The sequence below is a fragment of the Natator depressus genome, chromosome 5 (genome assembly GCF_965152275.1).
Source record: "Natator depressus isolate rNatDep1 chromosome 5, rNatDep2.hap1, whole genome shotgun sequence".
NCBI classification, from domain to species: domain Eukaryota; kingdom Metazoa; phylum Chordata; order Testudines; family Cheloniidae; genus Natator; species Natator depressus.
The window spans coordinates 109396077-109871927 of NC_134238.1; the positions used below are offsets into that span (position 1 = coordinate 109396077).

The 475851-nt window shown below is 42.3% G+C and overlaps 4 protein-coding genes and 1 non-coding gene across 7 annotated transcripts; 1 reads left to right on the forward strand and 4 right to left on the reverse strand.

The window, feature by feature from the left end:
• The first annotated feature begins 41558 nt into the window (after positions 1 to 41558).
• ADAMTSL1 (ADAMTS like 1) lies at positions 41559 to 314093 on the forward strand. Of its 2 annotated transcripts, XM_074953445.1 has the most exons (29): positions 41559 to 41734; positions 65769 to 65896; positions 94989 to 95034; positions 111703 to 111939; positions 130920 to 131046; positions 139304 to 139378; positions 141359 to 141516; positions 152591 to 152702; positions 158478 to 158616; positions 174611 to 174661; positions 179444 to 179648; positions 180967 to 181114; positions 185387 to 185471; positions 195367 to 195668; positions 204864 to 204993; positions 227110 to 227320; positions 232617 to 232796; positions 236022 to 236175; positions 237624 to 238764; positions 247644 to 247771; positions 252475 to 252603; positions 268549 to 268728; positions 271480 to 271614; positions 295222 to 295422; positions 299181 to 299361; positions 303309 to 303516; positions 307603 to 307712; positions 308560 to 308780; positions 310847 to 314093. In XM_074953445.1, the coding sequence occupies exons 1-29, from the start codon at positions 41678 to 41680 to the stop codon at positions 310951 to 310953; spliced, it is 5286 nt and encodes a 1761-aa protein (XP_074809546.1). In that variant the 5' UTR covers positions 41559 to 41677; the 3' UTR covers positions 310954 to 314093. The 2 variants fall into 2 exon arrangements, with proteins under 2 accessions (XP_074809546.1, XP_074809547.1); XM_074953446.1 differs by lacking the exon at positions 174611 to 174661.
• Positions 314094 to 328230: 14137 nt separating this feature from the next.
• On the reverse strand, positions 328231 to 337511 carry SAXO1 (stabilizer of axonemal microtubules 1). The gene is made up of 3 exons (XM_074954108.1): positions 337345 to 337511; positions 334708 to 334910; positions 328231 to 329258 (listed from the first exon to the last, which is right to left on the reverse strand). The coding sequence occupies exons 1-3, from the start codon at positions 337356 to 337358 to the stop codon at positions 328231 to 328233; spliced, it is 1245 nt and encodes a 414-aa protein (XP_074810209.1). The 5' UTR covers positions 337359 to 337511.
• Positions 337512 to 389391: 51880 nt separating this feature from the next.
• Positions 389392 to 412008, reverse strand: HAUS6 (HAUS augmin like complex subunit 6). Its single transcript, XM_074953447.1, has 17 exons — positions 411776 to 412008; positions 410328 to 410423; positions 409464 to 409542; positions 408229 to 408361; positions 405344 to 405491; positions 404108 to 404173; positions 403943 to 403994; positions 403564 to 403737; positions 402275 to 402468; positions 400936 to 401065; positions 400248 to 400350; positions 398980 to 399067; positions 397763 to 397835; positions 396910 to 397095; positions 395260 to 395395; positions 393715 to 394746; positions 389392 to 392237 (listed from the first exon to the last, which is right to left on the reverse strand). The coding sequence occupies exons 1-17, from the start codon at positions 411889 to 411891 to the stop codon at positions 392140 to 392142; spliced, it is 2904 nt and encodes a 967-aa protein (XP_074809548.1). The 5' UTR covers positions 411892 to 412008; the 3' UTR covers positions 389392 to 392139.
• On the reverse strand, positions 397911 to 398042 carry LOC141988320 (small Cajal body-specific RNA 8). The gene has a single exon (XR_012639741.1).
• A 3023-nt stretch (positions 412009 to 415031) lies between the features above and the next one.
• Positions 415032 to 433903, reverse strand: PLIN2 (perilipin 2). 2 transcript variants are annotated; one of them, XM_074953450.1, is made up of 9 exons: positions 433745 to 433901; positions 428675 to 428731; positions 428396 to 428591; positions 427543 to 427625; positions 425769 to 426054; positions 425258 to 425442; positions 424540 to 424677; positions 422748 to 423038; positions 415032 to 415812 (listed from the first exon to the last, which is right to left on the reverse strand). In XM_074953450.1, exons 2-9 carry the CDS (start codon positions 428702 to 428704, stop codon positions 415678 to 415680), a joined length of 1344 nt encoding a protein of 447 aa, XP_074809551.1. In that variant the 5' UTR covers positions 428705 to 428731; positions 433745 to 433901; the 3' UTR covers positions 415032 to 415677. The 2 variants fall into 2 exon arrangements, with proteins under 2 accessions (XP_074809551.1, XP_074809549.1); XM_074953448.1 differs by lacking the exon at positions 415032 to 415812 and having other exon boundaries at positions 421859 to 423038; positions 433745 to 433903.
• Positions 433904 to 475851: the final 41948 nt, after the last annotated feature.

Sequence of the window (475851 nt, forward strand, 5' to 3'; positions counted from 1 at the left end):
GCACTTCGGTCTAACTGGTTAAATAAATGTTTATTAATGTTTATAAATGGTGCTATGTTACATCGCAAGTATTCCATAAGCAAAATGCACGAGTATCTGGCACTCAGGGAAAACTGTACAGCAATCGTCAACATATGTAAAGTACAACCTCCCCCACCCTTACCCCCAGGAATTAAAGAAACCAAGGTTACTTCTTACACATATGAGCTATGAGCAAATTTATGGGGAACCTATGGGCATACCTTCACCACAGTAAAAGCAATCAGATTACACTCCCTTATGGGACGTGGAGCTTTTCTGTCATTTCAGAGACTGTGTCAGAAACCAGTTAGCTTGCATAAAGTCTGATGCTGCAAGATGCTGATTATGGAAGTCTATGAGATTTGAGCATGCTCAGCATCTTGCAATATTGGGTCTAAGTTTCGACTATTTAAACAGAACAAATAAAGTAGGGAAAGTAAAATGTCTTAAGGTTTAAACAGCATTTTTACAATATAGGGCTCTTGGGATACACATTTTTATGTAGAAGAATGACATTTGCCAGAAGCGTGAAGTTGGTAATATTTTAATATCAATTGATCAACAAAACTCACTATGAAGTACACAGGTTTGCAGGGTGGGTAGTATGAGTGCAGCTACTTACACGTGCACACCTGGAATACCTTTTAAAACAACATTTTCTTATACCTTGCGGAATCACTAATGAATCTGAGGCAGAATGGGACATCGTTCATGCATTTTATATAAAAGCAAGCACACTTCTAACCAAACATTAGTGGGCATGTAAAGCTCTGTCGCTGCATTGCTCTTTAGCCATGTTGGTTCTCAAAGATTAAAAGCAATAAAATAAAATAATTACTCATTCTCTTTAGTATCCTTCATACTAATAACGATAATACATACATTTTAAACAAAAAAGCAACGAAAAATGCCCAAACCTGCAAGCAAAAAAGCTATTCATCTGCTACTGATGTTAAACAGTGCCCAGCTGAGCAACAATAATCCAGCCAGTTCCTATACTGTGTGAACTGCTGTTTCAGGGTTTCTTTAAGGGGTGTAGCATGGATGCTAGATGTTTTGTTTTCTCTGATCTGGAACATTAAAAAAGCTACAATTAGCAATTATTCTTAATATATATATTAAAAATATTTTTAACTCCATCTGCTTCCTAAAAAAGGCAGAAAACCACAATATAATAGTATTTTAAATCTAATACACACAAAGTTGACATTAGTTTTGTAACACTTTGATTTCAATTAATGATATTTAATTCTTGTATATGTTTTTCATTTGCAAATCTCAAGATGCTTTACAAAGAAGGACAGGTACTGTTATCCCCATTTTACAGATGGAGAAACTGAGGTACACTAAAAAAACTCCAATATGTCAGCTGCAGAGTCAGGAATAGCACTCTGGACTCCTAATTCAAAGCTAATGTTCCGTCCACTGGACCACACTGCCTATATTAGTGTATAAATCTGGACTGGAAGCTATCTAATACAATCCCTGATTAATGTTTCTAATAACTTCTGCACACAGTAGTATGTATGTGTGTGTGTGTCTGTGTGTGTGTGTGTGTGTGTGTGTATATATATATATATATATATATATATATATATATATATATATATATATACACTATGTGCAGAAGTTATATGTGTGTGTGTGTGTGTGTGTATATATATATATATATATGTGTGTGTGTGTATATATATACACACACATATATACACACTAAGTGCAGAAGTTATATATGTGTGTATATACATTTAAAAAAGGCAATATAATTCTTTGGAAAAGTCCAAGATTGACATCCCTGGGTTTTTACCCACAGAACTTGTACCAAGTAGGCAACAGCAATAAAATCTTCCCAACCTTTATCTCCCCCTACAGGATGAGAGGGTAATTCAGTTTCCAAGCTTGTTCAGTCCTTAGTCTCTCGGAGACGCAGCTAAATGCTTGAGGCTGAATTATAGCTAGAATATTAGACACCAGATAGTGTCAGATTTCAGCCAACCTAGGACATCCCTTTGTCCTTCCAAAGGCAGTGTTATCTATAACTTACATCCCATGCTTTTCTATTAGTTTCCATAAACTCATATAAGCACAGATCCCGCCTCTCTTGTTATAAGCATCTTGGCACGTCCCTCTTCCTCCTACACCCTGTGTGTGTTGTAGAGGGAAATAGTATCACCTCCCTGATAACAGAGGGTGCTTTGTGCCTTCTCAGCCTGGCACTGCTTCTGTACTGAAGAAAGCTTTTGTTCCTAATTCAAATGAAGATGGACTTTTCCTCACACTCTTCTAATGGTGGGTTTAATTGAAGACTGTTTTAGGCATGTCACTATTTAGAAGGTCCTGGTGTTCTTGTTTTTGTTTTTTCCTCCAAGCTTCCTTCATTTCCCAAAGATTCATATAAGGGTCCCAATTTTTCAAGTCAGATCCAAATCAAACCATGGAACCTTTGAAGGTTGGCTGCATACTATATAGGATTCCATTTGAATTCCTTCCAAAGCTAGTACATTTTTTAAAAGAGTAAATTATAAAGCAAAACCATTGTGCAGTGTATCCTGGATCTATACACAACACCAGACCTACAAAATTTAAACCTAATCTATACTATGAATAACAGTGGGAATTTTCATGTATGATAATACTACATTTCAGATAGTCCAGTGTGGACTGAGGAGTTGGGCTCCTTCTTTTTCACCTTCAGTTTAGGCTCAGAATCTAGGCAGGAACAGGCCTGGTTAGGCTTTGTATGGGAGACCTCCAGAAAAAAATCAAGATGTGTTTGTAGTTCAGTAGGTGAACCTCTGAGTTGGTACTGAACCATTTCCCCAATCTGGTGATAAATGTCACTCCTATCCTAAGAAGTTCTATCTTTTGGCCAAGACATACCAAAGGAGAAGACAGATGGCTCATTCCCAACTTTTTGGGGCTTTCAGCGGGGGACTGGCTGGCTTGCCCCACTGTTCATCTTGCCTCTAACCCTCCACCCCCTTTTTTTTGAGGAGGGTTGATAAAGAGAGCTCTGCTCCTCCCAACAATAAGTGTGTCTTCTGGGGACTGGAAAGATGTCCGGTCACCAGTTTTGCAGCACTTTTGTGTACTATGCAGTGTATTTTGGAGCATCTTGGTGACCAGAATGGAGTTAAGCATGAGGTTTGCTGGCAGGAAAACATAGTGGAGACATATACTGGATCCACAGATGATGAACTGGGAGTAGGCATGGCAACCACGCTCTAGCAATCCTTCAGGATAAAAGATGTTTTAGCAATATACATTATTACTATTGCTGGCATAAGTATTTTATTAATTCTCTATTGTTTTAAGCTCTGTGGTCATCAGAATTTCTTCAGAAAATCCTTTAATACCATAGGCTGACCAGACATCCATCTACTGTGTTGCCTTCATTCTGTATAGTAACAGTTAACTACTTCTGCTGATGCAGCTTCGTTTTTAAGCATCTGATGGAATGAAATCAGAACTCCTTTAGTAAAAAAAAAGTTTGCTAAATTTTAAAGGCCATATATCATTCCCTTTTTTAAAAAAATGAAACAGGCATCATTACACCCAAGATACTTCAAAGCTTGTATACTCTTGCAAAATCTGTTGTGAAATTATAGCAATTAACAGTCTTCAGGAATTTTTGGATGACTCAAGTCAGGAAAAACCCCACCACCTCCAGAAAGGGGGTGTTACCATTTATATATTTGTGTAATTTCTTTGAATTTGTGTACTGCTTTGCTGTTGTTTGTCTAGTTCTTTAGCAGAGTGAAGAAATAGAGTGCATAATAAATTCTCCTAGCTACTACACCTTCCCCTTGTATCTACTAATGGTGCCCGCTGCTCTCCACAAAGAACACTAAGGATGGCAAAAGGCTTATCTTTGGTTATTTTCATCTTTAGGACACAGGTTCAAATCAAGCCTAGGAGTTTGAGCCCACAAATGTTTAAGCATGTGTATAACTTTATGTACACAAGTAGTCCTAGTTACTTCAATGGGATGACTCCTCACATCAGCAAAGGGTTAGTCACGCAGGTAAGTGTTTGCAGGACTGAGGCTCAGATTGGCAGTCATGGAATGTTACCACCATTTTATGGTGGTTCATTGGTCTATGTGAATGAAATTGGTGGTCTCAATCCTTCGTTATGGGAACATCCTATAGAATGTAACCGGGATTAAACCAGGTGGGTTCTATAGAAATTACTCTAAATACTACAGAATTCAGTAGGCAATGAAATCCATTCTATAGGATTTTTGAGCTTTCTCGTAGGATTTTTCAGCAGGGATATAAACATAAGGTCTTTAATAAAAACCAATAAAAAGTTATCATTTTTCTATTAAATGCTATAGAACTTTTTCACATGGGCAGGGAGTTCCTAGTGAACAGATATTAAGATCAGATTTTATTTCAGTGGACACACTTGATGGCCATCTAAGTAAAGAGACCAAGGATTGACTGGACCTTGGGAGGAAAAGTACCCAGTCACCCCAGTCTGGGAGAGAAATTCTAGCTCCATTTTAAATCCATCAGAGTTTTGCCATTGACTTCAGTGGTGCCAGGATTTCCCCTCTGATCTCTCCAGGGCAAAGCTGAGTCACATTAAGGCAACGTGGGAAGCTTGTATGTCTGTGCTGCATCAGTTTTGTAAATGGAGAACTTGAGTGTCCTGAGTTATGAATATGGCAAATATCATCAATATTCAATTCACTTCAATTACTGGGACAAATACTCAGTGATGTACAGGCTTTGAAGAACAAAAGCAACACTTCTCCAAGCCATGTCAAGGGCTCTGACTGCTGGAAAGCATATGTTTATAAATTACTAACAAACTCTCATTTAATTGAAATCCTAGTCAAAATGTTGCTACCTGCAATCTGGCTTTTGAAGTCAGTGGCCACTCATTTGATACCTTACTTCATACCTGAAGTGTGCAGCTGGCATCTGGAAGTGCATGAGTCTCTGCAGCTCATCTTGCCACTGTCCACTTTGGAGGCCACTGCATGCTAATTAACATTGGCTATGACATCTCTGTCAACTATGATCATGTGCTTGGAGACAAGTAATATTGATCACCAGGCTTTGTATTTGATTGTGGCACGCTAGATTGGAGATACTGTGTAAAATAAAAAGAAAAGTAGTACTTGTGGCACCTTAGAGACTAACAAATTTATTAGAGCATAAGCTTTCGTGAGCTACAGCTCACTTCATCGGATGCATACAATGGAAAATATAGTGGGGAGATTTTATATACTATGCTGACAGCTTGTGCCACACGCTCTCAAAGAAACTGCGGAACCACCTGATCAACATCCTCTACAGCAAACAGGGAAAGATTAAGAATGAGCTCTCAAAACTGGATACTCTCATAAAAAAACAACCATCCACACAAGCTTCCTCGTGGCTGGACTTTACAAAAACTAGACAAGCCATTTACAACACACACTTTGCTTCTCCACAAAAGAAAAAGGACACTAAACTATCTAAACTACTCATGCCACAAGGGGCCACTACAGTGGTTCCCTTAACCCACCCAGCAATATTGTTAACCTATCCAACTATGCTCTTAGCCCAGCAGAAGAATCTGTCCGATCTTGGGGCCTCTCCTTCTGCCCCTCCTCCCTTACGAACATGATACAGTTCTGTGGTGACCTAGAATCCTATTTTCGACGTCTCCGACTCAAGGAATATTTCCAACACAGCTCTGAACAACATACTAACCCACAGAGACCTTCCTACCAACACTACAAAAAGAAGGATTCTGGGTGGACTCCTCCTGAAGGTCGAAACAACAGACTGGACTTCTACATAGAGTGCTTCTGCCGACGTGCACGGGCTGAAATTGTGGAAAAGCAGCATCACTTGCCCCATAACCTCAGCCGTGCAGAGCACAATGCCATCCACAGCCTCGGAAACAACTCTGACATCATAATCAAAAAGGCTGACAAAGGAGGTGCTGTCGTCTTCATGAATAGGTCGGAATATGAACAAGAGGCTGCTAGGCAGCTCTCCAACACCACTTTCTACAAGCCATTACCCTCTGATCCCACTGAGGGTTATCAAACGAAACTATACCATTTGCTCAAGAAACTCCCTGAAAAAGCACAAGAACAAATCTGCACACACACACCCCTATAAACCCGACCAGGGGTATTCTATCTGCTACCCAAGATCCATAAACCTGGAAATCCTGGACACCCCATCATCTCAGGCATTGGCACCCTGACAGCAGGATTGTCTGGCTATGTAGACTCCCTCCTCAGGCCCTATGCTACCAGCACTCCCAGCTATCTTCGAGACATCACCGACTTCCTGAGGAAACTACAATCCATCGGTGATCTTCCTGAAAACACCATCTGAGCCACTATGGATGTGGAAGCCCTCTACACCAACATTCCACACAAAGATGGACTACAAGCCGTCAGGAACAGTATCCCCGATAATGTCATGGCAAACCTGGTGGCTGAACTTTGTGACTTTGTCCTCACCCATAACTATTTCACATTTGGGGACAATGTACACCTTCAAATCAGTGGCACTGCTATGGGTACCTGCATGGCCCCACAGTATGCCAACATTTTTATGGCTGACTTAGGGGACGAGACCTGAGGAAGCATTGTTCTAACACCCCTACTCTACTTGCACTACATTGATGACATCTTCATCATCTGGACCTATGGAAAAGAAGCCCTTGAGGAATTCCACCATGATTTCAACAATTTCCATCCCACCATCAACCTCAGCCTGGACCAGTCCACACAAGAGATCCACTTCCTGAACACTACGGTGCTAGTAAGAGATGGTCACATAAACACCACCCTATACTGGAAACCTACTGACCGCTATACTTACCTATATGCCTCCAGCTTTCATCCAGACCACACCACACGATCCATTGTCTACAGCCAAGCTCTACGATACAACCGCATTTGCTCCAATCCCTCAGACAGAGACAAACACCTACAAGATCTCTATCAAGCGTTCTTACAACTACAATGCCCACCTGCTGAAGTGAAGAAACAGATTGACAGAGCCAGAAGAGTACCCAGAAGTTACCTACTACAGGACAGGTCCAACAAAGAAAATAACAGAACACCACTAGCCATCACCTTCAGCCCCCAACTAAAACCTCTCCAACGCATCATCAAGGATCTACAACCTATCCTGAAGGATGACCCATCACTCTCACAGATCTTGGGAGACAGGCCAGTCCTTGCTTACAGACAACCCCTCAACCTGAAGCAAATACTCACCAGCAACCACACACCACACAACAAAAACACTAACCCAGGAACCTATCCTTGCAACAAAGCCCGTTGCCAACTGTGTCCACATATCTATTCAGGGGACACCATCATAGGGCCTAATCACATCAGCCACACTATCAGAGGCTCGTTCACCTGCACATCTACCAATGTGATATATGTCATCATGTGCCAGCAATGCCCCTCTGCCATGTACATTGGTCAATCTGGACAGTCTCTACATAAAAGAATAAATGGACACAAATCAGACGTCAGGAATTGTAACATTCAAAAACCGGTAGAAGAACACTTCAATCTCTTTGGTCACTCGATTACAGACCTAAAAGTGGCAATTCTTCAATAAAAAAAACTTCAAAAACAGACTCCAACAAGAGACTGCTGAATTGGAATTAATTTTCAAACTGGATACAATTAACTTAGGCTTGAATAAAGACTGGGAGTGGATGTGTCGTTACACAAAGTAAAACTATTTCCCCTTGTTTATTTCCTCTCCTACTGTTCTTGTCAAGTGCTGGAAATGGCCCATCTTGATTATCACTACAAAAGCCCCCCCTCCCCCCTCCCCCCCCGGCTCTCCTGCTGGTAATAGCTCACCTTTCCTGGTCACTGTTGTTACAGTCTGTATGGTAACACCCATTGTTTCATGTTCTTTGTGTGTATAAAATCTCCCCATTATATTTTCCACTGTATGCATCCGATGAAGTGAGCTGTAGCTCACGAAAGCTTATGCTCTAATAAATTTGTTAGTCTCTAAGGTGCCGCAAGTACTCCTTTTCTTTTTATGGATACAGACTAACATGGCTGCTACTCTGAAACCTGCGTAAAATAAGAACTGGTGAGAAAGCCCATATAGGAAAAGTTAGATGACTTTAGGCATAGGTTGTTAGCATGGGAAATTAAGCAGTATTGATCAGAGACAAAGGATGACATTTTCAAAAATGCCTTGGGTGCTCAGGAGCCTGTGTTTCATTCCAAGTTAATGGGAATTAGGCTTTCAAGTTCCTAAATCACTTCTGAAAATAGGATTTGAGCTCCTAATGCCTAGCGATCCTAAGAGTCTCTCTTTGGACAGATGCCATTTAAAAATGCAAAGAGACAATAACTGCTTTAAGATTGGGGGCGGGGGGGTTGTAATAGGAAATAATGATAAATTAACTCCTCCAATAACCAATGACTTGCTCCAGCTGTAATCCATTCTGTAGGAAAAGTATCACATCTGAAAAAAGGTAGATACAGTTAAAAAAGTGGCAGTAAAAGATCACTTTCCTGATCCATATTTATTCTCCCTCATTTGCCTTCTTCCCAAAAGTCCTCAGTCTACAAGTTAAAACATGTTTCTAAGTGCCAGCACAGCAAACTCGCCCTCACTCAGAAACCAATAAATGATATCTGAAAATTAAGCTGTTTTTTTCCCCCTTTAATGAAGCATGGTTGTGAAACAGGTATCAAATTACTGCTATCAGGGTGACTGCAAACAAGATGATATAACACTAAAATGGATGTGACTGTGCTAATATATGTATTGAGCTTCTAGCATGCTCAGTATGCTGGTTTACACTGGCTGAGGATCTGGCCCTACAAACCTTTTTTTGCAGTTGTGTTATCTGGGTGTGAGGCAAATTAAAATACACTTTATTCATCTGTAGCTAGAGTCCTGTCTTATTCAGCAGCAAATATGCACCTTTGCAGGAACAATGAAATCCTGATTGCCATCTTGGATTTGCTCCACTTCAGGAGGAAGACTTTGAGGTAGTTTGCAGAGGTTTTCACCTCTTCATCTTGTGCTGGGAAAGCAAATTTGAGCATTCAAATGCAACATGCATTAAGGACGACATTAAAATAGGCTCAACCAGACATCTAATCTAGAATGTACAAATTCTCTTTGCATGGGTATATTCCAGCATTGGTATTAGCAAATGATTTTTTGCAAATGTGTAGGCCACATTTTGAAAATGTGTCCAGATAGGCCTTAAAATTAGCTGCAGAGATTTCTTCCTCAAAAGGTACAAATCAAGAATAGGGATGGGTTCTGAGCTGAACACCAGACAGGGCTGGCTCCAGGCATGAGCGAAGGTAGCAGGTGCCTGGGGTGGCCAATAGAAAGGGGCGGCACTCTGTCCGTGACTGGGGTGGCACGTCCACGTCTTCGGCGGCAATTCGGCGGCGGGTGCTTCACTCCCTCTCTCCCTCTTTGGTGGCAATTTGGCGGCAGGCCCTGCTTTTTTTTTTCTTTGCCACTTGGGGCGGCAAAAAAGCTGGAGCCGGCCCTGACACCAGATACCAATCCATTAAGAGTTTGGAGAAGTTTTGATACAGATACAAATTTCATGAGTTAGGTCCACCTCTACTAGAGGCATTTAATCTGGAATATTGGATCACAGTTGGAGCTGGTCAAAAATGTCATCTGAATGATTTTCTGATGAAAAATGCCCTTTTTGCAAAACCAGAATTTTCGAAGAGAAAATTTTGTTTTTTCCAAAACATTTTGATTTATCATGAAAACACCTGGACTTGCCCACCTGGCAGGCTTCTTGTCAACTTCACTTTCTGCCCATGAAACTGAACAAAGCTTTCAGGAAGTGCTGTCCAAGCTGAGTGCCCTGATTCTCTGCTTCCCTCCTCTAGCTCCAGGGACTAGAAGCCTGGGCCTGCTGCCTCTCTACCTCCCTCCCCTGCTGCAGGACTGAGATAACCAGAAATTATTGGTAAATTAAGCAATTATGAGCAGGAAGAAATCTGAGGAGGAAATACTATGTCTGCAACAAGAAGCCTTTTTTGTAGCTACATTTCTGAATCTTGAGAGATATACATGAATTACTTTATTGCAAATGGGTGGCCGAGTTGTTCTGTCAAAAAAAATCTCTATATAAATAGTATTCTATTGTTTAACGGTGCGATTAATTGCGATTAATTTTTTTAATCGCTTGACAGCCCTAAATATATGTTAACTTGGATACAGATTTCTCAGGGGTCCTGTAAGATCACCCTGTTCTTTTTGTTTATTCAAGGCAAAAACCTATTACAACTATTGAATTATACAATGTCTTAAATTGGTTGCCATTGAAAAAAAATCATTTAGGCAGAGTTATCCAAGGTATTTGGAATACCACAATAGTTTCCCTGCACTTAATTAGGAAATAATTGTATTATCCCAGGTATCAGTCTGTGGGGACTAAGGATGAATGCTGACTTTGGTATATGTTCCTTGTTTCTATTATGATGTGTTTGCTATGTACTGTATTTTAAGTGGAGAGAAGTTCCATCAGCCCATACAATAGCAATTTGTATTTTGTGGGCCCCTTGTTCCAAAGTGACTCAAATCCTGTGTGTTGTCTCATGAAAATCTGCTGTTTTCTTGTTTTGGTTGTTCTCTTTATTTTCTATTAAGGACATTCTGGATGAAAGTATATGGTTGCTCTTTATGTATGGATAAACAAAACACACCGCTTTGCTTCAGTTGAGGATTAATTAATATTATGAAATACCTCATAAATGTCTATGCTCTTGCTATCCAATTATTGTTTGCTCTTTCATTACTGAGACATTATCAAGTCTCACCTCCTCTTTCCCCCGCTCCCACAATAAAATTACATTCAAAATTTATTCTAATATTCTTTGTATAAAATAGTTTGTTTGAATCGGGTGCCCTGTGCATTGGGCAGATATTTTGGTTCTCAAATCATTTGAAACCTAGTTCATATATAAAGGGGTTAGTTGATTCCACTTCTGCTGATTAGTTCAAATAATAATTTCACTCTGAGAAAATACAGTCATTTTTAAAAATGAGTAGCATCAGCGTTATTTGTGTGTCTAATAATAATAATGTTTTCTTTGAGGAAAGGCAGGAAATAATTTTACCCCCCAAAATTGTATTTAAGAATAGCTAGAAATGGTGTGTGTTGTCATCTGGTTACCATATTACTTGTATTGTAGCAAGGTCATTGAAATATTTAACTTTCATTCCGGACTTGGGCATGTCATGCTTATAAGACACACTCTCTTATTTAGTGGTAGCTAACTAACGATATCAGCCCCATAGTTCTTCCTGTAACCCACTTTAATTAAATTTTCCAGGGCGTTTCACTGGTGACCTAAAGGCCCATAGGGATTTCATGTTCAGGAGCAAATCTGGCCTCATGCCCAAATCCTCATGGTGGTTTATTGCTTCATGGAGAGAAATTACTTTCTGCTCAATTTAAACAGGAATTCACTCTGTGTGTGTGTGTGTGTGTAAAATATATATATATAAGGTTTTGTCCTGAATCGAGTAATCTAAAAGAAAAGCTTTCAAATTGCTATACAATGTATCTAGTCACTCGCTTCTCTCTCTGGGCTCATCCTCCCCCAGCTCCCCTGAAGCAACTCTCGTGCCTGCAGCATTCTCCTGAACGTGGCAGACATCCTTTTGGGGGAGGGAGATCATGCTGACAATGTGAGATTTCTCTTCCATCAAGCAGGGACAGAAAGGAAGTTTCTCCAGTTGGACTTCATTCCTAATTTGGTTTCAGTTAAAAAAAAAAATTGTTTGTACACATTATCTGCCATCCTGAGAGTTTCACCACAGATGTCACTGTCCGTTACTGGACAAACTGTACCTCTGACCTCTTTTAGTGTCTCTAAGTGCTCCCTTGCAGGTCTCTGGCTTCTGGCAGTCACTTGTCTCTCAGGGTGGAATCATGTGATTCTCCCACTCTCAGTCCAGGTGTTCGGTTGCAGTCCCCATGGTTACTTCAGCAGGTCTGACTTTGCTTGTCTACACTACAATCTTAAATTGGCCCGATGTCCACACTACCTTCCTTCTGTCGGAGGTGCACATCCTCACCAGGAGCGCTTCCACGCAGTGAAGAGGGGCAGTGGGGGGGGGCTGCTGGGAGTCCAGCTGCCCCCCTCCCCAGGACTTCTTGCCGCGCCCAGAGTCTAGTCAGTTGCCGTTCTCCCAGCAGGGAGCTTGGACCCCAGGGGGCAGCAGGCAAAGCCAGGAGCCTGGGTGGTAGCCTAACTTGGAGTGGAGACCTGGCAGCAGACCAGTTGGGGAGTCAGGAGCCAGCATTTTTCCCAATTTCATGGCTCCAGCAGAGCTGTGACATTGACAAGACAGCCAACAGTTGATGTAAGGAAAGTAGTCTCTCCACAGACACAGTATCGCCCTAATTACACTGGCATAAGCTCTACGCCTCTTATGGAGGTGGGGTTATGTCAGAGTAGTAGGACACTTACGCTGGCGGGAACAAGGCAGGTAGTGTGTACACTGACATCATTAGGTCGACATAAGCTGCCTTATGTCAACCTAACTCTGTAGTGTAGACCAGGCCTTAGGCTCAGACTTTGCAGTTCCACTCCCTATGCAGCAGTGACAGTTGTAATCATTGACCAAACAGCCTTCTTAAAGCAAAGTATCATTTTATTTAGAACAAAAGCATATGAGGAAAAACAGATCTTAAAAACAATAAAACAGCCTATATGCATGCCTGTTTTCCAGATGTTTGACCATCTGCCACGTGTGGACTTTGGAATGTTTAAGTGCCTATAGGCTTTTCTGCAGAGCTTTGCACTGTGTTACCTTGTCTTTCTGTCAGAGCTCGCTGGCACTCTCTGGGCAGCTCCTGGAAAACAAGGCTTAGAGCATGTTGGTGACAGGACACAGAATCTATAAAGCCAGTAACTTTCCCCATTGTCTTTCAAGTGATGACCTAGATGTCCTTATCTGGGAAGCCATGCTTGGTGGTTCTTCAGGTCTTAGTAAATCAATGCATTCACATAGGAAAGATTTATAACCCCAGTTTACAACAACTTACCCTCACTGTCCAGATCACAGACAGGGTTCATACAATTGTTACAGCTCAGTATTCATAACATTATTACATAGCAGCTCCACTTTGGTCAGTCATGTTTTGTAGCTTTTTGTACACTAGTTAGTATGAATAGAACTCGTGGATCCAAGCCCTTCTTGCCCTGCTTCATGAAGTCCTCTGTCCTCCATATTCTGCTCATGGTAGTTGATGCTCATGTGAGTACAGCATTCTTTATTATGATCTTCTATCTACAGGAGACAGGAAATGTAGGAGAAGATTAAGAAATCTATATCGCCTAAGCTTTTTTAGAAATATTAGAGCGCAACTAGAAGTACACAAGGTACTTCTTTGAAATTTGGCTTTCCCTATTCAAGATAGTCAGAAATATATGTCTAATGTGTGCAAAATCTATTATTTAAAATATGCTCATTGGGCTCATTTGTACAAATATGACCTGTGTATGATCCTATGGAACTTAGTCTCATGTCACTTCATGTGTGTCTTTGAAAGCCAGGCCCGAAACATCTCTCACCCACATTTTGGAGAAAGGCAGTATAGCTCTGACAGGATCAGGTGGCCCTGAGTGACATTAGGTGAATCACCGATATCACAAGAGGCACTGATGTTTGAATGCAGAAAACTCAAATGCTGTGGGTTTGAGTTGTGACCTTGAAATGGAGTGGTTAACTTAGATTTCTTTTTCAACTATATTGTCTCCTGTCTATAGGGAGATGACTGAGTATGAGCTCATGCAGTAACATGGTATCCCAATGTTTTCTGTTTTCATGTTCGTTGAGCCCCAGAATGTGTGGAATTACTGTAAGAAAAAGCACATCAAGCCAAGCAACATTATCTGGAGGAAAAGAATTAAGCTCAGGTTGATGCCAGCTTTAGCAGAAATAAGCTGAGCTCATCAGCATATGTATACATTTACTTTAGAGACCTTTATGTGCTTTCCACATCTGTCAGCTCAATCACAGAACCAAACACAAAATACAGCATGCAGAAGCATTAACTGGATTTGTAACACTCCTTAGAAGACCTTAGTTCCATAAAGCAACGAATGGATTATGTGGAGACATAAATATAGTATTTTCCTCCATGACAGTTATATCTTGCTCCCGTTATGTCAAAGGAAACCTGACTCGTTTTCCTCAGAAGACCAGCACTTTGAAATTTCAAAAGATAAAAAGCTGTTCAAAGGAGACATAAACTAAGATATATTTATGAACTTAATTTGTCATCTTTTATAGCTTCCAGAAGGAGCACGAGGGGTGCAGTTTTCTTTTTGAGTTCCCAGGACCAAGTGTGGGCAAACCTACAGGGACAAGATTTATTTATCTAAAATAGAAGATGAAGCTGCAAAATGTTGTGGCATTTGTCGTGCATGTCATCTGTGTACTGTATATGGCATGTCGGGGGGAGTAAATGACACCCACAAAAATGGTAATCAAGTGAGAACACTTTGAAATTGTCAGCCAATAGTTCGTTGCTCTCAAAATCACTTATTTGGCAGTGAAAGTGTGTTCTGACGACGTAATGTTTCCATCTTACAGTTCACTGGCTGAGTATGTTGTTACTCAATAACCTTTTTTGGGGAGTTTTGGTGAGGGGAGCACCGACTGAATTGGTCCCTCCCATTTTAGAGATGTCCCGGCTCTCCAGACTACATGTCAAGGTTTGTGTGTCTCCACCCAACCACCAGGCAGTTTTGTTTGTGGAATGACACCTGCACCATGCCATGTTGTCACAAGTACAACCTAAGTGACTAGCTACAGCTTAAAGGGCTACGTATGGCTTGTCATGTTGTCATGCTAGAGTGCATTATATTTAGGTATTCAAAAAATCGAGCCAGGTTTTTTCATATTTTTATCAGTCTGTATTGTTGAAATGTGGCGTCTAAATACATGAAAAGCTCACTGTGCCCATTGTAAATCTTCCAAATATAATTGAAAACAGTTAGAGTAGTTCAAAGACTGCATAGTTCAGCTATTGCTCTTCTGTTACCTATATGTGAATGTTTCTCTGGAACTATATGTGCTGGGACTATGTAAAAATGAATCAAAAGTAAACTACAGGTTACAATGTCTTCCTAATTTTTTAAGTGAGATCTGTAATGTACATAATATACCAAATTATGTTCCCATGAAAGGGAATAGTAGTTTCCTCAAGGAGATTCTTTTATACATATGCATACAATAAATAAATTCTGTGATCACTCTTAGAATACCAGAACTATTTTGGGCAATATTACACAACTCCACTTGGAAATCCACAAGCTTAGACTTTCTAAATTTGACTTAATAGCTTTCGCAGCTTTGATCACATATTGTATTACTTTTGCAAAAACTTTATTTTTATTGCATAATAAATGATTGATTTTTGTGGCACAATGGAAATGTGTGCACACCTCCTCTTTTTTCCCCTGCCCACCCCCCAAAAATAGTTTACATTTTTGCTTGGGAGGAATTTGTGTCTCTGTGTGTGATAGGGGAAGATTGAGGGTAGGAAGGAGATGTTGTCTTTAAGTTGAAATGAAATTTCATCTTTCAGTTCTACAGCCACTAATTTGATTTAAGTTAAATCACACTTAGAGTACCCTGAAGGCCTCTCTGTGTTCTGTGAAGTAAGTTAATTGCCTCAGATTTCATGTGCAAAAGTCACCTACTGGTTCCACATACATTTTTGGGGCTTGATTCTGCAGGCCCACTGCATGTTGAACTCCAGCTGAAGTTGACAGAAGTCCCACATAGGGTCTGATCATGCAGACCTTCCATTTCTCTTCACTTACTTCTCTTCATGTTTCAAAGAGAGAGAAACATGTATTGTACTGCTGGGTTTGGTTTTTTTTCTTCAATTTTGTGGATGCTTTGTTAGCATGTATTGCTCCATTGCTTTTCAAAACCAGTTGGTATCAATTTTTCATAATTTCAAAATCAAAAACAAGCTTGTGTCAAAAAAGGCAGGGAGGGGGGAGGAAATAGTTGGGGTTACAGTTCTTTTCAAATGGAATTCAGCTAATGATACCTATTTTCAGAAGACAAATAGAACTTATATGAAGGATTAAGAATTGTATCGTGTAGTGGCCAAGTGATTATCCTGTCACTAAAAATGAGTTCAGGGGAGAGGAAGTGAAAAATAATTAAAGCACTTTCAGTAAGAAAACTAAGAGATAATAGGTAAGCTCAGCTGGTTACAAGTAAACCCATGAGTGGGACGGAGAGTAAAGAAAGGCAAATAATTAAAAAACTAACAGAAAATAACTCTACAATGTGAACATGTTTCCAGGAAAGTGAAATAATTTTTAATCTTTTTGTTTTTAGGTTTCTTTTTGACATTGAACATCAATGTGTACAAAAAGTAAACTATATATTAATACAAATAATGATTATATAGAGTTAGAGTGAGCTATATGATGTGTATGTGTCATAGGGTGGCTGGCCCCTGTAAATAACGTAGATCCAGTGCCCCTGAGCCAGAGCCAGTGTTCCTAATTAGTCAATTAGAGTAGTACCTGGGAGCTATAAAGGATCTGGGGAGTCCTGGTGAGAGGCAGGAAAGGTCAGGAGACTGGAGGAGCTCTCTGGAGAAAGCTGCAGAAAGCTCTCTGCTGGCTCTCCCTGGGCAGAGAGAGGAATTGCCTAGGAGACTGTATGTTTGGTTCCTGGAAGAGGGTTGAAGGCAGGACATTAGCAAGAGGTACTTGCTGGCTGGCATCCCCAAGCCAGGATCAGAGGGCTGGACGGGGCTGAATGGAGGAGGAGCAGTGGAAAAAGAAGTTACCTGCTGTTTCTAAGCTGAAGAGCTGGAGCGAAGGCCTGGATAGGGTTGAAGGCAGGGGAGTAGTGGAGGAGCTTACCCACTGACATCTCCACAGATGGAGAGCTGGATCCAGAAGCGCCATGAGAGGGCCAGAGGAAGTGAAGGATGCACCCCTGGCAAGGATGATCTCCCAGCAGAGAGGCTGGGGGATTCCCATTGGGAAGAGCAGATTTTCACTCTATTTGGAAGGCCTGGGTGGCTGTCCTAGTACAAGGACAGAGGAGGACCAACAGAATCTAGGCATGGTCGAAGGCACTGGTTTATGATACGTCGGGCATCATGGATGAGATGTGAGGGGATCTTAATGACCATTTGCACTGGAATGGGAAACTAACTACATGTTTGGGACTCTTATTGTGGACTGTTCTGAACTATGTTCTAGTAATAACCATATTGCTGAATGAGAGGATAAGCCTGCATGGAATTACTGGTGGCTCTGAGAGGGAAAACTGTGCCTGTCATACCATGGCCTGCATCAGGGAGGCACTCCAAGAAAGGTTGCCCTTTGACCTGCATGTAAATATATATCTCTATTTGGTAGAGGGGTGATGGCATGTTTTGGGTAAGGTAGCACAGTAACAGTCCCAAATTCCCTTACCACCCAGCCCTTCTCAAAATAACAGATGGGAAATTTCAGAAACTGATTATTTCATTCCAATTTGCAAATAATTTCAGATTTGTGTTTTGAAAACCCTGTTCCCATATTTGTGAAAAGGGAGAATGGACTAATCTAATTTTAAGGATCTCTTGTTGGAGATGCTTGAAGGGTGCTAACCTTAAGCCACTATGCAAATCAAGATGCTCGAGACTGTTGACTTTCAAGGTGCCTGTGTCTGCTAGCAAGACGGGGATGCTATGGGCTTTATGCAAAGCCCACTGAAGTCAATAGACTTCCATTGACTTCACTGAACCTTTGATCAAATCCTGTATCTGCATCCTGGATGACGCCAAAAGTTTGTCGCATTGGTCATCGCAAATTTATTTTAAATTAGTCGTGTGCAAATCTATTATGAGTTGTTGTCCATATTCCCTTGTGTATATACATCTTTTAAGATCTGAATATTCTGGTGCCATATTCATGCTCTTCTTTTTCTATTTTGTTCTTCAGTGTCCACAATATTTAAACTGCTCATTCCCTCAGTTTTCTGATAGCTTTTCTGTCAGGCAGAACTTTCCCTTTAAAGAGCGTAGGTTTCTAAACTGGGTAGGTTATATTACGAATATGCCTCATGATCCAGACCATGCTGGCTCAGCCAGTGTTTTTTCAACTAAAATAAATGTTAAGATGCAGGATCTGAACATTCATGGGATGGGAAGGTTATAATTTATTTAAAGGAAGCTATGTCCTGCATAAACTAATTCCCATTGGGTTTCCAGTACAAGAACACAGGCTGGCTTCTGAGTGACATAGCTGACTTAGTTTAGCTGTGGTAAAGGCTGCAGTATATCACCAGCAAATGTCTTTGAGACAACCGGAAAGTAGTAGGAGTGCAAAGAATTATACTGATGATGAGGAATGATTGAAAAAAATCTGTCGATCTGTCCCTCCACTCCAAATGTTAATTTAATTCCTACTTTTTAAAGCTTTTCCTCTTGTGGTTACTTTTCTCTTCTTTTTTCTTTAGGGCACTGGAGGAGGAGATAATGGTTTGGAGTTACTTGATGAACAATTAACCAAAGCAGTAAGACTCTCCATAATATCTGTAATAATACTCTGTGAGGTGCTTTCAGTTAACTTGGTATCAATGAAAATGAAAATCGTGGCTTCTAGAAATATTGTGTTCACATTAGTATAATGAGGGCATAAGCGAATTGCATTGTCTCCGTAGCACCAGACAATCCAGTCAAATTAATATACTACAATTAGGAAGCATCAGTTAGAATCTTGCACATCCTGAGCAGTTGCACAAAGAGTAACACTCCCAAATTATTTTACCTGGTGAATGGCATTCAGAGCATCATTAACAATAAATATAATACATGCATATTTGTGGGTGTCGTTGATACTGGGCCATTGCCATGCCCTGGTATTTTGGTTTGCCACAGGATGCTCTAATGTACACCTTAAAATGGGAAATATCGCTAACACTGCTGTAAATGTACCTCCTCTGATTAGTAAACATCTCATTTTTTAGTAGCACCACCAACTGTATGCTGTAAACAGGGTTTTGTGTCCTAAATATTAATTCTTGGTGCTTGATTCCACTCACTGATAAGCACTGATAAAGAATGAGTTAAGCATGAATGTAGCCTGCCTCCATCAAATTTCAGGGCATATTGAAGTCAATGGAGTTACATGGATAAAAGCCAAGAGGAGAATGAGGCTCTTTCTTCTAGGATCATGAGCTCACTAAAAATGCAGAAAACCAGAGCATATTTGCAATCTATGTTTTGTGTTTTTCTTTTCAAATAAATCAGTAACTCATATTTAGAAATCACTGCTTTGATCTAAGTAGCAGCAGCAGAAGGCAAACCAGCTGTACCTGGCTGTCCAGTCTTGCAAATGGAGGGGCCTTGTGTTAGATTCAGATATTTTTGTGGTACTTTTTTAGTCATTAATGCATCAGGGTCTAGTGTCACTTTCTTCAGGACTATTTATTTACAGCCTCTAAGAGCAGCTTGATCCTCACCAACATTAGAAACACCGACCAGATATGAGACCCCTGAACTCTGTTGCGTGTGGAGGCTTGGCTAACCTTTGACATGAGGCTGGAATTTGAGGCCTTCTACCCAGTTCTCTGATTTCCCTGTCTGCTGCTAATATCTCTGGCTTTACATAACTATAAACTGAATTTCCTTTAAAAAGAGAGGTTGGCCTTCTACCTCATTACAAGCTGCTCTCTCCCATGTTGGAAGGACTGTAGGAGTGAACTTCAGGGGGTCGTGTGGAGGGGAAAGAGATGAGAACCTCAAAAACAAAAAGAGAGAAAGAGATGCCTCTCTGCCTTCCAGGGGACTAGATGGGGAGTGGCCTTGAAAGCTGCTACCTTAGGATAATAGACCTGCCACCTGAAGACATGGGGACCATAAGTAAGCAATGTTCATTTCAGACTCTTCAGTGTTCCAGTGTACAGAGGGCTGAGAGTCCTACATTTTATAACAGAAGCACTGGAACAGGATGAACAGGGAAATGCCTAGAGGGAGAAACAGAAAAGTAAGGATCTCTCAAATGGCTATAATGTGTTCCATCCCAAAGTGCCTTGCTTTGTAGATGTAGGGATCAATTTGCCATCCTCTGTTGAAGTGCATCCACTCTGAGATGGAATGCAGCAGTCGTTCTCCACTAGCAACAAACAGCCACTTTAGAAGGGAAAGTGAACAAGAAGTGGGTTTAAAAGGGAAGGTGAACAAGAACTTATGCAGTTGAAGCAAAGGAGAGAATTATCAGAGGGGTACCTATGTCGGTCTGTATCCACAAAAACGATGAGGAGTCCACTGGCACCTTAAAGACTAACAGATTTATTAATCTGTTAGTCTTAAAGGAGAGAATGTAGTTTGGTACAACATAATTACAGGGGATAACATTTGGGCCAGGGTAGTGAAGCAACCTATGCTTCTGAACAGTGCCATGGCATCACTAATATTTAAAATATTCTCTGACCAAGAGAAAATCCTGGAGTATGTGTGATTGGAATATTGTGTAATGTATCTTTGGCTGCTAAAATCTCTGATGTCTGGAAGTAATTGTGACCTCTGGAGTCCTGAATCCAAGATATCCAGCTGTAATGAGAGCATTTTTGGCCATTCAGAACTACTACCTAAAATAAGTCAAATTTTAAATTTACTTTTCATGAGTTTCTGTTTTTCACCATATATCTGCTTGTTAATTGACCACTGCTGTTCATGGTCTCCTGCGTACACTATAAAGGTTACGCTTTGTGTCAATCACATTATCATTGTAATCTTTGGAAGGAAAGTCATGAAATGCTGCAGGCTGATTTAGTGGGTAAAAAATAATCTGTCCCGACTGGGCTCTTGGTTTGAGCCCAGATTATATTCTTTAAAAAAAATAAGGTTAAAGGCAAGGGATGTATTTCTTCTTTTAGGAGGGGGATATATACACAGCACTATTTTTCTTACTTATTCCTGACATTTCGTCTATTATTCCTAATGTCTCCTCAGAGGATTAAAAAAAAGCAATTGCTCGTCAGTTTCATAAGAAAAATTATTAGCTTTTGGCACAGTGCCAAAAATAATTAAGGAACGCTGGGTAAACCCTGACAGAAAAGCAACAGCATTGTTCTCCTTGTAAAGAAGATCGCAAAAATATAGACCTTTCCCTTTTTTGAAAAAAATTATTTAATCAATATTAACATATGTGAACTTTTCATACAAATATTATCAAAATGAACCCATATTTGTTATCTTTAAAACCCCCATTTGTGTTTGGTCAAGCTCATCATTAACTTTGTATTTATTTTGTTGAAATTCCCAAAATAGTAGCCCCACATTATAGAACTTATTTGATTAAGATAGGAGGAGTCTCTCCACTTAATAACACTCTATATCATAAAACAAGTAATACATTATTCAACGCAGTCTTGGAGAGCTGGTGCTCTTGGACTGAAACCGGCTTAGCTCTGAGGTGCTATGGAGGATAATCACTTATTTATTTGTTAAAAAAAACAGCAATATGCTGGGTGCTGAACATGACAAGGATCAAGACCGTGTCAGCCCTGGAAATGTACAAACGAAAAGATAATTTCTCTGCCAGGCAATCTGTGTTGCTGGCCATCTGACCCCTGCTTCTGTAAGTGGGAGGGGAAGAGTGTTTCTACTGAGCCGAATTGTCATGCTCATTGTAGTACCATGGGCCAAGTTCTGCATTCAGAGCTGCTCTCATTATAATCCATTGAAGCAGTTTGTGCATATCCAAAGATGAAGCTTGGCCTTGTGTTTGGATAAGCTAGTTTCTTACTGGTTATAGTGCATATGTGCATGCACACAGATCCACACGTACAATGTGTTCCCCAAACCAATTCAAAATCAATCATAGTAAAAGGAACCAGCTTTCACCCCATAGTATCAACATCAACGTTATGAGACAAAAATGTCTCTTTCTGCATTCATCATTTGATACAAGAGAAACAGTGTCATTTTAATTGATCACTGTTGTAGGATTCCTGTCTTCTGTTGGGCAAATAAACATCCCTGCTTTACCATAGCATTAATCCAGCAGCAGGAAACCATTATCCTGTGACAATATTCTGATGCATCAACATTATCTCTTCATTACTTGTGAAGAAAGTTACCTCTTTGAGCTGACAGGATTGCATCGATTTTGTTCTGTCAGTTCACAAAGTTCTTTTTAATTTTTCCTCCTGAACAAGAGAGAAGAAATGACAGAAATTAGAGATGGAGAAGACCTATTAGGTGACTTTTCCTATCTTCCTGCTGCGTACAGTATTTATTATTGTGTGGTAGCACCTAGGAGCTTCAGCCACAAACCAGGACCCCATTGTGGTAGTTGCTGTACCCAAACAGAATAAAAAGATGGTCCTGCCCCTAAGAGCTGCATAAGTGCTTTGTCTCTTATCTCAAGTGAAATGTTTTTTGTGCTTACCAGGTTTTTTGTGCTTACCAGTCCAATAGATTTCTCTGTCAGGTAGCATTTCCTCATATTTAGCCTATATTTTCCTGCTCTTAGTTTCTTTAGGAAGAAGGGGCTAGCAAGAAAATTCTATTGTACAGTGAGCCAAATTCTGCCTGTTGGATTCCTGTGCCCACGTCCTATTGACTTTACCTGGAGTTGTGCACTCATTCGAGGAGAGAATTTGGCCAACTGCAAATAACAGTGTAATGTATTGTGGGATGCCCTCTGAATCAATTCAGTCTAAATTTTAATTTGACATAGAATCAGTATAACCTGCTATGAGTTCTTTTACTCATCTGCTATTGAAAACACTTTGGGCCTGATATTCCTCTGGTTTAAATTGGTGCAACACCATTGAAGTCGGTTGAGCTACCCCGCTTTACAGCTGCTGGGGATCTGGCTGAGTGGATTTGTGTCCAGGATGCTCACTCGCTTTCTGCTTATGGTCAAGGGTGAATGGATAAGCTATGCTGAAAGGTTAGACAAGTAGCACATGTTGCCATGTCTCCTGGTTTATTTGTAGAAGTGATCTTCTAATTAGAAACACAGCCACTGACCTAACAATGTGATGAGAGGCATTTTAATAAATACTGGTACTGATCCCAGGGAACCATGTGACATTTCCACTGTCCAGCGCTGCTTAGAAAGCAACAGCTGTCTGATATACAGCCTAATCTGAACACTTGAGTTTTACCACTAAATCCTTTTTTGAAAATGACTTATGTACCCAGCTGTTATCTCTGCTATCATCTCAGAGCCAGCACCAGATGGCATTTCCAGGGCACTTCACCATCTCCACTGGATTCCCAAGTCATTCTGGGGAAGGAGGGAGGAGAAGGAGAGCAGTATTGCTCATTAGTGAGCCTGCTACATGAGTCCCTCCCACCTTTCCATTCCAGGCCAGATCAAGTAAACATGGCTGTGCTCATCTAAAGGGACAAGACAGGTTGTACTGATGCACCAAATTGCCAAACTTTTCTTTTACCCAGACAAGCCACTTCTAAGTAATGACATATTTAAAGGCCAAATTGGAAAAAAAAAATCCCCCTCCAACCCAGTGGAGACAAAATAATTTAATGGGAATTCATATTAAAAATATTCCTGTCTGGAACTTGTTTTTATTGCATGATGGGTTTTTTCCCTAACCTGGAGAAGTCTTGCTTGATCTCTTTAACAGTTGTTGTTCCCATTGACTCCAGTGGCACATACTGGGGAAGCCCAAACTCCCACTGTGCTGTTGACCTTTATCACTGAGATACCCGTGATACTGCAGTGGAGGATTTATTCCTTATATGTCCAGCCAGACTTCGCAGACTTCCTCCCTAGAAGTATTTTTATTCTCTCTTCTCCTGTCTTCTTGCACGCTCTTTCCTTCTCCTTTTTCCCTTTCCAAGTCTCCCACCACCACTATCACTTCCTCACCACCAAATCCTGCTACTGCTTTCTTCTTCAGCTCCTCAGTGGTACCATGAAGGGGGCTGTAGCACGGTGTTAGTGTGAGGTTGGGTGTTAGTGTGAGGTTCATGCCAGCACATCAGTGCTGAAGTTTTGCTCTCCCCTTAATCATGCACTTACACACTTTCTGTGCTTGCATACACACATAAGGCCATATTCGTTCCTGGCGTACCTACCCTGAGCGGCTTCAGTGGAGTTACCCCAGCGATGAATTTAGGCCACTCTGTCTACATTAATGGAACTGCTCTCTGCAAATCAAGCTCCTGCATGGCTTTCTCATTCTACAGAGTTGTGGCTTGTCTTTATCACGTAGCATTCCCTTCCCTAGCTGTGGTCTGCAGTCAGAGCACAGCTGGCTGGCCCTGCTGTTGAAAAGCACAGTGACCGTATCTTTTGAAATTTCCACAAACATGTAGCAGTTTTTAAACGTATGTTTATGTTTGAGTGTGTGCATGCCACAGGAGAAAAGGTGTGTTAACCTTAAATGATAGTCCAGGGATATTTCCTGCCTAACAGATGGAATAAGTATGGTAATAAGTATAAAAATAATCACCAAGATGACTCTTTGCCTGCTGCATCTCTCTGCACAGCACTTCCGGACTTTTTTTGGTAGCTGGTTCCATTATTTCTTACAGTGCAGGCAGGACTAGGGTGTCTGTATATGTAACGTGAATCCATGTGTCTATTTGGTGCCGCTTCAGAAGTCTTGCTCTGTAGGTTTTATGGCATCAGAAGGAAAGTACTATTTCAATTTGCAAATCGCTTCTTAATCCAAAACTTGTTGTGGGAGGCAGATCAATTGTACGGGTATTTCATGTGCTTTATTAATGCTACCATTATAGAATTAATCTTCAGTGCTATATTTTGAAAAGGATGTATTTGTAGCCTTTATAATATTGGTATGTTTGGGTTGGCATTACTAATACCAATTATTAGTAATGGGTATCTTAAACCAGAGACCTTTGTGAAGGGTTTCGTCTCCTGAATGAATGCAATGTTGGAATTAGCAGGATGAGAATCACCCTTAGGAATAGCATTAGATTTAGAGACTCTAGATATACACAAGGAACTGTGACCATACATCATACACTCACAAGTTCTCAAATGTCCTTTTATTAACAATGCTGTTAAGCAGATGAACAATGCCCCAACTACTGAAACATACACAGAGATGGAAATAAACCATAGGATGTCCAGCATCCGTGCTTTCATACTCTCATCCCTTGGGAAACCATATAGATGAGTAAGATGATCATCGGGTGGCCATGGCCGTCCTGTTGGGTGTCTGCTCATGTGCTTCCTCCCCCCCTCCCCCCCCCCCCACACAGGCTGGACAGCACATTTTATCCTGTGTTAATCTTCTGTATTTGCATAAAATATCAGCCCCTTTTCTTTCTTTGTACTTGTATACCACGCTGATCGAGGGGCGCCCCATTTCTCATTGTTGATCCTCTTAGTTTCCCGTATTTTCATTAACATATGCATTGAGTTACTATGGTAACATGAAGAAAAGGAGTACTTGTGGCACCTTAGAGACTAACCAATTTATTTGAGCATAAGCTTTCGAGAGGTACAGCTCACTTCATCGGATGCATCCGATGAAGTGAGCTGTAGCTCACAAAATCTTATGCTCAAATAAATTGGTTAGTCTCTAAGGTGCCACAAGTACTCCTTTTCTTTTTGCGAATACAGATTAACACGGCTGCTACTCTGAAATCTATGGTAACATGAGGTCCTTACAGAATTCCCAGAAAAGTTGCTATCCGCCATCGTGCCATATTAACAGATACATTCGGGCATATTTTCCAGAACATGAACAATTAACAGATCTTTTACTGTAATCTTTCATCTTTACTGGCACAGGGTTATCCCTTGGTCATCTAGTCGTGTCAACCTGTTTCAGGCTTGAGACCTTCTGTGGCCAAACGATCTTACTTACAGGCCGAAAGCCTGTAGGCCTTAATTTGTAGCCTTACCTTACTTATCCTTATCTTGCAGCTTAAACCTATTAACCACGTATTGATTTATATGTAAACTAACGGCAAGAATAGGTGAATACACAAATCAATCACATAACTATATAATCACATCATATGATTAACTAGACACTCCTGCTGTGGAAACTCCTAGTTGGGAATACTCAAATGAGGTTATTAAGGAGGATGCAGGCCTTGATCCTGTTGTTCTGAGAGTTGAGGGCACTCAGCACATGGCAGGAAGTGCTCAGCACTTCACAGGATCGGAATCATATTCAGCAGTGGCATGACAGTCAGCAGTGTGTGGACTTTGCAAAGTTAGGTTCACATTTTCAAAAATCGGCCTGCACGTGAGAATTGCATACGTGCCTAGGCATATGCCTGTGCAAACCTCCCAAATCAGGCACAAGCACCAGTCATTGGGTGTGCACAAAGCTGCATGCCCACTCTTGCACAAGTATATTTGAAAAATTGGCCCATTGTGCTCAATACTGTTCAACTGATTTCAGTTGCTCCATACAAAGCCTACATCTAGATGTGAAATGTGCAGGTAGGAACCATGGCAAGTCGCAGCAAAAGCTAAAATACACAATTAGGAAGCGAGAGATGTACTAGTGCATGTTCAGAAATGTGTGGACTGTTTTCAGTCACACAAGGTACTTCCGTTGTATGTGTGACAATAAATCTAAATTTTTGTGTGCTGAATTCAGTAGCCGTGTATGTATTCTGTAAACTCTGAAAATACATACTATAGAATTCTTTTTACTCTGAAAATACATACTATAGAATTCTGAAGATAAATCCTTTTATTGTTGTCAAGTAAACGCATATGGGTCAAATTCTGCATATTGTGTCATGTCTTTGAGGCTAGTATGGTTGGGAGAGGGTGTCAGTTGGTTTGAATTTGGCTCTCTATTTTTAATTCCCTATTATTCTTGATAGGAGTTTCATGCCTCATTCTTGACCCAAAGTGCTGGGAACGTGGTCCCAGAATGCTGCTTAATGTAATGCAGTCAACTGTACAAGTTTCTGAATTGCAAATTCAGTGAGAGTGATCCTGAATTTTGAAACGTTTCATGCATGGCAAACAGAAGAACTGAAGTACAGAGAGAGAGAGAGAGAAACTTTTCCCAAAGCAAGGTATTATTTGGACTTTCAAAAGTATGTTGTTTAATTAAACCCTTGCTAATTTGTTGCTAAACAAATGTTGTTTTAATTACTTTCTCTTTAAGCTACCTATAGTCATGAACAACATGCATAAGATTTCTTATGTGCAATGCAAAATATGTGTTGGAAAACTGGGGTGATGTCATGGTTCCTCACCACACAGGTTCAATGAACTTTGCTGACCAGACTCATAGCAGAGTCCACATGTTGCATGGGGATATAGAGGTAAAAGCACGCAGATGCAATTTTCCCCAAAAGAATAAGCGTGAACAAGAACTGTGAGTTGAACAAAAATATAGGCGGGAAAGGATTTTATTTTCAAATCGTTGAATTTGAAATTACACAGTAGGAGTCTGCCCTGGCTGATATCAAGTGCATCCCTGTTGGACTCAGAGGGGATAGATGTCAGGCCAGAATTGGGTCCACTAGTTTTTGCTACCCAATAAAATCCTTTTTTTTTTTTTTTTAAAGTGTTGCTAAAAATGCAGGAAAATGTGAGCAACTAAGGATCTTGATTCAGTTCTCTCTAGGGTGACCAGTTGTCCTGATTTTACAGGGACAGTCCCAATTTTTGGGTCTTTTTCTTATATAGGCTCCTATTACCCCCACCGCCTGTCCCAATTTTTCACATTTGCTATCTGGTCACCCTACCTCTCTCCCACACCAGTTAGATGCCAGTGGAGCTGCTCCTAATTTATTCACAAACGTGTGTGAGAGGAGAATCAGGCCAAGAACTGAGAGAGCTCCGGCCAACATATTAACACTTTGCCAAGGACCAAAAATCTGCCTGCAGAGGGAGCCAGAGGTACCCCCATCTCAGGGCTAAATTTGGTGTTTTAAAATACTGTTTCATGTAACTGATTTACTCATAACTAATTATTTTTGTTGTTAAATTTCCCCACTGGTGAGTGTGGATTTGTGGGTTTGGATTTCCTAGGTATCTGGGATAGCCAATCGAGATAGCTGCAGTTTAATTAAGGTAGCTATGAGGAGCTTTACTTTTCCAGTGTTGTACATAAAGCATGCTACACCTAAGTCTGTTCTTAAAACAGTGGTCTCTAGCTACATTCCAGACAGCCAAGGAGGAAGAGACTACATGTGTGATTTGGGTACATTAATACAAATTGTAATAAGGCACAGGCTTGGGAGTCAGGAGATCTGGGTTCTACTCACAACTCTGCTAGATAATTCTGGTATGATCTTGGGCAAGTCCGTCATTTTATTTTTCTGTGCATCACTTTCAGCATCTGGGAAATCCAGATAATACAGTACTTCCCTACCTCACAGTGGTAAATAAGGTAATGTTTTATTATTGGCCACATTAATTCATGGCATCCAAGCCCTTTTCAGTTCTCTCTTAGAAGGCCCTAGATGTGCAAAGTATTACTGCTATCTAGAAGGCATTGTGATAGGTACATTAAGATTACCTAAAATCGGTAGTTATGTCCAGTGTTCTAGTCCGTGCTAATACTCAGTAATTTTACAATCCTGTAGAGCATTGCACTTCCTAAACTTCACCTGTTACATTGCACTGCTGGCTGCATTTTCAAACGAGGTCTTTTGTGCTGGATACGTCTTTCCAAATGGCAAGCTATACTCAAGCCTTTGAAAGTCGAGCCTTTGATGTATTTTATAGGGATAGGGAAGCATATTAAACTGTACTCTGTTCGCCTTATTGAGCTCTATTGCTGGGTCAATACTAAAGCTGTAATTTCATCTCCAGCTTCTTATAACTTAACTGCTTTAGCATCACAGTTGATGATGACATCATAGGAAGCCATTGATGAGCTGACAGCCTTTTATGACCCAGCAGTGTATGATTTACACTCTCTCTCTTTTTTTTAATGAGTAATGTAGGTCTGTGCTCATAAATGTTAAAGTATTACCAACAAAGGAAATCACAATCCTTTGGTTATCCACAGACCAATTACAGTGGAGGCCAGCAGTACAAACATGTCTGCATTGCTTTTCCTTGTACTCTGAACTCGGGCAGAGGCACAAGGCTGTATAGGTGGAATGGTCAAAGTGGGAAGCAAAAAGTGACAGCTCTTGTAGTTCAGCAATGTAAATTCGTGCACGGTGATTATATTATAAAATACAGTGAGTGCTGCAGAAAAATTGTGTATCCCCATAATACTAAATACAATAAACAATTAAGATTAATCTAGAACTCCCTATAGCGGACTCTGCTCCTTTCATCTCCTTGGTTCAGCAGCTTTTCTTTCTTTCTTTCTAATTATTGCAGCAAGACTTTTGCAGAAAAGTGAATCCTGCCCCACGCTCTCATTGCACTTTTAGAATATAGGCATACCTGAGCAGTAGATTAGGGATTACCAGCTCAAATGCTGATTTGCAGGTGCATAACATTATGGACTGCAGTGCTCAGAGCAATTCTTAAAGTCAAAGATACATAAAAGCCAATTATAAATCAGGACTCAAATAAAAGGAAGCGGGCAAAGCCAAAAACTTCATTAAGATGGCTCTGCATAAAATGCTTCCAAGCTAAAAATACAGCAGGCTATTCTGTGTTCTGGGCAGAAGTAGCACCTGGAAACAAATACACACTGACATACACAAAATACCCTGATGCAATAGATGGCATCAGATTCAAACAGCAAAAGTTGTAAAACTCTAAGACAGGGGGCTTTAAAAGGATGGGGGGTTATAATATGTAATGGGGAATATAGAAGAGTGTAGGATGAAGACCCTACAATAACTATGACTGCATCCAAGCTGCTAGATGATGCAAAACTAAGGACAACTAGCAAAGTCAAATGTACTAGCAAATTAGGGACTATCTAGTGAGAGCAAACTGTGAATCGGTGACAAACGGAGACTATGTGGGAATGGTGCTATTGGTTTCTTTTGTGAGGACAAGGGAAGGCATGATAGCCTTTCCCTTCTGTCTCTACACGCCTGTGCAGGGGAGGTAGAATCCCACATCTTGTGCGTTCTGTAGTGCAGGAGTCATTGGTGGTTGGCACAGCTCAGACTGTCACAAAGATTTATTTGAAGGATGGTCTTGTGCCTAAAGGCCTGTACTGGTCAAAGCACTGGACTGTGACTCAGAAAGTATGAGGTCAACTCTTGGATCTGCCAGAGACTCTGGTGTATCATTTAATCTCTCTGTCTCTCAGTTCCCTATCTGTAAAAATGGGGGTAACACTTTCCTAGTTCACAGGGCTGTTGTGAGACTAGATTTAGTAATGATTGTGGGGTGTTTCAGTTCTGCACTGATGAGAGCAATATATGTAAATAGACCAAGTAGAAGCTGACCTAATGGTTCCAGGCCACAGTGGGACTTGCAGAGCTCAGAGGTGGGGGAGGCACATGAGACCTGAATGCCCGGAATAAAGGTGAATTGGAAGCCCCAAGAAGAAAGGCTTGGGCCTGAAGAGCCAGAAAGAACTGTAGCCTGTAAGAACTTAATAAATTAGATTAATAAATTTGGGACATGTTACTTCACATACTTTGGGCTTGCAAATGAATTACTGGGAGAATCAAGAGAACTGACTGCAGGGTGCCTGTCACAGAATACTTGAAATGAAACTGATTCAAAACAGGCTTGCATGAACCCTGCCCACTTTCACTCAGCTCTAGGTCAAATCCTGTAACAGTTATGCTGTTGGTTTTAGTGGAGTTATTGTGGATTTACACCAGTGTAACTGAGTGCAGATTTTCTTTGTCGTCTCAAAAATGGAATCGTTGTGAGATAGTGGATTCAAAGTGCTTTCCCATTTCCACACAGTGAAAAGTGTTGGTAAGATTGGCTTCATGCCTGTGATGCTCATTGACATCAGTGGGAGAAGAAATGAGTGCTAAGCCTTGACTCTGCAAAGGTTTCAGTCCTGGAATTTGGATTTAGGGACAATCTTGGGACTATTTGTTCTCAGGTTAGTGGAAATCAGGAATGCCACAGAGATGTGGAGTTTGGCTTCTGGCTGTAAGAGAGCTGTGAATATTTACTACATAAGTACCTCCTTCCAGTCAGTTCCTGTGGGGTGTCTGTGAAGTGCTGTCTTCCACCTCTCTCCTAGCTAGGTGAAAGAAGAATGCTGCTATTGCAGTTTTAAGGAAGGGGAGGTTTAAAAATTGTGGTGTTGTTTCCTTGTGCTCCCTTATGGGTCTGTCTGTATCCACCTGTTGTTTCTTGTCTAATACTTAAATTGTTAGCTCTTTGGAGCTGCCCTTTTGTCCTGTTTTCGTACAGCGCCTGGCACAGTGGGGTCCTGGCCCATGGCCGGGGTTCCTAGGTGCTACTGAAATGCAAATAATAATAATTAGAGCTGTTTGAAAAGCATAAAAGCATATATTTTATGAAGAAACAAATTTTTGTGATTTTTTTTCCCTCTAAAATGTTCATTTCATTTTGATGTGGGAGAAATTTAAATCGGGAACAAAAAATAAAAATTATTTCCAGTGCAAAAAAGGTGGGGGGAGTCAAAAGTGGTAGGATTTCAGCCAAAATGAGTTTTAAATTTTAGTAGAAAATCAAAAGTTTTTTTTATCAAAATGAAAAATTTCCACCCAAAAAAAAACATTGATGGAAAAATCGCGACTAGCTCAAAGTGGTTTTCCCCCAGAATCTGGGGACACAGCTGGATCCAGACACACATGTTGCAGGAGAGTAAAAGCATTTTTGTAAAACAAATCTGGGAAGAATTTTCTCATTGATGGTCCTTCATTATCAGTTGTTTTCATCTCCCACCAGTTGCAGGGCACAGGATCCTGATCCTGTCCATTATGCAGATGTATTTCTCTGGAATGTCACATTAGCCTCATGCAAGGTTGAAAGGCATTGACACTGTTGGTCACGTCCATTTCTTTCACTAGCCTTATTACTTGGGGGCGGGGGTGGTCTTTGTCATGTTTGTTGCCACTTATTTCAGTTAATATGAGGGAGGGTCTTTGACTTTCAGCTCAGTTATTTAATATAACATAGGCTTTTATCCAATAAAATGTACCTGCACATATAGAGTTCCATGATTAATTGATCCTTTTATGCCTAAAATATAAATGGAGGGCATGATTCTCCTCCCATTTACATCAATTTTTGACTGTTAAAGCTCCATTTACTGCAGTGCAATTGTTCCTGAATTCTTCTTTGTAAGTGAGAAGAGTTGGATCCAGCAGGTGTAGGATGAGGGTGATCAGCTTGCAAACTGCATGGCTCAAGCTAAGCTAGTCTTTCACAGATGCATCAGCAGCAATAGGTTTTCAATAACCTGAGTGATGGCCCTAAGTGATGAAGTTCTGATCCATGTTTGGGTTTGGACTTAGAGCCCCTAAACTTTTGGGTTCAAACTGGGGTTCCAGTTATAGAGAGAAACTTAGAATACGGAAAAGATTTGCTTTTTCACCTGTTTAGCTGAGGCTGAAAATTTTTTATGCTCAGCTTAAGGGGAGAAATTTATCTGTTTTATTTAATCATTTCCTGTATTTCTACCATATTGAAACTGTTTAATCCATCAAGTAAAAATTGCTACTCTTTGCATGGCAGTCTTTAGCACTGAGAAATTCGATATGGAACTTGATAACCTCTTAGTTATTAACATTATGATTTCTTCCAGTATTTTACTGGTTGCTTACAAATACATTTTTGTTACAACATAATAGTGCATTCATGGTCACGATTGTATACAGGTAGGAATTGTTCACTGTTCTCAAACATTTGCGAGAAACACAAACAAAACCATATGTTTCAAATATTTTCACCAAATACCTTTTCCATTTATGTGCATGTGTTGCAGGCAGTTTGAGCCTGGTGCTGCTCCAAAATCCTATCACTTATCTTTTTATGTTTTATGGCAGTTTTTTTTTAATATAAATGTGCTTTGACTTAAATTGGGGGTGGTGGGCTTCTCTGCCAGTACTAAACCCTAATCATTATCATCAAATCACAGGAGCTACAATGTTTCCAGCTTTAAATTGACCATGCTGTAATCTGTAATCCTATTTATTTCAAATGCTAATATGCATTAATTCTACTGACTTGATGTCCAATCTTGCCAGTCCTCTACAGGCGGAGCTCCCATTAGCTTTGGTGGGAGTTCCATTTGCAGAAGCACTTCACTGATATCGTGGCATATGAAAGCTGTTAGTTGACAAAAGGGGTTCCTTTAGAATGTTCTCTATTCAAAAATCCTTCTGCATCATTTCAAAATCTGCTTCATGCTGTCCAGGCATTCTTCATAATTGTTAACACTAGAGATGGGCCCAAACCATAAACCCCTCCCCTGGATTCTGGAAGCATTGGAAATCTGAATCTAGCTGCAGATGTGAATATTGCAAATGGCCGTCTTTAAGCTGGGCCAAACACCAGTCCTGCCTCCCCTTTCCTAAGGGTTTTTCAAATCCAGATCCAAAATGCACAGTTTGAGCCTTTCTCTAGTTTAAAACCTCTTTTCTCTTCCTCTTTATTTATTGCAAGCTTAAAACTGATATTTTTTGGCAGTTTCCGCTGATTTATTTGAGGGTTACTCGTGAGTCTTTAGCTTTGTTTTTTTGTTTTTGTGTTAATAAAAAGAAGAGTATCATTTTGGAAAAGCAAAAAAGCACACGAAGAATTACGTAGGCGTCACAAACTCCTGCAAGGGGGGAAAATGCACAGCCTTGCAGGTTAAAGAGCTGAAGAGGCTTAAGTGTGTGTGTGTGTGTGTGTGTGGTTTTTTTGTTTTTTGTTTTTTTTAAATAAAGTCAGGTATAACTTTCAAAACCCAAACTGGGTCCAAATTAACTTGAAAGCTTACCAAATGTTGGGGGAGGGGGAAGGGTGCGTGCCATTTTCTTTCAGTGAGCTCCACATAGACACAAACAATAATGTCAAAATCACAAGAGTTGGCAGCACTGCACAGGGATCTGTGTGAACAGTGCTCACTGCAGGATTGGGGCCTTAAGTCCTTTCAGTATTATTATTTATATAATGCCATAAGTATGCCTGGCACCTTACAGAATAGAGTGAGAAATTCCCTGCCCTAAAGAGCTACAATAAAGGGCGAGATCTTACAAACGCTTGTCCCTGGTGCAGTGCTTAATATCACGAGTAGTCCTATTCACTTAATTGGGAGTACACATGAAAGTAAGTACTATGTGGTTAGAGTGCTTGGTAGACATGGGAGACCAGCGTTCAGTTCCCTGCCCCACCATGCTTGGGCAAATCACTTAGTCTCTTTCTGTACCTCAGTTCCTCATTTGTAAAATGGGGGAAATAAGTATTTCCCTACTTCACAGGGCTGTTCTGAGAATAAATACATTCAAAAGATGCTCAGATACTGTGGTATTGAGGGGCCATAAAAGTACCTAAGATAGGAAGCAAGTGTTTCCAGAATTGTAAAATATGCAGCACTATATTAAGAATGGCAGGGGAAGGAGGCTGAAGACATTTAAGATGATCTGGTAACTTCAAAGACTAATGCACTTGTTGTTAGGGTTACAAAACTAATTACTTTTAGTAACTCCACATATTTCAGTTGTCTAGAACCAGCACCATAAATGTGGGCAATGCATAGCTTCTGACAAGCTGATGGCTGGAATTCCCACTATGTGATTAATTAGGTATGGGGGTAGGAGGAAGGGAGTGATGGGGGAAAGTAGTCAGGTGATCAGGAGACAGAGCTAAATGTGGAGCATTAAAGAAATGTCATAATCATTCTGAAGGAGACCTTGATAGAGAGCTGATGTCGGGGCATTACATTGTGTTAGCTCACAGATTGGCCCTGAAATTGAGTTAAAAGCCTGTGTTCACCTTTTCGGTCTGACCAGAAGAAAGATGGTGGGCTATCAACAAGGGAGGAGAGGTGTTAAGGGTATGCAAGAGAGAATGGTGCCAGTGCAGTAGAAGACCAAGTGGGGATAAACCAGTCATGCCTAAGTGTAGTGATGGAAATCTGCTTGTCTATTGTACCTGAGATTCCCCTACTAAATAGAATGGAAAAGCAGTTTTGTATTTTCTATTGCAGAATTTCCCTGTTTTGATGTTGTGACTCGGATCTGAAGCACGCTTGATCAAGGTGTTTGGCTAAGCCACTAAGATACCACACCTTACCAGTGCAAAAACTGTGAATACAGCATAACATTATTGTGAAGAGTGCAATGCAAGTTTTATGAACTATTTTAACATTCATTTATCTTTCTCGCTCCTTGTGTGTGTGTGAGAGGAGGTGTCTTTTTGCTATCAAAGGTTCAAGAACTGTTACCACTGAACAAGGTTGTACAATAGGCAGTACAAACAGCCACTTCACACAGTCCACCTCCCTGATCTGCCACTAACTCCCTCCCTTAACTGTAATCCAGAGGAATTGTCCTATTTCTTGATATCAGGCTCATTGTTGGATATGCTAAGAACCTTTCAAAATGGCCAGAGCCAGCTGTGAAATAGCATTGCTGGTGGCTTTATGATATATGCAGGGGATTGCTCCAACCTCGCCAATTAGATCAATGTAGTCACGTCTCAAGAAAGAAGAGAGACCATTCCTTTTCTCAAATGTTCCCAACATTTTTGAGGATGAAGCAGACTGTAGTTCTTCAAGGTTGGGGTACAATATGTCATATGATTTAAAGGTATACCATTAGCTTGATATCTAGTCAGTTAAATATAGATGCATGTATTGCTGTGTTCTTTAGTCTGTACCTCATGGGAGTGGGGAAGATAAATATATTAATGATTATAAGGTGCTCAGTGGCTATTCTGATGGGGGCCATAAAAGTACCTAAACTAGACAGTCTCAATCCAATCCCCAGGCTTCCTCATTGCAGGTTACTGGTACTAGATAAGTTCATGGAGGACAGGTCCATCCCTGGCTATTAGCCAGGATGGACAGGAATGGTGTCCCTAACCTCTGTTAGCCAAAAGCTGGAAATGGGCAATAGGGGATGGATCACTTGATGATTGATTTTGTTCATTTCCTCTGGGGCACCTGGCATTGGCCACTGTCGGAAGACAGGATACTGCGCTAGATGAACCTTTGGTCTGACCCAGTATGGCCGCTCTTATGTTCTTATGTACTATTTGGCAGTCTTTTTGGGAGTTATTCTCAGCATAAAGGCCAAGGACCAAGTGGATCTTGAGATTGAACTATCCTTTCACCCCTGGAGGTGATCCTTACAGGTAAAAGCAAGGAAACCTGCACACTGCAGTGAAAAGACATTTCTTTCTGTATGGAGTGCTTGCACAAAGACTATGCATCACATAAGCCTCAAGAAAGGGTTTATGTCGGATTTAAGAGCCGTATCAGCCTTGCGCACAGGGGTGAACTTGCAGGAGATTGTGGTCCCCACAGCTGTCAATCTGACATCTTTCACAGCCATTAAATTCTCTCTCTCTCACACACACACACACACACACACACACACACACACACATCCTGTCTGAAGCAGAGTCAGGATGAGCTCTACCCTGACATCTGGTGGCCAGTTGTGGTGGGTTATGGAAAAGAACTTCAGGGACTGATCTCATTTGCATAGGCACACCCACCCCGCCTAGATGGTCACTTTGGCTTCCTGTAGGAACCCCAGTTTCTCTGTTATTGGGGCAGGAAGAATAAACTGTTATTATCCTGATTATGTGAATCAAGGACAGTGGAATAGTACTTGGTCTTTTGTTATGATAGCAGGACTCACCATCAACTAAGCAGCACTCGCTAGGCTAGGGTTCCAAAACCCAGCGTATTGAGAGTGATGCTAGGGACAGGTATTAATAGCTGGTGGTATGGGCCCTGGTGAGGGCCCTACATGCCAATTACATTGTCTCCTCTCTCCATGGTGGAATATCAGTGCTAGTTTTGATTCCACTAGGAGTCTAGTTACAGGCTGCTGAGCTGAATTCACTTTGGGCCAATGGTGTACCAGCCCTGAGGCTCCCCTACTACAAGCTGAAATCACTGAGTGTTGTGTTAAGTAGTGGGGGGTCCTGAAGATATATTGCGGAGCAGTTCATGGGATGGCTGGCGGAGCGGAGCAGTTTGCGGGATGGCTGGAATGGCTCACGGGATGGCTGGCGGAGCAGAGCAATTCGTGGGGCGGCTGGTGGAGCAGAGCAGAGTGGAGCCCCATGGAGAGGTTGGGCAGTTGGCTTCGGACCACATAAGGTGCCCCTTAAACCCCCCCCCCCCCATTTCCACCCATGTTAGGAGGTAAAACTCTGCAAATAGACTTTCGAACTCTGGGGCTGCACTGACCAGGAACAGAGACTTTTGGATTGTTGGACTTTTGGGACTTTGTGTGACTTTTGGGTTGCTGTGAACCAAAGGGAGAGGACATGGCCCAATTTGCTTGGGGTGGCTTTTGGCTTATGGGTTGTGTTATGAATCCTGTTGGTGGTGTTTCCCCAGCATAATGCCACATTGTTTCTCTCTGTTGCTAAAAGGCTTTTGCTACACTCAGACTCTGCTTGCGAGAGGGGAAGTATTGCCTCTTAGAGGCGCCCAGCGGGGATGGTGTATATTTGTCCCAGGTCACTGGGTGGGGGCTCGAGCCGGTTTTGCATTGTGTTATTGGAATGGAACCCCTAGATACTGAACCCGGCCCTTGTTGCTGCCAACTCTGATGGGCAGAAGGGTTATGTAAGTATTGGCTCCCTCCCACTTTTCATGGTTATGTGAGCATCCAACATCCCAGAAACCAATCCAGACTAATAGGAGGCAATCTAAGAATAACTGCTAACTGAAAAATAAAATGAAATAAAAAATATTGGTTGCTGCAGATCTGATGGGGGGGAAAAAAGGAGGCTCAGCTCCGGGAAGAGACAGGCGGCTTCTGAGTGAAAACTGTAACATACTCTCCCCAGGGAGAGCAACTCCACAGTTTAGTTCACTCTTTCCTGATATAAAGCATATTTGATGTTACTAACTTTCTCCTTCCTGGGCTAAAGTTTTTTAAATTAAGGATTGTTGAAATCTGTACAGCTTGGAATGATGCTTCAGACAGTCCTGACACCCTCCTTCATTACTGCTCTCCTTTCACATAATCTGCCATAGCTGTGTAGTGCTGCTAACCAGCACCACTGCTTACAGACATATGCAGACTGCTTTAATTTAAACACCTGAAAGGGGGGGGGGAAAGGAGTGTAGTTAATGGTCAACATGGATACCAGAAGTGGTCATTTTCAGGGCTTGTGAGTGAATGCCCTTCACCTGTGACTTGGAGCCCAATCCTGCTTCCACTAGTGTTAATGGGAGTTTTGTTTTTGAGTGATATGGATTCAGGATTGGACTGAAATGTCTATGAAACTTAATGTTTTTGCAATGCAAGATTTGCATGGACCTTTACTTTGGAGTTGATTCATGTGAGTTTCCACTCCCTGAGGTTCACTTTGAGTTCTTGGTTCAAATGCATTCAAACTCAAAGCCAAACTCTCAGAACTGTGACATTTCACCTGGCTTCATGTCAAAACCTTGGGTTTTACATGACTTTCTCTTGGAACCAAAAATGGACCTAAGTTCCTGAACCTGGTCTGAGTTTTAAATGTGCAACAAAATCCAAAGTCATGTGAGTTTTTTGCACCATTTTCTGTTTCATTATGAAAGTCTTGGACAGATCTGCTATTGTTTTAAATATCAATCTTGAACAAAAAAGAGCTCTTTTCAGACAAATCACATTTTTTAGGCATCTGAGGATAGCAGGCAACACCATCTGGCCGCTACCAATGTATTTCTTCTGCCATGATTTTGCGTGCAAAATTCCCATTGACTTCAATGGGAGTTCCATGCACAGAGTAATGGTGGGACAATAAATTGTGCATGTGTAGGCTCCAGTTTTACTAGTGTTAGAGGATGTTATTTGCCTTTTGAGAGTCTTCTTTAAAAAAATGCAACAATTTACCTTTTCCAAAGCTGAACAAGGCATTTCAATGGGTCAGTAAATCTGGGATGGGCATGTGTAGCATCAGTATCTGCTTTTCCACATTAACTGTTTGCTACCAAACAAGTGAATATATTATTGTGTTTTGGCTTCAGTCAGAAATATGAACTGGAATTTTAAAGGGCATGCCCATCTCTAATTGGTACATCCCCTACCATTCAGGTAGTCAGGAATTGAGCAGTTTGATTTTGAAAAATAAAAGCAGAATTTTGTGCATGTCTGGAAGCATCCTACTGAGATCACTTCATATACTCTACTGCAAGCCAGTGTATTAATGATGACAATGTTTCCTGGTAGTTGAGTGCCCCAAAATTAACTCACTAAAAAGAAGCTGCTTTTGAGAATACTATAATTATACACCAAAAATGTGTTAAAACATTATTAAGGTTCCAAAGTCAAGCACTCAAAAAATTAGGAAATTCCAAAATTGAGGGTTGCACAAACAACCTTAATTCAGACCCCTGCTGTGTATGCATTGTGATACTATCTTTAATTACATGATTGCCATTGTAATGTGGCACAAGATCGCCGAATTAAGGTTGTGCTAGCCATCTAGATTCTGGCATTTCCTTACTTTTGAGTACTTGATTTTGCAACCTTAATGTACTTTTGTCATGGTGTTTTTAAACTTGTGTATTTTCTTACTTCTTCCTAAAAAAAACAAACTGAAAAAAACCAGAAAGTCCATATATTGATACCTACATGGCTCATCAGCAGGACTAGAACCTTTCAATTTGGTTCATTCTCCCTCAAGGTTTACTGCATTTGCGCTTTCCCCATCCATGTCCCACCCCTGGGTCCTCATCCCAGTCCCGTTCTCTTACCCTAAGCAGCCCCACTCCCTCATTCCTTGCCCAAATCCTAGTTTCACCCCTCTGGACTCCTCATTCCAGTACCAGTCTCCTGCTCCAGCTAATCTTCTCCACAAACCCTTCAGCTCCCAGTATCAGTTTCTTCACCCAGCCAGTTTCCCCCTGCATCCTGGCTCTGCATCAGATCTATCTCTCCTTCCCACCCCCTCACACACATGCACACATCCCTCTAGTTCTCAGTCCCAGTCTTCTTACCATTGACTTATTCTCCCTCCACAGCTCCTCCTCCTATCTTAGCTTCCCCATCTTTCTTCACATTTCCCTTCCTGACTTCCAGTCCCTGTCAATTTGCCAAGTCGCTTCCAGTCTCTTCCCCATCTCCTGCCAGCTTCCAGTCCCAGTATCCTCCCCTGGGGGCTCCTTATGCCAGTCCCGCTCCCCGCTGGTCCAGCTCTTGTCCTACTCACAGGAGTGTCATTGAGAGCACTGGAGAGGCCCTCCTGCAGCATGGAGGAGAAAATTGCCTCACTTGAATGCAAAGAGGACAAGAGCTGGACCAGCTGTGGGGAGGCTGGGAGCCAATAGGTAGGTGGGAAGTCATGTGTGACCTGTGATTTAAAAAAAAAAAAAAAAAAAAAAAAAGCCTATAAGATGACAGCAAGAGGCCCATCACAGACACAAAGGCCACCCATGTGGCAAACTTCAGGCCCTTGCTCCAAACCAGAAGGTGCTAGAGCTACTGAAAGAAAAGTTTCCCAGAAGTTTTTAACATGGGCAAAACAATTTATTTTCCCTTAGTCTTGTTCTTAGCAATGGCTGACTCATTCTGGCTGAAATTCTCCAGGAAGCTACAGCATGAGGCAGACACCCAGCAGGGAAAATTTGTGCCTAAACAGTTAAAGTTTGGCAAGGTTTCATAAGCCACTGAAAACAAGGTATTATGACGGGAAGTGGCAACTTTACTAATAGGTGGTGATACTATGCTCTAACAGGCACCTATAATAGGCATCACAGACGTCAGTGAGAAACTGGTCAATATAGCTCTAAACTGGTAGTTACCTAACTCCTCTGTTGAAGGAGCTAAGCAAGCACATCCCTCAGTCAGTATCTGGGGCCCTTTTGCATGTGGATAATTGAAATTGCTTTTCTTTAGGTGATGAGGAGAATGTTTGTTTTCCTTAATTCTTTGTTTTACAGACCAGCATCTTTACCAGCTGACTTGGTTACCACAACATTGCAGCCACCATCCATGTAAAGCAGGAAATCCTGAAACCAGTTAAAAATAAATAGATATGTGAATGACAAGAGGTGAGGGGGGAGATATGCTCCTTTGCCACAAAGTGGCATAAAAAGATTTGCACAGTCCATGTTCCCTTAAGGAATACAGGAGGACCTTATTTAAGTAGAATTTATTTTTCTCTGGAAAATTTCTGTCTCTTATGATTTGTGCCCTTTCTGGCATGTGTTACATATTGACACAGATTATGTTTCTCTCCTGAATGGAACAATGCACAGTTAGAAGGAACGCTTTTGTACTCGCAACAGCCACAAACAGCTTGTGGCAAGTAAAGGACTAGATCTCTTTGAGTAGGGTTAACTAAAGGCAGAGCACTCCCTTCAGCTTTGCCATTCTCTCTCTCTCTCTCTCTCTCTCTCTCTCTCTCTCTCTTATACTTTCCCTGGACCCCTTGGCTTTGTTATTCTGCATGTCTGATTAGCAAGAGCCTGATTGGCTGGCTGCCTGCTCAGAGAGAGATTCCATTCAGCTCACCCCCCACCCACCCACCCCTTAGTCAGGAAATGTGAGCAGAGCTGATGGAAGCTGATAGGCAGGGCTGAAGTGTTAGCACCAGTACTGGATGTGACAGCAGGCAGAGGAGCACTTAGCAGCTTATTCAGTGTCCGATTCAGATTGCGGCAAGGATCCAAGCATGGAATGCTGCCGTTGGGCAACTGCTGGCACCTTGCTTCTGGCGTCTCTGCTCCTGGTAAATTTCATTTCTTTTATATAAATACTTAGCCATTGCAGTCGAGAGATCCATTTTTCTAAATCTTTAAGACCCAGGTAAAAAGAAATGATTCTGCAGGTATCAACCCCTCTAACCCAACTAGGGGTTCTAGGGGTATGTCTACACTGCAATTAAACACCCGGGGCTGGACCGTGTCAGCTGACTTGGACTCATAGGGCTTGGGCTGCGGGGCTATAAAACTGTAGATGTCCAGGCTCCGGGACACTATGAGGGGTCTTGTAGTATAGGTTGCTCCAGGTAGAACCAAAAGGTTAAAGTTGGCATAGATTCTATAAACGTGGGGAGAGATGGACTGTGAATGATGGATTGAGTGCTTGGAATTTGGACAACAGCCTTTTTTCCCTGTTGAAATCAAACTGTAATATGTTGTAGTGTTCCTGGAATTTTATGTACTCGGGGGTTGGGTTTTTCTTCTCTTTTTAAAAACTATTTTTTCCTCTGCAAATGCAGAGAAACCAGGTACAGCATGTACTGGGACTTCTGCAGCCAGCTCGGATTATCTCTGATAATTACTGTAAGTTATTAGAGAGACAAGTTAACTCTTAAGTTTTGGAAGCAAAATATTGTTCTGTGATCTCAGGTGTACATTAGAGAAGCAAAATTGGTGGTTATTGTTTTGTGGATGTTTGTTTATTTTATTGTGTCTCCCAAGGAGACTGATAAGATGCTCTGCAGCTAAACACCATTGCTGCGTTGTTTGATTGAAAGTAAATGTTCCATTGTGACTCATACTTAATTTTATGGGTATGAGCTGCGCATTTACTCTCCAGAAAGTCTGCAGTGAAAACATTAATAGTAATGCACACATTTTTAACAGGAGTGTGTCCTGGGCATGCACATTAGCTAAACCTCATCTGAAGATTAGATTAAATTTGTAAATAGTGATCGAAAGCAAAAACTCTTGTTTTTTTACAAAACATTAATTTACAACTTTGACTCTAATGCAAAGTGCATATTTTATATACTAATAACTGAAGAATCATTATTTTATTCCAAATTCATTATCTATTTCCATTAAGATCAAACTGAGTTTGTCTTCATATACATGTGAATGAAACAAAATGTGCTAATTATTGTATGCTAATGTTTATGTTGATAGCCACGAGAGTATTAAAATCAATATATCCCTATTCAGAATGCATGTTATGGATCTTTGTCAGGTCTCAATAACAGCTAGTCGCAGATCATTAAATATGAGTTTCCAACATAATTGTAAATGTGAATATCTTCCACACACAAAAAAATGGTTAAAAAGGCTCTTTCAAATATAAAATGAAATGTAAGCCACACAAATTACTGTAGAGAGGCATGAGAGGATTGAACATGCTCTCCCTAACAAATGAAAAGTTTATTAGCCTAGCGACTGTTATGCATTATGAACCAGATCCTGCAGTCCTAACTCAGGGAAAATCAGGAGGAGTTTTTCCTAAGTTAGGACTGAGTAAGGGCTGGAGGATTTGACTCCAGGTTAATACCCTAGCCTCACCACTTGTACTTACTTCACTCCACTGCTTGTGAATTGTACACTCAATCCCTAATTCATGAAAATAAATAGTGCATTCTGCTGCCAACCATTATGCATTATATTTAATACTATACCAGTTTGTGTGATTTTTTGCCCCTCCCCCATCAGAGATTTTTAAAATAAAACTCTTTTTGTGCCTTAAGAATAGTGACATGAAACAAGCAAAACTTTCTTTTTCAGAGTCCAGGCATTTTTTTTCTCAGTCCTCACTTAGGCAAATCCCTTATATGGTTTCAGTGAAAGTTTTGACTGAGTAACGACTACAGGATTTTGACTTGGATGTTAATATGGTGAAGTGTTGGGATATATTTATATATGTGTCACTGCCAGAGTATACCAGACAGTATATTCATAAAGGGACTGATGCAAAGCCCATTGAAATTAATGGAAAGACTCCCCTTGACTTCAGCTGTAAGTAAAGTCAGAGTTTGGACCTGTACTTAAAGAGTAAGTTCAGTCTTGCAAAAAGTTAGCACTCTGAGAGGTCCTTACTACAGCAAGTAGCCCCGTTTACTATAATGAGACTGCTCCTGGGAGTAAGCAGTTTACGCCCAGTAGAAAGCCTTCATAGGATCTGTCTCTTAAGTCACTTAGCCCACGTGTTGCTGTGTGAGATGTGTGTGCAGTAAACCCTCCTGAAAGAAAAGCATGCTCAAGGCTAGCGAGTGGCTTGGTCTGCCTGGGTGCACCAGCAGGGAAGGTTGGCACAGTCCAGATACAACCCCACCCCTTGCATTGCTGGTGCTAAAAGACTGGAGGACTCTAGAGCCAGCTGCTGTGCTAGTCTCCCAGCCTCCTCACACCAATGAGCAGAGCTGAGCCAGTACAGGGCAGACCATTAGACCAGTTTGCACCCTCTAAAAAGATCATAGAAGGGACCTCAGGAGGTCATCTAGTCCAACCCCCTGCTCAAAGCAGGACCAATCCCCCATTTTTGCCCTAAATCCCTAAATGGCACCCCCCCCAAGGATTGAACTCACAACCCTGGGTTTAGCAGGCCAATGCTCAAACCACTGAGCCATCCCTCCCCCCAAGATGTAACAATTGGTGTTGATGTGTGCAGTCCTTTAGGGCTCCTTAGGATTAAGTCAGGGCAAACTCCTTTTGACTTCAATGGGGTGTTTTCCCTGAGGAAGGACCACAGGGTCAGGTTTTTAACTTGTTAATTGCCCTGGAACATAGTGCTCAGAGGCTGAGTCTGTAAGAGTTAAATCAGACTTGATACTTACTTCAAATATATATTTTCCTCTCTCCAGACTAAGATGAGATATTTGGGGAATTTTGCTCATTGTCCTACAGACTTTTGCATGCTGAGGAAGTTGTAACACACCTCTTTTGAGGGAAACAAAAATGAGCAGGCATCCTATTCCAAAGATTTCCCTTTCTATTCATTTAAAAATAAAAACCCATCACAAGCAAACCACAATGTCTAAGACCAGCCATTGACATGTGTGTTCATCCAAACCTGAAGTCAAGCCACTTCTTGTCAAAAAGGCATTTAATCACATTTGCATTTGCTCTTTGCTTCTTTTTAGTGGTTTTTAGCTCTCTGGCCTGCTATTGTGGCAGTTGTGCAGGAATAACACTAGGAATTATAATAAAGTACATGTGTCTGTAGAATTTCTTTTTTTTTTTCCTCTGCACTAATTTATACATGGAAACTAGTCAAGCAAAATAGTCCATTCCTTTCAGGTTCTCTGGCACTCTACTCTCTATTATCTAACTTGATCTGTCTTGGATGACCATAAGCACAATTAGTCTGTGGAATGAATGTTAAATTCCTTGTTTACAGCTGAATATAGAAAGGCTGACTCTCTCATTTCTCTTCACGTGCAGATACGTCTCTCTATCACTTGTATGTATGCCCATCTGTTTCTACATTTATAGCTGTATAAGGATGGATTTTGCAGCCTCCAAACCTGCACGTGTACACTTTCTATGCATGCTCATTTGTGTGTACAAACTGGCATTTGAACGTTCCAACTGGGTAGTCGCACGCTCAACTACACAGTTTGTACGTACAAGTGCAGTCTTTATTCATGCAAATGGGGTGCATTCAAAACTTTGCACAGTTTGGGCATTTGAAAACCTGGCCAATAAACCCTCAATCTGAATGTTTCACATCTATACACACAACATACAATTTTCTTGATATGAATGGCCAAGTCAACTAAAGTGTGTGTAATATGTCAGTTTCTTGATATGAATGGCCAAGTCAACTAGTAAGTGTGTGTAATATGTCAGTTTCTTGATATCTTGTTCTAGAGTTTCATGTCTAGACTTGCTTTGCTGAACTTTTCCAGATTGCTTTTCCAAGTGTATCATTTACTGTCCCTCCATTAACTGAGGGCAAGGATTTGTGAGAACTGCTGTAATCAGATGAACTGAGTTCGTGGTGGGATTTTGTTCTTTGGGTCCAAATCCCTACACAGGCAAAATGCCCATTGAAATTAATGGGATTTGGACCTGAATAAAGACTATTAGGCTAGCTCAGTGGTGTCACTAGTCTCCTGAGGATTAGGGGCTGGGTTTTTCGGGTGGTTTTATGTCTTTAGCATAATTCTTAGGCCTGGCAAGAGAAAATAAAAAAGGCCAGGCAATAAAACACCCTAGAGAATCTGGAGCCTAGAACATATTCAGCCATAATAATGTTGGTCCAGATGCTGTTTGTTAACTGAATGAACTAGTCAATCAATAATTAACTTAATGGACTAATCAGTTAGTGCAGTGCTTGAACAGTCCACTCACCAGGAGGAAATAAGAAACTTTTTGAGGAGACTTCTACATAATATATGCTTTCATTTAAAAAGTCTCCAGCCTTTAGGGTTGTGAAGATAACCATCCAAATGTGAACCAAGAATATCTCGTGCAGTGCTGTCTGTCTGAGACTGCAGACAGCTGCATTGCCTCTGCTGCTGCTCATAGCTGCTTTCTCAAACTGCTGTACAGTCTGTTGGCAGCAGTGAAGCTGATTTTTAAAAAAAAAGAAAAATCAGATCAATTTCACTCTGCTATGGCATTGAGCATTAGCAGAGGCCCGCACAGAAACAGAGGTTGAGAGAGGGATGGAGTATCAAGGCCATCCCCATAGCAACAACCAGCAAGCTGATCTGGGGTAGAGTAGTGAAGACAGTTCCCACCAATTGCTGCAACCTGGATGCTCTGGGGCCAGATGGGAAACAGAGCAGCAGAAAGAGAATGTTCCATCTTTCTTTCGGTAGCTAGTCAGAGTTGTGGAGGCAGCCTTCAAATGTATCCAAACGCTAGTAGACAAGTTGGAGTCATCAAAATAGGACTGAGGGACAGCACCCAGCTAGGAATCACAACACCTTCCCCTTTTCTAGCAGTTGGCTTCTCACATGGCCATCCCCTTGGTCAGTGGGAATCCTCTTTCATATCAGTTGCTGGCTACTAGGTTTAGTCCTTTAGGTTTTAGGTGTCTGGTAACATTTCCAAACTCTGTGTGTGTGGGTGCAAGGATGGGCATGGGGGTGCGTAGGAGGAGAGCATGATATGGGTTAAGGTAGAAATAAAGGAGTACAATATAGAGAAGATACAGAAAATATGGGGGAGAAGATATAATTTAGGGAAAGTGAGAGTGAGCGGAAAAAAGAATACCGTCCAAGGAGAGAGAAGGAAAAGAAGAAATAGGCAGAGAAGATAAATCATTAAAAGATGCACTCTAATCTATTAGAGGTTCCAGCCCATCTCTGCTTAGTGATGGAGAAAGCTTTGCAAGGGGTAGTTAGTGATGGGCAAGATTTTATTTGGGTGGTTGGTGATGGCCGATTCTTGTCCGAACCTGAATCTTTTGAGATATCATGCCCTCTCATGGTTTGCTGCCTTCTGACAGGAGTGCCGAGATTTCACTGTATATTAGAGCTTGGGAGATTTGCCATTGAGGTGCTGGGGGCCCAGCAGAGAAACTGCTGCACCTGCTGAGACCTGTATCTTTATCCTTGAAGATAGAGATGTCTTTGGTGGACAGCAGAGAGAGAGAGAGAGAGAGAGAGAGAGAGGATTCTGGAACAAATCAAGATCTCAAAACAAAATATTTTAATCTGGGATTGGGCTAAAGTTTGGCTAATCCATCCATCCCTAGGAGATGCAACCACACATGAAGGAGTTGGGGGGAGGGGTAGAAGCCTCCTTGTGGAGCAGTGTTAATCATAGTGGAAACTTCTATTGTGCTGTCTCTCTGCCTGGGTGGGAATTTCACTTTTATGATCAAGACATGATGTTGCAAATATATTTTGATATTTCTGAACATTGGGGTATTACCTGTCCCCATACACACACCCCAGCATCAAGAAGGTTGGCTTTTTTGCTGAGCTGTGTAGGAACTTGGAAGATGTAATGCACATAAGTTCTTACTTCTTGACTTTAACCTTGAGGTTTTGGGTTTGGGAAACCCCAAACGTTCAAACCAAGCCTCAGCTAAAGGCGCCTAGCATTGCCTAGTTTCTGCTGAAACCCATGAAAAATCTACTGAGTGTCACGTAGTTTCCACCCAAACATATACCCTATTCCAGGTTTTCTCCAAACTTACACAGCAGGCCTGAGGTTTTCCATTTGTAACAAAACCTGAGGCTATGTGTTGCTTTGGACCACACTATGGAAATCTAACATAGCTTCTGTATCTAGTTACCTGTGGAGAAGTAGTTCCATATTCATTCTGTAGGAACACATCCAGAAGAGGATTCTTGTGGGGATTATGTTGTGCTGGAAAGATTTAATGCCATTTAATGGTGCTGCAATGCCATTCTCAAATGCTTCACCTTCCCATCAAGAATGACAGAGAAAACTCTGTATATAGGTGTCACTGAAGTGTCTCCCTTGACTGGACTTGGTTAGTTGGTGTTTAAACATCTGCCCATCTCTATTCAAGCTGCAAATATTATACTTAAAGTAGTAATGCCCAAACTAAGTTCAAATGGACATTTGTAAATGTGGTGCTAGCTGAAAACTGATAGTCAGCTGGTGTAAATCAGTTTGCCTCTCTTCATTTCAATGGAGCTATGCTGATAAATACCAATTTAGGATCTGGGCCTAAGTATCTTCCTAAAATACCTATTTCAAGTGAGCATTTATATGTGTAGCATGTGCATGTAACAGAGAGTATCCATTTTTTAAAAGTGATCATTCACAATTACCATGATTTGTATTTATTTGATTGTGAATCGTCTTATTGTGGAGACATTTTATTTCACAGAACAATTTGTATGTAAATTGGGGGTTCATTATAACCTGAACTTCATAGGCCTCCCTGCAATCCATTGAAACAATCTGGAACTTTCCTTCTATTTCACTGTCCAATGGAGTTTCACCATATCAGACTTCACTGTACCCAGATTCTGCTGCATTTCTCAGAAATGGATAAACACTTTTATTTCCTTTTAAACACACTGGTTAGAATTTCCTTTCACATGTGAGCAGCCTCTCTCGCCTGCCAGATATAGACGTTGTCCCAATTTCTTGTAAAAATAACTAAAATAGTTGTGGTGAAATCGGAAGGCATTATGGACGGGTGACCGGGGAAAAGGGAGAGAGAGCCGTGTATGTAGCATGTGAGATTTATTCTTCTTATGAGGCAAGCATCTGCAGAACTCTCTCTAATAGTTTCACCACCTGTGAATTATTTGGATACATCTCATAAGCGGGTTCCTTTTTCTATTTGCGTAGAGAAATAAGTGGTATATACACTGATTCTACAGTACATTAATTTTCACACAGTTTCCATTTTCATCTTCATTGGTTTTACTGAATTTCTTTTAAGGCTTCAACTGTTTCTTAGAATGGTGCTCTGGGCTTTTTGCCTTTCTGAGCTTTCCTTTACAGCAAGTTCAACAGAGGGTGTCAGGGCAGAGGGGTGGGGGTATGTGATAAAGTAAGACATCCTAGAATAAATTCCAAGAACACGAAAGAAATGAGACAGGAAATTATATGCAACATATAATAAATTTAAACTGTCCCATAAAATAAATATAAGTCATTTTGCTTCCACATGAAGGTACCGTAGGGGTGTCAGATTTCCCCTCCCAACTTAGTTGGATATAATTTTCATTTCCATTTGAAGTCTGCCAGAGTATTGTTCAAATCCTGTGCTGCATCAATAGAACCAGAAATGAAAAGGAATAAAGGAAGCAATAAGGACTCCTACAGCTCTGGTACTGAAATGAGAGTAGAGAATTTTATTTATTTATTCATTTATTTATTTAAATCTCTTTCTTTCATCCAACTGTTAAAACCATCTGTCATTGAGGGCTAATATAACTGTCTGATATGCATGCCGCTCCCTGCCTTTCTTTTTCATTTCAGTGTGTGGGTGGGTTATGATTATAATTGTACTTTGGATGTGACATTTTCATAGTTACTGTAACTTTCAAAAAAAAAAAAAAAAGAGCGGAAAATTTCAAGTCAGAATGATATCAACAACGTGTTGCTTAAAGATCTAGCCCAGGCAGCGATTTTCAAAGACTAAATAGTTGAGCTAGTGATTTAAAAGAGGGAAGAGGGGTGGAAACTTCTTACCAAAGATTTATATCAAAAGTGAGTAGAACACATAGGAGAACAGTTCCTTATGAAAAACATTTTGACTCCAATGTGTGGATATGTCACTTTTTTTTGAGAGAGAGTGCGCGAGCCGTGCAAATATGTATTTTTCCACATGTGATATCAGAGGGAACTCGTAAGGGCAGCTATAATTTAAATCCCGGTAATTTATGTGTGTGTTACCTCTCTCTTTCTATGTTGTTCAATTTAAAAAAAAAAAAAACCCTGCTACTCATAGCAAACCTTGCTTTGCTTGGTGTATATATAAACTAATAATGAGATAAGGTGTATTTTCCATCTTTAAAAAAATACACACACCAATATGAGGTCAACATACCTATATTTTACAATGATTTAAGAGGAAAAAAATGTGGTAGACAAACTCCAAGATTTATAGTAGTTCCTTTGTGTTCTGTATGCATCCCCCTCCCTTTTTTTTATATTTTAATTCTGATGCGGGAACTTGAGCTTAGCTCATGCATTTTTTTTTTATTTCTCTTTATTTTTTACATAAACACATGCCTTTCCCTTTTTTGGCTCTGGTAGGGCTAAAGTTCTGAACCCTCTGAATGGCCCATCGTCATTAAAATAAATACAAATATGAGTCCATGAGGTAACTGTGAGTGATGGGAGATGCTCAAAAGATTGGGAGGTTTGATTTATTTTGGATAAGCCCCAAAATTGTGGCTGCTTATCTGAAATTATACAAATCTTTGGAGATCTCTCTCCCCACTCCAAAACATTTTCCACCTACTGTCCAGAGATTGTCTCCCTATTTCCCTTCCATCCTATTGTAACACCCACTTACTCAGTGTAGCACTCTATTTTCAGCTGAGGCAGTACAGACTCATGCTTTTAGGTCCCGAGATCTCAGGTTCTGCACTTGATGACTCATGTGGGGTGGGGGGTGTTACAGATAGTAGCCCATATAGGGCTTTGAGTTGGGTGAACCTATAAAGCTCAGGATGAGTTTCCCCAGCCAGGCAGAAGTGCATAACTCTCACCCTCTCAGTGTGATATTCTGTATCCCTCTAGGGATGGCTGAGCTGCAGATAAAAGTTGATGAGTCTGCTACACTTTTATTCCCTGGTTTTCCACTCTTTCTGCCAACCATCAACCAGCCTCCATGTGATCACCCTTCTTTTACAGCCATACCTGTTTACTCAAGTCTTGAATTCCACCTCATGGACTCGTGACCTGATCTTCTACTTCTTATATTACCTGGAAAGCAGATTCCACAGCCTTCACTCTCCCTTTCAAATTTAATATCAAATCAGAGGCCTTCCCAGGATGTATTGTGCACTTCTGATATGGAAGGCATAGAGTATGCAAGACTAGCACTTGAGGCCTGGTGTGCTTTCCTCTCTCTGTCACCTCTCTTCAGCCTCTCTGCTCCCTGGCACAGTGCAACTCTCCACTGTAGCTTGTTACTAGTTGCACCTTCCCAGTGTGTGGTGTCCATGTTGAAAGTTTTCAAGTCCCTCTTGCAAACATCCTTGAACCTAAGCCTAGGTCAGCCTACTGGTCTCTCAAGTTCCCTATGCATGAGATCCTTTAGAATGCATCCGTCATCTATCCCGCACAGATAACCAAGCCAATGGAGACATCTGTTTGAGAATAGGGATTAGACTTGGCAATTTTGATTTCTCAGGTACTTTGGTATCAAGAACTTTGGTTTTGCACTTGATATTTAGAATACAATGAAGGCAGTGGATCTGGAAGGTGGTGTTTAGCATCCACTCATGCCTGCTGTAGGTGGTCCAGGTCTTGCCACCATACAGTAGCATGCTCAGAACACACATCTGGTAAATCCACATCTCAAGTGTTCAGTGTTAATTTTCTGTTATCCCATACGTGCTCTGTCAGTTGACTGACTGACTGGCCACCTTCCCAATGTGAGAATTGAGCTCATCATCTAGAGATAAGTTATTCAATGCAGTTGATCCCAGATAGCAAAACTTTGTCTTAGTGTGGTCTAGCTATTGAAACTTCTGGTGCAGTCAACACAGCTTGTGCCATAATCATTGCCTTCTTTAGATTGATGGGTAGTCCAAATTCATCACAAGCTAGCACAAAGCTACTGCATATTTGCTTGAGCTCCTCTTCACAGTGTGTGATGAGCACTTCATCGTCTGGGAAAAGAAGTTCTCTTATCTGCAGGTGTCTGACTTTGCTTTTTGTCTTTAGACACGAAGAGTTTTCCATCTGATCTTGTATGGAGATGGACATGTTCGATGCTAGATGGAAAAAGTATGACACAGCAGCACAGAGAAGAATATACCAAAGTGTGTTTCTGCCAAAACACATTCCTATTTGACACCACTTCAGATTTCAAAGCTGTCAGATTGGTCACTGTTTATATTGGGCTAGCTTTCATGCCATTGTGGAAGGATCAAAGCAGACTGAGGAGGATTTGGGGGGCAACCAATTCTCTCTAGCAATTAAAAAAGACCCTTTCTGCTGACCAGGTCAAAAGCCTGTTTAAGATCTGTGAAGGCCATGTAGAGAGGTTTTCCTTGTTCTTGACACTTTTCTTGCAGTTGCCTCAGTGTGAAGACCATGCTGATAGTTGATCTAGTGTGGAGCCTGAGGATCGCATTTAGTGCTGCTTCAGAAACAGTGGTTTCTCGTGAATTGAGTTTGATAACGTTCCACTCAGCATTGCATCTGTTTGCTTGTATCAATAATGTTGTCTCCTTTAAGAGATTTGAGTGGGGCAGTCTTCTTGGTTGAGGCACCTGTTCATTTCTTGATTCCATCATACATCTTACATCTCCATTCTCAAAGGATGTTTGTGTCTTCTCGCACAGGTTGAGCCAGTGTGACTGAATGTATTGCCTTGCTGTTCATGGTAATGTGCTCATAGTCACTCTGAAGTTAGCATGTGTCTCAGGAGTGGGATTCATTGTGCGTTGGTGCTGTGCTGTGCATTTTGCTTCAATAACTGGAAGTATTTCTTCAGGATATGCTGCAAACCAGTCTTTATCTTGTAAAGTCTTTTTACCAAAAAAAAGGTTGCACCTAGATGGATATTCATTCTGAGTGTGTTCCATGCTGCATCAGCGTTCAGAGGAGGTGCAATCAATGGCATAGCTTCCCTGAGATTCATAGTGAATTGGTGATACCTTCTTTAGTCATCTTTTGTGTTGAAGTTAATGTATGGGCAACTTCTTTGTTTGGCATGATGAAATATCCATGATGAAAGTCTTATTTTGCAGCACACAAGCACATGGTCTGTGCAATAGTCTACACTGTGAAAAACAGTGAGTATGGGGAACATCCTGTATATTTTTTTTTATGGGTGACAAATCCATTTGGTGCCAATGTCCAGATCTAGGGTTTCTCCATGAGACCGTCCAGTGGTGAACCCCTTGGAATTAGGTTCTGGTAATGTGGGTGCAGAGCTCCAGTAATCTTTGCCCATTATAAGCCATTTTTCCTGCTTCACAGTGGCAACATCCTGTGATCTGAGCTGACTCTAGCACTGAAATCTCCCAGTAGATAGATTTGATCACCCAGTGGTAGCTTACTGACAGTGCTGCTAGAACAAGTCCTTCTCTTGAGAGATGGAGGAAAGTGGTGAGACACATGTACTGATGATGGCAAAACCACCTGTTGTAGATATTCTTAGTGGTATGATACATTCTGATGTTGCAATGGGACATTCAACCATGGATGCTAATGCGTTTTGGACTGCAAAACCCACCTTGTGTTCGAAGTCTTGTTTGCTTTTTCCACACCAGAAGGTGTAATGCATCTTGCATCAACAGCCTGTGTCAGCTAATCTGGTTTCAGAGAGAGCAGTTACACTGATGTCAAGCTTCTTCAGCTCTCTGTTGGTGATGGTGTCGTTGATCTCCTCTAGAACATTTGACATACTAATGAGAAACCTTTTGGCATTTATGCCTAGTCAGAAAAAAAAATAAGGAGGGTAGAGGCTTGCCTTCAGACCAAAGCCCTCCCCTGAACCCTCAGCAATACGGACTGTGCCCAAAAGGTTGGCGACCACAATGTTTGGAAGCCAGCACAGTTGCAGCAGACATTGTAGGGCGCAACTGACTTGCAGGGCTAACTGCCTGATGTTTTCTCCAGAGCTGACTTAGTTCAGGATTTTCCTCCCCTATCCTTTGTTCAGTCAAGAACTAGTTGTAAGATAGCAATGCCAGATGGAGTTATTCCTCTGTGGATATTGTTTTTCATTCCAGTGGGTGTCTGGGATACTGCACATCATTCAACGAGTGGCGAGGGTCCTAGTTTAGTTGCGGAGCACCCAACCTGTGGCAGGTTATAATCAGTTATGTGGTACCAGTAGCAGGCCTTACATGCCTGATCTGCCCTGTGCATATTTAAGTCTCTGGGAATTACCCACATCTTCTGTGCTACTTACAGTGAATTGAGTTGCCCGTTGTTGTTGTTCTCATTGTTGTTCCTCTTTCCACTTGTCTCTGTCCTTTGGCTGTGAGCTTCTTGGAGCACCTTCCCTTCTTGAGTTTTTGCAAAGCACCTAGCTCTACCATAAACAATAATTAATTTACTCTTTACCCTGCCTTTCTATGCTCCTTCTTTGCCTCTCCCTTCCTCCCCAGTGTCGCCAAAATGGAATATGAACCCAAAAGGCTGGAGTTTAAGGTAAACTTCTGAACCCGGCAATGTTTGGATGGGTTCAGAATTCTGCAAAAATGATTTCACCCATACTGAAACTGAACCAGTCCAAGCCTTAAAAACAGTTCTGATTCATTTAGAAAAAAAGGCTGACATTGAGCCAGCTTGTACTCTTCTCTCTATTGGATCACCCATGTCTGGTGTTTACACTTGTGAAGAATGAGTAAAATACAGGAGAGTATTGTAACTTTCATCTGTGTGAGAGTTTGCTCTCTCTTAGGTCTGGTCTACACTACAGGGTTAGGTCAAATTTAGCCGCATTAGGTCGATTTAAAAATGACTGCGTCCACACAACCAACCCTGTTCCGTCGACCTAAAGGGCTCTTAAAATCAACTTCTGTACTGCTCCCCGGTGAGGAGTAGCACTAAAATCGACCTTGCTGGGTTGAATTTGGGGTAGTGCGGATGCAAATCGATGGTAACGGCCTCCAGGAGCTATCTCAGAGTGCTCCATTGTGACTGCTCTGGACAGCACTTTGAACTCCGATGCACTAGCCACGTACACAGGAAAAGCCCCAGCAACTTTTAAATTTCATTTCCTGTTTGGTCAGTGTGGCGAACTAAGCAGCACAGGTGACCATGCAGTCCCCCCAGAATCGTAGAGCGTAGAATGTTTCTACGCTCCCCCTATCATCTCCGTACCTGAGGTTATCGTAGATTAGAAGGCGAAAAAAATGCACTTGCAATGACATGTTTTCCGAGCTCATGCAGTCCTCCCACACTGATAGGGCACAGCTTAATGCATGGAGGCATTAAGAGGCAGAGGCCAGGAAAGAATTAAGTGAGCATGAAGAGCGTAGGCAGGATGCGATGCTGAGGCTAATGGGAGAGCAAACGGACATGATGAAGCATCTGTTGGAGCTGCAGGAAAGCCAACAAGAGCACAGACCCCCACTGCATCCATTGTATAACTGCCTGCCATCCTCCCAAAGTTCCATATCCTCCTCATCCAGATGCCCAAGAATGCGGGGGGGCGGCTCCGGGCACCCAGCCACTCCACTCCAGAGGATGGCCCAAGGAACAGAAGGCTGTCATTCAAACAGTTTGATTTTTAGAGTGGCTACAATAACTAATGTGGCCTTGTCCTTCCCTCCTCCCCCACCCCACCCAGGCTACCTTGTCCATTTTCTCTCTTTTTTTTTTTTTAATTAATCAAGAAAGAATGCATGGTTTCAAAACAATAGTTACTTTATTTCGAAGGGCGGAGAGTGGTTGGCTTACAGGGAATTACAGTCAACAAAGGGGGCAGGTTTGCATCAAGGAGAAACACACACAACTGTTGCACCGAAGCCTGGCCAGTCATGAAACTGGTTTTCAAAGCCTCTCTGATGCGCAGCGCGCCTAGCTGTGCTCTTCTAATCACCCTGGTATCTGGCTGCTCAAAATCGGACGCAATTTGCCTCAACCTCCCATCCCACCATAAACGTCTTCCCCTTTACTCACAGATATTATGGAGCAAGCAGCAATAACAATGGGAATGTTGGTTGCGCTGAGGTCTGACCTAGTCAGTAAACAGCGCCAGCGAGCTTTTAAACATCCAAAGGCAAATTCTACCACTATTCTGCACTTGCTCAGCCTATAGTTGAACTGCTCCTTACTACTGTCCAGACTTCATGAGCCATGGGAGCAAGGGGTAGGCTGGGGTAGGTGCAACCGCGTGGTGCTGCCAGCTGAGAGAGCAGACTGAGGCAGAAGCCTCCAGCTCGCATGATATTCCAAGCAGGACTGATTCTCCATGAGACGAAACTTAAAGAGAATGACCTGGAATCTCTGGCTCCCATTCAGTGCTCTAAGAGGAGAATGGCCATGTCTGTCCAGGCGCCCCTGATTGACCTCACCGAGGTCTGCCAGGAGACGTACGATGGCTATCAGTCCTACTGTACCACCTGCCACGAAGGCAAGGAACTGCTGCTGTGCAGCAATGCAGTACCGCATCTGCCAGCAGCACCCAGGAGACGTACAGTGACGGTGAGCTGAGCGGGCTCCATGCTTGCCGTGGTATGGCGTCTGCACGGGTAACCCAGGAAAAAAGGTGCAAAATGATTGTCTGCCGTTGCTTTCACAGAGGGAAGGAGGGAGGGGGGCCCGACGACTTGTACCCAAAACCACCCGTGACAATGTTTTTGCCCCATCAGACATTGGGAGCTTAACCCATAATTCCAATGGGCAGCAGAGACTGCGGGAACTGTGGGATAGCTATCCACAGTACACTGCTCTGTAAGTTGATGCTATCCACGGTAGTGGGGACTCACTTCACTGACTTAATACGCTTAGTGTGGACATACGCAATCGACTGTATAAAATCAGTTTCTAAAAATCGACTTCTATAAAATTGACCTAATTTCATAGTGTAGACATACCCTTATTCTCACTTGTGTTGCCCCACTGGTGTTTATTTTTACATGGTTAAGCGGAATGAGTGTGTGACTGATTTTATAAGACATTGTTATAACATATTACGGTGAGCATAGTGTGCCACATATTGAGGTAATACAGTGTCCGCGCCATACTCTGCCAATCTCCCAACCTCCCTCTTTTCCCACCCCCGCCCCCAGCTTGGCTCCTGCTCTTTAAAGGGGAACAAGTGAGAGCACCTTTGGCATGCTTCTCCTGGGATACGAACACCAGTCCAGCTGTGGGAAATGGTTGTCTGGCTCTTAAAGAGAGCTTTTTTTTTCTTTTTAATTATTGCTGTGAACTAGTGCATGCATTATAAACCATGAAGGGATACAATTTGTGAAGTGCTGTGTGGCCGTATTGCCACATGGCACATGTTCAGGCAATGGGAGTCTCATGAGGCTAAGCCAATGGGCATGACATGGACCATGTGCTCCCTTCAGCCACCTCCCATTAAATATTGTTCTGCATATTGAGCTGCTGAATAAGTAGAGGAAGTAAGTGTGTCCATCCATTCTTATGGTTAGTCATCCTGTGTTAAGGACACTGATGCTCAGAGGGTGACTTCGGTCTTAATACAGGCTAAGGACAGGAGTGCAGGGGAGGGGACATTTGCACCCCAGTTGCCCTCACAACGATTCCTTAGGAAAGCTAGTATAACCGGAGGGTGGCATATCTTTTCCATGGAGCTCTTTCCTCCCCCCATGGGAGTTCTGGAGTAGCTGCAGCCAGAGGAAGCCCCTGATATCACAACTCCACTGCCAGGAGCTTGGGGCTGGTGCAGGTCTGCCAAATTTTTCTACTGGGGGAAGGGGGAATCTCTGTCCCACATGAACACAAAGAGAATAGTCAAGAGAGACTTTTTTGCCCAGGGATTCTCATGGAGATTTCCTCCACTGAGTTGCCTCTCCCTGTTTTGCAGGAGGGATGATCCAAACAAATTATAATAAAGAATAAAATAAAAATCTAGAAATAACTAGGCATCTTCTGTTTAGAAATTTTTAACACATTCATAGTATAGAACAAACTCGGCCCTCTTAAAAAATGGGCTTATAGGACAATGCACCAGCACAAAATAGCCAGCTGTCCCTTGCACCTCCAGCACATGCCCTCCATGCCTCTGCCCTGGAGCCTCTCTTGTGGATCAGAGAGAGCTCACTGGGGGTGTCCTGTGCCAAGATATTCCACAGGGCGGACTTGTGATCCCTTTGCCCGAGTTAAGCTGGTGCAAAAGGGGACACAGTTGAGAAGTGGATTTTCCAGGCTGAATGGCTGCTGAGTTGTAGTGCACTGAACTAGTGCTGCATCAGCGGCACATTGGCAGATGGGAGGAAACTACAGCTGACCATGAAGTGGAAGACCCACAAGGCAAGCAGACTATGATGACTTCTATCTTTAAGAAATGACACCCTTCACTGTTACTGTCAACGTTACCCTTTCCTTCCATGGTACTTGCCAGAAAACTAAGAGCTTTCAGGGGTTTGTGTATTTTTCTAAGCAGCAAAATCCTTTTGATTAGGCAATACACAGTAAATCATGCCTCCTCCAACAGAGTTGTTGTCATGAAACAACCCCACGTGTGGGCTGCTAACCACAACAGTGGACAGCTAACTCTTTACTTTTTAAAGTAAAACTTCTGTGCAAGCAAAACTCCCTTTGCATTCAGTAACTTTGTATGTGCAAGGAGCTCAAGATCAAGCTCTTACCGTTTGTGCGGCTCTCTTGAAAGTTGGCGGGCTAGCAGCAGTGAAGACTGGAGTCTTCTATTTCGCCTTAGAAGAGAAACGGTAGGGGTAACAGCAATTCAAGCAACCTCACGCCACCTTCCCAATGTTCTTCCATCCTGAGCTGAAGGAAGCACCTCTGAAGTAAGAGGCTAGTTCAGTCTTCACACCCATTCAGTCCTTGCAACTCCACTGAGATTGCCATCAGAGGGTCACCCGTTGTGGTGGTGGTTTCCATGAAATAGACATGTGTCCACTAGAAGCTGGACTGAGACCACTAATGCATTTCACAGAAGAGCCTGGTGATTCTTGAAAACCATTATGCTCCCTGCTACGATGAGATATGAGAATGGTAACATATTTTGGTACAGCTGATGTACCTCAATACTGTGGTACTGTATCAGACAGTGTACAACTCTTTGTGCCTAAATATATTAAACATATGTTCTGGTCACTAGAAACTCTGTTAGAATATTTGATTCATGAGATTTCCAGAGATAATAGCCAAGGAAGTTCCAACCACTAGTCAGAAATGCCTTAGCAGCTAACATTTTGTTTGACAGTAATTATCAATATTAATTTATCTGGCTGTGAAGTTATCTTCTAGCTTTGCCTTCTGTCAAAAAACAGATTTCCAAGCAATTTCCTAGAAGAGCTTTAATCCAGTTGTCACCTTGGATGGAATGCAAGAAGGATGCACAATATTTTGCAAGTGAAAATTTGTAAAACCTATATTTACACTGGGGGAAATTGTGAATTTTTTATTCCTTAAAAAGGGATGAAGTCACTATTCCTGTCTCCTGACATTATGCACCTAGCTAAGCCGTGCATGCAGTTACTTCTTGACACACTAGAGACAGGATCGTTTTACTGTAGCAAATTCTTGACCTGTCAGACATACCTGAAGAAGAAGAAACACCAACAATTGCAAAAGAGAGAGAATACATAACCTGGCAGAAACCCAGGTAGGGGTATAACTGTGTGTGTCAGGAGGGAGGGAGGGCTTTATATAGAGAAAATATTATTTTCTATTACTGGCTTCATTTCTGCAGTAGCAAAAGATAAGTTTGGGCAATGGCCTTCAGTGCTGTCACTGACATATCACCATATCCCCAAACTGGGGCTGTGATAAGAACCAGATGATCTGAATTTCCTAACCAAAACCAGCAGCAAATATCATCTGGGAAATAGCTGTGACTCCGATTCCACATCAGCATCCTCAACCGTCAGTGGGTTAATGGCATTTTCAATGGGCTGTGTTACTGGTTCATCTCTAGAACTTGCTGGCTGCTTGGAGGATATGACTCCAGCTGCAATTTACTGGAGGAGGAGGAAAATCTGAACCTTTGGAACTGGTGGAGGAACTAAACTTACGTGATCTACGTTTGCATGTGGTAGTCTTTGTTTGACACGAGCAAATAGTTGGTTTCAATAAGGAGGCTCACATTCCAAACAGAATTTTCAATTGAATTCCAGTATGTGAACAATTCAGACTTCTTTTATAGAGCTTAGAATATAAATTGAGGTCTTGCTCCCCATCCCATTCTCCTGTCGCATATATGCTCATGCATGTTCTCTCTCTCTCTCTCTCTCTCTCTCTCTCTCTCTCTCTGAAGAAACATGGTTCTCTCACCGTGGACGCAGCTGCTGTAACTCAAGAGGTGTGACATTTGGGTTGTATCACATACTATTCCCAAATGGTTTAAGTGACTACTACGTGCTGTGTATTAAGGGAGGGAAGACCTGTTGTTCTGCAAATAACATGAAAACCTGAAGACTGTAATAAACAACGCTGATTGTTAAACAATGAAGATGGGGTTTTCTGAGAAGCCTAAGGGAGACCCTGAGGTACCTCATGGCACCCAGCTCCCACTGAGTTTATTGTGATTGGGTGCCTACCTCCTTTAGACTCCTTTGAAAAACCCAGTCTATTTATTTATCTGTTAGGCAAAGGTTTTGTACAGCCCTCTAGTTTAAAACCTGATTCTCCTTTGTAAGGCTCTGGGACCAGAAGCCCTGTGCATTCACCACTCTTTATGTATGTGCCTGATTCTTCCAGCTTTCATAATCAATAGTGATGGGGATTTCTCTGACGACTCAAAGAATTTTTCAGTTTTCACTTTCCTTTCTTCTGGCAGGGGTCTGTTGCTATCTCACATGGTAGTTGCAGGATCAGTCCTAGGTGAAGTGTATGTTAAGGCAATGAGGTCCAAGGAAAGATTTGCTTTCAGTTATTCCTGGCCGTTTTTTAATGCTTGTCGTTCGTAACCATATTGTTGGGAATTTCTTGCATGAGGTGATATTTCTGCAGTTGATATCTCAGCTGTTGGGACAAATAATAGAAATGACTGTAGACAAATCAGTGGATGGCTAAAAGCGAGATCAAACTGAGTCCTGCTTATGACTGCCAGCGTGAGGAAAACCCTTCTGATCTCAATGGAAACATATAATGAGCCATGCCCAGAGTCTGCATTCTGGGCAATTGGCATTTAGTGCTATTTAGAGAAACATCAACCTGAAGGAAAGCAACCAACGTCTTATAAAGACTTTTCCAAGAAGGAAATAAGTGTTAGTTGAAGGGAGCTTCAGATGGTGGTAGAATTTCTCAGCTGCTCTGGCGTGGTATAGTCCTGCTTCTTCTCATCTGCTAAAGAATTCTATGGTAATGGTTGAAATATTACAAAAGTGTATAGTAGCATAACTAGAATGTTCTGGGCTAACAATGTAGAGGCTGTTTTTTTTTAATATGCATTCTTCAGTTTAGTCAAATCTGCTTTCTAGAATCATTGACTATGTGGGACTGAAATGATTTTCCTTGGGGTATAAGTTTTTGTCTTAAATCTGTACTGTACAGTAAATCCTTAAGTGTTAATGCCATAAACCAAAAAAGAAAATAGATTCAACTGGATTAAACATGTTGTATGTTTATATTCCAGGCTCTTCAAATTTGCAATAAACAAATGATTTTAGATTTCAAATGGTTTTTAAGGCAATGCTAGGATTTCAGTCTCAAATGCATAGTTCAGAGGAGGGAAATTCACTTTACTTTAACATTAAACATGGATTGAGTTGAAATGAACTATGTTTATTCCACTTGTTAAAAGAAAACTTGGAGCCTTTTCCAGCTTGAGATCACATGCTTTCTGGGAATATATAGGTCTTATAACAAATCTTGGAATGCAAATAACCGGCACATGGCTCTCTTCTGGGTGGGTGTGCAATTTATTTCAGAGAAATTTGGACCCTTCGCATGTCTAGTTGGGCTGCTTGTAACTTGTGATGAGGTAAGAGTCCTCAGTTATGTGGCTTCACCTTGTAACCCTGTTTATCTGCTCTTCAGACAGGACTTATTACCAATGCTGAATAATTAGCACATGTATCTGTATGCAATTTGAAGACATTTGTTTCTTTGAAAAATAAAAACAAGCAGCACACAATTTTGTTTTATGAAGCCGGTAGCCAGAAAACAGCCAGTTGAAATAACCTCAGTAAACTGGCTTCCAGCTATTCTGATCTCCCATGTAAAAGCTAATAATATTGCATCGAGGGGATGGAATGCATCTGGGAATCTATTGCATGTGTGATCTTTTGCAGCTGGGGGGAAGATTGGCTATAGTCAAGAGTTTAATCCCTTATACTTATGTTAATTGCTGCATTTATGCCAAGCAATTATAGGGTTGATTCAAAATTAAGTTGAGCTGCATTTTCATAAAGGTGAGAAAGAGAGAATAGAATTTAGTGTGACTAATCAATATAATACACACAATGTTTGGATCCAGTGTTCTCTCTCACTAAATTAATTCAGTCTATTTTTTACAGCTGGTGGATCCGAAGCAAAACAATATAGTCCTGCATGGTCACGGTGGTTTAAACATGATTCAATTACCCATATAAATTAGAACCTGCTCTTAAGAAAGCTGCATCTGGGGAAGAAAGTACTGCACCTGTTTAAGAAACATTTCTAGTACCCATGCCGTGCAGCAGAGTTGAAATAGAGGCTGGCCACATCCTCAAAACCACCACACAATTTGGCATGATGGGCAACCTTAGCATGGGAGAGGTCCGGTAATGGAGTAGGAGGGTCACAATTGAGGTGCTTTAGTAGACCTGCATGATAAAAGTTTGCCCACTGTATGCGTCTGGTTCAATCCAATGATCCCTCAGTCACTAGATTCACTTGCATATCTCTTAAAGAAGATCCAAACCAAGTCATTTACTCATCACATTCTCTTTTGCACTCCACCTTACAAATTGTGCTGAGGCCTGCTTGCAGCCTATAATTTTAAAGTCTGATCCATTTAAAGTCCATTAAACATAATAGGGGAGTTTTTGCATTGACTTCAGTGGGCTTTGGATCAGGCCCTTAATACCCTCTTGAAAGGGGTATATCAGGAGGATCTGGTATCATGAGAATTGTGTCAAGTGGATAGAGGTGGCTTCAGAATTGAAAAGGCGAATATATCCAGCTCAGTTTACTTGGGGGGGCAGAGCTCTACACACGTGTATATTTCAAAATGTATACTCTAATTTAAAAAAAACAAACTGTTATGCCTCTAAGAATACGTGAGCAATAGTGCCAGGAATGCAGCACCAGTGCCATTGCAAGGGTCCAGCAGACAATGATGTTATATGGCTTGTCTGTCAGCCCTGCGCCTTAGCCTCACCACTTACTCAGGGCTTTCTTTAAAAATAAACAGCTGTATTCAGTGCTGCTGCCGGAGAGTAACAACTTGCTTTTTCACCCATATATATGTGACTCATTTTCCAAGACTGGGCAAGATAAAAGACAAGTACAGAGACAGAAAAATTGGCTTGATTGCTGCCCTGAAAATCTTAATTTTTCTTAACAGTTGCCAATTTATGGCCTGGCTCTGATCTCACACTGGTTTAACACCATTGACTTCCACAGGGTAACTGCTGATTCACATCAGTATCAGTGAAAGTGGAATCAGGCCTTTGGAGTGAATATAACAATACGATTTGATTATCACTTCACCCTGTGAAGTCTAAGTATTTTGACATGAACTAAATTGTTAGTCAAGTGCATTCCCATATACCTCATTAATGTAACTGAGGGCAAAAGTGAGCCTTCAAAACTTAAGCATTTTTTAAAAAATTTACTTGTTACTTTTTTCTGAAAGGGGCTCTTCAGAAGGCATCAGAGAACTAGAAAACATCTATCCTTTATTAATCAATTTAGCCCTTCAGTGCCTTTGGAGATTGCAGATTAACTGTGTTCCTAGAGAAGCAACACCTGAATTGCCATATGGATGTTTGTGGCAATAAAACTAAAAGGAATGCCTTGAAAAAAGGTGTAATGCTTTCCTATGTGCTCTGCAGCACAGCATGCATAGGGTTAATCAATAATTTCCCAAAGTGTAAGCTACCTCTAAATTTTCTTAACACATGTCAAAGTAATAAGGGGTCTTATTGTAAAACACTTGTAGTAACTTCTTAAAGGAAAACAAATGCAGAAACCACTATGTAACCAATAGAATAAAGTAGGAAGAATAGAGACCCATCAATTAATGTGAACTCATACTGTAATATAGTGGGGAGTTTAATAGTGTACTGATCATTGTGAAAATCAGACATTTCTGTAATGTTCATCTATTTAATATCGTGAATTAACACAGACGTAGGAACATACTCTCTCTCACGCACGAACAGTGTACCAAATTCATCTTCGTATAAATGGGTGCAACTCCATTGAAGGCAGTTTGCTTTTCAGTTTTCATTTCCCCCACATTTTGTTAAGTACATACAATGTACCACTAAGTCATGGCAAATTGTTTATACTCAAGTAACTAATATGAGAGGGGTTACACTAACACCAAAGTTAAGCCTCTGAGCATGCCCATGTAATCTAGATGTGTCCAGATGCTTGAGCAGAGCCAGCTGAGCTCAATGTTGGGGCATTGTGTAAAAGTGTTGTCTTCTCTTCAGCCAGCCTTGGTGCTGGGTGCTTACCCTGTATAATATGTGACTGTGAGAACATATGCTACAGCACACCCTGTCATCTCTGATAGGATTAGAAAATTCCCATTTTAGAACATTCCCTCAGTATTAAAAGTTAGGATAAATAATAAACTCTTGGTTCCTGCATTACAAATACAAACAATGGTACTTTTACACTGAATAACACATTTCTCACACTGTAAGACCCAGGTGGTTAACAGTTTTAAAGACTGAGGGCAGCAGGCATAATGCCCAACTCAGTGGATACTGAGGGTTTGAATTTGGGTCTAGGGCTGTGATATGTTCTAAGTCTGTTCTGAAGAGACATACATGTAACTGTTCACTGCCCCAGATCAGTCCGTACTTTCTCTTCTGCCTGTGAATAACACTGGAGTCTTTGCCAGGTTTCAGATTTCATTACAAATGTTGTACATATCTCTGTTTAGGTGATTGATTGATTTCTATGTTGATCTGTCTCTGCTTCTGAGAAGAATCCCTGCAGATTTACAGGTTCCCAGACTGCTATACCAGTGGTTAGTAATGATGCTTAAAATGGTCCTCCACAAAAGCTTTCCCCCTATTTTTGTTCATTCCTCTAGTCTGTTCTAAATAAAATAAAAATGCAGCATTCTTTAGGGACGGCCCAAAGTGCAATGAGCCAGTTTTTCAATGCATACTTTAGTTGTCCTCCATTTGTACACATATACTTTACAAGCCCAATCACCTGCTCAGATTATGGAATTTCTCCTCGAAAAACCAATTGTCCAAATGAGCTTTGTTTTCTTCTTTTCTAGTGCAGCAAAAATATTCATATGAATAACCCCGAATTTTTTTCTTCTGCCCTACTACAGTCTCCTTCCCCACAAGCACAGAAAATGCCCGGTCTCACTGCTGTATAAAATGCTCTTTCATATTAATCCTCCCCTGTCTTGAGGCTGGGATGGAATCTGAACACTAAAACGATGAAATTAGGTACCTTAAACACCATCTACTGCGAACACCACATTAATCCCAAGCAGTTAGGAATTTCAGCAAAACAGCTTTTTGCAGGGTCTAAGGCCTGCAGCAGATCTGATATGCAGAAAGGCTAAGTGAATTACAGTAAGATTTATTTAAAACAATTTTTTTCTTCACTAATCTCCTGGGTTATGTGGTGTTGTTTTTTCTCTTCTAGAGTTCCAGAACAGCTCGATCTGAAGAAGACCGAGATACACTGTGGGATGCCTGGGGTTCATGGAGCGAATGTTCACGCACTTGTGGAGGAGGGGCTTCCTATTCGCTCAGACGCTGCCTGAGCAGCAAGTAAGTTGATAAATGCTTTTATCTTAGCAGTGGGAGAACGCAACATGCTGACATGTCACAGCATAAAGAGCAGTGGATGTGCTGGATGGTGCTGAAATTTCAGCCTCAGTGGAAGAAGGTTGCATATTTCTTTTTAACTCAGGCGACCAGCCAGCAGGTTTGATAGTCCACTAAACCATTTAAAATATGAAACCCATAGAGGAACCAAACTTTTCTGCACAGTACTGTACCCTGCCAGCTACTGAGAAGTGAAACTCCCATGCACCATCTGTGTTTGAGTGGTAATCCTTTTCACACCCACATCCTGGACTGGAGTTAATTCTCCAGGTTTAGCACCCTGAAACCTTTCACTGCATAGAGATTGTGAATGCATCATATAGACACAAAATAATATATTGGGCTGTATAAGTGAGAATGATAACAGCACTACAGATGGTATTCTTCAAATTTACCAGAGTTCCCTAAAGACAGTTCATGCAATAAAGTTTCCTTCCATCACAGGATATGATAAAATTACCAAATAGTTCTGAGAGGCAGCATGCACCAGTAGTCAGGACACCTGGCTGAGAGATGGAAGACCTGGGTTCTATTCCTGCTATTGATATGCTGTGGGACCTTGGGGAAATCACTTAACCTATCTGTACCTCAGTTTCCCATTCTGTAAAGTGTAGATGAAAGCACTTTGTACTATTGATGAGCATTATTTCTGAAATATTTCCAGTAAGTATTATTTACATCTACTCAAGTCAATATAACCCTCATAAGCCAAGCCTATGTGATAGGTATAAATAGACATCTGCTAGAGAAGGATATGAAGAAAAACTCCAGCTGCAACTTTTGTGGCTTAAAACTTCTCTCTGACACCTTTTATATTGTAGCATCTGAACATAATATAATTTTCCATCCTGCATATGTTTACTTTCACATACCGATGAAATTAAAACGTAATAAAACAAATCAAGAAAAGCATTCTCTGAACATGTTGCATAGGTCTGATATTACAACACGTAACACTGCTTAGCAAAGACATGAGGTGGCATAAGACATTGCATCACAAGACAAAAATAAAACATTGTGTGTTTTAGCATCAGAACTAAACAGCACAGAGACTAGAGCTGACTCTCCTGGTACCTGTAATTATAGAATCACAGAATATCAGGGTTGGAAGGGACCTCAGGAGGTCATCTAGTCCAACCCCCTGCTCAAAGCAGGACCAATCCCCAGCTAAATCATCCCAGCCAGGGCTTTGTCAAGCCTGACCTTAAAAACTTCTAAGGAAGGAGATTCCACCACCTCCCTAGGTAAAGCATTCCAGTGTTTCACCACCCTCCTAGTGAAAAAGTTTTTCCTAATATCCAACCTAAACCTTTCCCACTGCAACTTGAGACCATTACTCCTCGTTCTTTCATCAGCTACCACTGAGAACAGTCTAGATCCATCCTCTTTGGAACCCCCTTTCAGGTAGTTGAAAGCAGCTATCAAATCCCCACTCATTCTTCTCTTCTGCAGACTAAACAATCCCAGTTCCCTCAGCCTCTCCTCATAAGTCATGTGTTCCAGTCCCCTAATCATTTTTGTTCCCTTCCACTGGACTCTTTCCAATTTTTCCACATCCTTCATAGAATCATAGAATCATAGAATATCAGGGTTGGAAGGGACCCCAGAAGGTCATCTAGTCCAACCCCCTGCTCGAAGCAGGACCAATTCCCAGTTAAATCATCCCAGCCAGGGCTTTGTCAAGCCTGACCTTAAAAACCTCTAAGGAAGGAGATTCTACCACCTCCCTAGGTAACGCATTCCAGTGTTTCACCACCCTCTTAGTGAAAAAGTTTTTCCTAATATCCAATCTAAACCTCCCCCATTGCAACTTGAGACCATTACTCCTCGTTCTGTCATCTGCTACCATTGAGAACAGTCTAGAGCCATCCTCTTTGGAACCCCCTTTCAGGTAGTTGAAAGCAGCTATCAAATCCCCCCTCATTCTTCTCTTCTGCAGACTAAACAATCCCAGCTCCCTCAGCCTCTCTTCATAAGTCATGTGCTCTAGACCCCTAATCATTTTTGTTGCCCTTCGCTGGACTCTCTCCAATTTATCCACATCCTTCTTGTAGTGTGGGGCCCAAAACTGGACACAGTACTCCAGATGAGGCCTCACCAGTGTCGAATAGAGGGGAACGATCACGTCCCTCGATCTGCTCGCTATGCCCCTACTTATACATCCCAAAATGCCATTGGCCTTCTTGGCAACAAGGGCACACTGCTGACTCATATCCAGCTTCTCGTCCACTGTCACCCCTAGGTCCTTTTCCGCAGAACTGCTGCCTAGCCATTCGGTCCCTAGTCTGTAGCGGTGCATTGGATTCTTCCATCCTAAGTGCAGGACCCTGCACTTATCCTTATTGAACCTCATCAGATTTCTTTTGGCCCAATCCTCCAATTTGTCTAGGTCCTTCTGTATCCTATCCCTCCCCTCCAGCGTATCTACCACTCCTCCCAGTTTAGTATCATCCGCAAATTTGCTGAGAGTGCAATCCACACCATCCTCCAGATCATTTATGAAGATATTGAACAAAACCGGCCCCAGGACCGACCCCTGGGGCACTCCACTTGACACCGGCTGCCAACTAGACATGGAGCCATTGATCACTACCCGTTGAGCCCGACAATCTAGCCAGCTTTCTACCCACCTTATAGTGCATTCATCCAGCCCATACTTCCTTAACTTGCTGACAAGAATACTGTGGGAGACCATGTCAAAAGCTTTGCTAAAGTCAAGAAACAATACATCCACTGCTTTCCCTTCATCCACAGAACCAGTAATCTCATCATAAAAGGCGATTAGATTAGTCAGGCATGACCTTCCCTTGGTGAATCCATGCTGACTGTTCCTGATCACTTTCCTCTCATGTAAGTGCTTCAGGATTGATTCTTTGAGGACCTGCTCCATGATTTTTCCAGGGACTGAGGTGAGGCTGACTGGCCTGTAGTTCCCAGGATCCTCCTTCTTCCCTTTTTTAAAGATTGGCACTACATTAGCCTTTTTCCAGTCATCCGGGACTTCCCCCGTTCGCCACGAGTTTTCAAAGATAATGGCCAAGGGCTCTGCAATCACAGCCGCCAATTCCTTCAGCACTCTCGGATGCAACTCGTCCGGCCCCATGGACTTGTGCACGTCCAGCTTTTCTAAATAGTCCCTAACCACCTCTATCTCCACAGAGGGCTGGCCATCTCTTCGCCATTCTGTGATGCCCAGCGCAGCAGTCTGGGAGCTGACCTTGTTAGTGAAAACAGAGGCAAAAAAAGCATTGAGTACATTAGCTTTTTCCACATCCTCTGTCACTAGGTTGCCTCCCTCATTCAGTAAGGGGCTCACACTTTCCTTGGCTTTCTTCTTTTTGCCAACATACCTGAAGAAACCCTTCTTGTTACTCTTGACATCTCTTGCTAGCTGCAGCTCCAGGTGCGATTTGGCCCTCCTGATATCTTTCCTACATGCCCGAGCAATATTTTTATACTCTTCCCTGGTCATATGTCCAACCTTCCACTTCTTGTAAGCTTCTTTTTTATGTTTAAGATCCGCTAGGATTTCACCATTAAGCCAAGCTGGTCGCTTGCCATGTTTACTATTCTTTCGACTCATCGGGATGGTTTGTCCCTGTAACCTCAACAGGGATTCCTTGAAATACAGCCAGCTCTCCTGGACTCCCTTCCCCTTCATGTTAGTCCCCCAGGGGATCCTGGCCATCTGTTCCCTGAGGGAGTCGAAGTCTGCTTTCCTGAAGTCCAGGGTCCGTATCCTGCTGCTTACCTTTCTTCCCTGCGTCAGGATCCTGAACTCAACCAACTCATGGTCACTGCCTCCCAGATTCCCATCCACTTTTGCTTCCCCCACTAATTCTACCCGGTTTGTGAGCAGCAGGTCAAGAAAAGCGCCCCCCCTAGTTGGCTCCCCTAGCACTTGCGCCAGGAAATTGTCCCCTACGCTTTCCAAAAACTTCCTGGATTGTCTGTGCACCGCTGTATTGCTCTCCCAGCAGATATCAGGAAAATTAAAGTCACCCATGAGAATCAGGGCATGCGATCTAGTAGCTTCCGTGAGTTGCCGGAAGAAAGCCTCATCCACCTCATCCCCCTGGTCCGGTGGTCTATAGCAGACTCCCACCACTACATCACTCTTGTTGCACACACTTCTAAACTTAATCCAGAGACACTCAGGTTTTACCACAGTTTCGTACCGGAGCTCTGAGCAGTCATACTGCTCCCTTACATACAGTGCTACTCCCCCACCTTTTCTGCCCTGCCTGTCCTTCCTGAACAGTTTATAACCATCCATGACTGTACTCCAGTCATGTGAGTTATCCCACCAAGTCTCTGTTATTCCAATCACGTCATAGTTCCTTGACATCACCAGGACCTCCAGTTCTCCCTGCTTGTTTCCAAGGCTTTGTGCATTTGTATATAAGCACTTGAGATAACCTGTTGATCGCCCCTCATTCCCAGTATGAGGCAGGAGCCCTCCCCTCACAGACATTCCTGCCTGTGCTTCCTCCCGGTATCCCGCTTTCCCACTTACCTCAGGGCTTTGGTCTCCTTCCCCCGGTGAACCTAGTTTAAAGCCCTCCTCACTAGGTTAGCCAGCCTGCTCGCAAAGATGCTCTTCCCTCTCTTCGTAAGATGGAGCCCGTCTCTGCCCAGCACTCCCCCTTCATGGAACACCATCCCATGGTCAAAGAATCCAAAGCCTTCTCTCCGACACCACCTGCGTAGCCATTCGTTGACTTCCATGATTCGACGGTCCCTACCCAGGCCTTTTCCTTCCACGGGGAGGATGGACGAGAACACCACTTGCGCCTCCAACTCCTTTATCCTTCTTCCCAGAGCCACGTAGTCTGCAGTGATCCGCTCAAGGTCATTCTTGGCAGTATCATTGGTGCCCACGTGGAGAAGCAGGAAGGGGTAGCGATCCGAGGGCTTGATGAGTCTCGGCAGTCTCTCCGTCACATCGCGAATCTTAGCCCCTGGCAAGCAGCAGACTTCTTGGTTTTCCCGGTCAGGGCGGCAGATAGATGACTCAGGCCCCCGGAGGAGAGAGTCCCCGACCACCACCACCCGCCTTCTCCTCTTGGGAGTGGTGGTCGTGGAACCCCCAACCTCAGGACATAGCATCTCATGCCTTCCAACCAGCGGAGTCTCCTTCTGCTTTCTCCCCCCAGACATATCATCTGGTCCACTCTCCGCAATGGTACCTGTGGAGAGAACATGAAAGCGGTTGGTTACCTGTGTCTGTGTTACTGGAACCCGGACATTCCGCTTACCTCTTCTGGAGGTCACATGTTGCCAAGCTTCTTCACTGGCCTCTTGGCTCCTCTGTGCAACCTGCTCTATATCTTTAGAGCTTTGTGCCCCTAGAAGCCTATCCTGAGTTTTGTCCAGAAAATCCTCAGTTTCTCGTATACAACGCAGGGTCGTTATCTGTTGCTCCAGACCTTCAATCTTCTCCTCCAATATGGAGACCAGCTTGCACTTTGTACAGACAAAGCCGCTTCTGTCCTGTGGAAGAAAGACAAACATGGCACATCCAGTGCAGGTCCTTCTTATAGTGTGGGGCCCAAAACTGGACACAGTACTCTAGATGAGGCCTCACCAATGTCGAATAGAGGGGGACAATCACGTCCCTCGATCTGCTGGCAATGCCCCTACTTATACATCCCAAAATGCCATTGGCCTTCTTGGCAACAAGGGCACACTGTTGACTCACATCCAGCTTCTCATCCACTGTAACCCCTAAGTCCTTTTCTGCAGAACTGCTGCCTAGCCATTCGGTCCCTAGTCTGTAGCGGTGCATGGGATTCTTCCATCCTAAGTGCAGGACTCTGCATTTGTCCTTGTTGAACCTCATCAGATTTCTTTTGGCCCAATCCTCTAATTTGTCTAGGTCCCTCTGTGTCCTATCCCTACCCTCAAGCGTATCTACCACTCCTCCCAGTTTAGTGTCATCTGCAAATTTGCTGAGGGTGCAGTCCATGCCACCCTCCAGAGCAGTGTTTCCCAAACTTGGCACACTGCTTGTTCAGGGAAAGCCCCTGGCAGGCCAGGCCGGTTTGTTTACCTGCCACATCTGCAGGTTCGGCCAATTGCGGCTCCCACTGGCCACGGTTCAGTGTGCCCGGCTAATGGGGGCTGCGGGAAGCAGTGGGGTTCGAGGGACGTACCGGCCACCGCTTCCCTCAGCCCCCACTGGCGAGGCACAGCGAACCGCAGCCAGTGGGAGCCGCGATCGGCTGAACAAACCAGTAAACAAACCGGCCGGGCCCGCCAGGGGCTTTCCCTGCACAAGCTACATCCCAAGTTTGGGAAACACTGCTCCAGATCATTAATGAAGATATTGAACAAAACCGGCCCCAGGACCGACCCTTGGGGCACTCCGCTTGATACCAGCTGCCAACTAGAAATTGATCACTACCCGTTGACCCCAACGATCTTGACTGTTGATTACTAGGTTGATGCGTAGAGTGCTCTGTTTGATAAGGGAGTGTCCCATGAAGTCAAAGAGAAAACTGTACATTTCCATTCCCTCCCTGGGTAAAAGTGCCAATGGATTGTTTTGCTTCTATACTGGGAGCCAAATTCTTGTCCCTGTGCAAAGCCACAGCTCATAGGCTTTCCTCAGGAGATCCACTCAGGAGATGTCCGGATGGGAACCTTCTCTACCCAACCATACTTTGGAGTCACAGTGACTCTCAAGCATGCAGGACATCAAGAATGCTATTGAGTCCAGCTTAAGGTAGCATCTGTTACATGCCACATGTCCCTTATGTGGGGATTGATGTCTGGCAAGAGGATCTTTGTAATGTCTGGGCCTCCTGGCCACATCTGTGTCCCCCGCCCCACCCAGCTACCTTCAGTGTTGTGATAGAGGGAGGAGCAGCGATCAGTGTTCCATAGTGCACAAGGGTGTGTGGAATCCACCTATGCAGCCTCCTGTCCCAGTGGGTCTGCTGCTCTTCAGGTCCTTGTGTCTACATAAGGAGAAGGAAGAAGGCAGAGTCAGAGAATGTCTATGGAATAAACTCATAAATCAATTCCGTTTGTCTTTAATACAGTAGGTTTTCACTGCCCCGTTCATACAGAATCTATTCTTTCTGCCTTATGAAACCGGATGAGAGCTTGTGTCCAATCAGAGATTGATATCCATATTTTTAATGTGGAATGCAGGGGGTTATTATGTGACCAACTTCTGCTAGCCGGTAACAATAAATTGTAAACAGTAAAATTTGACCCTGAACTAGCACGGTCATAAATGCAGAACTGTTTTTCCTTTTTTTCTGGTTTGTATGCAGTTCCAAATTTAAAAAGTGTTAAATTATTAATTTTTGTGCTGGGCAAGCATTTTACAATAAAAAAAAAAGGCCGGTGGGGCGTAAGGGAGGGAGGAAAGAAACACACCCAAACATTGGGGATTTTGAAATAAACCCCTAAATATATGACAGTTGACAACTTGGCAAGACTATATGAAGAAATACCTGAGTGAATATGTGTGGAACATTGCTTAATACATTTGATCACATTACAGAAATGTACATGATATAGAGAACTGTACAACAAATCAAATTAAAAGGAGGAAGCGAGAAATTTTTTAACAAATCAAAAATTGGCAGGTTAGCTCAGTATTGTGGAACAAAGCAACCCTAAAGATTTCTTCTCCTGTGAGGAATGTTCATGGTATGTGATGGCTCCCAGAACAGCAAGGGAAAACAGAGAGGGAGCCCATCTTGTCAGCTTTGAAGCTATGCAAAAAATATTTGCTCCATTTTTAAACAAAATGCAGCTGACTAACTGAAATCAATTTCTTTCCAACCTGCAGTTGCCAATGTTCTGATTAGTATCACAGTGCTCCTGCTATTTGTTAGGTCCAGTACTGTTTTGCTGTTAAGCCTTTGTGGCAATTGTGCAAGAACGAAGTGTTAGCTTGAAATTCTGTTTTCAGATCCCTGTGGAAGACCCTAATTCTGACATTCTGATGCTCTTACATTCAGCAAACTCCAATTAACGTCAATGTTTGCATAAGTCAATAAAATAACATAATGGGTACGTAGGACATAATTCTCCTCTCTGAGCTGCCTGGTTTATCTCCAAACTAATATTCTGCATGTGCAGAGCTACTTTTGATACCAGTGGGATATAAATACACGTATTATAGGAGGAGCAGAATACTGGAGTTGAGCTCTGGTGTAAGGTTTTTGGTGGTTAAGTAAGATATAATTAATTAGTAATGCAGCCACTTCCTTTTGAAAATATGGTTTTAAATATAATGGCTAAATTCTGGTCTCAGTTATATGGTTACAACCCTTAGTAAAGTCAGTGAGGCTTGCACATGTGTAAATGAGAGAAGAATTTGGCCAAATATATATTATTATATTGCATGAGCAGAAAAGAGAGGGAAAATAATATCCTCAAAAACAAAAGGGCTATGCTGTACTGCTTCTAACACTTCTTACAAAATGAAAAGGAGAAATCATGAGAAGATGTGGATTTTGAGCTCTCTGTCACCTCTCTCCCTCCCCCCCCCACAATTGTATTTTGCATGTGCAGTACATTTAAGAGGTGGGACCCAGTTGTGTGATCCTTATTTGCGTGTGTTGCAGTGGACAGCCCATTGGGCTGCCAGTCAGGGGAGCTGCGTTCTAATCTTGGCTCTGCGACTTTTGGGCACGTCACTTTGCCTCTCTGTGTCTCTGTTTCCTCTCCCACATGTTCAGGCTTGTCTTTTAGACTATAAACTGTTCAGGGCAGGAACTGTCATACAATGCATGTGTGGACAGTGCATAGCACAAGGGGTCCTGATCTCATCTGGGGACTACAGGAACTATTGTAATACCAATAATAATATAACTAAATTAGGAACACAGGCATTGCCAGACTGGTACAGACCCAAGGTCCCTCCAGTCCAATATACTGTCTTTGATAGTGGCCAGTGCCAAATGCTTCAGATGAAGGTGTAGGAACTCCCACATGTGATTTAATCTGCTCCATGAAGACATTGTCCTAATCCATAGTAGTTAGATGGATTTAAATCCTGAAGCATGAGGCTTTTAATCCCTTCAAATATTCTTTGTTAGTATTAATTTTTGTAACTTTGGATATTCATGTTCTCTGTATCAATGTCTAATACCTCTTAGTAAGATTCAAAGTTATTTGCCTCAACGATGCCCTGCAGCAGCGAGTTCCACAGTCTAATTTTATATGAAGTGAAAAAGTAGTTCTTTTTTTTTTTTCAATTTTAAATTGGCTACCTTTTCAGTTTCATTGAATGTCCCCTTATTCTTGTGTTGGGAAACAGGGAGAACAGAAGCTTCCAACCTGCCTTGTCTGTACTGCGACTTGCCATTTGATTAGTAGTTTTATCATCAAAAAATAAGACATCACAATATTAAAATTCATGAGCTATGGAGAAGGGATGACACAGTCTCTGGATCTCATTCTTGAGACTTAAGGTAAAGAGGGTAGGTAAGGCACACTGTATGCCAACAAAATGCCATAAAGTACTTAAATTACAGTTTGGTGGCACAAGGCAGTATCAGCAATTGAGACCTGATGAAGGGAGATTCCACACCCCCTAGCACTGTGGGGACGATCTTCGTGCAGTATCTCTATAGGTTTCCTTGAGAGGGAGAGGAAGATTACGCTGACACATGGCAGCCCGGGGAATGTCCAGTGGGTCCCCACATTACATGCATCCACTGATCCAACATTCACAGGTATGGGAGAGCAGCAAGTCACATCTGCTGCTCCTTCCTATGCCTTGTTGTAGCAGCCCTGGCACTGCTTTCACACAGACCAAATTTCTATTAGCTGCTAAATACTGTGCTTATGGGAGCCCTAGAAAGACATAGATAGACCAGATAGAAAAGCCCTTATACACTGGCTTGGCTCCATTCCCCAGGATCTAGCCCTTATTTATTGCCTACTATAGAAACTGAAGCTATTTCAGCACCCAGCTGGAGTGAAAATAACATTATGTCCTTCAACTTTGTAACCGACAGAATAAGTGTACGTTGCAATCAAGGTTGAGAATATTCCCAGCGCGTGTGTTGATGCAAGTGGATTTACACAGAAAAATAAATAGCTGGGAATTCTTTGTATATATCAAATCTGTTTTGAGTCCAACTTTCATTGGAAATATCTTACAATTGCAAAGAGCTGTCACATCAATTCTGTTAATCTAAATTCACCCCACCCTAATCCTATAAATACACAGGGAGCTCTGGAATTGTACTTCACATATTAGCAAGTGTTGCCATAATATTAAAATTATTCTGCTGCTTCTGGTCTTGGCTGGAAGGTAAATGTGATCTCCTCTTCCTCCCCCGCCCCAGTCTTCCAGATTCTTCATGAATTTATAATAAGTAAGTAAGGAGGAGACAGCAAGAAAGCTGAAACTCATGGGGCTGTAGGAATGATTTTAGGAGATAATAGGTTAATTGAAAATCCAGAGTATTTACTTAGAATTCCGAGCCATTATTGTTGCTGCTGTTTCCGGCAGAAGGATGGAACATGGGCTAGGCTGTGTGAATGTAAAGCAGAATGCTTAGTGGAATGTGAAATCCCATGGATACTGACCTGCTGAATCCGAGTTTAAGGGTCAAAATCCATTATCATCATTCTTTCTTCTAGGAAATCCTGTATAAACTGCTTAACAGGATGGAGGTTTTCTTGACATTAGATGGGTGATATATGTGTGGTAGGGAAAGAAAGTAAACATTAACATCTTCCTGCCAAGCTCTCCTCAGCAATAAAAGTAATGGGGGTGAGAAAGGGAGGGAATCCACACGAGTGAGTCACAATCCTAGTATTGTTTAGCGGCTTCATGCTGGTCCAGTCACTTGTTTGAATTCATTTAAATCCCTCCCTTCCTTCCTGAGGGTGACTTCTCCTTCATAATCTGTCCAAACCACAAATCCAGCTGCACCAGCCCCACTTGTTTTGCTAACTAAAATGGGTCTCTGAATTCAGCTGGCATTGGGGAGCAGTCCCACTCTTTTTTTCACTAGCTGTTACAAGTGGTGCAAGCTATTCATTGAGCCAGATTGGCAGATGCACATCACTCAGAGGGCTTGAAGCTAGTGACGTAGTGGGTTGGATTTTTAGGGAAGCGGATCCAGTGGCTCTGCTAAGTTGGAAAGATCCTTGGTTCTACTCCAGCTTGATTCAGTCACTCAGTATAGTAACTATTGATAGACACCTTTTCTTTGTGGCATGAGAGAGGATAAGTGGCATACTTTTATGATGCCTGTATCCTGTGTAACATTTTTCCAGGACAGTGTCTAGGTGTGGATTTGTTCCACCAGATGCCATCTCTTCTTGATAGTGCAGATTATCAATTAAGGAATTAAAATAACCCAACCTCGTATAGACCTGTGATCCTGAAACTGCTGTGTGTATGGTGCACTTACGTGGTGCGCTGGCTGCTTTAAAAGGCAGTATCAGAACAAGAACCCATTATAACAACACTGATTAACATTATGAAGATGGTACACCAAGTACTTGTGAGTTTGAGATATGTTATGATACATCGTGTTTAAGAACTGCTGCAATATATCCTTGGTTCTAAGGTCCATAGCATAGTCTGCTATCACATTACTAACCTTGGTGCTCCAGCACTTTTTCCAAGCCTCAGTTTGGAATAACTGTTGAGGTCTATACTCCTGATTTGTGGATGCAATCATGGACTTAGCTGTCTCAGTAATGTCAATTGCCAGAGCACCTGCAAAAATGTAGGCCGAACTAATACTGGGCTAGAAATGCAGCCACATAAAGCTGGTGGATATTATTGATGTAAAGAATAATAATCACAAGGTGGGAGGGCGATGATGATGGTCATCTCTGAGGTGCCCTTGTATAGCTTTACAATATGAGACTGTACCTTGGATCATATACAATGAGTGTATTTGCATATTTGCAGCATGAAACAAATAGCATAAAAACCAAATGACAAACTGAAGATAGGTTTATCTGTAATATCTTAACACAGATCACCACAAATTGTAAGAATTCTTTTGTTGTAGTGTAAAGGAAACCTTATGTTTAGGAAGATATAAAGCATGTGTCCTTCCAGTACAATGGAGATGGGTAGGATTTTTTCTCTCTGTCCCAAGAGACTATCTACAGAACTTATTGAGTAGAGAATGAAAAAATTTCTTTAGAAATAAAATTTCTATAGTTTTTTTTTTTGAAGCGACCTTTAGAATTCTAAGAACATAAGAAGTTCCATATTAGATCAGAGAGTGGCCCATGTGGTCCAGTACCCTCTTGCTGACAGAGGCTAGTAACACGCTTCAGAGGAGGGTGCACACTTGCTGTACTGCCGTCAGGAAAGTCTCCTTCTTCCTCCCCCATCTAGTTAGAGGGTGGCTTATTCCCTGAAGCATGAGGATTTATAGCCCTTCCATGACTCCTTATCGTTTTAATATTTACTGTTCTAACTCTGGATATTTCTATTATTCATTAGAAATGTTTAATTTTGTTTTGACTTCTGGTAAGCTCCTGGTGTGAATCATACCTTGTGGCAGTGAATTCCATAGGCCGAATTATGCTTTGCATGGAAAAAGGTTTCCTGGTCTCAGTTTTGAACGTGACACCTTCTTTAACATGGCTGTCATTCTCTGTTAAGCTCTGCTTTATTTTTCCTTTGTGTAGTTTCCAAAAACCCGGTATGGGACTTTTCCAAGAGGGTACGCTGGATGGTAGGGCCTTCTTTGATCAGGGACCTTCTTAATGGAGCTCCTACCCTGAGGATGACATCTGGAGTCCCTGAAGGTATGTCTACACTGCAGTTAAACAGTGGCTGGCTCAAATCAACTGACTTGGGCTCGTAGGGCTGTGGGGCTGTAAAATCGCAGTGTCGTTGTTTGGGCTCGGGCTGGAGCCTGAGCTCTGGGTCCCCATGAGAGGGGAGGGTCCCAGAGCCCAGGCTCTAGCCCGAGCCCAGACATCTACACCGTAGTTTTACAGCCCCACAGCCCAAGCCCCACAACCCCAAGTCAGCTGACAAGGGCCAGCTGTGGATGTTTAATTGCAATGTAGTCATCAATGGTTGTCTCCAGGGCTTTGTGGCTGGCTTTTCTATGTTGGTTGGCACCCTCTGAGACACTTTTTAATTACTTATGTCATCATCTCTTTCCTTTGAATTTTATTTTCTTTCCTACATTTATGTTGGCTGGTTACATCTGGACTGGTCCCAGTTTTATTCTAAGTCATATTTCACGACATCCCAGTTACTGTATTTAGAGGTGGGTCCTTTTCGAAAGTAACACGTGCACACCCTAATTAAAATAAATAACTCTTCTAGTTATTATTCCCTCTGCTTCCTTTGTTACATAAAGTCACTTTTTAAATGTTCAGAGCACAGTAGGAATGATTTTTTTAAAATAACTTTTTAAATGTATTCTTTATAATGTTCCCTCTGTTATCACTGGATTACAAATTCCATACTGTACATAGCAGAAATGTTTACGGGGTAAAAGTGGCATTGTTATTAATAACATATGTATCCAAAAGTTTAGATACAGTGTTCTAATAAAACGCATATGATCATTAAATAGGGTCATCATAACACTTGTGGAATCACTAAGCAGCTTGTACAGGCAAAGTTATTTGATTTGGGAGAATGATTCTCACTGACACCATCATCCTAGAATAGAAACTGAGAGTGTGTACACATAATATTGTCCTGTGGTTACAGATCTAAAATCTGCAAGAAACTCTGATATCATTATTTGGTAGAATTCACTTGGTTAATTTGAACATCCTAGCATCATTTTTGTTTTGTTTGTTTTAATCGCTGTGGGCTAAACAAGGTTTCATAGTGATTGGGAGAACTTACATTGTTTTAATTTGATGGGGGAACATCCCCATTTTTCCATAGATGTTACAGGTTCCAACTAAGATAATGTCAAAAACCCCATTTTTAAATCATAGTTTTGAGTCAAAAGTCTGCGAACCTGTACATTTCTCATAATTTACGTGATCAGTTCCCAAATTATGATCTGTGGCATACTTGCTAATGGTCCTTGGGGAGCTGGCTGGTCAAAGGGTGTTGGCTCTCCTAATTTTCAGCTGCTGCACCACATAAAAAGCATGTAATAGTACATGAAATACTTTCCTAGTGTTACTTTTCCATGTAAGCAGTTGGTGTAGTTGCCACAGAGATGTTACATGATTGTGAATGAGAGGAGAGGAGGTCCATGTGATTGTGAATGGGAATAGAAGATGCTCCTGCAACTGCGAATGATAGGAGTGGTGTCCATAAAACAATCTGTCTACTGAGATGTAGCCCACACTATGAAAATGCTTGGGAATCCCTCATTTAGCTCGTAAATATGCCTGGGTTCACCTGAAGAGTTTCTGCATGTTCATAATCCTTTCAACAAACCTGTTCTGATTTTTGAACAAAAACGTGTGAAACCAGCCAAATTTTTTGTGTGGTTTGGAGTTTCATTGTAAATATTTTGCACAACTGTTTTATCTACAGGCAAGAAGTTATACTGTCATTCTTACACATCTAATCTGTTTCTCTCTGTAGGAGCTTTAAAGAAAGCAAGCATTATAGTACAGTCATGTAGTTCAGATCCAGATTCAAAATTAAGAACATAAGAATGGCCATACTGGGTCAGACCAAAGGTCCATCCAGCCCAGTATCCTGTCGGCCGACAGTGGCCAATGCTAGATGCCCCACAGGGAGTGAACCTAACAGGTAACGATCTAGTGATCTCTCTCCTGCCATCCATCTCCATCCTCTGACAAACAGAGGCTAGGGACACCATTCCTTACCCATCCTGGCTAATAGCCATTAATGGACTTAACCTCCATGAATTTATCCAGTTCTCTTTTAAACCCTTTTATAGTCCTAGCCTTCACAACCTCCTCAGGCAAGGAGTTCCACAGGTTGACTGTGTGCTGAGTGAAGAACAACTTCCTTTTATTTGTTTTAAACCTGCTACCCATTAATTTCATTTGGTGGCCCCTATTTCTTATATTATGGGAACAAGTAAATAACTTTTCTTTATTCACTTTCTCCACACCACTCATGATTTTATATACCTCTATCATATCCCCCCTTAATTTCCTCTTTTCCAAGCTGAAAAGTCCTAGCCTCTTTAATCTCTCCTCAGATGGGATCCGTTCCAAATCACTAATGATTTTAGTTGCCCTTTTCCTAACCTTTTCTAATGCCAGTGTATCTTTTTTGAGATGAGGGGACCACATCTGTACGCAGTATTCAAGATGTGGGCGTACCATGGATTTATATAAGGGCAATAAGATATTCACCGTCTTATTCTGTATCCCTTTTTTAATGATTCCTAACATCCCGTTTGCTTTTCTGACTGCCGCTGCACACTGCTTGGATGTCTTCCGAGAACTATCCATGATGACTCCAAGATCTTTCTCCTGATTAGTTGTAGCTAAATTAACCCCCATCATATTGTATGTATAGGTGGGGTTATTTTTTTCCAATGTGCATTACTTTACATTTATCCACATTAAATTTCATTTGCCATTTTGTTGCCCAATCACTTAGTTTTGTGAGATCTTTTTGAAGTTCTTCACAGTCTGCTTTGGTCTTAACTATCTTGAGCAGTTTAGTATCGTCTGCAAACTTAGCCACCTCGCTGTTTACCCCTTTCTCCAGATCATTTATGAAGAGGTTGAATAGGTTTGGTCCTAGGACTGACCCTTGGGGAACACCACCAGTTACCCCTCTCCATTCTGAAAATTTACCATTTATTCCTACCCTTTGTTCCCTGTCTTTTAACCAGTTCTCAATCCATGAAAGGATCTTCCCTCTAATCCCGTGATAACTTAATTTACATAAGAGCCTTTGGTGGGGGACCTTGTCAAAGGCTTTCTGGAAATCTAAGTACACTAAGTCCACTGGATCCACCTTGTCCACATGTTTGTTGAACCCCTCAAAGAACACTAATAGATTAGTAAGACATGTTATCCCTTTACAGAAACCATGTTGACTTTTGCGCAACAATTTATGTTCTTTTATGTGTCTGACAATTTTATTCTTTACTGTTGTTTCAACTAATTTGCCCCTTACTAACGTTAGACTTACCAGTCTGTAATTGCCAGGATCACCTCTAGAGCCCTTTTTAAATATTGGCGTTACATTAGCTCTCTTCCAGTCATTGGGTACAGTAGCTGATTTAAAGGACAGGTTACAAACTATAGTTAATAGTTCTGCAATTTCACATTTAAGTTTCTTCAGAACTCTTGGGTGAATGCCATCTGGTCCTGGTGGCTTGTTACTGTTAAGTTTCTGAATTAATTCCAAAATCTCCTCTAGTGACACTTCAATCTGTGACAATTCCTCAGATTTGTCACCTACAAAAGATGGCTCAGGTTTGGGAATCTCCCTAACATCCTCAACCGTGAAAACTGAAGCAAAGAATTCACTTGGTTTCTCCACGATGATTTTATCGTCTTTAAGTGCTCCTTTTGTATCTCGATCGTCCAGGGGCCCCACTGGTTGGTTAGCAGGCTTCCTGCTTCTGATGTACTTAAAAAACATTTTGTTATTACCTTTTGAGTTTTTGGCTAGCTGTTCTTCAAACTCGTTTTTTGCTTTTCTTATTACAATTTTACATTTAATTTGGCAGTGTTTATGCTCCTTTTTATTTACCTCACTAGGATTTGACTTCCACTTTTTAAAAGATGCCTTTTTATCTCTCACTGCTTCTTTTACATGGTTGTTAAGCCACAGTGGCTCTTTTTTAGTTCTCTTACTGTGTTTTTTTTAATTTGGGGTATACATTTAAGTTGAACCTCTATTATGGTGTCTTTGAAAAGTGTCCATGCAGCTTGCAGGGATTTCACTCTAGTCACTGTACCTGTTAATTTCTGTTTAACTAACCTCCTCATTTTTGCATAGTTTCCCTTTCTGAAGTTAAATGCCACAGTGTTGGGCTGTTGAGGTGTTCTTCCCACCACAGGAATGTTAAATGTTGTTATATTATGGTCAGTATTTCCAAACGGTCCTGTCATATTTACTTCTTGGACCAGATCCTGCGCTCCACTCAGGACTAGATCAAGGGTTGCCCCTCCCCTTGTGGGTTCCTGTACCAGCTGCTCCAATAAGCAGTCATTTAAAGTACCAAGAAATTTGTCTGCATTTCGTCCTGAGGTGACATATACCCAGTCAGTATGGGGATAATTGAAATCCCCCACTATTATTGAGGTTTTTTATTTTGATAGCCTCTCTAATCTCCCTTAGCATTTCATCGTCACTATCACTGTCCTGGTCAGGTGGTTGATAATAGATGCCTACTGTTTATATTCTTATTAGAGCATGGAATTACTATCCATAGAGATTCTATGGAATGTGTGGATTCATTTGAGATTTTTATTTCATTTGATTCTACATTTTCTTTCACATGTAGTGCCACTCCCCATATCCCCCCGCACGACCTGTTCTGTCCTTCTCATATATTTTGTACCCTGGAATGATTGTGTCCCATTGATTGTCCTCACTCCACCAGGTTTCTGTGATGCCTATTATATCAATATCCTCCTTTAACACGAGGCATTCTAGTTCACCCATCTTATTATTTAGACTTCTAGCGTTTGTGTACAAGCACTTTAAAAACTTGTCGCTGTTTATTTGTCTGCCCTTTTCTGATGTGTCAGATTCTTTATGTGAATGTTTCTCGTCTGATCTGGCCCATACTTTATTCTCTTCCATCCCCTCCTCCTGACTAAAACCTAGAGAATCTCTATCAATAGATTCTCCTCTAAGAGAAGTCTCTGTCCGATCCACATGCGCCTCTGCAGCAATCGGCTTTCCCCATCTCTTAGTTTAAAAACTGCTCTGCAACCTTTTTACTGTGAAGTGCCAGCAGCCTGGATCCACTCTGGTTTAGGTGGAGCCCATCCTTCCTGTATAGGCTCCCCCATCCCAAAAGTTTCCCCAGTTCCTAACAAATCTAAACCCCTCCTCTCTACACCATCGTCTCATCCACACATTGAGACTCTGAAGCTCTGCCTGCCTACCTGGCCCTGCGCGTGGAACTGGAAGCATTTCTGAGAATGCCACCATAGAGGTCCTGGATTTCAGTCTCTTTCCTAGCAGCCTAAATTTGGTCTCTAGGACGTCTCCACTACCCTTCCCTACGTCATTGGTACCTACGTGTACCACGACCACCAGTTCCTCCCCAGCACTACAAATAAGTCTATCTAGATGCCTCGAGAGATCTGCAACCTTCACACCAGGCAGGCAAGTCACCATACAGTTCTCCTGGTCATCACAAATCCAGCTATCTATGTTTCTAATGATTAAATCTCCCATTACTAACACCTGCATTTTCCTAATGGCTGGAGTTCCCTCCCCCAGAGAGGTAACCTCAGTGCGAGAGGATACCCCAACATCATCTGGAAGGAGGATCCCAACTATAGGAAGGTTTCCCTCTGTTACTGTTGACTGCTCTCCTTCTCTGGGCCTTTCATCCTCCTCAACAGCTCAGGGGCTGTCTGACCGGAGGTGGGACAAATCTACAGTGTCCTGGAAAGCTTCATCAACATACCCCTCTGCCTCCCCTTAGCTCCTCCAGTTCCGCCACCCTGGCCTCCAAAGTCCGTACACGGTGGTCTCTGAGGGCCAGGAGCTCCTTGTACCAAATGCACACATACGCCCCCCGCCCACAGGGCAGGTAATCATACATGCTACGCTGAGTGCAATAAACAGGGTAGCTCCCACTCTGCTGCTGGGCTTCTGCCTGCATTTTCTCCTACAGTTACCTAGGTTAATGATAGGGTTTTTGTTTAAATCAAGAAATTTTGATTATAGTTTAAAGGTTTTAAAGAAGTGTACCTCACCCCTTCCCACTCCCCTTCCAGACTCCCTCTCAAAACTCCCTGTTAGTGGCCCCTGGTCACTTGCTCGCTGCTTTATAAAGCCCTGGCCTCCTTGATAGCCCCACCCCCTGACTAAGGCTCAGTCAATGAACAAAGGCTTCTAGATTTCAAACCTTGTTTAGAAGCTCACAGCTTCCAACTGCCGGCCACAGCACATGATCCTTCAAACAAACAAACACAGACAGACAGCCAAACACAAGCTCAGCACACAGCACGTAACCCCCAAACACAAACACACACTACAGACAGTCACTTACCCCAAGGGTCCTGTATTTGCTCCTCCTTCACCTGGAGAACTCCCTCTTGAAACTCCCTGTTAGCGGCCCCTGTGTTTTAGAGTCTAGGATTTAGTTTGGCCCATTGGGACCAGCCACAAAATTTGGATCTAGATCTGAGATTTTACTGAGGTCAGGCATGGTCAGATCTGGGATTTTATTATTCTGAGTCCCAAAGATGTTCTAGATGCTTTTGGCTCAGACCCATCTCTGTGCTACAGTAGGCCAGGTTATATTCATTTAGGTTTCCAAGAGTAACCTCTAATACTGTACTTGCTTTCCATTGGAGTGATGGAGAAAGCTGTAATTGTTTTTTTACTGAAAAACATTTATTTTAGTTCTAACCCTTTCATTCTCTGCCTCTCTTGGCTAGTGAGCAACTGCAAAAATATTTGCAAATGTAATGAGCTTTGTGTATATATACACTATGCACTGTATGTGTATTTTACTGATAAGTCTAAAACCAAAGGCATTGTTTTAAACTGTTCTCAGGGAAAGCAAAGATACTGTAGTGACGAACGAACCAGAGAGAGACTAAATATATGAAAATAAACAGAAGTCTAAAAGCAATCTGGCCAATTGTGGACACTTTTTATTTTTTAGCCATCTGTATTAGTCTCTAACTTTCTCCCAAGTTTTATTGTTGCCAATTTAGTTAGACAGACTAGAGATGTCTTACTGAAGATAATTACTATAGTCTAACATTCACTGTTCAGATAGCTAGTAAGACAGCAAAGGGAGTTGTTGAAAGTAGAAACTGGCACATATGGGGGGGAAAAAAGCAAAACACTATGGTCTAGAGCATTATGGGACCAAACCCCACATCTGGACACGAGTGTGGTGTGTACATTAGAATTTGAACTAGGATCCAAATTTTGCAACTAATCTTTATTTCAGTAATGGGCCAAATGAAACTCTGGGATCTCAACCCTCCTTGCCCGCAAATATCACGGTGTTTGAAATATGGATCCAAATTGTGTCCCCAACCCATCCCTGATTTTGACACTTCAAAGGGATAGCAACATCCACTGTGCTGACTGCCATGTCATTCGTTGTCTCCAGTAGGTTCTTTCTGCAACTGTTGCTGAAATCAGTGGGAGTCCTGGTGCAAATCTTCTCATGATTAGATTTTTAGGGTGGGGTGTTCAAATGTACAGCGTTGGTCTAACTTCGCTCCTGTTGCAGTGCATAGTAAAACCCCCATTGACTTCACTGGGAGTGGAGTTAAACCTATGCTCTCAGTTTTGAAAATTCCACTCTGAGTTATAAAGTAGAGACAGGCAAGACCCAGACATGGCTTTGGTTTTGTGAAGTCCCGTAACTCATGTTAAGATTATAGAAAACCAAAACTAATGTGATTAGGGTCTCAGACCCATTTTTCTCAAAACCAAGGGTGTGATTTGGGTTTTGCCAGACCTCATTGGTCAAGAATTTGGTTAGCCAAATTGTGATTCTGGGTGGTATTGACCAGGGTCTTTGTCTGAATTCTCAAAGCTCAAAGGGAGGTTAGATAAATGATTAGGGTTTTAACACATGTTTAGCATCTTCAGGTAATGCAGTTTATTTAACCATTATCTTCATCGCTTTCTTTTGGTTGAATAGACTAAAGTAATAGCAATTTTGGTTCCCTTTCCTCTGCTCAGCAGCATTGCGTATGTGCTCCCATTTTCATATGCTGTTCCACTGGTGACTAAAATGTGTCTGCTTTTTAAGGGAAGATGCAGCGATCATGCCTATAATGTCGCCCTGAATTTGAGGGGTGTATATACCCCAGAATGTAATCAAGCTAGTTGCAACCATATTTGTGCACTCAGCCACTATAAATTAATGAAATAAAACACTACATAGTTAAGGGTTAATTTTAAAACAGGCCTTCAGAAGCAAGGCCATAACTACTGGCAGTTTTGCTAATCAGAATGGGAGAAGGGGGAAAAAGTAAATAACTAAAAATGAAAAAAAAATGTAAATAAACAGCCTTAAGTCTTAAACGTCTGATATTAAAAGTTAAGTTAAAAAAACTTGATAATTTCATAGGGGTCATTATAACCTATGTGTTTTGTAAAGTTATAAAAAGATTAAATAAAAAAGTATACTTTGAAACCGTCCTCTGGAGCTATCCTGGGAAAGATGTTTTTCCTGACATCTTTACTCCCCAGCAAGGAGGCGTTTGGCCAGCACTGACCTGTTGTTAATTACTCAGTACCATCTCAGAATATAGGTAAATATCTGGGATGCTCTAAATCTATTATTATAGATTTGTGTCTGTGTGCACTTAAATCTAATAAACTGCAGTTTTAAGTAAAGCACGCTTACCTGCATAAATCTTATCAAATGGAATTGCTGTGTTCCTATTAATTTATTCCTGACACCACCTGGAGTAAAATAGTTAAGTTGCCCCGCTGTGGGTTCTGAAAACGCTGCGTAACAATAAGATATTAAACTATTAAAGTTCACTAATTTTTATACCTGACTGTTGATCAGGCTCTCTACTGAGCAGAGTTGTCAAACAAAAAAATCAAATTTTGATAAAAGTTGCCTTCAGAATTCAAAAGGTAAAAACTTTTGCAAACATTTTTTTTTCTTTTTCAATCAGTTCTACTAGTAGTTATATCCAAGTCAGTGGTTCTGTGACTGGTGGTCCTGTGAAGAGATGGTTGGTCAACATGGGGCTGGTTTTCCTCCATGGTGCCACTGAGGAGGATTTAAAAACAGCTAAAAATGAACTAGCGGTATTACTTTTCCATAGAAACAATTGCTGTAGTTGCTGTAGGAATGCTCTGTGTTCGGGAGAGGTCGGGCATGACATAAGCCACAAGATTATTGCTAAAGTGTGGGCCCTACTGAAAAACTTTGAGAACCTCTGATCTAAGTCAGTCAGCTCCTATCTATGAAAGGACATACACCAGGGAAGAGAGATTTTCCTTGCATTAATATCAAATTTTAAAAAGACCCTCAGTGTCTGAAAAGCAGATTTTTACATGCGCAATTGAGATTTTAACTCGCAAGATCTCAAGGTGTTTGCATCCTCATTTTGGTTCAGGCCATTTAGTTAAAGTAATTTATTTCTTTTTACTCTGTATAACAATGTGTCCCTTGTTATAGTACAGAACCTTATTTTGCATTCAGTGATCTTGGGGTCAATCCAGAGTAATTCAGTAAACTTCAGTAGATTTACATCAGTGTAACACAGAGCAGAATTTGGCATGGAGTCGCCCTTTTAAACCCATATTTATTGCCATCACACACAGGGCCAGTGTTTGTTTCATTTTAATTATGATAAATTAGTTACACCAGAAATGCTGATTCCCTAAAATTGAGATCGTCGGAAATGTTATTTATGCCCAGGTATTAATCTCTAATTATTTTAAGTCTCCTGCATTACTACTTCTAGGCTTGCTCTCACTTCTGGTCATTATCCTACTCCGCTTCCCACATGTGGGCCTTTGGCAACCTGAGACATATGACTTGTGTTTTGATTTTCCTAGCCAGTTCGCTGACTGCAGTGAGTGAAGTTGGCATTTTGCCTTCTGGTTGTTTATTTTGTTACTGCTACAGAAAGTTATTCATAAGATGTATTTCTAAATTTGCCAGGGCATTTTGGCTTGTCTATCCCTGCCCACTTTTCTTGTCTTAAAATTAACTATTCCCATTACAAAAAGAAAAGGAGTACTTGTGGCACCTTAGAGACTAACCAATTTCTTTGAACATAAGCTTTCGTGAGCTACAGCTCACTTCATCGGATGTTGCATCCGATGAAGTGAGCTGTAGCTCATGAAAGCTTATGCTCAAAGAAATTGGTTAGTCTCTAAGGCGCCACAAGTCCTCCTTTTCTTTTTGCGAATACAGACTAACACAGCTGTTACTCTGAAACCTATTCCCATTACATTTCTGATGTTTCATGGCACAAGGTGTGGGAGTCTAGCAGAAGCTGTTAGTCTTCTAAACTTACAAGAGCTAAATTTTCTAAAATCTGCAACGCTAAGTTGCATGTGAAAACCACAGGGCAGCTCAGTGGCAACATAACAATGGGAAATTGTAAATTCTTTGGACAATTTCTTATTTTGAGCATGTTAATGGCATGTTTTGCACACACAATATAGGCACACCTCACCAGGTTATTTTAAAAAAAAACAAATTTTTTGCCTTGATTTTCAGCGCTTGGGCCTACCCCCTCACTATGTTTCATGACTAGGAAAAGGAACATAAGAGAAATGAGCCACCCGTTTTGTTTCCTTACTCCTTGCTGAGGAGAAGTGGGACACAGCAAAGGAAATGAGCTTCTGCTGTCTTTTCATACCTCTTCCTAAGAGGAAGGACATGGCTATAACTTGAGTTCTCTTCCCCAGGGGTATCATTCTTACTGATAGACCCTTTTTTGTTAGCACTATCTTTCGGTTTGGGGTCCCGGTTAGATACCGCCTTGTTCTGAAGACTTGGAACAGGACAGAAGTCTCCTTTGCAGTCCTGCCTCGCACCAGCAAGGACCACTGCCACTCTCAAGTGCGTTCTATAGGCTGCACAAGCTGCCTGTTTTTCTAGTCCTCGCTGGCTTCTGCTACCTTCTTGCCACGTGCCCCACTGCTACAGTCCTGTGGGATCCATAGCAGGGGAGAATGCTCTGGTAGCTGTCCTGGGTGGCTCGAGAGGTGAAAAAGGATCAGAGACACAGGAAGCAGCAAAGAATAGGGGATGAACACAAAACGGGGAAAGAGAAGAACTGTACATGGAAGAAGAGCGGGAAATCTGTGGGAGAGGGAAAAAAGGAAAGTGAAGGTGTGGGAAGGGTGAGAGATGGGGAACTTCAGGAATGTGGAGAGGACATGATACCAGGGAACAGTTTAAACAAGAGAAGTCAGGGCCTCGCTGTGGGGAAAGAGAGGGCTGAAGTGTTGCCCATATATGGTGCAAAGGGCATGCCTAACATCTACCCCTCCAGGGGTAAGGAAGGAGGTAGCCTGCTCAAACTTCCCTGAAATCCCAGAGGACATAGGACCTTACCAGACATCTCCCTAGGCAACACGGGCAAGGGGTAAGGAAGGTGGGGGGAGGTGTATGCAAATAAAGGAGAATGAGAACAATCTAAAAACAAAATCCGTTTTCAGACCCCAGTGCTGGATATTCATATAAAAATAAAATTAATATTCCCATCACTGACTGGAGCTTAGTGGCCCAGACCCCCAGCATATGTGGCAATTTGTTTCTGGAAAAAAACATTTCAAATGTTGGCAACTCTGGGCGAAGGGACACTTCCATAGGCTCTGGTGTCATACCGTCTCGGCGAATCTTAGTGTCACCCTTGCTAGATACAAGGAAAAGGGGCCCACTGCAGCATTGGAAGAAGGGCTGTTGTACTACATGACCCATTGAAAGGTTTCTAAATCCAGCTAAGCACAAGGAGCACCATATCCATCTCCATTGTGAACATTAGGGGACTTTGAACCAAGCCCCATGCAGACAGGAATCTGCAGAGAAAAAGAAAAAGTGAGGTTTCTTTTTTTTGTGGGAAAGTGTTGTAAGAAAATATGGTAAGAAAGCTTTGGCATTGTTTACTTTAAATAGGGGTGGATATTTTAACAAACTTGAAGTTGTTAGTATTCCATTAAAAGTCTGCTTGTTCAAATCCAAGCAGCCTGGGTTTTTTCCTCCATATTTGCATATTAATACAACCTGCAAGTTGATTTGCATATCAAGCCACACCCTCCAACATGCCCCATCCTTTGTAAAATCCACTACAACTTGTGCCTGATAGCTAGGGTGACCATATGTCCTGATTTTATAGGGACAGTCCTGATTTTGGGGTCTTTTTCTTATATAGTCTCCTATTACCCACCACCCCCTGTCCTGATTTTTTACATTTGCTGTCTGGTTCCTACTGATAGCAGCCCCAGTTGTACAGATGCACACTTTGTGGATCATCATTGCTCTCATACATGCCTTCTCAGAAAACAAAAGGGTATCATTAGAAATACTAGAATGTTCACCAAGTTTCAGGAGATAGCTGCAGTTACCCATAATAAATCCTATTTTGATGGAAGTAAGGGTCTGATCTTGCACCACAGCGGTTAATAATGCTTTTACCATCCATGGGAGCAGGATTAGACCACAACTCTGCATTTAGCTCTTCCTGGCGATAAGGTGTTTTTGCAGCACATACAGTTCTTTTGGACACTTTTTCTGAAAAAATACAATGATTTGGAGGTCTCAAAGACTTCAGGGGAATGTACAACCTCTTTCAACATCCATCAACAGAGGGCAGCCTTCTGCTGCATGTATTGTCTTAGATAGTCAGGTCTGGCCAAGGAGCGCACAGTGCAGTTCAAGAGGAGAGGTGTAACAGTAGCCTTTGCACTTTCCAGATATGGGGCTAGACTCTCAGTGTAATATTTATGCTAGTAGTCATTGGGGCATAAGGATTTCTCAGCCACACCTCTTTGTCAGCAGGGGCTAAGGGAATGGCAGGAGAGTCAAGACACTGCTACATAGGTTCTGTGCCGCCAGAGGTTTCCTCCTGGTCTAGGAGAATCCCACCATGCTTCCAATCCCACCATGCCAGCTTTCAAGCAGTTTTGGGTTTGGGTGTACTGCAAAGCAGCCACAGTGCAGCACAGCATCTAGACAGGGTGAAAAACAGATGTGGAAATTATATAAATGTCAGTGTTGTGCAAACAGTTTCTATCAAACTAAATTAAATACTCATGGTGCCCTATTTTAAATGCTGAGATATTCCGAGACATAACTTCGTGTTTAAAGTACAGAGGTTACTAGCATTGTCTTTTTCAGGTTTGAGGTTCCCTAAGCCCACACCATTTTGAATAAAATTTTAATGACTACAGAGGTCTCTCTCATTTTTAAGATTATCTGGTACTTTGTCCTGTATAGCTCAGTAACCTTAGCAGCCTTGCAAAGGTGCCAGGAAAAAGCACCAGCCCAGACAAAAATCTACCTGCCTGCTCTTGATCATGATGAATGGTGATAATAAAGAAAGGTGCTGTAGTCATACAGAAGAAAAATTACATACTCTGGGCAAGTGGATAATTAGGATTTTGCAAGACCGACTCCTAGTTTTCATGAATCATAGTGGCTCTAGTTCCATGCAGATCTGCACACTTGTTCAGAACAAGCACAGCTGCCAGCCAAAGGAGTGAAAGTGGGAGGAAAAAATGGCTGGGGGTGGGGCAGTTGGCTAATCAAAGTACAGCACTTTGTTTTTCCACCAAATACAGGGAATGAATATGAGTGTTGTTCTTGATTTTTAGATCAGACAATACGAAAAAACAGAGATCCAACCTTGGGAAGGCTTCTGTCAAAGAAGTTTACATTTCCATGGTTGTTCATCAGTTCTGAGGTTTATAAATTATAGTAATTGAAGCTGCAATAACAGCAGGTCTGTGTGAGGTAGAGATTTTTGATGGTTTGCATGGCATTAATGAATGAGGTATGTATCAGGCCTGCCAAATGAGTTGCTCTGTTATGATTGATGAAAGTTTTTGCTGCAAAGCCTGCGCTGAGTTTGCCTATACGCTGCCTTATATGCTCGTCATTTATGCTTTCAGAAAAGGGTGTGGCTGGAGTAGGAAAAAAAGTGACTTTACACGGAGCAAAAGTTCTAAAATCTGCCTTGTAAACCAAGTAAGGGAGTCTTCTGACTCATTCTTCCCTCACTTTTATTGATAGTGCAGTTTAACTAGTATATGGCCCTAGACTAGAAAAAAAAAATTACCAGTATAGCTATGTCAGTTAGAGTTGTGGTTTTTTTACTAATATATCAGAATGAGCGCTAGTGTGGACACAGATCTGCCAATAGAAAGATATTCCCATATGGCTTATTTTGCTTCCCAAACCAGAATAAGCTAAACCTGTATAAGTACATTTATACTAGTGCACTGTGCTCAGACCTGGCAAGTTGTACTGCTTTAAATATACTGTTATATAAATTAAACGTATATTGAAAGCAGGACAGCTTTTTATGTGTAGACAAGCCCTACGAGGAGAACTAGGTCCTTAATTTTTATATCGAAATGGTCAAACTTTTCTCTGAATTAATTTTCTTGCACCATGAAAGCATTGCACCAGCAGTGCTACAGTTATGGTTCACACAGCATTTTCCTACATATTAATTACTTTAGAACTTATTACCTTTGGGCTGAAATTTCTCACGCTCATTCTCATCCCAGAAGACTGAATGGGTATTTTTTCTCCATTCCTTAGCACCTGGTGCAGTTATTTATACAGTGTAAAGCTCCCATTCTGATCTGGTAGCATTTTGTACTCACTTAAGTGTAAATGGCTACACATAGTGCAAGGCAGCAGAGCATTAAGCCTTGTGAGTTTTCTGGTTTGTTTGAGTAGGTTGAAGAAAACCTATAAGGTGACTTTAGAGTTAACTCAGAATGGAAAAAGTTTTTCAATCATTTAATAATTAAAAAAAAAACCCTCAAAATCAGGCAGATACTGTCCTGGCACTTGGATAATTCAAAAATGGTTTGGGTTTAAAACTTTTGACTTGGCAGGCGTGTAATCCTCATGGAATGCATGCTTTGCTCAATCTGAGAAATTAAAAATGAAGGGAATTCCATTCTGGTGTAGATGAAGAACAGTGTAAGGGCCAAGTTCTCCATTCTGTTTTTCACTGAGAACCTCTGCTGAATATTCTGAATAGAGCTCGGTGAAATTTTTCAACCCAAACCTTTTTTTGGGCAAAAATGCAGATTCAACATTATTGAACTATTTTGCAAATTTGTGTCTGTTTCACTCAATTGTTTTGGTCAGAAAATACCTTTTACAAATTCCCCCAATATCAAAATGCTTTGTTTCAACATTTTCTTAAGCAAAACATAATGACTTTGCTGGTTTCAAATGCTTTTTGTTTCAAAATGTCCTTTCAGTTTATTTTAAAAATTCAAAACATTTGAAAATGAGGGGAAAAAATCAAAGTGAAACATTTTGATTTTGTTGAAATTAAACATTTTGATTTTTCCAGAACCGAAAAATCCCTTATTTTCAGAGCTCCAATTCTGAACTCCTGCAGCCTATGAAACTCCCCTTGAGGTCAGTGAGCTGGGATGTGTGTTCTGGAGCCACACTTCTGAGAAGACATCCGGATCTGGAGCTGTCTTTTGCACACACACACAAGGCCCTGCTCGTGTGGTTCTGCTGTGTGGGAGGAAAAAGAAAGATTTAGCAAAGTCCATATAAGAGGTGCGGAGTCCCTAAGCTCCGTAGGGCCCAGTGGCTCTGCAGCACAGATTTGGGAGTAGAGTGGGGCTGCGGGATCTGTTTTTACACAGATCCTCTTGCCCTCCCAGGTAAGATGTGAGGCAAGCTGAGGAGGTTGTACGGTTCTACTGCTGCCCTGTGGCTTAGTGAAAGGATTCCTTTCCTCCTAGCCCATGAGGAATACCCCCTCATGCAGTCTGGCTGCCAGGTCTATGCGTCAGTGTTAGGATTTGGGCTGAAGTGGAGCTGAAGTATAGTTATGCAGCCAGATACACGCTGCTGCAAGGACATTTATGCATTCTTGGGAGGTGTGAAAAATTACTGATGAAATTCAGGGATAGGCTTCCAGCTCAGTTTCTGATGCTGCATTTCTTTACTTTGTTTACGTAGTTGATGCACTTCTTCAGGAAACCCACTCTACATCAGGAGAGAGTTTTTTAGGGAAGGAATGGGGAAAAGAAACTAATGCTAGGAGTATCAATGCTAGGAGTAACAAATAAGCAATTGCATTCAAGAAACAGTTATGCCTCAGTTTCCCCATCTGTAAAATAGGCATAATGATCCTTACTCTCTTTTGTAAAAAGTGCTTTGAGATCTATGGATGAAAAGTTGCAATATACAGTAAACACTAAGTATTATTGTGGTATTAAGTTATTAATGCGTGGGGGTATTTTTCTTTTTGGACACAGGAGCTGTGAAGGGCGAAATATTAGATACAGAACATGCAGCAATGTGGTAAGTGAACCTTACTTATGACGGTAATGCTAATAAAATGTATTTGTAATTAATATAATTATGTAAAATAAGTAAGTAATAAAAATTGGATGGTAGCACTAATAATGTAATTATTTAAATAATACGGGTGCCTTGGGAATACTGTTATGTACCTCGCCATTTCTAGAGCTAATTTGGAGGGTATGGAGCAGGCGTGGTAGAACCATGATACTAGCGTTGTTCCAGCCATGATTATTTACTTCCTTTATAAACTGGACCAAACCCATAAAGCACGGAGAAGTGGATTCACTGTTCTGTATAGCTAGTTCGGTGGAGGCAAGGGCCTGGTCCTGTTCTGGTCCTTACTTTGGTAAAACTCTTACTGACCTCAGTAGGAGATTTGTCTGGCTGCAGGACTGAGCTCTACAGGACTGACTTCCACAGAGAATGGGAGGAAGGTGGTGGCTGAAGAGAAATATGTGTCTGTGCGTCTCTCTCTCTCATTCTTCTGTTCCTCCCTAGGGTTGAAATCTGTTTTGAACATTTTATTAGGATGTTTTGCGATGGTCCCTTGCATTCACCTATTATATTTTGCCATTGTCTGCCATTCTAAAGGTTTTCAGCTATACCTGGTGGTGAAATGCAGTTTTCAATACAATAAAATAAGCATCTCTAACTTCTCCTCTCAGCAGAACAAAGAGCTGTTTACACTGGTGGACTATAATGTGGAAAGTCTTGTATTATGCTAAAAATTCCCAGATTACATGGGTCAGCAAGAATTTCACTGGTAAAAATCTAAATTAAAGCCAGTCATGCATTCGGTCAAATTTTCACACCTCACAGGGCCAGATGGAGAGGCCTCTCAATGGGAGCTATGTCTCAGAAACAGCAGGGTAAAAAACTGAGTAAATTACTCTGGATTTGGCTCATGTTTTTCACAGAGCACAATTCAAAGAATTGGTCATTTCTGCACAGCTCTAGCATCACCATGCAGAGAGAATTATTGTCCCTTTGACTTTCACTTCTGCTTCAGTCAAAAATTGTGCTACTCCGGGGGGTTTTCTTTGGGTCACTGAAATCTTCCTTCAGTCTAGACATGTGCTGCACTAACTGACAACAACTTGAGTCCTCAGTAAATAAGCCTGCCTGCTGCTTCATGGGCTGTTTTCCAACTGTGAGGCACTTACACTACACCAGAACTGAGGAGAGCAGGAAGGTTAATTTGTGTCAGTCAAGCCACATAGCTGTAGCTCCACGGAATATGACATGGAACAAAGGGAAGAGACACTGTCGAGGCTGATAGGCCTAAAATTAGACCCACCGGCTTTAGTTTGGTTTTGAAGTGCATGCATATCGTGTCAGCCCTCCTCCCTGCCTGGTCGGCTCCTGTAAGCAGAGAGGGAAGTGAAATGTACAAGGATCCTGCTCTGCATGGGTTTGCTGTTGCTGGATCACCCTTCTGAGAAGCTGTTATTTCATGTAGATTATAACCCTGTGTTTTGGAGTTGCTGAGCTGATTTTCCAAGACACAGGGTTTTTGGTTTTTTTGTAAATGTTATTTTTAGGTTAGGTTCAGTTTTGGGCCTGTGGACCTGGATGGTTTCTCTTTAGAATAAAAGCTCCTGTAGTTTTGCCTAGAAGAAATATCTTGACTTACCTAATACTTAACAATATTGGCTCCAAACTTCTGATCACATTAGTAATGTAAAAATCACTTGATTATCCAACACCAATTAGCCAAAACTTAAACTCCTGGTGTGAAATCCAGACCGTACTGAAGTCAATGAAAGTTTTGCTTTTGATTTTGGTAGGGCCTGGATCTCACTCCTACTGTGTGACTCTAACATGAACTTATTCTGAAGAAGGTGCAATGCTGAATGTTGCTCCATTGTTCACTTATTGTCAATAAATAGATAGTGCAAGCACTGCAAAAACCTATTTGAAATAAACCTAATTAGACCTTCTAGATTCAGACCTTAGAGTACTCAGACCTCCACTGTGCATGCTTTTGGTCATCTGGATGGTCCTAGCATCTAACTGGAATGCTTAGCATACTTGATTAACAAGAAATAGTTTCCAGATAGAAAAGGAGTACTTGTGGCACCTTAGAGACTAACCAATTTATTTGAGCATAAGCTTTTGTGAGCTACAGCTCACTTCATCCGATGCATCCGATGAAGTGAGCTGTAGCTCACGAAAGCTTATGCTCAAATAAATTGGTTAGTCTCTAAGGTGCCACAAGTACTCCTTTTCTTTTAACAGGTTGAGATGTATTCCCTATATAGCTCTGGTAGTAGGATATCCCTAATGTCTTTGAAAATAGTAAGAGTCATATGTTTCTTTTGACCTATGCCCTCTGTATTTGCATGCTCAATTATCATGAGTATATGAGCAAATGCAATAACTGGTCCTGCAAATGGCTACTTACTTATGTATCCAGGTACAGGAATGTAGAGACACAGTTGGGTGTGCATTTTTGCTCACAAATCTCAAGTATCCAGCTTTGAAACTTTGTTCCATAAAAACCTGGAAAACAGAGAAGGTACCATCCTGGATGAACATTCTGCCTCTAGCAAGGGTTTTCAAAATCCATAATGAATCTAGCCACTTCTTCATTCTTTTACACATGGAAAAATTCCTTTCTGATTCTTGGAGGGATCAACTTATGCATGAGCTTCAATTACCACTACGTTAGCATGGATAACTTCTGCACTAGTGGTATAACTGGACATAAAATTAGCCAGTCTTTTTATTTGTTCTTATCTCTCAGAGCTCATGTGCCTTTGTTTATATGACTGTCCCCTCTTGGAGAAGGGCAGTTATAAATGCTAAAAGCAAACTCTTTATTTGGGGCGATGAAATTAGAGAACTGGAACTGTACTTCTTGGAGTTTGGCAATGAACACATTTTCACAGACATTATCATTTGTGGGATTTTTGCCACAGCTGTTTTTAATTCATCCTGAAATTAGATTACAGGGGGGAAATGTAGAACGGGAAAAGGGAGAGGAGAGGAAAGAGGATAGAGAAGTGCATCTATTTCTTCAGTGACCTGTATTATTCTTCTGAGAGCCCCAGTCACAGCTGGGGGCTGTGAGAGAGGTTGACACTGTTGTCTAGGAAGCTTTTGAGCAGTCCTGTAAAGGAACACATCTGATTTGGCACGCTTACCAGTTACACTGCCTTATGTCCATCAGAAACTGGAAATATTATGAATATGAAGCCACATGTGTAAATATTGAAAGTAGGAATGAAAGACTCTGAAGATGATTTGGGTTCTTAATTACTTTAGAAACATTTTAATATAAACACTAATATTGATTCCAAATATGATTCCAACCATTGTAGAAATTCGGGAGGGGTGGGGGAAGCCAGTTGGTTTTCTTTAGAAAATTATTCTGAATGCAATAAAAATATGTTTTGATAATTATACATCTTATGGTATGAAAAATAAACATTTTAAAAAGTGACTCTCACTCTAGGTGGAATTTCTGGAGCTGGATTCTTCTGCAATGCTGCATTGTGGGCAGATTATAGATGGATTTTTTTTTCTTTTGAGCTGATGAGTTGTGCCTTTTCTTTCCTTCAGTCTATTTCTCAGCTACCGGATTCTCTCCTATTTATCATGTCAAGGCCATCATTCAATCTCCTGGTCACCCTTTCTGTCCGCCTCTCCGTCACCAAACTTTCACCCTGCTTTCTCTGTCTGACCACTGTCCACTGCTTTCTCTGTCTGACCCAAACATCTGATGTCCCCAACATTCAAACATTTTTGCACAGTTGAAATGTTCGGATTTGTCACAAATACTTTTCATTTTGATACACTGCTTCTTGGTTCTAGACAGAAACAGTGATGAGCACTTGAGCAGGTTTGACATTCCACCCTGTTCCACCTTCCCACGAGCATGCCAGTATGTTATAACACACTGAAGAATCTTTCCCGGCCATTCGAACACCACAAATAAGGCTCTTGTGGTGTTTTCCTCAAATGAAAACAAGCACATGCCAGAAATCTCACAAGAATGCCTATATTTGTAATACCTTTTAGATCAATTATACAGACCCAAGGTTGAACCTATAGATGTTAGTTCAAACCAAACCACCAAACCTTCTGAGCATTGCCCATAACCACTTCCCCCTAAATCTTACCTTCTCTGCTTGGCTACAACACTACACGTACATTTTTTAACAGTGAGAGTAATTAACCATTGGAACATGTTGTGGAGTCACCATAACTGATGATTTTTAAATCAAGATTGGATTTTATTAAAGGAATTATTTTGGGGAAGTTCTGTGGCCAGTGTTAGGCAGCAGATCGGACTAGATAATCACAGTGATCCCTTCTGGCCTTGTAATCTGAGTCTATTTATTTGACTACACCACCTTCTGACTCCCATACAGACTTCCTCCCTTCCTGCTTCTTACCACCATGTGCTCCTTTTGTGTGAACAAGCATCAACACCGCTCTCGTCTTTTTTTTTTTTTAAAGGGGCAATGTTGTTACATAGGTACACTTCAAAATATCAAACCTGTAGGGGATGTGCAATGTTCTCAGACAGGTTGTACTGGCTTGCACTTGTGGGCAGCACTGTCCTTGCCGGAGGGAATGTCAGATCTGTTCAGGTGTTTAGCAGTGTGTAGGTTTTCCACCTTCCTGAGGCTGGCATATCAATAAAATCTTTTGTAACAAAACCACCTAGGTTGGGGCTTTGTTACAAACGTAGGCATTTTCCTTCACATGGATGATTCTGTAAGGCACTTGACTAGGCTGCCAACATGCGCAAATTTGCTCATGTAAAGAAGGCAACCATAAGCCAACTCGAATCTCTTTATTAACACCAAGTTTACTTAAACCCCCAGAGTAGGAACTGAATTATGTTTTAAATGACAGTTCTCCTGCACTCAGACCACTTATTATGACTACATCCCTTATTGTGGAAGGAGTTTGGTTTGTGTTTTTCCTCTGGACATGTCCATTTTCAGAAGTTATTTTCATAGTAACTGCATAAGAATTATTTCTTTGTTAGTGAACAAGTGCCATTAACCATGTTATTGTAATGATAGATGCTTTAAGGTCTGAATTCGTGTTTCCCTGTCATCTAGCAAAATAACTGTGATCCTGCACAACCATTGTTTTTTAAGGAAGGCTTTATCCTAAATAAATACATCAAGAAGATTGGCAGGGCAGACTAGGGGGACCACTGCAGGTGTTCTTCTCTGCCCCCTCTACACAAGTGGCATTTTAGGATTCTGATCAGACTATAATTGATCTGGATAATTTAATAGGATTCATTTTCAGTTTGTCTGGTAAGTCTTTCATTTCAAACCCTTGTATTTCCATTTTCTGTAGTATATTATTCTGTCATACACCCTTCAGACCACAAAGTGTCCAGAGTGGCATATTGAAGATCGCTCTGCGGCTGGAGAGAATATTGTTTCTCAACACAGCTGTGCTACTCAGCAAGAGCCCAAAGCAAATGCAGGTTGGAATCCACTGTTCTTCTTCAGCTAACATGAAATAACAAATGAGAGAGTCTACAATAGGTAATTTGATACAAATCTGTATCAAATCAGTGATTCTTTACTGCACATTTAATTACTCTATTTCAGTGAAGTACGAGAAAAGTGTCCCCAGATTCCCACCATCCCAACCCCTGAAACACACACACGCCCCAGCGCAGTTCAGTTTGACAGCATGCTACCTACATTTATACCATAACTTACAGTTGTGAGTATTGTCATAATAGGTAAAGGCAAACTCTTCTTAGAGAGTTATGCCAAAATAAATGTGTTAGTCTCTACGGTGCCACAAGTTCTCCTCATTCTTTTTGCTGATACAGACTAATGCAGCTACCACTCTGAAACCTGAATTAAAGGTTGTGTCAGAGAATTGGATAGACAATTTTCTCAAGATCTTCATTAATTTTTTTGAATTTTTATTCGACTTTTTGGGTTTGACCTCAAATAGTCAGCCACAAGCTCCTCATTGGGTATTAGAAGTTGAATGTTGTGCTGTACTATGTATCACAGGGGGGAAAAAACTCCCCTTAGACTTTGAAAAGCAGTCTTCATATATGATCTCAATGTTGTGATAATTTGGGAATTCTTAATCAACTTGTTCTTCAGGTGCTTCTGCTAGCAGAAAGACAAAGCCTCCCAATGTATGTGCTGTTGAGTTACTGTTGACTTTTGTGGGGTATCTGTAGTGCGGCTTACAAACCAAGTTACTGTACATCTGTAAAGTACAAACTAGTGTCCTGATCTCACTTGATAACAGAAGTGATTCATGTTTCTTTGGAAAACTGTTGAATTACCACTGTGTACAAATAAGCAGCACTGGAAATGAAATAAATTTAGAAGTCTACAAACAAAGTACTGCCCCCCTGGAAAACATTTTTTTACCCCTATTTAGAAACACTTTGATAATCTGTTCTTGTCCTCTGAAACAGCAGTAGATCAAAGTGCACTATGGAACTTTTAGCACATGGCAGCATGGTCCACATGGATATTTAGGGTATGTCTACATTGAATTTTAAAACCTACTGCAGTGAGTCTCAGAGCCTGGGTCTACAGGCTTGGACTCGCACTATGATGCTAAAAACAGTCGTGTCAGTGTTGTGGCTCGGGCTGAAGCATGGGATCTGAAGCTTTCCGCACTTTAAACTAGGTTCACCGGGGGAAGGAGACCAAAGCCCTGAGGTAAGTGGGAAAGCGGGATACCGGGAGGAAGCACAGGCAGGAATGTCTGTGAGGGGAGGGCTCCTGCCTCATACTGGGAATGAGGGGCGATCAACGGGTTATCTCAAGTGCTTATATACAAATGCACAAAGCCTTGGAAACAAGCAGGGAGAACTGGAGGTCCTGGTGATGTCAAGGAACTATGACGTGATTGGAATAACAGAGACTTGGTGGGATAACTCACATGACTGGAGTACAGTCATGGATGGTTATAAACTGTTCAGGAAGGACAGGCAGGGCAGAAAAGGTGGGGGAGTAGCACTGTATGTAAGGGAGCAGTATGACTGCTCAGAGCTCCGGTACGAAACTGTGGTAAAACCTGAGTGTCTCTGGATTAAGTTTAGAAGTGTGTGCAACAAGAGTGATGTAGTGGTGGGAGTCTGCTATAGACCACCGGACCAGGGGGATGAGGTGGATGAGGCTTTCTTCCGGCAATTCACGGAAGCTACTAGATCGCATGCCCTGATTCTCATGGGTGACTTTAATTTTCCTGATATCTGCTGGGAGAGCAATACAGCGGTGCACAGACAATCCAGGAAGTTTTTGGAAAGCGTAGGGGACAATTTCCTGGCGCAAGTGCTAGGGGAGCCAACTAGGGGGGGCGCTTTTCTTGACCTGCTGCTCACAAACCGGGTAGAATTAGTGGGGGAAGCAAAAGTGGATGGGAATCTGGGAGGCAGTGACCATGAGTTGGTTGAGTTCAGGATCCTGACGCAGGGAAGAAAGGTAAGCAGCAGGATACGGACCCTGGACTTCAGGAAAGCAGACTTCGACTCCCTCAGGGAACAGATGGCCAGGATCCCCTGGGGGACTAACATGAAGGGGAAGGGAGTCCAGGAGAGCTGGCTGTATTTCAAGGAATCCCTGTTGAGGTTACAGGGACAAACCATCCCGATGAGTCGAAAGAATAGTAAACATGGCAAGCGACCAGCTTGGCTTAATGGTGAAATCCTAGCGGATCTTAAACATAAAAAAGAAGCTTACAAGAAGTGGAAGGTTGGACATATGACCAGGGAAGAGTATAAAAATATTGCTCGGGCATGTAGGAAAGATATAAGGAGGGCCAAATCGCACCTGGAGCTGCAGCTAGCAAGAGATGTCAAGAGTAACAAGAAGGGTTTCTTCAGGTATGTTGGCAACAAGAAGAAAGCCAAGGAAAGTGTGGGCCCCTTACTGAATGAGGGAGGCAACCTAGTGACAGAGGATGTGGAAAAAGCTAATGTACTCAATGCTTTTTTTGCCTCTGTTTTCACTAACAAGGTCAGCTCCCGGACTGCTGCGCTGGGCATCACAGAATGGGGAAGAGATGGCCAGCCCTCTGTGGAGATAGAGGTGGTTAGGGACTATTTAGAAAAGCTGGACGTGCACAAGTCCATGGGGCCGGACGAGTTACATCCGAGAGTGCTGAAGGAATTGGCGGCTGTGATTGCAGAGCCCTTGGCCATTATCTTTGAAAACTCGTGGCAAACGGGGGAAGTCCCGGATGACTGGAAAAAGGCTAATGTAGTGCCAATCTTTAAAAAAGGGAAGAAGGAGGATCCTGGGAACTACAGGCCAGTCAGCCTCACCTCAGTCCCTGGAAAAATCATGGAGCAGGTCCTCAAAGAATCAATCCTGAAGCACTTACATGAGAGGAAAGTGATCAGGAACAGTCAGCATGGATTCACCAAGGGAAGGTCATGCCTGACTAATCTAATCGCCTTTTATGATGAGATTACTGGTTCTGTGGATGAAGGGAAAGCAGTGGATGTATTGTTTCTTGACTTTAGCAAAGCTTTTGACACGGTCTCCCACAGTATTCTTGTCAGCAAGTTAAGGAAGTATGGGCTAGATGAATGCACTATAAGGTGGGTAGAAAGCTGGCTAGATTGTCGGGCTCAACGGGTAGTGATAAATGGCTCCATGTCTAGTTGGCAGCTGGTGTCAAGTGGAGTGCCCCAGGGGTCGGTCCTGGGGCCGGTTTTGTTCAATATCTTCATAAATGATCTGGAGGATGGTGTGGATTGCACTCTCAGCAAATTTGCAGATGATACTAAACTGGGAGGAGTGGTAGATACGCTGGAGGGGAGGGATAGGATACAGAAGGACCTAGACAAATTGGAGGATTGGGCCAAAAGAAATCTGATGAGGTTCAATAAGGATAAGTGCAGGGTGCTGCACTTAGGATGGAAGAATCCAATGCACCGCTACAGACTAGGGACCGAATGGCTAGGCAGCAGTTCTGCGGAAAAGGACCTAGGGGTGACAGTGGACGAGAAGCTGGATATGAGTCAACAGTGTGCCCTTGTTGCCAAGAAGGCCAATGGCATTTTGGGATGTATAAGTAGGGGCATAGCGAGCAGATCGAGGGATGTGATCGTTCCCCTCTATTCGACACTGGTGAGGCCTCATCTGGAGTACTGTGTCCAGTTTTGGGCCCCGCACTACAAGAAGGATGTGGATAAATTGGAGAGAGTCCAGCGAAGGGCAACAAAAATGATTAGGGGTCTAGAGCACATGACTTATGAAGAGAGGCTGAGGGAGCTGGGATTGTTTAGTCTGCAGAAGAGAAGAATGAGGGGGGATTTGATAGCTGCTTTCAACTACCTGAAAGGGGGTTCCAAAGAGGATGGCTCTAGACTGTTCTCAATGGTAGCAGATGACAGAACGAGGAGTAATGGTCTCAAGTTGCAATGGGGGAGGTTTAGATTGGATATTAGGAAAAACTTTTTCACTAAGAGGGTGGTGAAACACTGGAATGCGTTACCTAGGGAGGTGGTAGAATCTCCTTCCTTAGAGGTTTTTAAGGTCAGGCTTGACAAAGCCCTGGCTGGGATGATTTAACTGGGAATTGGTCCTGCTTCGAGCAGGGGGTTGGACTAGATGACCTTCTGGGGTCCCTTCCAACCCTGATATTCTATGATTCTATGATTCCGGCTGCACAGCCTGAGCCCAGATGTCTACACTGCTGTTCCTAGTGCTGTAGACCCGGGCTCTGAGACTCATTGCCGTAGGTTTTAAAATGCAGTGTAGACAGTGTAAGAGCATAGATTTTACACCCCAGCTTGCCGTGCACTAGGTCTCTATATAGATAAACTCCAAATGCTTAGTGCACAATATAGTACTATCCCAGCTACAAAACTCATATCACTAGTCAAAACCTTTCTACTGAAAATGTTTGTTTTTTTGAAAAACTGTTTCATCCGGTTCAAACTTTTTCATGAAACCTGTTCAGTTTCGATAACATTTTAAATTATTCAACAAAAAACGTGTGAAACAAAATTTTCATTTTGAACTGAACATTGTGTTTTGGTTTGCATTTTGAAAACAGAAATGAAACAATTTCAATTAGAAAAGAAAAAGCGAAAATGTTCATTGTATTTTGGGTTTTGGAAAATGAACATTACAATTAGAAACAAAACAAACTAGCTCTGATAACAAACCTCCTTGGAAACTGCTTTGATAATATCCAGTTCAATGGGTTCATTGAGGGATGAACTTGGGAAAGGCAGTGGAAGTGTATTTATTCTGAAGATAACTAAAAATATGTGACCATAGCTTTGCCTTCTCACAGCAAAATCCTACCCTAACATAAGACCCATGTAATCCTAGTGGGTTTATGTGAGTAATGGCTGACTTTAGTCATTATTTGGCTGGTTATCTTAGTTGTGCTGTCACTGTGTGGTGACACAGAGCTTGGAGTTTGGTACAGAATAAAAGCTTCTGTTGACAGTTCCTCATTTATTCGTAAATATTTATTTATTCTGCATTGCTGTCGTCTTCTTTAGATGATGCAGTTCTGCTGTGGTTCTCACTGAAAGTTTGCCATATAGGCTCCGGTTCAGCAAAGCATTTAAACGTGTGCATAAGTCCCACAAAAGTCAACAGAAGGGGCAGGACAATGGAGATTCAGGCCCTAGGAATTTGCACTTGAATTAGAGTAGCTACACCAGCGCAAAAAAACCTCCAGTATAGACAAGGCATTAGGGACCAGTGAAGGTTCCACTGCATCACAGGGCATTTTGCTGTTGGTGTCAATGTGAACAGAGTGTGGGGATAAAGCCTCTAGATAGTTTGCTTTTAACAAACAAAAGAGAATATAGGTGCAAACCTGACCTTATTTTTTAAAAAATGCCCCTCACTGTGGTGGGTCTTTCTTTCTTTGGATTACATCATGCAATGAATTTCTCTCTTTTTAAAGACTTTTTATGGAAGGCTCAAACAAACTTAAGGTTGTGTAATCCCAAAGATGCTATGCAAAATAATTAGAATAGTACAGAGGGAAAAATAGTAGTGAGCTAAGCAGTAGTGAGAGCTCTGTAATGTTAGTCCTACATTTATAGAAAATCTCCCCTATTGCAGCTGATTCTTCTCCCATTGCTTGCATCTCCAGGTACTGTATGTCTATAGAACCTGGGGCAGGCCACAAGTCTCCCAGCCCGGGTTGATTGTCTTGGGCTAACAGGGCTCATTCTGGCACTCTAAAAATAGGTGTGGAGAAGCCCACCCCCTTCCTAGGTTTCAGAGCCCATGTTCCAGCCCGAGCTGCAACTTCAAAGCGCTGTCTACGTAGCTGTTTTTAGACTACTAGTGTGAGCCCTGCTAGCTCATGTGTGTCAGCCTGCGCTCGGAGGCTCACTACTGCAGGCTGTGTAGACATACTCTCAGGTGCTTACTCAGTCTTTACTCAGACCAACTCCCACTGCAGGAGGACCTCAGGATTTGACTGTGGAGTCAAACTACAGCATATATGCCATGGAACTGATTCAATAAACTGTTATGTCAGATGCTACACAGAATAGTCCAGTTGTTAGCCATTTTTTGTGGAAAGGAAAAGCTCAATCTACAGTAAATCTCTCTTGGCCTCTGAAAATATACAAGTATCTATACTGTAAACTGTTTTAAAGACTCCACAACTGCTTCCACCTTATAACAGCCTAGATATGATCTTTTACATTTCACCCACTAAGTAAACTTTAAAAAGCCTGACCCTCTTTTGTCCCATGTAATCTGATCTACCTATCGCCATCAAGGGACATCTGGGATTCATCTTATCTTTTCCACTGGCTCGTTGATTAATAGAAAGTGTTTTGAATGGGATTCAACTATGGCAGAACTCCACGGACCTTATGAATTACAATAGGGGCAAATAAGAGGTCAGGTTAAAAAAACAATTTGAAGGGGAGGGAGTGAATAAAGCCTTAATAATGCAGTCAGGATTAGGTGCGTAAGAGATGAGGATGAAACTTCTGTGTTTATTTTAAAATAGTAGGTTTCATAGACCTAAGGGATTTCTGATCATCTTTAAAGTGAAGTCTGTTTTCACAGGGATGGAGACATTCTCGACCTGACTGGATGAACTGAGTTTATAGACATCCTGCACTGACTCCATTGGTCAGAAATGTTCCACAAACCTTTGCATGTTGATGATCATGAAACAGCCTTCAACACCTAGCAGAGTGATTCTAGGCAAAGTTAATTCAGGAGCCGATGCCTTTTTTTTTTTCTTTTTTTAAACTCACTAGACTTTTGCCTGCCCTGAGAAGCCTTAATGAGGAGGGAGGGGAAAGCAGCTGAAAAGACACTTAAGTTGAATGAATCTTTCCATCTTATCCAGCTCTTTCTGATTCTCCAGGAAAGGCCTTTATGCCCTATTTCTACACAAGCCCACAGCCATCTTTACTAAAAAATATTAAAATTTGAATGTAGTGCTTAAGCTAGAGTAACTCCCGTCTCAGGTTCAGTCAGTTTGGCAGGTTACTCTTCCAGGGCTAGATACTTAGCCGGTATAAAACCGTGTGATGCTGCAGGGATGCAATGGAGCTAAGCCAGTTTACACTAGCGGAGGATCTTCCAGCTCTTCCAACCCCATCCAGTTGCAACAGCTGACCTTCACTTTTTTTAGAAAATCATTGGTGCAAAGCATTTTCAGAAGCGGGAAAGCATCATGAAATCAAACCCTATGGTTCCTGCTGACTGAAAACCTGCTGGTCGGACATTTAAATTTTAAACAGTGAGGTGCAGGGAGATTGTGACAGAGAAGAAAAGAAAGCTTATTGTCTTATATGAAGTTGTAATAATTGTTTAGAAGTAAATCACATTTTACAGGGTGGAACAAATATGTGGCCAACTATCACGACTTGGTCTTGCTTGCTCATTCAGCAGCTACAGTACCAATTTTTAGCCTCTAAGGTCTTGGGGACAGGGACTGAATTCTGTCTTTAATTAAATGGTTGCACAATGCCCAACACAATGAGGCTCTGCCCTCTACCATAATACAAACAACAAATAATAATACTTACGAAAAAAAAACCCAATGTATGGACATGAGGGGAAAACAAAATGAGCCAAATTTTGTACTGACTTTCACTCCATGTGTCCTCATTGTACTCCATATAATGGAAGAAAGAATTTGGGCTGTTACTTTTCGTAATGGTCTCCCTTTGGATGTAAAAAGATACTAATTGGTTACATTTCCAAGCAGAATCACAGAAGAAACGTGTGTGTGTGTGTGTGTGTGTGTGTGTGTGTGTGTGTGTGTGTGTACACGTGTACATGGCAGTAAAATTCACCCCAAGCCCAATGAAGAGGGTCAAACAAGGCCTTCAAACATGTTTAGTGCCAGGCTTAGGGCATTAATGGGAAAGAAGTGGCGTATATGGCTTGTACTGGTTCTCTGCACAATAGGGTCAAATTCTCACCCTCTTTTGCATGTGCGTTCCAGTATGTGTATGCTTATGCAGTATATGTATGGGTGCTTACATTTATTCTTTGAATGGCTTAAAGTTTCCCATGAAAACTTCTTTTAAAAACTAGCTCTGCTATTTAAATCCATTGTTATATTTTGATCAGGGAAATCAAAGACTGTAAGTAGTTAACATTTGGTCTTGGTCACCTGCAATGTCCTGAGAGCTTGTTATGTTGACTATGTATTTTTATTTATTTGATTTAAAAATAAAACCCAAATAAACAAATGTAGTGAAACGTGTACAAAGCAGGATTATGAACTCTCCATGTTGTGCACTTTATTGGGCCTTTTGTCTTTATAAAAATAAAGCTGTACAAGCCAGGAAGTTTTGAAGGCAGAGCCAAGCTAGAACCAAACAAGAGTTCTGGCTTGGCTCTGTGAGCTAAAGCATAAGCCAAGCTATTAGACCTGACTCTCCCCACTTATGGACAGGAAAATTCAGAGGGATATGCACTGTAAGTTTTTGTGGCAGGAAGTGAGGCCACAGATTGTCCCTTCCTTAGTTAGTGAACGCATAGTTAAACCAGATCTTGGATCAAACTTTGATTGCCTTGTTCACCTTTGTTTAAAAGCAAAACAAAGGCCCAATTCTGCCTGCAGATACACATCTATGTAGGTAGAGCTGGACCTATAATGTGAATCTGTTCTGTTCGGTCTGTGTAAAGGGTGCCCAAACTTTGCCCCAAGCAGAGCCTCATTGGCAGTTTGCCAGAAGCATGAGGAAGGGCACAACTAACTTGTGTATAAAATTTACAGGGTTTTTTTTAGAATGGAAAATAAATGCATCCAGACATAACAGTATGTGTTCTTGTATTCTTCCATTATGGATTAACAGAAATTGTGTGTTGTCTGAGTTCTGCAGTAGACCCACTTTGTCCTCATCCCCTACACTTACAGGGAGAGGGTGATTGAGGCTCATTTTAGAACTTGGATGTACATTACTCTAGAGTAGGGGGCAGCCAAAGTCCCTTTTCCCACCACTCCTCCGACTGTCATAAAGTTGTGCTATTGTCTGTGGTATGCTGTGGGAACACCATTCATTTCACACTCTAAGCATGGAAGGCTTCCATCCCCTCCCAGTGTGGGAATGGTATATGGGAGACTAAGGCTCAAATCCCTGCTTTGCAGGATTCCTAGGCAAGTGCCCTGACCACTTGGCTATTGTGTCAGTCTTTCTTTCTGGCCCAATGAATAGTTAATTATTTATACAAAGTGGAATAGCTCCAACAGGAGACATTGAACCTACTCTGAATCAGGTGGAGCAGGATCTTGAACCCAGATGTCCTACATCCCAGGTAAGTGCCATAAACACAGGGCCATTGGCTGTTCTTGCTTGTTTTTTAACACTTTTTTTTTTGCAAGGTCTAGTTTTAGTTCTAGTTCCAAAGTGGAACAAAAACAAATGTCGAAACATTGCATTTTTTCACAAAACAGAATATTTGTTTTCTGTGCAGCTTCAGTGCACCAATAAAAAAATGTCTCCCACTTTGCTGACAAGAGCAATCTGAAAGCTTGCCAAGTAAGAAATACTATTTCTTAGAACCTGATCAATACAAGCCATAAAGATTTTAAGTTTTAAAATTTACCTGCAACACTCACAATGACTATTCCTTTCCTACTGAACAATGTAGCAATTGGAACTGTTTAAAAATACCAGCAAGGAGTTAACAAATGGAAGTGCAAGGGAAGTATTGTAAATAGCTAGCACAACAGAAACTGGGAGTGATGGTATAAAACGGAGAGGACACATTTTGCCTAAATAGCAGGAAGGCTTTTCTTTGGACAAAGCTGTCAAGAAATGTTGGAATCTCCATCAGAGAAGAGGTTTAGTTCAAGGCAAGACTAGATATACAGGAAGCTAATAAGGATACTGTAGAATTTTGTGAGTACTAGGGTCATTGTAGTTAGATATGCTAAAGACCTACTGTATCAAGACCAGGGTCCATTTTTATACTCCTTAGTAGATAAAAGATATAGCCTCCAAATAAAGGACGTAACGGATATAACACTGAACAAGCACTTAAACAAACTCCAAGAAGAATAGCCTTGACTGCAGAAACAGGATGAGCTAGGGAGGACTCAAGGGCCACTGAAATCCTAATGCAGCAGCATTGCAAACTCTTGCTATTTTATCACAGTTCTTGTGATATTTAGTGTTTGACCTGTAGACCCATTGCCTGAAATCATGTGATTCTTCAAGACTCTTTGTTTCCATTTAATAAAAAGAGGAGTTTTTAGCCCTCTGGTTGCAGAGAAAAGCTTAAAAATGTGAACCCTAAGGGATCAAAAAGCGGACGATAAATAGAAAGAACCCAAATTTTACAATTTTTAGAAATCTCATGATTTTAAGTCAATCTCATGACTTCACGAGACTCAACTCAATATTTTTGAATGCTAAGGCTTAGCAATACTGATACAATATCTCTGTCTATGGAAAGCATTCAACTGTTATCGCAGAGAGAGCAGTTCAAAAAAGATCTGTATTCACCAATAAGTGAAATCTGTACTGGGTGGTCTGAATAGTCAGCAGCTAGCAGTGCTTATCACATAATTCATTGCAAATTAGGGCATTTATGTCTGCACCCAAAATGTTTCAGAAACCTTCCTAGAGAGCTTAACAAAGGATTTTGTTTTTAACATTTGTACAGCAAAACCTAAAAAAAATTGCTGATTCTGTGGATTGTGAAATCTGTGCCTGTATTAGTCAGGTTGAAGTAATACAAATATACGTAGCATTTTTCTGGCTCTTGTTGCTTCACTGACTGATTTAGGTCACTGGGGGGTGGGGAGGGGGGAGCTAGTTAGGAATGCTTATACAAACAAACATTTGAATTGAGTAATTTGTGATTTTTTTTTCCCCAAAGGAAAAAGAAAAGTTCACTAAAGATTCATGTGTGTATGTAGTTTTAAAGTTAATAAGAATGTTGCATGACTGATAAGTTTTATGGGTAAGACAAGCACATGTCTGTCCTATGCTAAAACATATTTCCAAGTGGCCTTGATGTTTTTCAGTATTGCTACAGTAACCGCCTGAATGCATAGTAGTCTGGTGAACTACTGACAGATAAAATGGCAAGGAATACTTTGACCAGTGTGTGTGCCGAAGTGAAAAACTCCTACATCTAAGTGTGTTACTCCAGTGCTGCCAGCTGTGCATCCTTTGACAAGGATGTAATGAGCCCCTTTTGAGCTGACCTCTTTTTCTCTCCCTTTTCTCCTCTTCAGGACTGCCCTCCAGAAGCCGGTGATTTTCGGGCCCAGCAGTGTTCTGCTCATAACGATGTCAAGTACCAGGGACAGTTTTATGAATGGCTTCCTGTCTCGAATGACCCTGACAACCCATGTTCGCTGAAGTGCCAGGCCAAAGGGACAACCCTTGTTGTGGAACTGGCTCCCAAGGTTCTTGACGGCACGCGATGCTACACTGAGTCACTGGATATGTGCATTAGCGGCATGTGCCAAGTAAGCAGGGAGTTCTTATTCTAGCAAGTGTAGTAATGATTCTTTTCCTGAATATCTGGCTGTCACTCACTCCTTGTTCCTCTCCTCCTCCACCCCCCTCTTTATTTGCACAGCTGTAGGGTTTTCTTTTTATGCATTTCTATTTTCACAATCATTTTAATATGCTTTCTGTAAACTACTATAGGAAGAGATGGGCTGGTTCATGAAACAAAGGGATTTTTCTCTTTTTTCTTTTCTTTTTTTTCAGGGTTGGGGGTGATGACTTTCCCTTCTTTTCACCTGAAAAAAATGTGGTTATGGTTCCTGCATTTTATACATTTAGCTATAGTAGCTGATCCTATTGAAAAAATATCCTAAAAAGGAACAATTTAATATTTTGCTGTATTTTAGAACTTCCCAAGGTTGAGGAAATTAATCTGCCCTGGAATATTGCTATTCAAATTATTCTCTCTATAAGTCACAAACAATATAGAAACAACATAGCACACAGAAAAATGTGTGCACTTTATAAAGCATATAAACATTGCTACTAAGATTAATGAGTCTTAGTAACAATTCTGCATTGGTGTCAGTGACATTAAGATAGCTATGGGCTTTTATAGAAATGGTACACTTTTTCCAGTGGATCCAACAATAAGCTATATGTGTCAAATTTCCAGCCCAGCTAGATAACTTTCTTCATGTATGTGACTGGGGTCAGTCTGTGGCGTATCATGTGTCTACAAGCTGTTCCCAAAGGTAATAATGTCAGGAATAAAGAGTTAGCTTTCATTCTGTGTGACTCACTACCATTCCCTAAGTAGAAGGTGGTGTTCTCTGCCCCCCACTGGCGAGTGTGGATTTGTTAATTTCCTTCTCAAGATGCTCCATACAGAATTTAAGATATATTTTTTTTTGTTTTTATCCCTTATTTTTCATATTGCTCAGAGGTTTAGAGATCCCAGTAGCTAAGTGTCATATTTATGAGGATTTTTGTAATAAGTATTACAAACAAGTTGACATTTTTGCTGTACATATGACCACCCACCAGTTTAGCATAAAATCAACACAGACTTCTGACTATATTCGGAATAAGCAAAGCTAGCATCATGTGTAGTGTTATGGAGTTAGAAGCAGCTGTATCAGGAATCCTAGGCTCATTAGGAGAACATTTAGATGTTGTTGAAGAGATGCGTACGTTATCTTTATTTACAATGTGGCGGGTGTGTGTGTGAGAAATGTACCATTTAGTTGTTGTTGCTGATTCAGTGAATGCTTCCTTTTCACTTTTGACTATTTCTTTCTATGGTAGCAAGCAGAGAGGATGGCTCTGCTGTTTAGGGAGTCCTACAAGATACACAGTATCCCCCTTTTTCTTTTTCAGATCCCTTTGATTACAATATGCAACCATTTGCTAACACATAAGGGCCATATCTTGCCTTTGTTCTGATGTACAATACCCATTAAAGCAAATGGAAGTTGCACATAAACCTCGGTGACAGTGTACATTCTTATCAGTAGTAGTAGTTTAAGAATCCTACCTTGCCTATCCTCCATAACTCTATTTGTTAATTGTGGCTTTATTGTGTTTCATGCAATGTGTCCATCGATAGGAAAGGCAGATTCTAGTGGAAGGATAGGAATCATGTGAATAATGTTGTAAACAGACTTTCCTTAATATTTAGAATACACTTAGGGTGGGGTTTTCAAAAGCGCTCCACGGTGGCCTATTGCTGCTGGGAGTTTTGCTATTGACCCCCGTTGGAGCAATGTTTGGTCAACACTGAGGACTTTTGAAAATCCCACCCTTCGTGTTTGTTGTTATTTCTAACCATTTAAAATCTCCTTTTTTCTTTGGTTTTCAGGAGTATTTCAACCCCTTCTCTTTCCTCCAATCGTCTAGAAGCTCATCTTGCCTTTTAGCAGCTGTTTCTTGTCTCTATCTTCAACTCATTTTCCTGTCATAAAATCCAGATCTGAAATACTGAGCAGTTCTTAGCTTAGACCCCCATTCTGCAAACCGTAAACTTTAACCCACATGAGTACTTGAACTGAAGTCAATGGAACTGTTCACATGAGTAAAGTTAGGTATGTGTTTACAGGATCAGTATTGTAGTTTTTATAATAGAAAGTGTCTGGAGGGCTACAGACTTGCTGAAAGTGGAGCCTTGGCACACGAAAAAGATGGGAGAAATTTAAAACTGTCCCTTTTCTTTTTTAACTTCAGCTCTTCCTATTTCTAGTCTATATATCTGGGCTTTGGGAGGGTGAAGATGATTTTCCTCAAAAGGTTGTTGGAAGCTCTCTCTTTAGTATCTTGAGTTACTAATGGGTCCATCTTGATTTCCTGGCATCACAGGCTACATTCTGATCTCTGTTCCACCAATGATTCTTAATTACACCAACATAATGAACATCAGAAATCCACTGACTCTACTGTGTGCAGATATCGTTGGTGCCTTCCCATCTCTGATTCAGTAGCTACCTTTGACACTTTGCTTGTGAGCTGATGGAGAAATGAAGTTGCTAATTGCTTTCAGAAACAGTCACTCTAGCTAGAGTCATGATAACTGATAACTTTCAATTTTCAGTCTGTCAAAGGATCAAGATGTCCTGGCATTAGAAAGGCATAAGCTACAGCAAAGTAAACTGATATGAAAGCAGTTTAGCTATGTATTTTTTAAAAAAGAGAATATTCTGCATGAAAAAATAAAAAATACATGGGAATTTGAATATAAGTGGAAACTTCTCCTTTGGCTGCTGAATGGTTAAGTTGTATAACAGGGCTCTTTGTTCTTTCATTCTGCTTTTCTTATAAAATATCATATTACACTTATTTGAAATCAAGGTTGCCATTTTTCATCATACTTCAATCATCGTCATCACCAGCAGCAACAAAGAGGGTGAGCCAACTACTCTGAGAATTTGTTAAAGCACTTATATTGTCACTTTGTTTTATGCAACTCACACCTAACGTGAAAGCAGACTTAAAGGTACATACCATCAGCTCACAATCTTTTTTTTTTTTTTAATGAATTTAAAATAGTTTCAGGTCTTATACCTGCCCATGAGTCCTCCCTGCCCAATTTTTGTGGTTGTACAAATATATTTTCCTGCATTTTAAAATGGTTTTCTCTCCCTAGTTGCTGTGTGAAGGGTCCACGCAAAGATTGGGGAAGTGTGACTATCTGTTCGGAAGAAAAGAATGAAAAATGTTCTTATATGCTGAAAGGAACCAAACTGAAAATGCAGTGGAATATTTTTTTTCTATAATCTTTCAGTTCCAGTAAGCTGTAGTAAATCTTCTAGCAAGCAGTAATCGGGTGAACATTTTGCAGGCAGAAGTGTGATTTTTAAATCGACTGTTAATCCCTTTTAATAAGTATTCAATTTCTGCAGCTTCCTTTTCCCACAGATCCCCAGGATTGGAAGAGTTTGCAAGTCTCATGCTCGCCCTCCTCCACCGTTTCCCCACTCCAAATTGATCTCCTGCAAGGGCAGTATTCCAAGGGAAGTTTGTAAGGTTCACATGGGGGTGTTCCTGCGCTATTTGTACTATGGTAGCACCAAGAGGCCCCCACGTAGTGTCTGGGCCCCAGTCAGTGTTCAGTCACATTGCACTGCATGTAGAATTGTTGTTTTCTTCAGTAACAATCTATAAGTTCTTGAACTGTTTCATATATAGTTTTTTATTTACATATTCTCTCTGCATTCATTCAGTAAATTTCTGTAGTTTGTGGACTTAGTTCTTATCTGTTGTCCCCATTGTAACTGATGCAGCATTTTCCTTGGTTATCCAAACAATCAACTGCCTGTTTATGGAGTTCTCCTTTCCCTGGTAATCCCAGCCTACATGTACCATAAGCTAGTGCCAGATGTCTGTAGCACAGAAGCCGAGAGGAGCATGGCCTCTCTGATTGATGCGTACACATAACAATATTCCATGAAAGTTACTAAGACTTTTAAAAAATAAAAACAAAACTTATCTCCTGTCATACAGTGACCAATTTCTTTCTAGCATTTCCCTGTTTTCTCTTACACCAAAAACCTTGGATTTCGTTCTGCTTCTGGTGAGCAGGGAAATGCTGCTTCTTCATTGCTCGCCTTTTCTATTTTCACTGTTTTCCCTTTGCTTGTCCCTCCTGTTTTCATAACCCTCACACATTATTCTCCCTCTGTTTCACTTTGTCTCCTACTTTTGCTAACTCCACAAATAGTCTTCTTGATAACTCAGCCCAAGACTAAGTACGTGAATCAGTGTTATACTCAGTATCTGTGAGGCTCCAAGTTGTGGGGAGGTTTATCTGTCTCCATTTGTGATGACAGTCTCGACATTAAATGAAGTCCCATTCTGAAACTTCCAACTTTTTCAGGTTAAAGGATCAGACTTTGAAACACATGTAGGCAGATAGCTCCCTGTTAGCTAAATATTTGAAGAGGGGCAAGCATGTAAGTTATTCTGTCAAAAATCTGTTAGCTATAAACCGATGCATATGAAACAGATTCTGATCTCACTTACAAAAAATCGACCATATGAAGAATTGCAACCTGTTAGTATTCTGCTTCTTTTTGGAGTGTCACTAATGTACATACAGACATGAAGAGGTGCATGTTTGGATCTGGAAGAATGTAGGTAGATTGGTACATACACAAGCAGGCAGAAAACAACTGCTTAATTTTATAAAATATCACAAGGAATCAAGGAAGAGGCATGAGGCCAAGTTCTGCCTTCAGTTACACTGCTATGAGTCTGGAACAATTCCACTCTAATCTATGATTTTGTCCCCATTGACAAACACCTGCTTGATGCTAACAGTCTTGCCTGTTGTTCAAGTCAATGAAATTACTCCACATTTACCCTGGTGTAACCATGGTCAGCATTTGGCTCATAGTGTAGACCAAAGTGCAGAATTAGACCCAATATTCAAAGAGCTGTCCGGTTCCAACCAGAGGCTCGCAGTAGATGTGTATTTGTTTCTTCCGTTGTTAGTAGCTGCCTCCTTTCTTGCTGTCAGGGTAAGAGTGCTACCCTCCTATACCCTCCTACAGACCCCTTCCTATCAGGGAATCCATCATCAGCACATTCTGTTTTTCCTGAAACACAGGATCAGAAGGAACCTAGAGTAATTTGGGGAACACTGACCATAGAACGCTCTTCAGATGGGCATTCAGCTTCTAGGGTGCCCATTGTGAGAGTAGGGAGAGGAATTGATTAATGGAGCAGCACATAACTTCTGCAGATACAGGGTTGGAGGTGGGTGGTGAAGGGGAGTTGCTGGGCAAGCAAGAGAATCATAGAATATCAGGGTTGGAAGGGACCTCAGGAAGTCATCTAGTCCAACCCCCTGCTCAAAGCAGGACCAATCCCCAACTAAATCATCCCAGCCAGGGCTTTGTCAAGCCTGACCTTAAAAACTTCTAAGGAAGGAGATTCCACCACCTCCCTAGGTAACGCATTCCAGTGTTTCACCACCCTCCTAGTGAAAAAGTTTGTCCTAATATCCAACCTAAACCTCCCCCACTGCAATTTGAGACCATTACTCCTCGTTCTGTCATCTGCTACCACTGAGAACAGTCTAGATCCATCCTCTTTGGAACCCCCTTCCAGGTAGTTGAAAGCAGTTATCAAATCCCCCCTCATTCTTCTCTTCTGAAGACTAAACAATCCCAGTTCCCTCAGCCTCTCCTCATGAGTCATGTGTTCCAGTCCCCTAATCATTTTTGTTCCCCTCCGCTGGATGTTTTCCAATTTTTCCACATCCTTCTTGTAGTGTGGAGCCCAAAACTGGACACGGTACTCCAGATGAGGCCTCACCAATGTTGAATAGAGAGGAACGATCACATCCCTCGATCTGCTGGCAATGCCCCTACTTATACAGCCCAAAATGCCATTGGCCTTCTTGGCAATAATGGCACACTGTTGACTCATATCCAGCTTCTCGTCCACTGTAACCCCTAGGTCCTTTTCTGCAGAACTGCTGCCTAGCCATTCGGTCCCTAGTCTGTAGCGGTGCATGGGATTCTTCCGTCCTAAGTGCAGGACTCTGCACTTGTCCTTGTTGAACCTTATCAGATTTCTTTTGGCCCAATCCTCTAATTTGTCTAGGTCCCTCTGTATCCTATCCCTACCCTCCAGCGTATCTACCTCTCCTCCCAGTTTAGTGTCATCTGCAAACTTGCTGAGGGTGCAATCCACACCATCCTCCAGATCATTAATGAAGATATTGAACAAAACCGGCCCCAGGACCGACCCTTGGGGCACTCCACTTGATACCGGCTGCCAACTAGACATGGAGCCATTGATCACTACCCATTGAACCCAACAATCTAGCCAGCTTTCTGTCCACCTTATCGTCCATTCATCCAGCCCATACTTCTTTAACTTGCTGGCAAGAATACTGTGGGAGACCGTGTCAAAAGCTTTGCTAAAGTCCAGGAACAACATGTCCATTGCTTTCCCCTCATCCACAGAGCCAGTTATCTCATCATAGAAGGCAATTCAGTTATCTCATCATAGAAGGCAATTAGATTAGTCAGGCATGACTTGCCCTTGGTGAACCCATGCTGACTGTTCCTGATCACTTTCCTCTCCTCTAAGTGCTTCAGAACTGATTCCTTGAGGACCTGCTCCATGATTTTTCCAGGGACTGAGGTGAGGCTGACTGGCCTGTAGTTCCCAGGATCCTCCTTCTTCCCTTTTTTAAAGATGGGCACTACATTAGCCTTTTTCCAGTCGTCCGGGACTTCCCCCGATCACCATGAGTTTTCAAAGATAATGGCCAATGGCTCTGCAATCACATCTGCCAACTCCTTTAGCACTCTCGGATGCATCGCATCCGGCCCCATGGACTTGTGCTTGTCCAGCTAACAAAAGAGGCTAATGAGAAATTAGACAAGGCTTGCATGTGAGGCATCAAGTTTCAAATGTAAGACGCTCTGGCTTCAGGCAAAAGTCTGGGCAGGTCTGAGTTTGTGAGCAGGGACTTTACAAGATTCCCATCAAACTCTGCCAATGTTCCTCAGTCCTGACTTGCAACACCATTGATTGCTCCAGTCCTGGACCTCTTAGCTACTGATCTGTCAATCTGCATTTGGCTATATTATGTGGTACGTTTTGTAGTAGCACAAACCAGACGCAGCTTGTATTCATAAAATTGTGACCTAAGCTACGATTGCTTTGTTATGCACAATGTCCCTGTTGTCTGCTTCTTCTGGCATTTGCTCTGTTTTCCGGGGGGAGGGGAAAAACGTACATGACATTCTCAGAACTAATTAATCCACTTTCAATGTAAAATATTCTTCAGTAGCGTTAAACTGGTCTTAATGGAACAACTAATAAACATCTAAAATAAGGGAAGATTTAGCGCAGTTGTCCTCTGAAATGATTTTCTGAAGCAAATAGAGGAATAGTATTGTACTAGCTGTGCTCAAAAGAACACTCAACACTCAGCTAGTCTGTAAAATATGGTTAGTCCAGTCCAGTCCAAAATAAGGCATCAGGTGCATTGAGCTCTAAATATATCGTGGGAGGTTTCAAGTAGACAATCCTATCCTTTGGATTTGATCACAGATACAGCCGGTTTGACATCAGGTATTACAGTTTAATATTCTTGCGTTATTTCATCGCAATTCAGAATGTATCACAGTTGAAGAAGCATATAACACTACCAGTATTATGTTTGGCAAAGTTGTTGTACCACTACCTAGATAATGGAATCCAGATCCGCCAATGGTAAAAGATTAGTTTCAGTAGATGGGAGAAATGGCTTCCCTTCAGATGATATATTGATTGAATGATAACGTGGTAAGATTTGGGGTGGTATAAGAATTTTTAAAAAAACAGAACACATGAAGAATGAATACAATTGTCTATAATTGTATAAGAGTACTGAAAGTTCCAGACTGCTTTATTTTCTACTTCCTCTCTTCATTCTCTTTCTCTTGTTCTATGTGTACCATTCATTTCAAGGATTTCTTTTTTATGTAAGTGCATTTTTCACCAGTGTTTTTTTTTTCACTTTTGTTGTTGTTACCCTTGCACACCCTGCAAAATCTTGGCTATGATTGTAGCAAATATTCTTATATGCTTCAGCAAAGTGCTGTTAAACACTTATCACCATTATTTTCTGACCAGGCATGGCAGATGTCCATATAATTAAATACAGCATGTTAACTATCCATAACAACTAAGTGAGACTGAAGTTTCAGTGTAACTGAGCCCTGAGATTGTCATACTTGGGTTGTTGCTTTTCACTTCCCATAGCGAGAAAGGCTGGAGTGGAACAATTATCACAGGCCTTTTGATGGCGAACTGGAAATAAACACACTCTGGTTAATTATCTAACAAGCAGCATTTGGGCTGCTGTCAATGTCTGTTAATTTTTAGGGACTTGATTTCCCTGTACCAGCTGCTACTGTTGATACATTTTCTTTCTTTTTTCAAGGCAATGACAGAAGTAGTGCAGAAGCCCAGACTGAAATGAAAGAAAGCATTGAAAACAAAGCATAGTTAGTTAAATGTTGCAGAGATTTCAGTCTCCTGTAATTCAGCTGCCTTGGCTCCTTTTTTGGTAATTTAATTTTTCCTCTTAAATGGAAACATTAACATTTGGGTTGCACCCATTACTGTAGTTCCTAGGTACCAGGGTGGCTACCTTCCCAAAAATGTAGAAGGCATTATTGATGGGATCAGTCTTTAATCAGTTTTATCTTGGCATAACATCCTCCTGTGCTGATCATGATAGCTTCATGACTCTTGAAGTATGTGGTAGGCTCCCAGACTTATATCTTCAAAAAGTTACTGATGATTTTGGGGTGCTTTGATTTTTAGTTGCCAACTTGAGACATCTGAATGGGACCTCATTTTCAGAAAGTGCTGAGCACCCACCCTCTGAAAATCAGGTGTTTTTATGTTGTCTTGGCTTGGGCACCTGAAAACTGAGGCACCCAAAATCACTAATTGCCATTTGAATGTTTAGGGTACACTTCAAGTTGGGGGCAGGAGGTGATTCCCAGCTCGAGGAGATGCATTCGTGTTAGCTCTCATCAAGCTTGCGTGCTAAAAACAGAGCGTAGCTGCAGTGGCCTGGGCATCAGAAGGGATGAGCTGCTTCGAGTACATGCCTAGCATCTCTGATGGGCATGCACTTGGGGCGCTTATCTCACCCCTCACACTGCCTCGGCTACATTCTATTTGTAGCACACTAGCTCATTGCTCTCCTCAAGCTGGGAATCATGCCTCTAGCTAGGAGTCTGGACGTATCCTTAGACCAGTACTCTCCATGTTACATTCATCCACATCTAAAGACCTTTTGTGTGTAAGGTAGTTTAATTTTGAGTTTGTTGTTTAAAATCATCATTCTGTCATGGAGAAATAGCCTTTTCTCAGTGCAATTTCAGCACCGTTCCTAAAGGAATGAAGCGGAGAGCACAACAGGTGTTCTAGTCAGCCAGGGCCATGCACATATAACCATCATGGTGCCAGCTACCAATATACATGTGGTATGGGCTAGCAGGAGGATAGGCGCTCTAGAAAGTGAAGAGACATGTTGGCCCTGCCATGTGGAAGAATCTGAATTTGAGTCATTAGCTTGGTCCTTTCTCTCCAGGCCCGGAGCTTAGATCTCCCCATTCTAAACCAGTCGGGATTGGCAGCATTGCAGGAGCAATGCGTTCGTGTGACTCAATAGAACAAGTACTTTGTGTTGCTCAGAAGTGAGCGCTATGTCTGCTGCAAGGTACAGCGCTGAAGAGCACCATAGGGAGAGAGAGAGACCTGTCACACCTTCCTTTTCTGGAGGGAAAGACGTTGCAATATTTGGTGTTGTGAGGATTCCTGGGGAAGTTTCTACTCGGAAAAAAGAATTGGAGATGCTTAAAAAATGATAGCTCTAGGTGAGCCCCGTTCTCTTGGGGTCATGATAGAGTCGGGAATGTTTCTGTCATCCCCTGCTGAGCTGGAAGAAGGTGCTCTGATTATTTTCCTCAGAAGGTATCTTTTCGTAATGAACTTAAAGTCATGTACAGAATGCTGTGATGACCTGCACTGAGATGTCTGTAATGAGCAGCAGTTTTAAAAATCTCCAAAGAAAGGGACCTAGGGTTGATTGTACTCTCATTGAAGTTGATGGCAAAGCTCCCAGGATTAGGCCATAGTCCTCTGAAATAGTTGAGAATCTCATTCCTTTTTCACACACTTATTCCTGTACAACATGGAGGTTAGGCTGTGATACCATATTGCTTAATGATACAGCACAAAGAGTTTTATTAACGGCTCGGTGAACTGGGATCTCTAAGTATGTGAGCTGTGGATGCAATTAGTTCCTCAAGAAGACAGGTTGCTTGTTGGACTGCAGCATCAGAAAGGCCTGCATTGGCATTGTCTCTGTCAATAACGACGTACTCCAGCAGAACCCACATTATCATCAGAAGACTGGCTCCTATCAACAAAAGAGCCCTGTGTTTAAACAGAAAGCATGTATGCCCAAGAGAAAAGGGGATATCAGTGGTGATATCCAAGTATGCTATGAAGTCATCACCATTGACAAAGAATCACATTCAGTGTAATGTGAAACAAGGGCAAATTAAATGCTCTCACTATTATAATACTTCACAGTCTGGGAGACCAGAGTGATACTGGAGGGCAGACTTTTTATATAACTTTCAACTTCTCAGGGCACATTTTTCTGAGGATGTTGGTGCAGAATTGCCCTGACTATCTTGTGACATTGTGTTTTAACTTAAACTGTCCTGTGCTAGATAATTCTTGGATCTTCTGCTGGAATATTTTCCTGTTCTTCTGGAAAACCTGGCAATTTTTTCCCCTCAAAAAGTTAAATGAGCTAAATACCCAAGGGAGGGACCTGCAGGATTCCTACAGAGGGAATCAATAAATATTTCAGTAGGAATCTACTACAGTCGAGTTATTATTTTTTTTTAAAAGTCACTTGCATTCTCACTTGTCAACACTAGCACTAAAATGCAACCCACAGACTTTACTGAATGTCCAGGGGATAAGGCCAGAAACTTATTTTTGCTCTGGCAAAGTAGAGTCCACGGAAACAAACTGAAGCAAAACAAAGAAAAAAACTGTGAACAAAGTGACCAAGTAAAATAAAGGAAAAGAGTTGTTAAACACTACAGAAGCCTTTTTCTTCTACAGCAGTTTTTTCCTCTCATCCTCTGCTTATAAGCCATTGGGGACTGTTTCCTGTTTAAATGGTGCCTATTATAGAATGTGACAGCTTCTGGATTTCTTTGTAACCAGAGAGCTAACCAGCTCTGGCTTTCTGTTCCCAGACTCTTCTGTCCTCGTCTGTGGACTGGCCCCAATGGATAGGTTGGCTATGTTCTGCTAATAATGACTGAGCCTGAAAAGGCAACATTTTTCACATAGGAAGGGTCACCTCTGATGATTTTCCTTTAAAGCAAGGGTGGTTTCACAAGGAGGCTACATCTTTGTATCCTATATTTCTCTTTGATGGGGTTTGCTTAGTAAATGTGCAGCCTCTAAATATGGGGTAACTTGAACCAAAGATGCATGATGGCCACCATGGCTCCCTTCTCTGACCACTGGGAATGTCTACAGCGTTCTTCCTAGTACTGTAACAGTAGCTGTTTTGTCTCCTGGGCTTTGATTCTGCAGCATGGTCTGGGTAGGTGGACGCCGGCATCTGCATGCAGCTCCTTGAGGTCATGGTCTGGGTTTAACAAAGGATTAATAAATAATAGCTAGAAAGGCAGAGCAAACTTAGATTGTAAACTCTTTGGGGCAGGGACTGTCTTTCTGGCGTGTTTGTTCAGAGTCTACCACAATGGGACCCTGGGTCCATGACTGGGACTCTTAGGTGCAACTATAATACAAATAATGAATAATAATCGTGACAGTGGAAGATGGAGAGAAATATGGCAGCAATATTAAAATGCAATTCATTTTTAAAAAGTAATTATAGAAATGACTTTGTGGGGTTCTGTGTTTGTTTTGCAACAAATTCTATAGAATCTGTACTCGATTTACAAATCAAAAGTGTTTTTCTTACTGCTAACTCTGCAAATTCACCTTGGAATCTGTATCGCAAACAGGGTTCTTTCGTCCTTGGACGTCATCGCCAGTAATAAATAATCTGAGGCAAAGGCTCTGCAGGCCAAATTCGGCTCTCATACTTACTATATTAAGGCTGTATTTTTCAAATATTTTAAAAATATTGAGAGAGACTGCAAGAAGTGCAAATGCAGAATGTAAGTGGACTGCATAGCTGCACTGCAGATGCAGCCATGACCAGGAATATAAGGCATACAACTCAGTGGTCCCATAACTCAGTAACAAACATGGTGTGAGTTTGCAGAGTAACTTGGACCTTAGTCCTATTTCATAACCAGACAAAAGTTCAAGGGCACGTAATATGTCAGCTTTATTATAAAACATGGTTAAGATCCAAATTGAACCCATGAGCCAGATCCTCAGCTGTTTGTAAATGGTCACAGCTCCATTGACTTCAATTGAGCTATGACAATTTACACAAATCAAGGCTTTGGCCCCTTATTTGTAACCAGCTTAGGGACAACAGTGTTGCTAATGGGGTCTTAGCAGTTTGTATTTGTAGTGTAGAGAGGGTCTTTGGAAAGCAGATTTATTTATAATTGGCTAGATTTGCAAGCTTACTTTTATCATATTATTTCCTGCACAAGATTTCTCAATGCTGAAAAGAAATGATTATGAAAACTTCTTACTCCAGGGCATTTACAGGCAGGCAGGATTCAACCAGAACATGTCATTGCTGGTGCAGTTTTATTCCTGGAAAAGTCTGCTAAGCAGAGCCAGAGTTCATGTCCACCAGGGCAACACACACTCAGCTCCAAGTCATCTTCTCAGACCTTCCGTTTGGGATCTTTAAACTGCACGTAAGCAGTTTGCTCAATTGTTAGCTCAATGGCCTTCTTTTCTCATGTAGTGTCTTGTAAAAATATTTTTAGGTATGTATCTAAATGTCAGGAGTATCCCAACTCTTCCAGCTTATTTTGCTGTCAGTTCAGTCAAATATGGTGATGGGAAGGAATCCAGCGCAGCACGAAGTATGGGACTTCAGCCTAAAATGCAATATTGAATTTTTACCTCTGAGCAGAGCCGTTGTGCTGCATCCAGAGAACAATACAGTCTGAGCCAACTAAGGCTGAGCTGTTGTTGTTCTGGCTTTTTCTTGTTGGGCTGTTTCTTAACTAACCAGAAAAGGAGAGTTAAAAGTCAGCTCAGCTAAGGGTGTGCACTGTCGGAAGATGACACACTTGGTAACAACTGTTGTGCAGAGAGCAAACACCATTGTTGATCAAACTGGTGATTTCCCCAACGTTGTAGGGTGTGCAAAGTAGCTGTCATCTTCCTTATATTATACAAAGTCTGGGGTGCCTCCAAGGCTTGACATGATGTATTCAAGCGCCTCACTCTATTAAAAGTACTACAGCGATAAGCCCCATAGAAATGCCTATACAAATAAATAAGGGCCTGATCCAAAACTCACTAATGTAATGGCCTTTGCGTTGATTTCAGTGGGTTTGGGATCAGGCCCAAAATGAACGGCATGATTGCTACTTGTGACATTTTATGCTATAGCATATCGCAGTGCACAGGTTGTCCCAGTACTGTGAGAGCACACTGAAGGGATTAGAAACTCCAAGAATTCCAACTTGCAAAGTTTATACTTCATCACTCTATCTGGGTGGGAGAAGGCAGGTTTTCCTTACCTCACCCTTTGTGAAATGGGCAGGGATTTCATCTCCCTATATCCCATGTTCTCTTGAGATCTATGAAGGTCAGGGCTAGAGTTGATTAAAAAAAACAGAATTTCCATCCAAGGGAAATTCCAATTTTTTGACATTTGTTTTTGTCATGGATTAAATGTAGAAATTTCAAAACTTTTTGTGGAATGAAAATCATGCAATATTATCATTCAGAAATGTCAAAAAGTTTTTTGGTTCAAGTCATGGCTACATTAATCTCTGCCCACCTGAGCAGTCGTGGGGCTTCAGGGGAGTTGCAGTTCAAGTGCCTCATAGCCCCATTCTCCCTCATGGGCCAAACTCTGGCCATACTACATCTCCAATGGTACACTTTTCAGTAGTTAGTCCTGATGACAGATGGTTGGGAATAATCTGCCTGGGGGCCCTGTGCCTTGGCAATACTTCATAGCTATTTCAACCCAAATGAACCTGGACTCGAAGGCAGAAGGATTTATCTAGGAGTTGTGCTCCTATTACTGCACTGATGTCCATTACCCCAGAACCTCTTCTCTAGAATTGATTCATATCACAGAGATGGACAAGGAAGAGAGAGAGTGCTGACTGAGTGAGTATTGCATTCCTCATTGATTCTGTGCAGGTTTCTGGGGATACAATGCCATGGACAGTGGTTATATCCATAGCCCTGCTCTCACCCTCTTTCTGCTCTTGATCCTTGCAGAGGACCTCGTGAGGTCCTAGGGAGGTGAAAATAATGTTACAGAGCTGGCACGCCCCTACCCCAACTCCACCAGATCTAGATTCCCTCTGCTAGCGGAGGAAGGAATGATTATACTCATAGATGAGTTGCTTCAGCCTCTTTGGTATTTCAGGAGCTCTGTGTTTTTTTAAGTTGACTTACCATATTCAAGTACAGACCCAACTTGTACAGTTTCTTTCCTGTAAACGCCACAAAAGGATTTTATACATCTTTTTTCATCCTAAAGAATCACCAAGCTCATTACAAACTCTGCAGAAATCATTTCTCCCCATTCCCCCCAAGCCACCTCACTTAAATACAGATACTTCTGGGGAATGGAACGTGGCAGCCATTTAACAGATAACACATCTGTTTTCCCAGGCTTTTCCTCGAGCGGGAGGGGGTGAAGAATGAGATGGAGGGAAAGTTTTTTCGGGGGGGGGGGAACATTTTTAATTTTGGTCCAGTTGTTGTCTTGAAAGGAACAATTGGTCCAGTCCATCTGTTATAAGGATTTTTTTTATTATAACCTTTAAAAGGGGCCTGGAGTTTTGGATGGGGATATTTTAAATACTTTGACATAAATAACTTAGAGTACAACAAAACTGGGCAGCAATTTAGGAGAAGAACTGAAGAAAATACTATGTCCAGTTAAAACTGCAGAGGAATTTACTCAGGCAGAATATAATGATCTAAACTAGAATTTGGCCAGGACAGTGAGGTTAACACCTCTGATCTTGTATATGGTGCCATAGGATTTTTAGTGAATACAAGCGGTTAGAGAACGCCATTTTGTCCCATTTAAAATACAGCACTTCCAGCAGAACAGTGCCTTGCTGGGTCAATGACTCCATATCATCTCAAAAAGAATAATGAATCACAAACACAACTTCCTCCAGCACCTGAGGTTTTCCTTGGCAGTCTTCCATCCAAGTACTGACCTGGTCCAACATTGCTCAATTTATAAATGAGATATCATAAGATCACAGCCAGAGGTGATATGACTGTTGATGAGTCACAAGCAAAGTTATGAAGGCTTATGGGGATAAAAGTTGATGTTGAAATTGGATGGATGGAACAGAATTTGTTTTTATATCCAGGCCCTTTCACACCGAAGGAATTCAGATGTGCTTTACAGTATGAGGTATGCGTGGGCACATTTAGATTTGCATTCCATTGTGGAGCATACCTTTAAATTATTGTGTGGTGCCAGGATCGAGGAAGGGGAAATGCCTGCAGTTCCTCTGGCATCAGGATCTTCAACAGGAGCCTTTTTGCCTAGTATGTGGGTGTGGGCTGTTATCCAGCTCCATGCAAAAGTATTTCAATCATGCAGTTATATCTGTCTGATTTCATATCCTAGTGTCCTAATACAGGGGCAAAAAAAAAAACATATATAGCCTGACTGGTCAGTTGTAATTCACACTTTTTGTTGTTTCAGTGCAAGTGTGTGTGTGGATATTTGTTTCAGAATCAAAGTGTCCACACACAGAATTTGTACTGAAATAACAAAAGGTGCCAATTAAAGCCAGCTTAGTTATTTTGTACAAGTTTGCATGTAGACGAGGCCTTAGACCTATGGTCAAGATTGACAATGTAAAATTAGGTCTATTATGGCTCCACGCACAGGATTCATAAACCTATATGCAGAAGCTTCAAATGGAGTAAGTAGTTTCCACTCAGGTTAGAAGTAACTTTATAAACTTGATTATTTCACCTTTATCTGCCATTGTTACAAAGGTGAACAGTGTCTCTTTCTATCTTGGCAGTTTTTGTACATGTATATCTGATCAAAAATGTTTAACATTTACCCCGTGGCCTTTGTTAGCTTCTATAGAGTCATTATGGCTTCACACATAAATATATATGCCAAATTGAACAGGGTTGAAGTGGGTGAAGTCAAAGAAGTTGTCTGGTTCTGTCTAGTCTGAATTTGACCCCATTGTGTTTTAAAATAAGTCTACATAGTGTGTTGTGACTAACATTAATTGAAGGAGCTTTCATGGTACAGGGAGTAATATCATTATTATTACTGTGACACTTTGGGGGTTCACGCAGACCAGTAAGGGGTTGTGTCACCATGTGACCTGTAACCCTGGGTGCCTCTGTGCTGTGCAGGTTTAGATCAGAGCCCTGACACCAGCAGCCTCTTCGCAGCACAATGGCCTCAGCCCAACTTCCACCAGCTTGGTTACTGCTGGCAGGGTGACACCAACAGCGCTTCTGGTCCTGATCCCCCCCCAAAAAACCATCTCCCCTGCAGCGTCCAGTGCCTCTCACTAGATACTCACAGAAGATATTAAGTTTACTGCCTCCAAACAGGTAGAGCGCGCCAGCCTGTTCGTTTAGCTGAGCACTTCACCCCTCAGTTTAGTATACAGCACTGAGATGGTTTTGTAATAAAACCAAGAATATGTTCATTAACAAAGAACAGATATTTAAGTTACAATAAGTAGAACAGAAAACACAGGTATGGTTATAAGTCAAACAACACATGCTTTCTAGTGACTAAAACTTAATTTCAGCACTTAATAATCTTTATCCAAGCAGTTTCTCACCTATAGTCAATTCCAGCTATTCTTTGTTGTTAGGTTAAGAGGATCCACTTTTCGTGATCTCTTAGGATGCTGCTCATCCTTTGTCCCCTATCATGGAAGCCAAAATGGCTTTCTGCCTTTGCTTATGTTTCCCAAAGTCTATTGTCTCCATTTCAAGAACCAAGAAGGCTTCCTGAGGGTGTAGGCTCCATCCCCTGTGATCTTTCAGAGGTCTTTCCCCCTGCTGGTTTAGCTTTATGGCTCTGTTTCCTTTCTATGTAGATTGCTTTTCATTGTCCTCAGAAATGAATTTCAATTGAATTTCAGTGAATGGGCAGGAAGACAGGCAAAACAGCAGTCCTTTGTCTAGGACAGGCTGTGTGTATGCCCTGCTTGCAAAACCCCTTCTGAGACCATATTTCCATCACACATCTCTAATTCTTTATACACCTCCATACACATTTTTGACCAGCATGTTACTAGTTTGCATATGATACCTAACAGGACACTTTTTTAAAATACAGGTTATGAAAAGAATGTGTTGGGGCAATGAGTATGTCAGGCCTGATGTGGGTTATGGTACGGTGTGCCCTCTGCCAGTTGGGACAGTAATTGAGGGCCAATTACTACACAATTTTTAAGTTTAAAGAAAAAAAGAGAAAAAGAGAGAGAAACTAAACCACTAAAAAGTTAATATTAAGTCATAACATTAAACAGGTTCCACATATTTCCCAGGAGAGCATAAAGGGGGAGCTGACAAAAATAATTGGAACACCCCTTGTTTCAGCAAAGCCCAGCAGAACACACACAACCATATGCACATATAAGTCAGGGACTTGTGTCTAAAAACCCATTTGCATGCACCATTATTGTAGTGCTCAGTAACCCAATTTGCACATGTACATGTGTGTTTTTATGAGCCCAGCTGATGAGCATACATTGTTACAGCCGCACCTGTTATAATCGCCTTCTAAAATTTGGCACTTTGAATTTAAGTGAAGCCCACGGAAGCATGCAGATTTAGCATTAAGGTTAACACTTTATTCATAACTCACTACTGTTTACATCTATTCTAAATTTAGCACAAACACTGTAGAAAAGAAATTTATGTACAAACCTGGTCCATGGCTGGCTTTGGAAGCCAGAGTGCTAGGAGGCCTTTCATGCTTATTTAATATGTGTAATATGGACTTGCTTATTTTCTTGGCTTTAAAGCAATGTTGGGTGAAACTCCATAATTTCATGTCCAGGATCAGTTCAGATAAAAGGCCAAATGCACCCCAGGCTTAAAAAAGTTTAAATCCCATTTACTTCAGTGGGCACTACAGGTTGTTTAGGAGCCTACATCTGGATTTAGGAGCCCAGTTTGTTCACCCAAGTTTAAAAATTTTAACTAAAATGATTTGCTCAAGGAGAGAGAGCCTATTGCAGAGCTGGGAATAAAATCCAGATCTCCTGGCTCTCAGTTCTTTGTTTTAACTATTCTTCCCCTCCTTCATCAAATCCTTAACATTATCCGAATGCAGGCTTTGATTGTGTGGAATGGGATTATTGTCAAATGTAATTAAAACCACATGGTTTTCCCAACTGCATATCAGGTAAGACACCACTGAGATCACAGCAGAGCTTTTTAGTTATCTGTTCTGTAAGTATCTATCAGTCTAACTAGAATCATATATTTTTCTTTACAAACCTTTTAAAAATGTTATCTCTGATAGGACCGTTACCAAGAAGCATTCACAAGACCCTAAAAAAATCAACATGCTTTTTCTTTCTCTGAACTGCAAAAGCCATTTAGTGCAGACCTGCTGAGTATCTAGCTCCTGAGTTCAATTCAAGCTCTCAGCCAGATTCATTCAGATTCTTTCATTGCTAATGTACTTTATGGCCCTCTGGAGATGATGTGAGAGAAATTTGGCGGTAATTAGCTGCAGAGATGGATCCAGCAGTCCGTAGGTGCTCAGTTTGAACTGCACATCTTTCTTTCTTGTCAGATCGTTGGCTGTGATCACCAGCTGGGAAGCACTGTCAAGGAAGATAACTGTGGGGTCTGCAATGGCGATGGGTCCACCTGCCGGCTGGTTCGAGGCCAGTTTAAATCCCAGCTCTCAGCAAATAAACGTAAGCTGTTGACTTTAACCTCAAAGGGTAGAACAAGCCCTCTGAACTGAAAGTGGTGATGAGGTGTCAGAGGGACAAGTAGGTGGGTAAAGTGCCAACTTTCCTCTTCTTAGTGAAGTACACAAGCCTCTTAAGGGCTAGATTGTCCCCAGGCCTTACTAAGCCATGCAGGTGAGTAAGGTGGAGTCAGGTCATGTCCTCCCCATCCTCAATAACCCCTCCTTGGCCAAGTAAGGACTGCTCAGATTGTGGTGCTGTCTGCAGAGGGAAGAGAATGGGAAAGCCTCTCTTTCTTGCCCGCTACTCCCCCTTTCGAGGTAGTGGGTAGGGAATGGGAAGAGTGTTGGCTTCATCCACTTCACTCACTATTCAGGTTAGCTGGTTGGGAACATAGCCTGGAGTTTGTTGCATTCTGACTAGGGGTGAAGAAGTAACTTATGTCACCCCACCAGCACCAGAGGGAGCGGGGGAGGAATTGTCATGTCTTTCTGGGGCACATTTCTACACCAGAGCTCCTCTTGGGATGGTATAGCTATGCTTTACGCTATCAGCTGAGTCTAACTCTAAGGGAGCTCATGCTCTGTCCTACAATTCCTGCACGTTCTTTACTCTTTCAGTGAGTTCCATTGGAGTTACATGAGCCAGATCTATATTTTTATCATTCTTTTTTTTTTTAATGCTACATGGTATGTGATCTAAAAGTTTTAAATAACACTGTAATTTCGTGTGAGGGTGTGTACGTACATTTGTGGATTCCTGTTGGATATCTTGCTCTTTATATTTGCATTTGGTTTCTGTGGGAACAATAAGAGGCATTTGTTTACAGAATCATCTTTGCTCTGTCAGAGAGTAACTTGTTAAGCAGGGAGCACAGCACACACCACTCATTAACATAGTGACCTTCTGGATCTTAATGTGCTAGCTGAGGCAGGAGGGAGAGGGCTGAGACCTTCTGTTGTATGGAGGAGGGAAAAGAATCATCTGTGGAAGGAGTTGGCATTGTTGAGGTAGGACTGCATCTGGCAGAGCCGAGGGAATAATTCATAAAGCAAGGAGTGGAATCTCACCTCTGAAATGTTCATGAGCAGATTGTGCAGTCCTCAGACTTGAAATCACTTCTGAATTTATTTACAAATGTATTTTATGAATAGCTCATATTTATTATCATTTATTTGTACTGTGGTAATACGTAAAGGCCCCCATCAAGGATCATGGTACAAGGATCATGTTGACACTGTACAAACACATAACTAAAATGCAGTCCATGGTCCAAAGAGCTTGCAATTAAGTATAAGACAAGAAACAACAGGCAGATACATGTATGTGGTGGAGAGGTACAAGGTAACCTCTCTCCATTATCATTCAGCATGCATCAAACATCTGACAAGAAAAACCAGGTTAAGAAACTCAGTTAGACCCAATTCCCCTCTCAGATATACCTGTGTAACTTCCAGAGGCACAAACTGGAGTCATGCATAGAACTGAGGGAATAATTGATTTAACCAACATTTGCAAATATTTTCAGTTGCCCCAAAACTGTGTTTTTCAGCAAATTTACTATTTGACCAAAAATTTCACCCAGTGCAAGTCATGCATGCCTGTTTGAAGACAGAATTAGGCCCTTAGGCCCTGATCCTGCAAGCACTTAAGCATATGGATAACTTTGCTCATCTGAATAGCCCCACTGAAGTTAGTAGGACTAATTCCAAGAGTAAAATGTATACATGTACTTAAGTGTTCATAGGATCAGGGCCTCATCTGTTCTCTGGGATGGGTGGTGACTTTTGAGTAGTGGCCAGTTTAATCTCAGGCCTCAGGGCCGGTGTAACCACTAGGCGAACTAGGCGGCCGCCTAGGGCACCAAGATTTGGGGGCATCAAAGAGCGGTGCCCCCCAATTTTTTTTTTTACACTCTTGCTTAGGGGCAAGTACCTGTCAGTCTCCAGCGCTTGGGCCGCGCTAGGGCCAGCAGCCTCTTCACCTCAGAGTCTCCCCCGCTTGCCCGGGGGCCACTCCTCTTCTCAGGCTCCCTGGCCCTGCCGTATGGTGCAGGAGCCTTCGAAACAGCAGCAGCAACAGTGCAGCCTCTCCTGCCCCATGGCGGGCTATGCTGCCCGCCTGCCCCTGCTGCTGCGGAGGCTGCCGCCACCCTGGGCTTGGGCCACCCGGCTCCCCCCCCCCCCGAGCGGCACCCGGTTCCTGCTGCTCTCGGCCGGCAGGTGCGGGGCCCCAGCCGAGCCCAGCCCCTTACGTCTCCTCCATAGTGCTTCCTCCCCCCCCCCCCCCCCCGGCTCGCATCCTCCCGGGTGGCTGCAGCGGCAGCGTCCGGGGAGCCTGAGAGGAGGAGTGGCCCCCGGGCAAGTGGAGAGACTCCTAGGTGAAGAGGCTGCTGACCCTGGTGCAGCCCGAGCGCTGAAGACTGACAGATACCTGCCTCTGCCCCATCCCAGGACCGCCTGCCCTCCAGCCCAGTGCGTGTTACATGCCCCACAAGCCTCAGTGCCCTGCCCCATACTCTCAGCCACCCCAAGCTCACTGTGACACCAGCACCCCTTGGCAAAGGGCCCCCGATCTTCACAAACAGCTGCCACCACAGGCCTGACAAACTCGCTGCACCCCGCGTGTCTTACAGGGCACTTACCCACAAAGAGGAATGTGGAAGGGATCTACACAAGACTGGTGACTTGTCAAGAGTGAGAATCTTTGTGAGATGTGTGCGTGGGTAATATTGAAGGAATAATGTATTTACCTTAAAAGTCTGCTTTATAGACTTGGAGTAGAAATTAGTCACCAGGGGATAATGGCCCTTTGGGGCAAGGGGGATTTGTCACCCTGCCTAACCTGGCTGGTGATGCAGTGCAAGGCTCAGTTGCTTAGCTTTGCACAATAGTAAGACTTTGAATGGGACACAATCAGAGGCAATGGCAAACAGAAACGCCTTAAAGGTAAAAAAGAAACATTACAACAGCCGTTATGCTTTGTGACAGGTTGTTTATGATGCTAAGTTTACTAGTTTTCGGAGATTGTCGGGCGGGGAAGGGGAAAGTGAGGGGGAGGGCGCAAGATGGAAGTTTCACCTAGGGCGCAAAATATCCTTGGACCGGCCCTGTCAGGCCTTCTCTTTAAAAAGAATTGCTTGGCCCAGGAAGGACACATTTCCTTTCTCATGCTTTTTTCCTGTGTCCCCCAGGAACAGATCTGAGGGCAGCAATAAGAGACTTTTGAGCCATGTTGTTATGTGAGATAGGAAAAATCAGTAGGCGCATATGTGAAGCAGGTGGCTAGAAGTCATCGTAGGTCTCCCATGGGCATGTATATGATTTTATTTCCCTTAATGTACGTTGGAACACTTACAAACACGTATTTCTCAGGATGTGCAGGAGGAATTGGGCAGCGGCTTTTTTCTACTATGCCAAGAGTTGCTGGAAATGGTTTATTTTCTCAAAACCATCCCAAACGTGCTGTTGTGCTCGTCACACTGAATTCATTTTCTCTTGGTGCTTGTATCCAACTCTGTTCTCCACACTGTTTATACCATGCAGATGGGTGAGGAAAGGATAATGCCAGAAAGGGAAGAAGTTCACAGAGCTTTAAAACAGTTAGCACTTGCTACGGAAATGGCTTCCTCAGTATTTATAGGGACAGTCTATCTGTGCCAAAGGCATCAGCAATTGAAATGCAGCAGGGTAGGAAAAGATGTGTCCTTGATTTCCCACCTGCATTTTTCTACAGGAGAAACCCCTGTGCCGATGCCCTTTTTCGCCCATTAAAATAATTAAAAGATCTTGGTACAAAAAAGCGCATTCATTCTTCAGGTCCTGAAGAAGAATTCTGTAAAGTTGGAAAGTTTGTACCTTTTACCAGCAGAAGTTGGTCCAATAAAAGATATTACTTTATCTACCTTGTCTTTCTCATAATCTTCAAATGTAGTTACAGCTCCCCCATCCTTATACAATACTACTAGATAATGTGCGGGGGAGGGTGATTATTTTTCTGATCCTGCCCTTAAGCATGAGTATTGTTGATAGAACTGTGCAGACTTTTTGCATCAAAACCCAAAGCCAGGAGAATTGATCTGACTTTGGATTTCTATGCATGGTCTTGAAACATCAAGAGTTGGGTGCATCATGGACTTTTGTATCCCCTTCACAATTCCTCTGTCTCCCTCCACCCAGCAAGCCCGGGGCTCCCCCTTCACAATATCTCTATGTATCTTCTGAGGAAGAAGCCAGAGGCCTCATATTCTTCCCACCCTCTCTCCATTCAGCTTCATAGGGCAGCCAGTTGGCCCTCTTCTCGCCACATTGTTTGTCTGAGAGTTCAGTCACCAGGTGTTCTTCCACTCCCACCATGTCTCTTCTTGGGGACAAGGGAGAAATGTGTCCACTTCCCTTCTCCTCCTCATAAGCCCCAAGAAGTGGTACTACAGTCTTGCTGCTGCTTTACATAAGCTGAGACTTTCCACGATGTGCTATGATAATAAGGAATCCCCTAGAGAGATGCCATTTCACAAAGAATGTGCTATGATTTCACATGGAGAAGAAGCAATAGGAGCAAGTGAATTATATCCCTAGTAATAAAATGGAGAGAGAAAGAATGCAAAGAAGTTATGTGATATAATCTGAGTGGTCTTTAAACAATAAGATTTTCCAATTGTTCCATGGCACATTAGTAGGTCTTTAATTTGGAGACTCTGTTCAAGGCCTCCTGCCACTAATCACAGTTTTCAAAATCTGTTGGGACAATTTTCTCTATTTTCTTCAGCACAAAACTCATAAAAGAAAGGGAACGCTGTCAGTGTGACCTACTGAACAATAACAATAAGCTTTCTAATACAGATGGGGAGGTCTAGTGATTTTTTTAAATATAGCATTTTTAAACAGAATATTAACATTTTTGGAAATGTGACACTATATTCTGTTTTCTGAAACCCACTCCGAAAATTGGATGAGCAGGGAAACTACATGTCATAGTCATGAGCCTCATGCAAGAAAAGATACTTATGCTACTGGGTTCCTTAAACATTATTGCCACGAGGGTAACAGGGAAATCAGTTAATATACAGTGAAACAGGTAAGAATCTATAGCAGGTCAAATAATTGAACAAGAACCTATGTGTAAAAATGAAAGAAATGTGTGTTTGCTGTCATGAATGATACCAGACACACACACATGCAGGATACATTACAGAACACAGTTGACTGTTTTAACTTCAGTTTTCCAAAGGTCTCAGAAGACACCTGAAGCCTTTGGATAATATTGGGTTAGGGTAATAGAGAAAATTGTCCCAGCAGATTTTGAAAACTAATTAGCATCAGGAAACCTTGAACAATACTCTTCAAATCCTCTGGGCTGCTCCCCCAATTACAGACACTAGCTGGCTTCACCAAGTCTAGCTGGCTTTGAAGCTTCTCTTTTGCAAAGTGTAGGAGCTCCATGAGACTGGAGCTTTAGCCCTGCAGCACTTAAGGGTTCTGCACAATTGTGCTGCAGAAGAGATCAGTCCAGTACTGTTGGACCCCAGCTCAGACTTGTGCTGCTTCTAGGATCTGGTAATAGAGTATTTGGGAGATCTTTTGGACAATGGCTTCAGTAAACCCTTAGGGACATATCCAAAGTTTTGATAAGACAGTGTTCTAGTTAACCAGGGTTTGGATAATCAAATTTTGATTGAATGAACTTACTATCATTACTGTATAAAAGAATCCCTGTCTTTTCCTCCTCTGGCTTCCCACTCCTCCTACTCCACCTCTCCTCGCCATGCACGTACACATACTGTCAGCTCTTATTTGGCCACTGTTCCACAAAAACACACTGGCATCAGCTGATAAAAGATCCTTTAGGACATCAGCAGGGAAGCTTGCTGAACTTTTTCCCAGCACTGACAGTCCTAAATTGATTATGACTTAATGGCTCCCAAATATTTTCCCTAGGAAGAAAGCTTTCTTTAGTGATATTCCAACCAATCATAAATGAAAGCTGTATCTTCTATTCAGGGTTTCACTCATGCTATGAAAGCTGCACCAGGCCAAAAAAGGGAACAGTTTTGTGGTGTCTGGACCAGATGAGATTCATGGCCTATTGATCGGGCAGCTAGATAGAAATTATTGTAAATACTGAACTGGTCTTACACCTACAAGTCTAGACGGTGACATGACTCAGTGAACTGAGTTACAAGACTTTAACTTGGCTTATAAACAAACTCCATAACTATGCACTGAATTTGACAGAGGTGCTAATATCTGGTCATCAGAGGGTCATACAGTAGTGTGGACACTGAATCACTTTTTGCAAGAGAGTAAGGGTGGGGAATCATGGGGGGGAGCCCTTTGAAGGCTGAACTGAGCACACTGAGGGCTAAAATGGAGAGTTTGTCTTTGCTTGCACTTTCCATGACCTATGGGTAAACAGAGACTTTCTATTTTCAGCACTCTCAGTCCATTAAATTTTATGAACATACATTTGTACTAAAAATGTTCATAGATGTAATTTTAAAGGCTCCATCAACCTTTTTCCCACTGTCTGCAGCATTTTAAATATATCTACGAAGAACCCAAAGCTTTCCTTTATGGAAAATCATTGTGAGGCAGTGTCATACAGTGGATAACTTTTTGGCTGTTATGATTATGAATAAAACAGAAGAGAGAACAGAGCACATGTCATCTTCTTGAGCCTGCAGACTGAAAGAATAGTTCTAAGAGATGTTCGAACTGCCCTAGTCATCTCAACAGGGCATTGATTCTGAACCACAATAATGACAATTAAAATGTTGACCTTGTTAACTATTTCATGATTAGTTGTTTTGAATAAAAATGCTAGGATCCAGGATTCTAGGATCCATTCTAGGATCCAGGGTTGCGCCTGAGTACTGTAAATTTTTTTATTTTCCTTGCCTATGTCTGACTGCTGTTCAGAAAGTCCCAGTGACAGTACAGATCTTCCTGTTAGTTTCAGAGTAACAGCCGTGTTAGTCTGTATTCGCAAAAAGAAAAGGAGGACTTGTGGCACCTTAGAGACTAACCGATTTATTTGAGCATGAGCTTTCGTGAGCTACAGCTCACTTCATCGGATGCATACTGTGGAAAATACAGAAGATGTTCTTATACATACAAACCATGAAAAAATGGGTGTTTACCACTACAAAAGGTTTTCTCTCCCCCCACCCCACTCTCCTGCTGGTAATAGCTTATCCTCTGCAAATTTCAGTTTTGAGGGGGACAACACTATTGTCATTCCTGCCCCCAATGGTCAGCATCGAGTTCGAGAGGCGCGGGGGAGACAGGAAGCAGAGAGAGGAGGAGGGAGCAGCCTGAGGCGGCTACTGAGTGCAGCTGAGCACTCTCCTGCCTGCCTGGCTTAGCAGCTGATTAGCGGGAAGGTGGGGAACCTGCTCTCTGGAGCCACAACACTCTCCCCTCCTGCACCCCTGCAGAGCACCAAGATACTATTCAGATAGTTGGTTCTTTAGCATCATTGATCTAACAGCAGCATGTAAACTGCAGGAGAGAGCAGATTAGTGACTATTGCCTTGGACTCATTAAGGGCGCAATCTGGCTCCCACTGAAGTCCGTGGCAAAGCTCCCAATGACTTCAATGGTGCAGGATCAGGCCCCAAGAGCCTGTTTATGCTGAAGGTCTAATGGGCCCGTGTACTACCATGGCTTGTTGTGGGTGGTATGGAAAGGAAAACACAATTATACCACCACAGTAGGGGCATGTCTTAGTAGGGTCTGCCGTGAGATAGGGAAGGAGTTGCAGAGTTTAGCTGGGAGATCATGTGGCATGCAAAGGCATATGGAAGGGAAAGGGTTTTGAGGGTTCAGCTGGGAGAGGATCATGTAGTATGTGAAGGAACAGGGAGTTCTAGAGTTCAGTGTTTTGACTTTTCCCTTTGAGCGTTTGAATATTTTTATACTTCCCTAATTCAGCACAAATATATATGCCAAAATAATTTGGAAGAGTAAGAGATGCTTTGTTTTAATTGGAGGTCAGGTGAAATAAAAAGCTGTCAGTCCCTCTTTAGACACTTGGGTAACAGTGGAGTATAAATGAAATCAGTAGGTCGGAATGCGAACATCCCTTTAAGATGACTGCTGACCTTTGCCTTTCGTCGGGACTTGCCGGGGAGAGGACGAGGGGTTATGGTACCAAAAGCTCGGCTTTTAATTTTCCCGCGAACAGCTCTTTCAATGCTTGGTTGGAGACAGGAGGGCGTCCTTTGCTTACTGAGTCCATGCATTTTTGCATTTCTCTGCAGCGGAAGATACTGTTGTCGCTGTTCCCTATGGAAGTAGGCATGTTCGTCTAGTGTTGAAAGGACCTGATCACTTACGTAAGTAGAAAAAGCCAGTGTGGTGTTGCTTTATGAGATCCTTGGTATCCTCTGGTGTTTTATTTACAACAGGAATGTCTGGTTTCTTTCTCTCAAATCACTGATTTCAACACGGGACAGAATTCTGCCTTCGGGTGCTCTGGACAATCCCAGTGAAATCAGTGGACTTGCACATGCGTCAGAGAGTAGAATGTGGCCAGAGGCTCAGACTTTTTCTGTCCCTCCACAATTTTTCAACCGTTTCTGTGTATTCATCTTTTGGCTGACTCATTCGATGCCAAGCACTTCTGTTTAAAAAAAAAAATCCCACTGACTGCAGAGATACTGAGGAGGTTAGAGTACAGGCTTCCCTGCTGCTGAGCTCTGTCATCAAACTGCTCATGAGTTTAGCACATGCTTCTGTTCTTCTTTAAATCTCTTGCTCTCTTTATCCCACATGCACCCTATTCATCCACAGTGAGAAGAATGGAAAGGATACACATGTGTAGAGCCAAATTGTTCAGTTAAGGAGTCACCCTGCCCCAGAGGGGATGAGCCCACTGACTGGACTAACCCCTTCATGGTTGCAACATCTGCAGCTGGTGTGGAGGGAGCAGGAGAGGGGACGATGGCCCTACTTCCTCCCTGCACTTTTTGGAGTGCCATGTACCCCAGACTGTGCAAGCAGAGAACATTCGCTGCATTCAGGAGAACACAAGGTCTGTGTCATACAGTGGATAACTTTTGACTGGTCTGTGAGCAAGGACGCAAGGCAGGGCGGTAAAGCCCTTTGCACTCTTCCCCTCTCTTGCATACCTATGCAGTAGCCAACTACCTGCTGCCTCTTTTTCAGCAGTGGCACTGAAGATAGATCAAAATGCAAGTGAGCCAAGTAATCTTCCCCTGCTTTTATAGAAGAAAATACCGCAGTATTCTCTAACAATAGCCCCAAACACTCAAAGGAGTGTAACTGGTAAGATGTAGCATTTGGGGAAATTACAAAATACTGTAGTGGTTTTTCTCCCCCAAGTGCGGACACAACTTTCTGACAACGTAGACCCAGTAAGAGACAGCAGGCCATATGTCAACGTTAACAGAGCACTAGTAATAGCACAGAGCTGAAATGCATAGGAAATCACGCCAAAGTGCTTGCATCCTGTACAATGGAAAGGGTGTGTTTGGAAATCCCAGTATATGATCTGCCATTTGTGTTGAGATAGCAGTAGTTACTTAATATTTTTGTAGCTGTTTAGATTTAGAGCTGTGAATAATCACCAGCAAATTACAGGTTATAAACTAGAACAAAAAATACATAACATTTTCTTAAAAGTTCAAATCCTCTGAAATGCATAATTTTTAAGTGGACCCTTGGGTATTCCTGGCCTGCTCTAGTGTAGTTGTTATTCCTTTCCCTGTGAATGACTTTCCCTCTTCCCTTGCTCCTGCCTTCTCTCCCAGCAAACATGCTCTTTCCCAAGCTAGCAAACTTTTGCAATGGAATTAAGCTGTATAGCAGCCAAGGGAGGCAATTTTTAGAAGTAAGAGAGAAAAGGTTGATCCAGGACCTGTTTTATTTTGGAATGAGATGTTGCCTCAGCGAAGATTTGGGACAGTGGGGCACAGATGAAATCACTAGGTTGTGATTTGGATTTGGATCACGTGGCACAATGCCACTCACTCAAATTTGTCCTGACCAATCCCACTCCCCCGCACCCTTCCCCGTCATGATGGAGGGGCGTCCAGGCCAAACCTGAGTGGCTCTGTGACCCTTTGTACAAGGTCGCAACGGCAATCAGTGTTGGTCATTTCCAATGCCAGCAACACAAATCTGGTGGTTGCCCCACCTCCCAACCCCCTGCCCCCGAGAGGCACTGAGTGCATGTTGGTTAATTTGGGCCTGGTTTTCCTTTACTATTTATTACACTCCATCCCCATGGTATTATTATTTTGTAACTGTCATGAGCTCGCCTGCTCTGAGTAATCTTTTTTTGTGTTTGTCAGATTTGGAAACCAAGACTCTGCAAGGCGTGAAGGGAGAAAACAGCCTCAGCTCCACAGGCTCTTTCCTGGTGGACAATTCTAGCGTCGACTTCCAGAAGTTTCCGGACAAGGAGATACTGAGAATATCTGGGCCTCTCAGTGCAGACTTCACAGTCAAGGTGAGGTGGCTCAAACATGGCTTTGTAAAAACAAAAACCCAAATTGAAACCAGGTTGGTGCAGCAGAAAGACCACAGGGATCTTTCCTAGAGAGCATCCTTTGCCAGGAAATGTTTATATCTAGGGCTTAGAGAGGGCTATTTCCTGCACCCTCTCTGGATTTCTTGATAAATAGATTATAAAAGTTTCACTGGAAGCTCTTTGGGAAGGAGACTGAGTTTATGGAAAGGAACACACATGCCATGTGTGTCTTACTCAGAAAAGATGGACTAATGGCAAGAGAAGGCAGATTACTTTCAGTAGATGTTGTCTGGGATAGGTATAAACTGAAAGCCAAGCTTGTGACATGAAAAAAAAGACTGAGGTCCCAAGTTTTCACTCCATTATGCTGTTTGTTTTTTATACCAGTGTAGCTCCACTGAAAGTGTAAAATGGGTGTAATAGAGTAGAGAACTAGGCCCCAAGACCCCAAAGTAAGCAAGATGGCTTTGGTCGAGAAGCCGTTGTATTGTTTGGAGGTTCTGTTTTGTGTTGCACTGGCAATAAGAATCAAGTTGTTTCCTCCCATTAGTGCTTTTCTGTTCTTCCAGGTAATACAAAACACATTGCTGGAAGCAATGCACACATTCTGTAGGAAAAATGCACACACAAAACTGAACATTTGGGGGTTTATTTTATTGTAATCCTTTTTTCAGTAGGTCAGAGAGACCTGAAGGATTTCATCCATAAAGCTATAAAACTTGTACCCTGTCCAGGACTCCATAAATTTTTCATCATGGGACCTAGAGCCAGAGGACGTTTGATTTAAGCTAATGCTGATGACCTTGTGGCAGCTGGAAGTATGAATGCTGTATTGGAAAATGTGATAGGTGATTGGATTGGATTGGAGCAGTGCACTAAAGCACTGTCCTCTGTCTCTCTCAGCATGGTAGCGGCCCCTAATCCAGTCCAGACCCCGCAACCAAAAGTGTCTGGTGAACAAAGAGCCAAAGGAAAACAAGCTGAAGTTATATCTTCCTGGTCAAAGGCGGGAATAGTTTAAAGAGAGCAGTTCAATCCTTGAAATGTCACCCCACAGCACTGAATGAATATATCCAAACTCAAAAGACTTTTCTCAGTTAAAAATGTTTTATATATTTAAAAAAATCCTTTCCTGTTTTACAAATTACACCCTCGCTTAGATTGTTAGATTTAATTTACTTTTCATTATTTACTAGTGGTTTGGGAATTTCATTCGGCTTGGACAATTGAAATATAATAGCTGGAAGCAACATGGTCCAGGGCACTGAACTGAGCATCAGGAGAGCTGGATTGTGTTCCAGGCTCTGCCACTGCTCTGTTATGTGACTTTGGGCAAGTCCCTTCACCTCTCCATGCCTCCATTTCCTCATCCTTTTACAAAGCACTTTGAGACCCATGGATGAAAAATGCCATATAAGAGCTAAGTGGTGGTGTTATTTGCAAATGCTTAGCTTCTGCAGTCTGCTCCTGCTTGCCATTGACCTTAATAGAAATTTTGCCATTGATTTCAATGGAAGGTATCATGTGTCTCTAGTCCATAATGCTTTCAGGTTTTCCCTAGCACCAGGCCACTATGTACGGGCTCCAGTTGTACCAGGGGAAAGTTATGGCTGTGCTTTCTATTTATAACATATTCATTTGGAATTAAAAATAAATAAATGCAGGGAAACGTTTCTATTGGTCTTAGGTTATGTAAAGGCTTATCTTCCCAGAATCTGCTGGTAAATTTTTGGCCAAATTTGACTCAACAATGTCCCTGTGTTGCAGTATAAAAAAGGGAATTGTTCAGTGCAGAATAAGAAACGAAGAAAAGGAGATATTTGATAAATGCTGATAAAGTACTTGGTGCTGCATAATACACAAAAAGCAAAGACAGGCTCTGTCCTCTTTTTTTCACACAAGAAAATTATGGAGGCATTTTAGCATATCTCTCATTAAGGTTGCATAGAAATTTGCATATAGGACCTGAACCAAAGCCCTTTGAAGTCCCTGGGAATCTTTCCAAGGATTGCATTGGCTTTAGATCAGGCCCTTAAAGCAGGAATAAAATCCTTCTCACACTTCATTATTTAAATATGTAGACAATTTCAGTTTTTACTCACAGTAAGTGTAAGAGCAAAAGCAGACTAGATGAATGTGTATTTAGCCAACAGCTATCCTCAAATACAACAAACCCTGCCCCATTATTCTTTGCTATTTAATTAGTCCCCTTTTTTTAATCTTTAGTTGCTAGATTTTCCCGCTGTCAGGCTTACCCTGAGACTAACTCTTCAGAAGGCAGAATATACAAATGCAGGCATCCCCACACCAAACCAGGCTTGCCCGCAACAGCGCTGAGTGTTTTGCCTGCAATGTGCAGAGCGAATGTATCTCTGAAAAGCCAATTAAAGGCCCTACAGTGGCGGCAGCCAGCTTTCCTCGTAAAGGGTGCCCTGATTTACTTTCCTGGAAAAGCAATTCTTGTGCAAACAGAGCTAAGTGAAAATGTAATAAAAAGGGATCTAGTTCAGGGGCTTGTTGTCTCTTGAAACACTCCTAGGATCTTTATTAGATTGGCTGAAAATGTTTTCATTTAGAAGAGTCAAGTTAGCAAGCTTGTTATAATCCCAGGTATGCAAGCATTACATTCCCACTGGCTGAAAAGTTGCTAACCAGAAGTGAGAAACCAAAGGAGGGCTGAAATTTGGGCTTATTTACGGTTAGGTACTGATTGTTCTGAATTGCAGGAAGCAACTGCATGCAAATGCTACAGGAGTTGTACTGAAATAATTGTTTTGGTTTCTTTTACTTTGTAATAGTGAGTGGTGTATTTGAGTCCATAGATCACTGGAAGAGAGATGTGCGCTGTCCAGTCGCCCATCATCTGCTTCCACAATTTGGTCATAGATGGTCAGGAGAATTGAATGCAAACTCCAACTCCATTTTTAAAGAATCCTGGTCTCTAGAAATGTAGGAGGGAAAGCCTGGAGTTGTCCTGACAGTTAGTTCCATGTTGTTGTTTTTAGTGTCCATAATGTGTGAAACTCCTCACCCCTGTGCAGTGGCCAGCATGAGGCCAATGCTCCATTTAATTCCCACTTAAGCAGTTGGTGGCCAGGCAGTGTGGGGAGCCAGTGATTACTACCAGCTTTGGTTGCTGGGAGAAATAGAGCTCTTGGAGAGGAGGAAAGAGCTAAGTAGACTGGGGGTATGTCTACACTGCAATTAGACACCCATGGCTGGCCCATGCCAGCTAACTCAGGTTACTGGGACTCAGGCGATGGGGCTGTTTTTAATTGCTGTGTAGATTTCTGGGCCTCACAGGGTCCTAGAGCCTGGGCTCCAGCCTAACCCTAGAAGTCTACACTGCAATTAAACAGCCCCACAGCCCATGAGTCAGCTGGCATGACCAGCCATGGGTTCTTAATTGAAGTGTAGACATACCCCAAGTGTCCAAAGAGGGAGAGTAGCTGAATAATTGACTGGCTCCAATAATAGAGGAACAAAACAGACCAGCCAGCTCCATCAGGTCTGGAAACCTCTTGGGGTAAGTCTACACTGCAGTGAAAGTCCATAGTTTGAACTCGGGCTCCAACCTAATTCCCTTTTCATTTACACACAAATCGCATTGACCCAGGGTCCCTAGACCTCATGGGGTATGGGGTCCAAGCCTGAGTTAAGCCAGGACCTTTGCAGTGTAGACTCAACCCCACTGGACTCATATTCTGAAAGTCTGCCAAAAGTATCACAGGCTGACTTTTTTGTCCTCTGGACAGTCAGGTTTGGTTGACAGTCAAGTTTTCCCACACTGCAACATGAACAAAGCCAGAGATGACCCATGCCTGTTGATAGTGAAGGGGTGGGGGCACAACCCTGGAACACCTCGAGTCATGACCCTTCCCCCTCCCTTCAGCTTCCAGCTGTTTCTCCTGCCTCTCCCTCTCCCTGACCAGCATAGCTCACAGCTCACTGGTTCAGTTCCCCCCCAGGAAGGGGACCCAGCCACATCATATGACCAAGCAATCTGGGAGGAATATGGCCCCATGTATTCCCCCCCCCACCTGTCACCTCTGGCTAGAGTGGCCACATTTTGGGAGGGTGCTAGGAAGACTGGGATACAGGTGATGGGACTCGAGCCCACATTATGCAGTGTAGCTGCTGGAGACCTAGATTGGGACCCAGGATACAAGCATTCCTGACCTGGGGTTACAAATTAGTGTAGATGTTCAAGTCCTAGGTTAACAAACCCAGGCTCTGCTAATTTGAGTTCTGCTAACCCGGGGCTTACATTGCAATGCAGACATCCCTAGATGGCTGGGAAGTGAGCAGAGAGAGTTAATATCTGAGAGAGATATCTGAGCCATTAGCAATTATCTTTGAAAAGTTATTTAAGATGGGAGAGATTTCAGAAGACTGGAAAAGGGCAAATATAGTGCCCATCTATAAAAAGGGAAATAAGGACAACCCAGGCAATTACAGATCAGTCAGTTTAACTTCTGTACCCAGAAAGATAATGGAGCAAATAATTAAGCAATCTATTTGCAAACACCTAGAAGATAATAAGGTGTTAAGTAACAGTCAGCATGGATTTGTCAAGAACAAATCGTGTCAGACCAACCTGATAGCTTTCTTTGACAAGGTAACAAGCCTTGTGGATAGGGAGAAGTGGTAGATGTGGTATATCTTGACTTTAGTAAGGCTTTTGATACTGTCTCGCATGACCTTCTCATAAACAAACTAGAGAAATACAACCTAGATGGAGCTACTATTAGGTGGGTGCATAACTGGTTGGAAAATCATTCCCAGAGTGTAGTTATCAGTGGTTCACAGTCATGCTGGAACGGCATAATGAGTGGGGTCCAGTTCTGTTCAATATCTTCATCAATGATTCAGATAATGGCATAGAGAGTACACTTATAAAGTTTGCAGAGGATACGAAGTTGGGAGGGGTTGCAAATGCTTTGGAAGATAGGATTAAAATTCAAAATGATCTGGACAAACGGTCTGAAGTAAATAGTATGAAATTCAATAAAGACAAATACAAAGTACTCCTCTTAGGAAGGAACAATCAGTTGCACACATACAAAATGGGAAATGACTGCCTAGGAAGGAGTACTGCAGAAAGGGATCTGGGGATCATAGTGGATCACAAGTTTAATATGAGTCAATAGTGTGACACTTACAAAAAAATCAAACATTATTCTGGGATGTATTAGCAGGAGTGTTGTAAGTAAGACACGAGAAGTCATTCTTCTACTCTACTCCACGCTGATTAGGCCTCAGCTGGAGTATTGTGTCCTGTTCTGGGCGCCACATTTCAGGAAAGATGTGGACAAATTGGAGAAAGTCCAGAGAAGAGCAACAAAAATTATTAAAGGTCTAAAAAACCTGACCTATGAAGGAAGATTGAAAAAATTGGGTTTGTTTAGTCTGGAGAAAAGAAGACTGGGGGGGGGGAACATAACAGTTTTCAAATGTGTAAAAGATTGTTACAAGAAAGAGGAAGAAAAATTGTTTTTCTTAAGCTCTGAGGGTAGGACAAGAAGCAATCGGCTTAAATTGCAGCAAGGGAGGTTTAGATTGGACAAGAAAAACTTCTTAACTGTCAGAGTGGTTAAGCACTGGAATAAATTGCCTAGGGAGGTTGTGGAATCTCCATCATTGGGGATTTTTAAGAGCAGGTTGGACAAACACCTGTCAGGGATGGTCTAGATAATACTTAGTCCTGCCATGAGTGCAGGGGACTGGACTAGATGACCTCTCAAGGTCCCTTCCAGTCCTATGATTCTATGAATAAGAGAGAAGTCACTCAGGAGAGGGAGTTGAGCTATTGAGGTGTGGGGAATAGGCCTGGCAGGAGTCCAACAAAATAGGTGGGTGATAAGGGTACATTCCCATGATGGTGATGTTGAAATCCTTCTGTCAGTCACAGCTGTGATAGGGCTACGTGAATCTTCAGGGCTGCTGTCCCTCTGCACAGGGTTGAATTTTACCCATTCTACTGCCTTTCTAAATATGGACTACTTGCCTTGTAAAGAATATTACAACCAATTTAATGAATACCTGCTAATTAACTTTACTAAAACACCCTCACAAATATTTTTTGCTTTTCTTCATGAAGTCCATAGTAACAAAAAAAGGGCCTATTTCAGTAATGTAATTGAAAAAAAAAATGAAACAAAAAACTTGCCTGGCCTGCTTGATGGATGTGTGAGTGTGAGTGATGTAGGTTGTTCATTGCAGTTATCTGTTTCTCCCTCTCCCCCATTTCATTCCATTCCATTCATTTGCATGCTGGTTCTTTCCTTGGGGACTTTACTGAGAGTCAAGCAGTCATCTGAACCTGATAGCTTTTTATTTTAGACTTGTAGAAAGCTTACGTTCAAAGACATTTTAAAGAGTCCGTTTTAATAGTCTCCCCAGTGCTCTTGCTTCATCTCTTCTTCCTGGTGAGCAGAGGCTGACACCACTACAAAGATTTGTGCTTGGTCCCTGGTCAGTAAAAGTGCCTCCTGTCATTTTTTGGTGATTCCTTTGGCTGATTAAGAAGTGACATTGACAGGCACCAGAGGGAGCTCTCCTCTGTCAGAAAGAGAGTTGGCCCCACTCAGGGGACCTTTGAAACTAAGGGAAGTTGAGGCCAAAAATGGACTGGAAGAGTAATCCGGGGGCTCAAAGGTCATGCATTTCTTCCTCCAAGGACAGAAAAAGTATTAAAGGAATCAGCCTCTAGTTCTATTTTATACTATACAATTGAAAGCCTTTGGCATCTCTATTTATTTAGTCTGTTGTGCTTATTGTTTTATTTTAAATTATCATCTTAAAAATTGTTTTTCCTGCCTATATAAATTCATATACAAATTATGAACAGCAACTAATCTCCTACACACCCTAGCTCTCTAATTGTAGCTATAATTAGGAATATTAAAGCACTGTAACTATAGAAAGGAAAGTTTTGTACAAAAGAATCTTGCCATTTTTGTTTTTATTAACATAAAAAGGTCAAAATTACATATGCCAGATGTGGCTCACTCTTCTCTCCCCCCCCTTTATATGTTATTTAATATAAGGCTTTAATGTTCAGTATGCCATTAAGAAATCAAACATGATGGTTTGGGATTTGGCACTTGCAAAAGCATCTGTGATAATGATACAGAAAAATCCTTCAGAACTTTTATGATAGGGATGGTGGTGACTGAGTTAGATCATAACATGCCAGATCAAACTTGACTAGACAAAAGAGAGTGCGAGTGATGCAACCCCTGGTTTGGATTATACATAAAAAGAACACAAACACACACATGCACACGCACAGATTCCATAAAGTCTCTGGGCATTTTATTAGAATGCAGACATCCTTACTTGACCATATATCGTACACTGACAACTACCTGATGGGCAGGAAAGGATGAATTAATAATGCCTGCTGATTAAACAGCACAACTGCGGATGTAAACTTAGTACAGTCCTGGAGGTCAGATTACTGTGATCTATAACAGACATAAATAGATTGCAGAGGCAAAAAACTGAAGAGGTTTTTTTTTAATGATATGGGCTAATTTTGTTCTGATGACTCAAAGGACAGCACAGCACCATGTAAAATAAAGCCTAAATATTTCAATCTGCTGATAGTTGCTACAGAAGGGCCATTTGAAAATGTAATTGTTCCAAAACACAGTTAATTTTGTGCTTCAAATGTTAGGTTATTTGTTGGTTTTCATTTAGGATGTTGCAGTTTTTCCCAGATCAGTATTGTATATTATCAAAGTCAAAGTGCAGTTATTCAACAGGGAACTGAACAGCTGGTGCCTGTGTACACACACACACACACACGCACCGCTTTGATAAATGATTTACAAAAACAGTTTTAAAAAACGGAGAAATATGGGGTAAGAATTAATTACGGGGGCCCTTCCTTCCTTTCTGCCTTGGAGGGGAAAAAAAATCAATAGTGACTGTTTGTCAAAGAGGAAGTAACCAGTTGGTTCCCCTGAGGCAGATACGAGCATATGCATTCTCCCCAAATCTTCACAGAACTGGTGGTCTTCTGTTATGTCTTGTTCCTGAAAGATGCTAAGCACCTATCTGATGTGCTGAGCCTCCTCCCCCCAATTCCCACTGACTTCAATGGGAGTGGAGGGCAACAGGCTGGGGTGCTCAACCTACCTACGCACACAGCTACCAGGATTAAGCACAGTGCTAGCAGCCTAGCATCCTAAATGCTTTTACCATCTTAGCCACTTCTGGTCTTGATAGTGCTATGCACTTGTTCAGCATTCTATGCCGTTATGAAATGGGTACCATTTTCTCCATTTTGAGACTCAATGATATCCCTAGGACCACACAGCAAATCAACGTCAATTAAAGAGTTTCTTCTAATTATTGTTTTAAAAGATACACAAGACTTTGCCTCCTCTTGTCAGGGTGGTGGCTTCCACCATTGGCAGGGCGGAGTCGAGGAGGGGGACAGCTGGACTATTGGAGATGGGACAGCTTCACAAGTTCCCCAGTCTTCCAGTTTGGACTGTCTGTGGGTGGGAGTTCGCCCTATGGAACAATCTGAACGGTCTCCTGAAGCATTTGATGTGCTACAGAGCCAGCATGTGTTACGCTCTGGATCTTGCCTGGATTAGACAACCACTGATATTTTCTGCTGGATCAAACCCTTAGTTTTAACAAATTGTCAAACAACATTCAAAAGACGTTGCTGCATGGAATCAGTGTACACTGGTCTTCCTATGCTTATAGTACTCAACAGAGAAAATAAACAGTGATTTGTCTCATTCTTTCACCTGACGTATTTAGTATCATCCAGTTCGCATCTGTAGCTCATTGCAATTCCTTTGTACCCATGTGGTTGTCATGGTTGTGTGGGTAACTTCCACCTAGCTCTGGAAAAGATCCGCATCTGCCTTTTCTCTCTGTCGGATCAGACAGACAATCACAGACACACACGGCTAATCTTTGGGGAGATGGGTTATTATGTCTTCCTGACTTTTGATGTGAAACCCTTTTTTCCCCCCTTTTACTAAGCTCTGTGTAATCTATCTTCTCATTTATCACGTTCCACTTAAGACCGCACAGCTGAGTGGATCATTTTGGTTTAAGCATCATTGTTGATCTTTATTTTAAAGAGGAAAAGTAAATTCTCCCAGGTGAATTTTGTTTCTGTGTGTTCAAACCAGAGACCTTCTCTAATGGTTTCCAGCATGATACTGTGCTAGTCCCAGGAGCGTGCTGGGCTCTTGTGAACTAAGAAAAGTCTTTCTGAAGAGTGTGATTAATGGACCATCCCAGCACAAGGAATTAGATATCCTGTTTCTGACATACAGAACTAAATGATATGAATCCATACAAGAGGCCTCTCATTTGCTGAGGAACCTGTATTGCCACAGCTGTATTTTTTCTGTTGGGAATTTACCTCAGTGTTTACTCTAATTAGAAGAGACCAGCATACTCTCAGTGGACCAGAACTCTTGTGGCCCCCAACATATCCTGCAGCATTTCCGTTTTCTTCCTTCCCCCTTCATGCAGTTCAAGATTTGCTGTGATTTGTTATCATGTTTCTGTCCATCTACGGAGGGGCAGGGGAGAAACCCACAACACAGACTCTGCTGTTCAATTCAACTTGATTTGTGGTTTTTTTTCATTCTTGTTTTTCTGTCTAGTCCCTTTCCCTTTGTCAGTGCCTCTCAATTTTTGGAGGGAGAAATAAAGACAGCGTTAAAAACAATTCGAGCCCAAAAGATTAAAATCAGGGCAACTACTTGACTATATGGAGAGAGAGACACACACACATTTAAAACTAGTCTGGATAAAGCACTAGATAACTCACTTCAGGAAACAATCTTGCACTGGCAAGGGGAAGGACTAGGTGACCTAATAAGCCGCCTCCATTTCTGACTTGAGTCAGATTCTCCCCTGTGCTGTGTCCCCTTTGCACCATGACACTGGTGCAGAGCAGCCCTAGCAACACTGACACATCCAGCCCTGGCAATGACACCCAGCCTAGGGGGTTCCCTAGTGGCACAGCAGCTCCCATGCTATCTCCCTTCCAACTGTCAGTGTAAGGAGCATCACTGGGGGAAAAGGAGGGGCACCAGGGCTTTCCTGTGCCCTACAGTCCCTCGCTGTGGTCAACCCCGTGGGGCCATTATCAGGCAGGCACTGTGCTTTATGCCAGGGGACCAGTCCTGCACACAGATCACCCAAGATGGGGGGGAAGAGGAGCACAAAGAATGACTAATACACATGCGCGTGCACCCCTCCTGAGTGTCAGCATATGCTCCTTGGCCAAGACCAAGAACCTGAGCCTGTAATTAAAAATGCAATCGGATCCCAAGTAGGATCCTAAACTGTATGTGGGAATCCAAAATTAAATTCAATAAAAGGACTAGTTTATAATATAGAACAGTACCACAGTAGAGAGAGAGAATATGAATGTATTACAGGCAGAATAAGAGATACTCCTGGCACAGTAAAGAATTAGACCTGCCTGAAAGCTTTAGTTTGCTCTAGTTGAAGTATTTTACTTCCTTTTACATGTTAAAGTAACATTGATAGTTGCATCTGTTCCTTTTATGCACATGTGTTTCTCTTTGGTACAATCCGCTGTCTTTCTTTCTATGCTACTACAGTATTTAGCCTTTTCATGGTCTTGAAGCCACTCCTGCTCTTAAGAATGTAACCTTCATTGGAATGAGGCAGGGGAAAGGGGTGCTGGTTTTAAATCAGTAAATGCCGGTGGATGATCTCCTGGTGGTGTGAAGTTCAGTCCAGGTCCTCTGTATGGTAGCTCTCCAATAGCAATAACACTTCTGTTCCTTCCTCATCACAGAACACAGGCTGTAAAACACTATGGACCCAACTCGCTAACAGTTTGTGAGAGTGTAATTTCTGGCAGTGGTTCAGTCTGAATGCCAAGAGGCAACATTCTGTTTGTGCTTCTCATTTTTTAATTACAAAATGCCTCTGGTATTTCATGTAATGCATGGTATTTACAAGATCCTTCCAGCAAAATGACTGTTAGTGTCAAACTGTGGCAGCTTTTCCATTCCCATTATATCTTTTTCAGGTCCGCTATGCTGGTGCTGCTGACAGTGCGGTTCAGTTTATCTTCTATCAGCCCATCATTCACCGATGGAGGGAAACTGATTTCTTTCCTTGTTCCGCATCTTGTGGAGGAGGTAATATTTTGTGTGTGTGTGTGTGCGCGATCCCACCTACAAGATAGCTCAGATCTGCTCAGTTATTTGTGATTGTGCCTTCTCGTGGCTAGTCTACAGAAAACATGAGCACGAATACTACTGCAGGGAAGGGAGATTCTCCTGTCACTTCCATGGTAGTAGCCTGTATTTTTGGATTAGAAGGTCCTAAGTTCTATGGTTGCTGAAACCTTGAAGTCCATGTGGCCATAGTGAATGACACAGCTATCAAATAATGGCCCAGATTCAGTGGTATAAAGCTGGTGTGATGGCTACTGTTGATTAATTGTATAGTCAGTTGCTTGACCTCACTTTGGTTTGTTATAAAATATACTCAAGATGCCAAATGACCAATGTCAGCCAGGTTTATTGCTCTAAGCTAACAACAACAACAACAATATAGTACAGGGAAAAAGGGTCTATATGATACCAGTCTCTGGGAAGCCATCTTGTGCAGCGTTACATTACAGCGTTATGTGCTTCCCAAGTTATAAATAATAACAGCTGAAATGTGTGTGATGATTTTACACATTATAAATCTCTTTACTAGGGCTGTCGATTAGTCACAGTTAACTAATGCGATTAACTCAAAAAATTGTGATAAAAAAATTCTGGTTAATTGCGGTTTTAATCACACTGTTAAACAATAGAATACCAAACTGAAATGTATTAAATATTTTTGGATGTTTTTCTACATTTTCAAGTATATGGATTTCAATTAAAACACAGAATGCAAAGTGTACCAGTGCTCATTTTATATTATTCTTTTTGATAACAAATATTTGCATTGTAAAAATAACAAAAGAAATAGTATTTTTCAATTAACCTTATACAAGTACTGTAGTGCAATCTCTTTATCGTGAAAGTCTAACATACAAATGTAGATTTTTTTGTTACATAACTGTATTCAAAAACAAAATATAAAACTTTAGAGCCTACAACTCCACTCAGTCCTACTTCTTGTTCAGCCAGGCACTGAGGCAAACAAGTTTGTTTACATTTACAGGAGATAATGCTGACCACTTCTTATTTACAATGTCACCTGAAAGTCAGAACAGGCATTCGCATGGCACTTTTGTAGCCGGCATTGCCAGGTATTTACGTGCCAGATATGCTAAATATTCGTATTCCCCTTCATGCTTCAGCTACCATTCCAGGGGACATACTTCCATGCTGATGATGCTCGTTAAAAAAATAATGCTGTAATTAAATTTGTGACTGAACTCCTTGGGGGAGAATTGTATGTCTCCTGTTCTGTTTTACTCGCATTCTGCCATATATTTCATGTTATAGCCGTCTCGGATGATGACCCAGCACATGTTCATTTTAAGAACACTTTCACTACAGATTTGACAGAGATAAAGAAGGTACCAATGTGAGATTTCTAAAGATAGCTCCAGCACTCCACCCAAGATTTAAGAATCTCAAGAGCCTTCCAAAATGTGAGAGGGACGAAGTGTGGAGCATGCTTTCACAAGTCTTAAAAGAGCAACACTCCGATGTGGAAACCACAGAACCAGAACCACCAAAAAAGAAAATCAGCCTTCTGCTAGTGGCATCTGACTCAGATGTTGAAAATGAACATGCATTGGTCCACACTGCTTTGGATCGTTATCGAGCAGAACCCATCATCAGCATGGATGCATATCCTCTGGAATGGTGGTTGAAGCATGAAGGGACATATGAATCTTTAGCGCATCTGGCATGTAAATATCTTGTGATGCAAATATCTTGCTACAACAATGCCATGCAAATGCCTGTTCTCACTTTCTGGTGATGTAAATAAGAAGCGGGCAGCATTATATCCTGTAAATGTAAACAGATTTGTTTGTCTCAGCGATTGGCTGAACAAGAAGTAGGACTGAGTGGTTCTAAAGTTTTACATTGTTTTATTTTTGAATGCAGTTTTTTTCATATAATTCTACATTTGTAAGTTCAACTTTGATGATAAAGAGATTGCACTACAGTACTTTTATTTGGCGAATTGAAAAATACCATTTCTTTTGTTTTTTACAGTCAAATATTTGTAATAAAAAAATATAAAGTGAGCACTGTACACTTGGTATTCTGTGTTGTAGTTGAAATCAATATATCAATAACGTATATATGAAATCAGTATATTTGAAATTGTAGAAAACATCCAAAATATTTAAATAAATGGTATTCTGTTATTGTTTAACAGAATGATTAACATACATACATGATGTGGATAATACATGTTATATATTAGTCAATAGCTCCACTCTTCCCTTGCTGATACCTAGGGATGTGACTAAGGAAAAATGGAACATAGGCAGGCACTTCCTTTTCCTGGTGATCTGTGGCTGCTCTGTTGGGCCCCTTAGAACTGTTACTCCTGGGACCAGGGTGCCATTCTGCAGGCCCAGAACCTTGGGAGTGCAAAGGTCTTCTTTACTTTCCCCTTCCACAGCTGTACTATGCACGCCTCAGCCAGAAGTAACCTTGATGGGTGGTTCTTCCCTTTTTTGTGCTGGGGAACTCCTTTTATCCTGAGTTACGTTCATGCTCATAACCCTGATGCATAAATATTGGGATGCTCCACTTTGCAGAGGCCATTTTCTTAATTGCCCTTATCTTCGTTAAGATTTAAATCAACAAGTCCCCATGGTAATTTGCAGTCAATACAGAATTTCCCATAATGTTACAGTTGGGCATCTTGCAATAGTGATGGGCATATTGTGGCATATTTTCCCATCACCTATTAACACATCTGTTACAATAATCTTGAAACTTTACTGTTACAAGGTTACCCCTGGGTCAGCTAGTCATGTCAACTTCTTTCAGATTTAAGGCCAGATATGGCTAAGTGGAAATTTGGCAGGCCTCAGGCAAGTAAGTCTTGCTTTACTGCCTTATATTACTTATATACCTAACAAACTCTTACCAATAATACATCCTTATCAATCCTATACCTCCATAATACTACCCTATGTATTCTTATACTCTTACCTACAACTTTAATCTATTCATCACACATTGATTACATATGGGTAAATTACAATAATAGATAACACAATTCAATGAATATATAAGATAATTAGATATGTAGGCAAATTGTAGCAATGTGACAGCTCACTGGCATGGCACCTCCTGCTGGTTGTCCTAGGAATTAGCTCTTCCAGCCCGGGGCATCCTCTCTAGGCTGGTGTCTCGCCTGCCACTGGCCCCATGTCTCTTCCGGACCCGGGTGCCTCCTCACCCTGGGGTGCTGCCCCCTGGCAGTGTCCCCACACTCTGGGTCTCCCCTCCCAGGGAACCCCCCCAACCCTCTAAACCTACCTTGCTGCAGTGGCTACTGCCAGTCATCATCTAGCCCCTGCTCACTGGGGCAAACTGCAGTGTAATGGCTACTCATCATTGGCAAGGAGGTTGGACCAGCTGCCTCTGCCTAACCTTGGGCTGCACCTCTGCAACCCCATTACCTGTGTAGGCCTTCACCAAGGCCTGCAGCCTGGGAGTTTACCAGGCTGGAGCTCCCCAGCCCTATTCCCCAGCACTGCTCCAGTTTCAGGTACCTTGCTCCCAGGCAGCTAGCCCTTCCCACTCCAGGGCTAGAGTGAGACTGCTCCAGCTTCTGGCCCACAGGCCTCTTATGAGGGCCATCTGGGCCCTGATTAAGCCAGCCACACCTGATTAAACCAGCTATATAGTCAGCTTCCCCCAGCTGTTCTTAATCCCTTTCCCTGCTGCAACCCTCTCCAGGGCCGCTTTTAACCCCTTCAGGGCCGGAGTGGGGTGAACACCCCACTACATAAATCAAAAGGAACTCAGTGAAAAGAAAATATGCAAATTCCCTGAAGTGCCAGTACAGTGTTACTTATTGGGTTGTTAGGGTCTGAAGTAAAAATTTTCAAAAGTGACTTCGGCACTTAGGAGTCCCATTTTCAAAGTACCTACATCACTTTTGTAAATGGGACTTAGGGTCGCAAGTCACATAGGCATTTCTGAACATTTTACCCCTGATCCAAACCCACTGAAAGACTGCCTTTGACATCAGTGCATTTTGGATCTGTCTGTTACTTAGTCACACCTCTGCTGCAGTGTATTAAATACTGTATTGGTAAACCTTTGGCTCCTGTAAAATTTCTTAAAATGAAACTAAAAATACAGTCTTGACTGCCTTCATATTTTAAATAATAGTTACACATGTGAAGTACTGAGCCTTCAAAGTTCTGTCCTGCACATGCATTGTATCTTTAAATAATGTCATAAAAATTATTGTTTACAGTACATACATTTAGGTGCTGCATGTGTTTCAACACTTGCATGGTAGATTTCTTCTTCTTTTTTCTTATTTTTTGAACTATTTTTTAAAGTTGAAAATAAAACCACAAAATTACATGATCATGAAGTGAGTCTGGCATCATTACAGTTACAAAAGAGAGGAAGGTGAGAGTGCAGACTGAAATGCTAGGAATGACACAGGATAGCTTACTAACTAAAACTGTATATCTACTATTGTTCACGTAAATGTCTCCAACGGCTGCTGATGGGACACTAGATGGGAGGGCTCCGAGTTACTACTTGTCCACATGGTCAAGGTCTAACTGATCACTATATATGGGATTGGAAAGGAGTTTTCCCCTAGGTCAGATTGGCAGAGACCCTGGGGTTTTTCACCTTCCTCTGCAGCATGGGACACCACTGGAAGATTTAAACTAGTGTAAATGATGGCTCCTCTGTAACTTCAAGTCTTTAAATCATGGTTATAGGACTTCAGTAACTCAGCCAGCAGTTAGGGGTCTATTACAGGAGTGGGTGGGTGAGGTTGTGTGTTCTGCAATGTGCCGGAGGTCAGACTAGATGATCATGATGTTCCCTTCTGACCTTAAAGTCGATGCGTTAAATGGCCACTGAGGTGCACAGTTATCCTTTAAATGCCCATTTGCACATGCAGTTTAGGCATAAGCTTTTGAAAACCGGGCTTTCTTGCCTTAATGCAGATCTCACTTATACTGTTTTTACACGAGCATAAATGAAATAAATTTTACACCAGCATAACACCATTAACAGGGAATATTGTCTTGTGGCTAAGGTATTTGACTGTTACTCAAGGGATCTGGGTTCCATTCCTGACTGCCACAGACTCACAGTGGGACCTTGGGCTCCTGGGAGCGGCGTCCCCATGCTTTGGTTTTACCACTGTGGTGCCCGGGAGAGCCCTGCAGTTCTGTGGATACCAATTTATATCCACAGATATCTGCATCCGCAGGTATAAATTTGTATCCACGCAGGGCTCTACAAATAATAGTACATGTCAGAGCCAAATCAGCTCTTGAGTCTTTAATGTATGTGCTTTTTTTAATACAATAATATGAACTGTGAAACATGACTATTATCTTTGCAGTGTTAACTGAATTATATTGCTCCTGTGGCTCTAAAACAAAATTAATAAATAAAAGTTAAGAAGTAATTTCAGTAGCGTAGGCATTTTTGTGAGTTAAAGTATGTGTGTGTCTTTATAGATCTATTTATATACCTTGATCCTATGTATAGTTAATAGATTTAATGGGAAATGTATGGGGGGAAGTCTGTTTTATGAAGGTTTTGGGGGACACCTAATCTTTTTGTAAAATAAGTTTGTTAAATATGGGGTAAGCCTCTTGTTACATTGGGGGCCGGGGGCGTCACTTTGGATAGTATTTCACAAAACCAGAGTTAACTTATATTTAATACATATACAGAGAAAGAAATTTAGCTCAGATGCTCTGTCTTTTGACTGTCTGAATGTCACAGGTTACCAGCTGACATCTGCTGAATGTTATGATCTGAGAAGCAGCCGGGTGGTGGCTGATCAATACTGTCACTACTACCCTGAAAACATCAAGCCAAAGCCAAAACTTCAGGAGTGCAACTTGGACCCTTGTCCTGCCAGGTCAGTCAGCTCTAGCATTAGAAGAGACCAGGCGTTACTTGAGCAAAACCAAATATCTATTTATTCCTCTTCCTGTTTGTTGATTGACCTATAGAATAGCTCCGCCTTTTTCGCTGGGCAGTGTGTACTGGGTAAAGTAAAATTGGCGTGTTTATCCCATGTACAGTGCAAAGAACAGTTTTAGAGATGGTTGTTTCTTCCCTCCAGATTACTTTCTGCCTCATTATGTATTGTAAAGTGTGGGAAAACAAACTACCCAGGATAATATCCTATGATAACCACATGTCATTAAAAGTGTTAGTAAGATCATAACAAATCCTGAAGGGGAAAACATGTGGCTAGCAGGGGGTAGATCTTGTTTTTATGGGCATTACATTTTGCCTTTGAAAAAAGGACTGCTTGCCACAACAGCTGCTTGTGAAAATTTAATGCAAGAACGTAGTCTAATCATCAACATCCTCTGACCTTTCACCAAAAGCAAAAGACCTCTTCCCTGTCCCCTGCCAAGAACCCCTTCCCATAGAACTTGCAGAAACAGGAGAGGGACAAAATCAGGGCATCCACTAGCTTGTTAGAGCTCTCTGATCCCTTTAAAATTCAACAGGTAGCCACTTAGGGGTCAGTCCTGAGAGGTAATGAGCACCCTGAACTCAGTGAGAATTAAGGGTGCTCAGCACCCTGAATGGTGGGGCTGTAACTGTTCACAAATCATGTATTACATGTATCTTCTAAACGTCTGTGTCCCAATTCATGGCTCTGCAAGAAGTGTGCTCAATACAGCTTAGGAACAAAGATGCCTTAAAGACACCTACTCTCTCCCTTTACCCTGGGGTTGCTCTGTGCCAGGCTCAAACCACACTCAAAGCAGCCTCAATGGCTGCCAGTGGCCCCGCTGCATGCACACCCTCTGGTACACCAGGGTGTAAGGACACCCCCAAACCCCCTCCCAGCACCAGCTGCAGGGAGGAGGAGGATGGTCTGGAGCCCTTATGGTTTCTCTTCACCACCCAAGGAGCCCTCCATAGTGGGTGGTGCTCCTCTAACCAGATAAACTGGCTTTTGGCTAGGTTTGCACCAGCAGAGGAGCACAAAGCTGCTCTCACATTAGGTGACTCTGCCCCTTGATCCCTTAAAAAAAATTACATAGAGCCATTGGCGTGGATGGTTCATCACAACTGGGAAAACACTCAAGTTCCTACAGTCATGGAAACAGGTAGTGTTACACACTTGACAAAAACCTGAAGTACATTCACTCTGACTCCAATAAATACACCTTGTAGAATCTTTCAAAAAGACAGAGGGGAACAAAACACACAGATATGATTAATGATGTGACACAGACTGGTGTAAAAGCAGGAAATCCAAAGTGAAAGATGAAGTCAGGAGGTTTGCAGGTGATTTAAGTCAAGGTAGAATTTGGTCTCAACCTTCCTTAAGTTGCACTGCCCTTGTGATGAGAAGGGAGTGTGCAACAGGAGATGATGGACTTGATATTCCTGGCTTTCGTGTGTTTCTGTCACACCCTAACACACAGCGCTGGCTCTCAGTCATGTGCATCTAATCTACAGGCAGAATTTAGCTCAGTGTCTCAACCCTAATAAGGGGTTGTATTTAGTTAGGCATGACAAAGGGAAATGAGCTGGGAAGCAGAAGGAAGTCATAGTATTGCAATCTCTCACTATTCCCTTGGTGATTCTTACAGATCCAGGATTAGAGTACAATGCCCAAAACTTTAGTACAAGAAGCAGCATTATCTTGAAAAAAATGAAAGATTAGAAAATAGCATAATATTGATGAATGCAGCCAAATTGAGAATAGGTTATGGCACAAACTTCCAGAGAAGATTAGGCCTTCCAAAGGCTGGCCATGTTTAGGAAACACTGCAAAACCTTCTCTTTGACAAAGCCTTTCCACCAGAACAAGAGTGACACTCACTGTCAACACACACTTCTACTTGCCGCCTTCGCCCTCGATCAAAATAAACAAAAAACAACCCCTCAAAGTAACAAACAAATTAAAAAAAACAAACAAAAAACCATAACCATGCTCCAAACAGAGGTTTCATACCCCGGAAAGAGAGAAGAACCAGAGATACCATGAAGTCCATTAGGGACTTTGCTATGGCTGTTGATTTTTAAATAGAAGGTGCTCTCAGGTACTACAGCAATGAGCAGCAATCTAAAACCCTCCATAGATTAGATAAAGGCAGACAGACTGAAATTGCTGGATCTGTTTCCCCCCCACTCCCTCCCATGGATTCAGTGTTCTCTTGTCCTTGATGTTAAGGCAACATTTTGTGTGGGTTTTGCTCTCTGTGGTTTTCCACTGAAACAATTACAATCTGTTGTGATTTTCCTCAAAACAAATTTTCCAGTGAGCACAGACCGACCATGGTCAACTATTAAATCTAAAATATTTCAGAAAGTGTGACTATGGAAAAACAGCAGGTGATAATGGAAATCCATTTTACAACCTCAAGTACTGTGAGTATGTCTCTACTTTGAGTTAGCGACGTGATTCCCCGCTCAAGGAAACCTATTCAGGCTAGCTCTCTCACAGCTTGTGGGCCAAAGCAAAAACGCAGCCGAGGCTTCATAAGCTCGCTGCCCCCAATACGTACCTAGTATCTCCCATGGACACGTACTCATGTTGGCTAGCCCCTCCCACCACTTGCACCACCATGGCTACACTTCATTTTTCTAGCAGGTTAGCTTTATTTGAGCTAGTGTTGGTATGTTTACTTGAGCTGGGAATCACACCACTGGCTCAAAGGGAGGCGTGAGCAGCACCTACTGTAATGAGAGGTTTCAGAGTAGCAGCCGTGTTAGTCTGTATTCGCAAAAAGAAAAGGAGTACTTGTGGCACCTTAGAGACTAACCAATTTATTTGAGCATAAGCTTTCGTGAGCTACAGCTCACTTCATCAGATGCATGCAGTGGAAAATACAGTAGGGGGGTTTTATATACACAGAGAACATGAAACAATGTGTGTTACCATACACACTGTAACGAGAGTGATCAGGTAAGGTGAGCTATTACCAGCAGGAGAGAGGGGCGGGGGGACCTTTTGTAGTGATAATCAAGCTGGGCCATTTCCAGCAGTTGACAAGAGTGTGTGAGGAACAGTAGGGGGGGGAATAGTTTTTCTTTGTGTAATGACACATCCACTCCCAGTCTTTATTCAAGCCTAATTTAATGGCACAGATCTCTCACAGATCTTGGGAGACAGGCCAGTCCTTGTTTACAGACAGCCCCCCAACCTGAAGCAAATACTCACGAGCAACCATACAACAAAAACACTAACCGAAGAACCCATCCTTGCAACAAAGCCCGTTGCCAACTGTGTCCACATATCTATTCAGGGGACACCATCATAGGACTTAATCACATCAGCCACACTATCAGAGGCTCGTTCACCTGCACATCTACCAATGTGATATATGCCATCATGTGCCAGCAATGCCCCTCTGCCATGTACATTGGCCAGACCAGACAGTCTCTATGTAAAAGAATAAATGGACACAAATCAGACGTCAGGAATTGTACATTCAAAAACCAGTCGGAGAACACTTCAATCTCTCTGGTCACTCGATTACAGACCTAAAAGTGGCAATATTACAACAAAAAAACTTCAAAAACAGACTCCAACGAGAGACTGATGAATTGGAATTAATTTGCAAACTGGACACCATTAAATTAGGCTTGACTAAAGACTGGGAGTGGATGTGTCATTACACAAAGTAAAACTATTTCCCCATGTTTATTTCCCCTCCCCCCCCCCCCCCCCGCTGTTCCTCACACGCTCTTGTCTCAACTGCTGGAAATAGCCCACCTTGATTATCACTACAAAAGGTTTTGTTTGTTTGTTTGTTTGTTTTCCCCTCTCTCTCTCTCCTTCTAGTAATAGCTCACCTTTCCTGATCACTCTCATTACAGTGTGTATGGTAACACCCATTGTTTCATGTTCTCTGTGTATATAAAATCCCCCTACTGTATTTTCCACTGCATGCATCTGATGAAGTGAGCTGTAGCTCACGAAAGCTTATGCTCAACTAAATTTGTTAGTCTCTAAGGTGCCACAAGTACTCCTTTTCTTTTTACTGTAATGAGATAATTTTACTTTGGCATTGATTTTAATAAACTGTTACCTGACCTGGTTTTTGTTGTTTTTTTTTTTAATCCAGTTCTGGATCACACATGTCTTTTCTCTCTGGCATTTACCCCAAGACTTTTTTTTTTCAATAATTTGAAATTGCACATGCTCAAATGTTAAGGCAGGTGGCTGCAAGGTATGTGGGAGGAAAGAGAGAGGGAAAAAAACTTTTGGGCAGATGTCAGGAAGTAATTTTTGTTTTGTCCAAGGCACATAACTAGGCAGAGCTGTTGACATAAAGACCCTGGGGAGGAGAGTAATTTAGAAACAAAGCTATGCTATCCTAATGTACAGGGAGTACCAGAAATGACTCAACTTAATGGAAGTGTCTCCACAGAATGCCAAGTTACTGACAACCATGGCTTTCTGGAGAACACACAGAATCAGGAACCCAGACTCAGAATCAAGGACAGTCTGATAAGAAGAAAATAAGATTCAGAAAACTATAGACAATAAGGATGGTCTTGTGGTTAAAGCATAGGCTGGGGGGATCAGGATTTCTGGGTTCTGGTCTCTACCAGGGATTCACTATATGAGTAACTAAAACACACAATCTCTGTGCCTCAATTTCCCAAACTGTAAAAATGGGATAATAATTCTTCCCTATATCACATGGTTGCTGCGAGGCTTAATTTACTAATGTTTGCCAGGTGCTCATATACTATGGTGATAAGTGCCATAGAAAAGCTGATAAAAGTAAGTGGTTTTGAAAAAAGAAATTAAGAGGTTTTACTGTAGTGTAGTTTATATCTGAATTTAGACTGAAAGGGAAGGACAGCATTGTTTTCTAATAATTGTGTTCCGTGGTTCTGGGGACTTACAGTGCCTATAACGTACGGTCTTTTACCTCTAGCTTGTTGCTCCCTATTGGCAATAATTAGCACCGTTTTTGGCAGTGTCAGCAGCAGAGAGGCCAAGAATTGAATGGACATGGAAAACGAACCATCCACTCTTCCTTAGGGGTGGTTCCTCCAGCTCAGAGTTGAGGAGCGGCATGGGGAAGCTTACGCTGCCAAATCCTGTGCTGTACCTGATCTGGGCAAAATTCAGGACTTCAGTCTCTGAGGTTTTTCATGAACACTAAATTCATAGCAGCCCTCTTTTAACTTTCCAAAACATTCACATGATGGAGAGCTTTCAGCTGAAAAAAGACTTGATGGGAAGTTCAGGTGTCTCCGATAGCCTCCCGATGGCTGCATAAAATGACTCCCTTTTCTAATGACCGGAGAATGGAATTTTATTCCTGTTTGAGAAAGGAAGTCTGTTTGGACTATGTGTGCTGTGGACTTGCTTATATCTTTGAGGTACTGTAAACTGAACAAACTGTTCCTTTCATAATTCAAAGGCATTCTTTAAAGCAGTGTTGATAACAAGAGTTTGAAAGGTTTTCACTTCACACACCATTCCAGGTCACTGTTTAGAGGCAATGAACCCTACCCCCATTTCCAGCATTGACGTTGCATTTAGATTCCAGCTTCCGAAGCTATCTCAGGTGACATTCACTGATGCATAGAACTCTTTCTGTATACTCCATGATCTTATACCATTGCTATCTCCTTTGTTTCTGAACCTAGGGTCCTTTGAGTCATTTAAGCTCTACTTAAGCCTTTATGTCAGGGGTTCTCAACCTTTTTCTTTCTGAGCTTTCCCTCGCCCCCCCTCCGTGCTATAATAACTCCACAGCCCACCTGTGCCACGACAACTGGTTTTCTGCATATAAAAGCCAGGGCTGGCATTAGGGGGTAGCAAGCAAGACAATTGCCCGGGGCCCCATGCCACAGCACCCCCATGAAGCTACATTGCTCAGGCTTCAGCCTTAGGTGGCGGGGCTCAGGTTCCCGGGCTTCAGCCCCATGCGGTGGGGCTTTGGCTTTCTGCCCTGGGCCCCAGTGAGTCTAATGCTGGCCCTGCTTGGAGGACCACCTGAAACCTGCTCATGCCGCCCCCCCCCCCCCCCGGAAGCCCTGGCCCTCTGGTTGAGAGCCACCGCTTTATTGGGTGGTATAAATGGTATGTACGGCTTTGTGCAGGTCCTCTTCACCAAGTTGAATTTCACCTATAAGCCTTATCTGTACTTAAAAAGTATTCCCTGTGACAAGCCCCTGGCAGCTGGACCACTTCATCAATTAAACCTGCTTAACTGACACTGGTAAAAATGCCAGAGGTCACTTGAAGCCTTGCCTCTATGGTTCCCACCAGAACTGGTGCTAACACTAATGGGAATTTTTTGGAAGATTTTCTGGTTCAGACATGTCCTTCAACACCTGGATACCTGCGGTCATTCCCAAACGTACCTTTGGTGTTTAGCATTCCCAGCAAAATTGCAACAAACCATCTTCCTTTAGCATTCTGACGTATCATTTCTGTATGCACATGTGCGTGTATGTAGTATATGTAATATTAATCTGGTACAGTGTCTGATAGGTACCAAGAAGCAAAATGAAACCTCAATATTAAATAAAAATTGTTGTCCCTATTTTTTTTAGTTGTAATTGTTATTAACTTTTTAGCTATTCTAACAGCAGCAGCATGTTACAAATCACAGCACATGAAAGCATTCCAAGTATGTCATGACCATTCAGATCAAACCAAAGTACTTGGAAACCCATCAGAGCACAGGATCGCATGGACTTTATAGTCCACTTCACTCAGTGATGATTTGATTGTGAAGGTCACTAGTATTTCTTCAACAAACAATAGAAGACATTTGTGTGGTGACCTTTTGTGAATCTCATCAGAGAGGCAGCTAGTGTTTCAGTATCATGAATGAATACATACAATTAAAAAGCGGACTAAGATATTTTCTTAACTAATCATAAAGGTCTCTGGTTCATTACAAATTGGCAGCCAGTGCAGGAAATTGCCAACTGCCTTCCTTTTAGCTTGTCATCACCTCCTTTAAATGTATTTAATTTGATAGCAATTATGAGGCAACAACCGCAGTAAATCAGTATTCCTGTTTTCACTGCACTCTTTGTCAGAAGATAAATGAAATTAGAGTTCTGGCACATTTCTGAAGAGAAGGGGCTTGCTTTCTCTGATGCATGCAGTAGCAGCAATAAATCTGTGATGATGAGGTTCTGAGAGATGATGGTTCACTTATCCCTATTGCCCTCCAGTGGGATGTACAATAAACTTTATTTTGAATAGTCTTCCATATAAAATGGCTCCAAAGGGCCTTACAGTTACTGTACATAATTTAATTGCAGACTTTAACCAGAGAGAGGCAAAAAGATTATTTTGGATTAAATTTAGAAATAGATCAAGTCAATGAGGTGATGAAACAAAGGAAGCCTTTTCCAGATGGTAGGACATGCAAAGAAGGTGGCTCTCACATCAATGCAGATGAAATTGTGTGGATTAAAGAAATGAGGCTGGCAAAGTTAAACTAAGGGGGGGTGTGGTCGCTGGTGAGTATTTGCTTCAGGTTGGGCGGCTGTCTGTAACTGTTACTGTTACTTTTCTTTCTGTGGCACATGCAATAAAGCAATGTTGCTGTCTATAAGCAAGGACTGGCCTGTCTGTGGCACATACAATAAAGCTCCCACCAACATAGCGCTGTCCACATTGGCGCTTCTGTCGGTGTAACCTTGTCTGTAGGCAAAGGAAATATGGGAAGAGAATGAGGTTAGAGTCAAGGATGATACCGGAGTAGTGGCAAGTGGGTCATTAGAGTTGTACAGGAAGATGGATAAAATAAAATTGTGCCTGGGAATGCTCTGCTTGCCTCAAGAAGAAGTTTTCTTTTGCAGACATGTAGGTAAAAACCAGAAACTCTGCATAGAGCTGAAGGAATGTGAAATGAAGCCACAAGATGATTTTGTTAGGACAGGTAGGAAGGGTGGGTTGGGAGGTGTTAATCAAGGTGTTAAAAGCTATGTGCGGTTGAGTAACATCAGTGTGAAAGTGGCTATTAATGTTAAAGGAAGAGATAAGATAAAGGAAACAAGGCGAGTGCCATCAGCAGCAGTTAATAAGCTACATGGCAGAGAACAATTTCCATGCTAGTGTTAGCACCAAACTCAGATTTCTGTCTGTCCTAGCAGAAGATATGTTAAAGTTGATTGTAGGCTCTTCTAATCAAGTTACTTGTTGAGAATGAAACTCCAGCAAATATAGAAGGACAGTTGGCTGCTGGGATTGGCTGTGTCTACAATAGCACTTTTGTCAATATAACTTACGTTGCTCAGGGGTGTGAAAAAACACCCCTCTGAGCGACACAAGTTACACCGACAGAAGCACCAGTGTGGACAGCACTGTGTTGGTGGGAGATGCTTTCCTGCTGACACGGCTACTGCCACTCATTGGTTTAAGTGGTTTAAGTATGTTGACGGGAGAGCTCCCTCCCATCGGCACAGAGCAGCTACACAAGCGCTCTTACAGTGACACAACAGCATCAGTGCAGCTGTGCCGCTGTAAGCTTGCCAGCGTAGACATGGCCGGTTTGCGCTGGATATTCTGCTGTAGCTGTTTAGTGGAAGAAGATATCGCAAATTTTAATCCCTATGTGCGTCAGATTTCATCTAAATCACTATGGAAAAGTTAAACTAGATGAAAATGTTGTTGTTTTTGACACCTTCTGTTTTAATTGGTGGCACAGCATATTTTAAGGGGCTTTATTGTATGTGCCACAGAAAGAAAAGTAACTTTTGTGCTTTTACTGCTTCCCAATTTAAATTGAAGATACCCATTCCAGGGCATCTAAATAAACTGCCAAGCCTAATCAGAACGCACAACATTACCCTCTGAAAAAAATAATTAAAAAAATCAGTTCTTTGCCACTTTTCTAAAAGAAAAAATATCAGTTTGCCACTTTTGATTAACCTCAGTTACAAGGGCTTCAAAAGGTCTGATACAGATTCTGGAACTGGTCTTCAGAAGTCTATAGCGATGGCCTGTAAATACTAGCCACACGTTTCTGCAAGGGAAAATGAAAGAAATGCACCCCAGGGAGGTCGCTTTCATTTGTTATGATAACAAGACATTCTAGCTCTAGATCAATGAGATGAGAATCCACAAATATCTAGATATGAGACACTCTAGAATGCTGAGCCAGAGATATGAAAAAGTTGGCTTTCTCAAAAGGATCATCTGCAGGTTTTTTTATTATAAGACTATTTAAGTAGCCACTGACAATCAGCTCAGTTTCGTAAGCTCCTTGGAGAGCTGAAACTGGCTTTTACCTATCTGTAATGCACCGGACAGATGTAAGGCACTGTCAACTTAATAAATATAATATTACACTTGTGGCTTTTTGACACTGGTGAAGTGCAAGGCACTTGTCTTTTGGCTATATAGTTGGGGATTAAGCGTGATGATCCAGATTCCAGAAATGGGAGTGCTTCTACTTTGGAAGTAGGCTGCTCACATACAGAAGTTTGAATGAAAAAGCCATTATCAACCATTACCACACAGTTAACACAGATATCTCCTAAGACTGCAGGGAAAGAGTGGTGATCTCAGATAGTAATATACGGAAAATGCTTCCTTTTTAAGGGTGAGTACTGTATCTGTTCTTCAGGACAAAACAATCACAATGCAATTGTCTCACATGGTCGTGCTGTCACATCCTCATAATATGAGGATGCAGCATCATCACACTGTGACTTAATGGCAGAATGCCTAACCTAAAATATGAGACTTTCTCATGGGACAGTGCAATGAAATCATGACTCTCCTGTGAATATTGGCCTCGATAGTAACTTTAGTTTTATATGGCAGCATTTTTACAGCCTTTTCAGGTGCAGACCACTAGTGGAAGTGTGACATTCCCAGCTTGTGGCAAACAGAGGTTAGGGACACCATCCTTGCCCATCCTGGCTAATAGCCATTGATGGACCTATCCTCCATGAATTTATCTAGTTCTTTTTTTAACCTGTTATAGTCTTGGCCTTCTCAACATCCTCTGGCAAGGAGTTCCACAGGAGTGACACTCCACTCCCAAGTTGAACTACCATTGGCTCTTTTCTTTTCAATTGCTCGCAATATGCTTGATGACCTACAGAATGTCATTTAAAAGACAAAGTCCCTGAAAAGTTTACAATCTAAACTCCCTCGGTGCAAAACCCTGGGGTAGGAAACATAGCAGTTCCAGCTGCATGACTGCTGGTGCCATGTAGCCTGCAGCACGGGGTAAAAAACAAACAAAAAGAAGCTGTAGTGTCTAAGGGGGCTGCTTCTGTCTCCAATTAGCCCAATGCGATTTGGGGGTGGGGGCAGAAAGGCTTGCAGAGATTGGGGGAGAGAAGTGGGGATGAGGGATCTGCAGGATTCCTGCCCTCTGTGCATACGTGCCCTCCAATGCTCTCTAGCTAGAAGGCTGAAACCAGGGAGAAGAGATGGTCCAGTGGTTCCTTTTTAGCCGCCAAACTGACTTCTCTTCAAGCAGCTGCTCATGCCAGGTTTTCCTTCTTTGCTCCCTTTGGAGCTCACAGATAGTCAAGAGGCACCGAGAGATCCTGCCCTTGCCTTCTTCATAGATCCTTCCAGTAAGCAGTGCTGGGGAAGCTACCAGCATTCTTGCCAGATTAGGTGAGAACAAACCCAATTGGAGCCCATCACAGAGAAGTTTTCCTCACAATCTATCCTGAGATTGTGAGGAAGACAGCTGTTTTGCAGTCCCCTTCTCTATTTCCTGCTGGTTGATGCTCCCAGCTCCAACCCTCTGCAGCTACCTCTAGAACTGTGCTCAGCTCAACAGGTGGCAGTTCTGGGTGCCAGACGCATGTAATGAAGTGGGGGAAGAGGCCACTAACAGCCAGGAGAGGAGCCTGCACTCTCTGTGTCAGAGTCTCCAGGGCAGATGGGCTGAGCTATGGAAGGAAGCCATTTGGGGAGATGAGTTAAGCCACAAGGGATGGAGGGGAGACCAGGGAACTATAGGAGGAGAAAGGGGCTAACACTTTTTTCAGGGAATTACACTAAACATCAGCCAGAAATTTGGGACAGCTGGGGGGTTGATATGCATGCTGGTGAGTTTTCAATGATTTTTCTATCCATGCTTCACTCACTTCCTAAGAAGAAAACACCCTTGTAATTCACCCCCAAGCCAAAAGAACTGTCTATTGGCTGGGGACCTAGCAGACTTCAGAGTTCTTGATTATTAGAAGAATTGTCCCTGGCCACATTTTTCATAGTGGGAGGGATCTAGGAGTAACAGTGAAGGGAAACTGGTGGGGAGAGGAATCTGGGGAGAGAACTTGGAGAGAGAGAGAGGTTTAAGAAGTGGTGGCGTCACAGAGGGGCACGGAAAGGGAAGAATAAGAGTCACAAACCGACAGCAAAATCATTAAAAATGAGAAAAGGGAGGGAATGGGGAAGAGGTGGGATGCAGCAATTGCTCTAGGCACATGTGTGGCCCAGGTGCAGATCCACCGCAAAGGGGGGCTCCAGCCCCTAAAAGATGGAATATCTCTGATTTAAACCAATAGTAAGCAAAAAGACCAGGGCTTAGTCATCATTAGCCTCTGGCCCTTCGCATCAGCAATGCTCGACTGTCTCCAGAGGTATAAATTTCCCCCCACGGGCATATTCCAAGCCACTTCCACATGAGCCCTTGATGCCAGGGGCAACAGATCAGAGGCAAGAGGGGGTATGGCCAGGACAGGCTTGTGTCCCAGATATTCTGTGTCCCTGAGGTCTGGTTTAACCAGCACCCAGGGGCTGTTCAAGCCCCTGCTCACCATGAACAGGGGGAGAGGCAAACTGCCTGCTCTGTATCCCTGTGTCGGCACCGGCACTGACATAGGCCTGAATAGGGCCCCAAGTGGCTAGAAGGTAGATTCATCACATGGAAGTGAAGGGTGCTTTTCCATACAGTTGAAAAGCAGCAGCTTCTAGAACCAACTCTGTGGCTTTAACAGTGAAAAAGGAACATTCTAGGTAGATAGCCAGCCTTTGTAGTGCACCCAGCCTTGGCACGTTTCATTCCCAAGGCAGCAGGGCAGATACACTCAAAAAGCAAACTTCTAGGTTCCATGTAGAATAAAGCAAAACTGCAATGTGAACGAAGCAACTTGTCAACTGGGAGAAAACATAATTCTACATGTTAGAGAGAGGACAGTCTTCTAAAATCTAGTCCATGCCTATGCCCCTTCCAGAGTAGGATTGTGCCATGTGGTGCATGAAAAGTCCCATTTGTTACTCCCACAGCAGCCTTATAAAACAAGCTTTCTCTCTCTCCCCCTATATATAAGAGGTCCAAAGTATTATTAAATGTCACCTAAAAGTTTTGGGTCCAGTCCCCTGAGTCTAGTTGAGCTGTGCTTTGTGCAGGAACTGGGGGGTGAGGAATGGTGGGTCAAGACACTTTTCCATTTGGACCTCAGTATATCTTAGTGCAGTTTGGGGTCTGCTTTAAATTATACTGGCTGAAGCAGTTCCCTGGAGACTTCTCTGCCTCTGGTGCATGTTTTACTCTGTTTCCACCCACTCTCACTTGCTCCTTATGCCCAAAATTGGGAGCAGGTGGAACAGAGCTAGTTATGCCAGCTTCACACTACCTAGGGATTCCATTACATCAGAGGAATATCCAACTGCCCTCCTAGACCAGCTTTGCCTCCCCTTGGCATGGTCAGAGTAGCACAAAGTGAACAGAGCCAGGGTCCATGATTTGGCTGTAGATCTCTTCCATCATTAATTTCAATGATGCTACAACTGATGAATAAGAGTTTTAAAAACCCAGAAATACCCTTTGCTGAGTCAGAAACCAGACAATTCAGAACTGTAGAGAAGATCTTTAAGTAAATGTATTTTTTGTGAATCGCTTTTGTTTGTTTTGATTGGTAGCAACAGGTATGTTGTGTAAACTGGCTAGCTAGGATGCAGTTATTTTACAGTAATCGTCTTGTATTGTTTTCTGTCTTTTGGGACAGTGGTTCTCAACCTTTCCTGACTACTGTACCCCTTTCAGGAGTCTGAAGCCTGAGCTCACCACCTGGGGTTGAAGCATGTAACTTAGGGTATCTGAGCCCCGGGGCAATTGCCCTACTTGCCACCCATTAACGCTGGCCCTGCACTTGCGACCCCCACATAAACCCATCCTGCAAGCCCCCCCCCCCCGGTCATGACCTCTGTGTACCCCCAGGAGTATGCCTACTTCTGTATGAGAACCAGTTTTAGGATATGTCTACACTGCAGTCAGAGATGTGACTACAGCACCTTTAGATATACCTGAGCTAGCTTTGATCATTCGCAGCAAAGTTGCTGTACAAGCTAGCCACTCAAGTACACATCCAGCTGGTAGGTTTCTACAGCTCATGGTGCCTCATCTTCACTGCTATTGTGTTTACACTAGCTAAATCAAAGCTAGCTGGGGTGTATGTGTATGTGTATGCATACTGCTGTCACACCATAAATTGCAGGGTGGACGTACCCTTAGGTAGTTTTTTGGGGGGGAGGGGTGGGGGGAATTTAGTCAGCATATAACAATGGCAAAACAAGTCATTGTAGTAAAAGTTGTCAAAGGAATAGGATAAATACGTTCTGTGATAAACCCATCACATCTTGGGGTTTAGTTCAATAAATTTTTCAGCTTCTCTCTGGCAGTTATGCTGCAGAATTTATGAGATGGTATTATGGTCCCTTGACAATATTTCCCAAATACACAGCAATTTAATAAACAATATGATACAAATTACATGTGAATGAAAATACAAACTGTGGCCCCAAAATGCTTTACAATGTCAAATACTCTGTACATCCCGAAAAATAGTGTTGCCTGGCCCTTCTGTAGTGCTTTACAAACATTAACTAATTAATCCTCACAACAACCCTGGGATGGCAGTGTGTAACCTCAAGACTCAGTCTCCTGACTAACTGTTCAAACCAAGTTTTATTAGAAGAAAAACTTATTAAAAAGTTTTAATTGTTTACGGCAAAGAGTTACAAATTAGGATTTGAAACCCGTTTGGCTCTCAAACAGTGTAGCCTCATTGGCAGTATAATTGCTTCAGTTCTGGACTTGGTATTAATCTTTTCCTGAATGTTTCTCAGCAGGTTGAGGAGCTGGAGTGAGCTAACAACTTTTGAGTGGAGCAGCACTAGTAGAGTGGTGGGGAAGGAGGGTGTACTTTGCAAGAGCATGACAAAATGTCCATTATATTTAAAATACTTCCAAGAGCTTCCCAAATCAGTACCACTCTCTCTTGTCAGACAGAACAAAACTGGAATGATTTGCTTACTGAACAAACTTTAACTGATCCATTCTTCCCATTTCCAACCCTACCCAAATCTTGTAACTCTCTCAGATTTTAAGTCGATGGGGAGGCACAGACTCCACTCAGTGTGCGTACACACAGCTGCTGTCATTTCAGAGAGTTGTTAACCTGACAGAGAGCAGTCCAGTTCTCATCACACACACTTTAGTGGCTTCAGCTTCTTCTAATGCATTAGCTGGAAAATACCATCACACTGACCTAGCTGTGACTCCTCACTGTGGAAGTACAGTAGGATCTATTCTCCCATTGTGGAGGAATTATCCACATAAACACTCTGCCCATCAAAAGGAGAACAGAACCTTTTAGCCTGAACATGCCAAGACCCTTTTTAACTCTTGGAGAACTTGTCTTCAGTACATTGCACTGAGGATGAAGAATACTTGTTCTCAATTCTTTATTCTTACCTGTTCCCCTAACAGATGCCCTCATCCCCTTTCACCCAACCTCTCTCAGCTATCGAAGCCTCTCTAAAATCATCCCTGTCTTGGCCTCCACATCCAGCTCCTTCATTCCAATGTGACTTACTTCAGCTCTTCCATGAGCTCCTACTTCAAGCCTCTGCCAGGTTCCCAGCCTGACAAAATGATAACGGGTATATGGGTGACATTGGGAACACTGACCAAGGATCAGGGAGGGAGTCACTCCAGGTAAGAAGCTCTTCGAATCCCATCCCCCCCAGCAAAACTTAAAATCCTGGGCTAACCAAATAGGACCCCTCTAGTTAGACCTTCCTGCTCCCGTCCCAAGTGGCCATTTCCTAGGTGCTGTCCACCTTTTAATAATCAACTTCATAAATTTTCATATATTGCATGATATCCTCAGTTTTACATATTTTGATTTACATAAGTGCCTATCACAATCTATAGACACACAAATAATAATATATCAGACAAGAACACCATAAACTCCCCAAAGAACGGTCGCTAAACAACAACAAAAAAAACCACAACAGCTGTCTTCCTCACTCCACAAAACACTTCTTCCAAAAAGGCCCAAGTAAATAAATGAGGGCTGAAGAGGAACATAATTGGGTTTCTTTGGGTTGGAGAGATGTGAGTCCCAGTGTCAAGGACCCTGCATGGAAAATGCCCTTAGTTACACATCACAAGTTGCTGTAAATCTAGTGGACTCTTTCATCTGAAGGGCAGAAACAACCATGTAAATGTTAAGTAAGGGCCTGATCCAAAGCCCACTGAAGTCAATGGGAGTCTCTTCATTGACTTCTACAGACTTTGAATCAAGCTCTAAATGTATAAGTTTTCAGAGTACTAATAAAAATGATCCCTCATGGCATGTAATTACTTTGTAAGTGAAGAGAGTATTTGTGTTTATTGGTGTCATTTGTAACAGTGGAACCAACTTTTTGGTAACATGGTGGGTAGCTTAATAAGAAGCAAAGGGTTAATTGGTATGCTAAATGGTTAACTTGTAGAACGACTTGCGAACTGCGAGGATTGCTCTGGAAAGGTTTCTTATGTTTTGTTTTCAAAACATTAGCAATGTGGGTAGAATATTTTGACAGTTTTTTAATACCGTGTAAAAACAATTGTATAATGTAATCATTTAGTGTTTGTTTTATTGTGTGTACCTTCTACTCAGAGGGTTGGCATTATTGTTCCTAACAGTGATGGATACAAGCAGATCATGCCCTATGACCTCTACCATCCCCTTCCTCGGTATGTAAAACAATCAACCAGACGCTAGGATTAGCAAATAAGTTTACTGCTTTTCTCCTGCATTGCTGCTTTTCTGTAGAACTAAGACAATTGATGCTGCCTGCCCCTTGTTCTGAACTCTCCTATGGAATAATCATGAGTTGCTCAAGCGCTAAACTTGTTGCTATAAAGACTATTGAAGCAGAGCTAAAATTACATCAAAGTAAGTTGAAGCAGTAATTCAGTCTAACTGTCTACTAGATATCTGTCTCTCTTTGTCGTCTCCACCCCCCTCCCCCCACCGCCCTTCCATGAATGGTACCTAAACCACTGGCTTTGTGGCTAACTAACTGTTCAACTTTTCCCCCTCAAAAGTATCTAGCATGTGCCATAGTGTATTATATTGCTATGAAAGTGGAACTCCAGATTCTGTAGTTCCATTTTGTATATTAAATTCTCTTTTAAACAAGTCACAAGCTTATTAATTGTGAGGGGTTCTATTTTTTAAAATGAATAGTGTTCAAAGGCCCAATCCTGCAAACATTTCCACATGAGTAACTTTTTTTACGTATGTTTGCACCCAACTTGCCTTCCATGGGTAAATGTACTCACATGTATTTGCAGGACCAAGCTGGGATGTAAATCTACAGCGCTATAGCTTACCACGCACTTATTGGCTGGGTGGACCCTGCTACCATCTACTAAAAGTAAGCGCACTATGGAATTTTTAGTGTGCCGTAGCAAGTTCCACACAGCAGTTAGTGTGCAGCAAGCTAGAGCATCATAAATTTACACCTCAGCTTGCGATGAATTAACTCTCCATTAAAATATGGCCAATGCAAGAGAGTTCTGACATATCCTATTAATTACTTTATGGTTAAGAATGTCTTTAAAGCATGAGGGGGTGCTTGAAAATCTCATGTAATTAGCCATGTTTCTGTGTGTCATTAGAAACCTGGAATATAAAAACAGGAAATATAGGTCTGTTATACAATCATTGGTGATTGTATTAGTAATAGAGTAAGAGTAAAAGCGCTAACAAAGGTGCTCTCCCAGTTGAAGCAACCCCATCAATAACCAGAATCTGCACTGTCTTGAGGCAATAGCTTGAAATAGTATTATTTTCTGCCTTGTTTCCTTCTGTTAGTTTATTGTGTCATTGGGCCTTCTAGCACTAAAGGCACCTACTAGCCACTGTGTTAATCTCACCTCGCTGAGAAAGTGATCCCTCCCCAACCACAGTGAGTCCTAGCACAGGTACCACAGAGCTTTGCTGTAGTGTGTGAACAAAGGCAGTGCATTCAGATTTGAAATATGGTATAGGACCACACAACAGACCTCCCAGTTGAAATTAGGAGGACATGGAGGACAGCAGCTCTTGCCTGCATTTGTGGCTGCCGCTTACATTGTCACCATTGATGTATGATTTGTATAGTTTACATTTATATGCCAAATGCCTGTCTTGCTCACCTCCTACTAACGTTAGATACATATTTTGGGTGGGTGAGGGATTTTTTTCCCACGGCTGCATGTTTACATATATGTACACAGAGTTAATATATTGGTCATTTATCTCACTATATTTTATGCTCTTATATAATATATATCCATTTCCTGTCCCTCATTTCTGGAAACCTCTTTTCTCTTTCCTATAAAACAAAAACCCACCAATCTCAAAAATTTACAAAAGATTTAAAAATGGTTGTAAACGATAGTCATTAATAAGATCTGAGTGTCTTGTGGTAAAAAAGTATTTTGTCTTCATTATGAACAAAATTCTTGAACATTGACAGAAAGAGAGAAAGAGACAGAATTTTATAGATCACAGGATGAACCAGCATCACTCAACAGTGGAAGGACTGTATTTGAGCAAAAAGCATCCTGAACCTGGCAGCTAGACAGAGGTTTTCTAACAGTTAAAGAAAATCCAGAATAAAGGATTGACATGCCCTGAAGTATTTGCCTTTCAGCAACTCAAAAAGAAAGAAAATATCAGTCCATAGGAAATGATCAAAGGCCTGAGGCAGTGCTTCTCAGCTTTTCCGGGCTTTGGTCTCAACCTGTAACAATCCCTTTAGAGCCACTACTTCAACCCCACCACCATTCTACACTTGGGTGGTATCATTGCGCTCACCCCAAATCCACATATGGATTGGAACCCTCTGTGCATGGATCATGGTCAGACCCCTCCTTGGCATCACCATTCCCACTCCAGATGTGACAGGTCTAGAATCCATTTGGGGAAGGAATGGGCTGAGGTTAAAGGGACCAGAGGGAGGATTTAGGAAGACTTGAGGCAGGACCAGGATCAGGGGGATGCAAATTGTCTTCCCTCTGGACCTATAGAGCTTACAGCCCCAGGCTATATTGTCTTTTCTGTGTAGCCTAATCACTGCGTGGCTGGTTACCACCAAGTGGAGTAGGTAGCAAGGCTCCACTGGATCTGAAAGGTTGGGAGCAGGTTGAGATGAGGTCTGGAAGGGAATCCTTGCAGGAACTTCCCTCTGCCATGCTTTTTATCATGGAGAGAGGATGACGTGGTCCATTGCATGTAATACACTCTTGTGGTACCAGAGTCCTCATTGGGCACCACTTTCTTCCCAAATTCCTGGTAGTTGGTACATCCTCCCTAAGTCTCTGGTGACTGTGACCTCTGCTTTGAGAGCCATGATCCCAGAAACTCTTTCAACAATTTTATATTGGAATAGTACCTGAGGGCCAAATTCTTGGCCAGCTGTTTGTGCTGCTTTGTAGTGCTGAGGTAACACAAAGCAGCTGGAAAGTTGCCGTAAAAGGGCAGACTTGGATTCCCATGGAAAGTCCCAAGATATCAGACTCTAATCATCACACTTTTATGTATGGAAAAATTATTGTAGGTAATTATTAGAGGCTTTTTAACTGTTTATTAATTCCAATTTTAGGCCTGCATAGGTGGGCTCAACATAACTATGGAACTCTGGCTCTACAAGGGGAGCATTACTGGAAAGACTTCCTAGCAAAATATTCTAAAACTAAGTTCTAAAAATACCTTTTCTTTAACTTCTGCAGCAGTTGCAGAATAGAAGGTGTGGAGTAAAAGTTTTATTGGTACTCCTTTGAGATAAACTACATAACGCATGGATGGCTTTGCCACTGGTAAACAATGTGGCCATTTCACACTGTTGTCAATAAAACCTTTATACAATACAATCAGCCATTATCTAGTGTGTGTGCAGATATACATACATTAGAGCTAGTCAGAAAAAGGTAAGTGTAGTTGGTGAAACATTTGAAAAGAACTGAAAATTTTTCATCCTGTCTGAATTTTTCTGTGAATTTTTTCATTTGTTTTTAATTAAAATGTTGATTTTGTTTTGATTGGGGAGCACCACTCTTGCTTTTTTATTGCTTATTTTTTTATCTCCTGGAATAAAGACTGGAGAGGGGGGAGATTTTAGTTTTTCCTAAAAATGAAATTTTTGTTTTTGTTTGTCAAAAAGCAGACTTTGTTTTGTTTCGTTTTTTGCAAAAACTTTCATTTTAATTGAAAAGGCATTTTCTCCAGGAAAAATGTTTCACTGAAAACTGTTGACTAGCTCTAATATATATTCACTGTGTGGGCAGATATACAGGAATCACCAGTCTGGATCAGACCCAGGGCCCATCTAGTCTTTGATCCTATGTGTGACAATGGCTAATACAGCTGCTTCAAGAGAAGCAATGTCACTCTGTGTGTGTGTGTGTGTGTGTGTGTGTGTGTGTATTCTATATATACACACACACACATTGTTTATGCATATATACAGTATATATATTTTCTGAAATCTATGTGTATATGTATATATATAGACATTCTCATAAGCCAGAGCACACACATTTCACTGTTTTTTCTCAACAAAATGTCACTTGTTATATGTCAAATTAAAAAGTTCTTCTCGTTACCTCAATAGCAGTCAGACAAAAGCAACAGTGTTTCCCAAACTAACCTGTCTTTCTCTAATAGTCACTAACCATATCAGTGTAACGCTAGCTATAGCTTTATCCCCCGTTCGCGCACACGTCATCACACAGTCATTTTATTCTCATGAGAAAATTGCTTCCATCTCTGTTTTCCCCTCACCCACTGTGCATATGATGGCTGTAGCAGCTAAGGGTGGCATTGCTCCTTCCCCTTGCAATGCAAAGAAGGACATCAACTTCATAGCACACTGAGGTCTGGTCTATACTAGAAAATTAAGTGGGTTCAATTACATCAGTCGGGGTGTAAAAGAATCCACACCCCTGAGCAGAGGCGTTAAGCTGACCTAAGGCCCCATTTAGACAGCACTAGGTCAACAGAAAAATTCTTCTCTGCCCTGGCTAACGCCTCTCAGGGAGGTGGATGACCTACGCTGAGGGGAGAATCCCCCCCTCAGTGTAGGTAGTATGTACATTACAGCAGTGCAGCTATGCTGCTGTAACGTTTTAAGTGTAGACAAGCCCTGAGCTTTCAGCATTTTGGAACTTGGGTCTCCCAATATGTGGCACATAGTGCCAAGATATAATAGTCTCCCTAATTAACATAAATTAAATTCTCTGTGGCAATAACCTGGACTACTGGGTGGGTGGGGGAGAAGGGAACATCTTGTAAATTAAATACTAATGGCAAGAAAACTTTTAAAGGAGCCAGATATAAGAGTGTGTGGTTGTTGGGGCCATACATATAAATGAACAAGTCTTGCTCATAATAATAATCTTATCAAAAAAAGACCACAAGGAAAGGTCAAGCATTTGGGGTGTTTTTACCCCTTCGTTGATGCCTTTTTTTTTTTTTTTTTTTTGCAGATGGGAGAGTACTCCATGGACAGCGTGCTCCTCCTCGTGTGGAGGGGGCATTCAGAGCCGCACAGTCTCTTGTGTAGAGGAAGACATTCAGGGGCACATCAGCCCTGTGGAGGAGTGGAAGTGCATGTACACGCCAAAGATGCCCATTGTCCAGCCCTGCAACATATTTGACTGCCCAAAATGGCTGGCCCAGGAGTGGTCTCCGGTACACAGTTCTTTGTTGGATTTTGTTGTTGTTGTTGTTTGTATTTAAGCCAGGCATTTGGAACAAATCTTCTGTTTTGTTAATGTGTGTGAGAATTTAGTAGAATAAGAATGGTCACTAAGCTTATTTACCTTGTGGAATTTTCCGATCTTCCTGCTTCAAGCAATGGCATTTATCCCACTGCAGAGTGAATACTCAGGATTTATAACATTAGCTGAGGAGAATGATGGAAGAGCAAATCGGATCAGTCATGTTAAATAATGATCAGATATAAATGATGAAGTAGAAACATATATGCACAGGCAGAGAGACACAAGCTGTTAATGGACACGTTCTAATACACATTTATCTTGTACTCTTTGTCCACAAGTCAAATATCCTGGACTGCTGCTCTGCAGTCTGAAATATAAGCAGCCATGCAAGCATAGTCATGAAAGTCTTTGCTCTATAATCACTGCTTAGTACCATAGTCGCCACCTGCTTGCCTAACCCTGACTCACCTCTTTTTCTTTAAGACCTGTGCTGAAGTCACAAGGCTGGAGGAAAAAGAGGTCTGGGTCCTATTCCAACAGGTCTGAGCTTCGTCAAGTCACTTATCCTCTTTATGCCTGAGTTTCCTCACCGATAAAACTGACTTTAAAAACTTACCTACCTTACCAAAGTGTGAGGTGTGGTAGATTATTATCTGTAAAGTGCTTGGTGATTTTCAGATTAAAGAGTGTAGATACGTGCAAAGCATTATTATTACTCTCTGCTTCTCTCCTGTTTGGTTGGAGCCTGCAGCTTCAGAAACCCACTATCCTGGGGGAAATGACATGCCATATAAAAGAATTCAACTTGAGAAAATGCATGGAGTTTAAAGCCCAAATCGTTTCCCACTCTATACAGTGCCATGTTCCAAAATATTTAGTTGTTACACTCGTTAACCCATAAGTTCCAGTGCCTTGTCCAAGCAGAGCAGACGTGGCCACAGCTGAAACTGACAAGGTGTTAGTGAATACATCCAGTATGGGACTGATGGCCAGAGGCCAAGTGACCAATGCTGAGAGAGTTAGTAGAGTGACACTGAGAGAGAAATCCAGCCACTGAATCTCTAAACCAAACAATTGTGCAGAACAGAAAGGAAAAAAACAGCGATTATTTGTCAACTTTGTCCCTAACCAGTATCAAACAAGTAATCTATGGGCCAGTATGGGCTGTTTCTGATCCAAGTTTTTCCCTCTGATGCTGTTACATTATTGCTGTATACTCCATTTTTCCACAGGGTGGTTTAAAAAAAAAAAAAAGCTACTTTGTACTTTTTCTTTTCTTCTTTCAGTGCACTGTAACGTGTGGCCAGGGGCTGAGATACCGTGTGGTGCTCTGCATTGATCACAGAGGGATGCATACAGGAGGCTGCAGCCCTAAAACAAAGCCTCATATAAAAGAAGAATGCATTGTACCCACTCCTTGCTACAAACCCAAAGGTAAAAAGGCAGATGAATCTTTACAGCTCTGCCACATTAAGGAGTTGTTTATGCTTGTTGGCTGCAAGTTCCCAAGTCTGTCTGAATGCGGTAATTCATGACTTTCTATCAAGAGACTCTGCCGTTGCTGTACCAGTTTGGATGTAAGTGGTGGTGTTTGAAATGCTGGCAACCTGTAGATCTTTCAAAACAAAACAGATCTTGTTACTGTCAGTTGGTGATCCACCAACCTAGAAAAAAATCCAAATTCAACCCTGATGTAAGTGGGTGCAACTTCACTGACTACATCAGGGCTAAAGTTGGCCCACAGTGCTTTATTAAAGGGAAACAAACATGTTTAAAGTGACTGGTTTAAACTTACCCATAGGTTTAAACAGCATTCAGACAAATCAGCAGCTTTAACTAAGCTAGAAGCAAGCGCTGTATGTCCCATAGAGAAGCTCCTATTACTAGCCAGGCTACAAGATTGTACAGACTTGAAAATCACAACAGTTTTATGTGTAGAGAGCCCCTTGCTGCTGCAGAATTGAATAGTCCCTGTCTTGAGCCTCAGACAGCAAGTGATATTGGGAGGAATTCCCCACTTTGGTTTAGGGGAGGAGGAAATGTTGCTGAGGCATATTGATTTCTATAAGGCAACTATTTGAAGCTGCTCATGGGGTTGGAATGTAGGAGTAAATCCTGGGGTAAATGGAGTAATGGGCAGGGGGCAGGTGCAGCAAAGGTCCTTGATAAATTATCACATGGTTCTATAATTATATATAGATGGATATATATGGATATAACCACATGGATATAACTTTCTCATGTGTGTGATGTGTGTAGGTCAGTTTATTTTTAATGGAAAGTTTCCTGGCTAAAATATGATAAATATGACTTTCATTTCTCTGAGTTGGAGGCTCCAGACCCAACATGATCCACTCAGAAATAAAACTAATATAATTTTGTAAATCACTACGGATAATACACATTAAGGGCACTTGAATGGTTGAAATCGAATAAAAGTGGCCTATAACTTTTTAGTGACCACAAATGGAAAGAAGAAAGTTGGAATTTTTATTTCCATACTCAATGGCCAATGATAAGTGAGAGCACCAATGCCAAAATGCCAACCCTTGAAACCTCTGCTGGTGGGGCTCCTATGGAACCCCATCCACATGGCAAAGCTATTCTTCTGATCCAGTATTCTGTTCTGTCCTGTTCTTTGTAGGTTCTTATGCCACCCTCATCAACATAATATCTGAGTGCCTTCCAGGAGCACATTAAGTGATGTGACCAACATCTGTGACATGTAGTTCATTCTTTCTCTTATCTCCCCAGAGGGGAGAATTGTGCATGCAGTGTAGCATTTTGGTTTGGCAGAGTTTTGTTTTGGGCGTGGGGAGGGCTTGGTGTGATTTTAAAAATACACTCTGCTGTCCTTTTCAGGTCAAATGCCTCCTCTTTCACAGTTGCCCTTTCAAGTGCCGGGTGGTACAGTTTCCTGCCTCATGCACTTGCAGGGCTGAAACTTGCTAGAAATCTATCCAAAAAGAGGTGATTTGCTTAATAAATGTAAAGTTATAAATTACAGTTGAACGAGTCAATACCTATGGCAAAGTATGCATCTGCTAGTCAACGCTTCAACAAAGCCTGCCATTGCATTCTGAAAATGGATTACCACAGGGCAGAAAATCAGTGACTATGGCTGGTCAAGACTATAAGAAAAAAATATAGAGCAAGTCTTTATCTTAATATACGTCTGCTAAATAAAAATGAAGGCTATGCAGTTGCTGTAACTTATCCCACTCTTAGTTCATTAAAGCTCTTAGGTGTGTCATAATGTACTGGACAATCCTAGGGAAAATGTAAGATATCCCTAAGTTAAATAGTGATTTGTGTTTTTTAATGCTAGGAAGGATGTTCATATATCAGAGGGGTAGCCGTGTTAGTCTGTATCCACAAAAACAACAAGGAGTCTGGTGGCACCTTAAAGACTAACAGATTTATTTGGGCATAAGCTTTCGTGGGTAAAAAACCCACTTCTTCAGTGGCTCTGCATGCTATGCATCTGTAAAGTGGGGTTTTTTTACCTATGAAAGCTTATGCCCAAATAAATCTGTTAGTCTTTAAGGTACCACCGGACTCCTTGTTGGTTTTGTGTTCATATAGTTGTCCTCCTGCACAACACAAGGCATAGAGTTTAAGAGTTTGTATTAGGCTAAAAACATGAATCTATTGTAAAAGCAGGGGGCTTTTGTTTTATCTCCAAAGTCTTGGTTTCTTCACTAAATTACTTTAGAAATTGGTTTTGTTTCATTATTTGTAACAAGTTATTTAATAAAAGTGAACATCTCTAATACAGAAGTGGTTTTTTTTTACAGTTCAGTTTATTGGAACTGATTTTACCTACTTCTCCCCACCAACATATAACACTGTTCCCCCCTCAACCCCCAAAACAAGGAAAGGTTAAAATAAAAGTCACTTTGCAGTCAGCTGTGTAGAAGAGCACAAACTGCTTTTTACAAGATTTTGCATTCAAAAAGGAAAGCAAAAGAGTAAGATACGGCTTTCCAAACCTCATAAAAATAAGCTATATAGTATATAAATAAAAATATCTCTTACATATTTTGGATAACAAATGCAGTAAACTAAGAGCTGTGTGGGCACATATTCATCCTTAAATGTCACTAATAAATATATCAGAGTAGAATCCTGGCCTGCTATTTCTGGAAGTGAAGGCATAATAACTGTTACGGCACCCTTTCTCCCCAGCCACTGGTTTACTCCCAAAAATCTTTGTATTGCTCAGCTGAAGCTGCAGTAGCTGTGAAATCAAATGGCAAGTTATGATCCCTGTACATTGCTAATGTTGCTACTGACAGTTCCAGTAGTTTGCATGTTTATGCAAAAATTCCAATGTATGCACCAAGTTCCTGAAAATTCTCATGTATTTGGGGTGAAATTAATTCTCTGCAGCCGGCCAGCTTGAGGTGTATCTGCCACTTAAACCCAAAAGGCTTAAATGGAACTCAGATGGTACATAGACCCTGCACTGGTTCTCTGTATAGGGCTGAATGCCACTCTTTGTGTTTTCATCTGTTTTTTCCTAATCCTGACCCAAATTACTCAGAAGAAATGCAGAGCTGATTTCAGAGAAATTGTGCCAAATTTGCTCTCTAAAACCAGAACAGCTCCATTGACTTCAATGCAGATACTCCGAATTCACACTGCTGTGAAAGTAGAATTTGGCTCATAGTGTGGACTTTTTTTTTTCCCCAAAAGCAACTTATTATATTTAGTGCAGATCTTGGAGAATAAAAAGCATCTGTACTGTTTTCTATCAAAAATGACAGAAAAAATATCCAACCCATTTTTTTAAATCCACATAGCTGATGAACTGATAAGCTTAGAGTCAGAGAACATCACTGAACTATTTCACTCTGGATTCTCTGTTTCTTGCAGTATCACTCGTCAGATGTGGATTTTCTTCAATGTCATAATCTATCAAAAGTGAATTTAATGTACTTTATGAGGCTGTAAAATTTAAGGATACACACAGGGCTATGCAAGGTTAGAGTCAGCAACAATGTTAATATGGAGATTGCTTCACCCCTCCCCCCCACACACACACACACTCCGTGGAAAGTCTTTTGGGGTGTGTTCTTCACAAGGGCTTATGTATTACTTAGGCTCCTAATAAGCCTGATTTTGAGGGCTTATGTGAGGTTAATTCATGCCTAGGCCTGGACTGGCCCCCTGCACAAAAGTGAACTTCCCCCTTTGTTACTTGAGCAGATGAATTCGATGCACTGCAATTTCCAATTATTTGTCTCCGTGGGGGAAGTACAATTATTGGCAGTGCAGGTATTGTGCAAATACAGAACTCAAAGCCAAAACAGCCATCATGAATATTGTAGCTCTGCAGTGTAGATGAAAATCTGATTCTCCCCCTGGATGTTAGAAGAGTTTTTGAAAAATACTTTGCTAAAGTGCCCACCTGTGTAGACCACTTGGCTTTCCTCTAAAATGGCATTTAATTTGCCATTCTAGCATTATAAAAACAAACTCTCTTTCTTCATAGAAACTCTATATTTCTTTATAGACTGTATATTCTGTACCATAGTGGAGTGTCTCTTCTCTCCCTTGCCCCCTTCTGTGCTGCTCAGTATGCACATGTACATCCATACACACAAGAACATTACAGAAATGCAGATATAGTCACTTACAGAAACAAAGCAGTGTGCATAGCTATATGGTTTTTGTTTTCATGTGCCTGTGTATGTTCTCTAGAGAAACTTCCTGTGGAAGCTAAACTGCCATGGTACAAGCAGGCACAAGAGCTGGAAGAAGGAGCAATGGTGTCTGAAGAACCATCGTAAGTCTTAAAACATCATTTGTTGAAAACACGCTATGGTCAGATCAGGATTCAGGGCCTGCATTAAAATAATACTCTACCTTGAATCGTATTTGGTTCTTTCATTAGGAAAGAAGGGCCTTATTCAAATCCTGATGAAATTAATGGGCTTTAGTGGAAGTTGTATCAGGCTCTAGATAAGAGCTGGAGAAACTGAGTACAGGAGGATGGTGTACGTTGACGATTTAGACTGAATTCAAGCAAACTTATAACCATGATGCCATTTATTTTAGGGCATTTGAAATAATACTGTGTGGAAAGTCTGTCTGTCTATGGTACTTGTATGGCCCTCATTACCATGCTATCTGAGCATCTCACAGTATTTATTTATCCTCACAACATCCCTGTGAGGTCGGGCAGCACTATTATCCCTGTTTTACAGGTAGAGAACTAAGTCACGGAGAAGTTAAGTGACTTATCCAAGGTCAGAGAGGAAGTCAGTGGCACAGCAGGGACTTGAGCCCAGGTCTCCCAAGCTAATGCCCTAACCACTGGACCATCCTTCCTCTCAAGTGGACACAACACAATAGTTTTGGGAAACTACAGGTTGGACCAATGACCAGCATCACTTTAAAACTAATGATGTTCAATCACATTCTTTACAGATCCTACAGTCCTTTCACATGCAAACTCCTTCTTGATTTCAGTGGGAGCTCTGTGTGGAAAGGCTGCAGGATTAGCCCTGTAAGATAGTGAAATGACTTAGCAGAGAAAAATACAGAAGCATCCAGCAAGGGCTTTTTTCCTCAAGGGCTAATGCAACAGTAGCAAGTGAAATTAATTACCATAAGCAGAAAATAAATCAGAAAACTCTACAGCCTTAGGGCTTAACCCAATCCTGTCACCCCTACAGGGGTTCTTCCCCTTAGTCTTCCGAGCATCTGGTTTATAGTTCTTCCCCATAGTGCCTATGCAAAGTTGATCTTGGTTAACACCTTGTTCCCCAGTGACCAGGTAGTATCCCTGCATCATGAGGCAGGCACATTTGAACAGCAGATTGGGCTACATCCATAAATTAAAAGTCAGAACACAGGATTTCCTGAATGAATGTCCCTATGCCTTTTTTTCTAAATCTATGCATTTTTTGCATTCTACACCACACAGATATTTTGTTCCTATTCGTGCTTGTAATGCTTCTATGGAAAAATTAGCAGTGTAACTAAAGGAAAATATGCAGTTACAGCTAATGCTGCAAAATTAAAACAAAACATTTCAACAAGAACCTAAAAAGGGAGATAAAAATGCTAAATACTTTCTCTTAAATTGAGTACCTGCATTCCTAGTAAAACCAGTAGGAATTTTGATTGCACCAGGATTGCAGGAATCTGATCCCAGCAAGTTCGTGATGCACACAAAGTTAGAGCCATAATAAGAGATATGCTTCAGCCAGATTGAACTACAGCATACTGTATGTGCGGTATTTATTCACAGTAGGAATACAGTAATAAATATGGGATTATGAGTGGTTTTTAAAACCATCAGAAACTCACATTTACCACCGTTCCAGTGTGGCGGGATGGGGGGCGGGGGAGAAGGAAGCATGCTCATTATGGTATTTGTAATTTCTCTCAAGAAGTTTTGTGGCCCTGCTGAGACTGCCCGCATTTATCCCATTACTTCCACTGCCACTTCCTTCTCATAGCAATGGAATTGTGCTCAAGATGTTTAATAAATTGCAGTCTCTTAGACAATCTGTTTATTGACAATTAAACATCTTTAGGACAATTAAATTGCTATGAAAAGAAAGCTTCTTTAGAGAAATTACTAATACAGAATGAGCATGTTGCATTTTTATTTTATTTGACATGGGAACAGTGGTAAATGTGTATTTATAATAAATTCTTGATAGTTTTAATCAGAATGGTGCAGTTAAACACATGGCTCCTTCCACCGTAACTACAGCCATCTATTAGGCTCATAAATGTTATCCTTCATGGAGTAAAATTGCAGTTCTGGCACAGTTAATCCAAACTGAAGTAGATTATAGTTGGAGTACTAGTATAAAGCAAAGGAAATGTATAATATTGTGCTCAAGACAATAATTATTTTTACCCCATCTCCCCGATATACAGATGAGTTCCAGCTGTAGCATGTAATATGGTGACGTGTATACATAGTCTTTTATGTGCTTCATATGTTCAGTTTGTTCATGCATAGACAAGATCCAGAAAAACACATGAACCTATTTGAATCTTTTTTAACTTGTGGAGAACAGTTGGTGATTTCTTCCAGCTTTTATTTTTTTTCTACCATATTAAACCACTCCTCTAAATATGTATTTAACAAACTATAATTGCTCTCTAAAAGCATAATGAAAATGCTGTATTGTCAGCAAATTTATAAAAAAGAATCATATTGCTTAAACTGAAATATGATGATGATTTGAAATGCAGCCCACATTTCTGCTGGAAAGTGACGAAGGGAGGAGGCTGTGATTTCAGCCTATTGACCACAGTTCTAAGCTGAATTTTGAGAATTTAATTTTGACATTGCTTTAAAAAATGTGTTAATTTGTTTTATATATTTTTACATTCTTTTTTTAATATTAACATGAGGGATTTGTGAACTGCAGCATGGCTGGATCTTAGAAAAGGTGAATGAATTGCAGAGAAAATACTGAAGAGGTCTTTTCAAAATACTCTGGAGAAAAAATGAGTATATGATCCATGATATAAAAACAGGGCTTGGGTTATAAGATGAAAGGAAGCTAAGAATTTTATAATATTTAAAGTGTGGTTATGATACCTTCTTACAGAACAGATCTGCTCTTGGTGTGTATGTAGAGTCATATTTGCTCACTTTAGTGACCAAATTAAGGTCCCGTTCCTGCAAAGAGATCTGCATAGGCAGATCCTGTCCCATGTGGAACATCAATGGCGCACCATTCTGAGCTTATGCTAGAAACCAGGGTGAAGTGTTCTACATTTTACTCATATTAGCCCTGCAGAGCCAGCACAGGAGTAAAATGTAGAACACTTTTACAAAAAGTAGAACACTCTGGGAGAGTGGGCAGGTTTCTTTTATGGCCCTTGCATAATCAACACAGTTATTAAATAAGATCCTAACACAGAGTTTTTATTAATGGTGATTAATAGATGTGAGACAACGTTGCAAAAGGTCCATCCATATTCAATCTTCTACAAGCAGAGATGTCCAAATCTTGGGTTTTAGTTTGGGTCCCTATCTGGTGGTACATGAGGCAGAAGGAGCAAATCTTAACCGTCAGATCCCAAGCTGGGGTTGCTGGGCTGGAGTTACGAAAACAAAACTGAGGAAAATTTACTCTGGACTTGTTGAGATGCTGTAAACTGCTGGTTTTATACAGTCACTTGTCAGAGTCTAACACACAGGAATTACAAAAAAAAAAAAAAACATAAACATTCGTTGTTAAGTACCCAATAATACATGACAGTGAATCTGACAGTCAGTATACACACCTCTCGAGTATACTGAGACACAAGCTAGAATCATGTACCTCAGCATATCCACAGTGTGCATATTTTAGCACCCACTGGAGTACTGTTGCCCTTATTCTTGAATTTATTGGGTAGGGTAGTGGGGTGGGGAAAGACACATTTTTAGACATTGGGCCAAATACAGCACTGGTATAAGAGGGTGAATGGAGTTCCAGCCTCTTACACCAGCTCTGAATTTGAACCACTGAAATATGATCATATATGTATGAAAATTCATCCACCTAAGAGATACAGTTCTGTTTTAACATGTCAACTCATTGTAAACATTGTACAAAATAGCTCCAAAAATGCTGCAGTTTTTCCTCACCATCTCTTATTCATATGGCGGGGAGAGGAGGAGGGCTTCCAAAAGGAAGCCATCCATATTATTCCACTCCATTTAGCTGAGCTCAGGTAGCAGGACTTCATCTGAGAAAGTTTTTTGACTTCTCCGTTGAAGCCCCCCTGCTCAGCTCAGGAGAGCAGGGCTGTTGGCTTCTCCTTTGGAGCCCCTCTTCGCTTTTCATTAGAAAAGGAGGAGAGGAGAAGAGGTGAATAGAGGGAGAAAGAGAAGGGGAATGGTTTTTAAAACAGAAGCCCCTGTTATTCAATTGAGTGGCAGATTTGGAAGTGTAGTGATCTGGTTGGTGAAGAGACTATACAGTTTTGATGGCTGTGTTTTCTTGAAGACCGTTATAAGGATTGGAAGTCTCTTCAGCCAGTCAGACTGCTCTGTTCATCCATTCCATGTCCATGAGATTTTCCTGCCTACATTGTACCAGCCCATGATTAATTGTGAATAAATAGTAATTCTTTCAATATATTTGACAAGATAGCTTCTGTCATTTCTAATATGCTATGAAGCCATCAACTCCTGCCTCTGTTTTGTTAATAATGCCAGCCATTGTCGCCAGTTAATCCAATTTCCCCCAAGCACCTTCACTCTTTCTTCTATGCCATCCCATAAAAATCCATAAAGCCACTACATCATCCGTCATAAAGTTTACTTCTGTCCTGATTGCCTACCAGACACATAGCAATCTGGTCAGCTGTTGCATTGTGACTGTGGCATTATATTAAACATGGGTGTTTCACAGTTACATCCCTTCCATTTGTTTGTTGTATCCTCTTGTTGTCTGTGATCAATGCTAAATTTGTAAGATTCTAGGAGCAGTGACTCTTTTTTAAAAATTTCATATGCATACACTATCTAGCATAACGGGACCTAGCTGTCTGATTGATTCATAGAATGTAAGGCCAAAAGGGACCATTATGATCATCTAGTCTTACCTCCTGCATAAGTAGGCTTGGCAGAATTTGATTTCAATGTTTGTTTAGAAGTATTTTTATTATCAATTTAAATTATCATAGATGCACAAAGTTATGGGTTTTAACCATTTGTTTTTGTTTGTTTAAATTTTCACCGTTTCAGGAAATAATTGGGGTGGGGGGGTAGGCGGTAGAACAATGGGGGTGGATCAGACAACCAGCTCTGGTGCTCCCAATTCAAATAGGATGTTGATAAATGGGAGACGTTCAGAGAAGACCCACGAGAATGATTAAAAGATTACAAAACATGCCTGATAGTGATAGACTCAAAGAGCTCAATCTGTTTAGTTCAGCAACTAGAAGGTTAAGGAGTGACTTGATTACAGTCTATGCGTATCTGCGTGGGGAACAACTATTTTATAATGGGCTCTTCAATCTAGCGGACAAAGGTATAACATAATCAAAGGGCTGGAAGTTGAAGCTAGACAAACTCAGACTGAAAATTAGGCATATATTCTTGACAGTGTGGGTAATTAGCCATTGGAACAATTTGCCAAGGATTGTGATAGGTTCTCTATCAACTGACAATTTTTAAATCAAGATAGGATGTTTTTCTAAAAGATCTGATCTAGGGATGATTTGGGGATAGTTCTATGGTCTGTGTTGTATAGGAAGTCAGACTAGATGATCACAATCGTTCTTTCTGGGCTTGGAATTTGAGTAGTTTTTTAGTGACCGTAGATGTTGAGATTCAAAAGTTAGTTTTATAACCTTTAAAACACAAATTGTCAACATCACATGTCAAAATATAGAAAGTAAATATCCTTACATCAAACTCCTAGCTCTCAAGTATCATTTTTCATACTCTGCCTATCAGTAAATTTCTTTTATTATAGATGGAAATATTTTTTTTGTGTATGGTGAAATTAATGTTTATCTACATTTACCAATAAGCATCTAATCCTTCCAAGTCTATGCATAACACAGGCCATAGGATTTCTTTTCGCCATGCTCCTGAAATACTAATGTAATAATAATAATAATTAATAATGAGTTAGACACCTTTTATATGAATGAACCTAGAATGAAAAGAAAATCACATAATGGTTATTAAAACTATAGAAGGTAGTTCTAGAAGTCTTTGTGCTCCTTTGTCATTACATATATCATGTATCTAATATTACCCATTTGAGGAATGGTCATTCACCACTCTCGAGAAAATCATACATGAGGGATATTTATATCTATGTGAGAGCTCTTTCACTGGGGCTCAGTTTTACACCAACACGCTGTGACAGCCAGAGTCAGAAAGAGCCACAGACATGACTGAAAAGGTATGGGGTGCTCTATTTTTAATCAGATTGGTTTTGTTGGGAAGGTGGGTTTTTTGCTGTGTAACTCTTGAAAAACACTTTTCTATGTTAACATTGCTATAAATAAACCTGGTGTGAGCCATAAAAAACAGAGGGCAAACAATAATATCTGGATGCCAGATGGCACCAGCTTAGTGATGGGGCTGATTCAGTAAGAAACAAAAGGAAATTCCTGACATGCATCTGTGTGAACAGAACCCACAGGGAATTTCACATAGGCAGAAAGATCAGTGTACCAGAGTCACCTAAGCACTATTTCACATTCTTCAATAAGATTTTTGTGTATGCAAACATTCATATATAGTTTATCCCATTTTTCCTATTAAAATAGTGAATCTTTTAGATATTTTTTTCCTATTAAAATAGTGCATCTTTTAGATATTTATACATAGAAATTGACTAATTACAGGTTAAAAGTGAACTAAAAGTTGTTCTGACATAGACTAAAAATACTAAATATATGATTTTTTTGAATTTTTTTGCCAAATATATTGACTGAGCAAGATGGCAGTAATGACACACACAAATATTACCAACAGGACCAGTCTGTCAGTGCTTCTCTCCATCAATTTCAGGAAACAGAAGAAGAAACAAAAGCAGGGAAAACTTCTTCCCATATTGGGGTTTAATCATATCCAATTAAGCTGTAAGTGCAGCTGCATAAAAGATCATACATGTGTTAAACTAACATTAGATAATGTTTGTGTCTTTTCATTTAGAAGGATCCCACAGTGCCTTAGGGAGTTAATGTGTATAGTATGTACATACTGTATATCAGATTGCTGTATCCACTACTGGGGAGAAAAACAGTAAATGTTTAACACTAAACACTGAGACTACAAAATGGTGTGATACAACGTGAAGAAAAATATTACATTCAATTGAAACTGCAAGGAACATGTAGGGAAGAAGAATGTACTTACCCAGATTGGCATTTGACCAGTGTGTTTGGGCTATTCCAGGCAAATGGAGCCTTGGGATCTTGAATGACAAGTGATCATGATCTTGTTTTATATCTCATCTGAACAATGGCACCTCCAAGTGCACAGTGCTCTTTGTGATAATGCTGCGGCATTAGTTCAGTACTTACTCTAGGGGAAGAGTGCCACGTATTGAGAAGGAGAGGAGGTATTGTGGTTAAGTGCAGGTCTGGCAGTCAGGAGACGTGGGTCTATCGCAGACACCTTCTGGGACCTTGGGCAAGTCACTAAAAGTAGCCACTGCTTTGGGGTATCTTGATTTTTTGGGTGTCTAAATTGACACCTGTGATTTTTCAAAGGTTCTGAGCACCCAGATCTTAAGCTGAACCCCAGAGTAACCCAAAGAGGATTTTAAAAAATGTAAATGGTATCTTAAGAAAGGAACAAAAGGAAGCATAATGGAACAGATAGAGGAGTGGCAGTGAGGAAAGGGAAAAGAGGTTTTCACCCTGCACCTTAGATCATGTATGTTCTGTCAGTCAATATTCATTCTGATTCTTCATAATATACCTGGATACGCAGATTCTCAAGGAGCAGCACCCATGTAAGTACAGTCATACAGAATGGTCTGGATCTCCCCATAAAGACAGCAGGGCAAGCTGTAGGTCTAGGGTGACCAGATACCAAGTGTGCAAAATCGGGACGGAGTGTGGGGGTAATAGGCGCCTATATAAGAAAAAGCCCCGAATATCAGGACTGTCTCTATAAAATCAGGACATCTGGTCACCTTATGTGGGTCTCATCCAGTGTCCACTGAAGTCATGAGTTAACTGTGAGTCTTGGATTAGGCTCTATGTTTCAGCCTCCCACTTCACCAGTTTTCCTGCAGCTACTTTCACAAAGCTAAGTATGCACTGCTGCTCAGCTGCCCTCTAGAGAGTTTTGAAGTTAAATTAATGTGATCATTTCATGACAAAACAAAGTATGGACGTTCTCACCACCATATCTGTTTAAAATAGCAAAGTCCATTATGTTGTTTTTATAAATGAGATGATCTTTGGCTGAAAAGCCACATTCTGAGTGCCAATCATGTTGAATTTTGAAATAAATTCCCTTACATAATTATAGAAGATCTGAGATCATGCTATCTAAATTAAGAGGGGGAGAGATAAAATACTACGCATCATACCACATGAGACAACAAGAGAGCTGTCATCTTGTGTTTTGAATATGAGTCTGGAAAAATTAAAATTGAATTTAATGAGGACCTGTTTTCAAAAAAATTCTGGTGTCCACAATTTGGCAGGTGCAATTATTTTTGCATGCAAAAGCCTACATATGCAAACAGTGCTAATATACACAAAGTAGGTAAATGGATGTGTATCTAATTGGCATGCACAGCTGGGTTTTCACATACAAGCACTATTCACTTGCACATGCAACTGATTGTATGTGCAAACTGAAGGCTGGATGGTGGGACCTTTGAACATTTGGCCCACTGTTATTTATTGCCTTACAAATTCATGTTCTATGTTGTTTTTGTTTTAATTTCCACATTTCGTTAAAATATATTTTCATCAAGGTTTGTTAGGTATGTTACAGAACCAATGAGCCAAACTCTCATCAATCCAGAGTAAATCTATTGAAGTCAATGACGCTACTCTGGGTTTATTCAACTTACCAATGTGCACGGTTTGGCTTGCTGTATTTATCACATTTTTATGAACCTTGCGTAAATACTAAATGGTACAGCAAAAATCTTTTCGGCTGAAATGGGTCCTGTGCACTATGCCCAACAGCAGCAACTAAGAAATCCTATAGGAAAATACACTGCCTCTTTTAAATACAGGATCGGTCATTTTGCAAGGAGCCTAGGAAACTCTTGTAATAGGAGAAGGCTGGTGGCCTACCAGATGAGTGTCTGCACCTAAAAGGAACAAGTACATGGCTTTCTTTAAAAGAACCATTTATTTTTAACTCATATTTTTCTTTGTCAAGTATTCCACTTTTGATCCCAACCCTCCCCTTTTACGGACTAGTCAGTGCCACTAATACAGAGATGCCCTCTGGGGGGTGGCAGACAGTGGCATCCTTCAGACTTTCCCACAGCTGGACTCCATAATGTCAACTGTGTTCCAGCCATTCAGTAACAACAGACACTATAAGGTCAGTCATAACAGAACAAGGTCACCAAGGGCTCTCCTTCCAGTTTTCCCTTCTCTTCTTAATAGTGGGTCCCTTGAAAGAGTGAGTGAGTGAGTGAGTGAGTCCTCTTAAAGAGCGGGAGGGAAAGAGAAGAAGAAAGGACCTAGAACTCATAATGTAAAAGTTGGGTCTAGGAAGCTGGACAAAAAATATAAATTCCTGAAGTTATTTCCAGTATTTGCCTTATCAGCTGCTAAGCATGGTGAAATTATATAATAATAGATGGTATTTATATAGCGTCTCCCATTTCCAAAGGGCTCCAGGATGCTGTAACATAGTATTTCTTTCTTTGTCTGCTTGTGTATTTTATCTATTTAGGTATAAATTGACTAGATGATGTAATAGGTGTCTTTCATTTCTCACATCTGGGATTCTGAATGTTGTGTGTGTTGATTAGAGGAGAGAGAAAGGGGGTGAGAGAGACGTTAGGATTATACTGAGTTTTGCCCTAAGAACCGTAAGGTGTCCAAGATGCATGGCTGTGATGAGCACTTTACAGAAGTACTTGTATGATGAGATGAAGCACTTGTTTCCAAGACAAATCATGATGTTTTCTGCAAGCACTGGACAAGGGATGCTGCCCAATTATCTTGGACATTGCTGCTTACTTTGCCCTCTCTCTTGCTTACCATAGGTTTATTCCTGAGGCCTGGTCTGCCTGTAGTGTCACATGTGGGGTGGGCAGCCAGGTGCGGCCAGTGAAATGTCAGGTGCTCCTGTCTTTCTCTCAGTCTGTGGCTGACCTGCCAATTGACGAATGTGAAGGTCCCAAACCTGCATCACAACGAGCCTGTTACAGCGGCCCCTGCAGTGGGGAGGCTGCTGAATCTAACCCTGAGGAAACCGAACTGATCTATGGGGGCCTCCAGGATTTTGATGAACTCTATGACTGGGAATACGAGGGCTTTACGGAATGCTCAGAATCCTGTGGAGGAGGTGAGGGCAATTTGCTTTTTGCTCTGGTTAATTTGCTTTCCCCTTTTCCGGTATACGGTGCTTTGCAATGCGCACTGTCTAAAAGACGGCTTTGCTACATCTGTTTGAAGAATAAAAAAGGCTTCAATGGGAAGCTATTAAGAATAAACTACATGTATTTCCCATTTGGGCCCATTGAATATCAAATGCCATGCTCATGCTCTCAGCTGTGAATGATTAATGCAGCTAATACTGCTGTTTACATTTCTTTCTTGATGACTTACATTTTTTATTCACACAAGGAAGAATAACATAAAGCAGCCTAGTGAGACGAACTAGCATCGTTTTCTGTGCTTGTCTCTTGCTATGGTCATATATGCACACACATACAGAACCAAATAATTCTGCCACTGCAGATGCATTTGCTTACTGAACTACTGGGGGCTCAGCTGGTTTCTGTAGCTTATGCTACCATCTGACGTTAGCTTGGATCCCAGTGCAAAAAGAAAACATATGGCAAAAATAGCCAAACATTTGATTGCCTAAAGCTTAACAGACTTGGCATTTGGAGAGTCTAAAAGTTGATGAAAGTCAAAGGTTATGCCTATTATGATAATTATTTACACATTGTATAGTATTAATTTGAGTTTATGCTATCTTTTGTCCAATTGGTTCTGAAAAATTTTCCCATTGCAATTGTTTAAAACCCTAGGCTTTCCCAGCTGCTGCCCTTTTAAAGGCAATTTTCAGGCCATTTACAAAAGAATGCAGATAAAAAATATGGCCAAAAGAATCAATTTTATATATTAAATAGGAATGATGTTGTAGAATTGGAAAGAGGTCAATAGTGGGTTGAAGTTTAATGATTGGCTAAATATTGATCCTCCAGCAGTCAAATACAATAGAAAAAGGTTCCAGAAGATAGAAAAGGGTGGAGGGATAGCTCAGTGGTTTGACCTGCTAAACCTAGGGTTGTGAGTTCAACCCTTGAGGGGGTCATTTAGGGATCTGGGCAAAAATTGGGGATTGATCCTGCTTTGAGCAGGGGGTTGGACTAGATGACCTCCTGAGGTCCTTTCCAACCCTGATATTCAATGATTCTATGATGCAAAGCATATCACAAAGTGCTTATATATTGCTGGCTACAGTAGTTGGCATTTGATTGCTGTTAACATACAGTTTTCTAACAATTACCACCATTATTTCTTGCACTAATTATAACTAATTTTACCAGTGCATGTTGACTAGTGGCAAACGCTGACTTTTTAATAGCAGCCGCTGTATTTTGAGTCTGACTGGCCAATAATGATTTGTAATGCTTGTGTTTTGAACCTGGAATCTTGACTAGCTCAAGCAATGTCCCCTTGAACTAAAAGGAAATCATTTCAATACATACAGTGTATATATATATATATACGTAGACATTTTCACATAGAATGTACATAAATTATTATGACAGAAACACTTTACCAATTTAAGATCTTTGGATTATCGACAAAGATGGTTAGTTGGGAGATTTATTTATTTATCTGGTCAACCAAAAATAGGCCAGATTAAGAAATAAATTCTAAATCAAAATTTTTGTAGCTACAGTTGCAAGACAGGTCAAGCTAATTTTATTGGTTTTGTACTCTCAGGAGATGAAATTGGATAGACATAGAAGTAACCTTTCACCTTGGAGAGGTAGCAACCAGAAGGAACTAGTTAGTAATTTCGTCTGCCGTTAGTGGCTGCATTTCCCAGAGCTGTCATCAAATATCATGTAACAATTATGCGATTCTGGTAGATATAAACATAGAAAATCCCATTTGATGGTATATTGAAAGTGAATTTAAACTTCTTAGATTCATGTCCCATCCTTGCACCCTGTTACATTTTAATTTCCCATGCATGAACTAATAGGTATTTTGAAAGAAAACAGTTTGAAGCAGGACAGCTTCATTATGGTGAAATGTTGTGTGATAAATAATATTTAGAAGTGAACTTCAAGCAAGTGTCCTCTGGAAAGTGGAAGGAGCAGCTTTTTCTTATTTTTTATTTGTACTTTGCTGCACAGTTTCTGACAGGTAATGGAAGAAGAATATTGGAGAACTTAAGCAATGATTCTTGTATTGATTTAACACTTGTCTTCAGTTACATGCATTGGCCTACCCAAAATATAGGGACAGTTTATTTTAGCCTGCTGAAACACACTAAGTGTGAGATTGTGGGGAGGGGTGGGCAGGCAAAAGTTGTTCTGAGCCACCTTTATGTTCCCCTGATGCTGGGGAAAGCCAGAAGACTGTTTGGTTCCTGGAACAAGTTACTGCAGCCTGTACCCTCTGACCATAGCCTTCGGGAGTCAGTCTGGCAGCCAAGGACTAGATGAACTCATGGGCTTCTTAGCCACCACCCCTGTTTTCCACAACAGTTATACTGGCAGACAAGATGGCAGGCCGTGTTGGAGCCACGATGGTGGTTCCGTGCCACTGGAAGTCCCCTATATTCGGAGAGTCTCCCTAGTGCCAGTTGAACCATCTCCTTTGTGCTACTGTGGGAACTCAAATCAGTAGAATCACACTAGTGAATTGAGCCTATAACATTTATATTGAGAAATCAGCTTTTCACGCATAGCGATAAAAACAATTTTTTTAAAATTTTTTAATTTTTAATTCCTTTGGGAATTCTTCATTTTCGTTAGAAAGATAGAGATTTTTTTATTTCCCAAGACCAAATCCAAATACTCTCTGTGGCAGCAAAGTGCAGGCAGACTGGAGCCAGATATGTACAGGGCAGGCAAGAGACATCCAGCAGTCATCGGGCAAGGTGGTAACAACAGGGCCAGCATACTGTGCTGTGACCTGTATTTGCTGTTTGCACTTGCTGACAGTGGCAGAAATCATGTCTGCTGGACTGAGTGCTAGCCAGGCTCCCTGCTTGAATAATCATGACCCCTGTGGCTCTGGTGCCTGTCCCATCATATTAGGAGTGGAGGGAAATGAAAGTTCAAGTTTATGCACTATGACTAGATGTTGTGTCCAGTCCACATCATGAGCGCCACAGTTTCCACACTGCATTTTGACTTCTTATGCCCCTTCTGCCACCATATTTGTCTGTGTAGCAGGGGGAGGCTTTAACCCTAGAAGTTGTACGGTGCAATTTACAAAGTTATCATAGTGCTGTTGGCTTGTAGGCCGCTTAGATGGCAAATACAAGCAATAGATAATACCTGAGTCTGCTCCTATCTTGGATAATTGTTGGAAGGTTTTGAGACTACATGCAACACATCTTGAATATTTGGCTACATCTGTTACGATAGTGTACATGTTGGAATATTAATTTAAACATTCTGTTGGCATTGCCAGTCAACTGTAATTGAACATGCTACTTCATATGTCTGCAGTTCATGCTAAATATTTTGATATTGACATGACTTTAGATTTGCAATGGCATGTTGCAGCAAAATACAAACAAACTACCCCTCTGAAACCAGCTGTCAGTGTTACAGCATGTGGATAGGGGATGTTTAGTAATAAATTTCAAACACTTCACCCTCCATTGACATAACTGTTTTGAAATAAAATCTGGACTCTCTTCAAAAGTTAGCATGCTTTCTAATGAGTGGGGCTGTATCCTGGCAGGATAGACAATAAAACTACTGGACAAACACTGAGAGACAATTTAGATGGACTGAATAAGCAAGGAGGAGAGACAAACAGGGCATGGAAGTTTTAAAAAAAATACTGAAAGGTGAAGAGTAGCCTAAGAGACTGATCCTGAGAACTGTAGAGACTCCTCAGTTGTAGTGAGGGTTGGGGAGAGGGATTAGACTCAGCACTTTCAGGATTAGACCACTTGTGGATTACAAATCCAAGGCAAGCACAGTGAAAATGCTAACACTTTTATGTTGCATATAACATTAGACAGCAATTTATTTTTGAAACTCCTACCTGGGGAAGCCACAAAGAGGTACTGAAGCTACCAGATCAAAGTAAATAGGAGAGATGGACTTTAGCTGCAAAATCCACATCTGAACATTTGAAGGTGTTTCCTATCACAGTTGTGGTCCAGGCCTATCTCTAGCCAGTTGTCAGAGAGCTTTGTGAAACTCATTGGTTTCATTTCATAGGAGGTGGTAGAAACCATTTTCTTTGGTTTCCATCCGCATTGATTGGCAGCCCCTTCTCACCTTGATTGTTGTTTTCACGTAACACACTCTGTACAGTTAAGTCTGTACAAGAAACCACCCCAAAGGACTGCCCAATGTCCTGAGCACAATGATGCTTTACTCTACTATTCAGCCAATATTTGTAAGACCCTTGGATGGTCAAAACAGTGTTCCCTTTAGAGCATATAATAATGCATTCAGCAGAAAAGTGACCTGGTTAGAAAGTTATTGAACATTTAAAGGTAGGGAACATGTAGGGAATTTGTTTGGTTTCCCTTCATACACATAAATCACTGACATTTGTTTTACTCTCTCAAATACTCTATTGTTTTATTTTTAAAAATCAAATAGAACCATCTTTGGGGGCTATTCTAAGTGTCTAACAAAATATTGTGTTTATAAATACCATTCTCTGGGCCATCTGGTAGGGGGGAAAACCCCACAATGATATTGGCTGACTTTGGGGATTTCAGTAGTGTCCCACGTGATGTAAATATTCAGTAAGAGGTGGATTCCCTTCCCTCTCCCCTTACTCTGACTCTCTGTGGCTGCAACCTGAACACCTGGGAATGACGTAGCTCCTGGAGTCCTGTGCACACCTGGAATAGGCATGTGCAGCACTCTAGCAGCCCACTCATGTCTATATCCCTTGCATACTATGGAGCTGTGCTTTATGAGGCTATCACCACCCTAGCCTGCAGTGTATGTTGGGGGCAGAGGACAGAGAAGCAAGACCAATAGATCCATGAATAGGAAGATCTATGACTTTGAACAAACTGCACTCCAGAAGCACTACTGTAAGTTGTTGCATATTGGTGAATAATATTGTGCTGTTTTTTTCCTAGTGGCATCGGTTTTAGCTTCAAAAATAATACAGCGTATTGCAGGTTCTGTTTATACACACAGCAATATTATTCTGGCTGCTTTCCCATAGTTACTCCAGCCTGTCAAACACTTTTTTGTGAACGTTGTCATCTTCAGAGGGGTTGGGGTGTTTTGGAAAACAGATTACTGTTGTGGTGATGGTGGACCAGTTATTCAAGGACAAGTCTAGTTAAACTTTTCCCAGTTAAGTGAAGTCATGATTATAGAAAGTGTGCTCAGATTTCCCTTGAATTACTGAAGGTTGGGTTATCTAGGTAGCATAGGCAAATCATGAACTTACATGAATCCTTGTATTGGACCAGTTCAAGGGGCTCAAAGAGTAAATTAGTTTACATGGATTTTTCTTAAATGTAGGTTTTTCTCTGGTGCTTATCACAGCAATATCTGAGCACTTCACATACATTAATTAATTTAACCTCACTACATCCTTGTGAGACAGGGAAGTACTAATATCCCCATTTTACACTTGGGTAATGGGAGACAGAGAGAAACTGTCATGCCTAAAAGCACAGTCAGAAGCTGGCAGAACTGGGAACAGAACTTAGATCTCCTGAGTAGACCTGGGTGAAATTTTTCATCCAAAAATATGTTTAGGTGAAAAATGCAGATTTGGTGACACCAAAACATTTAGTGAGTTTATGTAAATTTCACAGAATTTTTCAATTTGGAAAAAACCCTCAAAAATAGATATTTTGATTTTTCTGTTTGAAACTACTTGTTTCAAAATTTCCATTTCATTTTTAAAAATTGTAAAAAAAAAAAAAAAAAAAAAAAGTTTTTAAATGGTCGGAAGCAAAACAAAACGTTTTGTTTGCCCCACCATTTTTTTTAACTTTTCAGTTGCCAAAAAAACAAATCATTTTCAGTCTGATCCAAAACAAATTTATTTTGATTCTTTGAAATGTCCAGCAACATCAAAAATGCTTTATTCACCGAATTCTACTCCTGAGTTCCAGTCCATCACCTTAATCACAAGACTATACTTCTTCCTTTTTAGTTCCCACAGCTGCTCCTGCTCTGTTCCCTGCCTCCAACTCTCAAAGGTGCCTTACTCCCCTGCATGACCAGTGTCCAGATTAGAATCATAGAATAGAATCATAGAATATCAGGGTTGGAAGGGACCTCAGGAGGTCATCTAGTCCAACCCCCTGCTCAAAGCAGGACCAATCCCCAACTAAATCATCCCAGCCAGGGCTTTGTCAAGCCTGACCTTAAAAATATCTAAGGAAGGAGATTCCACCACCTCCCTAGGTAACACATTCCAGTGTTTCACCACCCTCCTAGTGAAAAAGTTTGTCCTAATATCCAACCTAAACCTCCCCACTGCAACTTGAGACCATTACTCCTTGTTCTGTCATCAGCTACCACTGAGAACAGTCTAGATCCATCCTCTTTGGAACCCCCTTTCAGGTATTTGAAAGCAGCTATCAAATCCCCCCTCATTCTTCTCTTCCGCAGACTAAACAATCCCAGTTCCCTCAGCCTCTCCTCATAAATCATGTGTTCCAGTCCCCTAATCATTTTTGTTCCCCTCCGCTGGACTCTTTCCAATTTTTCTACATCCTTCTTGTAGTGTGGGGCCCAAAACTGGACACAGTACTCCAGATGAGGCCTCACCAAAGTCGAATAGAGGGGAACGATCACATCCCTCGATCTGCTGGCAATGCCCCTACTTATACAGCCCAAAATGCCATTGGCCTTCTTGGCAACAAGGGCATACTATTGACTCATATCCAGCTTCTCGTCCACTGTAACCCCTAGGTCCTTTTCTGCAGAACTGCTGCCGAGCCATTCGGTCCCTAGTCTGTAGCGGTGCATGGGATTCTTCCGTCCTAAGTGCAGGCCTCTGCACTTGTCCTTGTTGAACCTCATCAGATTTCTTTTGGCCCAATCCTCTAATTTGTCTAGGTCCCTCTGTATCCTATCCCTACCCTCCAGCGTATCTACCTCTCCTCCCAGTTTAGTGTCATCTGCAAACTTGCTGAGGGTGCAATCCACAGCATCCTCCAGATCATTTATGAAGACATTGAACAAAACCGGCCCCAGGACCGACCCTTGGGGCACTCCACTTGATACCGTCTGCCAACTAGACATGGAGCCATTGATCACTACCTGTTGAGCCCGACAATCTAGCCAGCTTTCTGTCCACCTTATCGTCCATTCATCCAGCCCATACTTCTTTAACTTACTGGCAAGAATACTGTGGGAGACGGTGTCAGAAACTTTGCTAAAGTCAAGGAATAACACGTCCACTGCTTTCCCCTCATCCACAGAGCCAGTTATCTCGTCATAGAAGGCAATTAGATTAGTCAGGCATGACTTGCCCTTGGTGAATCCATGCTAACTGTTCCTGATCACTTTCCTCTCCTCTAAGTGCTTCAGAATTGATTCCTTGAGGACCTGCTCCATGATTTTTCCAGGGACTGAGGTGAGGCTGACTGGCCTGTAGTTCCCAGGATCCTCCTTCTTCCCTTTTTTAAAGATGGGCACTACATTAGCCTTTTTCCAGTCGTCCGGGACTTCCCCCGATCACCATGAGTTTTCAAAGATAATGGACAATGGCTCTGCAATCACATCCGCCAACTCCTTTAGTGCTCTCGGATGCAGTGCATCCGGCCCCATGGACTTGTGCTCATCCAGCTTTTCTAAATAGTTCCGAACCACTTCTTTCTCCACAGAGGGCTGGTCACCTCCTCCCCATGCTGTGCTGCCCAGTGCAGTAGTCTGGGAGCTGACCTTGTTCGTGAAGACAGAGGCAAAAAAAGCATTGAGTACATTAGCTTTTTCCACATCCTCTGTCACTGGGTTGCCTCCCTCATTCAGTAAGGGGCCCACGCTTTCCTTGGCTTTCTTCTTGTTGCTAACATACCTGAAGAAACCCTTCTTGTTACTCTTAACATCTCTTGCTAGCTTCAACTCCAGGTGTGATTTGGCCTTCCTGATTTCACTCCTGCATGCCCGAGCAATATTTTTATACTCTTCCCTGGTCATTTGTCCAATCTTCCACTTCTTGTAAGCTTCTTTTTTGTGTTTAAGATCAGCAAGGATTTCACTGTTAAGCCAAGCTGGTCGCCTGCCATATTTACTATTCTTTCTACACATCGGGATGGTTTGTCACTGTAACCTCAATAAGGATTAGATTTAGGGGAGTGCAAGTTAGAGCTCTAGTGTCTGGATGCGGCAGTCTGACAACAGCTATTGTTCACAAATGTTGAATATTATCACATCACTTTTTTTTCTGCACCTAGAACAATCCTGTTGCTGCTTAAAATAGAACATGTAAATGGGCCATCTTTAACACCACACCCCCTCTTAATTGAATGATCAGATCGCTGCCTTGGCTGGTATGCAGTCTGGTTGCATTCATTGTTTCAGTGTCAGAAGGACATTTGTTTTGTGCTTCTGCTTGTTTCAGTGACACTTGCGGAAGGTGCGGGACCAAGGAATTTGTCACCCTAATAAAGTTGTTTTATGAGATTGACAACAATGGCTGATTGAAACAAAGCTGGGGCCTCCTTTTTAGTTATTTAATTGGAACTTCATGTAGAGTGACCAGATAGCAAGTGTGAAAAATCATGACCAGGGTGGAGGGTAACAGGTAACTATATAAGGCAAAGCCCCGAATACCAGGACTATCCCTACAGAATCAGGCCATCTGGTCACCCTACCTTCAGGTAGGTGGGGAACAGGAGGAAAGGAGAGGCAATGGTGAATGTGGCCAGAGGCGTGTCTGTTTCTGGAGAGTTACAGGAATTGTAGGTGGAGGTTTCCTGTTAAAACAGAAGGGAGTGGAAGCCTGTGATTCACCCCAGTCTTTCAGGGCCAACATGCCAGGAGAGGCATTCCTAGCCTTTAGGTGCTCATGTTAGTGTCCTCATTGAGCTGCCAATCAGCATGGAACACCTCGCCCTGCACACTACATGGCTGTAAAGCATGAGCAGCAAAACCTCACAGTAGCATGTCAGCCTGCTCATCCGGGTTGGGAGCCCCTCCCTTTGCCCTCAGCTGCAGGTTTGGTAACAATGTCTGAACTGACTCCACTGATGGTCCTGAGTATCAAACTGTATTTTCTGATGTGCAGAGGCCCCCACAGCAATTTAGCAGGACCCCTGCTGGTGCCATGTCTGCACTTCATCACCCCTTGGGTTCTGTGCATTGAGTCCTGACTGGAATGTTGTATGCAGGTGTCCAAGAGGCTGTCGTGACGTGCTTGAACAAACAGACAAGAGAGATTGCAGACGAAACTCTGTGTGTGACCAGCCGCCGTCCTCCACAGCTACTGAAAGCCTGTAATCTGGAGCCCTGCCCCCCAAGGTAGGCAGCTTACATCCTTACCTTCAGCAGCACATGATTTCCTGTGCATGCAGGAGAGGAAGAGTTAATATAAAACATAAGCGTGGCCATACTGGGTCAGACCAAAGGTCCCTGAAGCCCAGTATCCTGTCCTTTGACAGTGGCCAATGACAGGTGCCCCAAAGGGAATGAACAGACAGGTTATCATCAAGTGATCCATGCCCTGTCACCCAATCCCAGCTTCTGGCAAACAGAGGCTAGGGACACCATCCCTGCCCATCCTGGCTAATAGCCATTGATGGACCTATCTTCCATGAATCTATCTAGCTCCCTTTTGAACCCCGTTATAATATTGGCTTTCACAACACCCTCTGGCAAGGAGTTCCAGAGATTGACAGTGCGTTGCATGAAAAAATACTTTCTTGTGTTTGTTTTAAACCTGCTACCTATTAATTTCATTTGGTGGCCCCTTGTTCTTGTATTATGAAATTATTATTGTTGTTACTGTTATTTGATGTCTGAAACTAGTTTGCAGTGTCCCAAACTCCCACTTAAAACTGTTTTAAATGTCTGTGAAATTAGGACATTTGGGGCCAGATTTGCTGGTTTGAACCTGGACTTCACTGGAATTCTATGTGTATATGAGTATAACTAAGAACAGTATCAGGGCCTGAGGTTTTTAGCCCAATGGCACCTCATAAATTCAGTGAATTGGACTAAACAAATGTTTTGTTTCAATCCCACATGATTCTTCTTAATTGTTGTAAAGTGAAGAAAGAGAATTTAACTGGATGAAAGTCTATGGCCTTTGTTATACAAGAGGTCAGACTAGATGACCTAATGGTCCCTACTGGCTTTAAAAATGATTAGCTGTGTACCATAGTGATGGAAGGGTCAAGAGCATGAGCTTACTTGAAGATTTTTCAATGGGATTTAAAGATACCACAGAAGAAGCAAATCAAATATACTAGCATGAGGTGATTTCAGTGTAAGCTATTTAAACAATATCTGCAATACACACATGCGCACAACACACACACCACAACACCCACAATGTAATGTGTTATAACCTTTTCAGTTTATAGTATTATTTTGCTTAGGCCTGGTCTACACGGGGGGGATAACATAGCTGAAGTCGACGTACTTAGATCTACTTACTGTGGTGTCTTCACTGCGGTGAGTTGACAGCTGACACTCCCCCGTTGACTCCGCCTACACCTCTTGTCCTGGTGGAGTACTAGAGTCGACAGGAGAGTGCTCGGCGGTCGATTTCTTTCCCATCGATCCTGCGGGTAATGTAGACAACCCCTTAGAGTTACAGAGCTGTGCTAAAATGGAGGGGCATATCTCAGAAGGCTCATACATTCAAATCAGATAAGCATCCAAATGTTTGTTTGTTTGTCTGAACTTTAGCCAAACTTACCTGAAGCTTTTGGATGCCCATATTGGCCGCCCTCCTTCCTCTCAATACACCTTGCCCTCAAAAGTCCTCCAGAACCTATTCCTCCCAATGCTTAGATGCTATGGTGGAGGATGCTGTGGAAAACCCTCACCCTAAAGATAGCAGACTTCCCCATTTCCAGGAAAAAGGCAGGGCGTCATATCTATGTCACTCATGAAGCAAAATGGCTTTTAAAAGATTCTTAGGGCTTTGTTTAGATGTGATTAGGCCTTTCCAGGTCTGTAAGTAATTATTCCATATTATGTATGTGAATGTACTATATATGTGTTTAATTATTTAGGGCCTGATTCTTTTTACATCAAGGCCCCTTTACACTGCTCTGGCAATGTAAAGGACCTTAAAATGGGTTTAAACATAAGTCCACTTTAATGCCCCTTTACATTGATAGAGTGGTATAAAATGGGCACTGGTGCAAATGAGAAGCTCTTAGCCTTTATGTATGCACATTTATGGTACTAAATGTGTGAGTAGTATACTCAGGGGTGTATGGTTATGCTGGTATATCAGTAGATTTAGGGTGCACTGTGAGGTTAAAGTTAGAAATCAAGTGTGTCCAGTGTCCAAGAATAATAAAGATATTTGGACTGGATATAGTTTGGTTGGATGATGAAGATTCTGAGTTGTGCAATAGTGAGAGCCAAATGGGCTGAACCGCTTTTCCAAAACGGTACAAGAACTATTTTATAAGCAGAATATTGCACTCTTGAGCAGTTACGTTCTATTATTCAGCCTGCATGTCTTGATGTATAAACAGCGCACACACATTTGTTAATGCTGATTCAGCACTGTGACGATGGAAAACATTATATAAATGTTAAGAAGCGGTAGTATATCTGTCCATAGGTATCACACATTTACCCTTACCTTAATGGAGACAGAATTCACTGCTGGAGAGTTCCTGTTTTAAGTACAGAGAGAGAGAGAAAACAGCTAACCCACCTACCAAGACTAGCATGGAGAATAGGCATACCCATTGATTGAGAGGCCTGGAGCATGCCCTAGGCCAGCAGGATCTGAGTTTGATTCTCCTCCCTTCTAGATGACGACAGCTGGCTATGTGGGTGGAAAGCACTACCCTTTTTGGAATATAGCTGGCAGTATGAAATAGACAAGTAAACATAATTTGGAGAGGCTCATCTAGAGTTATTCCCTTTTTGGTGTTCCTTTTAGTGATGATATGATAGACTGAGATACTGGTCCAGATGTGCTGATGATCTGACCCACCAAATGGCCTTCCGGCTGGTGGGAGGGTATGTGTACACTGAAGAATTTGCCTGAATTATATAAAGGGTGGGGTTTTTCAATATTATTTAAAAATCCAGACAAAACAAGAATTTCAGTAAGCTCTTGGGGACAGTAGCTGTCTTTTTGTTCTGTTTGTAAATGCTTAGCACAGTGTGGTTCTGGCCCATGACAGACTTCTAGGTACTACCAATAGACACATAATAATAATATAATATAATAATAATAATAATTAATAATGGATCTGGCCTTAGTGGCTGCTCTGTGTGTGGTCAGTTGTATGCAGAGGATTCAGATTCTGTTCTGCTTGCTTGTCAGCAGCGGCTGGAAATATTGGGGAGGCAGCCGGTTCATCTCCTCAGTGGGGAGAGTGTGTCACTCTGTAGTGACACCTCTTGGTGAACACAAGAAACAGATTTATAGGGTCTCCAGACATAGCCATATCTAACTCTCCTTTGATGGAAAGTCAGGATGGGAGTGGGAAAAGGGGAAGTATGTAGGTCCAACCTGCTCACACCTATGTCTCTCTTCGCATTTCCTCCTAAATGTTCTCCCCACCCTCCTTCCCTGTGCATTTCTCCAGCCTACCTTCCACCTTGCACTCTTGGCTTCGTAACTTTTTATACTGCCTCCTGGTTTGGGGCAGCCTCCCACTCCCCATGCACCAATCAACCTTCCTTTCTCCTTTGAAATCCCCCCTTAACACACGATTTCATGAAAGTTTCCAACACTGATCTCCTCTCTCTTGCTATCAGCACTGCTTTGGAGTTGAACTATCACCTGTTGTGGTATGTATAATAAGACAGATCCACAGCAGTTGTGGTCGATGTAGTGGCATAGCTCAATTGGATAAGTATATCTAGGTTAGATGGTAAGGGACTGATTCTCTTTTGGGCTAGGGCTTCTGAACTCAATTCTGGCAATGTAAAGGGGCCTTAAGGTAGGCATAAATTACATTTACTGTGTAAATGAGAATCAGACCTTATGTTCCTTAGGACAGGAGCCTTGTTTCCTAGAAGCTTACAAAGTGCCATTACACTAATGGCATTATATAAATATAAATTACCAAGTAATAGTATAACAACAGTCCGCAGCCTCCAAAGGGGCACAGATGACATCAGAAAGGTTTGTTTGTTTTTTAATCCTATCATCCTAATGAAAGATCCTTCAGAATCTGAACTCAAGAAATCTTGATGCAGGAGTTCTGGTGGCAATCTAGAGTAAAATCCTGGCCCCACTGAAGTCAATGGGAACATTCCTATTGACCTCACTGGGGACAGGATTTCACCTCTAGTGCTTTGAGGCCTCTGCGACAGAGGTTCCCAAACTGAAATCCATAATGATTCCCAGTATTCTTGCTGATGAATTATGGGCAGAGCTGGCTCGTCTTCTGGTGCTGGCTCTTCCTCCTTGTTTCCAGCTGCTAAACTACATTGAAAGAAGCTAAAAATATATTAAATGCTTTCCTAATATGACTGTGCCATGTAAGTGACTGCTGTAGTTGTGTTTATTGTGAATAGGAAGAGAGGGAGTCCACTGGACATAGCAAACGGGGTGGCAGGTGGCCCTTAAGATACTGGACTGTAGTTCACACTGTGAAAAATTCTGAGGGATCCCTGCCCTATAAAATGAGAATTCCCTCCCTTTTTATTTAGGCAGTCAGGGGAAACTGCTTCAGTGGAGATTCATCCAGCAAAGGGACAAAACATGGTTACATTTTGAGTCTAATCCACTTTAAGAACTTCCTGTTGGTTTAAGAGTGAGAACATTTGTAGGCTTAAGGGCTTTACCTCTGCTACAGACACTCTCGGGTTACCGATGGCAATCTCCATAGCTTCTCAAAGGGCTATCCCAGCTAGGCATAAGGCTTAAAAACAAGCTTTTCCTGGGCAACAACCAGCTTTATTTGTTACATACTGTAAGTGCAAGAGCAGTGGACAATTGCATTCTAGCAAGATTTTTTATAATTGGCCATTTTTTTAAGAAGACCCTTTCAAAGCAGAAAATTACTTACCACAGGAGGAATTGAAAAGAACGGCTTTCACTCTATTTGTTATTCCATCATTTTATTCCATCATTTTTCTTGGGCATTTGAGATAGCCCAGGGAGAAGGGATCTTTACAGTGTAACAACTTTTCTCCCTCTAAGTCAGGATAAGGGGAGTAGGCTGAAGGACTGCAGACTTATGGGATTTATAAGAGCACCTAAGTGAGTTAGGCCCCTAACTTCCAATAGAATGAGGCACCTACCCTGCTTTAGCCGCTTTTGTAAATACCGCTAGGCACCTACCTGCATTTTAGGTGCCTAAAGGTCTTTGTAAATCTGGCCTGCTATCTTAGAACCTTTACACTGTAAATACATCTATTGGTGAGAAACCAAAACCAAACCACAAAACTCAAGTTTTCAAAAATTCACAGCTATATGGAGTCAACAAAAAGTTATGCTTTGAGTTTAGACAGAAGATTTTCAGAGCCCAGAGACGTTAAACACAAAAGTTGGCTGGTTTTGTTTCCTTGTTCAAACCTCAAAGCAGCTGAGTGTCCCATGGTTTTGGATTTTGTTGTGAGGAAGTTTTTCCTTCAAGAAAAATGGCAGAAGAAAAGCCCAATGACTTTTCTCTTGGATACAGCTAAACAAAACCTCCCCGTAAATAATAGCTGTTGAAACAAGGAACGGTGGAATGTAGAGGACACTGGCAGTTCTTATTTTTGAAATTGGTGCCTCAATACTGTGGTTTTTGGTACATTAGAAATTAACAGAATAGAATGCTCTATCCTTCGGTATCCTTACTTGTTATTTCTGAGTGCACACAACAGAGAGATACCCAGGTCATAATTCTGATCTCACATCAGTGTAAATCAGGTGTAACAGGTGCGCAGAATCAAGCTGTAAGCAATTGATAGACTAGATCTACACAGTAGTAGACTCAGAATAGCTCATCAATTAAAAATAAAGCTTTCCCCCGACTCCACTGGGAGGGCGATTTCTTTGAGAGATAAAAACACACATTTCTTCTGATTGCTGTGTTTGTATTTTAAATTGTTCTAAAAATAGTCTGAATAATTAATTTCCAATGATGTCTTCACTCTTTTTGACAGCAAAATTGACCCATGTCTAAAAACATTTCCTTCCCCAACCCAAAATACAAAGGCAGTCATCATTTAATCAGATGTAATCACCCTGGGTTATAACTGCAATGGCATGAAAGGCTCATGATAAACCATTGAACACTACCAAAAGGAAGAAAGAGTGTGCCATGGCTGTGTTCTTAATTATAACTTCTTAATAGCTTGGTCACTGCATGTTGAAAAGATTTGGTAAACGTGCGTGGAGGAGGGGAGAGAAGCAAAGCAATGAAAGCCAGATGGCTGAAAAAGAAGGAAATTATAGGCAATTTTTGCAGCTTTGTTCTCACATACTTTCAGAACTAAACTTTTATTCTTGTGCAACAAAGAACAGCTGAATGGTACAGAACAGATAAACAGTGAAGAAAAAGTGCACAGTTCCAGGAATAACACAAGCTTTTCCTTCCCACCTCTCCCTACCTCCTCTTTCTCAAGCCTGTAGCTCTAATGAGAACAGAGAAGGGACTGTAAGAGCAAATTGATGGACCCAGTACATGGCTGAGGTGTCAAGGCACCATAAGCCAGGCTGGGCACCCACTCAATGTTCAGCGACCACCTCCTTTTTTCTTTTTCCTCTGATGCTGCCTGTTCTATTTTTGTATAACATAGGACACATTTGAATGTATTGTTTTCTCTTCTGGATGCTGTATTTTTTCCCTGTTTTGTTCTTTCTCATTTCCCAATTGAATTCAAGCTATGCAGGAGGAAAAATAATTAATTTTTTTACTTGTTTGGGGATCAGGAGGAGTCAGATTGTTTGTGGGTCAAGCCTACTATAAGTGAATTCCACCTAGACACTGAAATGAATTAAGCATGTACTAAGGGTCAAACCCTGAGGTACTTCCTCTGACCCATACACAGGTGCTCAGTGTGTGGGGGAGACCATAAGAAGTCTGCCCATCCTACACAGCCAGGCTGAATTGAAGCCTCTCAGTCTGTTCCTTGAAAAACAATTGTGACTTGTGATTTCTTGTTGTGTTATCGCTGGTATATTGATATTACAATACAGCGCCACTGGCAGGAAATACCTGTTCTTATTCTCATTACAGCCATTTCTCAGAAAAAGCCTGAGTTATATCATGCATTGCCAGTCTTCACTGTCTCTCTGTGCTATTGCCTAGTAGGGGTGGGTGGTAATTAACCATTGAAACAACATACTAAGGGATGTAGTGCACCAGGGTGCTGGAACAACTTGTAGAGCGAGGATGCTGAGAGCCATGGAACCAACCTGTAAACCCTGTGTATGATGGAAACGACTTCAAGCCAGGGGGTGCAGTAGCACTCCTAGTTGCAGCACCTCTGTGGTGCACGCTCCCTCACTTGAAGTCAAGATTGGCTGTCTTCTAAAACATGTTCCAGTTCAACCAGAAGTTCTGGGCATTGTGCAGGAATCACTTGGTGAGGATCTATGGCCTTTGCTATGCAGGAGGTCAAACTAAATCATCCTAATGATCTTTTTTGGCCTTAAAATCTATAAATCTGTGACCTGGAGAACCATTTATCTTCTCTGTAATCTCTGCAAGCATTGTTAACCCTTCTGTTTTCAAGGGTACCATCCTGTTAAGTGGCTGTCCGAAAGATATCAAGCGACTGCCATGCCGAAAGCTGCTCATTTTTTAAATTTACCTTCCCAGCTATCCTTGGATATGTTGTTAGCTTCATAGCCATCAGTTCTGATTCAATATCAAATGTGTACTCCTGTACATCTTATTCTGTAGCAGTCCCAGTACGCCTACCCAATCATGCCCAGAGAGAGACTTCATTTCCAGCACTAAGATACCTACCAAGAGTCAGGTTACACATCAATCATGTAACAACTTCCAAATTGTCTGTTTGAATAAAACAGCTTTAGAAACTCCCTTGCAGTTGTTTTTTCCTCAGTCCAAATCCTCTAGATTAATAGTCATCTTTTCCTCAGCCATTTTGGTTCTTTAATAAAATAGGTTTTTACCCATGGATGTTCTCCTTCACTTCAGCTCGTGTTCAATTCATAGTCCAATAAGTTTGTGAAATATTAGAGCACATCTTTAAGTAATCTTTGAAAATGACTTCTGGACATTCCACATTTCCCTCTTACTTCTAAGGACATCAGATCACTCTTCTCAGTCAGAGAACCAGATAGTTAGATAGATGCCTTTCTCTGCACAGATCTCATGGTCACAAATCTTGGCACTGACAGCCATGTTAGTACATCCCCAAACTGGAGTATAATTTGATACTTTTCCTCATAGCATAGTTTGTGATGAGTTTGTGCTTACACTGTGATAGGGTCTTTGTAAGCCATGTAGAGGAAAATTTCTCATTTGCCTTTTCCTGGCACTGTTGATTTCCTGGTTGCAGGCAGCTTGCTGCAGTCTATTTACCTCCACCTCTCTCTTTTCTAGTGCCCACTCTAATCAGAACCGAATACTTGCTGCCATATAATATTTTTCAATATTTGAAAGACATGTGCTCTCCATTTCCCATTTTCTACTTTTACTTCTTATTCTTGGTCTCCTCTTAATTGCCTCAGCAGAAGGAATTCACATTTTTGACTACAAAAGGAATGATTTCCCAACTGTGGCTCTAAAGAGGGAGTCTGCCAAAAATAAAATTGCTTAAGTCCAATACATTGCACAACAATGGCCTTTGTTAATTTCAGATTTATTGTGTTATCCTGCAAAATACCTTGCATGATCTCCCAGTTTTAATTTTTTAAAAAACCCATCAGTATGCCTCTGTGAGGCCTAACATGAAGTAGGGTATCTTGGCATCATGTTATCTTCCAATCACAACTCTGTTAAAGCATCTTGTTACTGTAGTAAATTGAGGAGTGTCTGATATTTGTGGAATCAATAAAGATTTACTAATGAAAACAGGCAGCTTCTATTAGAAGAACAAATAAAAGCAAACCTGACATACTCTAAAGGAATTGTATAATTAATTCAGTCAGTCACATTTATTCATCAAATAAAGGGAGGAAACAGGTTGATTTTCATTTGTAACTGAATCTGGAGTGAAGTACGTTCCCACGAAAAGTGCCAGATTGATAAAACAAAGTGCTCTGTATCCACAAAGTAGGTGCAGCGTGGGAGTAGCAGGATTACTTCCCCACACGTGTCCATCAAACTTTCTTTGAGGATGAGGATGTAGCTCCTTAAGCTCCATTCTCATGAAGTCCTTGGCCTCTCTGCTAACCTAAAGGTTCAACTGTAGTAGTAGATTTTGTCATGTGCGCTGTTGCCAGTAGGGACAGGACTAAGACAAACTCACTTCTTACAAACCTCTGAATAGCAGCAGATGTTTACAACTTCTGGTTATTAACACCCTTGAGAGATATTTGAACCACTTACATAGAGGTGAAGAATTTATATTTCATTACAATCACTTGAACCATCTAATTCTCTAAAAGCCTGGTCTACGCTACAGAGTTTTGTTGGCAGGAGTCGACACCTAAATTTGTGTTCCACCCATGGAACACCCCACCTCCCGCCCCCATTCTACTGACACAATAATACCACATCCCGCGGTCTATGCACAAATTTTGGCCTGGTATAAATACGTTGGATAGGGATATGAATTTTTTTTACCGAAATAGTTATTCTACTAGTACAACCTCTAGTGTGAACACAGTTATACTGGTATAAAGGTGCCTTATACCAGTATAGCTTATTCCCCGTCCCATGTGGGAATAGGCACTTCTATACAGTGTAACTGCATCCACACATTAGCTGGATCATACCACTTTAACTATGCCTATATAGTTAAAGCAATACAAATTTTGTGTGTAGGCAAGGCCTAACAGGCTAATTTCAGGGCACCTGGTAGAAGTGTCTCAGCATAAGTCTACTCATATTCATAATGATACTTCAGCTGCCATCATCCTGGATACCATTAAAGCTGCTGCTTCCAGACCCTCTGAGCAGGATTCTGATCTCATTTGCAGCGCTATATATCCATTGACTTCATCAGCTAGTTCCAGATTTATAGCGGTGTAACTGAGACTGCAATCTGGCTCTCTGCATCTGGAGCAGCTGCACGCATGTGTTTGGATCTCTGTATGCCAGGATGAAGAAAATCAATTTCTATTCCAAAAGACTGAAGTGGTTACTAAACAGAGTATTAGTCCAGCTATGGCAGCATTATCTCAAAGGGAGAATTAAAGAGAGAACACCAGGTTTGGACACGATTTTGGAACAAGCCTCTATGCTGCATCACTACCAGCATGTTGCAAAAGGGGCATCAGGATGGGGAGTTCAAATACAAGCAGAGGTTGGGAATTCCAATGCTGTAAATATATTTTTATGATGAAAAAATGTGCAAAAAGACCTGCATGCCTGAAATTGAGAGAGAGACTGTTTGTGCCTGATACTCTAGGGAAATAGTTCAAGAACAGTTCATCCCAGTGCAAATATTATCGCTGTAATGCTGCCAGCCAGGGTCACCGAGAGTTGCATTATCTGCGCTGGTTGCAGAAGTGCGACTAGACAGGGGGTTACTTCAATCTGTAGACCACTTTTTCCAACACAGTTTCATTCGTGAATCTACTTTCTTTGTTCATTTTTTTCGGTAACACCTCCTCTCTTTCCTTTTTTCTCTGACTCCATTTCAGCACAGGCATCCTTCGACTCGATGAGTGTCTTGTTACATGGTGGAATAAAATCTCATGTTGATGAATATTGATCTTTCAGGTTATGAAGTCGAGGCTCTGCTTGTGATTTTTTTTTCCATGCAGCTTACAGACAATTCAAGCTGACACATGGTACATTGTTCATTTTAAAAACATTTCATTGCAGGTTCTAAAACGTGTTTTTCTCCATGAGAAGGAAATAAGTTTCTTGCACTTCTCCCCCACCGATTGAACACTTTCATACACATTTGCTCTCTAGTATTGGCAGCCTTTTTGTCAATTCACTTTTTACTGGCTGCCTTAATGTTAACTAAAAATGGATCCTTTTGCAAATAGTCATTTTAAAGTCGGGGGTGGTGTTGTGTTGTCCATTTTCACTTTTTCCAGTTAACTTAGTGGAGGGGAAAGGTGTTGGTTTATTTGACCACCATAGAAGGAGATGGAGTCTCTGAAAGACCCCTGCCAAGGGGGATATCAATTGGATTGACAGTTTTGGCAGCTGAAATCCACATTCCATCCAAAAAGCAGATACAGCGTGGACAGCAACCACGCAAACGTCCTCATTCTGACTCTTAGAGGAACCACCTCTAGGACAGTATTGTGCTTCACAGTTCCTTTGCCCATTCAATCTGTCACCTTTCTGTTTATACTCTGAACAAGAATGCCAAGAGGATGATAGGTTTTGTGGTGTGGACACTTTTCCACTAGGAAACTGGATTTAGACCATCCCTTCATCTTAAAAACCTCAACTCTGTCTCATAGGCCTTGTGCCCTTCTCTGTCATTCCTGTACCTTACATTCATCCTGTACTAGCTGTCTCTCAGTCCTTCACTCTGATGGTGCAAGTGCAGCTCTTGTCATCTGTAATAACGGCCTTGCTGTAACTCTCCTTCACCAGTTCTCCTTCTTTGCTCCTATTTCTACTAATTTCTCTCCCCTGCTGCTCCTATTTTGCATTTTAATTTGTTATTGTATTATTTAATTATGTAAAATCTTTTGGAATATGTTTTATGAAAGATGTTAGCAAGGCAAGGTTTTATTGTATTTCACATATACCACTGAACAGCCTTCTAATGGGAAAGACTTTCCGTCACTACTGTTTTGGGTGAGAGCCTAGATTTGAATCAGCAAGTTGGGTGTCTCTATTTAACTTAATCTGTCTACCTATTTCTATCATGCTTGTCACCATCATACCTTAGTGCCTCAATTGCTATATTGGGTCACAAAACTCTGTGTAGTAACTATGCGGTTTCCATTTTCTCTCACTGTTGTAACTCGTTGATCTTGTATTTCTGTTGCAAATTCCCTTGTGGTCCATGTGATGTGTGTAATTCTGGCATTGTCCACTAGGAAACCCACATTGTGTGTTAGACTGCATCCATCTATTTGGCTTCTTACACTGGGAAAAGAGGTGTCTCCTAGGGCTCGTCAAAATTTTTCCATCTGTACCGTTTTTAATGGAAAATTGTATCTTCAAATAAAATAATTTTTTCACAAAAAGTATCTGCTTTAAATCCCCAATGGTTTGGGGTTTTTAAGTTTGCCTATAAAATCAACATTTCTGGCCAAAAATTGAAAAAAAAATTATTTAAAAATGCCACCATAGTGTCTCATGGGAATTGTGGTTCAGATACCTCATGCTTATTTTCCTCTACTGTCTATGTTCCCCAGCCAGACTACATGATGCATTATGGTTAGGGACTCCCATGATGCACTGTGGTGGCCTAGCAAGAGGGGGAAAATATGGTGCATCATGGGAGATGTAGTCCAGCCAAGGAGCTCCATCTATAGAAGAGAAATAGGAGCATAAGACACCTGAACTACTATTGCCAAAATGTCCTGTGGCACCATGTTCAAATTCAATTTTTTTTTGTTTTCATCCAAAAAAATTTTACCTGAAATATTTTAGTTTTCATCAAAAAGTCAAAACATCAGCTAATCAGGATGGTCAGTACTGGAGATGCTGCTTCCAGGAAGCAGCAGTACCAGCTCTGTGTAACTTCTCTCCCTCTTTGGCTTTAGAGTTCTTCATTAGTTTTTCTCTATTTTGCTTTGTTATAGAAATATTTCTCCCAACCACAGTTATTCATAATGAGCTGCAGTGTTCATTGATACTGATAAAACTGCAGAGTTAATGCAGGCCACCTCTGTCTGCTCCCAAAGTAATCTCAGTAAGTCTTTGATATGTCCGCATGCACTGGCTTAAAGAGGCTGAAATGCTGTACAATTATCACTTTTCATAGGTTCTCCTCAGTTATGAGATGGATGCTTTTTGAGATAAAGCATATCTCTTTACCTTGCTCGCAAAGAACCCTAGAACCCACTAGGTTGTACAGAGCAGTTCTGATCCATTGCCAAGACTGGTGATCAAACCACTAGACCTTTAGTCCCTGGGCCTTAGTTTGTCAGATTAGCACTGACATGCTATAAACATGAATGGTTATAATGTTGTTTGTGGTTATTATTGTTGTTAATAATAACTTTTTGCATGAATGCAGCCCTTTTTTATCTGAGGTTCAAAGTAGTTTTTCAAACATTAGCGAAACCTCACAACATTTCTCTGAGGTATGTGTGCGTTTATTATTAGCCCTATGTTACAGATGGAGAAACCGAGGCATGGAAATATTAAGATTAAAAAAATCAAACTTGGGTGCTTGAAATTAGACCCCAAAATCTATATTTAGACACCTAAATATGTGGCTTGGTTCTTGGAGGTGCTGAGGATCCATAGCTCTTATAGCTAAGGAATGGGAAATATGGGTATTCAGCACCTGTAAAGACAGGCCACTTCTTTAGGTGCTCAAATATGGATTTAGGTTCTTAACTTAAAGCATCCTAGGTTGAAACCAGTATGAGTAAGCAGCAAGGAATAAAACTCAAGAGTCCTGTCTGATCTGATCTAACTATTAGAAGGCAATGCTTTCCTCTGCAGGATTAACGCTGATAGGTTTACAATTGGATCTTGGATTTCCTGTCAGCAGTTAAAATCTAACATTGACTAAACTGATTCACCCCATGGTGAATGTTATAACCGAGTGTCCAACAAGCATATATGCACACAGAGAATTGGGTTGCATTGCCACAAATACAAATCAAGCACTGGAACTGAAATCAAAAGGATGTGTGCTGTCCCATCAGAGATTTCTCTGCCTCCAGTGTCTGGTGCAGGATGTGTAGGTGAGAGGCAGAGAGAAAAAGCCCAGTATTGATGTAATATGTGATTAATTCAGTCTGATGTTTGTGAATATACACTGTTGCCATGCAGCCCCTGAACAATAAAGAGTGTCTCTATGTGCAGGTACCAGATGTTAAGAGGTAAGAGGCTCACACACAAACCTCACTCCAAACTGAAGAATGCTTATTTTAAAAATAATAAGTCCTCTTGTATCATTTTCATATGGTTTTAACCAAGTAAAATGATAACTTCATTCTTTTTATAACTGGGCTGGGCGGTCTTTGCCTAGAAGACTGTTTGCTTTTCTCGTGTGCTGTTCAATTTTCTTGGCATTACTTGAAGGGAAACTGTCAAGATGACAATTGTATATCTTTCAAATTATTCCGTTCTTATAACATCTCAATTCTAAGAATGTTTTAAAATCTACTTGTTTTTTTGTCATTTCTGCTCTTCATTTATGGCCTGATCCAAAAGACTTCTTTCCATTGGCCTCAAACAGGCTTTGGAGCAGCTAATTCACATTTTTAAACTTCTGCCTATCTAATCTGTCTATATCATGCTTATCACCATGGTGTCTGAGCAGTCTAGAGTTTTTTGGCACAATTTTGACAGTGAAACTAGATTTGTCAGTTTCACCTTCTATGAATAGTTAGTTAATAGCTATCATCGCTTTCTAATTCCCATATCTTTAAAACTATGATCTATGTCTCTGTCTAGGACCTTATACTGGCACCAGTCACTATGGTGAATAGGTTTCAGAGTAGCAGCCGTGTTAGTCTGTATTCGCAAAAGGAAAAGGAGGACTTGTGGCACCTTAGAGACTAACCAATTTATTTGAGCATAAGCTTTCATGAGCTACAGCTCACTTCATCGAATGCATCCGATGAAGTGAGCTGTAGCTCATGAAAGCTTATGCTCAAATAAATTGGTTAGTCTCTAAGGTGCCACAAGTACTCCTTTTATTTTTATGGTGAATAGAAGATTATTAAAAACAAAATTAACTGTTTACTATTATTTGTATTGTTGTAGTACCTAGAGCAGGGGTGGGCAAACTTTTTGTCCTGAGGGCCACATCTGGGTTGAGAAATTGCATGCAGGGCCATGAATGTAGGGCTGGGGCAGGGGGTTGGGGTGTGGGAGGGAGTGCGGGGTGTGGGAGAGGGTGCGATGTTCAGGAAGGGGCTCAGGGCAAGGGGTTGGGGCAGAGGAGGGGTGTGGAGTGTACGAGGGGGCTCAGGGCAGGGGGTTGGGGTGCAGGAGAGGTGCGGCAGGGGGCTCAGAGCAGGGAGTTGGGCTGCAGGAGGGTTGCAGGGTGTACAAGGGGGCTCAGGACGGGGTTCGGGTGCAGGGGGGGTGCAGCAGGTGTCTCAGGGCAAGGAATTGGGGTGCAGGGTGCAGGAGGGGTTTGGGGTGCGGGCTCCGGCCTGGCACCGCTTACCTGGAGTGGCTCCAGGGTGGCAGCAGCATGCACCAGGGCCAGGGCAGGTTCCCTGCATGCCCTGGCCCCGTGCCACTCCTGGAAGTGGCCGGCACCACGTCCCTGTGGCCCCTGGGGGGGGGGGGCAGAGGGCTCTGCGCACTGCTCTTGCCTGTGGGTACCTCCCCCGAAACTCCCATTGGCTGTGGTTCCCCGTTCCCGGCCAATGGGAGCTGCGGGGCGTGGTGCCTGCAGGTGAAGGCAGCACACAGAGCCCTCTGCTCCTCCTCCCCCAGGGGCCGCAGGGTCATGGTGCCGGCCACTTCCGGGAGCAGCACGGGGCACGCGGCACCACGGGAGTGGCAATTCCACGGGCCGGATCCAAAGCCCTGATGGGCTGGATCCAGCCCGCGGGCCATAGTTTGCCCACCCCTGGCCTAGAGGCTCCAATCAAGATCAGAGTCCCATTGTGCTAGGTACTGTACAAACAAGTAGTCAGAGACAGTCCCTGCCTCAAAGAACATAGTCTAAGACAGACAACGGGTGAAAGAACAGAAGTATCATTATACCCATTTTACAGATGCGGAATTGAGGCACAGAACCATTGACCCTGAACCAGCAAAGCACTTAAGCACTTGTGTACTCCCATGGAAGTCAATAGGACTTGTCACATGCTTAAAGTCCAGTACATGCTGAAGCGTTTTGCTGAATCAGCACTGGAGTTTGTGGCAGAGCCAGGAATTGACCCCAGATGTCCTGAGACTCTATCCAGTACTGCAAGGCCATAATTTCTGTTACTTTTCTTTCAATCTAAAAATAAAAACCAAACCCTTTTATTGAAATTATTTTAAAGGGCCATTTAAAACTTTCCATTCATATTAAGTTCTGTAAAACTTAAAAGTTGAATGTAAACCTTTGGGTCCTCTCCCATTCCAAGCTGTAGGCCCTTACACAACTAAAAATGCCTTGTAACATGATGAAGACATTTGATTTAGGGATTGCAGGCAAAAGTCCCATTGACTGTGCTGGGAGCTTTTCCTGTGTAGCAGCTACAGAACCAGACTCTTAATTTAGAGCAGCTCTAAGTTACTATCTACCTGTGCTTCTGCTTTAGAAACTACTTATCCAGTTTCACATTATGAGTAATAATAATAATATAGTATAATTAATGCCCAAATTATGAATGAAGGTTTGCAGAGTAAAGGCATTTTCTGGTGCATTAGCTCTTTTGCTGCTATATTTGAGTTGTCTGTATCTCTATCCTGTTCTCTCTCTTCTGCAAATTGCTGAGCACTCTGGTCCTCAGTTTACTCAGTGGGACTGCTCACATGCCTGAAGCTAAGCACAGACTTAAGTACTTGGCTCGATCAGGCCTAAATTTGGACAATGAATCCATTCAGGAAAATCACAGTCTGTTCATGGACAATTTAAAAAATAGAAAAAAAGGTGGAATTAGTCAAATTATTCATTACAGATTATTTGTCCAGCTCCGTGCAGAAGCTGATCTCTAGATTTCCTAAATGGATGGTTTTTCTGTCCACATAATTTGTCTTGAAATTGTAATTATTCAGACTTTATAACATCCATCACACCATACATCACTACTCCCCTTTTATTCTTTAACACTTATTAGAGATACATGACACTTATTGCTTTTGATTTTCAGGGCTTTGCATGGACATTTTGTCCAGTTCCAATGTACCTCTGAAGCTGCATACACATGAACCCATAACCTCAAAATAAAATGTATTGGAAGCTGCACCTTTTGACCATTTCATTGCAGAACCAGCCCAGGTTCCATACAAGGGCTGGTGGCTGTCTTTATGTGTATTGTACAGCTCCAAGTGCATTGTCAGTGTTGAGCAAATACGAAATAATAATAAAGATCCGCAGGAAAGTGGCCTAGCTTCACTTGAAAGGATCATAAACTTCTAAGAAAACTGATCCGTTTTGAGTTTGTAATGATACAAAATCAGGTGTTTCAGTTTTGTCATAAACTTTTCACACGACCTAGCAACGGCAATAATCAGGATGTATTATTTTGATTGTCATCTGCATATTCTACAGTTCCATAGGAACCTTTGAAAATAAACCTCCTTTCATTTACACTCATTTGCCAAGTGTAACTATGGGAAAAAAATCCCAAACACATCAAGCGCTGTGAATAGTCTTTTTCCCCTCTATTTTCCCTTCCTCTTTTCAGCAATCTCTGAATGCCTTTGTTTTTCTGTAGCAGTATTAACAGTTTTTCTTCAGCCAGTTCAAAAGTTTAGTGTGGCGTATGTATGCAAGTCCATGCAAAGGTCAAAAGCTTTCTGCTTCTAGTCCTTGTGAGGTATGGTCGCTGAAATCTTTTAGGCGTCTCATTTGTGTTTTAAAATATAAAACTGCTTTCCAGGAGTTAAGTGGGGTGGGGAAAGGTTTTGGGGAGGTTACTTGTTTCAGGCATTGCCCTTACAGGTAAACTAATAGACCTACAGCAAGCACAGCCGAATGGCTTGATGCACACACATGCCAAAGTTTTCTGTGGGAAAAGCTGGAATGGCATTGCAGTTCTGCTGCTACTTACTGATATTGCTTTGGGCACTGGCAGATGTGCGGGGGAGGAGAGACAAAGAGTGGGTTTCAAACAAAGATCATGCAATCTTTCTCTTTGGCTTTCAGGAAACAATAGAGAGAGTGCAAAGCCAAAACTGTCAGCTGGTCTGTCAACTAGCAAGAATAAATATTCCTTATAGCTTTTTATATATTATTTTATTCTAACTGCCACAGTCAGTTCCAGTTCCAGTTAAACAAACCTCTCTCTGTTCAGTTCCTGATCCTTCAAACACTTTATTCATGTGTATAAGTGACTGTAAGATCAGACCTTAACTGACTATAATAATTCAGTACTGTTACCAGCAACAGGATTTGAGTTATGCCCACAGCCATGGGGCGAAGAGATGTTGTGCTATCTAATCTAACCCTAATATAGCAACTTTCACCATAGTGCCGTGAGAGCAGCCATTCTTCAGATGAGTCTCTAAACTCATCAGGTGCCTATCACTGGTGGTTCAAGTGGAAGTTAAGATCCCATGACATCTCAGAAGGAACAGGAGTTAACCCTTTGTCCTAACCAGTTTTCTCTGTTTTTGTAAAACAGGTTTTAATGCCCAAGGCTAGCTCAGGGAGAGTATAATCGTTGCCTGTGTAGCCATTCTGAAGTACCAGTCTTTAACTCATCCTTATAAAGGACTTTGAAATATCTGCAGTTTGACAGACACATATATAATTACACAGCAAATAACCAGATTAAATGAACATTATCAAGATTTCAAAGTCAAGGATTCGAAAGTTAGGAAATGCCAGAATTAAGATTGCTTGCACAACCTTAATTTAGCCCCCTTGTGCATATGAATTATGATACAGTCTTTAATTGCCTGATCAGATGATATATTTTCCACATGCCCCTTGCCTCACTGAAGCACAGAATAGATGATGCTCATTTAATCAGCAGCTATTCAATATTGTCTTTCTCCCCATTGTTCAGTGTGTGGCTCCAAATCTTATTTACTGCACACTATTCAAACCCTGTTCTGAAGACAGAATTATTAATTTCCTTATGGCCTTCACTATGGTGTTCATCACTATAGTATCTGAGTGCTTCACAAACATAAATTTATTTTTACAACACCCCTGTGAGAAGAGGGGAGTTGTTACCCCCATTTTACAGATGAGGAATTGAGACACACAGATATTAAGGTCCCCTAATTTTGGGTGCCCAATATGAGACTCCTAGAACCTGGTTTTTCAGAGTATGTAGCATTATTTTGCATTTTATATGTTCAAAGCACAACTCTGATTGACTTCATTTGCAGCTGTGAGTGCTCAGCATTTCTGCAAATCAGACTCGAGGATCTGAGGTCAAGCTCAGAAAATGAGGAACACACTATTAGTGACCACCTATGAGAAGTTTGATTTAAGTGAATTCGCTGGCATCAAAGAAGAACTCCGGGGCAGAGACAGGGATAGAATCCGATTCCCTAGGGCATCATTCAGCTGCCTTAACCACAAGACCATCCTTTCTCTTCCTGAAATCCCCTGCCTCATTCACTACACACCTTCCAATTTCTGCAACAAATGAAACAGGGCTCCTACAAACAACAGTCTTCTTCACCACACAAATCCGATTTATCCCCAGAGCAGGCCCATCCGGTGCACTGAATGAGGCAGGGGTCCTGTGGAAAAATAGTATTTTAAAAATCTAGAAAATTACACACACACACACACACACACACACACACACACACACACACACACACACACGCATTAAAAGAACATTATCAAAAGTTTGGGACAGTTTTATAAGCAACTGAAAAAATAGGGTCTTATAATGGGAAGTGTTAGGCAGTTCTAGTAATAATAGTGTTGAAACCAACCTGTCCATACTAAACATTCTATGATAATTTTCTGTGATGTTATCACTGATCTTTGTCCTTTTTCATTGGTAGGTTGTAAATACTACTGATTATCCACATAACTCCTGCTTTTTCTGGTTATTCAGACCTCCCCATTAAGGACCAAGTTCTGTTCTCACTTATACCCCTGAAACGCTATTAAAGTCAGTGAGGTTGCACAAGTGTAAGCAAAGGAAGAATTTGACCCCATATTTCCTGATCTCCTCTAAGACTCTCCCATTTGGAGTCGATGGAGAAAATTGAACAAGCCAGTGTTACACATAGGTGAAACTTTCAACAGAAAAATTTAAATGCTGCAAAGGCAAATCTTTTCTTCCTATCGAAAAATGACATTATTCTTTGTATAAAGGAACAGACATCCTCTTTTGCAGAAGCCAAGAGTTAGGAAGTGTTACTGTGGCACTCTAGCCACTTGGATGTGAACTGTCAACAGAAACACTTATACCAAAACAAACAGCGAGTTGCTGGAGGCAACAGCTACTAACCACTCTTGAAGACAAGAAATTTTGGCAGCTGATATAATGAGCCCTGTATCAAAATAGATCCATGAGGAAGAAAATGCCTTCTTTTTAGCACCCAACTCAAATATCTCAGTCTAAGATGTTCAGTGGACAGAGGGTAGCTGATATCCACATTAATTTTGATTGACAACTTTATAGGGAAATCTGATTTAATACTCTCATTTGTAAGGGAAGCACACTGGATTAGCAGAACTGGCTGCCAGATGTCAACTGTTGTTCAAAAGAAATAGAGCTGCTGGTGCATTGATCAGACTTACTGGCCTTGAATGTGTTATGGTCAGGAAAGTGACTATGTAAAAATGGCAACTTCTTACTCAGTCTGTGTTCCATGTTATATAGGGTTATTTTGTTGACAAAAACAAGTTTTTATTATTGCCACTAGCTCTGCAGAGCCAAACCAGCTAGAGAAGGGTGAGCTGGATTTCACCAGCAAATGGGCATCTAAGTTCCAACTACAGAATCTTTATTGTTTCTGATGGTGTACAAAGCATAGCCTCTGCTGGTGTCCAATGACAGAGCCCTGTTGACAGATCTGGCCCAGTAAGAGCACGCTGTGGCTTTTGGGTCCCACTCTGAGCAGCTCAGCCCTGTCATTTGGGGGAGGGAATCTTTTTACTTGTAACCTGAACAATTTGATGTAGACATAATTGTAAGAAAGAAAAAACAAATATAGAACCTAGCCTTCTCATAGAACCAGAAGAGTTGGAGATGGAATATATCTGCTACTTTATCTAGTCCATCTCCTTGCCAGTGCAGGGTGGTTCTGTATAGTGCATTTATTAGTGCAGTGTTCTATCTAACTTTAATGTGCTCGACGTTCGGACTCCCACCATTTCCATGTGGCTGCTGATCTCAGTTTAATTCAGCTCTGTATTGTCATGGGCGGAATAACTATTGTGATTTGTGAGGTTAAATGGCTCTCTAAATGATTCCTTCCTGCTCCTTCTACAGCTTTTAATCAGTCTTCCTTCAGTTTCTACCTGTGTCCCATTCAGAGTCTCCAACTTCCGTGTCTCTCCTGATGATCATTTCCTTTGGTTTCTATCTTGTTTTGCTTCCTCTGTGACAGATTCTTCCACCTTAGTATTGCCTTACTCCCACACCGTCTGATTTCAGTGGGACTACACAGGAAGGAAAGTATGACTCAATATTAGGAAAGGTGGCAGAATCCAGCCCTCATGTCTTCCATACATAAATAGGAGCATTCAAGGCTAGCCCTAGTGTTTTGGGGAAGGTTGATGAGATTACATTTTGGGCTGCTATCATGAACATAAGATTCCTTTTTAATAATGTGTGTGTAAGTCAGAGCCTTAAGTCAGTCACTGGCTTCCTGTGGCGTGGGCCCCAGCTATTTTTGCTGGGGTCTGTGCATAGTTGACCATGTTAGTAAATGTGTTCAACAATCAGTTCCCTAAATTAACCTGTGGGGATGGGGCGGGACCCAGCTGCAAGAAAGTTTTGTGTTTATTGTGATGAACGTAAGGGTATTTTTAAGGGCTAAATTCAGCCCAGGTTTATACTGGCACCTACAGTCCCTCTATTGATACAGAGGCGACATTTGTAGCTGTCGGCATCCAGCCAGTGACTCGGAACACTAATGGTGCCGTCCTGCTGCCATTCATGAAGGCTATGGCATTTCCCACCCACAACAGCAAGTCATTAGGAATCCTACAACCTAATCTCCTGGCAGAGATTCCTCCCCAATGCGCCAGCAGCATTTACACTGATGAAATTGTTGCTAGATTATTCCTCCCTGCCCTTCCACAAAAGAGCCAATCTGTTTTAGCATGTTCTATCTTGAGGCTCTTTAGCCTCAAGTGCTCCAGCCAGCAATAACCCTTTTTTGTGAGGCAGAAATGTTTTCAGGGGACAGCAGGCTGCTGAGAGCGTTTGACTTGAATTTACAATACAAAACAACAATAACCAATCAGTGATTTTGTTTAGCTTCTTAATTCAGACATGAGGATGCTGCGGGGGAGGAAGGGCAAAAGAACCCAAACTAATCTGAAAGTGAAGCTTCAGCGGTTTCCATTCAGTCATAGCTTCTCCAGTCCAGCTCATTGGGATAGGAAGTGGATGATGCTGTTTTCATTGTACGCTCAAGGCTTCCTCTTTCTGCCCCTTCTCAGGTGGGAGATTGGGAAATGGAGCTCCTGCAGTCTCACCTGTGGAGTTGGTCTGCAGACTCGAGATGTCTTCTGCTCTCACCTCCTCTCAAGAGAGACGAATGAGACGGTGATTTCGGCAGATGAGCTGTGCCATAAACCCAAGCCCACCTTAGTGCAAGCCTGCAATCGCTTTGACTGCCCACCATCCTGGTACCCTACACAATGGCAACAGGTAAGAGGGTGCCCCTAATCCATTGTATCCCATCTGATGCTCATGAAACAGACTGATCTAGTTTAGTCAGTGATACATAGTTGTTCAGTGCAGGCAAGAAGATTCATTTATCACACAGGGCAGGCTGGTAAGTTTATTTAAAAAATGAAACATAGATGTCTGTCTTGAAGATCCCAGGACAGTGGTATCTTGTTATCTCATCTTAAACAAGGTCAATATAAAAACAAAGAGACAGAGAATTTTTTTCACTAAAGTGATTTTTATTAATTTTTAATTACAATTTTCACAAATAGATATTGACTATTACTGCCTCTGAATCCGCTTCAGATCCAAAAGATCATAAATCAGAGTCACGAGGAATGAAAAGAGGTGCCACCTCCACACAATTCTTCGCTGCCATCATACGGCTTGCGGGGTCCATAGGAGTCGAGCTATACAGAGATTGTATTGAGACCAGATGTGGGAGGAGAGAATGACGAGAACAAGTTTGTGAGCACTCCTTGAAAATGAAAGAAATACTTTAGTTGTGGAGAGATTTGTCCCCTAATGATTAAGGGTGAGATTTTTCAAAGTCACAAATGGCCGTTCAGTCTTAGTGACTTTCAGTGGTAGTTGGGTGCCGAGTTGCCTTCTGTCTAAAAAACTACTTCTAAATTGTGTGATATTTTGGGTCAGTGTTTTTGGAAGGCAATTGGAAGATCTGTTTTAGATCACTACTGAAATGAATTTGTTGCCATCTAGATGCAAAAGAAAACTCTGAGCTTCTTGACATAACTGAGAGTACTTGAGTTAGGTGCAATCCTGCACAACAAGAGGTCTTGCGGGTCAGGACTGACTGAAATTCACTCCCCAACAGAGAGGCCAGAAAAAAGGCCAATGCACCACTCACCTCCCATTTAAACGTTCAAAATATGGTTTGGGTAGGATTTAAGTGATACATCAGCCTTTTGCTGGCCCTCTGTATGTGGGTTAATTTTGCCCAATAGGAAATGAGTGGGAGTTTTACCCAGTACTTTCCCATGCTATGCCTGGCTCCAGCTGTAATGTATGCCACTTATTTAAAAGCCAGTTGAGTTAGATGACATGTTAATATATTCACCTAGTGGTGCTATTAAACTCGTACGACAGTAATACATGAGGGAGCTCCGGGCTTATGCAGCCATCTTTGCAACAAGTCTCTGATTCAGTGTGCTGTTTTGCTAAAACCACACAGCATGAGTCATTCCTTTCTCTTGAAAAAGACTCAACATTATCTACACATTTAAAATATGAAGGGATGTGTGTGTGTGTGTATATATATATATATATTATACACACATATTTTTAAATGTGTCTATCCAACACCCTGGACATACATACTGTAACTATAAACTACATCCAAAAACTAGATTAAAAGAATGCTAGGGTGGCAAAGTCGAGTGCCCCAAAAGTTAGGAAGTGCCAGATTTAAAGTTGCCTGTGCCTACACAAAAGCATATAACAAGTTCTTGCAGAGTACAAACTGCTCTAATGTAGTTGAGAACTATCAGAATATCAGTATGCTGCAGTCTTATCTACATTAGGACATTGAGGAGGCTGGTTTTTGGAAGCAGGCTTTAAAACTGAGGCCCTATCTGCACTCTAGGGCCTTTTTGTAAGAGTAAGGGTTTCCTCTGGTGTCCCTCGCTGTGAGTTCTCTTACTCTTCACTGTTGTGGAGTGTACAGTGCACTGGTTGGCTTCCGGAACAGAGCATACAATGGTAGAAAGGACACCCAGAGTTGGATGGTGATGGCTCCAGGAGTCGGCAGCTACATCTCCTTTGGGGAAGCCACAACTGGCCAGTGCATCCCTCATGGTATGGGGTACAGGATCTGGCCTGACAGATGGGGTATGTGCTGTTTCAGCTTATCTCCCAGGGAACCTCCACTGGCGGACTCATGTGAAGGTCTGGCCACAGTTTAAAGCTGCAGAACTTTCCATGAAGAGTTCAAACACTGCCTGCCCTGACTCAGGGCGAATCCCTCTCCCAGGTTGCAGGGGAGGGTTCATTTCCAGCAGAGGTGAATCAAGCCCCTATCGGAACACACACCTTTCCCACAGCAAGGTATGCTGCAATTTCCCTATAAGCATTTTATCTAAAGTAGAATTTACATAGGGTGAAGTCTACTACTGTGCAGGGCCCATGCAAAGTTGATGAATCACTTAGCGCTTGTCTACTTTAACACTTAGTTTGTGGCAAGCTGGGTTGTGAATCTACCCTGCACTAGCCTGCCATGATCTAGCTGTCCATGTGGACCTTGCTTATGCACATTAGCAGTTCGAAATCCTCTTTGGAACAGAACTAGATCAAAGCGCATTAACAAACTGTTAACATGCGTCAGCAGGGTCCACCACAGCTACAGCATGGCAGGCTAGTGCAGGGTAGATTCACACCCCAGCTTGCCACAGGCTAATTGTTAGTGTAGACAAGCCCTAAGGTCCCACATCAGCCCTTAAGGTGCCACACAGGCCCTTGTGCTTGCCTCCTGACTAGTTGTGAATTTTGCCCATGTAATGTCTATGGTTCTGCTTTTCATAGCAGTCCCTCCTGGTAATTTTTAAACAACAAAAGTTTTAACCTACAAAGGTTCAGGAATGATATTTTCTTCTCTGAGGCTATTTGTTTGTTAAAGGAAGATGGTCTGAATTAGATGCGTTTAAAAGCCCCAATGTCCTTGGCAAATAAAGTCCCGATAATCATCAACGCCTGTAAGATTCCGAATGATTAAAAATACATCCTTATAAATTCAAGACTATATTTATTTTAAAAATGCTGTGTCCCTAGGATCGAGCCATTAGGATGTTTATCTTGTTTTCAGTAGTGTGTTTCTGAAGGAAAGTGGATATAAGTATTCATTTTTTACAAGCCCTAGTAAATATCTGCTCTACAGAGATCAAGTGGGAGATGTCACATTAATAAATCTTAATCTCTTTTGGTTTTATTACTGAATAAAGGCCGAAGTCTCAGGCCTGTCCCTCTCTGTGGGTGCTTAGTGCTGTCCTGTCACTAAGGTTACTCTGGGACAATTGCCTGACCTAGATCAGCACTGGAAAACCACTGCCCACCTCAGACTTTTCCAAGCTACTTTTCTCCTTCTTTTAAAATGTCTTTTTAAATTTAAGAAGTGGCAGGCCTTAGGAGCCAGCTGGATCCTGCAGAGCTGCTGGCAGGAAAATGCCTGCTCTAGGCTCCCATCGCAGCTGCTCTGCCTTGCTACAGAACATAGAAGCAAGTCATTTTATACAGTAAAAACCATGCTTGAAGGCTAGACTGTGTAGGGGGCAATGCAGCTCTGCATTGCTGCAGGAGGAACTTGGGCGGAGGGTTGGGGTGTCCTTAGGAGGTGCAGTATCTTCCTGAATGCCCCAGTGGGCAGGGAGAACTGCATACGCCGCACCATCCCTCAGAACTTTCAGCCAGCTCCATGAACTGGCAAAGATGGGGCACAGAGACATTGCCCCACCTTCTTTCTCCACACCTCTCTGTTCTCCACAGTTTGTGCACCACTCCCTGGGGAAGAAGGATTAGCAGCACGGTGGCCCCCCAGGACTTACCCAGTGTGCCTGCGTAAGTGAATGGGCCTAGCCCCTAGGCTTTTCTCCTCCTGCCACACTCACAAAGTCCTCTGCTGGAGTGGTGTTGATGAAGGGCCCCAGAGCAGTAGAAAGAGTTAACGCACACCATGGAGATGCAAGGGGCAAGCCATGAGGGCTAGAAACTTCCATTAAGAAAAAGTCTGAAGTAATAACATGATTCTGGGAGCTAATAGTGCCCGTGTTTTAGTCTAGCCCTGCATTAGATAGAGTCGTCAGGACAGAGAGGGAATCTGTTGCCATCTCTGCATTCTATCCAGTGTTTTGAAATACCGAGGCTGATATAGAGTAGCTGATTAATTTTCACAGAACAAGATTACCTGACTGGCCGGAGAAAAAAGAATTGGTAGAAAAATTCTGTTTTCTCCCTCTCCTCTCAATAAATTCAAGGGGTTTGGAAGGAGGGGTGATTCCCGGACATTAGACTGTCAATTCTTTGGAGCAAGAAGCATCTTATTGTTAGGTGTTTTGTACAGTATGTAGCACAATGAGGCTCTGATCTCTGATTGGACTACCTGCAATACTATTACTTCTAACAATAATAATAATAATAAACTTATTTGTTCTCTGTTCTTGAACACAAGGTTTCTCAATCTTTTCATCTGCTGAAAACTCAAGTAGTATCTTATTTGGTTAAACTTTTCTTGAAGCTTCTGTGCTTTCTAACCATTTTGTTGTTGGGCAAAAGCTGTTTTCAGTCCTCAGAGAGCAAAACAAAATTGAATGCAAATCTTTTTACACAATTCTAATGGCTACACTTCCCACTTTGTCTTTCAAGACCAATTACATTCTAGTAACATGAGGCCTGGACTTAAGCATGTCTGTGTGTGAGAAAGAGAGAGAGACCCCCATGATGTCTACAATGTTTTATAGAGCATTCATTTTTTAACTACTTGAATATGTTTGTTAACATTTTTCTACTTCATGCTCTACTTCTCAGGTCCCATTCCCCTGCTACAGATTATAAGCAGCTCCCATTGATTTCAGAAGATTAGTTCAGGTTTTCTTTTCTCCTCTGATAGGATGAGACAGACCTGGAACTGTGTTAGTTGGATCGTACAGGAGAAAATGAGCGTATTTCTAGCCAAATGACAAGTGCATCAGGAAGTAGGGCTGAGCTGCCATGTTTATAGAAGAGGGTCAAAGAAAGCTCTTAAATATGCTTGTTCTAAAGTTCCTACCCTCCTTGGGTGGAATTGGATATGGAGGAGGTTATTTATATTAGGAGAGCGGGTAGCTGGAATCCCTAGAAATTAATCTCCCAGATCTACATCGAGTCAAATAAACCTTCCTCCTTCCCTTTTGGAAACAGCACACACTGTTGTCACGGACAATCGTAAATATAAAGGGCTATGTGGTTGGTTAATGGGTTTATTATACTAACCTTATAAACCAATTGTTTAGTGTAGCTGCAGATCAGAGGCCATGTGCAGCTTTCCCACGAATTAAAAATCTGAGAAATCCCACAATGCAGTATGTATTTCAAATTCAGGACTTTAAGGTGGGGAGTTAAGTTTGGGTTTGTTGATTAATGAATGGTTTCAGAGTGAGCTGAAAGACCAACAGGCAGTTTCCATTGTGCTGTTTGTTTCTTTGCTCTTTACTTGGAAATGGCCACAAGTCAGAATTTAAGGTCAGAATGGATGACTCCCACTCCCTCAGCTTCTCTCGATCTCCCCCAGTGTTCACAGACCTGCGGAGCAGGCACTCAGAAGCGAGATGTGCTCTGTAAGCAGCGCATGGCAGATGGAAGTTTTTTGGAGCTTCCAGAAACCTTCTGCTTCACTCCGAGGCCAGTTTCCCAACAAGCCTGCAAAAACAAAGACTGTCCCAGTGAATGGCTTCTTTCTGACTGGACACAGGTATGTGGTTATGTAGTATCTGTATAAGTGGGGTGTCCAATACTGGAAATAAACCTCATTGTCCAGAGGGGCCATCTCCTAGTGTCTTTTTTGAGTTACTAATATCAGGTAAAAGTTCTTGAGACAAGAGAAATGAAAAAGGCAAATCCTCAGCACTAGAGGGTCTGATGAAGCAGAAACTATTTATAACAATGGGAGTCCTATGTTCAGACTGCAAAAAGAGGAGTCAGTTTTACCCAGCTATATCCCTGTGGTGGGGTTCTTATCTTACTGGCATCCAGTATAACCACTCACTCCGTGGCCCCTCTCTGGAGACTGGCTCCACTGATGTGAAGCAGTCCTTCAGCCAAACTCTAAAGACCTTCCCTTCTGGGGTAAGCAAGAATCCAAACACAAAACAATAACCTGACCTTTCCTGGGCCACCGCCTTCACTTCTGTTGATGGTTGCAAAGAGTGGCTTACCCTCCCCCCCAGGCTTCCTCCCCTTGTTAGGGTTCCCTCTGTGGATGCAGGCTGATGCCAATAGAGCCCACCTTGGCATTTTCCCTGGATGCAGAGAAGTGAAGGGAACTTCTTCTGATTCTCTGTCGAAGCACCAGCCTGGGCCACTAAATGAGAAAAGGTTCACACGCCTAGCCGCAGTCCTACACCTCTTCTGTCATCCCAGGCTAGTGCTTTCTCCTGCTTTTCCTGCACCTCTGAACCTCACCCCCTCAGTGTCACAAGCAGACTTTTACTCCACTGAACTTGCTTGTGCCTCCCCAGCATTTCCTCCTCCCAGGCCCTTCTCCCAAGCTCCTCCATGGGCTACTTCTCCAGCTCCCTTAGAGCAGAGCCCTACCCCAGATCCTGACAAATCCCTAGTCTTTCCTCTTACTGAGGAACAACCCGTCTTTTATCCTGCTTTCCCTCTTCCCAGCAAGCCTTGCTCTCAGTCACATGCTCCCTAATGAGTCCACAACCCCCAGAATACCTGGCCTCAGAGAGGCCAAGGTCAAGTGACAGGAGTACTGGGTTGTCCCTGCCCTTTAAGGGATAGTACACCCTGATACGTTCCCCCGCTCTCCTTTTACCAAATTCTGCTCTCACTTACACTCTTGCGGCCCAACTGAAGTCAAGGGGCTGCATGGTTTGCAAGTTGAGAGCAGAACTTGGCTCTTTGACTTCAGAGGAATTACTTTACATTTACACCAGCATACCTGAGAACAGATTCTGGTCCTTTAATGAAAGGATATTTGTAAACTCTTCCCCCTTTAAATTCCCCCTTTCTCCTTCACACAAGGAGATGATTAATAACTTCATCATGAAGGAGGCACCAGTCATGCTGGGGAAGGGAGCTGTTCCACTTCGACCCCACATGTGGCGATCTGTCTTGACATTCCAGTCAAATAAATGGATTTTCTAATGAAATCTGCTGCCAGGACACACACCCATTCTGGCAGCAAAGAGGGTAATTCTATTCCTACCCCTCAACCTATCCTCCATCCCAAGGAGTGCAGCTTTAACATTTTTACTGTACATTATTTACATTAAAATCCATACAACTCATGTTTCTCATGCTGGCACTTTTTAAAATTGATTTTTTTTTTCTGCTCTAAGTAGCCTTTCGTTTGGTTTGTTCTTTTTCTCTGATCACTCTCAGCTCTTTTCCTTCCTCTCATTGTGTCTCTCATGCCCACTTCTCTAACATAGACTGCCAGCCACACACACACACAGTGGAAAAATACTTGGTATGGCAGCTCCCAAGAAACTGTGTGCCAGATCCAGGATTGGGTCAAGCCTTCTGAGCTAGGGCTCTCAAACTTTTTCATAGCATGAACATCATATCAGTGGACCACCAGCAAGTGCTTCACGGACCATAATGCACAGACCATAATTTGAGGACAACTGCACACGGGCATCTCTTTTGCATCTGATCATTGCATCATTAATCTCTCAGGTTAATTTTTAATAGTTCTACAACAGTAAAACAGAAAATCAAAGGTTTAATGCAGTCTGAAGAATTTTTGCCAGTTTGCATCAAATTTGACAAGGTAGGGCTAGATTGTGTGTTGCCCTTGTATGGCTGTGTGCAAGTACCTTTCCCTCCACTTTGTGTGACTGCAAAACAGCCACACGCAATTAGCAATAGCTGTGCTGCCTACACTTTAGTAGCACAGTAACTGCTTGCTTCTGCTCCCCTTTCCAGAGAGGTGTTTGCTGAAGAGAAAGCAGGAAAGAAGAAGGGTTATGGCCCTGCCCTCTTTCCACTCAGAGCTGAGCTAATGCACCAAGGGGAGTGCCAATGAATGCATCTGTGCCAATGAATGCATCAAATTGCTCAACCCCCAGGCAGAAGGAGCAGTGCTGGGAGAGATTGTGCCTTTGACACTCCTCCTGGTGGAGCATGGCTCCACACTTCCCCTTCTACAGAGGTGTGGTTTAAAAGCTAGATCTTAAGGTACATGTAGTACCAAAATCAAGCTTATTTGAAGAGGACAAAGAAAGAAACACGGACAGTGGGATTTTATATATCATGGAAACAGCCACTCAGCCTTCACAAGAGCAGCTCACTCACATCACTACTATAGTTAAGGTTGCCTGACAATTCCCAGTATAAGACCCAGTTTTCAATTGCTTGAATAACCAATATAGGACACTCCCCTCCAAAATCTGGAGTTGATCTCAAGAGTGGCTGAGTCTCTACGTTCCTCTGCTTTCAGCAAATAGCTATGAAACCCACTGGCAAGTGTGTGTCTCATCCCCCTGCTAGTGCAGGGTCTACACAGAGGATGACAACCTACTACTGCTATCAGTTACTACATTGTCTCAAGGGGCAGAAGTCTGTGTAATGGATCCAACCCTTCTGAAGACCCAAATTGGGGAGTCAGTATAGTTCCACATGATACTATTTTAGTTTTTTCAGTTTGTTTAAAAAAATAGGAAATTACTCAGAAAAAAATCTACGTTAAAAGAATGTTGAAGTTGTAAAGTCAAATGTTCAAAAGTTAGGAAATGCCAGAATTATGGTTACCCATGCTACCTTAATTCATCCTGCTTGTGCATATCCATTATGATAAAGTTTTTAATTACATTGTCCTGTATTGCTTTTTCCACAGGACCCCATATATAGGTTTGTTGGCTATAACATAGATGTACATTGCGTTTGACTACATCGTATATCTGGGCAGGGGGATATATGTCAGACCTAATGCTTCACATTCTGTTTCTCATTTTGTTTCTAGTGTTCAGTGAGCTGTGGAGAGGGCACCCAGACTCGAAATGCCATTTGCAGGAAGATGCTGAAAACGGGAGGTTCTGTCATCATCAATTCCTCAATGTGCCCACCTTTGCCTCTCTCTTCTTTAGTCAGGTCCTGTGCACTAACTGCTTGCACAAGTGAGTGCACAAGAAACTTTGGCATGTTTGTAGAGAGAGGGCAGGAGCTCCACCACTAAGTATCTGGTACTACAGATTGCTAAGTGCACCGCAAGGTGCTGGGAGCCTTCTGCTCTCAACTACCTCACTGAGAGTCAAAGGTGCTCAGCACCTTGAATGACGACTGGGTCCTGTATTTTCTTATTTGGGGCTTTCTCCCATGGTTTATAAAGAGAGCTGAGCAGCTGATGCTTTGCCAGTGTTGGCTGTGAACCTAGCAACAAGACAAAGTAGGGAATGGGAGCTCTAATGGTAATTATTAGAGGTGGGTCTGAAACAAACCCCCTGAACGGGAACCTCTTCCATTTTGGTGAGGAGTGATCCAGACCGAAACCCAGATCTAACTTTCACAATTAGGGATTAGAGGCACAGTACCCTCTTGGCAGCTACAATGTCCTCTCTGCCAGGGGCCCATAGGGAGTAAGAACCACCAATGAAGTGGGCAGCACTGGCTGGGGAGGGTGTGTAGTCATGGTGGTTTGAGGACATGCTCATTTAGCACATCCCCTCAGCAGCCTGTGCCAGCTGGGCTCCTATGGGACCTTACAGCAGAAATTAAAGCTGCTTCCCATTGGTGGAGACCCTTTGGGAAGACAGTAGGCAGCACTCCTGTATGCCCTGCCTTCGGATGAAGCAGGATAGTCTGGTGCAGGGAGATTTAAAAGCAAATCTGTCCCTAGCTCTACAATGAGCTGAACCAGAATCCCAGATCCAAAACCTCATAAACTTTGGATGGAGAGGGGAAGAGAAGCAGAAGCTTTGAAATCCAGAGCCAAACCCAGAACCAAATGTCCAGATTCAATCCGTCTCTGCTAATAATATACCTTTGCTGCTTTATGCTGTGCTTCCCATGGAGGCATGTTTTTCCTTTGTCTGGCAGAGAGATCTGGAAGCTGGAGGGACCCACATAACTAATTAAGTATAATATTATGCACCCTGGGGTTTTAAACCTACTCTAAACAGATTTGTTCTGTTTAATATGAATCCCTGAGGTTGTAACACTCCTTCTCAGAGCTATGAGCTACAAAGTTGTGGTGCTTTGCAGGGCCTGAATGGTAAATATTTAACAAGAGGAACTCTCCTTCCCTTTTGTCCTCTTTCCGTGTCTATTAACCCACATTCTTCATTTAAATACTCACCCAACAGGGACTCTGTTTCCTCACAGAGTTCCCTTCTCAGTCCAATCCCTGGCACTTCGGCTTCTACGTTTAACCTCAGCAGGATGACATTTGTGTTGCTAAATGGCACCTTGTTATTTCTTGCATTTTGATGGTGGTAGCTTGATGTTCAGCAGCTGGTAACCAATTACTCCCATAAAATGTAATAGTTGAAATTACTGCCAGTGCCAAAATAAGTGGCTTGTTTTGTTTAACAATACCCCCATCCTAATATTATTAGTTACATTTCAGGGCACAACAGGCCGGCTCAAAAGCAAAGCCCCCATATTATGGCCCTGAAGAATGTTTACATCCAGACAAAGAAGCAGAAGAAGCTACACTTTATTGTGGGTGGCTATGCCTACCTACTGCCCAAAACTTCTGTTGTCCTCCGATGTCCGGTGAGAAGGTTCCGTAAATCAATGATCACCTGGGAGAAGGACAACAAGCGACTCCTCAGCTCAGTTCACATTACCATTGCACCGTACGGGTACATAAAGATCCACCGTTTAAAGCCTTCGGATGCTGGCACGTACACCTGCACAGCAGGGCCAGCCCGGGAACATTTTGTGATTAAACTAATTGGAGGCAACAATAAAATCATCATCAACCAACCAGCTGGGATTAGAGAGGAAGAAGGTACAAGGAAGTCCAGTTTGAATGAAGCCTTGCACGCTCAGGAGAAGCATCAGAATGGGATTCTCTTCAACAGGAGCAAGGCCGAGAAACGAGGGCATTTGGCTGATCCTAGCAGCCAGTATGATGACATTGTCTCAAGACTTCTGGAGCAGAGAGGCTGGCCTGTGGAAAACCTGGAATCCTGGGAGGCTCAGGAGTCAACAGAGAGAAATGCCTCTTCAGAGGAGGAGCAGAGTCAGGAGTACAGCCTTCCATTTACCATGGTCACGGAGCAGAAACGCTTGGATGACATCATAAGGAATTTGTCTCAGCAGCCTGAGGAACTTAAGGATGTCTACAGCAAGCAGCTTGTTGTGCAGCTAGCTGATGACATCTTCAAGAGCCATTTGGAAAATCAAGAATCTGTTTTCAAAGTCCAGGGGAGAAGAATTGGTTCAGCTATGGCAGAGTTCCCTTTCCGCAAACAGGTGTCTGGATTCACCAGTTCCTTGAGAACATCGTCTGCCGAAGCACATCTGCCAACTTCAGTGGAGCTGGGGAATGGCTCACGCAGGCCCCATCGAAAGCCTGCAATCCTCAGGAAGATTTCTGCAGCTCAGCAGCTCTCAGCCTCTGAAGTTGTCACCCACTTGGGACAGACGGTTGTCTTAGCCAGCGGGACCCTAAGTGTGCTGCTTCACTGTGAGGCTGTTGGGAACCCAAAGCCCACCATTAGCTGGGCTAAAAATGGAGCAGAGGTGCAATACAATGACAGGTAGGAGAAGTACTTTCAGTTCCCTTTCTTTTAGGGCCTGTCTACATTACTAATAGAACCATATTTAGCTTTAGTCTGATTACATGGCACAGATAAGGCCACACTTATGCAGTGGCAAGCTGGACTTTAACCCTGTAGCTCGGTACCTGGATTCTGGAGCAGCCTGGCGTTAAAATTTAAAATAAAATTAAAAAATTATTTAAATTTTAAAAAAATGAAATTTTCAATTAATTGTGAAAATGAGACAATCAGCACAGTGCTCTGCGTTATTTATTTTGATATTAAATTCCACACATTGGGAGGTGCAGGAAGCAATTTTGGGTAGTGGATTAAACACATTTGCTGGATGTTTCTGCTAAAATGATCAGCAATGAAACAGTAAAAATGAGATTCTGGGGTACAGTTCTCTGGCAAGGAGTGAATTCTATGGTTGCTGCTTAGGGTCCCATCTCCACTATGAATTGGAGCGATGTTTGTAACTGCACTTGAACCAGGTTCTCTGATGAGGCTATATTCCTACAGTTTGTAACCATATTTAAAACTGTTTTAGAAGATGGATGCAACATAGTTTGCTTCCACAATCACCAATTGCCCAGTTGTGCTAGAACAGTGATTGGAAACAATACTCAGTCTATCAGTAGGGTAATTGTCTTGACATTGAACTTGGTTTCAGTTAACCTGGGCAAATTAGCAAAGCATGGTCCATACCAGAGAACCAAACTGAGCTGGCTACTGCTGTGTTTGCCAACAATTGTCAGTCATATTTATTCTTAATATGTCAGGATCATGCTTAACAGCTATTTTCAGACATCATTGCTACAAGCACAATATGATGCTCCATTGCATGAAAGGCATTAGTCTTCTGCTTTGACTAGGTGCATCATGACGGCCAGTATGCAAAAATCTGCCCTTGAGTGTGGCCTGAAAACAACTGCAGGAAAAATACTGTCCGTGATCCTCCATGTTAATGTATTAATGGCTGAAATGCTGCCATGTCTGCTGAGTCCAGCCTTTATCCTTGATTGCTCCAGTGACCTTCATAGCACATATTTCTCTGATACATTCTGCATATACAGAACATACACAATTGCTGTTTGCGCTGCTTTGTGACAGACTGGCAGCCACAGATTGGGTTGAGCTGCGTTTCTAGCCATCATTAGCCCCTATAGAATTGATGTGGGGAGAATCATTTATTTTTCAGGGTGTTTTCACTAGACAGGAGTTCAAATGAAGGGGCAGGTAAAGGAAATTGGGTTTGAAAAAGCCACATTTTTTGTTTAACCCTTAGACATTGGAAATGTTGCTAAAAGAATTTTGCTGAATGAAAATGTCATAATGCATTGTGTGAAGAATGCTGCATCCTATCTTCCGTCATTTGCTAAATGGAAAGAAATTTGCATACTCCTATAAACCTTTAGACTGACCCCTCAAGTACCCATTTGCAACACATTTTTGGGAGCACTATGAAAGACTAGTACATACTAACCATTATTTACAAACACACAGCCACTTTATATTCTAGTTATGTACTTAGGATAACAGCATGTTACCAAAATATAGCTATGTATACTCAGGATTTTATGGTTTACGCCAAGTAGCATACAAGAAGTGATGGTGTGCCTGGAGGCAGCTACATTAGCTGATGTAGTACAAGCCAGCTGTCCAAGAATATGCTGCCAGTTCCCTCTGCATAAGTTATAGGAGTGAGGTTAAACATCTAAGTCTGGTCACCAGGGTCAGCCTGGGAAATGAGAAGAAACTCGGGAGTGTAGTCTCAAGGCTAACATTAATTTCAAGCACTGTTGCTGTGGAACATCTAGTAAATTCTTGATTTATCAGAGGTGCAGTTTGTCCCTGGTTTAGATATACAGTTGGTTTGCTTGCTCCTTTCTCACTTTCATGGTTGAATCACTTCCAGACTCAATGGTTTCTATAATTTATTGGCACTTGCAGTGTCATTGCCCTTTCAACTGTGCTTTTTCTGATTCTTTTTCTTTTCTCTTTCTGGCAGATAGAGTGCTAAGTTTGACAAAAAATGAGAACTATTTTTTTGGTTCTGAGAACAAGAATGTATCTCTTGTGGAAACCACATGCAGTCTTAATCAAGACTTGGGTCTACAGTATACATTTGGTTGGACGTAGTCCTGTGAAAATATCTTTTTGGCCCCCAAAAAGTTGCACGCACAGATTTCCATTGCTGGTGGTTACATCCTGTTGGAAATCTGCCATCAAGTGATTTCTTCTGTTTGAAACTACTGTGATTTTTGTGGCATGCTTTAAAGAGAATATAGGTTACATAAAGTCCACCTGTGGTTTATGCTGAATATTAGACTCATGAGAAAATTATATATTTATCCCACACCATATAAGAAACCATAATTTAGCAACAGATGGTTTACTGTTTTGTTGGTAAAGAACAAATAGCCTTTGATTTCTAAAATTTAATTTAAATAATATATATTTACTATATTTAGGGTTGCCAACTTTCCAATTTCTCAAAACTGGACACTACAAAACAAAGCCCCCCCGTCCAAAGGCTGAACTCACCATAAAGAGAAGAGGGAGGCTGAAGGGGACTATGTCTCTCCTTCTCCGTCCAGCAGTGGCTCTGAGGCAAAGAGTTTGCAGGGACTGATGGGAGCAGGAAATTGGGGCACGGGAGCTTCCTGCAACTGAGAGAGGTTCCCAGAGATGGGCCTGATCTGGCCCCAGGAGTAGCCCTTGCAGGGGAAGATGAAGTGTCCCTCCTCAGCCTGGCCAGGACTAGCAGCCTCCAGTTCTGCCCCTCCCTGGCTCTGGGCCCAGCACTCTTGGGTTAAAGGGGCCATGGGCTGGTTTGACAACGAAACTGTGGCAGCCAGACTTTTGGTATCCAGTCAATACTTCTGACCGGAGACTGTATAGGTCCTCTGAAAAACGGACTTTCCAGTCAAAAACTGGACACCTAGCAATAGTCTATATTATGCTTTTCAATTTTTTTCCGTTCTACTTGGCTGAAATAGCATCAAATGATATGCTATCATTTTGGATAGATTGGCAACAGACTGCTTACTACACATGCTGAAACATATTATCAGAACTGCTCTTAGGGGCATGCAGTTATTTGGTGGCCCATGGTACCATTTGGCAGCTCTACTTCAGACAGCCAGGCAGGCCGTGCTCATTTTGTCATCCTGCCATCCCCCCTTGCATGTTCCCTCCAGATTGGGTGGGAGAAGTACTAAATGCCAGTGCCCTGATTTTCCGGTGTGCTGAGGACCAATAACTCTGAAGTTAGTGGTAACTGAGAGACCACAGCACATCTGAAAATCAGGCCACAGATGAGTTGCGAGGTTCCTCAAAGCAGCATTCCTTTCTTGGCTAAATAGCCACTTGCTAGCTGTCAATCACCCGTGTAAATGGGAGCAAAAGTGGTGTTTTCCACTAGGTCTGACAAGGCAGCCTGCATGTAGCCAGTAAGTCTGCAGTCTGTCCTCCTCATGCTTGGCTGACCACACAAGGGAGAGGACATAATTTGCCAGCCCACCTCCCAAGACAAAAGGGAAGGAGAAAAAGAATGTGGATACCACTTCCTGCATCAGCTCTTGACCGTGGTGGCCAAGCCATCTGTTGATGTCTGATTTGGGTTGTCTGTGTATTTAGGTTGTATGCTCCTGTGTCAGGGACTGAGTCTTCTCCTGTGTCTTGCACAGCACCAGGCACACTGTTGGCACTTAACACTCATGAATAATGGTAATAGTTTTCAGACTGGTTTCAGAGTAACAGCCGTGTTAGTCTGTATTCGCAAAAAGAAAAGGAGTACTTGTGGCACCTTAGAGACTAACCAATTTATTTGAGCATAAGCTTTCGTGAGCTACAGCTCACTTCATCGGATGCATACTGTGGAAAATACAGAAGATGTTTTTATACACACAAACCATGAAAAAATGGGTGTTTATCACTACAAAAGGTTTTCTCTCCCCCCACCCTACTCTCCATAAGCTATTACCAGCAGGAGAGAAGGGTGGGGGGAGAGAAAACCTTTTGTAGTGATAAACACCCATTTTTTCATGGTTTGTGTGTTTAAAAACATCTTCTGTATTTTCCACAGTATTCATCCGATGAAGTGAGCTGTAGCTCACGAAAGCTTATGCTCAAATAAATTGGTTAGTCTCTAAGGTGCCACAAGTACTCCTTTTCAGTTTTCAGACTGTATGATATGGGCTCAGTTTGAACCAATGGAAGACTTTATAACCCATTACCAAGCCCCACAAGCCACCTAGTCAACCCAAAAGCATCCATGATTACTGATATATAGTTCTACTTCTGTCTGTATACTGGACAGGCAGTGATTTTTTGTATTTGCTCATGCAAACTAAGCATACATCGTAAAAAGTTTCAGTGGACAAATATGTTTGATGGCACTTGCAGGAATTCTGATCCTTGACTTTACATTGTCACTTTTTACACTATAGTTTTAAAAGAAGTGTTACCCAGGCTGACACCATCATGTGTTCTGTCTAGCTTCATCCACTATTCAGAGCCAACTCAGTTTCAGAGGCGGAAAGTGCAAATTCCAGCACCTGGGCCTTCTATAAATGATGGAAAGTTAATATAGGCAAAGAAGGTAGTCAGATTAGCTACCTGAGAAATCGAGTCTGAGGAATACCGATCTTTGTAAGAGGTTATGAATTGCTCAATTGCTCCAGCTTCAATAATTTTATAAAAAGTGTCTTGTGTTCCAAATATTCTCTAATTTCCAGTGGTAAGAACCCTTTGAATATGGGAACCTGAGAATGAGGAGTTTCTATATTAGGCATTTGTTAGATGCCATCTGAACTACAGAATTAGTCAGTATGGCTCAAAATATATTTTCTTGGAGATGATGCAGTGTAGGGCAACCAAGATCAGACAGATTAAAATGTGAAGGGAGCTGGGGTATTTTTATAGGGGGGAAAAAACCAGGTTTTTGAAATGACCTAGGTTATAAAAAGGATTGTTACATCTGGTAGGTATTTTTTTACAACAGATAAGACACTCAAAACCTAACAATAAAAACAGGAGACTAGGAGTAAATAGGAATCTCAGGGCAGAATGGTTTCATGCAAAGGATAATAATGTGGAAGAAGTTTCCAAGGAAAGCAATTGAAGTAAAAAGTGTTAATGAATTTAAGAGAAACTTAGATTTATTTCTAGACAAGGAGGGGATTGAGAGACATAGTGAAAAAACCAGAAGCTCAAATGAAGCTGATTTATTTTTTTAAAGGCAAGTGTGTTGAACTCAGTTGGCCTTTTCCTGTTCCTAAAAGGACTTAAGCTGGATCATCAGCTACATTGATGTCAATGGAGCCAAATTACAACAGCTGAGGATCTAGCCCCTTATGTTTTTGTCTTCACCCCAAAACAGATTGGAAGCACCCAGAGTTAATCAGCTGTTGTACCAGCACTATAGTAGCATTAGAACCAGAACCAGCTAAATTAATGTATTCCTACCCTGATGGTGATGTGGACTTTTTAGAAAAGATTTAGAAAAGACTGGGGGGGAGGGATAGCTCAGTGGTTTGAGCATTGGCCTGCTCAACCCATGGCTGTGAGTTCAATCCTTGAGGGGGCCATTTGGGATCTGGGGCAAAAATTGGGGATTGGTCCTGCTTTGAGCAGGGGGTTGGACTAGATGGCCTCCTGAGGTCTCTTCTAACCCTGATATTCTATGATTCCTATCTGTTTAAAAAAAAAGTGTGTGTTTTACTTTAACCCTAGGGATCAATCAGTCTGTCAGTTTATATAAAGCCCTGAGTCTATATTTGTGGGGTGAGTGGGTGTGTAACACACACATTTTTAGCCCAGAAAGGCTCATCAAGAGTCAGCTGAAATGCTTGAACCAGTTAAATCAGCCACAGTTAAATATGATGGACTGAGACTGAAAGATACAAGGATACCTGTTGTGCATCAACATCAAGTGTTTTTCATTTTGACATCAACACAATGCTTTGCACTAACATGTTTGCTTTGCTGTTGTCTGGATTCTTTGATATATCCCCGAAAGCAAGGTGAAGCCATTTCCTTGTTGTTATTTGGAAGGATGCTACTGGGGAAAAATTGCCAAGTCTTGTGGGTTTAAAATCATTTTTATGTGCAGATTGAACCAAAAGACCTCTAACTACCAAATTTTTGCATGCACAGCTGTTTGCATATGCAAAAATTGCTGGCCTGATCTCACCGGCTCACTGAAAATTTGCCCCTTAAATTCAAAGGTTTTTAAGAGATAAAACAATCCTTTAAGAGAGAAAACAAGTCTGGAGGAGGGGCTTCTATCAACTATTGTTTTCTTTTGCTACACAAGCATGTCAGCAATTTAAATATGAATAACATTTTGGCTTGTAAATGACTCTGCATTTCACTAAGCACTTGCAAGACATGGTTGGCACAAGCTGAATCTTTATTATTGTGATTATTATTTTAAAAATGGGTTTTAAAGGAAATCAGACTCCTCTCTGATCCTAATAGAATTCAATGGGTGGCCTGAATCTGGTTTGTTTTAGAGAACTACCACCCATGGTGTTGAGCACGATCAAATATCCCTAGCCTTGTGGTCCATGAGACAGCAGTTTTCATTCAAGAAAAAAAACCTCATCAGCTCAGGGTTAGTGGATCAGACTTCGATTGCATGACTTGGATGGGCTTTTTCCTTCCATCTCTCTTCCCTCTCCCACTCCCACCCTTGTCTGTATTAATCACCATCCTGGCTAAGGGTTTTATGCAGAACAGCTGTTGAAAGTATAAAGCAAATTTGTCATTAGGTTTTGTCATTAGTTAAATCTATGAATGAATGGAAGTAGGTTCTATATTCCTACCTTAACAGGAAATACATAGTGCTGCAGTTGAGGACATTCGATATACGTGTTAGTTGGATTCTCAGGGCTACATTTTGATCTCACTTACACAGCAGAAATCAGGAGTCAGTGGAGTTACACTGATGTAAAACTAGTTTGAGAGGGTGTAGAATCAAGCCTCTGTGCTCTCAGCTCATACAAAGTTCCACAGTGTAGGTCAGGGTGACCTGGAGTCTGTTCCCACCTCTGCCACTGCCTTGCTGTGTGGCGTTGGTCAACTCACTTCACCACTCTGTGCCCAGTGTTGTCAACTCTCACAATTTAATCACAGGTCTCTCAATGTTCAGTGTTTTCCTTAAACCCCCAATGTTGAGGTCCCTTTGATTATGCGGGAATCTGTTTTCTTTTCTTGTTTTCTTTTTTTCTAAAGCAGGTTATTATTATTATTTCAGAGAAAAGCTTGACAATGTGACTTCAAAAGGCTCCAAAAAGAGACAGAAAATAAAGAGAACCCCAAATAAAGGTTTTATTATTTTTAAAACCTCCTGATTTGCAAGCTAAACTTATGAGTTGGGACCTCCAGAATCGTAACTTTTGAAGACGTGGCATTGGCAATAGTGATGCTTCCATTTCCACTCGCACCCTCTGTTTGTCTTGTCTCTTTAGAATGTAAGCATTTTGAGACAGGCACTGTCTCTGGCTATGATTTTGTACAGTGCCTAGCACAGTAGGGTTTCAGTTTCACTTGAGGCATCCAGATAGCATCAAAAAACAAACAATAACTAATTACAGAGATTTGTTCCATTTTGAAAGATACTACCCATTTGAGAGAGAGTCCCTAAACTTAAAATGGGGAATATTGCTGGAATCTGGAATCTCTCTAAAAACTAAATTAGTGTTTTAAAGTGCAATTACTGTAGCAGTTTAGCAGTGCCTCAAGCCTCTCAGTTGTCCCCAATTTATATCATTTCTGTGAGATAGTTTGTAAGAAGCAAAATTTGATGTTACAATTTGACCAAATAAAAATATGTACCACCTTATTGTGCAGTGTTGTTAAAAGGTGGGGTAAATCATTTGTAGAAAATCTGGCAATTATTTGAAAATGTGACCTGTAAAGAAAGACTGGAAAATATAAAAGGTTTAGAAAGCCTTTGCGGTTATTACCAGTATATGCCATAGACTGGAGTCCTGCTCTTTGTGTGAATTGATTTACTTAAGTAACAGTAGCGTTGAAGATTTCCAGTGCAAGAGACTTTAAACAAATTGTATCTTACAATCCAGTTGTGAAGGTACCTTTTTCTTTAAAATCAATTGAATCATTCTTAATGTTTGAGTTATTTATAGTATAGGGCCTGATCCTGATCCCTCTTAAATCAGTGGAGCAGAATCAGACCCATCATTTTTTGCTGATTGGTCTTCAGGATTCACCAGAGTCATTGTCCAATACAGACAAATGAAAGAGGGCTTTCATACAGTCCAAAAAGTTCAGCTAGCTGTTCTTACATGCTACACCTGCCCCACACTACAAGGCATGTCTAGCTAGTCTAGCGAGCTAGGTCCTGGTTAGCTAAGGTACTTACCTGGCCTCCAGTACCACAGTATCTGAGCATCAAACAACCTTTATTGTATTTATCCTTACTATGCCCCAGGACTTAAGGCAGTGCTATTATCCCGTTTGTATAGATGGGTAACTGAGGCACAGAAAAGCTAAGTGACTTACCCAAGATCACACAGGAAGTCTGTGACAGAGTGGAGACCCCACTTTTCCAAGTCCTAGACTAGTGCGCAGCCTTTGGACCATTCTGCCTCTTCCATCAGCAACCTGGTGCAGCAGTGTTGAGAATGAAATTAACTTGCATGTAATCACAATCACCACATAAGATGTTTAACCCCTGATTTTCATAACTTTATTTCTTTATTTAAACAAAATCTGCAGGCCTAACGTGCAAAACTGTGTGATTTACTTGTCATTCTGTGTCTCTTTAAACATAACTCTTTAATCCTTACTAAAGAGTTTGCACACAGACTTGCTGAGACCTTTGCTTCTGTATTTCTCTGTTGCTCCAGGATACTCCTTCAGCCAGATGACTCTTTGCAGATTCTAGCGCCAGTGGAAGCTGATGTGGGTTTCTACACCTGCAATGCAACTAATGCTTTGGGATCTGACTCTGTCTCCATTGCGGTCACTTTAGCAGGTAACGGAAAAGTTAGATCAATTATACAGAACTCTTTCTGCTACCGGTATGTTATCAAGTACCGATGGGTACGCGCATTCAGTTATTATGTAACTAAAACACAAATTGCAAAATCCTAAAAACAATAACAACTCTCCAAAGCTCACCAAAATTATCCCCAAACTCTGCCTCAAAGCCCACCAATTTATCCCTTCCTGCCAGAAAAACCCTGGAAAGACAAATAGCATTTTCAGCGTGGTCTGAAGATGAGCAGGTTCCAGCTGTAGCAAACTGAGACTGGAAATGCATTCCACAGTTCTACAATTTCCCACACCCAGAGCACCCTGCCACTAGCCCCTCTTCCCCATGTGCATAATTAAACTTGGGGGTGGCAGCCTGAGCACCTTGGACAATCTCAACTGCCCTGGGAACACCAGAGGAGCCAGGCAGTTTCTGTGGTGCCCCAAAACATTTCCTCCTCCCAAATCTTGTGTGACTAAAAACATGGGATCTCTTAAGCCGAATGTCAAAATGGACAACATAAATTATTCCCTCTCGTGTCTGTATGGAAATAACGTCAATCCACTTTGTTCCACTGGAAATTGCTCTTTTAGCTAGGTGCCCCAGTGAATGAGTTAGATTTGAGGGAAGATATGTGTTGAGGCCGGACAGATAATATCCAGAATTTTGAACAGCCGCAGGCCATGTCCCAAGCTCAAGCTTCAAATTATGCAGAGAGCTTTCATTTATAAAATATTTGCATTTTCAATGACTATTTCAAATCATCCGTGGTTTTCTCACCACCCTTGCACAGAATGCATCCTATGGGACTCTAGTTACTGTTAGCACCATCCTGTAGTTGCTGCGCACTCTAGTCCCAATCCAGCTAAGCGCATAAACCGTGACTTTAAACCTGGTAATGGTCTTGTTGAAGTTAAGGGGAACGTTCAAGTAGATAAAATTAAGCAAGTGCTTCAGTGCTTCACTGGATTGGGATCAGAGCACTCAGCACTTTTCAGAATCAAGCCGTATGTCCTTTCTAACCTGTTCTCACCAAATCATGACTGACATTCTTCCACCCACTGGGAAATAAAGATTCATAAAGGATTAGCTTTCTGCTTCATGTGTATCTAGTAATGGTTCAGTTCCACACCAGACTAAATATTCTTTGTTCATTTAGGCGTCAATGCTAATAAAAGCCTCCCTGGGAAAAACAAGGGAATTGTAAGATTGTGCTTGTCTTCATCTTTTTGGAAACACATCTGCAGAGGGTTCCAGCAGGTTCAGAGCCACAGTGGGGGAGGAGGAGAAGGCCAAAGCAGCGAGAGGGTGAACGGGGAATGGATGCGAAGGATGGGGAGAAGGAGGGAGAGGCAGTCAAAGCTCAGGGGTTGTAGCAAGACAAAGAGGTCAAGGGGAAGTGGAATGTGTTTGTCAAGGGGAGAGAGAGGGGTCGAAGAAAACATATTAGTAAAACTACCAATAAGTAGTTTGAAATTCCATATCTGACAGTATAGCTCACTCATGTTTCACTGCTGCAGGTCCCCAGTATGTGTCTATGTAAATAATAATCATCAGTGGTGGATGTGCTGAATAGAGAGGCAGAGGTGTATCATTGGACTTGTGAGTGAGTGTTTCAACCCAGAACACAGGCTGACCCTAGACCAAGGGAGCACTGGGCGAGACATGGTCTGGGCTGAAAGCACCACTTTCATTTAATAAGATTGGTTGGAAAGACACCTCACCTACCCCATGGAGTAGAAGCAGCTGGTGCCCTTGCGGGGGAAAGGGAAGAGCTAAATCAGACCTAAAATAATATTTTAATTAAAAATTTAAAGTTTGCAAAAACAAAGGGCCTGATTTTACTCTCACCTGGAGTACTCCGGTGAATTCAATGGAGTGATGTCACAGTAAAACTGGTGCAAGGCCCTAAATTTTGTATTGATACTATATTATAAAATATTAGACAAAGTTCATACATAGTGTAGTTCTGGAGTTACATCAGAGATGAATTTAACATGCAGTTTTAAAATGGCATCTTTAGGGAGTGGCATAGTGGTAAAGAGGCTTTGCAGTCCTTATAGTCCTGATGGGTGAATTCCTTGTGGGATAATTCTGTATATGTGAATTTGGAAGCCTCTATGGTCAAATCAGTTTTCATCCCAGGCAATTTATGGAAACAAATGGTTCTCAAGCTATAGAAGCGTCCACATAGACTCAGACGTGCACGTGGGATTTTACAGACCCAGCAGCCCTTTTGAGGTAATGAATTATCCAAAACTTGGATCGACTTTGAGGTGAATTGTCAACTGCAGACTTCCTGGGCATGATCTTGGTGGCCCCTGAGCTCCTCCTGTAAGGTGCTGTGCATCTTCATCTTCCGCCAGCACCTTGCAAGATGATCCCCAGTTGTACGGATGAGATAATGGGTAATTTTTGAAACAACGCAACAAAACTTTTTGGCACAAAAGAGGTATTTTCCCAAATGCATTGAAGGCCAGAGAGCTTCTTCAGAGGAACTGGGAAATGTGGGGAAAGCTTATCTCATTAAAAATGAGGGACTTGGTCTCTCTGATGAATTTCGCATATGCAGAGAGAGAGAGAAAATGTGCTTCCATTTTTGGAGTGGTTTGCTATTTTTTATTGGTTGAACAGTTGACAGATTTTTAATCTAATGAAGAGATCATGAAACCCCCACTGGGAAAATAAAAGCTGAGTTGCTGTTTGAGGTCTCTTTCCTTCTTTTATGATTTAGTAGTTGCATTAAAACATCAGAACTTTGTGAGCATTTCATCAGTGAAGCAAAACATTTGTTGCTGGATATTCCATTCACATGATAGACACGGTAGGTTGATGGATAGATGGATTGATACACTAGCAACTCTATATCAAAAATGCTTTTAACAGTCCTGGAAATACTCTAAATCCACATGGCAGTTTATGGATTTTAATTAGGGGCAATTGAAACAGTTTGAGCAAAATCATCCATCCAACCAAAACAAACTGAACGTTTTTTTTCCCCTCTTTCTTACCTCCACTCAGGCTTTTTAGGCCAGTTTCCTCCTCTGCTGCAATTGCAGATTTACAGCCAGATTAAGTCATAAATAATATAGGCACTAGCCTAGGGCCCTGGCCCCTGAAGTTGCATGATGGTGTCACAATCTAAGCTTTCATTTAAAAAAAAACATTTCTAACCCTTATGATGGTGAAGATGAGTTGGAAAATGTAAGTCAGATGTAACTGAGGCAATGTCGTCTGGCTGAGCCTGCAGACAGCCTAAAAGAATAGCTCTGACAGGTTTGAAATTTCTATTTTAATGGGTGGTTAACTTTGAACCCCACAGCTCGGTCCCTTACTACCATCACCCAAGAAGGATGGATTTTGCTGTTACCATCCTGTCATGGATCTACAGAAGTTTCAAAAGGGACCACACAGACACTCCCTTCCCTCATCTGTTTGGTTGTGGGAGTTCTCTCTCCACTAAGATGGACCCAGGCCTCCTGAAAACAGAGAGAGGAGGCCCAACCTGTGTAACATGTAGCAGTAGTGGGCCCCCATCAGACGGCCATTTTATGGGTGGCCATTGCAATCCCCAAGAGGAGTGGGCCAAAATACAGGGCCAGGGCTCCACATGCTGTGCATCTAGAGCCCCAGATTGCCTAAACCTAGCACTGACCCATACACCACACCAACCCCAAGTCCCATTTAATGCAGATACACAGGCTGCTGCTTCCCTGCACTCGTGTCACTGTGATACAACTCTCACGCCGCTACTCTCAAACACACCTATGGCCCAATGCACACATCAATACACACACTTCCCCTGCTGCCCGCCCCCCCGCTTCCCCCCACGGTCATGCTGTTGTACCAACCCTCACACCATCACACACACCACACTCACCTCCACCACCGGCTGCTCTCATGCCACTCTTACAGTCACGCTGCTAGCTGCCATTGCATTTTAGTCCCCGCGGGGCCCAGCTTTCGAAGTGCTGGGCTTGCTGCATAGGCTGCCCTTCTCTCTCTTCTGCCAGCTGCCCTCTGTTAGCATTTAGGATGCCACCATGCCATACATTAAGAGAATGTCCCAGAGCAACATGATGCACAACCCCATAGTTAAACAGAATGGCAGCAGTCAAGGGCTAGAATTCTTGACTGTCAGTTTTTGGCACATATACCTTGCTCCCATCCAGAATTGATGTTGTCTCGCTTCTGTTATTATTAATTATTTTGTGCACCTAAAACGGAGTTTATGGAAAACATGACTGATGATAAAGAAATGGATCACATGTTGTTCTAAGCCTCCTGCCCTGCTAAAGAGCCCGTATCCATCCTTTGGGGGCTTTGTCCTATGTTTGGTCCTTGGCACATGGTACTGTCTGCCTTGCAAGATCAGGTGAACAGCTTGCTGCTGCTTCGGTTGTATTGCTGTTTATTAGTTCAGCTGGTTCTCAGATGTGCTGGCATGACTTTAATGCTATTCATTCACTGCTTTAAGTGATTTTTTTCAAAGCAACGTCAACTATGAAATTGAGCAACTCCTCCATAATATAGTAAAGCCAAGAGCAGGTGGCCTGCATTACTCATACTCCAGTATCACACACTGGCAGTCAGTTGTCCCACATCAGCCATTTGTATTTCTATATCGAGCATATTGTTCACAGTCTTCCCTTTGTGACTACCATGTATTTTGCTTTGTGAACTAAGGTGTCTCTTATGTACAGGAAAACCACTGATCAAAGCATCAAGAGCTACGCTGATCAACACAGAGTCCTCCGCTGTCACGGTTGACATTGGAAGCACAGTGAAAACAATCCCAGGTGCAAATGTTACCATTAGCTGCCAAGTTGCAGGTGAGAGACGACTCGGTCCTTATAGCTAGCAGGTATCAAGTTTGGGTTTAGCTATAGATTTCCTCTGAAGTTCCTTGGCATGTCAGTGTCTGTGCAGAGGTACCATTGTTTCAGATTTTTGGGTCTCAAGCAACATTTTTCTTTGCTTTCATACCATGGGAGCATTGGAGTTGTCATCCCATGCCAGATCAGTGGCCCATATACCCTGGTATTCTGTCTCCAGTAGAGGTCAATAACAACTATTTCAGATGAAAGTATAAAATCCCCGTAATGGAGAATTGGTGGGCATCCTGGAACTATTCAATATTTTCATAATGACTTGGATAATGGAGTGGAGAGTATGCTTATAAAATTTGCAGGTGACACCATGCTGGGAAGGATTGCTAGCACTTTGGAGGATATTATTAGAATTCAAAGTGATCTTAATAAATCACAGAACTGGTCTGAAATCAACAAGATGAAATTTAATAAAGACAAGTTCAAATTATTACACTTGGGAAGGAAAAATCAAATGCACAACTACAAAATGGGATTAACTGGCTAGGCAATAGTACTGCTGAAAAGGATCTGGGGTTATGGAGGATCACAAATTAATGTAGTTGTGAAAAAGGATAATATCATTTTTGGGTGTATTAACAGGAGTGTCATATGTAAGACATGGAAGGTAGTTGTCTTGCTATTCTTGGAAGTGGTAAGACTTCAGACTGGAGTACGGTGTCCAGTTCTGGGTAGCACACTTTAAGAAAGATGTGGACAAATTGGAGACAGTCCAGGGGAGAGCAACAAAAATGATAAAAGGCTTATAAAACCTGTCCAATGAGGAAAAGTTGAAAAAACTGGGTATATTTAGTCTTGAGAAAAGAAGACTGGGGGTGGTGGGGGACCTGATAACAGTTCTTCAAATATTTTAAGGATTGTTATAAAGAGGATGGAGATCAATTGTTCTCCACATCCACTGAAGATAGGAGAAGTAGCAACAGGCTTAATCTGCAGCAAGGGAGTTTTAGGTAAGATATTAGGAAAAAACTTTCTAGCTATAAGGATAGTTGAGCACTGGAATAGGCTTCCAAGGGAGATGGTGGAATCCCCATCGCTGGAGGCTTTTAAGAACAGTTTAGACGAACGCCTGACAGGGATGGTCTAGATTTTCTTGGCCCTGCCTCAGCACAGGAGACTGGACCAGATGTTCTCCTGAGATCCTTCCCAGCCCTGCATTTCTGTGATTCTATGCCTATTTGGGAATTTTACTCCTAATCTCAGACAGGTAGTGGCTTACTTCTATCATGAAGCATGAGCGCTGATATGCCTTACACATTTTTTATTCTACGTTGTGTAGAAGTGACCTCTTTTTTTTTTCATTTACGTATACAAGCGCATGGGTTCCCTGTTGAATTTGTCATTGATTTTAATTATACACTGCAGTTATTCTTGTATATAGAAAAATACCTGTCCAGAGTAGCAAAGTATGCAAATGGGCACATAAAATTATGTTTCATAAGGCATGTTGAGTGCTGTCTCTACTTCATAACAGATGGGAATAGTACAACAGGTATTCAATAAATTGGGGAGAGAGAGGACAGTGAAAGGCCCCATTTCTGACGGAGACAGAGAAAACAGGATGATTATGGACCGTGTAGTTGAAGGAATAAGTGAAAGAGAAGCAGCCAATAAGACATTGGAATCATTTTTAAAGAGGGGACTTTACAATATCAGACGCAATGGGCCAGATTCTTTGGACCCACTGAGCTGCTCAAAACTACTCTAAATTATGCTGGCAAGGTAGGTGAGGTAATATCTTTTATTGAATCAGCTTTTGTTGGTGAGAGAGACAAGCTTTTGAGATACAAAGAGCCATTCCTCAGGTCTGGGAAAGGTATTCAGAGGGTATGTCTATCCTGCAATTAGACACCTGTGGCTGGCCTGTGCCAGCTGACTTGGGCTTGCGGGGCTCAGGCTAAGGGGCTGTTTAATTGTGGCATAGACATTTGGGCTCAAGCTGTAGCCCAAGTGCTGGGACCCTGGGCATCACATGGAGCTAGAGCCCAGGCTTCAGTCCGAGCCCGAACATCTACACCGCAATTAAACAGCCCCTTAGCCCGAGCCCCGCGAACCCGAGTCAACTGGCACGAGCCAGCCGCAGGTGTCTAATTGCAGTATAGACATACCCTCTGAATACCTTTCCCAGAGTGTCACAGTTAAATATGGAACAGATCGTTCAGCATAAGTAGTTAGCACATATTATAATGGACCATTCAAGGTGAAAGTGACCTGTTAACACCCTTGTAGTCATAAGACAAAATGGGGGTTTAGTGGGTTAGATTGTTGTGATAAGCCATAAATCCAGTATCTTTATTAAGACCATGATTTTTGTGTCTAGCAAAGTTATGAATTTAAGCTCCTGGGCTCATCTTTTTGTAAATGTGTTGTGCAGGTTTCCTTTGAGGATGAGGACTGATAGGTCAGATACAGAGTGATCAGTGAATTATGCTGACAGTAACAGCCCCCTCTAACATCCAGGGTGCTTTGGCCATACCCCCTCCAGTCTGCAATATGCTCCCTACACCCGGGAGATCAGAAGTGGGTGACGCAGAGGTGGTATAACCATGCTGGGACTTTGTGTAAGGGATACCTGGAAAAGTATTCACAGTGCAGAGCAGCTGGAATGGGGGTGTTGGATCTGCTCTACTAACACAAACTCCAGTTTTCTGACCTACACCAAAGTTGGTAGGAAATGTTTATGTTGTGGCCATGGAAGATAAGTACCAAGTTTGATTGTTTCCTTCCTTTTTGACTAAATTGGAGCAGGAGGAGGAGGGAAATCTGCCTTCTGACAGGAGATTTGTTTCAACCTTAACTATGGAGAAACAGCATGTCTCTCCACAATATAGTCTGTGTGAACTTTCCTTCTTCCACCCCACCTTCCAGTCCCCTCCCCCAAAATTCCTGACTGTAATGAGTGCATGACGCATCTTTGCACTGCGTTGTCATCTCTTTAAATTAATAAAGGTACATGTGGTACTGGTCAGCGGGGATAAAGACAGTCCAAATGGCATGTGGAGTACAACACTCAGATGGGATCCCAGATAATTTAATTACTGTCTCTGGGATTAACAAAAGAAAATTACACTATTACTCTTCCTGGCAGCTCAAGGAGGATTAAACTCAGTAATTCTGCAGCATTCTCATGCCAAAGTCCCTTGCAATCAGACTGATTCCCAGTGCCTTCTAAGGAAAGGAAGAACGAAGGTTCTGGTAACTTTCCCAAAGCACCTTCATGGCTACCAGCATTGATGGAATATAAAAGAGAGCAAATTAAATATGGACATATAGCTTTCCCTTTTTTGGATGCTGGGCTTTTTGCAGCAGCACCTGGGAAATGCCGTTGATTCAGATGGTGAATACTGTTAAGGAACTATGGCCAAATTCACCCTGAGTTAACACTGGATTCCACCAGCATAAACCAAATCTACACTGGTGGAGATGCTGCCAGGGAGGAGGATGTGGCAGCGCGAAGTTGGCACAGTATCTTTTACTTCCAAGGACACATTTCCTGTTTGATCAGCGTGGAGAGCTTTCCAGCACAGCTGATCATGGAGACTCAAGGCCACAAACACGCTCCAGCATGGAGTACATGGGAGATGATTGATCTTATTGCTGTGTGGGGACAAGATCTGTGCAGGCAGAGCTCCGATCCAGCAGAAGATATGCTGACATCTATGCCAAAAACATGCGGGGCATGGGGGAGGAGGGCTACACTAGGGACACGCAGCAGTGCCGCGTGAAAATAAAGGAGCTTCGGCAAGCGTACCAGAAGACAAGGAAGGTGAACAGTCGTTCTGGTTCTGCCCCACAGACGTGCCGCTTTTATGAGGAGCTGCATGCGATTCTCGTCGGCGACCTCACCACTACCCCAAAACACTCTGTGGATACCTCCCAGGAACACCGGGCGACCTCGAGCAACAACGAGGAGGAGGAGGAGAATGTGAGACAGGCAAGCGGAGGATCCATTCTCCCCAACAGCCAAGAACTATTTTTAACTCTGGAGCCTATCCCTTCACAGAACCAGTTGGCAGCAAAGTGTACATCTGAGCATGGCCCGGGCTTATTGTGCTATGGTGTCTGCACGGGTAACCCAGACTTATGAAAATAGGTGCGAAATATGCTTGGTTTGTTTGCCATTGATTTCAGGGAGGGAGGGAGGTAAGTTCATCATGGGAGGCTAATGCCATGTTCCCATAACCACCCACGCAAATGTTTTGGTCCCATAAGGCATTGCAAGCCCAGGCCAAAATTCTACTTGGCTACATGCACTGTGGGATAGCTACCCATAGTGCAGTGCTCCGTGCATCAATGCAAGCCCTCCTAGTGAGGATGCACTCCACCAACACAATGAGCACAGTGGGGACACACAAGATCGACTTGCTTAAATCGGGGTCTCAATGTCAACTTACATAAAATCAACTTAACTTTGTAGTGTAGACATGGCCATAGAAACAAAATGATTTCTGTCTGCTGCCTTGTCTATTGTGGGAAAAGGCACCATCTTAGAAAACTTGTCAGCAAACTATCATGACATGAAATACAATTTTGCCTTTAGAGTGGACAAGGATTATGTTATCTGATTGTGGTTTAACACAACTGCCCTTGTCCACTCTAAGGAGAAAATCACGTGTGACGTGTTGGTTAGAAAATGTATTATAACCCAATGAATTTTCCCAGTGTAGACAAACCTGATGGCAGAATGTAATATCACAGTTCCCCAGGTGTCATGAGCAGCTCTTCAGAACATCTTGTTCAACGCGCTAGAGGCAAAGGAATGGTTGGAAAGTGCTACTAAATTCATATAGAGTACTTGATCCTACAGCCTGTTTATAGACACTGAGGGAAAGGAAGCAGAATATTGGAGGTAAGAGGAGAGCATCAGAGGTCAAAGTGATATTTTCAGAGCCAATGTCAGGAAACTCTATAGGCAGAAACTTTCCAGAGTTTGTAAAACCTTATTTCTTTTCTCTATGAATCTCAGGGGTGCACCACAGCCAGTAGCACAACAATTGGAGAATTGCTCCAAAAAGCAGCCATGGAGCCATTTTCTCCTTTGAACTGAAAGCCCAGCTCACCTCATCCTTAGAAGCTTTGTGCAGATGGCACTGCTCTGAATTGAGGAGGGCGTGATGGAGGGCTTTAACGGGCCGCAACTTGCAGCTCTGGCTCATGAAGAGAAATGCTTTTAACAAAAGTCTGCAGGGCAGCAGAATGAACATACACAGAAAAGAAATATTAGCTGCAAGGCTTAATTATGACATTTGCTATAGCTGCTGCAGCCAGGAGACAGGAATAGGGGCTGGTTGCTGACAGGTGCTGATAAGCGTGGTTTCTTCGAAAATAAGAGATAATGAAAAGGACCATTACTAGAGCCTGGGGAACTGTTTTTATATAGCTCTTTAATTTCTTTTAGGAGGCATAAATGCTGACAAATTCTGTGGTCTGAAATGAATTATAGATATTTTTAAAAGTAGTTAAAAATTATAGTAGTTTTTAAAAGAGGCTAACTTCCTGCTTGATATACCTTGACTGAGTTACACCAAGGATGAATGTGGCCCAAGGCATGTGCAGCTGTGGGACCCAGTTCTGCTCTCATTTCTCCAGGACGCTGCTGTGGGTTGGCCCCACTGGGACTATACATCATACTGAAAAAACATATTTTAACTAATGGGACTTTGCACCTAGTCTAGAGAGGCCAAGGTGTGTTTCAAGACTTGGTAAGTGATTGTGACCAATCCCAGGATCCCTCTGGTACTGAGCCTAAGAGCTTATCTATACTTGGAGTGCTACCTTACAACAGGAGAACTCATCAGTGTTGGTAATCTATCTCCCTGACAGCTAGGTTGACAAAGAATTCTTCTTCGAATAGTGTCCCTGGGGGTGTTCCACTGTAGGTGTATGTGCATCCCTGCGCTTCTGATCGGAGATCTTTGGTAGCAGTGTCCATTTGGCCCACACATGATCTCTCCCCTCCTCATGCTCTGCCTCGAGGCTAATTAGCACTGCATAGGAGAACCACCCTTAGTTCCTTCTCAACCGCCGCTGGCTAGACATAGAGCAATTAGCAGTCCACTCACAGATACCTTGCTTCTTTAGGAATTCGTTCCTAGCTTGTTTTAGTATTTTTCTTCTTAATCTCAGGGGGCTTGCTTTAGTTTTTTCTCTGAAACTAAAGCTGCTCCTCGTGGAGGGAGCTCTTCAGCCTGCAACTGTCCCATGCCCAGAGACTCCCAGGCAACATGAATCTTCTCCACAGCCTTCTACCTCCAAGACCAGTGAAACAGATACTGCTTGTATGCCTAAAGACCCTATGGGCACAGGCACCAAAGCAGCGGTACCACCAGTCAGGGCCTGAAGTTGAAACCATACCACTTTCGGGCAGATGGCATTGGTATGAACATTCTCAGTACCAACAACTGCGAGACAACTGGACTGCTTCATGCGAACAAGATTGCCGGCTCCCTCGGTTCTGCCGACTCAATACCAGCAACCACTGATGGTGCCAACTACTGCAGCAATTTAGTTTCTCTAAGGACCTCACATTGTCTGAGGTACTAGTGTCTCCTCTAATTGGTACCTGGTTCCCGGTACCGTGCGCATCTTGAGCCCAGGAATCACCATAAGCACCACGTCTTGCACCTCCACTCTCCATATCAGCTTCATTGTTTTCCAGTGGAGAGTCGGATAGTGACCAGGAGATGGTCCACTCCCGCCACTCCCATCATGCTTCCGCCCACTATCAACCCAGGCCTGCCCACTCATAGCCTGAGTATGGACAACCCTTGTAGTATGACCAAGCATGGGCTCAACCACCCATGCCTTTTCCACTGCCCCAGTAGCCCTATTGGGATCTGTGGGTAGCCTATAGTCATCATGCTTCCCTGGCATCTAGCGTGACCAACCGAAAGACTGTGAGCAATTCCCACTCAGCCACCATCTCTAGAGCCTCAGAACCTCCTCAGGAGATTTTGGAGGAGCAGGAGGTCAGACTAGAGGAGGAGATTACACCACTTACTAACATCTCTTCCTCCTCTCCAGATGAGCCACCGTCTATGGCAGATGATTTTAAATTCTTACAAGATCTGACTAAGAAGGTGGCAGATACCTTACAAATACCTCTCAAGGAGGTGAAAAACACTCACCATAAGCTTCTGGATATTCCACATACATCATTCTCCTCCAGGATAGCCCTCCCCATCAATGAGGCACTTTTGGATCCAGCTAAGTTTATATGGCAAATGCCAGCAGCGGCCACACTGACATGCAAACAGGCCGATTAAACAATATTATGTACCTCCCAGGGATACAGAATTTCTTTTTTCCCCACACTCCACCTAATTCCATCATGGTAGATGCAGTGAACTTCCATGTCTGGCAACATCATTCCAAGTCAACCCTTTAGGATAGGGATTGGGAGCACCTTGACTTATTTGGATGAAAGGTCTACTCTTCTGCTACTCTGAAATTTAGAATTGCAAATTACCAGGCCTTAACAACAAAGTTTGACTACATATGAACTATACCAAATGTGACAAAGCTCTGTCCTTGCCTCTGTGGGTCCCGCATTTCCTGGCGGATTTCGCTAGCCTCAGAGGCTCACTGTGACCCTCCACGTAACCCTTCTTTCTCTAGAGACAAGGGTCACAGTCTACTGAGCCATTTTCATCATAAGCCAGCAAGGGAGGTGAGGAGAAGTTATCCTTCCTTGCACAGTCTCTGTTGTCTCCCAGTCTCAGTGATTAATCAGGGGGCAAAGGGGAGGGAGCCCGGGCCCACCCTCTACTCCGGGCTACAGCCCAGGGACCCTAATAGTATCAGCTATGGTAGCTGACCTTTTAGAAACATCACATGTACAATTCCCGGGGCTTCTTCCCCCACAGCAGCCCTCACTTCCTCAAGCTCTACTTCACCCTTACCTCAGGGCCTCCTTCCTTGTGCCTGATATGGTGTATACTACTCAGCCTCTCTAACAGCACAGCTCCTGACATGCGCCCCCGCCTGACTAACTGGGAGGCTTTTAACTAGTTTCAGCCAGCCCCTGATTGGCTTCAGGTGTCCCAATCAACCTAGCATTCTCCCTGCCTTCTGGAAAGTTCTTAATTGGCCCCAGGTGTCTTAATTGACCTGGAGCAGCTGTCATTTCACTTAACCTGGTACCAGGGATTTGTTTAGCCTGGAGCTAATATATCTATCTCCCACTACTTTTCTATAGCCATCTGGCCTTGCCCCGTCACACAAATTAAACACCCTTATTGACTGTCTCCCAGAATCACAATGGGAACAATTTCGAGCATACCTCAACAGCCTCACAACTCAGGACAGATGGTTGCCCATGGAAGTGATTCTCCACAGCAATCTCCTCGAACTCAGGGCAGTCAGGAATACTTGTGCTCACTTTCTCCCACTGATCAGAGGTACACACACACACACAAGTCATGACAGACAACATCACATAAATTGTCTGGGAGATGCCAGATCATCCTCCATCTGCACAGAAGCACTAAAGCTCTGGAACTGGTGCATTTGCCATAATGTTCTAATATCAGCAGCCTACCTGCCAGGAGTGCAGAATACAACAGCAGAGAGTCTCAGTCGCAAGTTCTCACTCAACTACAAGTGGGAGCTGAACCCAGCTTATTCTGTCAATAGGAGACATCAACAATAAATTTGTTTATTACTTACCTGAACAGGAAATTCCCACACTACTGCTCCAGGGCCGGGCTTAGACAGCACTCAGTAGGGGACGCTCTCCTTCTTTTCATGGGACAAGGGCCTTCTTTACACCTTTCCCCTGCCCCCTCTGTGGTTGCAGGTCCTGTTGAAAATAAAAAGAGAAAAAGCAAATGTTATACTGATTGCTCCCACCTGGCCGAGACAGACATGGTACAGCTGGCGACGTGTTCGCATGTCCACTGATCTTTCTTCAACCCACGCCTTACCTCCTCTCACAGAACGAAGGACACACTCTCCATCCCAACCTGCAGATACTCTGGCTTAAGGCTATGGCTCCTTCATGGTTTCAACACATAGAGAGCTCCTGCTCCAAGGAGGTACAGGAAGTGTTACTACTACACAATAGGAAATCAGCTACCTGTCGTACTTACCTACAAAAGTGGACCAGGTTTCAGGTTTGGTGCGACTCCAGGCAAATTATGCCAACATCTGCTACTCTCCCCATGGTGTTAGATTACATACTGGCTCTCAAGAAGTCAGGCCTATCCCTCCATTCGCTCAATGTACACCTGGCGGCCACAGCGGCTTTCCATCAACAAGTAGAGGGATACTCAGCTTTCTCATACCCAACTACAAAGAGATTCCTCAAGGGCATAACGAACCAGTTTCCCCAACCCAGATGCCCCACTCCAGCATGGGACCTGAATCTAGTTTTAAAGAGCCTGACTAGACAATCCTTCGAACCTATGGCCACTTGTTCGCTTACACACCTATCAATGAAGACAGCATTTCTTGTGGCCATCACCTTAGTGAGGAGAATAGAGGAAATAGCAGCCCTTATGGCGCACCCCCTTTACAGTATTCTTTCACAACAAGGTTACTCTGAGGCCACACCCAAACTTTATTCCCAAGGTGTCCTCATCTTTTCACATGAACCAACTGATTCACCTCCCAACCTTTTGTCCCAAGCCTCTCCGTGATAACAGAGGCCATGCTGCACATGCTAGACTTAAGGAGAGCCCTGGCCTTCTACCTGGACAGGATGAAGACTTCTGGCAAATCTCCCAAGCTCTTCCTTTCCATTGTGGAAAGATCTAAAGCAGGGGTGGGCAAACTTTTTGGCCTGAGGGCCACACCGGGATTCCAAAACTGTATGGAGGGCCAGGTAGGGAAGGCTGTGCCTCCCCAAACAGCCCAGCTCCCACCCCCTATCCGCCCCCTGACTGCCCTCCTCAGAACTCCTGACCCATCCAACCCTCCCTGCTCCTTGTCCCCTGACCGGCCCCTCCCGGGACCCCCCGCCCCTAAGCACACCCCAGGACCCCACCCCCTATTCAACCACCCCTACCCCTGTCTACACCCCTGCCCCCTGACAAGCCCCCCGGAACTCCCACGCCTGTCCAACACAGCCCCCGTTCCACCTCCCCTGACCACCCCCACCCAGACCACTGGCGGCCCAGGGGCCGGGGGATAGCCTCCCTGGCCAAGAGCTCAAGGGTCGGGCAGGACGGATGTGGCCCACGGGCCATAGTTTGCCCACCTCTGGTCTAAAGGCACAGCAGTATTGGCCCAGAAGCTCTCAAAGTGGGTCTTGAACTGTATTAAGCTCTGCTAGCATGTGCACAATATAGTACCTCCATTGGAATTTGCACACACCCCACAAGGTCAGTTTCCTCCTCTGTCGCCTTCCTCAAGAATGTCCCTGTCAGGGTTCCCTCCCCACTCTGAACTCTGGGGTGCAGATTTGGGGACCCACATGAAAGACCCCCTAAGCTTATTTCTACCAGCTTAGCTTAAAAACTTCCTCAAGGCACAAATTCTTCGTTGTCCTTGGTCAGTATTGCTGCCATCACCAAGTGAGTTAGACAAAGATTCAGGAAAAGGACCACTTGGAGTTCCTGTTTCCCCAAAATATCCCCCCAGGCCCCTTCACGCCTTTTTCTGGGGAGGCTTGAGAATAATATACCAACCAAATAGGTAAACCAGGTGGGCACAGACCAGACCCCTGGGTTTTTAGGACACTAAAAACCAATCAGGTTATTAAAAGCCGAACTTTATTATAAAGAAAAAAGTAAAAGAAGTACGTCTGTAAAATCAGGATGGAAGGTTATTTTACAGGGTAATAAGATTTAAAACACAGAGGATTCCCCTCTAGGCAAAACTTTCAGGTTACAAAAAAACAGAAATAAACCTCCCTCTTAGCATAAGGAAAATTCACAAGCTAAAACAAAAGATAATCTAACCCATTTCCTTGCTTTACTTACAATTTTTGTAATCTTAGATGCTTATTTCCGGTAGGGTTTTAGGAGAGGTTTTTTTCCTGCCCTGTCCCTCTCTATTTCCCGAGAGAGCACAAACAAAACCTCCCCCCACAGATTTGAAAGGATCTTCTTCCCTTATTGGTCCTTTTGGACAGGTGCAAACCAGGTTATTTGAGCTTCTTAACCCCTTACAGGTAAAGGAGGGATTTTATGCTACCCTTAGCTGTATGATTATGATAGTCCCTCTCTCGGAAATCTGCAGAGTAGCCACCTGGGCATCTGTACATACCTTCGCGGAACACTATACGCTTCCTGGAGACTCTGCTTCCAATGATAGCTTTGGCTCTACCGTATTATCATCTATAACAGACTGGACTCCAAAGCCCCAACCTCCCATTAGGGATACTGCTTGGGAGTCACTTACAGTGGAGAACCTGTAGGGACACTACTCAAAGAAGAAGAGGAAGTTACTCACCTTGTGCAGTAATGATGGTTCTTCAAGATGTGTGTCCGATGGGTGCTCCACAATCCACCCTCCTCCCCTCTACTTCGGAGTTCTTGATAAGGACTCTGCGATAGAGAAGGAACTGAAGGGGATTCGCCCATGCAGCACTAATTGGTCTTGTGATAGAGCATGAGGAGGGGAGAGCACATGGGTGGGCTGAACAGATACTGCTACCAAACATCTCCGATCAGAAGCGCAGGGACACACATACACCTACAGTGGAGCACTATAGGGGGGACACATCTAGAAGCACAATCATTACGCACAAGCTGAATAATTTCCTTTTCTGTCAACAAGGGCCTTAAGTCACCACGCAGGGATATGGATTTTTCACACCCCTGAGTGATGCAGTTATGCTGACCTAATTTTCTCATGTGGACCAGGCCAAAGAGAAACAACTCCTATCCATTAGCCTGCGAGGCAGCCTGCAGGTGGCAGTGCCTTTTCGGAAGCAATCTGCAGCCCGTCTGTAACTCGAGCACCCTTTTTGTGTCTGAAGATTCAATGTCTGTGGGCTCGGTTGTACTCACATAATGACTACTGGGTGCAATTTAGGTCATATAGATGTCAATAGAAGTCTTTCCATTACAATTGGCATCAGCTCAGGTCCTAAATTCAAATACCCTCACTGTATCTGCATGGCAGGTCCTTAGATATCAAAATGGTCGAAGTTACAATTGGAAATAATGTTGAGGTCGGTTTTAAAAATCTGGTGTTGGTCACTACTGACTCGGGACAAATTAGAAGGGGCAACTTAATATTTTTTGCAAACTCTCTCTTTTCCTTGTATTTTATGTTTTACATTCCTCCAACTCTTCCCTGTTTCTTCCCTCTGTGGTTCGTTCAAATGCAGGAGTTTTCTTTTGGGCTCCTGGCTTTCCCTTTAAGCCTTGGTTGCTCATTATCACTTGCATCAGACTACAGCACCGTCCGTAAAAGTATCACTATTTCAGAACATCACAGCACTAAAAACTAGTTTTTGTTGTAAGATCTCCAAATTGCTCTGCTGCCTTTAACAGAATATGTACATCATATAGCTAAAGGAGCAGGGGAATTAGCACACTGCTTGTCACTTATAGCAGTCAGCCTTTTGTGTGAGGGATAAACTAAGTCCAGTGAAAGGCAGAGGAATAAAGTTGTTGATGTCTGCTATTGAAGAAGAATGGAGAAAAGGGAAAGTCTTCAGAGGGCACAAATACTATTAGCAAGTATTGGCTTGCCGGGGTAAACACCATCATTCAATGCCCAGTAGGCTCAACAAAAGAAAAGTTCACAAAGACAAAAGAATCTTACTTCCAAAGGGGAATTTAAATGGCTTAGGGCCAGATCCTCAACTGGTGTAAAGTGATGTAGTTCCAATGAAACCAAATTAATGATGCCAGCTTTCACCAGCTGAGGATCTGACCCTGAAACTTTAATTTTAGGCTGCTCTTTCCTTCACATTTATGAAAAATATTGTACTATGGCTTCATGCTGGAGACTTGGTTTCAGTTCCCTTCTCTCAGCCATTCATTTTCTATTATTATTTTCTTTAAACTGCATTCTCTCCTATATTGGACATTATTATTTAGGCTACTTTTCCTCTGGACAACAACTGCATGACAAAACATAGAGCTGGGGCTGACTGAAATGCTCTTGCTCCCCCTTGTGGTGAGGCTTTGGAAGAGTGGCTTTGCACATGTTTGCACCTGCATCTTTATATTTCAGTTTTTGAAGTGTTTGCCAGCTTGCTGTAACCTTGGTTTCATTACCTGTTTCCTTAGTGTAAACTGTGTAAGCCACTCATGTAAGAAGGATACACAAAAACAAAGGTGCTGCTCATTGAGAGGTACATTTCTTCTCATCCTCCCCCATCCAATTTTCTCTGTGCAGCTATAACATTTGGTTTCAATACATTTATGTTTAACTTGAAAGCTTTAGATTAAAGAAGAAAGGAAGAGTGACCTTTCTGTACAGGTGGTCAGAGAAGGATGTTTATAGATGTTCTGGACTCTGGATGTACAAAGTTATCTGTTCTGTTGCAAAGGTAGCTGCAGATTGTACAGTTGTGTTACAGACCAGATCCTGCAATCCTTGGTGGTACTTATTCAAGTAAAATTCTCTTTGACATGAATGAGAGTTTTACCAGAGTAAGAGCTGGGCAAGCCTTTCAGGATTTGGCCCATCTGAACAGCCATGCAATCATCTGCAAAGAAGTGAATTAGTGTAACACAGGTGTCAACTGTCGTGATCACAAGCATTGCCATAGCTGATATTTTTCTTAAAGTCCCAGCTCCTGGGGTCATGTGATTATGGGAGATCTCACTTTCATTAACAAAAAAAAAGGCAAATTTCTAACCTCATAGTTGCAGATAAAAGTTTGAAAATGTGACCACGTGCACCCAAAAGGCTCAGAAAGCAAAGAAAAAGAGCTCCAACCTTATTTTTTTTAAATCTCCTGGGGGCGGGGGGGGTTGTTTTTTTGAAGCCTGGCTCATGATTTTTGAATGATTGGGGTTGGCAGTGTTGGTAACATGAAGATGTGATTCAATGTAAGCATCCTGAAGTAGTGCAGCTACTGTATTAGACTAGAAAGCAGAAATACCTATTATAGAATAGATTGTGCCTAAATTGGGGTGGCACTGAAGGCAAGTGCCAAATGCTGGCAAAGTCAGCTGGTGGTGCAGCGGGGATGAAAACAGGCAGAGCACCCTGATGCTGCAGAAGTGGGCAACTGTTCTCTTTCAAGCTCTGGCTGCTTAGCACTGTATGTTGCGTATTGGCCCCACGAATCATTTAGAATCAGTTAGTCACTGAGACTTCACACAGTGCCTGTCTAGTCCCTAGAGATGTGTTCATTCTCTGTGCCCCCGGGTCCTTGTCTTTCTGCTGTGACTGACAACAAAATTGCCAATTGTATGAAGGTTTTCATGATGTGGGCACATTACCACAAGGATTGTATCAAGACCACCAGTTCCTTCCGCCTACGCTACTGAACAGCTGTCCGATGGCAAGGAATTACCTGAGCTGGAGTGGCTTTAAACCACTGGTTTAGAGGCAAAAGTCTCTATCCCCTGAGCCACCCAGTGAAGCCAGAAGTATCCTTGTTATGTGAAAGAGTACAGAGATCAGAGGTGGAGCCTGTCTGTCTTACAAACTGGGATAACTGACAGGCAGACTTCGAACCTTATTTAAATTCTTGTACCCTGTCCTTGCCAGTTGAGTTGGAGTGAAGTGGAAGGTAGGGTCACACATTAATAGTCAATTGCAGCAGGTCTGGGGGATTTCAAAAGGTCACTTTGTATCTTAATACTCTCCAGAAATAACTGACCTCTTCCAGTCTAATAGACTTCTTACCATAGAACGTACAGCACCCTCCCAACTGCCGCAAACCATTAGTTTGTTGGGAAGATCTACCTTTCTGAACATATAGTCACAGATAAACATTCATTCATTCAAATTCCTGTCGGGGTAACAGCTCCAAGGAAGAGTCTCCTCAGCCTATATCAAAGGATTAGACCTGTGGTTCACAAAATGTCATCTATTGACCACTCATGGTCTGTAGAGCACTTGCTAGTGGCCCATGAACAGCTGGCTCATCACATGGTACTGTCTCCTGTTCCGTGTTCTCAGCTTCTAAATCATCTTAAAAGACAGTAAAAATACATTCAGCATGTTCCTAAATATTACTTTGTTCTGTAAGCGATTGCCACAAGAATGTTATATGATCGTGATTGGGAGGGTGGCCCACAAGACAGTTGCCATTTTCATGTGCGCTTCGCACTGTGAAAAAAGTATAAGAACCTTGGGATCAGACAGCAAATTGGAAGTTGAAGGAATTATTATTCCATAGGCGTGGAAATCTGAAAAATTCTCTAGCCAGGAGTAGCTCCACTAAATCAACTGCTTATCCTTATGTGTATCTTCCCTGTTTATCTGCACAGCATTGTAAAATGCAGAACATTCTTCAGTGATGTTACATAGAGAACAGTCAATGAAGGTGAGACAGTCCTACGCAGGAGGTGGTACCTCCATCCTGGTGCTGCAGAGGGGAGTGTTCTGTTCCTTGTATGCTGCCCATGTGTTAGATCATGACATGAGAAGAAGCTATAGAAAAAGGTGTCGTTTCCCTCTGCTAAATTGGACTGAAAATCTCTTAAGAACCAGCTTTCTCTTAGGATTTCCAGTGGTGCTGCCTGCTTATAGTCAGAACACAAATCCTGCTAGAAAAGCCTCCCTCAGAAAAGTGTGGCCCTTCTGTTTCCAGGCCAGAGTGGATCCAGGAAATCCAAAGGCATTTATTTTATCTTTAATATATATTTTAATATATTGAAAGAGTTGACCAAACTCTTTTGAACCTCAAAAACCCTTGGGCTGGAAGTTTGGTTAAAGGCTTGTTTTGATTATTATTTTATCCCAACTGTTTTGTCTGTCCCTAGTAGTAAAACCTCCATCCAGCTCCTATTCTTTTTAATGCCTTTCCAGGTGTACCTGAAGCAGAAGTTACTTGGTTGAGGAATAGGATCAAGCTGGCCCCTGCCTATCATCTGCATGATGGCTCATTGCTGATTGCAAATGTAACTCTGTCTGATCAGGGGTTATACTCCTGCAGGGCAGCCAATCTTCGTGGAGAGGTGACTGAAAGCACACAGCTGCTGATTCTTGGTAAGCTACAGAAATGCACGTTGTCTGTGGAAGGGCTATTTGTTCATGACATTTCCCACGTGTCACTGTAGTAACGAAACCTAGGCACCAAACAGACCTCTGTCTTCGGAGCTAGTCAGAGGACATAACAGAAGAGAGAGTAATATAAACCGCTTTGTGTTCCAGTGAAAAAAAGAACTCTAATTGTGTTAGCAGCCTACATAAGCAAGAACAAGACTGTCTTCATTTGTGAAGAAGGCAGAAGATATTGGAATGGGGAGGGGGAAAGGGTACGTGGGTTAGAAGAGAAAAAAAGAATAAGCTAAAAAAAAAACTTTAATATGTAATTTTCACACATTCAGATTTTATGGCTAAGGAAAGAACCAGTCCCCTCCCCGACCATTCCCCAAAATGGCACCCGTGAAATGAAGGCAATATCCTGTGTAATGCTCCATCTCCGAGAAGCAGCCCCCCCCCCCCCGCCCCGGTAAAACACTGAGTGACACTGAGCAATTTCACACCTCACTAACAGATGCATAAACCCTGTGCACTTTTACAAAACAGTAACTCAGTTCATTGAAGGGTGAAGTTTACTTTGTCTTGGGTTTCATGGTAGCAGGCTGAATGTCTAGCTGGGTGATTTAGAAAGATATTGTCAGGCCCAAAGCATGGATGGAAGTTTTACCCACGGCTGATTTATTGTGCTTGCTGATGGATTTTCCTCCCTAATAACACATCTGTGTCATTTCCTGCTGTCTGAGAGATGAAAGATCCGGCAGGACTATGTAAACGCTACTGTACGCTGGGTAATGAAGTGTGCACGTTTTGTAACCATGTACATATTACTGCAGCAACACCATTAAAAAGCATCCATTACAGAACTCTGTTTTCAGGGCTTAGTATATTGCCTGTTTAAATCTCAACTATTCAATCTTGCAGGGTGAACCTAGGCCCTGCAGAATCTGCTGCCTCAAAGGCTCCAGTTCTTGGGGCAGATTTGAAAGTGAAAGTTCTCAGTCTTATGGACAGCGCTGAAGCCTCTGTTTGATGTTTACATGGGTCCCCTGTGACTTCAGATCAACCCTAGAAACTTGATCTAAAAATGATCTGCCTAGATTTTAAAAAATAACAACCTGAGTTTCATCTTACAGGTCATAATTCTCACATGGCTTCCTTTTCCTGCTCACGAAAAATGGCTTCTTTTTTAAAGATACAATGTTACTGTTGTTTCGCCAGGCAGCTTATACCCATTTGTAGGCAAATCACTTTCACAATCATTTTAATAAAAAGAAATAGTCTGAAACACCTGAGCCATATATATGTCATAATGAGTACACATAGCAGTAGCAACCCTGGCTCAACTTGCAGCCCCATTTAACTGAATGGGAAGGTGCCACCATTCACTTACATCAAGTTCAATGTTTGTAGTGTTGTTGTAGCTATGCTGGTCCCAGGGTATTAGAGAGAGCGAAGCTGAGTGAGGTAGTATCTTTCATTGAACTATGTCTTGACCTGTTTCAGAGTAGCAGCCGTGTTAGTCTGCATCCGCAAAAAGAACAGGAGGACTTGTGGCACCTTAGAGACTAACCAATTTATTTGAGCATAAGCTTTCATGGGCTACAGTTCACGTCATCGGATGCATAGAATGGAACATATAGTAAGAAGATATATATATATATATATACACAAACGTACAGAGAACATGAAAAGGTGGAGTAGGAGGCTAATTAATTAAGATGAGCTATTATCAGCAGGAGACCTGTGTGAGCTCAAAAGTTTGTCTCTCTCGCCAACAGAAGTTGGTCCAGTAAAAGATATCACCTCATCCACCTTCTCTCTCCTCTATCACATTTACTGTCACTTAAATGACAGTGGTGGGGAAAACAGGAAACAAAATACAAAAATTGGATCATTGTCATCTTATAATTAATAATGGGCCAAATCCTACAGTCCTTAGGGACTGATCCTGTGAAAAGTGATCCTCACGCAGACAGTTACTCCTGCACAGAGTCCCATTGACTTCAATATTACTTGAGAGTAGCTGTATTCACAGTAATAACTCTCTGCAACTTGGGCTCTTGGGCATTTGGAGTTTTGCCTGAGTAGCCTTCCAGATTTGGCTCAGTGCTAAAACAATCCTGAATTATGACCTTATCCAAAGTCCTTTGAAGTCAATAAAGAGACTCCCATTGGCTTCAGTGGGCATTGGATCAGACCATTAGTATTGTCACTGTGATTTGAGACTTCTCTATGTGGCAAGTTTCTGGGTGGCAAGCCAACGGGTGAATCTACATTGCACCAGCTTGCTATTCAGTAAAGTCCCATGTGGACACAGCTACAGAGCAGTGAAAGTCCTGGAGTGTGGCCTGGCATACTTCAAGCAGTAGTGTGCTATGACTAGATACTGTATTGGCTGTGCTGTGTGAATTTCCCATCTGTTCTGAGCGACTGTATCTGTTCGTGAACTAAATGTGCTGCAGTGCCTAGCTAGTCACAGTAAGGATGCTGTGATAGTCTTAATGCAAATTTTCTTAGCATTTGAGGGCTTGTGCCTGACCCTGAATTATTATTTTAACTTCTTCCCTGCCTCCTCATGTGCCTGACACATCAGGCAAAGCACACCTCTAATGCTGTCCAATACTGCCCAGTATGTCCCCTTTGGAATGTTGATGTTCCAGCACAGCAAATAATGTGACAGCTGATTTAAAACTTCCTCAATATCTTATCCGCTATGGTGTTCTTTGTCATCTCAGTCTCTCAATCTGTTTCCAGACCCCCCACAAACCCTCCTTCAATTAGAAGACTTGACAACAATGCTTTTACTCTCGGGGCCGGATATTCCCTCAGTGCTGACCTCTCCTTCAGGAACAAGGTTGGCGCTAAATCCTGGAAGTTCTGTCCTCATCGGTAAGTTGATCTCTAAAGTTTGTTGGATAAAAGTATGAGAAATGGGCTGAACATGCAAAATTCAGATCCAGATGTTCATCCAGATCAGGGGCATATGAGGGGCTCCTTTGTGCTGGCCACTGTATATACACGAAGTAAGAGCCACAGGAAGTGGATGTAACAAAAAGAGGGATGCGGGAGTCAGGATGAGGTTAAAAGTACTCTAGATTGTGCTTTGGTCTCCTTTTCCTCTCCACATAACTACTGGTCTCTACTTTTCAGTCATCCATTCCTGTTGTCCTTTCTGCAGGGTTTCTCCCAGAGCTTTGTCCATCTCTCTACATTTACTTTGCTCTTGCAAGCTGTTTGTTTCATTGTGATATTTCTTTTAATCTTCTTTGTACCACATCTACAGCACCTGAAGTGTGCTCCAAGCTTTACAAGCAAATAATTCTGAATGAAATGATCTTCTTCTTCCATTATTTCATTCTTCTCCACCTTCTAGTTAGTTTCTGTTTTGTCTTTCTTTCCTCTGCACTCCAATCCCTACCGTATATTGTAGAGTGTTTTCAGGCCTATGGACACAGTCTGTTTGCAAAAAGATTCTCATTCTTTTCTTGTTATTTCTAAGCTCCCTTTCTTCCAATATCTTGGAGGTCATATTTAATATGAGGCTCAGTTAAACAACCAGCTTCTCAGGCAGCCTTATCATGACTCTCACTGAAATCATCGAGTCGTTCAGTACTGATTTTTAACCTGGCAGAAGCAGGATTGTAAATCTTTTAGCAGAGGATCTGTACCTTGTCTCAGTGCTGATAAGAATGATTGTATTCCTTTCCACAGGCCTCCTACCAGCTCTTTGCTTACATTCAATAGCAAATATTTCTATAAGGGGAATTTTTATTTACATTTTTATTTTTGTTTGGGATTTATTTTTCCCTCAGTGCTGACATCTGTGTCCATCTGTAATTGTTTCTTAGCAAGCTGCTCTGGATTGCATTTGTGCTTCCACCAAACCTGCAGTTAAGGAGCTCTTTTGGGGGGGAAATATCTGAAGGTATTTGATAGCATTCAATAAATCATTTCAGGTGTGGTTTTATTGCATTCGCAGTCCTAGGACTTGGTCACTTCTGTTTCATCCATTTCCTCTCAGGTTTTCAAAGCAAAATCTTTAGAAGTTTTTTTGTTGAGATCTGAAAGTGATAATGCACCAGTCATAAAATGTGTTTTGCATCTGTCTGTACATAATAACCTCTACTTCAGTCTCATGGGGCCATATCATCCCCTAGCCTGCTGCTCCTGCTTAGGGTACAGGAAACTCCAGGAGTTCCCAATATCAAACCAAATTTATTCTTGATGTACTTCTATTTATTCTGTGGAGATACACATTGCTGAAGTTGACCTGATATTATAAAAACCTAAGAAAGTTCTTGATAGATATTCTAATAAGAGATGGGCTGGGACTGAAGTATCCAGTCTGCTAGAATTCATACAGATACAACCAAACTGTCCATATGTAAGTGGGTGACACAACATGGCATAGCCAAAACATGTGTGCAAAGCATTCGACACACGTGCAAATTATCCAAACAATTATTGTCTGCAGTTAACCACATATTGTCCTACCTGCATTCAGCTACAGATAGACCACTTACTTCTGCAAAAACAATTGGTCCACACCTCAGCCATTCTTTTAACTGACACTAGATTAATTTTTAGGATTTTGTCAGCATGGACTAGGATAAAAGACTCCCTTCCCTTTTGCTCCCAAATTCTGTTTCTCTGCAACTATCTAATAGACATTCTGTCTCCATAACCCCTCTCTACAGCTACCCCATCTGGCTGTCCCCTCTAGTCCTTCCTATTCTGTAATCCAGAAGGTCCATTTTAATGCCTCCTAAGCATTGAGCCATCTTCTACACAGAGATCTCACAATTCTCTGGATGGTGATATTCTAATTTAATTCTAAAAGACTTGATGATGGGAGGCTGTGGTGAATGAAGAGGATGCTGTTGGGAATTGCAAGGAAACAGGAAGCTGGGAGTCAAGTGATTGGAAGACAGGATGTAAGTGGAGAATTCTCTTGGGGAAAAGTTGGGTATCATGGAAGCGAAGGATTCAGTGAGGAGAGGGAGTTAAGAGACAAGAGAAAGAAGAGAACTTTGAAACCCTTGGATAAATTCTGATAAGTATCCAGACTTCTCAGGATTTACGTGAAATGAGAATCTGAATTGGTGAGGTTTGCCTGCTACCTCATTAAACACAGCTTCCTTAACAGGAAGAGGAAAATATGTGAAGCATGAGAAGATGAGGAGGTTAAATCTGCACATTGAGAAGAAGAATGTACTACTTAATTGAGTGAGAATTAAAAGCTGAAGGACATGGCTTGCAGCCCGTCATTTATGCTGCATACGTTCTTCTAGTGTGTCTGCCCCAATATATTTTCAATGACTACATGGATCCATTTGCCATCCCATCTCAACCCCTGTGGACCTCCCTTGTGGTAAAGCTCTGAGTCTTGGGGCCACAACGTGGGTGCCAAGTTTTACAGGCTGCTTTTCACCAGGTGAAAGAGATCCTTCAGTAGCACACTTCCCAACTGTGTCATTTTGGCTGCAGGGGCAGAGAGGGAGTTCTTTTTGGGCTTCATCCTTTTCCCATTGAAGTCAGTGGCAAAACTCCCATTGACGTCAAAGGTGGAGGAGCAGGCCCTTAAACAATGTCCTTTTTAGAGGTCACAGAAGCAAACCACCTTTAGAGGTGAAGGGACAGTAGTCTCCATAGCCGTGCCCACCAGCTGTCTAGTTAGCACACCATAGTTATCTTTCTCAGGTAGTGACCAGACGGTACCATTGCTCCTTATCAAATCATCAGTAAGATGCATCCAGCTATGCATCCATTCTCCCTGCAACCCTTTTATGATGCCCCTATTGCAGGCCCTGCTCAGCTATCTACCAAACTCAGCTCCTACTATTAAGGACAAGATTTTCTCATAGTAGAACCTGCAGCACCTCTCAGTTTGGGAACTTACCCAATTTTTATATGAACTGAAATTGGCAATGAGTGATGAGCCATATATTACGTATGCCAATATTTTCTGGTTTACTTAACTTGTGGCATGTGCAAAATAAGATTTCATGTCACAGGTCCAGTTCTTTGCTTTATATTTCCATAAGTGCTTTAAAGTGACACAAACTTAGCATTTCATGGAAAACCAATAGAAAGTTAACATGTATTTTTATATCTGGGAAACAGTAGTAAATTTCTGCAATTACACTTATTTCCTTTGAAAGTTTTCAGATTAGTCCCTATTCTACAAGATTTTCTGTGAGGAATACAAAAATATTTTTATTTTGGACACAGTTCTTCAAAAGTTGACCACAAGATTACTATGAGGGAGATAAGCAGGCAAAAAGAGAAGCTGTTACTGTTAACTCTCACATGCTGGGATTTTATAACCACATTTGTGGCCACTTGGCACTTTTCTAAGCCACTATCAAAATGCAGAATTATTTTTCTGGATTGAAAAGACAATTTAAGATTAATAATAATACACTTCAACTAGAATTTCTTTACCTACAGTCCCAATAAAAACTCATGCAAATTAAAATAATTTTAATAACTAAGGGCCTCATGCCAGATACATTTGCTATCAAACATTGATTTGCTATCAAACATCAACGAGTAGTCACTTTTACTTCACTGGGACCTATTCATGGTAATAAGCACTATACATGGAGTTTTCAAATATGCCTAAGTGGGAAGTGTAGACACTACAGTGATGAGAGGTGTTCTCCTGTCGCTGTAGTTAATCCACATCCCTAAGAGGCAGTAGCTAGGTCATCAGAAGAATTCTTCCATTAACCTAGCGCTGTCTACACCAGAGGTTAGGTTGGCTTAGCTACATCACTCAGGGGTGTGGGTCGACTTTACTTTTTTAGTGTAAACCTGGCCTTACTACAGTGACAAGAAGGTTCTCCTGTCTCTGTAGTTAATCCACCTCCCCAAGTGACAGTAGCTAGGTTGACAGAAGAATTTTTCTATTGACCTAGCATTGTCTATGCCAGTGGTTGGCTGGCTTAACTATGCTGCTCAGGGATGTGAATTTTTCTACACTGGAAACTTACAAGGACATAGCTCTGTCTCTCAGGGGTGTGAAAAATCCATACCCCCGAGAGATGTAGGTATGCCAAGCGAACCTCCAGTGCAGACAGCACTAGATCGATGGAAGAATTCTTTCAACAACCTAGCTACCACCTCGTGGGGAGGTGGTTTACCTACACTGATGAGAGAACCCCTCCTGTCAGTATAGCAAATGTCTATACTGAAGTGCTATAGCTGCAGTAACCATTTAAGTGTACTTAGGGTATGCCTACTCTACAGTAAAAAAAACACTGGAATTTTTAAAACAACCCCATGGAACCATTTCTAATGGTGTTGGGTTTTGTAGATATTAGGTCTGTCGATTAATCGCAGTTAACTCAAGCGATAAACCCCAAAAAATTAATCATGATTAATCACCGTTTTAATCTCACTGTTAAACAATAGAATACCAATTGAAATTTATTAAATATGTTGCATGTTCTTCCACATTTTCATATATATATTATATTCCATGTTGTAATTGAAATCAAAGTGTATATTATTTTTTATTACAAATATTTGCACTGTAAAAATGATCAAATAAATTGTATTTTTCAATTCACCTCGTACAAGTACTGAAGTGCAATCTCTTTTTTGTGAAAGTGCAACTTACAAATGTAGATTTTTTTTTTGTTACATAACTGCACTCAAAAACAAAACAATGTAAAACTTCAGAGCCTACAAGTCTACTCAGTTCTACTTCTTGCTCAGCCAATCGCTAAGACAAACAAGTTTGTTTACATTTAAAGGAGATAATACTGCCCTCTTCTTATTTACAGTGTCAACAGAAAGTGAGAACAGGAATTTGCATGGCACTTTTGTAGCTGGCACTGCAAGGTATTTACATGCTAGATATGCTAAACATTCATGTGCCCCTTCCTGCTTCGGCCATCATTCCAGAAGACATGCTTCCATGCTGATGACGCTTGTTAAAAAAAAATGCATTATTTAAATTTGTGACTGAACTCCTTGGGGGAGAATTGTATGTCCCCTGCTCTGTTTTACCCACATTCTGCTATATAGTTCACGTATTATAGCAGTCTCGACAAAATGCAAAGAAAGTACCAATGTGAGATTTCTAAAGATAGCTACAGCACTCGACCCAAGATTTAAGAATCTGAAGTGCCTTCCCAAATCTGATCGGGGCGGGGTGTGGAGCATGCTTTCGGAAGTCTTAAAAGAGCAACACTCTGATGCAGAAACTACAGAACTCGAACCACCAATAAAGAAAATCAACCTTCTGCTGGTGGCATCCGATTCAGATAATGAAAATGAACATGCATCTGTCCGCACTGCTTTGGATTGTTATCAAGCAGAACACATCATCAGCATGGACGCATGTCCCCTGTAATGGAGGTTGAAGCATGAAGAGACATATGAATCTTTAGCGCATCTGGCATGTAACTGTCTTGCGATGCCGGCTACATCAGTACCATGAGAACGCCTGTTCTCACTTTCAGGTGACATTGTAAACAAGAAGTGGGCAGCATTATCTCCTGCAAATGTAAACAAACTTGTTTGTACATAATTCTGTGTTTGTAAGTTCAATTTTCATGATAAAGAGATTGCATTACAGTACTTGTATTAGGTGAATTGAAAAATACTATTTCTTTTGTGTTTTTACAGTGCAAATACTTGTAGTCAAAAATAAATATAAAGTGAGCACTGTACACTTTGTATTTTGTGTTGTAATTGAAATCAATATATTTGACAAAGTAGAAAACGTTCAAAAATATTTAAATAAATGGTATTCTATTATTGTTTAACAGTGCGATTAATTGCAATTAATTTTTTTAATCGCTTGACAGCCCTAGTAAATATATGTTTGTCCTAAAGTGTTTACTGTAGCTTGCCTTTTCTGCGGGCTGCTACCTATAGCTGCTAGAGAGCTGCCAAGAGGGGACTTTTCAGAGATACCAGACTCTTTAAAAAAAAAAAAAAAAAAAAAAAAAAAAATTCTCAAGACATTGTTTTGTCTTGTTTTTAACTTTATTTTCTCACCACTTTATGCAGGCAACAAAATTGGAATATGTGGCGTATACTCAGGGGTGAAAATAACTTAAAGGACTTACCGGTACGCCGGAGTCCTTAGCGGGGGGCGTGGCCTCAACCAGAAGAGGTGTGGCCTTAACCGGAAGAGGCAGGGCCTTAAATCTCTGGGCCCTTTAAATCTTGATTTAAAGGGCCAGGACTCCAGCTGCGGTAGTGGCGGCTGGGAGCCCTGGGCCCTTTAAATCACCCCCCAGCTACCAGCTGCAGAGGTGGCTGGGAACCCCAGGGCTCGGGGGTGATTTAAAGGGCCCAAGGCTCCAGCTGCCGCTACCGCAGCAGAGCCCTGGGCCCTTTAAATCACTGAGGAGCCCTGGGGGCTCCAGGCTGCCACCGCTACCCCCGGGGCTCTGGGCTCTGACAGAGCTTTAAAGGGCCTGGGGCTCTGCTGTGGTAGCGGCTGCCGGAGCCCCGAGCCCTTTAAATCCCTGCCTGAGCCCTGCTGCCCGATCCCTGGGGTAGAGGCGGCCAGGCTCTGTTGGGGATTTAAAGGGCCCCGGGGCTCCAGCCGCCACTTCCACCCTGAACCTTTAAATCCCTTCCGGAGCCCCACCGCCGCTACCCCAGGGCTTCGGCAGCAGGGCTCCGGCAGGGATTTAAAGGCCCGGGGTGGTAGTGGCAGCTGGAGCTCCGGGGCCCTTTAAATCCCCGCCAGAGTCCCCCCCCCACCCCTACCCCAGGGCTTGGGCAGCAGGGCTCAGGCAGGGATTTAAAGGTCCCTGGGGCGGTAGTGGCAGCTGGAGCTCTGGGGCCCTTTAAATCCTCGCCTGAGCCCTGCTGCCCGAGCCCTGGGGTAGTGGCGGCGGGGATTTAAAGGGCTGGGGAGGTAGCAGGGGCTGGAGGTCCGGGGCCCTTTAAATCCCTGCCAGAGCCCCGCCGCCGCTACCCCAGGGCTTCGGCAGCAGGGCTCAGGTGGAGATTTAAAGGGCCGGGGCAGTAGCAGCGGCTAGATCTCCGGGGCCCTTTAAATCCCCACCGCAGACCCGCCGCCACTACCCCAGGGCTTTAAATTGCCATCTGGGAAAGCCAGTCCCAGTACGGCACACCAGCTCTTACCGGTACACCGTACCAGCTTACTTTCACCTCTGCTTATACTGAACCAGGCTGTGACTCCTTTACTCCTACTGGTGAGAGCAGTTACCCACACAAGTAGCTCTATGGAAGACACTGCTGGGAGTCACCACAGTCTGCCCATCCTTTGGCTCATAGGCAAAATGTAATCATAAGAGTAACCTATGGGCCAGGTCTGAGCTGCCGTCAAACTACAGAGTGCAACTTGGGCCATGCTGTGTAGAGAAGGCTTAAAGGGCATCTTTGCACCCATGTTCCTACTTCTGTTGCTGTGTGCCTGACTGTTCCTCATGCATGGTTTTTTTTAAGTTCCTTTCCCCTTGATTTTAATAGTAAGAGATGTAGTAGATTTGGTGGGAAACGCCCTCTTACTTGCCCATATGTGAGAAAACATGGAGGACACTCTACCTCATGCTGAAGAATAGTGTCTTCTTGCTATGGTGCCTATTTTTGACTCTGGGGCAGGCTGTTTCTGCACTGGTGCTTGCAAAGGTTCCCCCAGCTAGAAAGGAAATAAATCACTTCTATTGTTCATAAAGTTCCTCTCTGGCTCTGCCTTCTGGGCAAATAGGCAGACACACATTTTCTACTATGTTACCTCAAGGGGAGTGTCAGTCAGTCCTTATCCATATTTCTAGGAGTGGGGGCTTTCTTTAAGACCCATGCTTTAGATCAAAGTCTTTGCCTGCCCGCATGGGATCCCTGGGATGCAGTCTCATTGGAATATCATTCCATGACCTATCCGAGTTTGGAGTTCAAAAAGTCAGCAAGCAGTTTTGCTTGTAGTGTGGTGTGTTTTGACACAACAATTGCTGCTGACGCTTAATGCTGAAGAGATGTCACAGAGAAGTATGGTGGCAAGTGATGCTGTAGAGCAATATGCCATATGATAGCTGCTGCTGAAATGAGGTTGCCCAGTAATAAGGGGGAAAGAAGACTGATGTTTTATCCATGAGTAACATCATACCCATGAATGGTGGAAGTGAGCAAAACCCTTTAAAATGAATTGGGCAATGGACTCTCATCTCAAACTGTACCAGTGATGGCATGTTTTGTGTATTTGTGGGACAGGAACTACACAAACTCATTCACACATGCTTGTATTCCACGTGCAAGCAAGGAGGCTGGTCTTGTAAAATACTGGGCATCTCCTCCAGGTACTGAACACATCAGTTCCCATTGAGTGAGGTGCCTGAGGTCCCCTGGAATTCAGTGAGGTCTAATGGTGCATTGATGTATCTGAGAAGGCACTCAGCACCTGGCAGAATGCATCTCAGAGCAGCAGAGTTCATGCCTTCATTTATGAAGGGGCAGACATCGTAAAAGTTGCAGGTTTAGAACAGAGACAGAATTGATCATTTCAGGCCCAAGATCATCATTTTCTTACATTAGAGAAGATGTCAGCTAGAAAGTCAGGGTCTCTCCTGAAATCCTTACTCTGGAAAAGCTGAGTTTTGTTGGAGTCAAACTTTGCTTGGGCCCTAAGTGAAGTTTGTAGAAGTAGAGAGGTTGCCATTAAAAATATAATATGTGTAATTCCCCAATGATTGTGGTATAATGATACCTCCTCATCAAAGTATAGTAAAATGCCATGGTAACAGCAGATACTTGGCATGCTGAATGCAGAATCTTTAATGGCTCCTTTTTGTATACATGAGATATAATCTTTGCGTGAGGGCTTTTGCCTTCAGGCTCAGTGGAGTCTGAAGATGCATTGCAGATGAAAACAGTGATTAACTATCAGATGCAGAGATGACGGACACTAGAAGGAGGAAGAATATATTTTGACCACTTTTTTAAAATAGCGTGAGGTTACTTGGCATCTGTTTCTTCATTTAAATATTTCCTTGTAGATTAGCAGCTTGTTGTTGCTTGGAAAATGGATATGAAAACATTTGATAAATCATTCCCCAAAGCATCAGTCCACAAGCTGCACGTGTTTTTTCAGATCAGCAGAAATACAATCTTCCTGATGTGTAGTGATTTTTGAAAATATAATGCACACCCGAGGATCAGTATATAGAAGGAGGGAGAAGCACAGCAGCATGCGCAATATATAATCAAATAAATGTTTTGGACGGCATTTACAAGGCAGCCACAGGAAGAGATGCTGCAGTTTTTTGGAATGAAGCTCAAGCTCATATTTAGAGAGAGACTGGAACATAGGTACCATTTAAAATAGCTGGGAACTGAAACAAAGGCTGTAAATCCATCTGCTCCAGCCACTGCTTAGAACTGTGAGAAGAATTTAAGCATCATCCTTAAGAAGAGAGAAAATAGCAAACAAATGTTGGGTATTTTAATACCCCTGCTAATGATACCTACAATATATTCTGACACTGGTGTTTGTTGTGCCCGTCGGTGTATATTTTTAAAGCACACATTTCCATGGTACCTACATTCAGGAAGAGCTGGTTAAAAAACAGGATGGTATTTTATCATGGGGGAGGGGGGAAATGAACTTTTTGGACAAAAAATAGAGTTGAAATTCTGAATTTTAAACATTTTAGCTCCAAAGCTAGCCAAAATACAGGATGCAGCATTTCTGTGAAAATTCTTGGCCTTTATTTTGTAGTTGTTCCGGTTGATATTTCAATTAAAAATCTCAGTGTAATATTTTATTTCAAAACCTTTTTTTACAGCTGTAGTTGCTGGTTCTCTACCCAGCATTTCTGGTGCTTTCACTTTGTCCTGGACTCAGCTGCCCTCAGATGTGCCTGTGCCACTCATAATGAAATCTCTGGGAGCCACAGGAATGCCCCTGGGATGCAGTATGTTTAGCAATCATGCTGTAAATGATGGCCATGGAACCTGTGGAGATTAATGCTAAGTGGTTGTAATCTGACTGGTTTTCTCAAAGCCAGTCTGGAGTGTATGGGTAAAGATCATAATGTTCTGGATTCAAATCTAGGAGAGCAACGCCTACCTTGAGGAGCCTTCACAGACCATCACCCAAAGTGGGTATCTGAGAGCGTGAGAAGAGGATGGACCAGGGAACTGAATTAGAATCTTCCAACTCCGAGGCTAGTGCCACAGTCACTGGTCCATGACTTGTCCAAGGTTATGCAGGCAGAGTCTCTCTGTGCCTCCGTTTTCCTTCTGTAGTATGGGGGTAATAGTACTTCCCTACCTCACAGGGGCGCTGTAAGGATAAATACATCAAAAGGTGGTGAGGTGCCCAGATACTCTGGGGTCATATAACTAGGAGCTCTAAAATGTGTGGCTATCACAATACACCCGTTCTTTCAATGGAAACCTGACCATCACCCCAGCAGGAGGCACTGGACTCGTTGGGGGGGGTCCAAACTATGACATGCCTGTTCAGTGTGGCATGCTTAAAACAATAACAAAGTTCCTATCTGTAGGGGATACTGAACAATAACAGTAAAGTTAGATGGTGAAGTGTGCTTTTTATGACCAGAAAAGTACAATCGACTGTAAAAAAGAAATCCTGCTGTTCCATATGTATTGTGAGCTCCCTTGGTGACTTCCATATCAAATTTGCTCAGTTCACAAGTCAGAACAAGATTTTCCTAACTGCCAGCACTGTGAGCAAAGTCTTGGAAAGCAATCTCCTTTTGAATTTTATACCTTATTCCCAATGACTGGAGAGTCAGAACTTAGCTGCCAACTTTACTCTTGATTCAGGAGACAGAAGAGTTAGACTACAATTTCCTATTCTGCAAATAAACAGGCTCTTTGGTGGTGATGCTAGTTTGAAAAACCAACAACCACCCTGTTTCCATCAGTAGAGAAAGCGGAATTCACTTGAAAGGTACAAATGGCTCAGTTGTGCCACAACAGTATCTCACATGGATTTTCTATTGGAGTCATTCTCTCCTATGCTCTGATGATGTGGCAGGAGAATAAGGCCCATAGAGAGCAGATATCACAGGTTCAGTAGCTAGGTGTCATTTTGTGTAGTTGTTTTTCTGGCTCTAGCTATTGTTTATAGGCACATTCTCTTTACACAGTATGATTAAACAACTAATTATAAATCTGCAAAAATTGAGACCTGGATTTTGCAGAACTCAAAGTTCAGAGGAGTTCAAATCCAGAAGCTTGGCTCATCCCTATTGTTAGTATTTTCATCTCTGGAGACTTGGGAGTATAGCTGGATTTGGTGATGAACAGAAGGAGTTTGTTCATCTCATTTGGATGTCGTGGGGTGTTTTGTGGTGAGTACAGTCCAGTGTGATTGGCTGGCTGACCAGGAAAGGCTCACACTGATGTATCAACACTTTCTTGGACTTAGGACATCAGAGTATCACAAAATTCACCTTATTAACATGGAGTATCAATATTTGTTAAAAATCAGTGTGAAATGAACCAAAATAATATACTCTTTAATATAATCAGAGCTGTAGATATGAGTCCAATGCGAAGCTCTATGATATACGCAAAAGCGATTACTTCATCCACTTGAAACATCCAAATTTTCCTGAATACCTTCCTGTCCTGTTCCCTCCGCCATCCCTTCCCAGTTCTCTCATGTAAATCTTCCTAGGCTTGGCAATTACTCTTATGATTAAAAAACTATAGATAGAAATACAGAATAATTTACACTGTGCACAAAGAAACAGAATAGGGAAAAGCTCACGTAATTATGATAAATCAGGTGTCTCGGGTCCCTTGTGGAATAGAATAATAGGACTGGAAAGGACCTCGAGAGGTCATCTCATCCAGTCCCCTGCACTCATGGCAGGACTAAGTATTATATAAACCAAGGAAGAAAGAAGAGACAGAAATTGCATATTAGGGGTGAGATAAATTCAGGAATATCTAAGGGACTGTTTTTCAGAACATTGTTGGGTGTTTCATTATTATAAGAAGTTGGATTTCAGTGCATTTTAAAAGCATGAATTCATTTTAAATAATGTTAGTTGAGCAATTGTAGATTGCATAATGATAACATTTCCATTCATATCGATTTTTAAATATAAATAATAAATCACATTGTAAGTTGTATATTAATGAAGATCAAAGTTAAATACAAATAGAAGTTCACTGGATATATATTACTTCATAGGAACCATATCATTCATTCACCAATATGGTGCTATCACTCTAATTTGATACTAAGCACTGGTATAAAGTAGGCTGTCGATTAATCGCAGTAAACTCACACGATTAACTCAAAAAAATTAATCGCAATTTAAAAAATTAATTGCGATTAATCACAGTTTTAATCGCACTGTTAAACATTAGAATACCAATTGAAATTTGTTAAATATTTTTGGAGGTTTTTCTACATTTTGAAATATATGGTTTTCAATTACAGCACAGAATACAAAGTGTACAGTGCTCACTTTATATTATTTTTATTACAAATATTTGCACTGTAAAAATGATAGACAAAAGAAATATTATTTTACAATTCACCTCATACAAGTACCATAGTGCAATCTCTTTATCATGAAAGCACTACCTACAAATGTAGATTTTTTTTGTTACATAACTGCACTCAAAAACAAAACAATGTAAAACTTTAGAGTCTACAAGTCCACTCAGTCCTACTTCTTGTTCAGCCAATTGCTAAGAGAAACAAGTTTGTTTACATTTATGGGAGATAATGCTGCCCGCTTCTTATTTACAATATCACCTGAAAGTGAGAACAGACGTTCGCATGGCACTTTTGTAGCCAGCATTGCAAGGTATTTACATGCCAGATTTGCTAAACATTCGCATGCCCCTTCATGCTTTGGCCACCATTTCAGGGGACATGCTTCCATGCTGATGATGCTCATTAAAAAAATAATGTGTTAATTAAATTTGTGACTGAACTCCTTGGGGGAGAATTGTATGTCCCCTGCTCTGTGTTTTACCAGCATTCTGCCATATGTTTCATGTTATAGCAGTCTCTACTGATGACCCAGCATGTTGTTCGTTTTCAGAACACTTTCACTGCATATTTGACAAAACACAAAGAAGGTACAAATATGAGATTTTTAAAGATAGCTACAGCACTCGACCCAAGGTTTAAGTTTCTGAAGTGCCTTCCAAAATCTGATCGGGAAGGGGTGTGGAGCATGCTTTCTGAAGTCTTAAAAGAGCAACATTCCAATGTGGAAACTACAGAACCCGAAAATCAACCTTCTGGTGGTGGCATCTGACTGAGATGATGAAAATGAACAGAATGGGTCTGCACTGCTTTGGATTATTATCAAGCAGAACTCATCATCAGCATGGACACATGTCCTCTGGAATGGTGGTTGAAGCATGAAGAGGCATATGAATCTTTAGTGCATCTTGTGATGCCATCTACAACAGTGCCATGAGAATGCCTGTTCTCACTTTCACGTGACATTATAAACAAGAAGCAGGCAGCATTATCTCCTACAAATGTAAATCAACTTGTTTGTCTGAGCGATTGGCTGAACAAGAAGTAGGACTAAGTGGACGTGTAGGCTCTAAAGTTTTACATTGTTTTATTTTTGAGTGCAGTTATTTTTTGTACATAATTCTACATTTGTAAGTTCAACTTTCATGATAAAGAGACTGCACTACAGTATATATATTCAGTGAATTGAAAAATACTATTTCTTTTATTACAGTGCAAATATTTATCATAAAATATAAATATAAAGTGAGCACTGTACACTTTGTATTCTGTGTTGTAACTGAAATCGATATATTTGAAAATGTGGAAAACATCCAAAAATATTTATATAAATAGTTTTCTATTATTGTTTAACAGCGCAATTAGAGAGAGAGGTAAAATGGCCCTACAGCCAGTTGGCTTTTAGCTTATGTGGTTGAGACTCATGCACTAAGCTCCAGAGGTCCTAGCTTCGATTCCACCCACCGATAACCGGGCTCTGTTGGCATTACAAGTGGGGGCTCATCCAGGATTTTAACTGGGAAGTCTCTGAAGCTCAGGACGCACTTCCTCAGCTTCTCCCTCAGGGGAAGTATGTAATCCCCACACCGCTGGGGTGTCGTATTCTGTCCCATCTAGTGGCACCGAGACCACTTAGAGAGAGAGGTAAAATGAGTCTGCTCTACAGTCTTAGCTAATGGCCAGTTGGCTTTTAGCTCATGCAGTAGAGGCTCATGCATTAAGCTTCAGAGGTCCCGGGTTCGATCCTGCCTGCCAACGACTGGGGTCTGTCGGTGTTACAGTTGCTCTTCTTAACCACTCAATACTTGGGAACATTTCATAGCTTGCATAGCACATGGCAGTGTTTAATTAGCCAAAAATTAGGTCCTTTAAAATTCCTTTCACTGCAGTCTGTGGAAGTTTTGCTCAAACAAGGGCCTCAGAACTTAGCACAATGCCAATGACAGTATCTAAATAACACACTTTTGGGTATAGTCATCTCTTATTATGAGATGGGCCTTTTCTGGCCTATTTCTTCTTTAGTCTCATTCAGAACTTTGTTCATTAAAGTTCAGATTTTCAGTCATGTTTCCTTTTTTGCAGTCACAATTTTGCACTCACAATTTAGGTCATGTAGACGGGTAAGTCCTTGATTTGTGAGACAATGACAGTCTGAATCCTCAACAATGGAGGCCCAGTTAAGGGTGGGTCAAACATTTAGCACTAAATGGCAACTCCCTATTGCTAGTAATTGGATTTTCCAATAGTATCTGTCTAAGATGGTCAAAATAGATCAAAATAAATGGGGGTGGTTGTGTTCTTTTGTAACACACATGGCTTAGTTCCTGCAGATTTGACCAAATTAAACCAGGGACAGAGTTAGGTGGAAGACACATTCATATAACGAGGTTTGGACAGATTCTGATAAAATAAGACCTGAACAGAATGTATGTGTCCAAAACTTAAAATTAACCTTTTCAAAGGTTCAAAGAGAAAAAAAATAAAAGTTCGATTACCCTTTTTTATTTTGTTTTTTATTTTCATTCATCTCTTCAGTTCTTCGTTCTTGCTGGGTCCAAAAGTGGAAGAGACAAAATGCCCTAAGAAAGACTGTGGTCTCAGTGTGACCAGCTTCACTGGAAGCAGGAAACACTAGTAGTCTCTCATGAATTCTTGCTCCTGTGAGATTTCCAGCACAGTTTCCCAAATTGAATAGATTCAGGTAAACATTCAAACTTTTTGAGTTAAGCCCCTAAAAAGTCCTTTTCTTCCCTGCAAAACTTTATTCATCGCTTGATGTTTCTTTGATGTGAATTCACTCATGATCAAATTATCAGACAACACTAAAGCTGAAAAATGTTGCAAAGTGTAGTCAATTTTGGTGGACAGACCCAAAGCCGTGGTCTCCTCTACCGAGTTATGGTGACGCAAGGCAGCTTACAATGACCTAACTATGGTTCTACACCAAAATTTCACTCCCCCTAACGTAACTCACCCACTACACCAACTTAATAATTCCACCTCCACTAGAGGTAGAGAGTTGATGTCAATGTAGTTAGGTCGATGCAGTGTGTGTGTAGACACTGTGTTGCTTACATCAAGTGTAGTTGACTTTTAGAAGCCGTCCCACAATATTCCACACTGACAATTTAATAGGCACAAGCATTTGGCCAGCCACCCCTCTGTCTAGACACACCCTCTAGAAGTGTACCCATCACATATAAGTGGTCTATCCAACCAGCCAGTTATGTTTTCTACTGTAGTATCTGATTCTTATGGAGTTTCCTTTATACTCTTCTAATATTAAAGATAATCAGAAAATGGGGGAAGGGCATTCTGCTGAAAATTTTGGTTTTTCATCAAAATGGAAACCCATATTCCATTTTCCAGTTTTCAGCATCCAAAACACAAGAATATTTATCTCAAAACTGCCAGACACCCAAAAATTTGGCCAAAAACTGCACAGAAACCAAAACAATTCTGTTTTCTGATGAAATTTCAGGTTTTTGACCTGGCCAAAATATAGGAAATTCTTAAGGAAAGCTGACATTTTCCACTCAAAAATCATCTGTTCAGTTGAAAACCCAGTTTTCCACTGGGAAGAAGATTCAAGGGGAAATATTTGATCAAATTTACCTATAAGTACTACTTTGTCTTCATGTAATAAGCACTGCTGTTGCTATAGTCAGGGTCTGGGATTAGAGCTGGGAGAGGCAGGGAAGTGGTCCGGAAGAGGATCTCCATTTTTAAGAACTGGTCAAGAGTGAAGCAATTTGGGAACCCCCTTTCTACACTAATGGTTCAATATGCTGCCATATTAAATAATGTTACTAGTGTCTGGGGCCATTTCTGATTAATACCATGTATGAGGGTTGCAACCCGTGAGCTCATGGCTTTAAGCCCGTCCGGACTAGCTGGGCCAGATTCTGCTCTCACTCACACTGACGTAAAGCAGGTGTAGCTCCACTACAGTCAATGGAATTGCTCTGGTGTAAAGCTGATGGGAGATCACAGTGTGGCCCTGTGTATCACAGTCTGGGCATCTGTCATTCTTTTGGCTCCTACTACAACAGTCCAAAGATCTTTCAGTCTTGTTGAGGTTCTTGTGCCCACCCTAAGCATTGCTGTAGGATAAGCAGAATAGAACTTACAGATGGCCTTTCCGATACTGGGGGGGTTTCTGAGCTGTGGTCTCTGGGACTTCTCTGCTACAGGCTTTGAAAAGCCATACACTATCCTGGGTTGGTTGCCAAAGCCTGTCGATCACTGCCAGAACACCTCGTTAGCCAGACAGAAGTTACACTGCAGCTTCTTTAGAAACACACAACACTGGCTTTCCTGTGCTCTCCCCTACCACCTCCTCTCTTCCTTGCTTGTGATTTTCCTTGCTTCGTTGGGAAGTTTCTGGACTGCCAGAGTCTCAGGACTCAGCAGGCTTATATCAGCTTAATAAATACAAAAAGGACTTCTTACTTCCATAGCAGCCCTGACCGTGGTTATCCACTCTGGTGTTCATATTGAGCAGTCATTCCTTCCCGTGACTTGTTGTTGAACTCCATACGGTGCAGTGGTGCCCCTCAGGATACCTGCTTTGAATATCAGCCATCCTTCGTCTCAGGTATAAATATATGGCTATCCTGTGGCTGCTGTGGTGGTGGAGCAGAGTTGAACTATGGCAGATTCTTTTTCAATCTGTGTCACTCCATGAACAGACACATCAGAGTGAGTTAAGGATGGAGTTTCAGCCTTCAGTTTCCATCCTCTCAGACTTCAGCTTCCCTTTTTCATACCTGTAAAGTGGCTTCAGCCTGACTCTTACTGACATTGTGAAGTTGTATCTCAGTGTAAAAGATTCTGCTTTTCAGAATTATTTTACAAATGTCTTATTTCCCTCAACAGTTTGAAACCCCTTTGATCTCTTAAAGGGGCCACTATGTGGTTATGTATTTGGGAACATTTTTAGCAATCTCTCTGGGGCGGGGAACATATCTGTATCTATGTTTGTGAAATATTGTATAAATTTACAGCACTACATACATGATTTCTAAGAAAAATAACATGGGGTATTATATAACCAAGATATATAGTCAAGCTGGAAGGGCATATTGAGTTGGGTCCCCCAGGGATAAGTTCTGGGTCTGGTTCTGTTCAATATCTTCATCAATGATTTTGATGACATAGAGAGTACACTTACAAAGTTTGTGTATGATACCAAGCTTGGAAGGGTTGCAAGTGCTTTGGAGGATAGGATTAAAATTCAAAATGATCTGGACAAACTGGAGAGATGGTCTGAAGCAAATAGGGTGAAATTCAATAAGGACAAATGCAAAGTACTCCATTTAGGAAGGAACAATCAGTTGCGCACATACAAAATGGAAAATGACTCCCAATGGAGTACTGCAGAAAGGGATCTGGGGGTCATAGTGGATCACAATCTAAATATGAGTCAATAGTGTGACACTGTTGCAAAAAAAAGCAAACATCGTTCTGGGATGTATTAGCAGGAGTGTTGTAAGCAAGGCATGAGAAGTAATTCTTCTGCTCTACTCTTCACTGATTAGGCCTCAACTGGAGTATTGTGTCCAGTTCTGGGTGCCACATTTTAGGAAAGAGGTGGACAAATTGGAGAAAGTCCAGAAAAGATCAACAAAAATGATTAAAGGTCTAGAAAACATGGCCTATGAGGTAATATTGAAAAAAATGGGTTTGTTTAGTCTGGAGAAGAGAAGACTGAGGGGCAACATGATAATAGTTTTCAAGTACATAAAAGGTTGTTACAAGGAGGAGGGAGAAAAATTGTTCTCCTTAACCTCCGAGGATAGGACAAGAAGCAATGGGCTTAAATTGCAGCAAGGGAGGTTTAGGTTGAACATTTGGAAAAACTTCCTAACTGTCAGGGTGGTTAAGCAATGGAATAAACTGCCTAGGAATCTGCATCTTTGGAGATTTTTAAGAGCAGTTTAGACAAACACCTGTCAGGGATAGTCTAGATAATACTTAGTCCTGCTGTAAGTGCTTCGCCCCTTCGCACCCCCGTCCCTGCTGCTCCTCCGTATCTCCCCCATCGGTGTGCATCCCGCTCCAAGCGCTGTGCAGAGAACAAGCCCCTGGTCAGAGCGCTCAGCTTGCCAACAGCCTGGCCAGCAGGCTCCTTCCTTTCCCCATTGCCTCTGGCTGGGCCGGCACCCCAGGAGATCCCACTGACCTCCGTCCTGGGGTGCTGGCCAGAAGTAGTTGAGCCCTCTGTGTGCCAAAGCCCCGCACAGAACTGGCACGGGGAAGCCTCTTCACCCCTCAGCTAAGCTCTGGAATGGCGGGTGGGAAAAGGAAGCCTGTTCATACTCCCAACCTGCAGGTTCCACAGCAACCCCCTGTTGCTGGGGCTTAGCACCCTCTTCCCCCCATACCTTCCCCCCACTATGGGTTCTGTCCCCACCCTCCCCTGCTGAGCCACCTCTCTGATCCTTCCTGAAGCCCCTGGAGTCAGGTTCTCTGGGCCCTTGTGCACAGTGCATCCTTAGGGCTTAACCCCTTCCTGCCCACACTGTAGCTGGAGGACAGGAGGCAGCTTGGTTATGTCAGTGGCCAGCAGCAGCCTGGAGGTGTTAGCTGCCTTTCGACACTGTGCAGGCAGGAAGGAACAAGCTGCTTCCAGCCACACCAGGAGGTGGGGGAGAAGAGATGACCTCTGCAAAGACATGGGCCAAGTCATCCCGCTCCCCCCCGCCCCACCCAGTGCCTGGGAGCAGCTCCCATCCATTCCCTCCTGCACAGTGCCGAAAGGCTGCTGCTGGCCACATTCTGATGTGAACCCTGACAGAAATCTGGGGAGGAGGGTGATGTGACCCTGCATGCCCACCCCACACACACATATTGCCTCGGGAAGATGCAGCACCAGGTACCAGAAGAGGCAGGTCCATCCTTGGGGCCCAGCCAAGCGTGGAGGGTGGAGAGGTCCAGTCGGTCGGTCAGTCATTCCCCCCTCCCCCACCCCCATGAGAGAGGTGTACGTGAATGTGTGTGTGTCACCTCTCCCCATCCGGAGCGTCTCCCCTGTTCTTTTCACACCCCTGAGTGACGTAAGTTACACCAACAAAAGTGCTAGTGTAGACATAACTCTTAGTGACTTGCCCAAGGGCAAACAGCAACTATATCAGTTGAAATTCACACCTTAGATTATACTGAAAAATCTTCCCCAGGTAGATCAGGCCTCAGATCTTGAATATACATGAAATTGTTAGCAGTCTAGCTAAATAGGATTCTTCTGATTGATTTAAACCATTTATGTGGATGGTCTTAAATCAATTTATCTTGATTGGGTATTTAAAAGTTGATTTAGTTAAACCAGCACATCTTTTGTCTATATACAAGGGCTTAGGCTACGTCCACACTACAGAGCCTGTATCAGCATAGCTATGTCGGCATAGCCCCCCAGTGTAGACACAACATACCCTGACGGGAGGAGTTTTTCTTCTGTTCTAGAAAGTACAGCTCCCTGAACGACGTTAGCTATGTCAAGAGAAATATTCCCGTTGATACAGCTGCATCTACACTGGGGTCTGACAGCACAGATAAGTTGATCAGGGGGTTGGCTTTTTCACACTCCTGCGCGACATAGCTATGCCAGTATAAGTGTTCTGTGTAGACCAGTACCTGGGAGCTCCAGGGGTAGGGAGTCATACGTTCTGACTAGCAGGAATGACTAACATTAACTGTGAACAAGGTGCATTAAAATGCTTCCAGGTGCCCTGCAACGCAGTTACAGACCAATTGGAATACTTCCTACTCTCAGCTTTCGATTACCTTGGCTGGTTAAAACAGCTCTAACCTAACATAATGTACACATTTCACTTTGTGGGCTGTCTTGCTCTAGGAAGCTTAAGAACTGGACCAAAAATGTACATTTAGCCATCAGTAGTCAGGAAAATGCTAGAGATGGGCCTAAAGTCCCACCATGAACTTTGGGAATGCTTGGATCTAGATCTAAACTTGGCCACTTGGGCCTGTCCCTGTAATAGGAAGTATAGTCCAGTGATAAGAGCACTGAATTGGGATTCAGAAGGCCTGGGTTTGATTCCCGCTGACCTGCTGTATGACCTTGGGCAAGTCATTTCACCTCCCCATGCCTCAGTTTATGCATTGCTAAATTGGAGATTAAGATACTTACCTTCCTTTGTGAACCACTTAATGTCTATGGATGAAAACCTCTACATAAAGGTTATGTATTATTATTAGGCCCAAACAGGAACACAAAATCCAGAGGCCCCTTCTCCCACATCCAGTCCATATCTGAACACTGCACTTTAGGCCTATCTCTAATAACCATTAGAAAGATCTGCTGGGCACTAGTATTAGGTTGAGAAGAATCCCAAAGAATGTTTTGTTAGTCAGACGCAGGAGCTTAAGAACAATTTGTAATTGGTTTGGGGTTTTTTTTGTTTTTGTTTTGTTTTGTTTTAAAGAAAATTCCATTCATTTTTTCAAATGCAAGGCTTACATCTGGCGTTCTCACCACTGCTGTCCATAGGGCTCTGCTGGGAATTGTAACAGGCTTCTAAAAGGAGCTCTATATTCACATGCAGTAACAAACTGCACCCAATGAAGAACTGCAGTGTGGCTGGATTCATTTGTTTCTGTCCTTCAGGTGAAAAAGAGGAGTTATGTCTGTTCTGTGATTTGTTCCCTTAGCTTTAGCGCTGCTGGCCCAGATTTGGTCTTCAGTTACAGCCATGCAATGAGGTTGCACTAGTGTAACTGAGAACAGGATTTGGCCTGCAGTGTTAATTTATTCTTTCCTCTCATGCAGTCATTGGCATTGCTGTAGAATCTTCGTCTCCTGTCGGCCAACCCCTTTTTGCTAACTTTGAAATATTAACTTTCCATTTCTCCCTGGTGTCCCACCGCCCACAAAAATGTATAATTTATATACATTTTTATTTGCAATTCCAAAAAAAAAAAAGAGAAAAAATATCTCACACATCTGTGAATCATACCCTGGCTTTAGATCAATTTAGAGTCACAATGGACCTGGAAGAGGAGGCCTAAAAGCAATATTTTCTTTCACTGGTTAAGAAGGGCTGATAGAGAAGGGCCTTCTACTGCCAGAGCTCTCTCTAGTCAGGAAACATTGCCAAATATTGCTTCCCCGCCATAAGAGTCCTGCTGTACTAACACCCCTTAGTAACTGCACTGGCTAGAGATGAAAACAGTTTTTCACTCCCATACTGTTTAGCCCAGGCTTGGGGCAGGTGCTGAACACTGGAAGAATAAAGCAGTCAACGATGACATGTTTGGGAGGAAATGGAAAATAGGTGTTGGTAATCTGCATTAAATGGTATTCATATTATTGCTGGGAGGAGAGCGGGAAAGGGATGTTATGAGAACATATTTTTCATTACAGTCTGATCTTTGCTAAATATGCCTAACATATTATCCCGCAGTTTATGCATCTGTCCAAGTGAATACATGTAGGATATATCATCCCGTGAAGGGTGATTGATGCTCATTCTGTGTACACAAATGGGAAATATCCATTTCATACGAGCCTCATAGGTACAGGCAAGGTTTTTTCATTAGAAGTGGAAAAAATTACTAATTATTCATTGGTAACACATACGGAAAGAATGGGGGATTGATTTTTTTCCCCTATTATTGGCTACTAGCTATTCCCGTAGCCCATTATTTTATATATAGATCTGGGGAAAGAAATTTAGATGATGGAAATAAAATATGCAGTGATGGGAAGAGCAGTAATTAATTTATTTGGCACAAAAATCTTCAAAAGAAACAAAAGAGCTCAGCTATGGATTGTAGTTAATTTCAGTTCCCTTTGTATTTGCTTGTTGTTGGGTTGATCTTTCTACTTTCTCATTTTAAACTATGGTGGTTGATTTTGCAGACACACACAATAAAACTGAATTAACTGCATGTCTGTATGTTGACCTTTGAGAGACCTCTTTGTAATCACCTAAAAAAAAAAAAACCTATATATATGTTAGAATGTTATATGTGGTGCTGGTGGCCCCGCCTATTAATAACATTGCCCAACACTTTCCATTATAAGACCCTATTTTCAGTTTCTTATAACTTTGGTTAATTTTAAACATTTAGGCTAAAATTTCCAATGCTGGGTGTTTGCATCAGGCTAATATTTTTTTTCTTTGTTGGGGGGGAGGTCAGGGTAAATGTCAGCCAAAATGGTTCAGCCAATTCCAAGAATGAGGTTGGGGGGCGGGGAACATATTTTTTTCAATGTTAAAAAAAAATTCTGGTGACCCTTGCTTTGAGATGCTCTATGTTTGGAGCAAGAACCTGAAATTTGGCAAGGGTGTGGCCTTTGTGTCAGGGACGAACCATGTGGGCATCAATATGATGCCACTGTGTTAAAAAAACATAAATACTGCAAAGTCAAGCACTCAAAAGTTAGGAAATGCACTGACAACCTTAATTCTGGCATTTCCTAGTTTTGAATGCTTGACTTTGCTAGTTTTGTGTTTGTGTGTTTATACACACATACCTGCACACACGCACATCCCTGCACTTGTTATGGATGCTAATTCTTTCCCATTAAATCACAAATGGAAAGATGATCATGTGGTTTAAAGCACAGGACTAGGCATCAAATGATGTGGGTTTTGTTTCTGCCTCTGCCAAAGACATGTTACTTAACTTCACTGTGCGTCAGTTTCCTCATCACGAAAAGGGGAATCATACTGCCCTGTTTCACAGGAGGGTTACAAGGCTTAACATGAATTATTCACTCAGGTTTGTATGGTGATTTAAAAACTTCACATAAAAGACACTATGGAAATGCAAAGCATTATTGACCATTTTAAAACTGTTTTTCCTTTGATAGGAAGGCACCCATTATAAACGTCTCTTAGCGCTTTGATTATTGCGAGGAAGAGGGAAAATCAGAGAATAGCAATTTTTTTTCCTTGTTGTATTGATTTCAAAACAGCATGTTCTGCTGTAGGTAACTCAGGGATGATTTTACTGTCATTTTGCTGGCAGAAGGCTTATTATTTCTCTTCCCTGGTTTCTAGGTTGCCCAGTGGATGGTCATCCAGCTCCAAACATCACTTGGTTTTATGCTGGTCAACCCATCAGCATGAGACACAACATCCTGGCAGCTGGTCAGATTCTTCAGCTACTAAACATCAGTGATGGTTATCAGGGTGAATTCAGCTGCCTGGCTCAGAATGAAGCTGGCTCACTTATGCAAAAAACATCTCTGACAATCCGAGGTAAAATAATTCTATCCTGCTGCCTTAAAAGATCTTGGCATGGCCAGGGTGGTGCTGTTAACTGGCTCAACATCATTCTAGATTCCTTCACTCTGAGGCCACAAGAAATGGCATCTAAGGGATGTTTTGGTGCCGTAGCCGCTAAGAGTGAATTTGTAGATATGCCCAATAATTCTGGTATCTTGGTTTTTAGAGGCCTACACTGAGATGCATTGGACCTGATTTTCAGGGTTGTTGAGCACATACAGATCACTCCAATATTAGAAGCCACCAATTTTAATGACAGTGTTTCTCAGCCTTTTCAGGCTGAGGACCTTATCTGAAGTCCAAAAATTTTGCTACCATCTTATATTTGATATAACAGTAAGAGTGAAATATTTATCAATGAGAAAAATGATCAAGCCACATAGTGTGTGTGTGCATGTGTGGTTTTTCCAAGAAATTTATGGAATACTTGACTTTCAAGGGTAAGGGTGTGCAGGAGTAGGGGAGCAAGAGTTTCTTTCCTTTAGAGTGTAATAATCTTTTCAACATCTCCTGACCTCCCACCCCCCAAATGCCTTTTATCACTCCCATGGGGGGTCATGACCCACCAATTGAGAAGCAGTGATCTGAGTCTTCTGTTATTAACACAAGTAATGGGTTTTTAAATGTAAATATGTGAATTTTATTTTGGCAGCATCTCTTCTAGGTGCTAACAAAAAAAATTGCTTAATCTTACAGGTTGATCTTTTAATGAGTGATTTGGTTATTTCCTTTCCTCTTAAAAATACCTCTTTAAGGTAGTTATTTCCATTAAATTTAAGCTTTGATGTTAAAGTTTTAAGGGTAGGTTTTTTTCAAAGGAAATCATGAAATAGTTTTGGTGCCCCTTTAATTATGTCCCTTGAAAGCATTGCATTGGAGTTTCACCCCCATGACACCCATAGCATCTATGCGACCTGTGCATCTAGAACTTTGTACAATGCATCAAAATTACTGAGTGTTTTTCTTTTGAGATTCTTGCATCTAGGAATTATTGATAATGCAAGTGCACAATTAAAATCAAGAATGTTGATTTATTTTCTATATTTAGATATGTTTTCCTTGAATAATATTATTTAGCACATTATACTTGAAGTAAGTGAAGCTGCATCTTCAAAGTGCTTTACAATCATTCTCTAATTAATCTGTGTGGGTGAACTGTCTCATGCAGAAATTAGAAATAGGACCAAACCTAAACATCAAATTCAAAGACCATAATTTGCTGGTGTCTAAACCTGGGTCCAAATTTTCTGATTTAAGCCTATCTCTAAGTGACACTGGACCACATCATCAGGTGCTGTAAATCTGTGTAACTCCACTGCCTTCAATGGAACTCTGATGATTTACACCAGCTCAGGATGTGGCCCACTGAGAATTCTTTTTCCATTATTAAGATGAATGTTTACTTCAGGGGGAATTCTGCACCAAAAAATTCAAAATTCTGTAAAATTATGCATATTTATTTGTCAAAATAATGCATCGCTCCAGTTTCAATTGTTTTAGTAATTTATTTAAATTACAATACAGAAAAAAGTCACAACAACTATTCAGCATTTCCTAAACACATGAAAGTTAAGTTACAAACACTTGGTAACTAATACCCTTCATTCCAGTTATAATTCTGGATTTTCATTTAAATTACATTACAGAACACCAAACAGGAAAAAAAGTACATCATTTTAAATTGCTCAGACTTTCATACGTGAAAGTCATACAGTTTTGCTAATCATTGTCCTGGAACTGGCTGGGTACTTTGGAAAGTGCTTGGTTCTGATTGTCCTGACATTTTATTGGCTGCTTGGTAAATGTTTTATTTGCCCTCAGCGTCTTTTTTTTTTAATGGGTATGTAAATATCCTGAGCTGTAATCTAACCCCATTGTGTCACTTTGGCACAGGAAAAAAGTGAGAAAGCACATAGATCTTCCTAGCTGAGGATTCTCTTACTGTCATTTATAATAAGGCTCATTTACATCACTCTGGTAGGGGCCTTAAAACTTTCACAGGTTTTATGCTCCTGGGGGAATTGACTGAGAATTGGAACAGTTAACTAACAATAGGAACATTAATAATGTTACTATGTAGGCAGGCTGCTACATTTCTGCCTCAGAGAATGAGATCAATTAACTAACAGGCAGGCTGCTACATTTCTGCCTCTAGCATGCCTCGTGCACAATAAAAAGCCCTACCCTTCCACGCCAGCGAGCTGCAGTAGCAAGCGAGAAGAACAGAGTGTCTCTTTCTCTCTCTCTTGCGCTTGTTGGCATGCACGTACACCCAGCCCCACCCTGACAGTGGTCAACCACGCAGGCATGCACGCCCAGACCCCCCTGCCCCATGTCTGTGGCTGCTCCAGGCACGCTGGAAGAGTCACGCACCCTGGGAAGAGGCACGTGTCCCCTGGCAGATTTATTTTTGCATTTTTCTGCATGGGGGGCACAGTCAAATGCGGGCCATATGAATTTTACACCCCCAAAGGGGCACATAATTCTGTCAGGAGTACATCTAGTGTGTGGATTGCTGCCTTTCTGCAAAGGAATGGAAGGATTGATTTACAGCATGGATTAATAATATGCTTATTTCCTATCTAGTATGGGAAAGTCTTACTGGATTTAACAGGATTACTTTAAAGGGCATCTATAGAAATTTTATAGAGTTCTACAGAAATTCTTCTAAAAAATGATAGAATTTTATATTGAAATAATTTCTATACTATTTTAAGTGTCCTATACTCTTCTGTATCAGAGATGTTCTCCTTTAAATTCCTCAGGATGATTTTAAAAAAATCTGTAGAAAGGTTTTTATTTTCTGTTAAATTCTGTGGGACTTTTCCATAAGGGATACGTATCATGTGGGACTGATACAATAGTCCCCAAGCCCTGTTTCCCCAGTATGGTATGTATATATCTTAGGTACTTATGTAGCCCCCATTACCGCAGTATCTGAGCACCTAAAAAACTGGAATGAATTTATCCTCACACCACCCCATTGGACAGGGAAGGGCTATTATTCCCATTTTAAACACTGGGAACTGAGATACAGAGAGACTCGGTGGCTTGTCCAAGGTCACACAGAAAGTCTGTGACAGAGCAGAGAATTAAATTAGTCTCCTGAGTTGCAGGCTTCCACCTTAACTACTGGCCCATCCACTGGCCAGTGCTGAAGTCACATATCACTTAGTCGCCATGCCTTATCGTGATGAGTTCCAAAATATAGGATTTACCATATCAGAGAGGATTGATGGTCTAACAAAGGCTGGTATCCCACCTCTGTTTGTGCTCAGTGCCTGATGATTCATAGGGTGACATACTTTTCCTATACATAATTCACCTATTTTGAACATTTCTGTAGGAGTCACTTTTATCTTACATCAGAGGGGTAGCCGTGTTAGTCTGTATCCACAAAAACAACAAGGAGTCCGGTGGCACCTTAAAGACTAACAGATTTATTTGGGCATTAGCTTTTGTGGGTAAAAAACCCACTTTGCATCTGAAGAACCGTTTCAGATTTGGGGACTGGGGATGCATCTGAAGAAGTGGGTTTTTTACCCACGAAAGCTTCTGCCCAAATAAATCTGTTAGTCATTAAGGTGCCACCAGACTCCTCGTTGTTTTTATCTTACAAAACATCTCCAAAATGGCAGAGCACCTTGGTATCAATCACTGATATTTTACCATTAATCAGCTTTTCTGATTGATTTTTAAATGTTAACTGGGGTGTCTTGTGCTTGTGGCAGAATATTGGTGGTCAGCGGACAGACTGATGGCGTGTTCGGCCTCCTGTGGTAACAGGGGAATGCAGCAACCGCAACTGAGGTGCTTACTGGATGGGACTGAGGTCAACACATCCCACTGCATAGAGAAGCCCAAGCCAGTGCTACAGCCTGTTGCTTGTAACAGAAGAGACTGCCCTTCAAGGTTTGTCCTTGCACTGTAGTATATTGTGTATGCTTTTACGAAGCATTTAATCAGAGGTGGGCAAACTACGGCCCATGGGCCACATCCGGCCCGCGGGACCGTCCTGCCCGGTCCTTGAGCTCCCAGCTGGGGAGGCTAGTCCCCGGCCCCTTCCCTGCTGTCCCCCTTACCCCTGCAGCCTCAACTCGCCATGCCGCCATCACTCTGGAGGGCGGGGCTGTGAGCTCCTGCCAGGCAGCACGGTGGCGTGGCTGGCTCCGGCCAGGCGGCATGGTAAGGGGGCGGGGATCAGAGGAGTTGGATAAGGGGCAGGAGATCCTGGGGGGCAGTCAGGGGACAGGGAGCAGGGGGCGGTTGGATGGGGTGGAGGTTCTGGCGGGGGGGGGCAGTCAGGGGACCGGGAACGGGGGGGGGGTTGAATAGGTGTGGGAGTCCCGGTGGGGGGGGGCCTGTCAGGGGGCGAGGGTGTCAGTAGGGGTCAGGGCAGTCAGGGGACAAGGAGCAGGGGGGGTTGGATGGGTGGGGAGTTCTGAGGGGGGCAGTCAGGGGGTGGGAAGTGGTAGGGGGCAGATAGGGGGCGGGGCCAGGCTGTTTAGAGGCACAGCCTTTCCTACCCGGCCCTTCATACAGTTTTGGAACCCCGATGTAGCCCTCAGGCCAAAAAGTTTGCCCACCCCTGCATTTAATAATACTCTGCCCTGGACAACATGTTATCTTTGCTTTTCTAGTGTCTGTCCAGGAAACAATTGTATCTGAAAGTGAATTTACTGAATCTTAATCCAGATAAATTAGAGGGCATGGTGGTGGATTGGGGAAAACATTCACAGTACATGGCAGAGATTATGTCTACTCCTTCTGTTAAAGGGGTTTATCGTCTTCTTTTTATTAGCAAAGTTCACAACCTAATGGTCTTTTGGATCCTTCCCAGGAAGGATCAGTGCCCAAGAATGCTGTTTGTTAGACGAGGCTGGCTAGACGACTGAATTTTCCTCTTTGACTCACTAGTTAACCATGCCTTTGTCAACTCCAGACTAAATATATGCTGTTTGGGGGCATGACCGTGCCCTTCTATTTGTTTGTACAGCACCCAGGAAAGAGAGTCTTGATCCTGATTGGAGTCTTTGGGTACTACCATAATATATATGTATTTTTGTCCTTTTGCAAATCAGTAGCAGATTTCAGGGCCCTGCAAGTCAGTTTCCCATTGGAGGGGAAATCAATTATATATAGTCTGTTTATTTTCTTACTCTTGATCTACGCTGCAAAGTTATATAGGCATATCTATGTCGGGCAGGAGTGTGAAAAACCACACCTGACTGACACATTTATGCTGACCAAAAAAACTCCTCCCGCCTTCCTCTCCCCCGCCCCCCGGTGTAGATGCATCTATGTCGGTGGACATGTGCTTCTGCCAGGGTACCTAATGTCATTCAGAGAGGTGATGTTCCTGCATCAACAGAAAAACTCCTCCTGTGAAGTTGGCTATGCCAACATAACCATGCCAGGATAGTCCCCATAGTGTACACATAGCCTTAGCATGGCTGTTTTGTATACTGTATATACTCCAGCCCCTAAACAGAGGTGGTCACAAACAGCATGCAAACAAACCCATGTTTCAGAAATTCAGCCCCAGCACCAATGCCTACTTCCCAAGAAGCCACTCTGCCCCAAGAATTGACTTTAGATAGAAAGATAAAGGGAGAGAGTAAATTCTCCAGCTGCCTACAACAGCTTCCCCAAATGAAACTGCATCCCAAAACTAACAATACACCATTTCTTCAACGACTGTACATTGCTTGCAAAACTTTGTGCAACCGTGCCAACTAGTGACTCCCCTGAGAACGTATCGGTATTAATATTATGTTATGTGATGGGACATTTGTAACAAATCAGAAATAAACAGATCAAAATTAGAGATAGGCCCAAACTGCAAATTTCAGGTTAAAATCCAGAGTGACTCCAGTAACTTCACCTGCATGACTCTGGTTTTGCACTCATATATTCGAGATCAGAATCTGGCCACAATTTCTGACACCAGCGGAGGAGCTGAGAATCAGAAAGTATCCTGATGAGCAGAGAGCAGCCAGCTTTCCAGCCATTTGCTTTGGCTGTGGCTTGGGGAGGCAGCTAGGCTGCCCTTTCATTACCTTTCTATAATGTGTTCCTGCACCTCTCTTTAGGCAAATGTTTTCTGGATGGCCAGCTGAGTCATAAGGAGCAGCTGAAACCACGAGAGACTTGATGAAATATGAAACATGCTCATTAATATCAGCAGTTTGACTTGCTGATGGGAATATTTCCACAGGAATGATTTATGTCCTTTTATGCCCTTCCTGAGCTATAATGCAGCCCACGCTTCTCTTCCCGGCTCCCGAGAAAACTGCTGAAGTGTATGTTTGGAAATAAAAGTTGATTGAAACGCAGAGCTGAGCTTTACAAAGGGCAGAGAAGCTGCAGAATCAACCTCGCCAAACTCTATGATACGCAGAGGAGAAGTATTTTTTGTCCTTGCCAAGAACTCTATTTATTTTATTGTTTCTGTAACAGTGGGAGTCAGTCAGCAGAGCGTTAATGAAAATATAATGGATGCCTTTACTTGAGTATCAGAGCTCCAAGGGACTGGAAAGCACCTACTGCCTGTTTTGTAAAGTAATCATAAATATGGTGCTGCTGGTTGGGGAGATGCTGGGCTTTCCCTCCGCCACCCAGAACACATAAATCCTGCAAAGTAGTCTGAAGCCTATTTCAGCAGAGCTCCTGACTTGACCAGAACTCTCCCCCTGGAACTAATAATCACTTCCCTTCCTCCTTCCCTCCAACCTCTCTTCAAAAACCATCTGGGTAAATATCGCACCACTCCATTGGGAAACAACTCTCTTTGCCTCCTTGTGCCAACTGCTTGGCACAGGGGCCCAGCTCTTGCAGTGTTCAGCATCACCATTATCCACCATGTGCATGCCTGAACATGGCCCGTGATTCATGATTACCAAGGGACTCACTTCTTTCACACATTCCGCATAGCAGTTTTAACAGCCAGTAATAAGCTGCAGACTAGCTGAGTGGGAGGCTATTTCACATTATCCCAGGATTGGAGGAAGGTTGCTGATCTCTGAACAACCAACTAAATCTGTTACCCAGTTAGTAGTAGATGGTAGACCAGTATAATAGTATTATATTTCTTTATTTATGTATTAAATGTTATTTTGTTAACTTGTTTTAGTGTTTTTAAAAAGTCAATACATAAAGGGTCAGATCCTCTATTTCAGCCATGCAGCTCAGGGAAAATGGCACAATGCCCTTTGTGCTTCCCCAATTCCTGTCTGGCTGTGCACCAGCCCATTCCCTTGGAGTAAGAGCAGCCTAGAAGCTGCTGTAAGTTATCCAGGAAACCAGTGGCCCCAAGGAGGCAATATAGCGACCAGGGGTCAGCAGGGCTAGAGACGTACAAGTTATGCATCTATGTCAGCAGCAAGTTGAGAGTGGGAGCTGCTGTGTGGTCTTTACATAACTGAAGAATCCCCTTATTGGGCTGATCCTCCCATGGCTTGTAATACTGGCCTTAGGTCCAGAATCTGCCAACATGATGCTGCAAAGTGACCACACCGCACCCCAGGGTTAGAAGTATTTACATGGGTTTTGCAAACAGAGCCAAGAAAACATAGAATAGTTTCTATTCTGGGCCCAACCCCTTTTGACAGAGGCGCTAAAATGTAACATACTTTAGTCCCTAGCCCATGAGGTGTTGAATTTCCTCAGCTCCCATTGACCTCAGTGGAAGGTGAGGCTGCTCAGCATCCCCCAAGATCGAGCCCTAAGTGATCAAATGGCTGGCTTTCTGCAAGTGCCTCTGTGATTTTAGAGGAGCAGTGTTATGAGATCCCTGTGACAGTCATTTCTGCCTGATGATTCTGTACTGCTCCTTGACCCCTTTGCGTTTCTCCTATCAGGTGGATGGTGACATCCTGGTCCCTTTGTACACGGAGCTGCGGTGGAGGGGTCCAGACCCGGCGAGTGACTTGTCAGAGGTTGACCGCTGTGGGCAGTTCCGTCCCCATGTCAAATGAGGCATGTGCCCAGGTTGCCAAACGCCCAGTGGATACCCAGATCTGTAACAGGCAGCTGTGCATGGAGTGGGTGGCCTCCTCCTGGGGTCAGGTAAGGGCCACACAGACATACAAAACTTCTCGTACAGTTGGGTGACAAGAGGTGCCTGAAGACAAGAGCAATAATTTTGCATCTGTGATTAATGCATCGCATGAGGTTTTAAGAGGCAACTCATGTCTTTTATTTAATGCACTGGATGATTGGGATAACCAAACTTCACACATTTCATGAAAGAGATAGCAGCCTAAAAGACAGGGCTAGACTGTGCTAGATCGGCACTGCCTTGAGCATGGAGGCACATTGTCCCAGGGGGAGCTCATGGAGGGATTATGTCTCCGGCACGCATAACTGCTCCCCAGTGCTCAGTGGGGCAGTAGTCATCCTTTGGGATAGTGTGGCCTGTTTTCCCTATCCCCTGCAGTGTCCAACCTTGCTCTGTAAGGTGATGTGGTCCTGCTTCCTCATCTCCCCCATGTCCTTTGGGGAGATATGCAATCTTGAGGGAACAATCCAAGCCCTCCTCCAAGTACAGAGACTGTGGTTGTGACCAGTCTTTGCTTGGGGTAAGCAAGGAGCAGAGAAAAGTTCTTCTCCCATCCCCAAATCTGTGTACTCCCTAGAAGAGCTAGTCACGATCTGGCCCTTCACTCCTCTCCACTGGACTGTCTTCACAGAAGAAGAGGCTTCTTCTTGCAGCCTCTTGTTATGTATTTATTTATTTGTAGTGATGGACACAACCCTGGAGAGCAAAATCCTCCCTCTTCTCTCAGAGCAGCATGGACACTGGCAGCTCAAGCTTCCCCATCCTGTTCTGCCAATGTACCTCAGTAATGACCTGGAGAAACTGGTCAGTTTCCATGGCCTAGTCAATCCTTGCTATCTCTTGTGTATCTGGACACAGTGAAACACACACATTTCCAGACCCTGATTGTTTCTGTTATGCAATGTTTATATCTGGTCCTGTTCTGGGCTGTCGTGTGTTTTTTAACAAACCCCCAGTTTCACAAAAGTTTTGGATATCCCCTAACACCTCATAAAATCAGGATTTATTTGAACCACTATGTAAGGGAAACTGCAATGATGATACAAGACATTGGGTCCAAAGCATTTTAAGACTCCCAAACAAGTCAGTCTGAAACTCCATCCTTACTGCTTCATGTTGTGCTCAGATACTAAAAAGATGTTCTCTAAATAGTGAATGATTCATAGTATTATGAGTGGAATCCTCCTCTTGGGGAGATCCATGGGAGAGCCCCTGATTGTCTGTGGATCTCTGTGGGTCAGCAGATCTCCAGAAAGGATTGTGGCATATATGTGCTGTAAATGTAACCCACAGCCAGTCATTGTGGTACTCTGTCTCCCTCCCTCTCAGCTGTAGCTGGCTCACATGTACAGGCTGGTGAGAATTTTAGCTTAGGTAGAAGAGGTTCATATATTTAGACGCAAAGGTCCGAGGTTCAGTCCACCCTGACGATGACTCATCCAGGGGCAGAGTGGAATAAGTGAAGGCCAGAGTTTAATCCACAGGCTAGTTTTACTTGATTATATGAGTTAAAGTCAGATATTAATGTTGTTATTTAACATTACTTTTGGCCTACGAAAGGTTTTCAATGGAAGAACAGTTCATCTATAACAAACCTGAAGAGGTCATACTTTTAAATCAATATCCTTAAAAAGTACTAATCAGGAAACAATACGGAAATTAAGTTTAGGGGCACACAACAAAAGCCTAATAAAAACATTATGTAGAGTCAGCTTTGTGCATGCAGGGATTGGCTTCATTCTCAATATAGACTGAGTTACCATGAAATATTTTGCAGCTTTTCATGATTACTGCCTGATAAGTCAATGTGGAAACAATGGCAAATAAATCACATGATCTCATTTTGTTTGATTTCATAGTGATATGATAGTAGATCTTAGCCACATAAATTCTATAATTTCTGATATGACCATATATAATCTCATATATAATATATAGTATATATGAATATACTAAATACAGCCTTGTAGACCAAAGCTACTCGTTACACAGCATACAACATTGACTGTTTTGCTCCATCAAGGTCGGTAACTCATTTTATGAAATGTTCATAGGACAAAGGTTGTTGCAAAGCATCCAGTGCCGTCATCGAAATGAGACATGTTACTGCTAGCGAGCTGAAAATAACTTCATTAAATCCTATGTCTGTGTATTTTGGAGAAAGTTCACTCAGAACATAGACTGAGTTATGCTGCATTTATGAGTAAAGAGCTGAACATTCTTTCAAAACAGAAAAGCAAATTGCTCAATTTGTACTTTCTTTGAAATTTCGAGTAAGGATTGTGTAATGCTAGCTGTTGGCCAGTTAACTCAAATGGGTGGTTGTAACCCGGGGTGGTTTACCTCATTCCCTATGATGTCATACCAAGTCTCAATCATCAAAGACGCATGAATTCATCTGTTATACCTGACCTTTGTGCTTTATAATATAATATTTCTCCTACCTGAAAAAAGCATTTCTCAAGCTCCATGTAAACCTATACAGCTCTGTTCCAAGCCATGTCTACAAGACAATTACATTAATTACAATTAGGAACAGACCACTGGCTGTGGATCAGTGACATTTCTCCATTGTATCATAGGTTTCACGCCGGGGGACATCAGGTTCATATTGGTCAGGTTTAGTGATTAGCTTTCCCAGACTAAAGTGAAAATAAATAGATGACCTACCCCACTTCAAAACCTGTTACTTTCTTGTACCTCCCATCTTCTTTCATTTAGTTTTAAGTGGATTACTGTGGGCTATTTAACCTCCACAGCCTTGGTTTTCTTATAGTCCAACAAAGCTTCAAGACGCATCCCTTAAGATTCCCATTCACTCAGGCCTGTTTATGATGAAGATTGCCAGCACGTACAGCTATTGCAGTCCTGCCCCAAGTACCCAAATTAATGACACCTACATGCACCTGAGCCAGCGCCCCCTGTGAAAAGCCTTGCATTGACTTGCGTCTCTCTCTTTCAGCCTGTGGGGAAGTGCTATCCTTATTGCGCCTGCACCAAAGCATTAGGCTGCCTAACAGTAGAGTATTATTCTATAGACCACTTAGGTCTTTGGTGGACATTCAAGATGAATTTGAGCATATTCGATCCCTCTCACTCTACCTAATCGGTTCTCTGACCCCAGCCAAGCTGGTGATTACTCCCTCTCCTCCTTCTGAGGGCCCTGCCTACTTATCTTTTCACAAAACACCCTTCCTTGCCATCAATTTATCGGTCTCCCCACTCCAGCTCAACCAAGCTTCCTCTTTTTCTGCTGGACCCTGGTCCAGGTGTTGGTTGAGAACTAGTACCAGATGTGAGGAGGGCATGCCAGGGTGGAAGAGGGTTTCTGGCACTAGGCAGGTAGCACGGGTCAGAGCTAGTGCCAGGTAGGAATCCCAACCTGCTCCACCTTTGCACTGATGGAAACTCCTTGATCCCTACATTCATTTCCCTTCTTGTCCATCTCCAAATCAGCAGTCCCCTGCCAAAACCAGTTTCCAGATATTGGCTGCCTAGGAAACCAGGCAGTTTCATAAGGGTTGATGAAAGATGGTACCAGAGTCACATGCTTCGTGCCTTTAGCTGTCTGTGATTTAAGCTGGGAAGAGGGGAAACAAATTAAACCACAAGAGGCTGACTGACAGGTTTGAATAAGTTAGGATGTCTTTGTGTTAAATCAAAAACCATTGCTGGCCCGATTCAGTCTTGCTATGAACCACTTGGCTATAAATTGTGACAGTACAAGCTGTAAAATACACAGTAAAGGGACTGTAGCAAGATTTCCTGTATGGATCACAAGCTCGGGGGTAATAAGATGAGAGCTTTTTATTTGTCCAAACAGATGGATTTAAGATTGAAACAGGCAAAGAGGGAGGGGAATTAATCTAGAGAGCAGATACAGAAATGAGTTTTAATGCTGCCCTGGGGAGGCTGTGTGGGATACAAGAAGACTGTGCACTTGGACTCAAAACCTGCTGATCTCTATGAAGTGACTGAGAGCATCTGCATCTCAGCAACATGCATCTCTGCTCATTGACGCCCAAGAAGGGTTTCATAAAAGCAGGGCATGTTCTCTCTTTATGCCACTGAATGTCTTTTTTCTACTTTTGCAGTGTAATGGGCCATGCATCGGACCGCGACTAGCTGTACAGCACAGACAGATTTTCTGCCAGACCAGGGATGGGAATTCTGTGTCTTCTGACCAGTGCAGTGCCCTGCCAAGGTATTACAGAATCCCTCATCATCAGAACCGCTCTTCTGTACAGAGACCTATGAATTAGGCCAGAGATTTTACTGCCTTTGGAGGTTTTTGGATTTGAGGTCCTGATTCTCCTTTCATCTCTCAGGAATAACAGGAGAATTGGGCTCTGTGCATGTTTGATACCATTTTTACAGAGAAACCCCAATTCTCCCTTCAAGTTTTTCCTAGTGGATGAGCATCCACGTTGCCAAAGCCATCCCAACTAGCACTGCTTGGTAGCATATCAACATTTCTCCTGTGCAATAACTAAATGAGCACCAAGTGTACAGAAGGAAAAGGATGAGTTCTGAACACCGGTTTTTGTTTGTGCCATTTGTAAAACCCTAACAACAATACCTGAAACCCAAGCTTGTTGCATTTATACTAACAAAGCTATGGTGGCTTACATCAGCCACTTCTTGGTTCATTACAACTCCTCAGTAGTATCTGGTCGTTAACTACTTTATGGATAGAAGGCATGCTAAAGTTGTTTGAGACAGATCCTCAACTGGTGTAAATGGATACATAGCTCCATAGACTTCATTGGAGCTATGCCAATTGACACCAGCTGAGGATCTGGCCTTTTGAGTCCCGTTCTGTAATTGCCAGTTGAAGTCAATGGGCCAGACCCTCAATACAGCCCATTAAGACAATGGATCTATGCTGATTTACAACCACTGTGGATCAGGTCCAGCAAGTGTTCAGAGAGGTTCAGGATCAGAGCTATCGGGCCTGTAGTATCCCCAGTGTTTGAGGAATACCCAGTGTGACTAAGCCTCTTATTTCCTGCCTGGTGGTATAATATCATCTCTGTCCTTTTTATTAACAGGCCTTTGAGCACACAGAACTGCTGGACAGACATCTGTGGTGTGCACTGGAGGGTCAGTCTGTGGACCCTGTGTACAGCTACATGTGGGAACTACGGCTTCCAGTCCAGGCGAGTGGAATGCGTGCATGTCCGCACCAACAAACCTGTGCAGGAGCACTACTGTTCCTGGAGGCCAAGACCTGCGAACTGGCAACGCTGCAACATCACCCCCTGCGAAAACAGTACGTTCCTGTGGGAGAAAGGAGCCACCTGTGAATCTTCACCGCAGAGCTGGGTCCCCAGAGCACAGTGTTGGGCCCCGCTGCTGGGCTGCTTGGGAAAACATTTGTCTGAAAAATGGCAAATTGCAGTCTGCAAAATCAAGTATTCCTACTGGAATGTCTCCAGCATTGTTTGTTGTTGATGTTGTTTTCTAAGAGTTGGGATCTCATCTTCCTGCTAATAGGGCTAAAAGTAGTAGGTGCTGTCCTAAATTTCCATTATTGGTATGGAGAGAAATAATAAATCATAAACAGATAGTTAGTTGATGTTAACATCAAGCAAACCTGAGGCAGATGAGTTGGTTAGTGCAGGGAATTCCTGCAGTGGATGTGACTTTCAGGTGACTAGAACTTAATTGGGCCTGCCAAAAAACACACACATTATAAATATTGCAAAAGGAATAAATGATCTGGAACAGATGTGCCTCTTTGGAAACCAAGCCCTGTTATGTCAGTGTTCACCTGGGAACACCAAGTAGCATGAGTATAAATCACAACCTCTTTGCCAGTCATGGCTCCCAAGTACTCTGAAGCATTGCGTTTAAGGGCCAGAACCTGGAGTCTAGTGTGCAGCCAGCAATTCTGAGGCTGGGCACTGGGGATCTCCCCAGAGGCTGGGCACTGTGGAGCAGCAGCAGAACCACTAGACTACAGAAGGGCTTGCTACAGGCCTTCTCCCACCTCTAAAGGCAAATACAGGTGCTCGGTAAAGCCAGCCCAAACACAGTTAGCATGGCTTGGCTTGCTGAGGGAGGACAGGACTGTCAGAGGTGGAGTTTAAAGGAGGTGCATGAGACCCTCACCCGCACTCTGGCTTCTTTTTTTGGAGTGGCATAAAGGGACCCTAAAAGCCACAGCTCCAGTCAGGGGAGAATTCCTTTGGCACCAGCACTACAGCAGACAGCAAGAATGCTGCCCTCTGAGGATCCCCTCACAAGCTGGCATGGGGGAGGGTGTGTAGGGGCCAGGACATACAGCCTTGTGGAGATTGCAGGCAGTGCTGCAGCCCATAGGGCAACACCAAGAGGCTGCTGTTAATGAGACAGGCCCCTAGGGCTGTCTAAGTTACATTGGGAGGGTTGCTGGGCCTCGAAAGAGCCCAGGATTAGGAGAGCGCAAAGGTTGCTTAACCCTGTCCCTGGGCTGCAAGTTCAGTGCTCCACCCATTAGAAACACAGCACAGAATCTCACCTGATAACTTCAGAACTAGCCAGTATCGACCTCCCAAGCTCCAGACCAACCAGTGTGGACCTCCCAAGCCGATAAAGTACATAAAGGTGCCATGGAGCAACTCTCTTTAAAAAGGTTTCAGAGTAGCAGCCATGTTAGTCTGTATTCGCAAAAAGAAGAGGAATAATTATGCTCAGATAAATTTGTTAGTCTCTAAGGTGCCACAAGTACTCCTTCTCTTTAAAAAGCAGCTCGTTATTTTATTTATATTTTTAATGCCAACTTGGCAATGGGGATAACTCCTGTGGTACTGGAGAGCAAAACCCCCACAAGTGCAGTGACAACCCTAAGATGTAGGTATCCCACTAACCAGTCAACAGTATACTACTAACCCAGGACTCCCCTCTCTGATTGTGTGGTCTAAAAGCAACCTTTGGATGTTCAATTCTTCAAACCCATGTCTGTGTAGATCCTTGAGGCGCATGGGCACTTCCAGGGAAGGTCCACACAGACAAGAAATCTTGAAGAACCACAGTTACTGGGAGTCAAGCTTCAGAGGGGTAGCCGTGTTAGTCTGGATCTGTAAAAGCGGCAAAGAGTCCTGTGGCACCTTATAGACTAACAGACGTATTGGAGCATGAGCTTTCGTGGGTGAATACCCACTTCGTCAGATGCACGTAGTGGAAATTCTGGAAATTTCCACTACATTCATCCAATGAAGTGGGTATTCACCCACGAAAGCTCATGCTCCAGTATGTCTGTTAGTCTATAAGGTGCCACAGGACTCTTTGCTGCAGTTACTGGGAGGTAAGTTACTGTTCTTTCATTGCATCTCCTTTTTGTTCCCCCTTTGCCAGTGGAATGCAGAGACACTACCAGGTACTGTGAGAAGGTGAAGCAGCTCAAACTCTGCCAGCTCACCCAGTTCAAATCTCGCTGCTGTGGGACTTGTGGAAAAGCATGAAGATGAGAGCAACTGAGATAGGGGATCAGAGGCATCAGCCTTTGCTTCACTACAGGAAGGACTGTTACAAAACAAATTGGACAGAATTCAGTTTTTTTCATTTTATTTATTTATTTTTATTTTATTTTTTTTTAACTTTACTGAATCGTTGTTGTAAAGGACTTGGCAAGTTTTCCCTTCAGTGAGACTGGGAGATGGAATGCAGCAAAGCACAGTTGTGGTGGGAGATCAAAAAGAAAGAGAAGACAAGCAACATGTCAGACCTGAGTGGAACAGAGCTGTCTAGGAATCCTTGTATAGGCCTTGCGATACTCATCAACCAGCAGATGGGCGGAAAACACCAAAGCAAAAACTCCCATTAGCAGCAGATCAGACCACCAGGGCATGGATCAAACAGCTTGACAGATCATGGGCTACTGAAAAAAGGGATTGAACTAAACATTCAGCTAAGCAATAGGCAGAGACATCATTTGCCCTAGAAGGGTTTGTTAACATAAGCATGTGGTTTTGGTTTTTTAAAATTGCTGTCCTAAAGCTGTGTTCCTGTTCTCTCTCTGTCCCTCTCTCTCTCTCTCTCACGCTAAGAACTTAGGATCTGAAAAGGAGGTTAAACATTGTGCTGAAGCATGAATGAGTTTAAAATGCATCTAAATAAGTGCACCAAGTTTTTTTCCCTCAACATGAAAAAATGAAGTACAGTATTATGCAGAAAAGGAAAGTGAGTGACAGAATGATCTGCTATTGACAGACCGCCGTGCATACCTGCCATCACTGCTCTGTGCAGAGCACTTATAGGAGGGGTTGTATATATATTTGTGGCAACAAGAGCTACTTACCATGCTGCATCTTAACATGATTAAAATGTATCTGGGGAAGAGAGAAGCCTGAGATCCCAGAGTTATTGGGCTTTCAGATCTGGGGTTTTGGTCTATTTCTAACTTTGGATTTGTAGAAATCATTTCTATGTCCTGCCAGTGTGGAATTTTTCTCTCATTACAGCCAAACCCTCCAGTGGTAATTATTAATTTATCAAGAAGGAGAACACAGCTGCTCTGATTTGTTATAGTTCTTTCTGTCACGTAGACATACAGAATGCTGCATCATCAGCTTTGTCCCCAAAGTGGTTGCACAAATTCCTAAAAGACACACAAAAAAGGTGGATGCTAGAAAGTGAAGCAATCCATGAATAGAACTCTGCAGTCAGAGGTGATCTGAGAAGTGAGAGTCAAATTTTACGTTTATAACATGGTTTTGCCTGCTCATTGTGATTCTCTCGCCTAATTGCATCGATAATCAAAAATTAAGTGCTTCATCCTTCAAGATGTTGGGCATCCTCAAGTCAGTGGAAATCCAGGTTGCTCAGCACCTTGCAGAAATCAGCCTGAACTACAAAGTTTGGATTTGAACTTCCCCGAAGTTTGAGGGAGAGGTGCCCAGATCCGGAGTTTTGGTTTAGGACTATCTCTGAATGTAAGGTTTGCCTGTGCCTCTTGTGTCACCCCCAGTGGGACTCTCTTCCTGTGATGCAGTAATAAAACACTGTTCAAGTATTGATATGTTGCAGCTTACCTTACATGTGGATTTTTCAACAAGCCTGGAAGTTCTCTTGTGAGGTCAACACCAGGTCCATTGCATTAAATTGCCTCCAGTTTGGTCATTCCAAAGTGTGTCTGGCAGGGAACACTCTCTCTACAAATGGGTCTCTGAGAAATCACATTGCTAAGAATCAGTGTAACTTTTATTTAAAAACAAACAAAAAAAGTCTTTTTATGTATGTAAATGTATATCTTTTTGTGTATATTTATTAGGATTCCTTGTATAAAAAGTGCAATATTAATAATTGTACATTGTTGTCCAGATAAAAACTATTTTGGGGACTTTTTTTGTGATCTCCCTGCAATTTTGTTCCCCTAAAATCAGTGGTAATAGTGTAATTTTCCTGTTTTTATCAGCACTTTCATTTAACTTTGGATACATTTCACTGTGTACAGATTGCTTCGTAAACTATGACAACTGGGGGGAGAGGCTTTCCTACTTGTGAAACTATAGTTATGCATGGAACGAAGGACAAATTCCTTGCTAATAATTTGGTGGTTGTTTCTAGTACAATAGCTAATGAAAAGCAGTGCTGGAAAGTATTTACATTTTTTAATAACAAAGCATATTCAGACAATCCCATGTTGGATATTAGCTGTGTAACTGTGCTTAGGATAAACATTTGGAGCCAAGGTCTGGCCAGGCCACTGTGTCCCCTTCACACAGTATAAATATAATTTCAGATATTTGTCCTATGAATTGTGACTTGGCAGTATCCCCATAAGATGATGAGGGTTGCTGAGTATTATAGAAGTAGGATTTCCTCCCCTAAAAAAACCTGTATTTATATCATTTTTTGTACAGATAATGCAGCTTATTTATTTAACTACTTTTTTCTGACTCATTCTTTATTAACCTTAAAACAGGAGCTACCAGGGTAGCAGAGCTTTCAAGGTTCTCCAGCCTCCTCCCCTATCCCCACAGTTGCTCAGGTTTGCAAAGCTAATCATCTCCGGGCCATCACCTGTGGAGCTCGTAAGTTTCTTGAACAATCAAATGCATACTTGGGGGAAAATCCTGCCTCTGTTTGCACTGGCACACCGAGCCTGAAAAGCACTGTTCCTAACTCTCCCCATGTGAGCAGAGGGGGTGGGCCATGAGTCAGGAACTACACAGATTTGCTCACAAACACGCGCTGTGCAAGAAGAGAGTAGTATGCTGCAGCCACTAGAATAGCTTCAAACAGCAGTGACTGTACAGCTGATCCATACCCCAGGTCCAGCTGGGAAGGAGGATTGTCATTCCATGGCAGATATTCTGTCCTCCCCAGCCCTACAAATCCTGAATAAACAATGAGTCCGAATTCAGCACACACAGGTATGGTGCATCTGTTTGTGCCCGGCTGTTGATTTCCATTGGGCATGCTCAGACTGATACAAGTGATATATTCGTTAAATCAAAATATTCTTTTTAAAGCAAGCAAAGGTATTAACCTCAATTAGGACAATGTCTGTGCCAAGTTTCTGCTGTAGCCCTTTTCAAACAAGTGAGGTTGCAGCTCTTTTACAAAGGGAATTGTGATTTTGTTCACTCTCCTGTAATTCAAAACCTGATCTAGTTTTTCCAATAGGTGGCTTTTAATTGTAAGTTTCACAGGAAATTCCACATGGAAAAGTTTTTGGTTTAAAAGAGGGGGGGGAACTTGCGCCTGGGAGGGCTGGGGGGCGTGTAATCTAAAATCAGAATCAAACAGATTAATTAAAACCTCACCCTTAACAGTCACTTCTGAGTTTACTGGCAGCTGAATACGGCTCAACAGTGACAAAAGGATTCCACAAAAGCCCCTTTCCACAAAGACGGATGTTACCTTGCTCTGTGGAATCTGGTAACAAAGTAGCACATGGGGCCATATTTAACACAGGGTTGTCAACAGCAGCTTCCCAAAGTCCAGACTTTGTATATTATTTCACCTGTAATGGGTGATTTTATGAGAGGAGGGACGGGGTAGCACTATGTAAAATGGCTTCATGCTATTCTGTGGCTAAGATTGTTTGAGAATAAAAGAGCCCCGTAAGCACAGTTGCTGTGGAGACTGAGGTAAAGGCCATATTCTGTGACCTGAACTTGGCAATAGCTAGACATTGTCTAGATGTGAAAAGCAACGTTTTAAAAACACTTAAAATGATAGTGCCCGTCTATAAAAAGGGAAATAAGGACAACCCGGGGAATTAGAGACCAGTCAGCTCAACTTCTATACCCGGAAAGATAATGGTGCAAATAATTAAGAAATCAATTTGCAAACACCTAGAAGATAATGAGGTGATTGTGGCATTGCACTCCATATGTTTATGGAACTATGTTTATAAGTGTAAATATGATGTAACTGGAATATGCTTTACCCAAGAGGTTTCTTGTAAGGGATCATTACAAAGCGTATAATCTACTGAGTGTGTTCATCCCCTTTGTATGAATGTATCATTCTTGTATCTGAAATTAGGATATTAAATATAATTCTGAGGTCCTATTATAGTTATGCAAAATGTGGGCCATTAATGGAGGTTTCAAATCTTGTTGGCCCCCATTAATTAGGACAGTTGGTTGTAGATGGCTCTGTTTACTTGTAAGCCTTCCTGTATACCTGTGTGCCAGCGAGTGGGTGATGAAGTCTCACAGGACGTGTGAAAATGTCACATGATACTGGAATCCATCTTTAACCTGGTGCTTTCCCATTTAGAAGGGGGGGGGAGAACCCAGAGAGAGACACAGAATTCCCGCCTTGTGCCAAAGCTATAAAAGGGAGTGGAATAGAACAAAGGGGTCCCAGTCATGTGGAATCCCCTGCTTTTCACCTAAGATGCCTGCTGGAACTAACAAGAATTGTACTGGGGAAAGGGTTGGGCCCAGACTAAGAAGGAGTCTGGTCTGTGAAAGAAGCTTATTGGAACATCTCTGAGGGTGAGATTTTCCTGGATTCAGTTTCTTTATGTATTAGGCTTAGACTTGCGTGTTTTGTTTTATTTTACTTGGTGGCTTACTTTGTTCTGTCTGTTATTACTTGGAACCACTTAAATCCTACTTTTTATTCTTAATAAAATCACTTTTGTTTGGATCCCATTGGGAGCGGGGTGTCTGGGTGTTGGAGACTGGAGTACCTGCTGAGTGGTTTTCAGTTAAAGCCTGCAGCTTTGGGAACGTGGGTTCAGACCCTGGGTCTGTGTTGCAGCAGGCTTTCATTTCTGGCTCAACAAAACAGGGTTCTGGACTCTCAAGCTGACAGGGAAAACAGTCTCAGAGGTAGTTTCAGCACGTCAGGTGACGGTCCCAAGTGGGTCTCTGTGACCAAACCCGTCACAGTGGTGTCATCAGCAGGATCTGTACACATCTGATTGCTTTGAGACACTGGTAGTGATTTTAAGTGAGTTTTAAGTGTGGTGGATGGAAAACAGACAAAGTGGTTACTGGTTTGTTATTTTCTGTTGGTTTATTTTGAGTGAGCGAAATAAGCACAAGAAAGCAGGAAAATGACTACCAGTGAGGCAGCTACAAAACTAGAGCTGGCCAGACTGGAAGTGGAAGAGAAGGCAAAGGACCGTGAGTTTCAAATGTGGCAGGCAGAAATGAGGCTCAAAGAAGCAGCTGTGGCCAGGGAAACCATGGAGGCCCAGAAACAGGCTTAAATTGAAGTACAGAAAGCTGCTCATGAAAGAGCCATGGAGCTAAAAGACAAAGAGCTTGAAGCCCAGAAAGCTGCCCAGGTGGAGAAGGAAAGAGAGAAGCAGCTAGTGCTGGAGTTAAAAGACAAAGGAATACAGGCCCAGATTGAGACCCAGAAGCATGAACTGGCTGTAATGGAGTGAAAGAGATAAAACCCACCAGCAGCTGGCTCTACTTCCCAAAAACCCCACAAATAGGAACGATTATGCCCGCAGTATGATTGATCCAGTGATCTTGCTAAATATTTCATCACCTTTGAGAGAGTGTGCACCCTTCATGCGATTCTTGAAGATCAAAAAATGACCACTTTGGTTGCAAAATTGACTGGGAGAGGCAATAAGATGCCTATTGCTGATGCTTTAAACTACGGTTAATTTAAGAAACTGGTTTTGAAACAGTTTCAGATTACACCTGAAACCTACAGGGTTAAGAGTCTTAAGAGGGGATCTGGATTGAGTAATGTGGCTTATGTAAATGAAATGAGAGATTTGTTAGACAAGTGGGTGAAGGGAAAAGGCATTACCAGCTTGGAAGAAATGTGTGATTTGGTTACTCAGCAACAGTTCCTGAATATGTGTAGTGATTATGTAAAGCAGTATTTGTGGGACAAACAGGTGGGTGCAGTGGGGGGAATTATCTGGGTTTGCAGATTCTTACGAACAGTCACAAGCTGCAATTAAACATAAACCACTGGCAGAGGGGCACAAGGTTGGGGGAAAGCAGAATCACCGTTTTACCCCTGGGGAAAAAGGAGGCAGGGCGTTCACCTCCCCATTCCCCTGTTACTCGTCCCAAGTCTCCTGTACAAGCAGAGGAGCCCAGAAGGTGCTGTCATTGTATGTCCACTGAGCACCTGAGGAATAAGTGTCCTTGGCTAAGTGGGAAAAGACAGCAGGTAACACATGAAGCTGCTGCTTCTCAGAGCACAGGGGTATCCCAGGCTGCTGCCTTTTTCCACACAGGATTTGTAAAGGTTGCTTCTACACAACCAAGCAGTGAGCATATGAATGCTGTTAAGCTTAATAGCAAAGTGCTCCAAGGACGGAGAGACACTGATGCAGAAATTTCTGTGGTCAGGAGGGACCTGATCCAGGAGAAGGATTTGTTAGCAGGAAAAATGGCAGAATTAGAATTGGTGGGAGGTTACAAAGTCCTTGCACCTTTAGCTAAGGTACACATGGAAACTGGTGATTTGCAGGCTGAACTGACTGTTGCAGCGGTGACACACAATTTTGCATCGTTTCTACTGGGGAGTGATTTCTTCGATGTGGCAAAACCTGCCCCAAGGTTTGTTAGCAGCAAGAAGGAATCTTGTGCTAAAAGCCCCAGGCGGGAGGCTGAAGTCACATGTGCTGCTGGGGGAATAGGAGAGTGTCTCTTTAATTCCTCTAGCAGTGGAGAATGCAGCTTTGGGGGCAGGGGTGGTCAAAACTAGTTCTTGCAGCCCCGGGGCTCAAGGCAGGTCCCTGCGAGAAGGGCTGGATAGAACCAGCTCCTGTCCTGTGATCATCTACCTGCGGGAGGGGGATGTTCCACCTTGTAACAAGGAGGCCTTCCCAGCTACTGACTGCCAGGAAGTTGCAGGTCAGCAGGGGACAGGTCCTGTCCTGCGGTGCACAGAGACTTGTATCCTGGAGATGGAAGTTGGGGTCCTGGTGACTGCTGTGGTGGGAACAGACCACAAGGTCTCTGTAGCTGGAAGTAAGCCCAACCTGAGTGAAAGGGGGGGATTTTGCTGGCCAGTGAAAAGCCTGTCATAGTTGGTAGCTGTGAGCCCAAAGCTGGATCAGGGTCACTTTCCCTTTTAGGTACACAGGAGTGTCTGCCTCAGAGGGGAGCCCAGAGAGGGAAGTCCAGACGGAAGGTGAGGGGGGACAGGAGGATCTGCCCACCTTTTGTAGGAAGGCTTTTCCCCAGGAGGAGGGTGAAGGATCTGTATCTAAAATGCCAGACCCCTCACCTATGGATCAGGTTTTAAGGGAAGACCGGGGGTCAGATCTCCTGGAGGGGCAAATCCACCCAGCTAAGTTTTGGGAACAGAGAATGGGGTGACCGAGGGGATCTTCCCAATCCAAAGCACTCCAATGAAAAATGTTCCTGCTACCCTTGTGAGAGATAACACTGTCTCTTCAAGGCTGGAAGAAGGAAAACTTTGCATTTAGGAAGCTTTACAAGGGGGTGACATCCAACACAAAGAGATTCCAGAGGGAGGGGCTGAGGGCAGGCATGGTTGCAGTGCACCCTTTCCTTGCCAAAACCTCAAACACATGCGTGAATTAAGAGCCTTCTCCATAGGGGCAGAAGAATCTGTATCTGAGCACCTACCATGGTGCACAAAGGGATTGGAAAATGGAATAGACACTGAACAAGCCAAACTGTGTGAACAAAGTCTGCCTGTCATAAATTGGCTGTTCATCTTTTGTCTTTTGCTACTTCATCTATGGGTCAAGACAAGGGAGTTAATACTAATGGTAAACCCTTCAAAGATGTGTAACATACCTCATTTGTGGAAAAAACTTTTGTACATGCTAGGGATGGCAACAAGACAGTCCCACAAGCATGTTGCGTTTCAGCTTATACCTGTAAACAGGCTTAGAGCTTGGCACAGTAGCAGAAGCATAAGAGGCCTACACTGCTGTGTGGAAGCGGGAACTGAGGCACGCCACCTCATGGCATTGGTGGGTAAAGGCCAAGACACCTACACTTCAACAGATACTGCTGTCTGCCTTCTGATAGCAATACACCCCAACGTGTTTTCAGGCACCCAGAACTTTGCTAGGACACCTATGAATGACATCACAGGGTTTAAAGGTACTGGGAGGGGGTGTGACCAGAGACAAACAGGGATTTTTACATGTACTGCCTCTGCCATGGACAGCGTCCAAGACTCCGGCAGTAAGTTTAGGAGGAGGGTGTGGTGTTGCACTCCATATGTTTGTGGCAATGTGTTTATAAGTGTAAATATGATGTCACTGGAATATGCTTTACGCAAAAGGTTTCTTGTAAGGGATCATTACAAAGCGTATAATCTACTGAGTGTGGTCATCCTCTTTGTATGAATGTATCATTCTTGTATCTGAAATTAGGAATCTGAAATATAATTCTGAAGGCCTATTGTAACTATGCAAAGTGTGGGACATTAATGGTTGTTTGGAATCTTGTTGGCCCCCATTAACTAGGACAGTTGGTTGTAGATGGCTCTGTTTACTTGTAAGCCTTCCTGTATACCTGTGTGCCAGCGAGTGGGTAATGAAGTCTCACAGGACATGTGAACATGTCAAATGATACTGGAATCCATCTTTAACCTGGTGCTTTCCCATTTAGAAGGAGTGGGGGGACCCAGAGAGAGAGAGAATTCCCACCTTGTGCCAGTTTCTTTATGTATTAGGCTTAGACTTGCGTGTTTTGTTTTATTTTACTTGGTGACTTACTTTGTTCTGTCTGTTATTACTTGGAACCACTTAAATCCTACTTTTTATTTTTAATAAAATCACTTTTGTTTATTATTGAACCCAGAGTAAGTGATTAATACCTGGGGGAGCAAACAGCTGTGCATATCTCTCTATCAGTCTTATCGAGGGTGGACAATTTATGAGTTTACCCTGTATAAGCTTTATACAGAGTAAAACGGATTTATTTGGAGTTTGAATCCCATTGGGAGCTGGGTGTGTGGGTGCTGGAGTCAGGAGTACCCGCTGAGTGGTTTTCAATAAAAGCCTACAGCTTTGGGGACGTGGTTCAGACCCTGGGTCTGTGTTGCAGCAGGCTTGCATGTCTGGCTCAACAAGGCAGGGTTCTGGAGTCCCAAGCTAACAGAGAAAATGGGCTCAGAGGTCATTTCAGCATGTCAGGTGACAGTCCCAAGTGGGTGTCTGTGACCGAGCCTGTGACAGTGATAAGTAACAGTCACCATGGATTTGTCAAGAACAAATAGCTTTCTTTGACAGGGTAACAAGCCTTGTGGATGGTGGGGGGAAGCGGTAGACATGGTATATCTTGACTTTAGTAAAACTTTTGATACTGTCTCACATGACCTTCTCATAAACAATCTAGGGAAATACAAACTAGATGGAGCTACTATATGGTGGGTGCATAACTGGTTGGAAAATCATTCCCAGAGTGTAGTTATCAGTGGTTCACAGTCATGCTGGAACGGCATAATGAGTGGGGTCCAGTTCTGTTCAATATCTTCATCAATGATTCAGATAATGGCATAGAGAGTACACTTATAAAATTTGCAGATGATACCAAGCTGCAAGGGGTTGCAAGTGCTTTGGAGGATAGGATTAAAATTCAAAATGATCTGGACAAACTGGAGCAATGATCTGACGTAAATAGGATGAAATTCAGTAAGGACAAATGCGAAGTATTCCACTTAGGAAGGAACAATCAGTTGCACACACACAAAATGGGACATGACTGCCTAGGAAGGAGTACTGCGGAAAGGGATCTTGGGGTCATAGTGGATCACAAGCTTAATATGAAACACTGGTGCAAACATCATTCTGGGATGTATTAGCAGGAGTGTTGTAAGCAAGACACGAGAAGTAATTCTTCCGCTCTACTCTGTGCTGATTAGGCCTCAACTGGAGTATTGTGTCCAATCCTGGGCGCCACATTTCAGGAAAGATGTGGACAAAATCCAGAGAAGAGCAACAAAAATGATTAAAGGTCTAGAAAATATGACCTATGAGGGAAGATTGAAAAAACTGGGTTTGTTCAGCCTGGAGAAGAGAAGACTGAGAGGGGACATAACAGTTTTCAAGTACATAAAAGGTTGTTACAAGGAGGAGGGAGAAAAATTGTTCTTCTTAACCTCTGAGGATAGGACAAGAAGCAATGGGCTTAAATTGCAACAAGAGGGGTTTAGGTTGGATATTAGGAAAAAATTCCTGTCAGAGTAGTTAAGCACTGGAATAAATTGCCTAGGCAGATTGTGGAATCTCCATCATTGGGGTTTTTAAGAGAAGGTTGGACAAACACCTGTCAGGGATGGTCTAGATAATACATAGTCCTGGCTTGAGTGCAGGAGACTGGACTAGATGACCTCGTCCCTTCCAGTTCTATGATTCTATGAAAAGCTGGAATATTTGCTGAATATAATCATCACATTACTTTAAAAAGAGACCCTTCATTCCCATGTGAATTATGCTTCATTTTTTTCACAACCGGCATACAGAGCCTGGTTTTCCCCCTCCCTCACTTACACCAGTTTGACACTAGTGTACATTTGTTGGCCCAGATCCTGCATGGTGGCTGAGGAGTCCGTGGCGCACCTCCCTAGACAGAGTGGTGCAAGGGTGCCTTTAAGACTCTCTTGTGCTCCCCTGATTCTCTGCTGATCTACATCAGGTAAGTCCCCCAGCACAACTTGGAACAGCTTGAAGGCTTCTCTAAATTGCACCAGTTGCCAATGGCCCTAATGATCAATTATGGCAGGCAGGGATCACTAAGACCATTGGGTTGCTCTGGGGATGCCCATTAACCCCTACCCACATTCTCTGTCCCAGTCCTGGGGAGGTGGGATGATGGTACAGTCGTTGCTACTTTAGGTCTTTGTCCGCTGAGGCACCTCATCTGCAGAGCTCCTGGGCCAGTTATGCTGACTTTGAGGCAGCTTAGGATTTGCCCCATTACTTTTTTTTTTCTTTCCTTTTCTTTTTTTGCTGCTTTGTTGACAGTGAGAACTTATTCATGAGCTTCAAGACCAAGCCATTTAAAGACAGAAGCACAGTAAAATGTTTTAAAGGCGCAATACCATTCCACCATACACCCTCCACGTCTTCTCCAAAGTTACCTTCTCCATCATCAAGTGGGTTGAAGAAGGAGGCCACAACACTGCTCTTCCTGTGATGTGTCCACTTGTGCTATTTGACGGGCAAGATGGGTTTGTGTTCCTTTTTTTTTTTTTTTTTGCTTCGGGGGAGTTACTCCAGATATACACTGGTGTAATTAAGGACAGGAGTTATCCTGATATCACTAAGGGTTTGTTCCTCACTAGAGACAAAATTCTCCTCTTGGAATTGCACCGTGGAGCATTATGGGACATTCCACATTTGTTCGTTATACATTTTTTTCCATTGATGCCAGTGAGATGTCCATGCACTCAGCTCAATCCTTCAGCCTATACAGGGGTTGCTGCAGAACTGGTATGGTTCTATTCTGTGAGACTTCCCAGAGAGTCCACTCCCCTTGCGCACTGCAGAGCATTTGCTCTCAACCATACAGGGCAATTTGGCTGGCTTGGGACAGGAGGAGCATGGCTGAGGTGTGCTATTAGTTAATGCCCCTACAGGGAGGATGAACAAGCTAAATGTCACTTGTTTTGGATGTGGTCCTCCAGCCTTTCTGCTAAGGCTGTACATATAAATGTGTTCTATAAACTCTGCATTTAAGTCTTTACTAACTAAATGTTTTATTTGTGTTCTGACATAAGTAAAACAGGGCAGTTTTATGTGGCTGAGAAGGAAGTGGGCACTGGAAGCCTGTACTCTTGGTGCACATAAATAGGGTTTGTTTAGGCAGAACACTTAGCAGGATGTGATTGAGTGCATGGTCAGCATTTAGATACACGTACGTGGTTAAGATCACACCAGCATGGGAAACCATTTCCCCAAGCACCCTCCTCAGTACTATAAAACCGCCTGTTGCCTCTAGATCTCATGTGGGGTTTGGGCTGACCTCATTTACAAATCCCCAGGGCCGATGGTGAATCACAAAAATAAAACCTGAACCAGAAAGATCAGACCAGACAAGCCACGAAGAGCTTAATCACCAAGCAAGGAGCCAGGACATTTTCCTTGCCTTCTTTAAGGAAGCATTTAATGGTTGGGCTGAGGAGTAATTTGGTTTGGGCTGTGCGAAAGGTTTGTTTTTTCCTTTTCCATGCACTGTTTTTTTTAAGCATACATTATTGGTTTAAGTAGCCTCTGAGGTTGGTGGATGCTTGTTAAAACACTTCACTTACTGAAGCATTTATGGAGTCAGTTTTCAACTAACAACAGGCCATCCTAGTGGTTTCAATATCAAAAAAAGAAAACCTCGGTATCAACCCGTTGTATACAAATCACAGCAAATTAAATACAGCTGTGCTCAAGGGGGGTATTTTATTTACTTTTTTTAGAGGGGCAGAGCGGGTGAGTAGTTGATGAGGGCATGGACCAGGCGAAACGAGGCCCAGCGTTTCTCTGTTTGCCTGCATGTCTTGATGAAACATAACTGCTGAATGCCACATCTGATCGATGGCAAATGTTTAGGCAATGTTCTATGCATCAATAGGCAGACCCCTATTGACTTTAGTGAAAACTGGAAGACCTATCATCATTTTAAAAGTTGCTTTTAACTCGCCGTAAAATCCCTAACACCTGTGGGGTGGCTGTTTAGTCAGCAGGAGGGAGAGGAGAGTAAAGGAGGCTTCATTCCTTCCTCCCTCCTAGCTCACAAGTACATCTCCAGTGCCTGCTTCATGCAGTGGGAGAGATGCCAGCTCTCAGCCTGTCCCTTCCAGTCCAAGGGAAGAAAGCTATTTGGTGGGGAGGGGAAGAGATACACAGTGCCCCTGGCATGGGGAGAATGCAAAAAAATCCAGGAATGGGGGAACACAGAGAATGGGGAACCCTGTCATGCAGGAGGGAGAGAATGGGAGGGTACACCATGTCCCAAGTATGGGAAAGAAGCTGAGTTTGTGTAGAACACGAGGGCAAAGAAAAAGAACCAAGTCACTGTTCTGGAGTCACCGGTTCTAACTTAAGTCCTAATGCTAGTTATGTTCATGCTATGCATGTGACAAACCTAGACCCATCACTAAAGCTCATTTTAAAAGTCAACACAGACACCGTGCAATTTAGAACTTTTCCATGAAATTCCTTGTGCTCTAAGCAGAAACCTCTGTTGAGAAGTAGTAGCAGTCCTGTTGTTTGGGGGGCTTTTGTGTGTTTAGTTTGTAGATCTTCAGGGCAGGAATGTTGGTTTGTTTGTTTTTTGTCATTTTACTTGTTACACTGCACCATGTACACGTAAGGTGTTATGTGGACCAAAAAAAACCAACCAAAGGACATTCTAGTGGGATTTTGCAAATTATTTATTCATGTGAATAAATTAGGCTCCTTGTATCATTTTGGTTTAGTTTTAAAACATTAAAGCATTTTATTAAGGTACAAGTCAGCAAAAATACATAGCTAGCTCCCATGCTGTGAAATCCCTGGAAAAAAATCAGTTCCATTGATTTGGCACATGCTTTTGGGGAGTGGAAGTTGGTGTAGTGTTTGCAGAATCTGGACTTTTGTTATTAATGTTTGAAAACCAGCAGTTACTCACGCGCTGTAACATTTATACTTAGATCCATATTGATACTGATAAATTCCATATGGCAAAATACAGTAAAAAAGATAGGTTTACATCCTAGACACACACTGCTCCATTTTCATTGTCAGATTAAAGTGAGAGTGTTAAAGAGCTTTACTGTATAAAAAGACAAATCCTTTTTCCAGCACTTAACCTGAGTAGCATCTTTCATAGAACCTGTGTTCCAGAGAGTTTTCAAAATAACTGTTTAATAAATAGCAGCAAACAGCAAGAGAGAGACTAGTAAAATCTTTTCAGTTGAGATGTGACCTCAGATGGTTTGTTGATGCGCCATAAAGTCTGTTACAGATGGCACAAGCTGCAAAAGGAGAGAGTTCTTGCACCATCAGAGGTGAGAAAATATTTACCAGATTTTAAAACCAAGAGGGACCATTCTATCTTCTAATCTGACCTCCCTGTATAACACAGACCCTGTAATCTCACGCAGTTCCTCCTGCATCAAGCCCAGAAATTTTGGCTTAACTAGAGCATATCTTTTAGAAAGGCATCCAGTCTTGATTTGAAGACTTCAAGTGTTGCAATGGTTAATTACCCTCAATGTTAAAAAAAATTCACTTTATTTCTTGTCTGAATTTGTCTAGCTTCAGTTTCCAACCACTTATATAGAACTTCCATTCCCAAGGGCTTCAGAGGGCTTCACGCGTATAACTAAAATGCATATTTTACATTGGGATCACTTCAATCTATTTAAAGGGAGCCACCTCTATGGTTGAAACAGAGCTTCTCTGCAACACTGCACAGCAACAATGCTTAGCACTTGAGATTAGAAATTAACACTACTTTAGATCATGATTGCTCAACCTGTGGGTAGCCATCCAAAATTGATTCAATGGCCTGGGGGTGGGGGAGGGAGTTCCTGCACCTGTGGGGAATGGGCCCGGGGGGTGGGAGGGAGGGAGAGAGAAGGGTCAGAGTGCTGCTTAGGTTTCTCCCAGCCACCTCTTTGCTTGATGCTGGGGGGAGGGGAGCTGTCCAGGCCAAATCTGAGTGAGTGCTGCTGTAACCCCGCTCCAGGTTGCAATGCCATGCTCATAAACATGGTCCAATGAGCCCCCACATCAGGGGGCTGGGCCAAACCGGAATGGCACTCCAACTCCAGCGATCTCAAAGCCTAGAGCAGAGAGCTGAGCCCAGCCAGACACCCGGGACAGCAGATGCACTAGGGTATGCACAGTACACTTATTTACTGGGTCATGACAAGCTGTCAAGGTTTACAAATGGGTTGAGAGCCTGAAATGGTTGAGAACCACTGCTTAAGTTACAACTGCTTTCAGGACGGGAGTTAAGGAAATTGGCCTGGATAACAGAACTAATGCATCTATCCTGCAGCAAAGCACCCTGGGAACTTACATAAGCACCGGTGGTCAGGGCCTTGGTGTTGCATCACAGCCAGAAGATGCCACCTCCAGTTGCACTGTGACCCACCTAGCAACATGCATGGGCACTGTTTAGCACTGACTCAGAAGGAAATGTGCTACCTCAGGGTTCTCACCCTTTTGCTTTCTGAGGCCCCTCACAACATGCTATAAAAATTCCAGAGCCCAGTGGGGGAACCCTCGGGCATAGGCGTAGTTTGACTTCTATTTTGGGTGGGCAGGGGCCAGCAGGGCTTGAGACAGCTCCGCGAGGGGGGGTCCAGGGAGGGAGCACCACCTTCACCCCCTGACTCCCCTCAGCAGGCCACCTAGCCTGTCTGGTTGGGGGAGAGGGGCAATCAAAAATTATAACTCAAAGGTTGGGGGGGGGCTCAGCTCAGAAAGTTTGAAAACCGCTCAGGGTGCAGGCAGCAGGTAGCTAGGGGCTGTGTGAGGGCAGGGGGGTACCACAGGGTGCAGGGAGGGGCTCCCTGCTCCCCAAGGGCTCTGCCAGCCATGGAGCTGGGTCCCCTGCCCAGGCAGCTCTTACCAGCTGTGTGAGCAAAGGGGGCTGGGAGCTGAGGAGTAGCTTCAACCCCCCACAGCAGCAGGAAGCAAGGGAATGCCATGGCTGCCTGCTCCATGGCATCAGCCGTCCCCCACTGCCTGGCTCTGGCTTCCCACCTCTGACCTGGCCAGGGTGCAGGGAGAGAAGGAGGTTGGGGGAGTGGAGCTGCCCTGGGACTGCCCTGCTCTTGCACTGTAATTTCTGGGGTGGGCAACACCCCCGTGTCCCCCCAGCTCTGCCCATGGGCTCAGGGCTTCTGCCCCAGGGGGAGCACCAGGGCTCCGGAATTCAGCCCTGCTGCTCCTGGCTTCAGCCCCGTGGGGGCTGCCAGGGATCGGGGCTTCAGCCCCGTGGGAGGCTCTGGGTTTTAGCCGCAGGGCCCCTGTTCAGAACTGCTGTGCTACCTAGACTTCCTAGTACTAGTACGACTTCCTGCAGCAAGAGACCTCCAAGGTAAACCTATCCAAGTATTGACCCTTCCTACTTTGTGAGATTTGAAGATTTCCCATTTAGTGTTCTAGTTCTGGGCAGTAATGTAACTTGATATCTTGATTTTACGAAGGCATTTGCCCTAGTTCCACTCTGGAAGACAGAATTGGAATTCTACACAACCGCAACGAATTAGAGAATTGGTCTGAAATCAACAAGGTGAAAATTCAATCAAGAGAAGTGCAAAACACTTAGGAAGGAAAAATCAAATGTACAAGGACAAAATAGGGACTTACTGGCGAGGAAGTAGTATAGCTGAAAAGGATTTGGGGATTATGGTGGATCACAATGTGATGCAGTTGCAAAAAAGGCTAATATTCTGGGATATATTAACAGGAGGTAATTGTCCACTCCACTTAGCACTAGTGAGGTCTCAGCTGGAGTGCTGTGGCATCTAATTCTGTGCCCCCACTTTAGGAAAGATGTGGATCAGTTGGGGAGATTTCCAAGGACAACAACAAAAAGCTGGACTATGAGGAAAGATGAAAGAAAAAAAAAAGCTGGGCCTGTTTAATGTTGAGAAAAGAAGACTGAGCAGGGACCTGATAATTCTTTAAATGTGTTAAGGGCTGGTCTAAAGAGGTTGGTGATCATTTGCTCTCTCTCTCTGTTCAAGGCAGGCCAAGAAGCACTGGGCTTAATCTGCAACAAGGGAGATTTAGGTTAGCTATGAGGAAAAACTTCCAACTATAAGAATAGTTGAGCACTGGAATAGGCTTCCAAGGCGGCGGCTGTATTTGGTCCTACCTCAGCACAGGGGGCTAGACCTTGCGAGGTCCCTTCCAGCCCTACAATTTTGTAATTATTAAGGGAGACACAATGCTGAAAAATCTAATTTTAAGCAACCTTTTTTCTTGTCTTTTATGGACTCAGTAAATGAGGCTGGACTTTGGGCTTGTGCTATTTACCTGCACTCACATCTAACCTCTATTTTTATTGTAACTTAAGGGATCTGTCTACCTATCCATCGATTTAGGCTGCTGTACCACACTCATCATGGAGGAAACTTACTGCCTGATACGTTTGTGAACAAGAAATCTGTCACCATGACCTAGACATTGCTTAACTAAAGACAGAGTTTGGGAGATAGAAAAAACACTGACAACCAGAAGATTAAAATGTTCTTTCCCTGGACACTAGGATTCTTATTATTCAGGTGTTCCACCAGGAGTGAGGCCCTGGGAGCTATTTTAAGCTCTTTAAAGGAATAAAATCAATGATCAGTTTAAAAGAGGGTTACAAAAAACAAAATCAGGCTGTCATAGGTAGTTCCTTTGGGCCAGGTAGGTATAGTCCATTCCCAGAAATGCTGCTTCTTCGCTCTTTACTCTTTGAACTCAGTGGGCGTTCAGCCTCCGATACGGGGCAGTAGAACTTGTGACCAACAGCATCGATTTCTTGAAACACATAGCCTGGGGGCTCTTTGTAGGAGGCAAGGCACTTGACAATTTCCTTCGGCGTGTAGCTGGTGGCGTAGGTGGTTTCTCCATCGAGTGGTATGTTAGGCCTCCCAACTGACCAACCCGGCTTAAAGCTCTTCGTGAAAGTGGGGGGGTGAGGGACGTAATGGGCCCGAAAGGTGGTCAGGTTCTCCATTGGTTCTGCTGGCAAAGTAAGTTCTGGGGCATGTATGATGGGTTTTGCTTTCTTACCATGCCATGGCTTGTAGTCATCCTTCATGGTGGAGCAGCTGTCAAAGGGTGCAGTGTTTTTCTGAACATGGCCCAAGGGCTGACATGTCTTGGCTGGCTGTCCCTTAGGGTATGTGTAATGAGTCTGAGTAGTTGTCTGAAGGTCCATTTTCTCTACGGGGGGCACGTACACATCAGGTTTTCTGGTGACCATGGGGTGCTGTGGCCAAGCTTGGTATTTTTCCCGAAACTCTGTGGAAGACGAAAATGGGAGATCGTGGGTCGGCATTGACTGGTACGGTTTCACCATCTTGGCAGGTGGGCCAGCCAGCCCCTTGTATGACTGTTTGTGTGTGGTGAGGCCATCAAATGAGGTTTCACTGGGTTTATACTTCTCATACTCATGGACAAAGCGTTTCTCCAAGGGATGTGGCACATAATTCAACTTATAATTTGTCAGGTCCTCCAAAGGTGCTTTGGTCATGTGGGCTGGATTTAGAGGTTTGCAGCTGTGAGTGGCGACTGGTCCCTTATATATATAATCATCCTGGACAGTGGTTCTGTAGTCAAATTTTGCTTCTGATGGATGGAATTTATTGTCTGGTTTAATCATCTCTCGTTTTGATTCATTCCATGGCACATAGTCACCTGAAATGTAAGAATCTAATTTAAGTGTCCATCAATGCACAAGTTCTGTAGTTAGTTTAAAAATATAACAGCCTATGCTTTGGTTATTAGTTTTAATTATCCTTAGTATTTGTTGTTTGTGTTAGTCGTGTCAATCAGGTAGGCACCATACAAACACATTGTGAGAGACCATCCCTGCCCCTGAGGAGTTTACAATCTAAATATACCACACAGAGAATGGTGGGAAGAAAGGAGTATTATCATCATCCCCATCTTACTAAAATGATGAACTAAGACACTGGGAGTCAAGTGGCTTGCTCAGAGTCACACACCGAGTCTGGGAGAAATCTGGGAATTGAACCCAGATCTCCTAAGTCCCAATCTAGAGCCTCGGCTACAAGCCAGTCCTTCCTCGCTGTGTCTTCCTCTTTGATGACAACTGATTTTTTCAATGGGCTAGACAGTTGTTCCCTGCCCAGAACTGAGTTCAGGGTTTCTTCTTGATGACATCTAGAGCAGTGCAGAGAGAGGTATTTCCTGCTTTCTTTGCACTATTCTATATGTTAGCAGTGCTATCAACATGTGCAGAACCCTGACCTCAATTATTATTATCAATTAGTAGTATTGTGCTGGGCACTGTGCAAACATATAACAGAGTTGGTTCCTGCCCCAAACGGCTTACAATCTTAAGTATAAGACTAAGTATAATCTACCTCTTTGCCAACATTAGTACACTCTCTGTAGACCCCTGTGTGATGGGTGCATATTATATCCTATTTCACAGATGGGGAAACCAAGGCACAGGGAGTTAAAGTGACTTCCAGAGCACAGTGGAAAACTCTGGCAAAAACTCCTGGCTCTCAGACCAGTGTTGTAGCCACAAACCCATCTTTCTTCCCTCTTACTAATCTTGTGCAATTGCCCCTAGAGAGCAATATGGTTACTGGTAGGAAGTTGAAATGAAATAGCCTTGGCAGTAACCCAAGTCTTATTTTTTTGCTTTCAAACCACATTGAGAGGCATGAGACAAACAACGTTCCAGCTGATTCTTTATAGGAAGGAAGTCTGGATTTCAAAGTACCAGAAAGTAAATGATGCAACTAGGCATCAGGATATTTGAATTTTCCAGTCCAAACAGTATTGACTGTGCTATAATACAGCACAATTACAATTATATTAGAGCTGTGCTCATTAAATGAGAAGTTGAAAAATTAAAGGTTATTTTTAAATTAAGCATTTGTTCTCCAATCCCTCTGCCCAGATGCCCAGCATGAAGTGGCAGTAGTAATCCTGACCCCATTGAAGTCAATGGCAAAACTCCTAGTGACTTCGGTGGGGCCAGGATTTTATTTTCTTCCTCAGTTTGAAGATCTGTCTAATCTAATCTGGCCTAATTTATTTTAAGTGTTTACATAGCACCAGCGTTCCTCGTATTTAGGTACTAAAGACCAGATTTTTAGAGGTATTTGGGCACCTAAAGATGTAGATAAGTGCCTAATGGGATTTTCAAAAGTGCCTAGAAGTTTAGCTACTACTGAAATCAATGGGAGTCAGCGGGATTTTCAAAAGCTCCCAAACTAAGCATTTATCTTCATCTTTAGGTGCCCAAATACCTTTAAAAATATGGCCTTAAAATCCTGGCCTAATGTTGCTCAAGTCAATGGAAAGCCACCCATTGACTTCAGGGGGCTTTGGATCAGGCTCCACTACTAGATCTGTGGGGGTGTCTAGCCATAGTGAGATCTGGAAGGATGTTTTGCCACCCACAGCACACCTAAATTTTCCAGGCACTCAAAGATATCAGCAATGCTCAGATTGCTGATAGGAACCTAAATAGCAGTGGCATTGATGATGTCAAGAAATTTACTATTTGCATGGCCATGCCCACTCTGTGCAGCTTGCACAACCAGTTTAAGTATATAAAGCCGATGCGGTACGCACCTGGATGAGAGTCATGAGCTAAAGGTAAAATTGTGATGATCATGGATGGGTGGACTAGTCCTGGAAACTATAAGGACTGATCCAAATAGGCTCATGTTCATTCTGATAAATGCCCTTTGCTATTATCCCACTTGTCCTTTCTAAGTTAGTTCATCTGCCCATTGCAGCCTCCCACTGATCCCCAAGCTACTCCAGCCCCTCTGCTGATCCCTTTCCATCTACCTTTAAAGCCTCGCAATGCAGGTATGGAGGGAGGGGAGACATTGGAGTCATTTGTCCTCCCCGCCAAGGGGGCTGCAGCCAGTCGAACTGCACAAAGACAAGGCAGAGCTAGGCCCAAGTCCCTAGTGTGGTTGGTGTTCCTAAACTGTCAAACACCACTGGTGGCTCTGATGAGATGAACTGTATAAGGTACCACCCCCAGCCACCAGCCCCAATATTAGAACCCTGGGACTGCTGAGTCACTCATCACTGTTTCCAGCTGGCTCAAGCCAATGCAGATACTTGACCGTATCGTTCCTTTGGGGCTGCTCGGACTAGCCCCCTAATCAGCCTTGCTTGGTTCTCAGAGAAGGATTTAGGGAGTTAAAATAAAGTCATCCCATCACCCCTGCCCCTGCCATGTGGTAGCATCCTGGCGATGCCAACCTGTCCTGCCTAATGCTAAAGCTGCCCTGGCACTCGCGTCACACTTCCCAGCACAGCGGGGCTGGACCTCTGGCTAACTCCAGCCTCACACACATGCATCATGATTTCTGAGGCATGTACTGAGAAGTTTGACGTGAGCACCCTCCCAGACCCAACTGAAAGGTTGGTGGCCCACATCACTTTACCAAGGTAGGTCGTCCAGAAGGGGAAACAAGGGGCGCATGTTAAGATGAATCATAGAAGAGAGGCTGTAGGGGCTTATTAAGAAGTGGGTGACTTCTGAGTCTCCACTGCTTATGACATGCAGTCTTCAAGCAAGTGTAGATCCAGTTGAAAAGGCTTGACATTTCAGATGTAGCTAATCAAAACCGAACTGCACCCCAAAACCGTTCAGGGCTTCCCAGCGTCAGTGGTAATAATCTAGTCCAGGCAGTTCACTGAGACTATAGTTTTGCAAAATATTAAAAATAGTTTCCATGTGTCTTCAATTTTAAACTTCTGTAAGTGCCACACATTTGGAGTCCTCCTAGGCATTATGAATTTACTTTAGTTTAAGCCAACAATGCTACTATCCCTTCAAAATATGTTACAGTTTTATTGAAACTAATTCTTTTCCAGTAGATATTAATGGTTTACCATGTATCACCGTCCTGAAAACTTTAGGGGGTATGGGAAGGAGCCTAGGATACAAACCACATGTTCCTAAGCTCAGGCAGCTCTCCATATAACCAAGCTAGACAACGTTTTAATTCGATTATATACCTGTAGATAGACACACACAACTAAGAAGAGATGAGAACTTTGAAACCATGCTTCATGCAGTGTTACGAAATCAAGTTCCAAAGCTGTCAGACATTAATTGTGATATCTGATAGCATCATTTAAAACCACCCTATACCACTGGGTTGTGTGGACTCACGACTTCATATGAAAGGCATTTATTACCAAAGTGGCATTATTTGAAACCTCATAGAGCAGCACATTACAAATAAATTGCACCTTGAAAGGTGATTAATAAAGCCGTTTTATGCCATAAGGCTCAATAGGTAAAAGCACATTGCAAACCTTTGCATTTGTGGCCTATGGCCTTTTAAAATGAATTAACTCAATATGGAACCAAATCTTTGTGGGGTTGTTAGATGGAGATTTCCATTTGCACAGTGTTTTGAAAAATACTGCAAATTACAACCAAATGTGGCTGTGCTGCATTTTCTTGGAGCTCTTGAGCGCACTAGTAAAGGTCCTGACCTAAACACAGATAAAACAAAAAGATTTACATATGGTTCTTAGTTCGAATGTAAGCGTATCTAAACACATAGGGACAGACTCTCCGCTGGTATAAAGCATTGAGGCTTCGAGTGCTTTAACTACTTTTACATGGACACCGATTTTCTGGCTTTCTGTCATTTTAATTGTGTGACCTTAACATTGCATTCACATAGGTTTGCTTGCATTTTATTTTCTTGCTTGATTTTTATTTTAAACAGAGAATTACTTATGCTGAATAGGGCCAAACCCTCATACTAGCAATCAGCCTGAGTAAGTAGGCTATTTGTTTTACAGCAGAAAAACAATAATATTCCACGCTTATTTAAAGTAATACACAAAGTGCTAGCCCAGCCCTCTAGTGGTAGCATAACAGGCTGCTGTTAGCAGACCGCTGTTTAAGACCAAGTCCCTGATCCAGCAGAGGCAAAATGCCCTAGTGTCATATGACAAACAACTCTGAAGCCAGCAGAGTTGCTCTGGATTCATGCTAGTATAACTGAGTGCAGTATTCATCCCAGTGTACTCAACCCCTAGGGAAAGAAGGAAGCAGTGCAGGTGGCTTTTTAGCCATTCTATGGCTGTTTCATGAGTAGCATTTACAGGTTCGGGAGGAAGTAGCATTGAGCACTCATTGAACCAAGAAAGATGATCCCTGCAGTGAGATACCTTCTGGTGAGGGCAGTAAAAATTAAATAGGGTGCAATGGTCCAGTAGAGCGGGAACAAGACTGGGAGACCAGGCTCTGCCACTGACTGGGTGTGTGGCCTTAGGTGAGTTACTTAATCTCTCCCTCTATGCCTAAGTTCCCCATCCGTCACATGGGGATAGGAATACTTGCACACCTATTTGAAGTGTTTTGTGGGCTATGACTGAAGTGCTATAGAAGCTGTGAGCGTTGTTTGTTGGCGCAGTTGTCAGAATTTAAAGGACTCCTTCACCTTGGAGGGACAAGGAGAATGCCACTGCCATTCGAGCCCCTCTCCCCCCCACACACACACCTCAGGACAGGAAACAGCAGCAATTATTCATTCTTTAAAATATATATAATTAATTCACAAGCACTGGAGCAGCTCCCAATTCACACTAGCAGTCACTTTCACAATCACTGGGAGCAGAATCTGGCCTTGTGTTAGACGGCATTCTGAACTGGGCTGGCCCCAATGACTGAGTTGCTCAGTTAATCAGGAATGAGTTAGGATCCCGGGCTACCCTGGACCACACAGGCAAGCATTCAGCATTGCTTTTCAGCACCCTCACTCCCCTCGTGGCTGATGTTAGAGCATCATTGAGACCTTCAGCACTGACCTAGGCAAGGGGCAAGAGAAGGGAAAGGCTCCCCAAAGACCCAACAGCCAGCCCACTCCCACCCTGAAATAAGGGCCTGACAAACTTGACACCAAGAAGAACGTTAAATTAGATTAAAATTCTCTCCTTAGCCTCAGTCCAGCCCAAAGTGCCCAGGTTAGTTGACTTTTCAGTCTTTCTCTTAAGGCTCCTGCAGAACCAATATAAAAAATAGCAAATGCAGAAGTCAGTGTAGCCTTATTCTGTTCTCTTGAAGCAAGATGTTACAAGCGCAGCCCTCCTTCAAAACGGCTGCGAGGGTACATACCTTTGTACGTAGGTATTGTGTCCATCTTGACACTGGAGGTGTAGTTAGTCTCGCGGGGTAAGCATGGAGGAACTCGACAGATAGGATAGGGGTTGTAGTCTTGTTTATATGTTGAGATCAAATCCATGTTCTCGTCACTCTTGACATACTTTTCAGGTGGTTTGAATTTCACGGGCAACACTTCATGAGGTACGTAATCTCTCCTGTGAATAATAAAGGCACTACATCTTATTTGTGTCTGTCTTGAGGACTAAGTGTATGTTCCTTTTGCTGGGCACCCAGAGAAAGTTTGGATAATGCAATAAGGGTAGATAGTGCAATACACAAGACTTTCACTGGTAGAAAGCTGGCAGTACTCCTGTAATTACAGTATGTGTGAAACAGGACCATCGACTCCTTCAGGTGGGCCAAATTCCTCCTTGTCCGAACCCGGTGGGTTTACACAGAGTTAATTATGGACTTCAATGAAGTTAGACCAGGAAAGAATCTAGCCAATGAGTTTCGTGGACTCATTCTAATCTGTGCACATCACAAAGCCCATCACTCTATGCGGAGGCCCATGTTAGAGGTAAGGTCCACATTGGTGGAGCAGGGGGGCATGTTTCTCTTAAGGACTGAGCTGGGCCGGGGCTTGTAATGTGCATGGCCTGAGACAACACCATCAAGCCATAATATTCATGAGCAATAATTTCTTTAAGGCTGGAATTTTTCAAAGGTGCCTAAATGAATGAGGCACCCAAATACCATTGACATTCAATGTGAGTTGGGCACCTATCTCCCTTAGGCGCCATTTAAAAGCCCAATCAAAGTATTTCAGCCCCATGACTACTTTGGGACACGTGCAAGACCCCTCTCTGTGCAGGGGGCATGGCAGATAGCCTCTGATGGTGCCTTCCACAGCAGCCCAGCCAACGAAGGGGCTGCTGCATTTCTGGATGGGGCACTATTAATGAAAAAGATGTTAACCATTTCCTCAACTGGTGTTTTTCTGTTCTCAGTGTGGTTGTGTGGATCTGCTTCTACTGTGTGTAGCATTATAAAAAAAAATCGATGCAATATCTTTAAAGAGTTACCTTCCTCCAGCAAAACTTTATATATAAACAGCCAGAGACCAATGCTGGGTGACCGGTCTATTGTATTTTCGTTAGCATGGTCTTATGTCATGGCTTAGCTCCTCTGGGGCACCACAGCCACTTTGCACCAGACCACCAGCCCAAAAGCTACAGTAACCATCCCCTGAAGGATCTTTCCAACATCAGACAATATAGCAACAATTGTGCTACTACACCTTGTTGCTGATGGAGGGAGCACAGCAGGGGCTTCTCTGTACCCTGCTGCTCCATCTGCCCCTGGGGTCACTGGCCAGAGGACCAAACCAGCACAACAGCTGTCCCAGTATTGAGACAGCACACCCCACCCTGAGTGGTGCTGTGTGTAGCAAGGATCTCGGCCTTTGGCTTTTGCGGGTTATACAAAAGTCACCAAATCTAACCAGAGGAGTAAGAATTTGGAAATAGGGAAATTGAATTTCAGATGGAAATTTAAACTTCCACTAGACTAACAAAGAGATGCCATGATTGAAAGCCTTGAGTGGCTCCTGCACATGGACTTGAGTCCGGCATTTGTATGAGCTCTGGACAAGAGTTCCATGTCCAGCCGCTCCTGCTTCAGCAATGAATGTAACCATGGCTGCACAAATTGCTATGGGGATCACCTGACCCATCACACATCAGTGCATCCCCCTCAAAGAGAGAAGGTGGGCTTGAAAAGTACCCTCCCCGGCAGCTCTTTGGGTCTCACATTAGATGGAGCACAGATGACGAAGGGATTATTGATGACAGAGCCTGAGGTCACAGAGTAAGTAAACAGCAGTATATTCAAACATCAACCAGAGGCTTTCAGCTGAGGAAAGAGAAATCAAATTGCTGGCTATGTATCGAAGACTCAGAGTCTTGCATTTCAGTAGCATAACACACCCCACGCTCCACTAGCAGGGAGCAGGCTTGCTGATTAATTTAGGGGGAAGTCAGGAAGGGGCACAGTTAAACCTGAGGTCTTCTGTTTAAATTTCACAATCTGAACAGCAGCACAGCGGGGATTCAAAAATGGTTCAGCTTTGCACGGCATGGTACTCTGTGTGTATCTCATTTCCCCCATCATCATTAAAAACACATGGCCACTTATTGTACATACGGCTTAGCGCCTAGAAGCCCCACTCTCAGACCAGGCCCCTGTATAAAAAGGCAATCCCTGATCCAATGAGCTTCGGCCTGCCAGCCTTACTCAGTTCTTTTTCATGCAGAATTCCTGTTGACTTCCCAGGGAGTCTGCCCAGTGCTGCAAGTGAGTAAAAACTAGGGAGAAAGCCAAGAGCCCAACCATGCCCCTGTGGTGCACACATGCTCTCTCAGCAGGTCACATCTCCCCATCCTGGAAGGGTCAGCTGCCTTCCCAGCAGCATCTCACCCCAAACTCTGGCTCCCTACATTATTCCCCAACCCCCAGCAAAGTTATCACAGCCACAGTATGGAGCACTTAACTAACTGTTCTCCTCAGGCTCTCCTTGAGGGAAGCAATGCTTATTTCCCCACCCCCACATTCATTCTCTCACCCTCCCTCCCTTTCACTGTTTCTTACTTGAAAGTTGTCATTCCGTCCACAGCCACTGACTGCTTCTGGTACTCTGCCTTGGGCTTGAACGAGTCTCTGGGATGGGCGTAGGGATACAGGGGGTATTGCTCCACGTACTCCGACAGGAAGCATGGCTTCTCGCTCTTCTCATAGATCCTGGTGGGAAGATGTGGGCAATGGTGGCGCCTGTGCAAGAGAGTAGCATGGACGTTATGGACTGAGCCCCAGGGCGGAGCAGAGATGTTGGTGCAGGGCTTCAGCAGCACTGGTTACAAATCACCCACCAATTACAACTAACTATAGGGCATTATGAATCATCAGGCAAAGTCCTGGCCTATGAAACTAGTGACACGCTTCCCTTGGGTACAATAATGACAACCTATAAAAAACAACACCACCAGCCATAAGTTAGAACAGTGTGTTAACTCAAGCTAGAAAAGGTTCACGGATTCTAGATTTAGCTAAACACACCCTACTGTGCCAGGCTGGGCTCTCCATTTAAACCCTTTTGCTCAATTGTTCTGATTAAGGATTAGATTCTCCACAGCCAGAACCTTGTGCAGTTGTCCAAAGCTATGCAAAGTGTGTGTGAAGTACTACCAGGTCAGCACTCACCGCTGTGGGGCATTTCACACTCACATCACACCAGCGCGAAAGGGCTACGCAAGTGCAAGACAAGGGCGAATCCAGCCTTGACAGCATACGCCTGCTCCCATTGACACAGTGACGACATTTCCATCAATAGGAGCAGATGCAAAGGGACTCAAGGCACTGAGTGCTCTCAATTGCCATTGAGACGTGATGGCTATGTCTTCTGAAACCCTGAAAGCCCATCAGGTAGTGAAACACTCTATTACAATCTACTGCCAAATGGCATATTTACAGTGCTTTACTTCCTTTTAAACATATTTACGAACCACACTCGCATTCAGCACACTTAAAACCATCTCTTTGGCGCTCGCCACATCTTGCATTGTCAAAGCAGCATAATGAATGGCAACATCTGTATACCTCTGGATTTTCAAGTTGATGCAGGTCATAAGCCAGCATTGTAAACAATAAACCTTTCAGGATGGATCCCTGAGGTATGCTCTGCACAAGCTTAAAAAAATTCTTACATCTAGTGCTGAGCTAAACAAACATTCTCTTTCAGATTAAGCAAATCAAAACCAAAGTCAAAGTCACTCCATTTGTCAGTGATAGTAAGTCAGGGGCTTTATGGAAATCATCAAATAATATACTCATTTCAAAACCATTAGCCAAAGCTTGATTGATGCTATCTGTAATTTTAAAGAGGCGCCCTCTACTTAAAAACCACTCTTATGTCTGGAAAGTATTTACATACTATGGTTCCAAGTAGCCCCTGAAATCACTTGAAAAGAAACTGGTGGGGAGGGTTGATATTTTCTTTGTGCATTGACAGCACTTTACGTATAGTCAGTTTCACTGTATGGTTAGTTACACAGTTTCACCTCTTGCTTATATGGCTCTTTCACATTGCAGCAAAGGAGAGACTGTCCCATAGAAAATGTAACTGTAGCCCCCCTCCCCCACTCCAAGGCCCAAAGGGACGTGGAGGTAGGTGTAGAAAGGAGCTCCTTTTAAGTTGTATTTTGAAATTGACAAGATTTCAAGTTATTTGTAGTAATTATCTTTGCTGTTACAGGAGCAGCCAGGAATCCCAGTCAAGGAGCCCCTTTGTGCCAGGTGCTGTACAAACAAGACACAAAGACGACAGGCACGGCCCCAAACAGAGGGTTACAAATCTAGGTGGCAGTGACCCTTTAAAGAAAACTGGATTCATCCAAATCATCGGATCTAAAACCAGATTCAGAATAGTGTTATGAAAGACTTAATTGGTAAATTGTAATAATATTGCTCTAGACAATGGTAGAAGTAATGAAATGGTGTTGAGTACACCAATTAAGTTTAATGGCTCATTTGTGGCTTTAAGCCAGGGCTTGAGGCAGACACATATCTCTCTGGGAGTGCTGGAAAGTGCATGAAGGGACTAGCTATTGCTACACCTTGTTCCAAGTATCGGTGTTCACAAGCCAGTATGGGAAAGACTCGTATTGTCTCAGAGAGGCTCCTGACCAGGTTCTCAGTGACCAGTTCATGCCCTGACACTTGGGGGTTTATAGTCCTCTTTTGTTCTTTTCTTTTTTAAACTCAACCTCCTGTTGATGTCAATGTGCGTTTTGCTGAGTAAAGACTTCAGGAATGGGCCGACAGGGATTACAGCTAGAAAAGACCTATGGTTTTTATGTCTAGTGCATCATTCCTGCCAGCGTGTGATTATTCCCTTCTGTATGTTCTCCAATGCTCTATCCAGGCTCCTTTTAAGTTATTCAAGTAATGGGGCTTCAATACTTAATAAAGTAGCTGTTAAATCAAATGTTTGTCCATCTAGCGTCAGTAAATGTCTGATTACCCAAAGTTACAGTGGTAGCCGCTGAGCTATATATGGGGTCACATAGATTCTGAATTATTTTCCAAACTGCAGGTCACAAGGGAAGGACAGACTGCGCTCAGATAAAATTCAGCCTTTGCTTGACAAGCCAATTTTCTACTCTGGCTATGAATCTTTCCATGAAACCGTAAATCAGAAAGAGCCCCGGTAGATTCATCTTTGCCTTGGAGAGGCTTTAAGGCTTGGATGAATGGTGGAATGAAGGAGATCATCCCAGTTTGTTACCATGTTTGAAGAATTAAGTTTAAACTGGCAATTTCAAAAAAGCCTAAGAGAGGTAGGAACCCATCTCCTAATGAAAGGCTCGTGAAAATGGCACCAATCCCCATTCAAGGTCAACTCTTAGGTGTCTTTGAAAAATCCCAGATTTTATACAGATGGAAAGAGGACAAAAAGGAAACTGAATAAGGGGCAAATCTTCCCCCACTCCTAACCCAACTTGGCCTTGGTGCAGAGGGTTTTGAGGGGATGGAAAAAACACTTAGTCCTCCCAAACAAGAGGCCACTCAGAAGCACCCGACACACAGTGACCTCTAATGCAGTCTCATAGCATCCCCAGCAATTCCTCCTTAGCCCTCCAGGGGAGTAAATGGCCCCTGGATCCTTCCAGCCTCAAATGTGCTGGCCTCCTGCCTGACCCTAAGCTCCTTTCCTTCCTCTGTGGATTGGACATGGTGAACTCCTGCTGAGTTCAGCTTTGCAGTGAGCAAGGAGTGCATGAGGCCCCGATACCCAGCCAGTTACAGCAGAACCACACTGAATCCACTGCAGCAACTGTTATTTACTACTCAGACTATGGAGAAAACATCTATGCTGCAAAAAATGGGAGGCATTCGGCGCAGGATGGACGCCTCATGCCCAGTTTGTCATTGCCCTGCATCATGGGCAGTCTTTTACACCAGAGCAAAGAAAGTGCGAAGAGTTCACTTTACACTGGAGTAGGTGGCTGCACGCAATGCAGGGCAACAATGAACTGGGTCCTAACTTTCTTTAAAGTATGGGGTATGCCACTAAGCAGGGGTAGTGCCAAGCTAGTAGGTGCTTTACAAGGAGCATAGATACTTAACACAGAGCTTTACCAGCACTAGCTAAAAATCCACTTGCCCTGTGTATACTGTTGATAGTAGATATGAAAGATAGGTCCCCTCTGTTCTTCTATATAACAATCTTAATCAAAGGTCCTAAAAGGCTGACGACCTTAATTCAAGGAGTGATTTCATTCATTTACTTATCTGGATTTGTAAAAACACAGGAGACACCTTTCTGATCCGTCTCAGCTCCTCGGATATTTATAAATCTAAGGATAAACAGAGACCCAGAACATGCAATAATGCAAAGTAACCAAGCAGAAGTAAGCCGCACTCCCCACTTTTCCTAAACATTGCCCCCAACAGTCGTGCCTCTCTGGTTGCCCTCCTACAAAGCTGTGCTCTGCATTATGCTTTTTAATTTCACCTAATAGGTACCAGATACTCCTGTCCTCTGCACAGCCTGGAAGGGGGCAGCAATTATGTGTGCACGGCCCTCACTCTGCCTGGAGATGGGAGCAGCCCCTCCATGTGAACATTGGTCATTTGAGGGCTCTGCTACAAATTGCATATAGATGAGTTTGCCATGCCAACGAAGTGCAGAGCCATGAAGCTGCAGATTCTCCTGGCAAGATTACAGGAGACCTAAAATTCACAGCAAAAAGTCGCAATGATTAATGCTGCTCAGAGCTCCGGCCCCAGAATCCCTGACCAGATAGAGCTGAAATTGTACCATGTGACTTCTAGACTCCTTCCTCTACCCTGACCTCATACCTTGCTCACTAGCTGTTCTATCATTGGTTCTCTCCTTCATTCATTTGCTGAACAGAGGGGTCACAGGAATCAGCTCCCCTGAAGACAGTGGTAAGGTATTGCTTGAGTGATGGGGGACCTCAGGAGGGAGAAGATCCTTGTAATGGGAAAGGGCCTGGAAATAACCTCAATTTCCTGCAAACAGCCTCATCCCATGCCCATGGAACTGTGGCAGACCGGGGCAGACGTTCATTGTGTTGAGCAGAGCCCATCTTGGTCTGGAGATGGGCCTGGGTTTAAACCCAAACTCTTCGCCTGCCTCAATATACACTCAGCCTCTTTCAATTATTTTTTCATTCCCCAAGCTATACAATGTATGTTTTATATTTATTATCAGATTATGAAAACTACACTTGGAGGTGTCTGAAAGTTAGCTGTTGAGGCAAGTGCTTACCCAAAATAAATCATCCATGGCAGGGTAGAGAAAAAAAAAATCTCTAAGTGTTTTGCCTTCTATTTCTTTGCCCAGAATTGTGATGTATGCACACACTTTACTGTAACACTTACAGTATCCCGTACACAGAACGAGCAGGGGAAAGGATAAACTGGTGTTAATTCACGACTGACATCTGATAAAATAAGCCACTTTTGCATCGGGAGAGCCTTTCTTAAAAAAATGTTTTAAATGGACACTAATGTAAATCACAGAGCAAGATACTTAAAAACAAGGCGTAGACCAATACTGAAGCAAACCTTGAGCTCTACTTTACTGTTCCTTCTGGCCCTATAAATATTTATAAAACAATTACACGGTCATTAGGCACTGAAGACACTGTTATCTGAACATGGTAAGTCGGTATGTCAGTCAGAGTTTAATAGTTAATACAGCTGGGCAGATGATAGGAGATTACCTCATGGATTCTGTTGGCTTTGGTACGACATTTGTCCAATGGCACCCTAATTTCTAACCCCGTGATTATCCCTAACCTGTGACATTTGTTATGCTCCCAGGGGTGCTTCATAGTCTTGATTCTCCTCTGACGTACACCAGCACAAATTATACATGACTCCACTGGAGTCAATTGAGTTACACTGGTATAAGTAATAGGAGACTCCGTCCCTGTGTTTTTAATTTCTATTAATAATTAGGAAACAACAGTAGTACCACCAGAGAGCTTCCAGTGTAAATCTGACTTTGCAGCCCAAAATCCTTCAAGTAATATTGACTCCAAAATTTAGTAGTTTAGGTCTGGGCCTAGAACATAGAATTTTTCTACAAAATATGGAGTGGATTGGACACTTGGCCCTAGCTCCTCCGAGGTATTTTTGTGCCTTACTCCCATGGTTATCAATGGGAGTTAGGCACCTAAATTCCTTTGAGGATGTGGGGCCTTGGCTCCTGAAAGGTGGAACTCTAGACAGAACGATATTCAGTAGTGTTCAAAAAGGCTTTTCATAATTTTTTTTCTGTAAGAAGCGTGATAATGTAGCTATGGGGTACAAGTGTGGGCAAGCTTAGGTCAGGACATCAGAGGAGTGCTAGAGACCTAAGCTTTCATTTAAGAAAATGTAAATCACTAGCACGTTTCCTTGCAGCGGTAGACCTCAAAGTGCATCCCAATTGCTGAGGAGATTTGTCATGTAAAAAACAAACAAACAATTTTTCTATGGACAGTGTCATGAGGCTACGGAATGGGGTGGGAATAAACAAAATAATTATATTTCCACACAAAACCATGGTGTGGTTAAGGTTGCAGGCACATATCAGAAATTTGAGCACATTACCTTTCAAGAACATTAAAACTAAAAATGAAAAAGCAGTGTCAGAAACCCAAGAAATGCAGAATTAAGGTTGCAAGTCTCAGACAATGCACATAAATTCCTTAATTGCCTCCAGGGCCATGCTCTGAGAAAAGAAGAAATACACACTACCCTATCCATCCACAGCTAACATTTTCATTTCATCAGTGACCCCAAAAGACTAGAATGCTTTAATCTTAATCATACAGTAGAAGTACCACTTCATGGCCATCTTTACGTTAATGCACATTACACATACATTAGACAATAGCATAGTGAAGGCCATCACTACTCATTCCTAAAAGGGCCCAGTCTTGTTCCTGAGGTCACTTGGCTCCTTTTAGAAGATGCTCATCGTATTGCAGGATCAAGTCTTATGGTAGGGCAGCCAACTTTCCAAGTGCCATTAGACACAGAGCAAGCAAATTTTATATCCTCCGGCCATGAAATTAGAGCACGTACATGAAAAACCAAATGTAAATCCAAAGAAAGAAAGAGTCCTCACTACTAGAGGTAGATGTGCAGTATTGTTTTGTGATCCTCAATCAAAGCTAAGCCGTATATTGAAGAGCAGTAGATATAAGATAGTCATAATAATGGCGTCTCATACAACTACTTAACTCTGAGCCAAATATAGGAGTTCTGTAATTTTTAGAAGGAAGAAAACAAAAATGCAGGTCCCATAGTCAATATTATATGGACACTATTGGGAAAACAAGTAAATGTGTTGCCAACATGAAAGTGGTTAGCACATATCGGCATTTTCTTTGTGGGGAAACAAAATACAGAACACAAGTTTTGTACTGATCAACCACTAAGCCATCTTAAAATACTGTGGGGGTGATCTTCAGCTTTCATAGACATCAATGGAGCAATGAAAGTTTACACTGACTGGGGCTTTGCCCCACATTTTGACTGAGCCAGTTAGGATGCACTAAACACATGGGCTGCTTTTTTCATCCTCCTAGAAATGGTTTCAAAAGGGCTTGTAAATAATGCTTGTTCTGACGTTGCTCTGAAACAAGGCTAGAACAACAGTGGCTGATCACTTAGTGTTTTGTAGCTTGCCCGCTACTATCCGTATCTACCAACAGCTGAGATTATGATTCAGTCACTTCGGAGTTCAACAGCTTTCCCAGGACCTTACTCTTCTGCCAACTCCCATGGATTCCAGCAACTGTAGTCTCCCACTGTAGGGTACAACTCAGGCCCATTAATTTCAGGGGCTCCATAACAAAGGGCAGAATCTTGAATTCTTCTCTCCCAGCACCATAACTTGGTCTTGACTCTAGGATTGATGAGTTAAGGTTTTTTTTTTTTTCTTACAGATCTTTGAAGACATAGGGTCAGATTCAGTCCTAGTGTAAGAGGGTGCTACAGCAAAATTTCACCCACTTATATTAAGGCCAAATTTGGCCTATGATGCGTGATATAAGTGGTTAGTGATAGTACTATGGTAGTTTCTTCAAGACACTTATCTTGCTAAGCAGAATATGTCCCGGTAAAAATACTGTTTTCCCTTATTCAGAAGTCCAGTTCTGACACCTGTGTTGCCCCTCTACTGAGGGGGTAGCCGGTCTTGCAGGTCAGCTTCCCAATGGAGGAGAAATCAGTCACATAGAGTCTGGATAGACTCTGAGTGTAATTTGCTTTATTTACATATACAAGCCAGTCCTAGAAGGAAGGTGGTCAAACAACATGCAGGGCAATCCCTTCTCCCAGGAATCTTAACCCAACACCAAACACCAAACACCAGTGCTTCAAGAATTAACTCTAATCAGAAGCCCAAGCAGAGAGCGACCTCTCCTGCTCACACAGATTCCTCTCTCCTGAAGCCACCTCTACACAAAACATTGCATAACCAAAAATTAAACCAATCCAGCATGTCTTTGCAAGAGTCAAAGCTTGCTCACCCCATACAAAAAACAACTTGGGAGGATGTGTGTAAAAATGCCAAAGATGTCACCTGTTGTAACAATACTATCTTATGTTTCTACAGCACCTTTCATTCCAAAGGATCCCAAAGCAGTGCACCAGGGGAAGGACCTCTGCTCAGTGTGCAACATTGGACAAAAAACCAAACACAATATTAAGGCGCATAAGAAATAAAATAGAAAATGACACTGGGAATATTTTATCATCATTACATAAGTCAATGATATGCCCTCACCTGGAATGCTGTGGGGAGTTCTCGCCAGACTATCTCAAAAAGGATTTTATCAGAAATACAGAGGGTGCAGAGATGGACAACAAAATGGCTAGAGACCTGGAGACACTTGCATGCAAAGAGAGATTGAAAAGATCCGGATTCTTTAGTTTAGTAAATAAACAAATAAGAGGGGACATGATAGAGGCATTCAGAACTATGATTGGTACATAGGATGGAAGGTAAATAAACTGCTCCTATTTACCCTTTCTCGTGATTCAAGAACAAAGGGATGTTTAAAGAATTTGAAAGGTGACCAATTTAAAAATGAAATTAGAGAAATATCTTTCCACACATGTAATTAGCTTGTGGAACTCATTGCTACTAGGCCAGGAGCATTTCTGGATTCCTAAAAGGATTGGACATTTGTATGGTTAATGAGAAAGATCATCTACTGTTTGATAAAGTGGAATATATATAATGGTGATACACTCTCATGCTTCAGGGCATAAGAAAATTCTTTCCCTTTTGGCTGAGGGTTACTTCAAATTGCCCATTGATTCATCTGGTGCTGGCTGCTATCAGAAGCAGGATACTAGACTAGATGGACCATTGATGTCATCTGGAATGCAATTCCTAGCTTCCTACAAACTCTCAAATCAAAAGGGCTAGCGCCTCCCAGTGTCAGTTCACACAATGAAGAATCTGCAGGCCATACCTTTCTCTCTCCATCATAACATGCCTTCTGTAGTGCAAGGTATTACAGAAAAGCTTATTTAGACATGGAACAGCATATGTTTCAGCTACTAAGTCATCGCCTGGGTTTTGTGCCATGATGATTTGCCAGCTAAAACCTGTCATCTGATGGTTAAATAAGACCTCAGTCTTGCTGACCTCCAGTTCCCCATCTGTACAAGGTGGCTAATAACATAGTTACAGAAGGTTGAGAATAAATTCAGTAATGTTTGTGAGCGTCTCATACTAGAGCAATGATTCCACAGAAAAATCTATTAATAATAAACAAAGTGAAGGAGAATATTGTATCCAGCTGAAACTGTAGCAAGAATGTAAGGTAAGCAAAATGTTAAGTACCCACATTAGAATTTGGCCAGGACAAATGGGTTACTATTATTAATTAAAGCATTTCCGTGTAATTGTTTATAGCTGGACACATGGCAGAGGATAACTTATCAATGGGTGCCATGACTGGTACCGAAGAGCAAAGTCTCATGAATTAACCAGAAGTGGTTCTCACAGCATTGGTTTTATATTGCATCCAACAGCACAATCTCCCCTACTGTTCACCTGCTGGGTCACCAGCACTATTTCCTGCAGCCTCTGGGTTTTCCTTGGAGGTTTCTCATTTGAGCGCTGGCCAGGCCTACAAATCTCTGCTTCAGAGCCGATGCTACCGTCCCTAGGACTACACCCGAGGAAGCGTGAGAGAGGCGGTAACAAAGAACTGGGGAGCACATTCTAGCACTACTGCAGGAATCTAGTGTTGGGTCAGACGGCAAAGCAATTCACTGAAGTTCAGTCTATAGTTATAGACGTCTCCTTTCTCCCAAGCCATGGAGGAACAATCAGAGGTTCGGTCATATGATTAGATTATAGATAGATGTTTAGGGAGGAAAAAAAAACACATACATGCATAATGTGTCAAAATATATCACATACCACATACATACACTGGGTGTGATAATACTACCAGGAAAATGGAAACACATTGTGCATAAAGGCATATGGAATGTAGAATATGTTGCTTTTAGATGGTGCATGGTTTTAAATAAGACTTAAATGCACAATAAAAGGCAACTGTTCCCTCAGCAGAGCAGGAGTTTGACGTTTCTGTGATTATAACTGTAAAAAAAGACTTTAATCTGAAACCTTTTCCAGGCTAATTGTAATTCCCACAATGCTCAGAAACAGTTTTCTTAATGTCATGGGTGTAATGTTACACTTTGGATGATAAACCTCACTTCTCTGCCCCCCCCATGTTAAAAAATATGGGTCATATCACACAAAAAGCTAACAGTAAAGAGAGATTCTATTTCACATGAAGCTGGCATGTGCATGCACACGTACACAGAGCCTGCACTCTGTGGGCAAAATAAAGCTGTGGGTTTTCTTTAAGTGTGGTTCAACTGTGAAAGACAAAAGCTTAGCCTCTGTTCTTGACCAACTCTGAAGGCCGTGACAGATTCTGCCACCACTTATCAACAATTTGGAACATTTTATTCATTTAGAATGAGCTCAACATCCTAAAAAGAGGACAACAGTGTGTTGTTAACCAACATTGTGAATTTTGTGATAATGTGCCACGGTCATCGTCTTTGCGGAATGTTCACCGGGTCAGCAAAAGATCCACAATGAGGTCACTATATTTCACAAGGCAGCCCCAATGCCTAGCAGCTATTTTCTTCATGCACACTTTTCCCCCTCTCTCTAGCAGTCAAAAAAAAAAAAAGATTATACCCAAAAAACAAAAAAAACCAACAACCCACAACCCTCACCTTCCTAGATTTGCTCCCAAAGATGCCAAATATCCCTTTTTGGTATGGACAGACAGTCTCTACTGTGAACAAATGTTTTTCCCTTTTTTTTTTTTTTTCCATACTGTCTCACACCAAAATAATCCATCTGCTCCAATACATTTCAAGGGGTACTATATGTCTGCCTTCATTTTGCTATCCAAATGTCCCCATTAACAGTCTTCAAATGTATATAAACGGTAAGTATTTATTAATTATTGTTATAACAGCTATGTCCCCCCCTTTGGAGTTATAATAAAATAATAATATAAGCAGAGATTAACTACATATACCATTTAAAACAGAAAGCCCAGTGGGCATAGCAATGATGGTTAAAACTGATGGCTTCGCAAAAAGTAACAGCCCTTACAGGTGATTTCAAATGACCTAATAATCTTAGAAAAGATTGAACAGACTTTTGGGATCATCTCCATTTACCAGAGCCTGATCCTACTCCCTTTGAAGTCAAGGCAAAATGCCCATTCCCTCTTGTGGGTAGGATCAGTCCCCAGTCCAGTAGGGCCCCCTTGTAATAATGAACAACCACTTTTTGAGGGGAGGGATAATGAGAGAATTTTTTCATCAATTTTATATATTCTACTCAATTGAATATGGGGGGTTTGGTTTTGCTTAGGAGTGATTTTTGCCCTGCTCTGGCACAGGATGTTCTAACATAGATCAGCAGATTTGTCATCAAAGCATTCCAGACATGAAGGGAAGTTTTAAATGGCTAAGAGCTGGGGTTTTCACCATTTCCCTTAGGCTATTCCACAATCTAACATCTCAATGATAGGGAATTTTTGTGATATTCTGCCTGAAATATATCTTTTCTTCATTTCATCCCATTACTCCTAGCTATACCCTCTTGGACCATCCTAAATAATTCCTCTTTCTCCTTGAGGTTTACATCTTTTAAAGATAGTGACAGAGCATATGTGCGTGCGCGTGTGCACCTGCCAACTGCCCAAAGATTGGAGGGGTCCAGACCTTGGGTTTTGGTTCAGCCTCTCATAAGAGCTGGGCCACTTTCAGAATTCACAGCTGGGTTCAGCTTTTGAATACTCCCAAAGTTCAGACATGTTGAGCTCCGAGTCTGGGGACAAACCGAGGGATTGATCCAGCACCACTGAAATCAATGGAAATTAGCATGTTTGTTTTTAGCTGTCATTTATCCATAGTCAGGGGTGGGGAAATTATCACATTACACTGTGTAGATTTAAAGCGGAGTGACTGATCTGGATTTTCAGAGTTGACTAAACTTAGCAAATATAACAACCAGTGATGAAATTATGCCAGCACAGTGCTTCACTAGTTCAAGGAGCCCAGTGGGAGTGCAGAATAAATGTATTAAGGCTGTGTTAGCTTTGGCAGCTGGATTCAAATCATTAGCAAGAGGAAGGCCCACAATATGTTCTAATCATTTAAGTAAATTACTTACAAGAAAGCTATCTTTTAAAATAGGTATACGATATTATCTTGACAGCAGGCAGCTAGACATCAGTATCCGAAGTATGCTAAAATTTGGTGGATAACTGCTACGGAATTTATTTTCATAAACTAAAAATACTGATTTACCTGTGATTTCCTATTGAGGATTAAGATTTTATCCTCCCAGAGAGAGCAATCACAGTTTGCCATGACACGGTGTAATGCCCTCCTTATGTCATGGCTGAATGGTTTCTAGATTTTAAACACATTAATACATGCATTGCATATTATGTTTTGCACAAACTCACTATGACGGGTTTTGTGGCTTACCGCTGTGAAAACTGGTGAGGTTCTACTCTGTTCCCATGTGTACACACCTCTCTCAGAACAAGGAAAATATACATCCAGGATCACTCTCTCTCTTGCATGAGCCCTCATATTTTTGATTTATTTTGTATAGTTCTACCATAAATTAAGCTTTTTAACAGACACACATACACCCTTCATGTATATATGAAAGAGGGAGAACTCATAAATATAAAAGAATACCTTTAAATTATTTAATTTTAATTCAATCTAATTCATAGATTTACTTGTAAATTCTCAGATAATTCATTCTATGCGCAAAGAGTAAGTGCAGTAATTTTGTGGAGAATATGCTGTATTCCTCACACAACACATGGGTTGAATCCCTGCTTTACGTGCAAAACTCACTCAACCCTCACTATGGAACCACAATTGGAACTTCCATAATGACAGATTTGGGAACTTGACTTATTCATAATAATAAATGGACTGATAGATGGAAAGAGGACATATAATGAATTGAATATTGTTATGGCAAGCATCACCAGGAGGTGCATTTACGTATAGTTTTCCAAGTTCTTTTTCCTAGTATTTGAGCAAATGTTCAGTCTTAGACAGACATGCTGCACTGTTAGTTTGGGGGCTGTACAAGGCATTGTGTAGAGCCAGTGATCATTGGAGAGAGATCTGTGAGACCATCAGGAGAGTTTGTTCTCTGCCTTGATCTCTGCTTAGAGTCAATTTTTGAAGCAGAATTGCTCTCTAGGAACTGCGCACCAGTATGGGGCTAAGATTCCTGAAAAAAAGGGATTGTTCTGCATGCTGTTTGATCATCTTTTTTCCTGGACAACTATATGTATAAATAAACCAAGGTTTGCTAAGACTATACCCAGATTCCTTGTTGCTAATTTCTCCTCCTCTGGGAAGGCAACCTGCAAGGTCCCAGACATCTGCTATTGCACTGCAGAGAGGCAATGCTGATGTGAGAGTGGGACACTGATGTCGGGAGAAGGGGCAGCAATATGTCTAGGGCAAAGTTCTGCCCTTGGAACAGCATTGCATGTCCCATTGATATGTATGGGAGCACTGTGCGGGCCACAGAGGGCAGTATTTGGCTCTCTGTCTGGTAAAAAGCTCTTGGCTGTTGACTTTATAATGAAATATAAATAAATGCAAAGGTCACAGATTGGGCTTTCCAGCATTTCTGGATGTGCCTGCTGAAAGGCCAGTTGGTCCTGGGGAATGGATTAGATGGATAATGGTTCTTTCATGCTTAATTTCCTATGTGTACTATGATCATTTGGCGTTTCACATGGCAGTAATATACAGCACCTATACTGAACAGTTACTAATGTAAAATGATTTAGCTTAAAGGTGACCAACAATTCCTGTAAGTACCATGGATCAGTTTATTACTGGTCTTTGTGTCAGATGGGGAGGGGGGAGAAGGATGCAAGTGTGTGTGTCTCACTCTCAAACACACAGCAAAATTTCAAATGTTAACTTGCATTTAATTGCAGTAAAATTACCTTACCATCGCAAATGGGAAATAAGTATAGACCCCATCCCCCCAAACTATTTGTTACTTGTTCAAAAGTTCAGGCTATGGTCCAACTATACAAAAATCAATGGGAAAATATCAGTTTTCATGAAGGGGTGGGTGGTGATTTTTGGATTTACTTTTTTTCAGTGCTGATGGCCGTACAAGCACACAGTTAGGTGGGTAGATTCTGTATTTAAAGATGCATGTGAACCACATCCCTGGGTCTGAACTTCCCAGACTTTAAGTATGGACCCAAGCTTCATGTAGGGCCTCTATCAGGCTGAACCAAAACCCAACATCCTAACACCACCTAGATTTGGGGGGCGGATTTGGAGCTTGAGCAGAACTTTGTGATTCCAGTCCATCTCTACGTGTTAGATTTTTATTAACAGCTCTTCTCATTTCAATTCATGTTTTGCTGTATGCACTTATAAGAATAAAAGCAAAATCCTGTTTAATGACACATACATGGAAGATGAAGGGGAGGGGGAGAAATAGAAGAAGTTGGGCTGAGAGAAGTGAAACATCTGTGAAACTTGAAAGCAGCTCAACGGAATAAATGCAGCAGTTTCAGAATAATGGGACTTGATGCTGCTTTCCCCCCCAAGTAAGTGGAGAGTAATTCCATTGAAAGAAATGGAATGACACAGGTGTAAAAGCATTGAGAAAGAATCAGGCCCTTTGTTGTCACAATACACTCATGCATGCACAGATACACATGGAGTGAGTTTGTCATACAAACCCCATATCCACGCTTAGGAAACATCCTGGATTATTGGATGATCCTCCTTCCAGATGGCTTCATTTGGCACCCTACAGGCAGCAGAAAATACTGGCAAGTCCAAGCTAAAATGAGTACCCCAGTGATCCAAGTGATAATTTAAAAAGTGCAGCCTCCACGTATCTATTGAGTACTTCATTGGCATATGTGGTAACTCCTTTCTATGTTAGTAATTTAGCATCTGCAGCAACAATAAGTCATGACTGCACTGGAAATAAACATAGCACATACCAAATAACGCTGTGCAGACTTAAGATGAACGGTGAAGAAAGAAGGTATTGAAAATCTGAATGTACTGTGTAAACTAATGAGACTAGCCTATCGTTGGGAGGGCATCAGAATAATAAGTTTTATTGTGTAAAATATAGGATACTTTTTAATCAAATATCTCCCGGGGTGAGCTAAGCCTCCCAGCATTGTAAAGTAGATAGTATTATGCCCATCTTACAGATGGGAAAACTGAGGCATGGAATGGCTAAATGTCTTACGCAAAGTCAAACAGAACTCAGAAAACCAGGTTACTAGTAAACATTTCCTCATATAAATTATGTATTCAGTCGTATGCTAAAGAGACAGAGTATTTGTCTCTGCTAAAAATATTGTGTGTTACCCCATTGTCTGTACTCCACTAGGATGAATCAAACAAGCAGACAGCTGTTATGTCTTGTCTTGTAGCCTGTAAGCTCTTTGGAGCAATGACTATCATTTACTATATAGGCCTGATCAAAAGCCCATTGAGGTTAATGGGAGTCTTTCCATTGATCTCAGAGACCTTTGATCAGGCCCTTTGTTTGTAGAATGCCTAGCACAATGGGCAATGAAAGCTGTAGGACCTACCATAACAAATTAATATAATACTAATTCCAGTCCCAGTGCGAGATATGAGGGTTATCACTGTTACAGAGGATATGATGGAGCAGTGTTTTGACTATGTATATTTGTATATACACCAATGAATGAAAAAGCATTGTTCAGCCTCATTTAATGTATCATGATAAGACTAAGGTATGTGAACACTTTTCTTTGGAAGCCCTCCTGGCCTAAGAAAGCTTGACTGGAGGTTAAAAGCTATGGGCCAACTTCTGGCCCACAATGGGGACAGGGTAAAGAGCCATAAACAATGATGGAAGCCTACACTACTAAAGCAGCATTAAGGTACATGCAAAGTCCCGCTTATAGCAAGGGAAGATGGAAGTGGGGTTCAATCTTGAAGACCACCCCATATGCAGCCTAAGGAGCACACCTCTCCCTTCTGTGCAAAGCACAACTAAGTCCAATGGAACTAAAAGCAGGCATTTTCATTAAAATCTCTGCCTTCCCGTGGTGGGTACTGCCCTCATTGCCTGTTGCCCCTGGCCCAGCTCATCTAAAGCCATGACTAGTGATTTGAGGTGCCTCACCTGAGATACCATAAAGGGCCCTGATTGTCTGAGGGCAGGTGTCAACCAGCCCCAAACAAAATAAGTTGTTTTTTGGGACTCTGAATCTGAACTTTTTGTGATTTAATAGTGCAAATAGTCAGTCACATATACGGTTCCAATGCGAAGAGCACAAGAACAATTCAATGAACACACTGGCAGCCTTCTAAAATCAAGATAGCAAATGGAAAAAAATCTTACAGAAAGGCCAAACTCTTCACAAGATGGGTACTGGACCAGAGCCAGGCTCTATGTGGAGAGTAGCTAACTAGGGCTATGTCTACACTTACTGTGGTGTGTATACGCCATACACCGCACGCTCAGTTAGCACAGGAATATACAGCAGCGTAGATGGTGAGGCGCTGGTTTGGCGAGTAGAGAACAGACACACCAGAACCTATGGGTATGTACCTATGTGGCTCCACGCACCCAATCAGTTCCTCCCCATCTACACTGCTATTTTTAGCAGCATAGTGCCCAACTGCTGGAGCCTTTCCCCACTGCCTTCCCCTTGCCAGAGCCCTTACCGGCCACATGCAGCTACACCCAGCAGTCTGCTTTTTACTGCAGCGCGTATCTACACATACCCTACCTGCTGCTGCCAGCATAGACAAGGCCTGAACTGTACAGCTCACCAGCAGGTGCAGCTATTAGGACCTCAAATACCCATCAAATGGAAGGAATATAAACTAAATCTAACAAAGAGGCTTCCCTGAGGAAGGATGTGGGAGATCACCGAGTTCCTGAGGCAAGAGGGCAGTTTTCCTGGCAACCAGAAGGGCTCAGCTAGTAGGAGGCACGGCTTCTGGAATGAGCCGACCTGAATGGCACGTTCAATGAATTTGATGGAGAAACTGATCTGCAGGTGCTCAGCAGGATTAGACGTGGGAAACGGAACCTGCTTGGATAATCAGCTGAATGTTGCCTTCTGGATCTGAGATGTCAATTTAAAAAGAAATTCATCAATTTTAAAATTTAAAAAGAAAAATCTTACTTGGGAATGTCCTACCTCTTTTTGCTGTAAACCAGTGTTTTTCAACCAGAGTTACACGGGCCCCTGGGGTATGCAGAGCTCTTTCAGGGAGTACATCAACTCATCTAGATATTTGCCTAGTTTTACAGCAGGATACATAAAGCACTAGCAAAGTCAGTGCAAACTAAAATTTCATACAATGCCTAGTTTATACTGCTCTATACGCTATACACTGAAATGTAGGTACAATATTTATATTCCAATTGATTTCTTTTATAATTAGATGGTAAAAATGAGAAAGTCAGCAATTTCTCAGTAATAGTGTGCTTTGACACTTTTGTGCCAAAGCAAGTAGATTTTAATTGAGGTGAAACTTGGGGAGTACTCAAGGCAAATCAGACTCATGAAAGGGGTACAGTAGACTGGAAAGGTTGAGAGCCACTGCTGTAAACTGTTAAGTAAATTTAATTCTCAGGTGTAATGTCACCTCGACTCAGATGAGACTGAATACAATGTCAATGCAGTGAAACAGGAAAGGGGCTTTAATATGAGAGTTGTCATTCATTTAGGGCTAAAGTGACTTTGCCACTAGCCCTGGGGAAGGGGAGTGTATATAGCTGCACTATCCTAGAGGGAAACCTATATAGAACTTTTCATCAGTAGATCTTTAGCACTTTACAAAGGGTAGCATTATCCCCATTTTACAGATGGGGAAACTGAGGCATAGAGTTGAGGTCATTTACCTAAGGTCACCCAGCAGACCAGCGTCAGAGCCAGGAATAGAGCCCAGGTCTTCTGAGTCCTAGTCCGGTCCTCTATCCACTGATCAACACTGCCTCCCAAAGCTCTTCCCACTACCTGCACAGGAGTAGCAGCAGCAGCAGATTATCTGTAAACTATCGTGATCTGTGAGGACCGCACAAACAGAGGGGAAAACTTTAGGAGCCACCTTATAAGACAAAGGGTACTCATGGTGTCCCACCAGGATGTAAATAATGTGCATTCTTCCTCAAAGAGCTCTGGTTCTATTAATCTCCTGAGGTTGGGCCATCTAAACATATTACCTCCTCAAGCCACAGGAGATAATGATCTGACCATGAAAAGGGCGTGACTCTGATTCTTTGAGGAATGCATATGTTTCTCACACAGTAGTCACTAAAACAGAGATTTGGACATGTCTGTACAAGAGATGGGTTCGAGCCACAAAGGTCAGCCCTGAGTCTGGACTGAGATTTACGCAAAGTGTTCAAGGTTCAGATCTCGAGTTTTGGTTCAGTACCATTCAGGATGGGCTTTGTGGGACACCTCCTGAAGGCCAATTAAAGTGATGAAATCAAGCGTGGTGTCTACACTGGCACTTTGTCAAAAAAATGTAGAGGAAAGAGCCATAAGTTTCTCACCGGGGTGGATGTAATTGGTCACCAAAGCCGGCATTTTTCCCAACACAAGTCACAGCGCAGTGTGTATGCACCCACTGTTTGGTCAAAAAAAGGCAGTTTTTGGCAACAAAACTTGACAAGGCCTCAATTCTCAGTGTAGAGCAGCCCTTAGAAAAAAGATTTTCCTGAGGAACACACAGCAATTTGCCTACCAATATAAATGTCAGACACCGTGATTTGATCCCTGGATATCACAGAAAAGCAACAACCAACATGGCAAAGGAAAACCCTGGTCTCCCTCTGCACCATGGAAGAAAATGAATTAGTAGCATGGTGGATGGCTCTCCAAGCTCATGCAGTACTGTACTCCTTTATGTCTCTTCTCACAGCCTCACTGCTATTGTTATGAGAGCTTCTCTGTAATTTTTTAACAGCCTTCCTTCATCGCTCGAGCTCAAGGACTCCCCATATCTTTCCAAACCTCACATGAAAACATACAAGCCAGAGCCTCAGCTGCTGAAGCTCTACTGAAGACAATGGAGCTACTCTGATTTACACCAGCTGAGCACCAGGCCCCATAGCTTGCTTGCTTTTTTCTCTCGCTCCCTTAGTTCTTGTTCTTTTGACCAAGCAGATGCTTTATCCACATATACCTGATACCTCTGTTTTTGTAAATTATTCATATACTCATCACTGTCTCTTCATTTTTAGTTCTGTAAAGGCTATGGGGGATATTGTTTCTATACAAATGCCCCATAAAATAAAGTTGTTTCTACAATGGAGGCGGGGTCCCAGTGAATTTAGGAAAAAACAACTATTTTGCTAAATGGGCTTAAAAAAACTGCTGTGGATGGTCCGATAATGGGGCTACACTTCTGGGGGCCTGATTCTCTTCTCACACTGACGTAAGTCAGAAGTAACTCATCTGAAGTCAATGGAGTGACACTGGTGTAAAACGGGTGACTGACAGGGGACTCAGACACTGTATTCTTCCATTAGACCTGAGCTGTTTGATGCCACATGAAACTAAAAGCCTTCCCAAAACAATTTCCAAAGCTGTTTTAACCAACTGTTCCCAGCATTTTGGAAGCATAAGGTTTGCATTGATAAAACTGTGCCGGACAGTCTCCAACTTCTATTTGCTGTGCACTGAGTTCTTTCTAATATCTTCTGCAGAATGTGCACGGGAATAAGCAGCAGGAATAGGGATTTAGAAATGACTCATCGCTACACCAACACGGCACCTTTCAGCACAAAAGAAAAGCCCTATTTCTGCCACCCCCACTTCGTCAACTGCAAGCTGACTCAATATGGGAAAATCTGGCTAGGCGCAGGGAGATACACCACTGATGATATAAACAGCATGGAAAGAGAACCCCAGTGGTGGTGAGCGGCTTTAAGACTTTTTCTAGGTGAGAGTGCGACAGGCAGTTTTTTGGCGAACAATTAAAGATCCAATCACACACACACAGGATGGAAGTTTTGTAGTCATAAAAAAGAGTTTGAATTTAAATCATCTGAGGAAAAAATATAAACAAATGGGCCGAACATCAGGAAAAATCAACATTTCTGGCTGACCTATTCCCTGACCAGAAGAAGTTCAGCCATGAGAAATCAGTCAGAAATCCTGAAATTCTTTAGCTCTCTTCCTCTCTGAAACAATCACTTCTTTTCCTTTGCTGCTCGGTTTCAACATTTCCATGCTTCTCAAAGGGAAGGATATTCAGTCCTCCTGGGGGAGATTTATTTTCTAGCTCTGCATCACCTTGTGTGAAAATGGCCTTTATATTTTTCATCTCCGGTTTATTATACTGGCCGACTTTCACCAGTCAAATTAAAGCTGGGTTCTGAATTATCATGGTCAACATTTTCACATCCGACTGAATGGGGAAACAACAATAAGCCCAGGTGGCTTCTCACTACATGTTTTGTTAACTTCTTCTAGGTAAAAGAGCCACGTTTTTGATAAGGGTATTGTGCAAAATCTTACATGCAGGTAGAGAAGCACACTTTATATCCAATTTAATTTATTTACAAGGTGCCCAACAGTGCGCCATCTAAGCAGCACGTCTAACAGAATGCTGTGACTATCATGCCATTTTACTTCCTAACAATGACTTTAAAATTTTGTCCAAAAATTCTGGAAAGTGGAAGAAAAGCAAAAGAGATCGATGAACTGATCATTTAAACTGTAGAGTGTACAATGGAGATTACATTGCACAGCCCTTAGAGATGCAAACCAAGACTGAAGCCCCATTGTGCTAGGAGCTGTACATTCACACAGTCCATGCCACAAAGAGTTTATACTCTAAATAAACTGGACAGGCAAAGGAAATATTATTCCCATTTTACAGATGGGAAACTGAGGCACAGCATGAGTAAGATTTACCCAAGGTCACAAAGGAAGCCTATGACAGAGTCCCAGCCCAATGCCCTAACCAAAGGCCACATTATTTTATCCACGTGAGGGTAGCTACAGATAACCACATCAAGAGGGCAAAAGGATACCCTGCTCAAGAAGATCTTTGAAAAAGTCGCATGCTGCACTATCTGCAGTAGATGCCAGAAGGCCTTTGACAATACTGAATGATGCTACCTCTGGTAAAGGTCCCAGGATGCATGAAATTTGGGAAGGATACCTTTGATCATGACCACATACAGTGTGCCATCCCTCTGAGTTGCTGTTATGGAAGCAGAACTAAAAGCTAAATTGCCAGCTGCTTAGAGGCTGCCTCCTTATCTCCCCTCCTCCCCCCAGTTACATAGCTTTCCTGCCAGAATCCCGCTCAAATGACCTGCAATAACCCAAGAGTGTATAACAGTCCAGGTGAGGAACAAACACCATGGATGACGCAACAGCGTCTGTCTAGAGCAGCTAAAGCTACTGCATGTACTGTGTACAAAGACGGATTAGAGTGTGTAGTACATGCCTCCAAATGTGATGCTGTGGGATTTGCCCCAGATTACACAATCAAGCAGCAGATATATGGATCCTGCCTCACCTGCCATTCCCCACAAAAGGCTTAATTAATCTTAGTATATATTAAAGAGGAAATTTCAAAGGCAGAAAGTTGTCCAGCCTCCACTGAAAGTCAACAGGATTTGAGTGCCTAGATTCCATTTCTGCCTTCACCCTGAACTCCTCATCCAGCAGAAGATCTTTACACAGGTCATTGTCTCCCATTACCAAAGCAAGGCAGAAAAAAATCTGTTGGAATAGGCACACCTAATAACTAGCTAGCCAGGCAGAGTGAACGTAGCCTGCGTCGTTATCCCCTCCAAGATTTGTATGCATCACCTCAAATTGTCTCTAAAATGTTAAGCACATGGTTTCATGAGTACAAACATGACAAAAGAGACAACTAAAACTAGGTCTCTTGAAGCTGTATGACTGGACCTGCTTTTGCAGAATGCTCAGTTATTGGCATTCCTCTGCTAGGTGGACAGGGAAAAAGGATCCGTCTCCACATCCCATTTGACATGAGAGACAGATGGACTATCAGCAGCATGCTGAGTGCAGAGTGCAGGACAGTAGCTAGGGTTATTAACTGTATTTCAACCACAAGTTATTGGGTTTGATACTGAAAGTACTGAGTGAAATTCTAATCATCATATAGGAGGTCAAACTAGATCATCTATTAGACTAGATGAACATAATGGTCTTATCTGGCCTTAAGAACTACGGCTGAGACTTTCAAAGCCACCTAAGGGGTTTGGAGGCCCAGTTCCCACTGAAGTCTATTATCACTATATGATTTCAAATAATTTTTTTTTAATTGCAAGGTATCAGATCATGACCCCAGGAGCCACACAGGAGTATGTCACATCTTTTCAAAAGAGAAACTAGACTTTAGAGAGGATTTCCCTTTTGCCTTCCTTCAGGATCTGCAATTGTATCAGCCATGCCTACCAAGACACAGGCCTCAGTACATCAGAATATGTAAACAAGAGAGAACTGTTTGAATATAAATATGAAACAGGAGTGATATTGTGCATACACTAAAGCTTCCAGTGTCTCTGTCCAGTTCAGGAACACAGTGCCTGACATATTGAACTGGAAGCAAGAGAAGAAACCTGTGATTAAATCTGGGAACATAATGATCCCATCCGGCCTTAAGAACAAGGCTGAGTGTAAGGGGCAAAAGATAAAAATGCAACTCACTATGTGCTTAGAACTATATAGACTCCATCATATGATCAAGACTTCCACCACTCTGCTATTCTAGTCTATATAGGTCTTATACTGCCCTCATCACCATAGTAACTGAGTGGCTTCCAGAAGTGCATTAAGTGACATGCCCAACATCTGCTATGTGTGGTACCATGAACAGGAGAAAAGGCATGGATCTCCCCCCTCTGGTTGAGATACTCATACATACTTAAGATATGAGCACTCAGCACAAATTCAAGATGCAATTAATCAAGGAATCGAAGGACATGAAGAGAAGAAATTCTTTAATTGCCTACACATTAATGCCAGGAGCCTGAGTAACAAACAAAGAAAAATTGGAATTGCTGAATTAGCATAAATTCAATCTTGTTGGTATTACTGAAACTTGGTGAGATGATTTGCACAACTGGAACGTTAAAAATCAATGGTTATAACCTATTTAGGAAGGATCAAGTGGGCAAAAAGAGGGGACACTCTGTGTCAAAAATGGTATTACCTGTTTCCGAGTCACTGATAACTCAGAAGAAAATGATCTTGAATACTTATGGATAAATGTCTTAACAGATAAAGCTCAAAGAGGGATACTAATTGGTATCTGCTACAGACCACCAAATGACACTAGGGAACCAGATGATCAGTTCCTTATGTGCCTATCTAGAAGTAAGAAAAAAAAACAGTGAGATCATGGGGGACTTGCATTTGAGTGACACATGCTGGAGGCATCATGCAACCAGTACTAAAACATCCTTGGAATTTCTAAACATTATAGATGACAATTTCCTAACTCAAAAAGTGTTGCAGCCAACATGAGAGAATTCTATATTCGACCTTCTCCTAACAGATAAAGAGGAACTGATCACAGAACTAAAAGTTGATGGTAGTTTAGGTACAAATGATGGTGACTTGATCACATTAATAATGTGCAAACAGAATTAAACAGAGTAGTAATATATACACTTGATGCTTTAATAGGGCCAATTTAACAAAGCTGAAAACAATTATGAGCCAAATCAACTAGGAGGAAGAACTTAATCAGAAAAATGTGAATGATAATTAGGAATCATTTAAGAACACCTTACTAGATGCCCAATAAGCCACAATTAAAGCAGAAGGCTGTGTGGGTTTAAAAACCAACCTGCTTTAGACGGAAAGTAAAGGCAGTTGTAAAAAATGAAAAAAAAAAGGTAACAAATATAGTAATTAATATATTGATAGTAATGGATATAAATCAGAAGTTTAAAATGTAGAAAATTGATAAAGGAAGCATAGGGACACAAGGAGAAACCTATATTGAGCAGAGGTAAGGACAATAAGGAGGAGTTTTTAAAATATACTGGAGAAAAAAAAAGAACCCTGACAATGGTATAGGTCCATTACTAGGTGGAAATGGAAGCATTATCAATAATAATGGAGAAAAGGCAGAGGTGTTCAATAAATATTTCTGTTCTGTATTTGGGGGGAAAGTAGATGATGCAGTCTCATGATAATAACACTCTTTCCATTTGACTAGTACCTCTGAAGAATTTTAAACAGAAGCAATTAAAGTTGGACATTTTAAAACCAGCAGGTCCTAATAACTTGCATACAAGAGTTTTAAAAGAGTTGGCTGAGGAGATCACTGGACCATTAATGTTGATTTTCAATAAGTCTTGGAGCACTGGGAAAGTTCCAGAAGACTGGTAATAAGATGATGCTGTGTCAATTTTCAAAAAGGATAAACTGGATGACCTGAATAATTATAAGCCTCTCAAGCCTGACATTGGTCCCGGGCAACATAAGGGAGAGGCTGATATGGGACTCAATTAATAATGAACTAAAGGAAGGAAATGTAACTAATGCAAATCAACATGGGTTTATGTTGATTTGCTAGCTTGATATCTTTTTTTGATTATTACAAATTTGGTTGATAAAGATAATTGTGTTAATGTAATATATTTAGACTTCTGTAAGGCATTTAACTTGGTACCGCATGACATTTTGATTAAAAAAACTAGAGAATGATATAAAATTAACATGGCACATATTAAATAGATTAAAAGCTGGCTAACTGATAGGTCTCAAAATGTAACTGTAAATGGGGAATTGTCATCAAGCAGGACTGTTTCCAGTGCAGTCCCACAGGGGATAGTTCTTGGCAGTATCTTATCTTAAAGATAAAGAAAGAAAACACAAAATCACTGATAAAGCTTGCAGTGCGGGAGTGATAAATAATGAAGAGGACAGGTCACAGATTCAGAATAATCTGTGAACAAAGAATGTAAGCCATACTTACAGAATGGGGGACTCTCTCCTGGGAAGCACTGGCTCAGAAAAAGATTTGGGAATTGTCATGGAGAATCAGCTGCACATGAGCTCCCACTGTGAGACTGTGGCCAAAAGAGCTATTGTGATCCTGAAGTGCATAAAAAGGACTCTCTAGTAGGAGTAGAGAGGTTATTTTATCTCTGTATTTGACATTGGTGTGACCATTCCTGGAATAGTGTGTCCAGTTCTGGTATCCACAATTCAAGAAGGATGTTGATAAATTGGAGAGGGTTCAGAGAACAGCCACAAAAATGATTAAAAGATTGGGGGGGGAGGAGGGATAGCTCAGTGGTTTGAGCATAGGCCTGCTAAACCCAGACTTGTGAGTTCTATCCCTGAGGGAGCCATTTAGGGATCTGGGCCAAAAATTGGGGATTGGTCCTGCCTTGAGCAGGGGGTTGGACTAGATAACCTCCTGAGGTCCCTTCCAACCCTGATATTCTATGATTAGAAAACATGTCTTATAGACTCAAGGAGTTCAATCTATTTAGTTTAACAAAGAGAAGGTTAAGGGGTGACTTGATTATAGTCTATAAGTACCTACATGGGGAACAAATATTTAAAAATGGGCTCTTCAGTCTAGCAGAGAAAGGTATAAACACAATACTATGGCTGGAAGTTGAAGCTAGACAAATTCAGACTGGAAATAAGGTATACATTTTTAACAGTAAGAGTAATGAATCATTGGAACAATTTACCAAGGGTCATGGTGGATTCTCCATCACTGACAATTTTTAAATCAAGACTGGATGTTTTTCTAAAAGATCTGCTGCTGTAGGAATTACTTTGGGGGAGTTCTATGGCCTGTGCCACACAGGAGGTCAGACTAGATGATCACAATGGTCCCTTCTGGCCTTAAAAATCTATGAATCGGTCTTCTGGCAGGCTGTCAGCATCATCAGCATAAACAGTGACAAGTAAATTAGATTGTATGCGTCAGTCCATTTTTTATAACTAAGGTGCTAATGGGTTAAAGCACTTTTTTTAAAATTTGATGGTGTGTCCCTTTTAGCAACTGGTACATAATTTGGTGTTTTATCAGTTCCATTTCCCCATTCCTGAGTCTTCGATCTGTTCTTTAACCATTAGATTATAGTACTTCTCCTAATTAAAAGCTGAAGTGAGCTTATTTAGAGTAAAAATATGTTATCCTTAGGGGAGGAAATTGGTTTATTTTCTCTTTTTTTTTTCTTTTTTTTCCCAAGTTTCTCCACCAGGAATGAAATCTCCAAATTATTATATATCACGTTACAAGTATTAGTCTGTGTTACTTTAAAAACCAAAACAGTATTTGTGTGTAATAAACTATCAGTAGCACAAAGTATAATCAATATAAACTGAGGCCAAAATGTTCATGGATGTGTGTCTAAAGTTAGGCACCTAAATCCATATTGAACCACCTAAATTAAAGCAGTCTGATGGAGGCAAGGAGCACCCAGAACTCCTATTAAATTTTGGCTTGAATATTTAGAAAATGTTCTAAAATAAAGAAAAGTTTAAAATACATGCACCAAGCTGTATGGGTGCAGTGAAAGTAGGCAAATGCAATTACAGAAAATCACTGGCTTTTTAAAGTGTATATTGCCACCCTGTGGAAACCCGCTGCAGTGTCAAATTGATGAGAAATAGGAAAAACTGCTCTAGAAAAAATGCTATTGTTTCCACTAATCTCTATTCGAACTAATCAGACCCAAGCTACTCACTGCCGATAAAACATGGTGATACTAAAGAGTAGTGGAATCCTAGATCTGCCAGTGACCTGCTGAGAGACTTCAGGCAAATCACTTCATCTCTCTGTGTCTCTTCCCCTGCATCCCCTTTGTTTGTCTGGACTATCTAGATGGTAAACTCTTCAGGGCAGGGACTGTCTCTCACTGTGTTTGCACAGTGCCTAGTGCAATGGAGAGTCACCATAATACAAACAATAAACAACACAGTGCCATTTTCTCATTGTTTTACACGTTTATGAAGAATACAAAAAGAACCACGAAAGGAAGCATTGCCACAGAAGGCACCAAACAAAAATTAGCAGAGGTAGTAAGGTGTACAGACTCCTATTTACATGGTGAGAATTAATCAGCCCACAGAAAGGTAGACACTGATGCTTTGTGTTTGTCTGCAGGATAATAATTAAGGTGATGGTCCAAAGATGTGGCCCCAAGATCCCAGTGCAGAGGTGACACTCCCTACACAGTTCTCCCTGTCTTGGCAGAAAGAGGGGTCAGCTACCACCAATGGAAAGATGAGTCAGAGGAGGAGCAGGCTGGCCAAGAACAGAGCTGGGTGAGACATATGTCATCCCTCTATCAGCCCCGAGCACCAGCTTATGAAAGAAAGTAATACAGCCTGTGACTGGGGCTTCTCTCTTTCACAAAGGCCCTGGGTGTAGCTGAGGCCAGGGTTGCAGCTCCATTGAATCCACTCTGCCAAGGAGCTAGACCAGAGGCACAGGGGCCCAGAACTGCTACCGAGGCACAGAGCCTCTGTGTGGAAGGTTCTGACCTCTCTCTTATCCCCTGAGGTCTGCCCTGGGACCCATAAGGTTTGCAGACAGGTCCTGTGGTTTGTCCACTGGCCTCAGGCCCCCCAAGGCAGAACAACAAGGGAGAAATGTCTGTAAAGCTCACAGAGAGAGCCCACAGTGGCCCACATGGCTCTTCCTGCAGGAGGGATTGATTGTGCCCAGAGTTAATAGCATGGAACTGTAAGACAGGAAGTGTTAGAATTGAGAGATTAAGGGAGGGCTTCCGTAAAGATAAGAAATTGCACCAGGCTCCTAAGCATTATGGTAATACAAATAATAAACAATAAGATCAAACCCAAATCATCTTGGTTTCCTAAACTGAATAGCTGTATAACCCAACTTGATTATCATACACATTGTAAGGAGAGTGATCACTTTAGATAAGCTATTACCAGCAGGAGAGTGGGGTGGGAGGAGGTATTTTTTCATGCTTTTTGTGTGTATATAATAAGATCTTCTATACTTTCCACAGTATGCATCTGATGAAGTGAGCTGTAGCTCACGAAAGCTTATGCTCAAATAAATTGGTTAGTCTCTAAGGTGCCACAAGTACTCCTTTTCTTTTTGCGAATACAGACTAACACGGCTGTTACTCTGAATCCTATTACTGTAACCAGGGCCTCTGTTCTCTTTGGGAAGAACCATTCCTGTGGAAGGTTCTGCTCTCCCTTGTCTCTCAGGTGCATATGTACAGTGCACGCTCTCTGGGGAGGGAGAGATGGGTGTTTCCCAAGGAGTTCCTAGCCATATGTGGATGCTATAAAAATAAATAAAATAATAAAAATAATAATAATAGACATGTAAGTAGCCTTCTCAGACAGATACCAGCAACAAATCTTTGGAGGGTGTTCAGAATTCTGGATCAGTATGACAGATCATTCTATTAACAGCAATTTTAATATATTTTATACTGCTGATAAAGCTAGCCCTAACCTAGCTTTTTTCTATATACCGCTACTGGGTCTGTTCCTGTTCCCAGCAAACTCCCATTGAGTTCAGTGGGAAGGATTGGGTCCAGTCTTTGCTTGTTCATCCAAATTAATTATGGGAACCCCCATAGGTGCTGAATGACTTCTTTAAAAGTAAACAAAGTCATATTAATCTGTCATACTGGGTATTTTTATGCATTTGGCCAACTTTCCAAATTACTTGCACAATGTACAGGAGTGGAATTTTAATTACTCTTTTTCTTTTACTCTAATCTGGATAATAGCTTCTCATATGATTAAATCTCTCCAGCAAAGTGCAAATCAGTCTGGAAATTTAAACACAGCCACGCAGGAGGGTATATATAACCACAGATGTATTGACGTTGTTGACACACACATTCCTGAACCACTTCCCAGCACTCTGCACAGCTATGAGAGAGATCCCAAAACTGGCTCCACAGCATAGACTAAATACCTTTTTGTTGATAGATATAGACTTCTTCACATGTAATGCAGACAAACACTGTAATGGACAAGGTCACAAATAATTACACACCGCATATGGGTCCTGGAATGTTCTGGGAAACGTTAACAAGCTTTCCTGAGAGGTTTAGCAATCAGTTGTAGTGTATAGGAATTGCGCGGTAGCACTTTAAATAGTCTGTGAGCCCTCTAGGGCCTTCCCTCTCTTCGGTGAGGCAGAAGCCACCAGAGAACCCTGCAGAGAGCAGCAACGTATATAGGTAGACAGGCCTTGTACGTCATCTATAGTTAGTAGATTGGGTGCAATGAGGGCCTAGTAACCCTGGTAGTTCTTTACACAACAAACTTAATGGAAGGAACAAAAGACAAAAGTATCCCTTTAAATAGTTTGTGAACCCTCTAGTGGTGCCCACTGTGTTCTACAAACAAGCCAGAACTGCAGTGAGTGTATTTATATAGAAATAGGCCTTGCATGTGATTGAGAAAACAGTTATTTGGCCCTACCATGCCCATGTGGTTTCTTCATACCAATATTGTTGTACAAAGGGCAAAAGACAACAGTTATTCACAGAGGTAATAGAGGAGAAAAAAAGAGAAATCAGAATTGCTACAAGTAGAAGTCACCTATTTGAAGGGAAAAGGAAGACAAGAGAATTAGGGCAGTCAGGTCTGAACTTGATTTCATTCAGAAACAAGACACAAAAGGACCAGCTTTATATGAAACAACAGCTTTATGAGCACAGCAATAAAGCGATACCCATGCTTGTATGGCTAACCAAAAGAGAAAAATTCTGAGATAAAGATGGACAAAACCATGTGTGCACAAATATCTTGTAATGAGGTGCACCAATATTGCAATTTCAGGTTTTGAGTGTGCAAACAGGTGAATAGGCACATTTTAGGTAAGTACATTTTTGAAGGCCCTTTGAAAATGTGAGTATTTATTACACACAGACACACACATTGTGCAGTGAGGGCATTCGTGAACTAGCCTCTCCCTTTAGGAGAAAAGGTGCAAATCCTAAATTAATTGCAAATCATGAATTAATTAAACCTCTTCCCTAGTAATCATCAGAAGCTGTAATCGTCACTGCAAATGATGTGTTCACTTTAAGGATCTGAAAGTTGACTTAGATAATACTTCTCTAGAGGACTTCACCCAGGGTTATACATATAATTACCTTTTCTAAAACTACATTAAAAGAACAAAGTTGCAAAATCAAGCACTCAAAAATTAGGAAATGCCTTAATTTTGCCTGTGGCACCTTAATTCAGCCCCATTGTATATATGCATTATGAGGTAGTCTTTAATTACATGATCATATAACCACATTTTCCATAGGAAGCCATGGAAGTCATTGGAAAGATTTCCTTAGGACTTGATTTCCAAGGGGTTTGGATCAGGCCCATTGTTTCTTTTGGGACTATTGATTTTTAGGTCAAATAGCATTGTAAAAATGGCTGCTGGCATGTCACCACTGAAGATGCAGGTTAGATATCAACTTGTGGGAAGGAGTAACAGCTGCCATGAACAGCGCCTATGCTATTGCTAGTCTGGTGCAGTTATGCAAGATATCTAACTAAGCAACTCTGTCTCAGTCAGTGAGTTGATGCCCAATCCTGCAAGCTGATCTAGACTCCTGTGCCCATGTAGAGCCCCAATGATCTCAGTGGGACTCCAGGAGCATCTGTTTGTATGGATCACCTTGCAGGACTAGGGCCTGTGCCTGGCACATTCCAATTCCGGGGCTTGAAATAAAGTTCTATCAAACCAAAATCTGACGGTTGATAATAGGTTATATTTTGGATTCTCTTAGACGAGAAGTAAAACAAAATGCAGATGGTTACATTCTTCAGAGGAGATTTTGCCAACAGCAAAATTATCTGTAATTGTTTTGAGCATACAGAAAGGAGACAACCCATAATGTATCTAGACACTGACATACCGCGTTGATTAACATGGAAAACAGCTAGTACAATAAAGGTTACTTCAAGGCTGCAGGGGAAAAAACAACTTTTGCTTTTTGGCTCACAGAGACGATTTTCCACCAGAGATACTGCACAGTATCTGCAAAAGCTGTTCAATGTCACCTTTTATTTAATCAATATTTAGACAGGCTTTTCATTAAAAACAAGAATTCTTCCTGTAATGTAATATCAACTCCAGTCCTCTCGCCTTCATTTTCGCTCTTTGTTTCAGAGTGAACACGCACTGTATTTAACTAAATAAAGTTTATTGCCAGGGAAATTAATTCCAATCATGGAAGCAAACATTTTCCAGAATTAAAAGGCAATACGTAACCAATGCAATAGGATATAAGCCGCAGCTCTATTAGCTCTCGGTCTGTCATAGCATTCTCCAGGGAGAAGGGACTCTCGGGTTTCAGTGAAATGCTCTTATGGAACAACGAAAGCCAGGATTTTCAGAAGAGTCTAATGGAGTCAGGTGGCCAGATCAGGCAGGCCATTCATCTGGTTTTAAGGCAGGCAGTTCTGGGGTTTTATGGAGGCTTGCCCCCCGTCCGATATTGCTATCAACCAAGGCATGATTTTGTCCAGTTTCATGCAGGAAGAATGCCGCTTTGAAGAGTGTGCTGCTCCAGCCCACCAGCATGACTTTGCACACGATCAGGCTAGCAGGGCCATGGTGATGTGCTCTTTAAATGGCACCCTCCTGTAGTTCTGGTAAAGCAGGACTGGAATGCCAGTACTGGCCACCCTAGCCCAGATCCCATCAAAATTCCTTGGGAGTTGGGTGCTTCATTCCCTTCAGCCCCTTTGAAAAACCCAGCATAAAACAGCAACATGCTGGATTCAGGATCTTATTCTGTTTAACTCCATGTTTCTCTCTCTAGCCTACTGCTTGTTAGATCCCTACAGGGTCTACATGCTGGCTGTATGTCACACTCAACCCTGTGCCACACTCCTTACTGTCTCATGACATGCACAGTGCCTGAGCTGACCCTAACTTGGACGAGGTTCTCTCCAACACAACAAATGCAGGGCCTCTCTCCCACACCTGTGACTGGATGTCCCTAACAGGACACCCAATGACCATGACGGTCTTCTTGTAACCCCTGCTCAGGCTGTTAGAACCCCTTTCTCTTTTATGAGGCTCTGCAACCTTTCTTGATCCTATTACATGCATCAGGAGGCCACATGGTGGAGCTTTCCAAATAGAAAGCAGGAGAGGACATTTAGGGCCTGATCCAGAGCCTATTGAAATCAAAGGGAGTCTTTCCATTACTGCAAAGGGCTTTGGATCAGGCCCTTAGAGAATTCTGGCTTTGTTGAGGCCCTGTGGCTCCAATCAGATGGGAGTATGGACAGCAGACTGTGCAGGCTGTTCTGGCTGGCATATCAGGTGGGTCAATGAGACATGAAAAGGACGAATGTGTGGCTGAATAAGCCTATGTCTGCCTTTGATGTCCAGAGATATACAGGCTAAAGGGGCGATTTTCTAAAGCAACTAAGTGTTTTAGGAACACATGTTCAATTGAAAGTCAGTGGGGTTTATGTGCCTAAATCCCTTGGTGCTTTAGAAAATCTCCCCCTCAAGGTCATTTGAAAAGTTACTAAGGTTCCCAAATTGCCAACGAGAAATGGTTACGAGAAGGTTAGGGAGGGGACTTGATCACAGTCTACAAGTACCAACCCATGGATCTTTCTAATAGGAGAGGGCTCTTTAATCCCGTGGGTCTCAAACTTTTCTACTGGTGACCCCTTTCACATAGCAAGCCTCTGAGTGTGACCCCCTTTATAAATTAAAAACACTTTTTAATATATTTAACACCATTATAAATGCTGGAGGCAAGCGGGGTTTGGGTTGGAGGCTGACAGCTTGCGACCCCCAATGTAATAGCCTCGTGACCCCGAAGGGTCCCGACCCCTAGTTTGAGAACCTCTGCTTTAATCTAACAGACACAGGTATGAGATGCGGTGACTGGAAATTGAAGCTAGACAAAATCAAAGTGGAAATTGGCACACATTTTTACCAGCAAGGGTAACTAACCACTGGAACAACATATCAAAGGATGTGGTGAATTCCCCATCACTTGGGGTCGTTCAATGAAGAGTTTAAAAGACTTTCTACCTCAACCAAAAGTTCTAGGCTTGATACAGAAATTACTGGGTGAAAGTCTACAGCCTGTGTTCATCAGGAGTCCAGAACAGATGATCCAATGGTCCCTTCTGGACTTAAAAAAAAAATCTATTAAATTTGCCCTAGAAGAATTGTAACTTTTCCCCCCCTTTTAATACCAGTCACTCTGTCTAAGGATTGGCCACAGAGAGCCTAATAAACCATTTGAATCTGTTTATATTATTTCTTTATTGTCTTGTGAAGTGCCTAGGGGCCTTTACTATGTGAGGACCCCATTGTGCTAGTCACTGTACATACACATGGTAAATGGCAGTCCCTCTATCAGTTTGCACAATGCACATTTTTGTGTCTGAATTGAGTAAGTCTATGTTTAAAAATCTGTGCCATTTAAAGCTATGTGATGCCGAGAGATTTATAAATTTCTAAACCTACTGAACTCTTTGAAACCTGATTCTTTGCAATTTCCTCTTTCTTACTGTGAACTGTTGAGCTGTGACAAGCTATTCAGCTCAACGTATTTAACACTGTATCCATCCATCACACAACACTATGTGACAGAAATATGCCTGATTAGAATTATTTGTTCCTTCTCTTATATGCCAGAGGATAACACAGGCATGACACAAAGTCGCTGGCTGGAGTTATAGCACATGGTTGGTTAGTAGAATGCTGCCATCTTCTGGTTAGAAGAAGTCAGGATGCTAAAGAATGCATGAAACTTTTATGAGAGACACAAGGTGGGTGAGATCATATAGTTTATTGGACCAGCGTCACCTGAGCGAACAGAAGTTGGTCCAATAAATGATATTGCCTCACTTACCTTGTCTGTCTCATATCCTGGGACCAACACAGTTACAATGCTAAAAACAACTATGAGTCTTTTTGGTGACTGAACCATAGTCTAGAGACTAGACCTAGATAGTCCTACTCTCTGTTCATTGTGTCATACTTTACAGTATCCAAGCAGTATATGAGGTGCTGTAACAGAGACCTCATGAGACACAAACCAGGCATGAATCTGTCTCTTTCATTCAGTAGTGAAGTGGTGACTCCTTTCATAGCTCTCATTTTCCCATTGGATACAACGTCTCTAGTGAGGTCATAACTAAGTAACTTGTATGGAAATGCTCAGAGTTATAAACCTGATTCAATATAAAAGGTACCAGTTACTGTACTCAATAAGCCAAATAAATCAGTCAGCCCAGCTACTTGTCAAAAGTATATTCTGCCATTTACTGTGGATGTATATTAATTAAATTCTTCAATTCTAACTTTACTCAAAGCTAAGCAAATTAAAGTATAAATCTGACCAGATCGTCAACTGGTGAAACTTGGTGTTCCATTGATTTCAAGAGAGTTTCTGTTGATTTACAACAGCTGAGGATCTGGTCCATTATTTCACTTTCCCAGCTAGGAAATCTTGTTTCTTTTACATTCTTTGTGTTAGTTTAGACAGTTGGGCATAGTTCCTCCTTACTAGACAATGAATACAGAGGGATGCTAGAAATCTGTGAGCGATTATTCCCTTCTACAAGGGGAGGCAAGAATGGACTTGGGCATGTGAAACCTAACTCCAACGAACAGCTATTCATCTGCAGAGCCAACCAAATGAGTGCTCTCTGTCTCAGTAGAAGTGGGAGAGGAGATAAGAAATGGGGATCAGAAATTTGCTCTCCTGCATCAGTTTAGATGCTTAAAATTTCTAAACAGAACACGAAATAAATAATAAAAATAATCTGAAATAATTTAGGACCCTTTCTCTAAGGATCTCAAGACACTTTAAAAAAAATTAACTAATTAGAACTTAATTCATTGATCAAAATGTAAGTTCTATGAAGGCTACTATCTCTGAGACATTTAGGTTAAAATACATGTTCCTGTTACAGATCACAGTGGAGACATTACCGATTAATGTCAATTAACTCTCAACCAGTACCAAAGGTACAAAACGAAGAACTGTCTGCCACAGCACTTTGGCAGGTCATGTAGCGAAGGATTAGGTGTGACGCTTTCTATGATCCCCTCATGTAGCTGAGGCTCTCATAAGTGACAGCACATGGCTGTCAAAAATATTATGGTACCTCAAGGGACAGGAAATACAATACTTAGATATCTCCTGAAAAAATTCAAACCTACACTTTATCAAAGAGAAAGATAAGATCCAAGAAAGGAACTGGAGAATGAATTGAGGGCCATAAACTCCTAGCTGACTTAAGCAGCCTCAGAACAACTGTACCAGTACCTACAGCTCCTGAAAACTGCCTCTAAAAGCATCTCAGAGCACTTATCTGAGCTGTCAGACAGCTGATCCCCAAGCACTATTATAACTAAAGCTGTTCAAAAAATGTCCAGCAGAACAGTTTTCTGTTGGAAAATACTGTTTGAAATGTTTCATGGAATGTGTCAATTTCAGCAATATTTCAACTTACTTGCTTGTTTCATTTTATTCTGAGTTTAGAAACTGAACCAAAATGATGTTTAAAAATTAACTTTGAATTCAATGTTATATATTATATTATATTACATATACACACATATAATTACATTTTGACATCAAAACATTTGTAAAAGGATTGTTTCAATGTTTCAGGAAAAAAAATTCAGAATTTCTGATCCTCAATAAGTTTTGAAGTTTCAACTTATTCCAGTTCAGAAAAAGTTTGGTGAAGGGTCTGAACACTGAAATGCTTATCTAAACTTTAAGCAGGTTTCTCAGCCTTATGGTTCCTAACCCAGGAGCACTGGAAGCTCCCTAGAAGTGGGGGGCGGCCCCGCTGGTTGCCAGAACTTGGCCCCACCCTGCCCCTTCCCCTGAGGCCCTGCTCATTCCTCTCCACCTCCTCGCCCTTAAGGAGGGTAAAAAGTGATGGGGCCATGGCCCCCTGCCCCCCCCCCCATTCCGGTGCCCCTGTCCCATACCAGCCCTCACTGGAAAAGAGAGTAAATGCTCCATGCAAGGCTCAAGAAAAATCTAAAAATAAATATTAAAAACTGCACAGTCCATCTGGCAAGGTCTGCTAGAGGAGAGAGAAAGAACTGGCAAGAGTAATCTGGAAAGTTCCCCTTTCACAGGGGAATGAAATCACTCAGTATCCTAGCATTACTGTCTCCAGCTTCTGGCAATGTATCACTGCACTGAATGTCTGGAGTTGGTATAAAAGCATGTCAGGAGAAGAATTATTAGCAATATTTTTGGACTTGGTATTCAGCATTGGAAGAAGAATTCTCTTGCAAATGACAGAGTGATGACATGCAGCTTGTTAAAAAATAAGTGTTTTTTATTATAGATGCCTATATATGCAAAACTAGGCTGATCAAAATATACAGTGTTGTCTGACTGGCGTTGATTGTTCATACCTCATTGACTGTAACAACTGAATGAAGTACCAAAATGCCATCATAACATTATAGGCCAAGATTTTCCAAAAGGAAAAGGAAACCTGCATTTAGATTCCTATATTCTTACTAGAGACCAAAATAAATGGCTTGATACTCAAAGGGGCTGAGTGCCCACTGACAACAATTTTGCCACAATATCATTTCAAAAAATACAACAACTGAGTAACAGCCAGTGTATGCCAATATATCTTGCTAGCACCTCTCTGAAACTACTATCTTGTTCTCCAGAATCTCAACTCAAAGACAGAAAGAAGCTGTTTGTGAAGAAAAATCTCAAAACTGTGTAGGAAGTGTAACCAATGTAGAGAGGTCTATGTGAATCTGTAGAGGGCATGGAACAATACCCCCACTTGATTTCCCCCAGTCAAGAAAGAGCCAAGCCCAAGGAGTCTATCAATGCCCTGGGTATATACAAGCCCCACCAAGAGGGAGCAAAGGAGCCCAGCTGAGCTCAGAGAGCTGCACAATCATGTTTTGAACATCTGCAGGATCTACTATGAATAGAGGCTTGTTTTGACAACTTAAATGGGGGGAGCTTATTTTGTGGACAAAGTTTGGAAAAGTACGACCTTTTTTCCCCTGCAATCTAGCCTCTGAAAAGAATGAATTACATACCTGAATTGAAGGCAATGCAACTTCTGTGTAAGGCTCTGCATATTGGTATTGGGATCTTATTTGGTTTTCCTTTATTAGAAATGCAGCCAACTGCATACATGATCTACAAATTGAGTATGCCCTCACCTGAATTCAATAGCACCCAATACTGCAAATCAGAGCAAGACCTCTGGAGAGGTTACTCTCAAGAGTTCTTAGCGTTCTTCCCATTACCACAAGCTGACCTAGATCCTAAACATGGCGGTGCATTACGTAAGAGAGCCGGTGGGGGGGTGGGGGTGGGGAATGTGGAAAGAGTGTCCATTGAGGTGTAAGTGCTGTAGCACATCTTGCTCCAGGCCATGTCAAAGTACCAGGTAAGTTCTCCCTTATGTGCCTTGTCACATTGTCTGCACAACATTGCTCCTGCATACATCTGTGCTCTTGTCTCTTATGTCCTACTTCGCCCACTTCAACAGTGATGCCAGTCCCTCCTCTTCCTTTGTTTCTTTCTCCCACTCTCCTTTTCATGCCATCTCTTACGCCTGAAACAACCTCTCTGGCCAGGGTGCCAGGTTCCCTCCCTCTCTTTATTCAAACACTAGATCATCCCGATTTCACTTTTTAAAAATACATGCATCCTCTGGGTCTCCCAGTGGGGTTTCTTTTGGTGTGTGCGTGCTTGTTTGTTTTGTTTGCCGTGGGTTGTTTTTTGTTATTGTTGTTGTTGTTGAGGGGAGGTTGTCTGTTAGTTAGATCTTTGTCTACGTTTTAGGCTATAAGATGTTTGGGACAAGAACTGTGTCTATTTGCCTCTTGTACAGAATCAAATACTTTGTCAGTGCTTAACTAAAAATAAAATAAATATTGCCTATTGACTAGGCAGTGTTGTGTTGCACACCGTAAGCGTCTTGCCACAAACACAAATCATTTGCACAATAGTGTTATGGTGCCGCTGGCTGTGTGCAGCGTTGTACATGTAACCCAAACCCAGCTTCTTGCAGATATCACGGCATGACATCTGTAATGTTAACTGCTGAAATGCATGCAGCTGGATGGGATGGTTGAATAGCCACACAGTAGGTAAACCAGTGATCAAGGCAATCATGGACCAGATTGACGGCTGGTGTGACTGTGTTTAAATGATCAGAAACCACTGTCAGTACCATGGAAAAGCACCACCAGATGTGAAATGCTATGCAGAAGTGTTAATATACCCAAAATAAAAAGACACAGATGGACTAACTGTGGGCGATGTGTGTGTCTCTTTGCTCTGTGCTAGTTACAGGGAGTTCCCCAGCTGTGAGCCCACACACATTGCTCCAGACACAGACAGCTAAACAGCTTCTCACAGACTGGGGTGTCAAGGTTATGAAGCCCTGCTCAAGGCAACCAGATCACTCCTAAATGCTGTCAGCCATTGACACGTGAGGCTACGTGTATTGTAGAGCAGTTTACAAGCGACGGGGGGAAGGGCATAGGGATGAGGACAGCATCCGGTGATCACAGATCACATGGAAGCAGTGTAGGCCGCAGCACTCTTAAAACAAGGGGTCAGCCAGTGCCAGGCGTAGTCCCCAGTTATCCCAGCTGCACTTACACAAGCACTGCAGCTGGCTAGGCAGAACTCACACCAGGCCACAGCGCAGCTGTAACCCATGGCAACTCCACCCGAGTGATATACTACACACAGATGAGCAAACCTACTTACCCCACCCCCATCCCCAATTCCTGAGCCTTTGCTCACCAAGCTAAACCAGCCTCTGATCACACCTTCTCCCCATGCTTTATGGCATTGGCCCAACTGCAAATGCAGACTACGGATGCCCATCTTCTTTGAGGTGCGGTCTGTGCTGATGAGCACCACGCCGACCTAAGTCAAAAGGGGCAAATTACTCATTGTAATGCACACAAATTCCATCTTCACGCAGGACCCTTTGGAGCAGTCTCACCTCCCTACACAGCATCATTTACCCATGTAACCTCCCTTCATCTTTTGATCCATAAATGCTAAACTTAATGACCATTTTTCATATTCACCCTATATCTGCAGGTGTTAACTGTTCAGTGTTGTACCCAAGATAGAAAATATGAAATCCAGTCCCTGGCTTTGATACAAAATACAAGAGTAATTCTTCAGAGATTCTAGGTTTCACTTTTTTCCTTCCTCAGCAATGTGTAATTACCCTGTAAAATCCTGTCGCTACCACCATCCACCCTGGAGTTGCTCAATTCTCTCTTTAACTAACAGCAGCCTCCTCAGGGCGAGTATTGCCTCTAGCTTTATGACACAGCTTATCTATCAGGCCAAAAATGCACTCAGGCCTTCAAACAAGGATCCCATTGGACCCCCTAACCAAAGCACGCATACACCTCCTAGGTGAAAAGGATTTTTTTTAAAAAATAAAAAAGGAAAAAAGTTAGTTCCCTAACAGAGGAAGACAGCTGAGACCGGGCACAGACGGTCTTAAGAGCAAACAATTAACATGAAGATGACACTGACACAGCCATCCAACTGCTCAGGATTCCTTCCCAGCTTAGAAAATAAAAATAAAGAATGGAAACATCTGGATTGGTGGGTTAGTGGCAGGGAACATACAGCCATGCAAAGGCTTTCTTTCATCATTCACTTCCTGCACCAGCAGCAAGGAGGGGCCAGAATGTTCACTCCATATAGATACGTGGATGTGCAGAGGATTAAAAGAAGCATCTCGGTTCATGCTCGAGGAGTGGAGTTAACAAGTTGCGAGACAACTAACATCCAGGCCTCCTTACAAGGGTAAGGTGGGGGTGGGAAGAAGAGAAAGTTTCTCCAATTCTGGGCTTATAGGGTCGGTGTTAAGCGGCTGTATAAGGAGGTGGGAGGGTCTCCAAGCTGCAGCCCAAACGCCAAACTGCAATTAAACAGCCCCTTAATTTGATCCCCGTGAGCCCAAGTCAGCTGGCGTGGCCAGCCATGGGGTTTTTATTACTGCGTAGACATACCCAGAGGGGCCATCATCCCACTCATGCTCACTCCCCCTCTAAAATGAAAAGAGAAGACCCACAAAATGATACTTTGCAGACACTTAAAATAGTTTTTGAAATAAATCCATTCCACGGAAGGAATGCTAATGCCCGCCCCCGGGGGAGACTGAAATGAAGACGTCAGGGTTTGCTAGTTTTTAATCCGAAGTATAATCATGGCAGTAGGAGGCAGAATACATCCAATCAGACCACTGAGTCCATCCCACCCCAAGGGCAAGGATGCCTGAGAGAGGGTGCATCAGACACAATCATACCATACTGGATTTAAGCCAACAGGTCAAGAATTCCCACTTACTATCATGGATAGTTAAGCAGTGTTAGTTTTGTTGGCCAAATTCCTCCCTGTGAAAAAACACTAGGGTTACACCAGAGATGAATTTGGCCCATTCTTCCCGTAATGCATTCAGTGAAAGCAGAGGGTCATTGTTAGGCAAGCTCCAGACTTAGGAGACCACGTCAACATATCCCCAAATGTACTGAACAAAATTCTGCTCCAGTCTATTAGAAGATTACCTCCATTGAGTTTTGTTCATCCTTTGAGTGACCAGATAAGGCGGCTTCACTCTATTGGCAAATGTAATTATCAAGGGCCAAATGTTACTCCAATGGGAGTAAATAGGTTTTGCACAAGATACTCAAGGGAGAAGTAAAACAGAACTTTTTATTCAGGCCACAGAGCATCAAGCTGGCTGGGCCACAGCAACTTGTCCCTGAGGTCACCTTACAAGGGGTGTTTTTGCCAGTGGATCCATGTAGAGGGAAGTTCTGGTGGCCAGCTGGCCTAGTGGTCAGCTCATGGCCTTACAGTTTGTGCCACTCTAGTCATCCAGAGGGGACTCCAGCTGCAGCCTCATTCACCCCCTTGTGCTCTGATTGGTCCCTCAGAGCTTGGTTACTACCAAGGAGCTTGCAGATGATAGGGGAAAACAAGGTAGGGGGACTGAGGCCCACCCACTCCACTGGGCCCTGACCCAGGGCCTTAGGGGACTCTCAAAGTGTCCAGCCCAGTTGCTGAGCTACCCCAAAATTGTGTTTCCCGTGGGTCACTTCCTCCTAGTCTGGAGTGCCTCAGTTTGGCGCATGGTCACAGGCTTAGTAGGCTCCCCTCAGTTTCTTAGCATCCAGTTCAGTCAGGCCCTAAGAGAGGGACTCTGACTGGCGCAGGGACCCGAGACTTTGCTGCTAGAGCAGCCTTCACAAAGCCATTGCCACTCCCTGCACAGCTCTCAGCATCAGTCTTGCTTCTTTGTGCCATATAGAGCTAATTCCTCCCTTCTCCTGGGCTATCAGTGTCCTTTTAAACTGTTCCTCCACAGAGAACATGCCTCCCGAGCCCAGCGTTGCTCTATTCCCTGCCCTGATTCAGTGTGGGCCTCATCACAATCCACATAGCTGTGAGCTCACTGGCCACACTCCCTCCCCTGGCCTACCCCAAACCCCCTCCTCACTGTGGTGCAGTGCAGCACAGAGAACCAACATGGAGCACTGATCCATGGCGCACAGACCCTGACAGAACCCCAGCATCATCTCCCACATGCTCCAGGCAACAGAGTCTGTGCCATTCCACCATTTTTTCAGACCTCATGAACTCATGTGGGGGGGAGGGAGGCTGGGTTTGCCCCTAAAGGAATAAAATATATACACCAGATCTAAAACCATTCATAAGTACTATTTATAATTAATTAGCGGATGTCTGGGCAGCATTCGCAGATACATGTTAGATGAGTGCTGAGTATCATTACAATTTTTGGAAAATATGGAGAAGCCAAATGGGATCAACATCCCAGCAATTCACTCATTATACTAGAACTAGATCAAATGAGATTCCTTTCCTACCCTCTTAAAGTGCTAACAAAATTGAACATAAGATTCTTGGAGCTTCAAAAGTGTCCTTCTGACTCCCCCTGGTGGTTAAAGAAAAATCTCATCTTCCCTGTGTCCAGATGAGTACTGATGCATCTGAAGAAGTGAGGTTTTTACCCACGAAAGCTTATGCTCAAATAATCTGTTAGTCTTTAAGGTGCCACTGGACTCCTTGTTGTTTTTGTGGATACAGACTAACACGGCTACCCCCTGATACCTGTAACAAGACAGTGCAGGTGTATTATAGCATGTTTCCCTCAAGGGCCATATACTTCTCTCAAACCGCATGCACAACTCCCCTTGGCATTAATGGAAGTTCTGGATGAGGAATGAAGACAGACTACAACTACATTTGTGTTCTCCTTATAATCATTCTTAAAGACACAGTAGCCAGCTTTTCTGCTTTGAATACTTGTTTACATGCGTTCCACTTCCGGTGCGCATGCACCACCGGAGACCAGAGGGCTCTGACAGCCAGCAGTGCTCATTGGTAGCACCTGATGACCCTAGAGCCCCTAGCCCTTTGAGGGTAGCCAGGGAGCAGAGCAACCAACTGACCCTCAGTCCCTTTTAACCACTCCTGGCTGTGAGATGGATCCAGGTAGCAGTGTCGACTCTTTTTTCCAAATGTAAATTTTATTACAATTTTGTAAATGGTTAATTACTGATTTAGATGAGGTATTTAGCATAGTGATTAGTATAGCGCTTTTAGGAAGTGTTAGCTTTTTCTGGGTTAGTTTTTGCTCTGTACAAGGGAATCAGGTGTGATGTTGCCCCCCACCAAAAAACTGTAAATTTTGAGAGTCCTCTGTGAAAAGTGTCCCAAGGATGGCTTTAATCTCCAGAGTTCTGCCTGCTCCTGCCTCTGTGGCGGCTGCAAGCAGTGACAGGCATCGCTCCTCTGAGGAGCACAGAGGAAGATCTCCTCACAAGACCTCCTCAGAGAGAAAAGGGGTTGGCTCACCCTTTGCTGTCTCCAGGAAGAAGAGAAGCAGCCCCTCGCTCCTCCTCTCAGTGGGAGGCAGCAGCCCAGAAGACTTCACAGGTGTCCATGTTTGCTGCTGTCTGCTGCCAGCTCCTCTGCTTTCTGGGACAGCTCCAAGCTGTCAGCCTGCACCACCAGCTCATTGTGAGGGTGCCCATCCTCCAACACCCAGGTCAGTTATAGACTCCTGCCATGCTGACTTGTGCTCATCCTCCAACACCCAGGTCAGTTACGGACCCCTGCAGCGCTGACTTGCTCCAGGCGTGCTCAGGGCAGCCCTGTCTGTGCCTTTGCATTTGGAGCCTGCTGCTGTGGCTGCTTTTAACATAGCAGCTCTGACTCCTCCAGCAGCGGAGCTACTACTGCCAGAATTAGTATCTCCAGGCAGCAGGGGCTTTGTTATTACCAGGTCAGCCTACGGCACCGCACCACTTGGGGCCGACGTCTATGGCACACAGTGATTTGGCCATTTCCATGAGTCCGATTCCCCCTTATTAGATGTTTCTATCAATCAGGGGATGCTTTGCAAGTCACATGCGGGTTATTGTGGTCCCCATCCCCAACCCCCAATCGAGCCCAGTCCATCCCCTCCCTTAGAAGAGGAGGATGGGTATTCCTATTCTGAGAGTGGGGATGTTTCACCCGCTTACTTTTTGAGGGTACTTTTTTATGACCAATGTATGTTTGAAAGTCAGGCAAGACATATGGGTAAACTTAGGCATGTTCAAAATTGGTACCCTCACCTCACTCATGTTGTCCTCTAGGCTATTTATTTTTAAACACAGAATAAAAGCATGGCCCAACATATTGGCACTGGAAGTGCAGCGTTTTTATAGGACATTCTCTAGAAACACCACACATTTTGATCTCTGCTGTCCTGCTTAAAATTGTAGACAGATGTATTCTGTTATGGCTACCTACACCAAATGTTATATTACAGAAAGTGAACGCTTGGGAATGTTAGTTGAAACCAATGTATACTCTGCACTGTGGAACATCCTCTGGTGACAACGCTTATCCCCTTTGGAGAGGAGGGGACGTAAGAACAGCTTTCTGATGTTTTGGGCAAACTATGAGAGGTAAGTAAAATGGTTCTTTTTACACCAGCATGCTAAAGGTGGGCAAATCTGGGCTGTGACATATTCATGACAGTTGCGCTAGGCTGCAGTGGGATATAGCTTTGGACACTAAAGGCCTGGTTTTCAAATAATAAGATGCACAAAGATGTGTGCAACACTGTATCTATACCCAGCAGCCAACATCTTGGCAAGAATCTTTTGGGGGGCTTACCAACTCCACCTCTTTAATTGTTCAGTTAAGCAACATGAGGCAGTCTTTGCCCAAGAGGGGCAGAGTGCATTGTTTCGGGTTCAATTTTAACTCTGAAAAAGATACAGCCAGACTGACTTTTAAACTCTTATTGGCCATTAGGGACAAAAGTCACCACAATCCTCAGTAAGTGAGAACATTGCTTAGTACTGGGTAAGTGCTAATAGCTAATTTGCATAATTATAAAAACACTTTACATTAGTTAAGCTAAAACAAGATTGCTGCACACCTCATTAAACTAAGGGGCGGGCAAGTAGCTGCCTTCAGCATGGACAACTCCACAAGTCAGCAAGCAGTAAAAGGGTTCCACGAGTGAACAGCCCTTTCATGCTCGGAGCCAAATATACAGTCTTAACCGCATACCTGAGCTTCACAACCCAGCCGGAAACATTTTTGGATGTTCGACACTCTTAACTCCTGCAAGTTAGCTCATTGCCCTCAAAAGATAAATGTACCAGAGACCAGAACATGGCCCAGATTTTGCCAAAACAGGCCCAAATCCGCAAAACATCCATGTGCTTAACTTAAAGCATGTGAGTAGTTCCATTGACTTCAATGAGATTACTCACGTGCTTGAAGATAAATATGTGCTTAAGTACTTTGCCCTGCAGGGGACAAAATGCGCAACATCTTGGTGGATCCAGTCCATAAAGCTAGAAACTTAGCTCCATCACCACATCCCAAGCACAATGTCAGTCTGAGAGCTTCACCATTGTTTGAAGTCAGTCATATTTCCCAGACAGAGCCAAATGTGGAGTTATCGACATGGATTTTTTTTTTTTAAGTAGAGATAGAAAGATGAAAGGAATGAACAGAGATGCTCATATATTACCATGAGTTTGATACAAGTACCTAGACAGGTAGATTAGATTAATACAATTATATTCGATTTTATATTCTTGGGAGCAGAGATGGACATTTATTATGTTTATAGAGCACCTAGCACAATGGGGCCCAACCTGGTTGTGACCTTTTAGTTTCTACCACAATATAAACGTTAAATAAAAAATAATTAACATAATTTAAATTGTTGACAGACAGACTAGACAGACCATAAGGGGGGACAATAAAGCAGGAAATTTTGCAAAAATTTCTCTATTTTCATAGTTGAAATACAAAAGTGTGTTTAGCAGAATTCTTTTCACTAACAAGCCCAAGCAAGTTGGAACATAGACTAATCTCAGGATAACATTCACATAAATGTATAAACTATAGTATTTTTATTTCCCCTCATTTATTATTCAGAGCTTTCCTTTGCCTTGAGAGGAAGTTTAGGGTGACCAGATCAGCAAGTGTAAAAAATCGGGATGGGAGTGGGGGGGTAATAGGAGCCTATTTAAGAAAAAGTCCCCAAAATCGGGACTGTCCCTATAAAATCGGGCCATCTGGTCACCCTAGGGACGTTAGGAGTGTTTTATAATCTTAAATCTATGGTGACTATTGGAACTGAGCTGCAGTCGGAAAGACTGTATTGATTGATGATCTTACTCTTTCATCTGCAGATTTGGGAGGATGGATCCTATTTCTAGACCACTGCTGTGAACAAGCAGCCACTGGAGAACTGAGATTTAGAAAGTTACCAATGAACAGTGTTATTTTTAGGTGTCTGCTCCATTTCTCCCGTTCTCACCCTGCATACCCTGTGGAGCAAGCACATTTTAAGAAGCACTATCATTTTTCACTACAGGAGAGCAAAGACTTGTAACAAGAATACTAGTCCCTCAGAATGACTCTAGCCAAGAAGTTTAAAGCTCTCTTATTGGGGGAACATTTCAGTTACATACAAGAAAGTTTAGAAATAAATAATGAAAAATTAGAATGAAGATTTTACAATATAAAACAAAACAAGTTATAAATAATGGAGTGATACAGCCGCAGATGGATCCAACGCAGAAAAATTACACCCCTGTATATTTTAATAAGACTATTTTAGAAAAGATTTCAATCTACTCCAACTCCTCTCTCCCCCTCTTCCCTTTACTCATCCCCCCCGCCGTGAAATCTTAGCAACTGGGGCAGTGGCTACGAGCTGCAGTCACACCTGCCCCAGGCCCAGGGGAATTTAACATCTAACCAAAATCCAACCTGGAAACCTCTGCTTTGGGGGGCGAGACTACTCCTATGGCGGCGGCGCAGCAGGGTCCTGCCCTGAAGCTGCCAGTCCGGCCGGCTCTCTGACATACCCGCAGGAGCAGAGCTGGCAGATGCACTTCTTGGAGGGCAGGGTCTGGGGCGGAGTCACGGGAGGAGACATCCCGGCGACGGGCCGGAGCTAGAGCCACTGTCTCTCCCCGCGGCGGAAAGCTCTGGGACCGAGAGCCACTCCGGTGGCAGCCCCTCCAAGGGTTTGGTTCGGAGAAAGTTCCCCTAAGCGCCAGGGGCAGGGCTAGAAGCCGGCTTCTCTGCAGCAGGTGAGAACGACACTGCGTGAACTACATAGCACAGCTGGTCCGCTTCCCTGCGGCCGCCTCTGCTCTCGAGCCTCTCCTCAATCTCGCTTCTCCTCCAGCCTTCAACAGCACTGCGGGGTCCAGGGGATTACAACCTCCCGGTCCCCCAGGGAGCCTTTGTGAGGTCACCAGGGCAAGCCCTAGCGCTCAGCTCTGCTGACACTGCAGGCAATTCATGACTCCCCTACCCCTGGGCTGGGCACAAGGAGGCTGGATTGGCACCTGGACAGAACACTTGGGTCTCGTCTACACTACTTAAAAATGTTATGGGGGAGAGAGACGCACACTTGTATAGACTGGCCACTAATGGTTTAAGGACCAGTTCTTCTAGACAGCAACGAGGTAGTCACATCTAGTCACTAGCCTGCCTGCGCTCGCCCCAGAATTTCCTCCTCCAGAGTGGGGAAGTTGAAGTGCAAAGTCTAGGGTAGGCAGAGTCTTTGACATGAGCAGTTTAATTAATTTAAAGGAAAGATGTTCTACACAGGCTGGCAAAACTGCCTTACCTGAAACTGCTTCAAAAACGCTTTTGAACACAGCCCAGCCTGTAGAATAAAGGGACCTGAGCTACAGAAAACGGTCCAGTGCCTGCTCTTCGCTGCGTCATTCTTGAATGACTGCCTCAATCTCCTATTAAAGAGCCCTGTGGTACTGGAAGTGCTGTCTTTTGGATAAGATGAACTCAAGGCTTTAAGCAGCTGTGACCTTTTAAAAATCTGATAGCACTTTGCATCAGAGGTGGCACATTAAACCTAGCTGATCTGGCCCAACTGCAACCTGAGTACATTTTACCTGCACTTCCTCTGGAGTTTCACCAGGCTATAGCAAAAACGAGGAGTCCTTGGGGCACCTTAGCCCTAGTCTACACTGGGGGGAAATCGATCTAAGTTACACAACTGCAGCCACGTGAATAATGGAGCTGAAATCGACATACTTAGACCTACTCACCGCGGTGTCTTCACTATGGTGAGACGACTGCTTCCGCTCCCGCATAGACTCCGCCTGCACCTCTTGTGGCGGTGGAGCACAGGAGTCGACGGGAGAGTGCTCGGGGGTTGATTTATCGCGTCTAGTCTAGACGCGATAAATCGACCGCTGCTGGATTGATTGCTGGCCGCCGATCCGGCGGGTAGTGTACACAGACCTTAGACATACCATAGATCAGTGGGCAACGATCAATCCAGTAGGGGTTGATTTATCACGTCTGGTCTAGGCGTGATAAATCGACCCCCAAGCACTGTCCCATCGACTCCTGTGCTCCACCGCTGCGAGAGGCACAGGCAGAGTCAATGGGGGAGCGACAGCAGTCGACTCACCGTAGTGAAGACACCACGATGAGTAGGTCTAAGTACGTCAACTTCAGCTATGTTATTCACGTAGCTGAAGTTGCGTAACTTAGATCTTTTCCTCCCCCTCCCCCAAATCCAGCGTAGACCGGGGCTAAGAGACTAACAAAATTTATTTGGGCATAAGTTTTTGTGGGCTAAAACCTACTTCATCAGATGCATGGAATGGAAAATACAGTAGGGTATAAATACACAACATATGAAAAGATGGGAATTGCCTTACCAAGTGGGTAAGCCCTGGTCTACACTGGGGTCAAAGTCAGCAAGGTCAGCTCCCAGACTGCTGCACTGGGCAACACAGCACGGGGAGGAGGTGACCAGCCCTCTGTGAAGAAAGAAGTGGTTCGGGACTATTTAGAAAAGCTGGACGTGCACAAGTCCATGGGTCCGGATGCGCTGCATCCGAGAGTGCTAAAGGAGTTGGCGGATGTGATTGCAGAGCCATTGGCCATTATCTTTGAAAACTCATGGCGATCGGGGGAGGTCCCGGACGACTGGAAAAAGGCTAATGTAGCGCCCATCTTTAAAAAAAGGGAAAAAGGAGGATCCTGGGAACTACAGGCCAGTCAGCCTCACCTCAGTCCCTGGAAAAATCATGGAGCAGGTCCTCAAGGAATCAATTCTGAAGCACTTAGAGGAGAGGAAAGTGATCAGAAACCGTCAGCATGGGTTCACCAAGGGCAAGTCATGCCTGACTAATCTAATTGCCTTCTATGACGAGATAACTGGCTGTGTGGATGAGGGGAAAGCAGTGGACGTGTTGTTCCTGGACTTTAGCAAAGCTTTTGACATAGTCTCCCACAGTATTCTTGCCAGTAAGTTAAAGAAGAATGGGCTGGATGAATGGATGATAAGGTGAATAGAAAGCTGGCTAGACTGTCGGGCTCAACGGGTAGTGATCAATGGCTCCATGTCTAGTTGGCAGCCGGTATCAAGTGGAGTGCCCCAAGGGTCGGTCCTCGGGCTGGTTTTGTTCAATATCTTCTGGCTGGCTGTATTTTAAAGAATCCTTATTGTGGTTACAGGGACAAACCATCCCAATGTGTAGAAAGAATAGTAAATATGGCAGCCGACCAGCTTGGCTTAACAGTGAAATCCTTGCTGATCTTAAACACAAAAAAGAGGCTTACAAGAAGTGGAAGATTGGACAAATGACCAGGGATGAATATAAAAATATTGCTCGGGCATGTAGGAGTGAAATCAGGAAGGCTAAATCACACCTGGAGTTGCAGCTAGCGAGAGATGTTAAGAGTAACAAGAAGGGTTTTTTCAGGTATGTTGGCAACAAGAAGAAAGCCAAGGGAAGTGTGGGCCCCTTACTGAATGAGGGAGGCAACCTAGTGACAGAGGATGTGGAAAAAGCTAATGTACTCAATGCTTTTTTTGCCTCTGTCTTCACAAACAAGGTCAGCTCCCAGACTACTGCACTGGGCAGCACAGAATGGGGAGGAGGTGGCCAGCCCTGTGCGGAGAAAGAAGTGGTTAGGGACTATTTAGAAAAGCTGGACGTGCACAAGTCCATGGGGCCGGATGCATTCCATCCGAGAGTGCTAAAGGAATTGGCGGATGTGATTGCAGAGCCATTGGCCATTATCTTTGAAAACTCATGGTGATCGGGGGAAGTCCCGGAAGACTGGAAAAAGGCTAATGTAGTGCCAATCTTTAAAAAAGGGAAGAAGGAGGATCCTTGGAACTACAGGCCAGTCAGCCTCACCTCAGTCTCCGGAAAAATCATAAGAGCAGGTCCCCAAGGAATCAATTCTGAAGCACTTAGAGGAAAGTGATCAGGAACAGTCAGCATGGATTCACCAAGGGCAAGTCATGCCTGACTAATCTAATTGCCTTCTATGATGAGATAACTGGTTCTGTGGATGAAGGGAAAGCAGTGGACGTGTTATTCCTTGACTTTAGCAAAGCTTTTGACACGGTCTCCCGCAGTATTCTTGTCAGCAAGTTAAAGAAGTATGGGCTGGGGATGGATGCACTACAAGGTGGGTAGAAAGTTGGCTAGATTGTCGGGCTCAACGGGTAGTGATCAATGGCTCCATGTCTAGTTGGCAGCCGGTATCTAGCGGAGCGCCCCAAGGGTCGGTCCTGGGGCCGGTTTTGTTCAATATCTTCATTAATGATCTGGAGGATGCTGTGGATTGCACCCTCAGCAAGTTTGCGAATGATACTAAACTAGGAGTAGTGGTAGATACGCTGGAGGGTAGGGATAGGATACAGAAGGACCTAGACAAATTGGAGGATTGGGCCAAAAGAAATCTGATAAGGTTCAACAAGGACAAGTGCAGAGTCCTGCACTTAGGACGGAAGAATCCCATGCACCGCTACAGACTAGGGACTGAATGGCTAGGCAGCAGTTCTGCAGAGCAGGACCTAGGGGTGACAGTGGACAAGAAGCTGAATATGAGTCAACAGTGTGCCCTTGTTGCCAAGAAGGCCAATGGCATTTTGGGGTGTATAAGTAGGGGCATTGCCAGCAGATCGAGGGACGTGATCGTTCCCCTCTATTCGACATTGGTGAGGCCTCATCTGGAGTACTGTGTCCAGTCTGGGGCCCCACACTACAAGAAGGATGTGGAAAAATTGGAGAGAGTCCAGCGAAGGGCAACAAAAATGATTAGGGGTCTGGAACACATGACTTATGAGGATAGGCTGAGGGAACTGGGATTGTTTAGTCTACGGAAGAAAAGAATGAGGGGGGATTTGATAGCTGCTTTTAACTACCTGAAAGGTGGATCCAAAGAGGATAGATCTAGACTATTCTCAGTGATAGCAGATGACAGGACAAGGAGTAATGGTCTCAAGTTGCAGTGGGGGAGATTTAGGTTGGATATTAGGAAAAACTTTTTCACTAGGAGGGTGGTGAAACACTGGAATGCATTACCTAGGGAGGTGGTGGAATCTCCTTCCTTAGAAGTTTTTAAGGTCAGGCTTGATAAAGCCCTGGGTGGGATGATTTAGTTGAGGATTGGTCCTGCTTTGAGCAGGGGGTTGGACTAGATGACCTCCTGAGGTCCCTTCCAACCCTGATATTCTATGATTCAGGTTAGTAAGGCAACTCCCATCTTTTCATATGCTGTGTATTTATACCCTACTGCATTTTCCACTCCATGCATCTAATGAAGTGGGTTTTAGCCCACGAAAGCTTATGCCCAAATACATTTGTTAGTCTCTAAGGTGCCAGAAGGACTCCTTGTTGTTTTTGCTGATACAGACTAACACAGCTACCACTCTGTAACCTGTCACGCAGGATATAGCAGTAATTCTTAAACTGCAGCCCCCCTACCTCACCAGGGAGAGGAGATGGAGTGGAAGGTTAGGCAGCGTACATTTCTTGTTTTAAGAAGTCATCTAACTACAGAAGAGTTAGAAAACACTGGGATACAATATTCTTCTGTCCTGAATTGTTGGTGAAGGTATTAGGTACTTAGTAGACATGTTTCTTCCCAAAGAGATGGATACATGGCAGTAGTGTGTGCACTACACACAGCAATTGAAGTACGCAAGAGCTCATTTGATGTGGAAGAATGCAAAGGTACATAAAAGTAAAATCACTTATAACCACTTCTCATAAAATCAAATATTGTGTAAAATAGTTATGCATTTATAACCTAAAGCATAAGATTAAATAAAAAGGCATCAATAAAATATGAACTGACATCTACAGCTGATTATTTCATTGTGGTGGGAATGGAAAGGTTCCCCCAGCAGCAAGGACATTCCATAGCTTTGTCTTACAAATAAGTCACTGCAACCTTAATATTACTGCCATATTGTGACTGTGGCAGTAGCCTGCAGTACACATACACTATAATATACATAGCAAAATGCATTTGCGCATAATGTAGTTTAACAATAATGAACCTTTCCTATATTTAAATGTATTAAATATGTAACTTAAACAGTAAATGCACTGGATCAACTATCAATGTAGTACCAGTGCTAGTAATAGGAAATCTGTGTTTGTCAATAAGTTAAGCAAGTATGTTTGAATTCTCCCTTCTCTGTTCAAATTCTTATCCTGCAATCCACCTGCTGCTGATGGCACTCTGAACAGCCCTGACAGCAGCACATGCTGCTCAACTGTTGCAGGGCACAGCTTCTGGCCTCCACGTAGGCTATGTTCTTTTTTAATCTTGATTTGGCACGCTAGTTTAATGTAAAGGTAACATCGCTTTGACTATTGAACAACACAGTTACTCTGCTTCCATTAATGATGATGTTGCCAATGTAGCAAACACCTAGAGTCTGGACCACACAGCTTATAGGATGAACGGGTTACACAGTTTTAAAGGTACTTCATATCATAATTCAGATTCTTAGATTAAAGCAACTTTAGTATGGCACTGTTCAGCTTTTTCTTCCATATCCTCACCTTGTAGCCCATCAGTATATCACAAAGCACCAGTACATTGAATGTGACAGTTACATGTTTAATACCAAACAGTGAGCTAGATTCATGTATCAACAGCGGCAGCTAAATGTGGATTACAGAATGAGTGACTGATTGTTTAGATCAATGCATATTGATTTGAAAATCATTGAGGATACACAAGCCCACAATGTACTTTTTTTTTTTTTCCAGAGTAACAGCTTCAACTAGTGAAAGTAGTCTTGCTCTGCCTTCCAAATTCAGACTTAGCGGTCATCAGAATTCACTGTGTAAAGTAGGACTAGTGAGTTAATGTGGTAGGAGAAAGTTGATGCCAAAAAGATGGAAATATACTTTTCTGAGATTACATTTTACTTAGCAATTTAGTAGGTGATGGTCATTTGCTAATTCACCTGCCATCACAAAGGCATAATGCAAAATTCACAGGGGGGACCCAAGAGCTCAAAGACTTGTATAAAGGGCTTAATTTTTTCACTCTTGCATGTTCTGTAGAAGAGAAACTCCATCTTTCCTAGTCCATGGAATGCAGATTTTGAAAAAACAAAACAAGTATGAAGAAATACTTGTGTAAGCATTTTTATAGCAATGGAGAATTATAAGAAGGCAGGCAGCCACACTGTCTGTTCATAGGCAGGCTGATGGAAAAAACCATGATTAAACAATCCAACCCTTCTAACATGTTTAGTAATTAAAACTTTATATCCAGTTGTTTCTCCTGAAGACAAAAAAGATTATCTAGGTCTTACTGTATTTGCTCCAACACCACCTGCTTGTTTTCTACAAGAATACCTTAACCAGCAAATCCTGGTCATTTGGTGTCAATTATTTTGACCATTTAAAATGGAAATTCATTTAAACATATCATTTTGTATACTATGAGCACAGTGGCTAGTGTTTAACAATGATAAAGACAACTCTACAAAGTCCTCAGCTGAATGCCAGACTGGAGCTCAGTTTATGATTTCTAGAGTAAATATGCTGTTAATTCTCTTTATTTCATAGTAATGCAGAGTCACTTTAGATATCTAGTCCCATTTCATTGCCTAGAACACACGTAGACAAATCTTAGACTGAGGTTGCAGGATGAAGTTTATAAAATTAAATATTTCTGTAACAAGACTGAAAACGGTTTCACTTTAATTAACTATTTAAAAAAGTTTAAATAAACACAAGACAAAGTCAAACATGAAATCTAAAGTTAGACAAAAAAAATCCTAAATTACTTTAACCCACAAGTGGATTTCTAATTGATCTTGTTAGTGGGCTCAGTTACAGTGTTTGTGAGCACTCCTTTGTCCTACTCTTCATATGCCTTTCTTCCACTTGACTCCACTCTCCCTAAATCTTTCCACACTTTGGGGACATGACTGTTCAAGTAGAACTAAAGGCAGAGTTTTAAATCAAGGGGTTTGTTTATGGGAGACCATAGACATCAGTGCTCCATCTTACCAAATTCATTCTCTTCCCTTGCAAGTCAATAAATTAGGCTAAATCATACCCACACCTTGATCTGAATATGCAGAAGTTTTCTGTGGCTTACAATGGGCCAGGGTAGGATGGATAAAAATTTATCCCCCTTCACTCCAACCTGGAAAGGTCTCCAGGCCTTTTCTGAATAACCCCATCATTTCTCCTGACAAACAATGCTATAACCAAGGGTACCACCAGTGGAATCATGCTGCTGTGGAGTCAGAGCACCAGAGCTGGTGCCCCAACAAGGGCCTCCATAAAATAAACCTGACAGGTCAGATTGGGAGGCAAACGTCATTCCCAAACAGGGAACTGGGTAGGAGGTGGCCTTTAAAAGAATCCATCCTCTTTCTTCTACAAAGTCCCTTCACAATTTGTGTGGTAATTAAAGTTCCAATTTTGCTAGACTTCAAAAATTAAAGGATGATATCCTTCATATCTTATAATGCACATGGTTAAACGTCATTTTTCAACAGGGTCCTTGACTAGTTTTTTTATTTTTATTTAATACTTCAGATTAAAATGTGAACTGTTTTAGGAAGTCGCGTCAGCCTCAGGCGTTTCAGTGTGCATGACTTAACCACACAATCCAACAAAATGTTTGATTCCACACATCCGACTACTAGTCTTCTCATATCAATGGTCAAAAATCTCCAAGTCCCTCTGACTAATGACCAAAGAAAGAATTGAGCCTTCATGGACACTGTACACTAAGGAAATTTCTTCCCAGGTTAGTTAAAATAAGTATTTAAATGTATGTATTGGCAGAATTTCAGTCTGAAATGGGTTTGAAAAATGTAAACAACAAATAGCATTTTAATTATGAATCTAATTGTTTAGAACACAAGCATTACACATCCAAGTGCATCATAATTCTATTAAGTGTGAAACTGCTTCATCTTTACGTGTCTTTATATCTGATGAGGATTCTTTTGCATCCAGCTTCTCCTTCAAATTCTCTTCTTCTAGAAAAAGAATGTATTGTTATATAAATGTATAGTATTAAAAAAATCTGACATACCAAATACCCTTAGGAAAAAGACTAGTGTTTGGGGACACTTCCTACAGATGCAATTGTTCCAAATCAGGGAAAGGAAAAATTCCCATATCTGCACAACCAAAGAAGTTGCAGCTAATAACTAGAGAGGATTCTGGTGTGCACCAGCATTGGCAGTACAGCCTGCATGCAACCAGTTTAAAGTGTTAAATTGTTATTGCTACTTAGTATATGTAACAGCACCAGTTATGTAGCAATATATATTAACGACCCGCTGCTACCGAGGGAGAAAAGGCTTATCAAATGTGGACTACAGGGATGATGATCTTTAAGTCACTTCCAATAAATGAGAAGGTTACTGAATGTAGATTCCTCAGAGCTCCCAGCAAGTAGGGCCAAGGGAGAACTGGTTTAAGCATCTGCTTGATTTCCTTCTATGGGCCTGCATGTATTTCTAATAAGCAATCTGGTCCCAAATCATTTAGGACTTTTAGCTTTCAGGTGTCATCTAAGCTGTTTATAAGTTAACTGACAGGAAGTACAATTTATGGAGGACCACTTAACCAAGCAGTTACATTCATTACTATCTTCAGTTTATTGATAGTTGCAGGATGCAGCCCCATAGAGTGCATTGCAGTCCAAGTCTGTCATTGTCCCTTTAAGATAAGCCCGTTAAATTCAACTTACCAACTTTTCCATTTGACATTCAAGTGAAAATGTCCTGGATACTCAACTGTCAGTCCACAGTAAGTAAAATCCACATTAAATGCAAGTGCACTTACAAGGCTAATTCCTGTCGTACTAAATACTCAAGTATACTGAATGATGCTTACAGGCGTACCAGTAAGTGCCTAGTGCCACTGTATTTCTGTTTCTGGTGTGGGAAGCTATCCTGTGTTTCATTAGCGTAAGTATTACCTAGGTCTCTCTCACATTTTGGTGTCTATAGTTTGGCAAAGACTCCCATAGTTCCATATCTGGAAAAAGTAATTTGCAAGATATGGACTTTATCAATTTAAATATCCACCTCTGGGGAGAAGTATCATTTTTCAAGACAGAAAAATTATGCATATGTGAATCTTTGGAAACTAGCAGATTGAAGGATGACTGTCTTGAATATACATTTTTTAAAAGTTTAAAAGGCTCCCTCTGCTTCACTGCTGAAAAGACTAAGACATCAGAAAGTGCACTCAACCCAAAGATCAGATCTGCATCTTTCTCCCTCCTTCCATGATCATATATATGCACCTACATTGCTCCTTCCAGGGAGAAAGACAGTAGCTGTAATTGTGGCAACAATCCACTACCTTGGTGATTCCCTTCTTCCCCCTAACTCCTAAAGGAGAAGCCAAGTGCTCAGATTATATCCGGGAAACCCAGAAGTGAAGAGTTCCACATGTACAGATAGTGGCACAATCCTGTCAAAAGCACAAACACAAGCTTACCCTTCAAGTTATGCAGGAAGTCTCTAGGTTTCTTTTGTGCTTGAACTGGAGAAAATGCAATCAGTGGAGAAAGAGTATGCCTTCTTTCAAAGAGAGACATGCGTGAAGGTGTCTTGATATACTCTGCATCCAATGCATAGAGTTTTCCTAGAGGACTAAATACTTCTTTTGTTTCTGTGCATCCTGGAGTAAGGTTTATCTCAGATCCACACCTCAGAAATTGTTTTCTAGAAGGTGACTGAAATGAATCTGCCTCATTTCCAAAAACTGTCTTTTTCAGTGCTTCATACCTGTTGCGAATAGACTGTAAATCCAGTTTGCATTCTTGAGCAGCCCAATCATTTTTTACTATGTTTTCTAAGGACTTGCTATCCCTTGAATTACCTTCGACTTCATCATCAGTCTCTAAACTTTTAGAACTATTAAGACTTATGTTGCCAAGTTCCTCTGGAAGAGTCTCATGTAGTATTCCAAACTGTATAACTTCATGACTGTCAGAACTAGTACCACTTACCATTTGAGAAGCATCCCACGACAGAGTTGTATGCATTGAAGAATTCTGACAAAGGTAAGGTGATAGAGCATCTGTTTTAATATATCCCTCTGCACTATTATCCAGAGGATTCATGCTCTTATCTACAGCTGGAAAGACAGATTCTTCTGGATCTTCTGAGAGACTTTTACTTGAAACAGTATGTTTTGATCCAAGCTCCCAAGATCTTTCGTTATCTGGCATGCTTGTAGCTGGTATCTGTGTTGGCGATTCACTGATGTGGCTAACCACCAACTGCTTTTTAGGTGCAGGTGTCATCCAACTTAATGAAGATTTCCCTTCTAATAAGTTAGAAGCATTAAGGTCAGACATGTGAGATGAAGACATAAAGCAGGCCATACTAGAATCTACTCGGCTACAAATTGCAGACTCTAGATCCAATGGAGCTTCTTTTGTCACCATTTTAGTCTGAACCAACTCTGTATCTGAAGGATCTTCAGCTTGAATAGCTTTTCTCCATGAGCTTCTAATTTCAGTAACTAAGATTGAAACAAATTAAGGACATATTTAAGTGCAATTCCATACTGTTTACCCCTATTTTTCTACTTTCATAAAAGTGTAAACATGCTACCTTTGAAACGATGGATGTTTCCCAACCATGCCCCCAATGCCGACGGCACAGAGATGATGGCATAGGAGTTCTATACCAGTGTTTCTCAACCTTTTATATACCAGAGACCACTTGTTGCTTTCCTAAACTGTGTCAGGGAGATCTCTGGGACTGGTGCCAGTCCGTGCTCCGGTCATTGAGAAACACTGCTCTCTCTCTCTCGCCTTAGTCATACTATGTTTGTTTTGTTACAGGTACTATGTTGTGTTACATATAATAAGTATGTCATCATGACGACGACTGTTAAGAGTTAAAGCCATTCTGATTGAGCAGTGGGGGTTTTTTTTGGGATGAGGGGGGGTGTACTTTAATATGGCAGCATCTCTATTCAACAGAAATTCACTGAAGTTCAACTACTCTCCATTATGAAAACAGAACTTACTCAGATTTTCTGGAGTTCGTGGGATCTGTTTCCTTGTTAAGAAAGGGTTAGAAGCCAATGAGCCAATTAGGTCATCTAACTCCATTCCTTTTCCACCACTGCCCTGAGTCGATTCTGATACCACTACATCTGCAACCTGTAGGAGAAAGTTTAGAGAATGGAAACTCTTGAGGAAGATTATAAAATTTTTGTTCCTGCCAATAACACTGAGTGAATCCCATTCTCTCCACCCACTCCAGAGCATTAGGAGTTCCACAGCCCTGGCTTAAATGTGTGTGTACAATTATGGAAAATGCTCCTTTTAAAGTGAATAAGTGTGAAAAAGAACAGAAAGCCTCCTGGTCAGAATATGAGACTGGAAGTCAAATTCTGCATTCTGTTCTCTAATTTACCACTGACTTGTTTCAGCCCATGCTTTAGTTCATTCATCTTTCTTTAAAATAGAGACAAGATTCCCTGAGAGACAAGGAAGTGAGATTAACTAACAACCAGGAATTGAGAGTCCTGGATGAAAAGCATTTAAGAGAAGCATTAAGCTTTTACTTCGAGAGTTCCAATCTGAACAATTATGGGAAAATCATGTCACTTGGGATGTCAATATTCTATAAATGAACAAATATTCCTGAGTGCAGCTGACAATTAACTACACCATTTCAGGGATGAAGACACTTAGTCTTCTATCTCACTATATAGCACAACTTTGAGGTTCTTGTAACAAAAAGCCCTTTGAAGGACTTAAAGTGCCTGTACACACCTGCCATGTCTAAATGTTTGTCGAACAATATTCAGATGCTATAGTTAAATGCCAAAATATGTAATAGTTATAGACCTAAGATCAGTTTTGTAAGCTGCAGAAAGCTTTCAGTAAGTGAAACAAAGGAAAAGCATCAACTTTGTCAAGCATATAAAAAAAGACATGAATGGTATAAGCAGCTCTATGTCACCAGGGTATGCTTAATCACGTAGTCTCCCAGGGAAGACCAATGGCGGCTGCTTAATGAGAACAAGTAATCTTTGATTAACTCCACAGTTTAGTTGGTACCCTTTCATGAGTCTTATACTGGCTCTGATAGTTTGTTGCCTTAATAGCTTTCAGTCCCTTCTACTTTTGTGTGATATACAAAAGGAATTCAAACTTTCTACCCTCCCTCTTCTGGGCTATTAGTTTGTTCCATCAACGGCAGCTACATATACTTGACTATTATTGTATTTACTGCACAATGTCAGCAGTAGATGCAACAGAGGGACAGGCTTAGGCCCTCTCCCGTGGAAGTAGGCCTATTTGCAGAAATCCAATACAAATACAGAAATGAGGTGCCTTAGAAATATCCAAGCACTGTGAATACTCTCCAGTAATATTATGGGATTTACAGATTCCTGCATAGCAGCATTACTTTTCTCCTGGTAAATCAGAAAGGCTACCACCCACTAGGATATTCCAATTAAGAGTATTCTATTGTACTTGAGCAATGTGTACTTTTAAATTATAGCCTTCATCCTTTTCTTCTTAAATGACTCAAAAATGAAGCTTAGACAGCTACAATTAAATAAGAACAGTTATCATAAACAATTGAGTACCAAGATCAAATTATCTTTAGAAGATCAGGATTAGTGAATGAAGTGTAATTAAGAAGCGAAGCCTCTCCTAACCTCTTCTGCCAGTTGCTCTTGTGCTTTCTTAACAGGATCTTCTCTTTTAACTGCACTTGGTGATTGGAGTACATGAGTGTCTTCGTTCTTCCAAGCTTCTGTTGGTCTAGGTTTGTGAACTGCATATTTTAAGATTTTTTGAGAAACAGACCGTTCTTTCCTTTTGGGAGTTGTAGTATGTACATCCTAAAGGAACATAAAAAAGTTTTTAAGTCTTATATTGTGAAAATGCACAATCTGAAGGAACTACCAACTCAACTGCACAGCACCTGTAGTGTCAGCGTTAGTTTAATCAAAATAGTAAATCAAACACTGACAAACATTCATTCCAGTCAGATTTTAAGCTGACACAAAGCATACCTACGTAGGCGAAGTGTTGCATATAGATAACAGTAAGCCCTTGGGTTTGCCCTTTCTGTATCTAGTGCAGCCAAGATGCAGCAAAGGTGCTTTTTAGACAATACTTGCATTCCTCAACCTGGGACCACCATGCAAACCCCAAAGCATAATTTAGGATTGGCCCTGATGCTGCTGAAGTTGAGCTGCCACTTCACAGCCCCCATAAGAAGCTGTTCCAATAACCAGATATTACTGGTGTAGTACAGACACTTCTTATGCTGGGAGTCGGGTGTGGAAACTTATCACAGGTGCTATGCAGCCTGACGATTTTCCCAATGCCTGGGGAATCCTCTGATAGATTGAAAATGGTTATGATGTTAGCATCAACACCTATCAGCAGGACTCAGGAAAGTATGCCAAGTTTACCTTGCAATCTCTTAATGCAGACAGAATACAAACGTCTCAAGTGTTTATTTTTTTTCCCCAAAGACAATTTAAGATATTAAAAACTGACCTTTTCAAGTACCACACTGCTGGGTTCAGCTGTGAGAAAGCTCTGTGTAGCTGACTGCAAGTGTGAGAGCATCCTAGAAAAAGACAACATTCCAGTTATTGAAATTAAACCAAATATGCTGCATATAAAAGTCTTATGAAGCTCAGTATATTGTCTGCCCCGTATCTGTCCGTTATGATTTCCCTCAATTCATCCCGGTCATCAGAAGGCAGTTTTACTATAGGGAGGACTTGTGACAATTAGAGCGGATTTTTAGCCCTATTTGTGTATCAGTCTCCCAAGCAGTAATAAATATGAAACCCCCACACATACTTCTAGAGTGGAACTTTATATAAAGAGATGTGTATTATTCATATTGGGAATTTGAGATCAACTGGAGTTCTAAAGCAAACTGTTGAAGTATCAATGTATTTCAGTTCCCTTGTCACACCACATGAAAGTATGTATTCTTTAAGTGTTAAGTAACCTGCCTGTAAGCCTTTTGGTGCTTGTGGATCTGAATTGTGTTTTAGGTGTTTTATGAAGTCATATAGTTGGCTACTAGTACAAGTTTAAGTCAGTTCTGACGGGCAAAGAAAAGCAGAAGAAAGCTAAACTAAATACCATCACTGCTTCTAAGTAATTTTACCTATTTCTCTTTTAAAAACTATGCTATTAAAATTCAGTTCACTCACTAGGAAGCAAGTAATTTAATTATGTATAGTAGTATTCCGACCTGTTTTACCACTTTTATAACAGTTGTTTGTCCATGTTACACATTTAGTTTACTGGAATTTTCAGAAAGTTATATAAAGTCACTCGGTAAACACAAGTCTAGCTTTAACTGCTTTGATAATCTGAAGAGAACTCAGATGCAGATGATATGAACTGATTTCTAGGAATGAGATAACTAGTCAAAATTTGTTGAAATTTACACTCCCTTTATTTTTTCCAAACACAACAGGTTTCAGGTGTTTGTAGGAGTCCTTATGTGGGTGCATGAAAAATACAACCTTTTAAAATGCCATAGAGGACCTCCTAGGGTAAACAGCTGCCATGCAACTCAGGACACCCAAAATAGGGATAGTTATATAGTTTCACCCTTTGTAGGGATTATGGAAAGGCTTCATGAAAGAAAGTGTTTAGAGGAGGAATCTTAATGAGGAAAGTAACAGTCTGCACCCGTTGACCTCTTTTACTCATGCATTAAATGGTCCAAGATAGTTTTTTAATTATACCTTCCTGTAGATGTTGTGTCCATGATACTTTCCAATGCTGCATCCTCTCTCTTAACGTCATTTGCTTGACGATCCCTTTTTGGCGTATCTAGAATAGGGAATGGAAGGGATTTGTTACCACTTTTTGCCTCATCTATTTTCTTTGATTATGAAGGACCAGAGGTGACAACAATTTTAGATCTAGGAGTGCTATAAGCAGACTAGTTCAAAAGGCTATTCAAAATGTCAATTTAACAAAGCCCTTATGTACTCTACAGTGATTTGCCAATACCAGAAGATGAGTTATGGAACGAAGCTGGTGGGCAGAAAAGTGTGCAGATATCAAATAGCAAACACATACACAATTTAGTACAAGGGTTCTTCAATTAACAGAAATTCAATATTTTTGATTCATTACAGGCATAAAAATTCAACCCACGTGATAGGGTTTTTTGAATTAAGTCATCAAAGATATTGCCCCTTCAACCACAAGAACCTCTCATTATATCACTACATTTACAATGCCAATATATTGTAAATTAAGCTCTAGGAGTTAGCTACGGTTAATATGCAGGCAGCTCTATGTAGAAGTGGATGTTAGTGAACACAATTTTAACCAACTTAAAAACACATTGTCCTAAAGCAGATAGATCACAAAGGCAGAGTAACAACCAGGATGGTTCTCTAGAATTATTAAGAACTACAAATTAAAAAAACCTCCAGCCAGGAATTTGTATGCAAGAAAGCCAAGGCAAACACACATGCTATGGAAGTGTTACCAGAATTCTGAGACTTCCTTGGGTTTTTGTAGTATGTTACCTATCCAGCCTAAAAATGCATGTTTCTACTAGAAACAGGTTTAAGTTATAGCAGTTAGAAATCTAACAAGGATTTTACTTTTTTTTTAAATGAATGTTGACTAAGTGGGGGAGAAACAAGGCTCATGACAATTGCAAGAGACAATATACTTTAAAACGCTCACCATGCATTAGTGAGATGAAAGTGGCACTGAAATCCATGTTTTAGACATATTAGCAGTTTTCCTCTGATAAAAGCTGAGCTCTCAGCCCAAGTTTCCTTATTCCTCCATGAACAAGAGAGGTTTTTTGGCAGACACAAGGAGCAGTACTGAAAGGCTCCAAAGAAACAGTGCTCAGCACTCATCTGTCAGAAAGACGACTGCCATGACAAGAAGCTATTGAGGACTGGAGTATCAAAGGCAAGCAGAGAATCCTTTCAGGACAAAGAACACCCTAGGGATGACCAAAAACATTATCCAATTTACTCACCTGGAATTGATGCTGGATATTTACAGAAGACACTGCTTTTATAAGCCTCTTCTGTTGCAGGATCAAAAGAAAGAGGAGACATAGCTGGTAACAAATCAAGTACCTTTTCAAAATAAAAATAAATTATTCAACAATTATTTTTGTGAAAAACTCCAGATCAGTAGTATTTAACACTACTAAAAGTGATTCAGTATTTTTTTTAAAACTAAAGGCCAGAGGCAGTGAGATCACAAGCAAATGTTTAGCAGATGCTATGAAACTGTTATCCTTCGTTCACTGGAAATAGACTAAAAACTTACCTGGTCAAATTTTATGCTCAAAAGACAGACACCACTTGAAAATTAAGTGCTCTTTTAACTACAGGGAGTTACAGGAGGTAATTACTATGCAAGTTTGCCCACTGATTTGCTGCTACGACTCACTCCTGACCTGAAGGGACCAACTTTGAATTACCTACAAGGATACCAACTTTGACTGGTTATCATAAAGGACTTGTGTACTTTGAACTAAACTTACACCTACTCATCTTAAAAAGGCCAAAGAGACTAGAACATTTTTAACATCTGGTACACTGGAAGCATTAAAAGGATTCTACTGCAGTTATATATTTGTTAGGAAGTCTGCTTCAGCTCTCCCAACCCCAGAAAACAGCCGTACTCTACTTCTCCAAAAAGCTCATATTACTTACTGGATTCTGATCTTTAATTAAACTAAAGGGAGACTGCCCAAGGAAGTTTTCCCACTTCATATCCCAATCTCTTTGTTTTTCAGCAATTGATTCCACTATCGACACATGATCCTCTCGCTTCAGTTTGTGCCTGCAACATTTAAAAACAAGTTTCAGAGTAGTAGCTGTGTTAACCTGTATCCGCAAAAAGAAAAGGAGTACTTGTGGCACCTTAGAGACTAACCAATTTATTTGAGCATAAGCTTTCGTGAGCTATAGCTCACTTCATCGGATGCATACTGTGGAGAGTGTAGAAGATCTTTTTATATACACACAAAGCATGAAAAAATACCTCCTCCCACCCCACTCAGCAGGACAGTGGGGTGGAAGGAAGTATTTTTTCATGCTTTGTGTGTATATAAAAAGATCTTCTACACTCTCCACAGTATGCATCCGATGAAGTGAGCTGTAGCTCACGAAAGCTTATGCTCAAATAAATTGGTTAGTCTCTAAGGTGCCACAAGTACTCCTATTTAAAAACAAATGGACCTTAAGTATTTGTACTGGAAGTAAAATCATGTTACATAGAAAGCAGACTGATAGAGATGAGATGTTTTTCTGGGTAATGTTGCAATTGCTTGGGATGGACAACTTTGTGCTACCAAAGTGCATTTGGGTGTTGGTTCTGTTTATCTTGTCACAGTTGTCAGATAATGTAAATATATAGTCACTGAAATTTAACGAGACACAGGGTTCTAGAGTATCACCCATTTAAGTGTCCCACTGTTTCTTTTTTACAAACCAGTTTTATATGCCAAATGCAAGCTTTGCAAAGAAAGCATAGATAACCGACTAAAAATACAAATGCTGACCAAAAACTGTCATTAGAGTCTTTAAAGAACACAATACCTAAAATAATTAAAGGATGAATACAAGAGATTTAAAATCTTAATTTCAGTTTACTATGCTAAAATTTAGCCAGTACAATAGACTTCTCACCTATCATTTAAGATCAAAGGAGTAAGAATCCTTCACTACCATCACTGAACTAAGATGCCCAGCTTCCGTTTTCACACAGCCAGGAGCACAACTGGCTTGCTCATAAAGAGAGCAGAGGGGAAAATGCTGAATTTTGCAGATGCCTCTGTAGATGTAAAACACCAAGTAACACCAAAACATTTGTCAGCCAAAATATCTATCAAGAGCAGAGCTGATGAAATCAGCATATTCTCTCAGTAAAGCAAATAAGGCCAAAATATGAAGTGTTGTGTTATTTTGGAAGAGACATGCAGGAGACTACACATTCCCTTGTGCAAGAAAATAAGCATAAAGAGCCTCAGAAAAAATTCTAACAGTTTACCTCATGGACTTCAGACCCAATAAAATTTTATTCTGAAATTTGGTCTTCCCTTCAATGTACTGAAGATCTAATTTCAGTGCCTCATGGTCAACTTGTTGACGTTCATGTCTTAAAATCTTCAGTGCTTCATTTAATAACTGAATGACTGTTAACAGATTGAGTTTTCCAGCTTCATATATATTTCCTATATGCAACTTCAAATATTGAAAAAAAGAGAAAACCAATTAGCAAACAGTTTCATAGATACATCAGTTATTAGATTGCTGCCTTTTCTCTGAGGAGGTATAGTATAGGGATACAAAACTCCTATGATTATGAATCTGTACTTTTTAAAAAAAAATTGAGACACACCTTGGTTGAGCTCCAGAAAATTAAGGGTGCTTAGAAGGGGTTATATATTAACTTAATATTAACATGAAATGAAAGCATTTTAACAAACACCATTTGTAACCACCACTCAACAATTCTATGAACCTGAACATCACTGTACACAATGCATGAGTCTGACCAGTCTAGCTTTGTTGTCCAAGCAGAGTGAAATGCAAAATGTAATCAGAAAAAAAAAAATTAAATTAGTTTTAAGTGTTCATTTTAATATGGGATTAGCAATGCAGTTATTGATTTAATACTTTAGTGAGATTTACACTTGAAACAGGACTTCAAATAAAGAATATCTGTAACACCGTACTGTAAGACATTTTACCTCAATACCTCCAAGTACATTTGAATGTAGAAGAAAATAAGCCTCCAACCAATTGTTTCGTTACTTTTCCTTATTCCTCAATTTTGACAATGACCAACATCTCCCTTTCTAAACTTTTTTTTTTTTTTTTTTAATTTAAGGAAAGATCATGTTTTCCATATATGTCTTAGAAATTCCTGCTATGGGTTTTTCCAAAAGTAATCTAGGCCTTCCCTTCACCCAAACATGATATCATTACTGCAGTTTAAACATTTTTAAATGTGATAATTTAAGAGAATAGCTTGTGCATGTTTGTAGGGCAGGTTACAGTAAGGACATTAAATACAATCAGATCAGATGTATTTGTTCTCCCTTGCTACGTAAGAGTACTTGGCATCTGATGCAACACTAATCAAGGCATGTTCCCAGGTCTATGAGCAGTATGCTGCATTACTCTGGGCCCATAACAGATGGCAAAACAGATGTGTAGCTCCATTAAGTGAGAATAATTTTACTTGTCAGTTTTGTAAGGCAACTAGGAGTTCTATGAATAAAAAGCACAAATGTGAAGAGACAAGTATTAGGTACTTTAAAGACAATAACATACGTTGTACATTTGATTTTCAATTTTTTCAAGCAGCAGCCTTGGAACGTTGATAGTGACATTAGTTCCATCTAAAGCATACTGGTCCACGTGACCATCAACAACAGAATCTACAACTTCTTTTTCCTTTTCCAAGAATGTAAGGGTTTCCATTACAGATGCCCACCTGGAGCGAACCTTAATGGGGGAGGGAAAAAAAAATGTCATGGCTCAAACGTTTGCCACACTATCCTGGTGACAAGTCCAGAAATGCATTAAGTTAAATGAGGAATGCTAGCATGTTTGAAGTAGAGAGCAGTATCTGGGATGGAATAATTGCTGGAGGAGTATGTTAACTAAAAAAATAAAGTCAGCCACCTGCCATCAAGAAGAAAATCCTCACCTTTTGAACTCTCTCCGCTTTGTTACTTTGCTTTTGGTTATTTTGCTCCATTCTAGTTAAAAAAATAGATAATTCAGTTAGCTATGATGAAACTATGATTAAAAGTTTCCAATAGTCTGCCTTTAGCTTCATAAATCTGAAGAACAGTTAGGAAGGAATACCTACTTTTGAAGCAGTTTGTGCAGCTCTGCACATTCAGATCTTGCATCTCTTATTTGTTTAGTCAATAATCTGCAAAAAACAAATGAGCAAAACAGAGCTACTATATCAAGCTGAAGGCTTGCATTTTTGTTCTGATATCCCAATTCTAATGATCGACATGGAAAATATGAAGGGAAGATAGTAATTTACTTTTCAGGCTGTTTCAGCCCAAACCTGAATATCCAGATAGCTCTGAAGCCTTGCACAGTTCACTGTATAGGCTCACACAAGTTATTTTGTGCAAGATCTTTCCTAAAGATCTTACCAAAGACTTGAAAGTTTGACGGTGTTCCATTGCATTATACTGAAATAGTTTTCAATAGCTACAAAAATGATATAGTTACCAGAAATGTTATTTCTCAGCTATCCAAGTACTTAAATTATGGCTGAGGGCCAATTTACATGTTAATACACAGTTTCTCAACTGTCTGGCATATAAATTCCTGTGTTCCAATTGACTAGTACCCACTAGGAGCCAGAGCACTGGGATTTACATAACTGCAGTGGTTAAACTTTTCAAGACCCAAGAGCCTAGCAGCCTAACTTGATTTTTTGTTTTGCCACTTATATATAAATGGCCTGATTTTTAGAAGTACAACAGAATCTTCAAGTATTCTGAAGTTTTTTGATGAGAAAAATAAAGAAGTGGAAGCTTTGAAAAGATGTAACTCAGTGCAAGTCAGGATGTTAATTATTCCCGAGCAGGAAGAGACTGGATTATGTCCCGGGTGAAGACTGAAGAGAATAATTTAGTAAGACAACTAAAGGATGATGCTGATAAAGTATATCCCACACTGATAAACTCAGAGGCCAAACAGCTCTTATAACCACAAAATAGTTACTATTTGTTTTTTAAACAGCAGTGGCTTTAAATACACTATAACTTAAAGTCTACTCTATACCTATCCCAGAGTGCTCCAGCCATTTTGCTGGATGAACAATCACATTTTAATGTTTAAAATTTCTCTCTGCTGTTACGTGTAAAGGGCTACAAAAACAGCATACAGGGAACAACTGAAACGAATATGCACGAAGTGTTGTCAATTGCAAAAAGCTGGGAGTTCTTAACACTAGAAGGCAAGACATTTGCAAAAATGTTACTTTAAGCTGGAAATGTCTATCTATATTGCCACTAATGTAATAAGTAATTTTTATGAAGACTTTCAATTAAAAATATCCTCCCCCACAAGAGTTACTTACTGTGTTTTTCTTTGATACTCTCGAATTACAAAATCTTCCCTTTGTATAGACTGTAAAAATCTAATACATGCCACCCTGTATCTTGCTGCTGCCTTATATGAGTCATGAGGCCTTGAATTCACGGCTTCCGGAAAATGTACATTGGTGTCTATATAAATCAGTTAAACAGAAAGTTCAAAATGTGCCATCAAAATTATAGGTAACAAGACATGTTGCTAATTTCGGTGATTTAAATTAAATGCAAAATATAAAACAGAGGTTCCCATCTCTTTAGATGGGATGGATCAACATATGTGGCCCCTATTCACTTTGTCCTTTTATCCATTTCTCTTCGCCTTTTTCCCCTTCAGGGTACATTTATTCTTTCTGCACTTTTCCCTCACCATCTCACCAGAAGACTATATGCTCCTTGAAAAGGGGGAAAATTGCTCCTTGGGGACTCCATAGAGCTGACCCACATGTGCTGTGAAGAGTGACATCAGAACAGAGAAGATAGTAGCTTTCCTGCCCAAGCTTATCCAAGCTGAGTAGAGGAAAACTGCTCCTGCAGCAAGGACCACTATAGGAGCTGGGAAGGAAAGGCAGATTTTAAGACCGTGCCTGCTGACTTACTTGCTGCTGCATGAACACTTTTGCAATGGGGTGGGGAGGAGAAGGACTAGTCTGTCATGTACTTTTCCCTTCCAGCACTACTGTACAAGAGGGTATGTTTACATGGTAAGCAGAAAACCACAGCAGCGAGCCTCAGAACCCTGGTCTACAGATTCGGACTCATGCTACAGCACTAAAAATAGCTGTGTAGACATTTGGGCTTGGGTTTTGAATCCCAACCCCTTCTGTACATTTCAGGGCCAAAGCTACATCTACACAGCTGTTTTTAGCACTGTAGTGCAATCCCGAGTCTGTTGATCCAGGCTTTGAGACTCACTGCTGTGGGTTTCCGCTTGCTGTGTAGACATAACCTTTCATGCCAGTATCCTTCTTGGACTAATATGGTGAATACTCACCCCCAGATTAGGAAACACTAACATAGTATCTCATAAGAGCATGAAGAAACTGGTTGCTCTACTTCACAGTACTTGCATGTAACAGAGGGGTATTTGGTTGTGTTTGACTAAGTTTGCTCAGAGGGAAACTCAACTTAGTCAATTTCAGAAAGCGATTAAACTAGTTTTAGGGAAACTAAATTCCCCCTGCCAGTTTTTTTAGGTAAAAGTCACATTTAAATGTCATCTTGTTCTTTCCACAAGAACCACCTTAACTATACTGGTGTTACCACCCCACTATAAACGCACAAAGCACTGTCAGGTGCGCCTAGCAACCCAACTACAGAAAGCTTGTCTTTCAGTTAGAACAAAGAACTACTTTAACAATAGTAGGTGAAAAATACAGATAAGATGACAGTGTCCCTTTAACTTAAGGCAGCTTTTCATAAGAGCTGGAGTTACCCAAAGAAACTACAGTGAGATCTCAATCATCCATCTAAGTGTTTTTAGTTCCCATTTTAAAAACAGGTGAAGTGATAAAGAGCATGTTAGTAAGCAGTAACTCAGACCACCAAGAATAGCAGGCTAGTCTTATTTTTGACAACATGCTTGTTCTATTCGCCAGTTAGACCGTAATAAAACTCTGCCATCTTCCGAAGACCCTCCCTGCAGCCACTATTAGCAAAACAAGTTTAACACTGGAAACAATACAAAAACAGGTAACACTACTAAGAGTTTAGACTGCAGTTTCTAAGTTCCTACACAACTTGTATAATGCTATAGCCTCTATGCATTTCCCTCACTTGCACTAGAATCAGAATGAATTTAAATTATGATTTCTGAAGCACTTGCAAAAGATATTTCAGAAGTCATGTTTTCACTTAGTTTCATTCTAGCTTAGACATAAGTTAGGGGTTTGTTACAGGAGTTGGTGGGTGAGATTCCGTGGCCTGCATTGTGCAGGAGGTCAGACTAGATGATCATAATGGTCCCTTCTGACCTTAAAATCTATGATTAAGTTTCATTGAGCTTGGACCAGATGGGGTTGATAACGGAAGAAAGCTTTGCTACTCTCATCCCATACCAGTGCATTTAGTACTTATAAAAGGTACCTGATGTGCACACTAGAAGACTGAAGTTCTCTACATAAAGACAGAACAGTCAGCAGATTCCTAAGCTGCGTCATCGTGCCTCAAACCTGTTTCCAGACCAGTTTATTTAAGTTAGTGTACCTTGTCTAAGCACAAGCTGCAAGAGTGAAGTGAGTAGTTTAGTCTCCATGCTCATGCACATATCTTGACTCACTGCTGAACAAGTGTATCAGCTAGTGCTACTGATACTCAGACAACTGGAGACAAACTGCCAGATCAGTTCACAGAATATTCTGAAACATGCAGACAGAAATATTTTTTATCACTTCACTCCATCATATGAATAAAAATCAACCCTTAGAACCTCACACACCTTTATCACTTAAGGAGATCTGTACTGCCTGATTACCAGTTTTCCATTTAGAAAAAAAAATGGAAATTCTAAATGGCTGCCACTTCTGTGAGGATGAGTATTTTAGAACTAAATGGAGGAAGAACATGCACATAAATTTTAGCATCAAGATACAGGCAAGTGCTTTTTATTAGGAACTAGAAAAGATAATATTAGATAAATCAATTTTCAAACAAAACTATTATACTATGGGGCACCAATACTAATTGAAAATGGGTTTTAAAATGAGACCAGATCTGAACCCACTCCCTTTCAACCTCCAGTGAAGATCTGGATTAACAGCTCAGGACCTTTTAAGATTTTTATAACAGATTAAGCCCTAAACAGTTTCACACTATGTCACATATTATGAATGAAGCGATTAAAAAAAAAAAAAATCAGACAACTAAAACTTACCTTCACAATCTTTTTTCATATGTTGTACTATTACATATCTTGCAAAGTGGTACATTAGATGAATAAATTTAGGACCACCAGGAGACAGAAATAGTGAGGCTACAACAGGGGGAAAGCTGTTTCCACATTCATCCTAAGGAAATGAAATTGGTTACTATTAATAAATTCTCCCAAGAAGTGATTTTGTCAGAGCAAAAACTACCACACATTTAATTAAATACAAGAACATTGTAATGGGATACAGGTCTTTAGCTGCTACATAACTTTGAAGCAAACCCAGGCTATGTGTTGTCAAAAGAGTAGACAGTCGTGATATAGTAATTTGAAAGTTTGGATCCCCTCCTCCCCATCTCCAGGATGGGAACAAATTGTTTCAAGACTATGGTCGGGATTAGTTATGGATATCTGTTAGATTTCCTCTGCTGTCCCAACCCACTAATAGGCAAGTGCACTATTCCAATTACACTGTGTCCTGGAAAATACTTTTGCCACTTTTTCTTTTCCATGTCAAAGGCAACCACTGTATTATTTTCCTTTTCTTCAGTGATTTTGCATAACAGAGTTCACCCAACTTGCCATTAAGGAAAGGGGTTAGGATCTTGTGACATACTGGAAACCCTCCAAGCATAAAGGCCATGATTAGCAGAACCCCATTTAGACAGAAGCTAACGTAGAGGAAGAACCCAGAATACAGTTAGGGAACCAATTTTGCTTTGGGCCTGTTTATAATTTCTATTCAAGACGCTTGTTTAAACTTTAGCAGCTTTGCCCTTACCCAGGACAAACTAATAGTCTAGAGCTGCAAAGATTCTTATATCAGTCAAATTGCATTCTCAATACCAATGTCTTCTACAATGGCTGTAATTAATTGAAACACACAATATTTATGTTGAAATAAACTCTTCCCAACTTACCTTTTAAGAAAGCCTGTTCACCTACAGGTTTGTCTGAGGCATGAAATACTCAGAAAGCTAAGTGTATGGCTATAGCTTTTTGCATGCATGAAGCCCAAATGTATCAGCTTTGCAGTCTAAGCTTTACCATACCATGCTGTAACTTTCAGTTCAAATAAGTCTAAAAAATTGACCTATGCCATATATTGTACTTGGGAAAGTTAGAGTTATTCTTTGGTGGCAGGTACTTTGTTTAATAACCTAAAACGCTACTTATACATGTGGTACTCTAAACAGACAAGAATTCCCTGCAGTGATCATTTCATTCTTGCCAATACTTACTGAAATTTTTTTTAGCCATTCGCAGCACTGCTTCCTGAATTCAGCATCTCCCTTTTTATCCGCTGGAGGGCAACAAAATCTTTCCATTCCAAAAGAAAAAAAGTCAGTTTCAGTATATTTGTAAATAATCTAATTTACCCATTTAAGTATGTAGCTGAAAAATGCAAAAGTTTGTAGTGATTCCTTTTAGGAGGAAGGTAAGGGAGGAAAGAAGTAACAGTACTCAAACTATGATTGAAGGGTACCTGGAAGTTTGCTAAAATGACTAGCAGTGAAACAGTTCACACGCACAGATTTTTGCTATTAGGGTTCATAGTTAATACATTATAGCCAAAGATGGTCAGGTTGCCATTTCCTATTATACGGCCCTGTTTCCAACTGCTTATAAATTTGCCCAGCTCCTTGGGCTGAAATTTTCCATGCCAGCTGTCTGCTTTAGATGGAATTTCTTTTTAGAAAGTTTCTGATAAAACCATTTGGCTGTTTGAGAATCAGATCAGGGAAAATCTTTTGCCCACGTTAAAAAAATGCTTGTCATTTCATTGAGAGGCTCTATGGCTTGAACCTGATACTTGAAATTTGGCTAGAGGTGAGGAGATGTGCCTTTTGCCATCTCTATGAAAGCTTCCCCAAAATTGTCTACGTTACGACTACTGCCGTAAAAATTTGGAGCTAGGTAAGTTGTCTGCCATGCATTAAGAAGCTGTACCCCAAGTGTGAGAAACCTACACAGATGGTAGTTTTGTAAGTGATTTTTGTAACACATTCTCCAAACAGGTTACCTCTACCCCAGAGACATCAGTGATTATTCTATTGCGAGTGTGCACAGAACATTATTATTAATTACACAAAAATTGTGCGTACCGGAAAACCTCTACTGAGCGTGAATGATCCAGTTTAGTAAACAAGAAGCGCGCAACCACATGAAAAGCATCCTTGTTCGGCTTGTCAAACATGTTCCTGATAAATATAAAGTAATTAGTGACAACAACCAAAATAATTGAAATTTAAGCATTCGAACAAACCTTAAATTAGTTTGTATGTGAATTTAAGATTACAAAACCCCTCAGATTCTTTGGTCTGCAAATTTGGCAGAACCCTTCCAGATTATTTTAACAATTTTTAATCCAATGAAGGACTCTGCAGCATTCTAGGCTCCTTAATGACATTTAGACAATCCCATCAAGAGAGTTTATTGTCCTGAAAGCAGTTACGTCAGTTCAATGTCAATACACTACCAAGGTGACTGTTTCCATATAAACTGCATCAAATTGTGTCAAATCCACACAGCAAGAGCTGTTGCTATTTCCAGACCTCATTTTTTCTGACAAATATCATGTACACTATTATTTGTAGTGAGAAGCAACCCAATGAAAAGCCCATTTTGTTTACTAGAGACCCAGTGCACAGCACTGTAAAGTCTGACTGCTCCACATGAAAGGCCTTTCTACAAACCAGTGAACAACACCATGCATAACATCACATCTCGGTGGTCGATAACCACAACAAGAGGGATTGCAGGGACAGCTAGCTCCATGTTGGCAGATGTAGGGTTGGTGGAAGAGATGTGCTGCCACAGCAAGTCAGGGACAGGCTTCTCCAAGAAGAACGGACACACCCCACCCTGCCTTCAAGGTGGGAGCCCCACCCCCTTTGACCATCTGTCATGGGCAGGGTTTACTGGAGAAGAGCCAGGCCCTGTGCAGGTTACCACACATCCAGGTTTTTCTGGCTATTGCCTCTTTTTGGAGGATCCATCCTCTGTCGGGGCAGATTTTTCAAACAGGAAATGTTTGGATTTTTTCAGAGCAGACACTGCAGCTCAGAAAGAACCTCGCTTGGTCCATTTCCTAGTTGGTCCCTCCCCTGTATCCAAAGCTGCCCACGTAGGCCCTGGCTCTCAGCCCTGGGGAAGGGGCCCTGTAGGAAGTTGCTGACTTACACGTCCTGGCTTTCACCAGCCACTCTGCCACTGTGTTAGGGAGCGGCACTGCTCCCCACCTCCAGTGAGTACCCCCCCCCCGCAGATACCCCCTTCAACTCCCCAACCCCCACAGCATCTTCTTTTTGGAAAAATGAAATATGGTAACCCTACTGTGCAGCATCTGCGCCCTGCAGCACCACAGGAGATGCTCCCAGGTGATCTGGCCAGGGGACACCCGAGCAAGGCATCTCCTGTTCAAGGGATCCCGCCCCCGCGCCAAATCTGCCAGCACTAGCTCGGGTGCCCCCTGGCTCGCAGTAGCCTGGGCACCCTGGTTGGGGAGGGGCGTGGGCCCGGCTGGCTCCCCCCTTCCCCCCCGCGCACTCACACTCCCAGGCTGAGGTGGGTGCTGAGCTTCCCGGCGGCGGCGGCGGCTCCCGCTCCCGGCTCGAAGCCCAGCGCCAGCAGGCAGTGCCAGAGATGCTCCTTCTCCCAGACGCTCATGCTGAGGGCCAGGAGCGCTACCAGCCTCGGAGCGGGATCGCGGGCCGGAGGAAGCGTGCGTCTCTACTCCGAGGGTTTCTCTCTCCGGCGGGGCCCTCTCTCGCCGCCGTTCCCGCTCCCTAACGCGGCCGCCATTTCCTTTAACCCGCCAAAGAAAAAACAGTGCGCGGAGCGTCCCTCGCAGCGGACGTGACGCCATAAGGGCGCGCCCGCCGCCGACCAATCACAGCCCGGAGAGAACCCCTCCCGCGCAGCTGTAAGAAAGAACGCTCTACCAGGAGGATTCTTAGATGCGGAAATGTAGGTCCCAGCGTGCAACGCGGCACACTCCCTTCCTTCTGGGTAAAGCATGGCCTGCTGGGAACTGTAGTCTCGGCCGCGTTGCCAGCTGGGAACTGTAGTCTCGATGGCTATGAGCTACTAAGGGGAAGCCGCTGTTCTGGTCATGGGTGGCACGGGGCTGGGGTTTCCCCAGAGCAGCCTGGGGAGCCCGGGCTTTGCTAGGGTGCATCAGGAGCTCTCAGAGAGACTCTTGCAGGGAAAAACAAGGCTCTGGATTTCTAATGTAAAACGCACACCTGTCCTGGGGATAGAGGGTTTACTACTTGGATAGCCAACCCACCAATAACCATCCAGGACTTCTCTATACGTCATAAACAAACAGACAACCCCCCCCCCACACACACACAGCACCTTTAAAGAAGATTACAAACTACAATTTGTAACATTAATGCATATTAAACACACCTCCCTCAGCCAGGCAGATGTTGGGCAACTCCCAAAAGACTGGACTTATTGCCATCTTTTGGAATATTTTAATACAGGCTGGTCTACTCTGAAAACTTACACTGGCGTAGCGACATCTGTGAGGGGTGTGAAAAATCCGCACCCGAGAGACATAGCCATGCCAGTCTAACCCCCAGTGTAGGCAGCACTCCATGGCTACACTACATAGCTTACAGTGCCACCCTCTAGCGCTGCTAAGGCAGATGCTCTAAGCCGATGGGAGAGAACTCTCCCACTGACTTAATTACTCCAGCCCCAGCCAGCAGCAGTAGCTATGTTGGCAAGAGAAGCTCCCCCACCCACATAACACTTTCCCCACTGGCGCTGAGGTCAGTGTAACTTATGTCTCTCAGGGAGGTGGCTTATTCACACCCCTAAGCAACAGCACTTGCATATCAACATAAACTGTAGTTTCTACATAGCTTCAGTCGGTGGATTAACTGCAGTGATGGGAGAACCGCTCCTGTCACTTGTAGTGAGCATCTACACTGAAGAGCTACAAGAGCAGTGCTGCAGCTGTATTGCTGTAGCGTTTTAAGCATAGACATACCCTGTCAAAATCATTCATGTTACATTGTTGTCATACAACATTATCTACCACTGTGCAAATAAAATCATCACACCAGCACAGGGGTTCTCAGACTTTTGTACTGGTGAACTCACAGCAAGCCTCTGAGTGCGACCCCCTTATACATTAAAACACTTTTTTATATATTTAACACCATTATAAATGCTGGAGGCAAAGCGGGATTTGGGGTGGAGGCTGATAGCTCACAACCCCCTACGTAATAACCTCGCAACCCCCTGAGGCAGGGGAGGGCCACATCGGAGTTGTGAAACTGTATGGAGGGCCGGGTAGGGAAGGCTGTGCCTCCCCAAACAGCCTGGGCTCCACCCCCTATCCATCCCCTCCCACTTACCGCCGCTGACTACTCCCCTCAGAACCTCCAACCCATCCAACCCCCCCTGCTCCTTGTCCCCTGACTGCCCCGACCCCTCTCCACACCCCTGCCCTGACAGGCCCTCCAGGACTCCCACGCCTATCCAACCACTCCCTGTCCCCTGACCGCCCCCCCCCAGAACCTCCGCCCCATCCAACCGCCCCCTGCTCCCTGTCCCCTGACTGCCCCCCAAAACTCCCTGCCCCTTATGCAACCCCCCGCTCCCTGCCCCCTTACCATGCCACTCAGAGCAGCAGGAGCTTGCAGCCCTGACGCCTGACCGGAGCCAGCCACACCACTGCGCTGCTCAGCAGGAGTGGCGGGCCAGAGCGCTCGTGGCGCAGCGAGGTGAGGCTGCGGGGGAGGGGGGGACAGCAGGGGAGGGGCCAGGGGCTAGCCTCCCTGGCCAGAAGCTTAAGGGCCGGGCAGGACGATCCCGAGGGCTGGATGTGGCCCACGGGCTGTAGTTTGCCCACCTCTGCCCTGAAGGGTCCCAACCCCCACTTTGAGAACCCCTGCCATAGCACCTGTTATATTACAACAAATATAATCAGTACCTATCTAGCTCTGTGAATCTGCATTCAGAATACAGGAGTCAATTTTGTTTGTCCCACAAATGGATATCTGTGAGCCCCACAAGTGAGTCTGTCCCTTGCCTGCATAGGGTCAGGTGCAACTCAGTGTGTGTGACTATTTGTGAATCAGAAGCCCATCTGGTCCTTTTAAAATGCATTCTTTCCCCTGCTTCAAATAATCAAAATGAGAGCTCTTTAGGTAGGAATTAAGTACATGAGACAACAAAGAAGAGAAGTCCAACCACACCAACTCTAAGATTTATAGCTCAAACTTTATTTCAAGGCATCTCAGTGACTAGACTTCAAAGCTTTCACAAAAATCAGATAGTACATTATGATAGAGTAGGGGTGTCAACCTCATTCTATAGCGAGAACCTAATCAGGATCTGTGGGCCTGGTCTACAAAATTAGCACCATTTCAAACCCACAAATCCACAATGGCTTCCCAGTGATGACAGTAGGATTTTTGCACAAAGAATAAGAGTAGAACATGATCTATAGATAACAACATAACACTGGGTCTGATCCTGCAGCATTCCTCGCATACTCCAAAACTCCCACTGAAGTCAACGGTGCATGCAAGAAGTGCAGTATCAGGCCATTAAGTTATTAAAGTTAATTGCTCTATTTGGTTACTCAGCAAAAAAAAAAAAAAAATGGTGTGGGTCTAAGTTACTATTACCACAGTTTCTCCTTTGGTTCAGTTTTTCCTCTTTCTGTTTGTCTTTTGCCCATAATTATTTGTATGTCTCCTCCATACTTGTTTTCTCCTTTTCTCTTTCCTTTTTATTCCTATTTCTCCCTTTGTGTTCTCTGCCTTCTTATTTGCATTTTTCTGCACTTGGCCCCATATTTGGGCTCTTCTAACCCCAGCTCCCATTCTTAGTCTCCCCCCAGCAGCAGAAGTACTTACACATGGAAGGGAGGCAGTGGAAAATGAAGTTCTTTCATTATAAACACTTCTTACAAAGGACACTGTTTCAAGCTCTTTAGAGACAGAGTCTCACCAAAACTGACTAGGATCCCATGATCAAGCCTGTAGTCCTTTCCAGCAGCAAAGAGGTAGATGCAGAAGTGCTTTACACATAGACTAAAAAGGGAAACTTTTATCAGCAAATCCTAGTCAGTTTCCTTTTGCTGACAGCCCTTTGTGCAGTGCTGGAGTGCTGTTTTGGCTGTTGCTGACAGCAAACCAAATAGCAGTGCAGTTTTAAATGGATGTGTACACCAGTCAGTACGACTGGGCCATAGGAGGCCTGAAGGATGGAATTTTGACACCAATGCTATAGCGTTACATTAAATGCAGTTCTTAAAAAAAAAAGAGATGCAAATCAGAATTTCAATGCAACTAAGTGAAACAAAATTGATCCAAAAACTGTACGCTTCAAGAGCTAGATAGATTTCTTTTTAAAAAGCAGAAATATAAGTTAACATGGCAAAAAAAAACCCATATCAAATCAAGAGAACAGTTTTGTGCCTGCTATTTATTCAGCTCTTGGTTCCATGGTGATAGGGCCATTTGTGCGTGAAAAATCTTGCTGGTCTTCCTCATCCAAACCCAAAATGTCTGGAATATCATCAGATTCTGAAGACAAGTCTGTGATAGTGAAATCTGGCACCTGCAGAAGAAGAAATCCAAATAAATGTGAAGGTTTAAAAAAAAAAAAAAAAAAAAAAGAGCTGAACACTCAGGACTCCAACTGAAGTCAACCAGGGCTGCAGGTGTTCAGTACCTCAAAAATCAGGCCCACAGTACTAAACAAATCAAACAAACATTCTCAGTCTTATTTTAGATAGAGTGACAGAAACATCTTAAGCAATATAAATTAGTGTATTAATAGATACATTCTTATAATAAAGGTGGAACCGAACTGCACTCAACACAGAACATTTCATAAATATTTTGGGGTGGTATGTTAAGAAGGTTTCCTAATAAGACTGGTCTCTTGCAAAGACTTAGTGTATATTATATCTCGCATCAATTTAGAGGTGTTATATATCTTTGCTATATCACCTTTATCTTCAGTCCACTTCAAAACTTCAGAGGGGAATGAGGGACTGAGAAAAAATTAATGGAGAGCCTGGTTATTCACAGAACAGATACAGCACAGGTGATATCAACATAAGCTCTTCTACGCTGCACTCAATTGAGGCAGTAGCCTCAATCTTGTTCTGAAGAAATCATATGGGGAAGTGATGTAATGAGCTGTAGCTCACGAAAGCTTATGCTCAAATAAATTTGTTAGTCTCTAAAAGGTGCCACAAGTACTCCTTTTCTTTTTGCAAATACAGACTAACACGGCTGCTACTCTGAAACCTGTCATTAATCCCACTGACTCCAAATGGCAGCAAGAATGAGGCTCCGTCCCCCTAGTGGCAGAAATTACTCTGCACCCTGCTGCCTAAAACATCCACATAGTAAGAAAGACTCCACCTAGTAGCTTAAAATAACTCAAAAAGAAAAGGAGTACTTGTGGCACCTCAGAGACTAACCAATTTATTTGAGCATGAGCTTTTGTGCGCTACAGCTCACTTCATCGGATGCATACTGTGGAAACTGCAGAAGACATTATATACACAGAGACCATGAAACAATACCTCCTCCCACCCCACTCTCCTGCTGGTAATAGCTTATCTAAAGTGATCATCAAGTTGGGCCATTTCCAGCACAAATCCAGGTTTTCTCACCCTCCCCCCCCCCCCCCCCACAAACTCACTCTCCTGCTGGTAATAGCCCATTCGAAGTGACCACTCTCTTCACAATGTGTATGATAATCAAGGTGGGCCATTTCCTGCACAAATCCAGGTTCTCTCACCCCCTCACCCCCCTCCAAAAACCACACACACAAACTCACTCTCCTGCTGGTAATAGCCTATCCAAAGTGACCACTCTCCTTACAACGTGCATGAAAATCAAGGTGGGCCATTTCCAGCACAAATCCAGGTTTTCTCACACCCCCCCCCCCCACACACAAACTCACTCTTGGTCTCTAAGGTGCCACAAGTACTCCTTTTCTTTTTGCGAATACAGACTAACACGGCTGTTACTCTGAAACCTAAATAACTCAGTATACTTTCAGGATCTGTACATAGCACTCCTTGCCACACTAGTAACTAACTAGGAAGTCTAAAACAATGTAACCAAGATATCAAGAGCCACATTTGGAGGTGAATGGTAAATTAGGCTATGTCTACACTGTACTTTTGTCAGTAAATTTTTTTGTCGATCAGGGGTTTGAAAAAACCACACCCCGACCGACAAAAGTTTTCCTGACGAAAAGTGCCAGTGTGGACAGCACTTTGTCTGTGGGAGACACTCTCTCACCCAAAGCTATTACCCCTCATTGGAAGTGGTTTTATTTTGTTGGTAGAAGAGCTCTCTCCTGACGACAAAGAGGGGCTACCCGGAATACCTTACAGTGGCACAGCTGTAGCAGTACAACTGTGCTGCGGTAAGGAGTGCAGTGTACACATAGCCTTAGACTTACAATAAACTTCTGCAGAACTACTTCTACCCCCTGTACTCATATTTAAGGGAGTCTACATTGGAGTCGGTCATTTACACCTTCTCCAGCCACCTTGTCAAGTTACTTGTACTTAAACTCCTTTAGATGTTAGAAGAATGGACGCAAGTAGCTCTAAGAGACTCTAAATTAGGCCCTATTAACATTAGCGATTCCAGCTGCAAACCTGTATAAATGCACTATGTCAGCCTACAACAGGATTTGCATCAGATTTATCTTTATTTTGAATCTGCTAAGTTGCACCAGTGGAGCACATATTTAAAAATTTATGAAAACCCGCATGTAGATCAATGCAAAAGCCCCTACCACAGATAAGCCTTTAATGTAAGAGTCTCTAACTTCTACATCACCTCTGTATTTGCCCTTATAGTTTCATATTTGATGGGGAATGGGAGAACATGTAACCCTCATTTTTCTTGTGATCATGACCAAAAAAAAGCCAAGTAAAAACTTCTCTTGCACCCATTCCCCCTCCATCTACACTAGTTACATTGTCTATTAAGTTACTTTAGTCCATAAAAAGTTAAACTACACTCCAGTATATGTGCATTTAGCCACTGTCTTATCAGAATTTAATTTGTATTTTGTAACTTTAGTAAGAAAAATATGGGGAGCTATTAAGAGACTTTTGAAACAGAACTACATACAATCAGCATAGAAAAGCAGTTCCTTACTTTAGTTTTAGCACATGGATTCAGCCTTTATTTGCATGCATCTAAGACTGAAAACTTCAAAAAACAAGTTTCAATCTTAATGTACAAAAATAATAAATTCAGAATGTTAAATATTGATATCCAGAGTATTCACGCTACTGCCCAATTGTTAAAATACTGCACTGCCTGAGTGTAACACTTTACTGAGAAAGCAATCAGCAAAATTCATTGATAATTGCAGGTTAGAATATTGGTCCTCAATTTTGTGGATGAGACTTTTGCAATTTTTTCCAGCTCATATAGAAAAAAAAAAGTTTTGTAAGCAGCATTCAATCAATGCATTAGGGAGCGTAAGTGTCCTGATATAATCAGTAATAATATTACAAAGAGCACCAACATATGTTTTATTAAGATAGAGACAGCTTCATCTTTCCTCTGGATCAAGATAGCTTGGAACACATTCTACTCTCAGCTAGTTCTGTGCAACTCCAATAGAGCAGACTGTTACTGATGGAAACAACGCTCTTTGTTCTGAAGAGCGCTGTGTAAAGTAACAACAGATATTTTGTAAGATTATGCAAGTACAGATTCTGGCACTTAACTTCCTCAGGTTAAGTATTCACATTTGGGGTAGAAAAGCATTGCAGCATACAAGTGTTTTCTAGAACTTTAAATGGTTATTCTAAACCAAAAACTGAAATAGGAAAAGTAACTAGTATCTAAAAGCAGGTGTAGAGTCAGTCAGGCTCATCTTTATGTCAAAGATCTTACATTACAACTAAGCGAGGCATAACTTTACAAATTGTTACTGTTCTAACCCTTTGTTTTAGAGGTCAGTGCACTTGTTTATAAGTCAGTATATTTAAAACTTTCGTAGCTTACAAATGATTGTCATGGTGTAGGAAAGGAGGCAAAGTGGACCACAGAAATCAATAGCTGAGATGTATGGTGGTTTGGCTTTTTGTTTTCCCCTACCAACATCTAGAAGATTATTGGATTGTTTGAGATGGGCTAAAACACTATTTAGTATGAGAAAAATCTAAGTGTCACTGAAATCACACCATTCCAGCAAGTCATTATGCAATGTATCACACCCACTGCCTTAAAAAAAAAAAGTTTAAATCTCATGTTTATTCTCAGGCTGATGGTAGAGTGGAGAGTTTTTATAAAGTGTAGCTGAGCTGTTCATTATGCAAGCATGGTGAGAAAGGTTTAAAGAGTCAGACATTCATGTGAACAGCTTCTGCCCTTACAAAGGCTTTAAGGGCTGCACCAATTCTCCCCAGGTGGGCATTTGTGAGGCTTTTAGCCTATAGCTTCAAACTAGACCCATAGGAAATGCGATACAATGTTATTTACTTCAGAATGATTTGGCAGGCAAATATGGATACAGTCAAACCCAAGAACAGCCTACAGATGCACCTACACTAGGTGTTGTAATTTAGCACTGGAGCTAGCAAACAGGAGCTTAGGCACAGCTGACTTCTTAGTACATGGAGCAGGAGCTGCTTTGGGAACATTCTTATACCCATGACTGCTGTGTCACAAGGAAAGAGCTGAATCAGTTAACTGATCACAACTAATGGGCATTCATGAATCACACTGCTCCCCTTCACCTTCTTGGAAAAAGGTCAGTGCAGAAAGTCACCCAAATGCTTTTGCTCAGTTTTATGGATCAGGAGACTGAGACTGGTGGGTCCCTGGGAGTGGACATCTTGAGCAGCCCTGGTCAGCCAAACAGCTGACATTTGGAAATTCAATCCTGAATCTCTCAGCCTACCTGAGAGTAGCAGTAGAGGGAAGACTAAGACTGCGTCTGTGCTCAGACTGGGAGAACTGACAGCATCATGCTTTCACAGGCACCCATTTGTATGGAGTCTAGCACAGAGGTAGTCTATTTTTGTCAAAGTCCAAATGTATTGAAGGTATAGTCAGGGTCCAGACTACAGAAAAACTTTTCATACTGCAACAATAATGATAAGTAAATACAATTTTGCAGTTTGTTGAACAGTGTCTGGTGGTGTGGATTTGGCCCATCATTTAAATGACAACCCCTAGTCTAGCACTACAACCCATTTATCCTTGCTGCTGTAGCAGCAAGTGCTTTAACTAAGAACCCTCTTCAAACAACTCAGTTCAACTGATCATGAAACTCCACTGTGTGACCTGTGCATTTAAAAAAAAAAAAAAAAAGTATTTTAAAAAGGTGTTCTTAAACTGTCCATTTACCATGGAGAAAGTTTAGGGCCAATTCAGAGATCTAAGTAGCTGCAGATTTTCTACACCTTCTTCCAAGTCTCTTCAGCAAGTAACTTACACAGATAGACTTGCTCATTCATGGTGTGCTACACTTCCTTATACATCCTCTGAATTCACCTCAATCTAAGTTGTGTGTAATTTATTGCCAAAAGGCCCAGAACAGGGTCCAAGACAAGGCACTACGACTCCTACTTTAATTTACATCCTCCTGTTAGGCTTTTCCTCCTCCACCTTTTTGGTCCCTCAATATGTAAGTTATACTAGCTTGGGAGTGCCTTAGATTGAATTAGGACTTTGTCCTCCACTGATAATTATGAGGGAGAATGCAGGATGTTGTCTGAGCTACCAACAAATTGTTCCAGTATCCACAGTCCTACTTAGATTTGTAAAACAAAAACACCCCCGCCCCCTAAAGATTAGAGATTTCAGAAGGTAAAATACGGGTTAAAGGGAACAGCAGAAAAATCTCTCACCCACCCACACTTAGTTGTGCCAATATGGAGAGCTCACAGGCTGAAGAGGTTAGCCCAAGCTTGACCTAGGGTAGAACAATTAACTAGTGTCCATTAGTACTGGATCCGAAGTTATTTTTTTTAAATTACACTTCTCTCCAGAGCATACAATATGCAGCACATGTAGTAAGCTAATTAAATAGTGTGATTAAGTTTTAAATCGTTGTAGTTTCAAACGCATGTTTGTTTTTAATCACAGCCATCTATTTTCAGTTCTGATTTTTCCCCCAATGAAGAGTATTTGGTAGTCCTCCTACAGCTAAATGCAGTAGGTATTAGAGGTCACATGCATGAATGCCCATACTTCAAGCAGGACAAACAGCTGTCCAGGCCATCCTGCACAGACCACCTCCTTTAACATTACTGAGCAGCCATTTCTGCAGTTCAAGTTCTCTCTAAAGGCAGACAATACACACAGACAAGCTGGAATAAAGCTAAGAGGGAGTGAAAGGGTGGATGGGGATTCAGAGGTAGGAAACAAATGCAGCAGCAACATCTGACCCATCTCTATATGTGTAATAAATCTGATGTGGGTTAGTAACCAGTAGTTTATATCTACTTTTTTTGCATTTCAAGCCTGCCTTCTCCTGGACCCAATTCAATAAGGAAGTGCTAAAATGCTTGTTTTTACACCATTCAAATGAGACAGACTTTGGCTGCTGAAGCATTTATTACTGAACATACAGAATGAATTACAAAAAAAAGTGAAAAGGCACTACAAAGACACGTGAAACTAGGCACCCTGGTACAAACATGTGTTCATATTCCATACTGCAGATTTAATTCTCAGTACTGGTTTTAGTTGACTTATTGTGTAGTTAACTAAAAAGGATTTTTTTAGAAAGATTTGAAAAAAATAAGGGCAATGAAAACTCATGGCATTTAAATAACTCTGGCTGAACAAGTTAGAGTCCTTACTTGAAAGCAAAGTGGCAGATTCACAAAAGCATAATGCCTTAATATGAGCTGTCCAATGAAGTGATTAAGACACTTGTACAGTCTGAGCCATCATAACCAAGTGCACAATCTGTGAAAGCAAATCAGTGGAAGTTTGAAGTTCTCGCTGAGCTGCAGGGCTTTTAAATGGAGCACCAAACGAGATCATACTACTTCTCTATTTTTCCTGCACAGATCACCTGACTAGTCAAAGTATTTGGTTGCAATGAGTTCCATTTAAGGTCATGATATTGGACACTTCAGCTGTCAGTCAAGAAGCTTCTTAACCAGTAAGAAGGTGAACCACTGCTGTAAGCTCCTGAAGTGTCAAGCCTCAAGGCACTTAGTGCTTGTCATTATTTCCAGAGGCACTTAGACAGGACAGCAAAATAAATTTTCTAATGAAAGAGTTCCTCTTAGGTTAGAAAGGACACATTCAGATCTTTAGGCCTCCACCATCCCTTCATTGTGGATATGTTTCCCCCTAGCTGTCAGGTGACAGCTACAGTAGTTAAGTCACCTTGATAGCTCAGACTGCAGAGTGTGTGCGCTATGCAATTTAATCTGTGCTGTGTTCAGGCTGTTTGTTGTCCTGGCTGGCAATTTTCTCCCCTTCACCCTTGTGCTCAGCATGCTGAGACCCAGCCAGTTGTGGGTAAAAGGGACCTACCAGCCAATTGAGTGGTGTGTTGTTAACAAGATAATCCATCACATCATCCAGAGACTCCTTCATTTTCTTTAGCTGTCCTTTGCTAGTGGTGAGATTATCATCTGATACTTCGTGGAAAGATGAAGCAGAATGGAAGTTCCTATAGACGTCTCCTGCCATTGCCCCAACATGATGGACTTGGTCCTGAATGTTCTGCGGCAACCCCTGTATGCTTGACACCAGGGTGAGGCAAGTGGTCTGAAGCCGCTGAGTCAGGCTCCGTGCAATAGCTAGTGTGCGTGACTCAATGTGCTGGAAACAAAGCATAATAGCATTTTAGAGTTAAGCACTTCATTGACCAGAGAGTTGGTTGCTGCAGCAACCCTACCAGTGCTGAAAGCTCATCTCCCCTTCATTCCATGGTGTGGAGAATTGAAGCTGTGGCAGATGAGCAGGGCCTTCATTTCATAGCCCTGGTCTACACCGGGGGGGGGGGGGGGGGGTCAACCTAAGATACACATAAAATAGCGTAGCTGAAGTCGGCATCTCTTAGGTTGACTTACTGGCCATGAGGATGGTGGCAAGTGGACCACTGACACTCCATCGACTCCACTTCTGCCTCTTACAAGCTGGAGTTCTGGAGTCAACAGGGAGCATGTTCGGGGATCAATTTAACGTGTCTAGACAAGATGCGATAAATTGATCCCCAATAGATCGATCACTACCCGCCTATCTGGCGGTTAGTGATGACCTGCCCTTAGAAAGAAACTATTAAGCTGTTGGCTTGAAGGAGTTTACTAGGGTCCTTGCTTTTGAAAGCAAGTCCGACAGATCCAAGATACATGAACCCTTGAAGGCTGCAAGTCTCTGAAGTGCACTACATGTCACGTACAGAAACTGTCTGGCTGTTTGTCTCACTAAAACCAAGTGAATTGAGCTTGTACTACAGTACAGTTAGCTGAAACAGAGTTAATGCTTCCAGCTTAAAGTTTCAAGCACTTAATTGATTAGCTGAATTTAAAATACTCTCATATTGCATTTGTGCAGTTATCAGGACTGGTTGCCAAGAGGCTTGGGAGGAAAGGGAATAATCTAGCAGGGTGGGGAGAAGAAAGAGGATTGGAAAATTGCATTGTCAGTCCCACCCAAGTTGTTCTAGTTTATCTTTGGAAAATCAGATGAGAAGATGTCCAGGACAAATGAGTGCCTGACTAGGTGTGGGAGAGAAAGTCATCAATAGCTTGTCCCCTAGCATCCGATGAAGTGAGCTGTAGCTCACGAAAGCTTATGCTCAAATAAGTTGGTTAGTCTAAGGTGCCACAAGTACTCCTTTTCTTTTTGAGTATACAGACTAATACGGCTGTTACTCTGAAACAAGTATGCTGAAGCTTGACTGCTAAAATTATAGCAGCATTTGGAGAATGTAGAAGATGGCACCCAGTTACTACATTAGGCCATTACTGCAATGTTGTTCAGGGTTCTTCTAGGAAAGATCTGCATCTAGTTAAACTAAAAATTTGTTGTTGAAATTAACTCAGTAGGTGTGGCCATTAGCTTGCATCACTAATTATGCCTGGCGCCAACTACTACTTAAGCTGGCCACCATATAGCTGAATTTAATTTTGCAGAGCAATTATGGAGGGAGCGGGGCCCTGCAGTGGAGAGTCACCATTCAGGTTCTTCATGCTTGTGGTGCATCTTAGCAGCATAGGAGGTTTCATGAATAATTTTGAAAACACAAGGACCAAAAGTTACTTGAATGTATATACTTTGCAATATGTAAATTATACTCTTGGTACATTTATTTACTTACCTCAGCGATGTGAGATTCATCACCACCATCATTTTGGCCTGTGTTTTTCTTCCATTCTACCCAGGACTGATATAGCATTTCCTGGGCATCATGAAGTTTCTGGTTGGCACTATTCATGTTCTTTCTGGTGTACTCAATCTAGAAAACAACCAATGAGGTAGTGAAGCAAGGATCCCAAACACAGTTTAGGGTGATTATAAATGTTCTCTAGCCTGCCCACTTTTTGCAAAAACTCATTTCAAGAGACAGTTTTGTTGGTGAAAGGACATTAAGAGTGGGGGGTGGGGGGAGAGGGGAGAGAAAGAGAAGGAGGGGGCAGGAGAAAAAAAAAATCTGCCTTCTCTTGTTTTCTAGTAGTATCATGTACAGGTCTTAGAGTAGGATTCTTTAAGTCTTGCTATGATACTAATGGAATGGAGTAGGATTCTTGAATAGAGCTGCAAGACATTCACTTCAGGGTCTAAACTGGTATTAAGTACATTTTCTATTAGTCTTGCAAAAAAGAGATGCAATTTTATTTTGAGAGTTGTGACTGAATCAGTTTTAGTGTAAGATGAGAACTTCAAAGACAATAGATGTGTTCTGTACCATTAAAAACCTTTGATTTAAATAGTGAAACAATTTTGGTTAAGTTATCCATGTTTCTTTGGGAAACCAGCTCTAAGACAAAAGACTACCAAGAGTTTATTTACACCCCAAATCAGAATTCTTAACTTACCAAACTGACAGTGTAGTTGAGGTGTGAAATGGTCTCTTGGCTTTTGTGCTTAGCATCTCTAATCCTGATTAAGGCCTGTTGGTAGGCACGGGTGCGGACCTTTGAGGACAAGGATCCAAGTCTAATGTAGTAGCTTGGCTTTTGAATTCCAACTTCAAATCCTTCAACCTTTGTAACTTCTTTTGCTAGAGAGAGAAAAAAGGTTATTTTAGTCAGACTTAAAGAATTAGGTTAGCAGTCCAACCTCTGAAGGATTACACAGCAGTCCAACATATATCTGGATAGGGCAAACAAAAAACCCTACCCCTTCATTCTGAATAAGCCACTTTCCTTCATATGCCTTCCCTGCTGACAAGAAGGCATCATGGTTGGCATGGTGAAGGGCCATGTCTGAAACTAGTGTCAATACAGTGCCACTCCATTCAACTAGTAGGGCTGTCAAGTGACACCACTTCTCTCCCCCACTCCCAATCCCCATCCCCAGTTGGGGTCTCATCTCAATTAGTCTTACCTAGCTCCTCTTCAGTAAGTGGAAGATAATGGTCTACAAGAGTCTCCGACCTGCTGAGTGCACTATCCACCCCACTGCTCACCATCTGCACCACACGGCTTCCCAGTACAGTGTTAATGCTGCCATTGACAACTGACTTAGTCATTTCCACACTGTCATGCACAGCTTCTTTAGTCTTGTCCATGACTCCAGTAATTGTGTGGGCAACAGTATCCCTGGCACCAGTCACAGTGATCGTTACAGCCTCTCTTGCACCAACAACTACATCCTTGGCATTGGCAACCACCTGCAAGGAAGAGAGGCAGACTCCTCATTTAATAGTGGGGAGGTATTTAAGTTCTGGATTTACACACACCCACACTTTCCAAAAGTAGAGACAACTAATGTTTAGTATAACTAGTTTCAGGATTCTTTAAGAAGCATTCACTACAGTGATAGAAATCTGGCTGTCATAGCAAGCCGAAAGCTACAGCTACTCAATCAGCATTAGAGGAGGCATTTCTACCACAAAGTGAATTTGTAATTTACACTGATGCAAGCCTAGAAAGATAGGAAAAAATAAAAGTTTTGGGTGTCTAACCTGCAACTCTTTAGAGGGACCAAGTATTAATGCCCTAGTTCTGATCAAGAGAGTCTTTTGGGTTAGGAAGATTTGTTCTTCCTACAGTGGATTTTACACTACCAGGTCATAATTAGGCTATTTATACTAAATAGTCATAGATGTTTGAGTCTCTCTCCATATCTAGCCAGCCTTCCAGGTAGTACTGAAGCATCACTACTGAAAGTAACCCAAGTATCACAATAGACAGGAACCCAGCTATGTAGGAGACTACTTGATGACGACAGGTTCCCTAATCCCCCAAACCAAACACCTATAAACCCCTGCAAAGAAGCTTCCAACTACCCTAAGGAAGAACAGTAGCAATATGAAGGGAGGGCCAGGAGATGAGCTTTATTATTAGTTAGAAGACCTTGAAAGACTTCAGGCTAGAAGGCAGCAGTGTTAAGAGTCTTACAAGAAAAATTTTTAGAAAGACTTTGCAATGAAAATTTGAAAACTGTGAGCTCAGTCACAAGCAGTATTCTTCCATTGTACTTGCAATGGAGGAAAGCAGACCTTCCTACTTTGCAGTATGCTGAGCCACTGGGAAGTAGGTTAGATTAGGGTCTTGGAGCAGTGACTGTCTTCCTGTGTGTTGGACAGCACTGAGCACAATGGGGTCCTCATCCTAAATGGGACCCTTGGGCACTACAGCAATATATAGATAAGTTATAACTTCACTACTTAGTTTTCCTTTCCACCCAAATGGATAGTGAAAGCTACAAAACTTTCATTTCGTAGTTCCAGTTAGCTCATTTTTGAGTTATAAAAACATTTTCTATGAAGTGATTAAGTCATTTTAATGTAAGTTTAATTACATATAAGCCATTTCTAGAGGCTTAGCTATCTGAAGTATTGCAAAAACATTAACCCTTATATTGCTCTGGCAAACCAGGAAAGTATTATCCCTATTTAAATGTGGGGAGAGGGAAACACATTGAGGGTCTGAATCACAATAGTGCCAGACAGCCATTGACTTCAGTTGGAGTTCTGGATACTCACACCTGGCGGTGGGAGGAAGAGAAGGCCATAGGGTGTCTGGGACAAACCCAGGGTTAGAACAAAAGTTCCAAATATTCAACATTTGCTCTGCTCCTAGCCTTGCTACATCAGTAATTACTGAATCTCTCTGGTTATCCCACTTAGGGATTTAAATGCAGTAATTGAATCTACCTTGTCAGTTGGCTGATATAGGATAGGCAGCCTCTCTTCAATTTTGTCCAGTCCTATGCATGCATAGCTGTTGGCAACTGCAACTAGAGAAGAAGTTTCAAGAATGATTAAGTTGCCCTTGTGATGTTAAAATAAAAACCCACAAAGCTAAAGGTTAACATTTGTTGAAACAGGAAGCCCAATCCAAACAACTAACATTTTGGTTAGTTTCTTCCTTAAAAGAAAGGAGAAAAAATGTTTATGCAGCTTAATTCTACAACAGCTTTCAAGCACTTTGAAAGTGCAAAAGCAAACAATTGACATATCTTTCAAGGAAGTGACCTTGAGAACAGACTGATGAAATGTCTGGCCATTTGCCAATTCATAAGAACAGGCTCTGAGCTAAACCCAGAGCAAGCAGCCATGAAACAGTTGCCAAATTTGTAACTGCAAGTTATACTCAGAAGTAGGTGAAAGGAAAGTATGATGCAGAGCTCAAAACTGTGTGAAGGGTTAGGACAGAAGTTGATTGCTTGAGTAAGAAGCCTCTTGATCAAGCAATCATCTCAGAAATCAATGTTAGTTAGGAATAAGTAATTAGAGGTTCACTCTTAGGAGATCTAGAGCTCACTTAACTTCAGACTTTGTGCAATAAGCCATGAGCAACTGTAATTAAATGAGCTCTTATAAACAAAGCAAGGTAACAGTTTTCCTGCTGTCACGGACTTGTTACAAGTAGGTTTAACCTCACATAGTGCCCCCAGATTCTTTTCTACACCCTCCCCTACTCCCCCACCCCCAAAGCCTATATATTTATATAGGAACTCAACGGAATAATTGAGCATAAATGCACAGAAAAGTAGTCATGCCTTACTTTGTGGCTCCAGCTTCTGGATGATAGGCATAGCACTTGTCATGGCCACTGCAGTGATGGTCTTCACTCCTTTCTCAGCTATCTCACAGACTGATTTCAGATAGGGATGGTTATCTTTTGTGTTGACATAAGCAGAGGACACCATGTCATAGGTGGAACTCACCAAGGGAAGGTTGACAACCCTGGCTACCACATTCTGTGTAAACAGAGAGAGAAGGTTAAACTCACATCCTTCTTGGCTACATAACAAAGACTGACTAATCATCAACTCATACATACCTGTTGAGAGTCAGCTGCTACTAATGCCATTTTTTTAGGTCTTGAATCTTGTAGATCCTACAAGAACAAGATAATCCAAATTAAAAATTCATTAAGTCCCCAGTAGCCATACCACCATTCCACTTTAATGATCTACGCTGGAGTTCCTTCCCTTCTGGAGAAGAAAGCAGTTATTCTTAAGAAAGGCACCCAAAAAGTCTTTTGAATACTTGAGAGTGTACCATCCCCTTCATGAGAAGGCTCTAGACCGTGTGGGCTGTAATGAATTAGAGCTTATACTGTAATTATTTACATAGCTAAAGCTTAGTTTCTCTGCTACATTCACTAGTTCAGGTAATAGGAATTCAGGTTCTAGATACAAAACTAAACAGGATGGTCAACTAAATAGTTTGAGATGTTTGTAACACAAGTTTTTCACTGATTACTTCATTGACAGCACTATGTTTCTAATCTAGGTTACCCCTGTTTGGATGCATCTTCCACATAGCAATAGAAATACTGAAGAGCTAAAAATTGTGATTGTAGGTGGGAGGACCCAGGGTAAAATGGGTTTTGCACCTACTTTTAACTAATATTTCAAAATGGACTAGATTTTAAGGTGGTCAATGCAGAGGAGAATCTTGGGAAAAAAGTTAGAATTGATGTATCTAAGAATCCCAAATCCTGCAGACACTTGCACATTTGTCACTTTACTAGTTACTAGTGTATTGTTGTGTATATAGTGTAAGTTACTAGTGTATTGTTGTTAGTGAGATTAAGGTAAATGTGTTTTTGCAGGATCAGATTCTAGTGGACATATTGCTGTACAAGAGGTAGTGTCATTGCACCTCCTACAAAGGTTTAAAATGTAGCAGCATGAACAAATCCATAGAGTGGTGTTGTCTTTATAGCTTTCAGAGTAACAGCCGTGTTAGTCTGTATTCGCAAAAAGAAAAGGAGGACTTGTGGCACCTTAGAGACTAACCAATTTATTTGAGCATGAGCTTTCGTGAGCTACAGCTCACTTTTGTAGCTCACGAAAGCTCATGCTCAAATAAATTGGTTAGTCTCTAAGGTGCCACAAGTCCTCCTTTTCTTTATAGCTGGCATCTGTATTGGATTCCTTCCCCACCTGCACCGAAATGGCAGAGGGTTTTGGCCTGTTGCTCCTAAGACACAGACTGTAGATCATTTAGGACTGGGCTATCTGTGCCAAGGTCACTTATCCCATATACAGGGCAGGATTTCCCCACTGCAGAGAAAACCCTGAATTAGTACTGGCAGGGTAAATGTTTATTGCCAAATCACATTGGGTTGGAAGAGAAGCAGCTGTCACACGAAGACTCATCCATCCTGATTCTCCACAGATGGACTTCTGTAGGGCCAGGGAGATAGTATGGCAGTCCTCCCACATAACTCCCCTAAATCTGCCAGGTTTTCATCCCTTTCTCTGGGATGATAGAGGGAGTAGATAATTCAGTTAGGACTGGATATACTAGTACTCCTGAACGATCCATCATGGTGTACTTCCATAGTGTCGAGAGACATGACAGAAGACACAAGAACAAGTGCTCTTTATTTGTTAGAGTCAAACATGACTGTGCCTTTTTAAGGGTCTGTTTGTTCTCACAAGACCCGTGTACCTCAGGACATTAGGACGCCACCATATAGTCCATAAAAGAACTATAAAAAAAAACCACACACACACCACACTCTGTGTGGATTGGTTTGTCAGGAGCTCCTGACAAACAGTTCCATGTTTAACGTGCACCAGTGTTCGTACAGTAGTTAACATTAGAGTTCCTGTCAGATCAATGGTCCATCTAGCCCAGTATCCTGCCTTCTGACAGTGGCCACAGCAGGAAGACTCACAGGGAATGATCATGCACAGCTGCCTTTTGTAACACCCATGTAGTAATAAGATCAGCCACCATTTGTATGCAGAACCAATGTGGCATGCAGCTGATTATTATTAAGGACTACAAATAGACAGGTGCAAAAAAACACCCCACATACACACAAACTTAGTATAAAGAGTGTTAAAGCTTACAGGATAGATTCCACATCAGACGACAATAAAATACTGTAGTCATGTAAAATGTTATTAAGTTCCTTTATAGACTATATCAGGGTGGATAAAAATAATTGATTAACAAAAAAAGTTAGATTTAAATCAGTTTTTTTTTTATAAAAATGCTTTGAGGAAAGCCATCTAAAGAGAATTTTTATTAAGATATATCTTTGAGCTATGTAGTCTCATCATGGAATAGGGATTGTAAATTCCAATTCTATAGGAGACAATATTCATGTAATATTTAAAGAAAAGTTTTGTAAATAAGTTCCAATAGTTCACGGGACTCAATCTTATGCAGCCCCAGGGACTTCTGTACAGATTATTAAGGTTAATCTTTCTATCTACCCAATGGGTCTCAGGGCTCAGTCTAGAAGATACTGTTGGAGATGCTTAGTTTCGCAGTTTTCAAACTGTGGATTTGTGTCTCCAGAGAGAAATAAATGCTTGTTAACAGCAAAAATGTTAAATATACAGAAATGAGAAAACAGATCTCAACCCTATTGTCCCTCTCCAAATTTGTGTACACAGAGTCAATCCCTTACCTCTCTAAAAGGTGCAAAGTTTCAAAAAGTTCAATGAATAGAAAATTGAGGGCAGAATAGATCTGGACAAGGAGAAGTCTGGAGGTAAATGTGAGAAGGGAGGGACAGGCAGCAGAAACAAGAGTGAAACTGTTGGAGCAGCATATTCGAGAAGTCTTGAGGTCTGAGTGGAGCCTTCATTGATTTGCGATCTACCATACCGTTCTCTCACTAGAAGGGAAAAACCTACAATGGCAGCGGGCTGTAAAAAAAAAAAAAAAAAAAGACCCAGTGTGGGAATAAGAACCATTCAAGAAATAGGTCTGTTGATGTTTTAAAGAAAGTCACACCAGTGAACTGGTGGAAGTTACTTAATCACTTGGATTCAGAGACTGTTGCAGCGATAATCTCACTTTTAACAGCAGTAGCTTCTTCTGCTGGAGTAGAAAGAATATTTTCTTCCTTTGGACTAATTCATTCCAAATTGAGAAATTGTTTGGGACCTGAAAAAGCAGGAAAGCTTGTTTTTTGTTTCCAGATTATGAACAAACAGGAAAAGAAAAGTGAAGATATGACAGAGTTAGCTCCAGAAGTAAATATTTTAAGTTTTGCAGGTTGACGTGGCTAACTTTTTTTTAAAACATCAGGTTTGTTTTTTATTAACTAAAATAGTTAAATGAAATAGTCTAGTTTGTTTTTTTTAAAAAAAACAAAAACTAAATAGACTATTTCATTTAACTATTTTAGTTAATAAAAAACAAACCTGATGTTTTAAAAAAAACTTGAATGTTTAAATTCAAATGCTTGTTTTGTTAAAATATGTTTGCTATTGAAGAAAAAAATCCAGACTACATAATGTTGTTGTTTTAGTTAACTAAAACAATTTAAATGCCTATCTGGTGATATTCTCCTCCTAATACATCATGGCAAGAAAATCTTCCAAATATTAATATTAACCTGTTGAATTGGCAATAGTTCACCTCCCAATAAATTCATAAATATTTGCTTCAATTACCTTTGGTAAATGAAATAACCAAACAATGATTCCTTTTCTGATACAGCTGTAACACTAATCTGAAAAGTTTTCAAAATAAATCACTTTTAAAATGTAGTGTGTATTTCTAAAAATGAAACTTACATCTGAGTTGTGAGGAACATGTATTAAGGTAATTACAACAAAGAACACACTTTTGTAGAAGTCCATGATTAAATTGAGTCTTCCTGACTAGTGATTTAAATCAAATCCACCCTGGACTATCTATATACACAGAACACAACTGAAAAAACTCCACCACCTTTGGACTGCAAGGTACCGCAACACTGGGATGGGGTAGCAGCACCTAGCAAGGAGAAGAGCTATGCAAGTTTTAATATCTATGCAGACCAGACATGACCTTAGTTTTTAAAGGTCTTGTCCAAAAGACCCACACCACAGAGGGCATACTGAATTCCTCTCTCATGGAAAAAACTGAGTTTAGCCATTCCTGGCATGATTTTAACCTCTCATTCCAAGAGCTAATCCAATGCTTAAGCCATCTCCTGACCATAACTACTGCAGGTCCCAAAATATTTTAGAGTTCACTACAAGAATATAACCCCACAAGAACTCTACTGTATATTTTCAGCCACTTTTACAGTCCCTGCTAGTTAAAAGGGAATGTGGGTCTAACCAAAGGAAGCGCTTTTGCAAGATGTTTGTGTCAGACCCACATGTATGAAGACATACTTTAGAGACCGCTCAGACGGTTAGACAGGAAAATGAATAAGCAGACTGAGTCAGAAGTTTTGTTCCTACTTTCATAAAGAGGAACAGAAGCGAATGGCTTTCAACCATTCAAGCAAGGTGTCTAGAAACCCCCTTTCCACTCAATACACTGAGTGGACACAGGGATTGGTTCCTATCAGCTCGGTGTAAACTGCAGACAAACACCTGCCTATGGATGTCAACTGCAGCTTCTCAGTGACCCACTGGGCAGAAACTGGCCCAGCATCATGTGTGATAATAGCAGAGGGGCACCTGGTCACCTTCACAGGCTACTCCAACTGCAAGGACTGCAGTCAACGGAGCTCTCCTGCTAGGGCCACCTGAATGAAGGAGGCGACACACACACAACGTTAGGAGCGAAAATTTTCTATACCTCATTAAAGCAACACCAAAACCCCCTCTCTGCCCCCAGGGAGGCGGGCTTGAACAGCCTCGCAGGTGAGCGCAGGATGGAGGCGGAAAGGGGGAACCCCCCCAGATTAAGACAGCGGGACACCCCAGAAACGCAGCCCCTCCCCTGTCCCCCCACGCTTTGCCCTAGCCCCCTGCAACCCTGCCCCGGGGCTGTCCGCAGCTGGGCTGGCGGCACGGGAGGGCGAGAGCCATGGCAGCGCTAGGCTAGCTCCGGGCAGCAAGCGGGGCGAGCCCGGGGCTTTAACCCGGCTCCGCAGCCGCTTCAAATACGCCACCGCGGTCGGTGACGGGCGGCGGCCAAGGGCGGCTTCACTCACCCGGGCGCGGAGAGCGCTGCGGATCCGCCGCCAACGCCGGGCTTCCTGCGCCGAGAGACACCCCCCTGCGCTAGCGCCAAGCCGCCCTGGGACCCCCCTGGCTCGCTCGCGGCTCCGACCGACTCCCAGACGCTGCAGTGACCCAGGGCAGCCTGCCCCGGCTATTTATGTAGAGCGGCTGCCTCGGGCCCGCTTTCTCCTCTCGCGAGATGGCGGCGTGTCACGGCTGCGGCGGCCTCCGCCTCCTCTCACGTGACTAGCTGCCGCGGGGCGGTGTCCGGGGGCAGGGGGGCGCTGCTCTGTGCGCTGCTCCAGCCCGGGGAGCCAGCGCTGGGGCCGGCCTGCCCGTGGCGGGGGACGCCCCGCTGCTGCCGGGCTGCCTGGGGCGCTCGCTGATGCGGGGACCGCTGGGGAGAGAAGCCAGCGCCCCCTTGCGGTCGTGCCGTTGTGTGCTTTGCAGTGGGGCGCCGGCGGCAAGAGAAGAGGGAGGCAGGCCGTCGTGAAGTGCTCTCCGTACGGGCACTGGCTGCCCGTGTCCCCCCCGCGCTGGCGTTCCTGCCGTGTGTCTCTGCTACTTCCGAGTCACTATCGGCTCGAGCACAAGCGAGGATGGAGAACGAAGAAGGGGGGGGTTTACCCACGAAAGCTCATGCCCAAATAAATCTGTTGGTCTCTAAGGTGCCACTGGACTCCTCTGCTGGGTTTGTGGATACAGACGAACAGGGCTACCTCTCTGATACTTGACGCCAATTATCAGTTCGCGTTCCCCTGTGGTCAGCTCTTGGGCCCGGCAGCTAAGGATACCCGTTGGTGGCGCCCCACTGCATCGGATGTCTGGCTTCCAGTCTAAAGGCAGGCGCCACTAGATCTAGGGTTCAAATAAAGTCGGAGGACAACACATGACTAAGCGGGAATGGGAGTGAGGGTTATGGACTCAAAAGCAAGGAACCAGAAGGGGACACCAAGCAGAGAACCCCAGACAGCGCTGTTTCTATGCCTATTGGGAATCCAGGGGTGGGTGGGTACAAGCCTGACCGCAGCTAAAGATTCCTCCCCCCCCAGCCTGAGGGGAGGAGCTACTGGATCCAAAACCCAAGCAATTCTGGGAGACAACTAATGATAAAACAGGGACAGGTCACAGGACTATAAGTAGAGAGCCAGAGGGAGATACCAAGCAGAGGACCCCAGACAGCACCCATAGGCTGTTTCTGTAGAGGAGCTGGTTCTCTTCTTTTATTCTAAAGCTTCTTTGAATCCTTTCCTGGCCCAGCCAGAGTGGGGTGCCTTTATCTCAGCATAGTGTCTCTATTCTGCCTCTTCACTTTAACCTACATCAAACACGTTGGCTGCCTACTAGCACGGTAAATCTCTTCTTGCATGACAGTTCTTAAGCTCCTGTAACTTGATTCTCATCCACAGTGATTAGGCATTTCCTGTGTAACACAGATTATATCCCTAGGACCAAAACACACCTTATAGGACAGTTGCCTTTTGTCTGACATTTCTGAGCAGGGTTAGGTTCCAGATACCATTAATTATTATTATTAGTTGTAATACAATAGCAGCTTGCGGCCCCAACTGAAATCAGGGACCCATTGTGCTAGGATAGATGAACACACAGTAAGACATAGTCCTTGCCTACCTCCTACACCTTAAGAGGTATAGGTTAGATCCTGCGACTTGTGTCTGCATGGAGCCTCACTTAACTCAATGTGGTTCTGAGTGCAAATCTCCACCCTCATGCAACAAATTGCAGGGCGGGGAGTCTGCATCTTTGTTACTTTAGTGTCACTTAGTGATTGAAGATTTGTTATCACTTGTGCAACAGGCTCTGTGAATTTCTCCAACAAGATAGTCTAAGGCCACATGCATCTTATTAAAACAAGATTGATTAAGAAATAATATTAAAAGATCTTCTAAGTTCTTATATCACACCCATCACTATACTATATGACCTTGGCTGAACATACCTAATGTAAACATATCCAGCCCTAACTCTGTCAGAGATCATCTAAAGAGGTACCAACCTATAGATAAGGAAAAGGACAATAACCAGCTTGTATCTTTAGCCTGCTGGTTGTTTCTTACAACCTCATCATAGCTTCCTGCCTACTAAACACTGACTCAGGTTTCAGTCTCTTGGGCCTTGTAATGCACCTCTACCAGTGGTAGCAATGGAAGAAACTGATGCGTAGACAATACTTACATGAACTCAGGCATTCCTACCAGTATGTTTTGTAACCCTGCTCTGAGGATTCCCTCTGCCTGAGGGAATACGAGGAGCACATTACATGCCAGCAATGCCCCTCTGCCATGTACATTGGCCAAACTGGACAGTCTCTATGTAAAAGAATAAATGGACACAAATCAGAAGTCAAGAATTATAACATTCAAAAACCAGTCGGAGAACACTTCAGTCTCTTTGGTCACTCGATTACTGACCTAAAAGTGGCAATTCTTCAACAAAAAAACTTCAAAGACAGACTCCAACGAGAGACTGCTGAATTGGAATTAATTTGCAAACTGAATACAATTAACTTAGGCTTGAATAGAGACTGGGAGTGGATGTGTCATTACATAAAGTAAAACTATTTCCCCATGTTTATTCCCCCCCACACACACATTCTTGTCAACTGCTGGAAATGGCCCACCTTGATTATCACTACAAAAGGTTTTTTTTCCCTCTCCTGCTGGTAATAGCTCACCTTACCTGATCACTCGGGTTACAGTGTGTATGGTAACACCCATTGTTTCATGTTCTCTGTGTATATAAATATCCCCACTGTATTTTCCACTGCATGCATCCGATGAAGTGAGCTGTAGCTCACGAAAGCTTATGCTCAAATAAATTTGTTAGTCTCTAAGGTGCCACAAGTACTCCTTTTCTTTTTGCGGATACAGGTTAACACAGCTACTACTCTGAAATCTGTCATTACCAGCTCTGCTTCTGCTACAGTCTCAGCTGGCTGCTGCTGTTTTCACTCGGACTAACTTCTTGTGGCTCCTCAGAGCTAAATATTTAGCCAATCACTAGCTGAGTAACAGAGAGAGGAATATTAACTGGAGGTGAGGGGGAATGGCTCAGGTTAGCATACATAGCAGGGAGCATGGTGAGCATGGGTGATACTGTATGGGGAACATGGTGAGGGAGCAGAGATTACATTTCCATTCAACAAAACACAGCTGAGACAGTGTCCAGCCAAGGAGCTGCAGAGCTGGAGTGTGTGAGGGGGTGTGATGATGGGACCTGTGGGTTACTGAAGAGTATACATGGCATGTGAGAGAGGACTCTAAGCCAGCAAATGAAGTCTTCACTGCAAAAATAGGTGTGTCTTTACATCAAGAAAGCTATCTCAATGTAAAAGCCTAGTAGAGACAAGGCACTCTAGTTTTTACCCTGATGTAATTAGTGGAAATTAGCCTATGCCCTGCTCCTGGGGTTCACCTTCACTAGCAACATTTTAAATTGCAACACTATAGTTATGCAATTTAAAATGATTTTTACTCTTTTTATTTTCTCCGAGTGGGTTTATAATCTGTGCTTTTTAAAAGAGATAACACAATATTATTGCAGTAATAACACAATGCTGTTTGGTATAAATGGCATCATTTCAATCTAGGAGTTACAAAGTACTACAACGAATTATTTCAGATCAAAGTTGACATCACATCATCAAAATTAGCTCCAGAAGAGTATGTTGATATTCTTCATAAGTTCATGCTTCTGCATCTGGTCCTGAGAAATGCACATGCCCTAGGCTCCAATGTTGCAACCACTCATTCACGTGCTTACCTTTACATACATCAGCTCCACGAGGTACTTAAGTATGTCCTTAAATTTAAATATGTGAGTAGTCAGGGCACATGCTTAAGTATTATGCTGAATCAAGACTATAAGTAGTCCAAATATTTAGTTAGTTATAAATGTTTTGACCTGTCTCCACTAGGTTCCACAGCACCCCTGTATCAAATGGTAAAGAGGGCACAGAAAGGAAGAATAATCTATTGGTTAGAGTGCTAGTCTGGAACTTGGAAGATCTGCATTCAATTCCCTGTGCTGCCATAGACTTCCTTTTGTGACCTTGGGCAAGTCACTCAGAGGTTTTAGGTGTCTAACTCCCACTGATTTCAAAATCAATTGATTTCATTGAAATCAGTATTGGTTAGACATAAATAGCTTTGGGGATCTGGACCTTAGCACTATGAACAGAACTATGCCTTGTTTCCTCATCTGTAAAATATAGCCCTTCTCTACCCAACAGGGATGTTGTGAGGATATTAAAGATTGTGAGGCACTTAGATGGGGCCTTATAAGTACATAAGATAGAAGACAGATAGCTTAAATATATTATTATAATGGTCCCTAATGGTCTTAAAAATCTATGAACTTCAAAGCGTAATTAATTTTCTTTTCAAACCAAATGTCTGTAAGTATTTGCTTATCATCAGAGATGCGACAAATGGTCCTTCTGAGTTGGTAATAAACATATCCTTGTTTGGGACATGTTAACCATTATCAAATTTAACTCAAGATTGTCCTCATTGGCCCTCCCACTTTCCCCATCCTTTCCAGTCTCACATAATCCTTTTCTAGGTTTTGCAATCCTGCACTGCATCCTTTTGTCTTTGGACTCCACACTTATTCTTTATTATTCTAACTAGTCTGTCTCCTTTACTGTACTTGTTGGCTTTGTTGATAAGCCTTTTTGTGTTCCAGTATCAAAAGCTTTTTCCTGATCTAGGGTAATCATATCCATAGCTTCCCTGCTATGCTCATTTTGTTTTTTCTTCACAAGATTATGTCATATTTTAAGGCACGATCTTTTTGCGAATCCATGGTGACTGTCTTTACAAACAGCATCTCTCCTATAAAGTCCTCCTCTCTTTTTTTTTCTGATCACTGTATCCTGCAAACATCTTCTAGCACAGTGGTTCTCAAACTTTTGTACTGGTGACCCCTTTCACATACCAAGCCTCTGAGTGTGACCACCCCCTTATAAATGAAAAACACTTTTAAATATATTTAATACCATTATAAATGCAGGAGGAAAAGCAGGGTTTGAGGTAGAAGCTGACAGCTTGCAACTCCCCATGTAATAACCTTGTGACCCCCTGAGGGGTCCCGACCCTCAGTTTCAGAACCCCTGCTTTAGCAGACATTCCCTCTACTTTCTCTGGGAAAGTGTCTTATCAGTTGTTAGGCACTCTAATTTTTCTTTGTCACCTATTCTACTGGAACTGAGTTCCTGTGACAGTTGAGAATTGCCCCTTTCCTATTTCCTTTCTTTAAACACTAAAGGAAACAGAGTTTTCCTGACTATCTCATTGCCTCCTGTGGATTTCTGTTTGTGGCTCTGTGCAAGAAAGCAGCCTTGTACTTGTGTCCTCAAAACTGCTATGTTATTTCTACAGTGAAACTCTATTGGCTTCAGTGCAGTTATAGCAGGGTTGAATTTGATCCTAATTTGTGACTTGATTGTTGAGATTTCCCATTACCTTTAGTATGTCCTGTTCACAAGTTATCTTGGTTTTAGATATTGTCTCATTATGCTGTTCCTTCGGATGTGGTTGTCACTGCAAAATCTTTCCAACAGCTTACTTCTTGTGGGCTAAATTTTCAAAAGTGCCAGCTTGCAGTTACAGTCGTTTGTGCAGAGACCATAAACTAGAGCTACACTGATGTCCTGTCAGTTTAAATAAGCAAAATGGTACAAACGTTTGGAACTCAACAATTGTGAGCACAGCAGGTGGGAGCAAAAGCAAGTGGGGAGAGAATTGTACAATTGTCTGTATCTAGCATACATTCATCCACACATCTGATTTCTAGAAAATATAGCACAGAAAGGGAAGGGAACAGATCGGTCCCTAAGCTGCAAGAGCAGGTGGCAGAAGACCAATTTACTGGGCTGCAGATGACTTAAGGACCCATGGACAGATGTAGTAATTCAAGAATTTCTTTTCCTGTGCATGGCAAGAAGAGGGGAAGTGACCTACTCCCCCAGGACAGATACAGATGCAAGACTAAATGAAACACAAAAAGGACTGCAGAGGGTGGAGGTGATTACATAAGGAAGTATCATCTGCAGATTGATATAATGTTGAAGTATCCAGTTTGTGGCCACTGTGATCATGCACCCGTCTCCAATGTGGTTACCTCCAAGGATTTAGAGGATAGCAGCTAGACAAACAAAATAGCCATGGATGAACAAAAACATCACTAGGTAAAGATAAACACCATTGTCCATACAGGGGACAGCACAGTGCTCAGAGTCATAGGTGGGAGAAGCCTGGTGAAGTAAAACACACAGGAGGGGAAGTGAAGTGTGGATCATTCATGTTGGAGGTGGAAGCACAATATCAATTGCACGTACCTGCATATTGTTCAGGAGGTCACCATTCCTTCAGCCACTGTTGTCCATCCATGCCAGAGATCAGAGGAATACTGGGCAGGCAACAAGCATGTTGCTATGGCAACAATATGCCCTCCCAGGAAGATCACTACAGGCTTCCATGTCACACTGCAGCATGTCACAATAAGCCCACCCCAGCACACACCCTGACACTGCAGCACTGTGACTCTCCTGTGTCTATTCACAGGGACAAATGCAACAGAGCCGATCCAAAAAAAGGACAATTTAGAAGGAATGTGTGACCCTAAGAACACCCCAGTGTCAGAGGGCTCCCTGGTATGCAGGAGTGAGTCTCAGCTGGCCTGACCAGCTCAGTGTACATCACACAGTATTGTCATGCTATTAATTTAATAGGTGTCTTGTAGTATATCACTGGAAAACTAATATCTCACTTATCATTAATAGCCTTATGTGAAGTAGGTATCATTAACGTATAAAGAATTATATGTGTACTGGAAATATGTTCTTAAAATCTGCTTGGCCCTAGACAAAGGAATGTGGTTTTGTCTACTCGAATGTTGGTTTCCAATGTAAATTGAGCAAGGAGAGATCATGGAAGCACATTTACAAAAAAGGTGAACAAAGTGATCAAATTAGCAAGGGGGGGAGGTAGCCACTTAACCATCACGATATGGGGAGGAGACTGCAAAAACTAACATTGCGTCCGCTCCCGTAGGGACACAGCGAGCTGAACCCCCGGGAGGGCTTCCTGGCTTTGAAAACAAAGGTAAACTTTCAGAATATAAACAGAGAGAAAAAGCCATTTTGGCATCCTTCACCTAAAAAGCAAAGAAACCAAACACTTTGAGCTATTCATTGGCTCCTGTGTAAAGTAATGCTGGAAGTCTGGGGGTGAGAAAACTACTTTGAACAAAAGACTCCAGTTTGTTAATTTAGGTTTTGGTCTTAAAAATATATGTTTGTTTGTTTGTAGCCAATTCATTTTACTTGATATTATTTAAAAATCTATTCTTTGTTAATAAATGTAATCTTATTTTATTAAACAACTGTCTTAGTGCAGTGTTTCAAACTGAGGAGTAAAATCTTCAGCCAAACTAACAAGCTGGTGCTGTGGACTGTCTCTTTAAAGGAGCAACACACTTGATAAGGTTTTGTGACTGCTACAGTGAGAGGGGCTGAGCACGACAGAGGAGACAGTTCTGGGGACACTCGGGGCTGGAAGAGCTGTTGGTGTCACCCTACAAGGAGTAACCAGGCTGGTGGAAGCTATGGTGAGGCTGTAAGCAGGCTGCTGATGCCAAAGCTGCACAGCATAGAGGCATCCAGGGTTACAGAGCAGGGAGTGACACAACCTCTTACTGGTCTGGGTGAAACCCCCAGAGCGTCACAGAATGATGTCAGGAAGAGCTGCATTATAGTTTATTTCTGGGGGATTTGCAGTGTGAGTTATGATCCATAACTCGGGCCTTGACCCCTGCACAAGGGAAATGTGCATATCAACCAGTCTTGCACATGGTAAACGCATAACCAAGACTCCTAAGGTTACTGTAGCTAAATTATCTGTATTTACCCAGGCTCTAGCACTCCACCCAGTCCCAAACTCCCCAGCTAGTCCAGAGAACCTGCCAATGGAGGAGTTGTGACATTCTTCTGAGTACTAGGTCAGTTTTTCTGTGATGATGTAATTAGCATGGTAGGTAATCTGCACATGTATAGAGTAGAGCTTTTTTCTGTCCCTGAAGGGGGTTTCAGTGGCTGAAGGTCCCCTTAGGGGGAACACGAGTACAGCGTTCATCACAGATGGCCACATCTTATAGGACTTGCCATCTGTTGGTGGGAGGAAATCAATATAAATTAAACTGTTGAGAAATGCATGAAGAAACTGATTAACATGGGTGTAGATGACAGACTGGTTTATTCCTGTGATGGCCACCACTCAGTCTCTGAAATACTCCCGTTGTGAAGGAATCCCGGAGCTGAGGTGATTTTGACTACTACAGTTAAAGTATGGCTCTTCTGTGTTTGAGTCTCAAAACCAGGGCAACACCACAGAGAAATGCAGGACAACTGCAGAGTTAAACTTGTATCTTCAGATGATTTCTTCCTCAGATAAATCCAAGAAGCCTTCTCCACCTCTCCCCTTGTGGGTCCTGTTAGCAGAGTACAGTTTGATTCTTTGTTTTGCCTGGGTCATTTGGGCCCCCTCCTTCACCTTCTCTGATCTTTCTTCCTTCAGGGACCTCAATGTCCGCTGTCACCCAAAATGTTTACAGGCTCCATGCTGTCTCTGTCACCAGTTGACAGTTGGTTCTAGTTTCCCTACATCTGCCCCATAAAACATGGTGGGGTTAATAAGGCAAGTGTGGGCTTCTCACTGGATACAGATTAGGGTAAATTCTGCTTCTCCCAGTGTGACTGGTTGAAAATTCCATGGTGTGCACATTTTTCTTACCTCCACTCCTGGCAAATATATTTCACTTGTGCCTCCACTGCACCGAGCTGAAAATATTCAGCAACCCAAGTTCTCCTGTAAATGTGGGTGCAAGAGCCCATTTTAATGGTGCAAAGCTTTTGAAAATGTAGTCTTACTGCGTTACAAGTTCATAACATTCTTCTCTTTACTTATAGGTGTCGTTGCTAAATTCTACTAGACTTAGTACTGTGTGGTGGATTGGTTCATTCTGGTGTTTGTATTAACTTTTATCAGTGGTGTTTTCTTGTTTTGACATTGCTTTTGAAGAGGACTACAACCACTGAAAATATAACACTTCAGATACCCAGGGAAATGATCTTTGAATCCTTGCCTGTAGCTGGACATCCTTCAAAAATGTTTGGTCAGTGACTCGGGGATTTCCACTGGAACTGTTATTGTGAATCACTTAGCTCCTGACCTTTGCAATGAGAGAAACTAGAAATAAAAATGACCTTTTATGTTGCCTAGTCCAGTCTGTTCCTCTAGCAATGCAGGCTTGTTCCCTATAGCACCTTTTCCAGTGCTTTGTTCAATACAGTTTTGAATTATTTAAAGTAGTATTTCCCAAATGTTTGAAAGCTTCAGGAAAATGAAGCCAATTGCATCCCTCCTGCAGTCCTGCCATAAGTTCTTAACACCCTACAACTTTTAATGTATACATCTTCTGTGCCACATGCTTTTGCAAACACTGGTATAGATCTTGATAATATGACACTGCATTATCACAGTGTCACCAACCAGCCCTAATTAAGCGCAAGGCCCCCCAAACACATGGGATGGGTGTGTTTTAGAAGTCTGCAACATATACCCGTTAAATATACTGTGTGATTGTTATCAGGGTAAAGCATTAATTAATAAAGTTACAAATAACCACAAATGTTTCCCTAGGGCTTGTTATAAAGGGAAGCTATTGTGAAGAAGGCTACCAGGGGGGTTATGGAGAAAACATATTTAAGAAAAAGTTATGACAGGAAAAGTTAAAGGGCAGTGAGGACTGAGTGATATGAACCCATTCAAACTCCCTCTATTTATACCTTGGTTTCCTTGGAGTAGAAAAAGAAAACTGGGCCAGATTTTCAGCTGGTGTAAATCAGTGTAACTGTGGACATCATTGGAGATATGCTGACTTAAAACAGCTGAGGATCTATCCTTAAAAGCTTTGGAAAGGAAATCAAATTATAGGGGTAACAACATTGCAAGAATTCCTTTGTTGCATCAGAAATGAGATTCTCTGGGATCTCTTCCCCAATCCCTCCACTTACTCCCTTCACCATCCTTTGAAGGCTCCACATCTCATCAAGTCTCTCTTAGGGTGACCAGATAGCAAGTGTGAAAAATCAGGACAGGGGTGAGGAGTAATAGGAGCCTATATAAGAAAAAGACCCAAAAATCAGGACTGTCCCTATAAAATCGGGACATCTGGTCACCCTAGTCTCTCTTCAGCTGAACAGGGCCAGATGTGGTTTTCTCAGCAGCATGTCACTGTCAGAACAGACATTGGGCAGTGTCCCTTTGAAAAGAAATCAGTTTACAACGTGAGATACTGTTGTGCAACTAAGTAATGTGTCAAAATGTTAATGAACCTTGTTAAACTCCATTGGACCTTAGCTCCAACGGTATGATTTATAAGAAATGACTCCTCTGTTGCTGGAATACAAAGGTCACTACCCTGCTAAATCAAACAATGTTCTTTGGACAGATTTTTAGTTGGTGAAATGTACTGCAAACAGTTGGCATGGTCCGCCAAAGTTATACAGCAGGGGTCAGCAACCTATGGCATGCGTGCCAAAGATGGCACGTGAGCCAGTTTTTAATGGCACGCTGCTATCTGCCTACCCCGGCAGACAGCAGCATGCCATTAAAAATCTTGCCCGGCCTGGCCCGGCCAGGCCCGCTCTTCTCCGCCCCCCGCCCATCGCTCTCTCCTTGCAGGGCTGGCAAACTTCCCCCTTCCCCCCCGCCTCTTCCCCCAGCGTGCTGGGTTCCTGCCCCTCCTCCTCTCCCTCCCTGCCACCGATCAGCTGACAACCCTTGTTACGGAGGGGAGAGGGAAAAGTGGAGCCGCAGCGCACTCTCTGCTCCAGGGACCTTGGGGAAGGGGGTGGAATCGGCATATCCCATCCAGCCCCCTGCCATGAGCCGCTCAGGGCAGGGGGCTGGGAGCACCCCCACGACCCCAGCCCACCGCCCTGACCCCTGCACCTCCCCCACACACCCCAGCCCTCTGCCCTGACCCCTGAACCCCTCCAGAACCCCAGCCCTGACTCCGGCACCCCCCACTCATCCCCAGCCCCCCCAGCTCCCTGCCCTGACTCCTGCACCCCCCACACATACCCAGCCCTCTGACACCCCATGATCCATCTCTTGCACCCCCCACATCCCCACGCCCACCCTGAGCACCAAACGGGAGCTCCTGCACACACACCCCACACAAACATTCCCACCTGCAGCCCTCACACCAAATGCGAGCTGCCCAGGTAAGCGCTCCTGCCCCAACCCTGAGCCCCCTCCCTCATTCTAGCTCCTGGTCAGACCCTGCACCCCAACCCCCAGCCTGCTCCTTCACCCGCAGCCCTGTTCTCAGCACACTCCCACCCTCATCTCAGTGCAGAGAGAGAGGAAGAGAATGGCTAGAACCAGGGAGAAGATAGGTACCTACTCTATGTGGACAGGACTGGGACCCCAGACCGGCAGCGGGCTGAGCGGGGCCAGCAGCTGGGACCCTGGCTGGCAGGAGCCCGTGGAAGGAACCCCAGACTGGCAGCGGGCTGAGCGGCAGCAGGCTGAGCTGCTCAGCCCACTGCTGGTCTGGGGTCCCGGCTGCTGGCCCCGCTCAGCCCACTGCTGGTCTGGGGTTCTGGCTGCCAGCCCCTTGTCAGCCGGGGTCCTGGCCACAGGCCCTGCTCAGCCCGCTTCCGGCCTAGGTGAATGGAACCCCAAGCCAGCAGCGGGCTAAGCGGGCCGGCGGTGTAAGATCAGCATTTTAATTTAATTTTAAATGAAGCTTCTTAAACATTTTGAAAACCTTGTTTACATACGACAACAGTTTAGTTATATAATATAGAGACTTATGGAGAGAGACCTTCTATAAAAAACGTTAAAATGTATTATTGGCACATGAAACCTTAAATTAAAGTGAATAAATGAAGACTCGGCACACCACTTCTAAAAGGTTGCCGACCCCTGTTATACAGCATGTATCTGAGGTGGCATGGTCTTGCCAGTGGAACATAGAACTGCAAATCAGGGGAGCAAGTTTCTAAACCCAGCTGTAACACTAACTCAGTGTATCTTTGGACTAGTCACTTGATTTCTCAGTGTCATCTGTAAAAAGTTTCACAGGAATGTTGTGGGGTTTAATCAGTTTGCTTGATTAATCAAAGACTTAATTAGTTCTCATAAAGTTCTTCGAGGTCCTCTGATGGAAGATGGTCTGTAAACAATACATTCTTAGTGATAATGTAGTGCTATTCGTCCATAGATCTTAAAGTGCGTTACAAAGGAGGGTATAATTATCCCAGTTTCACAGATGGGAAAACGGAGGTAGAGATAATATAACTATTAATTAATATTTATTATTGTTGTTATTATATTATTATTATTTATTAGTCATTGTTATTGATAAGAATAAACTGTCAGTTGTAGGCTTCTTGTTCATCAGGACTGGCTCTAGGCACCAGCAAAGCAAGCACGTGCTTGGGGAGGCACAATTCCAGGGGCCGCATTCCGGCCATCCCTTTCTTTTTTCTTTTTTTTTTTTGCTTGGGCAGTTGTGCTCTCGGCGCTTTGGGCGGCAAATTTTTTGCTTGGGGTGGCAAAAAACCTAGAGCTGGCCCTGTTGTTTATACAGTTTTAGCTAGGATAATTAAAGCACTCACTCTGTTAAGAGTGGGTTTCATGGGTGTTGTAGAGAGAGGTGGATCAAAACACAATACTAAGATCTAACCAAGTGCCATCAGATTTTGAGGAAGATTTAATTCTGATCCAAAGTTTTTGCTCAGGCCTAGCTATAACTGTATATCAATATATTTGTGCAACACAGGTACAAGGGAGGCCTGACCCAAGGTGAAAGTTGGCCTGGTCACCATGAAGATGGACAAAGAGGGAAGCATGTAAGCAATCCCTGGCCAACTGCTGCACTTTCATGGCATTCCAGTTGGGACAGAAGTGATTGCAAAGAGGCTGTGGGGTAGAGAGAACAGCTGCATTCAAAACAAAGCTCATGGCTGACTCCAGAGCAGACCAATCACCAGGGGAGAGGCTACTGGCAAAGAGGTCTCCTGATTGGAGGGTCCCAGACTGGCCCAAATCTACTCTACAATGAGCTATTTAAACCACTGTAAGGCCTTTCTACATTGGTCCCACTCTCTGGGGTGCTCTGTAGTTTAGGAGTGATGGCTTTAAATTCAAAATGCTGAGGACTGACATTGGAGACAGCAGTAAAGATAAGATGTAAATTTCACCTCTGGCGGAAATTCTGTTCCTGATGTCAAAATGTTAATTGCTGTGTAGTCTGTTATGAGATACTTTTTCCAGGGCAGCTGGTTTATTCGCAGTTAGTAAACAACCATTGTTTTTGGCACTGATTTGAAATTCTACTTTGATATTGTCATCTAAGATTTTAAGGCCCCATTGGTCAAACTCTCTTTTTGACCCAAATCCTGAACACAGCCTGAACATCTGCACTATATGCTGAAGAGTTCACTTGGGGCTGAGAGGGGGAAGAAGGCAACTTCCCTCTGGGCTGTAGAGTGGCACAACAGCTGCTTTTCAATGGCTATTCTATTTCAGGGCTTGAGTAACCACCTGTGTTGCTTGTGGTCCTCTGAGTGGCAGAATGGTCTGTGGATTGGTGTGGAGGTGGCTCTACCAGCTCCAGATACCCCAGATCTTTCATGTGCAATAACATGGAGGGACCACCCTGACACAGGGATTTTGTGGTATGCAGGGGGGTGCACAGGTTCCACATGGGCTCCCCATCCACTGCTGGGCTATGCAGTGGTACTGCTCTCATTCTACTGCTAGAGGGCAGTGGTCTGCAGTGGTGGGACAGGCAAGTTTTGGCCCTTTGTGCATACAACTGTGAGGTCCCTTCCAACACTGATATTCTATCTATCTATGTAACTAGTTTTTGATCTATTGGTCACTCTTCCTTTTGCCATTCTGTCACTGGAACCTGGTTAAAGGTGCCCCTTCCTCATTGCCAGCAAACAGGGGAATAACTCCCTGCTCAGGGCTTAAACCAGTGCTCACTGAAGTTAGTGGAAAGGTTCTTACTAACATTAATGGATGCTGGATCAAATCTTCAGCTCCTGAGGCCTTGTCTTTACTCAGAAATAAAAGGTGTTTTCTCAACTGAGTTAACTAACTCAAGATAAAATCCTAGTGCAGACAAGGCAGTTTGTAGGTTTCACATGACTTAACAGACTGAATTAAAGACTGTGGGAGTGTGACGGGTTGCCTGGCTCTTTATGACAAGCTGGGCTCAATCTTGCCTGTGACCTAGCTAAGTGTGATGGAGATTTAGTTATAATGACTGACCCCAACTGTGGGTTTTCAGACAGATGACTACTTAAACAGAGCTGTGAACATGCTCTTGCGGGAGAAGAGGAGCTATGTCTCTGGAAAGAGTCTAGTGAAGAACTACAGGGAGCAGGTCAGGCTTGAGAACTTGCTGAGAATGATCCACCTGATTTCCAGGATCCTTTAGTCCCCAAACCATACGTGCTCCTCCCACACTTCCTAAATATAAGATGATCCAGGGTTCTCCCCAAGGCTTGAATTGGGCTGGGTAGGCCACCTGGTACATTTTATTAGGCTGCCATTTTGTGAATGCCAGTTTTCTCATAGTAACAGGTTGAGGTAAAGATCTGGGGAAGCCTAGGGTTTATCTTGATGTGCTAACTTGTGTTGGCACTGCCTTTCCTTCACTAGAATTTTACCTCACCTTAGTTACCATGTGTTAACTAATATGAAGTAAGAACACACCTTTTTGCCTGATGAAAACAAGGCCAGGATTTCATCCTATGCTTCTCTATGCTCGGAAGACATAGCCTTAGAGGTGTGACCTCTTCCATTCACCTCAATGAGGCTTTAAGTCAAATATCCATTCATTATAATTTCCCTGTGAATATTGTTAGCTGCTTCATTGCTGACCAAAGCAAGGAGGAGTCTGTACACTCTATCTGAGAAACCTTCCATTTTGGTGCCCAGGGGGAATGGAGTCCCATCAAGGGGGTGCTGAGCCCGCAGAATCCACCTCACCAAAGAGGAGCCAGCAGAGCATGAGCAATCAGTCTGAACATTTGTGAAATCTCTGTGAGGAGCAACTCACTTGGGTAGCTCAAGCAGGTGGAAATTGGCCTGTGGACAGAGTTTGGGAAAGTACCACTACCTCACAAACACTACCCAACTTGAGCCCAGGTTCTCCTGTTCTTCATTACATTAATTGCCAAGTCTCCAGGGACTTTTGTAACAGTTACTGCTCTTTTTTCCGCTTGTCAAAATCCCTGCTCTAGCTACACAATCTTGGTAGCACTGTGCATGCAGGTTTTTGGCTAATCTGCTCAACAAAAATATCTGCCCACTGTGTAGAGTCAAAATGCACCCCCATCCTGGGGCGTGGCTTTCTTTAGAAAGAAAACAATAAGATAACAAAGCACCCCTTCACCCTTCTCCCCAGATTTGATGGCTCTTAGGGTTTCTCCCTCAAAACTGCTCAGGTTAAATCCTAGATCTTCCCTTTCTAAAGACCAGGCCTACTGGATGTGGAAGGTAAGAAACCATGTGCTTCAGTGGGTAAAAAGAACCCACTCACTCTTTTCCTGCAGCATCAACACCTGCTAATATGGTGGGGACTGGGGTACGTCAGGCTTGTTGCAGAGCCTTACTATGACTGTGTCATATTTAATCACTGCACCTTTTGCTGACTTCTCTGTACCTTTCTCCTTGCCATTTGCAAAAGTCCTAAGGCCTCCTGTATCAGAACCAATGTCCATTGATCACCAAAGATGACAAGGAAAGGGAACAGTTTGAGTAACTAATGACAACAATCCCCACCCTCACCCCCTTTCTTTATCAGTTGCCTGCATGGTAACCACACTTATACAAATACTGAGGACATAAATATTCAGGTAACAAATGTATAATCCTTGACCTCTCAAGCCCTTTACAACTACCAGATAGCCAATGTCAATGGCCTAACTCTTGTTATATCCCTCCAGTAGGCCTTCACTAACAATGCCATTTTTCCTATCAAGTTAGAGGATCATGGAGCCTGCAACAGAAACAAACATTACAAATACCTTCACAAACATATCTGCAAACCCTTCCCTCTCACATGCCTAAGAAGTTGCTGGCGTGAGAGTTCCATTTTACAATTTAAAAAAACCTTTGGCTGTTACAACAGCCTCCCAAATATGACCATCCTTTCAGAATTGGCTGTGTCCTTCTCAGCCGCCACCACCACTTACCATGTTGCATCTCCAAGAAGATTTTATAAGTATCAGCTTTTCCTTACCTGTTCTCCACCTCTGATCTCCTATGTTGATATTTTTCCATCCTCCAATTTGTAATGAAGATTTAAGCATCTCTTATTTTAAAGAAAAAAATCTTGGGTCCTTCAGCCAAAACTTATTGCAAAAAGAATCATACTAATATTTTCCGTTTCTTTGTAAACTTATTTTTCCCAAAAGGAACTCAGTTGTATCAATATGATCCTAGCAACCTCAGACCTAAAATCTGTCATTTTAATTATGCCATAAAACCATTAAATCTAGGAACTATTAACTAATGGGAGTTACAGCTGTAAATTCCTCATACACTGGAGGAAGCCATGCGTAATTCTCATTCTCCACTATTAACTCTCTGCATCACTACATATTTCTAAATTCACCCTGCTTTCTTTAGGCACATTGATGGCACTTTCTACAGAGAACTGGAACAGCATCATCCTCTACAATAAAAATACTTTGCATTTACAATAGATGGGCCAGGTGTGCCTGGAGCAGTTGGGAAAGGAGATTGCAATGCTGGTTCTGATCCATTTTTACAAGCTTATGCTCCTCAGTAGGTCAAGCATTGGTCTGCTCCCTAGTGTAAATTAGTGTAGCTGAGGACCATAACAATTGTTATCTATAGTACAGTAGCACAGAGAGGCCCACAGAACAGGGGCCCATTATGCAAAGTGTTGTACAAACATATAATGAGAAACAGTCCCTGCGCTGAAGACCTTACTGTCTAAAGAGATTAGGCAGACAAAGGGTGGGCAAAGGGAAGTATTATCCCAGTTTTTACAAATGGGAAACTGAAGCACAAAGATTAAATGCTGATCCAAAGCCCCTTGAAGTCAATGACCTCAAGGGTCTTTCAATCACCCCCTAATTTTATTAAGATGATGTTTTAAAAAAGTGAATGGTACAGAGTTGAAGCATAGAAGTTTCTTGTTATCAGGAAATAACATACACATTATCAAGAGGCGTGAAGTTTGGTTTAGGATCGGATGGCATAAGGAATACATAATCTGCAATATCCCCGATTGGGGGTAAAAGGTTGACGGGTCAAAGTACAGACACTGAGATATGAGGGTATGTTGTTCATATAATGGCTATGTTCAGATGTGAAGTATAATGAGTGGATATGATGATGAGGATGGATTGACCCTCATTTAGTGAGATTTAACGTTCAGTGAGTTTATGGTTCCAGTTCATATGGTCCAATGGACAAAGTCTCTCGGTCCCTTTCTCATAGTTGATGCATGATGTCGCTCCAGCTCACACCTCCTGGTACTGTCGGTGGCCAGTGATGTGTTCGATGTAGATGTCCCTCGACCATCGGATGGTGTCTGAGACCATGAAGTGCCACATGAGCCATGCGTAGTGTCGACCAATCCCGCAGGCCCACAGCACACGCCATTGTAAACCCCGGTCTGTGGGACCCAGGCTTGCAGACTTGATGTTTAGAAGCCCACGCTTGAGCAGTCACCCTGCCGTGTCAATCTGGGCTTACAGTTGCTGGACCTGGGTCTCACAGCTATGCTATCATGTCCATACTGCACGACAAAGACCTTCTGACTTGAATCTGCAGCTTAAGATGCATCCACACTGCAAAATGACAGGGCTTGAACTAGGACTTGGCCTCTGACTCACCCCTATAGCAGGTCCTGAGTGCTTACTGACCCAAGACAGACTGATTTCTGTGGGGGTTGAAGTGGGGCTTGGGCTAGAACCTAAGCCAGGGCCCAGGCTTAGTGCCCAATGTAGAGATATCTTAAAGTGACATGCCAGAAGTCACACACACAGTCTGTGGAAGAGCTGGAAAATGAGCCTGACCACTGGGCTATTATAAAGGGGACACTACTTCCGCATTTTGGGGGGGAGGTTGGTTTTTTTGTGAAACTGGCTCTTCATTTCCTTTGCTTTTATTAAAAATAACCCAAATGCAATGTTTTGTTTAACTCAAAATGAAATTGTTACGATTTTTTTGATTTGCCAAAAATTTTGAAAAATTCCAGTTTTTGTTCTAGTTGAACCACTTTTTTTTTTTAAACTGCCCATGAATTGAAAAAATCAGTTATTCACAAGCTTTCTACTCCTGGTCTCCCATAGTACATACCAACTTTTTATGTGATTAGACCTCTAATATTATCCAAATTAGATGCAGATTTTGGGCTCCTGGTAAATTTCCAACACAGTCTGTATTTAGGTTAAAAACGGAGAGTCCCTGCGCTAAAGGCTCAAGTAATAGCTAGTTATACAAATGTATAAGTATTATTCATGTTGATCTTTTTGACTTAACTTGACTGCATTTTGATACCTTCTTTGATTCTCTTCACCCCTACATTTCTGACCTGTTTTTCCTAGGAAGCCTTTTTCAAAGTATAAAAATAAAGTTGAACCAAGTAAAGTTGTTCTCTTCCTTAATGACACAGATTATTTTAGGAGAGTCTATTCTACTCCTTTCTTCAACATCTTAACTTTAATTCCACCCCTGGAGGTGTTGTCCAGATCTCTTACATTCTTCCTAGGGACATATCACTGGCATGCCATTCTGAGTAATAGTCAAATATGGCTATTCTCTCTGGAGAACTCTGTGTTAGTGCTTGGACCATACTTACAGCTGAACTGAAGTGAAATGGATTAAAAGAACATTCCAAAATGCCTCACAATTACTGCAGAACTAATGTTTGGTTTTATGAAAAAGGAAAGATACAGTATTTGAATGGTAGGCTATTTTCAAAGCATTTCAGTTTCTGCATAACATGTTTCATGTATGCGATTTCAGTGTTATAAGTATTTGCTACATTTTTATATGGTCTGAAAAGTGATTTGTATGCAGCTGTCTATGACTTTACAATAGATTTGTAATTGTTGTAATGCGTACAGAATTCACTATAGACATGAATGTTTTTCTTACAAAGTTAAAACATTATTTCCAAAAAATACTTCTTATTTCTTATTACTGACTTCTAAGAAACTATTAGTATCAGAATAATCTATGGGTATTGTTTAAATATACGGAATATATTTTATTTAGATATACTCAGTGTTAAATTATATGTTTATGTCATTTGGATTTACAGTATTTATAAGAAAATATGATGGATTTTTAAACCCACTATTGCTCACATTGCATCCGATGAAGTGAGCTGTAGCTCACAAAAGCTTATGCTCAAATAAATTGGTTAGTCTCTAAGGTGCCACAAGTACTCCTTTTCTTTTTGCGAATACAGACTAACACGGCTGTTACTCTGAAACCATTGATTTAAATGAAATTTATATAATTTACATTGATGAGAACAGGAGCAGGACTTTTAAGGAAAAAAATCAAGAACAACCATGGAATGAAATGTATCCCAACTATACATATAAAATGATGGGATCTAAATTAGCTGTTACCACTCAAGAAAGAGCTCTTGGAGTCATTGTGGATAGTTCTCTGAAAACATCCACTCAATGTGCAGCGACAGTCAAAAAAGCAAACAGCATGTTGGGAACCATTGAGAAAGGGATAGATAATAAGACAGAAAATATCCTATTGCCTCTATATAAATCCATGGTACGCCCGCATCTTGCATACTGCGTGCAGATGTGGTCGCCCCATCTCAAAAAAGATATATTGGACTTGGAAAAGGTTCAGAAAAGGGCAACAAAAATGAGTAGGGGTATGGAACAGCTGCCCTATGAGGAGAGATTAATAAGACTGGGACTTTTCAGCTTGGAAAAGAGATGATTGAAGGGAGATATGATAGAGGTCTATAAAATCATGACTGGTGTGGAGAAAATAAATAAGGAAGTGTTATTTACTCCTCATAACACAAGAACTAGGGGCCACCAAATGAAATTAATAGGCAGCAGGTTTAAAACAAACAAAAGGAACTATTTTTTCATACAACGCACAGTCAACCTGTGGAACTCCTTGCCAGAGGATGTTGTGAAGGCCAAGATAAGAACAGGGTTCAAAAAAGAACTAGATAAATTCATGGAGGATGGTCCATCAATGGCTATTAGCCAGGATGGGCAGGGATGGCGTCCCTAGCCTCTGTTTGCCAGAAGCTGGGAATGGGTGATAGGGGATGGATCACTCGATGATTACCTGTTCTGTTCATTCCCTCTGTGCTGGGGTACCTGGCATTGGCCACTGCTGGAAGACAGGATACTAGTTTAGATGGACCTTTGGTCTGACCCAGTATGACCGTTCTTATGTTCTTATGAAAAGGTGTCTGATGTTTCTTCTAACATTTGAATGTTGATGCCTATATTAAAGTTGATGTTGAATGTCTAGTAGCTGATGCAATATTTGTTTTCCCTCCTCCATTCAGTTATACAGCACTGTTTCTTATTCTGTATTTGGAAAGTGTGTAGCATATTCTGGGCACTTCTACCATATAAATACATAATAAAAAGAGGTAACAAGCCTTTGTGACGGTGCTAATTATTGTACACTTTAGATGCCTTGTGACATGCTTCCGGCACATCCAAAGAGTGCATTAAACAGCACTTAGTGTTTTCATGTAACCATTCAAATTAGCTAATAGAACAAACCAAAAAGTGTGAACAAGGTGCAACCAGACGTGGCCCCAATGCAACAAAGCATTTGAGTAGCCACTGAGGCCACTCACATACTTAAAGTTAAGTGCATAGTTAAGTGCTTTGCTCTGAATTGAGGCCTACATACCAAAGACATATTATGCACCTGCTACAAGGAAGCTCCAAGCATCTGTGTATGGCATTGTGGAAGAGGTGCAACAATCCTGATCGGCTCTGCTGATGATAAGGAGTGCTATGTGTGGATGTAATGCAGCATAAGCAACCAAAATAAGATAACTAGTGTGGATGTGTTACAGTATTCCCATCTGCAACAACACAGTTTGGATGAGTCTACTGGACCTGTAATTGCCCACCTATGCAGCTCCACTGCTGGTAGCAATGTTGGGGACCCTAGAGTAGATGAGTCATCAGATGCTGCTGTTGTTTTTACCACCAGGTCATGTAACCCTGCTCAGAGCATGTCAAACATCTGTGCCAGCCAACAACATCTATGTGATAGTGCTCCCAGTTTTGCCTACACTACCCCTTCTACTGTAGTTACTGCTGCTGGAACTACACAAGAGCTGAACTATGGGTCCAAATTTTGCTAAGGCAATGCCTTCGAAATTACTCTGTTGCTAGAAGTGGTTTTTGACAACAGTCTCCCTGGACCAATATTGAAAACAGTGTAAATGCTAGTGTAGACCAGACAGTATTGTAAAAAGAAAAGGAGTACTTGTGGCACCTTAGAGACTAACCAATTTATTTGAGCATGAGCTTTTGTGAGCTACAGCTCACTTCATCGGATGCATACATGAAGTGAGCTGTAGCTCACGAAAGCTCATGCTCAAATAAATTGGTTAGTCTCTAAGGTGCCACAAGTACTCCTTTTCTTTTTGCAAATACAGACTAACACGGCTGTTACTCTGAAACCAGACAGTATTGTAAACAGTTTTGTCTATATATCTATACTAATACTTTATGTGCAATTCTGTTTTCAATAATGACTTTTTATAAATGCCATTGTGAGGTTCCTTTTTACTATGGTTCTGATTTCTTTATCAAACTTACTGATTAAAAATAGTTTTTTTCTAATTGCCAGCCCCACAAACTCCACATGGTTCTGACAGTCAAGCTAGACTCTTTTCATCTCATCCATCATTGCCAGTAATAGCTGTTTTCCAGGCCAAATGAGACCCTGAGCTACACTTGTGCAACCCCATTGTCTTCAGGTTATATTCTCAATGGCCCCTGGTTACACCTAGTCAAGGTTAATGGGGTAAACTGTAGGCAAAGGCATAGTTTTGCCTGAAGAAACTCTATTGTTAGTGTTCTCTGAGATGTAAAGAACCCAAGCTTGACAGTCAGAGTCCAGGAGGAGTTGGCAGTTATATACGTTTGTATGTAGATACTTTCAAATAGCTAATTTGATATGGAACTCAGTCAGCTGCAATGACATTTTTACAAAGTCACTTTTGAGGATAGAAACACATTTTAAATTGTTTTCAATTGTGATTTAAAGGGGATTCTTGCTGAAAACCATTTTGAGCAACTATTCCATTTTTTACGTTTTGTCTATACAGGGCAGTTAGTGTGGAGTGAGCTAGGGTGTGAATATAAAGTGTACTAACTACTCTGCATTAGATACTCCGAGCTTGTTCTCCATGTAGAGAAGCCCTTAGTGCTGACACAGCACAAGTGGCATCATCACTGAAATCTGGGACCTTTACCCTAGGTGAAAGTCTACAGTAGATGTGCAGTGTAAATGTGTAATTGCCACGAGACTGACCAAAGTTTAAGACTTATGTAATAGTTAAATTGTACAGTTAAACATGTATCATCATAAAAGTATGAAGACCATAAAAAGTGGAAATAATGTTTTAAGAGGAAATTATTCAACAGCAGCCATGCAACATTGCATAAAGTGTAGCCTATGTTCTGCATTTTGTCTACTTTTGTTTTGCTTTTCACTACTCACGGGTGACACCACAAGGAGGCAGTACACCTGTCCCCCAATCACTTCCCACAATGTCTTGATCCAGCAGCTAGCAGGACTCTCCTGGGGAGCAGAACAAATGTTCTACAAACCTCCATCCTTGCACTCGTATTCATTTCATTGGAATGTTGTGTAACAGTTTGGGACCGAAGTTGGCGTATGATCTCGTTGATTCAGAGTTGAATACACCTGACCATATCATCAGTAGTTCCATTAGCTACACATTAACATATAATGTATATGTGTTGGCTCATATAGCTTCCACAAAAATTCAATGAGATGCCATCGCCCTTAAAAATGCCTGGAGGGCTAAGATTGAGTAAAATAACCTGCTGCGCAGAATCCTAACAATGGTTCCAGTAGGTGCAAATAAGCACACTTCCCACAAGAAGATCTGCTCAACTCCAGAAGAAAATACCTTCCCCTGCCATTCCTGATGACTTGCCATGACTGATTTTGCAACATCCTTTTGCCACAGCCTTTCATGTGTTCATGTCCAGTGCAGGTGGGCCAGTGCCAGTTGTGGATGAACAACGGTATATCAGAAGCAACAACTATGTCCTCTCAGAGTGGCAGCAGCTCTGGGATAGCAAGTCAGGCATGCTGATGAACTTCAGAAGCCCTAATTTATACCCACCTGTTCGCACTTAGTATGCAGGTCCTGGACGAGGCTTAACGGACTGCTGTCTGGAAAGGCCAGAGTGGCTGCCACAATGCAGAAATTTGGCTTAGTCCAGTCTTCACAGTGTGAGTGCAGAGCAGCAGTGCAGATGGTCAAACATGATGGGAGTCTGCACCATTAGACGATTGGAGTGTGGACTGCAACACCTTGTGACCCTCAATGTTCAGCCATCTATCCACTGCATCAACCTAAATATTGACTTGTGATGCATATCAAAGAATATTACATAAAATACATATGAAAACTCTAACCACATTATCAGGACAGAGGTATTGTCTGTTTCAGCATGTATTTAGTGTTGCTGTGAAAAGATCTTTCTTGTTACGTCAGTGTTTAGGCATAAGGTATTTTGAACCAGCTTCATTAGTAGTGTTTAATGATATCAGTTTTTTTCTTTGTAGGCTGTCTTTTTATTTGTCTCTCTTCTAATTAACTTTGCTATTTTCACTTCTATTACAAATCACTAAGGGGATGACCAGCAACTGAATTACTCTAGTGGCTGAATATTCTTAGAGGGCCAAATCATAGAATTGTAGGCTGGAAGGGACCTCGAGAGGTCATCTAGTACAGTTCCCTGCACTCATGGCAGGACTAAGTATTATATAAACCAGTGGTGGGCACCCTATGACCCGCGGGCCATGAGCAGCCCGCCAGGGTAATCCACAGGCGGGCTGCAAGACAGTTTGTTTACATACATTGACCGTCCGCAGGCACAGCCGGCTGCGCCTCCCAGTGGCTGTGGTTCACTGTTCCCAGCCAATGGGAGCTGCAGAAAGTGGTGCGGGCCGCAGGGACGTGCTGGCCACCACTTCCCACAGTTCCCATTGGCCAGGAATGGTGAACTGCGGCCACTGGGAGCTGTGGGCAGCTGTACCTGCAGACGGTCAATGTAAACAAACTGTCTCACGACCCACCAGCAGATTACCCTGACGGTCTGCGTGTGGCCCGCAGGCTGCAGGTTGCCCACAATTGATCTAGACCATCCCTGACAGGTATTTGTCTGCTCTGAAAAATCTCCAATGATGGAGATTCCACAACCTCCCTAGGCAATTTATTCCAGTGCTTAACCACAGACACTTATGAAGTTTTTCCTAATGTCCAACCTAAACCATCCTTGCTGCAATTTAAGCCTATTGCTTCTTGTCCTATTTTAAGAGATTAAGGAGAACAATTTTTCTCACTCCTCCTTGTAACAACCTTTTATGTACTTGAAAACTGTTATCATGTCACCCCTCAATCTTCTCTTCTCCAGACTAAACATACCCATTTTTTTCAATCTTCCCTCATAGGTCATGTTTTCTAGACTTTTAATTATTTTTGTTGATCTTCTCTGAACTTTCTCCAATTTGTCCACATCTTTCCTGAAATGTGGCCCCCAGAAGTGGACATTATACTCCAGTTGAGATCTAATCAGGGCAGAGTAGAGCGGATAATTTACTTCTTGTGTCTTGCTTAAAATACTCCTGGTAATACATCACAGAATTATGTTTGGGTTTTTTGCATCAGTTTTACACCGTTGACTCATATTTAGCTGTGATCCACTATGACCCCCAGATCCCTGTCTGCAGTACTCCTTCCTAGACAGTCGTTTCCCATTTTGTATGCGTGCTACTGATTGTTCCTTCCTAAGTGGAGTACTTTGCATTTGTCCTTATTGAATTTCATCCTATTTACTTCAGATTATTTCTCCAGTTTGTCCAGATCATTTTGAATTTTAATCCTATCATCCAAAGCACTTGCAACGCCTCCCAGCTTGATATCGTCTGCAAACTTTATAAGTGTACTCTCTATGCCATTATCTAAATCATTAATGAAAATAGTGAACAGACCCTGACCCAAAACTGATCCCTGTGGGATCCCACTCGATATGCCCTTCCAGCTTGACTGCGAACCACTGACAACTACTCTCTGGAAACAGTTTTCCAACCAGTTGTGCACCCAGCTTATAGTAGCTCCATCTAGATTGTATTTCCCTAGTTTGCTTATGAGAAGGTCATGCAAGACAATATCAAAAGCCTTACTAAAGTCAAGATATACCACAGCTACCGCTTCTCCCCGTCCACGAGGCTTGTTACTCTGTCAAAGAAAGCTATTAGGTTATTCTTGACAAATCCATGATGATTGTTACTTATCTTATTATCTTCTAGGTGTTTGCAAATTGCTTGCTTAATTATTTGCTTCATTATCTTTCTGGGTACTGAAGTTAAGCTGACTGGTCTGTAATTCCCCAGGTTGTCCTTATTTCCCTTTTTTGTAGATTAGCACTATATTTGCCCTTTTCCAGTCCTCTGGAATCTCTCCTGTGCAGACTTTTCAAAGATAATTGCTAATGGCTCAGATATCTCCTCAGTCCGCTCTTTGAGTATTCCAGAATGCATTTCATCAGGCCCTGGTGACTTGAAGATATCTAACTTCTTTAAGTAATTTTTAACTTGTTCTTTCCCTATTTTAGCCTCTGATCCCTACCTCATTTTCACTGGCATTCACTATGTTAGACGTCCAATCACTACTAACCTTTTTAGTGAAATGCTGTAGTCCTAGCACAGGCAGAATGCCCATGGATTTCAGTGGGACATTTAAGGGGGAAATTTGACCCAGTGTAGAGGGTCAGGAAAGTGCAGATGCAACACTTCAGTCCCTCAGGGGATGTAAGTGGTGTCAAGGCTTTATACTGGCTTTCTGCACAGAGATGAGTTACATTTGAAGAGAGTAAAGACTATGGACCAGATCCTACAGTGCTGTAAAACAATGAAAGTTTTGCCTTCACTGGGTGCAGTACTGAGCCCTATTTGTGCGAGTGATGATTTGCAAGATGAATCCCTAAAATAGTACAGAATAATTATATATGTGGACACAAATCTAGTTATGCTAGAACTCTGCCCACCCACAATAAAACTGTCACAGAAACCAGATGGAAGCTTCAGCTCTGACTGCCAATTGTCACCCTGTCAGTTCAGCCCTATTATATTGGATTTACATAAATCATCAGCAGCAGCACGAATTTATATTTTCCATATAAAACACATGAATTAAACTTTTTAATTAAAAAGAATATTAACTTCTACACCAGTGTGACACAAATATACATAAGTTTGTCTCACTGGAGACACAAGAGAAATCTTTGCCTGCAATGTTGTTTGGTGGATTAAAAGCCATTTGAAGTACTTCCACATGAATGCCCTGTACATTACAAATAACACTATTACACAGAGCCATGAAGGGCTACCATAGAAGGATGAGAAAGAACAGCCAAAAATTCTCCCATAGGAAAGAATTTTTTGTACTGTCTCCATGGAACATTAAGAAATATACACTTAGCTTGTGGTTTTGTCCTTGGATAATTTATCATCTAAAGCATACGATCAAGGCATTTGGGGAAATAACTATAAATTTGAACTATTTTCCCTTATTCTACAAAAAATAATTCTAAAGTTGAATGATCTGAATTTTTTTCCTCAGTGCATAACAAAACCTGTAAATCACAAGACCACTATTATTTTCATGGAGCAGTTGTATCTTTTCCGAGACACAAACAAAGCTGGAATACACATATGCCAAATTATGACCTGGTCCTGTAATTGGATCTGGGTGGGAAGACCCCTGTGCCCATGGGGAGTCCAGTTGACTTCAATAGAACACTGCACAGAGTAAAGGGTGCACCCACGTGAATCCATCTACAAGATCATGGCCTTACACAAGACAACTGTTATAGCTCATGGTACTTAATAATAAAATCTGCAGTATTATTAATTAGCCTCTTACAGTTTGTATGGCAACTTCAACCTTCTCTGTATGTATATATATATCTTCTTACTATATGTTCCATTCTATGCATCCGATGAAGTGGGCTGTAGCCCACAAAAGCTTATGCTAGAATAAATTTGTTAGTCTCTAAGGTGCCACAAGTAGTCCTGTTCTTTTTGCGGATACAGACTAACCCAGCTGCTACTCTGAAACCTGCATTATAAGGATATCTAGAACCACTTACACTTAAAAGCATGGTGTAAATGAGTTTAGCTCCATTGAATTCATTCTCAATGTAGAGGCAATTTATGTGCATCAAGCTCAAGATGCACTGAGATAGACTGTAACTTTAAGCATATGAATAACTTTAAGCATTGATTTCAATTACTCTACCCACATGCTTAAATTTACACATGTGCTTAAATGTTTCATGGAATCTGGGCCATACTGCATTTTAAAGCTCATAGAATCATAGAAATGTAGGGTTCAAAGGGACCTTGAGAAGTCATCAAGTTATTCCCCATTTTGAAGTTGTGCATTTGATTTTTTCCTTCCTAAGTGAAGTACTTTGCACTTACCTTTATTGAATTTCATCTTGTTGAATTCAAACCAATTCTCTAATTTGTCAAGGTAATTTTGAATTCTAATCCTGTCCTTCAAAGTGCTTGCGACCCCTCCCAGTATGGTGTCATCTGCAAATTTTGTAAGCATATTCTCTGTGACACTGCACCCCATATTCTTCACAGTGATATTATGATATGATTATGGCATAATTATGATGCATTTTATGGAAGACGGGTCATGTAAGGTGTCATTGAAAAGGTTATTATTTGCTGAATATGATTATCCTATTTGTATGCATGTATCATTTTTGTATCTGAAATTATAAATACTGACTATGTATCTGTACTTCAAATGTAGTTACACCTGGGTAACGTCCACTAGACAAGATGCTTTCAGTCTAGATAGTAGGTGGGTAAGGGCCTATTCAAGGCCATGGGCCATTAGGAAAAACAATAGGCTTTAGGAGAAGCTTATCCCCCACCTGGTGAGCCTTCCTGAGAACGCTACAGATAACCTGTAAGTAATGGCTGCTACGACGCTACAAGGACATGTGACCAGGCCACATGATGCTAGACTCCATCTTGGGATGTCAGCATTTTTCCACAAACTAGTCTGGGAACCAAGCTTTGAAGCAAAGGGTTCCCGCCATATGCACTCCCAACACAAGAAGTGTTCTGGAAACACCTGAGGAACAAAGACTCAACTGGGGGAAGTGCTGGACCCAGGCTAAAGGGATTTCTAGCCTGTATGCGAAGACCTGAGAAACCCAAGCTGTAAAGCTAATGCAGCTCGTGCCTTAAGAACCTACAAGTCTTCCTGTACCATCAGTTAGGGTGAGAATCTGCTATTCATATCCAATCTATTTAGTATATAAAGCTTAGTTTGCGTTTTTTGTTTATTTGCTAGGTAATCTGCTTTGATCTGATCGCTTATCACTTAAAATCTATCTTTTGTAGTTAATAAACTTGTTTTTGCTTTATCTAAACCAATGATTTGGAGTGAAGTGTATGAAAATTGTAGCTCAAGGGGAAAAGGCTGTTGCCTCTCCACACTGAGGTAGAGGCGGATTGGGTATTAAACCCATATACTGGCCAGATTTGACCAGGGCAGGATGATACTGCTTTGGGGCCTGAGGTTGGGAAGCTAGTGGTTAGAGAGCCTGTGTGAAACTGCAGCTGGGTATGTCCCTACCTGTGTGAATGCTGGTGAAAGTGCAGATTAGAGGGCTTTGCAGTTTGTCACAGAAGTACAATGTGAGAGGGAGCCCAAGCTGGTGAGTCAGAGGGCTCAGTGGTACCCCAGTTCCAGGTGTCACCCTCGGGGGAACCTGTCACACTCTCCATTCCATTATCAAAGTCATTAGTGAAAACACTGAATAGAACCGGACCCAAGAATGACCCCTGGGAAACCCCACTGGATATGCTCTCTCAGTTTGCCAGAGAACCATTGATAACTACTCTTTGTGTATGGTCTTTCAACCAATTGTGCACCCACCTTATAATAAGTACATCTAGAGCACATTTCTTCAGTTTGCTTATGAGAATATCATGTGGGACTATGTCAAAAGCCTTACTAAAATCAAGATATATCATGACTACCGCTTCCTCCCATCCATTAGGCTTTTAACCCTCTCAAAGAAGATAATTGGATTGGCTTGGCATGATTTATTCTTGACACATCCATGTTGGCTATTCCTTTTGGTATGTCTTTTATTAATTCACTCTGACTTACCATTAAAGCATCAAAACAATCAACTACACTTCAAATTCTGTAAAAAAAATACAGGCAGATAAAAACACAGTATAATTGAAGAGGGTTTCATTCTCAAGAAGACTTTATTATTAAGTTTCTAAAGAATTATTCAGGTAATATTGAAATACGGGATGGAATTTTCTGAATGCAACCTATAGCACTAGGCCACATTCAGAGGAGAAAAAATGAAATCTTGGTCAAGCCCCATTGGTATTGTGAGAGGACCTTTTAAAAAGCCATCTTTTCCATTTACAGTAGAACCTCAGAGTTATAAACACCTTGGGAATGGAAGTTATTCATAACTCTGAAATGTTCATCACTCTGAACAAAACATTATGGTAATTCTTTCAAAAGTTTACAACTGAATATTAACTTAATACAGCTTTGAAACTTTATTATGCAGAAGAAAAATGCTGCTTTTAAGCATCTTAATTTAAATGAAACAAGCACAGAAACAGTTTTCTTACCTTGTCAAATCTTTTTTTAAACTTTCCCTTTTTTTTAGTAGTTTGGATTTTCCACAGTATTGTACTGTATTTGCTTTTTATTTATTTGTTTATTTGTTTGTTTTGTTGCATGCTGCTGCCTGTCTGTGTACTTCGAGTTCCAAATGAGGTGGCTGACCAGCCAGTCAGTTCGTAACTCTGGTGTTCGTAACTCTGAGGTTCAACTGTATAGGATATTTAGCCCCACCTAATGGTCAGAAAGAAAAGCATTTTACTGTCCAGTTTATATTTTCCATATGAAATCAAGGTTCCAGAATTGTAGCATGCATTAAATCAACAGACATAATTATATTAATATACCACTAAGACTATCATTTAAACTAACAAAAGCTAGGAAATGCCAAATCACTACATCTGTAACTCACTTCATTGTGCTGTCACAGATGGAACAATTATGGATCGTCCATTATCTGTGGAGCTATGCCATTTAGCTGTGATCTTTCCATAAGAAGAATACTATATTCTGAATGTTATTCCATCTGTGGTGCACTCAGATAACAGGCCAGATCATCAGCTGGTATAAATTAGCATAGCTCCATTGTAGTTAATGGCGCTATGGTAATTTACACCAGCTGAAGTTCTGGCCCAACATATGCTATTTTATTTGCTGATGTTTTTGCATATTAATAATATATATATATATCAGTGCACAGTATTCTTAATGGAGGAAATTCATTCCATTAAGAAATACAGCATAAAATCTATGCACCACTTAATTGGAAATTAATAATTTGTACCTGTATTCACCAGGCACAAACTTAGGATATAGGTAGTCAACTCAGTGCAATGATTTTTAATGTATCAACCCTTTTTCAACTGGACATGTGCATCGTCTGGATTTGTGAACCCTCTTGGGAGTGACTACACAGCATACGGTAGGGTACTTCCTGGCACAAGTAAAACACATGCACTAGCACTGCTCGTGCTAGCAAGCCAAAAACAGCAGTGTGGCCATGGTGGCATGGGCAGTGGCTTGGAACGTACTTGGGTGGCTTTCTTGAGCTGTGACTTGTGCTGCCAGGGCCACAGAGTTATTTTTAGCACACTAGCTCGAGCAGACCTAGCGTGTGTCTGCCCACCTGCGTTAGAAATTGTGCTCTGCGGCTGTGTAGACATACCTCCAGGTATGCTGCAAAGCCCATCTGTTTTCATAGGCTTTTGAGAAAACTGTGAATTTTTAAGAGGTGGAACTGTGGCATTTAGGCTGGCATAGCTCCAGTCTGGTGGTTAGTTTTATTATTCGTGTGGGGAGTCCAATAGTTCAACAACTGAAGTGTTGCAGTGAAGATTTCCAGTGTTACAGTGACTGTTGTATTTTATATGATGTGAGATGACTGGAGCACAGGCGCCGACTTTCCAAAGTGCCGGGGGGGCTTGACCCCCAGCTCAGCCCCACGCCCCGCCCCCACTTTACCCTTCTCCCAAGGCCCCACCCCACCCTGCCTCTTCCCGCCTCTGCTCCACCCCTGCCCCACCTCTTCCTGCCCAGTCCGCCCCCTCCCCCGAGCATGCCGCGTCTTCGCTCCTTCCCTCTCACCCCCCAGAGCCTTTTGAATGCCGTGAAACAGCTGATCATGGAGGGCGGGAGGTGTGGGGAGAGAGTGGGAGGTGCTGATCTGCAGGGCCCGCTGGCAGGCAAGAGGTGCTGGGGCGTGGGGGAGAATTGATAGGGAGATGCCAGTGGGTGCTCAACACCCACCATTTTTCGCTGTGGGTTCTCCAGCCCCGGAGCACCCCGGGAGTCGGCACCTATGGACTGGAGCCTGGGATAGGTGCCAGATGAATCAAAATAAAGATTTTGGCTTTTCCACAAGTTCTGAGCAATGGGCAATGCATAAGTACCTTAAACCTGGTACCGATTACTTCCTCTGGTGCCCAGTTTTGCTGTGCTGGCTGGCGCCTTGAGGTAGGGTTGCCAACTTTCTAACCACACAAAACCGAACACCCCTGCCCCGCCCTTTGCCCCACTCTTCCCTGAGGCCCCGCCCCTGCTCACTCCATCCCCCCTCCCTCCGTCGCTCTCCCCCACCCTCACTCACTTTCACCGGGCTGGGATAGGGGTTTGAGGTGTGGGAGGAGGGTGAGGGCTCCGGCTGGGGGTGCGGGCTCTGGGGTGGGACTGGGGATATGGGGTCTGGGGTGTGGGAGAGGGCTCCGGCTGGAGCAGGGGGTTAGGGTGCGGGAGGATATGGTCTCTGGGCTGAGGATGCGGGCTCTGGGTGGGGCCAGAAATGAGGGGTTTAGGGTGTGGGAGAGGGAGAGGGTTCCAGGCTGGGGCGGGGGATTGGAGAGTGTGGGGGGTGAGGACTCCAGCTGGGGGTGCAGACTCTGGGGTGGGGCTGGGGATGAGGGGTTTGCAGTGCAGGAGGGGGCTTTGGGCTGGGGCCAAGGGGTTCAGAGTGCGGGAGGGGGTGCGGGCTCCAGCTGGGGGTGTGGACTGTGGAGTGGGGCTTGGGATGAGGGGTTTGTGGTGCGGGAGGGGGCTGTGGCAGGGGGTTGGAGTTTTGGGGGTGGGCTCCGGGAGGCAGTTTGGGCGCGAGAGGAGACTCTGGGTTGGGGCAGGGGGTTGGGGTGTTGCGGAGAGGGTCGGGGTGCAGGGTCCTGGCGGCGCTTACCATGGCTCCCAGGAAGCGGCCGCCAGGTCCCTGCAGCCCCTAGACTCATGGGCAGCCAAGGAGACTCCGTGCCCTGCTCTCGCACTCGCAGGCGCTGCCCCCGCAGTTCCCATTGGTCGCAGTTCCTGGCCAATGGGAGCTTCGGAACCAGCCCTCAGGGCAGGGGCAGTGTGTGCAGCCCCTCTGGCCGCCCATGCATCTAGGGGCTGCAGGGACGAGGCAGCCGCTTCCAGGAGCTGTGTGGAGCTAGGGCAGGCAGGGAGCCTGCCTTAGCCCCGGGTCCCCACTGCGTCGCCGACCGGACTTTTAATGGCTCAGTCAACAGTACTGACCGGGGCTGCCAGGGTCACCTTTTGACCAGGCATTTTGACCAGGGTCACCTTTTGACTGCCCACTCACCTGCAGGGGGAATAACAACCCAGCAGAGGCTGCTTTTGCATATTACCAATGAAAATGGTATTGAGAGCACCTTATGAACCTTACACCCCATTACAGGTCAAGGGGGCACTTTACACCCCATTACACCTGTACATGGATATGAGTGACAGGCCACATTCTGGCCCCAAATAAATATTCTTTCTTGCAGCCACTTTTCTGTGCATTTCCTAACAAAAAAATCCTGTATGGAGGATTACTGTGATGAAGAAAAAAAGATGAGGTAGGGTTTAATATATGATCAGAAAAATTCTTTTTGTTAAATTGGCAAAATAAAAAACACCTAATTTGAGATTACTGGTTTATTTTCAGTTTGAAAAAAGATGGCTGTAAACACCCTAGCTAGCTCTCATAACTTATTTTCATTAGGATAGTATTTAATATTACTTTAGAGATGCAGTGCTGGGCAAATTCACATTACTTCAATCTGAATTGAAAAGATAAATAAACCATAAAATTTATAATGAAAGAGCTTGAAAGCCTAGATTATAAATAACAGTGCCTTTCATCTTTACACACAGAAATACCCATCCATTTACAATTATTGGGCCAGAGACTCATTAAAACAAGGCCTATTTACGCTTCTCTGGCAGTGTAAATAGGCATTAAATAAAATATCATTATACTTCCACAGTGGTGTAAAGGAGTCTTAGTGTAAATAAGAATAAGGCCTATCATTCTGAAAATGTGAGTTGTTTAGTATAGAGCTAAGTATCACATGAAACTATACCACAGTACCGAGTATAAAACATAGTGTGGGCGTGACATATGGGGGAAAGCTTTTTGAATCTGTAAAAGCTGATTTCCAAATGTGAATCATTCAACCATTTTAAATAGACCCAAAAATAACAGAAGTGGGCCTAGCCACCTTATGGATTGATGGTTTGTATGTTTTGAGTTCTAAGAGTGCAAAGTTATCCAATATTTGTATAGGATTTGCACTTTCATCAGATGTATATTAAAAAAGGAAATGTGAACACTGCAGAATTATAACTGACACCTTCAAAATTATACTTTGCAGCGAGTCCTAGAGTATGTAGCATCAATCAACATTTTCAGTTAGATCTAGTTACTTTAAACATATCATAGAACTTAGAGCAGTCACTAGTGAACCAGGAATCTGATTGTGTCATATGATAGTAACCAAACATTAAACAATGGTACACTGTTTTAAAGTGATCCCCATTTCTTATCTGACTGAGGTCACCGTCATATCAGTTGGTTTGTGTGAAGCAAAGCCATAAAAGTGCTTAATAAGAACATAAAAATAATGAAGAAAACCTAGAAAACATATATGTTGGCATCGGGAAGTTGTTTATTATGACTGCTGCTTGTTCCAGAGTACAGCTGGTAAGAAATGTACCATAGGCTGATGTAGGTTTTGAGTTTTATGCACTGGGGACACCAACAAATTCAGTGTGAGCAGATTGATGGTGAGATTGAGCCCTGGGGGGATTTTAATGATTAATGACCCACACAAACGTCAATTTTAATTTATATATGCTTTGCTTGTGCAACTGCATTGTTTTGGGAGTTTCATTTTTTCTGCCTTTGGAATGCTGAGACACACCTCTAGTATGCAGTAAGGAGTAGTACAAGCCAAGTGTTCAAATACCAAAGAGATGACCACACTATATCATTAATTATCTGATAGCTAAAAGCGTAAAAGAAAATGGGGACTGAGAGGAAGAGTGGGTTAATCCAGCACAAAGGAGCAAAGAAAACCAATTCACAAATGAAAACCAAAGAAAACATTGGGAAAAGTTGGATGTGCATATTAAGCTAGTTCCAGATATCATCTAATTTGTAGGAATATAATTTGAACAGCAGATATGGCAGGCTGATGACCCAGGTAAGCATTGCAAGAGCAATATTTTTGTAAAGTTACACTATTCATGAACTACTTCCCCCCCCCCCCCAGTGTAATGCCAAGAATCCATGCCTCCTTGCTCTTCCCCTTTTATTTGTAAAACAACATTTGTTTTTGGACAATTCAAGGAAAATCCACTCTCTGTGTTTGGGTTACCCCATGCAGGGACAGAGTCCTAGCAGAGGATGAAGGAGGGATGAACCTTTCACATATAAACACTCACAAAAGTTAAACATAAGTCTGAGAAATATTATGTTAGTAAAGAATCTTTATTTCTATTTGAAAGTTCCACGTAATTAATAAATACCTATAATATCATGCACTTATACAGTGCTTTTCATACAAAGATCTCAAAACACTTTACAAGAAGTATGTATGCATAATTATCTGAAGCGTAGAGTGATTAACTGATTTATCCAAGGTAGCTTTAAGAGTTGGGAACAGAACTGCTGTGTATATATGCTGATTCCTGTACCATGCTCTAACCATAAGATCATGCTGTTTCCCAAAAAACATTTATGTAGCTCCTTTCTCCTTGAAGGATCTCAACACATTTCACAAGCAAGCACCACTGAAATGCAATCGCTTCTGGGGGGGAGGGTGCCTACCAGCCATGTGGATAACTGGCAATCAGCACACTGCATAGCAGTGAGAGGAGAGCAAATTTAGTCCAAGTATACTGAGGCAAACACCTACTCCTGTGAAAGGAGCAATAGTCGTACAGGGGACCGTGGAATAAGGGAGGAGGTAATGGGGTCAGACAGAACCCCTGTCAGGGAGTAGACTGGCGGACCCTAGTCTGAAGGAAGGGGGAAGACTGGTGAGCACACAGAGCCCCTGCCTTGGGGGGAAAGGTGGGAAAGGGGATGCACATGAAGTATCTGGCAGGGTGAGAAAGAGAGACCCTGGCATAGGATCAAAGGGGGAAATGGGGGACGTGAAGGGAAAAGAGAGAATGGGGGTGGACACAGAGCCCATGCCATGGGGAGGAGAATAGGGACTGAGACCTGGAAGGGGCATAGGGGGGCATGAGGGGTACACAGAACTCCTAGTCGGGAGGTTTCAGAGTAACAGCCGTGTTAGTCTGTATTCGCAAAAAGAAAAGGAGTACTTGTGGCACCTTAGAGACTAACCAATTTATTTGAGCATAAGCTTTCGTGAGCTACAGCTCATTTCATCGGATGCATACTGTGGAAAGTGTAGAAGATGCTTTGTGTGTATATAAAAAGATCTTCTACACTTTCCACAGTATGCATTCGATGAAGTGAGCTGTAGCTCACGAAAGCTTATGCTCAAATAAATTGGTTAGTCTCTAAGGTGCCACAAGTACTCCTTTTCTAGTTGGGAGGGAGATTGTGGGGGTCTGGTACAGAGGAAGGAGGAAGTGGAGCACACAGAGCCCCTGGCATGGAGGGAATGGGGGGAATGTAGGGGATAGTAGGGGATAGCGGGAAGGAGATGCACACAGAGCCCATGTTATGGAGAGAAATACGGGACCCTGCCATGTGGTGGAGGGAGAGTGGGGGGACACAGCCCCTGACATGGGGAATGAGGAAAGTGAGTGACCATGACATGTGGCAGAGGGCAAAAACATAGACCGCTTGCCAGAGGAAAATGGTGGATGCCTAAAGCCCCAGGCATGAGGGTGGGGTGGAGGGAGTTGCAGGAAGTCCCTGAAATAGAGGGGAATAGGAGGGTGCCACACAAGGAGCTTGTTGGGGGAATGGAGGGATGCAAGGAGCCCCTAGTGTGTGCAATGAGTTCAGCCTAAAAAACCTGTTAGTTAAGGTCACACCTGAAAACACTTCACATGGCAAACTGCACACAACTCCATTTATTTACCTCAGAAGGATGAAAGACTGAGTCACTCCTGATAGGATCTGAACCTGTGATATGAACATAGGGTAGGCAGGTAGCCTATCTCAGTCTTCACTCATCTGATGCCAGCAGCATGCTACAAGGTCATTCCCCTCAGGTTTGTTCATGCAGGAGAAATGCAGAGCTTGAGCTGAGGGGGAGCTGTGGAGATTGTAATCTCTTTTGTTCAATGAAAACACCATTAACTGAATAAATACAGGGAGAAAACAAAAGGGGTGGGAGCGGGAGGCATTTCTCTAGTTAAATGTTTATCCCTCAAGCCCAAAGAGAGCAGTCACTGCTGTGCTCTGCGGCTCTCTAACAGGATCAAAAGAAATAAAAACTAAAATTTTATATGCTGTCTGACTCCAGCTGGTGTGATCAAGCTAGTCCCCGACACAGTCCCTTCCTGCACCCTTACCCTGTCAGCACTATTAAAGAACCAGACAGGTTTTACAGTAAAAAAAGCATCCATCTGGTATAATTAAATACCCACAGGGACCTGAGTTCCATTGTTCTCACTGATTGTTTATCTCAGAGATAAGTACCCTTAGTATGTTTGAATCTAGCAGCTCCTTCTGAAGACCACCACCCGCACCTTTCTGCTCCCATGGCAATTAGATGTGCAAGTGCAAGTGAAGCATTTTCTGTCCATGAAGGCAGCTCCTCAGAAACCATCAGCCTGAACTCTTCTCCTCCATGGCAACAGACTAGTCGCAAAGCATGCGAACCCCCTTAAATCGCACCTGACCCCCATCTCATATTCTTTTCTATTCAGCTTGTAATAGTGCATCCATTACACTAGCAAACAGTCTTGACAAGGAACAAACTATTAATACCTAAAAGATCCTCCCCACCTGCCTATTATTTATTTATTAAGAACAGGTAGCATATTAAGTGAAAAAAGAAAAGGAGTACTTGTGGCACCTTAGAGACTAACCAATTTATTTGAGCATAAGCTTTCGTGAGCTACAGCTACTTGAAGTGAGCTGTAGCTCACGAAAGCGTATGCTCAAATAAATTGGTTAGTCTCTAAGATGCCACAAGTACTCCTTTTCTTTTTGCGAATACAGACTAGCACAGCTGTTAACTCTGAAACATATTAAGTGAGTTTTGCTTCATCTCATGCACTCCCAATCAGTTCTTACTGGACCAATAAAGGGCTGCTCAGGGTGGGCTTTATCTCTTAATAAATTGAATGGAATGTTGAGATTATTCAGCGATTCATAGATTTTTGAGGCCAAAAGGGAAAATTGGATCATCTAATTCTAATCTGACCTCCTGTATGACACAAGTGTAGAATTTCACTGTTACCCCTGTAGTGAGCCCCGTGTTTGACTAAAGCGTATTTTCCAGAAAGGCATCCAGTTTGATCTGAAGACATCAAGAGATGAGAACCCACCACTTCGCTACATAGTCTGTTCCAATGCTTAACATCTTCACTGAGAAAATGTGTGCCATATTGCTAATTTGAATATGTCGGGCTTTCACTTCCTGCCATTGCTTTTTGTTATGCCTTTCTCTGCTAGGTTGAAGAACCCTTTAGCACCTGGTAATTTCTCCCTATGAGGAGACTTAGACATCATGCTCACATCACCTCTTGATCTTCTTTCTGATAAACAGAAGAGGCTGAGCTCTATAAGTCTCTGACTTTAGGGTATTTTCTCCAGCCCTCAAATAATTTTTGTGGTTCTTCTCCAATTTTTCAACATCCTCTCCAGGTTTTCAACATCCTTTTAAAAATTAGGCTGCTGAAATGGGACCCAATATTCCAGTATCAGAATCATTAAAGCCATTTACAGACATAAAATCACCTCCCACTCTTACGCACTGCTTTCCTGTTTATACATTTAAGGACCGCATTAGCCCTTTTTGCCGCGGCATCATACTGGGAACTCATGCTGAGTTGTTTGACCATTATTACCTCTGAATCTTTTATTCAGATCCATTGCTTTCCAGGATACAATCCCCCATTCTGATGGATCTGCAATCCATTCCAGATTATGACCTTATATTTGGTTGAATTAAAAGACTTTGTCTAGTTTACCAGATGGTCCAGATTGTTTTGTATAACTATCCTGACCTAGTCATTATTTACCACTTCACCAATCTTTGGGTCATCTGCAGATTTCACCAGCAGTGATTTTATGTTTACTTCTCATTGATGAAAACATTGAATAGCGTCAGTCCCCGCACAACTCCACTAGAAATGCCCCTATGTGATGATGATTCCCCATGGACATCTACTCAAGAAATCTGGCTTCTATGCAAAGCGCTGTGGGGCAGAGTTGCAGAAATTAAAGCACTCTTGTTCATGCAAAAATGAGTTTGCCATTGTGTGTCTAATTTGTGTGTGCAATGAATGCAACTGTGCATGCAAATTCTTCAGCCAGGTATGTATTTTGGTGCCATTTGTATATAAAAGTACCCAATTTTCAAAACAATTGCAGTAGCTGCATATGCAAATTAGGCACACAATTGCACTCTTATTTTTGCACATGCACTTGAATACTGGGATTCCTACAATAACCCCAATTCTCTAGAAATGCTCTAGACATTCAGTTGAAACTGCATCACCCATAAAAATAACCTATACAGCTATCTCTCCCAGCACTGCCTTTTTCAGTATAAAAGATCAATAGTTATTTTGGCAAAAGAGCATTTTCTGAGGATTAATGACTGTCTTTGCCCCAGGCCTTCAACTCCTCATGTTAGCAGTAATCCCCAGGATACATCCTGTACCTTGATCATTGTTTCTTACATAACAGTGTTATTAGCATGGGAGAAATGAAACCAAGTTCATTAACCTCTAGTTTCATTTTCTTTATAGTCCTAACTGTGTTACAAGAATCCAAGAAGCTAGTTATATGCTTCAGGAAAGGGACTGATCTACCAAAACTAGTGAAAACTTAATGCTACCAGAGCTCTGCTCCCTTCCCTCCTCCCTTCATTCCACTATGTATAATTCCAAATAAAATTCCTTTATTGAAAAAAAGAAAAGGAGTACTTGTGGCACCTTAGAGACTAACCAATTTATTTGAGCATAAGCTTTTGTGAGCTACAGCTCACTTCATCAGATGCATACTGTGGAAACTGCAGAAGACATTATATACACAGAGACCATGAAACAATACCTCCTCCCACCCCACTTTCCTGCTGGTAATAGCCCATCCAAAGTGACCACTCTCTTTACAATGTGTATGATAATCAAGTTGGGCCATTTCCAGCACAAATCCAGGTTTTCTCACCCCCCACCCCCTTTTTTTTTTTTTTTTTTTTTTCAAAAAACCACACACACAAACTCACTCTCCTGCTGGTAATAGCTTATCCAAAGTGACCACTCTCCTTACAATGTGTATGAAAATCAAGGTGGGCCATTTCCAGCACAAATCCAGGTTTTCTCACCCCCCACCCAAAAACACACACACACAAACTCACTCTCTTGCTGGTAATAGCTTATCCAAAGTGACCACTCTCCCTACAATGTGCATGATAATCAAGGTGGGCCATTTCCAGCACAAATCCAGGTTTTCTCACCCCCCACCCCCATACACACACAAACTCACTCTCCTGCTGGTAATAGCTCATCCAAAGTGACCACTCTCCCTACAATGTGTATGATAATCAAGGTGGGCCATTTCCAGCATAAATCCAAGTTTAACCAGAACGTCTGGGGGGGCGGGGGGTAGGAAAAAACAAGGGGAAATAGGCTACCTTGCATAATGACTTAGCCACTCCCAGTCTCTATTTAAGCCTAAATTAATAGTATCCAATTTGCAAATGAATTCCAATTCAGCAGTGTCTCGCTGGAGTCTGGATTTGAAGTTTTTTTATTGTAAGATAGCGACCTTCATGTCTGTAATTGCGTGACCAGAGAGATTGAAGTGTTCTCCGACTGGTTTATGAATGTTATAATTCTTGACATCTGATTTGTGTCCATTTATTCTTTTATGTAGAGACTGTCCAGTCTGACCAATGTACATGGCAGAGGGGCATTGCTGGCACATGATGGCATATATCACATTGGTGGATGTGCAGGTGAACGAGCCTCTGATAGTGTGGCTGATGTTATTAGGCCCTGTGATGGTGTCCCCTGAATAGATATGTGGGCACAGTTGGCAACGGGCTTTGTAGCAAGGATAGGTTCCTGGGTTAGTGGTTCTGTTGTGTGGTATGTGGTTGTTGGTGAGTATTTGCTTCAGGTTGGGGGGCTGTCTGTAGGCAAAGACTGGCCTGTCTCCCAAGATTTGTGAGAGTGATGCTCAAATAAATTGGTTAGTCTCTAAGGTGCCACAAGTACTCCTTTACTTTTTGCGAATACAGACTAACACGGCTGTTACTCTGAAACCTTCCTTTATTGAGTGTCATTAAGTCAGTCAGTGATAAACCAAGGACCTTTTACAACTATCAAAAATAGAGAGATATCCTTGACTGCGTTTTACCACAGGGCTAAATCCTGACGTCTCTATGTGGGATTATGGATTGTGTTAGCTGTTTGCTCTCACATTGCCTAGCAGCACAGCATGATGACTGATCCTCTGGATGGTTGGGGTAGTGCAGAATGAAGTGCAGAGGTACGCCTCAGCTTGGTTGTTACAGAGGTGAGCTTGGAGGCAAGGATCATGAAAACTACTTAGGTGAGGCTGTTCTGAATGAGAGAAGGGACTAGGCTGGTGCAGAATCAACCCTAGAATTAAGAAACTGTGAATTATTCTTTTGTCCCCCCTGGATAAATACAGAAGAACTGAGTGGTCTGGGGACAGGCTCAGCAGTTGTTGTCTCTTCTGTTGAGGTGGGGCAGAAGGAGGACTAGCAGAGCTGAAGGGGAGATGGACACTTCCAACCTCGTGAGGCAACAGTGCTAATTAAAATGTTCATTTAAACCTATAAAATTCTGACCTGAGCCTGCAAAATCAGTCCCGTTTTGTATATAGTACAATAAATACTTTGTGTAGAAAGCCCTTCCTCCCGATTCCTTTTTCTCCTGAAGTGGCTCATCTGCCATCTTTGCTATGTAGTATGGATTCCCAGACTCCCAGAATAATATGAGATCCTGGCAAGGTCTTTGGCATTTCCTGATCCAGCCTCTTATTCCTGTGCACTGTCTGGTTCATGGAACTGGTGCTCTCCTTCTGCTTTTCCTCATCCATCACTACAACACTGAGCCTCTGAGCTGTCCAAGAGAGCAAATAATGAGGGTTCAATCCAGCTCTTCA

Excerpts from the sequence above, each read along its gene's own strand:
- ADAMTSL1 (XM_074953445.1), top strand. The coding sequence starts at position 41,678 with ATGGAATGCTGCCGTTGGGCAACTGCTGGCACCTTGCTTCTGGCGTCT. Across the intron at positions 152,703-158,477 it reads TTCCGCATCTTGTGGAGGAG|GTTACCAGCTGACATCTGCT; the intron begins GTAATATTTTGT and ends TGAATGTCACAG. Across the intron at positions 247,772-252,474 it reads CATTGCGGTCACTTTAGCAG|GAAAACCACTGATCAAAGCA; the intron begins GTAACGGAAAAG and ends TCTTATGTACAG.
- SAXO1 (XM_074954108.1), bottom strand. Across the intron at positions 329,259-334,707 it reads CACAATACCTACGTACAAAG|GTGACTATGTGCCATGGAAT; the intron begins GTATGTACCCTC and ends CTTACATTTCAG.
- HAUS6 (XM_074953447.1), bottom strand. The coding sequence starts at position 411,891 with ATGAGCGTCTGGGAGAAGGAGCATCTCTGGCACTGCCTGCTGGCGCTG. Across the intron at positions 404,174-405,343 it reads GAGTATCAAAGAAAAACACA|ATTATTGACTAAACAAATAA; the intron begins GTAAGTAACTCT and ends TGTTTTTTGCAG. Across the intron at positions 400,351-400,935 it reads TAATTAAAGATCAGAATCCA|GTACTTGATTTGTTACCAGC; the intron begins GTAAGTAATATG and ends TATTTTGAAAAG.
- PLIN2 (XM_074953450.1), bottom strand. The coding sequence starts at position 428,704 with ATGGCATTAGTAGCAGCTGACTCTCAACAG. Across the intron at positions 427,626-428,395 it reads CCAGAAGCTGGAGCCACAAA|TTGCAGTTGCCAACAGCTAT; the intron begins GTAAGGCATGAC and ends CTTCTTCTCTAG. Across the intron at positions 424,678-425,257 it reads TCAACTACACTGTCAGTTTG|ATTGAGTACACCAGAAAGAA; the intron begins GTAAGTTAAGAA and ends GTTGTTTTCTAG.